Source organism: Schistocerca americana, chromosome 6, assembly GCF_021461395.2.
Source record: "Schistocerca americana isolate TAMUIC-IGC-003095 chromosome 6, iqSchAmer2.1, whole genome shotgun sequence".
Classification (NCBI taxonomy): domain Eukaryota; kingdom Metazoa; phylum Arthropoda; class Insecta; order Orthoptera; family Acrididae; genus Schistocerca; species Schistocerca americana.
This window is the reverse complement of record NC_060124.1, coordinates 634,119,198-634,695,913: the sequence shown is the minus strand read 5'-3', so window position 1 is coordinate 634,695,913 and position 576,716 is coordinate 634,119,198.

The window sequence follows — 576,716 nt, the reverse complement described above, 5'->3', positions numbered from 1 at the left end:
TGTATCCCTCTGACCTTCTTATTGACGATGAAACACAGATATTGCATCGGAATTAAATACAAAAGGCACAATGCCGACTCAAGTACAAGAAGACTGACTCTTCCTACTGTCTATGTTTTGAGCCACTCCTGTGACACTAGTTTTAGATTCCGGTGCTTCACTTCAGGTTTACAGTATACCTCTGATTTCCTTATTGACGATGAAACACAGAAGTTGCATCTTAATTAAATACAAAAGCACAATGCCAATTTAAGTACAAGAATACAGACTCTTCTTATTGTCTATGCTTTGAGCCATTCCTGTGACACTAGTTATAGATTCCGATGCTTTACTTCAGGTTTACTGTGTCCCTCTGAACTTCTTATTGACGATCAAACACAGAAATTTCATCGGAATCAAATACAAAAGGCACAATGCCGACTCAAGTACAAGAAGACTGGCTCTTCTTACTGAATATGATTTGAACCATTCCTGTGACACTAGTCATAGATTCCGATGCTTGACTTCAGGTTTACTGTGTCCCTCTGACCTTCTTCTTGACGATAAAGCACAGAAATTGCATCGGAATTAAATACAAAAGGCACAATGCCGACTTAAGTACAAGAAAACAGACTCATCTTACTGTCTATGTTTGAACCATTCATGTGACACTAGGCATAGCTTCCGATGCTTCACTTCAGGTTTACTGTATCCATCTGACCTTCTTATTATCGATGAAACACAGAATTTGTATCGGAATTAAATACAAAAGGCACTATGCCGACTTATGTACAAGAAAACTGACTCTTCTTACTGTCTACGTTTGAACCATTCATGTGACTCTAGTTATAGATTCCGATGCTTCACTTCAGGTTTACTGAATCCCTCTGACCTTCTTATTGACGATGAAACACAGAAATTGCATCGGAATTAAATACAAAAGGCACAATGCCGACTGATGTACAAGAAAACTGATTCTTCTTACTTTGTATGTTTGAACCATTCCTGCGACACTAGTTATAGTTTCCGATGCTTCACTTCAGGTTTACTGTATCCCTCTGACCCTCTTATTGACGATGAAACACAGAAATTGCATCGGAATTAAATACAATTGGTACAATGCCGACTTAAGTACAAGAAAACCGACTTTTCTTACTGCCTATGATTGAACCATTCCTGTGACACTAGTTATAGATTCCGATGTTTCACTTAAGGTTTACTGTATCCCTCTGACCTTCTTATTGACGATGAAACACAGAAATTGCATCGTAAATAAATACAAAAGGCACAATGCCGACTTAAGTACAAGAAAACTGACTCTTCTTACTGTCTATGATTGAACCATTCCTGTGACACTAGTTATAGATTCTGGTGGTTCACTTGAGGTTTATTGTATCCCTCTGACTTTCTTATTGACGATGAAACACAGAAATTGCATCGGAGTTAAATGCAAAAGGCACAATGCCGACTTAAGTACAAGAAAACTGACTCTGCTTACTGTCTATTCTTTGACCCATTCCTGTGACACTAGTTATAGATTCCGATGCTTCACTTCGGGTTTACTGTATCCCTCTGACCTTCTTATTGACGATGAAACACAGAAATTGCATCGGAGTTAAATACAAAAGGGACAATGCCGACATAAGTACAAGAAAACTGACTCTTCTTACTGTCTATGTTTTGAACCATTCCTGTGCCACTAGTGATTGTTTCCGATGCTTCACTTCATATTTACTGTATCCCTCTGACTTTCTTATTGACGATTCAACACAGAAATTTCATCGGAATTAAATAGAAATGGCACAATGCCGACTTAAGTACAAGAAAACTGACTCTTCTTACTGTCTATGCTTTGAACCATTCCTGTGACACTAGTTATAGATTCGATGCTTCACTTCAGGTTTACTGTATCCCTCTGACCTTCATATTGACATAGAAACACAGAAATTTCCGCGGAATTAAGTACAAAAGGCACAATGCCGCCTTAAGTACAAGAAAACTGACTCTTCTTACTGTCTATGTTTTGAACCATTCCTGTGACACTGGTTATAGATCCGATGCTTCGCCTCAGGTTTGCTGTATCCCTCTGACCTTCTTATTGACGATGAAACACTGAAATTGCAAGAGAATTAAATGCAAAAGGCACAATGTCGACTTAAGTACAAGAAAAATGACTCTTCTTACAGTCTATGTTTTGAACCATTCCTGAGACACTAGTTATAGATTCCGATGCTTCACTTCAAGTTTACTGTATCCCTCTGACCTTCTTATTGACGATGAAACACAGAAATTGCATCGGATTTAATACAAAAGGCACAATGCCGACTTAAGTACATGAAAACTGACTCCTCTTACTGTCTATGCTTTGAACCATTCCTGTGACACTACTAATAGATTTCGAAGCTTCACTTCAGCTTTACTGTATCCCTCTGACCTTCTTACTGACGATGAAACACAGAAATTGTATCGTAATTAAATACAAAAGGCACAATGCCGACTTAAGTACAAGAAAACTGACTCTTCTTACTGTCTATGTTTTGAACCATTCATGTGACACTAGGCATAGCTTCCGATGCTTCACTTCAGGTTTACTGTATCCATCCGACCTTCTTATTATCGATGAAACACAGAATTTGCATCGGAATTAAATACAAAAGGCACAATGCCGACTTATGTACAAGAAAACTGACTCTTCTTACTGTCTACGTTTGAACCATTCATGTGACACTAATTATAGATTCCGATGCTTCACTTCAGGTTTACTGCATCCCTCTGACCTTCTTATTGACGATGAAACACAGAAATTGCATCGGAATTAAATACAAAAGGCACAATGCCGACTGATGTAGAAGAAAACTGATTCTTCTTACTTTTTAATTTTGAACCATTCCTGTGACACTAGTTATAGTTTCCGATGCTTCACTTCAGGTTTACTGTATCCCTCTGACCTTCTTATTGACGATGAAAGACAGAAATTGCATCGGAATTAAATACAAAAGGCACATTGCCGACTTAAGTACAAGAAAACTGACTCTTCTTACTGTCTATGTTTGAACCATTCCTGTGACACTTGTTATAGATTCGGAAGCTTCACCTCAGGTTTACTGTATCCCTCTGACTTTCTAATTGACGATGAAACACAGAAATTGCATCGGAATTAAATACAAAAGGCACAACGGCGACTTAAGTACAAGAAAACTGACTCTTCTTACTGTCTATGTTTTGAACCTTTCCTGTGACACTAGTTATAGATTCCGATGCTTCACTTCAGGTTTACTGAATCCCTCTGACCTTCTTATTGACGATGAAACACAGAAATTGCATCGGAATTAAATACAAAAAGCACAATGCCGACTGATGTACAAGAAAACTGATTCTTCTTACTTTTTATGTTTGAACCATTCCTGTGACACTAGTTATAGTTTCCGATGCTTCACTTCAGGTTTACTGAATCCCTCTGACCTTCTTATTGACGATGAAAGACAGAAATTGCATCGGAATTAAATACAAAAGGCACATTGCCGACTTAAGTACAAGAAAACTGACTCTTCTTACTGTCTATGTTTGAACCATTCCTGTGACACTTGTTATAGATTCGGAAGCTTCACCTCAGGTTTACTGTATCCCTCTGACTTTCTAATTGACGATGAAACACAGAAATTGCATCGGAATTAAATACAAAAGGCACAATGCCGACTTAATTACAAGAAAACTGACTCTTCATACTGTCTATGTTTTGAACCATCCCTGTGACACTAGTTATAGATTCCGATGCTTCACTTCAGGTTTACTGTATCCCTCTTACCTTCTTATTGAAGATGAAACACAGATATTGCATCGGAATTAAATACAAAGGGCATAATGCCGACTTAAGTACAAGAAAACTGTCTCTTCTTACTGTCTATGTTTGAACCATTCATGTGACACTAGTTATAGATTCCGATGCTTCACTTCAGGTTTACTGTATCCCTCTGCCATCTTACTGTTGATGATACACAGACATAGGATCGGAATTAAATACAAAAGGCACAATGCCGGCTTATGTACAAGAAAACTGACTCTTCTTACTGTCTATGATTTGAACCATTCATGTGACACTAGTTATAGATTCCGATGCTTTACCCCATTTTTACTGTATCCCTCTGACCTTCTTATTGACGATGAATCACAGAAATTGCTTCGGAATTAAATACAAAAGGCACAATGCCGACTTAAGTACAAGAAAACTGACTCTTCTTACTGTCTATGTTTTGATCCATTAGTGTCACTAGTTATAGATTCCGATGCTTCACTTCAGGTTTACTGTATCCATCTGACCTTCTTATTATCGAAGAAACACAGAATTTGTAACGGAATTAAATACAAAAGGCACTATGCCGACTTATGTACAAGAAAACTGACTCTTCTTACTGTCTACGTTTGAACCATTCATGTGACACTAGTTATAGATTCCGATGCTTCACTTCAGGTTTACTGAATCCCTCTGACCTTCTTATTGACGATGAAACACAGAAATTGCATCGGAATTAAATACAAAAGGCACAATGCCGACTGATGTACAAGAAAACTGATTCTTCTTACTTTTTATGTTTGAACCATTCCTGTGACACTAGTTATAGTTTCCGATGCTTCACTTCAGGTTTACTGTATCCCTCTGACCCTCTTATTGACGATGAAACACAGAAATTGCATCGGAATTAAATACAAAAGGCACAATGCCGACTGATGTACAAGAAAACTGATTCTTCTTACTTTTTATGTTTGAACCATTCCTGTGACACTAGTTATAGTTTCCGATGCTTCACTTCAGGTTTACTGTATCCCTCTGACCTTCTTATTGACGATGAAACACAGAAATTGCATTGTAAATAAATACAAAAGGCACAATGCCGACTAAAGTACAAGAAAACTGACTCTTCTTACTGTCTATGATTGAACCATTCCTGTGACACTAGTTATAGATTCCGGTGCTTCACTTGAGGTTTACTGTATCCCTCTGACCTTCTTATTGACGATGAAACACAGAAATTGCATTGTAAATAAATACAAAAGGCACAATGCCGACATAAGTACAAGAAAACTGACTCTTCTTACTGTCTATGTTTTGAACCATTCCTGTGCCACTAGTGATTGTTTCCGATGCTTCACTTCATATTTACTGTATCCCTCTGACTTTCTTATTGACGATTATACACAGAAATTTCATCGGAATTAAATTGAAATGGAACAATGCCGACTTAAGTACAAGAAAACTGACTCTTCTTACTCTCTATGATTGAACCATTCCTGTGACACTAATTATAGATTCCGATGCTTCACTTGAGGTTTACGGTGTCCCTCTGACCTTCTTATTGACGATGAAACACAGAAATTGCATCGGAATTAAATACAAAAGGCACAATGCCGACTAAAGTAGAAGAAAACTGACTCTTCTTACTGTCTACGCTTCGAACCATTCCTGTGACACTAGTTACAGACTCCGATGCTTCACTTCAGGTTTACTGTATCCCTCTGACCTTCTTATTGACGATGAAACACAGATATTGCATCGTAATTAAATACAAAAGGGACAATGCCGACTTAAGTACATGAAAACTGACGCTTCTTACTGTCTATGTTTTGAACCATTCATGTGACACTAATTATAGAGTCAGATGCTTCACTTCAGGTTTACTGTATCCCTCTGACCTTCTTATGGACGATGAAACACAGAAATTGCATCGGAATGAAATACAAAACGCACAATGCCGGCTGATGTACAAGAAAACTGATTCTTCTTACTGTTTATGTTTGAACCATTCCTGTGACACTAGTTATAGATTCCGATGCCTCACTTCAGGTTTACTGTATCCCTCTGGCGTTCTTATTGTCGATGAAACACAGAAATTGCATCGGAATTAAATACAAAAGGCACAATGTTGACTTAAGTACAAGAAAACTGACTCTTCTTACTGTCTATGTTTGAACCATTCCTGTGACACTAGTTATAGATTCGGATGCTTCACTTCAGGTTTACTGTATCCCTCCGACCATCTTAATGACAATGAAACACAGAAATTGCATCGGAATTAAATACAAAAGGCACCATGCCGAAATAAGTACAAGAAAACTGACTCTTCTTACTGTCTATGTTTTGAACCATTCCTGTGCCACTACTTATAGATTCCGATGCTTCACTTCAGGTTTACTGTATCCCTCTGACCTTCTTATTGACGATGAAACACAGAAATTGCATCGGAGTTAAATACAAAAGGCACAACGCCGACTTAAGTACAAGAAAACTGACTCCTCTTACAGTCTATGTTTTGAACCATTCCTGTGACACTAGTTATAGATTCCGATGCTTCACTTTAGGTTTACTGTATCCCTCTGACCTTCTTATTGACGATGAAACACAGAAATTGCATCGGAATTAAATACAAAAGGCACAACGCCGACTTAAGTACAAGAAAACTGACTCTTCTTACTGTCTATGCTTTGAACCTTTCCTGTGACACTAGTTATAGATTCCGATTCTTAACTTCAGGTTTACTGTATCCCTCTGACCTTCTTATTGAAGATGAAACACAGATATAGCATCGGAATTAAATACAAAGGGCACAATGCCTACATAAGTACAAGAAAACTGACTCTTCTTACTGTCTATGATTTGAACCAGTCCTGTGACACTAGTTATAGATTCCGAAGCTTCTCTTCAGGTTTACTGTATCCCTCGGACCTTCTTGTTGGCGATGAAACACAGAATTTGCATCGGAATTAAATACAAAAGGCACAATGCCGACTTAAGTACAAGATAATTGACTCTTCTTACTGTCTATGATTGAACCATTCCTGTGACACTAGTTATAGATTCCGATGCTTCACTTTGGGTTTACTGTATCCCTCTGACTTTCTTATTGACGATGAAACACAGAAATTGCATCGGAGTTAAATACAAAAGGCACAATGTCGACTTAATTACAAGAAAACTGACTCTTCACACTGTCTATGCTTTGAACCATTCCTGTGACACTAGTTATAGATTCCGATGCTTCACTTTAGGTTTACTGTATCCCTCTGACCTTCTTATTGAAGATGAAACACAGATATTGCATCGGAATTAAATACAAAGGGCATAATGCCGACTTAAGTACAAGAAAACTGACTCTTCTTACTGTCTATGTTTGAACCATTCATGTGACACTAGTTATAGATTCCGATGCTTCACTTCAGGTTTACTGTATCCCTCTGCCATCTTATTGTTGATGATACACAGACATAGGATCGGAATTAAATACAAAAGGCACAATGCCGTCTTATGTACAAGAAAACTGACTCTTCTTACTGTCTATGTTTTGAACCATTCATGTGACACTAGTTATAGATTCCGATGCTTTACCCCAGGTTTACTGTATCCCTCTGACCTTCTTATTGACGATGAATCACAGAAATTGCTTCGGAATTAAATACAAAAGGCACAATGCCGACTTAAGCACAAGAAAACTGACTCTTCATACTGTCTATGTTTTGATCCATTAGTGTCAATAGTTATAGATTCCGATGCTTCACTTCAGGTATACTGTATCCCTCTGACCTTCTTATTGACGATGAAACATAGAAATTGCATCGGAATTAAATAGAAAAGGAAAAATGCCGTCTTAAGTACAAGAAAATTGACTCTTCTTACTGTCTATGTTTTGAACCATTCCTGTGACACTAGTTATAGATTCAGATGCTTCTTTTCAGGTTTACTGTGACCTTCTGACCATCTTATTGTAGATGAAACACAGATATAGCATCGGAATTAAATACAAAAGGCACAATGCCTACATAAGTACAAGAAAACTGACACTTTTTACTGTCTATGATTTGAACCATTCCTGTGACACTAGTTATAGATTCCGATGCTTCTCTTCATGTTTACTGTATCCCTCTGACCTTCTTATTGACGATGAAACACAGAAATTGCATCAGAATTAAATACAAAAGACACAATGCCGACTTAAGTACAAGAAAACAGACTCATCTTACTGTCTATGTTTGAACCATTCATGTGACACTAGGAATAGCTTCCGATGCTTCACTTCAGGTTTACTGTATCCATCTGACCTTCTTATTATCGATGAAACACAGAATTTGTATCGGAATTAAATACAAAAGGCACTATGCCGACTTATGTACAAGAAAACTGGCTCTTCTTACTGTCTACGTTTGAACCATTCATGTGACACTAGTTATAGATTCCGATGCTTCACTTCAGGTTTACTGAATCCCTCTGACCTTCTTATTGACGATGAAACACAGAAATTGCATCGGAATTAAATACAAAAGGCACAATGCCGACTGATGTACAAGAAAACTGATTCTTCTTACTTTGTATGTTTGAACCACTCCTGCGACACTAGTTATAGTTTCCGATGCTTCACTTCAGGTTTACTGTATCCCTCTGACCCTCTTATTGACGATGAGACACAGAAATTGCATCGGAATTAAATACAATTGGTACAATGCCGACTTAAGTACAAGAAAACTGACTTTTCTTACTGCCTATGATTGAACCATTCCTGTGACACTAGTTATAGATTCCGATGTTTCACTTAAGGTTTACTGCATCCCTCTGACCTTCTTATTGACGATGAAACACAGAAATTGCATCGTAAATAAATACAAAAGGCACAATGCCGACTTAAGTACAAGAAAACTGACTCTTCTTACTGTCTATGATTGAACCATTCCTGTGACACTAGTTATAGATTCTGGTGCTTCACTTGAGGTTTACTGTATCCCTCTGACTTTCTTATTGACGATGAAACACAGAAATTGCATCGGAGTTAAATGCAAAAGGCACAATGCCGACTTAAGTACAAGAAAACTGACTCTGCTTACTGTCTATTCTTTGACCCATTCCTGTGACACTAGTTATAGATTCCGATGCTTCACTTCGGGTTTACTGTATCCCTCTGACCTTCTTATTGACGATGAAACACAGAAATTGCATCGGAGTTAAATACAAAAGGGACAATGCCAACATAAGTACAAGAAAACTGACTCTTCTTACTGTCTATGTTTTGAACCATTCCTGTGCCACTAGTGATTGTTTCCGATGCTTCAGTTCATATTTACTGTATCCCTCTGACTTTCTTATTGACGATTAAACACAGAAATTTTATCGGAATTAAATAGAAATGGCACAATGCCGACTTAAGTACAAGAAAACTGACTCTTCTTACTGTCTATGCTTTGAACCATTCCTGTGACACTAGTTATAGATTCGATGCTTCACTTCAGGTTTACTGTATCCCTCTGACCTTCATATTGACATAGAAACACAGAAGTTTCCGCGGAATTAAGTACAAAAGGCACAATGCCTCCTTAAGTACAAGAAAACTGACTCTTCTTACTGTCTATGTTTTGAACCATTCCTGTGACACTGGTTACAGATCCGATGTTTCGCCTCAGGTTTGCTGTATCCCTCTGACCTTCTTATTGACGATGAAACACTGAAATTGCAACGGAATTAAATGCAAAAGGCACAATGTCGACTTAAGTACAAGAAAAATGACTCTTCTTACTGTCTATGTTTTGAACCATTCCTGAGACACTAGTTATAGATTCCGATGCTTCACTTCAAGTTTACTGTATCCCTCTGACCTTCTTATTGACGATGAAACACAGAAATTGCATCGGATTTAATACAAAAGGCACAATGCAGCTTAAGTACATGAAAACTGACTCCTCTTACTGTCTATGCTTTGAACCATTCCTGTGACACTACTTATAGATTCCGAAGCTTCACTTCAGCTTTACTGTATCCCTCTGACCTTCTTACTGACGATGAAACACAGAAATTGTATCGTAATTAAATACAAAAGGCACAATGCCGACTTAAGTACAAGAAAACTGACTCTTCTTACTGTCTATGTTTTGAACCATTCATGTGACACTAGGCATAGCTTCCGATGTTTCACTTCAGGTTTACTGTATCCATCCGACCTTCTTATTATCGATGAAACACAGAATTTGCATCGGAATTAAATACAAAAGGCACAATGCCGACTTATGTACAAGAAAACTGACTCTTCTTACTGTCTACGTTTGAACCATTCATGTGACACTAATTATAGATTCCGATGCTTCACTTCAGGTTTACTGTATCCCTCTGACCTTCTTATTGACGATGAAACACAGAAATTGCATCGGAATTAAATACAAAAGGCACAATGCCGACTGATGTAGAAGAAAACTGATTCTTCTTACTTTTTAATTTTGAACCATTCCTGTGACACTAGTTATAGTTTCCGATGCTTCACTTCAGGTTTACTGTATCCCTCTGACCTTCTTATTGACGATGAAAGACAGAAATTGCATCGGAATTAAATACAAAAGGCACATTGCCGACTTAAGTACAAGAAAACTGACTCTTCTTACTGTCTATGTTTGAACCATTCCTGTGACACTTGTTATAGATTCGGAAGCTTCACCTCAGGTTTACTGTATCCCTCTGACTTTCTAATTGACGATGAAACACAGAAATTGCATCGGAATTAAATACAAAAGGCACAACGGCGACTTAAGTACAAGAAAACTGACTCTTCTTACTGTCTATGTTTTGAACCTTTCCTGTGACACTAGTTATAGATTCCGATGCTTCACTTCAGGTTTACTGTATCCCTCTGACCTTCTTATTGACGATGAAACTCAGAAATTGCATCGGAATTAAATACAAAAGGCACAATGCCGACTCAAGTACAAGAAGACTGCCTCCTCTTACTGTCTATGTTTTGAACGATTCCTGTGACACTAGTTATAGATTCCGATGCTTCACTTCAGGTTTGCTATATCCCTCTGACCTTCTTATAGACGATGAAACACAGAAATTGCATCGGAACTGTATACAAAAAGCACAATGCCGACTTAAGTACAAGAAGACTGACTCTTCTTACTGTCTACGGTTTGAACCATTTCTGTGACACTAGTTATAGATTCCGATGCGTCACTTCAGGTTTACTGTATCCCTCAGACCTTCTTATTGACGATGAAACACAGAAATTGCGTCTTAATTAGATACAAAAGGCACTATGCCGACTTAAGTACAAGAAGACTGACTCTTCTTACTGTCTATGGTTTGAACCATTCCTGTAACACTAGTTATAGATTCAGATGCTGCACTTCAGAAACACTGTATCCAGCTGACCTTCTTATTGATGATGAAGCACAGAAATTTCATCGGAGTTAAATACAAAAGGCACAATGCCGACTTTAGTACAAGAAAACTGACTCTGCTTACTGTCTATTCTTTGACCCATTCCTTTGACACTAGTTATAGATTCCGATGCTTCACTTCGGGTTTACTGTATCCCTCTGACCTTCTTATTGACGATGAAACACAGAAATTGCATCGGAGTTAAATACAAAAGGGACAATGCCGACATAAGTACAAGAAAACTGACTCTTCTTACTGTCTATGTTTTGAACCATTCCTGTGCCACTACTGATTGTTTCCGATGCTTCACTTCATATTTACTGTATCCCACTGACTTTCTTATTGACGATTAAACACAGAAATTTCATCGGAATTAAATAGAAATGGCACAATGCCGACTTAAGTACAAGAAAACTGACTCTTCTTACTGTCTATGCTTTGAACCATTCCTGTGACACTAGTTATAGATTCGATGCTTCACTTCAGGTTTACTGTATCCCTCTGACCTTCATATTGACATAGAAACACAGAAATTTCCGCGGAATTAAGTACAAAAGGCACAATGCCGCCTTAAGTACAAGAAAACTGACTCTTCTTACTGTCTATGTTTTGAACCATTCCTGTGACACTGGTTATAGATCCGATGCTTCGCCTCAGGTTTGCTGTATCCCTCTGACCTTCTTATTGACGATGAAACACTGAAATTGCAAGAGAATTAAATGCAAAAGGCACAATGTCGACTTAAGTACAAGAAAAATGACTCTTCTTACTGTCTATGTTTTGAACCATTCCTGAGACACTAGTTATAGATTCCGATGCTTCACTTCAAGTTTACTGTATCCCTCTGACCTTCTTATTGACGATGAAACACAGAAATTGCATCGGATTTAATACAAAAGGCACAATGCCGACTTAAGTACATGAAAACTGACTCCTCTTACTGTCTATGCTTTGAACCATTCCTGTGACACTACTTATAGATTCCGAAGCTTCACTTCAGCTTTACTGTATCCCTCTGACCTTCTTACTGACGATGAGACACAGAAATTGTATCGTAATTAAATACAAAAGGCACAATGCCGACTTAAGTACAAGAAAACTGACTCTTCTTACTGTCTATGTTTTGAACCATTCATGTGACACTAGGCATAGCTTCCGATGCTTCACTTCAGGTGTACTGTATCCATCCGACCTTCTTATTATCGATGAAACACAGAATTTGCATCGGAATTAAATACAAAAGGCACAATGCCGACTTATGTACAAGAAAACTGACTCTTCTTACTGTCTACGTTTGAACCATTCATGTGACACTAATTATAGATTCCGATGCTTCACTTCAGGTTTACTGTATCCCTCTGACCTTCTTATTGACGATGAAACACAGAAATTGCATCGGAATTAAATACAAAAGGCACAATGCCGACTGATGTAGAGGAAAACTGATTCTTCTTACTTTTTAATTTTGAACCATTCCTGTGACACTAGTTATAGTTTCCGATGCTTCACTTCAGGTTTACTGTATCCCTCTGACCTTCTTATTGACGATGAAAGACAGAAATTGCATCGGAATTAAATACAAAAGGCACATTGCCGACTTAAGTACAAGAAAACTGACTCTTCTTACTGTCTATGTTTGAACCATTCCTGTGACACTTGTTATAGATTCGGAAGCTTTACCTCAGGTTTACTGTATCCCTCTGACTTTCTAATTGACGATGAAACACAGAAATTGCATCGGAATTAAATACAAAAGGCACAACGGCGACTTAAGTACAAGAAAACTGACTCTTCTTACTGTCTATGTTTTGAACCTTTCCTGTGACACTAGTTATAGATTCCGATGCTTCACTTCAGGTTTACTGTATCCCTCTGACCTTCTTATTGACGATGAAACTCAGAAATTGCATCGGAATTAAATACAAAAGGCACAATGCCGACTCAAGTACAAGAAGACTGCCTCCTCTTACTGTCTATGTTTTGAACGATTCCTGTGACACTAGTTATAGATTCCGATGCTTTACTTCAGGTTTACTATATCCCTCTGACATTCTTATAGACGATGAAACACAGAAATTGCATCGGAACTGTATACAAAAAGCACAATGCCGGCTTAAGTACAAGAAGACTGACTCTTCTTACTGTCTACGGTTTGAACCATTTCTGTGACACTAGTTATAGATTCCGATGCGTCACTTCAGGTTTACTGTATCCCTCAGACCTTCTTATTGACGATGAAACACAGAAATTGCGTCTTAATTAGATACAAAAGGCACTATGCCGACTTAAGCACAAGAAGACTGACTCTTCTTACTGTCTATGGTTTGAACCAATCCTGTAACACTAGTTATAGATTCAGATGCTGCACTTCAGGAACACTGTATCCAGCTGACCTTCTTATTGATGATGAAGCACAGAAATTTCATCGGAGTTAAATACAAAAGGCACAATGCCGACTTTAGTACAAGGAGACTGACTCTTCTTACTGTCTATGTTATAAACCATTCCTGTGACACTAGTTATAGTTTCCGATGCTTCATTTCAGTTTTACTGTATCCCTCTGACCTTCTTATTGACGATGAAACACAGATATTGCATCGGAATTAAATACAAAAGGCACAATTCCGACTCAAGTACAAGAAGACTGACTCTTCCTACTGTCTATGTTTTGAGCCACTCCTGTGACACTAGTTTTAGATTCCGATGCTTCACTTCAGGTTTACAGTATACCTCTGATTTCCTTATTGACGATGTAACACAGAAGTTGCATCTTAATTAAATACAAAAGCACAATGCCAATTTAAGTACAAGAATGCAGACTCTTCTTATTGTCTATGCTTTGAGCCATTCCTGTGACACTAGTTATAGATTCCGATGCTTTACTTCAGGTTTACTGTATCCCTCTGACCTTCATATTGACATAGAAACACAGAAATTTCCGCGGAATTAAGTACAAAAGGCACAATGCCGCCTTAAGTACAAGAAAACTGACTCTTCTTACTGTCTATGTTTTGAACCATTCCTGTGACACTGGTTATAGATCCGATGCTTCGCCTCAGGTTTGCTGTATCCCTCTGACCTTCTTATTGACGATGAAACACTGAAATTGCAACGGAATTAAATGCAAAAGGCACAATGTCGACTTAAGTACAAGAAAAATGACTCTTCTTACTGTCTATGTTTTGAACCATTCCTGAGACACTAGTTATAGATTCCGATGCTTCACTTCAAGTTTACTGTATCCCTCTGACCTTCTTATTGACGATGAAACACAGAAATTGCATCGGATTTAATACAAAAGGCACAATGCCGACTTAAGTACATGAAAACTGACTCCTCTTACTGTCTATGCTTTGAACCATTCCTGTGACACTACTTATAGATTCCGAAGCTTCACTTCAGCTTTACTGTATCCCTCTGACCTTCTTACTGACGATGAAACACAGAAATTGTATCGTAATTAAATACAAAAGGCACAATGCCGACTTAAGTACAAGAAAACTGACTCTTCTTACTGTCTATGTCTTGAACCATTCATGTGACACTAGGCATAGCTTCCGATGCTTCACTTCAGGTTTACTGTATCCATCCGACCTTCTTATTATCGATGAAACACAGAATTTGCATCGGAATTAAATACAAAAGGCACAATGCCGACTTATGTACAAGAAAACTGACTCTTCTTACTGTCTACGTTTGAACCATTCATGTGACACTAATTATAGATTCCGATGCTTCACTTCAGGTTTACTGTATCCCTCTGACCTTCTTATTGACGATGAAACACAGAAATTGCATCGGAATTAAATACAAAGGGCACAATGCCGACTGATGTAGAAGAAAACTGATTCTTCTTACTTTTTAATTTTGAACCATTCCTGTGACACTAGTTATAGTTTCCGATGGTTCACTTCAGGTTTACTGTATCCCTGTGACCTTCTTATTGACGATGAAAGACAGAAATTGCATCGGAATTAAATACAAAAGGCACATTGCCGACTTAAGTACAAGAAAACTGACTCTTCTTACTGTCTATGTTTGAACCATTCCTGTGACACTTGTTATAGATTCGGAAGCTTCACCTCAGGTTTACTGTATCCCTCTGACTTTCTAATTGACGATGAAACACAGAAATTGCATCGGAATTAAATACAAAAGGCACAACGGCGACTTAAGTACAAGAAAACTGACTCTTCTTACTGTCTATGTTTTGAACCTTTCCTGTGACACTAGTTATAGATTCCGATGCTTCACTTCAGGTTTACTGTAGCCCTCTGACCTTCTTATTGACGATGAAACTCAGAAATTGCATCGGAATTAAATACAAAAGGCACAATGCCGACTCAAGTACAAGAAGACTGCCTCCTCTTACTGTCTATGTTTTGAACGATTCCTGTGACACTAGTTATAGATTCCGATGCTTCACTTCAGGTTTACTATATCCCTCTGACCTTCTTATAGACGATGAGACACAGAAATTGCATCGGAACTGTATACAAAAAGCACAATGCCGACTTAAGTACAAGAAGACTGACTCTTCTTACTGTCTACGGTTTGAACCATTTCTGTGACACTAGTTATAGATTCCGATGCGTCACTTCAGGTTTACTGTATCCCTCAGACCTTCTTATTGACGATGAAACACAGAAATTGCGTCTTAATTAGATACAAAAGGCACTATGCCGACTTAAGTACAAGAAGACTGACTCTTCTTACTGTCTATGGTTTGAACCATTCCTGTAACACTAGTTATAGATCAGATGCTGCACTTCAGGAACACTGTATCCAGCTGACCTTCTTATTGATGATGAAGCACAGAAATTTCATCGGAGTTAAATACAAAAGGCACAATGCCGACTTTAGTACAAGGAGACTGACTCTTTTTACTGAATATGATTTGAACCATTCCTGTGACACTAGTTATAGTTTCCGATGCTTCATTTCAGTTTTACTGTATCCCTCTGACCTTCTTATTGACGATGAAACACAGATATTGCATCGGAATTAAATACAAAAGGCACAATGCCGACTCAAGTACAAGAAGACTGACTCTTCCTACTGTCTATGTTTTGAGCCACTCCTGTGACACTAGTTTTAGATTCCGATGCTTCACTTCAGGTTTACAGTATACCTCTGATTTCCTTATTGACGATGAAACACAGAAGTTGCATCTTAATTAAATACAAAAGCACAATGCCAATTTAAGTACAAGAATACAGACTCTTCTTATTGTCTATACTTTGAGCCATTCCTGTGACACTAGTTATAGATTCCGATGCTTTACTTCAGGTTTACTGCGTCCATCTGACCTTCTTATTGACGATCAAACACAGAAATTTCATCGGAATCAAATACAAAAGGCACAATGCCGACTCAAGTACAAGAAGACTGGCTCTTCTTACTGAATATGATTTGAACCATTCCTGTGACACTAGTTATAGATTCCGATGCTTGACTTCAGGTTTACTGTGTCCCTCTGACCTTCTTATTGACGATGAAACATAGAAATTGCATCGGGATTAAATACAAAAGGCACATTGCCAACTTACGTACAAGATAACGGACTCTTCTTACAGTCTATGTTTTGAACCATTCCTGTGACACTAGTTATAGATTCCGATATATCACTTAAGGTTTACTGTATCCCACTGACCTTCTTATTGACGATGAAACACAGAAATTGCATCGGAATTAAATACAAAAGGCACAATACCGACACAAGTACAAGAACACTGGCTTTTCTTACTGTCTATGTTTTGAACCTTTCCTGTGAGACCGGTTTTAGATTCCGATGCATCACTTCAGGTTTACTGTATCCCGTGTACCTTCTTATTGACGACGAAACGCAAAAACTGCATCGGAAATGAATACAAAAGGCAGAATGCTGACTTAAGTACAAGAAAACTGACACTTCTTACTGTCTATGTTTTGCACCATTCCTGTGACACTAGTTATAGATTCCGATGCTTCACTTCAGGTTTACTGTATCCCTCTGTCCTTCTTATTGACGATGAAACACAGAAATTGCATCGGAATTAAATAGAAAAGGCACAATGCCGAAATAAGTCCAAGAAAACTGACTCTTCTTACTGTTTATGTTTTGAACCATTACTGGGACACTAGTTGTAGATTCCGATGCTTCACTTCAGGTTAACTGTATCCCTGTGATCTTCTTATTGACGACGAAATATAGAAATTGCTTCGGAATTATATACAGAAGGCACAATGCCGACTCAAGTACAAGAGAACTGACTCTTCTTACTGTCTAAGATTTGAACCATTCCTGTGGCACTAGTTATAGATTTCGATGCTTCACATTAGGTTTACTGTATCCCTCTGACCTTCCTATTGACGATGAAACACAGAAATTGCATCGGAATTAAATACAAAAGGCACAATGCCGACTTAAGTACAAGAAGACTGACTCTTCCTAATGCCTATGTTTTGAACCATTCATGTGACACTAGTTATAGATTCCGATGCTTCACTTCAGGTTTACTGTATACCTCTGACCTTCTTATTGAAGATGAAACACAGATATTGCATCGGAATTAAATACAAAGGGCATAATGCCGACTTAAGTACAAGAAAACTGACTCTTGTTACTGTCTATGTTTGAACCATTCATGTGACACTAGTTTTAGATTCCGATGCTTCACTTCAGGTTTACTGTATCCCTCTGACCTTCTTATTGACGATGAAACATAGAAATTGCATCGGAATTAAATAGAAAAGGAAAAATGCCGTCTTAAGTACAAGAAAATTGACTCTTCTTACTGTCTATGTTTGGAACCATTCCTGTGACACTAGTTATAGATTCCGATGCTTCTTTTCAGGTTTACTCTGACCTTCTGACCATCTTATTGTTGATGAAACACAGATATAGCATCGGAATTAAATACAAAAGGCACAATGCCTCCATTAGTACAAGAAAACTGACACTTCTTACTGTCTATGATTTGAACCATTCCTGTGACACTAGTTATAGATTCCGATGCTTCTCTTCATGTTTACTGTATCCCTCTGACCTTCTTATTGACGATGAAACACAGAAATTGCATCAGAATTAAATACAAAAGGCACAATGCCGACTTAAGTACAAGGAAACAGACTCTTCTTACTGTCTATGTTTTGAACCATTCATGTGACACTAGGCATAGCTTCCGAAGCTACACTTCAGGTTTACTGTATCCATCTGACCTTCTTATTATCGATGAAACACAGAATTTGTATCGGAATTAAATACAAAAGGCACTATGCCGACTTATGTACAAGAAAACTGACTCTTCTTACTGTCTATGATTGAACCATTCCTGTGACACTAGTTATAGATTCCGATGTTTCACTTGAGGTTTACTGTATCCCTCTGACCTTCTTATTGACGATGAAACACAGTTATTGCATCGTAAATAAATACAAAAGGCACAATGCCGACTTAAGTACAAGAAAACTGACTCTTCTTACTGTCTATGATTGAACCATTCCTGTGACACTAGTTATAGATTCCGATGCTTCACTTGAGGTTTACTGTATCCCTCTGACTTTCTTATTGACGATGAAACACAGAAATTGCATCGGAGTTAAATACAAAAGACACAATGCCGACTTAAGTACAAAAAAACTTACTCTTCTTATTGTCTATTCTTTGAACCATTCCTGTGACACCAGTTATAGATTCCGATGCTTCACTTCGGGTTTACTGTATCCCTCTGACCTCATTGTTGACGATGAAACACAGAAATTGCATTGGAGTTAAATACGAAAGGCACAATGCCGACATAAGTACAAGAAAACTGACTCTTCTTACTATGTTTTGAACCATTCCTGTGCCACTAGTGATTGTTTCCGTTGCTTCACTTCATATTTACTGTATCCCTCTGACTTTCTTATTGACGATTAAACACAGAAATTTCATCGGAATTAAATAGAAATGGCACAATGCCGACTTAAGTACAAGAAAACTGACTCTTCTTACTGTCTATGCTTTGAACCATTCCTGTGACACTAGTTATAGATTCGATGCTTCACTTCAGGTTTACTGTATCCCTCTGACCTTCATATTGACATAGAAACACAGAAATTTCCGCGGAATTAAATACAAAATGCACAATGCCGCCTTAAGTACAAGAAAACTGACTCTTCTAACTGTCTATGTTTTGAACCATTCCTGTGACACTAGTTATAGATCCGAAGCTTCGCCTCAGGTTTGCTGTATCCCTCTGACCTTCTTATTGACGATGAAACACTGAAATTGCAACGGAATTAAATACAAAGGGCACAATGTCGACTTAAGTACAAGAAAAATGACTCTTCTTACTGTCTATGTTTTGAACCATTCCTGAGACACTAGTTATAGATTCCGATGCTTCACTTCAGGGTTACTGTATCCCTCTGACCTTCTTATTGACGATGAAACACAGAAATTGCATCGGATTTAATACAAAAGGCACAATGCCGACTTAAGTACATTAAAACTGACTCCTCTTACTGTCTATGCTTTGAACCATTCCTGTGACACTACTTAAAGATTCCGAAGCTTCACTTCAGCTTTACTGTATCCCTCTGACCTTCTTATTGACGATGAAACACAGAAATTGCATCGTAATTAAATACAAAAGGCACAATGCCGACTTAAGTACAAGAAATCTGACTCTTCTTACTGTCTATGATTTGAACCATTCCTGTGACACTAGTTATAGATTCCGATGCTTCACTTCAGGCTTACTGTATCCCTCTGACCTTCTTATTGACGATGAAACACAGATATTGAATCGTAATTAAATACAAAAATCACAATGCCGACTTAAGTACAAGAAAACTGACTCTTCTTACTGTCTATGTTTTGAACCATTCATGTGACACAAATTATAGAGTCCGATGCTTCACTTCAGTTTTACTGTATCCCTCTGACCGTCTTATTGACGATGAAACAAAGAAATTGGATCGGAATTAAATACAAAAGGCACAATGCCGACTGATGTACAAGAGAACTGATTCTTCTTACTGTTTATGTTTGAACCATTCCTGTGACACTTGTTATAGATTCCGATGCTTCACTTCAGGTTTACTGTATCCCTCTGACCTTCTTATTGACGATGAAACACAGAAATTGCATCGGAATTAAATACAAAAGGCACAGTGCCGACTTAAGTACAAGAAAACTGACTCTTCTTACTGTCTATGTTTGAACCATTCCTGTGACACTAGTTATAGATTCCGATGCTTCAGTTCAGGTTTACTGAGTCCCTCTGACCATCTTATTGACGATGAAACACAGAAATTGCATCGGAGTTAAATACAAATGGCACAAAGCCGACTTAAGTACAAGGAAATTGACCCTTCTTACTGTCTATGTTCTGAACCATTCCTGTGACACTAGTTATAGATTCCGAAGCTTCACTTCAGGTTTACTGTATCCCTCTGACCTTATTGACGATGAAACACAGAACTTGCATCGGAATTACATACAAAAGGCACAATGCCGACTTATGTACAAGAAAACTGACTCTTCTTACTGTCTATGTTTTGAACCATTCATGTGACACTAGTTGAAGATTCCGATGCTTTACTCCAGGTTTACTGTATCCCTCTGACCTTCTTATTGACGATGAATCACAGAAATTGTTTCGGAATTAAATACAAAAAGCACAATGCCGACTTAAATACAAGAAAACTGACTCTTCTTACTGTCTATGTTTTGATCCATTCCTGTGTCACTAGTTATAGATTCCGATGCTTCCCTTCAGGTTTACTGTATCCTTCTGACCAACTTATTGTTGATGAAACACAGATATAGCATCGGAATTAAATACAAAAGGCACCATGCCTACATAAGTACAAGAAAACTGACACTTCTTACTGTCTATGATTTGAACCATTCCTGTGACACTAGTTATAGATTCCGATGCTTCTCTTCATGTTTACTGTATCCCTCTGACCTTCTTATTGACGATGAAACACAGAAATTGCATTGGAATTAAATACAAAAGGCAAAATGTCGACCGATGTACAAGAAAACTGATTCTTCTTACTTTTTATGTTTGAACCATTCCTGTGACACTAGTTATAGTTTCCGATGCTTCACTTTAGGTTTACTGTATCCCTCTGACCTTCTTATTGACGATGAAACTCAGAAATTGCATCGGAATTAAATACAAAAGGCACAATGCCGACTCAAGTACAAGAAGACTGCCTCCTCTTACTGTCTATGTTTTGAACGATTCCTGTGACACTAGTTACAGATTCCGATGCTTCACTTCGGGTTTACTATATCCCTCTGACCTTCTTATAGACGATGAAACACAGAAATTGCATCGGAACTATATACAAAAGGCACAATGCCGACTTAAGTACAAGAAGACTGACTCTTCTTACTGTCTACGGTTTGAACCATTCCTGTGACACTAGTTATAGATTCCGATGCGTCACTTCAGGTTTACTGTATCCCTCAGACCTTCTTATTGACGATGAAACACAGAAATTGCGTCTTAATTAGATACAAAAGGCACAATGCTGACTTAAGTACAAGAAGACTGACTCTTCTTACTGTCTATGGTTTGAACCATTCCTGTAACACTAGTTATAGATTCAGATGCTGCACTTCTGGAACACTGTATCCAGCTGACCTTCTTATTGATGATGAAGCACAGAAATTCCATCGGAGTTAAATACAAAACGCACAATGCCGACTTTAGTACAAGGAGACTGACTCTTCTTACTGTCTATGTTTTAAACCATTCCTGTGACACTAGTTATAGTTTCCGATGCTTCATTTTAGTTTTACTGTATCCCTCTGACCTTCTTAATGACGATGAAAGCCCGCATCTCGTGGTCGTGCGGTAGCGTTCTCGCTTCCCACGCCCGGGTTCCCGGGTTCGATTCCCGGCGGGGTCAGGGATTTTCTCTACCTCGTGATGGCTGGGTGTTGTGTGCTGTCCTTAGGTTAGTTATGTTTAAGTAGTTCTAAGTTCTAGGGGACTTATGACCACAGCAGTTAAGTCCCATAGTGCTCAGAGCCATTTTTTTTGACGATGAAACACAGATATTGCATCGGAATTAAATACAACAGGCACAATGCCGACTCAAGTACAAGAAGACTGACTCTTCCTACTGTCTATGTTTGAACCATTCCTGTGACACTAGTTTTAGATTCCGAAGCTTCACTTCAGGTTTACTGTATCCCTCTGACCTTCTTATTGACGATGAAACATAGAAATTGCTTCGGAATTAAATAGAAAAGGAACAATGCCGACCTAAGTACAAGAAAATTGACTCTTCTTACTGTCTATGTTTTGAACCACTCCTGTGACACTAGTTATAGATTCCGATGCTTCTTTTCAGGTTTACTGTATCCTTCTGACCATCTTATTGTTGATGAAACACAGATATAGCATCGGAATTAAATACAAAAGGGACAATGCCGACTTAAGTACAAGAAAACTGACTCTTCTTACTGTCTATGTTTTGAACCATTCCTGTGACACTAATTATAGAGTCCGATGCTTCACTTCAGGTTTACTGTATCCCTCTGACCTTCTTATGGACGATGAAACACAGAAATTGCATCGGAATGAAATACAAAACGCACAATGCCGGCTGATGTACAAGAAAACTGATTCTTCTTACTGTTTATGTTTGAACCATTCCTGTGACACTAGTTATAGATTCCGATGCCTCACTTCAGGTTTACTGTATCCCTCTGACGTTCTTATTGTCGATGAAACACAGAAATTGCATCGGAATTAAATACAAAAGGCACAATGTTGACTTAAGTACAAGAAAACTGACTCTTCTTACTGTCTATGTTTGAACCATTCGTGTGACACTAGTTATAGATTCGGATGCTTCACTTCAGGTTTACTGTATCCCTCCGACCATCTTATTGATGATGAAACACAGAAATTGCATCGGAATTAAATACAAAAGGCACAATGCCGAATTAAGTACAAGAAAACTGACTCTTCTTACTGTCTATGTTTGAACCATTCCTGTGCCACTAGTTATAGATTCCGATGCTTCACTTCAGGTTTACTGTATCCCTCTGACCTTCTTATTGACGATGAAACACAGAAATTGCATCGGAGTTAAATACAAAAGGCACAACGCCGACTTAAGTACAAGAAAACTGACTCCTCTTACTGTCTATGTTTTGAACCATTCCTGTGACACTAGTTATAGATTCCGATGCTTCACTTTAGATTTACTGTATCCCTCTGACCTTCTTATTGACGATGAAACACAGAAATTGCATCGGAATTAAATACAAAAGGCACAACGCCGACTTAAGTACAAGAAAACTGACTCTTCTTACTGTCTATGCTTTGAACCTTTCCTGTGACACTAGTTATAGATTCCGATTCTTAACTTCAGGTTTACTGTATCCCTCTGACCTTCTTATTGAAGATGAAACACAGATATAGCATCGGAATTAAATACAAAGGGCACAATGCCTACATAAGTACAAGAAAACTGACTCTTCTTACTGTCTATGATTTGAACCATTCCTGTGACACTAGTTATAGATTCCGAAGCTTCTCTTCAGGTTTACTGTATCCCTCGGACCTTCTTGTTGACGATGAAACACAGAAATTGCATCGGAATTAAATACAAAAGGCACAATGCCGACTTAAGTACAAGATAATTGACTCTTCTTACTGTCTATGATTGAACCATTCCTGTGACACTAGTTATAGATTCCGATGCTTCACTTTGGGTTTACTGTATCCCTCTGACTTTCTTATTGAAGATGAAACACAGATATTGCATCGGAATTAAATACAAAGGGCATAATGCCGACTTAAGTACAAGAAAACTGACTCTTCTTACTGTCTATGTTTGAACCATTCATGTGACACTAGTTATAGATTCCGATGCTTTACCCCAGGTTTCCTGTATCCCTCTGACCTTCTTATTGACGATGAATCACAGAAATTGCTTCGGAATTAAATACAAACGGCACAATGCCGACTTAAGTACAAGAAAACTGACTCTTCTTCTTGTCTACGTTTTGATCCATTAGTGTCACTAGTTATAGATTCCGATGCTTCACTTCAGGTATACTGCATCCCTCTGACCTTCTTATTGACGATGAAACATAGAAATTGCATCGGAATTAAATAGAAAAGGAAAAATGCCGTCTTAAGTACAAGAAAATTGACTCTTCTTAGTGTCTATGTTTTGAACCATTCCTGTGTCACTAGTTATAGATTCAGATGCTTCTTTTCAGGTTAACTGTGACCTTCTGACCATCTTATTGTAGATGAAACACAGATATAGCATCGGAATTAAATACAAAAGGCACAATGCCTACATAAGTACAAGAAAACTGACACTTCTTCCTGTCTATGATTTGAACCATTCCTGTGACACTATTTATAGATTCCGATGCTTCTCTTCATGTTTACTGTATCCCTCTGACCTTCTTATTGACGATGAAACACAGAAATTGCATCAGAATTAAATACAAAAGGCACAATGCCGACTTAAGTACAAGAAAACAGACTCATCTTACTGTCTACGTTTGAACCATTCATGTGCACTAGGCATAGCTTCCGATGCTTCACTTCAGGTTTACTGTATCCATCTGACCTTCTTATTATCGATGAAACACAGAATTTGTATCGGAATTAAATACAAAAGGCACTATGCCGACTTATGTACAAGAAAACTGACTCTTCTTAATGTCCACGTTTGAACCATTCATGTGACACTAGTTATAGATTCCGATGCTTCACTTCAGGTTTACTGAATCCCTCTGACCTTCTTATTGACGATGAAACACAGAAATTGGATCGGAATTAAATACAAAAGGCACAATGCCGACTGATGTACAAGAAAACTGATTCTTCTTACTTTTTATGTTTGAACCATTCCTGCGACACTAGTTATAGTTTCCGATGCTTCACTTCAAGTTTACTGTATCCCTCTGACCCTCTTATTGACGATAAAACACAGAAATTGCATCGGAATTAAATACAATTGGTACAATGCCGACTTAAGTACAAGAAAACTGACTCTTCTTACTGTCTATGATTCAACCATTCCTGTGACACTAGTTATAGATTCCGATGTTTCACTTAAGGTTTACTGTATCCCTCTGACCTTCTTATTGACGATGAAACACAGAAATTGCATCGTAAATTAATACAAAAGGCACAATGCCGACTTAAGTACAAGAAAACTGACTCTTCTTACTGTCTATGATTGAACCATTCCTGTGACACTAGTTATAGATTCCGGTGCTTCACTTGAGGTTTACTGTATCCCTCTGACTTTCTTATTGACGATGAAACACAGAAATTGCATCGGAGTTAAATGCAAAAGGCACAATGCCGACTTAAGTACAAGAAAACTGACTCTTCTTACTGTCTATTCTTTGACCCATTCCTGTGACACTAGTTATAGATTCCGATGCTTCACTTCGGGTTTACTGTATCCCTCTGACCTTCTTATTGACGATGAAACACAGAAATTGCATCGGATTTAATACAAAAGGCACAATGCCGACTTAAGTACATGAAAACTGACTCCTCTTACTGTCTATGCTTTGAACCATTCCTGTGACACTACTTATAGATTCCGAAGCTTCACTTCAGCTTTACTGTATCCCTCTGACCTTCTTACTGACGATGAAACACAGAAATTGTATCGTAATTAAATACAAAAAGCACAATGCCGACTTAAGTACAAGAAAACTGACTCTTCTTACTTTCTTTGCTTTCAACCATTCCTGTGACACTAGTTATAGATTTCGATGCTTCATTTCAGGTTTACTGTATCCCTCTGACCTTCTTATTGACGATCAAAAACACAGAAATTGCATCGGAGTTAAATACAACAGGCACAATGCCGACTTAAGTACAAGAAAACTGACTCTTCACACTGTCTATGTTTTGAACCATTCCTGTGACACTAGTTATAGATTCCGATGCTTCACTTCAGGTTTACTGTATCCCTCTGACCTTCTTATTGACCATGAAACACAGAAATTGCATCAGAATTAAATACAAAAGGCACAATGCCGTCTTAAGTACAAGAAAACAGACTCATCTTACTGTCTATGTTTGAACCATTCATGTGACACTAGGCATAGCTTCCGATGCTTCACTTTAGGTTTACTGTATCCATCTGACTTTCTTATTATCGATGAAACACAGAATTTGTATCGGAATTAAATACAAAAGGCACTATGCCGACTTATGTACAAGAAAACTGACTCTTCTTACTGTCTACGTTTGAACCATTCATGTGACACTAGTTATAGATTCCGATGCTTCACTTCAGGTTTACTGAATCCCTCTGACCTTCTTATTGACGATGAAGCACAGAAATTGGATCGGAATTAAACACAAAAATCACAATGCCGACTGATGTACAAGAAAACTGATTCTTCTTACTTTTTATGTTTGAACCATTCCTGCGACACTAGTTATAGTTTCCGATGCTTCACTTCAGGTTTACTGTATCCCTCTGACCTTCTTATTGACGATAAAACACAGAAATTGCATCGGAATTAAATACAATTGGTACAATGCCGACAAAAGTACAAGAAAACTGACTCTTCTTACTGTCTATGATTGAACCATTCCTGTGACACTAGTTATAGATTCCAATGTTTCACTTAAGGTTTACTGTATCCCTCTGACCTTCTTATTGACGATGAAACACAGAAATTGCATCGTAAATAAATACAAAAGGCACAATGCCGACTTAAGAACAAGAAAACTGACTCTTCTCACTAACTATGATTGAACCATTCCTGTGACCCTAGTTATAGATTCCGGTGCTTCACTTGAGGTTTACTGTATCCCTCTGACTTTCTTATTGACGATCAAACACAGAAATTGCATCGGAGTTAAACGCAAAAGGCACAATGCCGACTTAAGTACAAGAAAACTGACTCTTCTTGCTGTCTATTCTTTGACCCATTCCTGTGACACTAGTTATAGATTCCGATGCTTCACTTCAGGTTTACTGTATCCCTCTGACCTTCTTATTGATGATGAAACACAGAAATTACATCGGAGTTAAATACAAAAGGGACAATGCCGACATAGGTACAAGAAAACTGACTATTCTTACTGTCTATGTTTTGAACCATTCCTGTGCCACTAGTGATTGTTTCCGATGCTTCACTTCATATTTACTGTATCCCTCTGACTTTCTTATTGACGATGAAACACAGAAATTGCATCGTAAATTAATACAAAAGGCACAATGCCGACTTAAGTACAAGAAAACTGACTCTTCTTACTGTCTATGATTGAACCATTCCTGTGACACTAGTTATAGATTCCGGTGCTTCACATGAGGTTTACTGTATCCCTCTGACTTTCTTATTGACGATGAAACACAGAAATTGCATCGGAGTTAAATGCAAAAGGCACAATGCCGACTTAAGTACAAGAAAACTGACTCTTCTTACTGTCTATTCTTTGACCCATTCCTGTGACACTAGTTATAGATTCCGATGCTTCACTTCGGGTTTACTGTATCCCTCTGACCTTCTTATTGACGATGAAACACAGAAATTGCATCGGATTTAATACAAAAGGCACAATGCCGACTTAAGTACATGAAAACTGACTCCTCTTACTGTCTATGCTTTGAACCATTCCTGTGACACTACTTATAGATTCCGAAGCTTCACTTCAGCTTTACTGTATCCCTCTGACCTTCTTACTGACGATGAAACACAGAAATTGTATCGTAATTAAATACAAAAGGCACAATGCCGACTTAAGTACAAGAAAACTGACTCTTCTTACTGTCTTTGCTTTCAACCATTCCTGTGACACTAGTTATAGATTTCGATGCTTCATTTCAGGTTTACTGTATCCCTCTGACCTTCTTATTGACGATCAAAAACACAGAAATTGCATCGGAGTTAAATACAACAGGCACAATGCCGACTTAAGTACAAGAAAACTGACTCTTCACACTGTCTATGTTTTGAACCATTCCTGTGACACTAGTTATAGATTCCGATGCTTCACTTCAGGTTTACTGTATCCCTCTGACCTTCTTATTGACCATGAAACACAGAAATTGCATCAGAATTAAATACAAAAGGCACAATGCCGACTTAAGTACAAGAAAACAGACTCATCTTACTGTCTATGTTTGAACCATTCATGTGTCACTAGGCATAGCTTCCGATGCTTCACTTTAGGTTTACTGTATCCATCTGACTTTCTTATTATCGATGAAACACAGAATTTGTATCGGAATTAAATACAAAAGGCACTATGCCGACTTATGTACAAGAAAACTGACTCTTCTTACTGTCTACGTTTGAACCATTCATGTGACACTAGTTATAGATTCCGATGCTTCACTTCAGGTTTACTGAATCCCTCTGACCTTCTTATTGACGATGAAACACAGAAATTGGATCGGAATTAAATACAAAAGGCACAATGCCGACTGATGTACAAGAAAACTGATTCATCTTACTTTTTATGTTTGAACCATTCCTGCGACACTAGTTATAGTTTCCAATGCTTCACTTCAGGTTTACTGTATCCCTCTGACCCTCTTATTGACCATAAAACACAGAAATTGCATCGGAATTAAATACAATTGGTACAATGCCGACTTAAGTACAAGAAAACTGACTCTTCTTACTGTCTATGATTGAACCATTCCTGTGACACTAGTTATAGATTCCAATGTTTCACTTAAGGTTTTCTGTATCCCTCTGACCTTCTTATTGACGATGAAACACAGAAATTGCATCGTAAATAAATACAAAAGGCACAATGCCGACTTAAGTACAAGAAAACTGACTCTTCTCACTAACTATGATTGAACCATTCCTGTGACCCTAGTTATAGATTCCGGTGCTTCACTTGAGGTTTACTGTATCCCTCTGACTTTCTTATTGACGATCAAACACAGAAATTGCATCGGAGTTAAATGCAAAAGGCACAATGCCGACTTAAGTACAAGAAAACTGACTCTTCTTGCTGTCTATTCTTTGACCCATTCCTGTGACACTAGTTATAGATTCCGATGCTTCACTTCAGGTTTACTGTATCCCTCTGACCTTCTTATTGATGATGAAACACAGAAATTACATCGGAGTTAAATACAAAAGGGACAATGCCGACATTGGTACAAGAAAACTGACTCTTCTTACTGTCTATGTTTTGAACCATTCCTGTGCCACTAGTGATTGTTTCCGATGCTTCACTTCATATTTACTGTATCCCTCTGACTTTCTTATTGACGATTAAACACAGAAATTTCATCGGAATTGAATAGAAATGGCACAATGCCGACTTAAGTACAAGAAAACTGACTCTTCTTACTGTCTATGCTTTGAACCATTCCTGTGACACTAGTTATAGATTCGATGCTTCACTTCAGGTTTACTGTATCCCTCTGACCTTCATATTGACATAGAAACACAGAAATTTCCGCGGAATTAAGTACAAAAGGCACAATGCCGCCTTAAGTACAAGAAAACTGACTCTTCTTACTGTCTATGTTTTGAACCATTCCTGTGACACCAGTTATAGTTCCGATGCTTCGCCTCAGGTTTGCTGTATCCCTCTGACCTTCTTATTGACGATGAAACACTGAAATTGCAACGGAATTAAATGCAAAAGGCAGAATGTCGACTTAAGTGCAAGAAAAATGACTCTTCTTACTGTCTATGTTTTGAACCATTCCTGAGATACTAGTTATAGATTCCGATGCTTCACTTCAAGTTTACTGTATCCCTCTGACCTTCTTATTGACGATGAAACACAGAAATTGCATCGGATTTAATACAAAAGGCACAATGCCGACTTAAGTACATGAAAACTGACTCCTCTTACTGTCTATGCTTTGAACCATTCCTGTGACACTACTTATAGATTCCGAAGCTTCACTTCAGCTTTACTGTATCCCTCTGACTTTCTTACTGACGATGAAACACAGAAATTGTATCGTAATTAAATACAAAAGGCACAATGCCGACTTAAGTACAAGAAAACTGACTCTTCTTACTGTCTTTGCTTTCAACCATTCCTGTGACACTAGTTATAGATTTCGATGCTTCATTTCAGGTTTACTGTATCCCTCTGACCTTCTTATTGACGATCAAAAACACAGAAATTGCATCGGAGTTAAATACAAAAGGCACAATGCCGACTTAAGTACAAGAAAACTGACTCTTCACACTGTCTATGTTTTGAACCTTTCCTGTGACACTAGTTATAGATTCCGAAGCTTCACTTCAGGTTTACTGTATCCCTCTGACCTTCTTATTGACGATGAAACACAGAAATTGCATCGGAATTACATACAAAAAGCACAATGCCGACTTATGTACAAGAAAACTGACTCTTCTTACTGTCTATGTTTTGAACCATTCATGTGACACTAGTTATAGATTCCGATGCTTTACTCCAGGTTTACTGTATCCCTCTGACCTTCTTATTGACGATGAAGCACAGGAATTGTTTCGGAATCAAATACAAAAGGCCCAATGCCGACTTAAGTACAAGAAAACTGACTCCTCTTACTGTCTATGTTTTGATCCATTCCTGTGTCACTAGTTGTAGATTCCGATGCTTCACTTCAGGTTTACTGTATCCCTCTGACCTTCTTATTGACGATGAAACATAGAAATTGCATCGGAATTAAATAGAAAAGGAACAATGCCGACGTAAGCACAAAAAAAAAGACTCTTCTTACTGTCTATCTTTTGAACCATTCCTGTGACACTAGTTATAGATTCCGATGCTTCTTCTCAGGTTTACTGTTTCCTTCTGACCATCTTATTGTTGATGAAACACAGATATAGCATCGGAATTAAATACAAAAGGCACAATCCCTACATAAGTACAAGAAAACTGACACTTCTTACTGTCTATGATTTGAACCATTCCTGTGACACTAGTTATAGATTCCGATGCTTCTCTTCATGTTTACTGTATCCCTCTGACCTTCTTATTGACTATGAAACACAGAAATTGCATCGGAATTAAATACAAAAGGCACAATGCCGACTTAAGTACAAGAAAACTGACTCTTCTTACTGTCTATGTTTTGAACCATTCATGTGACACTAGGCATAGCTTCCGATGCTTCACTTCAGGTTTACTGTATCCATCCGACCTTCTTATTATCGATGAAACACAGAATTTGCATCGGAATTAAATACAAAAGGCACAATGCCGACTTATGTACAAGAAAACTGACTCTTCTTACTGTCTACGTTTGAACCATTCATGTGACACTAATTATAGATTCCGATGCTTCACTTCAGGTTTACTGTATCCCTCTGACCTTCTTATTGACGATGAAACACAGAAATTGCATCGGAATTAAATACAAAAGGCACAATGCCGACTGATGTAGAAGAAAACTGATTCTTCTTACTTTTTATGTTTGAACCATTCCTGTGACACTAGTTATAGTTTCCGATGCTTCACTTCAGACTTACTGTATCCCTCTGACCTTTTTATTGACGATGAAACACAGAAATTGCATCGGAATTAAATACAAAAGGCACAATGCCGACTTAAGTATAAGAAAACTGACTCTTCTTACTGTCTATGTTTGAACCATTCCTGTGACACTTGTTATAGATTCGGAAGCTTCACCTCAGGTTTACTGTATCCCTCTGACTTTCTAATTGACGATGAAACACAGAAATTGCATCGGAATTAAATACAAAAGGCACAACGGCGACTTAAGTACAAGAAAACTGACTCTTCTTACTGTCTATGTTTTGAACCTTTCCTGTGACACTAGTTATAGATTCCGATGCTTCACTTCAGGTTTACTGTATCCCTCTGACCTTCTTATTGACGATGAAACTCAGAAATTGCATCGGAATTAAGTACAAAAGGCACAATGCCGACTCAAGTACAAGAAGACTGCCTCCCCTTACTGTCTATGTTTTGAACGATTCCTGTGACACTAGTTATAGATTCCGATGCTTCACTTCAGGTTTACTATATCCCTCTGACCTTCTTATAGACGATGAAACACAGAAATTGCATCAGAACTGTATACAAAAGGCACAATGCCGACTTATGTACAAGAAGACTGACTCTTCTTACTGTCTACGGTTTGAACCATTTCTGTGACACTAGTTATAGATTCCGATGCGTCACTTCAGGTTTACTGTATCCCTCAGACCTTCTTATTGACGATGAAACACAGAAATTGCGTCTTAATTAGATACAAAAGGCACTATGCCGACTTAAGTACAAGAAGACTGACTCTTCTTACTGTCTATGGTTTGAACCATTCCTGTAACACTAGTTATAGATTCAGATGCTGCACTTCAGGAACACTGTATCCAGCTGACCTTCTTATTGATGATGAAGCACAGAAATTTCATCGGAGTTAAATACAAAAGGCACAATGCCGACTTTAGTACAAGGAGACTGACTCTTCTTACTGTCTATGTTTTAAACCATTCCTGTGACACTAGTTATAGTTTCCGATGCTTCATTTCAGTTTTACTGTATCCCTCTGATATTCTTATTGACGATGAAACACAGATATTGCACCGGAATTAAATACAAAAGGCACAATGCCGACTCAAGTACAAGAAGACTGACTCTTCCTACTGTCTATGTTTTGAGCCACTCCTGTGACACTAGTTTTAGATTCCGATGCTTCACTTCAGGTTTACAGTATACCTCTGATTTCCTTATTGACGATGAAACACAGAAGTTGCATCTTAATTAAATACAAAAGGCACAATGCCAATTTAAGTACAAGAATACAGACTCTTCTTATTGTCTATGCTTTGAGCCATTCCTGTGACACTACTTATAGATTCCGATGCTTTACTTCAGGTTTACTGTGTCCCTCTGACCTTCTTATTGACGATCAAACACAGAAATTTCATCGGAATCAAATACAAAAGGCACAATGCCGACTCAAGTACAAGAAGACTGGCTCTTCTTACTGAATATGATTTGAACCATTCCTGTGACACTAGTTATAGATTCCGATGCTTGACTTCAGGTTTACTGTGTCCCTCTGACCTTCTTCTTGACGATAAAGCACAGAAATTGCATCGGAATTAAATACAAAAGGCACAATGCCGACCCAAGTACAAGAAGACTGGCTCTTCTTACTGTCTATGTTTTGAACCTTTCCTGTGAGACCGGTTTTAGATTCCGATGCTTCACTTCAGGTTTACTGTATCCCTCTGACCTTCTTATTGACGATGAAACATAGAAATTGCATCGGGATTAAATACAAAAGGCACATTGCCAACTTAAGTACAAGATAACGGACTCTTCTTACAGTCTATGTTTTGAACCATTCCTGTGACACTAGTTATAGATTCCGATATATCACTTAAGGTTTACTGTATCCCACTGACCTTCTTATTGACGATGAAACACAGAAATTGCATCGGAATTAAATACAAAAGGCACAATACCGACTCAAGTACAAGAACACTGGCTTTTCTTACTGTCTATGTTTGAACCTTTCCTGTGAGACCGGTTTTAGATTCCGATGCATCACTTCAGGTTTACTGTATCCCGTGTACCTTCTTATTGACGACGAAACGCAAAAACTGCATCGGAAATGAATACAAAAGGCACAATGCTGACTTAAGTACAAGAAAACTGACTCTTCTTACTGTCTAAGATTTGAACCATTCCTGTGACACTAGTTATAGATTTCGATGCTTCACATTAGGTTTACTGTATCGCTCTGACCTTCCTATTGACGATGAAACACAGAAATTGCATCGGAATTAAATACAAAAGGCACAATGCCGACTTAAGTACAAGAAGACTGACTCTTCCTACTGCCTATGTTTTGAACCATTCATGTGACACTAGTTATAGATTCCGATGCTTCACTTCAGGTTTACTGTATACCTCTGACCTTCTTATTGAAGATGAAACACAGATATTGCATCGGAATTAAATACAAAAGGCATAATGCCGACTTAAGTACAAGAAAACTGACTCTTGTTACTGTCTATGTTTGAACCATTCATGTGACACTAGTTATAGATTCCGATGCTTCACTTCAGGTTTACTGTATCCCTCTGACCATCTTATTGTTGATGATACACAGACATAGGATCGGAAATAAATGCAAAAGGCACAATGCCGACTTATGTACAAGAAAACTGACTCTTCTTACTGTCTATGTTTTGAACCATTCATGTGACACTAGTTATAGATTCCGATGCTTTACCCCAGGTTTACTGTATCCCTCTGACCTTCTTATTGACGATGAGACACAGAAATTGCTTCGGAATTAAATACAAAAGGCACAATGCCGACTTAAGTACAAGAAAACTGACTCTTCTTACTGTCTATGTTTTGATCCATTCATGTGTCACTAGTTATAGATTCCGATGCTTCACTTCAGGTTTACTGTATCCCTCTGACCTTCTTATTGACGATGAAACATAGAAATTGCATCGGAATTAAATAGAAAAGGAAAAATGCCGTCTGAAGTACAAGAAAATTGACTCTTCTTACTGTCTATGTTTGGAACCATTCCTGTTACACTAGTTATAGATTCCGATGCTTCTTTTCAGGTTTACTCTGACCTTCTGACCATCTTATTGTTGATGAAACACAGATATAGCATCGGAATTAAATACAAAAGGCACAATGCCTCCATAAGTACAAGAAAACTGACACTTCTTACTGTCTATGATTTGAACCATTCCTGTGACACTAGTTATAGATTCCGATGCTTCTCTTCATGTTTACTGTATCCCTCTGACCTTGTTATGGACGATGAAACACAGAAATTGCATCAGAATTAAATACAAAAGGCACAATGCCGACTTAAGTACAAGAAAACAGACTCTTCTTACTGTCTATGTTTTGAACCATTCATGTGACACTAGGCATAGCTTCCGATGCTTCACTTCAGGTTTACTGTATCCATCTGACCTTCTTATTATCGATGAAACACAGAATTTGTATCGGAATTAAATACAAATGGCACTATGCCGACTTATGTACAAGAAAACTGACTCTTCTTACTGTCTATGATTGAACCATTCCCGTGACACTAGTTATAGATTCCGATGTTTCACTTGAGGTTCACTGTATCCCTCTGACCTTCTTATTGACGATGAAACACAGTTATTGCATCGTAAATAAATACAAAAGGCACAATGCCGACTTAAGTACAAGAAAACTGACTCTTCTTACTGTCTATGATTGAACCATTCCTGTGACACTAGTTATAGATTCCGATGCTTCACTTGAGGTTTACTGTATCCCTCTGACTTTCTTATTGACGATGAAACACAGAAATTGCATCGGAGTTAAATACAAAAGGCACAATGCCGACTTAAGTACAAAAAAACTTACTCTTCTTACTGTCTATTCTTTGAACCATTCCTGTGACACTAGTTATAGATTCCGATGCTTCACTTCGGGTTTACTGTATCCCTCTGACCTTCTTGTTGACGATGAAACACAGGAATTGCATTGGAGTTAAATACGAAAGGCACAATGCCGACATAAGTACAAGAAAACTGACTCTTCTTACTATGTTTTGAACCATTCCTGTGCCACTAGTGATTTTTTCCGATGCTTCACTTCATATTTACTGTATCCCTCTGACTTTCTTATTGACGATTAAACACAGAAATTTCATCGGAATTGAATAGAAATGGCACAATGCCGACTTAAGTACAAGAAATCTGACTCTTCTTACTGTCTATGCTTTGAACCATTTCTGTGACTCTAGTTATAGATTCGATGCTTCACTTCAGGTTTACTGTATCCCCCTGACCTTCATATTGACATAGAAACACAGAAATTTCCGCGGAATTAAATACAAAAGGCACAATGCCGCCTTAAGTACAAGAAAACTGACTCTTCTTACTGTCTATGTTTTGAACCATTCCTGAGACACTAGTTATAGATTCCGATGCTTCACTACAGGGTTACTGTATCCCTCTGACTTTCTTATTGACGATGAAACACAGAAATTGCATCGGATTTAATACAAAAGGCACAATGCCGACTTAAGTACAGGAAAACTGACTCCTCTTACTGTCTATGCTTTGAACCATTCCTGTGACACTACTTAAAGATTCCGAAGCTTCACATCAGCTTTACTGTATCCCTCTGACCTTCTTATTGACGATGAAACACAGAAATTGCATCGTAATTAAATACAAAAGGCACAATGCCGACTTAAGTACAAGAAATCTGACTCTTCTTACTGTCTATGATTGGAACCATTCCTGTGACACTAGTTATAGATTCCGATGCTTCACTTCAGGTTTACTGTATCCCTCTGACCTACTTATTGACGATGAAACACAGAAATTGAATCGTAATTAAATACAAAAATCACAATGCCGACTTAAGTACAAGAAAACTGACTCTTCTTACTGTCTATGTTTTGAACCATTCATGTGACACAAATTATAGAGTCCGATGCTTCACTTCAGGTTTACTGTATCCCTCTGACCTTCTTATTGACGATGAAACAAAGAAATTGGATCAGAATTAAATACAAAAGGCACAATGCCGACTGATGTACAAGAAAACAGATTCTTCTTATTGTTTATGTTTGAACCATTCCTGTGACACTAGTTATAGATTCCGATGCTTCACTTCAGGTTTACTGTATCCCTCTGACCTTCTTATTGACGATGATACACAGAAATTGCATCGGAATTAAATACAAAAGGCACAGTGCCGACTTAAGTACAAGAAAACTGACTCTTCTTACTGTCTATGTTTGAACCACTCCTGTGACACTAGTTATAGATTCCGATGCTTCAATTCAGGTTTACTGAGTCCCTCGGACCATCTTATTGACGATGAAACACAGAAATTGCATCGGAGTTAAATACAAATGGCACAATGCCGACTTAAGTACAAGGAAATTGACTCTTCTTACTGTCTATGCTTTCAACCATTCCTGTGACACTAGTTATAGATTCCGATGCTTCACTTCAGGTTTACTGTATCCCCCTGACCTTCTTATTGGCGATCAAAAACACAGAAATTGCATCGGAGTTAAATACAAAAGGCACAATGCCGACTTAAGTACAAGAAAACTGACTCTTCATACTGTCTATGTTTTGAACCATTCCTGTGATACTAGTTATAGATTCCGATGCTTCACTTCAGGTTTACTGTATCCCTCTGACCTTCTTATTGACGATGAAACACAGAAATTGCATCGGAGTTAAATACAAAAGGCACAATGCCGACTTAAGTACAAGAAAACTGACTCTTCTTACTGTCTATGTTTTGAACCATTCCTGTGACACTAGTTATAGATTCCGAAGCTTCACTTCAGGTTTACTGTATCCCTCTGACCTTCTTATTGACGATGAAACACAGAACTTGCATCGGAATTACATACAAAAGGCACAATGCCGACTTATGTACAAGAAAACTGACTCTTCTTACTGTCTATGTTTTGAACCATTCATGTGACACTAGTTGAAGATTCCGATGCTTTACTCCAAGTTTACTGTATCCCTCTGACCTTCTTATTGACGATGAATCACAGAAATTGTTTCGGAATTAAATACAAAAAGCACAATGCCGACTTAAATACAAGAAAACTGACTCTTCTTACTGTCTATGTTTTGATCCATTCCTTTGTCACTAGTTATAGATTCCGATGCTTCCCTTCAGGTTTACTGTATCCTTCTGACCATCTTATTAGTGATGAAACACAGATATAGCATCGGAATTAAATACAAAAGGCACAATGCCTACATAAGTACAAGAAAACTGACACTTCTTACTGTCTATGATTTGAACCATTCCTGTGACACTAGTTATAGATTCCGATGCTTCTCTTCATGTTTACTGTATCCGTCTGACCTTCTTATTGACGATGAAACACAGAAATTGCATTGGAATTAAATACAAAAGGCAAAATGCCGACTGATGTACAAGAAAACTGATTCTTCTTACTTTTTATGTTTGAACCATTCCTGTGACACTAGTTATAGTTTCCGATGCTTCACTTCAGGTTTACTGTATCCCTCTGACCTTCTTATTGACGATGAAACACAGAAATTGCATCGGAACTATATACAAAAGGCACAATGCCGACTTAAGTACAAGAAGACTGACTCTTCTTACTGTCTACGGTTTGAACCATTCCTGTGACACTAGTTATAGATTCCGATGCGTCACTTCAGGTTTACTGTATCCCTCAGACCTTCTTATTGACGATGAAACACAGAAATTGCGTCTTAATTAGATACAAAAGGCACAATGCCGACTTAAGTACAAGAAGACTGACTCTTCTTACTGTCTATGGTTTTAACCATTCCTGTAACACTAGTTATAGATTCAGATGCTGCACTTCAGGAACACTGTATCCAGCTGACCTTCTTATTGATGATGAAGCACAGAAATTCCATCGGAGTTAAATACAAAAGGCACAATGCCGACTTTAGTACAAGGAGACTGACTCTTCTTACTGTCTATGTTTTAAACCATTCCTGTGACACTAGTTATAGTTTCCGATGCTTCATTTTAGTTTTACTGTATCCCTCTGACCTTCTTAATGACGATGAAGCACAGATATTGCATCGGAATTAAATACAAAAGGCACAATGTCGACTCAAGTTCAAGAAGACTGACTCTTCCTACTGTCTATGTTTTGAACCATTCCTGTGACACTAGTTTTAGATTCCGAAGCTTCACTTCGGGTTTACTGTATACCTCTGATTTCCTTATTGACGATGAAACAGAGATGTTGCATCTTAATTAAATACAAAAGCACAATGCCAATTTAAGTACAAGAATACTGACTCTTCTTATTGTCTATGCTTTGAACCATTCCTTTGACACTAGTTATAGATTCCGATGCTTTAGTTCAGGTTTACTGTGTCCCTCTGACCTTCTTATTGACGATCAAACAGAAATTTCATCGGAATTAAATAGAAATGGCACAATGCCGACTTAAGTACAATAAAACTGACTCTTCTTACTGTCTATGCTTTGAACCATTCCTGTGACACTAGTTATAGATTCGATGCTTCACTTCAGGTTTACTGTATCCCTCTGACCTTCATATTGACATATAAACACAGAAATTTCCGCGGAATTAAATACAAAAGGCACAATGCCGCCTTAAGTACAAGAAAACTGACTCTTCTTACTGTCTATGTTTTGAACCATTCCTGTGACACTAGTTATAGATCCGATGCTTCGCCTCAGGTTTGCTGTATCCCTCTGACCTTCTTATTGACGATGAAACACTTAAATTGCAACGGAATTAATTACAAAGGGCACAATGTCGACTTAAGTACAAGAAAAATGACTCTTCTTACTGTCTATGTTTTGAACCATTCCTGAGACACTAGTTATAGATTCCGATGCTTCACTTCAGGGTTACTGTATCCCTCTGACCTTCTTATTGACGATGAAACACAGAAATTGCATCGGATTTAATACAAAAGGCACAATGAGGACTTAAGTACATGAAAACTGACTCCTCTTACAGTCTATGCTTTGAACCATTCCTGTGACACTACTTAAAGATTCCGAAGCTTCACTTCAGCTTTACTGTATCCCTCTGACCTTCTTATTGACGATGAAACACAGAAATTGCATCGTAATTAAATACAAAAGGCACAATGCCGACTTAAGTACAAGAAATCTGACTCTTCTTACTGTCTATGTTTTGAACCATTCATGTGACACTAATTATAGAGTCCGATGCTTCACTTCAGGTTTACTGTATCCCTCTGACCTTCTTATTGACGATGAAACAAAGAAATTGCATCGGAATTAAATACAAAAGGCACAATGCCGACTGATGTACAAGAAAACTGATTCTTCTTACTGTTTATGTTTGAACCATTCCTGTGACACTAGTTATAGATTCCGATGCTTCACTTCAGGTTTACTGTATCCCTCTGACCTTCTTATTCACGATGAAACACAGAAATTGCATCGGAATTAAATACATAAGGCACAGTGCCGACTTAAGCACAAGAAAACTGACTCTTCTTACTGTCTATGTTTGAACCATTCCTGTGACACTAGTTATAGATTCCGATGCTTCAATTCAGGTTTACTGTGTCCCTCTGACCATCTTATTGACGATGAAACACAGAAATTGCATCGGAGTTAAATACAAATGGCACAATGCCGACTTAAGTACAAGGAAACTGACTCTTCTAACTGTCTATGTTTTCAACCATTCCTGTGACACTAGTTATAGATTCCGATGCTTCACTTCAGGTTTACTGTATCCCCCTGACCTTCTTATTGGCGATCAAAAGCACAGAAATTGCATCGGAGTTAAATACAAAAGGCACAATGCCGACTTAAGTACAAGAAAACTGACTCTTCATACTGTCTATGTTTTGAACCATTCCTGTGATACTAGTTATAGATTCCGATGCTTCACTTCAGGTTTACTGTATCCCTCTGACCTTCTTATTGACGATGAAACACAGAAATTGCATCGGAGTTAAATACAAAAGGCACAATGCCGACTTAAGTACAAGAAAACTGACTCTTCTTACTGTCTATGTTTTGAACCATTCCTGTGACACTAGTTATAGATTCCGAAGCTTCACTTCAGGTTTACTGTATCCCTCTGACCTTCTTATTGACGATGAAACACAGAACTTGCATCGGAATTACATACAAAAGGCACAATGCCGACTTATGTACAAGAAAACTGACTCTTCTTACTGTCTATGTTTTGAACCATTCATGTGACACTAGTTGAAGATTCCGATGCTTTACTCCAGGTTTACTGTATCCCTCTGACCTTCTTATTGACGATGAATCACAGAAATTGTTTCGGAATTAAATACAAAAAGCACAATGCCGACTTAAATACAAGAAAACTGACTCTTCTTACTGTCTATGTTTTGATAGATTCCTGTGTCACTAGTTATAGATTCCGATGCTTCCCTTCAGGTTTACTGTATCCTTCTGACCATCTTATTGTTGATGAAACACAGATATAGCATCGGAATTAAATACAAAAGGCAAAATGCCTACATAAGTACAAGAAAACTGATTCTTCTTACTTTTTATGTTTGAACCATTCCTGTGACACTAGTTATAGTTTCCGATGCTTCACTTCAGGTTTACTGTATCCCTCTGACCTTCTTATTGACGATGAAACACAGAAATTGCATCGGAACTATATACAAAAGGCACAATGCCGACTTAAGTACAAGAAGACTGACTCTTCTTACTGTCTACGGTTTGAACCATTCCTGTGACACTAGTTATAGATTCCGATGCGTCACTTCAGGTTTACTGTATCCCTCAGACCTTCTTATTGACGATGAAACACAGAAATTGCGTCTTAATTAGATACAAAAGGCACAATGCCGACTTAAGTACAAGAAGACTGACTCTTCTTACTGTCTATGGTTTGAACCATTCCTGTAACACTAGTTATAGATTCAGATGCTGCACTTCAGGAACACTGTATCCAGCTGACCTTCTTATTGATGATGAAGCACAGAAATTCCATCGGAGTTAAATACAAAAGGCACAATGCGGACTTTAGTACAAGGAGACTGACTCTTCTTACTGTCTATGTTTTAAACCATTCCTGTGACACTAGTTATAGTTTCCGATGCTTCATTTTAGTTTTACTGTATCCCTCTGACCTTCTTAATGACGATGAAACACAGATATTGCATCGGAATTAAATACAAAAGGCACAATGCCGACTCAAGCTCAAGAAGACTGACTCTTCCTACTGTCTATGTTTTGAACCATTCCTGTGACACTAGTTTTAGATTCCGAAGCTTCACTTCGGGTTTACTGTATACCTCTGATTTCCTTATTGACGATGAAACAGAGATGTTGCATCTTAATTAAATACAAAAGCACAATGCCAATTTAAGTACAAGAATACTGACTCTTCTTATTGTCTATGCTTTGAACCATTCCTGTGACACTAGTTATAGATTCCGATGCTTTAGTTCAGGTTTACTGTGTCCCTCTGACCTTCTTATTGACGATCAAACAGAAATTTCATCGGAATTAAATAGAAATGGCACAATGCCGACTTAAGTACAATAAAACTGAATCTTCTTACTGTCTATGCTTTGAACCATTCCTGTGTCACTAGTTTTAGATTCGATGCTTCACTTCAGGTTCACTGTATCCCTCTGACCTTCATATTGACATAGAAACACAGAAATTTCCGCGGAATTAAATACAAAAGGCACAATGCCGCCTTAAGTACAAGAAAACTGACTCTTCTTACTGTCCATGTTTTGAACCATTCCTGTGACATTAGTTATAGATCCGATGCTTCGCCTCAGGTTTGCTGTATCCCTCTGACCTTCTTATTGACGATGAAACACTTAAATTGCAACGGAATTAAATACAAAGGGCACAATGTCGACTTAAGTACAAGAAAAATGACTCTTCTTACTGTCTATGTTTTGAACCATTCCTGAGACACTAGTTATAGATTCCGATGCTTCACTTCAGGGTTACTGTATCCCTCTGACCTTCTTATTGACGATGAAACACAGAAATTGCATCGGATTTAATACAAAAGGCACAATGCCGACTTAAGTACATGAAAACTGACTCCTCTTACTGTCTATGCTTTGAACCATTCCTGTGACACTACTTAAAGATTCCGAAGCTTCACTTCAGCTTTACTGTATCCCTCTGACCTTCTTATTGACGATGAAACACAGAAATTGCATCGTAATTAAATACAAAAGGCACAATGCCGACTTAAGTACAAGAAATCTGACTCTTCTTAATGTCTATGATTTGAACCATTCCTGTGACACTAGTTATAGCTTCCGATGCTTCACTTCAGGTTTACTGTATCCCTCTGACCTTCTTATTGACGATGAAACACAGAAATTGCATCGTAATTAAATACAAAAGGCACAATGCCGACTTAAGTACAAGAAAACTGACTCTTCTTACTGTCTATGTTTTGAACCATTCATGTGACACTAATTATAGAGTCCGATGCTTCACTTCAGGTTTACTGTATCCCTCTGACCTTCTTATTGACGATGAAACAAAGAAATTGCATCGGAATTAAATACAAAAGGCACAATGCCGACTGATGTACAAGAAAACTGATTCTTCTTACTGTTTATGTTTGAACCATTCCTGTGACACTAGTTATAGATTCCGATGCTTCACTTCAGGCTTACTGTATCCCTCTGACCTTCTTATTCACGATGAAACACAGAAATTGCATCGGAATTAAATACAAAAGGCACAGTGCCGACTTAAGTACAAGAAAACTGACTCTTCTTACTGTCTATGTTTGAACCATTCCTGTGACACTAGTTATAGATTCCGATGCTTCAATTCAGGTTTACTGTGTCCCTCTGACCATCTTATTGACGATGAAACACAGAAATTGCATCGGAGTTAAATACAAATGGCACAATGCCGACTTAAGTACAAGGAAATTGACTCTTCTTACTGTCTATGTTTTCAACCATTCCTGTGACACTAGTTATAGATTCCGATGCTTCACTTCAGGTTTACTGTATCCCCCTGACCTTCTTATTGACGATCAAAATACAGAAATTGCATCGGAGTTAAATACAAAAGGCACAATGCCGACTTAAGTACAAGAAAACTGACTCTTCATACTGTCTATGTTTTGAACCATTCCTGTGACACTAGTTATAGATTCCGATGCTTCCCTTCAGGTTTACTGTATCCCTCTGACCTTATTGACGATGAAACACAGAAATTGCATCGGAGTTAAATACAAAAGGCACAATGCCGACTTAAGTACAAGAAAACTGACTCTTCTTACTGTCTATGTTTTGAACCTTTCCTGTGACTCTAGTTATAGATTCCGAAGCTTCACTTCAGTTTTACTGTATCCCTCTGAAGTTCTTATTGACGATGAAACACAGAAATTGCATCGGAATTACATACAAAAGGCACAATGCCGACTTATGTACAAGAAAACTGACTCTTCTTACTGTCTATGTTTTGAACCATTCATGTGACACTAGTTATAGATTCCGATGCTTTACTCCAGGTTTACTGTATCCCTCTGACCTTCTTATTGACGATGAATCACAGAAATTGTTTCTGAATTAAATACAAAAGGCACAATGCTGACTTAAGTACAAGAAGACTGACTCTTCTTACTGTCTATGTTTTGATCCATTCCTGTGTCACTAGTTATAGATTCCGATGCTTCCCTTCTGGTTTACTGTATCCCTCTGACCGTCTTATTGACGATGAAACACAGATTACTGCATCGGAATTAAATACAAAAGGCACAATGTCGACTCAAGTACAAGAAGACTGGCTCTTCTTATTGTCTATGTTTTGAACCTTTCCTGTGAGACCGGTTTTAGATTCCGATGCTTCACTTCAGGTTTACTGTATCCCTTGGACCTTCTTATTAACGACGAAACAAGGAAATTGCATAGGAATTAAATAGAAAATGCACAATGCCGACATAAGTACAAGAAAACTGACTCTTCTTCCTGTCTATGATTTGAACCATTCCTGTGACACTAGTTATTGATTCCGATGCATCACTTCAGGTTTACTGTATCCCTCTGACTTTCTAATTGACCATGAAACACAGAAAATGCATCGGAATTAAATACAAAAGGCACAATACCGACTTAAGTAGAAGAAGACTGCCTCTTCTTACTGTCTATGCTTTGAACCATTCCTGTGAGACCAGTTTTAGATTCCGATACTTGACTTCAGGTTTGCTGTATCCCTTGGACCATCTTATTGACGACGAAACACAGAATTTGCATGGGAATTAAATACAAAAGGCACAATGCGGACTTAAGTAAAAGAAAACTGACTCGTCTTACTGTCTATGTTTGAACCATTCCTGTGACAGTAGTTATAGATTCCGATGCTTCATTTCAGGTTTACTGTATCGCTCTGACCTCCTTATTGACGATGAAACACAGAAATTGCATGGGAATTAAATACAAACGGCACAATGCCGACTTAAGTACAAGAAAAGTGACTCTTCTTACTGAATATGTTTTGATCCATTCCTGTGACACTAGCTATAGATTGAGATTCTTCACTTCAGGTTTACTGTATCCCTCTGACCTTCTTATTGACGATGAAACACAGAAATTGCATGGGAATTAAATACAAACGGCACAATGCCGACTTATGTACAAGAAAACTGACTCTTCTTACAGTCTATGTTATGAACGATTCCTGTGACACTAGTTATAGATTCCGATGCTTCACTTCAGGTTTACTGTAACCGTCTGACCTTCTTATTGACGATGAAACACAGATATTGCATCGGAATGAAATACAAAAGGCACAATGCCGTCTTAAGTACAAGAAAACTGACTCTTCTTACTGTCTATGTTTTGAACCATTCCTGTGACACTAGTTATAGATTCCGATGCTTCACTTCAGGTTTACTGTATCCCTCTGACCTTCTTATTGACGATGAAACACTTAAATTGCATCGGAATTAAATACAAAAGGCACAATGCCGACTTAAGTACAAGAAGACTGACTCCTCTTACTGTCTATGTTTTGAACCACTCCTGTGACACTAGTTATAGATTCCGATGCTTCACTTCAGGCTTACTGTATCCCTCGGACCTTCTTATTGACGATGAAACACAGAAATTGCATCGGAATTAAATAGAAAAGGCACAATGCCGCCTTACGTACAAGAAGACTGGCTCTTCTTACTGTCTATGGTTTGAACCATTTCTGTGACACTAGTTATAGATTCCGATGCTTCACTCCAGGTTTACTAGATCCCTCTGACCTTCTTATTGTCGAAGAAACACAGATATTGCATCGGAATTAAATACAAAAGGCACAATGCCGACTTAAGTACAAGAAGACTGACCCTTCTTACTGTCTATGTTTTGATCCATTCCTGTGACACTAGTTCTAGAATCCGATGCTTCCCTTCAGGTTTACTGTATCCCTCTGACCCTAGTATTGACGATGAAACACATAAATTGCATCGGAATTAAATACAAAAGGCACAATGCCGACTTAAGTACAAAAAGACTGACTCTTCTTACTGTCTATGTTTTGAACAATTCCTGTGACACTAGTTACACATTCCGATGCTTCACTTCCGGTTGACTGTATCCCTCTGACCGTCGTATTGACGATGAAACACAGAAATTGCATCGGAATTAAATAGAAAAGCCACAATGCCGACTTAAGTACAAGCAAATTGACTCTTCTTACTGTCTATGTTTTGAACCATTCCTGTGACACTAGTTATAGATTCCGATGCTTCACTTCAGGTTTACTGTATCCCTCTGACTTTCTTATTGACGGTGAAACATAGAAATTGCATCGGAATTACATACAAAAGGTTTACTGTATCCCTCTGACAAGAAAACTGACTCTTCTTACTGGCTATGTTTTGAACCATTCCTGTGACACTAGTTATAGACTCCGAAGCTTCACTTCAGGTTTACTGTATCCCTCTGACCTTCTTATTGGCGATGAACCCATTGAAATTGCATCGGAATTAAATACAAGAGGCACCATGCCGACCTAATTACAAGAAAACTGACTCTTCTTACTGTTTATGCTTTGAACCATTCCTGTGACACTAGTTATAGATCCCGATGCTTCACTTCAGGTTTACTGTATCCCTGTGACCTTCTTATTGACTATGAAACACAGATATTGCATCGGAATTAAATACAAAAGGCACAATGCCGTCTTATGTACAAGAAAACTGACTCTTCTTACTGTCTATGTTTTGAACCATTCCTGTGACACTAGTTATAGATTCCGATGCATCACTTCAGGCTTACTGTATCCCTCGGACCTTCTTATTGACGATGAAACACAGAAATTTCATCGGAATTAAATACAAAAGGCACAATGCCGCCTTACGTACAAGAAGACTGGCTCTTCTTACTGTCTATGGTTTGAACCATTTCTGTGACACTAGTTATAGATTCCGATGCTTCACTTCAGGTTTACTATATCCCTCTGACCTTCTTATTGACGAAGAAACACAGATATTGCATCGGAATTAAATACAAAAGGCACAATGCCGACTTAAGTACGAGAAGACTGACCCTTCTTACTGTCTATGTTTTGAACCATTCCTGTGACACTAGTTATAGAATCCGATGCATCCCTTCAGGTTTACTGTATCCCTGTGACCTTAGTATTGACGATGAAACACAGAAATTCCATCGGAATTAAAAATGCCGACTTATGTACAAAAAGACTGACCCTTCTTACTGTCTATGTTTTGAACAATTCCTGTGACACTAGTTACAGATTCCGATGCTTCACTTCAGGTTTACTGTATACCACTGACCTTCTTATTGACGACGAAACACAGAGATTGCATCGGAATTAAATACAAAAGACACAATGCCGACTTAAGTACAAGAAAACCGACTCTTCTTACTGTCTATGTTTCGAACCATTCCTGTGACACTAGTAATAGATTCTGATGCTTCACTTCTGGTTTATTGTATCCCTCTGAGCTTCGTATTGACGATGAAACGCAGAAATTGCATCGGAGTTATATACAAAAGGCACAATGCCGACTTAAGTACAAAAAGACTGACTCTTCTTACTGTCTATGTTTTGAACCATTCCTGTGACACTAGTTTTTGATTCCGATGCTTCACTTCAGGTTTACTGTATCCCTCTGACCGTCGTACTGCCGATGAAACACAGAAATTGCATCGGAATTAAATACAAAATGAACAATGCCGACTCAAGTACAAGAAGACTGGCTCTTCTTACTGTCTATGTTTTGAACCTTTCCTGTGAGCCCGGCTTTAGATTCCGATGCTTCACTTCAGGTTTACAGTGTCCCTTAGACCTTGTTTCTGACGACGAAACACAGAAATTGCATCGGAATTGAATAGAAGAGGCACAATGCCGACTTATGTACAAGGAAACAGACTCTTCTTAATAACTATGTTTTGAACCATTTCTGTGACACTAGTCATAGATTCCGAAGCATCACTTCAGGTTTACTGTATCCCTCTGACCCTCTTATTGACGATGAAACACAGAAAATGCATCGGAATTAAATACAAAAGGCACAATGCCGACATAAGTACTAGAAGACTGACTCTTCTTAGTGTCTATGTTTTGAACCATTCCTGTGACACTAGTTATAGATTCGGATGCTTCACTTCAGGTTTACTGTATCCCTCTGACCGTCGTATTGACGTAGAAACACAGAAATTGCATCGGAATTAAATAGAAAAGGCACAATGCCGACTTAAGTACAAGCAAATTGACTCTTCTTACTGTCTATGTTTTGAACCATTCCTGTGACACTAGTTATAGATTCCGATGCTTCACTTCAGGTTTACTGTATCCCTCTGACTTTCTTATTGACGATGAAACATAGAAATTGCATCGGAATTACATACAAAAGGTTTACTGTATCCCTCTGACAAGAAAACTGACTCTTCTTACTGGCTATGATTTGAACCATTCCTGTGACACTAGTTATAGATTCCGAAGCTTCACTTCAGGTTTACTGTATCCCTCTGACCTTCTTATTGACGACGAACCACAGAAATTGCATCGGAATTAAATACAAGTGGCACAATGCCGACCTAAGTACAAGAAAACTGACTCTTCTTACTGTTTATGTTTTGAACCATTCCTGTGACACTAGTTATAGATCCCGATGCTTCACTTCAGGTTTACTGTATCCCTGTGACCTTCTTATTGACTATGAAACACAGATATTGCATCGGAATTAAGTGCAAAAGGCACAATGCCGTCTTATGTACAAGAAAACTGACTCTTCTTACTGTCTATGTTTTGAACCATTCCTGTGACACTAGTTATAGATTCCGATGCTTCACTTCAGGCTTACTGTATCCCTCGGACCTTCTTATTGACGATGAAACACAGAAATTGCATCGGAATTAAATACAAAAGGCACAATGCCGCCGTACGTACAAGAAGACTGGCTCTTCTTACTGTCTATGGTTTGAACCATTTCTGTGACACTAGTTATAGATTCCGATGCTTCACTTCAGGTTTACTATATCCCTCTGACCTTCTTATTGACGAAGAAACACAGATTTTGCATCGAAATTAAATACAAAAGGCACAATGCCGACTTAAGTACAAGAAGACTGACCCTTCTTACTGTCTATGTTTGAACCATTCCTGTGACACTAGTTATAGAATCCGATGCATCCCTTCAGGTTTACTGTATCCCTCTGACCTTAGTATTGACGATGAAACACAGAAATTGCATCGGAATTAAAAATGCCGACTTATGTACAAAAAGACTGACTCTTCTTACTGTCTATGTTTTGAACAATTCCTGTGACACTAGTTACAGATTCCGAAGCTTCACTTCAGGTTTACTGTATACCACTGACCTTCTTATTGACGACGAAACACAGAAATTGCATCGGAATTAAATAAAAAAGACACAATGCCGACTTAAGTACAAGAAAACCGACTCTTCTTACTGTCTATGTTTCGAACCATTCCTGTGACACTAGTAATAGATTCTGATGCTTCACTTCTGATTTATTGTATCCCTCTGAGCTTCTTATTGACGATGAAACACAGAAATTGCATCGGAGTTATATACAAAAGGCACAATGCCGACTTAAGTACAAAAAGACAGACTCTTCTTACTGTCTATGTTTTGAACCATTCCTGTGACACTAGTTTTTGATTCCGATGCTTCACTTCAGGTTTACTGTATCCCTCTGACCGTCGTACTGACGATGAAACACAGAAATTGCATGGGAATTAAATACAAAATGCACAATGCCGACTTAAGTACAAGAAGACTGGCTCTTCTTACTGTCTATGTTTTGAACCTTTCCTGTGAGCCCGGCTTTAGATTCCGATGCTTCACTTCAGGTTTACAGTGTCCCTTAGACCTTGTTTCTGACGACGAAACACAGAAATTGCATCGGAATTGAGTAGAAGAGGCACAATGCCGACTTATGTACAAGGAAACAGACTCTTCTTAATAACTATGTTTTGAACCATTTCTGTGACACTAGTCATAGATTCCGAAGCATCACTTCAGGTTTACTGTATCCCTCTGACCCTCTTATTGACGATGAAACACAGAAAATGCATCGGAATTAAATACAAAAGGCACAATGCCGACTTAAGTACTAGAAGACTGACTCTTCTTAGTGTCTATGTTTTGAACCATTCCTGTGACACTAGTTATAGATTCGGATGCTTCACTTCAGGTTTACTGTATCCCTCTGACTTTCTTATTGACGATGAAACATAGAAATTGCATCGGAATTACATACAAACGGTTTACTGTATCCCTCTGACAAGAAAACTGACTCTTCTTACTGGCTATGTTTTGAACCATTCCTGTGACACTAGTTATAGATTCCGAAGCTTCACTTCAGGTTTACTGTATCCCTCTGACCTTCTTATTGACGATGAACCACAGAAATTGCATCGGAATTATATACAAGAGGCACAATGCCGACCTAAGTACAAGAAAACTGACTCTTCTTACTGTTTATGTTTTGAACCATTCCTGTGACACTAGTTATAGACCCCGATGCTTCACTTCAGGTTTACTGTATCCCTGTGACCTTCTTATTGACTATGAAACACAGATATTGCATCGGAATTAAATACAAAAGGCACAATGCCGTCTTAAGTACAAGAAAACTGACTCTTCTTACTGTCTATGTTTTGAACCATTCCTGTGACACTAGTTATAGATTCCGATGCTTCACTTCAGGTTTACTGTATCCCTGTGACCTTCTTATTGACGATGAAACACATAAATTGCATCGGAATTAAATACAAAAGGCACAATGCCGACTTAAGTACAAGAAGACTGACTCCTGTTACTGTCTATGTTTTGAGCCACTCCTGTGACACTAGTTATAGATTCCGATGCTTCACTTCAGGCTTACTGTATCCCTCGGACCTTCTTATTGACGATGAAACACAGAAATTGCATCGGAATTAAATACAAACGGCACAATGCCGCCTTACGTACAAGAAGACTGGCTCTTCTTACTGTCTATGGTTTGAACCATTTCTGTGACACTAGTTATAGATTCCGATGCTTCACTTCAGGTTTACTATATCCCTCTGACCTTCTTATTGACGAAGAAACACAGATATTGCATCGGAATTAAATACAAAAGGCACAATGCCGACTTAAGTACAAGAAGACTGACCCTTCTTACTGTCTATGTTTTGAACCATTCCTGTGACACTAGTTATAGAATCCGATGCATCCCTTCGGGTTTACTGTATCCCTCTGACCTCAGTATTGACGATGAAACACAGAAATTGCATCGGAATTAAAAATGCCGACTTATGTACAAAATGACTGACTCTTCTTACTGTCTATGTTTTGAACAATTCCTGTGACACTAGTTGCAGATTCCGATGCTTCACTTCAGGTTTACTGTATCCCACTGACCTTCTTATTGACGACGAAACACAGAAATTGCATCGGAATTAAATACAAAAGACACAATGCCGACTTAAGTACAAGAAAACCGACTCTTCTTACTGTCTATGTTTCGAACCATTCCTGTGACACTAGTAATAGATTCTGATGCTTCACTTCTGGTTTATTGTATCCCTCTGAGCTTCTTATTGACGATGAAACACAGAAATTGCATCGGAGTTATATACAAAAGGCACAATGCCGACTTAAGTACAAAAAGACTGACTCTTCTTACTGTCTATGTTTTGAACCATTCCTGTGACACTAGTTTTTGATTCCGATGCTTAACTTCAGGTTTACTGTATCCCTCTGACCGTCGTACTGACGATGAAACACAGAAATTGCATCGGAATTAAATACAAAATGCACAATGCCGACTGAAGTACAAGTAGACTGGCTCTTCTTACTGTCTATGTTTTGAACCTTTCCTGTGAGCCCGGCTTTAGATTCCGATGCTTCACTTCAGGTTTACAGTGTCCCTTGGACCTTGTTTCTGACGACGAAACACAGAAATTGCATCGGAATTGAATAGAAAAGGCACAATGCCGACTTAAGTACAAGAAAACTGACTCTTCTTACTGTTTATGTTTTGAAGATTCCTGTGACACTAGTTATAGATTCCGATGCTTCACATCATGTTTACTGTATCCCTGTGACCTTCTTATTGGCGATGAAGCACAGAAATTGCATCGGAATTAAATACAAAAGGCACAATGCCGACTTCAGTACAAGAAAACTGACTCTTGTTACTGTCTATGTTTTGAACCATTCCTGTGACACTAGTTATATATTCCGATGCTTTACTTCAGGTTTACTGTATCCCTCTGACCTTGTTATTGACGATGAAACACAGAAATTACATCGGAATTAGATACCAAAGGCACAATGCCGACTTAAGTACAAGAATACTGACTCTTCCCACTATCTATGTTTTAACCATTCCTGTGACACTAGTTATAGATTCCGATGCTTCACTACAGGTTTACTGTATCCAGCTGACCTTCTTATTGACGATGAATCACAGAAATTGCATCGGAATTAAATGCAAAAGGCACAATGCCGACTTAAGTACAAGAAAACTGACTCTTCTTACTGTCTATGTTTTGAACCATTCCTGTGACACTAGTTATAAATTCCGATGCTTCACTTCAGTTTTAATGAATCCCTCTGACCGTCTTATTGACGATGAAACACACAAATTGCATCGGAATTAAATACAAAAGGCACAATGCCGACCCAAGTACAAGTAGTCTGGCTCTTCTTACTGTCTATGTTTTGAACATTTCCTGTGAGACCGGTTTCAGATTCCGATGCTTCACTTCAGGTTTACTGTATCCCTTGGACATTCTTATTGACGACGAACACAGAAATTGCATCGGAATTATATAGAAAATGCACAATGCCGACTTCAGTACAACATAACTGTCTCTTTTTCCTGTCTTTGTTTTGAACCATTCCTGTGACACTAGTTATGGATTCCGATGCTTCACTTCAGGATTACCCTATCCAGCTGACCCACTTATTGACGATGGAACACAGAAATTGCATCGGAATTAAATACAAAAGGCACAATGCCGACTCAAGTACAAGAAGACTGACTCTTCTCACTTTCTATGTTTTGAACCATTCCTGTGACACTAGTTATAGGTTCCGATGCTTCACTTCAGTTTTACTTTATCCTTCTGACCTTCTTATTGACGATGAAACTCTGAAATTGCATCAGAAATAAATACAAAAGGCACAATGCCCACTCAAGTACAAGAAGACTGACACTTCTTACTGTCTATGTTTTGAACCATTCCTGTGACACTAGTTATAGATTCCGATGCTTCACTTCAGTTTTACTGTATCCTTCTGACCTTCTTATTGAGGATGAAACACATAAATTGCATCGGAATTGAACACAAAAGGCACAATGCCTACTCAAGTACAAGAAGACTGACTCCTCTTACTGTCTATGTTTTGAACCACTCCTGTGACACTAGTTATAGATTCCGATGCTTCACTTCAGGTTTACTGTATCCCTCTGACCGTCGTACTGACGATGAAACACAGAAATTGCATTGGAATTAAAGACAAAAGGCACAATGCCGAATCAAGTACAAGAAGACTGACTCTTCCTACTGTCTATGTTTTGAGCCATTCCTGTGACACTAGTTATAGTTTCCGATGCTTCACTACAGGTTTACTGTATCCAGCTGACCTTGTTATTGACGATGAAACACAGAAATTGCATCAGAAATAAATACAAAAGACACAATGCCGACTCAAGTACAAGAAGACTGACACTTCTTACTGTCTATGCTTTGAACCATTCCTGTGACACTAGTTATAGATTCCGATGCTTCACTTCAGTTTTACTGTATCCTTCTGACCATCTTATTGTTGATGAAACACAGAAATTGCAACGGAATTAAATACTAAAGGCACAATGCCGACTTAAGTACAAGAAAACTGACTCTTCCTACTGTCTATGTTTTGAGCCATTCCTGTGACACTAGTTATAGTTTCCGATGCTTCACTACAGGTTTACTGTATCCAGCTGACCTTCTTATTGACGATGAATCACAGAAGTTGCATCGGCAATTAATACAAAAGGCACAATGCAGACTTAAGTACTAGAAAACTGACTCTTCTTACTGCCTATGTTTTGAACCAATCCTGTGACACTAGTTATAAATTCCGATGCTTCACTTCAGTTTTAATGTATCCCTGTGACCTTCTTATTGTTGATGAAACACAGAAATTCCATCGGAATTAAATACAAAACGCACAATGCCGACTTAAGCCAAGAAAACTGACTCTTCCTACTGGATATGTTTTGAACCACTTTGAGACACTAGTTATAGATTCCGATGCTTCACTTCAGGTTTACTGTATCCCTCTGACCGTCTTACTGACGATGAAACACAGAAATTGCATTGGAATTAAATACAAAAGGCACAATGCCGACTCAAGTACAAGAGGACAGGCTCTTCTTACTGTCTATGTTTTGAACCACTCCTGTGACACTAGTTATAGATACCGATGCTTCACTTCAGTTTTACTGTATCCTTCTGACCTTCTTATTGACGATGAAACACAGAAATTGCATCGGAATTAAATACAAAAGGCACAATGCCGACTCCAGTACAAGAAGACTGACTCTTCTTACTCTCTATGTTTTGAACCATTCCTGTGACACTAGTTATAGATTCCGATGCTTCGCTTCAGTTTTACAATGCTGACCCATGTACAAGAAGAATGGCTCTTCTTACTGTCTATGATTTAAACCTTTCCTCTGAGACCGGTTTTAGATTCCGATGCTTCACTTCAGGTTTACTGTATCCCTGGTACCTTCTTATTGACGACGAACACAGAAATTGCAGCGGAATTAAATAAAAAAGGCACAATGCCGACTTAAGTACAAAAAGACTGACTCTACTTACTGTCTATGTTTGAACAATTCCTGTGACACTAGTTATAGATTCCGATGCTTCACTTCAGGTTTCCTGTATCCCTCTGACCTTCTTATTGACGATTAAACACCGAAATTGCATTTTAATTAAATACAAAAGGCAGAATGCCGACTTCAGTACAATAACACTTTCTCTTCTTACTGTCTATGGTTTGAACCATTCCTGTGCCACTAGTTATAGATTCCGATGCTTCACTTCAGGTTTACTGTATCCCTCTGACCTTCGTATTGTCGATCAAACACAGAAGATTCATCGGAATTAAATACAAAAGGCACAATGCCGACTCCTGTACAAGAAGACTGGCCCTTCTTACTGTCTACGTTTTGAACCATTCCTGTGGCACTAGTTATAGATTCCGATGCTTCACTTCAGGTTTACTATATCCAGCTGACCTTCTTATTGACGATGAAGCACAGAAATTGCATCGGAATTAAATACAAAAGGCACAATGCCGACTTAAGTACTAGAAGACTGACTCTTCTTTCAGTCTATGTTTTGAACCATTTCTGTGACACTAGTTATAGATTCCGATGCTTCACTTCAGGTTTACTGTATCCAGCTGACCATCTTATTGACGATGAAAAACAGAAATTGCATCGGAATTAAATACAAAAGGCACAATGCTGACCCATGTACAAGAAGACTGGCTCTTCTTACTGTCTACGATTTAAACCTTTCCTCTGAGACCGGTTTTAGATTCCGATGCTTCACTTCAGGTTTACTGTATCCCTTGGACCTTCTTATTGACGACGAACACAGAAATTGCATCGGAATTAAATAAAAAAGGCACAATGCCGACTTAAGTACAAAAAGACTGACTCTTCTTACTGTCTATGTTTTGAACAATTCCTGTGACACTAGTTACAGATTCCGATGCTTCACTTCAGGTTTACTGTATCCCACTGACCTTCTTATTGACGACGAAACACAGAAATTGCATCGGAATTAAATACAAAAGACACAATGCCGACTTAAGTACAAGAAAACCGACTCTTCCTACTGCCTATGTTTTGAACCATTCCTGTGACACTAGTAATAGATTCTGATGCTTCACTTCTGGTTTATTGTATCCCTCTGAGCTTCTTATTGACGATGAAACACAGAAATTGCATCGGAGTTATGTACAAAAGGCACAATGCCGACTTAAGTACAAAAAGACTGACTCTTCTTACTGTCTATGTTTTGAACCATTCCTGTGACACATGTTTTTGATTCCGATGCTTCACTTCAGGTTTACTGTATCCCTCTGACCGTCGTACTGACGATGAAACACAGAAATTGCATCGGAATTAAATACAAAATGCACAATGCCGACTCAAGTACAAGAAGACTGGCTCTTCTTACTGTCTTTGTTTTGAAGCTTTCCTGTGAGACCGGCTTTAGATTCCGATGCTTCACTTCAGGTTTACTGTGTCCCTTGGACCTTGATTCTGACGACGCAACACAGAAATTGCATCGGAATTGAATAGAAGAGGCACAATGCCGACTTATGTACATGGAAACAGACTCTTCTTAATAACTATGTTTTGAACCATTTCTGTGACACTAGTCATAGATTCCGAAGCATCACTTCAGGTTTACTGTATCCCTCCGACCCTCTTATTGACGATGAGACACAGAAAATGCATCTGAATTAAATACAATAGGCACAATGCCGACTTAAGTACTAGAAGACTGACTCTTCTTACTGTCTATGTTTTGAACCATTCCTGTGACACATGTTTTTGATTCCGATGCTTCACTTCAGGTTTACTGTATCCCTCTGACCGTCGTACTGACGATGAAACACAGAAATTGCATCGGAATTAAATACAAAATGCACAATGCCGACATAAGTACAAGAAAACTAACTCTTCATACTGTCTACGTTTTGAACCATTCCTGTGACACTAGTTATAGATTCCGATGCTTCACTTCAGGTTTACTGTATCCAGCTCACCTTCTTATTGACGATGAAGCACAGAAATTGCATCGGAATTAAATACAAAAGGCACAATGCCGACTTAAGTACAAGACGACTGACTCTTCCCACTGTCTATGTTTTGAACCATTCCTGTGACACTAGTTATAGATTCCGATGATTCACTTCAGGTTTTCTGTATCCCTCTGACCTCCTTATTGACGATGAAACACAGAAATTGCATCTTAATTAAACACAAATGGCACAATGACGACTTAAGTACTAGAAGACTGACTCTTCCTACTGTCATTGTTTTCTACCATTCCTGTGGCACTAGTTATAAATTCCGATGCTTCACTTCAGGTTTACTGTATCCCTCTGACCTTACTATTGACGATCAAACACAGAAAATTCATCGGAATTAAATACAAAAGGCACAAAGCCGACTCAAGTACAAGAAGACTGGCTCTTCTTACTGCCTATGTTTTGAACCATTCCTGTGGTACTAGTTATAGATTCCGATGCTTCACTTCAGGTTTACTATATCCAGCTGACCTTCTTATTGACGATGAAACACAGAAATTGCATCGGAATTATATACAAAAGGCACAATGCCGACTTAAGTACAAGAAGACTGACTCTTCTTACTGTCTATGTTTTGAACCATTCCTGTGACACTAGTTATAGATTCCGATGCTTCACTTCAGGTTTACTGTATCCCTCTGACCTTCTTATTGACGATGAAACACCGAAATTGCATTTTAATTAAATACAAAAGGCAGAATGCCGACTTCAGTGCAAGAACACTGTCTCTTCTTACTGTCTATGTTTTGAACCATTCCTGTGCCACTAGTTATAGATTCCGATGCTTCACTTCAGGTTTACTGTATCCCTCTGACCTTCGTATTGACAATCAAACACAGAAGATTCATCGGAATTAAATACAAAAGGCACAATGCCGACTCCTGTACAAGAAGACTGGCCCTTCTTACTGTCTACGTTTTGAACCATTCCTGTGGCACTAGTTATAGATTCCGATGCTTCACTTCAGGTTTACTATATCCAGCTGACCTTCTTATTGACGATGAAGCACAGAAATTGCATCGGAATTAAATACAAAAGGCACAATGCCGACTTAAGTACTAGAAGACTGACTCTTCTTACAGTCTATGCTTTGAACCATTCCTGTGACACTAGTTATAGATTCCGATGCTTCACTTCAGGTTTACTGTTTCCCTCTGACCGTCGTATTGGCGATGAAACACAGAACTTGCATCGGAATTAGATACAAAATGCACGATGCCGACTCAAGTACGAGAAGACTGGCTATACTTCCTGTCCATGTTTTGAACCATTCGTGGGACACTAGTTTTAGATTCCGATGCTTCACTTCAGGTTTACTGTATCCAGCTGACCTGCTTGCTGACGATGAAACACAGAAATTGCATCGGATAAATAATTCATAAGTCACAATGCCGACATAAGTACAAGAAAACTAACTATTCATAGTGTCTATGTTTTGAAACATTCCTGTGACACTAGTTATAGATTCCGATGCTTCACTTCAGGCTTACTGTATTCCGCTGACCTACTTATTGACGATGAAACACAGAAATTGCATCGAAATTAAATACAAAAGGCACAATGCCGACTCCTGTACAAGAAGACTAGCCCTTCTTACTGTCTACGTTTTGAACCATTCCTGTGACACTAGTTATAGATTCCGATGCTTCACTTCAGGTTTACTGTATCCAGCTCACCTTCTTATTGACGATGAAGCACAGAAATTGCATCGGAATTAAATACAAAAGGCACCATGCCGAATTAAGTACAAGACGACTGACTCCTCCCACTGTCTATGTTTTGAACCATTCCTGTGACACTAGTTATAGATTCCGGTGATTCACTTCAGGTTTTCTGTATCCCTCTGACCTCCTTATTGATGATGAAACACAGAAATTGCATCTTAATTAAACACAAAAGGCACAATGCCGACTTAAGTACAAGAAGACTGACTCTTCATACTGTCAATGTTTTCTACCATTCCTGTGGCACTAGTTATAAATTCCGATGCTTCACTTCAGGTTTACTGTATCCCTCTGACCTTACTATTGTCGATCAAACACAGAAAATTCATCGGAATTAGATACAAAAGGCACAATTCCGACTCAAGTACAAATATACTGGCTCTTCTTACTGCCTATGCTTTGAAACATTCCTGTGGTACTAGTTATAGATTCCGATGCTTCACTTCAGGTTTACTATATCCAGCTGACCTTCTTATTGACGATGAAACACAGAAATTGCATCGGAATTATATACAAAAGGCACAATGCCGACTTAAGTACAAGAAGACTGACTCTTCTTACTGTCTATGTTTTGAACCATTCCTGTGACACTAGTTATAGATTCCGATGCTTCACTTCAGGTTTACTGTATCCCTCTGACCTTCTTATTGACGATGAAACACCGAAATTGCATTTTAATTAAACACAAAAGGCAGAATGCCGACTTCAGTACAAGAACACTGTCTCTTCTTACTGTCTATGGTTTGAACCATTCCTGTGCCACTAGTTATAGATTCCGATGCTTCACTTCAGGTTTACTGTATCCCTCTGACCTTCGTATTGACGATCAAACACAGAAGATTCATCGGAATTAAATACAAAAGGCACAATGCCGACTCCTGTACAAGAAGACTGGCCCTTCTTACTGTCTACGTTTTGAACCATTAATGTGGCACTAGTTATAGATTCCGATGCTTCACTTCAGGTTTACTATATCCAGCTGACCTTCTTATTGACGATGAAGCACAGAAATTGGATCGGAATTAAATACAAAAGGCACAATGCCGACTTCAGTACAAGAAGACTGACTCTTTCTATTATCGATGTTATGAACCATTCCGGTGACACTAGTTATAGGTTCCGATTCTTCACTTCAGGTTTACTGTACCCCACTGACCTTCTTATTGACGATGAAACACAGAAATTGCATCGGAATTAAATACAAAAGGCACAATGCCGACTTAAGTACAAAAAGAAAGACTCTTCTTACTGTCTATAGTTTGAACCATTCCTGTGACACTAGTTATAGATTCGGATGCTTCACTTCAGGTTTACTGTATCCCTCTGACCGTCGAATTGACGATGAAACACAGAAACTGCATCGGAATTAAATAGAAGAGGCACAATGCCGACTTATGTACAAGAAAACAGACTCTTCTTAATAACTATGTTTTGAACCATTCCTGTGACACTAGTTATAGATTCCGATGCATCACTTCAGGTTTACTGTATCCCTCTGACCCTTTATTGACGATGAGACACAGAAAATTCACCGGAATTAAATACAAAAGGCACAATGCCGACTTAAGTACAAAAAGAAAGACTCTTCTTACTGTCTATAGTTTGAACCATTCCTGTGACACTAGTTATAGATTCCGATGCTTCACTTCAGGTTTACTGTATCCTTATGACCTTTTTATTGACGATGATACACAGAAATTGCATCGGAATTAATTACAAAACTCACAATGCCGACTCAAGTACAAGAAGACCGGCTCATCTTACTGTCTATGGTTTGAACCATTCCTGTGACACTAGTTATAGATTCCGATGCTTCACGTCAGGTTTACTGTACCCCTCTGACCATCTCATTGACGATGAAACACAGAAATTGCATCGGAATTAAATACAAAAGACACAATGCCGACTTAAGTACAAGAAAACTGACTCTTCTTACTGTCTATGTTTTGAACCATTCCCGTGACACTAGTTATAGATTCTGATGCTTCACTTCAGGTTTATTGTATCCCTCTGAGCTTCTTATTGACGATGAGACACAGAAATTGCATCGGAGTTATATACAAAAGGCACAATGCCGACTTAAGTGCAAGAAGACTGACTCTTCTTACTGTCTATGTTTTGTACCATTCCTGTGACACTAGTTATTGATTCCGATGCTTCACTTCAGGTTTACTGTATCCCTCTGACCGTCGTACTGACGATGAAACACAGAAATTGCATCGGAATTAAATACAAAAGGCACAATACCGACTTAAGTACAAGGAGACTGGCTCTTCTTACTGCCTATGTTTTGAATTAAACCTTTGGCGCTAGTTATAGATTCCGATGCGTCACTTCAGGTTTACTGTATCCCTCTGACCTTCTTATTGACGATCAAACACAGAAAATTCATCAGAATTAAAAAAAAAAGGCACAATGCCGACTCATGTACAAGAAGACTGGCTCTCCTTACTGTCTATGATTTGAACCATTCCTGTGACACTTGTTATAGATTCCGATCCTTCACTTCACGATTACTGTATCCAGCTGAGCTTCTTATTGACGATGAAGCACAGAAATTGCATCGGAATTAAATACAAAAGGCACAATGCCGATTTAAGTACAAGAAGACTGACTCTTCTTACTGTCTATGTTTTGAACCATTCCTGTGACACTAGTTATAGATTCCGATGCTTCACTTCAGGCTTACTGTATCCCTCTGACCTTCTTATTGACGAAGAAACACAGATATTGCATCGGAATTAAATACAAAAGGCACAATGCCGACTTAAGTACAATAAGACTGACCCTTCTTACTGTCTATGTTTTGAACCATTCCTGTGACACTAGTTATAGATTCCGATGCTTCACTTCAGTATTCTGTATCCCTCTGACCTTCGTATTGACGATGAAACACAGAAAATGCATCGGAATGAAATACAAAAGGCACAATGCCGACTTAAGTACAAAAAGAAAGACTCTTCTTACTGTCTATGGTTTGAACCATTCCTGTGACACTAGTTATAGATACCGATGCTTCATGTCAGGTTTACTGTACCCCTCTGACCATCTTATTGACGATGAAACACAGATATTGCATCGGAATTAAATACAAAAGACACAATGCCGACTTAAGTACAAGAAAACTGACTCTTCTTACTGTCTATGTTTTGAACCATTCCTGTGACACTAGTTATAGATTCCGATGCTTCACTTCAGGTTTATTGTATCCCTCTGAGCTTCTTATTGACGATGAGACACAGAAATTGCATCGGAGTTATATACAAAAGGCACAATGCCGACTTAAGTACAAGAAGACTGGTTCTTCTTACTGCCTATGTTTTGAATTATTTCTTTGGCGCTAGTTATAGATTCCGATGCTTCACTTCAGGTTTACTGTATCCCTCCGACCTTCTTATTGACGATTAAACACAGAATATTCATCAGAATTAAATACAAAAGGCACAATGCCGACTCATGTACAAGAAGACTGGCTCTCCTTACTGTCTATGATTTGAACCATTCCTGTGACACTAGTTATAGATTCCGATCCTTCACTTCAGGATTACTGTATCCAGCTGAGCTTCTTATTGACGAAGAAGCACAGAAATTGCATCGGAATTAAATACAAAAGGCACAATACCGACTTAAGTACAAGAAGACTGACTCTTCTTACTGTCTATGTTTTGAACCATTCCTGTGACACTAGTTATAGATTCCGATGCTTCACTTAAGGCTTACTGTATCCCTCTGACCTTCTTATTGACGATGAAACACAGAAATTGCATCGAAATTAAATACAAAAGGCACAATGCCGACTCATGTACAAGAAGACTGGTTCTTCTTACTGTCTACGTTTTGAACCATTCCTGTGACACTAGTTACAGATTCCGATGCTTCACTTCAGGTTTACTGTATCCAGCTGACCTTCCTATTGACGCCGAAACACAGAAATTGCATCGGAATTAAATAGAAAAGGCATAATGCCGACTTAAGTACAAGAAAATTGACTCTTCTTACTGTCTATGTTTGAACCATTCCTGCGACACTAGTTATAGATTCCGATTCTTCACTTCATGTTTACTGTATCCCTCTGACCTTCTTATTGTCGATGAAACACAGAAATTGCATTGGAATTACATACAAAAGGCACAATGCCGACTTAAGTACAAGAAAACTGACTCTTCTTACTGTCTATGTTTTGAACCATTCCTGTGACACTAGTTATAGATTCCGATGCTTCACTTCAGGTTTACTGTATCCGTGCGACCTTCTTATTGACGATGAAACACAGAAATTGCATCGGAATTAAATACAAAATTCACAATGACGACTTAAGTACAAGAAAAGTGACTCGCTTTACTGACTATGTTTTGAACCATTCCTGTGACACCAGTTATAGATTCCGATGCTTCACTTCAGGTTTACTGTATGCCTCTGACCTTCTTATTGACGATGAAACACGTAAATTGCATCGGAATTAAATACAAAAGGCCCAATGCCGACTTAAGTACAAGAAGACTGACTCTTCTTACCGTCTATGTTTTGAAACATTCCTGTGACACTAGTTATAGATTCCGATGCTTTACTTCAGGTTTACTGTATCCCTCTGACCTTCTTATTGACGATGAAACACAGAACTTGCATAGGAATTAAATACAAAAGGCACAATGCCGACTCAAGTACAAGAAGACTGGCTCTTCTTACTGTCTGTGTTTTGAACCATTTCTGTGACACTAGTTATAGATTCCGATGCTTTACTTCTGGTTTACCGCATCACTCTGGCCTTCTTATTGTCGATGAAACACATAAATAGCATCGGAATTAAATACAAATGGCAGAATGCCGACTTAACTACAAGAAAACTGACTCTTCTTACTGTCTATGTTTTGAACCATTCCTGTGATACTAGTTATAGATTCCGATGCTTCACTTCAGGTTTAATGTATCCCTCTGACCTTATTATTGACGATGAAACACAGAAATTGCATCATAATTAAATACAAAAAGCACAATCCAGACGTAAGTACGAGAAGACTAACTCCTCTTACTGTCTATGTTTTGAACCATTCCTGTGACACTAGTTATAAATTCCGATGCTTCACTTCAGGTTTACTGTATCCCTGTGACCTTCTTATTGACGATGAAACACATAAATAGAATCGGAATTAAATACAAAAGGCACAATGCCGACTTAACTACAAGAAAACTGACTCTTCTTACTGTCTATGTTTTGAACCATTCCTGTGATTATAGTTATAGATTCCGATGCTTCACTTCAGGTTTACTGTATCCCTCTGATCTTCTTATTGATGATCAAACACAGAAATTGCATCGGAAATAAATTCATAAGTCACAATGCCGACATAAGTACAATTAAACCAACTCTTCATTCTGTCTATGTTTTGAACCATTCCTGTGACACTAGTTATAGATTCCGATGCTTCACTTCAGGCTTACTGTACCCCTCTGACCTTCTTATTGACGATGAAACACAGAAATTGCATCGAAATTAAATACAAAAGGCACAATGCCGACTCATGTACAAGAAGACTGGCTCTTCTTACTGTCTACGTTTTGAACCATTCCTGTGACACTACTTATAGATTCCGATGCTTCACTTCAGGTTTACTGTATCCAGGTCACCTTCTTATTGACGATGAAGCACAGAAATTGCATCGGAATTAAATACAAAAGGCACAAAGCCAACTTAAGTAAAAGACGACTGACTCTTTTTACTGTCTATGTTTTGAACCACTCCTGTGACACTAGTTATAGATTCCGATGCTTTACTTTAGTTTTACTGTATCCCTCTGACCTTCTTATTGACGATGAAACACAGAAATTGCATCGGAATTAAATACAAAAGGCACAATGCCGACTTAAGTAAAAGATGACTGACTCTTCCCACTGTCTATGTTTTGAACCATTCCTGTGACACTAGTTATAGATTCCGATGATTCACTTCAGGTTTTCTGTATACCTCTGACCTCCTTATTGACGATGAAACACAGAAATTGCATCTTAATTAAATACAAAAGACACAATGCCTACTTAAGTACAAGAAGACTGACTCTTCCTACTGTCAATGATTTCTACCATTCCTGTGACACTAGTTATAAATTCCGATGCTTCACTTCAGGTTTACTGTATCCCTCTGACCTTAGTATCGACGATCAAACACAGAAAATTGATCGGAATTAAATACAAAAGGCACAATGCCGACTCAAGTACAAGAAAACTGGCTCTTCTTACTACCTATGTTTCGAACCATTCCTGTGGCACTCGTTATAGTTTCCGATGCTTCACTTCAGGTTTACTGTATCCAGCTGACCTTCTTATTGACGATGAAACACAGATATTGCATCGGAATTATATACAAAAGGCACAATGCCGACTTAAGTACAAGAAGACTGACTCTTCGTACTGTCTATGTTTTGAACCATTCCTGTGACACTAGTTATGGATTCCGATGCTTCACTTCAGGGTTACTGTATCCCTCTGACCTTATTGACGATAAAACACTGAAATTGCATTTTAATTAAATACAAAAGGCAGAATGCCGACTTCACTACAAGAACACTGTCTCTTCTTATTGTCTATGGTTTGAACCATTCCTGTGCCACTAGTTATAGATTCCGATGCTTCACTTCAGGTTTACTGTATCCCGCTGACCTTCGTATTGACGATCAAACACAGAAAATTCATCGGAATTAAATACAAAAGGCACAATGCCGACTCAAGTAAAAGAAGACTGGCTCTTCTTACTGTCTATGTTTTGAACCATTCCTGTGACACTATTTATAGATTCCGATGCTTCACTTCAGGTTTACTGTATCCAGCTGAGCATCTTATTGACGATGAAGCACAGAAATTGCATCGGAAGTAAATGCAAAAGGCACAATGCCGACTTAAGTACAAGAAGACTGACTCTTCTTACTGTCTATGTTTTGAACCATTCCGGTGACACTAGTTATATATTCCGATGCTTCACTTCAGGTTTTCTGTATCCCCCTGACCTTCTTATTGACGATGAAACACAGAAACTGCATCTTAATTGAATACAAAAGGCACAATGCTGACTTAAGTACAAGAAGACTGACGGTTCTTACTGTCTATGTTTTGAACCATTCCTGAGACACTAGTTGTAGATTCCGATGCTCCACTTCAGGTTTACTGTATCTCTCTGACCTTCTCATTGACTATCAAACACAGATATTTCATCGCAATTAAATACAAAAGGCACAATGCCGACTCAAGTTCAAGGAGACTGGCTCTTCCTACTGTCTATGATTTGAACCATTCCCTTGACACTAGTTATAGATTCCAGTGCTTCACTTCAGGTCTACTGTATCCAGCTGACCTTCTTATTGACGATGAAACACAGAAATTGCATCGGAATTAAATACAAAAGGCACAATGCCGACTCAAGTACAAATAGACTGACTCTTCTTACTTTCTATGATTTGAACCATTCCTGTGACACTAGTTATAAATTTCGATGCTTCACTTCAGTTTTACTGTATCCCTCTGACCGTGTTATTGATGATGAAACACAGAAATTGAATCGGAATTAAATACAAGTACAAAAAGTTCGGCTCTTCTTACTGTCTGTGTTTTGAACCTTTCCTGTGAGCCCGGTTTTTGATTCCGATGCTTCACTTCAGGTTTACTGTATCCTTTGTACTTTATTATTGTCGATGAAACACAGATATTGCATCGGAATTAAATACAAAAGGCAAAATGCCGACTTACGTACAAGAAGACTGACTCTTCCTACTGTCTAAGTTTTGAACCATCCCTGTGACACTAGTTATAGATTCCGATGCTTCACTTCATTTTTACTGTATCACCCTGACCTTCTTATTGACGATGAAACACACAAATTGCATCGGATTTAAATACAAATGGCACAATGCCGACTCAAGTATTAGAAGACTGACTCTTCTTACTTTCTAAGATTTGAACCATTCCTGTGACCCTAGTTATAGATTCCGATGCTTTACTTCAGATTTACTGTATCCAGCTGACCTTCTTATTGGCGATGAAACACAGAAATTGCAACGGAATTATATACAAAAGGCACAATGCCGAGTTAAGTACAAGAAGACTGACTCTTCTTACTGTCTATGCTTTGAGCCATTCCTGTGACACAAGTTATAGATTTCGATGCTTCACTTCATTTTTACTGTATCACCCTGACCTTCTTATTGACGATGAAACACAGAAATTGCATCGGAATCAAATACAAAAGGCACAATGCCGACTCAAGTATTAGGAGACTGACTCTTCTTACTGTCTAAGTTTTGAACCATTCCGATGCTTCACCTCAGATTTACTGTATCCCCCTGACCGTCGTATTGACGATGAACACAGAAATTGCATCGGAATTAAATACAAAAGGCACAATGCCGACTCAAGTACAAGAAGACTGGCTCTTCTTACTGTCTATGTTTTGAATCTTTCCTGTGAGACCAGTTTTCGATTCCGATGCTTCACTTCAGGTTTACTGTTTCCCTTGGACTTTCTTATTGACGACGAAACACAGAAATTGCATCCGAATTAAATAGAAAATGCACAATGCCGACTTAAGTACAAGACAATTAACTCTTCTTACTGTCTATGTTTTGAATCATTATTGTGACACTAGTTATAGATTCTGATGCTTCACTTCAGGTTTACTGTATCCAGCTGACCTTCTTATTGACGATGAAACACAGAAATTGCATGGGAATTAAATACAAAAGGCAAAATGCCGACTTCAGTACAAGAAGACTGACTCTTCCTACTGTCTATGTTTTGAACCATTCCTGTGGCACTAGTTATAGATTCCGATGCTTCACTTCAGGTTTACTGTATCCCTCTGACCGTCTTATTGACGTTGAAACTCAGAGATTGCCACGGAATTAAATACAAAAGGCACAATGTCGACTCAGGTACAAGAAGTCTGGCTCTTATTACTGTCTATGTTTTGAACCTCTCCTGTGAGACCGGTTTTAGATTCCGATGCCTCACTTCTGGATTACTGTCTCCCTTGGACCTTCTTATTGACGATGAAACATAGAAATTGCATCGGAATTAAATACAAAAGGCACAATGCCGACTCAAGTACTAGAAGACTGAATCTTCTTACTGACTATGTTTTGAACCATTCCTGTAACACTAGTTATAGATTCCGATGCTTCACTTCAGCTTTACTGTATCCAGCTGAATTTCTTATTGACGATGAAGCACAGAAATTGCATCGGAATTAAATACAAAAGGCACAATGGCGACTTAAGTAAAAGTTGAGTGACTCTTCTTACTGTCTATGTTTTGAACCATTCCTGTGACACTAGTTATAGATTCCAATGCTTCACTTCAGTTTTACTGTATCCAGCTGACCTTCTTATAGACGATGAAACACAGAAATTGCATCGGAATTAAATACAAAAGGCACAATGCCGACTTTAGTACAAGAAGACTGACTCTTCCTACTGTCTATGATTTGAACCATTCCTGTGACACTAGTTTTAGATTCCGATGCTTCACTTCAGGTTTACTGTATCCCTCAGACCTTCTTCTAGACGATGAAACACAGAAATTGCATCGGAATCATATACAAAAGGCACAATGCCGACTTAAGTACAGGAAGACTGACTCTTCTTTCTGTCTATGATTTGAACCATTCCTGTGACACTAGTTATAGATTCCGATGCTTCACTTCAGGTTTACTGTATCCCTCTGACCTTCTTATTGACGATGAAATACAGAAATTGCATCGTAATTAAATACAAAAGGCACAATGCCGGCTTAAGTACAAGAAGACTGACTCTTCTTACTGTCCATGTTTTGAACCATTCCTGTGACACTAGTTATAGATTGCGATGCTTCACTTCAGTTTTACTGTATCCCTCTGACCTTCTTATTGACGATGAAACACTGAAATTGCATCGGAATTAAATACAAACGGCACAATGTCGACTCAAGTACTAGAAGACTGACTCTTCTTACTGTCTACGTTTTACCCATTCCTGTGACACTAGGTATAGAATGCGATGCTTCACTTCAGGTTTACTGCATCCCTCTGACCGTCGTATTGACGATGAAACACAGAAATTGTAACGGAATTAAACACAAATGCACAATGTCGACTTAAGTACAAGAAAACTGATTCTTCTTACTGTCTACGATTTGAACCATTCCTGTGACACTAGTTATTGATTCCGATGCTTCACTTCAGGTTTACTGTATCCCACAGACCGTCTTATTGACGAAGAAACACAGAAATTGCATCGGAATTAAATACAAAAAGCACAATGCCGACTAAAGTACAAGAAGACTGGCGCTTCTTACTGTCTATGTTTTGAACCTTTCCTGTGATACCGGTTGTAGATTCCGATGCTTCACGTCAGGTTTACTGTATCCCTTGGTCCTTCTTATTGACGACGAAACACAGAAACTGCATCGGAATTAAATACAAAAGGCACAATGCAGACTTTTGTACAAGAAAACTGACTCTTCTTACTGTCTATGCTTTGAACCATTCCAGTGACACTAGTAATAGGTTCCAATGCATCACTTCAGGTTTACTGTATCCCTCTGACCTTCATATTGACGATGAAACACAGAAATTGCATCGGAATTAAATACATGAGGCACAATGGCGACTTATGTACAAGAAAACTGACTCTTCTTACTTTCTATGATTTGAACCATTCCTGTGACACTAGTTATAAATTTCGATGCTTCACTTCAGTTTTACTGTATCCCTCTGACCGTGTTATTGATGATGAAACACAGAAATTGAATCGGAATTAAATTCAAGTACAAAAAGTCCGGCTCTTCTTACTGTCTGTGTTTTGAACCTTTCCTGTGAGCCCGGTTTTTGATTCCGATGCTTCACTTCAGGTTTACTGTATCCTTTGGACTTTCTTATTGACGACGAAACACAGATATTGCATCGGAATTAAATACAAAAGGCAAAATGCCGACTTACGTACAAGAAGACTGACTCTTCCTACTGTCTAAGTTTTGAACCATCCCTGTGACACTAGTTATAGATTAAGATGCTTCACTTCATTTTTACTGTATCACCCTGACCTTCTTATTGACGATGAAACACACAAATTGCATCGGATTTAAATACAAATGGCACAATGCCGACTCAAGTATTAGAAGACTGACTCTTCTTACTTTCTAAGATTTGAACCATTCCTGTGGCACTAGTTATAGATTCCGATGCTTCACTTCAGGTTTACTGTATCCCTCTGACCGTCTTATTGACGTTGAAACTCAGAGATTGCCACGGAATTAAATACAAAAGGCACAATGTCGACTCAGGTACAAGAAGTCTGGCTCTTATTACTGTCTATGTTTTGAACCTCTCCTGTGAGACCGGTTTTAGATTCCGATGCCTCACTTCTGGATTACTGTCTCCCTTGGACCTTCTTATTGACGATGAAACACAGAAATTGCATCGGAATTAAATACAAAAGGCACAATGCCGACTCAAGTACTAGAAGACTGAAACTTCTTACTGACTATGTTTTGAACCATTCCTGTAACACTAGTTATAGATTCCGATGCTTCACTTCAGCTTTACTGTATCCAGCTGAATTTCGTATTGACGATGAAGCACAGAAATTGCATCGGAATTAAATACAAAAGGCACAATGGCGACTTAAGTAAAAGTTGAGTGACTCTTCTTACTGTCTATGTTTTGAACCATTCCTGTGACACTAGTTATAGATTCCAATGCTTCACTTCAGTTTTACTGTATCCAGCTGACCTTCTTATAGACGATGAAACACAGAAATTGCATCGGAATTAAATACAAAAGGCACAATGCCGACTTTAGTACAAGAAGACTGACTCTTCCTACTGTCTATGTTTTGAACCATTCCTGTGACACTAGTTTTAGATTCCGATGCTTCACTTCAGGTTTACTGTATCCCTCAGACCTTCTTCTAGACGATGAAACACAGAAATTGCATCGGAATCATATACAAAAGGCACAATGCCGACTTAAGTACAGGAAGACTGACTCTTCTTTCTGTCTATGATTTGAACCATTCCTGTGACACTAGTTATAGATTCCGATGCTTCACTTCAGGTTTACTGTATCCCTCTGACCTTCTTATTGACGATGAAATGCAGAAATTGCATCGTAATTAAATACAAAAGGCACAATGCCGGCTTAAGTACAAGAAGACTGACTCTTCTTACTGTCTACGTTTTACCCATTCCTGTGACACTAGGTATAGAATGCGATGCTTCACTTCAGGTTTACTGCATCCCTCTGACCGTCGTATTGACGATGAAACACAGAAATTGTAACGGAATTAAACACAAATGCACAATGTCGACTTAAGTACAAGAAAACTGATTCTTCTTACTGTCTACGGTTTGAACCATTCCTGTGACACTAGTTATTGATTCCGATGCTTCACTTCAGGTTTACTGTATCCCTCAGACCGTCTTATTGACGAAGAAACACAGAAATTGCATCGGAATTAAATACAAAAAGCACAATGCCGACTAAAGTACAAGAAGACTGGCGCTTCTTACTGTCTATGTTTTGAACCTTTCCTGTGATACCGGTTTTAGATTCCGATGCTTCACGTCAGGTTTACTGTATCCCTTGGTCCTTCTTATTGACGACGAAACACAGAAACTGCATCGGAATTAAATACAAAAGGCACAATGCAGACTTTTGTACAAGAAAACTGACTCTTCTTACTGTCTATGCTTTGAACCATTCCAGTGACACTAGTAATAGGTTCCAATGCATCACTTCAGGTTTACTGTATCCCTCTGACCTTCATATTGACGATGAAACACAGAAATTGCATCGGAATTAAATACATGAGGCACAATGCCGACTTATGTATAAGAAAACTGATTCTTCTTACTGTCTATGCTTTGAACCATTCCTGTGACACTAATTATAGATTGCGATGCTTCAATTCAGGTTTACTGTATCACTCTGACCTTCTCATTGACGATGAAACACAGAAATTGCATCGGAATTAAATACAAAAAGCACAATGCCGACTTAAGTACAAGAAGACTGACTCTTCTTACTGTCTATGTTATGAACCATTCCTACGACACTAGTTATAGATTCCGATGTATCACTTCAGGTTTACTGTATCCCTTTGACATTCTTATTGACGATGAAACACAGAAATTGCATCAGCATTAAATACAATAGGCACAATGCCGACTTAAGTACAAGAAAACCGACTCTTCTTAGCGACTATGTTTTGAACCATTCCTGTGACACAAGTTATAGATTCCGATGCTTCACTTCAGTTTTGCTGTATCCCTCTGACCTTCTTATTGACGATGAAACACGGAAATTGCATCGGAATTTAATACAAAAGGCACAATGTTGACTTAAGTACAAGAAGACTGACTCTTACTACTGCCTATGCTTTGAACCATTCCTGTGACACTAGTTATAGATTCCGATGCTTCACTTCAGTTTTACTGTATCCCTTTGACCGTCTTATTGATGATGAAACGCAGAAATAGCATCGGAATTAAATACAAAAGGCACAATGCCGATTCAAGAACAAGAAGTCTGGCTCTTCTTACTGTCTATGTTTTGAACCTTTCCTGTGAGACCGGTTTTCGATTCCGATGCTTCACTTCAGGTTTACTGTATCACTTGGACTTTCTTATTGACGACGAAACACAGAAATTGCATCGGAATTAAATAGAAAAGGCAATATGCCGACTTATGTAGAAGAAAGCTGACTCTTCTTCCTGTCTATGTTTTGAACCATTCCTGTGACACTAGTTATAGATTCCGATGCTTCACTTCAGGTTTACTGTATCCAGCTGACGTTATTATTGACGATGAAACACAGCAATTGCATCGGAATTAAATACAAAAGGCACAATGCCGACTTAAGTACAAGAAGACTGACTCTTCCAACTGTCTATGTTTTGAACCTTTCCTGTGACACTAGTTATAGATTCCGATGCTTCACTTCAGGTTTACTGTATCCCTTTGACCGTCTTATTGATGATGAAACGCAGAAATAGCATCGGAATTAAATACAAAAGGCACAATGCCGATTCAAGAACAAGAAGTCTGGCTCTTCTTACTGTCTATGTTTTGAACCTTTCCTGTGAGACCGGTTTTCGATTCCGATGCTTCACTTCAGGTTTACTGTATCACTTGGACTTTCTTATTGACGACGAAACACAGAAATTGCATCGGAATTAAATAGAAAAGGCAATATGCCGACTTATGTAGAAGAAAGCTGACTCTTCTTCCTGTCTATGTTTTGAACCATTCCTGTGACACTAGTTATAGATTCCGATGCTTCACTTCAGGTTTACTGTATCCAGCTGACGTTATTATTGACGATGAAACACAGCAATTGCATCGGAATTAAATACAAAAGGCACAATGCCGACTTAAGTACAAGAAGACTGACTCTTCCAACTGTCTATGTTTTGAACCTTTCCTGTGACACTAGTTATAGATTCCGATGCTTCACTTCAGGTTTACTGTATCCCTCTGACCGTCTTATTGACGATGAAACACAGAGATTGCATCGGAATTAAATACAGAATGCACAATGCCGACTCAGGTACAAGAGGTCTGGCTCTTCTTCCTGTCTATGTTTTGAACCTTTCCTGTGAGACCGGTTTTAGATTCCGATGCTTCACTTCAGGTTTACTGTATCCCTTGGATCTTCTTATTGACGACGAAACACAGAAATTGCATCGGAATTAAATTGAAAAGGCACAATGCCGACTTAAGTACAAGAAAACTTACTCTTCTTAATATCTATGTTTTGAACCATTCCTGTGACACAAGTTATATTTTCCGATGCTTCACCTCAGGTTTACTGTATCCAGCTGACCTTCTTATTGACGATGAAACACAAAAATTGCATCGGAATTAAATACAAAAGGCACAATGGCGACTTAAGTACAAGGAGACTGACTCTTCTTACTGTCTATGTTTTGAACCATTCCTGTGACATAAGTTATAGATTCCGATGCTTCACCTCAGGTTTACTGTATCCAGCTGACCTTCTTATTGACGATGAAACACAAAAATTGCATCGGAATTAAATACAAAAGGCACAATGGCGACTTAAGTACAAGAAGACTGACTCTTCTTCCTGTCAATGCTTTGAACCATTCCTGTGACACTAGTTTTAGATTCCGATGCTTCACTTCAGGTTTACTGTATCCCTCTGACCTTCTTATTGACAATCAAACACAGAAAATTGACCGGAATTAAATACAAAAGGCACAATGCCGACTCTAGTACAAGAAGACTGGCTCTTCTTACTCTCTATGTTTTGAACCATTCCTGTGACACTAGTCATAGATTCCGATGCTTCACTTCATGTTTACTGTATCCAGCTGACCTTCTTATAGACAATGAAACACAGAAATTGCTTCGGAATTAAATACAAAAGGCACAATGCCGACTTTAGTACAAGAAGACTGACTCTTCCTACTGTCTATGTTTTGAACCATTCCTGTGACACTAGTTTTAGATTCCGATGCTTCACTTCAGGTTTACTGTATCCCTCAGACCTTCTTCTAGACGATGAAACACAGAAATTGCATCGGAATTATATACAAAAGGCACAATGCCGACTTAAGTACAAGAAGACTGACTCTTCTTTCTGTCTATGATTTGAACCATTCCTGTGACACTAGTTATAGATTCCGATGCTTCACTTCAGGTTTACTGTATCCCTCTGACCTTCTTATTGACGATGAAATACAGAAATTGCATCGTAATTAAATACAAAAGGCACAATGCCGACTTAAGTACAAGAAGACTGACTCTTCTTACTGTCCATGTTTTGAACCATTCCTGTGACACTAGTTATAGATTGCGATGCTTCACTTCAGTTTTACTGTATCCTTCTGACCTTCTTATTGACGATGAAACACAGAAATTGCATCGGAATTAAATACAAACGGCACAATGCCGACTCAAGTACTAGAAGACTGACTCTTCTTACTGTCTACGTTTTACCCATTCCTGTGACACTAGGTACAGAATGCGATGCTTCACTTCAGGTTTACTGCATCCCTCTGACCGTCGTGTTGACGATGAAACACAGAAATTGTAACGGAATTAAACACAAATGCACAATGTCGACTTAAGTACAAGAAAACTGATTCTTCTTACTGTCTACGATTTGAACCATTCCTGTGACACTAGTTATTGATTCCGATGCTTCACTTCAGGTTTACTGTATCCCTCAGACCGTCTTATTGACGAAGAAACACAGAAATTGCATCGGAATTAAATACAAAAAGCACAATGCCGACTAAAGTACAAGAAGACTGGCGCTTCTTACTGTCTATGTTTTGAACCTTTCCTGTGATACCAGTTTTAGATTCCGATGCTTCACGTCAGGTTTACTGTATCCCTTGGTCCTTCTTATTGACGACGAAACACAGAAACTGCATCGGAATTAAATACAAAAGGCACAATGCAGACTTTTGTACAAGAAAACTGACTCTTCTTACTGTCTATGTTTTGAACCATTCCTGTGACACTAGTAATAGGTTCCAATGCATCACTTCAGGATTACTGTATCCCTCTGACCTTCATATTGACGATGAAACACAGAAATTGCATCGGAATTAAATACATGAGGCACAATGCCGACGTATGTATAAGAAAACTGACTCTTCTTACTGTCTATGCTTTGAACCATTCCTGTGACACTAATTATAGATTGTGATGCTTCACTTCAGGTTTACTGTATCACTCTGACCTTCTCATTGGCGATGAAACACAGAAATTGCATCGGCATTAAATACAAAAAGCACAATGCCGACTTAAGTACAAGAAGACTGACTCTTACTGTCTATGTTATGAACCATTCCTACGACACTAGTTATAGATTCCGATGTATCACTTCAGGTTTACTGTATGCCTTTTACATTCTTATTGACGATGAAACACAGAAATTGCATCAGCATTAAATACAATAGGCACAATGCCGACTTAAGTACAAGAAAACCGACTCTTCTTAGCGACTATGTTTTGCACCATTCCTGTGACACAAGTTATAGATTCCGATGCTTCACTTCAGTTTTGCTGTATCCCTCTGACCTTCTTATTGACGATGAAACACGGAAATTGCATCGGAATTAAATACAAAAGGCACAATGCGGACTCAAGTACAAGAAGACTGGCTCTTCTTACTGTCTATGTTTTGAACCATTCCTGTGACACTAGTCATAGATTCTGATGCTTCACTTCAGGTTTACTGTATCCAGCTGACATTCTTATTGACGATGAAACACAGAAATTGCATCGGAATTAAATACAAAAGGCACAATGCCGACTTATGTACAAGAAGACTGACTCTTCTTACTGTCTATGCTTTGAACCATACCTGTGACACTAGTTATAGATTCCGATGCGACACTTCAGGTTTACTGTATCCCTCTGACCTTCTTATTGACGATCAAACACAGAAAATTGATCGGAATTAAATACAAAAGGCAAAATGCCGACCCAAGTACAAGAAGACTGGCTCTTCATACTGTCTATGCTTTGAACTATTCCTGGGACACTAGTTATCGATTCCGATGCTTCACTTCAGGTTTACTGTATCCCTCTGACAGTCTTATTGACGATGAATCACAGAAATCGCATCGGAATGAAATACAAAAGGCACAATGAAGAGTGAAATACATGCAGTCTTGCTCTTCTTACTGTCTATATTTTGAACCTTTCCTGTGATACCGGTTCTATATTCCGATGCTTCACTTCAGGTTTACTGTATCCCTTGGACCTTCTTAATGACAACGAAACACAGAAATTGCATCGGAATTAAATAGAAAAGGCACAATGCCGACTTAAGTGCAAGAGAACTGAATCTTCTTCCTGTCTATGTTTTGAACCACTACTGTGACACTAGTTATAGATTCCGATGCATCACTTCAGGTTCACTGTATCCCTCTGATCTTCGTATGGACGATGAAACACAGAAATTGCCTCGGAATTAAATACAAAAGGCCCAATGTCGACTTAAGTACAAGAAAACTGATTCTTCTTACTGTCTAGTTTTAAACCATTCCTGTGACACTAGTTATAGATTCCGATGCTTCACTTCAGGTTTACTGTATCCCTCTGACCTTCATATTGACGATGAAACACAGGAATTGCATCGGAATTAAATACAAAAGGCACAATGAAGAGTGAAGTACAAGCAGTCTTGCTCTTCTTACTGTCAATATTTTGAACCTTTCCTGTGATACCGGTTCTATATTCCGATGCTTTACTTCAGGTTTACTGTATCCCTTGGACCTTCTTAACGACGACGAAACGCAGAAATTGCATCGGAATTAAATAGAAAAGGCATAATGCCGACTTAAGTGCAAGAGAACTGAATCTTCTTCCTGTCTACGTTTTGAACCACTACTGTGACACTAGTTATAGGTTCCGATGCATCAATTCAGGTTTACTGTGTCCCGCTGACCTTCTTATTGACGATGAAACAAAGAAATTGCATCGGAATTAATTACAAAGAGCACAATGCCGACTTACGTACAAGAAAACTGACTCTTCTTGCTGTCTATATTTTGAACTATTCCTGTGACACTAGTTATAGATTCTGATGCTTCACTTCAGGTTTACTGTATCCCTCAGACCTTCTTATTGACGATGAAACACAGAAATTGCATCGGAATTAAATACAAAAGGCACAATGCCGACTTAAGTACAATAAGACTGGCTCTTCTTACTGTCTATTTTTGAACCATTCCTGTGACACTAGTCATAGATTCTGGTGCTTCACTTCAGGTTTACTGTATCCAGCTGACCTTCTTATTGACGATGAAACACAGAAATTGCATCGGAATTAAATACAAAAGGCACAATGCCGACTTATGTACAAGAAAACTGACTCTTCTTACTGTCTATGCTTTGAACCATTCCTGTGACACTAGTTATAGTTTCCGATGCGACACTTCAGGTTTACTGTATCACTCTGACCTTCTTATTGACGATCAAACTCAGAAAATTGATCGAAATTAAATACAAAAGGCAAAATGTCGACTCAAGTACAAGAAGACTGGCTCTTCTTACTGTCTATGCTTTGAACCATTCCTGTGACACTACTTATAGATTCCGATGCTTCACTTCAGGTTTACTGTATCCCTCTGACAGTCTTATTGACGATGAAACACAGAAATTGCATTGGAATTAAATACAAAAGGCACAATGAAGAGTGAAGTACAAGCAGTCTTGCTCTTCTTACTGTCTATATTTTGAACCTTTCCTGTGATACCGGTTCCATATTCCGATGCTTCACTTCAGGTTTACTGTATCCCTTGGACCTTCTTAATGACAACGAAACACAGAAATTGCATCGGAATTAAATAGAAAAGGCACAATGCCGACTTAAGTGCAAGAGAACTGAATCTTCTTCCTGTCTATGTTTTGAACCACTACTGTGACACTAGTTATAGATTCCGATGCATCACTTCAGGTTCACTGTATCCCTCTGACCTTCTTATTGACGATGAAACACAGAAATTGCATCGGAATTAAATACAAAAGGCCCAATGTCGACTTAAGTACAAGGAAACTGATTCTTCTTACTGTCTATGTTTTAAACCATTCCTGTGACACTAGTTATAGATTCCGATGCATCACTTCAGGTTCACTGTATCCCTCTGACCTTCTTATTGACGATGAAACACAGAAATTGCATCGGAATTAAATACAAAAGGCCCAATGTCGACTTAAGTACAAGGAAACTGATTCTTCTTACTGTCTATGTTTTAAACCATTCCTGTGACACTAGTTATAGATTCCGATGCTTCACTTCAGGTTTACTGTATCCCTCTGACAGTCTTATTGACGATGAATCACAGAAATCGCATCGGAATTAAATACAAAAGGCACAATGAAGAGTGAAATACAAGCAGTCTTGCTCTTCTTACTGTCTATATTTTGAACCTTTCCTGTGATACCGGTTCTATATTCCGATGCTTCACTTCAGGTTTACTGTATCCCTTGGACCTTCTTAATGACAACGAAACACAGAAATTGCATCGGAATTAAATAGAAAAGGCACAATGCCGACTTAAGTGCAAGAGAACTGAATCTTCTTCCTGTCTATGTTTTGAACCGCTACTGTGACACTAGTTATAGATTCCGATGCATCACTTCAGGTTCACTGTATCCCTCTGACCTTCTTATGGACGATGAAACACAGAAATTGCCTCGGAATTAAATACAAAAGGCCCAATGTCGACTTAAGTACAAGAAAACAGATTCTTCTTACTGTCTAGTTTTAAACCATTCCTGTGACACTAGTTATAGATTCCGATGCTTCACTTCAGGTTTACTGTATCCCTCTGACGTTCATATTGACGATGAAACACAGAAATTGCATCGGAATTAAATACAAAAGGCACAATGCCGACTCAAGTACTAGAAGACTGACTCTTCTTACTGTCTATGTTTTACCCATTCCTGTGACACTAGTTATAGAGTCCGATGCTTCACATCAGGTTTACTGCATCCCTCTGACCGTCGTATTGACGATGAAACACAGAAATTGTAACGGAATTAAATACAAATGGCACAATGCCGACTCGAGTACAAGAAGACTGGCTCTTCTTACCGTCTATATTTTGAACCATTCCTGTGACCCTAGTTATAGATTCCGATGCTTTACTTCAGATTTACTGTATCCAGCTGACCTTCTTATTGGCGATGAAACACAGAAATTGCATCGGAATTATATACAAAAGGCACAATGCCGAGTTAAGTACAAGAAGACTGACTCTTCTTACTGTCTATGCTTTGAGCCATTCCTGTGACACAAGTTATAGATTTCGATGCTTCACTTCATTTTTACTGTATCACCCTGACCTTCTTATTGACGATGAAACACAGAAATTGCATCGGAATTAAATACAAAAGGCACAATGCCGAATCAAGTATTAGAAGACTGACTCTTCTTACTGTCTAAGTTTTGAACCATTCCGATGCTTCACTTCATATTTACTGTATCCCCCTGACCGTCGTATTGACGATGAACACAGAAATTGCATCGGAATTAAATACAAAAGGCACAATGCCGACTCAAGTACAAGAAGACTGGCTCTACTTACTGTCTATGTTTTGAATCTTTCCTGTGGCACTAGTTATAGATTCCGATGCTTCACTTCAGGTTTACTGTATCCCTCTGACCGTCTTATTGACGTTGAAACTCAGAGATTGCCACGGAATTAAATACAAAAGGCACAATGCCGACTCAGGAACAAGAAGTCTGGCTCTTATTACTGTCTATGTTTTGAACCTCTCCAGTGAGACCGGTTTTAGATTCCGATGACTCACTTCTGGATTACTGTCTCCCTTGGACCTTCTTATTGACGATGAAACACAGAAATTGCATCGGAATTAAATACAAAAGGCACAATGCCGACTCAAGTACTAGAAGACTGAATCTTCTTACTGACTGTGTTTTGAACCATTCCTGTGACACTAGTTATAGATTCCGATGCTTCACTTCAGCTTTACTGTATCCAGCTGAATTTCTTATTGACGATGAAACACAGAAATTGCATCGGAATTAAATACAAAAGGCACAATGGCGACTTAAGTAAAAGTTGAGTGACTCTTCTTACTGTCTATGTTTTGAACCATTCCTGTGACACTAGTTATGGATTCCGATGCTTCACTTCAGTTTTACTGTATCCCTTTGACCGTCTTATTGATGATGAAACGCAGAAATAGCATCGGAATTAAATACAAAAGGCACAATGCCGACTCAAGAACAAGAAGTCTGGCTCTTCTTACTGTCTATGTTTTGAACCTTTCCTGTGAGACCGGTTTTCGATTCCGATGCTTCACTTCAGGTTTACTGTATCACTTGGACTTTCTTATTGACGACGAAACACAGAAATTGCATCGGAATTAAATAGAAAAGGCACTATGCCGACTTATGTAGAAGAAAGCTGACTCTTCTTCCTGTCTATGTTTTGAACCATTCCTGTGACACTAGTTATAGATTCCGATGCTTCACTTCAGGTTTACTGTATCCAGCTGGCCTTATTATTGACGATGAAACACAGCAATTGCATCGGAATGAAATACAAAAGGCACAATGCCGACTTAAGTACAAGAAGACTGACTCTTCCTACTGTCTATGTTTTGAACCTTTCCTGTGACACTAGTTATAGATTCCGATGCTTCACTTCAGGTTTACTGTATCCCTCTGACCGTCTTATTGGCGATGACACACAGAGATTGCATCGGAATTAAATACAGAATGCACAATGCCGACTCAGGTACAAGAGGTCTGGCTCTTCTTCCTGTCTATGTTTTGAACCTTTCCTGTGAGACCGGTTTTAGATTCCGATGCTTCACTTCTGGTTTACTGTATCCCTTGGTTCTTCTTATTGACGACGAAACACAGAAATTGCATCGGAATTAAATTGAAAAGGCACAATGCCGACTTAAGTACAAGGAGACTGACTCTTCTTACTGTCTATGTTTTGAACCATTCCTGTGACACAAGTTATAGATTCCGATGCTTCACCTCAGGTTTACTGTATCCAGCTGACCTTCTTATTGACGATGAAACACAAAAATTGCATCGGAATTAAATAAAAAAGGCACAATGGCGACTTAAGTACAAGAAGACTGACTCTTCTTCCTGTCTATGTTTTGAACCATTCCTGTGACACTAGTTTTAGATTCCGATGCTTCACTTCAGGTTTACTGTATCCCTCTGACCTTCTTATTGACAATCAAACACAGAAAATTGACCGGAATTAAATACAAAAGGCACAATGCCGTATCTAGTACAAGAAGACTGGCTCTTCTTACTCTTTATGCTTTGAACCATTCCTGTGACACTAGTCATAGATTCCGATGCTTCACTTCATGTTTACTGTATCCAGCTGACCTTCTTATAGACGATGAAACACAGAAATTGCATCGGAATTAAATACAAAAGGCACAATGCCGACTTTAGTACAAGAAGACTGACTCTTCCTACTGTCTCTGTTTTGAACCATTCCTGTGTTACTAGTTTTAGATTCCGATGCTTCACTTCAGGTTTACTGTATCCCTCAGACCTTCTTCTAGACGATGAAACACAGAAATTGCATCGGAATTAAATACAAACGGCACAATGCCGACTCAAGTACTAGAAGACTGACTCTTCTTACTGTCTACGTTTTACCCATTCCTGTGACACTAGGTATAGAATGCGATGCTTCACTTCAGGTTTACTGCAACCCTCTGACCGTCGTATTGACGATGAAACACAGAAATTGTAACGGAATTAAACACAAATGCACAATGTCGACTTAAGTACAAGAAAACTGATTCTACTTACTGTCTACGATTGGAACCATTCCTGTGACACTAGTTATTGATTCCGATGCTTCACTTCAGGTTTACTGTATCCCTGAGACCGTCTTATTGACGAAGAAAAACAGAAATTGCATCGGAATTAAATACAAAAAGCACAATGCCGACTAAAGTACAAGAAGACCGGCGCTTCTTTCTGTCTATGTTTTGAACCTTTCCTGTGATACCGGTTTTAGATTCCGATGCTTCACGTCAGGTTTACTGTATCCCTTGGTCCTTCTTATTGACGACGAAACACAGAAACTGCATCGGAATTAAATACAAAAGGCACAATGCAGACTTTTGTACAAGAAAACTGACTCTTCTTACTGTCTATGTTTTGAACCATTCCTGTGGCACTAGTTATAGATTCCGATGCTTCACTTCAGGTTTACTGTATCCCTCTGACCGTCTTTTTGACGATGAAACACAGAGATTGCATCGGAATTAAATACAGAATGCACAATGCCGACTCAGGTACAAGAGGTCTGGCTCTTCTTCCTGTCTATGTTTTGAACCTTTCCTGTGAGACCGGTTTTAGATTCCGATGCTTCACTTCTGGTATACTGTATCCCTTGGTTCTTCTTATTGACGACGAAACACAGAAATTGCATCGGAATTAAATACAAAAGGCACAATGGCGACTTAAGTACAAGGAGACTGACTCTTCTTACTGTCTATGTTTTGAACCATTCCTGTGACACAAGTTATAGATTCCGATGCTTCACCTCAGGTTTACTGTATCCAGCTGACCTTCTTATTGACGATGAAACACAAAAAGTGCATCGGAATTAAATACAAAAGGCACAATGGCGACTTAAGTACAAGGAGACTGACTCTTCTTCCTGTCTATGTTTTGAACCATTCCTGTGACACAAGTTATAGATTCCGATGCTTCACCTCAGGTTTACTGTATCCAGCTGACCTTCTTATTGACGATGAAACACAAAAAGTGCATCGGAATTAAATACAAAAGGCACAATGGCGACTTAAGTACAAGAAAACTGACTCTTCTTCCTGTCTATGTTTTGAACCATTCCTGTGACACTAGTTTTAGATTCCGATGCTTCACTTCAGGTTTACTGTATCCCTCTGACCTTCTTATTGACAATCAAACACAGAAAATTGACCGGAATTAAATACAAAAGGCACAATGCCGACTCTAGTACAAGAAGACTGGCTCTTCTTACTCTCTATGTTTTGAACCATTCCTGTGACACTAGTCATAGATTCCGATGCTTCACTTCAGGTTTACTGTATCCAGCTGACCTTCTTATTGACGATGAAACACAGAAATTGCATCGGAATAAAATACAAAAGGCACAATGCCGACTTATGTACAAGAAGACTGACTCTTCTTACTGTCTATGCTTTGTACCATACCTGTGACACTAGTTATAGATTCCGATGCGACACTTCTGGTTTACTGTATCCCTCTGACCTTCTTATTGACGATCAAACACAGAAAATTGATCGGAATTAAATACAAATGGCACAATGCCGACCCAAGTACAAGAAGACTGGCTCTTCTTACTGTCTATGCTTTGAACTATTCCTGTGACACTAGTTATAGATTCCGATGCATCACTTCAGGTTTACTGTATCCCTCTGACAGTCTTATTGCTGATGAATCACAGAAATCGCATCGGAATTAAATACAAAAGGCACAATGAAGAGAGAAATACAAGCAGTCTTGCTCTTCTTACTGTCTATATTTTGAACCTTTCCTGTGATACCGGTTCTATATTCCGATGCTTCACTTCAGGTTTACTGTATCCCTTGGACCTTCTTAATGACAATGAAACCCAGAAATTGCATCGGAATTAAATAGAAAAGGCACAATGCCGACTTAAGTGCAAGAGAACTGAATCTTCTTCCTGTCTACGTTTTGAACCACTACTGTGACACTAGTTATAGATTCCGATGCATCACTTCAGGTTCACTGTATCCCTCTGACCTTCTTATGGACGATGAAACACAGAAATTGCCTCGGAATTAAATACAAAAGGCCCAATGTCGACTTAAGTACAAGAAAACTGATTCTTCTTACTGTCTAGTTTTAAACCATTCCTGTGACACTAGTTATAGATTCCGATGCTTCACTTCAGGTTTACTGTATCCCTCTGACCTTCATATTGACGATGAAACACAGAAATTGCATCGGAATTAAATACAAAAGGCACAATGAAGAGTGAAGTACAAGCAGTCTTGCTCTTCTTACTGTCTATATTTTGAACCTTTCCTGTGATACCGGTTCTATATTCCGATGCTTTACTTCAGGTTTACTGTATCCCTTGGACCTTCTTAACGACGACGAAACGCAGAAATTGCATCGGAATTAAATAGAAAAGGCACAATGCCGACTTAAGTGCAAGAGAACTGAATCTTCTTCCTGTCCATGTTTTGAACCACTACTGTGACACTAGTTATAGGTTCCGATGCATCACTTCAGGTTTACTGTATCCCGCTGAAGTTCTTATTGACAATGAACCACAGAAATTGCATCGGAATTAATTACAAAAGGCACAATGCCGACTTAAGTACAAGAAAACTGACTCTTCTTACTGTCTATATTTTGAACCATTCCTGTGACACTAGTTATAGATTCCGATGCTTCACTTCAGGTTTACTGTATCTCTCTGACCTTCTTATTGACGATGAAACACAGAAATTGCATCGGAATTATATACAAAAGGCACAATGGCGACTTAAGTACAAGAACACTGACTCTTCTTACTGACCATGTTTTGAACCATTCCTGTGACACTAGTTATAGATTCCGATGCTTCACTTCAGTTTTACTGTATCCCTCTGACCTTCTTATTGCCGATGAAACACAGAAATTGCATCGGAATTAAATACAAACGGCACAATGCCGACTCACGTACTAGAAGACTGACTCTTCTTACTGTCTATGTTTTACCCATTCCTGTGACACTAGTTATAGAGTCCGATGCTTCACTTCAGGTTTACTGCATCCCTCTGACCGTCGTATTGACGATGAAACACAGAAATTGTAACGGAATTAAATACAAATGGCACAATGCCGACTCGAGTACAAGAAGACTGGCTCTTCTTACCGTCTATACTTTAAACCTTTCCTGTGAGACTGGTTTTAGATTCCGATGCATCACTTCAGGTTTACTGTATCCCTGTGACCTTCTTATTGACGATGAAACACAGAAATTACATCGGAATTAAATACAAAATGCACAATGTCGACTTAAGTGCAAGAAAACTGATTCTTCTTTCTGTCTACGATTTGAACCATTCCTGTGACACTAGTTATTGATTCCGATGCTTCACTTCAGGTTTACTGTATCACTCTGCCCGTCTTATTGACCAAGAAACACAGAAATTGCATCGGAATTAAATACAAAAGGCACAATGCCGACTAAAGTACAAGATGACTGGCGCTTCTTACTGTCTATGTTTTGAACCTTTCCAGTGATACCGGTTTTAGATTCCGATGCTTCACTTCAGGTTTACTGCATCCCTCTGACCGTCGTATTGACGATGAAACACAGAAATTGTAACGGAATTAAATACAAATGGCACAATGCCGACTCGAGTACAAGAAAACTGACTCTTCTTAGTGTCTATGTTTTGAACCATTCCTGTGACACTAGTAATAGGTTCCAATGCATCACTTCAGGTTTACTGTATCCCTCTGACCTTCATATTGACGATGAAACGCAGAAATTGCATCGGAATTAAATACAAAAGGCACAATGCCGACTTAAGTACAAAAAGACTGACTCTTCCTACTGCCTATGCTTTGAACCATTCCTGTGACACTAGTTTTAGATTCCGATGCTTCACTTCAGGTTTACTGTATCCCTCTGACCGTCGCACTGACGATGAAAAACAGAAATTGCATCGGAATTTAATACAAAAGGCACAATGCCGACTGGAGTACAAGAAGACTGGCTCTTCTTACTGTCTATGTTTTGAACCATTCCTGTGACAGTAGTTATAGATTCCGATGCTTCACTTCAGGTTTACTGAATCCCTCTGACCTTCTTATTGACGATGAAATACAGATATTGCATCGGAATTATATGCAAAAGGCACAATGCCGACTTAAGTACAAGAAGACTGACTCTTCTTATTGTCTATGTTTTGAACCATTCCTGTGACTCTAGTTTTAGATTCCGATGCTTCACTTCAGGTTTACTATATCCCTCTGACCTTCTTATTGATGATCAAACGCAGAAAATTGATCGGAATAAAATACAAAAGGCACAATGCGGACTCAAGTACAAGAAGACTGGCTCTTCTTACTATCTATGTTTTGAACCATTCCTGTGACACTAGTCATAGATTCTGATGCTTCACTGCAGGTTTACTGTATGCAGCTGACCTTCTTATTGACGATGAAACGCAGAAATTGCATCGGAATTAAATACAAAAGGCACAATGGCGACTTAAGTACAAGAACACTGACTCTTCTTACTGACCATGCTTTGAACCATTCCTGTGACACTAGTTAAAGATTCCGATGCGACACTTCAGGTTTACTGTATCCCTCTGACCTTCTTATTGGCAATCAAACACAGAAAATTGATCGGAATTAAATACAAAAGGCACTATGCCGACTCAAGTACAAGAAGACTGGCTCTTCTTACTGTCTGTGCTTTGAACCATTCCTGTGACACTAGTTATAGATTCCGATGCTTCACTTCAGGTTTACTGTATCCCTCTGACAGTCTTATTGACGATGAAACACAGAAATTGCTTCGGAATTAAATACAAAAGGCACAATGAAGAGTGAAGTACAAGCAGTCTTGCTCTTCTTACTGTCTATATTTTGAACCTTTCCTGTGATACCGGTTCTATATTCCGATGCTTCACTTCAGGTTTACTGTATCCCTTGGACCTTCCTAATGACAAGGAAACACAGAAATTGCATCGGAATTAAATAGAAAAGGCACAATGCCGACTAAGTGCAAGAGAACTAAATCTTCTTCCTGTCTATGTCTTGAACCAATACTGTGACACTAGTTATAGATTCCGATGCATCACTTCAGGTTCACTGTATCCCTCTGACCTTCTTATTGACGATGAAACACAGAAATTGCCTCGGAATTAAATACAAAAGGCCCAATGTCGACTTCAGTACAAGAAAACTGATTCTTCTTACTGTCTATGTTTTAAACCATTCCTGTGACACTAGTTATAGATTCCGATGCTTCACTTCAGGTTTACTGTATCCCTCTGACCTTCATATTGACGATGAAGCACAGAAATTGCATCGGAATTAAATACAAAAGGCACAATGAATAGTGAAGTACAAGCAGTCTTGCTCTTCTTACTGTCTATATTTTGAACATTTCCTGTGATACCGGTTCTATATTCCGATGCTTCACCTCAGGTTTACTGTATCCCTTGGACATTCTTAATGACGACGAAACACAGAAATTGCATCGGAATTGAATAGAAAAGGCACAATGCCGACTTAAGTGCAAGAGAACTGAATCTTCTTCCTGTCTATGTTTTGAGCCACTACTGTGACACTAGTTATAGGTTCCGATGCATCACTTCAGGTTTACTGTATCCCGCTGACCTTCTTATTGACGATGAACCACAGAAATTGCATCGGAATTAATTACAAAAGGCACAATGCAGACTTAAGTACAAGAAAACTGACTCTTCTTACTGTCTATATTTTGAACCATTCCTATGACACTAGTTATAGATTCCGATGCTTCACTTCAGGTTTACTGTATCCCTCTGACCTTCTTATTGACGATGAAACACAGAAATTGCATCGGAATTAAATACAAAAGGCACAATGCCGACATAAGTACAAGAAGACTGGCTCTTCTTATTGTCTACGTTTTGAACCATTCCTGTGACACTAGTTTTAGATTCGGATGCTTCACTTCGGGTTTACTGTATCCCCCTGACCTTCATATTGACGATGAAACACAGAAATTGGATCGGAATTAAATGCAAAAGGCTCAATGCCGACTCAAGTACTAGAAGACTGACTTTGCTTACTGCCTATGTTTTGAACCATTCCTGTGACACTAGTTATAGACTCCGATGCTTCACATCAGGTTTGCTGTATCCCTCAGACCGTCGTATTGACGATGAAACACAGAAATTGCATCGGAATTAAATACAAAAGGCACAATGCCGACTCGAGAACAAAAAGACTGGCTCTTCTTCCTGTCTATGTTTTTAACCATTCCTGTGACACTAGTTATAGATTCCGATGCTTCACTTCAGTTCTACTGTATCCAGATGACCTTCTTATTGACGATGAAACACAGAAATTGCATCGGGATTAAATACAAATGGCACAATGCCGACTTAAGTACAAGAAGGCTGACTCTTCTTACTGTTTATGCTTTAAACCATTCCTGTGACACTAGTTATAGATTCCGAAGCTTCACTTCAGTTTTACTGTATCCCTCTGACCTTCGTATTGACGATGAAACACAGGTATTGCATCGGAATTATATACAAAAGGCACAAAGCCAAATCAAGTACTAGAAGACAGACTCTTCTTACTGTCTATGTTTTGAACTATTCCTGTGAGACCGGGTTTAGATTCCGATGCTTCACTTCAGGTTTACTGTATCCCTTGGACCTTCTTATTGACGACGAAAAATACAGAAATTGCATCGGAATTAAATAGAAAAGGCACAATGCCGACTTAAGTACAAGAAAACTAACTCTTCTTACTGTCTATGTTTTGAACTATTCCTGTGACACTAGTTATAGATTCCGATGCTTCACTTCAGGTTTACTGTTTCCCTCTGACCTTCTTATTGACGATGAAACACAGAAATTGCATCTCAATTAAATACAAAAGCACAATGCCGACTCAAGTACAAGAAGACTGTTTCTTCTTACTGTCTATGTTTTGAACCTTTCCTGTGAGACCGGTTTTAGATTCCGATGCTTCACTTCAGGTTTACTGTATCCCTTGGACCTTCTTATTGACGATCAAACACAGACATCGCATCGGAATTAAATACAAAATGCACAATGCCGACTTAAGTACAAGAAGACTGACTCTTCTTACTGTCTATGCTTTGAACCATTCCTGTGACACTTGTTATAGATTCCGATGCTTCACTTCAGGTTTACTGTATCCCTCCTACCTTCTTATTGACGATGAAATACAGAAATTGCATCGGAATTAAATGCAAAAGGCACAATGCCGACTTAAGTACAAGAAATCTGATTCTTCTTACTGTCTATGTTTTGAACCTTTCCTGTGAGACCAGTCTTTGATTTTGATGCTTGACTTCAGGTTTACAGTATCCCTTGGACCTTATTATTGACGACGAAACACAGAAATTGCATCGGAATTAAATAGAAAAATCACAATGCCGACTTTAGAACAAGAAAACAGAGTCTTCTTACTGTCTATGTTTGAACCATTCCTGTGACACTAGTTATAGATTCCGATGCTTCACTTCAAGTTTACTGTATCCCTCTGACCTTATTATTGACGATGAAACACAGAAATTACATCAGAATTAAATACAAAAGGCACAATGCCGACTCAAGTACAAGAAGACTGGCTCTACTTACTTTCTATGTTTTGAACCTTTCCTGTGAGACCGGTTTTAGATTCCGATGCTTCACTTCAGGTTTACTGTATCCCTTGGACCTTCTTATTGACGACGCAACACAGAAATTGCATCGGAATTAAATACAGAAGGCACAATGCCGACTTGAGTACCAAAAGACTGACTCTTCTTACTCTCTATATATTGAACCATTCGTGTGAAACTAGTTATAGATTCCGATACTTCACTTCAGGTTTACTGTATCCCTCTAACCTTCTTATTGAGGATGAAACACAGAAATTGCATCGGAATTAAATACAAAAGGCACATGCCGACTTTAGTACAAGAAAACTGACTCTTCTTACTGTCTATGTTTTGAACCATTCCTGTGACACTAGTTATAGATTCCGATGTTTCCCTTCAGGTTTACTGTATCCCTCTGACCTTCTTATTGACGATGAAACACAGAAATTGCATCGGAATTAAATACAAGAGGAACAATGCCGACTTAAGTACAAGAAAACTGACTCTTCTTGCTGTCTATATTTTGAACCATTCCTGTGACACTAGTTATAGATTCCGATGCTTCACTTCAGGTTTACTGTATCCCTCAGACCTTCTTATTGACGATAAAACACAGAAATTGCATCGGAATTAATTACAAAAGGCACAATGCCGACTTAAGAACAAGAAGACTGGCTCTTCTTACTGTCTATGTTTTGAACCATTCCTGTGACACTAGTCATAGATTCTGATGCTTCACTTCAGGTTTACTGTATCCAGCTGACCTTCTTATTGACGATGAAACACAGAAATTGCATCGGAATTAAATACAAAAGGCCCAATGTCGACTTAAGTACAAGGAAACTGATTCTTCTTACTTTCTATGTTTTAAACCATTCCTGTGACACTAGTTATAGATTACGATGCTTCACTTCAGGTTTACTGTATCCCTCTGACCTTCATATTGACGATGAGACACAGAAATTGCATCGGAATTAAATACAAATGGCACAATGAAGAGTGAAGTACAAGCAGTCTTGCTCTTCTTACTGTCTATATTTTGAACCTTTCCTGTGATACCGGTTCTATATTCCGATGCTTCACCTCAGGTTTACTGTATCCCTTGGACATTCTTAATGACGACGAAACACAGAAATTGCATCGGGATTAAATATAAAAGGCACAATGCCGACTTAAGTGCAAGAGAACTGAATCTTCTTCCTGTCTATGTTTTGAACCACTACTGTGACACTAGTTATAGGTTCCGATGCATCACTTCACGTTTACTGTATCCCGCTGACCTTCTTATTGACGATGAACCACAGAAATTGCTTCGGAATTAATTACAAAAGGCACAATGCCGACTTAAGTACAAGAAAACTGACTCTTCTTTCTGTCTATATTTTGAAGTATTCCTGTGACACTAGTTATAGATTCCGATGCTTCACTTCAGGTTTACTCTATCCCTCTGACCTTCTTATTGACGATGAAACACAGAAATTGCATCGGAATTAAATACAAAAGGCACAATGCCGACATAAGTACAAGAAGACTGGCTCTTCTTACTGTCTATGTTTTGAACCACTCCTGTGACACTAGTTATAGATTCCGATGCTTCACTTCAGGTTTACTGTATCCCTCTGATCTTTTTATTGACGATGAAACACAGATATTGCATCGGAATTAAATACAAAAGACCATAATGCCGACTTAAGTACAAGATGACTGACTCTTCTTACTGTCTATGTTTTGAACCATTCCTGTGACTCTAGTTATAGATTCCGATGTTTCACTTCAAGTTTACTGTTTCCCTCTAACATTCTTATTGACGACGAAACACAGAAATTGCATCGAAATTAAATACAAAAGGCACAATGCCGACTTAAGTACCAAAAGACTGATTCTTCTTAATCTCTATATTTTGAACCATTCCTGTGACACTAGTTATAGATTCCGATACTTCACTTCAGGTTTACTGTATCCCTCTGACCTTCTTATTGAGGATGAAAACAGAAATTGCATCGGAATTAAATACAAAAGGCACAATGCTAACTTTAGTACAAGAAAACTGACTCTTCTTACTGTCTATGTTTTGAACTATCCCTGTGACACTAGTTATAGATTCCGATGCTTCACATCAGGTTTACACTATAACTCTGACCTTCTTATTGACGATGAAACACAGAAATTGCATCGGAATTATATACAAAAGGCACAATGCCGACTTAAGTACAAGAAGACTGACTCTTCTTACTGTCTTTGTTTTGAATCATTCCTGTGGCACTAGTTATAGATTCCGATGCTTCACTTCAGGTTTACTGTATCCCTCTTACCTTCTTATTGACGATCAAACACAGAAAATTGATCGGAATTAAATACGAAAGACACAATGCCGACTCAAGTACAAGAAGACTGGCTCTTCTTACTGTCTATGATTTGAACCATTCCTGTGACACTAGTTATAGATTCCGATGCTTCACTTCAGGTTTACTGTATACAGCTGACCTTCTTATTGACGATGAAACGCAGAAATTTCATCGGAATTAAATACAAAAGGTACAATGCCCTACTTAAGTACAAGAAGACTGACTCATCTTTCTGTCTATGTTTTGAATCACTCCTGTGACACAAGTTATAGATTCCGATGCTTCACTTCAGTTTTACTGTATCCCTCTGACCTTCTTATTGACGATGAAACACAGAAATTGCATCGGAATTAAATACAAAAAGCAGAATACCGTCTTAAGTACAAGAAGACTGACTCTTCCTACTGCCTATGTTTTGAACCATTCCTGTGACACTAGTTTTAGATTCGGATGCTTCACTTCGGATTTACTGTATCCCCCTCACCTTCATATTGACGATGAAACAGAGAAATTGGATCGGAATTAAATACAAAAGGCACAATGCCGACTCAAGTACTAGAAGACTGACTTTGCTTACTGCCTATGTTTTGAACCATTCCTGTGACACTAGTTATAGACTCCGATGCTTCACATCAGGTTTACTGTATCCCTCAGACCGTCGTATTGACGATGAAACACAGAAATTGCATCGGAATTAAATACAAAAGGCACAATCCCGACTCGAGAACAAAAAGACTGGCTCTTCTTCCTGTCTATGTTTTGAACCATTCCTGTGACACTAGTTATAGATTCCGATGCTTCACTTCAGGTCTACTGTATCCAGATGACCTTCTTATTGACGATGAAACACAGAAATTGCATCGGGATTAAATACAAATGGCACAATGCCGACTTAAGTACAAGAAGACTGACTCTTCTTACTGTCTATGCTTTGAACCATTCCTGTGACACTAGTTTTAGATTCCGAAGCTTCACTTCAGTTGTACTGTATCCTTCTGACCTTCGTATTGACGATGAAATACAGAAATTGCATCGGAATTAAATACAAAAGGCACAATGCCGACTTAAGTACAAGAAATCTGATTCTTCTTACTGTCTATGTTTTGAACCTTTCCTGTGAGACCAGTCTTTGATTTTGATGCTTGACTTCAGGTTTACAGTATCCCTTGGACCTTATTATTGACGACGAAACACAGAAATTGCATCGGAATTAAATAGAAAAGGCACAATGCCGACTTTAGAACAAGAAAACAGAGTCTTCTTACTGTCTATGTTTGAACCATTCCTGTGACACTAGTTATAGATTCCGATGCTTCACTTCAGGTTTACTGTATCCCTCTGACCTTATTATTGACGATGAAACACAGAAATTGCATCAGAATTAAATACAAAAGGCACAATGCCGACTCAAGTACAAGAAGACTGGCTCTACTTACTTTCTATGTTTTGAACCTTTCCTGTGAGACCGGTTTTAGATTCCGATGCTTCACTTCAGGTTTACTGTATCCCTTGGACTTTCTTATTGACGACGAAACACAGAAATTGCATCGGAATTAAATACAAAAGGCACAATGCCGACTTAAGTACCAAAAGACTGACTCTTCTTACTCTCTATATTTTGAACCAGTCCTGTGACACTAGTTATAGATTCCGATACTTCACTTCGGGCTTACTGTATCCCTCTGACCTTCTTATTGAGGATGAAACACAGAAATTGCATCGGAATTAAATACAAAAGGCACAATGCCGACTTTAGTACAAGAAAACTGACTCTTCTTACTGTCTATGTTTTGAACCATTCCTGTGACACTAGTTATAGATTCCGAAGCTTCCCTTCAGGTTTACTGTTTCCCTGTGACCTTCTTATTGACGACGAAACACAGAAATTGCATCGGAATTAAATACAAGAGGAACAATGCCGACTAAAGCACAAGAAGACTGGCTCTTCTTACTGTCTATGTTTTGAACCATTCCTGTGACACTAGTTATAGATTCCGATGCTTCACTTCAGGTTTACAGAATCCCTCTGACCTTCTTATTGACGATGAAACACAGAAATTGCATCGGAATTATATACAAAAGGCACAATGCCGACTTAAGTACAAGAAGACTGACTCTTCTTACTGTCTATGTTTTGAATAATTCCTGTGGCACTATTTATAGATTCCAATGCTTCACTTCAGGTTTACTGTATCCCTCTTACCTTCTTATTGACGATCAAACACAGAACATTGATCGGAATTAAATACTAAAGGCACAATGCCGACTCAAATACAAGAAGACTGCCTCTTCTAACTGTCTATGTTTTGAACCATTCCTGTGACACTAGTTATAGATTCCGATGTTTCACTTCAGGTTTACTGCATCCAGATGACCTTCTTATTGTCGATGAAACGCAGAAATTGCATCGGAATTAAATACAAAAGGTACAATGCCCTACTTAAGTACAAGAAGACTGACTCATCTTACTGTCTATGTTTTGAATTACTCCTGTGACACAAGTTATAGATTCCGATGCTTCACTTCAGTTTTACTGTATCCCTCTGACCTTCTTATTGACGATGAAACACAGAAATTGCATCGGAATTAAATACAAAACGCAGAATGCCGTCTTAAGTACAAGAAGACTGACTCTTCCCACTGCCTATGTTTTGAACCATTCCTGTGACACTAGTTTTAGATTCGGATGGTTCACTTCAGGTTTACTGTATCCCCCTCACCTTCATATTGTCGATGAAACACAGAAATTGCATCGGAATTAAATACAAAAGGCACAATGCCGACTCAAGTACTAGAAGACTGACTTTTCATACTGCCTATGTTTTGAACCATTCCTGTGACACTAGTTATAGACTCCGATGCTTCACATCAGGTTTACTGTATCTCTCAGACCGTTGTATTGACGATGAAACACAGAAATTGCGTCGGAATTAAATACAAAAGGCACAATGCCGACTCGAGTACAAGAAGACTGGCTCTTCTTCCTGTCTATGTTTTGAACCATTCCTGCGACACTAGTTATAGATTCCGATGCTTCACTTCAGGACTACTGTATCCAGCTGACCTTCTTATTGACGATGAAACACAGAAATGCATCGGAAGTTAATACAAATGGCACAATGCCGGCTTAAGTACAAGAAGACTGACGCTTCTTACTGTCTATGTTTTGAACCATTCCTGTGACACTAGTTATAGATTCCGAAGCTTCACTTCAATTTTACTGTATCCCTCTGACCTTCGTATTGACGATGAAACACAAATATTGCACCGGAATTATATACAAAAGGCACAAAGCCAAATCAAGTACTAGAAGACTGACTCTTCTTACTGTCTATGTTTTGAACCATTCCTGTGACACTAGTTATAGATTCTGAAGCTTCACTTCGGATTTACTGTATCCCTCTGACCGTCGTATTGACGATGAAACACCGAAATTGCATCGGAATTAAATTCAAACGCACAATTCCGACTCAAGCACAAGAAGACTGGCTCTTCTTACTGCCTACGTTTTGAACCTTTCCTGTGAGACCGGTTTTAGATTCCGATGCTTCACTTCAGGTTTACTGTATCCCTTGGACCTTTTTATTGACGACGAAAAATACAGAGATTGCATCGGAATTAAATAGAATGGGCACAATGCCGACTTAAGTACAAGAAAACTAACTCTTCTTACTGTCTATGTTTTGATCTATTCCTGTGACACTAGTTATAGACTCCGATGCTTCACTTCAGGTTTACTGTTTCCCTCTGACCTTCTTATTGACGATGAAACACAGAAATTGCATCTGAATTAAATACAAAAGGCACAATGCCGACTCAAGTACAAGAAGACTGGCTCTTCTTACTGTCTATGTTTTGAACCTTTCCTGTGAGACCGGTTTTAGATTCCGATACTTCACTTCAGGTTTACTGTATCCCTCGACCTTGTTATTGACGATCAAACACAGAAATTGCATCGGTATTAAATACAAAACGCACAATGCCGACTTAAGTACAAGGAGACTGACTCTTCTTACTGTCTACGCTTTGAACCATTCCTGTGATACTAGTTATAGATTCCGATGCTTCACTTCAGGTTTACTGTATCCCTCTGACCTTCTTATTGACGATGAAATACAGAAATTGCATCGGAATTAAATACAAAAGGCACAATTACGACTTAAGTACAAGAAAACTGATTCTTCTTACTGTATATGTTTTGAACCGTTCCTGTGAGACCAGTCTTTCATTTTGATGCTTGACTTCAGGTTTACAGTATCCCTTGGACCTTCTTATTGACGACGAAACACAGAAATTGCATCGGAATTAAATAGAGAAGGCACAATGCCGATATTAGAACAAGAAAAGAGAGTCTTCTTACTGTCTATGTTTGAACCATTCCTGTGACACTAGTTATAGATTCCGATGCTTCACTTCAGGTTTACTGTATCCCTCTGACCTTCTTATTGACGATGAAACACAGAAATTTCATCAGAATTAAATACAAAAGGCACAATGCCGACTCAAGTACAAGAAGACTGGCTCTACTTACTTTCTATGTTTTTAACCTTTCCTGTGAGACCGGTTTAGATTCCGATGCTTCACTATAGGTTTACTGTATCCCTTGGACCTTCTTATTGACGACGAAACACACAAATTGCATCGGAATTAAATACAAAAGGCACAATGGCGACTTAAGTACAAGAAAACTGACTCTTCTTACTGTCTATGTTATGAACCATTCCCGTGACACTAGTTATAGAGTCCGATGCTTCACTTCAGGTTTACTGTATCCCTCTGACCTTCTTATTGACGCTGAAACACAGAAATTGCATCGGAATTAAATACAAAAGGCACAATGCAGACTTAAGTACAAGAAAACTGATTCTTCTTACTGTCTATGTTTTTAACCATTCCTGTGACACTAGTTAAAGATTCCGATGCTTCACTTCAGGTTTACTGTATCCCTCTGACCGTCTTATTGACGACTAAACACAGAAATTGCATCGGAATTAAATACAAAAGGCACAATGTCGACTTAAGTACAAGAAAACTGACTCTTCTTACTGTCTATGATTTGAACAATTCCTGTGACACTAGTTTTAGATTCCGATGCTTCACTTCAGGTTTACTGTATCCCTCTGACCTTCTTATTGACGATCAAACACAGAAAATTGGTCGGAATTAAATACAAAAGAAACAATGCCGACTCAAGTACAAGAAGACTGGCTCTTCTTACTGTCTATGCTTTGAACCATTCCTGTGACACTAGTTATAGATTCCGATGCTTCACTTCAGGTTTACTGTATCCCTCTGACAGTCTTATTGACGATGAAACACAGAAATTGCATCGGAATTAAATACAAAACTCACAATGAAGAGTGAAGTACAAGCAGTCTTGCTCTTCTTACTGTCTATATTTTGAACCTTTCCTGTGATACCGGTTCTATATTCCGATGCTTCACTTCAGGTTTACTGTATCCCTTGGACCTTCTTAATGACAACGAAACACAGAAATTGCATCGGAATAAAATAGAAAAGGCAAAATGCCGACTTAAGTGCAAGAGAACTGAATATTCTTCCTGTCTATGTTTTGAACCACTACTGTGACACTAGTTAAGGATTCCGATGCATCACTTCAGGTTCACTGTATCCCTCTGACCTTCTTATTGACGATGAAACACAGAAATTGCATCGGAATTAAATACAAAAGGCCCAATGTCGACTTAAGTACAAGAAAACTGATTCTTCTTACTGTCTATGTTTTAAACCATTCCTGTGACACTAGTTATAGATTCCGATGCTTCACTTCAGGTTTACTGTATCCCTCTGACGTTCATATTGACGATGAAACACAGAAATTGCATCGGAATTAAATACAAAAGGCACAATGAAGAGTGAAATACAAGCAGTCTTGCTCTTCTTACTGTCTATATTTTTAACCTTTCCTGTGATACCGGTTCTATATTCCGATGCTTCACCTCAGGTTTACTGTATCCCTTGGACCTTCTTAATGACGACGAAACACAGAAATTGCATCGGAATTAAATAGAAAAGGCACAACGCCGACTTAAGTGCAAGAGAACCGAATCTTCTTCCTGTCTATGTTTTGAACCACTACTGTGACACTAGTTATAGGTTCCGATGCATCACTTCAGGTTTACTGTATCCAGCTGACCTTCTTATTGACGATGAACCACAGAAATTGCATCGGAATTAATTACAAAAGGCACAATGCCGACTTAAGTACAATAAAACTGACTCTTCTTACTGTCTATATTTTGAACCATTCCTGTGACACTAGTTATAGATTCCGATGCTTCACTTCAGGTTTACTGTATCCCTCTGACCTTCTTATTGACGATGAAACACAGAAATTGCATCGGAATTAAATACAAAAGGCACAATGCCGACGTAAGTACAAGAAGACTGGCTCTTCTTACTGTCTATGTTTTGAACAACTCCTGTGACACTAGTTATAGATTCATATGCTTCACTTCAGGTTTACTGTATCCCTCTGATCCTTTTATTGACGATGAAACACAGATATTGCATCGGAATTAAATAAAAAAGGCATAATGCCGACTTAAGAACAAGATGACTGACTCTTCTTTCTGTCTATGTTTTGAACCATTCCTGTGACACTAGATATAGATTCCGATGTTTCACTTCAGGTTTACTGTTTCCCTCTAACTTTCTTATTGACGGCGAAACACAGAAATTGCATCGAAGTTAAATACAAAAGGCACAATGCCGACTTAAGTACCAAAAGACCGACTCTTCTTACTCTCTATATTTTGAACCATTCCTGTGACACTAGTTATAGATTCCGATACTTCACTTCAGGTTTACTGTGTCCCTCTGACCTTCCTATTGCGGATGAAACACAGAAATTGCATCGGAATTAAATACAAAAGGCACAATGCTAACTTTAGTACAAGAAAACTGACTCTTCTTACTGTCTATGTTTTGAACCATTCCTGTGACACTAGTTATAGATTCCGATGCTTCACTTCAGGTTTACAGTATCCCTCTGACCTTCTTATTGACGATGAAACACAGAACTTGCAACGGAATTATGTACAAAAGGCACAATGCCGACTTAAGTACAAGAAGACTGACTCTTCTTACTGTCTATGTTTTGAATCATTCCCGTGGCACTAGTTATAGATTCCGATGCTTCACTTCAGGTTTACTGTATCCCTCTTACCTTCTTTTTGACGATCCAACACAGAAAATTGATCGGAATTAAATACGAAAGACACAATGCCGACTCAAGTACAAGAAGACTGGCTCTTCTTACTGTCTATGTTTTGAACCATTCCTGTGACAATAGTTATAGATTCCGATGCTTCACTTCAGGTTAACTGTATACAGCTGACCTTCTTATTGACGATGAAACGCAGAAATTGCATCGGAATTAAATACAAAAGGTACAATGCCCTACTTAAGTACAAGAAGACTGACTCATCTTACTGTCTATGTTTTGAATCACTCCTGTGACACAAGTTATAGATTCCGATGCTTCACTTCAGTTTTACTGTATCACTCTGACCTTCTTATTGACGATGAAACACAGAAATTGCATCGGAATTAAATACAAAAAGCAGGATGCCGTCTTAAGTACAAGAAGACTGACTCTTCCTACTGCCTATGTTTTGAACCATTCCTGTGACACTAGTTTTAGATTCGGATGCTTCACTTCGGGTTTACTGTATCCCCCTGACCTTCATATTGACGATGAAACACAGAAATTGCATCGGAATTAAATACAAAAGGCACAATGCCGACTCAAGTACTAGAAGACTGACTTTGCTTACTGCCTATGTTTTGAACCATTCCTGAGACACTAGTTATAGACTCCGATGCTTCACATCAGGGTAACTGTATCCCTCAGACCGTCGTATTGACGATGAAACACAGAAATTGCATCGGAATAAAATACAAAAGGCACAATGCCGACTCGAGTACAAGAAGACTGGCTCTTCTTCCTGTCTATGTTTTGAACCATTCTTGTGACACTAGTTATAGATTCCGATGCTTCACTTCAGGTCTACTGTATCCAGATGATCTTCTTATTGACGATGAAACACAGAAATTGCATCGGAATTAAATACAAAAGCACAATGCCGACTTAAGTACAAGAAGACTGACTCTTCTTACTTTCTATGCTTTGAACCATTCCTGTGACAATAGTTTTAGATTCCGAAGCTTCACTTCAGTGTTACTGTATCCCTCTGACCTTCGTATTGACGATGAAACACAGATATTGCATCGGAATTAAATAGAAAAGGCACAATGCCGACTTTAGAACAAGAAAACAGAGTCTTCTTACTGTCTATGTTTTGAACCTTTCCTGTGAGACCGGATTTAGATTCCGATGCTTCACTTCAGGTTTACTGTATCCCTTGGACCTTCTTATTGACGACGAAAAATACAGAAATTGCATCGGAATTAAATAGAAAAGGCACAATGCCGACTTAAGTACAAGAAAACTAACTCTTCTTACTGTCTATGTTTTGAACTATTCCTGTGACACTAGTTATAGATTCCGATGCTTCGCTTTAGGTTTGCTGTTTCCCTCTGACCTTCTTATTGACGATGAAACACAGAAATTGCATCTGAATTAAATACAAAAGGCACAATGCCGACTCAAGTACAAGAAGACTGGCTCTTCTTACTGTCTATGTTTTGAACCTTTCCTGTGAGACCGATTTTAGATTCCCATGCTTCACTTCAGGTTTACAGTATCCCTTGGACCTCCTTATTGACGACGAAACACAGAAATTGCATCGGAATTAAATAGAAAAGGCACAATGCCGACTTTAGAACAAGAAAACAGAGTCTTCTTACTGTCTATGTTTTGAACCTTTCCTGTGAGACCGGATTTAGATTCCGATGCTTCACTTCAGGTTTACTGTATCCCTTGGACCTTCTTATTGACGACGAAACACAGAAATTGCATCGGCATTAAATACAAAAGGCACAATGCCGAGATTAGTACCAAAAGACTGACTCTTCTTACTCTCTATATTTTGAACCATTCCTGTGACACTAGTTATAGATTCCGATACTTCACTTCAGGTTTACTGTATCCCTCTGACCTTCTTATTGAGGATGAAACACAGATTTTTGCATCGGAATTAAATACAAAAGGCACAATGCCGACTTTAGTACAAGAAAACTGACTCTTCTTACTGTCTATGTTTTGAACCATTCCTTTGACACTAGTTATAGATTCCGATGCTTCACTTCAGGTTTACTGTATCCGTCTGTCCATCTTATTGACGATGAATCACAGAAATTGCATCGGAATTAAATACAAGAGGAACAATGCCGACTCAAGCACAAGAAGACTGGCTCTTCTTACTGTCTATGTTTTGAACCATTCCTGTGACACTAGTTATAGATTCCGATGCTTCACTTCAGGTTTACAGTATCCCTCTGACCTTCTTAATGACGATGAAACACAGAAATTGCATCGGAATTATATACAAAAGGCACAATGCCGACTTAAGTACAAGAAGACTGACTCTTCTTACTGTCTATGTTTTGAATCATTCCTGTGGCACTAGTTATAGATTCCGATGCTTCACTTCAGGTTTACTGTATCCCTCTTACCTTCTTATTGACGATGAAACACAGAAATTGCATCGGAATTAAATTCAAAACGCAGAATGCCGTCTTAAGTACAAGAAGACTGACTCTTCCTACTGCCTATGCTTTGATCCATTCCTGTGACACTAGTTTTAGATTCGGATGCTTCACTTCAGGTTTACTGTATCCCCCTCACCTTCATATTGACGATGGAAATGGAATGGAAATGAGCGTTTGGCGTCATTGGACGGGAGGCCCCTCGCGGGGCAGGTCCGGCCGCCATACCGCAGGTCTTATTACATTCGGCGCCACATTGGGCGACCTGCACGCCGGATGGGGATGAAATGATGATGAACACAACACAACACCCAGTCCCTGAGAGGAGAAAATCTCCGACCCAGCCGGGAATCGAACCCGGGCCCAGAGGACGGCAATCCGTCAACTGACCACTCAGCTACTGGGGCGGACATATTGACGATGAAACAGAAATTGCATCGGAATTAAATACAAAAGGCACAATGCCGACTCAAGTACTAGAAAACTGACTTTTCTTACTGCCTATGTTTTGAACCATTCCTGTGACACTAGTTATAGACTCTGATGCTTCACATTAGGTTTACTGTATCCCTCAGACCGTTGTATTGACGATGAAACACAGAAATTGCATCGGAATTAAATACAAAAGGCACAATGCCGACTCGAGTACAAGAAGGCTGGCTCTGCTTCCTGTCTATGTTTTGAACCATTCCTGCGACACTAGTGATAGATTCCGATGCTACACTTCAGGACTACTGTATCCAGCTGACCTTCTTATTGACGATGAAACACAGAAATTGCATCGGAAATAAATACAAATGGCACAATGACGACTTAAGTACAAGAAGACTGACGCTTCTTACTGTCTATGCTTTGAACCATTCCTGTGACACTAGTTATAGATTCCGAAGCTTCACTTCAGTTTTACTGTATCCCTCTGACCTTCGTATTGACGATGAAACACAGATATTGCACCGGAATTATATACAAAAGGCACAAAGCCAAATCAAGTACTAGAAGACTGACTCTTCTTACTGTCTATGTTTTGAACCATTCCTGTGACACTAGTTCTAGATTCTGATGCTTCACTTCAGGTTTACTGTATCCCTCTGACCGTCGTATTGACGATGAAACACCGAAATTGCATCGGAATTAAATTCAAAAGCACAATGCCGACTCAAGCACAAGAAGACTGGCTCTTCTTACTGCCTTTGTTTTGAACCTTTCCTGTGAGACCGGTTTTAGATTCCGATGCTTCACTTCAGGTTTACTGTATCCCTTGGACCTTCTTATTGACGACGAAAAATACAGAAATTGCATCGGAATTAAATAGAAAAGGCACAATGCCGACTTAAGTACAAGAAAACTAACTCTTCTTACTGTCTATGTTTTGAACTATTCCTGTGACACTAGTTATAGACTCCGCTGCTTCACTTCAGGCTTACTGTTTCCCTCTGACCTTCTTATTGGCGATAAAACACAGAAATTGCATCAGAATTAAATACAAAAGGCACAATGCCGACTCAAGTACAAGAAGACTGGCTCTACTTACTTTCTATGTTTTGAACCTTTCCTGTGAGACCGGTTTTAGATTCCGATGCTTCACATCAGGTTTACTGTATCCCTTGGACCTTCTTATTGACGACGAAACACAGAAATTGCATCGGAATTAAATACAAAAGGCACAATGCCGACATAAGTACCAAAAGACTGACTCTTCTTACTCTCTATATTTTGAACCATACCTGTGACACTAGTTATAGATTCCGATACTTCACTTCGGGTTTACTGTGTCCCTCTGACCTTCTTATTGAGGATGAAACACAGAAATTGCATCGGAATTAAATACAAAAGGCACAATGCCGACTTTAGTACAAGAAAACTGACTCTTCTTACTGTCTATGTTTTGAACCATTCCTGTGTCACTAGTTATAGATTCCGATGCTTCACTTCAGGTTTACTGTATCCGTCTGCCCTTCTTATTGACGATGAAACACAGAAATTGCATCGGAATTAAATACAAGAGGATCAATGCCGACTCAAGCACAAGAAGACTGGCTCTTCTTACTGTCCATGTTTTGAACTATTCCTGTGACACTAGTTATAGATTCCGATGCTTCACTTCAGGTTTACAGTATCCCTCTGACCTTCTAAATGACGATGAAACACAGAAATTGCATCGGAATTATATGCAAAAGGCACAATGCCGACTTAAGTACAAGAAGACTGACTCTTCTTACTGTCTATGTTTTGAATCATTCCTGTGGCACTAGTTACAGATTCCGATGCTTCACTTCAGGTTTACTGCATCCCTCTTACCTTCTTATTGACGATCAATCACAGAAAATTCATCCGAATTAAATACTAAGGGCACAATGCCGACTCAAGTACAAGAAGACTGGCTCTTCTAACTGTCTATGTTTTGAACCATTCCTGTGACACTAGTTATAGATTCCGATGCTTCACTTCAGGTTTACTGTATCCAGCTGACCTTCTTATTGACGATGAAACGCAGAAATTGCATCGGAATTAAATACAAAAGGTACAAAGCCCTACTTAAGTACAAGAAGACTGACTCATCTTACTGTCTATGTTTTGAATCACTACTGTGACACAAGTTATAGATTCCGATGCTTCACTTCAGTTTTACTGTATCCCTCTGACCTTATTGACGATGAAACACAGAAATTGCATCTGAATTAAATACAAAACGCAGAATGCCGTCTTAAGTACAAGAAGACTGACTCTTCCTACTGCCTATGTTTTGAACCATTCCTGTGACACTAGTTTTAGATTCGGATGATTCACTTCAGGTCTACTGTATCCCCCTCACCTTCATATAGACGATGAAACACAGAAATTGCATCGGAATTAAATACAAAAGGCACAATGCCGACTCAAGTACTAGAAGACTGACTTTTCTTACTGCCTATGTTTTGAACCATTCCTGTGACACTAGTTATAGAGTCCGATGCTTCACATCAGGTTTACTGTATCCCTCAGACCGTTGTATTGACGCCGAAACACAGAAATTGCATTGGAATTAAATACAAAAGGCACAATGCCGACTCGAGTACAAGAAGACTGGCTCTTCTTCCTGTCTATGTTTTGAACCATTCCTGCGACACTAGTTATAGATTCCGCTGCTTCACTTCAGGACTACTGTATCCAGCTGACCCTCTTATTGACGATGAAACACAGAAATTGCATCGGAAATAAATACAAATGGCACAATGCCGACTTAAGTACAAGAAGACTGACGCTTCTTACTGTCTATGCTTTGAACCATTCCTTTGACACTAGTTATAGATTCCGAAGCTTCACTTCAGTTTCACTGTATCCCTCTGACCTTCGTATTGACGATGAAACACAGTTATTGCACAGGAATTATATACAAAAGGCACAAAGCCAAATCAAGTACTAGAAGACTGACTCTTCTTACTGTCTATGTTTTGAACCATTCCTGTGACACTAGTTATAGATTCTGATGCTTCACTTCAGGTTTACTGCATCCCTCTGACCGTCGTATTGACGATGAAACACCGAAATTGCATCGGAATTAAATTTAAAAGCACAATGCCGACTCAAGCACAAGAAGACTGGCTCTTCTTACTGTCTATGTTTTGAACTATTCCTGTGACACTAGTTATAGACTCCGATGCTTCACTTCAGGCTTACTGTTTCCCTCTGACCTTCTTATTGACGATAAAACACAGAAATTGCATCAGAATTAAATACAAAAGGCACAATGCCGACTCAAGTACAAGAAGACTGACTCATCTTACTGTCTATGTTTTGAATCACTACTGTGACACAAGTTATAGATTCCGATGCTTCACTTCAGTTTTACTGTATCCCTCTGACCTTATTGACGATGAAACACAGAAATTGCATCTGAATTAAATACAAAACGCAGAATGCCGTCTTAAGTACAAGAAGACTGACTCTTCCTACTGCCTATGTTTTGAACCTTTCCTGTGAGACCGGTTTTAGATTCCGATGCTTCACTTCAGGTTTACTGTATCCCTTGGACCTTCTTATTGACGACGAAACACAGAAATTGCATCGGAATTAAATACAAAAGGCACAATGCCGACATAAGTACCAAAAGACTGACTCTTCTTACTCTCTATATTTTGAACCATTCCTGTGACACTAGTTATAGATTCCGATACTTCACTTCAGGTTTACTGTGTCCCTCTGACCTTCTTATTGAGGATGAAACACAGAAATTGCATCGGAATTAAATACAAAAGGCACAATGCCGACTTTAGTACAAGAAAACTGACTCTTCTTACTGTCTATGTTTTGAACCATTCCTGTGACACTAGTTGTAGATTCCGATGCTTCACTTCAGGTTTACAGTATCCCTCTGACCTTCTTAATGACGATGAAACACAGAAATTGCATCGGAATTATATACAAAAGGCACAATGCCGACTTAAGTACAAGAAGACTGACTCTTCTTACTGTCTATGTTTTGAATCATTCCTGTGGCACAAGTTATAGATTCCGATGCTTCACTTCAGGTTTACTGTATCCTTCTTACCTTCTTATTGACGATCAAACACAGAAAATTGATCGGAATTAAATACCAAAGGCACAATGCCGACTCAAGTACAAGAAGACTGGCTCTTCTAACTGTCTATGTTTTGAACCATTCCTGTGACACTAGTTATAGATTCCGATGCTTCACTTCAGGCTTACTGTATCCAGCTGACCTTCTTATTGACGATGAAACGCAGAAATTGCATCGGAATTAAATACAAAAGGTGCAAAGCCCTATTTAAGTACAAGAAGACTGACTCATCTTACTGTCTATGTTTTGAATCACTCCTGTGACACAAGTTATAGATTCCGATGCTTCACTTCAGTTTTACTGTATCCCTCTGACCTTCTTATTGACGATGAAACACAGAAATTGCATCGGAATTAAATACAAAACGCAGAATGCCGTCTTAGGTACAAGAAGACTGACTCTTCCTACTGCCTACGTTTTGAACCATTCCTGTGACACTAGTTTTAGATTCGGATGCTTCACTTCAGGTTTACTGTATCCCCCTCACCTTCATATTGACGATGAAACACAGAAATTGCATCGGAATTAAATACAAAAGGCACAATGCCGACTCAAGTACTAGAAGACTGACTTTTCTTACTGCCTATGTTTTGAACCATTCCTGTGACACTAGTTATAGACTCCGATGCTTCACATTAGGTTTACTGTATCCCTCAGACCGTTGTATTGACGATGAAACACAGAAATTGCATCGGAATTAAATACAAAAGGCACAATGCCGACTCGAGTACAAGAAGACTGGCTCTTCTTCCTGTCTATGTTTTGAACCATTCCTGCGACCCTAGTTATAGATTCCGCTGCTTCACTTCAGGTTTACTGTATCCCTCTGACCTTCTTATTGACGATGAAACACAGAAATTGCATCAGAATTAAATACAAAAGGCACAATGCCGACTAAAGTACAAGAAGACTGGCTCTACTTACTTTCTATGTTTTGAACCTTTCCTGTGAGATCGGTTTTAGATTCCGATGCTTCACTTCAGGTTTACTGTTTCCCTTGGACCTTCTTATTGACAACGAAACACAGAAATTGCATCGGAATTAAATACAAAAGGCACAATGCTGACATAAGTACCAAAAGACTGACTCTTCTTACTCTCTATATTTTGAACCATTCCTGTGACACTAGTTATAGATTCCGATACTTCACTTCAGGTTTACTGTATCCCTCTGACCTTCTTATTGAGGATGAAACACAGAAATTGCATCGGAATTAAATACAAAAGGCACAATGCCGACTTTAGTACAAGAAAACTGACTCTTCTTACTGTCTATGTTTTGAACCATTCCTGTGACACCAGTTATAGATTCCGATGCTTCACTTCAGGTTTACTGTATCCGTCTGACCATCTTATTGACGATGAAACACAGAAATTGCATCGGAATGAAATACAAGAGGAACAATGCCGACTCAGGCACAAGAAGACTGGCTCTTCTTACTGTCTATGTTTTGAACCATTCCTGTGACACTAGTTATAGATTCCGATGCTTCACTTCAGGTTTACAGTATCCCTCTGACCATCTTATTGACGATGAAACACAGAAATTGCATCGGAATTATATACAAAAGGCACAATGCCGACTTAAGTACAAGGAGACTGACTCTTCTTACTGTCTATGTTTTGAATCATTCCTGTGGCACTAGTTATATATTCCGATGCTTCACTTCAGGTTTACTGTATCCCTCTTACCTTCTTATTGACGATGAAACACAGAAAATTGATCGGAATTAAATACTAAAGGCACAATGCCGACTCAAGTACAAGAAGACTGGCTCTTCTAACTGTCTATGTTTTGAACCATTCCTGTGACACTAGTTATAGATTCCGATGCTTCAGTTCAGGTTTACTGTATCCAGCTGACCTTCTTATTGACGATGAAACGCAGAAATTGCATCGGAATTAAATACAAAAGGTACAATGCCCTACTTAAGTACAAGAAGACTGACTCATCTTACTGTCTATGTTTTGAATCACTCCTGTGACACAAGTTATAGATTCCGATGCTTCACTTCAGTTTTACTGTATCCCTCTGACCTTCTTATTGACGATGAAACACAGAAATTGCATCGGAATTAAATACAAAACGCAGAATGCCGTCTTAAGTACAAGAAGATTGACTCTTCCTACTGCCTATGTTTTGAACCATTCCTGTGACACTAGTTTTAGATTCGGATGCTTCACTTCAGGTTTACTGTATCCCCCTCACCTTCATATTGACGATGAAACACAGAAATTGCATCGGAAATAAATACAAAAGGCACAATGCCGACTCAAGTACTAGAAGACTGACTTTTCTTACTGCCTATGTTTTGAACCATTCCTGTGACACTAGTTATAGACTCCGATGCTTCACATCAGGTTTACTGTATCCCTCAGACCGTTGTATTGACGATGAAACACAGAAATTGCATCGGAATTAAATACAAAAGGCACAATGCCGACTCGAGTACAAGAAGACTGGCTCTTCTTCATGTCTATGTTTTGAACCATTCCTGTGACACTAGTTATAGATTCCGATGCTTCACTTCAGGACTACTGTATCCAGCTGACCTTCTTATTGACGATGAAACACAGAAATTGCATCGGAAATAAATACAAATGGCACAATGCCGACTTAAGTACAAGAAGACTGACGCTTCTTACTGTCTATGCTTTCAACCATTCCTGTGACACTAGTTATAGATTCCGAAGCTTCACTTCAGTTTTACTGTATCCCTCTGACCTTCGTATTGACGATGAAACACAGAAATTGCACCGGAATTATATACAAAAGGCACAAAGCCAAATCAAGTACTAGAAGACTGACTCTTCTTACTGTCTATGTTTTGAACCATTCCTGTGACACTAGTTATAGATTCTGATGCTTCACTTCAGGTTTACTGTATCCCTCTGACCGTCGTATTGACGATGAAACACGGAAATTGCATCGGAATTAAATTCAAAAGCACAATGCCGACTCAAGCACAAGAAGACCGGCTCTTCTTACTGCCTATGTTTTGAACCTTTCCTGTGAGACCGGTTTTAGATTCCGATGCTTCACTTCAGGTTTACTGTATCCCTTGGACCTTCTTATTGACGACGAAAAATACAGAAATTGCATCGGAATTAAATAGAAAAGGCACAATGCCGACTTAAGTACAAGAAAAGTAACTCTTCTTACTGTCTATGTTTTGAACTATTCCTGTGACACTAGTTATAGACTCCGATGCTTCACTTCAGGCTTACTGTTTCCCTCTGACCTTATTATTGACGATGAAATACAGAAATAGCATCTGAATTAAATACAAAAGGCACAATGCCGACTCAAATACAAGAAGACTGGCTCTTCTTACTGTCAATGTTTTGTACCTTTCCTGTGAGACCGGTTTTAGATTCCGATGCTTCACTTCAGGTTTACTGTATCCCTGGACCTTCTTATTGTCGATCAAACACAGAAATTGCATCGGAATTAAATACAAAACGCACAATGCCGACTTAAGTACAAGGAGACTGACTCTTCTTACTGTCTATGCTTTGAACCATTCCTGTGACACTAGTTATAGATTCCGATGCTTCACTTCAGGCTTACTGTATCCCTCTGACCTTCTTATTGACGATGAAATACAGAAATTGCATCGGAATTAAATACAAAAGGCACAATGCCGACTTAAGTACAAGAAAACTGATTCTTCTTACTGTCTATGTTTTGAACCTTTCCTGTGAGACCAGTCTTTGATTTTGATGCTTGACTTCAGGTTTACAGCATCCCTTGGACCTTCTTATTGACGACGAAACACAGAAATTGCATCGGAATTAAATACAAAAGGCACAATGCCGACTCAAGTACTAGAAGACAGGCTCTTCTTACTGTCTATGTTTTGAACCTTTCCTGGGTTACCGGTTTTAGATTCCGGCCCTTCACTTCAGGTTTACTGTATCCCTTGGACCTTCTTATTGACAACGAAACACAGAAACTGCATCGGAAGTAAATAGAAAAGGCACAATGTCGACTTAAGTACAAGAAAACTGACTCTTCTTACTGTCTATGATTTGAATAATTCCTGAGACACTAGTTTTAGATTCCGATGCTTCACTTCAGGTTTACTGTATCCCTTGGACCTTCTTATTGACGACGAAACACAGATATTGAATCGGAATTAAATACAAAAGGCACAATGCCGACTTAAGTACAAGAAACTGACTCTTCTTACTGTCTATGTTACGAAACATTCCTGTGACACTACTTATAGATTCCGATGCTTCACTTCAGGTTTACTGTATCCCTCAGACCTTCTTATTGACGATAAAACACAGAAATTGCATCGGAACTAAATACAAAAGGCACAATGCCGACTTAAGTACAAGAAAACTGATTCTTGCTACTGTCTATGTTTTTAACCATTCCTGTGACACTAGTTATAGATTCCCATGCTTCACTTCAGGTTTACTGTATCCCTCTGATCTTTTTATTGACGATGAAACACAGATATTGCATCGGAATTAAATACAAAAGGCATAATGCCGACTTAAGTACAAGATGAGTGACTCTTCTTTCTGTCTATGTTTTGAACCATTCCTGTGACACTAGTTATAGATTCCGATACTTCACTTCAGGTTTACTGTATCCCTCTGACCTTCCTATTGAGGATGAAACACAGAAATTGCATCGGAATTAAATACAAAAGGCACAATGCTAACTTTAGTACAAGAAAACTGACTCTTCTTACTGTCTATGTTTTGAACCATTCCTGTGACACTAGTTATAGATTCCGATGCTTCACTTTAGGTTTACAGTATCCCTCTGACCTTCTTATTGACGATGAAACACAGAACTTGCAACGGAATTATGTACAAAAGGCACAATGCCGACTTAAGTACAAGGAGACTGACTCTTCTTACTGTCTATGTTTTGAATCATTCCCGTGGCACTAGTTATAGATTCCGATGCTTCACTTCAGGTTTACTGTATCCCTCTTACCTTCTTTTTGACGATCCAACACAGAAAATTGATCGGAATTAAATACGAAAGACACAATGCCGACTCAAGTACAAGAAGACTGGCTCTTCTTACTGTCTATGTTTTGAACCATTCCTGTGACAATAGTTATAGATTCCGATGCTTCACTTCAGGTTAACTGTATACAGCTGACCTTCTTATTGACGATGAAACGCTGAAATTGCATCGGAATTAAATACAAAAGGTACAATGCCCTACTTAAGTAGAAGAAGACTGACTCATCTTACTGTCTATGTTTGAATCACTCCTGTGACACAAGTTATAGATTCCGATGCTTCACTTCAGTTTTACTGTATCACTCTGACCTTCTTATTGACGATGAAACACAGAAATTGCATCGGAATTAAATACAAAAAGCAGGATGCCGTCTTAAGTACAAGAAGACTGACTCTTCCTACTGCCTATGTTTTGAACCATTCCTGTGACACTAGTTTTAGATTCGGATGCTTCACTTTGGGTTTACTGTATCCCCCTGACCCTCATATTGACGATGAAACACAGAAATTGCATCGGAATTAAATACAAAAGGCACAATGCCAACTCAAGTACTAGAAGACTGACTTTGCTTACTGCCTATGTTTTGAACCATTCCTGAGACACTAGTTATAGACTCCGATGCTTCACATCAGGTTTACTGTATCCCTCAGACCGTCGTATTGACGATGAAACACAGAAATTGCATCGGAATAAAATACAAAAGGCACAATGCCGACTCGAGTACAAGAAGACTGGCTCTTCTTCCTGTCTATGTTTTGAACCATTCCTGTGACACTAGTTATAGATTCCGATGCTTCACTTCAGGTCTACTGTATCCAGATGATCTTCTTATTGACGATAAAACACAGAAATTGCATCGGAATTAAATACAAAAGGCACAATGCCGACTTAAGTACAAGAAGACTGACTCTTCTTACTTTCTATGCTTTGAACCATTCCTGTGACAATAGTTTTAGATTCCGAAGCTTCACTTCAGTTTTACTGTATCCCTCTGACCTTCGTATTGACGATGAAACACAGATATTGCATCGGAATTATATACAAAAGGCACAAAGCCAAATCAAGTACTAGAAGACTGACTCTTCTTACTGTCTATGTTTTGAACCATTCCTGTGAGACCGGTTTTAGATTCCGATGCTTCTCTTCAGGATTACTGTATCCCTTGGACCTTCTTATTGACGACGAAAAATACAGAAATTGCATCGGAATTAAATACAAAAGGCACAATGCCGACTCAAGTACAAGAAGACTGGCTCTTCTTACTGTCTATGTTTTGAACCTTTCCTGTGAGACCGGTTTTAGATTCCGATGCTTCACTTCAGGTTTACAGTATCCCTTGGACCTTCTTATTGACGACGAAACACAGAAATTGCATCGGAATTAAATAGAAAAGCCACAATGCCGACTTTAGAACAAGAAAACAGAGTCTTCTTACTGTCTATGTTTTGAACCTTTCCTGTGAGACCGGATTTAGATTCCGATGCTTCACTTCAGGTTTACTGTATCCCTTGGACCTTCTTATTGACGACGAAACACAGAAATTGCATCGGCATTAAATACAAAAGGCACAATGCCGACATTAGTACCAAAAGACTGACTCTTCTTACTCTCTATATTTTGAACCATTCCTGTGACACTAGTTATAGATTCCGATACTTCACTTCAGGTTTACTGTATCCCTCTGACCTTCTTATTGAGGATGAAACACAGAAATTGCATCGGAATTAAATACAAAAGCCACAATGCCGACTTTAGTACAAGAAAACTGACTCTTCTTACTGTCTATGTTTTGAACCATTCCTGTGACACTAGTTATAGATTCCGATGCTTCACTTCAGGTTTACTGTATCCGTCTGTCCATCTTATTGACGATGAAACACAGAAATTGCATCGGAATTAAATACAAGAGGAACAATGCCGACTCAAGCACAAGAAGACTGGCTCTTCTTACTGTCTATGTTTTGAACCATTCCTGTGACACTAGTTATAGATTCCGATGCTTCACTTCAGGTTTACAGTATCCCTCTGACCTTCTTAATGACGATGAAACACAGAAATTGCATCGGAATTATATACAAAAGGCACAATGCCGACTTAAGTACAAGAAGACTGACTCTTCTTACTGTCTATGTTTTGAATCATTCCTGTGGCACTAGTTATAGATTCTGATGCTTCACTTCAGGTTTACTGTATCCCTCTTACCTTCTTATTGACGATGAAACACAGAAATTGCATCGGAATTAAATACAAAACGCAGAATGCCGTCTTAAGTACAAGAAGACTGACTCTTCCTACTGCCTATGTTTTGATCCATTCCTGTGACACTAGTTTTAGATTCGGATGCTTCACTTCAGGTTTACTGTATCCCCCTCACCTTCATATTGACGATGGAAATGGAATGGAAATGAGCGTTTGGCGTCATTGGACGGGAGGCCCCTCGTGGGGCTGGTCCGGCCGCCATACCGCAGGTCTTATTACATTCGGCGCCACATTGGGCGACCTGCACGCCGGATGGGGATGAAATGATGATGAACACAACACAACACCCAGTCCCTGAGCGGAGAAAATCTCCGACCCAGCAGGGAATCGAACCCGGGCCCAGAGGACGGCAATCCGTCACGCTGACCACTCAGCTACTGGGGCGGACATATTGACGATGAAACACAGAAATTCCATCGGAATTAAACACAAAAGGCACAATGCCGACTCAAGTACTAGAAGACTGACTTTTCTTACTGCCTATGTTTTGAACCATTCCTGTGACACTACTTATAGACTCCGATGCTTCACATTAGGTTTACTGTATCCCTCAGACCGTTGTATTGACGATGAAACACAGAAATTGCATCGGAATTAAATACAAAAGGCACAATGCCGACTCGAGTACAAGAAGACTGGCTCTTCTTCCTGTCTATGTTTTGAACCACTCCTGCGACACTAGTGATAGATTCCGATGCTACACTTCAGGACTACTGTATCAAGCTGACCTTCTTATTGACGATGAAACACAGAAATTGCATCGGAAATAAATACAAATGGCACAATGACGACTTAAGTACAAGAAGACTGACGCTTCTTACTGTCTATGCTTTGAACCATTCCTGTGACACTAGTTATAGATTCCGAAGCTTCACTTCAGTTTTACTGTATCCCTCTGACCTTCGTATTGACGATGAAACACAGATATTGCACCGGAATTATATACAAAAGGCACAAAGCCAAATCAAGTACTAGAAGACTGACTCTTCTTACTGTCTATGTTTTGAACCATTCCTGTGACACTAGTTCTAGATTCTGATGCTTCACTTCAGGTTTACTGTATCCCTCTGACCGTCGTATTAACGATGAAACACCGAAATTGCATCGGAATTAAATTCAAAAGCACAATGCCGACTCAAGCACAAGAAGACTGGCTCTTCTTACTGCCTTTGTTTTGAACCTTTCCTGTGAGACCGGTTTTAGATTCCGATGCTTCACTTCAGGTTTACTGTATCCCTTGGACCTTCTTATTGACGACGAAAAATACAGAAATTGCATCGGAATTAAATAGAAAAGGCACAATGCCGACTTAAGTACAAGAAAACTAACTCTTCTTACTGTCTATGTTTTGAACTATTCCTGTGACACTAGTTATAGACTCCGCTGCTTCACTTCAGGCTTACTGTTTCCCTCTGACCTTCTTATTGGCGATAAAACACAGAAATTGCATCAGAATTAAATACAAAAGGCACAATGCCGACTCAAGTAAAAGAAGACTGGCTCTACTTACTTTCTATGTTTTGAACCTTTCCTGTGAGACCGGTTTTAGATTCCGATGCTTAACTTCAGGTTAACTGTATCCCTTGGACCTTCTTATTGACGACGAAACACAGAAATTGCATCGGAATTAAATACAAAAGGCACAATGCCGACATAAGTACCAAAAGACTGACTCTTCTTACTCTCTATATTTTGAACCATTCCTGTGACACTAGTTATAGATTCCGATACTTCACTTCGGGTTTACTGTGTCCCTCTGACCTTCTTATTGAGGATGAAACACAGAAATTGCATCGGAATTAAATACAAAAGGCACAATGCCGACTTTAGTACAAGAAAACTGACTCTTCTTACTGTCTATGTTTTGAACCATTCCTGTGACACTAGTTATAGATTCCGATGCTTCACTTCAGGTTTACTGTATCCGTCTGACCTTCTTATTGACGATGAAACACAGAAATTGCATCGGAATTAAATACAAGAGGAACAATGCCGACTCAAGCACAAGAAGACTGGCTCTTCTTACTGTCTATGTTTTGAACCATTCCTGTGACACTAGTTATAGATTCCGATGCTTCACTTCAGGTTTACAGTATCCCTCTGACCTTCTAAATGACGATGAAACACAGAAATTGCATCGGAATTATATACAAAAGGCACAATGCCGACTTAAGTACAAGAAGACTGACTCTTCTTACTGTCTATGTTTTGAATCATTCCTGTGGCACTAGTTATATATTCCGATGCTTCACTTCAGGTTTACTGCATCCCTCTTACCTTCTTATTGACGATCAAACACAGAAAATTCATCGGAATTAAATACTAAAGGCACAATGCCGACTCAAGTACAAGAAGACTGGCTCTTCTAACTGTCTATGTTTTGAACCATTCCTGTGACACTAGTTATAGATTCCAATGCTTCACTTCAGGTTTACTGTATCCAGCTGACCCTCTTATTGACGATGAAACGCAGAAATTGCATCGGAATTAAATACAAAAGGTACAAAGCCCTACTTAAGTACAAGAAGACTGACTCATCTTAGTGTCTATGTTTTGAATCACTACTGTGACACAAGTTATAGATTCCGATGCTTCACTTCAGTTTTACTGTATCCCTCTGACCTTATTGACGATGAAACACAGAAATTGCATCTGAATTAAATACAAAACGCAGAATGCCGTCTTAAGTACAAGAAGACTGACTCTTCCTACTGCCTATGTTTTGAACCATTCCTGTGACACTAGTTTTAGATTCGGATGCTTCACTTCAGGTTTACTGTATCCCCCTCACCTTCATATTGACGATGAAACACAGAAATTGCATCGGAATTAAATACAAAAGGCACAATGCCGACTCAAGTACTAGAAGACTGACTTTTCTTACTGCCTATGTTTTGAACCATTCCTGTGACACTAGTAATAGAGTCCGATGCTTCACATCAGGTTTACTGTATCCCTCAGACCGTTGTAGTGACGCTGAAACACAGAAATTGCATCGGAATTAAATACAAAAGGCAAAATGCCGACTGGAGTACAAGAAGACTGGCTCTTCTTCCTGTCTATGTTTTGAACCATTCCTGCGACACTTGTTATAGATTCCGCTGCTTCACTTCAGGACTACTGTATCCAGCTGACCTTCTTATTGACGATGAAACACAGAAATTGCATCGGAAATAAATACAAATGGCACAATGCCGACTTAAGTACAAGAAGACTGACGCTTCTTACTGTCTATGCTTTGAACCATTCCTGTGACACTAGTTATAGATTCCGAAGCTTCACTTCAGTTTCACTGTATCCCTCTGACCTTCGTATTGACGATGAAACACAGTTATTGCACAGGAATTATATACAAAAGGCACAAAGCCAAATCAAGTACTAGAAGACTGACTCTTCTTACTGCCTATGTTTTGAACCTTTCCTGTGAGACCGGTTTTAGATTCCGATGCTTCACTTTAGGTTTACTGTATCCCTTGGACCTTCTTATTGACGACGAAAAATACAGAAATTGCATCGGAATTTAATAGAAAAGGCACAATGCCGACTTAAGTACAAGAAAACTAACTCTTCTTACTGTCTATGTTTTGAACTATTCCTGTGACACTAGTTATAGACTCCGATGCTTCACTTCAGGCTTACTGTTTCCCTCTGACCTTCTTATTGACGATAAAACACAGAAATTGCATCAGAATTATATACAAATGGCACAATGCCGACTCAAGTACAAGAAGACTGGCTCTACTTACTTTCTATGTTTTGAACCTTTCCTGTGAGACCGGTTTTAGATTCCGATGCTTCACTTCAGGTTTACTGTATCCCTTGGACCTTCTTATTGACGACGAAACACAGAAATTGCATCGGAATTAAATACAAAAGGCACAATGCCGACATAAGTACCAAAAGACTGACTCTTCTTACTCTCTATATTTTGAACCATTCCTGTGACACTAGTTATAGATTCCGATACTTCACTTCAGGTTTACTGTGTCCCTCTGACCTTCTTATTGAGGATGAAACACAGAAATTGCATCGGAATTAAATACAAAAGGCACAATGCCGACTTTAGTACAAGAAAACTGACTCTTCTTACTGTCTATGTTTTGAACCATTCCTGTGACACTAGTTATAGATTCCGATGCTTCACTTCAGGTTTACAGTATCCCTCTGACCTTCTTATTGACGATCAAACACAGAAAATTGATCGGAATTAAATACCAAAGGCACAATGCCGACTCAAGTACAAGAAGACTGGCTCTCCTAACTGTCTATGTTTTGAACCATTCCTGTGACACTAGTTATAGATTCCGATGCTTCACTTCAGGTTTACTGTATCCAGCTGACCTTCTTATTGACGATGAAACGCAGAAATTGCATCGGAATTAAATACAAAAGGTATAAAGCCCTATTTAAGTACAAGAAGACTGACTCATCTTACTGTCTATGTTTTGAATCACTCCTGTGACACAAGTTATAGATTCCGATGCTTCACTTCAGTTTTACTGTATCCCTCTGACCTTCTTATTGACGATGAAACACAGAAATTGCATCGGAATTAAATACAAAACGCAGAATGCCGTCTTAGGTACAAGAAGACTGACTCTTCCTACTGCCTATGTTTTGAACCATTCCTGTGACACTAGTTTTAGATTCGGATGCTTCACTTCAGGTTTACTGTATCCCCCTCACCTTCATATTGACGATGAAACACAGAAATTGCATCGGAATTAAATACAAAAGGCACAATGCCGACTCAAGTACTAGAAGACTGACTTTTCTTACTGCCTATGTTTTGAACTATTCCTGTGACACTAGTTATAGATTCCGATGCTTCACTTCAGGTTTACTGTATCCCTTGGACCTTCTTATTGACGACGAAAAATACAGAAATTGCATCGGAATTAAATAGAAAAGGCACAATACCGACTTAAGTACAAGAAAACTAACTCTTCTTACCGTCTATGTTTTGAACTATTCCTGTGACACTAGTTATAGGTTCCGATGCTTCACTTCAAGTTTACTGTTTCCCTCTGACATTCTTATTGACGATGAAACACAGAAATTGCATCTGAATTAAATACAAAAGGCACAATGCCGACTCAAGTACAAGAAGACTGGCTCTTCTTACTGTCTATGTTTTGAACCTTTCCTGTGAGTTCGGTTTTAGATTCCGATGCTTCACTTCAGGTTTACTGTATCCCTTGGACCTTCTTATTGACGATCAAACACAGAAATCGCATCGGAATTAAATACAAAAGGCACAATGCCGACTTAAGTACAAGAAGGCTGACTCTTCTTACTGACTATGCTTTGAACCATTCCTGTGACACTAGTTATAGATTCCGATGCTTCACTTCAGGTTTACTGTATCCCTTGGACCTTCTTATTTACGATGAAATACAGAAATTGCATCGGAATTAAATACAAAACGCACAATGCCGACTTAAGTACAAGAAATCTGATTCTTCTTACTGTCTATGTTTTGAACCTTTCCTGTGAGACCCGTCTTTGATTTTGATGCTTGACTTCAGGTTTACGGTATCCCTTGGACCTTCGTATTGACGACGAAACACAGAAATTGCATCGGAATTAAATAGAAATGGCACAATGCCGACTTTAGAACAAGAAAACAGAGTCTTCTTACTGTCTATGTTTGAACCATTCCTGTGACACTAGTTATAGATTCCGATGCTTCACTTCAGGTTTACTGTATCCCTCTGACCTTCTTATTGACGATGAAACACAGAAATTGCATCAGAATTAAATACAAAAGGCACAATGCCGACTAAAGTACAAGAAGACTGGCTCTACTTACTTTCTATGTTTTGAACCTTTCCTGTGAGACCGGTTTTAGATTCCGATGCCTCACTTCAGGTTTACTGTATCCCTTGGACCTTCTTATTGACAACGAAACACAGAAATTGCATCGGAATTAAATACAAAAGGCACAATGCCGACATAAGTACCAAAAGACTGACTCTTCTTACTCTCTATATTTTGAACCATTCCTGTGCCACTAGTTATAGATTCCGATACTTCACTTCAGGTTTACTGTATCCCTCTGACCTTCTTATTGAGGATGAAACACAGAAATTGCATCGGAATTAAATACAAAAGGCACAATGCCGACTTTAGTACAAGAAAACTGACTCTTCTTACTGTCTATGTTTTGAACCATTCCTGTGACACCAGTTATAGATTCCGATGCTTCACTTCAGGTTTACTGTATCCGTCTGACCATCTTATTGACGATGAAACACAGAAATTGCATCGGAATTAAATACAAGAGGAACAATGCCGACTCAAGCACAAGAAGACTGGCTCTTCTTACTGTCTATGTTTTGAACCATTCCTGTGACATTAGTTATAGATTCCGATGCTTCACTTCAGGTTTACAGTATCCCTCGGACCATCTTATTGACGATGAAACACAGAAATTGCATCGGAATTATATACAAAAGGCACAATGCCGACTTAAGTACAAGAGGACTGACTCTTCTTACTGTCTATGTTTTGAATCATTCCTGTGGCACTAGTTATAGATTCCGATGCTTCAGTTCAGGTTTACTGTATCCAGCTGACCGTCTTATTGACGATGAAACGCAGAAATTGCATCGGAATTAAATACAAAAGGTACAAAGCCCTACTTAAGTACAAGAAGACTGACTCATCTTACTGTCTATGTTTTGAATCACTCCTGTGACACAAGTTATAGATTCCGATGCTTCACTTCAGTTTTACTGTATCCCTCTGACCTTCTTATTGACGATGAAACACAGAAATTGCATCGGAATTAAACACAAAACGCAGAATGCCGTCTTAAGTACAAGAAGATTGACTCTTCCTACTGCCTATGTTTTGAACCATTCCTGTGGCACTAGTTTTAGATTCGGATGCTTCACTTCAGATTTACTGTATCCCCCTCACCTTCATATTGACGATGAAACACAGAAATTGCATCGGAAATAAATACAAAAGGCACAATGCCGACTCAAGTACTAGAAGACTGACTTTTCTTACTGCCTATGTTTTGAACCATTCCTGTGACACTAGTTATAGACTCCGATGCTTCACATCAGGTTTACTGTATCCCTCAGACCGTTGTATTGACGATGAAACACAGAAATTGCATCGGAATTAAATACAAAAGGCACAATGCCGACTCGAGTACAAGAAGACTGGCTCTTCTTCCTGTCTATGTTTTGAACCATTCCTGTGACACTAGTGATAGATTCCGATGCTTCACTTCAGGACTACTGTATCCAGCTGACCTTCTTATTGACGATGAAACACAGAAATTGCATCGGAAATAAATACAAATGGCACAATGCCGACTTAAGTACAAGAAGACTGACGCTTCTTACTGTCTATGCTTTGAACCATTCCTGTGACACTAGTTATAGATTCCGAAGCTTCACTTCAGTTTTACTGTATCCCTCTGACCTTCGTATTGACGATGAAACACAGATATTGCACCGGAATTATATACAAAAGGCACAAAGCCAAATCAAGTACTAGAAGACTGACTCTTCTTACTGTCTATGTTTTGAACCATTCCTGTGACACTAGTTATAGATTCTGATGCTTCACTTCAGGTTTACTGTATCCCTCTGGCGTCGTATTGACGATGAAACACCGAAATTGCATCGGAATTAAATTCAAAAGCACAATGCCGACTCAAGCACAAGAAGACCGGCTCTTCTTACTGCCTATGTTTTGAACCTTTCCTGTGAGACCGGTTTTAGATTCCGATGCTTCACTTCAGGTTTACTGTATCCCTTGGACCTTCTTATTGACGACGAAAAATACAGAAATTGCATCGGAATTAAATACAAAAGGCACAATGCCGACTTAAGTACAAGAAAACTGATTCTTCTTACTGTCTATGTTTTGAACCTTTCCTGTGAGACCAGTCTTTGATTTTGATGCTTGACTTCTGGTTTACAGCATCCCTTGGACCTTCTTATTGACGACGAAACACAGAAATTGCATCGGAATTAAATACAAAAGGCACAATGCCGACTCAAGTACTAGAAGACAGGCTCTTCTTACTGTCTATGTTTTGAACCTTTCCTGGGTTACCGGTTTTAGATTCCGGCCCTTCACTTCAGGTTTACTGTATCCCTTGGACCTTCTTATTGACAACGAAACACAGAAACTGCATCGGAAGTAAATAGAAAAGGCACAATGTCGACTTAAGTACAGGAAAACTGACTCTTCTTACTGTCTATGATTTGAACAATTCCTGAGACACTAGTTTTAGATTCCGATGCTTCACTTCAGGTTTACTGTATCCCTTGGACCTTCTTATTGACGACGAAACACAGAAATTGAATCGGAATTAAATACAAAAGGCACAATGCCGACTTAAGTACAAGAAACTGACTCTTCTTACTGTCTATGTTACGAAACATTCCTGTGACACTAGTTATAGATTCCGATGCTTCACTTCAGGTTTACTGTATCCCTCAGACCTTCTTATTGACGATAAAACACAGAAATTGCATCGGAACTAAATACAAAAGGCACAATGCCGACTTAAGTACAAGAAAACTGATTCTTGCTACTGTCTATGTTTTTAACCATTCCTGTGACACTAGTTATAGATTCCGATGCTTCACTTCAGGTTTACTGTATCCCTCTGACCGTCTTATTGACGATGACACGCAGAAATTGCATCGGAATGAAATACAAAAGGCACAATGCCGACCTTAGTACAAGAGAACTGACTGTTCTTACTGTCTATGTTTTTAACCATTCCTGTGACACTAGTTATAGATTTCGATGCTTCACTTCAGGTTTACTGTATCCTTCTGACCTTCTTATTGACGATGAAACACAGAAATTGCATCGGAATTAAATACAAATGGAACAATGCCGACTCAACCACAAGAAGATTGGCTCTTCTTACTGTCTATGTGTTGAACCAATCCTGTGACACTAGTTATAGATTTCGATGCTTCACTTCAGGTTTACAGTATCCCTCTGACCTTCTTATTGACGATGAAACACAGAAATTGCATCGGAATTATATACAAAAGGCACAATGCCGACTTAAGTACAAGAAGACTGACTCTTCTTACTGTGTATTTTCTGAATCATTCCTGTGGCACTAGTTATAGATTCCGATGCTTCACTTCAGGTTTACTGTATCCCTCTTACCTTCTTATTGACGATCAAACACAGAAAATTGATCGGAATTAAATACGAAAGGCACAATGCCGCCTCAAATACAAGAAGAGTGGCTCTTCTTACTGTCTATGTTTTGAACCATTCCTGTGACACTAGTTATAGATTCCGATGCTTCACTTCAGGTTTACTGTCTCCAGCTGACCTTCTTATTGACGATGAAACGCAGAAATTGCATCGGAATTAAATACAAAAGGTACAATGCCCTACTTAAGTACAAGAAGACTGACTCATCTTACTGTCTATGTTTTGAATCACTCCTGTGACACAAGTTATAGATTCCGATGCTTCACTTCAGTTTTACTGTATCCCTCTGACCTTCTTATTGACGATGAAACACAGAAATTGCATCGGAATTAAATACAAAAAGCTGAATGCCGTCTTAAGAACAAGAAGACTGACTCTTCCTACTGCCTATGTTTTGAACCATTCCTGTGACACTAGTTTTAGATTCGGATGCTTCACTTCAGGTTTACTGTATCCCCCTGACCTTCATATTGACGATGAAACACAGAAATTGCATCGGAATTAAATACAAAAGGCACAATGCCGACTCAAGTACTAGAAGACTGACTTTTCTTACTGCCTATGTTTTGAACCATTGCTGTGACACTAGTTATAGACTCCGATGCTTCACATCAGGTTTACTGTACCCTCAGACCGTCGTATTGACGATGAAACACAGAAATTGCATCGTAATTAAATACAAAAGGCACAATGCCGACTCGAGTACAAGAAGACTGGCTCTTCTTCATGTAAATGTTTTGAACCATTCCTGTGACACTAGTTATAGATTCCGATGCTTCACTTCAGGTCTACTGTATCCAGCTGACCTTCTTATTGACGATGAAACACAGAAATTGCATCGGAATTAAATACAAATGGCACAATGCCGACTTAAGTACAAGAAGACTGACTCTTCTTACTGTCTATGTTTTGAACCATTCCTGTGACACTACTTATAGATTGTGATGCTTCACTTCAGGTTTACTGTATCCCTCTGACCGTCGTATTGACGATGAAACACCGAAATTGCATCGGAATTAAATTCAAAAGCACAATGCCGACTCAAGCACAAGAAGACTGGCTCTTCTTACTGTCTATGTTTTGAACCTTTCCTGTAAGACCGGTTTTAGATTCCGATGCTTCACTTCAGGTTTACTGTATCCCTTGGACCTTCATATTGACGACGAAAAATACAGAAATTGCATCGGAATTAAATAGAAAAGGCACAATGCCGACTTAAGTACAAGAAAACTAACTCTTCTTAATGTCTATGGTTTGAACTATTCCTGTGACACTAGTTATAGACTCCGATGCTTCACTTCAGGTTTACTGTTTCCCTCTGAAATCCTTATTGACGATGAATCACAGAAATTGCATCTGAATTAAATACAAAAGGCACAATGCCGACTCAAGTACAAGAAGACTGGCTCTTCTTACTGTCTATGTTTTGAACCTTTCCAGTGATACCGGTTGTAGATTCCGATGCTTCACTTCAGGTTTACTGTATCCCTTGGACCTTCTTATTGACGATCAAACACAGAAATTGCATCGGAATTACATACAAAATGCACAATTCCGACTCAAGTACAAGAAGACTGGTTCTTCTTACTGTCTATGTTTTGAACCTTTCCTGTGATACCGGTTTTAGTTGCGGATGATTCACATCAGGTTTACTGTATCCCTCTGACCTTATTGACGATGAAACACAGAAATTGCATCGGAATGAAATACAAAAGGCACAATGCCGACTCAAATATAAGAAGACTGGCTCTTCTTACTGTCAATGTTTTGAACCTTTCCTGTGATACCGGTTTTAACTGCGGATGATTCACTTCAGGTTTACTGTATCCTTTGGACCTTCTTTTTCCGACGAAACACAGAAACTGCATCGGAATTAAATAGAAAAGGCACAATGTCGACTTAAGTACAGGAAAACTGACTCTTCTTACTGTCTATGCTTTGAACCATTCCTGTGACACTAGTTATAGATTCCGGTGCTTCACTTCAGGTTTACTGTATCCCTCTGACTTTCGTATTGACGATGAAACACAGAAATTGCATCGGAATTAAGTATAAAAGGCACAATGCCGACACAAGTTCTAGAAGACAGGCTCTTCTTACTGTCTATGTTTTGAACCTTTCTTGGGTTACCGGTTTTAGATTCCGACCCTTCACTTCAGGTTTTCTGTATCCCTTGGACCTTCTTATTGACGACGAAACACAGAAACTACATCGGAAGCAAATAGAAAAGGCACAATCTCGACTTAAGTACAAGAAAACTGACTCTTCTTACTGTCTATGATTTGAACCATTCCTGTGACACTAGGTATAGGTTCCGATGCATCACTTCAGGTTTACTGTATCCCTCTGCCCTTCTTATTGACGATGAAACACAGAATTTGCATCGGAATTAAATACAAAAGGCACAATGCCGACTTAAGTATGAGAAAACCGACTCTTCTTACTGTCTATGCTTTGAACCATTCCTGTGACACTAGTTATTGATTCCGATGCTTCACTTCAGGTTTACTGTATCCCTCTGACCTTCTTATTGACGATGAAACACAGAAATTGCATCGGAATTAAATACAAAAGGCACAATGCCGACTCAAGTACAAGAAGACTGGTTCTTTTTACTGTCTATGTTTTGAACCTCTCCTGTAAGACCAGTTTTAGATTCCGAAGCTTGATTCAGGTTTACTGTATCCATTGGACCATCTTATTGACGACGAATCATAGAATATGCATTGGAATTAAATAGAAAAGGCACAATGAAGACTTGATTCCGATGCTTCACTTCAGGTTTGCTGTATCCCTTGGACCCTCTTATTGACGACGAAAAACACAGAAATTGCATCGGAATTAAATACAAAAGGCACAATGCCGACTTAAGTGCAAGAAAACAGACTCCTCTTAATATCTATGTTTTGAACCATTCCTGTGAGACTAGATATAGATTCCGATGCATCGCTTCAGGTTTACTGTATCCCTTTTACCTTCTTATTGACGATGAAACACAGAAAATGCTTCGGAATTAAATACAAAACGCACAATGCCTTCTTAAGTATAAGAATACTGACTCTACTTACTGTCTATGCTTTGAACCATCCCTGTGACACTAGTTATAGATTCCGATGCTTCACTTCAGGTTTACTGTATCCCTCTGACCTTCTTATTGACGATAAGACACAGAAATTGCATCGGAATTAAATACAAAGGGCACAATGCCGACTTAAGTACAAGAAAACTGATTCTTCTTACAAACTATGATTTGAACCGTACCTGTGAGACTGGTTTTAGATTCCGATGCTTCACTTCAGGTTTACTGTATCCCTTGGACCTTCTTATTGACGACGAAACACAGAAATTGCATCGGAATTAAACACAAAAGGCACAATGCCGACTTAAGTACAAGAAAACTGACTCATCTTACTGTCTATGTTTTGAACCATTCCTGTGACACTAGTTATAGATTCCGATGCTTCACTTCCGGTTTACTGTATCCCTCTGACCTTCTTAATGTCGATGAAACACAGAAATTGCATCGGAATTATATACAAAGGGCACAATGCCGACTCAAGCATGAGAAGACTGGCTCTTCGTACTGTCTATAATTTGAACCTTTCCTGTGATACCGGTTTTAGATCCGATGCTTCACTTCAGGTTTACTGTATCCCTTGGACCTTGTTATTGACGACGACACACAGAAACTGCATCGGAATTGAATACAAAAGGCACAATGCCGACTTAAATATAAGAAAATTGACTCTTCTTACTGTCTATGCTTTGAACCATTCCTGTGACACTAGTTATAGATTCCGATGCTTCACTTCAGGTTTTCTCTATCCCTCTGATAGTCTTACTGACGATGAATTACAGAAATTACATCGGAATTAAATACAAAAGGCAGAATGAAGGGTCAAGTACAAGACGTCTGGCTTTTCTTACTGTCTATGTTGTGATCCTTTCCTGTGATACCGGTTTTAGATTCCGATGCCTTACTTCAGGTTTACTGTATCCCTTGGACCTTCTTATTGCCGGCGAAACACAGAAATTGCATCGGAATTAAATACAAAAGGCACAATGCCGACTCAAGTACAAGAAGTCTTGCACTTCTTACTGTCTATGTTTTGATCCTTTCCTGTAAGACCGGTTTTGAATTCCGATGCTTCACTTCAGGTTTACTGTATCCCTCTGACCTTATTGACGATGAAACACAGAAATTGCATCGGAATTAAATACAAAAGGCACAAAGCCGACTCAAGTACAAGAAGACTGGCTCTTCTTACTGTCAATGTTCTGAACTTTTCCTGTGATACCGGTTTTAATTGCGGATGATTCACTTCAGGTTTACTGTGTTCTTTGGACCTTCTTTTGACGACGAAACACAGAAACTGCATCGGAATTAAATAGAAAAGGCACAATGTCGACTTAAGTACAGGAAAACTGACTCTTCTTACTGTCTATGTTTGAACCATTCCTGTGACACTAGTTACAGATTCCGATGCTTCACTTCAGGTTTACTGTATGCCTCTGACCTTCTTGTTGACGATGAAACACAGAAATTGCATTGGAATAGAAACAAAAGGCACAATGCCGACTTAAGTACAAAAAGACTGACACTTATTACTGTCTATGTTTTGAACTATTCCTCTGACATTAGTTATAGATTCCGATGGTTCACTTCAGGTTTACGGTATCCCTCTGACCTTCTTATTGATGATTAAACACAGAAATTGCATCGGAATCAAATACAAAAGGCACAATGCCGACTTAAGTACAAGAAAACTGACTCTTCTTACTGTCTATGTTTTTAACCATTCCTGTGACACTAGTTATGGATTCCGATGCTTCACTTCAGGTTTACTGTATCCCTCTGACCTTCTTATTGACATTGAAACACAGAAATTGCATCGGAATTAAATACAAAAGGCACAATCCCGACTCTAGTACAAGAAGGCAGGCTCTTCCTACTGTCTATGTTCTGTACCTTACCTGTGAGACCGGTTTTAGATTCCGATGCTTCGCTTCAGGTATACTGCATCGCTCTGACCTTCTTAATGACGATGAAACGCAGAAATTGCATCGGAATACAAACAAAAGGCACAATGCCGACTTAAGTAAATGAAGACTGACTCTTCTTACTGTCGTGCTTTGAACCATTCCTGTGACACTAGTTACAGATTCCGATGGTTCACTTCAGGTTTACTGTTTCCCTCTGACCTTCTTATTGACGATGAAACACAGAAATAGCATCGGAATACAAACAAAAGGCACAATGCCGACTTAAGGACAAGAAGACTGTCTCTTCTTACTGTCTATGTTTTGAACCTTTCCTGTGAGACCGGTTTTAGATTCCGATGCTTCACTTCAGGTTTACTGTATCCCTTGGACTTTCTCATTGACGACGAAACACAGAAATTGCATCGGAATTCAATAGAAAAGGCACAATGCCGACTTAAGAACAAGAAAACTGACTCTTCTTACTGTCTATGGTTTGAACCATTCCTGTGACACTAGTTATAGTTTCCGATGTTTCACTTCACGTTTACTGTATCCCTCTGACCTTCTTATTGAAGTGAAACACAGAAATTGCATCGGAATTAAATACAAAAGGCACAATAAAGACTGAATACAAGAAGACTGGCTCATCTTACTGCCTATGCTTTGAACCTCTCCTGTGAGACCGGTTTTAGATTCCGATGCTTGACTTCAGGTTTAATGTATCCCTTGCACCTTCTTATTGACGATGAAACACAGAAATTGCATCGGAATTAAATACATAAGGCACAATGCCGACTTAAGTACAAGAAAACTGACTCTTCTTACTGTCTATGTTTTGAACCTTTCCTGTGACACTAGTTATAGATTCCGATGCTTCACTTCAGGTTTACCGTACCCCTCCGACCTTTTTATTGATGATGTAACACAGAAATTGCATCGGAATTTAGCAGAAAAGGCACATTGCCGACTTAAGTACAAGAAAACTGACTCTTCTTACTGTTTATGGTTTTAACCATTCCTGTGACACTAGTTATAGATTCCGATGCTTCACTTCAGGTTTACTGTATCCCTCTGACTTTCTTACTGACGATGAAACACAGAAATTGCATCGGAACTAATTAAAAAACGCACAATGCCGACTTAAGTACAAGAAAACTGACTCTTCTTACTGTCTATGCTTTGAACCATTCCTGTGACATTAGTTATAGATTCCGATGCTTCACTTCAGGTTTACTGTATCCCTCTAATCTTCTTATTGACGATGAAACACAGAAATTGCATCGGAATTAAATACAAAAGGCACAATGCTGACTTAAGTACAAGAAAAATGATTCTTCTTACTGTCTATGCCTTGAACCATTCCTGTGGCACTAGTTATAGATTCCGATGCTTCACTTCAGGTTTACTGTATCCCTCTCACCTTCTTATTGACGATGCAACACAGAAATTGCATCGGAATTAAATACAAAAGACACAATGCCGACTTAATTATAAGAAAACTGACTCTTCTTACTGTCTATGCTTTGAACCATTCCTGTGACACTAGTTATAGATTCCGACGCTTCACTTCAGGTTTACTGAATCCTTTGGACCTTCTTATTGACGATGGAACACAGAAATTGCATCGGAATTAAATACAAAAGACACAATGCAGACTTAAGTACAAGAAAACTGACTCTTCTTACTGTCTATGTTTTGAACCATTCCTGTGACACTAGTTATAGATTCCGATGCTTCACTTCAGGTTTACTGTACCCCTCCGACCTTCTTATTGATGATGAAACACAGAATTTGCATCGGAATTGAACAGAAAAGGCACAATGTTGACTTAAATACAAGAACACTGACTCTTCTTACTGTCTATGGTTTTAACTATTCCTGTGACACTAGTTATATATTCCGATGCTTCACTTCCGGTTTACTGTATCCCTCTGACCATCTTATTGACGATGAAACACAGAAATTGCATCGGAATTAATTAAAAAAGGTACAATGGCAAGTACAGAAAACTGACTCTTCTTACTGTCTATGTTTTGAACCATTCCTGTGTCATTAGTTATAGATTCCGATGCTTCACTTCAGGTTTACTGTATCCCTTGAACCTTCTTATTGACGACGAAACACAGAAATTGCATCGGAAATAAATATAAAAGCTCAATGCTGACTTAAATACAAGAAAACTGATACTTCTTACTGTCTATGTCTTTAACCATTCCTGTGACTCTAGTTATAGATTCCGATTCTTCACCTCAGGTTTACTGTACCCCTTGGACTTTCTCATTGACGACGAAACACAGAAACTGCATCGGAATTAAAAAGAAAAGCACAATGCCGACTTAAGTACAAGAAAACTGACTCTTCTTACTGTCTATATTTTGAACCACTCCTGTGACACTTATTATAGATTTTGCTGCTTCACTTCATGTTTACTGTATCCCTCTGACCGTCTTATTGCCCATGAAACACAGAAAGTGCATCGGAATTAAATAGAACAGCACAATGCCGACGTAAGTACAAGAAAACTGACCCTTCTTACTGTCTGTGTTTTGAACCACTCCCGTGACACGAGTTATTGATTCCGATGTTTCACTTCAGGTTTACTGTATCCCTCTGACCTTCTTATTGACGATGAAACACAGAAATTGCATCGGATTTAAATACAAAAGGCACAATGCCAACTCAAGTACAAGAAGACTGACACTTCTTACTGTCTATATTTTGAACCATTCCTGTGACACTAGTTATAGATGCCGATGTTTCACTTCACGTTTACTGTATCCCTCTGACCTTCTTATTGACGTGAAACACAGAAATTGCATCGGAATTAAATACAAAATGCACAATAAAGACTAAATACAAGAAGACTGGCTCATCTTACTGTCTATGCTTTGAACCTCTCCTGTGAGACCGGTTTTAGATTCCGATGCTTGACTTCAGGTTTAATGTATCCCTTGCACCTTCTTATTGACGATGAAACACAGAAATTGCATCGGAATTAAATACATAAGGCACTATGCCGACCTAAGTACAAGAAAACTGACTCTTCTTACTGTCTATGTTTTGAACCTTTCCTGTGACATTAGTTACAGATTCCGATGCTTCACTTCAGGTTACTGTATCCCTCTGACCTTCTTATTGACGATGAAACACAGAAATTGCATCGGAATAGAAACAAAAGGCACATTGCCGACTTAAGTACAAGAAGACTGACTCTTATTACTGTCTATGTTTTGAACTATTCCTGTGACATTAGTTATAGATTCCGATGGTTCACTTCAGGTTTACGGTATCCCTCTGACCTTCGTATTGATGATTAAACACAGAAATTGCATCGGAATCAAATACAAAAGGCACAATGCCGACTTAAGTACACGGAAACTGACTCCTCTTACTGTCTATGTTTTGAACCATTCCCGTGACACTAGTAATAGGTTCCGAAGCTTCACTTCAGGTTTACTGTATCCCTCCGACCTTCTTATTGATGATGAAACACGGAAATTGCATCGGAATTAAATAGAAATGGCACAATGCCGACTTAAGTACAAGAAAACTGACTCTTCTTACTGTCTATGTTTTTAACCATTCCTGTGACACTAGTTATGGATTCCGATGCTTCACTTCAGGTTTACTGTATCCCTCCGACCTTCTTATTGACGATGAAACACAGAAATTGCATCGGAATTAAATACAAAAGGCACAATGCAGACTTAAGTAAAAGAAAACTGACTCTTCTTACTGTCTATGTTTTGAACCATTCCTGTGACACTAGTTATAGATTCCGATGCTTCACTTCAGGTTTACTGTACCCCTCCGACTTTCTTATTGATGATGAAACACAGAATTTGCATCGGAATTGAACAGAAAAGGCACAATGTTGACTTAAATACAAGAACACTGACTCTTCTTACTGTCTATGGTTTTAACTATTCCTGTGACACTAGTTATATATTCCGATGCTTCACTTCAGGTTTACTGTATCCCTCTGACCATCTTATTGACGATGAAACACAGAAATTGCATCGGAATTAATTAAAAAAGGTACAATGGCGACTTAAGTACAGAAAACTGATTCTTCTTACTGTCTATGTCTTTAACCATTCCTGTGACACTAGTTATAGATTCCGATTCTTCACTTCAGGTTTACTGTACCCCTTGGACTTTCTTATTGACTACGAAACACAGAAATTGCATCGGAATTAAACAGAAAAGCACAATGCCGACTTAAGTACAAGAAAACTGACTCTTCTTACTGTCTATATTTTGAACCACTCCTGTGACACTTATTATAAATTTTGATGCTTCACTTCATGTTTACTGTATCCCTCTGACCGTCTTATTGCCCATGAAACACAGAAATTGCAACGGAATTAAATAGAAAAGCACAATGCCGACGTAAGTACAAGAAAACTGACTCTTCTTACTGTCTATGTTTTGAACCACTCCCGTGACACTAGTTATGGATTCCGATGCTTCACTTCAGGTTTACTGTTTCCCTCTGACCATCTTATTGACGATGAAACACAGAAATTGCATCGGAACACATACAAAAGGCACAATGCCGACTTAAGGACAAGAAGACTGACTCTTCTTACTGTCTATGTTTTGAAGCATTCCTGTGACACGAGTTATTGATTCCGATGTTTCACTTCAGGTTTACTGTATCCCTCTGGCCTTCTTATTGACGATGAAACACAGAAATTGCATCGGAATTAAATACAAAAGGCACAATGCCAACTCAAGTACAAGAAGACTGACTCTTCTTACTGTCTATGTTTTGAACCATTCCTGTGACACTAGTTATAGATTCCGATGTTTCACTTCACGTTTACTGTATCCCTCTGACCTTCTTATTGACGTGAAACACAGAAATTGCATCGGAATTAAATACAAAAGGCACAATAAAGACTAAATACAAGAAGACTGGCTCATCTTACTGTCTATGCTTTGAACCTCTCCTGTGAGACCGGTTTTAGATTCCGATGCTTGACTTCAGGTTTAATGTATCCCTTGCACCTTCTTATTGACGATGAAACACAGAAATTGCATCGGAATTAAATACATAAGGCACAATGCCGACTTAAGTACAAGAAAACTGACTCTTCTTACTGTCTATGTTTTGAACCTTTCCTGTGACACTAGTTATAGATTCCGATGCTTCACTTCAGGTTTACCGTACCCCTCCGACCTTCTTATTGATGATGTAACACAGAAATTGCATCGGAATTAAACAGAAAAGGCACAATGCCGACTTAAGTACAAGAAAACTGACTCTTCTTACTGTCTATGGTTTTGACCATTCCTGTGACACTAGTTATAGATTCCGATGCTTCACTTCAGGTTTACTGTATCCCTCTGACTTTCTTATTGACGATGAAACACTGAAATTGCATCGGAACTAATTAAAAAACGCACAATGCCGACTTAAGTACAAGAAAACTGACTCTTCTAACTGTCTATGCTTTGAACCATTCCTGTGACATTAGTTATAGTTTCCGATGCTTCACTTCAGGTTTACTGTATCCCTCTGATCTTCATATTGACGATGAAACACAGAAATTGCATCGGAATTAAATACAAAAGGCACAATGCTGACTTAAGTACAAGAAAAATGATTCTTCTTACTGTCTATGCTTTGAACCATTTCTGTGACACTAGTTATAGATTCCGATGCTTCACTTCAGGTATACTAAATCCCTTGGACCTTATTATTGACGATGGAACACAGAAATTGCATCGGAAATAAATACAAAAGGCACAATGCAGACTTAAGTACAAGAAAGCTGGCTCTTCTTACTGTCTATGTTTTGAACCATTCCTGTGACACTAGTTATAGATTCCGATGCTTCACTTCATTTTTACTGTACCCCTCCGACCTTCTTATTGATGATGAAACGCAGAATTTGCATCGGAATTAAACAGAAAAGGCACAACGCCGACTTAAGTACCAGAAAACTGACTCTTCTTATTGTCTATGGTTTTAACCTATCCTGTGACACTAGTTATATATTCCGATGCTTCACTTCTGGTTTACTGTATCCCATGGACCTTCTTATTGACGACGAAACACAGAAATTGCATCGGAATTAAACAGAAAAGCTCAATGCCGACTTAAGTACAAGAAAACTGATTCATCTTTCTGTCTATGTTTTAACCATTCCTGTGACACTAGTTATAGATTCCGATGCTTCACTTCAGGTTTACTGTACCCCTTGGACGTTCTTATTGGCGACGAAACACAGAAATTGCATCGGAAATAAATAGAAAAGCACAATGCCGACTTAAGTACAAGAAAACTGACTCTTCTTACTGTCTATGTTTTGAACCACTCCTGTGACACTTATTATAGATTCCGATGCTTCACTTCAGGTTTACTGTATCCCTCTGACCGTCGTATTGCCCATGAAACACAGAAATTGCATCGGAATTAAATAGAATAGCACAATGCCGACGTAAGTACAAGAAAACTGACTCTTCTTAATGTCTATGTTTTGAACCACTTCTGTGACACTAGTTATAGATTCCGATGCTTCACATCAGGTTTACTCTATCACTCTGACTTTCCTATTGACGATAAAACACAGAAATTGCATCGGAATACAAACAAAAGGCACAATGCCGATTTAAGTACAAGAAGACTGACTCTTCTTACAACCTATGTTTTGAACCATTCCTGTGACACGAGTTATTGATTCCGATGGTTCACTTCAGGATTACTGTATCCCTCTGACCCTCTTATTGACGATGAAACACAGAAATTGCATCGGAATTAAATACAAAAGGCACAAAGCCAACTCAAGTACAAGAAGACTGACTCTTCTTACTGTCTATGTTTTGAACCATTCCTGTGACACTAGTTATAGATTCCGATGTTTCACTTCAGGTTTACTGTATCCCTATGACCTTCTTATTGACGATGAAGTACAGAAATTGCATCGGAATTAAATACAAAAGGCACAATGCCGACTTCAGTACAAGAAAACTGACTCTTCTTACTGTCTATGTCTTGAACCATTCCCGTGACACTAGTTATAGATTCCGATTCTTCACTTCAGGTTTACTGTATCCCTCCGACCTTCTTATTGACGACGAAACACAGAAATTGCATCGGAATTAAATAGAAAAGGCACAATGCCGACTTAAGCACACGGAAACTCACTCTTCTTACTGCTATGATTCGAACCATTCCTGTGACACTAGTTATGGATTCCGATGCTTCACTTCAGGTTTACTGTATCTCTCTGACCGTCTTATTGACGATGAAACACAGAAATTGCACCGGAATTAAATACAAAAGGCACAATGCCGACTCAAGTACAATAAGACTGGCTCTTCTTACTGTCTATGATTTGAACCTTTTCTGTGAGACCGGTTTTAGATTCCGATGCTTCACTTCAGGTTACTATATCCCTCTGACCTTCTTATTGACGATGAAACACAGAAATTGCATCGGAATTAAATACAAAAGGCACAGTCACGACTCAAGTACAGGAAGACTGGCTCCTCTTACTGTCTATGTTTGAACCTCTTCTGTGAGACCAGTTTTAGATTCCGATGCTTCGCTTCAGGTATACTGCATCGCTCTGACTTTCTTAATGACGATGAAACGCAGAAATTGCATCGGAATACAAACAAAAGGCACAATGCCGACTTAAGTACAAGAAGACTGACTCTTCTTACTGTCTATGCTTTGAACCATTCCTTTGACACTAGTTATAGATTCCGATGGTTCACTTCAGGTTTACTGTATCCCTCTGACCTTCTTATTGACGATGAAACACAGGAATTGCATAGGAATTAAATACAAAAGGCACAATGCCGACTCTAGTACAAGAAGACTGGCTCTTCTTACTGTCTATGTTTTGAACCTTTCCTGTGAGACCAGTTTTAGATTCCGATGCTTCACTACTGGATTACAGTATCCCTTGGACCTTCTTATTGACGACGAAACACTGAAATTGCATCGGAATTAAATAGAAAAGGCACAATGTCGACTTAAGTTCAAGAAAACTGACTCTTCTTACTGTCTATGGTTCGAACCATTCCTGTGACACCAGTTATAGATTCCGATGCTTCACTTCAGGTTTTACCGTACCCCTTTGGCCTTTTTATTGACGATGAAACACAGAAATTGCATCGTAATTAATTACAAAAGGCACAATGCCGACTTAAGTACAAGAAAACTTACTCTTCTTACTGTCTATGCTTTGAACCGCTCCTGTGACATTAGTTATGGATTCCGATGCTTCACTTCAGGTTTACTGTATCCCTCTGACCTTCTTATTGACGATGAAACACAAAAATTGCATCGGAATTAAATACAAAAGGCACAATCCCGACTCTTGTACAAGAAGACTGGCTCTTCTTACTGTCTATACTCTGTACCTTTCCTGTGAGACCGGTTTTAGATTCCAATGCTTCGCTTCAGGTATACTGCATCGCTCTGACTTTGTTAATGACGATGAAACGCAGAAATTGCATCGGAATACAAAGAAAAGGCACAATGCCGACTTAAGTACAAGAAGACTGACTCTTCTTACTGTCTATGCTTTGGACCATTCCTGTGACACTAGTTATAGATTCCGATGGTTCACTTCAGGTTTACTGTATCCCTCTGACCTTCTTATTGACGATGAAACACAGGAATTTCATAGGAATTAAATACAAAAGGCACAATGCCGACTCTAGTACAAGAAGACTGCCTCTTCTTACTGTCTATGTTCTGAACCTTTCCTGTGAGACCAGTTTTAGGTTCCGATGCTTCACTACAGGATTACTGTATCCCTTGGACCTTCTTATTGACGACGAAACACTGAAATTACATCGGAATTAAATAGAAAAGGCACAATGTCGACTTAAGTTCAAGAAAACTGACTCTTCTTACTGTCTATGGTTCGAACCATTCCTGTGACACTAGTTATAGATTCCGATGCTTCACTTCAGGTTTTACCGTACCCCTTTGGCCTTTTTATTGACGATGAAACACAGAAATTGCATCGTAATTAATTACAAAAGGCACAATGCCGACTTAAGTACAAGAAAACTTACTCTTCTTACTGTCTATGCTTTGAACCGCTCCTGTGACATTAGTTATGGATTCCGATGCTTCACTTCAGGTTTACTGTATCCCTCTGACCTTCTTATTGACGATGAAACACAAAAATTGCATCGGAATTAAATACAAAAGGCACAATCCCGACTCTTGTACAAGAAGACTGGCTCTTCTTACTGTCTATATTCTGTACCTTTCCTGTGAGACCGGTTTTAGATTCCAATTCTTCGCTTCAGGTATACTGCATCGCTCTGACTTTCTTAATGACGGTGAAACGCAGAAATTGCATCGGAATACAAAGAAAAGGCACAATGCCGACTTAAGTACAAGAAGACTGACTCTTCTTACTGTCTATGCTTTGGACCATTCCTGTGACACTAGTTATAGATTCCGATGGTTCACTTCAGGTTTACTGTATCCCTCTGACCTTCTTATTGACGATGAAACACAGGAATTTCATAGGAATTAAATACAAAAGGCACAATGCCGACTCTAGTACAAGAAGACTGCCTCTTCTTACTGTCTATGTTCTGAACCTTTCCTGTGAGACCAGTTTTAGGTTCCGATGCTTCACTACAGGATTACTGTATCCCTTGGACCTTCTTATTGACGACGAAACACTGAAATTGCATCGGAATTAAATAGAAAAGGCACAATGTCGACTTAAGTTCAAGAAAACTGACTCTTCTTACTGTCTATGGTTCGAACCATTCCTGTGACACTAGTTAGAGATTCCGATGCTTCACTTCAGGTTTAATGTATCCCTCTGACCGTCTTATTGACGATGAAACACAGAAACTGCACCGGAATTAAATACAAAAGGCACAAAGCCAACTCAAGTACAGAAGACTGACTCTTCTTACTGTATATGTTTTGAACCATTCCTGTGACACTAGTTATAGATTAAGATGTTTCACTTCAGGTTTACTGTATCCCTATGACCTTCTTATTGACGATGAAATACAGAAATTGCATCGGAATTAAATACAAAAGGCACAATGCCGACATAAGCAAACGGAAACTCACTCTTCTTACTCTCTATGATTTGAACCATTCCTGTGACACTAGTTATGGATTCCGATGCTTCACTTCAGGTTTAATGTATCCCTCTGACCGTCTTATTGACGATGAAACACAGAAATTGCACCGGAATTACATACAAAAGGCACAATGCCGACTCAAGTACAATAAGACTGGCTCTTCTTACTGTCTATGATTTGAACCTTTCCTGTGAGACCGGTTTTAGATTGCGATGCTTCACTTCAGGTTTACTATATCCCTCTGACCGTCTTATTGACGATGAAACACAGAAATTGCATCGTAATTAAATACAAAAGGCACAGTCACGACTCAAGTACAGGAAGACTGGCTCTTCTTACTGTCTATGTTTTGAACCTCTCCTGTGAGACCAGTTTTAGATTCCGATGCTTGAGTTCAGGTTTAATGTATCCGTTGGACCTTCTAATTGACGATGAAACACAGAAATTGCATCGGAATTAAATACAAAAGTCACATTGCCGACATAAGTACAAGAAAACTGACTCTTCTTACTGTCTATGTTTTGAACCATTCCTGTGACACTAGTTATAGATTCCGATGCTTCAATTCAGGTTAACTGTACCCCTCCGACCTTCTTAATGATGTTGAAACACAGAATTTGCATCGGAATTAAACAGAAAAGGCACAATGTTGACTTAAGTACAAGAAAACTGACTCTTCTTACTGTCTATGGTTTTAACCATTCCTGTGACACTAGTTATAGATTCCGATGCTTCACTTCAGGTTTACTGTACCCCTCCGACATTCTTATTGATGATGAAACACAGAATTTGCATCGGAATTAAACAGAAAAGGCACAATGCCGACTTAAGTACCAGAAAACTGACTCTTCTTACTGTCTATGGTTTTAACCTGTCCTGTGACACTAGTTATATATTCCGATGCTTCACTTCAGGTTTACTGTATCCTTCGGACCCTCTTATTGACGATGAAACACAGAAATTGCATCGGAATTAATTAAAAAAGGCACAATGCCGACTTAAGTACAGAAAACTGACTCTTCTTACTGTCTATGATTTGAATCATTTCTGTGTCATTAGTTTTAGATTCCGATGCATCACTTCAGGTTTACTGTATCCCTTGGACCTTCTTATTAACGACGAAACACAGAAATTGCATCGGAATTAAATAGAAAAGCACAATGCCGACGTAAGTACAAGAAAACAGACTCTTCTTACTGTCTATGTTTTGAACCACTCCTGTGACACTAGTTATAGATTCCGATGCTTCACATCAGGTTTACTCTATCACTCTGACCTTCTTATTGACGATAAAATACAGAAATTGCATCGGAATACAAACAAAAGGCACAATGCCGACTTAAGTACAAGAAGACTGACTCTTCTTACTGTCTATGCTTTGAACCATTCCTGTGACACTAGTTATAGATTTCGATGGTTCACTTCAGGTTTACTGTATGCCTCTGACCTTCTTATTGACGATGAAACACAGAAATTGCATAGGAATTAAATACAAATGGCACAATGCCGACTCTAGTACAAGAAGACTGGCTCTTCCTACTGTCTATGTTTGAACCTTTCCTGTGAGACCAGTTTTAGATTCCCAATGCTTCACTACAGGTTTACTGTATCCCTTGGACCCTCTTATTGACGACGAAACACTGAAATTGCATCGGAATTAAATAGAAAAGGCACAATGTCGACTTAAGTTCTAGAAAACTGACTCTTCTTACTGTCTATGGTTCGAACCATTCCTGTGACACTAGTTATAGATTCCGATGCTTCACTTCAGGTTTACTGTATCCCTCTCATCTTCTTATTGCCGATGAAACACAGAAATTGCATCGGAATTAAACACAAAAGACACAATGCCGACTTAACTTTAAGAAAACTGACTCTTCTTGCTGTCTATGCTTTGAACCATTCCTGTGACACTAGTTATAGATTCCGATGCTTCACTTCAGGTTTACTGAATCCCTTGGACCTTCTTATTGACGATGGAACACAGAAATTGCATTGGAATTAAATACAAAAGGCACAATGCGGACTTAAGTTCAAGAAAACTGACTCTTCTTACTGTCTATGTTTTGAACCATTCCTGTGACACTAGTTATAGATTCCGATGCTTCACTTCAGGTTAACTGTACCCCTCCGACCTTCTTATTGATGATGAAACACAGAATTTGCTTCGGAATTAAAAAGAAAAGGCACAATGCTGACTTAAGTACAAGAAATCTGACTCTTCTTACTGTCTATGATTTGAACCACTCCTGTGACACTAGTTATAGATTCCGATGCTTCACTTCAGGTTTACTGTATCCGTCTGACCTTCTTATTGACGATGAAACACAGAAATTGCATCGGAATACAAACAAAAGGCACAATGCCGACTTAAGTACAAGAAAACTGACTCTTCTTACTGTCTATGTTTTGAACCATTCCTGTGACACTAGTTATAGATTCCGATGCTTCACTTCAGGTTTACTGTACCCCTCCGACTTTCTTATTGATGTTCTAACACAGAAATTGCATCGGAATTAAACAGAAAAGGCACAATGCCGACTTAAGTACAAGTAAACTGACTCTTCTTACTGTCTATGGATTTAACAATTCCTGTTACACTAGTTATAGATTCCGGTGCTTCACTTCAGGTTTTACTGTATCCCTCTGACCTTCTTATTGACGATGTAACACAGAAATTGCATCGGAATTAATTAAAAAAGGCACAATGCCAACTTAAGTACAAGAAAACTGACTCTTCTAACTGGCTATGTTTTGAACCATTCCTGTGACATTAGTTATAGATTCCGATGCATCACTTCAGGTTTACTGTATCCCTCTGACCTTCTTATTGACGATGAAACACAGAAATTGCATCGGAATTAAATACAAAAGGCACAATGCTGACTTAAGTACAAGAAAACTGACTCTTCTTATTGTCTATGTTTTGAACCAATCCTGTGACACTACACATAAATTCCGATGCTTCACTTCAGGTCCACTGTATCCCTCTGACAGTCTTATTGACCATGAAACACAGAATTTGCATCGGAATTAAATACAAAAGCCACAATGCCGGCTTAAGTACAAGAAAACTGACTCTTCTTACTGCCTATGGTATTAACCATTCCTGTGACACTAGTTATAGATTCCGATGCTTCACTTCAGGTTTACTGTATCCCTCTGACCTTCTTATTGACGATGAAACACAGAAATTGCATCGGAATTAAATACAAAGGGCACATTGCCGTCTTAAGTACAAGAAAACTGACTCTTCTTACTGTCTATGCTTTGAACCTTTCCTGTGACACTAGTTATAGATTCCGATGTTTCACTTCACGTTTACTGTATCCCTCCGACCTACTTATTGACGATGAAACACAGATATTGCATCGGAATTAAATAGAAAAGGCACAATGCCGACTTAAGTACACGAAAACTGACTCTTCTTACTGTCTATGGTTTTAACCATTCCTGTGACACTAGTTATAGATTCCGGTGCTTCACTTCAGGTTTTACTGTATCCCTCTGACCTTCTTATTGACGATGTAACACAGAAATTGCATCGGAATTAATTAAAAAAGGCACAATGCCAACTTAAGTACAAGAAAACTGACTCTTCTAACTGGCTATGCTTTGAACCTTTCCTGTGACACTAGTTATAGATTCCTATGTTTCACTTCACGTTTATTGTATCCCTCCGACCTACTTATTGACGATGAAACACAGATATTGCATCGGAATTAAATAGAAAAGGCACAATGCCGACTTAAGTACACCAAAACTGACTCTTCTTACTGTCTATGGTTTTAACCATTCCTGTGACACTAGTTATAGATTCCCATGCTTCACTTCAGGTTTACTGTACCCCTCTGACCTTCTTATTGACGATGAAACGCAGACATTGCATCGGAATTAAATACAAAAGGCACATTGCCGACTTAAGTACAAGAAAACTCACTTTTCTTACTTTCTATGTTTTGAACCATTCCTGTGACATTAGTTATAGATTCCGATGCTTCAGTTCAGGTTTTCTGTATCCCTCTGACGTTCTTATTATCGAGGAAACACAGAAATTGCATTGGAATTAAATACAAAATGCACAATGCCGACTTAAGTATAAGAAAACTGATTCTTCTTACTGTCTATGTTTTTAACCAATCCTGTGACACTAGTTATAGATTCCAAAGCCTCACTGCTGGTTTACTGTATCCTTTGGACCTTAGTATTGACGACGAACCACAGAAATTGCATCGGAATTAAATAGATAAGCACAATGCCGACTTAGGTACAAGAAAACTGACTCTTCTTACAGTCTATGTTTTGAACCACTCATGTGACACTAGTTATAGATTCCGATGCTTCACTTCAGGTTTGCTGTATACCTCTGACCGTCTTATTGACCATGAAACATAGAAATTGCATCGGAATTAAATACAAAAGGCACAAAGCCGACTCAAGTACAAGTTTACTGGCTCTTCTTACTGTCTATGTTTTGAACCTCTCCTGTGAGACCGGCTGTAGATTCCAATGCTTCACTTCAGGTTTACTGTATCCCTTGCACATCTTATTGACGACGAAACACAGAAACTGCATCGGAATTAAATAGAAAAGGCACAATGCCGACTTAAGTACATTAAAACTGACTCTTCTTACTGTCTATGTTTTGAACCATTCCTGTGAGACTAGTTATAGATTCCGATGCATCACTTCAGGTTTACTTTATCCCTCTGACCTTCTTATTGACGATGAAACACAGAAATTGCATCGGAATACAAACATAATGCACAATGCCGACCTAAGTACAAGAAGACTGACTCTTCTTACTGTCTATGGTTTGAACCATTCCTGTGACACTAGTTATAGATTCCGATGGTTCACTTCAGGTTTACTGTATGCCTCTTGACCTTCTTATTGACGATGAAACACAGAAGTTGCATCGGAATTAAATAAAAAGGCACAATGCCGACTCTAGTACAAGAAGACTGGCTCTTCTTACTGTCTATGCTTTGAACCTTTCCTGTGAGACCGGTTTTAGATTCCGATGCTTCGCTACAGGTTTACTGTATTCTTTGGACTTTCTTATTGACGACGAAACACAGAAATCGCATCGGAATTAAATAGAAAAGGTACCATGCCGACATAAGCATACGGAAACTGAGTCTTCTTACAGTCTATGTTTGAACCATTCCTGTGTAACTAGTTATAGATTCCGATGCTCCACTTCAGGTTTATTGTATCCCTACGACCGTCTTATTGACGATGAAACACAGAAATTGCACCGTAATTAAATACAAAAGGCACAATGCGGACTCAAGTACAAGAAGACTGGCTCTTCTTACTGTCTATGATTTGAACCTTTCCTGTGGGACCGGTTTTAGATTCCGATGCATCGCTTCAGGTTTACTGTAATCCTTGGACCTTCTTATTGCCGACGAAACACAGAAATTGCATCGGAATTAAATAGAAAAGGCACAATGCCGACATAAGTACAAGAAAACTGACTCTTCTTACTGTCTATGTTTTGAACAATTCCTGTGGCACTAGTTATAGATTCCGATGCTTCACTTCAGGTTTACTGTATCCCTTCTTACTGACGATGAAACACAGAAATTGCATCGGAATTATACAGAAAATGCACAATGCCGACTTAAGTACAAGAAGACTGGCTCATCTTACTGTCTATGTTTTGAACCTTTCCTGTGAGAACGGATTTAGATTCCAATGCTTCACTTCAGGTTTACTATATCCTTTGGATCTTCTTATTGACGACGAAACACAGAAACTGCATCGGAATTAAATGGAAAAGGCACAATGCCGACTTAAGTACATGAAAACTGACTCTTCTTACTGTCTATGTTTTGAACCATTCCTGTGAGACTAGTTATAGATTCCGATGCATCACTTCAGGTTTACTGTATCCCTCTGACCTTCTTATTGACGATAAAACACAGATATTGCATCGGAATTAAATACAAAAGGCACAATGCCGACTTAAGTACAAGAAAACTGACTCTTCTTACTGTCTATGCTTTGATCCATTCCTGTGACACTAGTTATACATTCCGATGCTTCACTTCAGTTTTACTGTATCCCTCTGAGCTTCTTATTGGCGATCAAACACAGAAATTGCATCGGAATTAAATACAAAAGGCACAATGCACACTCAAGTACTAGAAGACTGGCTCTTCTTACTGTCTATGATTTGAACCTTTCCTGTGAGACCAGTTTTAGATTCCGATGCCTGACTTCAGGTTTACTGTATCCCTTGGACCTTCATATTGACGACGAACCACAGAAATTGCATCGGAAATAAATAGAAAAGGCACAATGCCGACTTAAGGTCAAGACAACTGATTCTTCTTAATGTCCATGTTATGAACCATTCCTGTGACACTAGTTAAAGATTCCGATGCTTCACTTCAGGTTTACTGTATCCCTCTGGCCTTCTTATTGACGATGAAACACAGAAATTGCATCGGAATTAAATTCAAAAGGCACAATGACGACTCAAGTACAAGAAGACTGGCTCTTCTTACTGTCTATGTTTTGAACCTTTCCTGTGAGTCCGGTTTTAGATACCGATGCTTCACTTCAGGTTTACTGTATACCTTGGACCTTCTTATTGACGACGAAACACAGAAATTGCGTCGGAATTATATAGAAAAGGCACAATGCCGACTTAAATACAAGAAAACTGACTCCTCTTACTGTCTATGTTTTGAACCATTGCTGTGACACTAGTTATAGATTCCGATGCTTCACTTCAGGTTTGCTGTATCAATCTGACCGTCTTATTGACGATGAAACACAGAAATTGCATCGGAATTAAATACAAAAGGAACAATGCCGACTTAATTATAAGAAAACTGACTCTTCTTACTGCCTATGGTTTGAACCACTCCTGTGGTACTAGTTATAGACTCCGATGCTTCACTTCAGGTTTACTGTATCCCTTCTTATTGACGATGAAACACAGAAATTGCATCGGAATTAAATACAAAAGGCACAATAACGACTCAATTACAAGAAGACTGGCTCCTCTTACTGTCTATGTTTTGAACCATTCATGTGAGACCAGTTTTGGATTCCGATGCTTGACTTCAGGTTTACTGTATCCCTCTGACCTTCTTACTGACGATGAAACACAGATAATGCATCGGAATTAAATACAAAAGGCACAATGACGACTCAAGTACAAGAAAACTGACTCCTCTTACTGTCTATGTTTTGAACCTTTCCTGTGAGACCAGTTTTAGATTCCGATGCTTGACTTCAGGTTTACTGCATCCCGTGGACCTTCATATTGACGACGAAACACAGAAATTGCATCGGAATTAAATAGAAAAGGCACAATGCCGACTTAAGGTCAACAAAACTGATTCTTCTTAATGTCCATGTTTTGAACCATTCCTGTGACACTAGTTATAGATTCCGATGCTTCACTTCAGGTTTACTGTATCCCTCTGACCTTCCTATTGACGATGAATCACAGAAATTGCATCGGAATTAAATACAAAAGGCACAATGACGACTCAAGTACAAGGAGACTGGCTCTTCTTACTGTCTATATTTTGAACCTTTCCTGTGAGTCCGGTTTTAGATTCCGATGCTTCACTTCTGGTTTACTGTATCCCTTGGTTCTTCTTATTGACGACGTAACACAGATATTGCATCGGAATTATATAGAAAAGGCACAATGCCGACTTAAATACAAGAATACTGACTCCTCTTACTGTCTATGTTTTGAACCATTGCTGTGACACTAGTTATAGATTCCAAATGCTTCACTTCAGGTTTTCTGTGTCACTCTGACCGTCTAATTGACGATGAAACACAGAAATTGCATCGGAATTAAATACAAAAGGCACAATGCCGACTTAATTTTAATAAAACTGACTCTTCTTACTGTCTATGTTTTGAACCATTCCTGTGGCACTAGTTATAGTCTCCGATGCTTCACTTAAGGTTTTCTGTATCCCTCTGACCTTCTTATTGACGATGAAACACCGAAATTGCATCGGAATTAAATACAAAAAGCACAATGCCGACTTAAGTACAAATAAACTGACTCTTCTTACAGTCTATGATTTGAACAATTTGTGTGACACTAGTTACAGATTCCGATGCTTCACTTCAGGTTTACTGTAACCCTCCGACCTTCGTATTGACGATGAAACAGAGAAATTGCGTCGGAATTGAATACAAAAGGCGCAATGCCGACTTAAGTACAAGAAGACTGACTCTTCTTACTGTCTATGTTTTGAACCATTCCTGTGACACTAGTTATTGATTCCGATGCTTCACTTCAGGTTCACTGTATCCCTGTGACCTTCTTATTGTCGATGAAACATAGAAATTGCATCGGAATTATATACAAAAGGCACAATGCTGACTTAAGTACAAGAAAATTGATTCTTCTTATTGTCTATGTTTTGAACCATTCCTGTGACACTAGTTATAGATTCCGATGCCTCACTTCAGTAATACTGTATCCCTCTGACCTTCTTATTGACGATGAAACACAGAAATTGCATCGGAATTAAATACAAAAGGCACAATGCCGACTTAAGTAAAATAAAACTAACTCTTCTTACTGTCTATGTTTAGAAACCAATCCTGTGACACTAGTTATAGATTCCGATGCTTCACTTCAGGTTTACTGTATCCCTCTGACCTTCTTATTGACGATGAAACACAGAAATTCAATCGTCATTAAATACAAAAGGCACAATGCCGACTTAAGTACAAGAAATCTGACTCTTCTTACTGTCCATGTTTTGAACATCACCTTTGACACTAGTTATAGATTCCGATGCTTCGCTTCAGGTTTACTGTATCCCTCTGACCTTCTTATTGACGATGAAACACAGAAATTGCATCGAAATTAAATATAAAAGGCACACTTCCGACTTAAGTACAAGAAAACTGACTCTTCTTACTGTCTATACTTTGAACCATTCCTGTGACACTTGTTATAGATTCCGATGCTTCAGTTCAGGTTTTCTGTATCCCTCTGACGTTCTTATTATCGAGGAAACACAGAAATTGCATCGGAATTAAATACAAAATGCACAATGCCGACTTAAGTATAAGAAAACTGATTCTTCTTACTGTCTATGTTTTAAACCAATCCTGTGACACTAGTTATAGATTCCAAAGCCTCACTGCTGGTTTACTGTACCCTTTGGACCTTAGTATTGACGACGAAACACAGAAATTGCATCGGAATTAAATAGATAAGCACAATGCCGACTTAGGTACAAGAAAACTGACTCTTCTTACAGTCTATGTTTTGAACCACTCCTGTGACACTAGTTATAGATTCCGATGCTTCACTTCAGGTTTACTGTATACCTCTGACAGTCTTATTGACCATGAAACATAGAAATTGCATCGGAATTAAATACAAAAGGCACAAAGCCGACTCAAGTACAAGTTTACTGGCTCTTCTTACTGTCTATGTTTTGAACCTTTCCTGTGAGACCGGCTGTAGATTCCAATGCTTCATTTCAGGTTTACTGTACCCCTTGCACTTCTTATTGACGACGAAACACAGAAACTGCATCGGAATTAAATAGAAAAGGCACAATGCCGACTTAAGTACATTAAAACTGACTCTTCTTACTGTCTATGTTTTGAACCATTCCTGTGAGACTAGTTATAGATTCCGATGCATCACTTCAGGTTTACTTTATCCCTCTGACCTTCTTATTGACGATGAAACACAGAAATTGCATCGGAATACAAACATAATGCACAATGCCGACCTAAGTACAAGAAGACTGACTCTTCTTACTGTCTATGGTTTGAACCATTCCTGTGACACTAGTTATAGATTCCGATGGTTCACTTCAGGTTTACTGTATGCCTCTTGACCTTCTTATTGACGATGAAACACAGAAGTTGCATCGGAATTAAATAAAAAGGCACAATGCCGACTCTAGTACAAGAAGACTGGCTCTTCTTACTGTCTATGCTTTGAACCTTTCCTGTGAGACCGGTTTTAGATTCCGATGCTTCGCTACAGGTTTACTGTATTCTTTGGACCTTCTTATTGACGACGAAACACAGAAATCGCATCGGAATTAAATAGAAAAGGTACAATGCCGACATAAGCATACGGAAACTAAGTCTTCTTGCAGTCTATGTTTGAACAGTTCCTGTGACACTAGTTATAGATTCCGATGCTCCACTTCAGGTTTATGGTATCCCTACGACCGTCTTATTGACGATGAAACACAGAAATTGCACCGTAATTAAATACAAAAGGCATAATGCGGACTCAAGTACAAGAAGACTGGCTCTTCTTACTGTCTATGATTTGAACCTTTCCTGTGGGACCGGTTTTAGATTCCGATGCATCGCTTCAGGTTTACTATAATCCTTGGACCTTCTTATTGCCGACGAAACACAGAAATTGCATCGGAATTAAATAGAAACGGCACAATGCCGACATAAGTACAAGAAAACTGACTCTTCTTACTGTCTGCGTTTTGAACAATTCCTGTGACACTAGTTATAGATTCCGATGCTTGACTTCAGGTTTACTGTAACACTTTCACCTTCTTATTGACGATGAAACACAGAAATTGCATCGGAATCAAACAAAAAAAGCACAATGCCGACTTAATTATAAGTAAAGTGACTCTTCTTACTGTCTATGCTTTGAACATTTCCTGTGGCACTAGTTATAGATTCCGATGCTTCACTTCAGGTTTACTGTATCCCTTCTTACTGACGATGAAACACAGAAATTGCATCGGAATTATACAGAAAATGCACAATGCCGAGTTAAGTACAAGAAGACTGGCTCTTCTTACTGTCTATGTTTTGAACCTTTCCTGTGAGACCGGATTTAGATTCCAATGCTTCACTTCAGGTTTACTATATCCTTTGGATCTTCTTATTGACGACGAAACACAGAAACTGCATCGGAATTAAATGGAAAAGGCACAATGCCGACTTAAGTACATGAAAACTGACTCTTCTTACTGTCTATGTTTTGAACCATTCCTGTGAGACTAGTTATAGATTCCGATGCATCACTTCAGGTTTACTGTATCCCTCTGACCTTCTTATTGACGATAAAACACAGATATTGCATCGGAATTAAATACAAAAGGCACAATGCCGACTTAAGTACAAGAAAACTGACTCTTCTTACTGTCTATGCTTTGATCCATTCCTGTGACACTAGATATACATTCCGATGCTTCACTTCAGTTTTACTGTATCCCTGTGAGCTTCTTATTGGCGATCAAACACAGAAATTGCATCGGAATTAAATACAAAAGGCACAATGCACACTCAAGTACTAGAAGACTGGCTCTTCTTACTGTCTATGATTTGAACCTTTCCTGTGAGACCAGTTTTAGATTCCGATGCTTGACTTCAGGTTTACTGTATCCCTTGGACCTTCATATTGACGACGAAACACAGAAATTGCATCGGAAATAAATAGAAAAGGCACAATGCCGACTTAAGGTCAAGAAAACTGATTCTTCTTAATGTCCATGTTTTGAACCATTCCTGTGACACTAGTTAAAGATTCCGATGCTTCACTTCAGGTTTACTGTATCCCTCTGGCCTTCTTATTGACGATGAAACACAGAAATTGCATCGGAATTAAATTCAAAAGTCACAATGACGACTCAAGTACAAGAAGACTGGCTCTTCTTACTGTCTATGTTTTGAACCTTTCCTGTGAGTCCGGTTTTAGATACCGATGCTTCACTTCAGGTTTACTGTATACCTTGGACCTTCTTATTGACGACGAAACACAGCAATTGCATCGGAATTATATAGAAAAGGCACAATGCCGAATTAAATACAAGAAAACTGACTCCTCTTACTGCCTATGTTTTGAACCATTGCTGTGACACTAGTTATAGATTCCGATGCTTCACTTCAGGTTTGCTGTATCACTCTGACCGTCTTATTGACGATGAAACACAGAAATTGCATCGGAATTAAATATAAAAGGAACAATGCCGACTTAATTATAAGAAAACTGACTCTTCTTACTGCCTATGGTTTGAACCACTCCTGTGGTACTAGTTATAGACTCCGATGCTTCACTTCAGGTTTACTGTATCCCTTCTTATTGACGATGAAACACAGAAATTGCATCGGAATTAAATACAAAAGGCACAATAACGACTCAAGTACAAGAAGACTGGCTCTTCTTACTGTCTATGTTTTGAACCATTCATGTGAGACCAGTTTTGGATTCCGATGCTTGACTTCAGGTTTACTGTATCTCTCTGACCTTCTTACTGACGATGAAACACAGATAATGCATCGGAATTAAATACAAAAGGCACAATGACGACTCAAGTTCAAGAAAACTGACTCGTCTTACTGTCTATGTTTTGAACCTTTCCTGTGAGACCAGTTTTAGATTCCGATGCTTCACTTCTGGTTTACTGTATCCCTTGGTTCTTCTTATTGACGACGTAACACAGATATTGCATCGGAATTATATAGAAAAGCCACAATGCCGACTTAAATACAAGAATACTGACTCCTCTTACTGACTATGTTTTGAACCATTGCTGTGACACTAGTTATAGATTCCAAATGCTTCACTTCAGGTTTTCTGTATCACTCTGACCGTCTTATTGACGATGAAACACAGAAATTGCATCGGAATTAAATACAAAAGGCACAATGCCGACTTAATTTTAATACAACTGAAACTTCTTACTGTCTATGTTTTGAACCATTCCTGTGGCACTAGTTATAGTCTCCGATGCTTCACTTCAGGTTTTCTGTATCCCTCTGACCTTCTTATTGACGATGAAACACCGAAATTGCATCGGAATTAAATACAAAAAGCACAATGCCGACTTATGTACAAATAAACTGATTCTTCTTACTGTCTATGATTTGAACCATTTGTGTGACACTAGTTACAGATTCCGATGCTTCACTTCAGGTTTACTGTATCCCTCTGACCTTCGTATTGACGATGAAACACAGAAATTCAATCGTCATTAAATACAAAAGGCACACTTCCGACTTAAGTACAAGAAAACTGACTCTTCTTACTGTCTATACTTTGAACCATTCCTGTGACACTTGTTATAGATTCCGATGCTTCATCTCAGGTTTACTGTATCCCTCTGACCTTATTGACGATGAAACACAGAAATTGCATCGGAATTAAATACAAAAGGCACAATGCCGACTTAAGTACAAGGAAACTGACTCTTCTTACTGTCTGTGTTTTAACCATTCCTGTGAAACTAGTTACAGGTTCCGATGCTTCACTTCAGGTTTACTGTATCCCTCTGACCTTCTTATTGACGATGAAACACAGAAATTGCCTCGGAATTAAATACAAAAGGCACAATGCCGACTTAAGTACAAGAAAACTGACTCTTCTTACTGACTATGTTTTGGATCATTCCTGTGACACTAGTTATAGATTCCGATGCTTCACATCAGGTTTACTGTATCCCTCTGACCTTCTTATTGACGATGAAACACAGAAATTTAATCGGCATTAAATACAAAAGGCACAATGCCGACTTAAGTACAACAAATCTGACTCTTCTACTGTCCATGTTTTGACCATCTCCTTTGACACTAGTTATAGATTCCGATGCTTCACTTTAGGTTTACTGTATCCCTCTGACCTTCTTATTGACGATGAAACACAGACATTGCATCGGAATTAAATACGAAACGCACAATGCCGACTTAAGTACAAGAAGACTGCCTCTTCTTACTGTCTATGTTTTGAACTATTCCTGTGACACTAGTTATAGATTCCGAAGCTTCACTTCAGATTTACTGTATCCCTCTGACCTTCTTATTGACGACGAAACACAGAAATTGCATCGGAATTAAATACAAAAGGCACAATGTCGACTCAAGTACAAGAAGACTGGCTCTTCTTACTGTCTATGTTTTGAATCTTTCCTGTGAGTCCGGTTTTAGATTCCGATGCTTCACTTCAGGTTTACTGTATGTCTTGGCCCTTATTGACGACGAAACACAGAAATTGCATCGGATTTTTATAGAAAAGGCACAATGCCGACTTATATACAAGAAAACTGACTCTTCTTACTGTCTATGCTTTGATCCATTCCTGTGACACTAGTTATAGATTCCGATGCTTCACTTCAGGTTTACTGTATCCCTCCGACCCTCTAATTGATGATGAAACACAGAAATTGCCTCGGAATTAAACACAAAAGGCACAATGCCGACTTAAGTACAAGAAAACTGACGCTTCTTACTGTTTGTGTTTTGAACCACTCCTGTGACACTAGTTATAGGTTCCGATGCTTCACTTCAGGTTTACTGTATCCCTCTGACCTTCTTATTGACGATTAAACACAGAAATTGCATCCGAATTAAATAGAAAAGCACAATGCCGAACTAAGTACAAGAAGACTGGATCTTCTTACTGTCTATGCTTTGAACCTTTCCTGTGACACTAGTTATAGATTCCGATGCTTCACTTCAGCTTTACTGTATCCCTCTGACCTTCTTATTGACGATGAAACACAGAAATTGCATGGGAATGAAATACAAAAGGCACTATGCCGACTTAAGTACAAGTAAACGGACTTTTCTAACTGTCTATGGTTTTAACCATTCCTGTGACACTAGCTATAGATGCCGATACTTCACTTCAGGTATACTGTATCCCTCTGACCTTCTTATTGACGATGAAACACAAAAATTGCATCGAAATTAAATATAAAAGGCCCAATTCCGACTTAAGGACAAGAAAACTGACTCTTCTTACTGTCTATATTTTGAACCATTCCTGTGACACTTGTCATAGATTCCGATGCTTCATCTCAGGTTTACTGTATCCCTCTGACCTTATTGACGACGAAACACAGAAATTGCATCGGAATTAAATACAAAAGGCACAATGCCAACTTAAGTACAAGAAAACTGACGCTTCTTACTGTTTGTGTTTTGAACCACTCCTGTGACACTAGTTGTAGATTCCGATGCTTCACTTCAGGTTTACTGTATCCCTTGGCCCTCCTTATTGACGAAGAAACACAGAAAGTGGATCGGAATTAAATACAAAAGGCACAATGCCGACTTAAGTACAAGAAATCTGACTCTTCTCACTGTCCATGATTGGAACATCTCCTTTGACACTAGTTATAGATTCCGATGCTTCACTTCAGGTTTACTGTATCCCTCTGACCTTCTCATTGACGATGAAACACAGAAATTGCATCGGAATCAAATACGAAAGGCACAATGCCGACTTAAGTAAAAGAAAACTGACTCTTCTTACTGTCTATGTTTTGAACCATTCCTGTGACACTAGGTATAGATTCCGATGCTTCACTTCAGGTTTACTGTATCCCTCTGGCCTTCTTATTGACGATGAAACACAGAAATTTAATCGGCATTAAATACAAAAGCACAATGCCGAGTTAAGTGCAACAAATCCGACTCTTCTTACTGTCTCTGTTTTGAACATCTCCTTTGACACTAGTTATAGATTCCGATGCTTCACTTCAGGTTTACTGTATCCGTCTGACCTTCTTATTGACGATGAAACACAGAAATTGCATGGGAATTAAATACAAAAGGCACTATGCCGACTTAAGTACAAGTAAACTGACTTTTCTTACTGTCTATGGTTTTAACCATTCCTGTGACACTAGTTACAGATTCCGATGCTCCACTTCAAGTATACTGTATCCCTCTGACCTTGTTATTGACGATGACACACAGAAATTGCATCCGAATTAAATACAAAAGGCATAATGCCGACTTAAGTACAAGAAAACTGGCACTTCCTACTCTCTATGCTTTTAACCATTCCTGTGACACTAGTTATAGGTTACGATGCTTCACTTCAGGTTTACTGTATCCCTCTGACCTTCTTATTGACGATGAAACACAGAAATTTAATCGGCATTAAATACAAAAGGCACAATGCCGACTTACGTACAACAAATCTGACTCTTCTACTGTCCATGTTCTGACCATCTCCTTTGACACTAGTTATAGATTCCGATGCTTCACTTTAGGTTTACTGTATCCCTCTGACCTTCTTATTGACGATGAAACACAGACATTGCATCGGAATTAAATACGAAAGGCACAATGCCGACTTAAGTACAAGAAGACTGCCTCTTCTTACTGTCTATGTTTTGAACTATTCCTGTGACACTAGTTATAGATTCCGAAACTTCACTTCAGATTTACTGTATCCCTCTGACCTTCTTATTGACGACGAAACACAGAAATTGCATCGGAATTAAATACAAAAGGCACAATGTCGACTCAAGTACAAGAAGACTGGCTCTTCTTACTGTCTATGTTTTGAACCTTTCCTGTGAGTCCGGTTTTAGATTCCGATGCTTCACTTCAGGTTTACTGTATGTCTTGGCCCTTATTGACGACGAAACACAGAAATTGCATCGGATTTTTATAGAAAAGGCACAATGCCGACTTATATACAAGAAAACTGACTCTTCTTACTGTCTATGCTTTGATCCATTCCTGTGACACTAGTTATAGATTCCGATGCTTCACTTCAGGTTTACTGTATCCCTCCGACCCTCTAATTGATGATGAAACACAGAAATTGCCTCGGAATTAAACACAAAAGGCACAATGCGGACTTAAGTACAAGAAAACTGACGCTTCTTACTGTTTGTGTTTTGAACCACTCCTGTGACACTAGTTATAGGTTCCGATGCTTCACTTCAGGTTTACTGTATCCCTCTGACCTTCTTATTGACGATTAAACACAGAAATTGCATCCGAATTAAATAGAAAAGCACAATGCCGAACTAAGTACAAGAAGACTGGATCTTCTTACTGTCTATGCTTTGAACCTTTCCTGTGACACTAGTTATAGATTCCGATGCTTCACTTCAGCTTTACTGTATCCCTCTGACCTTCTTATTGACGATGAAACACAGAAATTGCATGGGAATTAAATACAAAAGGCACTATGCCGACTTAAGTACAAGTAAACGGACTTTTCTTAGTGTCTATGGTTTTAACCATTCCTGTGACACTAGTTATAGATGCCGATACTTCACTTCAGGTATACTGTATCCCTCTGACCTTCTTATTGACGATGAAACACAAAAATTGCATCGAAATTAAATATAAAAGGCCCAATTCCGACTTAAGTACAAGAAAACTGACTCTTCTTACTGTCTATACTTTGAACCATTCCTGTGACACTTGTTATAGATTCCGATGCTTCATCTCAGGTTTACTGTATCCCTCTGACCTTATTGACGACGAAACACAGAAATTGCATCGGAATTAAATACAAAAGGCACAATGCCGACTTAAGTACAAAGAAACTGACTCTTCCTACTGTCTATGTTTTGAACCTTTCTTGTGAGACCAGTTTTAGATTCCGATGCTTGACTTCAGGTATACTGTATCCCTTGGAACTTCATATTGACGACGAAACACAGAAATTGCATCGCAATTAAATAGAAAAGGCACAATGCCGACTTAAGTTCAAGAAAACTGATTCTTCTTAATGTCCATGTTATAAACCATTCCGGTGACACTAGTTATAGATTCCGATGCTTCACTTCAGGTTTGCTGTATCACTCTGACCGTCTTATTGACGATGAAACACAGAAATTGCATCGGAATTAAATACAAAAGGCACAATGCCGACTACATTATAATAAAACTGACTCTTCTTACTGTCTATGCTTTGAACCATTCCTGTGGCACTAGTTATAGACTTCGATGCTTCACTTCAGGTTTACTGTATCCCTCTGACCTTCTTATTGACGATGAAACACCGACATTGCATCGGAATTAAATACAAAATGCACAATGCCGACTTAAGTACAAGAAGACTGACTCTTCTTACTGTCTATGTTTTGAACCATTCCTGTGACACTAGTTATAGATTCCGATGCTTCACTTGAGATTCACTGTATCCCTCTGACCTTCTTATTGTCGATGAAACACAGAAATTGCATCGGAATTATATACAAAAGGCACAATGCCCAATTAAGTACAAGAAAATTGATGCTTCTTATTGCCTATGTTTTGAACCATTCCTGTGACACTAGTTATAGATTCCGTTGCCTCACTTCAGGAATACTGTATCCCTCTGACCTTCTTGTTGACGATGAAACACAGAAATTGCATCGGAATTAAATACGAAAGGCACAATGCCGACATAAGTAAAAGAAAACTGACTCTTCTTACTGACTATGATTTGGACCATTCCTGTGACACTAGTTATAGATTCCGATGCTTCACATCAGGTTTACTGTATCCCTCTGACCTTCTTATTGACGATGAAACACAGAAATTTAATCGGCATTAAATACAAAAGGCACAATGCCGACTTAAGTACAACAAATCTGACTCTTCTACTGTCCATGTTTTGAACATCTCCTTTGACACTAGTTATAGATTCCGATGCTTCACTTTAGGTTTACTGTATCCCTCTGACCTTCTTATTGACGATGAAACACAGAAATTGCATCGGAATTAAATATAAAAGGCACAATGCCGACTTAAGTACAAGTAAACTGACTCTTCTTACTGTCTATGATTTGAACCATTTGTGTGACACTAGTTATAGATTCCGATGCTTCACTTCAGGTTTACTGTAACCCTCTGACCTTCGTATTGACGATGAAACAGAGAAATTGCATCGGAATTGAATACAAAAGGCACAATGCCGACTTAAGTACGAGAAGACTGACTCTTCTTCCTGTCTATATTTTGAACCATTCCTGTGACACTAGTTATAGATTCCGATGCTTCACTTCAGGTTCACTGTATCCCTCTGAACTTCTTATTGTCGATGAAACATAGAAATTGCATCGGAATTATATACAAAGGGCACAATGCCGACTCAAGTACAAGAAAATTGATTCTTCTTATTGCCTATGTTTTGAACCATTCCTGTGACACTAGTCATAGATTCCGATGCCTCACTTCAGGAATACTGTATCCCTCTGACCTTCTTATTGTCGATGAAACACAGAAATTGCATCGGAATTAAATACGAAAGGCACAATGCCGACTTAAGTAAAAGAAAACTGACTCTTCTTACTGTCTATGTTTTGGACCTTTCCTGTGACACTAGTTATAGATTCCGATGCTTCACTTCAGGTTTACTGTATCCCTCTGACCCTCTTATTGACGATGAAACACAGAAATTTAATCGGCATTAAATACAAAAGGCACAATGCCGACTTAAGTACAACAAATCTGACTCTTCTTACTGTCCATGTTTTGAACATCTCCTTTGACACTAGTTATAGATTCCGATGCTTCACTTTAGGTTTACTGTATCCCTCTAACCTTCTTATTGACGATGAAACACAGAAATTGCATCGGAATTAAATACGAAAGGCACAATGTCGACTTAAGTAAAAGAAAACATACTCTTCTTACTGTCTATGTTTTGAACCATTCCTGTGACACTAGTTATAGATTCCGATGATTCACTTCAGGTTTACTGTATCCCTCTGACCTTCTTATTGACGATGAAACACAGAAATTTAATCGGCATTAAATACAAAATGCACAATGCCGACTTAAGTACAAGAAATCTGACTCTTCTTACTGTGTATGTTTTGAACATCTCCTTTGACACTAGTTATAGATTCCGATGCTTCACTTCAGGTTTACTGTATCCCTCTGACCTTCTTATTGACGATGAAACACAGAAATTACATGGGAATTAAATACAAAAGGCACTATGCCGAGTTAAGTTCAAGTACACTGACTTTTCTTACTGTCTATGGTTTTAACCATTCCTGTGACACTAGTTATAGATTCCGATGCTCCACTTCAGGTATACTGTATCCCTCTGACCTTCTTATTGACGATGACACACAGAAATTGCATCGGAATTAAATACAAAAGGCACAATACCAACTTAAGTACAAGAAAACTGACTCTTCTTACTGTCTATGTTTGAAACATTCCTGTGACACTAGTTATAGATGCCGATACTTCACTTCAGGTTTACTGTATCCCTCTGACCTTCTTATTGACGATGTAACACAGAAATTGCATCGAAATTAAATATAAAAGGCACAATGCCGACTTAAGTACAAGAAAACTGACTCTTCTTACTGTCTATACTTTGAACCATTCCTGTGACACTTGTTATAGATTCCGATGATTCATCTCAGGTTTACTGTATCCCACTGACCTTATTGACGATGAAACACCGAAATTGCATCGGAATTAAATACAAAAGGCACAATGCCGACTTAAGTACAAGGAAACTGACTCTTCTTACTGTCTGTGTTTTGAACCATTCCTGTGACACTAGTTATAGATTCCGATGCTCCACTTCAGGTTTACTGTATCCCTCTGACCTTCTTATTGACGATGAAACACAGAAATTGCCTCGGAATTAAATACAAAAGGCACAATGCCAACTTAAGTACAAGAAAACTAACGCTACTTACTGTTTGTGTTTTGAACCACTCCTGTGACACTAGTTGTAGATTCCGATGCCTCACTTCAGGTTTACTGTATCCCTTGGCCCTCCTTATTGACGACGAAACACAGAAAGTGGATCGGCATTAAATACAAAAAGCACAATGCCGACTTAAGTGCAACAAATCCGACTCTTCTTACTGTCTCTGTTTTGAACATCTCCTTTGACACTAGTTATAGATTCCGATGCTTCACTCCAGGTTTACTGTATCCGTCTGACCTTCTTATTGACGATGAAACACAGAAATTGCATCGGAATTAAATACAAAAGGCACAATGCCAACTTAAGTACAAGAAAACTGACTCTTCTTACTGTCTATGTTTTGAAACATTCCTGTGACACTAGTTATAGATGCCGATACTTCCCTTCAGGTATACTGTATCCCTCTGACCTTCTTATTGACGATGAGACACAGAAATTGCATCGAAATTAAATATAAAAGGCACAATGCAGACTTAAGTACAAGAAAACTGACTCTTCTTACTGTCTATACTTTGAACCATTCCTGTGACACTTGTTATAGATTCCGATGCTTCATCTCAGGTTTACTGTATCCCTCTGACCTTATTGACGATGAAACACAGAAATTGCATCGGAATTAAATACAAAAGGCACAATGCCGACTTAAGTACAAGGAAACTGACTCTTCTTACTGTCTGTGTTTTAACCATTCCTGTGAAACTAGTTATAGGTTCCGATGCTTCACTTCAGGTTTACTGTATCCCTCTGACCTTCTTATTGACGATGAAACACAGAAATTGCCTCGGAATTAAATACAAAAGGCACAATGCCGACTTAAGTACAAGAAAAATGATTCTTCTTATTGACTATGATTTGGACAATTCCTGTGACACTAGTTATAGATTCCGATGCTTCACATCAGGTTTACTGTATCCCTCTGACCTTCTTATTGACGATGAAACACAGAAATTTAATCGGCATTAAATACAAAAGGCACAATGCCGACTTAAGTACAACAAATCTGACTCTTCTACTGTCCATGTTTTGACCATCTCCTTTGACACTAGTTATAGATTCCGATGCTTCACTTTAGGTTTACTGTATCCCTCTGACCTTCTTATTGACAATGAAACACAGACATTGGATCGGAATTAAATACGAAAGGCACAATGCCGACTTAAGTAAAAGAAAACTGACTCTTCTTACTGTCTATGTTTTGAACCATTCCTGTGACACTAGTTATAGATTCCGATGCTTCACTTCTGGTTTACTGTATCCCTCTGACCTTCTTATTGACGATGAAACACAGAAATTTAATCGGCATTAAATACAAAAGGCACAATGCCGACTTAAGTACATGAAATCTGACTCTTCTTACTGTCTATGTTTTGAACATCTCCTTTGACACTAGTTATTGATTCCGATGCTCCACTTCAGGTATACTGTATCCCTCTGACCTTCTTATTGACGATGACACAAAAAATTGCATCGCATTTACATACAAATGGCACAATGCCGACTTAAGTACAAGAAAACTGACTCTTCCTATGCTCTATGTTTTTAACCATTCCTGTGACACTAGTTATAGATTCCGATGCTTCACTTCAGGTTTAATGTATCCCTCTGACCTTCTTATTGACGATGAAACACAGAAATTGCATCGGAATTAAATACAAAAGGCACAATGCCGACTTCATTATAATAAAACTGACTCTTCTTACTGTCTATGCCTTGAACCATTCCTGTGGCACTAGTTATAGACTCCGATGCTTCACTTCAGGTTTACTGTATCCTTCTGACCTTCTTATTGACGATGAAACACCGAAATTGCATCGGAATTAAATACAAAAGGCACAATGCCGACTTAAGTACAAGTAAACTGACTCTTCTTACTGTCTATGATTTTAACTATTTGTGTGACACTAGTTATACATTCCGATGCTTCACTTCTGGTTTACTGTAACAATCTGACCTTCGTATTGACGATGAAACAGAGAAATTGCATCGGAATTGAATACAAAAGGCGCAATGCCGACTTAAGTACAAGAAGACTGACTCTTCTTACTGTCTATGTTTTGAACCTTTCCTGTGAGACCGGTTCTAGATACCAATGCTTCACTTCAGGTTTACTATATCCCTTGGACCTTCTTATTGACGACGAAACACAGAAACTGCATCGGAATTAAATAGAAAAGGCACAATGCCGACTTAAGTACATGAAAACTGACTCTTCTTACTGTTTATGTTTTGAACCATTCCTTTGAGACCAGTTATAGATTCCGACGCATCACTTCAGGTTCCCTGTATCGTTCTGACCTTCTTATTGACGACGAAACACAGAAATTGCTGCGGAAATAAATAGAAAAGCACAATGCCGACTCAAGTACAAGAATACTGGCTCTTCTTACTGTCTATGTTTTGAACCTTTCCTGCGGGTCCGGTTTTAGATTCCGATGCTTCACTTCAGGTTTACAGTATCCCTCTGAGGTTCTTATTGACGAACAAACACAGAAATAACATCGGAATTAAATACAAAAGGCACAATGCACACTCAAGTACAAGAAGACTGGCTCTTCTTACTGTCTATGTTTTGAACCTTTCCTGTGAGACCAGTTTTAGATTCCGATGCTTGACTTCAGGTTTACTGTATCCCTTGGACCTTCATATTGACGACGAAACACAGAAATTGCATCGGAATTAAATAGAAAAGGCACAATGCCGACTTAAGGTCAAGAAAACTGATTCTTCTTCGTGTCCATGTTTTGAACCATTCCTGTGACACTAGTTATAGATTCCGATGCTTCACTTCAGGTTTACTGTATCCCTCTGACCTTCTTATTGACGATGAAACACAGAAATTGCATCGGAATTAAATGCAAAAGGCACAATGACGACTCAAGTACAAGAAGACTGGCTCTTCTTACTGTCTATATTTTGAACCTTTCCTGTGAGTCCGGTTTTAGATTCAGATGCTTCACTTCAGGTTTACTGTATCCCTTGGCCCTTCTTATTGACGACGTAACACAGATATTGCATCGGAATTATATAGAAAAGGCACAATGCCGACTTAAATACAAGAAAACTGACTCCTCTTACTGTCTATGTTTTGAACCATTGCTGTGACACTAGTTATAGATTCCAATGCTTCACTTCAGGTTTGCTGTACCACTCTGACCGTCTTATTGACGATGAAACACAGAAATTGCATCGGAATTAAATACAAAAGGCACAATGCCGACTTCATTATAGTAAAACTGACTCTTCTTACTGTCTATGCTTTGAACCATTCCTGTGGCACTAGTTATAGACTCCGATGCTTTACTTCAGGTTTACTGTATCCTTCTGACCTTCTTATTGACGATGAAACACCGAAATTGCATCGGAATTAAATACAAAAGGCACAATGCGACTTAAGTACAAGTAAATTGACTCTTCTTACTGTCTATGATTTGAACCATTTGTGTGACACTAGTTATAGATTCCGATGCTTCACTTCAGGTTTACTGTAACCCTCTGACCTTCGTATTGACTATGTAACAGAGAAATTGCATCGGAATTGACTACAAAAGGCACAATGCCGACTTAAGTACAAGAAGACTGACTCTTCTTACTGTCTATGTTTTGAACCATTCCTGTGACACTGGTTATAGATTCCGATGCTTCACTTCAGGTTCACTGTATCCCTCTGACCTTCTTATTGTCGATGAAACATAGAAATTGCATCGGAATTATATACAAAAGGCACAATGCCGATTTAAGTACAAGAAAATTGATTCTTCTTATTGCCTATGTTTTGAACCATTCCTGTGACACTAGTTATAGATTCCGATGCCTCACTTCAGGAATACTGTATCCCTCTGACCTTCTTGTTGACGATGAAACACAGAAATTGCATCGGAATTAAATACGAAAGGCACAATGCCGACTTAAGTAAAAGAAAACTGACTCTTCTTACTGACTATGTTTTGGACCATTCCTGTGACACTAGTTACAGATTCCGATGCTTCACATCAGGTTTACTGTATCCCTCTGACCTTCTTATTGACGATGAAACACAGAAATTTAATCGGCATTAAATACAAAAGGCACAATGCCGACTTAAGTACAACAAATCTGACTCTTCTTACTGTCCATGTTTTGAACATCTCCTTTGACACTAGTTATAGTTTCCGATGCTTCACTTTTGGTTTACTGTATCCCTCTGACATTCTTATTGACGATGAAACACAGAAATTGCATCGGAATTAAATACGAAAGGCACAATGCCGACTTAAGTAAAAGAAAACTGACTCTTCTTACTGTCTATGTTTTGAACCATTCCTGTGACACTAGTTATAGATTCCGATGCTTCACTTCAGGTTTACTGTATCCCTCTGACCCTCTTATTGACGATGAAACACAGAAATTTAATCGGCATTAAATACAAAAGGCACAATGCCGACTTAAGTACAAGAAATCTGACTCTTCTTACTGTCTATGTTTTGAACATCTCCTTTCACACTAGTTATAGATTCCGATGCTTCACTTCAGGTTTACTGTATCCCTCTGACCTTCTTATTGACGATGAAACACAGAAATTGCATCGGAATTAAATACAAAAGGCACTAGGCCAACTTTAGTACAAGAAAACTGACTCTTCTTACTGTCTATTCTTTGAACCATTCCTGTGACACTTGTTATAGATTCCGATGCTTCATCTCAGGTTTACTGTATCCCTCTGACCTTATTGACGATGAAACACAGAAATTGCATCGGAATTAAATACAAAAGGCACAATGCCGACTTAAGTAGAAGGAAACTGACTCTCCTTGCTGTCTGCGTTTTGAACCATTCCTGTGACACTAGTTATAGATTCCGATGCTTCACTTCAGGTTTACTGTATCCTTCTGACCTTCTTATTGACGATGAAACACAGAAATTGCCTCGGAATTAAATACAAAAGGCACAATGCCGACTTAAGTACAAGAAAACTGACGCTTCTTACTGTTTGTGTTTTGAACCACTCCTGTGACACTAGTTGTCGATTCTGATGCTTCACTTCAGGTTTACTGTATCCCTCTGACCTTCGTATGGACGATGAAACACAGAAATTGCATCGGAATATAAACAAATGGCACAATGCCGACTTAAGTACATGAAGACTGACTCTTCTTACCGTCTATGTTTTGAACTATTCCTGTAACACTAGTTATAGATTCCGAAGCTTCACTTCAGGTTTACTGTATCCCTCTTACCTTCTTATTGACGATGAAACACCGAAATTGCATCGGAATTAAATACAAAAGGCACAACGCCGACTCAAGTACAAGAAGACTGGCTCTTCTTACTGTCTATGTTTTAACCTTTCCTGTGAGACAGGTTTTAGATTCCGATGCTTCACTTGAGGTTTACTGTATTCCTTGGCCCTCCTTATTGACGACGAAACACAGAAAGTGGATCGGAAATAAATAGAAAAGGCACAATGCCTACTTGAGTACAAGAAAACTGACTCTTCTAACTGTCTATGTTTTGAACCATTCCTGTGACACTAGTTATAGAATCCGATGCTTCACTTCAGATTTGCTGTATCCCTTTGACCGTCTTATTGACGATGAATCACAGAAATTGCATCGGAATTATAAACAAAAGGCACAACGCCGACTCAAGTACAAGAAGACTGGCTCTTCTTACTGTCTATGTTTTGAACCTTTCCTGTGAGTCCGGTTTTAGATTCCGATGCTTTACTTCAGGTTTCCTGTATCCCTTGGCCCTTCTTATTGACGACGAAACACAGAAATTGCATCGGATTTGTATAGAAAAGGCACAATGCCGACTTAAATACAAGAAAACTGACTCTTCTTACTGTCTATGCTTTGATCCATTCCTGTGACACTAGTTATAGATTCCGATGCTTCACTTCAGGTGTACTGTATCCCTCCCACCCAGTAATTGATGATGAAACACAGAAATTGCATCGGAATTATACAGAAAATGCACAATGCCGACTTAAGTACAAGAAAACCGACTCTTCTTACTGTCTATGTTTTGAACCTTTCCTGTGAGACAGGTTCTAGATTCCAATGCTTCACTTCAGGTATACTATATCCCTTGGACCTTCTTATTGACGACGAAACACAGAAACTGCATCGGAATTAAATAGAAAAGGCACAATGCCGACATAAGTACATGAAAACTGACTCTCCTTACTGTCTATGTTTTGAACCATTCCTGTGAGACCAGTTATAGATTCCGACGCATCACTTCAGGTTCCCTGTATCGTTCTGACCTTCTTATTGACGACGAAACACAGATATTGCTGCGGAAATAAATAGAAAAGCACAATGCCGACCCAAGTACAAGAAGACTGGCTCTTCTTACTGTCTATGTTTTTAACCTTTATTGTGAGACCGGTTTTAGATTCCGTTGCTTCACTTCAGGTTTACAGTATCCCTCTGACCTTCTTATTGACGAACAATCACAGAAATAACATCGGAATTAAATACAAAAGGCACAATGCACACTCAAGTACAAGAAGACTGGCTCTTCTTACTGTCTATGTTTTGAACCTTTCCTGTGAGACCAGTTTTAGATTCCGATGCTTGACTTCAGGTTTACTGTATCCCTTGGACATTCATATTGACGACGGAACACAGAAATTGCATCGCAATTAAATAGGAAAGGCACATTGCCGACTTAAGGTCAAGAAAACTGATTCTTCTTAATGTCCATGTTTTGAACCATTCCTGTGACACTAGTTATAGATTACGATGCTTCACTTCAGGTTTACTGTATCCCTCTGACCTTCTTATTGACGATGAAACACAGAAATTGCATCGGAATTAAATACAAAAGGCACAATGACGGCTCAAGTACAAGAAGACTGGCTCTTCTTACTGTCTATATTTTGAACCTTTCCTGTGAGTCCGGTTTTAGATTCAGATGCTTCACTTCAGGTTTACTGTATCCCTTGGCCCTTCTTATTGACGACGTAACACAGATATTGCATCGGAATTATATAGAAAAGGCACAATGCCGACTTAAATACAAGAAAACTGACTCCTCTTACTGTCTATGTTTTCAACCATTGCTGTGACACTAGTTAGAGATTCCGATGCTTCACTTCAGGTTTGCTGTATCACTCTGACCGTCTTATTGACGATGAAACACAGATATTGCATCGGAATTAAATACAAAAGGCACAATGCCGACTTCATTATAATAAAACTGACTCTTCTTACTGTCTATGCTTTGAACCATTCCTGTGGCGCTAGTTATAGACTCTGATGCTTCACTTCAGGTTTACTGTATCCTTCTGACCTTCTTATTGACGATGAAACACCGAAATTGCATCGGAATTAAATACAAAAGGCACAATGCCGACTTAAGCACAAGTAAACTGACTCTTCTTACTGTCTATGATTTGAACCATTTGTGTGACACTAGTTATAGATTCCGATGCTTCACTTCAGGTTTACTGTAACCCTCTGACCTTTGTATTGACGATGAAACAGAGAAATTGCATCGGAATTGAATACAAAAGGCACAATGCCGACTTAAGTACAAGAAGACTGACTCTTCTTACTGTCTATGTTTTGAACCATTCCTGTGACACTAGTTATAGATTCCGATGCTTCACTTCTGGTTCGCTGTATCCCTCTGACCTTCTTATTGTCGATGAAACATAGAAATTGCATCGGAATTATATACAAAAGGCACAATGCCGACTTAAGTACAAGAAAATTGATTCTTCTTATTGCCTATGTTTTGAACCATTCCTGTGACACTAGTTATAGATTCCGATGTCTCACTTCAGGAATACTGTATCCCTCTGACATTCTTATTGACGATGAAACACAGAAATTGCATCGGAATTAAATACGAAAGGCACAATGCCGACTTAAGTAAAAGAAAACTGACTCTTCTTACTGTCTATGCTTTGGACCATTCCTGTGACACTAGTTATAGATTCCGATGCTTCACTTCAGGTTTACTGTATCCCTCTGACCTTCTTGTTGACGATGAAACACAGAAATTTAATCGGCATTAAATACAACAGGCACAATGCCGACTTAAGTACAACAAATCTGACTCTTCTTACTGTCCATGTTTTGAACATCTCCTTTGACACTAGTTATAGATTCCGATGCTTCACTTTAGGTTTACTGTATCCCTCTGACCTTCTTATTGACGATGAAACACAGAAATTGTATCGGAATTAAATACGAAAAGCACAATTTCGACTTAAGTAAAAGAAAACTGACTCTTCTTACTGTCTATGTTTTGAACCATTCCTGTGACACTAGTTATAGATTCCGATGCTTCATTTCGGGTTTACTGTATCCATCTGACCTTCTTATTGACGATGAAACACAGAAATTTAATCGGCATCAAATACAAAAGGCACAATGCCGACTTAAGTACAAGAAATCTGACTCTTCTTACTGTCTATGTTTTGAACATCTCCTCTGACACTAGTTATAGATTCCGATGCTTCACTTCAGGTTTACTGTATCCCTCTGACCTTGTTATTGACGATGAAACACAGAAATTACATGGGAATTAAATACAAAAGGCACTATGCCGACTTAAGTACAAGTAAACTGACTTTTCTTACTGTCTATGGTTTTAACCATTCCGGTGACACTAGTTATAGATTCCGATGCTCCACTTCAGGTATACTGTATCCCTCTGACCTTCTTATTACGATGACACACAGAAATTGCATCGGAATTACATACAAAAGGCACAATGCCGACTTAAGTACAAGAAAACTGACTCTTCCTACTCTCTATGTTTTTAACCATTCCTGTGACACTAGTTATAGATTCCGATGCTTCACTTCAGGTTTACTGTATCCCTCTCACCTTCTTATTGACGATGAAACAGAGAAATTGCATCGGAATTAAATACAAAAGGCACAATCCCAACTTAAGTACAAGAAAACTGACTCTTCTTACTGTCTATGTTTTGAAACATTCCTGTGACACTAGTTATAGATGCCGATACTTCACTTCAGGTTTACTGTATCCCTCTGACCTTCTTATTGACGATGAAACACAGAAATTGCATCGAAATTAAATATAAAAGGCACAATGCCGACTTAAGTACAAGAAAACTGACTCTTCTTACTGTCTATACTTTGAACCATTCCTGTGACACTTGTTATAGATTCCGATGCTTCATCTCAGGTTTACTGTATCCCTCTGACCTTATTGACGATGAAACACAGAAATTGCATCAGATTTAAATACAAAAGGCACAATGCCGACTTAAGTACAAGGAAACTGACTCTTCTTGCTGTCTGTGTTTTGAACCATTCCTGTGACACTAATTATAGATTCCGATGCTTCACTTCAGGTTTACTGTATCCCTCTGACCTTCTTATTGACGATGAAACACAGAAATTGCCTCGGAATTAAATACAAAAGGCAGAATGCTGACTTAAGTACAAGAAAACTGACGCTTCTTACTGTTTGTGTTTTGGACCATTCCCGTGACAATAGTTATAGATTCCGATGCATCACTTCAGGGTTACTGTATCCCTCTGACCTTCTTATTGACGATGAAACACAGAAATAGCATCGGAATGAAATACAAAACTCACAATGCCAACTTAAGTACAGGTAAACTGACTCGTCTTACTGTCTATGCTTTGAACCATTCCTGTGACACTAGTTATAGATTCCGATGCTTCACTTCAGGTTTACTGTATCCCTCTGACCTTCTTATTGACGATGAAACACAGAAATAGCATCGTAATTAAATACAAAAGGCACAATGCCGAATTAAGTACAAGTAAACTGACTCTTCTTACTGTCTATGATTTGAACAATTCCTGTGACACTAGTTATAGAGTCCGATGCTTCACTTCAGGTTTACTGTATCCCTCTGACCTTCTTATTGACGATGAAACTTAGAAATTGCATCGGAATTAAATACAAAAGGCACAATGCCAACTTAAGTACAAGAAAACTGACGCCTTTTACTGTTTATGTTTTGAACCACTCCTGTGACACTAGTTATAGATTCCGATGCTTCACTTCAGGTTTACTGTATCCCTGTGACCTTCTTATTGACGATGAAACACAGAAATTGCATCGGAATTAAATACAAAAGGCACAATGCCGACTTAAGTACAAGAAAACTGACTCCTCTTACTGTTTATGTTTTGAACCACTCCTGTGACACAAGTTACAGATTCCGATGCTTCACTTCAGGTTTACTGTATCCCTCTGACCTTCATATTGACGATGAAACACAGAAATTGCTTCAGAATACTAACAAAAGGCACAATGCCTACTTAAGTACAAGAAGATTGACTGTTATTACTGCCTATGATTTGAACCATTCCTGTGACACTAGTTATAGATTCCGATGCTTCACTTCAGGTTTACTGTATCCCTTCCGACCTTCGTATTGACGATGAAACACAAAAATTGCATCGGAATTAAATACAAAAGCACAATGCCGACTCAAGTTCAAGAAGACTGGCTCTTCTTACTGTCTATGATTTGAACCTTTCCTGTGAGACCGGTTTTAGATTCCGATGCTTCACTTCAGGTTTACTGTATCCCTTGGCCCTTCTTATTGACGACGAAACACAAAAAGTGCATCGGAATTAAATACAAAAGGCCCAAAGCCCACTTAAGTACAAGAAAACTGACTCTTCTTACTGTCTATGTTTTGAACCGTTCCTGTGACACTATTTATAAATTGCGTTGCATCACTTCAGGGTTACTCTATCCCTCTGACCTTCTTATGGACGATGAAACACAGAAATTGCATCGGAATTAAATACAAAAGGCACAATGCCAACTTAATTATTAGAAAACGGACTCTTCTTACTGTCTATGCTTTGAACCATTCCTGTGACTCTCGTTATAGATTCCGATGCTTCACTTCAGGTTTACTGTATCCCTCTGACCTTCTTATTGACGATGAAACACAGAAATTGCATCGGAATTAAATACAAAAGGCACAATGCCGACTTCAGTACAAGTAAACTGACTCTTCTTACAGTCTATGATTTGAACCATTCCTGTGACACTAGTTATAGATTCCGATGCTTCACTTCAGGTTTACTGTAGCCCTCTGACCTTCTTAATGACGATGAAACACAGAAATTGCATCCGAATTAAATACAAAAGGCGCAATGCCGACTTAAGTACAAGAAAATTGACTCTTCTTACTGTCTATGTTTGAACCATTCCTGTGACACTAGTTACAGATTCCGATGCTTCACTTCAGGTTTACTGTATCCCTCTGAACTTCTTATTGACAATAAAACACAGAAATTCCATTGGAATGAAATACAAAACTGACAATGCCAACTTATGTACAAGTAAACTGACTCTTCTTACTGTCTATGCTTTGAACCATTCCTGTGTCACTAGTTATCGATTCCGATGCTTCACATCAGGTTTACTGTATCCCTCTGACCTTCTTATTGACGATGAAACACAGAAAATGCATCGTAATTAAATACAAAGGGCACAATGCCGAATTAAGTACATGTAAACTGACTCTTCTTACTGTCTATGATTTGAACTATTCCTGTGACACTAGTTATAGATTCCGATGCTTCGTTTCAGGTTTACTGTATCCCTCTGACATTCATATTGACGATGAAACACAGAAATGGCATCGGAATAAAATACAAAAGGCCCAATGCCCACTTAAGTACAAGAAAACGGACTCTTCTTACTGTCTATGTCTTGAACCATTCCTGTGACACTAGTTATAGATTCCGATGCTTCACTTCAGGTTTACTGTATCCCTCTGACCTTCTTATTGACGATTAAACACAGAAATTGCATCGGAATTAAATACAAAAGGCACAATGCCGACTTAAGTACAAGAAATCTGACTCTTCTTACTGTCTATGTTTTGAACCATTCCTGTGACACTAGTTATAAAATCCGATGCTTCACTTCAGGTTTACTGTATCCCTCTGACCTTCTTATTGACGATCAAACACAGAAATTGCATCGGAATACAAACAAAAGGCACAATGCCGACATAAGTACAAGAAGACTGACTCTTCTTACTGTCTATGATTTGAACAATTTCTGTGACACTAGTTATAGATTCCGATGCTTCACTTCAGGTTTACTGTATCCCTCTGACCTTCTTATTGACGATGAAACACAGAAATGGCATCGGAATTAAATACAAAAGGCACAATGCCGACTCAAGTACAAGAAGACTGGCTCTTCTTACTGTCTATGATTTGAACCTTTCCTGTGAGACCGGTTTTAGATTGCGATGCTTCACTTCAGGTTTACTGTATCCCATGGCCCTTCTTATTGACGACGAAACACAGAAAGTGCATCGGTATTAAATAGAAAAGGCACAATGCCGACTTAAGTACAAGAAAACTGACTCTTCTTACTGTCTATGTTTTTAACCATTCCTGTGACACTAGTTACAGATTCCGATGCTTCACTTTGGGTTTGTTGTATCCCTCTGACAGTCTTATTGACGATGTAACACAGAATTTGCATCGGAATTAAAAGAAAACTCACAATGCCGACTCAAGTACAAGAAGACTGGCTCTTCTTACTGTCTATGTTTTGAACCTTTCCTGTGAGACCGGTTTTAGATTCCGATGCTTCACTTCAGGTTTACTGTATCCCTTGGATCTTCTTATTGACGACGAAACACAGAAATTGCATCGGAAGTAAATAGAAAAGGCACAATGCCGACTTCAATACAAGAAAACTGTCTCTTCTTACAGTCTATGTCTTGAACCATTCCTGTGACACTAGTTATAGTTTCCGTGGCATCACTTCAGGGTTTAAAGTATCCCTCTGACCTTCTTATTGACGATGAAACACAGAATTTGCATCGGAATAAAATACATAACGCACAATGGCGACATAAGTACAAGAAGACTGACTCTTTTTACTGTCTATGTTTTGAACCATTCCTGTGACACTAGTTACAGATTCCGATGCTTCACTTAAGGTTTACTGTATCCCTCTGACCTTCTTATTGACGATGAAACACAGAAATTGCATCGGAATTAAATACAAAAGGCACAATGCCGACTTGAGTACAAGTAAACAGACTCTTCTTACTGTCTATGTTTTGAACCATTCCTGTGACACTAGTTATAGATTCCAATGCTTCACTTCAGGTATAGTGTATCCCTCTGATCTACGTATTTTCGATGACACACAGAAATTTTATCGGAATTAAATACGAAAGGCACATTGCCGACTTAAGTACAAGAAGACTGACCTTTCTTACTGTCTATCTATTGAACCGTTCCTGTGACACTAGTTATAGTTTCCGATGCTTCACTTCAGCTTTACTGTATCCCTCTGACCTTCTTATTGACGATAAAACACAGGAAATGCATTGGAATTAAATACAAAAGGCACAATGCCGGCTTAAGTACAAAATGACTGACTCTTCTTACTCTCTATGTTTTGAACCATTCCTGTGACACTAGTTATAGTTTCCGATGCTTCACTTCAGGTTTCCTGTATCCCTCCGACCGTCTTATTGACGGGGAAACACAGAAATTGCATAGGAATTAAATACAAAAGGCACAATGCCGACTCAAGTGCAAGAAGACTGGCTCTTCTTACTGTCTGTGTCTTGAACCATTTCTGTGACACTAGTTATAGGTTCCGATGCTTCACTTCAGGTTTACTGTATCCCTCTGACCTTTATATTGACGATGAAACACAGAAATTGCATCGGAATTATATACAAGAGGCACAATGACGACTTAAGTACAAGAAGACTGATTCTTCTTACTCTCTATGTTTTGAACCATTCCAGTGACACTAGTTACAGATTCCGATGTTTCACTTCAGGTTTACTGTATCCCTCTGATCCTCTTAATGACGATGAAACACAGAAATTGCATCTTAATTAAATACAAAAGGCACAATGCCGACTTAAGTACAAGAAAACTGACTCTTCTTACTGACTATGTTTTGAACCATTCCTGTGACACTAGTTATTGATTCCGATGCTTCACTTCAGGATTACTTTATCCCTATGACCTTCTTATTGACGATGAAACACATAAATTGCATCGGAATTAAATACAAAAGGCACAATGCCGACTTAAGTACAAGAAAACTGACGCTTCTTACTGTTTATGTTTTGAACCACTCCTGTGACACTAGTTATAGATTCCGATGCTTCACTTCAGGTTTACTGCATCCCTTTGACCATTTTATTGACGATGAAACACAGAAATTGCATCGCAATTATATACAAAAGGCACAATGCCGACATAAGTACAAGAAAACTAACTCTTCTTACTGTCCATGTTTTGAACAATTCCTGAGACACTAGTTATAGATTCCGATGCTTCACTTCAGGTTTACTGTATCCCTCTGACCTTCATATTGACGATGAAACACAGAAATTGCATCAGAATACTAACAAAAGGCACAATGCCGACTAAAGTACAAGAAGACAGACTCTTATTACTGCCTATGTTCTGACCCATTCCTGTGACACTAGTTATAGATTCCGATGCTTCACTTCTGGATTACTGTATCCCATTGACCTTCTTATTGACGATGAAACACAGAAATTGCATCAGAATTAAATACAAAAGGCACAATGATGACTCAAGTTCAAGAAGACTGGCTCCTCTTACTGTCTATGTTTTGAACCTTTCCTGTGAGACCGGTTTTAGATTCCGATGCATCACTTCAGGTTTACTGTATCCCTTGGCCCTTCTTATTGACGACGAAACACAGAAAGTGCATCGGAATTAAATAGAAAAGGCACAATGCCGGGTTAGGTAAAAGAAAACTGGCTCTTCTTACTGTCTATGAATTGAACCTTTCCTGTGAGACCGGTTTTAGATTCCGATGCTTCACTTCAGGTTTACTGTATCCCTTGGCCCTTCTTATTGACGACGAAACACAGAAAGTGCATCGGAATTAAATAGTAAAGGCACAATGCCGTTTTAAGTACAGGAAAACTGACTCTTCTTACTGTCTTTGTTTTTAACCATTCCTGTGACACTTGTTATAGATTCTGATGCTTCACTTTAGGTTTGCTGTATCCCTCTGACCGTCTCATTGACGATGTAACACAGAAATTGCATCGGAATTAAAAAAAAACTCACAATGCCGACTCAAGTACAAGAAGACTGGGTCTTCTTACTGTCTATGTTTTGAACCTTTCCTGTGGGACCGGTTTTAGATTCTAATGCTTCACTTCAGGTTTACTGTATCCCTTGGACATTCTTATTGGCGACGAAACGCAGAAATTGCATCGGAATGAAATAGAAAAGGCACAATGCCGACTTAAGTACAAGAAAACTGACTCTTCTTACAGTCTATGTTTTGAACCATTCCTGTGACACTAGTTATAGATTCCGATGCATCACTTCAGGGTTTACTGTATCCCTCTGACCTTCTTATTGACGATGAAACACAGAAATTGCATCGGAATTAAGTACAAAACGCACAATGAAAACTTAAGTGCAAGAAGACTGACTCTTCTTACTGTCTATGTTTTGAACCATTCCTGTGACACTAGTTATAGATTCCGATGCTTCAGTTCAGGTTTACTGTATCCCTCTGACCTTCGTATTGACGATGAAACACAGAAATTGCATCAGAATACTACCAAAAGGCACAATGCCGACTTAAGTACAAAAAGCCTGACTCTTATTACTGCCTATGTTTTGACCCATTCCTGTGACACTAGTTATAGATTCCGATGCTTCACTTCTGGTTTACTGTATCCCGTTGACCTTCTTATTGACGATGAAACACAGAAATTACATCAGAATTAAATACAAAAGGCACAATGCCGACTCAAGTTCAAGAAGACTGGCTCTTCTTACTGTCTATGTTTTGAACCTTTCCTGTTAGACCGGTTTTAGATTACGATGCATCACTTCAGGTTTACTGTATCCCTTGGCCCTTTTTATTGACGACGAAACACAGAAAGTGCATCGGAATTAAATAGAAAAGGAACAATGCCGACTTAAGTACAAGAAAACTGACTCTTCTTACTGTCTATGTTTTGAACCATTCCTGTGACACTAGTTATAGATTCCGATGCTTCACTTTAGGTTTGCTGTATCCCTCTGACCGTCTTATTGATGATGAAACACAGAAATTGCATCGGAATTATAAACAAAAGGCACAATGCCGACACAAGTGCAAGAAGATTGGCTCTTCTTACTGCCTATGTTTTGAACCTTTCCTGTGAGACCGGTTTTAGATTCTGATGCTTCACTTCAGGTATACTGTATCCCTTGGACCTTCTTATTGACGATGAAACACAGAAATTGCATCGGAAATAAATAGAAAAGGCACAATGCCGGGTTAAGTAAAAGAAAACTGACTCTTCTTACTAGCTATGTTTTGAACCATTCCTGTGACACTAGTTATAGATTCCAATGCATCACTTCAGGGTTACTGTATCCCTCTGACTTTCTTATTGACGATGAAACACAGAAATTGCATCGGAATTAAATACAAAAGGCACAATGCCGACTTAATTATTTGAAAACTGACTCTTCTTACTGTCTATGTTTTGAACCATTCCTGTGACACTAGTTATAGATTCCGATGCTTCACTTTAGGTTTAGTGTATCCCTCTGATCTACGTATTTACGATGAAACACAGAAATTTTATCGGAATTAAATACGAAAGGCACAATGCCGACTTAAGTACAAGAAAACTGACTCTTCTTAGTGTCTATGTTTTAACCATTCCTGTGGCACTAGTTATAGTTTCCGATGCTTCACTTCAGGTTTACTGTATCCCTCTGACCTTCCTTTTGACGATGAAACACAGAAATTGCATCGGAATTAAATACAAATGGCACAATTCCGACTTAAGTACAATAAAACTGACTCTTCTTACTGTTTATGTTTTAACCATTCCTGTGACACTAGTTATAGATTCCTATGCTTCACTTCAGGTTTACTGCATCCCTCTGACCTTCTTATTGACGATGAAACACAGAAATTGCATCGGAATTAAATACAAAAGGCACAATGCCGACATAAGGACAAGAAAACTGACTCTTCTTACTGTCTATGTATTGAACCATTCCTATGACACTAGTTATAGATTCCGATGCTTCACTTCAGGTTTACTGTATCCTCTTATTGACGATAAAACACAGAAAATGTATTGGAATTAAATACAAAAGGCACAATGCCGACTTAAGTACAAAATGACTGACTCTTCTTACTCTCTATGTTTTGAACCATTCCTGTGACACTAGTTACAGTTTCCGATGCTTCACTTCAGGTTTACTGCATCCCTCCGACCGTCTTATTGACGATGAAACACAGAAATTGCATCGGAATTAAATACAAAAGGCACAATGCCGACTTAAGTACAAGAAAACTGACTCTTCTTACTGACTATGTTTTGAACCATTCCTGTGACACTAGTTATTGATTCCGATGCTTCACTTCAGGTTTACTTTATCCCTATGACCATCCTATTGACGATGAAACACATAAATTGCATCGTAATTAAATACAAAAGGCACAATGCCGACTTAAGAACAAGAGAACTGACGCTTCTTACTGTTTATGTTTTGAACCACTCCTGTCACACTAGTTATAGATTCAGATGCTTCACTTCAGGTTTACTGCATCCCTGTGACGATCTTATTGACGATGAAACACAGAAATTGCATCGCAATTATATACAAAAGGCACAATGCCGACATAAGTACAAGATAACTAACTCTTCTTACTGTCCAGGTTTTGAACAATTCCTGTGACACTAGTTATAGATTCCGATGCTTCACTTCAGGTTTACTGTATCCCTCTGACCGTCATATTGACGATGAAACACAGAAATTGCATCGGAATTATAAACAAAAGGCACAATGCCGACACAAGTACAAGAAGATAGTCTCTTCTTACTGTCTATGTTTTGAACCTTTCCTGTGAGACCGGTTTTAGATTCCGATGCTTCACTACAGGTTTACTGTATCCCTTGGACCTTCTTATTGACGACGAAACACAGAAATTGCATCGGAATTAAATAGAAAAGGCACAATGCCGGATTAAGTAAAAGAAAACAGACTCTTCTTACTGTCTATGTTTTTAACCATTCCTGTTACACTAGTTATAGATTCCAATGCATCACTTCAGGGCTACTGTATCCCTCTGACCTTCTTATTGGCGATGAAACACAGAAATTGCATCGGAACTAAATACAAAAGGCACAATGCCGACTTAATTATTAGAAAACTGACTCTTCCTACCGTCTATGCTTTGAACCATTCCTGTGACTCTAGTTATAGCTTCCGATGCTTCACTTCAGGTTTACTGTATCCCTCTGACCTTCTTATTGACGATGAAACACAGAAATTGCAACGGAATTAAATACAAAAGGCACAATGCCGCCTTAAGAACAAGTAAACTGACTCTTCTTACTGTCTATGATTTGAACCACTCCTGTGACACTAGTTATAGATTCCGATGCTTCACTTCAGGTTTACTGTAGCCCTCTGACCTTCTTATTGACGACGAAACACAGAAATTGCATCCGTAATAAATACAAAAGGCGCAATACCGACATATATACAAGAAAATTGACTCTTCTTACTGTCTATGTTTTGAACCATTCCTGTGAAACTAGTTACAGATTCCGATGCTTCACTTCATGTTAACTGCAACCCTCTGACCTTCTTATTGACGATGAAACACAGAAATTGCATCGGAATGAAATACAAAACTCACAATGCCAACTTAAGTACAAGTAAATTGACTCTTCTTACTGTCTATGCTTTGAACCATTCCTGTGACTCTAGTTATAGATTCCGATGCTTCACGTCAGGTTTACTGTATCCCTCTGACCTTCTCATTGACGATGAAACACAGAAATGGCATCGGAATTAAATACAAAAGGCCCAAAGCCCACTTAAGTACAAGAAAACTAACCCTTCTTACTCTCTATGTTTTGAACCATTCCTGTGACACTAGTTATAGATTCCGATGCTTCACTTCAGGTTTACTGTAGCCCTCTGACCTTCTTATTGACGATCAAACACAGAAATTGCATCGGAATACAAACAAAATGCACAATGCCGACTTAAGTACTAGAAGACTGACTCTTCTTACTGTCTATGTTTTGAACCATTCCTGTGACACTAGTTATTGATTCCGATGCTTCACTTCAGGTTTACTGTATCCCTCAGACCTTCTTATTGACGATGAAAAACAGAAATTGCATCGCAATTAAATACAAAAGGCACAATGCCGACTCAAGAACAAGAAGACTGGCTCTTCTTACTGTCTATGATTTGCCCTTTCCTGTGAGACCGGTTTTAGATTCCGATGCTTCACTTCAGGTTTACTGTCTCCCTTGGCCCTTCTTATTGACGACGAAGCACAGAAAGTGCATCGGAATTAAATAGAAAGGGCACAATGCCGACTTAAGTACAAGAAAACTGACTCTTCTTACTGTCTATGTTTTGAACCATTCCTGTGACACTAGTTATAGATTCCGATGCTTCACTTTAGGTTTGCTGTATCCCTCTGACCGTCATATTGACGATGAAACACAGAAATTGCATCGGAATTATAAACAAAAGGCACAATGCCGACACAAGTACAAGAAGATTGGCTCTTCTTACTGCCTATGTTTTGAACCTTTCCTGTGAGACCGGTTTTAGATTCCGATGCTTCCCCTTCAGGTTTACTGTATCCCTTGGACCTTCTTATTGACGACGAAACACAGAAATTGCATCGGAAATAAATAGGAAAGGCACAATGCCGGGTTAAGTAAAAGAAAACTGACTCTTCTTACTGTCTATGTTTTGAACCATTCCTGTGACACTAGTTATAGATTCCAATGCATCACTTAAGGGTTACTGTATCCCTCTGACTTTCTTATTGACGATGAAACACAGAAATTGCATCGGAATTAAATACAAAAGGCACAATGACGACTTAATTATTAGAAAACTGACTCTTCTTACTGTCTATGCTTTGAACCTTTCCTGTGACTCTAGTTATAGCTTCCGATGCTTCACGTCAGGTTAACTGTATCCCTCTGACCTTCTTATTGACGATGAAACACAGAAATTGCATCGGAATTAAATACAAAAGGCACAATGCCGACTCAAGTACAAGAAGACTGGCTCTTCTAACTGTCTATGAATTGAACCTTTCCTGTGAGACCGGTTTTAGATTCCGATGCTTCACTTCAGGTTTACTGTATCCCTTGGCCCTTCTTATTGACGACGAAACACAGAAAGTGCATCGGAATTAAATAGAAAAGTCACAATGCCGACTTAAGTACAAGAAATATGACTCTTCTTACTGTCTATGTTTTTAACCATTCCTATGACACTTGTTATAGATTCTGATGCTTCACTTCAGTTTTGCTGTATCCCTCTGACCGTCTCATTGACGATGTAACACAGAAATTTCATCGGAATTAAAAAAAAACTCACAATGCCGACTCAAGTACAAGAAGACTGGCTCTTCTTACTGTCTATGTTTTGAACCTTTCCTGTGAGACCGGTTTTAGATTCCGATGCTTCACTTCAGGTTTACTGTATCCCTTGGACATTCTTATTGGCGACGAAACGCAGAAACTGCATCGGAATGAAATAGAAAAGGCACAATGCCGACTTAAGTACAAGAAAACTGACTCTTCTTACAGTCTATGTTTTGAACCATTCCTGTGACACTAGTTATAGATTCCGATGCATCACTTCAGGGTTTACTGTATCCCTCTGACCTTCTTATTGACGATGAAAAACAGAAATTGCATCGGAATTAAGTACAAAACGCACAATGCCAACTTAAGTGCAAGAAGACTGACTCTTCTTACTGTCTATGTTTTGAACCATTCCTGTGACACTAGTTATAGATTCCGATGCTTCAGTTCAGGTTTACTGTATCCCTCTGACCTTCATATTGACGATGAAACACAGAAATTGCATCGGAATTAAATACAAAAGGCACAATGCCAAATTGTGTACAAGTAAACTGACTCTTCTTACTGTCTATGTTTTGAACCATTCCTGTGACACTAGTTATAGATTCCGATGCTTCACTTTAGGTTTAGTGTATCCCTCTGATCTACGTATTTACGATGAAACACAGAAATTTTATCGGAATTAAATACGAAAGGCACAATGCCGACTTAAGTACAAGAAAACTGACTCTTCTTAGTGTCTATGTTTTAACCATTCCTGTGGCACTAGTTATAGATTCCGATGCTTCACTTCAGGTTTACTGTATCCCTCTGACATCCTTTTTGACGATGAAACACAGAAATTGCATCGGAATTAAATACAAATGGCACAATCCCGACTTAAGTACAATAAAACTGACTCTTCTTACTGTCTATGTTTTAACCATTCCTGTGACACTAGTTATAGATTCCTATGCTTCACTTCAGGTTTACTGCATCCCTCTGACCTTCTTATTGACGATGAAACACTGAAATTGCATCGGAATTAAATACAAAAGGCACAATGCCGACGTAAGTACAAGAAAACTGACTCTTCTTACTGTCTATGTATTGAACTGTTCCTATGACACTAGTTATAGATTGCGATGCTTCCCTTCAGGCTTACTGTATCCCTCTGACCTTCATATTGACGATGAAACACAGAAATTGCATCGGAATTAAATACAAAAGGCACAATGCCGACTTAAGTACAGGAAAACTGACGCTTCTTACTGTTTATGTTTTGAACCATTCCTGTGACCCTAGTTATAGATTCCGATGCTTCACTTCAGGTTTACTGCATCCCTTTGATCGTCTTATTGATGATGAAACACAGATATTGCATCGGAATTAAATACAAATGGCACAATGCCGAATTAAGTACAAGAAGACTGACCTTTCTTTTTGTCTATGTATTGAACCGTTCCTGTGACACTAGTTATAGATTCCGATGCTTCACTTCAGGTTTACTGTATCCCTCTGACCTTCTTATTGACGATAAAACACAGAAAATGCATTGGAATTAAATACAAAAGGCCCAATGCCGACTTAAGTACAAAATGACTGACTCTTCTTACTCTCTATGTTTTGAACCATTCCTGTGACACTAGTTATAGTTTCCGATGCTTCACTTCAGGTTTACTGCATCCCTCCGACCGTCTTATTGACGATGAAACGCAGAAATTGCATCGGAATTAAATACAAAAGGCACAATGCCGACTTAAGTACAAGAAAACTGACTCTTCTTACTGACTATGCTTTGAACCATTCCTGTGACACTAGTTATTGATTCCGATGCTTCACTTCAGAATTACTTTATCCCTATGACCGTCTTATTGACGATGAAACACAGAAATTGCATCGCAATTATATACAAAAGGCACAATGCCGACATTAGTACAAGATAACTAACTCTTCTTACTGTCCATGTTTTGAACTAATCCTGTGACACTAGTTATAGATTCCGATGCTTCACTTCAGGATTACTGTATCCCTCTGACCGTCTTATTGACGATGAAACACAGAAATTGCATCGGAATTATAAACAAAAGGCACAATGCCGACACAAGTACAAGAAGATTGGCTCTTCTTACTGTCTATGTTTTGAACCTTTCCTGTGAGACCGGTTTTAGATTCCGATGCTTCACTTCAGGTTTACTGTATCCCTTGGACCTTCTTATTGACGACGAAACACAGAAATTGCATCGGAATTAAATAGAAAAGGCACAATGCCGGGTTCAGTAATAGAAAACAGACTCTTCTTACTGTCTATGATTTTAACCATTCCTGTTACACTAGTTATAGATTCCAATGCATCACTTCAGGGTTACTGTATCCCTCTGACCTTCTTATTGACGATGAAACACAGAAATTGCATCGGAACTAAATACAAAAGGCACAATGCCGACTTAATTATTCGAAAACTGACTCTTCTTACCGTCTATGCTTTGAACCATTCCTGTGACTCTAGTTATAGCTTCCGATGCTTCACTTCAGGTTTACTGTATCCCTCTGAAATTCTTATTGACGATGAAACACAGAAATTGCATCGGAATGAAATACAAAAGGCACAATGCACCTTAAGAACAAGTAAACTGACTCTTCTTACTGTCTATGATTTGAACCACTCCTGTGACACAAGTTATAGATTCCGATATTTCACTTCAGGTTTACTGTAGCCCCCTGACCTTCTTATTGACGATGAAACACAGAAATTGCATCCGTAATAAATACAAAAGGCGCATACCGACATAAGTGCAAGAAAATCGACTCTTCTTACTGTCTATGTTTTGAACCATTCCTGTGACACTAGTTACAGATTCCGATGCTTCACTTCAGGTTAACTGCATCCCTCTGACCTTCTTATTGACGATGAAACACAGAAATTGCATCGGAATGAAATACAAAACTCACAATGCCAACTTAAGTACAAGTAAATCGACTCTTCTTACTGTCTATGCTTTGAACCATTCCTGTGACTCTAGTTATAGATTCCGATGATGCACTTCAGGTTTACTGTATCCATCTGACCTTCTCATTGACGACGAAACACAGAAATGGCATCGGAATTAAATACAAAAGGCCCAAAGCCCACTTAAGTACAAGAAAACTGACTCTTCTTACTGTCTATGTTTTGAACCATTCCTGTGACACTAGTTATAGATTCCGATGCTTCACTTCAGGTTTACTGTATCCCTCTGACCTTCTCATTGACGATGAAACACAGTAATGGCATCGGAATTAAATACAAAAGGCCCAAAGCCCACTTAAGTAAAAGAAAACTAACCCTTCTTACTGTCTATGTTTTGAACCATTCCTGTGACACTAGTTATAGATTCCGATGCTTCACTTCAGGTTTACTGTAGCCCTCTGACCTTCTTATTGACGATCAAACACAGAAATTGCATCGGAATACAAACAAAATGCACAATGCCGACTTAAGTACAAGAAGACTGACTCTTCTTACTGTCTATGTTTTGAACCATTCCTGTGACACTAGTTATAGATTCCGATGCTTCACTTCAGGGTTACTGTATCCCTCTGACCTTCTTATTGACGATGAAACACAGAAATTGCATCGGAACTAAATACAAAAGGCACAATGCCGACTTAATTATTAGAAAACTGACTCTTCTTACCGTCTATGCTTTGAACCATTCCTGTGACTCTAGTTATAGCTTCCGATGCTTCACTTCAGGTTTACTGTATCCCTCTGACCATCTTATTGACGATGAAACGCAGAAATTGCATCGCAATTAAATACAAAAGGCACAATGCCGCCTCAAGAACAAGAAGACTGGCTCTTCTTACTGTCTATGATTTGACCTTTCCTGTGGGACCGGTTTTAGATTCCGATGCTTCACTTCAGGTTTACTGTATCCATTGGCCCATCTTATTGACGACGAAACACAGAAAGTGCATCGGAATTAAATAGAAAGGGCACAATGCCGACTTAAGTACAAGAAAACTGACCCTTCTTACTGTCTATGTTTTGAACCATTCCTGTGACACTAGTTATAGATTCCGATGCTTCACTTCAGGTTTGCTGTATCCCTCTGACCGTCTTATTGACGATGTAACACAGAAATTGCATCGGAATTAAAAAAAAGCTCACAATGCCGACTCAAGTACAATAAGAGTGGCTCTTCTTACTATCTATGTTTTGAAGCTTTCCAGTTGGAACGGTTTTAGATTCCGATGCTTCACTTCGGGTTTACTGAATCCCTTGGACCTTCTTATTGACGACTAAACACAGAAAATGCATTGGAATTAAATACAAAAGGCCCAATGCCGACTTAAGTACAAAATGACTGACTCTTCTTACTCTCTATGTTTTGAACCATTCCTGTGACACTAGTTATAGTTTCCGATGCTTCACTTCAGGTTTACTGCATCCCTCCGACCGTCTTATTGACGATGAAACACAGAAATTGCATCGGAATTAAATACAAAAGGCACAATGCCGACTTAAGTACAAGAAAACTGACTCTTCTTACTGACTATGCTTTGAACCATTCCTGTGACACTAGTTATTGATTCCGATGCTTCACTTCAGAATTACTTTATCCCTATGACCTTCCTATTGAATATGAAACACATAAATTGCATCGTAATTAAATACAAAAGGCACAATGCCGACTTAAGTACAAGAAAACTGAAGCTTCTTACTGTTTATGTTTTGAACCACTCCTGTCACACTAGTTATAGATTCAGATGCTTCACTTCAGGTTTACTGCATCCCTGTGACGATCTTATTGACGATGAAACACAGAAATTGCATCGCAATTATATACAAAAGGCACAATGCCGACATAAGTACAAGATAACTAACTCTTCTTACTGTCCATGTTTTGAACAAATCCTGTGACACTAGTTATAGATTCCGATGCTTCACTTCAGGATTACTGTATCCCTCTGACCGTCTTATTGACGATGAAACACAGAAATTGCATCGGAATTATAAACAAAAGGCACAATGCCGACACAAGTACAAGGAGATTGGCTCTTCTTACTGTCTATGTTTCGAACCTTTCCTGTGAGACCGGTTTTAGATTCCGATGCTTCACTTCAGGTTTACTGTATCCCTTGGACCTTCTTATTGACGACGAAACACAGAAATTGCATCGGAATTAAATAGAAAAGGCACAATGCCGGGTTCAGTAATAGAAAACAGACTCTTCTTACTCTCTATGTTTTTAACGATTCCTGTTACACTAGTTATAGATTCCAATGCATCACTTCAGGGTTACTGTAACCCTCTGACCTTCTTATTGACGATGAAACACAGAAATTGCATCGGAACTAAATACAAAAGGCACAATGCCGACTTAATTATTCGAAAACTGACTCTTCTTACCGTCTATGCTTTGAACCATTCCTGTGACTCTAGTTATAGCTTCCGATGCTTCACTTCAGGTTTACTGTATCCCTCTGACCTTCTTATTGACGATGAAACACAGAAATTGCATCGGAATGAAATACAAAAGGCACAATGCCGCCTTAAGAACAAGTAAACTGACTCTTCTTACTGTCTAAGATTTGAACCACTCCTGTGACACTAGTTATAGATTCCGATGCTTCACTTCAGGTTTACTGTAGCCCCCTGACCTTCTTATTGACGATGAAACACAGAAATTGCATGCGTAATAAATACAAAAGGCGCCATACCGACATAAGTACAAGAAAATTGACTCTTCTTACTGTCTATGTTTTGAACCATTCCTGTGACACTAGTTACAGATTCCGATGCTTCACTTCAGGTTAACTGCATCCCTCTGACCTTCTTATTGACGATGAAACACAGAAATTGCATCGGAATAAAATACAAAACTCACAATGCCAACTTAAGTACAAGTAAATCGACTCTTCTTACTGTCTATGCTTTGAACCATTCCTGTGACTCTAGTTATAGATTCCGATGATGCACTTCAGGTTTACTGTATCCATCTGACCTTCTCATTGACGATGAAACACAGAAATGGCATCGGAATTAAATACAAAAGGCCCAAAGCCCACTTAAGTACAAGAAAACTGACTCTTCTTACTGTCTATGTTTTGAACCATTCCTGTGACACTAGTTATAGATTCCGATGCTTCACTTCAGGTTTACTGTATCCCTCTGACCTTATCATTGACGATGAAACACAGAAATGGCATCGGAATTAAATACAAAAGGCCCAAAGCCCACTTAAGTAAAAGAAAACTAACCCTTCTTACTGTCTATGTTTTGAACCATTCCTGTGACACTAGTTATAGATACCGATGCTTCACTTCTGGTTTACTGTATCCCGCTGACCTTCTTATTGACGATGAAACAGAGAAATTGCATCGGAATTAAATACAAAAGGCACAATGCCGACTCAAGTTAAAGAAGACTGGCTCTCCTTACTGTCTATGTTTTGAACCTTTACTGTGAGACCGGTTTTAGATTCCGATGCTTCACTTCAGGTTCACTGTATCCCTTGGCCCTTCTTATTGACGACTAAACACAGAAATTGCATCGGAATTAAAAATAAAAGGCACAATGCCGACTTACGTACAAGAAAACTGACGCTTCTTACTGTTTATGTTTTGAACCACTCCTGTGACACTAGTTATAGATTCCGATGCTTCACTTCAGGTTTACTGCATCCCTGTGACCATCTTATTGACGATGAAACACAGAAATTGCATCGGAATTAAATACAAAAGGCACAATGCCGACTTATGTACAAGAAAACTGACTCTTCTCACTGTCTATGTTTTGAACCATTCCTGTGACACTAGTTATAGATTCCGATGCTTCACTTCAGGTTTACTGTATCCCTCTGACCTTCATATTGACGATGAAACATAGAAATTGCATCAGAATACTAACAAAAGGCACAATGCCGACTTAAGTAAAAGAAAACTAACCCTTCTTACTGTCTATGTTTTGAACCATTCCTGTGACACTAGTTATAGATTCCGATGCTTCACTTCAGGTTTACTGTAGCCCTCTGACCTTCTTATTGACGATCAAACACAGAAATTGCATCGGAATACAAACAAAATGCACAATGCCGACTTAAGTACAAGAAGACTGACTCTTCTTACTGTCTATGTTTTGAACCATTCCTGTGACACTAGTTATAGATTCCGATGCTTCACTTCAGGGTTACTGTATCCCTCTGACCTTCTTATTGACGATGAAACACAGAAATTGCATCGGAACTAAATACAAAAGGCACAATGCCGACTTAATTATTAGAAAACTGACTCTTCTTACCGTCTATGCTTTGAACCATTCCTGTGACTCTAGTTATAGCTTCCGATGCTTCACTTCAGGTTTACTGTATCCCTCTGACCATCTTATTGACGATGAAACGCAGAAATTGCATCGCAATTAAATACAAAAGGCACAATGCCGCCTCAAGAACAAGAAGACTGGCTCTTCTTACTGTCTATGATTTGACCTTTCCTGTGGGACCGGTTTTAGATTCCGATGCTTCACTTCAGGTTTACTGTATCCATTGGCCCATCTTATTGACGACGAAACACAGAAAGTGCATCGGAATTAAATAGAAAGGGCACAATGCCGACTTAAGTACAAGAAAACTGACCCTTCTTACTGTCTATGTTTTGAACCATTCCTGTGACACTAGTTATAGATTCCGATGCTTCACTTCAGGTTTGCTGTATCCCTCTGACCGTCTTATTGACGATGTAACACAGAAATTGCATCGGAATTAAAAAAAAGCTCACAATGCCGACTCAAGTACAATAAGAGTGGCTCTTCTTACTATCTATGTTTTGAAGCTTTCCAGTTGGAACGGTTTTAGATTCCGATGCTTCACTTCGGGTTTACTGAATCCCTTGGACCTTCTTATTGACGACTAAACACAGAAAATGCATTGGAATTGAATACAAAAGGCCCAATGCCGACTTAAGTACAAAATGACTGACTCTTCTTACTCTCTATGTTTTGAACCATTCCTGTGACACTAGTTATAGTTTCCGATGCTTCACTTCAGGTTTACTGCATCCCTCCGACCGTCTTATTGACGATGAAACACAGAAATTGCATCGGAATTAAATACAAAAGGCACAATGCCGACTTAAGTACAAGAAAACTGACTCTTCTTACTGACTATGCTTTGAACCATTCCTGTGACACTAGTTATTGATTCCGATGCTTCACTTCAGAATTACTTTATCCCTATGACCTTCCTATTGAATATGAAACACATAAATTGCATCGTAATTAAATACAAAAGGCACAATGCCGACTTAAGTACAAGAAAACTGAAGCTTCTTACTGTTTATGTTTTGAACCACTCCTGTCACACTAGTTATAGATTCAGATGCTTCACTTCAGGTTTACTGCATCCCTGTGACGATCTTATTGACGATGAAACACAGAAATTGCATCGCAATTATATACAAAAGGCACAATGCCGACATAAGTACAAGATAACTAACTCTTCTTACTGTCCATGTTTTGAACAAATCCTGTGACACTAGTTATAGATTCCGATGCTTCACTTCAGGATTACTGTATCCCTCTGACCGTCTTATTGACGATGAAACACAGAAATTGCATCGGAATTATAAACAAAAGGCACAATGCCGACACAAGTACAAGGAGATTGGCTCTTCTTACTGTCTATGTTTCGAACCTTTCCTGTGAGACCGGTTTTAGATTCCGATGCTTCACTTCAGGTTTACTGTATCCCTTGGACCTTCTTATTGACGACGAAACACAGAAATTGCATCGGAATTAAATAGAAAAGGCACAATGCCGGGTTCAGTAATAGAAAACAGACTCTTCTTACTCTCTATGTTTTTAACGATTCCTGTTACACTAGTTATAGATTCCAATGCATCACTTCAGGGTTACTGTAACCCTCTGACCTTCTTATTGACGATGAAACACAGAAATTGCATCGGAACTAAATACAAAAGGCACAATGCCGACTTAATTATTCGAAAACTGACTCTTCTTACCGTCTATGCTTTGAACCATTCCTGTGACTCTAGTTATAGCTTCCGATGCTTCACTTCAGGTTTACTGTATCCCTCTGACCTTCTTATTGACGATGAAACACAGAAATTGCATCGGAATGAAATACAAAAGGCACAATGCCGCCTTAAGAACAAGTAAACTGACTCTTCTTACTGTCTAAGATTTGAACCACTCCTGTGACACTAGTTATAGATTCCGATGCTTCACTTCAGGTTTACTGTAGCCCCCTGACCTTCTTATTGACGATGAAACACAGAAATTGCATGCGTAATAAATACAAAAGGCGCCATACCGACATAAGTACAAGAAAATTGACTCTTCTTACTGTCTATGTTTTGAACCATTCCTGTGACACTAGTTACAGATTCCGATGCTTCACTTCAGGTTAACTGCATCCCTCTGACCTTCTTATTGACGATGAAACACAGAAATTGCATCGGAATAAAATACAAAACTCACAATGCCAACTTAAGTACAAGTAAATCGACTCTTCTTACTGTCTATGCTTTGAACCATTCCTGTGACTCTAGTTATAGATTCCGATGATGCACTTCAGGTTTACTGTATCCATCTGACCTTCTCATTGACGATGAAACACAGAAATGGCATCGGAATTAAATACAAAAGGCCCAAAGCCCACTTAAGTACAAGAAAACTGACTCTTCTTACTGTCTATGTTTTGAACCATTCCTGTGACACTAGTTATAGATTCCGATGCTTCACTTCAGGTTTACTGTATCCCTCTGACCTTATCATTGACGATGAAACACAGAAATGGCATCGGAATTAAATACAAAAGGCCCAAAGCCCACTTAAGTAAAAGAAAACTAACCCTTCTTACTGTCTATGTTTTGAACCATTCCTGTGACACTAGTTATAGATACCGATGCTTCACTTCTGGTTTACTGTATCCCGCTGACCTTCTTATTGACGATGAAACAGAGAAATTGCATCGGAATTAAATACAAAAGGCACAATGCCGACTCAAGTTAAAGAAGACTGGCTCTCCTTACTGTCTATGTTTTGAACCTTTACTGTGAGACCGGTTTTAGATTCCGATGCTTCACTTCAGGTTCACTGTATCCCTTGGCCCTTCTTATTGACGACTAAACACAGAAATTGCATCGGAATTAAAAATAAAAGGCACAATGCCGACTTACGTACAAGAAAACTGACGCTTCTTACTGTTTATGTTTTGAACCACTCCTGTGACACTAGTTATAGATTCCGATGCTTCACTTCAGGTTTACTGCATCCCTGTGACCATCTTATTGACGATGAAACACAGAAATTGCATCGGAATTAAATACAAAAGGCACAATGCCGACTTATGTACAAGAAAACTGACTCTTCTCACTGTCTATGTTTTGAACCATTCCTGTGACACTAGTTATAGATTCCGATGCTTCACTTCAGGTTTACTGTATCCCTCTGACCTTCATATTGACGATGAAACATAGAAATTGCATCAGAATACTAACAAAAGGCACAATGCCGACTTAAGTACAAGAAGACTGGCTCTTCTTACTGCCTATGCTTTGAGCCATTCCTATGACACTAGTTATAGATACCGATGCTTCACTTCTGGTTTACTGTATCCCGCTGACCTTCTTATTGACGATGAAACAGAGAAATTGCATCGGAATTAAATACAAAAGGCACAATGCCGACTCAAGTTCAAGAAGACTGGCTCTCGTTACTGTCTATGTTTTGAACCTTTACTGTGAGACCGGTTTTAGATTCCGATGCTTCACTTCAGGTTTACTGTATACCTTGGCCCTTCTTATTGACGACTAAACACAGAAAGTGCATCGGAATTAAATAGAAAAGGAACAATGCCGACTTAAGTACAAGAAAACTGACTCTTCTTACTGTCTATGTTTTAACTATTCCTGTGACACTAGTTATAGATTCCGATGCTTCACTTCAGGTTTGCTGTATCCCTGTGACCGTCTTATTGACGATGAAACACAGAAATTGCATCGGAATTAAAAACAAAAGGCACAATGCCGACACAAGTACAAAAAGATTCGCTCTTCTTACTGTCTATGTTTTGAACCATTCCTGTGAGACCGGTTTTAGATTCCGATGCTTCACTTCAGGTTTGCTGTGTCCCTTGGACCTTCTTATTGACGACGAGACACAGAAATTGCATCGGAATTAAATTGAAATGGCACAATGCCGGGTTAAGTAAAAGAAAACTGACTCTTCTTACTGTCTATGTTTTGAACCTTTCCTGTGACACTAGTTATAGATTCCAATGCATCACTTCAGGGTTACTGTATCCCTCTGACCTTCTTATTGACGATGAAACTCAGAAATTGCATCGGAATTAAATACAAAAGGCACAATGCCGACTTCATTATTAGAATACTGACACTTCTTACTGTATATGCTTTGAACCATTCCTGTGACTCTAGTTATAGATTCCGATGCTTCACTTCAGGTTTACTGTATCCCTCTGACCTTCTTATTGACGATGAAACACAGAAATTGCATCGGAATTAAATACAAAAGACACAATGCCGCCTTAAGTACAATTAAACTGACTCTTCTTAATGTCTATGATTTGAACCACTCCTGTGACACTAGTTATGGATTCCGATGCTTCACTTCAGGTTTACTGTAGCCCTCTGACCTTCTTATTGACGATGAAACACAGAAATTGCATCCGAAATAAATACAGAAGGCTCAATGCCGATATAAGTACAAGAAAATTGACTCTTCTTACTGTCTATGTTTTGAACCATTCCTGTGACACTAGTTATAGATTCCGATGCTTCACTTCAGGTTTACTGTATCCCTCTGATCTACGTATTGACGATGACACACAGAAATTGTATAGGAATTAAATACAAAAGGCACAATGCTGACTTAAGTACAAGAAAACTGACTCTCCATACTGTCTATATTTTAACCATTCCTGTGACACTAGTTATAGATTCCGATGCTTCACTTTAGGTTTACTGTATTCCTCTGACCTTCTTTTTGACGATGAAGAACAGTTATTGCATCGGAATTAAATACAAGTGGCACAATGCCGACTTAAGTACAAGAAAACTGACTCTTCTTTCAGTCTATGCTTCGAACCATTCCTGTGGCACTAGTTATAGATTCCGATACTTCACTTCAGGTTTACTGCATCCCTCTGACCTTCTTATTGATGATGAAACACAGAAATTGCATCGGAATAGATTACAAAAGGCACAATGCCGCCTTAAGTACAAGAAAACTTGCTCTTCTTACTGTCTATGTTTTGAACCTTTCTTGTGAGACTGGATTTAGATTCCAATGCTTCACTGCAGGTTTACTCTATCCCTGGGACCTTCTTATTGACGACGAAACACAGAAATTGCATCGGAATTAAATAGAAAAGGTACAATGCCGACTTAAGCACACGGAAACTGACTCTTCTTACCATCTATGTTTGAACCATTCCTGTGACCCTAGTTATAGATTCCGATGCTTCACTTCAGGTTTACTGTATCCCTCTGATCTTCTTATGGACGATGAAACACAGATATTGCATCGGAATTAAATACAAAAGGCACAATAAAGACTAAAGTACAAGAAGACTGACCTTTCTTACTGTCTATGTTTTGAACCATTCCTGTGACACTAGTTATAGATTCTCATGCTTCACTTCAGGTTTACTGTATCCCTCTGACCTTCTTATTGACGATGAAACACAGAAATTGCATTGGAATTAAATACAAAAACCACAATGCCGACTCAAGTACAAGAAGACGGACCTTTCTTACTGTCTATGTTTTGAACCATTCCTGTGACACTAGTTATAGATTCCGATGCTTCACTTCAGGTTTACTGTAGCCCTCTGACCTTCTTATTGACGATCAAACACAGAAATTGCATCGGAATACAAGCAAAATGCACAATGCCGACTTAAGTACAAGAAGACTGACTCTTCTTACTGTCTATGTTTTGAACCATTCCTGTGACACTAGTTATAGATTACGATGCTTCACTTCAGGGTTACTGTATCCCTCTGACCTTCTTAATGACGATGAAACACAGAAATTGCATCGGAACTAAATACAAAAGGCACAATGCCGACTTAATTATTAGAAAACTGACTCTTCTTACCGTCTATGCTTTGAACCATTCCTGTGACTCTAGTTATAGCTTCCGATGCTTCACTTCAGGTTTACTGTATCCCTCTGACCATCTTATTGACGATGAAACGCAGAAATTGCATCGCAATTAAATACAAAAGGCACAATGCCGCCTCAAGAACAAGAAGACTGGCTCTTCTTACTGTCTATGATTTGACCTTTCCTGTGAGACCGGTTTTAGATTCCGATGCTTCACTTCAGGTTTACTGTATCCCTTGGCCCATCTTATTGACGACGAAACACAGAAAGTGCATCGGAATTAAATAGAAAGGGCACAATGCCGACTTAAGTACAAGAAAACTGACCCTTCTTACTGTCTATGTTTTGAACCATTCCTGTGACACAAGTTATAGATTCCGATGCTTCACTTCAGGTTTGCTGTATCCCTCTGACCGTCTTATTGACGATGTAACACAGAAATTGCATCGGAATTAAAAAAAAGCTCACAATGCCGACTCAAGTACAATAAGAGTGGCTCTTCTTACTGTCTATGTTTTGAAGCTTTCCAGTTGGAACGGTTTTAGATTCCGATGCTTCACTTCGGGTTTACTGAATCCCTTGGACCTTCTTATTGACGACTAAACACAGAAAATGCATTGGAATTAAATACAAAAGGCCCAATGCCGACTTAAGTACAAAATGACTGACTCTTCTTACTCTCTATGTTTTGAACCATTCCTGTGACACTAGTTATAGTTTCCGATGCTTCACTTCAGGTTTACTGCATCCCTCCGACCGTCTTATTGACGATGAAACACAGCTATTGCATCGGAATTAAATACAAAAGGCACAATGCCGACTTAAGTACAAGAAAACTGACTCTTCTTACTGACTATGCTTTGAACCATTCCTGTGACACTAGTTATTGATTCCGATGCTTCACTTCAGAATTACTTTATCCCTATGACCTTCCTATTGAATATGAAACACATAAATTGCATCGTAATTAAATACAAAAGGCACAATGCCGACTTAAGTACAAGAAAACTGAAGCTTCTTACTGTTTATGTTTTGAACCACTCCTGTCACACTAGTTATAGATTCAGATGCTTCACTTCAGGTTTACTGCATCCCTGTGACGATCTTATTGACGATGAAACACAGAAATTGCATCGGAATGAAATACAAAAGGCACAATGCCGCCTTAAGAACAAGTAAACTGACTCTTCTTACTGTCTAAGATTTGAACCACTCCTGTGACACTAGTTATAGATTCCGATGCTTCACTTCAGGTTTACTGTAGCCCCCTGACCTTCTTATTGACGATGAAACACAGAAATTGCATCCGTAATAAATACAAAAGGCGCCATACCGACACAAGTACAAGAAAATTGACTCTTCTTACTGTCTATGTTTTGAACCATTCCTGTGACACTAGTTACAGATTCCGATGCTTCACTTCAGGTTAACTGCATCCCTCTGACCTTCTTATTGACGATGAAACACAGAAATTGCATCGGAATAAAATACAAAACTCACAATGCCAACTTAAGTACAAGTAAATCGACTCTTCTTACTGTCTATGCTTTGAACCATTCCTGTGACTCTAGTTATAGATTCCGATGATGCACTTCAGGTTTACTGTATCCATCTGACCTTCTCATTGACGATGAAACACAGAAATGGCATCGGAATTAAATACAAAAGGCCCAAAGCCCACTTAAGTACAAGAAAACTGACTCTTCTTACTGTCTATGTTTTGAACCATTCCTGTGACACTAGTTATAGATTCCGATGCTTCACTTCAGGTTTACTGTATCCCTCTGACCTTCTCATTGACGATGAAACACAGAAATGGCATCGGAATTAAATACAAAAGGCCCAAAGCCCACTTAAGTAAAAGAAAACTAACCCTTCTTACTGTCTATGTTTTGAAAAATTCCTGTGACACTAGTTATAGATTCCGATGCTTCACTTCAATTTTACTGTAGCCCTCTGACCTTCTTATTGACGATCAAACACAGAAATTGCATCGGAATACAAACAAAATGCACAATGCCGACTTAAGTACAAGAAGACTGACTCTTCTTACTGTCTATGTTTTGAACCATTCCTGTGACACTAGTTATAGATTCCGATGCTTCACTTCAGGGTTACTGTATCCCTCTGACCTTCTTATTGACGATGAGACACAGAAATGGCATCGGAACTAAATACAAAAGGCACAATGCCGACTTAATTATTAGAAAACTGACTCTTCTTACCGTCTATGCTTTGAACCATTCCTGTGACTCTAGTTATAGCTTCCGATGCTTCACTTCAGGTTTACTGTATCCCTCTGACCATCTTATTGATGATGAAACGCAGAAATTGCATCGCAATTAAATACAAAAGGCACAATGCCGCCTCAAGAACAAGAAGACTGGCTCTTCTTACTGTCTATGATTTGACCTTTCCTGTGAGACCGGTTTTAGATTCCGATGCTTCACTTCAGGTTTACTGTATCCCTTGGCCCATCTTATTGACGACGAAACACAGAAAGTGCATCGGAATTAAATAGAAAAGGCACAATGCCGACTTAAGTACAAGAAAACTGACCCTTCTTACTGTCTATGTTTTGAACCATTCCTGTGACACTAGTTATAGATTCCGATGATTCACTTCAGGTTTGCTGTATCCCTCTGACCGTCTTATTGACGATGTAACACAGAAATTGCATCGGAATTAAAAAAAACTCACAATGCCGACTCAAGTACAATAAGACTGGCTCTTATTACTGTCTATGTATTGAAGCTTTCCAGTGGGAACGGTTTTAGATTCCGATGCTTCACTTCAGGTTCACTGTATCCCGCTGACCTTCATATTGACGATGAAACAGAGAAATTGCATCGGAATTAAATACAAAAGGCACAATGCCGACTCAAGTTAAAGAAGACTGGCTCTCCTTACTGTCTATGTTTTGAACCTTTACTGTGAGACCGGTTTTAGATTCCGATGCTTCACTTCAGGTTCACTGTATCCCTTGGCCCTTCTTATTGACGACTAAACACAGAAATTGCATCGGAATTAAAAATAAAAGGCACAATGCCGACTTACGTACAAGAAAACTGACGCTTCTTACTGTTTATGTTTTGAACCACTCCTGTGACACTAGTTATAGATTCCGATGCTTCACTTCAGGTTTACTGCATCCCTGTGACCATCTTATTGACGATGAAACACAGAAATTGCATCGGAATTAAATACAAAAGGCACAATGCCGACTTATGTACAAGAAAACTGACTCTTCTCACTGTCTATGTTTTGAACCATTCCTGTGACACTAGTTATAGATTCCGATGCTTCACTTCAGGTTTACTGTATCCCTCTGACCTTCATATTGACGATGAAACATAGAAATTGCATCAGAATACTAACAAAAGGCACAATGCCGACTTAAGTACAAGAAGACTGGCTCTTCTTACTGCCTATGCTTTAAGCCATTCCTATGACACTAGTTATAGATACCGATGCTTCACTTCTGGTTTACTGTATCCCGCTGACCTTCTTATTGACGATGAAACAGAGAAATTGCATCGGAATTAAATACAAAAGGCACAATGCCGACTCAAGTTCAAGAAGACTGGCTCTCGTTACTGTCTATGTTTTGAACCTTTACTGTGAGACCGGTTTTAGATTCCGATGCTTCACTTCAGGTTTACTGTATACCTTGGCCCTTCTTATTGACGACTAAACACAGAAAGTGCATCGGAATTAAATAGAAAAGGAACAATGCCGACTTAAGTACAAGAAAACTGACTCTTCTTACTGTCTATGTTTTAACTATTCCTGTGACACTAGTTATAGATTCCGATGCTTCACTTCAGGTTTGCTGTATCCCTGTTACCGTCTTATTGACGATGAAACACAGAAATTGCATCGGAATTAAAAACAAAAGGCACAATGCCGACACAAGTACAAAAAGATTCGCTCTTCTTACTGTCTATGTTTTGAACCATTCCTGTGAGACCGGTTTTAGATTCCGATGCTTCACTTCAGGTTTGCTGTGTCCCTTGGACCTTCTTATTGACGGCGACACAGAAATTGCATCGGAATTAAATTGAAATGGCACAATGCCGGGTTAAGTAAAAGAAAACTGACTCTTCTTACTGTCTATGTTTTGAACCTTTCCTGTGACACTAGTTATAGATTCCAATGCATCACTTCAGGGTTACTGTATCCCTCTGACCTTCTTATTGACGATGAAACTCAGAAATTGCATCGGAATTAAATACAAAAGGCACAATGCCGACTTCATTATTAGAATACTGACACTTCTTACTGTATATGCTTTGAACCATTCCTGTGACTCTAGTTATAGATTCCGATGCTTCACTTCAGGTTTACTGTATCCCTCTGACCTTCTTATTGACGATGAAACACAGAAATTGCATCGGAATTAAATACAAAAGACACAATGCCGCCTTAAGTACAAGTAAACTGACTCTTCTTAATGTCTATGATTTGAACCACTCCTGTGACACTAGTTATGGATTCCGATGCTTCACATCAGGTTTACTGTAGCCCTCTGACCTTCTTATTGACGATGAAACACAGAAATTGCATCCGAAATAAATACAGAATGCTCAATGCCGATATAAGTACAAGAAAATTGACTCTTCTTACTGTCTATGTTTTGAACCATTCCTGTGACACTAGTTATAGATTCCGATGCTTCACTTCAGGTTTACTGTATCCGTCTGATCTACGTATTGACGATGACACACAGAAATTGTATAGGAATTAAATACAAAAGGCACAATGCTGACTTAAGTACAAGAAAACTGACTCTCCATACTGTCTATATTTTAACCATTCCTGTGACACTAGTTATAGATTCCGATGCTTCACTTTAGGTTTACTGTATTCCTCTGACCTTCTTTTTGACGATGAAGAACAGTTATTGCATCGGAATTAAATACAAGTGGCACAATGCCGACTTAAGTACAAGAAAACTGACTCTTCTTTCAGTCTATGCTTCGAACCATTCCTGTGGCACTAGTTATAGATTCCGATACTTCACTTCAGGTTTACTGCATCCCTCTGACCTTCTTATTGATGATGAAACACAGAAATTGCATCGGAATAGATTACAAAAGGCACAATGCCGCCTTAAGTACAAGAAAACTTGCTCTTCTTACTGTCTATGTTTTGAACCTTTCTTGTGAGACTGGATTTAGATTCCAATGCTTCACTGCAGGTTTACTCTATCCCTGGGACCTTCTTATTGACGACGAAACACAGAAATTGCATCGGAATTAAATAGAAAAGGTACAATGCCGACTTAAGCACACGGAAACTGACTCTTCTTACCATCTATGTTTGAACCATTCCTGTGACCCTAGTTATAGATTCCGATGCTTCACTTCAGGTTTACTGTATCCCTCTGATCTTCTTATGGACGATGAAACACAGATATTGCATCGGAATTAAATACAAAAGGCACAATAAAGACTAAAGTACAAGAAGACTGACCTTTCTTACTGTCTATGTTTTGAACCATTCCTGTGACACTAGTTATAGATTCTCATGCTTCACTTCAGGTTTACTGTATCCCTCTGACCTTCTTATTGACGATGAAACACAGAAATTGCATTGGAATTAAGTACAAAAACCACAATGCCGACTTAAGTACAAGAAGACGGACCTTTCTTACTGTCTATGTTTTGAACCATTCCTGAGACACTAGTTATAGATTCCGATGCTTCACTTCAGGTTTACTGTATCCCTCTGACTTTCTTATTGACGATGAAGCACAGAAATTGCATCGGAATTGGATACAAAAGGCACATTGCCGACTTAAGTACAAGAAAACTGACTCTTCTTACTGTCTATGTTTGAACCATTCCTGTGACACTAGTTATAGATTCTGATGTTTCACCTCAGGTTTACTGAATCCTTCTGACCGTCTTATTGACGATGAATCACAGAAATTGCACCGGAATTTAATACAAAAGGCACAATGCCGACTCAAGTACAAGAAGACTGGCTCTTCTTACTGTCTATGATTTGAAGCTTTCCTGTGTGACCGGTTTTAGATTCCGATGCTTCACTTCAGGTTTACTGTAATCCTTGGACCATCGTATTGACGACGAAACACAGAAATTGCATCGGAATTAAATGGAAAAGGCACAATGCCGACTTAAGTACTAGAAAACTGACTCTTCTTACTGCCTATGTTTAGAACCATTCCTGTGACGCTAGTTATAGATTCCGATGCTTCACTTCAGGTTTACTGTATCCCTCTCACCTTCTTATTGACGATGAAACGCAGAAATTGCATCGGAATTAAATACAAAAGGCACAATGCCGACTTAAGTACAAGAAAACTGACTCTTCTTACTGTCTATGTTTTGAACCATTCCTGTGACACTAGTTATAGATTCCGATGCTTCACTTCAGGTTTACTGTATCCCTCTGATCTACGTATTGACGATGACACACAGAAATTGTGTCGGAATTAAATACAAAAGGCACAATGCTGACTTAAGTACAAGAAAACTGACTCTCCTTACTGTCTATATTTTAACCATTCCTGTGATACTAGTTATAGATTCCGATGCTTCACTTTAGGTTTACTGTATCCCTCTGACCTTCTTTTTGACGATGAAGAACAGATATTGCATCGGAATTAAATACAAGTGGCACAATGCCGACTTAAGTACAAGAAAACTGACTCTTCTTACTGTCTATGCTTCGAACCAATCCTGTGGCACTAGTTATAGATTCCGATACTTCACTTCAGGTTTACTGCATCCCTCTGACCTTCTTATTGACGATGAAACACAGAAATTGCATCGGAACAGAATACAAAAGGCACAATGCCGCCTTAAGTACAAGAAAACTTGCTCTTCTTACTGTCTATGTTTTGCACCTTTCTTGTGAGACTAGATTTAGATTCCAATGCTTCACTGCAGGTTTACTCTATCCCTGGGACCTTCGTATTGACGACGAAACACAGAAATTGCATCGGAATTAAATAGAAAAGGTACAATGCCGACTTAAGCACACGGAAACTGACTCTTCTTACCATCTATGTTTGAACCATTCCTGTGACCCTAGTTATAGATTCCGATGCTTCACTTCAGGTTTACTGTATCCCTCTGATCTTCTTATTGACGATGAAACACAGATATTGCATCGGAATTAAATACAAAAGGCACAATAAAGACTAATGTACAAGAAGACTGACCTTTCTTACTGTCTATGTTTTGAACCATTCCTGTGACACTAGTTAAGGATTCCGATGCTTCACTTCAGGTTTACTGTATCCCTCTGACCGTCTTATTGACGATGAAACACAGAAATTGCATCGGAATTAAATACAAAAGGCACTATGCCGACTCAAGTACAAGGGGACTGGCTCTTCTTACTGTCTATGTTTTGAACCATTCCTGTGACACTAGTTATAGATTCCGATGCTTCACTTCAGGTTTACTGAATCCCTCTGACCTTCATATTGACGATGAAACACAGATATTGCATCGAAATTATATACAAGAGGCACAATGCCGACTTAAGTACAAGAAGACTGACTCTTCACACTGTCTATGTTCTGAACCATTCCAGTGACACTAGTTATAGATTCCGATGCTTCACTTCAGGTTTACTGTATCCCTCTGACCTTCTTATTGACGATGAAACACAGAAATTGCATTTTAATTAAATACAAAATGCACAATGTCGACTTAAGTACAAGAAAACTGACTCTTCTTAGTGTCTATATTTGAACCATTCCTGTGACACTAGTTATAGATTCCGATGCTTCACTTCAGGTTTACTGTATCCCTATGACCTTCTTATTGACGATGAAACACAGAAATCGCATCGGAATTAAATACAAAAGGCCTAATGCCGACATAAGTACAAGAAAACTGACGCTTCTTACCGTTTATGTTTTGAACCACCCCTGTGACACTAGTTATAGATTCCGATGCTTCACTTCAGGTTAACTGTATCCCTCTGACCTTCATATTGACGATGAAACACATTTATTGCATCGGAATTAGATACAAAAACCACAATGCCGACTTAAGTACAAGAAGACGGACCTTTCTTACTGTCTATGTTTTGAACCATTCCTGAGACACTAGTTATAGATTCCGATGCTTCACTTCAGGTTTACTGTATCCCTCTGACTTTCTTATTGACGATGAAGCACAGAAATTGCATCGGAATTGGATACAAAAGGCACATTGCCGACTTAAGTACAAGAAAACTGACTCTTCTTACTGTCTATGTTTGAACCATTCCTGTGACACTAGTTATAGATTCTGATGTTTCACCTCAGGTTTACTGTATCCTTCTGACCGTCTTATTGACGATGAAACACAGAAATTGCACCGGAATTTAATACAAAAGGCACAATGCCGACTCAAGTACAAGAAGACTGGCTCTTCTTACTGTCTATGATTTGAAGCTTTCCTGTGAGACCGGTTTTAGATTCCGATGCTTCACTTCAAGCTTACTGTAATCCTTGGACCTTCATATTGACGACGAAACACAGAAATTGCATCGGAACTAAATGGAAAAGGCACAATGCCGACTTAAGTACTAGAAAACCGACTCTTCTTACTGCCTATGTTTAGAACCATTCCTGTGACACTAGTTATAGATTCCGATGCTTCACTTCAGGTTTACTGTATCCCTCTCACCTTCTTATTGACGATGAAACGCAGAAATTGCATCGGAATTAAATACAAAAGGCACAATGCCGACTTAAGTAGAAGAAAACTGACTCTTCTTACTGTCTATGGTTTTAACCATTCCTGTGTCACTAGTTATAGATTCCGATGTTTCACTTCATGTTCACTGTATCTCTCTGACCTTCTTATTGACGACGAAACACAGAAACTGCATCGGAATTAAATAGAAAAGCACAATGCCGACTCAAGTACAAGAAGACGGGCTCTTCTTACTGTCTATGTTTAGAACCATTCCTGTGAGACCGGTTTTAGATTCCAATGCTTCACTTCAGGTTTACAATATCCCTTGGACCTTCTTATTGACGACGAAACACAGAAACTCATCGGGATTAAACAGAAAAGGCACAATGCCGACTTAAGTACATGAAAACTGACTCTTCTTACTGTCTATGTTTTGAACCATTCCTGTGAGACTAGTTATAGATTCCGATGCATCACTTCAGGTTTACTGTATCCCTCCGACCTTATTATTGACGATGAAACACAGAAATTGCATCGGAATTAAATAAAAAACGCACAATGCCGACTTAAGTACAAGAAAACTGACTCCTCTTTCTGTCTATGCTTTGAACCATTCCTGTGACATTAGTTATACATTCCGATGCTTTACTTCAGTTTTACTGTATCCCTCTGAGCTTCTTAATGACGATCAAACACAGAAATTACCTCGGAATTAAATACAAAAGGCACAATGCACACTCAAGTACAAGAAGACTGGCTCTTCTTACTGTCTTTGTTTCGAACCTTTCCTGTGAGACCAGCTTTAGATTCCGATGCTTGACTTCAGGTTTACTGTATCCCTTGGACCTTCATATTGACGACGAAACACTGAAATTGCATCGGAACTAAATAGAAAAGGCACAATGCCGACTTAAAGTCAAGAAAACTGATTCTACTTAATGTCTATGATTTGAACCATTCCTGTGACACTAGTTATAGATTCCGATGTTTCACTTCAGGTTTACTGTATCCCTCTGACCTTCTAATTGACGAAGAAACACAGATATTGCAGCGGAGTTAAATACAAAAGGGACAATGCCGACTCAAGTACAAGAAGACTGGCTCTTTTTACTGTCTATGTTTAGAACCTTTCCTGTGAGACCGGTCTTAGATTCCGATGCTTCACTTCAGGTTCACTGTATCCCTCTGACCTTCTTATTGACGACGAAACACAGAAATTGCATGGGAATCATATAGATAAGGCACAATGCCGACTTAAATACATAAAACCTGACTCCTCTTTCTTCCTATGTTTTTACCATTCCTGTGACACTAGTTATAGATTCCGATGCTTCACTTCAGGTTTACTGTAGCCCTCTGATCTTCTTCTTGACGATCAAACACAGAAATTGCATCGGAATACAAACAAAATGCACAATGCCGACTTATGTGCAAGATGACTGACTCTTCTTACTGTCTATGTTTTGAACCATTCCTGTGACACTAGTTATAGATTCCGATGCTTGACTTCAGGTTTACTGCATCCCTCTGACCTTCTTATTGACGATGAAACACAGAAATTGCATCGGCATTAAATACAAAAGGCACAATGCCGCCTCAAGTACAAGAGGACTGGCTCTTCTTACTGTCTATGTTTTGAACCATTCCTGTGACACTAGTTATAGATTCTGATGCTTCCCTTCAGGTTTACTGCATCCCTCTGACCTTCTTATTGACGATCAAACACAGAAATTGCATCGGAATACAAACAAAATGCACAATGCCGTCTTAAGTACAAGATGACTGCCTCTTCTTACTGTCTATGTTTTGAACCAATCCTGTGACACTAGTTATAGATTCTGATGCTTCACTTCAGGTTTACTGTATCCCTCCGACCGTCTTATTGACGATGAAACACAAAAATTGCATCGGAATTAAATACAAAAGGCACAATGCCGACTCAAGTACAAGAAGACTGGCTCTTCTTACTGTCTATGTTTTGAACCATTCCTGTGTCACTAGTTATAGATTCCGATGCTTCACTTCAGGTTTACTGTATCCTTCTGACCTTCATATTGACCATGAAACACAGATATTTCATCGAAATTATATACAAGAGGCACAATGCCGACTTAAGTACAAGAAGACTGCTCTTCATACTGTCTATGTTCTGAACCATTCCAGTGACACTAGTTATAGATTCCGATGCTTCACTTCAGGTTTACTGTATCCCTCTGACCTTCTTATTGACGATGAACCACAGGAATTGCATTTTAATTAAATACAAAAGGCACAATGCCGACTTAAGTACAAGAAAACTGACTCTTCTTAATGTCTACATTTGAACCATTCCTGTGACACTAGTTATAGATTCCGATGCTTCACTTCAGGTTTACTGAATCCCTATGACCTTCTTATTGACGATGAAACACAGATATTGCATCGGAATTAAATACAAAAGGCACAATGCCGGCTTCAGTACAAGAAAACTGACGCTTCTTACTGTTTATGCTTTGAACCATTCCTGTGACACTAGTTATAGATTCCGATGCTTCACTTCAGGTTTCCTGTATCCCTGTGTCCTTCTTATAGACGATGAAACACAGAAATTGCATCGGAATTAAATACTAAAGGCACTATGCCGACTTAAGTACAAGGAAACTGACTCTTCTTACTGTCTATGTTTTGAACCATTCCTGTGACACTAGTTATAGATTCCGATGCTTCACTTCAGGTTTACTGTATCCGTCTGACCTTCATATAGACGATGAAACACAGATATTGCATCGGAATTAGATACAAAACCCACAATGCCGACTTATGTACAAGAAGACGGACCTTTCTTACTGTCTATGTTTTGAACCATTCCTGAGCCATTAGTTATAGATTCCTATGCTTCACTTCAGGTTTACTGTATCCCTCTGACTTTCTTATTGACGATGAAGCACAGAAATTGCTTCGTAATTGGATACAAAAGGCACATTGCCGACTTAAGTACAAGAAAACTGACTCTTCTTACTGTCTATGGTTTTAACGATTCCTGTGTCACTAGTTATAGATTCCGATGCTTCACTTCATGTTCACTGTACCTCTCTGACCTTCTTATTGACGACGAAACACAGAAATTGCATCGGAATTAAATAGAAAAGCACAATGCCGACTCAAGTACAAGAAGACGGGCTCTTCTTACTGTCTATGTTTAGAACCTTTCCTGTGAGACCGGTTTTAGATTCCAATGCCTCACTTCAGGTTTACTATATCCCTTGGACCTTCTTAACGACGACGAAACACAGAAACTCATCGGGATTAAAAAGAAAAGGCACAATGCCGTCTTAAGTACATGAAAACTGACTCTTCTTACTGCCTATGTTTTGAACCATTCCTGTGAGACTAGTTATAGTTTCCGATGTATCACTTCAGGTTTACTGTATCCCTCCGACCTTATTATTGACGATGAAACACAGAAATTGCATCGGAATTAAATAAAAAACGCACAATGCCGACTTAAGTACAAGAAAACTGACTCCTCTTTCTGTCTATGCTTTGAACCATTCCTGTGACACTAGTTATACATTCCGATGCTTCACTTCAGTTTAACTGTATCCCTCTGAGCTTCTTAATGACGATCAAACACAGAAATTGCCTCGGAATTAAATACAAAAGGCACAATGCACACTCAAGTACAAGAAGACTTTCTCTTCTTACTGTCAATGTTTCGAACCTTTCCTGTGAGACCAGCTTCAGATTCCGATGCTTGACTTCAGGTTTACTGTATCCCTTGGACCTTCATATTGACGACGAAACACAGAAATTGCATCGGAATTAAATAGACAAGGCACAATGCCGACTTAAAGTCAAGAAAACTGATTCTAAATAATGTCTATATTTTGAACCATTCCTGTGACACTAGTTCTAGATTCCGATGTTTCACTTCAGGTTTACTGTATCCCTCTGACCTTCTAATTGTCGAAGAAACACAGATATTGCATCGGAATTAAATACAAAAGGCACAATGCCGACTCAAGTACAATAAGACTGGCTCTTCTTAGTGTCTATGTTTAGAACCTTTCCTGTGAGACCGGTTTTAGATTCCGATGCTTCACTTCAGGTTTACTGTATCCCTTGGCCCATCTTATTGACTACGAAACACAGAAATTGCATCGGAATTATATAGATAAGGCACAATACCGACTTAATTACATGAAACCTGACTCCTCTTTCTTTCTATGTTTTTACACATTCCTGTGACACTAGTTATAGATTCCGATGCTTAACTTTAGGTTTGCTGTATCACTCTGACCGTCTTATTGACGATGAAACACAGAAATTGCGTCGGAATTAAATACAAAAGGCACAATGCCGACTTAATTATAAGAAAACTGACTCTTCTTACTGTCTATGCTTTGAACAATTCCTGTGACACTAGTTATAGATTCCGATGCTTCACTTCAGGTTTACTGTATCCCTCTGACCTTCATATTGACGATGAAACACAGATATTTCACCGGCATTATATACAGTAGGCACAATGCCGACTTCAGTACAAGACATCTGACTCTTCTTACTGTCTATGTTTTGAACCATTCCTGTGACACTAGTTATAGATTCCGATGCTTCACTTCAGGTTTACTGTAGCCCTCTGACCTTCTTATTGACGATCAAACACAGAAAATGCATCGGAATACAAACAAAATGCACAATGCCGACTTAAGTACAAGATGACTGACTCTTCTTACTGTCTATGTTTTGAACCATTCCTGTGGCACTAGTTATAGATTCCGATACTTCACTTCAGGTATACTGCATCCCTCTGACACTCTTATTGACGATGAAACACAGAAATTGCATCGGAATAGAATACAGAATACACAATGCCGTATTAAGTACAAGAAAACTGGCTCTTCTTACTGTCTATGTTTTGAACCTTTCTTGTGAGACTGGCTTTAGATTCCAATGCTTCACTGCAGGTTTACTCTATCCCTGGGACCTTCTTATTGACGACGAAACACAGAAATTGCATCGGAATTAAATAGAAAAGGTACAATGCCGACTCAAGCACACGGAAACTGACTCTTCTTACTGTCTATGTTTGAACCATTCCTGTGACCCTAGTTATAGATTCCGATGCTTCACTTCAGGTTTACTGTATCCCTCTTATCTTCTTATTGACGATGAAACACCGATATTGCATCGGAATTAAATACAAAAGGCACAATGCCGACTCAACTACAAGACGACTAGCTCTTCTTACTGTCTATGTTTTGACCTTTCCTGTGAGACCGGTTTTAGATTCCGATGCTTCACTTCAGGTTTACTGTATCCCTTGGCCCTTCTTATTGACGACGAAACACAGAAATTGCATCGCAAATATATAGAAGAGGCACAATGCCGACTGAAATACAAGAAAACTGACTCCTCTTACTGTCTATGTTTTGAACCATTCTTGTGACACTAGTTATAGATTCCGATGCTTCACTTCAGGTTTGCTGTATCCCTCTGACCTTCTTATTGACGATGAAACACCGATATTGCATCGGAATTAAATACAAAAGGCACTATGCCGACTTAAGTACAAGAAGACTGACTCTTAGTACTGTCTATGTTTAGAACCATTCCTGTGAACTAGTTATAGATTCCGATGCTTTACTTCGTGTTTGCTGTATCCCTCTGCCCGTCTTATTGTCGATGAAACACAGAATTTGCAAAGGAATTATAAACAAAAGGTACAATGCCGACTCAAGTACAAGAAGACTGGCTCTTCTTACTGTCTATGTTTTGAACCTTTCCTGTAAGACCGGTTTTAGATTCCGATGCTTCACTTCAGGTTTACTGTATCCCTTGCACCTTCTTATTAACGACGAAACACAGAAATTGCATCGGATTTAAATAGAAAAGGCACAATGCCAGGTTAAGTACAAGAAAACCGACTCTTCTTACTGTCTATGATTTGAACCATTCCTGTGACACTAGTTATAGATTCCGATGCATCACTTCAGGGTAACTGTATCCCTCTGACCTTCTTATTGACGATGAAACACAGATATTGCATCGAGATTAAATACAAAAGGCATAATGCCGACTTAATTATAAAAAAACTGACTCTACTTTCTGTCTATGCCTTTTTACAATTCCTGTGACACTAGGAATAGATTACGATGCTTCACTTCAGGTTTACTGTATCCCTCTGACCTTCTTATTAAAAATGAAACACAGAAATTGCATCGGAATTAAATACAAAATGGCACAATGCCGACTTAAGTACAAGTAAACTGACTCTTCTTACTGTCTATGGTTTGAACCATTCCTGCGACACTAGTTATTGATTCCGATGCATCACTTGAGGTTTACTGTATCCCTCTGAGCTTCTTATTGACGATCAAACACAGAAATTGCATCGGAATTAAATGTAAAAGGCACAATGCACACTCAAGTACAAGAAGACTGGCTCTTCTTACTGTCTATGTTTTGAACCTTTCCTGTGAGACCAGTTTTAGATTCCGATGCTTGACTTCTGGTTTACTGTATCCCTTGGATTTTCATATTGACGACGTAACACAGAAATTGCATCGGAATTAAATATAAAATGCACAATGCCGACTTAAGGTCAAGAAAGCAGATTCTTCTTTATGGCTATGTTTTGAACCATTCCTGTGACACTAGTTATAGATTCCGATGCTTCACTTCAGGTTTCCTGTATCTCTCTGACCTTCTTATTGACGATGAAACACATAAATTGCATCGGAATGAAATACAAAAGTCACAATGCCGACTCAACTACAAGAAGACTAGCTCTTCTTACTGTCTATGTTTTGAACCTTTCCTGTGAGACCCGTTTTAGATTCCGATGCTTCACTTCAGGTTTACTGTATCCCTTGGCCCTTCTTATTGACGACGAAACACAAAAATTGCATCGGAATTATATAGAAAAAGCACAATGCCGACTTAAATTCAAGAAAATTGACTCCTCTTACTGTCTATGTTTTGAACCATTCCTGTGACACTAGTTATAGATTCCGATGCTTCACTTCAGGTTTGCTGTATCACTCTGACCGTCTTATTGACGACGCACACAGAAATTGCATCGGAATTAAATACAAATGGCACAATGCCGACTTAATTATAAGAAAACTGACTCTTCTTACTGACTATGCTTTGAACCATTCATGTGACACTAGTTATAGATTCCGATGCTTCGCTTCAGGTTTACTGTATCCCTCTGACCTTCTTATGGACGATGAAACACAGAAATTGCATCGGAATTAAGTACAAAAGGCACAATGCCGACTTAAGTACAAGTAAACTGACTCTTCTTACTGTCTATGATTTGAACCATTTGTGTGACACTTCACTTCAGGTGTACTGTAACCCTCTGACCTTCTTATTGACGATGAATCAGAGAAATTGCATCGGAATTGAATACAAAAGGAACAATGCCGACTTAAGTACAAGAAGACTGACTCTTCTTACTGTCTATGTTTTGAACCATTCCTGTGACACTAGTTATAGATTCCGATGCTTCACTTCAGGTTCACTGTATCCCTTGCACCTTCTTATTAACGACGAAACACAGAAATTGCATCGGATTTAAATAGAAAAGGCACAATGCCAGGTTAAGTACAAGAAAACCGACTCTTCTTACTGTCTATGATTTGAACCATTCCTGTGACACTAGTTATTGATTCCGATGCATCACTTCAGGTTTACTGTTCCCTCTGACCTTCTTATAGACGATGAAACTCAGAAATTGCATCGGAATTAAATACAAAAGGAACAATGCCGACTTAAGTACAAGAAAACTGAATCTTCTTACTGTCTATGCTTTGAACCATTCCTAGGCCACTAGTTGTACATTCCGATGCTTCACTTCAGTTTTACTGTATCCCTCTGAGCTTCTTATTGACGATAAAACACAGAAATTGCATCGGAATTAAATACAAAAGGCACAATGCACACTCAGGTACAAGAAGACTGGCTCTTCTTACCGTCTATGTTTTGAACCTTTCCTGTGAGACCAGTTTTAGATTCCGAAGCTTGTCTTCTGGTTTACTGTATCCCTTGGATTTTCATATTTACGACGAACCACAGAAATTGCATAAGAATTAAATAGAAGAGGCACAATGCCGACTTAAGGTCAAGAAAACTGATTCTTCTTAATGTCTATGCTTTGAACCATTCCTGTGACACTAGTTATAGATTCCGATGCTTCACTTCAAGTTTCCTGTATCCCTCTGACCTTCTTATTGACGATGAAACACAGAAATTGCATCGGAATTAAATACAAAAGGCACAATGCCGACTCAATTACAAGAAGACTAGCTCTTCTTACTGTCTACGTTTTGACCTTTCCTGTGAGACCGGTTTTAGATTCCGATGCTTCACTTCAGGTTTGCTGTATCGCTCTGACCGTCTTATTGACAATGAAACAGAGAATTTGCATCGGAATTAAATACAAAAGGCACAATGCCGACTGAATTATAAGATAACTGACCCTTCATGCTGTGTATGCTTTGAACCATTCCTGTGACACTAGTTATAGATTCCGATGCTTCACTTAAGGTTTACTGTATCTCTCTGACCTTCTTATTGACGATCAAACACAGAAATTGCATCGGAATTAAATACAAAAGGCACAATGCCGACTTAAGTGCAAGTAAACTGACTCTTATTACTGTCTATGATTTGAACCATTTGTGTGACACTAATTATAGATTCCGATGCTTCACTTCAGGTTTACTGTAACCCTCTGACCTTCTTATTGACGATGAAACAGAGAAATTGCATCGGAATTGAATACAAAAGGTACAATGCCGACTTAAGTACAAGTAAACTGACTCTTCTTACTGTCTATGATTTGAACCATTTGTGTGACACTAGTTATAGATTCCGATGCTTCACTTCAGGAGTACTGTAACCCTCTGACCTTCTTATTGACGATGAAACAGAGAAATTGCATCGGAATTGAATTCAAAAGGTACAATGCCGACTTAAGTTTAAGAAGACTGACTCTTAGTACTGTCTATGTTTAGAACCATTCCTGTGAACTAGTTATAGATTCCGATGCTTTACTTCAGGTTTGCTGTATCCCTCTGCCCGTCTTATTGTCGATGAAACACAGAATTTGCAAAGGAATTATAAACAAAAGGCACAATGCCGACTCAAGTACAAGAAGACTGGCTCTTCTTACTGTCTATGTTTTGAACCTTTCCTGTAAGACCGGTTTTAGATTCCGATGCTTCACTTCAGGTTTACTGTATCCCTTGCTCCTTCTTATTAACGACGAAACACAGAAATTGCATCGGATTTAAATAGAAAAGGCACAATGCCAGGTTAAGTACAAGAAAACCGACTCTTCTTACTGTCTATGATTTGAACCATTCCTGTGACACTAGTTATAGATTCCGATGCATCACTTCAGGGTAACTGTATCCCTCTGACCTTCTTATTGACGATGAAACACAGAAATTGCATCGAGATTAAATACAAAAGGCACAATTCCGACTTAATTATAAAAAAACTGACTCTTCTTTCTGTCTATGCCTTTTTACAATTCCTGTGACACTAGGTATAGATTACGATGCTTCACTTCATGTTTACTGTATCCCTCTGACCTTCTTATTGAAAATGAAACACAGAAATTGCATCGGAATTAAATACAAAATGGCACAATGCCGACTTAAGGACAAGTAAACTGACTCTTCTTACTGTCTATGGTTTGAACCATTGCTGCGACACTAGTTATTGATTCCGATGCATCACTTGAGGTTTACTGTATCCCTCTGACCTTCTTATTGACGAGGAAACTCAGAAATTGCATCGGAATTAAATACAAAAGGCACAATACCGACATAAGTACAAGAAAACTGACTCTTCTTTCTGTCTATGCATTGAACCATTCCTAGGACACTAATTATACATTCCGATGCTTCACTTCAGTTTTACTGTATCCCTCTGAGCTTCTTATTGACGGTCAAACACAGAAATTGCTTCGGAATTAAATGAAAAATGCACAATGCACACTCAAGTACAAGAAGACTGGCTCTTCTTACTGTCTATGTTTTGAACCTTTCCTGTGAGACCAGTTTTAGATTCCGATGCTTGACTTCTGGTTTACTGTATCCCTTGGATTTTCATATTGACGACGTAACACAGAAATTGCATCGGAATTAAATAGACAAGGCACAATGCCGACTTAAGGTCAACAAAACGGATTCTTCTTAATGGCTATGTTTTGAACCATTCCTGTGACACTAGTTATAGATTCCGATGCTTCACTTCAGGTTTCCTGTATCTCTCTGACCTTCTTATTGACGATGAAACACAAAAATTGCATCGGAATGAAATACAAGAGTCACAATGCCGACTCAACTACAAGAAGACTAGCTCTTCTTACTGTCTATGTTTTGAACCTTTCCTGTGAGACCGGTTTTAGATTCCGATGCTTCACTTCAGGTTTACTGTTTCCCTTGGCCCTTCTTATTGACGACGAAACACAAAAATTGCATCGGAATTATATAGAAAAAGCGCAATGCCGACTTAAATTCAAGAAAACTGACTCCTCTTACTGTCTATGTTTTGAACCATTCCTGTGACACTAGTTATAGATTCAGATGCTTCACTTCAGGTTTGCTGTATCACTCTGACCGTCGTATTGACGACGAAACACAGAAATTGCATCGGAATTAAATACAAATGGCACAATGCCGACTTAATTATAAGAAAACTGACTCTTCTTACTGTCTATGCTTTGAACCAACCCTGTGACACTAGTTATAGATTCCGATGCTTCACTTCAGGTTTACTGTATCCCTCTGACCTTCTTATTGACGATGAAACACAGAAATTGCATCGGAATTAAATACAAAAGGCACAATGCCGACTTAAGTACAAGTAAACTGACTCTTCTTACTGTCTATGATTTGAACCATTTGTGTGACACTAGTTATAGATTCCGATGCTTCACTTCAGGTTTACTGTAACCCTCTGACCTTCTTATTGACGATGAAACAGAGAATTTGCATCGGAATTGAATACAAAAGGAACAATGCCGACTTAAGTACAAGAAGACTGACTCTTCTTACTGTCTATGTTTTGAACCATTCCTGTGACACTAGTTATAGATTCCGATGCTTCACTTCAGGTTCACTGTGTCCCTCTGACCCTTTTTTTGACGATGAAACACAGAAATTGCATCGGAATTACATACAAAAGGCACAATGCCGACACAAGTACAAGAAGACTGGCTCTTCTTACTGTCTATGTTTTGAACCTTTCCTGTGAGACCGGTTTTAGATTCCGATGCTTCACTTCAGGTTTACTGTATCCCTCTGACCTTCTTATTGACGATGAAATTCAGAAATTGCATCGGAATTAAATACAAAAGGCACAATGCCGACTTAAGTACAAGTAAATTGACTCTTCTTACTGTCTATGGTTTGAACCATTCCTGAGACACTAGTTATAGATTCCGTTGCTTCACCTCAGGTTTACTGTATCCCTCTGACCTTATTGACGATGAAACACAGAAATTGCAACGGAATTAAATACAAAAGGCACAATGCCGACTTAAATACAAGGAAAGTGAATCGTCTTACTGTCCGTGTTTTGAACCATTCCTGTGACACTAGTTATAGATTCCGATGCTTCACTTAAGGTTTACTGTATCCCTCTGACCTTCTTATTGACGATCAAACACAGAAATTGCATCGGAATTAAATACAAAAGGCACAATGCCGACTTAAGTACAAGTAAACTGACTCTTCTTACTGTCTATGATTTGAACCATTTGTGTGACACTAATTATAGATTCCGATGCTTCACTTCAGGTTTACTGTAACCCTCTGACCTTCTTATTCACGATGAAACAGAGAAATTGCCTCGGAATTGAATACAAAAGGTACAATGCCGACTTAAGTAGAAGAAGACTGACTCTTAGTACTGTCTATGTTTAGAACCATTCCTGTGAACTAGTTATAGATTCCGATGCTTTACTTCAGGTTTGCTGTATCCCTCTGCCCGTCTTATTTTCGATGAAACACAGAATTTGCAAATAATTATAAACAAAAGGCACAATGCCGACTCAAGTACAAGAATACTGGCTCTTCTTACTGTCTATGTTTTGAACCTTTCCTGTAAGACCGGTTTTAGATTCCGAAGCTTCACTTCAGGTTTACTGTATCCCTTGCACCTTCTTATTAACGACGAAGCACAGATATTGCATCGGATTTAAATAGAAAAGGCACAATGCCAGGTTAAGTCCAAGAAAACCGACTCTTCTTACTGTCTATGATTTGAACCATTCCTGTGACACTAGTTATAGATTCCGATGCATCACTTCAGGGTAACTGTATCCCTCTGACCTTCTTATTGACGATGAAACACAGAAATTGCACCGAGATTAAATACAAAAGGCACAATGCCGACTTAATTATAAAAAAACTGACTCTTCTTTCTGTCTATGCTTTTTACAATTCCTGTGACACTAGGTATAGATTACGATGCTTCACTTCAGGTTTACTGTATCCCTCTGACCTTCTTATTGAAAATGAAACACAGAAATTGCATCGGAATTAAATACAATATGGCACAATGCCGACTTAAGTACAATAAAACTGACTCTTCTTACTGTCTATGCTTTGAACCATTCCTAGGACACTAGTTATACATTCCGATGCTTCACTTCAGTTTTACTGTATCCCTCTGAGCTTCTTATTGACGATCAAACACAGAAATTGCATCGGAATTAAATGTAAAAGGCACAATGCACACTCAAGTACAAGAAGACTGGCTCTTCTTACTGACTATGTTTTGAACCTTTCCTGTGAGACCAGTTGTTGATTCCGATGCTTGACTTATGGTTTACTGTATCCCTTGGATTTTCATATTGACGACGTAACACTGAAATTGCATCGGAATTAAATAGAAAAGGCACAATGCCGACTTAAGGTCAAGAAAACAGATTCTTCTTAATGGCTATGTTTTGAACCATTCCTGTGACACTAGTTATAGATTCCGATGCTTCACTTCAGGTTTCCTGTATCTCTCTGACCTTCTTATTGACGATGAAACACAGAAATTGCATCGGAATGAAACACAAAAGTCACGATGCCGACTCAACTACGTGAAGACTAGCTCTTCTTACTGTCTATGTTTTGAACCTTTCCTGTGAGACCGGTTTTAGGTTCCGATGCTTCACTTAAGGTTTACTGTATCCCTTGGCCCTTCTTATTGACGACGAAACACAAAAATTGCATCGGAATTATATAGAAAAAGCACAATGCCGACTTAATTATAAGAAAACTAACTCTTCTTACTGTCTATGCTTTGAACCATTCCTGTGACACTAGTTATAGATTCCGATGCTTCACTTCAGGTTTACTGTATCCCTCTGACCTTCTTATTGACGATGAAACACAGAAATTGCATCGGAATTAAATACAAATGGCACAATGCCGACTTAAGTACAAGTAAACTGACTCTTCTTACTGTCTATGATTTGAACCATTTGTGTGACACTAGTTATAGATTCCGATGCTTCACTTCAGGTTTACTGTAACCCTCTGACCTTCTTATTGACGATGAAACAGAGAAATTGCATCGGAATTGAATACCAAAGGAACACTGCCGACTTAAGTACAAGAAGACTGACTCTTCTTACTGTCTATGTTTTGAACCATTCCTGTGACACTAGTTATAGATTCCGATGCTTCACTTCAGGTTCACTGTATCCCTCTGACCTTCTTTTAGACGACGAAACACAGAAATTGCATCGGAATTAAATACAATAGGCACAATGCCGACTCAAGTACAAGAAGACTGGCTCTTCTTACTGTCTATGTTTTGAACTTTTCCTGTGAGACCGGTTTTGGATTCCGATGCTTCACTTCAGGTTTACTGTATCCCTCTGACCTTCTTATTGACGACGAAACACAAAAATTGCATCGGAATTATATAGAAAAAGCACAATGCCGACTTAATTATAAGAAAACTAACTCTTCTTACTGTCTATGCTTTGAACCATTCCTGTGACACTAGTTATAGATTCCGATGCTTCACTTCAGGTTTACTGTATCCCTCTGACCTTCTTATTGACGATGAAACACAGAAATTGCATCGGAATTAAATGCAAAAGGCACAATGCCGACTTAAATACAAGGAAACAGAATCCTCTTACTGTCCGTGTATTGAACCATTCCTGTGACACTAGTTATAGATTCCGATGCTTCACTTCAGGTTTACTGTATCCCTCTGCTGTTCTTATTGACGATAAAACACAGAAATTGCATCGGAATTAAATACAAAAGGCACAATGCCGACTTAAGTACAAGAAAACTGACGCTTCTTACTGTTTATGTTTTGAACCACTCCTGTGACACTAGTTATAGTTTCCGATGCTTCTCTTCAGGTTTACTGTATCCCTGTGACCTTCTTATTGACGATGAAACACAGAAATTGCATCGGAATTTAATACAAAATGGCACAATGCCGACTTAAGTACAAGTAAACTGACTCTTCTTACTGTCTATGTTTTGAACCATTCCTGTGACACTAGTTATTGATTCCGATGCATCACTTCAGGTTTACTGTATCCCTCTGACCTTCTTATTGACGATGAAACTCATAAATTGCATCGGAATTAAATACAAAAGGAACAATGCACACTCAAGTACAAGAAGACTGGCTCTTCTTACTGTCTATGTTTTGAAACTTTCCTGTGAGACCAGTTTTACATTCCGAAGCTTGACTTCTGGTTTACTGTATCCCTTGGATTTTCATATTGACGACGAAACACAGAAATTGCATCGGAATTAAATAGAAAAGACACAATGCCGACTTAAGGTCAAGAAAACTGATTCTCCTTAATGTCTATGCTTTCAACCATTCCTGTGACACTAGTTATAGATTCCGATGTTTCACTTCAGGTTTGCTGTATCACTCTGACCGTCTTATTGACGATGAAACACAGAATTTGCATCGGAATTAAATACAAAAGGCACAATGCCGACTGAATTATAAGAAAACTGACCCTTCATGCTGTGTATGCTTTGAACCATTCCTGTGACACTAGTTATAGATTCCGATGCTTCACTTAAGGTTTACTGTGTCCCTCTGACCTTCTTATTGACGATCAAACACAGAAATTGCATCGGAATTAAATACAAAAGGCACAATGCCGACTTAAGTACAAGTAAACTGACTCTTCTTACTGTCTATGATTTGAACCATTTGTGTGACACTAATTATAGATTCCGATGCTTCACTTCAGGTTTACTGTAAGCCTCTGACCCTCTTATTGACGATGAAACAGAGAAATTGCATCGGAATTGAATACAAAAGGTACAATGACGACTTAAGTACAAGAAGACAGACTCTTCTTACTGTCTGTGTTTTGAACCGTTCCTGTGACACTAGTTATAGATTCCGATGCTTCACTTCAGGTTCACTGTATCCCTCTGACCTTCTTATTGACGATGAAATACTGAAATTGCATCGGAATACAAACAAAAGGCACAATGCCGACTTAAGTACAAGAAGACTGGCTCTTCTTACTGTCTATGTTTTGAACATTTCCTGTGAGACAGGTTTTAGTTTCCGATGCTTCACTTCAGGTTTGGTGTATCCCTCTGCCCGCCTTATTTTCGATGAAACACAGAGATTGCAAAGGAATTATAAACAAAAGGCACAATGCCGACTCAAGTACAAGAAGACTGACTCTTCTCACTGTCTATGTTTTGAACCTTTCCTGTGAGACCGGTTTTAGATTCCGATGCTTCACTTCAGGTTTACTGTATCCCTTGGCCCTTCTTATGGACGACGAAACACAAAAATTGCATCGGAATTATATAGAAAACCCACAATGCCGACTTAAATTCAAGAAAACTAACTCTTCTTACTGACTACGTTTTGAACCATTCCTGTGACACTAGTTATAGATGCCAATGCTTCACTACAGGCTTACTGTATCCCTCTGACCTTCTTTTTGACGACGAAACACAGAAATTGCATCGGAATTAAATACAAAAGGCATAATGCCGACTTAAGTAAAAGAAGACTGACTCTTCTTACTGTCTATGCTTTGAACCATTGCTGTGACACTAGTTATACACTCCAATGCTTCACTTCAGTTTTACTGTATTCCTCTGAGCTTCTTATTGACGATGAAACACAGAAATTGCATCGGAATTTAATACAAAATGGCTTAATGCCGACTTAAGTACAAGTAAACTGACTCTTCTTAGTGTCTATGATTTGAACCATTCCTGTGACACTAGTTATAGATTCCGATGTTTCACTTCAGGTTTCCTGTATCACTCTGACCGTCTTATTGACGATGAAACACAGAATTAGCATCGGAAGTAAATACAAAAGGCACAATGACGACTGAATTATAAGAAAACTGACCCTTCATGCTGTAAATGCTTTGAACCATTCCTGTGACACTAGTTATGGATTCCGATGCTTCACTTAAGGTTTACTGTATCCCTCTGACCTTCTTATTGACGATGAAACTCAGAAATTGCATCGGAATTAAATACAAAAGGCACAATGCACACTCAAGTACAAGTAGACTGGCTCTTCTTAATGCCTATGTTTTGAACCTTTCCTGTGAGACCAGTTTTAGATTCCGGAGCTTGACTTCTGGTTTACTGTATCTCTTGGATTTTCATATTGACGACGAAACACCGAAATTGCATCGGAATTAAATAGAAAAGGCACCATGCCGACTTCAGGTCAAGAAAACTGATTCTTCTTAATGTCTATGCTTTGAACCATTTGTGTGACACTAGTTATAGATTCCGATGCTTCATTTCAGGTTTACTGTAACCCTCTGACCTTCGTATTGACGATGACACAGAGAAATTGCATCGGAATTGAATACAAAAGGAACAATGCCGACTTAAGTACAAGAAGACTGACTCTTCTTACTGTCTATGTTTTGAACCATTCGTGTGACACTAGTTATAGATTCCGATGCTTCACTTCAGGTTCACTGTATCCCTCTGACCTTCTTTTTGACGATGAAACACAGAAATTGCATCGGAATTAAATACAAAAGGCACAATGCCAACTTAAGTACACGTAAACTGACTCTTCTTACTGACTACGTTTTGAACCATTCCTGTGACACTAGTTATAGATGCCAATGCTTCACTACAGGCTTACTGTATCCCTCTGACCTTCTTTTTGACGACGAAACACAGAAATTGCATCGGAATTAAATACAAAAGGCATAATGCCGACTTAAGTAAAAGAAGACTGACTCTTCTTACTGTCTATGCTTTGAACCATTGCTGTGACACTAGTTATACACTCCAATGCTTCACTTCAGTTTTACTGTATTCCTCTGAGCTTCTTATTGACGATGAAACACAGAAATTGCATCGGAATTTAATACAAAATGGCTTAATGCCGACTTAAGTACAAGTAAACTGACTCTTCTTACTGTCTATGTTTTGAACCATTCCTGTGACACTAGTTATTGATTCCGATGCATCACTTCAGGTTTACTGTATCCCTCTGACCTTCTTATTGACGATGAAACTCAGAAATTGCATCGGAATTAAATACAAAAGGAACAATGCCGACGTAAGTACAAGAAAACTGATTCTTCTTAATGTCTATGCTTTCAACCATTCCTAGGACACTAGTTATAGATTCCGATGCTTCACTTCAGGTTTCCTGTATCCCTCTGACCTTCTTATTGACGATGAAACACAGAAATTGCATCGGAATTAAATACAAAAGGCACAATGCCGACTCAACTACAAGATGACTAGCTCTTCTTACTGTCTATGTTTTGAACCTTTCCTGTGAGACCGGTTTAAGATTCCGATGCTTCTTTTCAGGTTTACTGTATCCCTTGGCCCTTCTTATTGACGACGAAACACAGAAATTGCATCGGAAATATATAGAAAAGGCACAATGCCGACTGAAATACAAGAAAACTGACTCCTCTTACTGTCTATGTTTTGAACTATTCCTGTGACACTAGTTATAGATTCCGATGCTTCACTTCAGGTTTGCTGTACCACTCTGACCGTCTTATTGACGATGAAACACAGAATTTGCATAGGAATTAAATACAAAAGGCACAATGCCGACTGAATTATAAGAAAACTGACCCTTCATGCTGTGTATGCTTTGAACCATTCCTGTGACACTAGTTATAGATTCCGATGCTTCACTTAAGATTTACTGTATGCCTCTGACCTTCTTATTGACGATCAAACACAGAAATTGCATCGGAATTAAATACAAAAGGCACAATGCCGACTTAAGTACAAGTAAACTGACTCTTCTTGCTGTCTATGATTTGAACCATTTGTGTGACACTAATTGTAGATTCCGATGCTTCACTTCAGGTTTACTGTAAGCCTCTGACCCTCTTATTGACGATGAAACAGAGAAATTGCATCGGAATTGAATACAAAAGGTACAATGCCGACTTAAGTACAAGAAGACAGACTCTTCTTACTGTCTATGTTTTGAACCATTCCTGTGACACTAGTTATAGATTCCGATGCTTCACTTCAGGTTCACTGTATCCCTCTGACCTTCTTATTGACGATGAAACACAGAAATTGCATCGGAATTAAATACAAAAGTCACAATGCCGACTCAACTACAAGAAGACTAGCTCTTCTCACTGTCTATGTTTTGAACCTTTCCTGTGAGACCGGTTTTAGATTCCGATGCTTCACTTCAGGTTTACTGTATCCCTTGGCCCTGCTTATTGACGACGAGACACAAAAATTGCATCGGAATTATATAGAAAACCCACAATGCCAACTTAAATTCAAGAAAACTGACTCCTCTTAGTGTCTATGTTTTGAAACATTCCTGTGACACTAGTTATAGATTCCGATGCTTCACTTCAGGTTTGCTGTATCACTCTGACCGTCTTATTGACGACGAAACACAGAAATTGCATCGGAATTATATACAAAAGGCACAATGCCGACTTCAGTACAAGAAAATTGACTCTTCTTATTGTCTATGTTTTGAACCATTCCTGTGACACTAGTTATAGATACCGATGTCTCACTTCAGGAATACTGTATCCCTCTGACCTTCTTATTGACGATGAAACACAGAAATTGCATCGGAGTGAAACACATAACGCACAATGCCCACTTAACTACAAGTAAACTGACTCTTCTTACTGTCTATGATTTGAACCATTCCTGTGGCACTAGTTATTGATTCCGATGCATAACTTCAGGTTTACTGTATCCCTCAGACCTTCTTATTGACGATGAAACTCAGAAATTGCATCGGAATTAAATACGAAAGGAACAATGCCGACTTAAGTACAAGAAAACTGACTCTTCTCACTGTCTATGCTTTGAACCATTCCTAGGACACTAGTTATACATTCCGATGCTTCACTTCAGTTTTACTGTATCCCTCTGAGCTTCTTATTGACGATCAAACACAGAAATTGCATCGGAATTTAATACTAAAGGCACAATGCACACTCAAGTACAAGAAGACTAGCTCTTCTTACTGTCTATGTTTTGAACCTTTCCTGTGAGACCAGTTTTAGATTCCGAAGCTTGACTTCTGGTTTACTGTATCCCTTGGATTTTCATATTGACGACGAAACACAGAGATTGCAACGGAATTAAATAGAAAAGGCTTAATGCCGACTTAAGGTCAAGAAAACTGATTCTTCTTAGTGTCTATGATTTGAACCATTCCTGTGACACTAGTTATAGATTCCGATGTTTCACTTCAGATTTCCTGTAGCACTCTGACCGTCTTATTGTCGATGAAACACAGAATTTGCATCGGAAGTAAATACAAAAGGCACAATGACGACTGAATTATAAGAAAACTGACCCTTCATGCTGTAAATGCTTTGAACCATTCCTGTGACACTAGTTATAGATTCCGATGCTTCACTTAAGGTTTACTGTATCCCTCTGACCTTCTTATTGACGATCAAACACAGAAATTGCATCGGAATTAAATACAAAAGGCACAATGCACACTCAAGTACAAGTAGACTGGCTCTTCTTAATGCCTATGTTTTGAACCTTTCCTCTGAGACCAGTTTTAGATTCCGGAGCTTGACTTCTGGTTTACTGTATCTCTTGGATTTTCATATTGACGACGAAACACCGAAATTGCATCGGAATTAAATAGAAAAGGCACCATGCCGACTTCAGGTCAAGGAAACTGATTCTTCTTAATGTCTATGCTTTGAACCATTTGTGTGACACTAGTTATAGATTCCGATGCTTCATTTCAGGTTTACTGTAACCCTCTGACCTTCGTATTGACGATGACACAGAGAAATTGCATCGGAATTGAATACAAAAGGAACAATGCCGACTTAAGTACAAGAAGACTGACTCTTCTTACTGTCTATGTTTTGAACCATTCGTGTGACACTAGTTATAGATTCCGATGCTTCACTTCAGGTTCACTGTATCCCTCTGACCTTCTTTTTGACGATGAAACACAGAAATTGCATCGGAATTAAATACAAAAGGCACAATGCCAACTTAAGTACACGTAAACTGACTCTTCTTACTGACTATGTTTTGAACCATTCCTGTGACACTAGTTATAGATGCCAATGCTTCACTACAGGCTTACTGTATCCCTCTGACCTTCTTATTGACGACGAAACACAGAAATTGCATCGGAATTAAATACAAAAGGCATAATGCCGACTTAAGTAAAAGAAGACTGACTCTACTTACTGTCTATGCTTTGAACCATTGCTGTGACACTAGTTATACATTCCGATGCTTCACTTCAGTTTTACTGTATTTCTCTGAGCTTCTTATTGACGATGAAACACAGAAATTGCATCGGAATTAAATACAAAAGGCACAATGCCGAGTCAAGTACAAGAAGACTGGCTCTTCTTACTGTCTATGTTTCGAACCTTTCCTGTGAGACCGGTTTTAGATTCCGATGCTTCACTTCAGGTTAACTGTATCCCTCTGACCTTCTTATTGACGATGAAAGACAGAAATTGCATCGGAATTAAATACAAAAGGCACAATGCCGACTTAAGTACAAGTAAACTGACTCTTCTCTCTGTCTATGGTTTGAACCATTCCTGTGACACTAGTTACAGATTCCGTTGCTTCACCTCAGGTTTATTGTATCCCTGTGACCTTCTTATTGATGATGACACACAGAAATTGCATCGGAATTAAATACAAAGGGCACAATGCCGACTTAAGTACAAGAAAACTGACTCTTCACACTCTCTATGTTTTTAACCATTCCTGTGACACTAGTTACAGATTCCGATGCTTCACTTCAGGTTTACTGTATCCCTCTGACCTTCTTATTGACGATGAAACACAGAAATTGCATCGAAATTAAATACAAATGGCACAATGCGGGCTTAAGTACAAGAAAACTGACCCTTCTTACTGTCTATGTCTTGAACCATTCCTGTGACACTAGTTATAGATGCCGATACTTCACTTCAGGTTTACTGTATCCCTCTGACCTTCTTATTGACGATGAAACACAGAAATTGCAGCGAAATTACATACAAAAGGCACAATGCCGACTTCAGTACAAAAAAACTGACTCTTCCTACTGTCTATATTTTGAACCATTCCTGTGACACTAGTTATAGATTCCGATGCTTCACTACAGGCCTACTGTATCCCTCTGACCTTCTTGTTGACGATGAAACACAGAAATTGCATCGGAATTAAATACAAAAGGCACAATGCCGAATAAAGTAGAAGTAAACTGACTCTACTTACTGTCAATGTTTTGAACCATTCCTGCGACACTAGTTACAGATTACGATGCTTCACTTCAGGTTTACTGTATCCCTCTGACCTTCAAATTGACGATGAAACACAGAAATTGCATCGGAATTAAATACAAAAGGGACAATGCCGACTTAAGTACAAGAAAACTGACGCTTCTTACTGTTTATGTTTTGAACCACTCCTGTGACACTAGTTATAGATTCCGATGCTTCTCTTCAGGTTTACTGTATCCCTGTGACCTTCTTATTGACGATGAAACACAGAAATTGCATCGGAATTTAATACAAAATGGCTTAATGCCGACTTAAGTACAAGTAAACTGACTCTTCTTACTGTCTATGTTTTGAACCATTCCTGTGACGCTAGTTATTGATTCCGATGCATCACTTCAGGTTTACTGTATCCCTCTGACCTTCTTATTGACGATGAAACTCAGAAATTGCATCGGAATTAAATACAAAAGCAACAATGCCGACTTAAGTACAAGAAAACTGATTCTTTTTAATGTCTATGCTTTCAACCATTCCTAGGACACTAGTTATAGATTCCGATGCTTCATGTTAGGTTTCCTGTATCCCTCTGACCTTCTTATTGACGATGAAACACAGAAATTGCATCGGAATTAAATACAAAAGGCACAATGCCGACTCAACTACAAGATGACTAGCTCATCTTACTGTCTATGTTTTGAACCTTTCCTGTGAGACCGGTTTTAGACTCCGATGCTTCACTTCAGGTTTACTGTATCCCTTGGCCCTTCTTATTGACGACGAAACACAAAAATTGCAACGGAATTATATAGAAATAGCACAATGCCGACTTAAATTCAAAAAAACTAACTCCTCTTACTGTCTATGTTTTGAACCATTCCTGTGACACTAGTTATAGATTCCGATGCTTCACTTCAGGTTTCCTGTATCTCTCTGACCTTCTTATTGACGATGAGACACAGACATTGCATCGGAATGAAATACAAAAGTCACAATGCCGACTCAACTACAAGAAGACTAGCTCTTCTTACTGTCTATGTTTTGAACCTTTCCTGTGAGACCGGTTTTAGATTCCGATGTTTCACTTCAGGTTCACTGTATCCCTTCGCCCTTCTTATTGACGACGAAACGCAGAAATTGCATCGGAATTATATAGAAAAGGCACAATGCAGACTTAAATACAAGAAAACTGACTCCTCATACTGTCTATGTTTTGAACCATTCCTGTGACACTATTTATAGATTCCGATGCTTCACTTCAGGTTTGCTGTATCACTCTGACCGTCTTATCGACGATGAAACACAGAAATTGCATCGGAATTAATTACAAAAGGCACAATGCCGACTTAATTATAAGAAAACTGACTCTTCTTACTGTCTATGCTTTGAACCATTCCTGTGACACTAGTTATAGATTCCGATGCTTTACTTCAGTTTTACTGTATCCCTCTGAGCTTCTTATTGACGATGAAACAGAGAAATTGCATAGGAATTGAATACAATAGGCACAATGCCGACTTAAGTACAAGAAGACTGACTCTTCTTACTGTCTATGTTTTGAACCATTCCTATGACATTAGTTACAGATTCCGATGCTTCACTTCAGGTTCACTGTATCCCTCTGACCTTCGTATTGACGATGAAACACAGACTTTGCATCGGAATTATATACAAAAGGCATAATGCCGACGTAAGTACAAGAAAATTGACTCTTCTTATTGTCAATGGTTTGAACCATTCCTGTGTCACTAGTTATAGATTCCGATGCCTCACTTCAGGAATACTGTATCCCTCTGACCTTCGTATTGACGATGAAACACAGATATTGCATCGGAATGAACACAAAACGCACAATGCCAACTTAAGTACAAGTATACAGACTCTTCTTATTGTCTATGTTTTGAACCATTCCTGTGACACTAGTTATAGATTCCGATGCTTCACTACAGGCTTACTGTATCCCTCTGACCTTCTTGTTGACGATAAAACACAGAAATTGCATCGGAATTAAATACAAAAGGCACTATGACGACTTAAATACAAGAAGACTGACTCTTCTTACTGTCTATGTTTTGAACCATTCCTCTGACGCAAGTTACAGATTCCGATGCTTCACATCAGGTTTACTGTATCTCTCTGACATTCTTATTGACGATGAAACACTGAAATTGCATCGGAATGAAATAGAAAAAGCACAATGCCGACTTAAGTACAAGAAAACTGACTCTTTTTTACTGTCTATGTTTTGAACCATTCCTGTGACACTAGTTATAGATTCCGGTGCTTCACTTCAGGTTTACTCTATCCCTCCTACCTTCTTATTGACGATGAAACACAGAAATTGCATCGGAATTAAATAGAAAAGGCACAATGCAGACTTAAGTACAAGAAAACCGACGCTTCTTACTGTTTATGTTTTGAACCATTCCTGTGACACTAGTTGTAGATTCCGATGCCTCACTTCAGGAATACTGTATCCCTCTGACCTTCTTATTGACGATGAAACACAGATATTGCTTCGGAATGAACACAAAACGAACAATGCCAACTTAAGTACAAGTATACTGACTCTTCTTATTGTCTATGTTTTGAACCATTCCTGTGACACTAGTTATAGATTCCGATGCTTCACTACAGGCCTACTGTATCCCTCTGACCTTCTTGTTGACGATGAAACACAGAAATTGCATCGGAATTAAATACAAAAGGCACAATGCCGAATAAAGTAGAAGTAAACTGACTCTACTTACTGTCAATGTTTTGAACCATTCCTGCGACACTAGTTACAGATTACGATGCTTCACTTCAGGTTTACTGTATCCCTCTGACCTTCAAATTGACGATGAAACACAGAAATTGCATCGGAATTAAATACAAAAGGCACAATGAGGACTTAAGTAAAAGACAACTGACTCTTCTTACTGTCTATGTTTTGAACCATTCCTGTGACACTAGTTACAGATTCCGATGCTTCACTTCAGGTTTACTGTATCCCTCTGACATTCTTATTGACGATGACACAGAAATTTCATCGGCATGAAATACAAAAGGCACAATGCCGACTTAAGTACAAGAAATCTGACTCTTCTTACTGTCTATGTTTTGAACCATTCCTGTGACACTAGTTATGGATTCCGATGCTTCACTTCTGGTATGCTGTATCCCTCTGACCGTCATATTGACGATGAAACACATAAATTGCATCGGAATTAAATACAAAAGGCACAATGCCGACTAAATTACAAGAAGATTGGCTTTTCTTACTGTCTATGTTTTGAACCTTTCCTGTGAGACCGGTTTTAGATTCCGATGCTTCACTTCAGGGTTACTGTATCCCTCTGACCTTCTTATTGACGATGAAACTCAGAAATTGCATCGGAATTAGATACTAAAGGCACAATGCCAACTTAATTATTAGAAAACTGACTCTTCTTACTGTCTATGCTTTGAAGCATTCCTGTGACACTAGTTATAGATTCCGATGCTTCACTTCATGTTTACTGTATCCCTCTGACCTTCTTATTGACGATGAAACACAGAAATTGCATCGGAATTAAATACAAAAGGCACAATGTCGACTTACGTACAAGTAAACTGACTCTTCTAACTGTCTATGTTTGAACCATTCCTGTGACACTAGTTATAGATTCCGATGCTTCACTTTAGGTTTACTGTAACCCTCTGAACATCTTATTGACGATGAAACACAGAAATTGCATAGGAATTAAATACAAAACGCACAATGCCGACTTAAGTACAAGAAGACTCACTCTTCTTAATGTCTATGTTTTGAACCATTCCTGTGACACTAGTTATAGATTCCGATGCTTCACTTCAGGTTTACTGTATCCCTCCGATCTACGTATTGACGATGACACACAGAAATTGTGTCGGAATTAAATACAAAAGGCACAATGCCGACTTAAGTACGAGAAAACTGACTCTTCTTACTGTCTATGTTTTAACCATTCCTGTGACACTAGTTATAGATTCCGATGCTTCACTTCAGGTTTACTGTATCCCTCTGACCTTCTTTTTGACGATGAAACACAGAAATAGTATCGGAATTAAATACAGATGGCACAATGCCGACTTAAGTACAAGATAACTGACTCTTCTTACTGTCTATGTTTCGAACCATTCCTGTGACACTAGTTATAGTTTCCGATACTTCACTTCAGGTTTACTGCATCCCTCTGACCTTCTTATTGACGATGAAACACAGAAATTGCATTGGAATTAAATACAAAAGGCACATTGCCGACTTAAGTACAAGAAAACTGACTCTTCTTACTGTTTATGTTTCGAACCATTCCTGTGACACTAGTTATAGATTGCGATGCTCCAATTCTGGTTTACTGTATCCCTCTGACCTTCATATTGACGATGAAACACAGAAATTGCATCGGAATTAAATACAAAAGGCACAATGCCGCCTTAAGTACAAGAAAACTGACGCTTCTTACTGTTTATGTTTTGAAAAATTCCTCTGACACTAGTTATAGATTCCGATGCTTCACTTCAGGCTTACTGTATCCCTCTGATCTTCTTATTGACGATGAAACACAGAAATTGCATCGGAATTAAATACAAAAGGCACAATGCCGACTTAAGTACTAGAAGACTGACTCTTCCTATTGTCTATGTTTTGGACCATTCCTGTGACACTAGTTATAGAGTCAGATTGTTCACTTCAGGTTTACTGTATCCTTCTCACCCTCTTATTGACGATCAATCACAGATATTGCATCGGAATTAAATACAAAAGGCGCAATGCCGACTCAAGTACAAGAGGACTGGCTCTTCTTACTGTCTATGTTTTCAACCTTTCCTGTGAGACCGGTTTTAGATTCCGATGCTTCACTTTATGTTTACTGTATCCCTTGGACCTTCTTATTGACGACGAAACACAGAAACGGCATCGGAATTAAATACAAAAGCCACAATGCCGACCTACATATAAGTAAACTTACTCTTCTTACTGTCTAAGCTGTGAACCATTCCTGTGACACTAGTTATAGATTCCAATGCTTCACTTCAGGTTTACTGTAACCCTCTGACCATCTTACTGACGATGAAACACAGAAAACGCATCGGAACTAAATACAAAAGGCACAATGCCGACTTAAGTACAGGAAGACTGACTCTTCTTACTGTCTATGTTATGAACCATTCCCGTGACACTAGTTATAGATTCCAATGCTTCACTTCAGGTTTACTGCATCCCTCTGACCTTCTTATTGACGATGAGACACAGAAATTGCATCGGAATTAAATACAAAAGGCAAAATGCCGACTTTACTACAAGTAAACTGACTCTTCTTACTGTCTATGTTTGAACCATTCCTGTGACACTAGTTATAGATTCCGATGCTTCACTTCAGGTTTACTGGATCCCTCTGACCTACGTATTGACGATGAAACACAGAAATTGCATTGGAATTAAATACAAAACGCACAATGCCGACTTAAGTACAAAAAGACTGACTCTTCTTACTCTCTATGTTTTGAACCATTCCTGTCACACTAGTTATAGATTCCGATGCTTCACTTCTGGGTTACTGTATCCCTCTGACCTTCTTATTGACGATGAAACACAGAAATTGCATCGGAATTAAATATAAAAGGCACAAGGCTTACTTAATTATAAAAAAACTGACTCTTCCTACTGTCTATGTTTTGATCCATTACTGTGACACTAGTTATGGATTCCGATGCTTCACTTCAGGTTTACTGTATCCCTCTGACCTTCTTATTGACGATGAAACACAGAAATTGCATCTTAATTAAATACAAAAGGCACAATGCCGACATCAATACAGGAAGACTGACTCTTCTTACCGTCTATGATTTGAACCATTCCTGTGACACTAGTTATAGATTCCGATGCTTCACTTCAGGTTTTCTGCATCCCTCTGACCTTCTAATTGAAGATCAAACACAGAAATTGCATCGTTATTAAATACAAAAGGCACAATGCCGACTCAAGTACAAGAGGACTGGCTCTTCTTACTGTCTATGTTTTGAACCTTTCCTGTGAGGCCGGTTTTAGATTCCGATGCTTCAGTTTGGGTTTACTGCATCCCTTGGACCTTCTTATTGACGACGAAACACAGAAACTGCATCGCAATTAAATAGAAAAAGCACAATGTCGACTTAAGTACAAGAAAACTGACTCTTCTTACTGTCTATGTTTTGAACCATTCCTGTGACACTAGTTACAGATTTCGATGCATCACGTCAGGGTTACTGTATCCCTCTGACCTTCTTATTGACGATGAAACACAGAAATTGCATCGGAATTAAATATAAAAGGCACAAGGCCGACTTAATTAATAGAAAACTGACTCTTCTTACTGTCTATGCTTTGAACCATTCCTGTGACACTAGTTACAGATTCCGATGCTTCACTTCAGGTTTACTGTATCCCTCTGACCTTCTTATTGTCGATGAAACACAGAAACTGCATCAGAATTAAATACAAAAGGCACAATGCCGACTTAAGTACAAGAAGAGTGACTCTTCTTACGGTCTATGCTTTGAACCATTCCTGTGACACTAGTTATAGATTCCGATGCTTCACTGCAGGTTTACTGTTTCCCTCTGACCTTCTTATTGACGACGAAACACATAAATTGCATCGAATTAAATACAAAAGGCACAATGCCGACTCAAGTACAAGAAGACTGGCTCTTCTTTCTGTCTATGATTTGAACCATTCCTGTGACACTAGATATAGATTCCAATGCTTCACTTCAGGTTTACTGTATCACTCTGAGCTTCATATTGACGATGAAACATAGAAATTGCATCGGAATTATATACAAGAGGCACAATGCTGACTTAAGTACCAGAAGACTGACTCATCTTACTGTCTATGTTTTGAACCATTCCTGTGACACTAGTTATAGATTCCGATGCTTCACTTCAGGTTTACTGTATCCCTCTGACCTTCCTATTGACGATGAAACACAGAAATTGCATCGGTATTAAATACAAAAGGCACAATGTCGACTTAAGTACAAGTAAACTGACTTTTCTAACTGTCTATGTTTGAACCATTCCTGTGACACTAGTTATAGATTCCGATGCTGCAATTCAGGTTTACTGCATCCCTCTGACCTTCTTATTGACGATGAAACACAGAAATTGCATCGGAATTAAATACAAAAGGCACATTGCCGTCTTAAGTACAAGAAAACTGACGCTTCTTACTGTTTATGGTTTGAACCATTCCTGTGACACTAGTTGTAGATTCCGATGCCTCACTTCAGGAATACTGTATCCCTCTGACCTTCTTATTGACGATGAAACACAGATATTGCTTCGGAATGATCACAAAACGCACAATGCCAACTTAAGTACAAGTATACTGACTCTTCTTATTGTCTATGTTTTGAACCATTCCTGTGACACTAGTTATAATTTCCGATGCTTCACTACAGGCTTACTGTATCCCTCTGACCTTCTTGTTGACGATGAAACACAGAAATTGCATCGGAATTAAATACAAAAGGCACAATGCCGAATAAAGTACAAGTTAACTGACTCTACTTACTGTCAATGTTTTGAACCATTCCTGCGACACTAGTTACAGATTACGATGCTTCACTTCAGGTTTACTGTATCCCTCTGACCTTCAAATTGACGATGAAACACAGAAATTGCATCGGAATTAAATACAAAAGGCACAATGAGGACTTAAGTAAAAGACAACTGACTCTTCTTACTGTCTATGTTTTGAACCATTCCTGTGACACTAGTTACAGATTCCGATGCTTCACTTCAGGTTTACTGTATCCCTCTGACATTCTTATTGACGATGAAACACTGAAATTTCATCGGCATGAAATACAAAAGGCACAATGCCGACTTAAGTACAAGAAATCTGACTCTTCTTACTGTCTATGTTTTGAACCATTCCTGTGACACTAGTTATGGATTCCGATGCTTCACTTCTGGTTTGCTGTATCCCTCTGACCGTCATATTGACGATGAAACACATAAATTGCATCGGAATTAAATACAAAAGGCACAATGCCGACTAAATTACAAGAAGATTGGCTTTTCTTACTGTCTATGTTTTGAACCTTTCCTGTGAGACCGGTTTTAGATTCCGATGCTTCACTTCAGGGTTACTGTATACCTCTGACCTTCTTATTGACGATGAAACTCAGAAATTGCATCGGAATTAGATACTAAAGGCACAATGCCAACTTAATTATTAGAAAACTGACTCTTCTTACTGTCTATGCTTTGAAGCATTCCTGTGACACTAGTTATAGATTCCGATGTTTCACTTCAGGTTTACTGTATCCCTCCGATCTACGTATTGACGATGACACACAGAAATTGTATCGGAATTAAATACAAAAGGCACAATGCCGACTTAAGTACCAGAAAAATGACTCTTCTTACTGTTTATGTTTTGAACCATTCCTGTGACACTAGTTATAGATTGCGATGCTCCAATTCTGGTTTACTGTATCCCTCCGACCTTCATATTGACGATGAAACACAGAAATTGCATCGGAATTAAATACAAAAGGCACAATGCCGTCTTAAGTACAAGAAAACTGACGCTTCTTACTGTTTATGATTTGAACCATTCCTCTGACACTAGTTATAGATTCCGATGCTTCACTTCAGGCTTACTGTATCCCTCTGAACTTCTTATTGACGATGAAACACAGATATTGCATCGGAATTAAATACAAAAGGCACAATGCCAACTCAAGTACGAGAAGACTGACTCTTCTTACTGTCTATGTCTTGAACCATTCCAGTGACACTAGTTATAGATTCCGATGCTTCACATCAGGTTTACTGTATCCCTCTGACCTTCTTATTGACGATGAAACACAGAAATTGCATCTTAATTAAAATCAAAAGGCACAATGCCGACTTAAGTACAAGAAAACTGACTCTTCTTACTGTCTATGTTTTGAACCATTCCTGTGACACTAGTAATAGATTCCGACGCTTCACTTCAGGTTTACTGTATCCCTATGCCCTTCTTATTGACGATGAAACACAGAAATTGCATCGGAATTAAATACAAAAGGCACAATGCCGACTTAAGTACTAGAAGACTGACTCTTCCTATTGTCTATGTTTTGGACCATTCCTGTGACACTAGTTATAGAGTCAGATTGTTCACTTCAGGTTTACTGTATCCTTCTCACCCTCTTATTGACGATCAATCACAGATATTGCATCGGAATTAAATACAAAAGGCGCAATGCCGACTCAAGTACAAGAGGACTGGCTCTTCTTACTGTCTATGTTTTCAACCTTTCCTGTGAGACCGGTTTTAGATTCCGATGCTTCACTTTATAATTACTGTATCCCTTGGACCTTATTATTGACGACGAAACACAGAAACGGCATCGGAACTAAATACAAAAGCCACATTGCCGACCTACGTATAAGTAAACTTACTCTTCTTACTGTCTAAGTTGTGAACCATCCCTGTGACACTAGTTATAGATTCCAATGCTTCACTTCAGGTTTACTGTAACCCTCTGACCATCTTACTGACGATGAAACACAGAAAACGCATCGGAATTAAATACAAAAGGCACAATGCCGACTTAAGTACAGGAAGACTGACTCTTCTTACTGTCTATGTTATGAACCATTCCCGTGACACTAGTTATAGATTCCGATGCTTCACTTCAGGTTTACTGCATCCCTCTGACCTTCTTATTGACGATGAAACACAGAAATTGCATCGGAATTAAATACAAAAGGCAAAATGCCGACTTTACTACAAGTAAACTGACTCTTCTTACTGTCTATGTTTTGAACCGTTCCTGTGACACTAGTTATAGATTCCGATGCTTCACTTCAGGTTTACTGGATCCCTCTGACCTACGTATTGACGATGAAACACAGAAATTGCATTGGAATTAAATACAAAAGGCACAATGCCGACTTAAGTACAAAAAGACTGACTCTTCTTACTCTCTATGTTTTGAACCATTCCTGTCACACTAGTTATAGATTCCGATGCTTCACTTCTGGTTTACTGTATCCCTCTGACCTTCTTATTGACGATGAAACACAGAAATTGCATCGGAATTAAATATAAAAGGCACAAGGCCGACTTAATTATAAGAAAACTGACTCTTCCTACTGTCTATGTTTTTAACCATTACTGTGACACTAGTTATGGATTCCGATGCCTCACTTAAGGTTTACTGTATCCCTCTGACCTTCTTATTGACGATGAAACACAGAAATTGCATCTTAATTAAATACAAAAGGCACAATGCCGACATCAGTACAGGAAGACTGACTCTTCTTACCGTCTATGTTTTGAACCATTCCTGTGACACTAGTTATAGATTCCGATGCTTCACTTCAGGTTTTCTGCATCCCTCTGACCTTCTAATTGAAGATCAAACACAGAAATTGCATCGTTATTAAATACAAAAGGCACAATGCCGACTCAAGTACAAGAGGACTGGCTCTTCTTACTGTCTATGTTTTGAACCTTTCCTGTGAGGCCGGTTTTAGATTCCGATGCTTCAGTTTGGGTTTACTGCATCCCTTGGACCTTCTTATTGACGACGAAACACAGAAACTGCATCGCAATTAAATAGAAAAAGCACAATGTCGACTTAAGTACAAGAAAACTGACTCTTCTTACTGTCTATGTTTTGAACCATTCCTGTGACACTAGTTACAGATTTCGATGCATCACGTCAGGGTTACTGTATCCCTCTGACCTTCTTATTGACGATGAAACACAGAAATTGCATCGGAATTAAATATAAAAGGCACAAGGCCGACTTAATTATAAGAAAACTGACTCTTCTTACTGTCTATGCTTTGAACCATTCCTGTGACACTAGTTACAGATTCCGATGCTTCACTTCAGGTTTACTGTATCCCTCTGACCTTCTTATTGTCGATGAAACACAGAAACTGCATCAGAATTAAATACAAAAGGCACAAAGCCGACTTAAGTACAAGAAGAGTGACTCTTCTTACGGTCTATGCTTTGAACCATTCCTGTGACACTAGTTATAGATTCCGATGCTTCACTGCAGGTTTACTGTTTCCCTCTGACCTTCTTATTGACGACGAAACACATAAATTGCATCGGAATTAAATACAAAAGGCACAATGCCGACTCAAGTACAAGAAGACTGGCTCTTCTTACTGTCTATGTTTTGAACCTTTCCCGTGAATCCAGCTTTTGATTCCTATGCATGACTTCAGGTCTACTGTATCCCTTGGAGCTTCTTATTGACGATGATATACAGGAATTGCATCGGAATTAAACAGAAAAGCACAATGCCGTGTTAAGTACAAGAAAACTGACTCTTCTTACTGTCTATTTTTTGAACCATTCCTGTGACCCGAGTTATAGATTCCGATGCATCACTTCAGGGTTACTGTATCCCTCTGACCTTCTTTTTGACGATGAAACACAGAAATTGCATCTTAATTAAATACAAAGGCCACAATGCAGACTTAAGTCCAGGAAGACTGATTCTTCTTACCGTCTATGTTTTGAACCATTCCTGTGACACTAGTTATAGATTCCGATGCTTCACTTCAGGTCTATTGTATCCTTCTGACCTTCTTTTTGACGATCAAACACAGAAATTTCATCGAAATTAAATACAAAAGGCACAATGCCGACTCAAGTACAAGAGGACTGGCTCTTCTTACTGCCTATGTTTTGAACCTTTCCTGTGAGACCGGTTATAGATTCTAATGCTTCACTTCAGGTATACTGTATCCCTTGGACCTTCTTATTTACGACGAAACACAGAAAATGCATCGGAATTAAATAGAAAAGCACAATGCCGATTTAAGTACAAGAAAACTGACTCTTCTTACAGTCTTTGTTTTGAACCATTCCTGTGACGCTAGTTATAGATTCCGATGCATCACTTCAGCTATATTGTATCTCTCTGACCTTCGTATTGATGATGAAACACAGAAATTGCATCGGACTTAAATACAAAAGGCACAATGCCGACTTAAGTATAAGAAAACTGACTCTTCCTATTGTCTATGTTTCGAACCATTCCTGTGACACTAGATATAGATTCAGATGCTTCACTTCAGGTTTACTGTATATCTCTGACCTTCTTATTGACGATGAAACACAGAAATTGCCTCGGAATTAAATACAAAAGGCACAATGCCGACTCAAGTACAAGAAGACTGGCTCTTCCTACTGTCTATGTTTTGAACCATTCCTGTGACACTAGTTTTAGATTCCTATGCTTCACTTCAGGTTTACTGTATTCCTCTGACCTTCATATTGACGATGAAACACAGAAATTGCATCGGAATTAGATACAAGAGGCACAATGCCGACTTAAGTACAAGAAGACTAAATCTTCTTACTGTCTATGTTTTGAACCATTCCTGAGACACTAGTTATAGATTCCGATGCTTCACTTCAGGTTTACTGTAGCCCTCCGACCTTCTTACTGACGATGAAACACATAAATTGCATCGGAATTAAATACAAAAGGCACAATGCCGACTCCAGTACAAGAAGACGGGCTCTTCTCACTGTCTATGATTTGAACCTTTCTGTGAGACCAGTTTTAGATTCCGATGCTTGACTTCAGGTTTACTGTATCCCTTGGACCTTCTTATTGACGACGGAACACAGAAATTGCATCGGAGTTAAATAGAAAAGGCACAATACCGACTTAAAAACAAGAAAACTGACTCTTCTTACTGTCTATGTTTTGAACCATTCCTGTGACACTAGTTTTAGATTCCGATGCTTCACTTCAGGTATACTGTATCCCTCTGACCTTCTTAATGACGATGAAACACAGATATTGCATCGGAATACAAACAAAAGGCACAATGCCGACTTAAGTACTAGAAGACTGAATCTCCTTACTGTCTATGGTTTGAACTATTCCTGTGACACTAGTTATAGATTACGATGCTTCACTTCAGGTTTACTATATCACTCTGACCTTCTTATTGACGATGAAACACAGAAATTGCATCGGAATTAAATACTAAAGGCACAAAGCCGAATCAAGTACAAGAAGACTGGGTCTTCTTACTGTATATGTTTTGATCCTTTCCTGTGAGACCGGTTTTAGATTCCGATGCTTCACTTCGGGTTTACTGTATCCCTCTGACCTTCTTATTGACGATGAAACACAGAAATTGCATCGGAATTGAATACAAAAGGCACAATGCCAACTCAAGTAAAAGAAGACTGGCTCTTCTTACTGTCTATGTTTTGAACCTTTCCTGTGAGACCGGATTTAGATTCCGATGCTTCACTTCAGGTTTACTGTATCCCTTGGACCTTCTTATTGACAACGAAACACAGAAATTGCATCGGAATTAAATAGAAAAGGCACAATGCCTGGTTAAGTACAACAAAACTGACTCTTCTTACTGTCTATGTTTTGAACCATTCCTGTGACACTAGTTGTAGATTCCGATGCATCACTTCAGGCTTACTGCATCCCTCTGACGTTCATATTGACGATGAAACACAGAAGTTGCATCGGAATTAAATACAAAAGGCACCATGCCTACTTAATTATAAGAAAACTGAATCTTATTACTGTCTATGCTTTGAACCATTCCTCTGACACTAGTTATAGATTCCGATGCAACACTTCAGGTTTACTGTATCCCTCTGACCTTCTTATTGACGATGAAACACAGAAATTGCATCGGAATTAAATACAAAAGGCACAATGCCGACTTAAGTACAAGAAGACTGGCTCTTTTTACTGTCTATGTTTTGAACCATTCCTGTGACACTAGTTATAGATTCCGATGCTTCCCTTCAGGTTTACTGTATCCCTCTGACCTTTATATTGACGATGAAACACAGAAATTGCATCGGAATTATATACAAGAGGCACAATGCCGACTTAAGTACAAGAAGACTGAGTCTTCTTACTATCTATGTTTTGAACCATTCCTGTGACATTAGTTATAGATTACGATGCTTCACTTCAGGTTTACTGTATCCTTCTCACCCTCTTATTGACGATCAATCACAAATATTGCATCGGAATTAAATACAAAAGGCGCAATGCAGACTCAAGTACAAGAGGACAGGCTCTTCTTACTGTCTATGTTTTTAACCTTTACTGTGAGACCGGTTTTAGATTCTGATGATTCACTTCAGGTTAACTGTATCCCTTGGACCTTCATATTGACGTCGAAACACAGAAATTGCATCGGAATTAAATAGAAATCCACAATCCCGACTTAAGTACAAGTAAACTGACTCTTCTTACTGTTTATGTTTTGAACCATTCCTGTGACACTTGTTATAGATTCCGATGCTTCACTTCAGGTTTACTGGATCCCTCTGACCTACGTATTGACGATGAAACACAGAAATTGCATTGGAATTATACACAAAAGGCACAATGCCGAATTAAGTACAAAAAGACTGACTCTTCTTACTCTCTATGTTTTGATCCCATCCGGTGTGGCCGGTTTTAGATTCCGTTGCTTCACATTAGGTTTACTGTTTCCCTTGGACCTTCTTATTGATGACGAAACACAGAAATTGCATCGGAATTAAATTCAAAAGGACCAATGCCGACTCAAGTACTAGAAGACTGACTCTTCCTACTGTCTATGTTTTGAACCATTACTGTGACACTAGTTATAGATTCCGATGCTTCACTTCAGGTTTACTGCATCCCTCTGACCTTCTTATTGACGATCAAACACAGAAATTGCATTGGAATTAAGTACAAGAGGCACAATGCCGACTTAAGTATAAGAAAACTGACTCTTCTTACGGTCTATGTGTTGAACCATTCCTGTGACTCTAGTTATAGATTCCGATGCATCACTTCGGGTTTTTTGCATCCCTCTGACCCTCGTATTGATGATGCAACACAGAAATTGCATCGGAATTAAATACAAAAGGCACAATGCCGACTTAAGTACAAGAGGACTGGCTCTTCTTACTGTCTATGTTTTGAAGCTTTCCTGTGAGGCCGGTTCTAGATTCCGATGCTTCAGTTCAGGTTTGCTGCATCCCTTGGACCTTCTTATTGACGACGAAACACAGAAACTGCATCGGAATTAAATAGAAAAGGCACAATGTCGACTTAAGTACAAGAAAACTGACTCCTCTTACTGTCTATGTGTTGAACCATTCCTGTGACTCTAGTTATAGATTCCGATGCATCACTTCGGGTTTTTTGCATCCCTCTGACCTTCGTATTGATGATGCAACACAGAAATTGCATCGGAATTAAATACAAAAGGCACAATGCCGACTTAAGTATAAGAAAACTGACTCTTCTTACGGTCTATGCTTTGAACCATTCCTGTGACACTAGTTATAGATTCCGATGCTTCACTGCAGGTTTACTGTTTCCCTCTGACCTTCTCATTGACGACGAAACACATAAATTGCATCGGAATTAAATACAAAAGGCACAATGCCGACTCAAGTACAAGAAGACTGGCTCTTCTTACTGTCTCTGTTTTGAACCTATCCCATGAATCCAGTTTTTGATTCCTATGCATGACTTTAGGTTTACTGTATCCCTTGGACCTTCTTATTGACGACGAAATATAGAAATTGCATCGGAATTAAATAGAAAAGCACAATGCCGTGTTAAGTACAAGAAAGCTGACTCTTCTTGCTGTCTATGTTTTGAACCATTCCTGTGGCACTAGTTATAGATTCCGATGCATCACTTCAGGGTTACTGTATCCCTCTGACCTTCTTATTGACGATGAAACACAGAAATTGCATCTTAATTAAATACAAAGGGCACAATGCAGACTTAAGTACAGGAAGACGGATTCTTCTTACCGTCTATGTTCTGAACCATTCCTGTGACACTAGTCATAGATTCCGATGCTTCACTTTAGGTTTATTGTATCCTTCTGACCTTCTTATTGACGATCAAACACAGAAATTGCATCGGAATTAAATACAAAAGGCACAATGCCGATGCAAGTACAAGAGGACTGGCTCTTCTTACTGCCTATGTTTTGAACCTTTCCTGTGAGACCGGTTATAGATTCCGATGCTTCACTTCAGGTTTACTGTATCCCTTGGACCTTCTTATTGACGACGAAACAAAGAAATTGAATCGGAATTAAATAGAAAAGCACAATTCCGACTTAAGTACAAGAAAACTGACTCTTCTCACAGTCTTTGTTTTGAACCATTCCTGTGACACTAGTTATAGATTCCGATGCATCACTTCAGCTATATTGTATCTCTCTGATCTTCGTATTGATGATGAAACACAGAAATTGCATCGGAATTAAATACAAAAGGCACAATTCCGACTTAAGTATAAGAAAACTGATTCTTCTTACTGCCTATGCTTTGAACCATTCCTGTGACACTAGTTATAGATTCCGATGCTTCACTTCAGGTTTACTGTATCCTTCTGACCTTCTTAATGACGATGAAACACAGAAATTGCATCGGAATTAAATACAAAAGGCACAATGCCGACTCCAGTACAAGAAGACGGGCTCTTCTCACTGTCTATGATTTGAACCTTTCTGTGAGACCAGTTTTAGATTCCGATGCTTGACTTCAGGTTTACTGTATCCCTTGGACCTTCTTATTGACGACGGAACACAGAAATTGCATCGGAGTTAAATAGAAAAGGCACAATACCGACTTAAAAACAAGAAAACTGACTCTTCTTACTGTCTATGTTTTGAACCATTCCTGTGACACTAGTTTTAGATTCCGATGCTTCACTTCAGGTATACTGTATCCCTCTGACCTTCTTAATGACGATGAAACACAGATATTGCATCGGAATACAAACAAAAGGCACAATGCCGACTTAAGTACTAGAAGACTGAATCTCCTTACTGTCTATGGTTTGAACTATTCCTGTGACACTAGTTATAGATTACGATGCTTCACTTCAGGTTTACTATATCACTCTGACCTTCTTATTGACGATGAAACACAGAAATTGCATCGGAATTAAATACTAAAGGCACAAAGCCGAATCAAGTACACGAAGACTGGGTCTTCTTACTGTATATGTTTTGATCCTTTCCTGTGAGACCGGTTTTAGATTCCGATGCTTCACTTCGGGTTTACTGTATCCCTCTGACCTTCTTATTGACGATGAAACACAGAAATTGCATCGGAATTGAATACAAAAGGCACAATGCCAACTCAAGTAAAAGAAGACTGGCTCTTCTTACTGTCTATGTTTTGAACCTTTCCTGTGAGACCGGATTTAGATTCCGATGCTTCACTTCAGGTTTACTGTATCCCTTGGACCTTCTTATTGACAACGAAACACAGAAATTGCATCGGAATTAAATAGAAAAGGCACAATGCCTGGTTAAGTACAACAAAACTGACTCTTCTTACTGTCTATGTTTTGAACCATTCCTGTGACACTAGTTGTAGATTCCGATGCATCACTTCAGGCTTACTGCATCCCTCTGACGTTCATATTGACGATGAAACACAGAAGTTGCATCGGAATCAAATACAAAAGGCACCATGCCTACTTAATTATAAGAAAACTGAATCTTATTACTGTCTATGCTTTGAACCATTCCTCTGACACTAGTTATAGATTCCGATGCAACACTTCAGGTTTACTGTATCCCTCTGACCTTCTTATTGACGATGAAACACAGAAATTGCATCGGAATTAAATACAAAAGGCACAATGCCGACTTAAGTACAAGAAGACTGGCTCTTTTTACTGTCTATGTTTTGAACCATTCCTGTGACACTAGTTATAGATTCCGATGCTTCCCTTCAGGTTTACTGTATCCCTCTGACCTTTATATTGACGATGAAACACAGAAATTGCATCGGAATTATATACAAGAGGCACAATGCCGACTTAAGTACAAGAAGACTGAGTCTTCTTACTATCTATGTTTTGAACCATTCCTGTGACATTAGTTATAGATTACGATGCTTCACTTCAGGTTTACTGTATCCTTCTCACCCTCTTATTGACGATCAATCACAAATATTGCATCGGAATTAAATACAAAAGGCGCAATGCAGACTCAAGTACAAGAGGACAGGCTCTTCTTACTGTCTATGTTTTTAACCTTTACTGTGAGACCGGTTTTAGATTCTGATGATTCACTTCAGGTTAACTGTATCCCTTGGACCTTCATATTGACGACGAAACACAGAAATTGCATCGGAATTAAATAGAAATCCACAATCCCGACTTAAGTACAAGTAAACTGACTCTTCTTACTGTTTATGTTTTGAACCATTCCTGTGACACTTGTTATAGATTCCGATGCTTCACTTCAGGTTTACTGGATCCCTCTGACCTACGTATTGACGATGAAACACAGAAATTGCATTGGAATTATACACAAAAGGCACAATGCCGAATTAAGTACAAAAAGACTGACTCTTCTTACTCTCTATGTTTTGATCCCATCCGGTGTGGCCGGTTTTAGATTCCGTTGCTTGACTTTAGGTTTACTGTTTCCCTTGGACCTTCTTATTGATGACGAAACACAGAAATTGCATCGGAATTAAATTCAAAAGGACCAATGCCGACTCAAGTACTAGAAGACTGTCTCTTCCTACTGTCTATGTTTTGAACCATTACTGTGACACTAGTTATAGATTCCGATGCTTCACTTCAGGTTTACTGTATCCCTCTGACCTTCTTATTGACGATGAAACACAGAAATTGCATCTTAATTAAATACAAAAGGCACAATGCCGACATAAGTACAGGAAGACTGACTCTTCTTACCGTCTATGTTTTGAACCATTCCTGTGAAACTAGTTATAGATTCCGATGCTTCACTTCAGGTTTTCTGCATCCCTCAGACCTTCTTATTGAAGATCAAACACAGAAATTGCATCGTAATTAAATACAAAAGGCACAATGCTGACTCAAGTACAAGAGGACTGGCTCTTCTTACTGTCTACGTTTTGAACCTTTCCTGTGAGGCCGGATTAAGATTCCGATGCTTGAGTTCGGGTTACCTGCATCCCTTGGACCTTCTTATTGACGAAGAAACACAGAAACTGCATCGAAATTAAATAGAAAAGGCACAATGTCGACTTAAGTACAAGAAAACTGACTCTTCTTACTGTCTATGTTTTGAACCATTCCTGTAACACTAGTTACAGATTCCAATGCATCACTTCAGGGTTACTGTATCCCTCTGACCTTCTTATTGACGATGAAACACAGAAATCGCATCGGAATTAAATATAAAAGGCACAAGGATGACTTAATTATAAGAAAATTGACTCTTCTTACTGTCTATGCTTTGAACCATTCCTGTGACACTAGTTACAGATTCCGATGCTTCACTTCAGGTTTACTGTATTCCTCTGACCTTCTTATTGTCGATGAAACACAGAAACTGCATCAGAATTAAATACAAAAGGCACAATGCCGACTTAAGTACAAGAAAACTGACTCTTGTTACTGTCTATGTTTTGAACCATTCCTGTGACACTAGTTATAAATTCCCATGCTTCACTTCAGGTTTACTGTATCCCTCTGACCTTCTTATTGACGATGAAACACAGAAATTGCATCGGATTTCAATACAAAAGGCCCAATGCCGACTCAAGTACAAGAAGACTGGCTCTTCTTTCTGTCTATGATTTGAACCATTCCTGTGACACTAGATATAGATTCCAATGCTTCACTTCAGGTTTACTGTATCACTCTGAGCTTCATATTGACGATGAAACATAGAAATTGCATCGGAATTATATAATAGAGGCACAATGCTGACTTAAGTACAAGAAGACTGATTCATCTTACTGTCTATGTTCTGAACCATTCCTGTGACACTAGTTATAGATTCCGATGCTTCACTTCAGGTTTACTGTATCCCTCTGACCTTCTTATTGACGATGAAACACAGAAATTGCATCTTAATTAAATACAAAAGGCACAATGCCGACTTAAGTACAGGAAGACTGACTCTTCTTACCGTCTATGTTTTGAACCATTCCTGTGACACTAGTTATAGATTCCGATGCTACACTTCAGGTTTACTGCATCCCTCTGACCTTCTTATTGACGATCAAACACAGAAATTGCATTGGAATTAAGTACAAGAGGCACAATGCCGACTTAAGTATAAGAAAACTGACTCTTCTTACGGTCTATGTGTTGAACCATTCCTGTGACTCTAGTTATAGATTCCGATGCATCACTTCGGGTTTTTTGCATCCCTCTGACCTTCGTATTGATGATGCAACACAGAAATTGCATCGGAATTAAATACAAAAGGCACAATGCCGACTTAAGTACAAGAGGACTGGCTCTTCTTACTGTCTATGTTTTGAAGCTTTCCTGTGAGGCCGGTTCTAGATTCCGATGCTTCAGTTCAGGTTTGCTGCATCCCTTGGACCTTCTTATTGACGACGAAACACAGAAACTGCATCGGAATTAAATAGAAAAGGCACAATGTCGACTTAAGTACAAGAAAACTGACTCTTCTTACTGTCTATGTGTTGAACCATTCCTGTGACTCTAGTTATAGATTCCGATGCATCACTTCGGGTTTTTTGCATCCCTCTGACCTTCGTATTGATGATGCAACACAGAAATTGCATCGGAATTAAATACAAAAGGCACAATGCCGACTTAAGTATAAGAAAACTGACTCTTCTTACGGTCTATGCTTTGAACCATTCCTGTGACACTAGTTATAGATTCCGATGCTTCACTGCAGGTTTACTGTTTCCCTCTGACCTTCTCATTGACGACGAAACACATAAATTGCATCGGAATTAAATACAAAAGGCACAATGCCGACTCAAGTACAAGAAGACTGGCTCTTCTTACTGTCTCTGTTTTGAACCTATCCCATGAATCCAGTTTTTGATTCCTATGCATGACTTTAGGTTTACTGTATCCCTTGGACCTTCTTATTGACGACGAAATATAGAAATTGCATCGGAATTAAATAGAAAAGCACAATGCCGTGTTAAGTACAAGAAAGCTGACTCTTCTTGCTGTCTATGTTTTGAACCATTCCTGTGGCACTAGTTATAGATTCCGATGCATCACTTCAGGGTTACTGTATCCCTCTGACCTTCTTATTGACGATGAAACACAGAAATTGCATCTTAATTAAATACAAAGGGCACAATGCAGACTTAAGTACAGGAAGACGGATTCTTCTTACCGTCTATGTTCTGAACCATTCCTGTGACACTAGTCATAGATTCCGATGCTTCACTTTAGGTTTATTGTATCCTTCTGACCTTCTTATTGACGATCAAACACAGAAATTGCATCGGAATTAAATACAAAAGGCACAATGCCGATGCAAGTACAAGAGGACTGGCTCTTCTTACTGCCTATGTTTTGAACCTTTCCTGTGAGACCGGTTATAGATTCCGATGCTTCACTTCAGGTTTACTGTATCCCTTGGACCTTCTTATTGACGACGAAACAAAGAAATTGAATCGGAATTAAATAGAAAAGCACAATTCCGACTTAAGTACAAGAAAACTGACTCTTCTCACAGTCTTTGTTTTGAACCATTCCTGTGACACTAGTTATAGATTCCGATGCATCACTTCAGCTATATTGTATCTCTCTGATCTTCGTATTGATGATGAAACACAGAAATTGCATCGGAATTAAATACAAAAGGCACAATTCCGACTTAAGTATAAGAAAACTGATTCTTCTTACTGCCTATGCTTTGAACCATTCCTGTGACACTAGTTATAGATTCCGATGCTTCACTTCAGGTTTACTGTATCCTTCTGACCTTCTTAATGACGATGAAACACAGAAATTGCATCGGAATACCAACAAAAGCACAATGCCGACATAAGTACTACTAAACTGACTCTCCTTACTAACTATGTTTTGAACTACTCCTGTGACACTAGTTATAGATTCCGATGCTTCACTTCAGGTTTACTGTATCCCTCTGACCTTCTTGATGACGATGAGACACAGAAATTGCTTCGGAATACAAACAAAAGGCACAATGCCGACTTAAGTACTAGGAGACTGACTCTCCTTACTGTCTATGATTTGAACTACTCCTGTAACACTAGTTATAGATTACGATGCTTCACATCAGGTTTACTGTATCACTCTGACCTTCTTGTTGACGATGAAACACAGAAATTGCATCGGAATTAAATCCAAAAGGCACAATGCCGACTCAAGTACAAGAAGACTGGCTCTTCTTACTGTCTATGTTTTGAACCTTTCCTGTGATACCGATTTTAGATTCCGATGCTTCACTTCAGGTTTGCTGTATCCCTCTGACCTTCTTCTTGACGATGGAACACAGAAATTGCATCGTAATTAAATACAAAAGGCACAATGCCGACTTAAGTATAAGAAAACTGATTCTTCTTACTGCCTATGCTTTGAACCATTCCTGTGACACTAGTTATAGATTCCGATGCTTCACTTCAGGTTTACTGTATCCCTCTGACCTTCTTATTGACGATGAAACACAGAAATTGCATTGGAATTAAATACAAAAGGCACAATGCCGACTTAAGTACAAGAAAACTGACTCTTCTTACTGTCTATGTTATGAACCATTCCTGTGACACTAGTTACAGATTCCGATACTTCTCTTCAGGTTTACGGTATCCCTCTGACGTTCTTATTGAAGATGAAACACAGAAATTGCATCGGAGTCAAATACAAAAGGCACAATGCCGACTTAAGTTCAAGAGAACTGATTCTACTTACTGTCTATGTTTTTAACCATTCCTGTGACACTAGTTATAGATTCCGATGCTTCACTTCAGGTTTACTGTATCCCTCTGACTTTCTTATTGACGATGAAACACAGAAATTGCATCGGAATTAAATACAAAAGGCTCAATGCCGACTCAAGTACAAGAAAACTGGCTCTTCTTACTGTCTATGTTTTGAACCTTTCCTGTGATACCGATTTTAGATTCCGATGCTTCACTTCAGGTTTGCTGTATCCCTCTGACCTTCTTCTTGACGATGGAACACAGAAATTGCATCGTAATTAAATACAAAAGGCACAATGCCGACTTAAGTATAAGAAAACTGATTCTTCTTACTGCCTATGCTTTGAACCATTCCTGTGACACTAGTTATAGATTCCGATGCTTCACTTCAGGTTTACTGTATCCCTCTGGCCTTCTTATTGACAATGAAACACAGAAATAGCATCTTAATTAAATACAAAAGCCACAATGCTGACTTAAGTACAGGAAGACTGACTCTTCTTACCGCCTATGTTTTGAACCATTCCTGTGATACTAGTTATAGATACCGATGCTTCACTTCAGGTTTACTGTATCCCTCTGACCTTCTTATTGACGACGAAACACAGAAATTGCATTGGAATTAAATACAAAAGGCACAATGCCGACTTAAGTACAAAAAGACTGACTATTCTTACTCTCTATGTTTTGAACCATTCCTGTGACTCTAGTTATAGATTCCGATGCTTCACTTCAGGTTTACTGTATCCCTCTGACCTTCTTATTGACGATGAAACACAGAAATTGCATTGGAATTAAATACAAAAGGCACAATGCCGACTTAAGTACAAAAAGACTGACTATTCTTACTCTCTATGTTTTGAACCATTCCTGTGACTCTAGTTATAGATTCCGATGCTTCACTTCAGGTTTACTGTATCCCTCTGACCTTCTTATTGACGATGAAACACAGAAATTGCGTCTTAATTAAATACAAAAGGCACAATGCCGACTCAAGTACAAGAGGACTGGCGCTTCTTACTGTCTATGTTTGGAACCTTTCCTGTGAGACCGGTTTTAGATTCCGATGCTTCACTTCAGGTTTACTGTATCCCTTGGACGTTCTTATTGACGACGAAACACAGAAATTGCATCGTAATTAAATAGAAATGCATAATGCCGACTTAAGTACAAGAAAACTGACTCTTCTTACAATCTTTGTGTTGAACCATTCCATTGACACTAGTTATAGATTCCGATGCTTCACTTCAGGTTTACTGCATCCCTCTGACCTTCTTATTGACGATGAAACACAGAAATTGCATCGGAATTAAATTCTAAAGGCACAATGCCGACTCAAGTACAAGAAGACTGGCTCTTCTTACTGTCTATGATTTGAACCTTTTCTGTGAGACCGATATTACATTCCGATGCTTCACTTCAGGTTTAATGTATCCCTCTGACCTACGTATTGACGATGAAACACAGAAATTGCATTGGAATTAAATACAAGAGGCACAATGCCGACTTAAGGACAAAAGGACTGACTGTTCTCACTCTCTATGTTTTGAACCATTCCTGTGGCACTAGTTATAGATTCCGATGCTTCACTTCAGGTTTACTGTATCCTTTGGAACTTCTTATTGCCGGTGAAACACAGAAATTGCATCGGAATTAAATACAAAAGGCCCAATGCCGACTTAAGTACAGGAAGACTGACTCTTCTTACCGTCTATGTTTTGAACCATTTCTGTGACACTAGTTATAGATTCCAATGCTTCACTTCAGGTTTACTGTATCCCTCTGAGCTTCATATTTACGATGAAACACAGAAATTGCACCGGAATTATATAAAAGAGGCACAATGCTGACTTAAGTACAAGAAGACTGGCTCATCTTACTGTCTAAGATTTGAACCATTCCTGTGACACTAGTTATAGATTCCGATGCTTCACTTCAGGTTTACTGTATCCCTCTGACCTTCTTATTGACGATGAAACACAGAAATTGCGTCTTAATTAAATACAAAAGGCACAATGCCGACTTAAGTACAGGAAGACTGACTCTTCTTACCGTCTATGATTTGAACCATTCCTGTGACACTAGTTATAGATTCCGATGCTTCACTTCAGGTTTACTACATCCCTCTGACCTTGTTATTGACGATGAAACACAGTAATTGCATCGGAAATAAATTCTAAAGGCACAATACCAACTCAAGTACAAGAGGACTGGCTCTTCTTACTGTCTATGTTTGGAACCTTTCCTGTGAGACCGGTTTAAGATTCCGATGCTTCACTTCATTTTTACTGTATCCCTTGGATTTTCTTATTGACGACGAAACACAGAAATTGCATCGGAATTAAATAGAAATGCACAATGCCGACTTAAGTATAAGAAAACTGACTCTTCTTACAGTCTTTGTGTTGAACCATTCCTGTGTCACTAGTTATAGATTCCGATGCTTCACTTCAGGTTTACTGCATCCCTCTGACCTTCTTATTGACGATGAAACACAGAAATTGCATCAGAATTAATTTCTAAAGGCACAATGCCGACTCAAGTACAAGAGGACTGGCTCTTCTTACTGTCTATGTTTTGAACCATTCCCGTGACACTAGTTATAGATTCCGATGCTTCACTTCAGGTTTACTGTATCCCTCTCACCTTCTTATTGACGATGAAACACAGAAATTGCATCGGAATTAAACACAAAAGGCGCAATACCGACTTAAGTATAAGAAAACTGACTCTTCTTACTGTCTATGCCTTGAACCATTCCTGTGACACTAGTTATAGATTCCGAAGCTTCACTTCAGGTTTACTGTATCCCTCTGATCTGCTTAATGACGATGAGACACAGAAATTGCATCGGAATACAAACAAAAGGCACAATGCCGAATTAAGTACTAGAAGACTGACACTCCTTACTGTCTATGTTTTGAACTCCTCCTGTGACACTAGTTATAGATTACGATGCTTCACTTCAGGTTTACGTTATCACTCTGACCTTCTTGTTGACGATAAAACACAGAAAATGCATCGGAACTAAATCCAAAAGGCGCAATGACGACTCAAGTACAAGAAGACTGGCTCTTCTTACTGTCCATGTTTTGAACCATTCCTGTGACACTAGTTATAGATTCCGATGCATCACTTCAGGTTTACTGTATCCCTCTGACCTTCATATTGACGATGAAACACAGAAATTGCATCGGAATTATATACAAGAGGCACAATGCCGGCTTAATTACAAGAAGACTGACTCTTCTTACTGTCTTTGTTTTGAACCATTCCTGTGACACTAGTTATGGATTCCGATGCTTCACTTCAGGTTAACTGTATCCCTCTGACCTTCTTATTGACGATGAAACACAGAAATAGCATCTTAATTAAATGCAAAAGGCACAATGCCGACTTGAGTACAGGAAGACTGAATCTTCTTACCGCCTATTTTTTGAACCATTCCTGTGATACTAGTTATAGGTACCGATCCTTCACTTCAGGTTTACTGTATCCCTCTGACCGTCTTAATGACGATGAAACACAGAAATTGCATCGGAATGAAATACAAAATGCACAATGCCGACTCAAGTACAAGAAGAATGGCTCTTCTTACTGTCTATGTTTGAACCTCTCCTGTGACACTAGTTATAGATTCCGATGCTTCACTTCAGGTTTACTGTATCCCTCTGACCTTCTTATTGACGATGAAACACAGAAATTGCAACTTAAATAAATACAAAAACCACAATGCCGACTTCAGTACAGGAAGAGAGACTCTTCTTACCGTCTATGTTTTGAACCACTCCTGTGACACTAGTTATAGATTCCGATGCTTCACTTCAGGTTTACCGTATCCCTCTGACCTTCTTATTGACGATGAAACACATAAATTGCATCGGAATTAAATATAAAAGGCACAATGCCGACTCAAGTACAAGAAGACTGGCTCATCTTACTGTCTATGTTTTGAACCTTTCCTGTGAGTCCAGTTTTATATTCCTATGCTTGACTTCAGGTTTACTGTATCCCTTGGACCTTCTTATTGACGACGAAACACAGAAATTGCATCGGAATTAAATAGAGAAGGCACAATGCCGACTTAAGAACAAGAAAACTGACTCTTCTTACTGTCTATGTTTTGAACCATTCCTGTGACACTAGTTATAGATTCCGATGCTTCACTTCAGGTTTACTGTATCCCTCTGACTTTCTTAATGACGATGAAACACAGAAATTGCATCGGACTACAAAGAAAAGGCACAATGCCGACTTAAGGACTAGAAGACTGACTCTCCTTACTGTCTATGTTTGAACTATTATTGTGATACTAGTTATAGATTACGATGCTTCACTTCAGGTTTACTGTATCACTCTGTCCTTCTTATTGACGATGAAACACAGAAATTGCATCGGAATTAAATACAAAAAGCACAATGCCGACTCAAGTACAATAAGACTGGCTCTTCTTACTGTCTCTGTTATAAACCTTTCGTGTGCGACCGGTTTTAGATTCCGATGCTTCACTTCAGGTTTACTGTATCCCTTGGACCTTCTTATTGACGACGAAACACAGAAATTGCATCGGAATTAAATACAAAATCCACAATGCCGACTTAAGTATAAGAAAACTGACTCTTCTTACTGTCTATGCTATGAACCATTCCTGTGACACTAGTTATAGATTCCGATGCTACACTTCAGGTTAACTGTATCCCTCTGACCTTCTTATTGACGATGAAACACAGAAATTGCATCGGAATTAAATACAAAAGGTACAATGCCGACTGAAGTATAAGAAAACTGACTCTTCTTACTGTCTATGTTTTGAACTACTCCTGTGACACTAGTAATAGATTCCGATGCTTCACTTCAGGTTTACTGTATCCCTCTGACCTTCTTAATGACGATGAGACACAGAAATTGCATCGGAATACAAACAAAAGGCACAATGCCGTCTTAAGTACTAGAAGACTGACACACCTTACTGTCTATGTTTTGAACTACTCCTGTGACACTAGTAATAGATTACGATGCTTCACTTCAGGTTTACTGTATCACTCTGACTTTCTTGTTGACGATGAAATACAGAAATTGCATCGGAATTAAATCCAAAAGGCGCAATGCCGACTCAAGTACAAGAAGACTGGCTCTTCTTACTGTCTATGATTTGAACCTTTTCTGTGAGACCGATATTACATTCCGATGCTTCACTTCAGGTTTACTGTATCCCTCTGACCTACGTATTGACGATGAAACACAGAAATTGCATTGGAATTGAATACAAGAGGCACAATGCCGACTTAAGGACAAAAGGACTGACTGTTCTCACTCTCTATGTTTTGAACCATTCCTGTGGCACTAGTTATAGATTCCATTGCTTCACTTCAGGTTTACTGTATCCTTTGGAACTTCTTATTGCCGGCGAAACACAGAAATTGCATCGGAATTAAATACAAAAGGCCCAATGCCGACTTAAGTACAGGAAGACTGACTCTTCTTACCGTCTATGTTTTGAACCATTCCTGTGACACTAGTTATAGATTCCAATGCTTCACTTCAGGTTTACTGTATCCCTCTGAGCTTCATATTAACGATGAAACACAGAAATTGCACCGGAATTATATAAAAGAGGCACAATGCTGACTTAAGTACAAGAAGACTGGCTCATCTTACTGTCTAAGATTTGAACCATTCCTGTGACACTAGTTATAGATTCCGATGCTTCACTTCAGGTTTACTGTATCTCTCTGACCTTCTTATTGACGATGAAACACAGAAATTGCGTCTTAATTAAATACAAAAGGCACAATGCCGACTTAAGTACAGGAAGACTGACTCTTCTTACCGTCTATGATTTGAACCATTCCTGTGACCCTAGTTATAGATTCCGATGCTTCACTTCAGGTTTACTACATCCCTCTGACCTTGTTATTGACGATGAAACACAGTAATTGCATCGGAAATAAATTCTAAAGGCACAATACCAACTCAAGTACAAGAGGACTGGCTCTTCTTACTGTCTATGTTTGGAACCTTTCCTGTGAGACCGGTTTAAGATTCCGATGCTTCACTTCATTTTTACTGTATCCCTTGGATTTTCTTATTGACGACGAAACACAGAAATTGCATCGGAATTAAATAGAAATGCACAATGCCGACTTAAGTACAAGAAAACTGACTCTTCTTACAGTCTTTGTGTTGAACCATTCCTGTGTCACTAGTTATAGATTCCGATGCTTCACTTCAGGTTTACTGCATCCCTCTGACCTTCTTATTGACGATGAAACACAGAAATTGCATCAGAATTAATTTCTAAAGGCACAATGCCGACTCAAGTACAAGAGGACTGGCTCTTCTTACTGTCTATGTTTTGAACCATTCCCGTGACACTAGTTATAGATTCCGATGCTTCACTTCAGGTTTACTGTATCCCTCTCACCTTCTTATTGACGATGAAACACAGAAATTGCATCGGAATTAAACACAAAAGGCGCAATACCGACTTAAGTATAAGAAAACTGACTCTTCTTACTGTCTATGCCTTGAACCATTCCTGTGACACTAGTTATAGATTCCGAAGCTTCACTTCAGGTTTACTGTATCCCTCTGATCTGCTTAATGACGATGAGACACAGAAATTGCATCGGAATACAAACAAAAGGCACAATGCCGAATTAAGTACTAGAAGACTGACACTCCTTACTGTCTATGTTTTGAACTACTCCTGTGACACTAGTTATAGATTACGATGCTTCACTTCAGGTTTACGTTATCACTCTGACCTTCTTGTTGACGATAAAACACAGAAAATGCATCGGAACTAAATCCAAAAGGCGCAATGACGACTCAAGTACAAGAAGACTGGCTCTTCTTACTGTCCATGTTTTGAACCATTCCTGTGACACTAGTTATAGATTCCGATGCATCACTTCAGGTTTACTGTATCCCTCTGACCTTCATATTGACGATGAAACACAGAAATTGCATCGGAATTATATACAAGAGGCACAATGCCGGCTTAATTACAAGAAGACTGACTCTTCTTACTGTCTTTGATTTGAACCATTCCTGTGACACTAGTTATGGATTCCGATGCTTCACTTCAGGTTAACTGTATCCCTCTGACCTTCTTATTGACGATGAAACACAGAAATAGCATCTTAATTAAATGCAAAAGGCACAATGCCGACTTGAGTACAGGAAGACTGACTCTTCTTACCGCCTATTTTTTGAACCATTCCTGTGATACTAGTTATAGATACCGATGCTTCACTTCAGGTTTACTGTATCCCTCTGACCGTCTTAATGACGATGAAACACAGAAATTGCATCGGAATGAAATACAAAATGCACAATGCCGACTCAAGTACAAGAAGAATGGCTCTTCTTACTGTCTATGTTTGAACCTCTCCTGTGACACTAGTTATAGATTCCGATGCTTCACTTCAGGTTTGCTGTATCCCTCTGACCTTCTTATTGACGATGAAACACAGAAATTGCAACTTAAATAAATACAAAAACCACAATGCCGACTTCAGTACAGGAAGAGAGACTCTTCTTACCGTCTATGTTTTGAACCACTCCAGTGACACCAGTTATAGATTCCGATGCTTCACTTCAGGTTTACCGTATCCCTCTGACCTTCTTATTGACGATGAAACACATAAATTGCATCGGAATTAAATATAAAAGGCACAATGCCGACTCAAGTACAAGAAGACTGGCTCATCTTACTGTCTATGTTTTGAACCTTTCCTGTGAGTCCAGTTTTATATTCCTATGCTTGACTTCAGGTTTACTGTATCCCTTGGACCTTCTTATTGACGACGAAACACAGAAATTGCATCGGAATTAAATAGAGAAGGCACAATGCCGACTTAAGAACAAGAAAACTAACTCTTCTTACTGTCTATGTTTTGAACCATTCCTGTGACACTAGTTATAGATTCCGATGCTTCACTTCAGGTTTACTGTATCCCTCTGACTTTCTTAATGACGATGAAACACAGAAATTGCATCGGAATACAAAGAAAAGGCACAATGCCGACTTAAGGACTAGAAGACTGACTCTCCTTACTGTCTATGTTTGAACTATTATTGTGATACTAGTTATAGATTACGATGCTTCACTTCAGGTTTACTGTATCACTCTGACCTTCTTATTGACGATGAAACACAGAAATTGCATCGGAATTAAATACAAAAAGCACAATGCCGACTCAAGTACAATAAGACTGGCTCTTCTTACTGTCTATGTTATAAACCTTTCGTGTGAGACCGGTTTTAGATTCCGATGCTTCACTTCAGGTTTACTGTATCCCTTGGACCTTCTTATTGACGACGAAACACAGAAATTGCATTGGAATTAAATACAAAAGGCACAATGCCACTTAAGTACCAGAAAACTGACTCTTCTTACTGTCTATGTTTTGAACCATTCCTGTGACATTAGTTACAGATTCCGATGCTTCACATCAGTTTTCCTGTATCACTCTGACCTTCTTAGTGACGATGAAACACAGAAATTGCATCGGAATTAGATACAATAGGCACAATGCCGACTCAAGTACAAGAAGACTGGCTCTTCTTAATGTCTACGTTTTGCACCTATCCTGTGAGACCGGCTTTCGATTCCGATGCTTCACTTCAGGTTTATTGTATCCCTTGGACCTTCTTATTGACGACGAACCACTGAAATTGCATCGGAATTAAATACAAAATCCACAATGCCGACTTAAGTATAAGAAAACTGACTCTTCTTACTGTCTATGCTATGAACCATTCCTGTGACACTAGTTATAGATTCCGATGCTTCACTTCAGGTTAACTGTATCCCTCTGACCTTCTTATTGACGATGAAACACAGAAATTGCAATGGAATTCTATACAAAAGGCACAATGCCGACTTAAGTACAAGAAATCTGACTCTTCTTACTGTCTATGTTTTGAACAATTCTTGTGACACTAGTTATAGATTCCGATGCATCACTTCAGGTTTACTGTATCCCTCTGACCTTCTTATTGATGATGAATCACAGAAATTGCATCGGAATTAAATACAAAAGGCACTATGCCGACTCAAGTACAAGAAGACTGGCTCTTCTTCTGTATATGTTTTTAACTTTTCCTGTGAGACCGTCTTTAGATTCCGATGCTTTAGCTCAGCATTACTGTATCCCTTGGCCCTTCTTATTGACGACGAAACACAGAAATTGTATTGGAATTAAATAGAAAAGGCACAATGCCGGGTTAAGTACAAGAAAACTGACTCTTCTTACTGTCTAGGTTATGAATCATTCCTGTGGCACTAGTTATAGATTCCGATGCATCACTTCAAGTTTACTGTATCCCTCTGACCTTCTTATTGACGATGAAACACAGAAATTGCATCGGAATTAAATATAAAATGCACAATGCCGACTTAATTATAAGAAAACTGACTCTTCTTACTGTCTATGCTTTGAACCATTCCTGTGACACTAGTTATAGATCCCGATGCTACACTTCAGGTTTACTGTATCCCTCTGACCTTCTTAATGACGATGAAACACAGAAATTGCATCGGAAATAAATTCAAAAGGCACTTTGACAACTCATGTACAGGAAGACTGGCTCTTCTTACTGTCAATGTTTTGAAGCATTCCTGTGAGACCAGTTTTAGTTTCCGATGCTTGACTTCAGGTTTACTGTATCCCTCTGACATTCTTATTGACGATAAAAACAGAAATAGCATCGGAATGAAATAGAATAGGCACAATGCCGACTTAAGTACAAGAAAACTGACTCTTCTTACTGTCTATGTTTGAACCATTCCTGTGACACTAGTTATAGATTCCGATGCTTCACTTCTGGTCTACTGTATCCATCTGACTTTCTTATTGACGATGAAACACAGAAATTGCATCGGAATTAAACACAAAAGGCACAATGCCGACGTAAGTACAAGAAAACTGAATCTCCTTACTGTCTATGTTTTGAACCATTCCTGTGACACTAGTTATAGATTCCGATGCTTCGCTTCAGGTTTACTGTATCCCTCTGACATTCTTATAGACGATGAAACACAGAAATTGCATCGGAATTAAATAGAAAAGTCACAATGATGACTAAAGTACAAGAAAACGGACTCTTCTTACTGTCTATGCTTTGAACCATTCCTGTGACACTAGTTATACATTCCGATGCTTCACCTCAGCTTTACTGTATCCCTCGGACCTTCTTATTGACGATGAAACACAGAAATTGCATCGGAATTAAATACAAAAGGCACAATGCCGAGTTAAGGTCATGAGAACTGACTCTTCTTACTGTCTATGTTTTGAACCATTCCTGTGACACTAGTTATAGATTCCGATGCCTCACTTCAGGTCTACTGTATCCCTCTGACTTTCTTATTGACGATAAACACAGAAATTGCATCGGAATTAAATACAAAAATCACAATGCCGACTCAAGTACAAGAAGACTGGCTCTTCTTACTGTCTATGTTTTGAACCTTTTCTATGAAACCGGTTTTAGATTCTGATGCTTCACTTCAGATTTACTGTATTCCTTGGCCAGTCTTATTGACGACGAAACACAGAAATTGCATCGGAATTACATAGAAAAGGCGCAATGCCGACTTAAGTACAAGAAAACTAACTCTTCTTACTGTCTATGTTTTGAACCATTCCGGTGACACTAGTTATAGATTCCGATGCTTCACTTCAGGTTTACTGTATCCCTCTGACGGTCTTATTCCCGACGAAACACAGAAATTGCATCGGAATTAAATACAAAAGGCACAATGCAGACTCAAGTACAAGAAGACTGGCCCTTCTTACTGTCTATGTTTTGAAACTTTCCTGTGAGACCGGTTTTAGATTCCGATGTTTCACTTCAGGTTTACTGTATCCCTTGGACCTTCAGATTCACGACGAAACACAGAAATTGCATCGGAATTAAATAGAAAAGGCACAATGCCGATTTAAGAACAAGAAAACTGATACTTCTTACTCTTTATGCTTTGAACCATTCCTGTGACATTAGTTATGAATTCCGATGCATCTCTTCAGGTTTACTGTATCCCTCTGACCTTCTTATTGACGATGAAACACAGGAATTGCATCGGAAATAAATACAAAAGGCACAATGATGACTCAAGTACAAGAGGACTGGCTCTTCTTACTGTCTATATTTTGAACCTATCCTGTGAGACAAGTTTAAGATTCCGATGCTCGACTTTAGGTTTACTGTATCCCTTGGATATTCTTATTGACGATGAAAAACAGAAGTTGCATCGGAATTAAATACAAAAGGCACAATGCCGACTTATGCACAAGGAAACTGAGTCTTCTTACTGTCTATGTATTGAACCATTCCTGTGACACTAGTTATAGATTCCGATGCTTCACTTCTGCTTTACTGTATCCCTCCGACCTTCTTATTGACGATGAAACACAGAAACTGCATCGGAATGAATTAGAAAAGGCACAATGCCGACTTAAGTACAAGAAAACTGACCCTTCTTTCTGTCTATGTTTTGATCCTTTCCTGTAAGACCGGTTTTAGATTACGATGCTTCACTTCAGGTTTACTGTATCCCTCTGTCCTTCTTATTGACGACGTAACACAGAAACTGCATGGGAATTAAGTAGAAAGGGCACAATGACGACTTAAGTACAAGAAAACTGACTCTTCTTACTGTCTATGTTTTGAATCATTCCTGTGACACTAGTTATAGATTCCGATGCATCACTTTAGGTTTACTGTATCCTTCTGACCCTGTTATTGACGATGAAACACAGAAATTTCCTCGGAATTAAATGCAAAATGCACAATGCCGACTTCAGTATAAGAAAACTGACTCTTCTTACTGTCTATGCTTTGAACCATTCCTGTGACACTAGTTATATATTCCGATGCTTCACTTCAGGTTTACTCTATCCCTCGGACCTACTTATTGACGATGAAACCCAGAAATTGCATCGGAATTAAATACAAAAATCACAATGCCGACTCAAGTACAAGAAGACTGGCTCTTCTTACTGTCTATGTTTTGAACCTTTTCTATGAAACCGGTTTTAGATTCCGATGCTTCACTTCAGGTTTACTGTATTCCTTGGCCAGTCTTATTGACGACGAAACACAGAAATTGCATCGGAATTACATAGAAAAGGCGCAATGCCGACTTAAGTACAAGAAAACTAACTCTTCTTACTGTCTATGTTTTGAACCATTCCGGTGACACTAGTTATAGATTCCGATGCTTCACTTCAGGTTTACTATATCCCTCTGACGGTCTTATTCCCGATGAAACACAGAAATTGCATCTGAATTAAATACAAAAGGCACAATGCAGACTCAAGTACTAGAAGACTGGCCCTTCTTACTGCCTATGTTTTGAAACTTTCCTGTGAGACCGGTTTTAGATTCCGATGCTTCACTTCAGGTTTACTGTAACCCTTGGACCTTCAGATTCACGACGAAACACAGAAATTGCATCGGAATTAAATAGAAAAGGCACAATGCCGATTTAAGTAAAAGAAAACTGACTCTTCTTACTGTCTATGTTTTGAACCATTCCGGTGACACTAGTTATAGATTCCGATGCTTCACTTCAGGTTTACTGTATCCCTCTGACGGTCTTATTCCCGATGAAACACAGAAATTGCATCGGAATTAAATACAAAAGGCACAATGCAGACTCAAGTACAAGAAGACTGGCCCTTCTTACTGTCTATGTTTTGAAACTTTCCTGTGAGACCGGTTTTAGATTCCGATGCTTCACTTCAGGTTTACTGTATCCCTTGGACCTTCAGATTCACGACGAAACACAGAAATTGCATCGGAATTAAATAGAAAATGCAAAATGCCGATTTAAGTACAAGAAAACTGACACTTCTTACTCTTTATGCTTTGAACCATTCCTGTGACATTAGTTATGGATTCCGATGCATCTCTTCAGGTTTACTGTATCCCTCTGACCTTCTTATTGACGATGAAACACAGGAATTGCATCGGAAATAAATACAAAAGGCACAATGATGACTCAAGTACAAGAGGACTGGCTCTTCTTACTGTCTATATTTTGAACCTATCCTGTGAGACAAGTTTAAGATTCCGATGCTTGACTTTAGGTTTACTGTATCCCTTGGATATTCTTATTGACGATGAAAAACAGAAATTGCTTCGGAATTAAATACAAAAGGCACAATGCCGACTTATGCACAAGGAAACTGAGACTTCTTACTGTCTATGTTTTGAACCATTCCTGTGACACTAGTTATAGATTCCGATGCTTCACTTCTGCTTTACTGTATCCCTCCGACCTTCTTATTGACGATGAAACACAGAAACTGCATCGGAATGAATTAGAAAAGGCGCAATGCCGACTTAAGTACAAGAAAACTGACCCTTCTTTCTGTCTATGTCTTGATCCTTTCCTGTAAGACCGGTTTTAGATTACGATGCTTCACTTCAGGTTTACTGTATCCCTCTGACCTTCTTATTGACGACGTAACACAGAAACTGCATGGGAATTAAGTAGAAAGGGCACAATGACGACTTAAGTACAAGAAAACTGACTCTTCTTACTGTCTATGATTTTAATCAATCCTGTGACACTAGTTATAGATTCCGATGCATCACTTTAGGTTTACTGTATCCTTCTGACCCTGTTATTGACGATGAAACACAGAAATTTCCTCGGAATTAAATACAAAATGCACAATGCCGACTTCAGTATAAGAAAACTGACTCTTCTTACTGTCTATGCTTTGAACCATTCCTGTGACACTAGTTATATATTCCGATGCTTCACTTCAGGTTTACTGTATCCCTCGGACCTATTTATTGACGATGAAACACAGAAATTGCATCGGAATTAAATACAAAAATCACAATGCCGACTCAAGTACAAGAAGACTGGCTCTTCTTACTGTCTATGTTTCGAACCTTTTCTATGAAACCGGTTTTAGATTCCGATGCTTCACTTCAGGTTTACTGTATTCCTTGGCCAGTCTTATTGACGACGAAACACAGAAATTGCATCGGAATTACATAGAAAAGGCGCAATGCCGACTTAAGTACAAGAAAACTAACTCTTCTTACTGTCTATGTTTTGAACCATTCCGGTTACACTCGTTATAGGTTCCGATGCTTCACTTCAGGTTTACTATATCCCTCTGACGGTCTTATTCCCGATGAAACACAGAAATTGCATCGGAATTAAATACAAAATGCACAATGCAGACTCAAGTACAAGAAGACTGGCCCTTCTTACTGTCTATGTTTTGAAACTTTCCTGTGAGACCGGTATTAGATTCCGATGCTTCACTTCAGGTTTACTGTATCCCTTGGACCTTCAGATTCACGACGAAACACAGAAATTGCATTGGAATTAAATAGAAAAGGCACAATGCCGATTTAAGTACAAGAAAACTGACTCTTCTTACTGTCTATGTTTTGAACCATTCCTGTGACATTAGTTACAGATTCTGATGCTTCGCTTTAGGTTTACTGTATCCCTCTGACCTTCTTATTGACGAAGAAACACAGAAATTGCATCGGAATTAAATACAAAGGGCACAATGCAGACTTAAGTACAAGAAAACTGACACTTCTTACTGTCTATGTTTTGAATCACTCCTGTTACACTAGTAATAGATTCCGATGCTTCACTTCAGGTTTACTGTATCTCTCTGACCTTCTTATTGACGATGAAACACAGAAATTGCATCGAAATTAAATACAAAAGGCACAATGCCGACTTAAGTACAAGTAAACTGACTCTTCTTACTGTCTATGTTTTGAACCATTCCTGTGACACTAGTTATAGATTCCGATGCTTCTCTTCAGGTTTACTGTATCCCTTGGCCATTCTTATTGACGACGAAACACAGAAACTGCATCGGAATTAAATAGAAAAGGTTCAATGCCGGGTTAAGTACAAGAAAACTGACTCTTCTTACTGTCTATGTTTTAAACCATTCCTGTGACACTAGTTATTGATTCCGATGCTTCACTTCAGGTTTCCTGTATCACTCTGACCTACCCATTGACGATGAAACACAGATATTGCATTGGAATTAAAAACAAAAGGCACAAAGCCGACTTAAGTACAAGAACATTGACTCTTCTTACTGTCTACGATTTGAACCATTCCTGTGACACTAGTTATAGATTCCGATGCTTCACTTCAGGTTTACTGTATCCCTCTGACCTTCATATTGACGATGACACACAGAAATTGCATCGGAATACAAACAAAAGGCACAAAGCCGACTTAAGTACAAGAAGACTGACTCTTCTTACTGTCTACGATTTGAACCATTGTTGTGACACTAGATATAGATTCCGATGCTTCACATCAGGTTTACTGTATCCCTCTGGCTTTCTTATTGACGATGAAACACTGAAATTGCATCGGAATTAAATACAAAATACACAATGCCGTCTGAAGTACAAAATGACTGGCTCCTCTTACTGTCTATGTTTTGAACCTTTCCTATGAGACCGGTTTTAGATTCCGATGCTTCACTTCAGGTTCACTGTATCCCTTGGCCCCTCTTATTGACGACGAAACACAGAAATTGCATCGGAATTACATAGAAAAGGCACAATGCCGACTTAAGTACAAGAAAACTGACTCTTCTTACTGTCTATGTTTTGAACCATTCCGGTGACACTAGTTATAGATTCCGATGCTTCACTTCAGGTTTACTGTATCCCTCTGACCGTCTTATTGACGATGAAACACAGAAATTGCATCGGAAATAAATACAAAAGGTATAATGCAGACTCAACTACAAGAAGACTGGCCCTTCTTACTGTCTATGTTTTGAAACTTTCCCGTGAGACCAGCTTTAGATTCCGATGCTTCACTTCAGGTTTACTGTATCCCTTGGACCTTCTGATTCACGACGAAACACAGAAATTGCATAGGAATTAAATAGCAATGGCACAATGCCGGATTAAGTACAAGAAAACTGACTCTTCTTACTGTCATTGTTTTGAACCATTCCTGTGACACTAGTTATAGATTCCGATGCATCACTACAGGTTTACTATATCCCTCTGACCTTCTTATTGACGATGAAACACAGAAATTGCTTCGGAATTAAATACGAAAGGCACATTGCCGACATAAGTACAAGTATACTGACTCTTGTTACTGTCTATGTTTTGAACCATTCCTGTGACACTAGTTATAGATTCCGATGCTTCACTTCAGGTTTACTGTATCCCTCCGACCTTCATATTGATGATGACACACAGAAATTGCATCGTAATACAAACAAAAGGCACAAAGCCGACTTAAGTACAAGAAGACTGACTCTTCTTACTGTCTACGATTTGAACCATTCCTGTGACACTAGTTATAGATTCCGATGCTTCACTTCAGGTTTACTGTATCCCTCTGGCTTTCTTACTGACGATGAAACACTGAAATTGCATCGGAAATAAAGACAAAATTCACAATGCTGACTGAAGTACAAAAAGACTGGCTCTTCTTACTGTCTATGCTTTGAACCTTTCCTATGAGACCAGTTTTAAATTCCGATGCTTCACTTCAGGTTTACTGTATCCCTTGGCCATTCTTATTGACGACGAAACACAGAAATTGCATCGGAATTAAATAGAAAAGGCACAATGCCTACCTAAGTACAAGAAAACTGACCCTTCTTACTGTCTATGTTTTGAACCATTGCTGTGACACTAGTTACAGATTCCGATGCTTCACTTCAGGTTTACTGTATCACTCTGACCTACGCATTGACGATGAAACACAGATATTGCATTGGAATTAAATACAAAAGGCACAATGCCGACTTAAGTACAAGTAAACTGACTCTTCTTACTGTCTATGTTTTGAACCATTCCTCTGACACTCGTTATAGATTCCGATGCTTCACTTCTGGTTTACTGTATCCCTCTTATCTTCTTATTGACGACGAAACACAGAAATTGCATCGGAATTCTATAGAAAATACACAATGCCGACTTAACTACAAGAAAACTGACTCTTCTTACTGTCTATGTTTTGAACCATTCCTGTGACACTAGTTATAGATTCCGATGCTTCACTTCAGGTTTACTGTATCCCTCTGACCGTCTTATTGACGATGAAACACAGAAATTGCATCGGAATTAAATGCAAAAGGTACAATGCAGACTCAAGTACGAGAAGACTGGCCCTTCTTACTGTCTATGTTTTGAAACTCTCCTGTGAGACCAGTTTTAGATTCCGATGCTTCAATTGAGGTTTACTGTATCCCTTGGACCTTCTGATTCACGACGAAACACAGAAATTGCATGGGAATTAAATAGAAATGGCACAATGCCGGATTAAGTACAAGAAAACTGACTCTTCTTACTGTCATTATTTTGAACCATTCCTGTGACACTAGTCATAGATTCCGATGCATCACTTCAGGTTTACTGTATCCCTCTGACCTTCTTATTGACGATGAAACACAGAAATTACATTGGAGTTAAATACAAAAGGCACAATGCCGACTTAATTATAGGAAAACTGACACTTCTTACTGTCTATGCTTTGAAACATTCCTGTGACACTAGATATGGATTCCTATGCTTCACTTCAGGTTTACTGTATCCCTCTGATTTTCTTATTGACGATGAAACACAGAAATTGCATCGGAATTAAATACAAAAGGCACAATGCCTACTTAAGTACAAGAAAACTAACTCTTTTTTACTGTCTATGTTTTGAACCATTCCTGTAACACTAGTTATAGATTCCGATGCTTCATTTCAGGTTTAATGTATCCCTCCTACCTTCTTATTGACGATGAAACACAGAAATTGCATCGGAATTAAATAGAAAATGCACAATGCCGACTTAAGTACAAGAAAACTGACTCTTCTTACTGTCTATGTTTTGAAGCATTCCTGATACACTAGTTATAGATTCCGATGCTTCACTTCAAGTTTACTGTATCCCTCTGACCTTCTTATTGACGATGAAACACAGAAATTGCATCAGAATCAAATAGAAAAGGCACAATGCCGACTTATGTACAAGAAAACTAACTCTTCTTACTGTCTATGTTTTGAACCATTCCTGTGACACTAGTTATAGATTCCGATGCTTCACTTCAGGTTTACTGTATCCCTCTGACCGTCTTATTGACGATGAAACACAGAAATTGCATCGGAATTAAATGCAAAAGGTACAATGCAGACTCAAGTACAAGAAGACTGGCCCTTCTTACTGTCTATGTTTTGAAACTCTCCTGTGAGACCAGTTTTAGATTCCGATGCTTCAATTGAGGTTTACTGTATCCCTTGGACCTTCTGATTCACGACGAAACACAGAAATTGCATGGGAATTAAATAGAAATGGCACAATGCCGGATTAAGTACAAGAAAACTGACTCTTCTTACTGTCATTATTTTGAACCATTCCTGTGACACTAGTCATAGATTCCGATGCATCACTTCAGGTTTACTGTATTCCTCTGACCTTCTTATTGACGATGAAACACAGAAATTACATTGGAGTTAAATACAAAAGGCACAATGCCGACTTAATTATAGGAAAACTGACACTTCTTACTGTCTATGCTTTGAAACGTTCCTGTGACACTAGATATGGATTCCTATGCTTCACTTCAGGTTTACTGTATCCCTCTGATTTTCTTATTGACGATGAAACACAGAAATTGCATCGGAATTAAATACAAAAGGCACAATGCCTACTTAAGTACAAGAAAACTAACTCTTTTTTACTGTCTATGTTTTGAACCATTCCTGTAACACTAGTTATAGATTCCGATGCTTCATTTCAGGTTTAATGTATCCCTCCTACCTTCTTATTGACGATGAAACACAGAAATTGCATCGGAATTAAATAGAAAATGCACAATGCCGACATAAGTACAAGAAAACTGACTCTTCTTACTGTCTATGTTTTGAAGCATTCCTGATACACTAGTTATAGATTCCGATGCTTCACTTCAAGTTTACTGTATCCCTCTGACCTTCTTATTGACGATGAAACACAGAAATTGCATCAGAATCAAATAGAAAAGGCACAATGCCGACTTATGTACAAGAAAACTAACTCTTCTTACTGTCTATGTTTTGAACCATTCCTGTGACACTAGTTATAGATTCCGATGCTTCACTTCAGGTTTACTGTATCCCTCTGACCTTCCTATTGACGATGAAACACAGAAATTGCATCGGAATTAAATACAAAAGGCACAATGCCGATTTAGGTACAAGAAAACTGACTCTTCTTACTGTCTATGTTTTGAACCATTCCAGTGACATTAGTTACAGATTCTGATGCTTCACTTCAGGTTTACTGTATCCCTCTGACCTTCTTATTGACGATGAAACACAGAAATTGCATCGGTATTAAATACAAAGGGCACAATGCGGACTTAAGTACAAGAAAACTAACTCTACTTACTGTCTATGTTTTGAACCATTCCTGTTACACTAGTTATAGATTCCGATGCTTCACTTCAGGTTTACTGTATCCCTCTGACCTTCTTATTGACGATGAAACACAGAAATTGCATCGGAATGAAATACGAAAGGCACAATGCCGACTTAAGTACAAGTAAACTGACTCTTGTTACTGTCTATGTTTTGAACCACTCCTGTGACACTAGTTATAGATTCCGATGCTTCACTTCAAGTTTACTGTATCCCTCTGGCTTTCTTATTGACGATGAAACACTGATATTGCATCGGAATTAAATACAAAATTCACAATGCTGGCTGAAGTACAAAAAGACTGGCTCCTCTTACTGTCTATGTTTTGAACCTTTCGTATGAGACCGGTTTTAGATTCCGATGCTTCACTTCAGGTTTACTGTATCCCTTGGCCCCTCTTATTGACGACGAGACACAGAAATTGCATCGGAATGACATAGAAAAGGCACAATGCCGACTTAAGTACAAGAAAACTGACTCTTCTTACTGTCTATGTTTTGAACCATTCCAGTGACATTAGTTACAGATTCTGATGCTTCACTTCAGGTTTACTGTATCCCTCTGACCTTCTTATTGACGATGAAACACAGAAATTGCATCGGAATTAAATACAAAGGGCACAATGCGGACTTAAGTACAAGAAAACTAACTCTACTTACTGTCTATGTTTTGAACCATTCCTGTTACACTAGTTATAGATTCCGATGCTTCACTTCAGGTTTACTGTATCCCTCTGACCTTCTTATTGACGATGAAACACAGAAATTGCATCGGAATGAAATACGAAAGGCACAATGCCGACTTAAGTACAAGTAAACTGACTCTTGTTACTGTCTATGTTTTGAACCATTCCTGTGACACTAGTTATAGATCGCGATGCTTCACTTCAGGTTTACGGTATCCCTCTGACCGTCTTATTGACGATGAAACACAGATATTGCTGCGGAATTAAATGCAAAAGGTACAATGCAGACTCAAGTACAAGAAGACTGGACCTTCTTACTGTCTATGTTTTGAAACTCTCCCGTGAGACCAGTTTTGGATTCCGATGCTTCACTTCAGGTTTACTGTATCCCTTGGACCTTCTGATTCACGACGAAACACAGAAAATGCATCGGAATTAAATAGAAATGACACAATGCCGGATTAAGTACAAGAAAACTGACTCTTCTTACTGTCGTTGTTTTGAACCATTCCTGTGACACTAGTCATAGATTCCGATGCATCACTTCAGGTTTACTGTATCCCTCTGACCTTCTTATTGACGATGAAACACAGTAATTACATTGGAATTAAATACAAAAGGCACAATGCCGACTTAATTATAGGAAAACTGACACTTCTTACTGTCTATGCTTTGAAACATTCCTGTGACACTAGATATGGATTCCTATGCTTCACTTCAGGTTTACTGTATCCCTCTGACTTTCTTATTGACGATGAAACACAGAAATTGCATCGGAATTAAATACAAAAGGCACAATGCCTACTTAAGTACAAGAAAACTGACTCTTTTTTACTGTCTATGTTTTGAACCATTCCTGTGACACTAGTTATAGATTCCGGTGCTTCACTTCAGGTTTACTCTATCCCTCCTACCTTCTTATTGACGATGAAACACAGAAATTGCATCGGAATTAAATACAAAGGGCACAATGCGGACTTAAGTACAAGAAAACTAACTCTACTTACTGTCTATGTTTTGAACCATTCCTGTTACACTAGTTATAGATTCCGATGCTTCACTTCAGGTTTACTGTATCCCTCTGACCTTCTTATTGACGATGAAACACAGAAATTGCATCGGAATGAAATACGAAAGGCACAATGCCGACTTAAGTACAAGTAAACTGACTCTTGTTACTGTCTATGTTTTGAACCATTCCTGTGACACTAGTTATAGATCGCGATGCTTCACTTCAGGTTTACGGTATCCCTCTGACCGTCTTATTGACGATGAAACACAGATATTGCTGCGGAATTAAATACAAAAGGCACAATACCGACTTAAGTACAAGAAGACTGATTCTTCTTACTGTCTACGTTTTGAACCATTCCTGTGACACTAGCTATATATTCCAATGCTTCACTTCAGGTTTACTGTATCCCTCTGACTTTCTTATTGACGATGAAACACAGAAATTGCATCGGAATTAAATACAAAAGGCACAATGCCGCCTCAAGTACAAAAAGACTGGCTCTTCTTACTGTCTAAGTTTTGAACCTTTCCTATGAGGCCGGTTTTAGATTCCGATGCTTCACTTCAGGTTTACTGTATCCCTTGGCCATTCTTATTAACGACGAAACACAGAAATTGCATCGGAATTAAATATAAAAGGCACAATGCCGACTTAAGTACAAGAAAACTGACTTTACTTACTGTCTATGTTTTGAACCATTCCTGTGACACTAGTTACACATTCCGATGCTTCACTTCAGGTTTACTGTATCCCTCTGACCGTCTGATTGACGATGAAACACAGAAATTGCATAGGAATTAAATACAAAAGGCACAATGCAGACTCAAGTACAGGAAGACTGGCTCTTCTTACTGTCTATGTTTTGAACCTTTCCTGTGAGACCGGTATTAGATTCCGATGCTTCTCTTCAGGTTTCCTGTATCCCTCTCACCTTCTTATTGAGGACGAAACGCAGAATTTGCATCGCAATTCAATACAAAAGGCACAATGCCTACTTAAGCACAAGAAAACTGATTCTTCTTACTGTCTATGATTTGAACCCTTCCTGTGACTCTAGTTATAGATTCCGATGCTTCACTTCAGGTTTACTGTATCCCTCTGGTTTTCTTATTGACGATGAAACACTGAAATTGCATCGGAATTAAATACAAAATTCACAATGCCGACTGAAGTACAAAAAGACTGGCTCCTCTTACTGTCTAAGTTTTGAACCTTTCCTATGAGGTCGGTTTTAGATTCCGATGTTTCACTTCAGGTTTACTGTATCCCTTGGCCCCTCTTATTGACGACGAAACACAGAAATTGCATCGGAATTACATAGAAAAGGCACAATGCCGACTTAAGTACAAGAAAACTGACTCTTCTTACTGTCTATGTTTTGAACCATTCCGGTGACACTAGTTATAGATTCCGATGCTTCACTTCAGGTTTAATGTATCCCTCTGACCTTCATATTGACGATGACACACAGAAATTGCATCGGAATACAAACAAAAGGCACAAAGCCGACTTAAGTACAAGAAGACTGACTCTTCTTACTGTCTACGATTTGAACCATTGTTGTGACACTAGATATAGATTCCGATGCTTCACATCAGGTTTACTGTATCCCTCTGGCTTTCTTATTGACGATGAAACACTGAAATTGCATCGGAATTAAATACAAAATACACAATGCCGTCTGAAGTACAAAATGACTGGCTCCTCTTACTGTCTATGTTTTGAACCTTTCCTATGAGACCGGTTTTAGATTCCGATGCTTCACTTCAGGTTCACTGTATCCCTTGGCCCCTCTTATTGACGACGAAACACAGAAATTGCATCGGAATTACATAGAAAAGGCACAATGCCGACTTAAGTACAAGAAAACTGACTCTTCTTACTGTCTATGTTTTGAACCATTCCGGTGACACTAGTTATAGATTCCGATGCTTCACTTCAGGTTTACTGTATCCCTCTGACCGTCTTATTGACGATGAAACACAGAAATTGCATCGGAAATAAATACAAAAGGTATAATGCAGACTCAAGTACAAGAAGACTGTTTATGCTTTGAACCTTTCCTGTGAGACCGGTTTTAGATTTCTATGCTTCACTTTAGGTTTACTGTATCCCTTGGACCTTCTTATTCACGACGAAACACAGAATTTGCATCGGAATTAAGTAGAAAAAATTCAATGCCGGGTTAAGTACAAGAAAACTGACTCTTCTTACTGTCTATGTTTTGAACCATTCCTGTGACACTAGTTATTGATTCCGATGCTTCACTTCAGGTTTACTGTATCACTCTGACCTACGCATTGACGATGAAACACAGATATTGCATTGGAATTAAATACAAAAGGCACAATGCCGACTTAAGTACAAGTAAACTGACTCTTCTTACTGTCTATGTTTTGAACCATTCCTCTGACACTCGTTATAGATTCCGATGCTTCACTTCTGGTTTACTGTATCCCTCTTATCTTCTTATTGACGACGAAACACAGAAATTGCATCGGAATTCTATAGAAAATACACAATGCCGACTTAACTACAAGAAAACTGACTCTTCTTACTGTCTATGTTTTGAACCATTCCTGTGACACTAGTTATAGATTCCGATGCTTCACTTCAGGTTTACTGTATCCCTCTGACCGTCTTATTGACGATGAAACACAGAAATTGCATCGGAATTAAATGCAAAAGGTACAATGCAGACTCAAGTACAAGAAGACTGGCCCTTCTTACTGTCTATGTTTTGAAACTCTCCTGTGAGACCAGTTTTAGATTCCGATGCTTCAATTGAGGTTTACTGTATCCCTTGGACCTTCTGATTCACGACGAAACACAGAAATTGCATGGGAATTAAATAGAAATGGCACAATGCCGGATTAAGTACAAGAAAACTGACTCTTCTTACTGTCATTATTTTGAACCATTCCTGTGACACTAGTCATAGATTCCGATGCATCACTTCAGGTTTACTGTATCCCTCTGACCTTCTTATTGACGATGAAACACAGAAATTACATTGGAGTTAAATACAAAAGGCACAATGCCGACTTAATTATAGGAAAACTGACACTTCTTACTGTCTATGCTTTGAAACATTCCTGTGACACTAGATATGGATTCCTATGCTTCACTTCAGGTTTACTGTATCCCTCTGATTTTCTTATTGACGATGAAACACAGAAATTGCATCGGAATTAAATACAAAAGGCACAATGCCTACTTAAGTACAAGAAAACTAACTCTTTTTTACTGTCTATGTTTTGAACCATTCCTGTAACACTAGTTATAGATTCCGATGCTTCATTTCAGGTTTACTGTATCCCTCCTACCTTCTTATTGACGATGAAACACAGAAATTGCATCGGAATTAAATAGAAAATGCACAATGCCGACTTAAGTACAAGAAAACTGACTCTTCTTACTGTCTATGTTTTGAAGCATTCCTGATACACTAGTTATAGATTCCGATGCTTCACTTCAAGTTTACTGTATCCCTCTGACCTTCTTATTGACGATGAAACACAGAAATTGCATCAGAATCAAATAGAAAAGGCACAATGCCGACTTATGTACAAGAAAACTAACTCTTCTTACTGTCTATGTTTTGAACCATTCCTGTGACACTAGTTATAGATTCCGATGCTTCACTTCAGGTTTACTGTATCCCTCTGACCTTCCTATTGACGATGAAACACAGAAATTGCATCGGAATTAAATACAAAAGGCACAATGCCGATTTAGGTACAAGAAAACTGACTCTTCTTACTGTCTATGTTTTGAACCATTCCAGTGACATTAGTTACAGATTCTGATGCTTCACTTCAGGTTTACTGTATCCCTCTGACCTTCTTATTGACGATGAAACACAGAAATTGCATCGGTATTAAATACAAAGGGCACAATGCGGACTTAAGTACAAGAAAACTAACTCTACTTACTGTCTATGTTTTGAACCATTCCTGTTACACTAGTTATAGATTCCGATGCTTCACTTCAGGTTTACTGTATCCCTCTGACCTTCTTATTGACGATGAAACACAGAAATTGCATCGGAATGAAATACGAAAGGCACAATGCCGACTATAGTACAAGTAAACTGACTCTTGTTACTGTCTACGTTTTGAACCACTCCTGTGACACTAGTTATAGATTCCGATGCTTCACTTCAAGTTTACTGTATCCCTCTGGCTTTCTTATTGACGATGAAACACTGAAATTGCATCGGAATTAAATACAAAATTCACAATGCTGGCTGAAGTACAAAAAGACTGGCTCCTCTTACTGTCTATGTTTTGAACCTTTCGTATGAGACCGGTTTTAGATTCCGATGCTTCACTTCAGGTTTACTGTATCCCTTGGCCCCTCTTATTGACGACGAGACACAGAAATTGCATCGGAATGACATAGAAAAGGCACAATGCCGACTTAAGTACAAGAAAACTGACTCTTCTTACTGTCTATGTTTTGAACCATTCCAGTGACATTAGTTACAGATTCTGATGCTTCACTTCAGGTTTACTGTATCCCTCTGACCTTCTTATTGACGATGAAACACAGAAATTGCATCGGAATTAAATACAAAGGGCACAATGCGGACTTAAGTACAAGAAAACTAACTCTACTTACTGTCTATGTTTTGAACCATTCCTGTTACACTAGTTATAGATTCCGATGCTTCACTTCAGGTTTACTGTATCCCTCTGACCTTCTTATTGACGATGAAACACAGAAATTGCATCGGAATGAAATACGAAAGGCACAATGCCGACTTAAGTACAAGTAAACTGACTCTTGTTACTGTCTATGTTTTGAACCATTCCTGTGACACTAGTTATAGATCGCGATGCTTCACTTCAGGTTTACGGTATCCCTCTGACCGTCTTATTGACGATGAAACACAGATATTGCTGCGGAATTAAATGCAAAAGGTACAATGCAGACTCAAGTACAAGAAGACTGGACCTTCTTACTGTCTATGTTTTGAAACTCTCCCGTGAGACCAGTTTTGGATTCCGATGCTTCACTTCAGGTTTACTGTATCCCTTGGACCTTCTGATTCACGACGAAACACAGAAAATGCATCGGAATTAAATAGAAATGACACAATGCCGGATTAAGTACAAGAAAACTGACTCTTCTTACTGTCGTTGTTTTGAACCATTCCTGTGACACTAGTCATAGATTCCGATGCATCACTTCAGGTTTACTGTATCCCTCTGACCTTCTTATTGACGATGAAACACAGTAATTACATTGGAATTAAATACAAAAGGCACAATGCCGACTTAATTATAGGAAAACTGACACTTCTTACTGTCTATGCTTTGAAACATTCCTGTGACACTAGATATGGATTCCTATGCTTCACTTCAGGTTTACTGTATCCCTCTGACTTTCTTATTGACGATGAAACACAGAAATTGCATCGGAATTAAATACAAAAGGCACAATGCCTACTTAAGTACAAGAAAACTGACTCTTTTTTACTGTCTATGTTTTGAACCATTCCTGTGACACTAGTTATAGATTCCGGTGCTTCACTTCAGGTTTACTCTATCCCTCCTACCTTCTTATTGACGATGAAACACAGAAATTGCATCGGAATTAAATAGAAAAGGCACAATGCAGACTTAAGTACAAGAAAACTGACTCTTCTTACTGTCTATGTTTTGAACCATTCCTGTTACACTAGTTATAGATTCCGATGCTTCACTTCAAGTTTACTGTATCCCTCTGACCTTCTTATTGACGATGAAACACAGAAATTGCTTCGGAATTAAATACAAAAGGCACAATACCGACTTAAGTACAAGAAGACTGATTCTTCTTACTGTCTACGTTTTGAACCATTCCTGTGACACTAGCTATATATTCCAATGCTTCACTTCAGGTTTACTGTATCCCTCTGACTTTCTTATTGACGATGAAACACAGAAATTGCATCGGAATTAAATACAAAAGGCACAATGCCGCCTCAAGTACAAAAAGACTGGCTCTTCTTACTGTCTAAGTTTTGAACCTTTCCTATGAGGCCGGTTTTAGATTCCGATGCTTCACTTCAGGTTTACTGTATCCCTTGGCCATTCTTATTAACGACGAAACACAGAAATTGCATCGGAATTAAATATAAAAGGCACAATGCCGACTTAAGTACAAGAAAACTGACTTTACTTACTGTCTATGTTTTGAACCATTCCTGTGACACTAGTTACACATTCCGATGCTTCACTTCAGGTTTACTGTATCCCTCTGACCGTCTGATTGACGATGAAACACAGAAATTGCATAGGAATTAAATACAAAAGGCACAATGCAGACTCAAGTACAGGAAGACTGGCTCTTCTTACTGTCTATGTTTTGAACCTTTCCTGTGAGACCGGTATTAGATTCCGATGCTTCTCTTCAGGTTTCCTGTATCCCTCTCACCTTCTTATTGAGGACGAAACGCAGAATTTGCATCGCAATTCAATACAAAAGGCACAATGCCTACTTAAGCACAAGAAAACTGATTCTTCTTACTGTCTATGATTTGAACCCTTCCTGTGACTCTAGTTATAGATTCCGATGCTTCACTTCAGGTTTACTGTATCCCTCTGGTTTTCTTATTGACGATGAAACACTGAAATTGCATCGGAATTAAATACAAAATTCACAATGCCGACTGAAGTACAAAAAGACTGGCTCCTCTTACTGTCTAAGTTTTGAACCTTTCCTATGAGGTCGGTTTTAGATTCCGATGTTTCACTTCAGGTTTACTGTATCCCTTGGCCCCTCTTATTGACGACGAAACACAGAAATTGCATCGGAATTACATAGAAAAGGCACAATGCCGACTTAAGTACAAGAAAACTGACTCTTCTTACTGTCTATGTTTTGAACCATTCCGGTGAAACTAGTTATAGATTCCGATGCTTCACTTCAGGTTTAATGTATCCCTCTGACCTTCACATTGACGATGACACACAGAAATTGCATCGGAATACAAACAAAAGGCACAAAGCCGACTTAAGTACAAGAAGACTGACTCTTCTTACTGTCTACGATTTGAACCATTGTTGTGACACTAGATATAGATTCCGATGCTTCACATCAGGTTTACTGTATCCCTCTGGCTTTCTTATTGACGATGAAACACTGAAATTGCATCGGAATTAAATACAAAATACACAATGCCGTCTGAAGTACAAAATGACTGGCTCCTCTTACTGTCTATGTTTTGAACCTTTCCTATGAGACCGGTTTTAGATTCCGATGCTTCACTTCAGGTTCACTGTATCCCTTGGCCCCTCTTATTGACGACGAAACACAGAAATTGCATCGGAATTACATAGAAAAGGCACAATGCCGACTTAAGTACAAGAAAACTGACTCTTCTTACTGTCTATGTTTTGAACCATTCCGGTGACACTAGTTATAGATTCCGATGCTTCACTTCAGGTTTACTGTATCCCTCTGACCGTCTTATTGACGATGAAACACAGAAATTGCATCGGAAATAAATACAAAAGGTATAATGCAGACTCAACTACAAGAAGACTGGCCCTTCTTACAGTCTATGTTTTGAAACTTTCCCGTGAGACCAGCTTTAGATTCCGATGCTTCACTTCAGGTTTACTGTATCCCTTGGACCTTCTGATTCACGACGAAACACAGAAATTGCATAGGAATTAAATAGCAATGGCACAATGCCGGATTAAGTACAAGAAAACTGACTCTTCTTACTGTCATTGTTTTGAACCATTCCTGTGACACTAGTTATAGATTCCGATGCATCACTACAGGTTTACTATATCCCTCTGACCTTCTTATTGACGATGAAACACAGAAATTGCTTCGGAATTAAATACGAAAGGCACATTGCCGACATAAGTACAAGTATACTGACTCTTGTTACTGTCTATGTTTTGAACCATTCCTGTGACACTAGTTATAGATTCCGATGCTTCACTTCAGGTTTACTGTATCCCTCCGACCTTCATATTGATGATGACACACAGAAATTGCATCGTAATACAAACAAAAGGCACAAAGCCGATTTAAGTACAAGAAGACTGACTCTTCTTACTGTCTACGATTTGAACCATTCCTGTGACACTAGTTATAGATTCCGATGCTTCACTTCAGGTTTACTGTATCCCTCTGGCTTTCTTACTGACGATGAAACACTGAAATTGCATCGGAAATAAAGACAAAATTCACAATGCTGACTGAAGTACAAAAAGACTGGCTCTTCTTACTGTCTATGCTTTGAACCTTTCCTATGAGACCAGTTTTAGATTCCGATGCTTCACTTCAGGTTTACTGTATCCCTTGGCCATTCTTATTGACGACGAAACACAGAAATTGCATCGGAATTAAATAGAAAAGGCACAATGCCTACCTAAGTACAAGAAAACTGACCCTTCTTACTGTCTATGTTTTGAACCATTGCTGTGACACTAGTTACAGATTCCGATGCTTCACTTCAGGTTTACTGTATCCGTCTGACCGTCTGATTGACGATGAAACACAGAAATTGCATCGGAATTAAATACAAAAGCCAAAATGCAGACTCAAGTACAAGAAGACTGTTTATGCTTTGAACCTTTCCTGTGAGACCGGTTTTAGATTTCTATGCTTCACTTTAGGTTTACTGTATCCCTTGGACCTTCTTATTCACGACGAAACACAGAATTTGCATCGGAATTAAGTAGAAAAAATTCAATGCCGGGTTAAGTACAAGAAAACTGACTCTTCTTACTGTCTATGTTTTGAACCATTCCTGTGACACTAGTTATTGATTCCGATGCTTCACTTCAGGTTTACTGTATCACTCTGACCTACGCATTGACGATGAAACACAGATATTGCATTGGAATTAAATACAAAAGGCACAATGCCGACTTAAGTACAAGTAAACTGACTCTTCTTACTGTCTATGTTTTGAACCATTCCTCTGACACTCGTTATAGATTCCGATGCTTCACTTCTGGTTTACTGTATCCCTCTTATCTTCTTATTGACGACGAAACACAGAAATTGCATCGGAATTCTGTAGAAAATACACAATGCCGACTTAACTACAAGAAAACTGACTCTTCTTACTGTCTATATTTTGAACCATTCCTGTGACATTAGTTACAGATTCTGATGCTTCACTTCAGATTTACTGTATCCCTCTGACCTTCTTATTGACGATGAAACACAGAAATTGCATCGGAATGAAATACGAAAGGCACAATGCCGACTTAAGTACAAGTAAACTGACTCTTGTTACTGTCTATGTTTTGAACCACTCCTGTGACACTAGTTATAGATTCCGATGCTTCACTTCAAGTTTACTGTATCCCTCTTTCTTTCTTATTGACGATGAAACACTGAAATTGCATCGGAATTAAATACAAAATTCACAATGCTGACTCAAGTACAAAAAGACTGGCTCCTCTTACTGTCTATGTATTGAACCTTTCGTATGAGACCGGTTTTAGATTCCGATGCTTCACTTCAGGTTTACTGTATCCCTTGGCCCCTCTTATTGACGACGAGACACAGAAATTGCATCGGAATTACAGGGAAAAGGCACAATGCCGACTTAAGTACAAGAAAACTGACTCTTCTTACTGTCTATGTTTTGAACCATTCCTGTGACACTAGTTATAGATTCCGATGCTTCACTTCAGGTTTACTGTATCCCTCTGACCGTCTTATTGACGATGAAACACAGAAATTGCATCGGAATTAAATGCAAAAGGTACAATGCAGACTCAAGTACAAGAAGACTGGCCCTTCTTACTGTCTATGTTTTGAAACTCTCCTGTGAGACCAGTTTTAGATTCCGATGCTTCAATTGAGGTTTACTGTATCCCTTGGACCTTCTGATTCACGACGAAACATAGAAATTGCATGGGAATTAATAGAAATGGCACAATGCCGGATTAAGTACAAGAAAACTGACTCTTCTTACTGTCATTATTTTGAACCATTCCTGTGACACTAGTCATAGATTCCGATGCATCACTTCAGGTTTACTGTATCCCTCTGACCTTCTTATTGACGATGAAACACAGAAATTACATTGGAATTAAATACAAAAGGCACAATGCCGACTTAATTATAGGAAAACTGACACTTCTTACTGTCTATGCTTTGAAACATTCCTGTGACACTAGATATGGATTCCTATGCTTCACTTCAGGTTTACTGTATCCCTCTGATTTTCTTATTGACGATGAAACACAGAAATTGCATCGGAATTAAATACAAAAGGCACAATGCCTACTTAAGTACAAGAAAACTAACTCTTTTTTACTGTCTATGTTTTGAACCATTCCTGTAACACTAGTTATAGATTCCGATGCTTCATTTCAGGTTTACTGTATCCCTCCTACCTTCTTATTGACGATGGAACACAGAAATTGCATCGGAATTAAATAGAAAATGCACAATGCCGACTTAAGTACAAGAAAACGGACTCTTCTTACTGCCTATGTTTTGAAGCATTCCTGATACACTAGTTATAGATTCCGATGCTTCACTTCAAGTTTACTGTATCCCTCTGACCTTCTTATTGACAATGAAACACAGAAATTGCATCAGAATCAAATAGAAAAGGCACAATGCCGACTTATGTACAAGAAAACTAACTCTTCTTACTGTCTATGTTTTGAACCATTCCTGTGACACTAGTTATAGATTCCGATGCTTCACTTCAGGTTTACTGTATCCCTCTGACCTTCCTATTGACGATGAAACACAGAAATTGCATCGGAATTAAATACAAAAGGCACAATGCCGATTTAGGTACAAGAAAACTGACTCTTCTTACTGTCTATGTTTTGAACCATTCCAGTGACATTAGTTACAGATTCTGATGCTTCACTTCAGGTTTACTGTATCCCTCTGACCTTCTTATTGACGATGAAACACAGAAATTGCATCGGAATTAAATACAAAGGGCACAATGCGGACTTAAGTACAAGAAAACTAACTCTACTTACTGTCTATGTTTTGAACCATTCCTGTTACACTAGTTATAGATTCCGATGCTTCACTTCAGGTTTACTGTATCCCTCTGACCTTCTTATTGACGATGAAACACAGAAATTGCATCGGAATGAAATACGAAAGGCACAATGCCGACTTAAGTACAAGTAAACTGACTCTTGTTACTGTCTATGTTTTGAACCACTCCTGTGACACTAGTTATAGATTCCGATGCTTCACTTCAAGTTTACTGTATCCCTCTGGCTTTCTTATTGACGATGAAACACTGAAATTGCATCGGAATTAAATACAAAATTCACAATGCTGGCTGAAGTACAAAAAGACTGGCTCCTCTTACTGTCTATGTTTTGAACCTTTCGTATGAGACCGGTTTTAGATTCCGATGCTTCACTTCAGGTTTACTGTATCCCTTGGCCCCTCTTATTGACGACGAGACACAGAAATTGCATCGGAATGACATAGAAAAGGCACAATGCCGACTTAAGTACAAGAAAACTGACTCTTCTTACTGTCTATGTTTTGAACCATTCCAGTGACATTAGTTACAGATTCTGATGCTTCACTTCAGGTTTACTGTATCCCTCTGACCTTCTTATTGACGATGAAACACAGAAATTGCATCGGAATTAAATACGAAGGGCACAATGCGGACTTAAGTACAAGAAAACTAACTCTACTTACTGTCTATGTTTTGAACCATTCCTGTTACACTAGTTATAGATTCCGATGCTTCACTTCAGGTTTACTGTATCCCTCTGACCTTCTTATTGACGATGAAACACAGAAATTGCATCGGAATGAAATACGAAAGGCACAATGCCGACTTAAGTACAAGTAAACTGACTCTTGTTACTGTCTATGTTTTGAACCATTCCTGTGACACTAGTTATAGATTGCGATGCTTCACTTCAGGTTTACGGTATCCCTCTGACCGTCTTATTGACGATGAAACACAGATATTGCTGCGGAATTAAATGCAAAAGGTACAATGCAGACTCAAGTACAAGAAGACTGGACCTTCTTACTGTCTATGTTTTGAAACTCTCCCGTGAGACCAGTTTTGGATTCCGATGCTTCACTTCAGGTTTACTGTATCCCTTGGACCTTCTGATTCACGACGAAACACAGAAAATGCATCGGAATTAAATAGAAATGACACAATGCCGGATTAAGTACAAGAAAACTGACTCTTCTTACTGTCGTTGTTTTGAACCATTCCTGTGACACTAGTCATAGATTCCGATGCATCACTTCAGGTTTACTGTATCCCTCTGACCTTCTTATTGACGATGAAACACAGTAATTACATTGGAATTAAATACAAAAGGCACAATGCCGACTTAATTATAGGAAAACTGACACTTCTTACTGTCTATGCTTTGAAACATTCCTGTGACACTAGATATGGATTCCTATGCTTCACTTCAGGTTTACTGTATCCCTCTGACTTTCTTATTGACGATGAAACACAGAAATTGCATCGGAATTAAATACAAAAGGCACAATGCCTACTTAAGTACAAGAAAACTGACTCTTTTTTACTGTCTATGTTTTGAACCATTCCTGTGACACTAGTTATAGATTCCGGTGCTTCACTTCAGGTTTACTCTATCCCTCCTACCTTCTTATTGACGATGAAACACAGAAATTGCATCGGAATTAAATAGAAAAGGCACAATGCAGACTTAAGTACAAGAAAACTGACTCTTCTTACTGTCTATGTTTTGAACCATTCCTGTTACACTAGTTATAGATTCCGATGCTTCACTTCAAGTTTACTGTATCCCTCTGACCTTCTTATTGACGATGAAACACAGAAATTGCTTCGGAATTAAATACAAAAGGCACAATACCGACTTAAGTACAAGAAGACTGATTCTTCTTACTGTCTACGTTTTGAACCATTCCTGTGACACTAGCTATATATTCCAATGCTTCACTTCAGGTTTACTGTATCCCTCTGACTTTCTTATTGACGATGAAACACAGAAATTGCATCGGAATTAAATATAAAAGGCACAATGCCGCCTCAAGTACAAAAAGACTGGCTCTTCTTACTGTCTAAGTTTTGAACCTTTCCTATGAGGCCGGTTTTAGATTCCGATGCTTCACTTCAGGTTTACTGTATCCCTTGGCCATTCTTATTAACGACGAAACACAGAAATTGCATCGGAATTAAATATAAAAGGCACAATGCCGACTTAAGTACAAGAAAACTGACTTTACTTACTGTCTATGTTTTGAACCATTCCTGTGACACTAGTTACACATTCCGATGCTTCACTTCAGGTTTACTGTATCCCTCTGACCGTCTGATTGACGATGAAACACAGAAATTGCATAGGAATTAAATACAAAAGGCACAATGCAGACTCAAGTACAGGAAGACTGGCTCTTCTTACTGTCTATGTTTTGAACCTTTCCTGTGAGACCGGTATTAGATTCCGATGCTTCTCTTCAGGTTTCCTGTATCCCTCTCACCTTCTTATTGAGGACGAAACGCAGAATTTGCATCGCAATTCAATACAAAAGGCACAATGCCTACTTAAGCACAAGAAAACTGATTCTTCTTACTGTCTATGATTTGAACCCTTCCTGTGACTCTAGTTATAGATTCCGATGCTTCACTTCAGGTTTACTGTATCCCTCTGGTTTTCTTATTGACGATGAAACACTGAAATTGCATCGGAATTAAATACAAAATTCACAATGCCGACTGAAGTACAAAAAGACTGGCTCCTCTTACTGTCTAAGTTTTGAACCTTTCCTATGAGGTCGGTTTTAGATTCCGATGTTTCACTTCAGGTTTACTGTATCCCTTGGCCCCTCTTATTGACGACGAAACACAGAAATTGCATCGGAATTACATAGAAAAGGCACAATGCCGACTTAAGTACAAGAAAACTGACTCTTCTTACTGTCTATGTTTTGAACCATTCCGGTGACACTAGTTATAGATTCCAATGCTTCACTTCAGGTTTACTGTATCCCTCTGACCGTCTTATTGACAATGAAACACAGAAATTGCATCGGAATTAAATACAAAAGGTACAATGCAGACTCAAGTACAAGAAGACTGGCCCCTCTTACTGTCTATGTTTTGAAACTTTCCCGTGAGACCAGTTTTAGATTCCGATGCTTCACTTCAGGTTTACTGTATCCCTTGGACCTTCTGATTCACGACGAAACACAGAAATTGCATCGGAATTAAATAGCAATGGTACAATGCCGGATTAAGTACAAGAAAACTGACTCTTCTTACTGTCATTGTTTTGAACCATTCCTGTGACACTAGTTATAGATTCCGATGCATCACTAAAGGTTTACTATATCCCTCTGACCTTCTTATTGACGATGAGACACAGAAATTACATCGGAATTAAATACAAAAGCCACAAAGCCGACTTAATTATAGGAAAAGTGACACTTCTTACTGTCTATGCTTTGAACCTTTCCTATGAGACCAGTTTTAGATTCCGATGCTTCACTTCAAGTTTACTGTATCCCTTGGCCACTCTTATTGACGACGAAACACAGAAATTGCATAGGAATTAAATAGAAAAGGCACAATGCCTACCTAAGTACAAGAAAACTGACCCTTCTTACTGTCTATGTTTTGAACCATTGCTGTGACACTAGTTATAGATTCCGATGCTACACTTCAGGTTTACTGTATCCCTCTGACCGTTTGATTGACGATGAAACACAGAAATTGCATCGGAATTAAATACAAAAGCCAAAATGCAGACTCAAGTACCAGAAGACTGGCTCTTCTTACTGTCTATGTTTTGAACCTTTCCTGTGAGACCGGTTTTAGATTTCTATGCTTCACTTACGGTTTACTGTATCCCTTGGACCTTCTTATTCACGACGAAACACAGAAATTGCATCGGAATTAAGTAGAAAAGGTTCAATGCCGGGTTAAGTACAAGAAAACTGACTCTTCTTACTGTCTATGTTTTGAACCATTCCTGTGACACTAGTTATTGATTCCGATGCTTCACTTCAGGTTTACTGTATCACTCTGACCTACCCATTGACGATGAAACACAGATATTGCATTGGAATTAAATACTAAAGGCACAATGCCGACTTAAGTACAAGTAAACTGACTCTTCTTACAGTCTATGTTTTGAACCATTCCTCTGACACTAGTTATAGATTCCGATGCTTCACTTCAGGTTTACTGTATCCCTCTTACCTTCTTATTGACGAAGAAACACAGAAATTGCATCGGAATTCTATAGAAAATGCACAATGCCGACTTAAGTACAAGATAACTGACTCTTCTTACTGTCTATATTTTGAAACATTCCTGTGACATAAGTTATAGATTCCGATGCTTCACTTCAGGTTTACTGTATCCCTTGGACCTTCTGATTCACGACGAAACACAGAAATTGCATCGGAATTAAATAGAAATGGCACAATGCCGGATTAAGTATAAGAAAACTGACTCTTCTTACTGTCATTGTTGAACCATTCCTGTGACACTAGTCATAGATTCCGATGCATCACTTCAGGTTTACTGTATCCCTCTGACATTCTTATTGACGATGAAACACAGAAATTACATTGGAATTAAATACAAAAGGCACAATGCCGACTTAATTATAGGAAAACTGACACTTCTTACTGTCTATGCTATGAAACATTCCTGTGCTACTAGATATGGATTCCTATGCTTCACTTCAGGTTTACTGTATCCCTCTGACCTTCTTATTGACGATGAAACAGAGAAATTGCATCGGAAATAAATACAAAAGGCACCTAGACGATTCAAGTACAGGAATACTGGCTCTTCTTACTGTATATGTTTTGAACCTTTCCTTTGAGACCACTTTTAGATTCTGATGCTTGACTTCAGGTTTACTGTATCCCTTGGACCTTCTTATTGAAGATGAAACACAGAAATTGCATTGGAATTAAATACAAAAGGCACAATGCCTACTTAAGTACAAGAAAACTGACTCTTTTTTTCTGTCTATGTATTGAACCATTCCTGTGACACTAGTTATAGATTCCGATGCTTCACTTCAGGTTTACTGTATCCTTCCTACCTTCTTATTGACGATGAAACACAGAAATTGCATCGGAATTAAATAGAAAAGGCACAATGCCGACTTAAGTACAAGCAAACTGACTCTTCTTACTGCCTCTGTTTTGAACCATTCCTGTTACACTAGTTATAGATTTCGATGCTTCACTTCAGGTTTACTGTATCCCTCTGACCTTCTTATTGACGATGAAACACAGAAATTGCTTCGGAATTAAATACAAAAGACACAATGCTGACTTAAGTACAAGAAGACTGATTCTTCTTACTGTCTACGTTTTGAACCATTCTTGTGACACTAGCTATATATTCCAATGCTTCACTTCAGGTTTACTGTATCCCTCTGACTTTCTTATTGACGATGAATCACAGAAATTGCATCGGAATTAAATACAAAAGGCACAATGCCGCCTCAAGTACATAAAGACTGGCTCTTCTTTCTGTCTATGTTTTGAACCTTTCCTATGAGGCCGGCTTTAGATTCCGATGCTTCACTTCAGGTTTACTGTATCCCTTGGCCATTCTTATTGACGACGAAACACAGAAATTGCATCGGAATTAAATATAAATGGCACTATGCCGACTTAAGTACAAGAAAACTGACTTTACTTACTGTCAATGTTTTGAACCATTCCTGTGACACTAGTTATACATTCCGATGCTTCACTTCAGGTTTACTGTATCCCTCTGACCGTCTGATTGACGATGAAACACAGAAATTGCATAGGAATTAAATACAAAAGGCACAATGCAGACTCAAGTACAAGAAGACTGGCTCTTCTTACTGTCTATGTTTTGAACCTTTCCTGTGAGACCGGTTTTAGATTCCGATGCTTCACTTCAGGTTTACTGTATCCCTTGGACATTCTTATTCATGACGAAACACAGAAATTGCATCGGAATTAAATAGAAGAGGTACAATGCCGGGTTAAGTACAAGAAAACTGACTCTTCTTACTGTCTATGTTTTGAACCATTCCTGTGACACTAGTTATAGATTCCGATGCTTCACTTCAGGTTTACTGTATCCCTCTGACCTACCTATTGACGCTGAAACACAGAAATTGCATCGGAATTAAATACAAATGCCACAATGCCGACATAAGTACAAGTAAACTGACTCTTCTTACTGTCTATGTTTTGAACCAATCCTCTGACACTAGTTATAGATTCCGATGCTTCACTTCAGGTTTACTGTATCGCTCTGACCTTCTTATTGACGACGAAACACAGAAATTGCATCGGAATTCAATAGAAAAGGCACAATGCCGACTTAAGTACAAGAAAACTGACTCTTCTTACTGTCTATGTTTTGAACCATTCCTGTGACACTAGTTATAGATTCCGATGCTTCACTTCAGGTTTCCTGTATCCCTCTCACCTTCTTATTGTGGACGAAACGCAGAAATTGCATCGCAATTCAATACAAAAGGCACAATGCCTACTTAAGTACAAGAAAACTGATTCTTCTTACTGTCTATGTTTTCAACCATTCCTGTGACTCTAGTTATAGATTCCGATGCTTCACTTCAGGTTTACTGTATCCCTCCGACCTTCTTATTGACGATGAACACAGAAATTGCATCGGAATTAAATACAAAAGGCACAATGACGACTCAAGTACAAGAAGGCTGGTTCATCTTACTGTCTATGTTTTGAACCATTCCTGTGACACTAGTTATAGATTCCGATGCTGCACTTCAGGTTCACTGTATCCCTCTGATCTTCTAATTGACGATGAAACGCAGAAATTGCATCGGAATTCTATACAAAAGGCACAATGCCGACTTAGGTACAAGAAAACTGGCTCTTCTTACTGTCTATGTTTTGAACCATTCCTCTGACACTAGTTAAAGATTCCGATGCCTAATTTCAGGTTTATTGTGTCCCTCTGACCTTCTTATTGATAATGAAACACAGAAATTGCATCGGAATTAAATACAAAAATCACAATGCCGACTTAAGTACAAGAAAACTGACGCATCTTACTGTCTACGCATTGAACCATTCCTGTGACACTAGTTATAGATTCCGATGCTTCACCTCAGGTTTACTGTATCACTCTGACCTTCATATTGACGATGAAACACAGAAATTGCATCGGAATTAAATACAAAAGGCACAATGCCGACTTAAGTACAAGTAAACTGACTCTTCTTACTGTCTATGCATTGAACCATTCCTGTGACACTAGTTATAGATTCCGATGCTTCACTTCAGGTTTACTGTATCCCTCTGACCTTTTTATTGACGATGAAACACAGAAATTTCATCGGAAATAAATACAAATGGCACAATGCCGACTTAAGTCCAAAAAACTGACTCTTCATACTGTCTATGTTTTGAACCATTCCTGTGACACTAGTTATAGATTCCGATCCTTCACTTCAGGTTTACTGTATCCCTCTGACCTTCGTATTGACGATGAAACGCAGAAATTTCATCGGAATTAAATAGAAAAGGCACAATGCCAACTGAAGTACAAGAAAACTGACCCTTCTTAGTGTCTATGTTTTTAACCATTCCTGGGACACTAGTTATAGATTCCGATGCTTCACATCAGGTTTACTGTATTCCTATGACCTTCTTATTCGCGATGAAACACAGAAATTTCATCGGAATTAAATACAAAAGGCACAATGCCGACATAAGTACATGAAAACTGACTCTTCTTACTGTCTTTGTTTTGAACCATTCCTGTGACACTAGTAATAGATTCCGATGCTTCACTTCGGGTTTACTGTATCCCTCTGACCTTATTGTTGACGATGAGACACAGAAATTGCATCAGAATTAAATACAAAAAGCACAATCCCGACTTAAGTACAAGAAAACTGACTCTTCTTACTTTCTATGTTTTGAACCATTCCTGTGACACTAGTTATAGATTCCGATGCTTCACTTCAGGTTTACTGTATCCCTCTGACTTTCTTATTGGCGATGAAGCACAGAAATTGCATCGGAATTAAATGCAATAGGAACAATGCCGACTTAAGTACAAGAAGACTGACTCCTCTTACTGTCTATGTTTTGAACCATTCCTGTGACACTAGTTATAGTTTCCGATGCTTCACTTCAGGTTTACTGTATCCCTCTGACCTTCTTATTGACGATGAAACACAGAAATTGCATCGGAATTAAATACAAAAGGCACAATGCCGAATTAAGTACAAGAAAACTGACTCTTCTTACTGTCTATGTTTTGAACCATTCCTGTGACACTACTTATAGATTTCGATGCTTCACTTCAGGTTTACTGTATCCCTCAGACCTTCTTATTGACGATGAAACACAGAAATTGCATCGGAATTCTATACAAAAGGCACAATGCCGACTTAAGTACAAGAAAACTGACTCTTCTTACTGTCTATCTTTTGAACCATTCCTGTGACACTAGTTATAGATTCCGATGCTTCACTTCAGGTTTACTGTAACACTCTGACCTTCATATTGACGATGAAACACAGAAATTGCATCGGAATTAAATACAAAAGGCACAATGCCGACTTAAGTACAAGTAAACTGACTCTTCTTACTGTCTATGCATTGAACCATTCCTGTGACACTAGTTATAGATTCCGATGCTTCACTTCAGGTTTACTGTATCCCTCTGACCTTTTTATTGACGATGAAACACAGAAATTTCATCGGAAATAAATACAAATGGCACAATGCCGACTTAAGTCCAAAAAACTGACTCTTCATACTGTCTATGTTTTGAACCATTCCTGTGACACTAGTTATAGATTCCGATCCTTCACTTCAGGTTTACTGTATCCCTCTGACCTTCTTATTGACGATGAAACGCAGAAGTTTCATCGGAATTAAATAGAAAAGGCACAATGCCAACTGAAGTACAAGAAAACTGACCCTTCTTACTGTCTATGTTTTTAACCATTCCTGGGACACTAGTTATAGATTCCGATGCTTCACATCAGGTTTACTGTATTCCTATGACCTTCTTATTCGCGATGAAACACAGAAATTTCATCGGAATTAAATACAAAAGGCACTATGCCGACATAAGTACATGAAAACTGACTCTTCTTACTGTCTTTGTTTTGAACCATTCCTGTGACACTAGTAATAGATTCCGATGCTTCACTTCGGGTTTACTGTATCCCTCTGACCTTATTGTTGACGCTGAGACACAGAAATTGCATCAGAATTAAATACAAAAAGCACAATCCCGACTTAAGTACAAGAAAACTGACTCTTCTTACTTTCTATGTTTTGAACCATTCCTGTGACACTAGTTATAGATTCCGATGCTTCACTTCAGGTTTACTGTATCCCTCTGACTTTCTTATTGGCGATGAAGCACAGAAATTGCACCGGAATTAAATGCAATAGGAACAATGCCGACTTAAGTACAAGAAGACTGACTCCTCTTACTGTCTATGTTTTGAACCATTCCTGTGACACTAGTTATAGTTTCCGATGCTTCACTTCAGGTTTACTGTATCCCTCTGACCTTCTTATTGACGATGAAACACAGAAATTGCATCGGAATTAAGTAGAAAAGGAACAATGCCGACTTAAGTACAAGAAAACTGACTCTTCTTACTGTCTATGATTTGAACCATTCCTGTGACACTAGTTATAGACTCCGATTCTTCACTTCAGGTTTACTGTATCCCTCTGACCTTCTTATTGACGACGAAACACAGAATATGCATCGGAATTCAATAGAAAAGGCACAATGCCTACTTAAGTACAAGAAAACTGATTCTTCTTACTCTCTATGTTTCGAACCATTCCTGTGACACTATATACAGATTCCGATGCTTCACTTCAAGTTTACTGTATCCCTCCGACCTTCTTATTGACGATGAAACACAGAAATTGCATCGGAATTAAATACAAAGGGCACAATGCCGACCTAAGTACAAGAAAACCGACTCTTCTTACTGTCTATGTTTGAACCATTCCTGTGACACTAGTTATAGATTCCGATGCTTCACTTCAGGTTTACTGTATCCCTCTGACCTTCTTATTGACGACGAAACACAGAAATTGCATCGGAATTCTATACAAAAGGCACAATGCCGACTTAAGTACAAGAAAACTGACTTTTCTTACTGTCTATGTTTTGAAAGATTCCTGTGACACTAGTTATAGATTCCGATGCTTTACTTCAGGTTTACTGTATCCCTCTGATCTTCTTATTGACGATGAAACACAGATATTGCATCGAAATTTTATACAAAAGGCACAATGCCGACTTAGGTACAAGAAAACTGGCTCTTCTTACTGTCTATGTTTTGAACCATTCCTCTGACACTAGTTTAAGATTCCGATGCTTCATTTCAGGTTTATTGTATCCCTCTGACCTTATTATTGATATGAAACACTGAAATTGCATCGGAATTAAATACAAAAGGCACAATGCCGACTTAAGTACAAGTAAACTGACTCTTCTTACTGTCTTTGCTTTGAACCATTCCTGTGACACTAGTAATAGATTCCGATGCTTCACTTCATGTTTACTGTATCCCTCTGACCTTATTGTTGACGATGAGACACAGAAATTGCATCAGAATTAAATACAAAAGGCACAATCCCGACTTAAGTACAAGAAAACTGACTCTTCTTACTGTCTATGATTTGAACCATTTCTGTGACACTATTTATAGATTCCGATGCTTCACTTCAGGTTTACTGTATCCCTCTGACTTTCTTATTGCCGATGAAACACAGAAATTGCATCGGAATTAAATGCAATAGGAACAATGTCAACTTAAGTACAAGAAGACTGACTCTTCTTACTGTCTATGTTTTGAATAGTTCCTGTGACACTAGTTATAGGTTCCGATGCTTCACTTCGGGTTTACTGTATCCCTCTGACCTTCTTTTTGACGATGAAACACAGAAATTCCATCGGAATTAAATACAAAAGGCACAATGCCGACTTAAGTACAAGAAAACTGACTCTTCTTACTGTCTATCTTTTGAACCATTCCTGTGACACTAGTTATAGATTCCGATGCGATGCTTCACTTCAGGTTTACTGTATCCCTCTGACCTCCTTATTGGCGATGAAACACAGAAATTCCATCGGAATTACATACAAAATGCACTATGCCGACTCGAGTACAAGAAGGCTGGCTCATCTTACTGTCTATGATTTGAACCATTCCTGTGACACTAGTTATAGATTCCGTTGCTTCTCTTCAGGTTTACTGTATCCCTCTGACATTCTTATTGACGATGAAACACAGAAGTAGCATCGGAATTAAATAGAAAAGGCACAATGCCGACATAAGTACAAGAACACTGACACTTTTTACTGTCTATGTTTTGAACCATTCCTGTGACACTAGTTATAGTTTCCGATGCTTCACTTCAGGATTACTGTATCCCTCTGACCTTCTTATTGACGATGAAACACAGAAATTGCATCGGAATGAAATACAAATGGCACAATGCCGACTTAAGGACAAGAAAACTGATTCATCTTACTGTCTATGTTTTGAACTACTCCTGTGACACTAGTTATAGATTCCGATGCTTCACTTCAGGTTTACTGTATCCCTCTGACTGTCCTATTGACGATGAAACACAGAAATTGCATCGGAACTGAATAGAAAACGCGCAATGCCGACTTAAGTACAAGAAAACTGACTCTTCTTACTGTCTTTGTTTTGAACCATTCCTGTGACTCCAGTTATAGATTCCGATGCTTCGCTTCAGGGTTATTGTATCCCTCTGACCTTCTTATTGACAATGAAACACAGAAATTGCATCGGAATTAAATAGAAAAGGCACAATGCCAACTGAAGTACAAGAAAACTGACCCTTCTTACTGTCTATGTTTTTAACCATTCCTGGGACACTAGTTATAGATTCCGATGCTTCACATCAGGTTTACTGTATTCCTATGACCTTCTTATTCGCGATGAAACACAGAAATTTCATCGGAATTAAATACAAAAGGCACAATGCCGACATAAGTACATGAAAACTGACTCTTCTTACTGTCTTTGTTTTGAACCATTCCTGTGACACTAGTAATAGATTCCGATGCTTCACTTCGGGTTTACTGTATCCCTCTGACCTTATTGTTGACGATGAGACACAGAAATTGCATCAGAATTAAATACAAAAAGCACAATCCCGACTTAAGTACAAGAAAACTGACTCTTCTTACTTTCTATGTTTTGAACCATTCCTGTGACACTAGTTATAGATTCCGATGCTTCACTTCGGGTTTACTGTATCCCTCTGACTTTCTTATTGGCGATGAAGCACAGAAATTGCATCGGAATTAAATGCAATAGGAACAATGCCGACTTAAGTACAAGAAGACTGACTCCTCTTACTGTCTATGTTTTGAACCATTCCTGTGACACTAGTTATAGTTTCCGATGCTTCACTTCAGGTTTACTGTATCCCTCTGACCTTCTTATTGACGATGAAACACAGAAATTGCATCGGAATTAAATACAAAAGGCACAATGCCGAATTAAGTACAAGAAAACTGACTCTTCTTACTGTCTATGTTTTGAACCATTCCTGTGACACTACTTATAGATTTCGATGCTTCACTTCAGGTTTACTGTATCCCTCAGACCTTCTTATTGACGATGAAACACAGAAATTGCATCGGAATTCTATACAAAAGGCACAATGCCGACTTAAGTACAAGAAAACTGACTCTTCTTACTGTCTATCTTTTGAACCATTCCTGTGACACTAGTTATAGATTCCGATGCTTCACTTCAGGTTTACTGTATCCCTCTGACCTTCTTATTGACGATGAAACACAGAAATTGCGTCGGAATTAAATACAAAACGCACAATGCCGACTTAAGAACAGGAAAACTGACTCTTCTTACTGTCTATGTTTTGAATTACTCCTGTGACACAAGGTATAGATTCCGATGCTTCATTTCAGGTTTACTGTATCCCATTGACCTTCTTATTGACGATGAAACACAGAAATTGCATCGGAATTAAGTAGAAAAGGAACAATGCCGACTTAAGTACAAGAAAACTGACTCTTCTTACTGTCTATGATTTGAACCATTCCTGTGACACTATATACAGATTCCGATGCTTCACTTCAAGTTTACTGTATCCCTCCGACCTTCTTATTGACGATGAAACACAGAAATTGCATCGGAATTAAATACAAAGGGCACAATGCCGACCTAAGTACAAGAAAACCGACTCTTCTTACTGTCTATGTTTGAACCATTCCTGTGACACTAGTTATAGATTCCGATGCTTCACTTCAGGTTTACTGTATCCCTCTGACCTTCTTATTGACGACGAAACACAGAAATTGCATCGGAATTCTATACAAAAGGCACAATGCCGACTTAAGTACAAGAAAACTGACTTTTCTTACTGTCTATGTTTTGAAAGATTCCTGTGACACTAGTTATAGATTCCGATGCTTTACTTCAGGTTTACTGTATCCCTCTGATCTTCTTATTGACGATGAAACACATAAATTGCATCGGAATTTTATACAAAAGGCACAATGCCGACTTAGGTACAAGAAAACTGGCTCTTCTTACTGTCTATGTTTTGAACCATTCCTCTGACACTAGTTTAAGATTCCGATGCTTCATTTCAGGTTTATTGTATCCCTCTGACCTTATTATTGATATGAAACACAGAAATTGCATCGGAATTAAATACAAAAATCACAATGCCGACTTAAGTACAAGAAAACTGACTGATCTTACTGTCTATGTATTGAACCATTCCTGTGACACTAGTTATAGATTCCGATGCTTCACCTCAGGTTTACTGTATCCCTCTTACCTTCATATTGACGATGAAACACTGAAATTGCATCGGAATTAAATACAAAAGGCACAATGCCGACTTAAGTACAAGTAAACTGACTCTTCTTACTGTCTTTGTTTTGAACCATTCCTGTGACACTAGTAATAGATTCCGATGATTCACTTCATGTTTACTGTATCCCTCTGACCTTATTGTTGACGATGAGACACAGAAATTGCATCAGAATTAAATACAAAAGGCACAATCCCGACTTAAGTACAAGAAAACTGACTCTTCTTACTGTCTATGATTTGAACCATTTCTGTGACACTATTTATAGATTCCGATGCTTCACTTCAGGTTTACTGTATCCCTCTGACTTTCTTATTGCCGATGAAACACAGAAATTGCATCGGAATTAAATGCAATAGGAACAATGTCAACTTAAGAACAAGAAGACTGACTCTTCTTACTGTCTATGTTTTGAACCGTTCCTGTGACACTAGTTATAGGTTCCGATGCTTCACTTCGGGTTTACTGTATCCCTCTGACCTTCTTTTTGACGATGAAACACAGAAATTCCATCGGAATTAAATACAAAAGGCACAATGCCGACTTAGGTACAAGAAAACTGACTCTTCTTACTTTCTATGTTTTGAACCATTCCTGTGACACTAGTTATAGATTTCGATGCTTCACTTCAGGTTTACTGTATCCCCCTGACCATTTTATTGACGATGAAACACAGAAATTGCATCGGAATTCTATACAAAAGGCACAATGCCGACTTAAGTACAAGAAAACTGACTCTTCTTACTGTCTATCTTTTGAACCATTCCTGTGACACTAGTTATAGATTCCGATGCGATGCTTCACTTCAGGTTTACTGTATCCCTCTGACCTTCTTATTGACGATGAAACACAAAATTGCATCGGAATTAAATACAAAAGGCACAATGCCGAATCAAGTACAAGAAGAGTGGCTCTTCTTACTGTCTATGTTTGAACCATTCCTGTGACACTAGTTATAGATTCCGATGATTCACTTCAGGTTCACTCTATTACTCTGACCTCCTTATTGGCGATGAAACACAGAAATTCCATCGGAATTACATACAAAATGCACTATGCCGACTCGAGTACAAGAAGGCTGGCTCATCTTACTGTCTATGATTTGAACCATTCCTGTGACACTAGTTATAGATTCCGTTGCTTCTCTTCAGGTTTACTGTATCCCTCTGACTGTCCTATTGACGATGAAACACAGAAATTGCATCGGAACTGAATAGAAAACGCGCAATGAAGACTTAAGTACAAGAAAACTGACTCTTCTTACTGTCTTTGTTTTGAAGCATTCCTGTGACTCTAGTTATAGATTCCGATGCTTCGCTTCAGGGTTATTGTATCCCTCTGACCTTCTTATTGACAATGAAACACAGAAATTGCATCGGAATTAAATACAAAAATCACAATGCCGACTTAAGTACAAGAAAACTGATTCATCTTACTGTCTATGTTTTGAACCATTCCTGTGACACTAGTTATAGAATCCGATGCTTCACCTCAGGTTTACTGTATCCCTCTGACTTTCATATTGACGATGAAACACAGAAATTGCATCGGAATTAAATACAAAAGGCACAATGCCGACATAAGTACAAGTAAACTGTCTCTTCTTACTGTCTATGTTTTGAACCATTCCTGTGACACTAGTTATAGATTCCGATGGTTCACTTCAGGTTTACTGTATCCCTCTGACCTTCATATTGACGATGAAACACAGAAATTGCATCGGAATTAAATACAAAAGGCACAATGCCGACCTAAGTACAAGAAAACTGACTCTTCTTACTGTCTATGATTTGAACCATTCCTGTGACACTAGTTATAGATTCCGATGCTTCACTTCAGGTTTACTGTATCCCTCTGACCTTATTGACGACGAAACACAGAAATTGCATCGGAATTCAATAGAAAAGGCATAATGCCTACTTAAGTACAAGAAAACTGATTCTTCTTACTGTCTATGTTTTGATCCATTCCTGTGACACCAGTTATAGATTCCGATGCTTCACTTCAGATTTACTGTATCCCTCCGACCTTCTTATTGACGATGAAACACAGAAATTGCATCGGAATTAAATACAAAGGGCACAATGCCGACCTAAGTACAAGAAAACCGACTCTTCTTACTGTCTATGCTTTGAACCATTCCTGTGACACTAGTTATAGATTCCGATGCTTCACTTCAGGTTTACTGTATCCCTCTCACCTTCTTATTGACGATGAAACACAGAAATTCCATCGGAATTAAATACAAAAGGCACAATGCCGACTTAGGTACAAGAAAACTGACTCTTCTTACTTTCTATGTTTTGAACCATTCCTGTGACACTAGTTATAGATTTCGATGCTTCACTTCCGGTTTACTGTATCCCTCTGACCATCTTATTGACAATGAAACACAGAAATTGCATCGGAATTGTATACAAAGGGCACAATGCCGACTTAAGTACAAGAAAACTGACTCTTCTTACTGTCTATGTTTTGAACCATTCCTGTGACACTAGTTATAGATTCCGAAGCTTCACTTCAGGTTTACTGTATCCCTCTGATCTTCTTATTGACGATGAAACACAGAAATTGCATCGAAATTCTATACAAAAGGCCACAATGCCGACTTAGGTACGAGAAAACTGGCTCTTCTTACTGTCTATGTTTTGAACCATTCCTCTGACACTAGTTATAGATTCCGATGCTTCACTTCAGGTTTATTGTATTCCTCTGACCTTCTTATTGACAATGAAACACAGAAATTGCATCGGAATTTAATACAAAAATCACAATGCCGACTTAAGTACAAGAAAACTGACTCATCTTACTGTCTATGTTTTGAACCATTCCTGTGACGCTAGTTATAGATTCCGATGCTTCACCTCAGGTTTACTGTATCCCTCTGACCTTCATATTGACGATGAAACACAGAAATTGTATCGGAATTAAATACAAAAGGCACAATGCCGACTCAAGTACAAGAAGACTGACTCTTCTTACTGTATATGTTTTGAACCAATCCTGTGACTCTAGTTATAGATTCCGATGCTTCACTTCAGGTTTACTGTATCCCTCTGACCTTCTTATTGACGACGAAACACAGAAATTGCATCGGAATTCAATTGAAAAGGCACAATGCCTACTTAATTACAAGAAAACTGATTCTTCTTACTGTCTATGTTTTGAACCATTCCTGTGACACTAGTTATAGATTCCGATGCTCCACTTCAGGTTTACTGTATCCCTCTGATCTTCTAATTGACGATGAAACGCAGAAATTGCATCGGAATTCTATACAAAAGGCACAATGCCGACTTAGGTACAAGAAAACTGGCTCTTCTTACTGTCTATGTTTTGAACCATTCCTCTGACACTAGTTAAAGATTCCGATGCCTAATTTCAGGTTTATTGTGTCCCTCTGACCTTCTTATTGATAATGAAACACAGAAATTGCATCGGAATTAAATACAAAAATTACAATGCCGACTTAAGTACAAGAAAACTGACGCATCTTACTGTCTATGTATTGAACCATTCCTGTGACACTAGTTATAGATTCCGATGCTTCACCTCAGGTTTACTGTATCACTCTGACCTTCATATTGACGATGAAACACAGAAATTGCATCGGAATTAAATACAAAAGGCACAATGCCGACTTAAGTACAAGTAAACTGACTCTTCTTACTGTCTATGCTTTGAACCATTCCTGTGAGACTAGTTACAGATTCCGATGCTTCACTTCAGGTTTACTGTATCCCTCTGACCTTTTTATTGACGATGAAACACAGAAATTTCATCGGAAATAAATACAAATGGCACAATGCCGACTTAAGTCCAAAAAACTGACTCTTCATACTGTCTATGTTTTGAACCATTCCTGTGACACTAGTTATAGATTCCGATCCTTCACTTCAGGTTTACTGTATCCCTCTGACCTTCTTATTGACGATGAAACGCAGAAATTTCATCGGAATTAAATACAAAAAGCACAATCCCGACTTAAGTACAAGAAAACTGACTCTTCTTACTGTCTATGATTTGAACCATTCCTGTGACACTAGTTATAGATTCCGATGCGATGCTTCACTTCAGGTTTACTGTATCCCTCTGACCTTCTTATTGACGATGAAACACAAAATTGCATCGGAATTAAATACAAAAGGCACAATGCCGAATCAAGTACAAGAAGAGTGGCTCTTCTTACTGTCTATGTTTGAACCATTCCTGTGACACTAGTTATAGATTCCGATGATTCACTTCAGGTTCACTCTATTACTCTGACCTCCTTATTGGCGATGAAACACAGAAATTCCATCGGAATTACATACAAAATGCACTATGCCGACTCGAGTACAAGAAGGCTGGCTCATCTTACTGTCTATGATTTGAACCATTCCTGTGACACTAGTTATAGATTCCGTTGCTTCTCTTCAGGTTTACTGTATCCCTCTGACTGTCCTATTGACGATGAAACACAGAAATTGCATCGGAACTGAATAGAAAACGCGCAATGAAGACTTAAGTACAAGAAAACTGACTCTTCTTACTGTCTTTGTTTTGAAGCATTCCTGTGACTCTAGTTATAGATTCCGATGCTTCGCTTCAGGGTTATTGTATCCCTCTGACCTTCTTATTGACAATGAAACACAGAAATTGCATCGGAATTAAATACAAAAATCACAATGCCGACTTAAGTACAAGAAAACTGATTCATCTTACTGTCTATGTTTTGAACCATTCCTGTGACACTAGTTATAGAATCCGATGCTTCACCTCAGGTTTACTGTATCCCTCTGACTTTCATATTGACGATGAAACACAGAAATTGCATCGGAATTAAATACAAAAGGCACAATGCCGACATAAGTACAAGTAAACTGTCTCTTCTTACTGTCTATGTTTTGAACCATTCCTGTGACACTAGTTATAGATTCCGATGGTTCACTTCAGGTTTACTGTATCCCTCTGACCTTCATATTGACGATGAAACACAGAAATTGCATCGGAATTAAATACAAAAGGCACAATGCCGACCTAAGTACAAGAAAACTGACTCTTCTTACTGTCTATGATTTGAACCATTCCTGTGACACTAGTTATAGATTCCGATGCTTCACTTCAGGTTTACTGTATCCCTCTGACCTTATTGACGACGAAACACAGAAATTGCATCGGAATTCAATAGAAAAGGCATAATGCCTACTTAAGTACAAGAAAACTGATTCTTCTTACTGTCTATGTTTTGATCCATTCCTGTGACACCAGTTATAGATTCCGATGCTTCACTTCAGATTTACTGTATCCCTCCGACCTTCTTATTGACGATGAAACACAGAAATTGCATCGGAATTAAATACAAAGGGCACAATGCCGACCTAAGTACAAGAAAACCGACTCTTCTTACTGTCTATGCTTTGAACCATTCCTGTGACACTAGTTATAGATTCCGATGCTTCACTTCAGGTTTACTGTATCCCTCTCACCTTCTTATTGACGATGAAACACAGAAATTCCATCGGAATTAAATACAAAAGGCACAATGCCGACTTAGGTACAAGAAAACTGACTCTTCTTACTTTCTATGTTTTGAACCATTCCTGTGACACTAGTTATAGATTTCGATGCTTCACTTCCGGTTTACTGTATCCCTCTGACCATCTTATTGACAATGAAACACAGAAATTGCATCGGAATTGTATACAAAGGGCACAATGCCGACTTAAGTACAAGAAAACTGACTCTTCTTACTGTCTATGTTTTGAACCATTCCTGTGACACTAGTTATAGATTCCGAAGCTTCACTTCAGGTTTACTGTATCCCTCTGATCTTCTTATTGACGATGAAACACAGAAATTGCATCGAAATTCTATACAAAAGGCCACAATGCCGACTTAGGTACGAGAAAACTGGCTCTTCTTACTGTCTATGTTTTGAACCATTCCTCTGACACTAGTTATAGATTCCGATGCTTCACTTCAGGTTTATTGTATTCCTCTGACCTTCTTATTGACAATGAAACACAGAAATTGCATCGGAATTTAATACAAAAATCACAATGCCGACTTAAGTACAAGAAAACTGACTCATCTTACTGTCTATGTTTTGAACCATTCCTGTGACGCTAGTTATAGATTCCGATGCTTCACCTCAGGTTTACTGTATCCCTCTGACCTTCATATTGACGATGAAACACAGAAATTGTATCGGAATTAAATACAAAAGGCACAATGCCGACTCAAGTACAAGAAGACTGACTCTTCTTACTGTATATGTTTTGAACCAATCCTGTGACTCTAGTTATAGATTCCGATGCTTCACTTCAGGTTTACTGTATCCCTCTGACCTTCTTATTGACGACGAAACACAGAAATTGCATCGGAATTCAATTGAAAAGGCACAATGCCTACTTAATTACAAGAAAACTGATTCTTCTTACTGTCTATGTTTTGAACCATTCCTGTGACACTAGTTATAGATTCCGATGCTCCACTTCAGGTTTACTGTATCCCTCTGATCTTCTAATTGACGATGAAACGCAGAAATTGCATCGGAATTCTATACAAAAGGCACAATGCCGACTTAGGTACAAGAAAACTGGCTCTTCTTACTGTCTATGTTTTGAACCATTCCTCTGACACTAGTTAAAGATTCCGATGCCTAATTTCAGGTTTATTGTGTCCCTCTGACCTTCTTATTGATAATGAAACACAGAAATTGCATCGGAATTAAATACAAAAATTACAATGCCGACTTAAGTACAAGAAAACTGACGCATCTTACTGTCTATGTATTGAACCATTCCTGTGACACTAGTTATAGATTCCGATGCTTCACCTCAGGTTTACTGTATCACTCTGACCTTCATATTGACGATGAAACACAGAAATTGCATCGGAATTAAATACAAAAGGCACAATGCCGACTTAAGTACAAGTAAACTGACTCTTCTTACTGTCTATGCTTTGAACCATTCCTGTGAGACTAGTTACAGATTCCGATGCTTCACTTCAGGTTTACTGTATCCCTCTGACCTTTTTATTGACGATGAAACACAGAAATTTCATCGGAAATAAATACAAATGGCACAATGCCGACTTAAGTCCAAAAAACTGACTCTTCATACTGTCTATGTTTTGAACCATTCCTGTGACACTAGTTATAGATTCCGATCCTTCACTTCAGGTTTACTGTATCCCTCTGACCTTCTTATTGACGATGAAACGCAGAAATTTCATCGGAATTAAATACAAAAAGCACAATCCCGACTTAAGTACAAGAAAACTGACTCTTCTTACTGTCTATGATTTGAACCATTCCTGTGACACTAGTTATAGATTCCGATGCTTCACTTCAGATTTACTGTATCCCTCTGACTTTCTTATTGGCGATGAAACACAGAAATAGCATCGGAATTAAATGCAATAGGAACAATGCCGACTTAAGTACAAGAAGACTGACTCCTCTTACTGTCTATGTTATGAACCATTCCTGTGACACTAGTTATAGTTTCCGATACTTCACTTCAGGTTTACTGTATCCCTCTGACCTTCTTATTGACGATGAAACACAGACATTGCATCGGAATTAAATACAAAAGGCACAATGCCGAATTAAGTACAAGAAAACTGACTCTTCTTACTGTCTATGTTTTGAACCATTCCTGTGACACTACTTATAGATTTCGATGCTTCACTTCATGTTTACTGTATCCCTCAGACCTTCTTATTGACGATGAAACACAGAAATTGCATCGGAATTCTATACAAAAGGCACAATGCCGACTTAAGTACAAGAAAACTGACTCTTCTTACTGTCTATCTTTTGAACCATTCCTGTGACACTAGTTATAGATTCCGATGCTTCACTTCAGGTTTACTGTATCCCTCTGACCTTCTTATTGACGATGAAACACAGAAATTGCGTCGGAATTAAATACAAAACGCACAATGCCGACTTAAGAACAGGAAAACTGACTCTTCTTACTGTCTATGTTTTGAATTACTCCTGTGACACAAGGTATAGTTTCCGATGCTTCATTTCAGGTTTACTGTATTTCATTGACCTTATTGACGATGAAACACAGAAATTGCATCGGAATTAAGTAGAAAAGGAACAATGCCGACTTAAGTACAAGAAAACTGACTCTTCTTACTGTCTATGATTTGAACCATTCCTGTGACACTAGTTATAGACTCCGATGCTTCACTTCAGGTTTACTGTATCCCTCTGACCTTCTTATTGACGACGAAACACAGAATATGCATCGGAATTCAATAGAAAAGGCACAATGCCTACTTAAGTACAAGAAAACTGATTCTTCTTACTCTCTATGTTTTGAACCATTCCTGTGACACTATATACAGATTCCGATGCTTCACTTCAAGTTTACTGTATCCCTCCGACCTTCTTATTGACGATGAAACACAGAAATTGCATCGGAATTAAATACAAAGGGCACAATGCCGACCTAAGTACAAGAAAACCGACTCTTCTTACTGTCTATGTTTGAACCATTCCTGTGACACTAGTTATAGATTCCGATGCTTCACTTCAGGTTTACTGTATCCCTCTGACCTTCTTATTGACGACGAAACACAGAAATTGCATCGGAATTCTATACAAAAGGCACAATGCCGACTTAAGTACAAGAAAACTGACTTTTCTTACTGTCTATGTTTTGAAAGATTCCTGTGACACTAGTTATAGATTCCGATGCTTTACTTCAGGTTTACTGTATCCCTCTGATCTTCTTATTGACGATGAAACACAGAAATTGCATCGGAATTATATACAAAAGGCACAATGCCGACTTAGGTACAAGAAAACTGGCTCTTCTTACTGTCTATGTTTTGAACCATTCCTCTGACACTAGTTTAAGATTCCGATGCTTCATTTCAGGTTTATTGTATCCCTCTAACCTTATTATTGATAATGAAACACAGAAATTGCATCGGAATTAAATACAAAATTCACAATGCCGACTTAAGTACCAGAAAACTGACTCATCTTACTGTCTATGTATTGAACCATTCCTGTGACACTAGTTATAGATTCCGATGCCTCAATTCAGGTTTACTGTATCCCTCTGACCTTCATATTGACGATGAAACACAGAAATTGCATCGGAATTAAATACAAAAGGCACAATGCCGACTTAAGTACAAGTAAACTGACTCTTCTTACTGTCTTTGTTTTGAACCATTCCTGTGACACTAGTAATAGATTCCGATGCTTCACTTCATGTTTACTGTATCCCTCTGACCTTATTGTTGACGATGAGACACAGAAATTGCATCAGAATTAAATACAAAAGGCACAATCCCGACTTAAGTACAAGAAAACTGACTCTTCTTACTGTCTATGATTTGAACCATTTCTGTGACACTATTTATAGATTCCGATGCTTCACTTCAGGTTTACTGTATCCCTCTGACTTTCTTATTGCCGATGAAACACAGATATTGCATCGGAATTAAATGCAATAGGAACAATGCCAACTTAAGTACAAGAAGACTGACTCTTCTTACTGTCTATGTTTTGAACCGTTCCTGTGACACTAGTTATAGATTCCGATGCTTCACTTCGGGTTTACTGTATCCCCCTGACCTTCTTATTGACGATGAAACACAGAAATTGCATCGGAATTCTATTTAAAAGGCACAATGCCGACTTAAGTACAAGAAAACTGACTCTTCTTACTGTCTATCTTTTGAACCATTCCTGTGACACTAGTTATAGATTCCGATGCGATGCTTCACTTCAGGTTTACTGTATCCCTCTGACCTTCTTATTGACGATGAAACACAGAAATTGCATCGGAATTAAATACAAAAGGCACAATGCCGAATCAAGTACAAGAAGAGTGGCTCTTCTTACTGTCTATGTTTGAACCATTCCTGTGACACTAGTTATAGATTCCGATGATTCACTTCAGGTTCACTCTATTACTCTGACCTCCTTATTGGCGATGAAACACAGAAATTACATCGGAATTACATACAAAATGCACTATGCCGACTCGAGTACAAGAAGGCTGGCTCATCTTACTGTCTATGATTTGAACCATTTTTGTGACACTAGTTATAGATTCCGTTGCTTCTCTTCAGGTTTACTGTATCCCTCTGACATTCTTATTGACGATGAAACACAGAAATAGCATCGGAATTAAATAGAAAAGGCACAATGCCGACATAAGTACAAGAACACTGACACTTTTTACTGTCTATGTTTTGAACCATTCCTGTTACACTAGTTATAGTTTCCGATGCTTCACTTCAGGATTGCTGTATCCCTCTGACCTTCTTATTGACGATGAAACACAGAAATTGCATCGGAATTAAATACAAATGGCACAATGCCGACTTAAGGACAAGAAAACTGATTCATCTTACTGTCTATGTTTTGAACTACTCCTGTGACACTAGTTACAGATTCCGATGCTTCACTTCAGGTTTACTGTATCCCTCTGACTGTCCTATTGACGATGAAACACAGAAATTGCATCGGAACTGAATAGAAAACGCGCAATGCCGACTTAAGTACAAGAAAACTGACTCTTCTTACTGTCTTTGTTTTGAACCATTCCTGTGACTGTAGTTATAGATTCCGATGCTTCGCTTCAGGGTCATTGTATCCCTCTGACCTTCTTATTGACAATGAAACACAGAAATTGCATCGGAATTAAATACAAAAATCACAATGCTGACTTAAGTACATGAAAACCGATTCATCTTACTGTCTATGTTTTGAACCATTCCTGTGACACTAGTTATAGATTCCGATGCTTCACCTCAGGTTTACTGTATCCCTCTGACCTTCATATTGACGATGAAACACAGAAATTGCATCGGAATTAAATACAAAAGGCACAATGCCGACTTAAGTACAAGTAAACTGTCTCTTCTTACTGTCTATGTTTTGAACCATTCCTGTGACACTAGTTATAGATTCCGATGGTTCACTTCAGGTTTACTGTATCCCTCTGACCTTCTTATTGACTATGAAACACCGAAATTGCATCGGAATTTAATAGAAAAGGCACAATGCCGACTTAAGTACAAGAAAACTGACTCTTCTTACTGTCTATGATTTGAACCATTCCTGTGACACTAGTTATAGATTCCGATGCTTCACTTCAGGTTTACTGTATCCCTCTGACCTTCTTATTGACAATGAAACACAGAAATTGCATCGGAATTGTATACGAAGGGCACAATGCCGACTTAAGTACAAGAAAACTGACTCTTCTTACTGTCTATGTTTTGAACCATTCCTGTGACACTAGTTATAGATTCCGAAGCTTCACTTCAGGTTTACTGTATCCCTCTGATCTTCTTATTGACGATGAAACACAGAAATTGCATCGAAATTCTATACAAAAGGCACAATGCCGACTTAGGTACGACAAAACTGGCTCTTCTTACTGTCTATGTTTTGAACCATTCCTCTGACACTAGTTATAGATTCCGATGCTTCACTTCAGGTTTATTGTATTCCTCTGACCTTCTTATTGACAATGAAACACAGAAATTGCATCGGAATTTAATACAAAAATCACAATGCCGACTTAAGTACAAGAAAACTAACTCATCTTACTGTCTATGCTTTGAACCATTCCTGTGACGCTAGTTATAGATTCCGATGCTTCACCTCAGGTTTACTGTATCCCTCTGACCTTCATATTGACGATGAAACACAGAAATTGTATCGGAATTAAATACAAAAGGCACAATGCCGACTTAAGTACAAGAAGACTGACTCTTCTTACTGTATATGTTTTGAACCGATCCTGTGACTCTAGTTATAGATTCCGATGCTTCACTTCAGGTTTACTGTATCCCTCTGACCTTCTTATTGACGATGAAACTCAGAAATTTCATCGGAATTAATTACAAAAGGCAAAATGATGACTTAAGTACAAGAAAACTGACTTTTCTTACTGTCTATGCTTTGAACCGTTCCTGTGACACTAGTTATAGATTCCAATGCTTCACTTCAGGTTTACTGTATCCCTCTGACCTTCTTATTGACGATGAAACACAGAAATTACATCGGAATTAAATGCAAAAAGCACTATGCCGACTTAAGTACAAGAAAGCTACCTCTTCTTACTGTCTATGTTTGAATCATTCCTGTGACACTAGTTATAGTTTCCGATGCTTCACTTCAGGTTTACTGTATCCCTCTGACCTTCTTATTGACGATGAAACACAGAAATTGCTTCGGAATTAAATACAAAAGGCACAATGCCGACTTAAGTAGAAGAAAACTGACTCTTCTTACTGTCTATGTTTTGAACCATTACTGTGACATTAGTTATTAATTCCGATGCTTCCCTTCAGGTTTACTGTGTCCCTCTGACCTTCTTATTGACGATGAAACACAGAAATTGCATCGGAATTCAATACAAAAGAACAATGCCGACATAAGTACATGAAAACTGACTCTTCTTACTGTCTTTGCTTTGAACCATTCCTGTGACACTAGTAATAGATTCCGATGCTTCACTTCAGGTTTACTGTATCCCTCTGACCTTATTGTTGACGATGAGACACAGATATTGCATCAGAATTAAATACAAATGGCACAATCCCGACTTAAGTAGAAGAAAACTGACTCTTCTTACTGTCTATGTTTTGAACAATTCCTGTGACACTAGTTATAGATTCCGATGCTTCACTTCAGGTTTACTGTATCCCTCTGACTTTTTTATTGACGATGAAACACAAAAATTGCATCGGAATTAAATGCAGTAGGAACAATGCCGACTTAAGTACAAGAAGACTGACTCTTCTTACTGTATATGTTTTGAACCGATCCTGTGACTCTAGTTATAGATTCCGATGCTTCACATCAGGTTTACTGTATCCCTCTGACAGTCTTATTGACGATGAAACACAGAAATTGCATCGGAATTAAATGCAATAGGAACAATGCCGACTTAAGTACAAGAAGACCGACTCTTCTTACTGTCTATGTTTTGAACCATTCCTGTGACACTAGTTATAGATTCCGATGCTTCACTTCAGGTTTACTGTATCCCTCTGATCTTCGTATAGACGATGAAACACAGAAATTGCATCGGAATTAAATACAAAAGGCACAATGCCGAATCAAGTACAAGAAGAGTGGCTCTTCTTACTGGCTATGTTTGAACCATTGCTGTGACACTAGTTATAGATTCCGATTCTTCACTTCAGGTTCACTGTATTACTCTGACCTACTTGTTGGCGATGAAACACAGAAATTGCATTGGAATTAAATACAAAATGCACTACGCCGACTCAAGTACAAGAAAGCTGGCTCATCTTACTGTCTATGATTTGAACCATTCCTGTGACACTAGTAATAGATTCCGTTGCTTCTCTTCAGGTTTACTGTATCCCTCTGACATTCTTATTGACGAGGAAACACAGAAATAACATCGGAATTAAATAGAAAAGGCACAATGCCGGCATAAGTACAAGAACACTGACTCTTTTTACTGTCTATGTTTTGAACCTTTCCTGTGACACTAGTTATAGTTTCCGATGCTTCACTACAGGTTTACTGTATCCCTCTGACCTTCTTATTGACGATGAAACACAGAAATTGCATCGGAATTAAATACAAAAGGCACAATGCCGACTTAAGAACAAGAAAACTGATTCATCTTACTGTCTGTGTTTTGAACCACTCCTGTGACACTAGTTATAGATTCCGATGCTTCACTTCAGGTTTACTGTATCCCTCTGACTTTCCTATTGACGATGAAACACAGAAATTGCATCGGAATTAAATAGAAAACGCGCAATGCCGACTTAAGTACAAGAAAACTGACTTTTCTTACTGTCTATGTTTTAAACCATTCCTGTGACTAGTTACAGTTCCGATGCTTCACTTCAGGTTTACTGTATCCCTCTGACCTTCTTATTGACGATGAAACACAGAAATTGCAATGGAATTCTATACAAAGGGCACAATGCCGACTTAAGTACAAGAACACTGACTCCTGTTACTGTCTATGTTTTGAACCATTCCTGTGTAACTAGTTATAGATTACGATGCTTCACTTCAGGTTTACTGTATCTCTCTGACCATCTTATTGACGATGAAACACAGAAATTGCATCGGAATTAAATACAAAAGGCACAATGCAGACATAAGTACAAGAAAACTGACTCTACGTACTGTCTATGTTTTGAACCATTCCTGTGACATTAGTTATAGATTCCGATGCTTCACTTCAGGTTGACTGTATCCCTCCGACCTTCTTATTGACGATGAAACACAGAAATTGCATCGGAATTAAATAGAAAAGGCACAATGCCGACTTAAGTACAAGTAAACAGACACTTCTTACTGTCTATGCTTTGAACCATTCCTGTGACACTAGTTACAGATTCCGATGCGTCATTTCAGGATTACTGTATCCCTTTGACCTTCTTATTGGCGATGAAACACAGAAATTGCATCGGAATTAAATACAAAAGGCTCAATGCTGACTTAAGTACAAGAAGACTGACTCTTCTTAGTGTCTATGTTTTGAACCTTTCCTGTGACACTAGTTATAGATTCCGATGCCTCACTTCAGGTTTACTGTATCCCTCTGACCTTCGTATTGACGATGAAACACAGAAATTGCATCGGAATTAAATACAAAAGGCACAATGCTGACTTAAGTACAAGAAAACTGACTCTTCTGGCTGTCTATGTTTTGAACCATTCCTGTGACACTAGTTATAGAATCCGATGCTTCACATCAGGTTTACTGTATCCCTCTGACCTTCTTATTGACGATGAAACACAGAAATTGCATCGGAATTACATACAAAAAGGACAATGCCGAATTAGGTACAAGTAAACTGACTCTTCTTACTGTGTATGTTTTGAACCAGGGCGCTGATGACCTCGATGTTGAGCGCCCATAAACCCCAACACACATGTTTTGAACCATTCCTTTGACACTAGTTATAAATTCCGATGCTTCACTTCAGGTTTACTGTATCCCTCTGACCTTCTTATTGACGATGAAACACAGAAATTGCATCGGAATTAAATACATAAGGCACAATGCCAACTTAAGTACAAGTAAACTGACTCTTCCCACTGTCTATGTTTTGAACCATTCCTGTGACACTAGTTACGAATTCCGATGCTTCACTTCAAGTTTAGTGTATCCCTCTGACCTTCGTATTGGCGATGAAACACAGAAATTGCATCGGAATTAAATAAAAAAGGCACAATTCCGAATTAAGTACAACTAAACTGACTCTTCTTACTGTGTATGTTTCGAACCATTCCTGTGACACTAGTTATAGATTCCGATACTTCACTTCAGGTTTACTGTATGCCTCTGGCCTTCTTGTTGGCGATGAAACACAGGAATTTCATCGGAATTAATAACAAAATGCACAATGATGACTTAAGTACAAGAAAACTGACACTTCTTACTGTCTATGCTTTGAACCATTCCTGTGACACTAGTCTTAGATTCCGATGCTTCACTTCAGGTTTACTGCATCCCTAGGACCTTCTTATTGACGATGAAACACAGAAATTTCATCGGAATTAAATGCAAAAGGCACAATGCCGACTTAAGTACAATAAAACTGACTCTTCTTACTGTCTATATTTTGAATCAGTCCTGAGACACTAGTTATAGATTCCGATGTTTCACTTCAGGTTTACTGTATCCCTCTGACCTTGTTATTGACGATGAAACACAGAAATTGCATCGGAATTAAATACAAAAGGCACAATGCCGACTTAGGTACAAGAAAATTGAATCTTCTTACTTTCTATGTTTTGAAACATTCTGTGACACTAGTTATGGATTCCGATGCATCACTTCTGGTTTACTGTATCCCTCTGACCTTCGTATTGTCGATTAAACACTGAAATTGCATCGGAATTCAATGCAATAGGCACAATGCCGACTTAAGTACAAGAAAACTGACTCTTCTTACTGTCTATGTTTTGAACTATTCCTGTGACACTAGTTATAGATTCCGATGCTTCACTTCAGGTTTACTGTATCCCTCTGACATTCTTATTGACGATGAAACATAGAAATTGCATCGGAATTAAATACAAAAGGCACAATGCCAACTTAAGTACAAGTAAACTGACTCTTCTTACTGTCTATGTTTTGAACCATTCCTGTGACACTAGTTATGGATTCCGATGCCTCACTTCAAGTTTATTGTATCCCTCTGACCTTCTTATTGACGATGAAATACAGAAATTGTATCGGAATTAAATACAAAAGGCACAATACCGAATTAAGTACAAGTAAACTGTCTCTTCTTACTGTGTATGTTTTGAACCATTCCTAAGACACTAGTTATAGATTCCGATACTTCACTTCAGGTTTACTGTATCCCTCTGACCTTCTTATTGACGATGAAACACAGAAATTGCGTCGGAATTCAATAGAAAAGCCACAATGCCGACAAAAGTACAAGAAGACTGGCTCTTCTTACTGTCTACGTTTTGAACCTTTCCTGTCAGACCGGTTTTAGATTCCGATGCTTCACTTCAGGTTTACTGTATCCCTTGGATCTTCGTATTGACGACGAAACACAGAAATTGCATCGGAATTAAATACAAAAGGCACAATGCCGACCTAAGTACAAGAAAAATGACTCTTCTTACTGTCTATGTTTTGAACCGATTCAGTGACACTGGTTATAGATTCCGATGCTTCACTTCAGGTTTACTGTATCCCTCTGACCTTCTTATTGACGATGAAACACAGAAATTGCATCGGAATTAAATACAAAAGGCATGATGCCGATTTAAGTACAAGAAAACTGACACTTCTTACGGTCTATGTTTTGAACCATTCCTGTGACACTAGTTACGGATTCCGATGCTTCACTTCAAGTTTAGTGTATCCCTCTGACCTTCATATTGACGATGAAACACAGAGATTGCAACGGAATTAAATAAAAAAGGCACAATGCCGAATTAAGTACAAGTAAACTGACTCTTCTTACTGTGTATGTTTTGAACTATTCCCGTGACACTAGTTGTAGATTCCGATGCTTCACTTCAGGTTTACTGTATGCCTCTGACCTTCTTGTTGACGATGAAACACAGGAATTTCATCGGAATTAATAACAAAATGCACAATGATGACTTAAGTACAAGAAAACTGACTCTTCTTACTGTCTATGCTTTGAACCATTCCTGTGACACTAGTCATAGATTCCGATGCTTCACTTCAGGTTTACTGTATCCCTCCGACCTTCTTATTGACGATGAAACACAGAAATTTCATCGAAATTAAATGCAAAAGGCACAATGCCAACTTAAGTACAAGAAAACTGACTCTTCTTACTGTCTATATTCCTGTGACACTAGTTATAGATTCCGATGTTTCACTTCAGGTTTACTGTATCCCTCTGACATTCTTATTGACGATGAAACACAGAAATTGCATCGGAAATAAATACAAAAGGCACAATGCCAACTAGAGTACAAGAAAACTGAATCTTCTTACTGTCTATGTTTGAACCATTCCTGTGACACTAGTTACAGATTCCGATGCTTCACATCAGGTTTTCTGTATCCCTCTGACATTCTTATTGACGATGAAACACAAAAATTTCATCGAAATTAAATGCAAAAGGCACAATGCCGACTTAAGTACAAGAAAACTGACTCTTCTTACTGTCTATATTCCTGTGACAGTAGTTATAGATTCCGATGTTTCACTTCAGGTTTACTGTATCCCTCTGACCTTCTTATTGACGATGAAATGCAGAAATTGTATCGGAATTAAATACAAAAGGCAAAATGCCGAATTAAGTACAAGTAAACTGACCCTTCTTACTGTGTATGTTTTGAACCAGGTCGCTGATGACCTCGATGTTGAGCGCCCATAAACCCCAACACACATGTTTTGAACCATTCCTTTGACACTAGTTATAGATTCCGATGCTTCACTTCAGGTTTACTGTATCCCTCTGACCTTCTTATTGACGATGAAACTCAGAAATTTCATCGGAATTAATTACAAAAGGCAAAATGATGACTTAAGTACAAGAAAACTGACTTTTCTTACTGTCTATGCTTTGAACCGTTCCTGTGACACTAGTTATAGATTCCGATGCTTCACTTCAGGTTTACCGTATCCGTCTGACCTTCTTGCTGATGTGGAAACACAGAAATTGCATCGGAATTAAAAACAAAAGGAACAATGCCGACTTAGGTACAAGAAAACTGACTCTTCTTACTGTCTATGTTTTGAACCATTACTGTGACATTAGTTATTAATTCCGATGCTTCCCTTCAGGTTTACTGTATCCCTCTGACCTCCTTATTGACGATGAAACACAGAAATTGCATCGGAATTCAATACAAAAGGCACAATGCCGACTCAAGTACAAGAAGACTGGCTCTTCTTACTGTCTACGTCTTGAACCTTCCCGTGGGACCGGTTTTAGATTCCGGTGGTTCACTTCAGGTTTACTGTATTCCTTGGACCTTCTTATTGACGATGAAACACAGAAATTGCATCGGAATGAAATACTAAAGGCACAATGCCGACTTAAGTAAAAGAAAACTGACTCTTCCTACTGTCTATGTTTTGAACCATTCTTCTGACAATAGTTATAGATTCCGATGCTTCACCTAAGGTTTTTCTGTATCCCTCTGACCATCTTATTGACGATGAAACACAGAAATTGCATCGGAATTAAATAAAAAAGGCACAATTCCGAATTAAGTACAACTAAACTGACTCTTCTTACTGTGTATGTTTCGAACCATTCCTGTGACACTAGTTATAGATTCCGATACTTCACTTCAGGTTTACTGTATGCCTCTGGCCTTCTTGTTGACGATGAAACACAGGAATTTCATCGGAATTAATAACAAAATGCACAATGATGACTTAAGTACAAGAAAACTGACTCTTCTTACTGTCTATGCTTTGAACCATTCCTGTGACACTAGTCTTAGATTCCGATGCTTCACTTCAGGTTTACTGTATCCCTACGACCTTCTTATTGACGATGAAACACAGAAATTTCATCGGAATTAAATGCAAAAGGCACAATGCCGACTTAAGTACAATAAAACTGACTCTTCTTACTGTCTATATTTTGAATCAGTCCTGAGACACTAGTTATAGATTCCGATTTTTCACTTCAGGTTTACTGTATCCCTCTGACCTTCTTATTGACGATGAAACACAGAAATTGCATCGGAATTAAATACAAAAGGCACAATGCCGACTTAAGTACAAGAAAACTGAATCTTCTTACTTTCTATGTTTTGAAACATTCTGTGACACTAGTTATGGATTCCGATGCTTCACTTCTGGTTTACTGTATCCCTCTGACCTTCGTATTGTCGATTAAACACTGAAATTGCATCGGAATTCAATGCAATAGGCACAATGCCGACTTAAGTACAAGAAAACTGACTCTTCTTACTGTCTATGTTTTGAACTATTCCTGTGACACTAGTTATAGATTCCGATGCTTCACTTCAGGTTTACTGTATCCCTCTGACATTCTTATTGACGATGAAACATAGAAATTGCATCGGAATTAAATACAAAAGGCACAATGCCAACTTAAGTACAAGTAAACTGACTCTTCTTACTGTCTATGTTTTGAACCATTCCTGTGACACTAGTTATGGATTCCGATGCCTCACTTCAAGTTTATTGTATCCCTCTGACCTTCTTATTGACGATGAAATACAGAAATTGTATCGGAATTAAATACAAAAGGCACAATGCCGAATTAAGTACAAGTAAACTGTCTCTTCTTACTGTGTATGTTTTGAACCATTCCTAAGACACTAGTTATAGATTCCGATACTTCACTTCAGGTTTACTGTATCCCTCTGACCTTCTTATTGACGATGAAACACAGAAATTGCATCGGAATTCAATAGAAAAGCCACAATGCCGACAAAAGTACAAGAAGACTGGCTCTTCTTACTGTCTACGTTTTGAACCTTTCCTGTCAGACCGGTTTTAGATTCCGATGCTTCACTTCAGGTTTACTGTATCCCTTGGATCTTCGTATTGACGACGAAACACAGAAATTGCATCGGAATTAAATACAAAAGGAAAAATGCCGACTTCAGTACAAAAAAACTTACTCTTCTTACCGTCTATCTTTGAACCATTCCTGTGACACTAGTTAAAGATTCCGATGCTTCACTTCAGGTTTACCGTATCCGTCTGACCTTCTTGCTGATGTGGAAACACAGAAATTGCATCGGAATTAAAAACAAAAGGAACAATGCCGACTTAGGTACAAGAAAACTGTCTCTTCTTACTGTCTGTGTTTGGAACCATTCCTGTGACACTAGTTATATATTCCGATGCTTCACTTCAGGTTTACTGTATCCCTCTGGCCTTCTTGTTGACGATGAAACTCAGAAATTGCATCGGAATTAAATACAAAAATCACAATGCCGACTTAAGTACAAGAAAACTGACTCTTCTTACTGTCTATGTTTTGAACCATTCCTGTGACACTAGTTATTTATTCCGATGCTTCACTTCAGGTTTACTGTATCCCTCTGACCTTCTTATTGACGATGAAACACAGAAAATGCATCGGAATTCAATACAAAAGGCACAATGCCGACTCAAGTACAAGAAGACTGGCTCTTCTTACTGTCTACGTCTAGAACCTTCCCGTGGGACCGGTTTTAGATTCCGATGGTTCACTTCAGGTTTACTGTATCCCTTGGACCTTCTTATTGACGACGAAACACAGAAATTGCATCGGAATTAAATACAAAAGGCACAATGCCGACCTAAGTACAAGAAAAATGACTCTTCTTACTGTCTATGTTTTGAACCGATTCAGTGACACTGGTTATAGATTCCGATGCTTCACTTCAGGTTTACTGTATCCCTCTGACCTTCTTATTGACGATGAAACACAGAAATTGCGACGGAATTAAATACAAAAGGCACAATGCAGACTTAAGTAAAAGAAAACTGTCTCTTCTTACTGTCTATATTTTGAACCATTCCTGTGACAATAGTTATAGATTCCGATGCTTCACCTAAGGTTTTTCTGTATCCCTCTGACCATCTTAATGACGATGAAACACAGAAAATGCACCGGAAATTAATACAAAAGGCAGAATGCCGACTTAAGCACAAGTAAACTGACTCATCTTACTGTCTATGTTTTGAACCATTCCTGTGACACTAGTTACAGATTCCGATGCTTCACTTCAGGATTACTGTTTCCCTCTGACCTTCTTATTGACGATGAAACATAGAAATTGCATCGGAATTAAATACAAAAGGCACAATGCTGCCTTAAGTACGGGAAGACTAGCTCTTCTTGTTGTCTATGTTTTGAACCTTTCCTGTGACACTAGTTATAGATTCCGAAGCTTCACTTCAGGTTTACTGTATCCCTCTGACCTTCTTATTGACGATGAAACACAGAAATTGCATCGGAATTAAATACAAAAGGCATGATGCCGATTTAAGTACAAGAAAACTGACACTTCTTACGGTCTACGTTTTGAACCATTCCTGTGACACTAGTTATAGATTCCGATGCTTCACATCAGGTTTACTGTATCCCTCTGACCTTCTTATTGACAATGAAACACAGAAATTGCATCGGAATTAAATACATAAGGCACAAGGCCAACTTAAGTACAAGTAAAATGACTCTTCCTACTGTCTATGTTTTGAACCATTCCTGTGACACTAGTTACGGATTCCGATGCTTCACTTCAAGTTTAGTGTATCCCTCTGACCTTCATATTGACGATGAAACACAGAGATTGCAACGGAATTAAATAAAAAAGGCACAATGCCGAATTAAGTACAAGTAAACTGACTCTTCTTACTGTGTATGTTTTGAACTATTCCCGTGACACTAGTTGTAGATTCCGATGCTTCACTTCAGGTTTACTGTATGCCTCTGACCTTCTTGTTGACGATGAAACACAGGAATTTCATCGGAATTAATAACAAAATGCACAATGATGACTTAAGTACAAGAAAACTGACTCTTCTTACTGTCTATGCTTTGAACTATTCCTGTGACACTAGTCATAGATTCCGATGCTTCACTTCAGGTTTACTGTATCCGACTGACCTTCTTATTGACGATGAAACACAGAAATTGCATCGGAATTCAATACAAAAGGCACAATGCCGACTCAAGTACAAGAAGACTGGCTCTTCTTACTGTCTACGTCTAGAACCTTCCCGTGGGACCGGTTTTAGATTCCGATGGTTCACTTCAGGTTTACTGTATCCCTTGGACCTTCTTATTGACGACGAAACACAGAAATTGCATCGGAATTAAATACAAAAGGCACAATGCCGAATTAAGTACAAGTAAACTGACTCTTCTTACTGTCTATGCTTTGAACCATTCCTGTGACACTAGTCATAGATTCCGATGCTTCACTTCAGGTTTACTGTATCCCTCTGACCTTCTTGTTGACGATGAAACTCAGAAATTGCATCGGAATTAAATACAAAAATCACAATGCCGACTTAAGTACAAGAAAACTGACTCTTCTTACTGTCTATGTTTTGAACCATTCCTGTGACACTAGTTATGGATTCCGATGCTTCACTTCAGGTTTACTGTATCCCTCTGACCTTCTTATTGACGATGAAACACAGAAATTGCATCGGAATTCAATACAAAAGGCACAATGCCGACTCAAGTACAAGAAGACTGGCTCTTCTTACTGTCTACGTCTAGAACCTTCCCGTGGGACCGGTTTTAGATTCCGATGGTTCACTTCAGGTTTACTGTATCCCTTGGACCTTCTTATTGACGACGAAACACAGAAATTGCATCGGAATTAAATACAAAAGGCACAATGCCGAATTAAGTACAAGTAAACTGACTCTTCTTACTGTCTATGCTTTGAACCATTCCTGTGACACTAGTCATAGATTCCGATGCTTCACTTCAGGTTTACTGTATCCCTCCGACCTTCATATTGACGATGAAACACAGAAATTTCATCGAAATTAAATGCAAAAGGCACAATGCCGACTTAAGTACAAGAAAACTGACTCTTCTTACTGTCTATATTCCTGTGACACTAGTCATAGATTCCGATGTTTCACTTCAGGTTTACTGTATCCCTCTGACCTTCTTATTGACGATGAAACACAGAAATTGCATCGGAAATAAATACAAAAGGCACAATGCCAACTAGAGTACAAGAAAACTGAATCTTCTTACTGTCTATGTTTGAACCATTCCTGTGACACTAGTTACAGATTCCGATGCTTCACATCAGGTTTACTGTATCCCTCTGACATTCTTATTGGCGATGAAACACAAAAATTTCATCGAAATTAAATGCAAAAGGCACAATGCCGACTTAAGTACAAGAAAACTGACTCTTCTTACTGTCTATATTCCTGTGACACTAGTTATAGATTCCGATGTTTCACTTCAGGTTTACTGTATCCCTCTGACCTTCTTATTGACGATGAAATACAGAAATTGTATCGGAATTAAATACAAAAGGCAAAATGCCGAATTAAGTACAAGTAAACTGACTCTTCTTACTGTGTATGTTTTGAACCAGGTCGCTGATGACCTCGATGTTGAGCGCCCATAAACCCCAACACACATGTTTTGAACCATTCCTTTGACACTAGTTATAGATTCCGATGCTTCACTTCAGGTTTACTGTATCCCTCTGACCTTCTTATTGACGATGAAACTCAGAAATTTCATCGGAATTAATTACAAAAGGCAAAATGATGACTTAAGTACAAGAAAACTGACTTTTCTTACTGTCTATGCTTTGAACCGTTCCTGTGACACTAGTTATAGATTCCAATGCTTCACTTCAGGTTTACTGTATCCTTCTGACCTTCTTATTGACGATGAAACACAGAAATTTCATCGGAATTAAATGCAAAAGGCACTATGCCGACTTAAGTACAAGAAAGCTACCTCTTCTTACTGTCTATGTTTGAATCATTCCTGTGACACTAGTTATAGATTCCGATGCTTCACTTCAGGTTTACTGTATCCCTCTGACCTTCTTATTGACGATGAAACAAAGAAATTGCTTCGGAATTAAATACAAAAGGCACAATGCCGACTTAAGTAGAAGAAAACTGACTCTTCTTACTGTCTATGTTTTGAACCATTACTGTGACATTAGTTATTAATTCCGATGCTTCCCTTCAGGTTTACTGTATCCCTCTGACCTCCTTATTGACGATGAAACACAGAAATTGCATCGGAATTCAATACAAAAGTCACAATGCCGACTCAAGTAGAAGAAGACTGGCTCTTCTTACTGTCTACGTCTTGAACCTTCCCGTGGGACCGGTTTTAGATTCCGGTGGTTCACTTCAGGTTTACTGTATTCCTTGGACCTTCTTATTGACGATGAAACACAGAAATTGCATCGGAATGAAATACAAAAGGCACAATGCCGACTTAAGTAAAAGAAAACTGACTCTTCCTACTGTCTATGTTTTGAACCATTCTTCTGACAATAGTTATAGATTCCGATGCTTCACCTAAGGTTTTTCTGTATCCCTCTGACCATCTTATTGACGATGAAACACAGAAATTGCATCGGAATTAAATACAAAAGGCAGAATGCCGACTTAAGCACAAGTAAACTGACTCTTCTTACTGCCTATGTTTTGAACCATTTCTGTGACACTAGTTACAGATTCCGATGCTTCACTTCAGGATTACTGTTTCCCTCTGACCTTCTTATTGACGATGAAACATAGAAATTGCATCAGAATTAAATACAAAAGGCACAATGCCGACTTAAGTACAGGAAGACGAGCTCTTCTTGTTGTCTATGTTTTGAACCTTTCCTGTGACACTAGTTATAGATTCCGAAGCTTCACTTTAGGTTTACTGTATCCCTCTGACCTTCTTATTGACGATGAGACACAGAAATTGCATCGGAATTAAATACAAAAGGCACAATGCCGACTCAAGTACAAGAAAACTGACTCTTCTTACGGTCTATGTTTTGAACCATTCCTGTGACACTAGTTATAGATTCCGATGCTTCACATCAGGTTTACTGTATCCCTCTGACCTTCTTATTGACGATGAAACACAGAAATTGCATCGGAATTAAATACATAAGGCACAATGCCAACTTAAGTACAAGTAAACTGACTCTTCCTACTGTCTATGTTGTGAACCATTCCTGTGACACTAGTTACGAATTCCGATGCTTCACTTCTAGTTTAGTGTATCCCTCTGACCTTCGTATTGGCGATGAAACACAGAAATTGCATCGGAATTAAATAAAAAAGGCACAATTCCGAATTAAGTACAACTAAACTGACTCTTCTTACTGTGTATGTTTCGAACCATTCCTGTGACACTAGTTATAGATTCCGATACTTCACTTCAGGTTTACTGTATGCCTCTGGCCTTCTTGTTGACGATGAAACACAGGAATTTCATCGGAATTAATAACAAAATGCACAATGATGACTTAAGTACAAGAAAACTGACTCTTCTTACTGTCTATGCTTTGAACCATTCCTGTGACACTAGTCTTAGATTCCGATGCTTCACTTCAGGTTTACTGTATCCCTCCGACCTTCTTATTGACGATGAAACACAGAAATTTCATCGGAATTAAATGCAAAAGGCACAATGCCGACTTAAGTACAATAAAACTTACTCTTCTTACTGTCTATATTTTGAATCAGTCCTGAGACACTAGTTATAGGTTCCGATGTTTCACTTCAGGTTTACTGTATCCCTCTGACCTTCTTATTGACGATGAAACACAGAAATTGCATCGGAATTAAATACAAAAGGCACAATGCCGACTTAAGTACAAGAAAACTGAATCTTCTTACTTTCTATGTTTTGAAACATTCTGTGACACTAGTTATGGATTCCGATGCTTCACTTCTGGTTTACTGTATCCCTCTGACCTTCGTATTGTCGATTAAACACTGAAATTGCATCGGAATTCAATGCAATAGGCACAATGCCGACTTAAGTACAAGAAAACTGACTCTTCTTACTGTCTATGTTTTGAACTATTCCTGTGACACTAGTTATAGATTCCGATGCTTCACTTCAGGTTTACTGTATCCCTCTGACATTCTTATTGACGATGAAACATAGAAATTGCATCGGAATTAAATACAAAAGGCACAATGCCAACTTAAGTACAAGTAAACTGACTCTTCTTACTGTCTATGTTTTGAACCATTCCTGTGACACTAGTTATGGATTCCGATGCCTCACTTCAAGTTTATTGTATCCCTCTGACCTTCTTATTGACGATGAAATACAGAAATTGTATCGGAATTAAATACAAAAGGCACAATGCCGAATTAAGTACAAGTAAACTGTCTCTTCTTACTGTGTATGATTTGAACCATTCCTAAGACACTAGTTATAGATTCCGATACTTCACTTCAGGTTTACTGTATCCCTCTGACCTTCTTATTGACGATGAAACACAGAAATTGCATCGGAATTCAATAGAAAAGCCACAATGCCGACAAAAGTACAAGAAGACTGGCTCTTCTTACTGTCTACGTTTTGAACCTTTCCTGTCAGACCGGTTTTAGATTCCGATGCTTCACTTCAGGTTTACTGTATCCCTTGGATCTTCGTATTGACGACGAAGCACAGAAATTGCATCGGAATTAAATACAAAAGGCAAAATGCCGACTTCAGTACAAAAAAACTTACTCTTCTTACCGTCTATCTTTTGAACCATTCCTGTGACACTAGTTAAAGATTCCGATGCTTCACTTCAGGTTTACCGTATCCGTCTGACCTTCTTGCTGATGTTGAAACACAGAAATTGCATCGGAATTAAAAACAAAAGGAACAATGCCGACTTAGGTACAAGAAAACTGACTCTTCTTACTGTCTGTGTTTTGAACCATTCCTGTGACACTAGTTATATATTCCGATGCTTCACTTCAGGTTTACTGTATCCCTCTGACCTTCTTGTTGACGATGAAACTCAGAAATTGCATCGGAATTAAATACAAAAATCACAATGCCGACTTAAGTACAAGAAAACTGACTCTTCTTACTGTCTATGTTTTGAACCATTCCTGTGACACTAGTTATGGATTCCGATGCTTCACTTCAGGTTTACTGTATCCCTCTGACCTTCTTATTGACGATGAAACACAGAAATTGCATCGGAATTCAATACAAAAGGCACAATGCCGACTCAAGTACAAGAAGACTTGCTCTTCTTACTGTCTACGTCTAGAACCTTCCCGTGGGACCGGTTTTAGATTCCGATGGTTCACTTCAGGTTTACTGTATCCCTTGGACCTTCTTATTGACGACGAAACACAGAAATTGCATCGGAATTAAATACAAAAGGCACAATGCCGACCTAAGTACAAGAAAAATGACTCTTCTTACTGTCTATGTTTTGAACCGATTCAGTGACACTGATTATAGATTCCGATGCTTCACTTCAGGTTTACTGTATCCCTCTGACCTTCTTATTGACGATGAAACACAGAAATTGCGACGGAATTAAATACAAAAGGCACAATGCCGACTTAAGTAAAAGAAAACTGTCTCTTCTTACTGTCTATATTTTGAACCATTCCTGTGACAATAGTTATAGATTCCGATGCTTCACCTAAGGTTTTTCTGTATCCCTCTGACCATCTTAATGACGATGAAACACAGAAAATGCATCCGAATTAAATACAAAAGGCAGAATGCCGACTTAAGCACAAGTAAACTGACTCATCTTACTGTCTATGTTTTGAACCATTCCTGTGACACTAGTTACAGATTCCGATGCTTCACTTCAGGATTACTGTTTCCCTCTGACCTTCTTATTGACGATGAAACATAGAAATTGCATCGGAATTAAATACAAAAGGCACAATGCTGACTTAAGTACGGGAAGACTAGCTCTTCTTGTTGTCTATGTTTTGAACCTTTCCTGTGACACTAGTTATAGATTCCGAAGCTTCACTTCAGGTTTACTGTATCCCTCTGACCTTCTTATTGACGATGAAACACAGAAATTGCATCGGAATTAACTACAAAAGGCATGATGCCGATTTAAGTACAAGAAAACTGACACTTCTTACGGTCTATGTTTTGAACCATTCCTGTGACACTAGTTATAGATTCCGATGCTTCACATCAGGTTTACTGTATCCCTCTGACCTTCTTATTGACAATGAAACACAGAAATTGCATCGGAATTAAATACATAAGGCACAAGGCCAGCTTAAGTACAAGTAAAATGACTCTTCCTACTGTCTATGTTTTGAACCATTCCTGTGACACTAGTTACGGATTCCGATGCTTCACTTCAAGTTTAGTGTATCCCTCTGACCTTCATATTGACGATGAAACACAGAGATTGCAACGGAATTAAATAAAAAAGGCACAATGCCGAATTAAGTACAAGTAAACTGACTCTTCTTACTGTGTATGTTTTGAACTATTCCCGTGACACTAGTTGTAGATTCCGATGCTTCACTTCAGGTTTACTGTATGCCTCTGACCTTCTTGTTGACGATGAAACACAGGAATTTCATCGGAATTAATAACAAAATGCACAATGATGACTTAAGTACAAGAAAACTGACTCTTCTTACTGTCTATGCTTTGAACCATTCCTGTGACACTAGTCATAGATTCCGATGCTTCACTTCAGGTTTACTGTATCCCTCCGACCTTCTTATTGACGATCAAACACAGAAATTTCATCGAAATTAAATGCAAAAGGCACAATGCCGACTTAAGTACAAGAAAACTGACTCTTCTTACTGTCTATATTCCTGTGACACTAGTTATAGATTCCGATGTTTCACTTCAGGTTTACTGTATCCCTCTGACCTTCTTATTGATGATGAAACACAGAAATTGCATCGGAAATAAATACAAAAGGCACAATGCCAACTAGAGTACAAGAAAACTGAATCTTCTTACTGTCTATGTTTGAACCATTCCTGTGACACTAGTTACAGATTCCGATGCTTCACATCAGGTTTACTGTATCCCTCTGACATTCTTATTGATGATGAAACACAAAAATTTCATCGAAATTAAATGCAAAAGGCACAATGCCGACTTAAGTACAAGAAAACTGACTCTTCTTACTGTCTATATTCCTGTGACACTAGTTATAGATTCCGATGTTTCACTTCAGGTTTACTGTATCCCTCTGACCTTCTTATTGACGATGAAATACAGAAATTGTATCGGAATTAAATACAAAAGGCAAAATGCCGAATTAAGTACCAGTAAACTGACTCTTCTTACTGTGTATGTTTTGAACCATTCCTAAGACACTAGTTATAGATTCCGATACTTCACTTCAGGTTTACTGTATCCCTCTGACCTTCTTATTGACGATGAAACACTGAAATTGCATCGGAATTCAATACAATAGGCACAATGCGACTTAAGTACAAGAAGACTGGCTCTTCTTACTGTCTACGTTTTGAACCTTTCCTGTCAGACCGGTTTTAGATTCCGATGCTTCACTTCAGGTTTACTGTATCCCTTGGATCTTCGTATTGACGACGAAACACAGAAATTGCATCGGAATTAAATACAAAAGGCAAAATGCCGACTTCAGTACAAAAAAACTGACTCTTCTTACTGTCTATCTTTTGAACCATTCCTGTGACACTAGTTATAGATTCCGATGCTTCACTTCAGGTTTACTGTATCCGTCTGACCTTCTTGCTGATGTTGAAACACAGAAATTGCATCGGAATTAAATACAAAAGGAACAATGCCGACTTAGGTACAAGAAAACTGACTCTTCTTACTGTCTGTGTTTTGAACCATTCCTGTGACACTAGTTACATATTCCGATGCTTCACTTCAGGTTTACTGTATCCCTCTGACCTTCTTGTTGACGATGAAACTCAGATATTGCATCGGAATTAAATACAAAAATCACAATGCCGACTTAAGTACTAGAAAACTGACTCTTCTTACTGTTTATGTTTTGAACCATTCCTGTGGCACTAGTTATGGATTCCGATGCTTCACTTCAGGTTTACTGTATCCCTCTGACCTTCTTATTGACGATGAAACACAGAAATTGCATCGGAATTCAATACAAAAGGCACAATGCCGACTCAAGTACAAGAAGACTGGCTCTTCTTACTGTCTACGTCTTGAACCTTCCCGTGGGACCGGTTTTAGATTCCGATGGTTCACTTCAGGTTTACTGTATCCCTTGGACCTTCTTATTGACAACGAAACACAGAAATGGCATCGGAATTAAATACAAAAGGCACAATGCCGACCTAAGTACAAGAAAAATGACTCTTCTTACTGTCTATGTTTTGAACTGATTCCGTGACACTGGTTATAGATTCCGATGCTTCACTTCAGGTTTACTGGATCCCTCTGACCTTCTTATTGACGATGAAACACAGAAATTGCGTCGGAATTAAATACAAACGGCATGATGCCGACTGAAGTACAAGAAAACTGACTCTTCTTACGGTCTATGTTTTGAACCATTCCTGTGACACTAGTTATAGATTCCGATGCTTCACATCAGGTTTACTGTATCCCTCTGACCTTCTTATTGACGATGAAACACAGAAATTGCATCGGAATTAAATACATAAGGCACAAGGCCAACTTAAGTACAAGTAAAATGACTCTTCCTACTGTCTATGTTTTGAACCATTCCTGTGACACTAGTTACGGATTCCGATGCTTCACTTCAAGTTTAGTGTATCCCTCTGACCTTCGTATTGACGATGAAACACAGAGATTGCATTGGAATTAAATAAAAAAGGCACAATGCCGAATTAAGTACAAGTAAACTGACTCTTCTTACTGTGTATGCTTTGAACCATTCCTGTGCCACTAGTCATAGATTCCGATGCTTCACTTCAGGTTTACTGTATCCCTCCGACCTTCTTATTGACGATGAAACACAGAAATTTCATCGAAATTAAATGCAAAAGGCACAATGCCGACTTAAGTACAAGAAAACTGACTCTTCTTACTGTCTATATTCCTGCGACACTAGTTATGGGTTCCGATGCTTCACTTCGGGTTTACTGTATCCCTCTGACCTTCTTATTGACGATGAAACACTGAAATTGCATCGGAATTCAATACAATAGGCACAATGCGACTTAAGTACAAGAAGACTGGCTCTTCTTACTGTCTACGTTTTGAACCTTTCCTGTCAGACCGGTTTTAGATTCCGATGCTTCACTTCAGGTTTACAGTATCCCTTGGATCTTCGTATTGACGACGAAACACAGAAATTGCATCGGAATTAAATACAAAAGGCAAAATTCCGACTTCAGTACAAAAAAACTGACTCTTCTTACTGTCTATCTTTTGAACCATTCCTGTGACACTAGTTATAGATTCCGATGCTTCACTTCAGGTTTACTGTATCCGTCTGACCTTCTTGCTGATGTTGAAACACAGAAATTGCATCGGAATTAAATACAAAAGGAACAATGCCGACTTAGGTACAAGAAAACTGACTCTTCTTACTGTCTGTGTTTTGAACCATTCCTGTGACACTAGTTATAGATTCCGATGCTTCACTTCAGGTTTACTGTATGCCTCTGACCTTCTTGTTGACGATGAAACACAGGAATTTCATCGGAATTAATAACAAAATGCACAATGATGACTCAAGTACAAGAAAACTGACTCTTCTTACTGTCTATGCTTTGAACCATTCCTGTGACACTAGTCATAGATTCCGATGCTTCACTTCAGGTTTACTGTATCCCTCCGACCTTCTTATTGACGATGAAACACAGAAATTTCATCAGAATTAAATGCAAAAGGCACAATGCCGACTTAGGTACAAGAAAACTGCCTCTTCTTACTGTCTATATTCCTGTGACACTAGTTATAGATTCCGATGCTTCACTTCAGGTTTACTGTATCCCTCTGACCTTCTTATTGACGATGAAACACAGAAATTGCATCGGAATTAAATGCAAAAGGCACAATGCCGACTTAAGTACAAGAAAACTCAATCTTTTTACTTTCTATGTTTTGAACCATTCCTGTGACACTAGTTATGGATTCCGATTCTTCACTTCTGGTTTGCTGTATCCCTTGACCTTCTTATTGACGATGAAACACTGAAATTGCATCGGAATTCAATACAATAGGCACAATGCCGACTTAAGTACTAGAAAACTGACTCTTCTTACTGTCTATGTTTGAACCATTCCTGTGACACTAGTTATAGATTCCGATGCTTCACATCAGGTTTACTGTATCCCTCTGACATTCCTATTGACGATGAAACACAGAAATTGCAGCAGAATTAAATACAAAAGGCACAATGCCAACTTAAGTACAAGTAAACTGACTCTTCTTACTGTCTATGTTTTGAACCATTCCTGTGACACTAGTTATGGATTCCGATGCCTCACTTCAAGTTTATTGTATCCCTCTGACCTTCTTTTTGACGATGAAATACAGAAATTGTATCGGAATTAAATACAAAAGGCACAATGCCGAATTAAGTACAAGTAAACTGACTCTTCTTACTGTGTATGTTTTGAACCATTCCTAAGACACTAGTTATAGATTCCGATGCTACACTTCAGGTTTACTGTATCCCTCCCACCTTCTTATTGACGATGAAACAAAGAAATTGCATCGGAATTCAATACAAAAGGCACAATGCCGACCAAGTAAAAGAAGACTGGCTCTTCTTACTGTCTACGTCTTGAACCTTTCCTGTGAGACCGGTTTTAGACTCCGATGCTTCACTTCAGGATTACTGTAACCCTTGGATCTTCTTATTGACGACGACACACAGAAATTGCATCGGAATTAAATACAATAGGCACAATGCCGACCTAAGTACAAGAAAACTGACTCTTCTTACCGTCTATATTTTGAACCATTCCTATGACCCTGGTTATAGATTCCGATGCTTCACTTCAGGTTTACTGTATCCCTTGGATCTTCGTATTGACGACGAAACACAGATATTGCATCGGAATTAAATACAAAAGGCAAAATGCCGACTTAAGTACAAGGAAACTGCTTCTTCTTACTGTCTATCTTTTGAACCATTCCTGTGACACTAGTTATAGATTCCGATGCTTCACTTCAGGTTCACTGTATCCCTCTGACCTTCTTGTTGACGATGAAACTCAGAAATTGCATCGGAATTAAATACAAAAATCACAATGCGAATTAAGTACAAGAAAACTGACTCTTCTTACTGTCTATGTTTTGAACCATTCCTGTGACACTAGTTATAGATTCTGATGCTTCACTTCAGGTTTACTGTATCCCTCTGACTTTCGTATTGACGATGAAACACAGAAATTGCATCGGAATTAAATGCAATAGGCACAATGCCGACTTAAGTACATGAAGACTGACTCTTCTTACAGTCTATGTTTTGAACCATTCCTGTGACACTACTTATAGATTCCGATGCTTCACTTCGGGTTTACTGTATCCCTCTGACCTTCTTATTGGCGATCGAACACAGAAATTGCATCGGAATTAAATACATAAGGCACAATGCCAACTTAAGTACAAGTAAACTGACTCTTCGTACTGTCTATGTTTTGAACCATTCCTGTGACACTAGTTACGGATTCCGATGCTTCACTTCAAGTTTAGTGTATCCCTCTGACCTTCGTATTGGCGATGAAACACAGAAATTGCATCGGAATTAAATAAAAAAAGGAAAATGCCGAATTAAGTGCAAGTAAACTGACTCTTCTTACTGTGTATGTTTCGAACCATTCCTGTGACACTAGTTATAGATTCCGATGCTTCACTTCAGGTTTAATGTATGCCTCTGACCTTCTTGTTGACGATGAAACACAGGAATTTCATCGGAATTAATAACAAAATGCACAATGATGACATAAGTACGAGAAAACTGACTCTTCTTACTGTCTATGCTTTGAACCATTCCTGTGACACTAGTCATAGATTCCGATGCTTCACTTCAGGTTTACTGTATCCGTCTGACCTTCCTGCTGATGTTGAAACACAGAAATTGGATCGGAATTAGATACAAAAGGAACAATGCTGACTTAGGTACAAGAAAAATGACTCTTCTTACTGTCTATGTTTTGAACCGATTCAGTGACACTGGTTATAGATTCCGATGCTTCACTTCAGGTTTACTGTATCCCTCTGACCTTATTATTGACGATGAAACACAGAAATTGCGTCGGAATTAAATACAAAAGGCACAATGCCGACTTAAGTAAAAGAAAACTGACTCTTCTTACTCTCTATGCTTTGAACCATTCCTGTAACAATAGTTATAGATTCCGATGCTTCACATCAGGTTTACTGTATCCCTCTGACATTCTTATTGACGATGAAACATAGAAATTGCATCGGAATTAAATACAAAAGGCACAATGGCAACTTAAGTACAAGTAAACTGACTCTTCTTACTGTCTATGTTTTGAACCATTCCTGTGACACTAGTTACAGATTCCGATGCTTCACTTCAGGTTTACTGTATCCCTCTGACCTCCTTATTGACGATGAAACACAGAAACTGCATCGGAATTTAATACAAAAGGCACAAAGCCGACTTAAGTACAAGAAAACTGACTCTTCTTACTGTCTATGTTTTGAACCATTTCTGTGACACTAGTTACAGATTCCGATGCTTCACTTCAGGTTAACTGTATCCATCTGACCTTCTTATTGACGATGAAACACAGAAATTGTATCGGAATTAAATACAAAAGGCACAATGCCGAATTAAGTACAAGTAAACTGACTCTTCTTACTGTGTATGTTTTGAACCATTCCTAAGACACTAGTTATAGATTCCGATGCTACACTTCAGGTTTACTGTATCCCTCCCACCTTCTTATTGACGATGAAACAAAGAAATTGCATCGGAATTCAATACAAAAGGCACAATGCCGACCAAGTAAAAGAAGACTGGCTCTTCTTACTGTCTACGTCTTGAACCTTTCCTGTGAGACCGGTTTTAGACTCCGATGCTTCACTTCAGGATTACTGTAACCCTTGGATCTTCTTATTGACGACGACACACAGAAATTGCATCGGAATTAAATACAAAAGGCACAATGCCGACTTAAGTACAGGAAGACTAGCTCTTCTTGTTGTCTGTGTTTTGAACCTTTCCTGTGATACTAGTTATAGATTCCGAAGCTTCACTTCAGGTTTACTGTATCCCTCTGACCTTCTTATTGACGATGAAACACAGAAATTGCATCGGAATTAAATACAAAAGGCATGATGCCGACCTAAGTACAAGAAAACTGACTCTTCTTACCGTCTATATTTTGAACCATTCCTATGACCCTGGTTATAGATTCCGATGCTTCACTTCAGGTTTACTGTATCCCTTGGATCTTCGTATTGACGACGAAACACAGAAATTGCATCGGAATTAAATACAAAAGGCAAAATGCCGACTTAAGTACAAGGAAACTGCTTCTTCTACTGTCTATCTTTTCAACCATTCCTGTGACACTAGTTATAGATTCCGATGCTTCACTTCAGGTTCACTGTATCCCTCTGACCTTCTTGTTGACGATGAAACTCAGAAATTGCATCGGAATTAAATACAAAAATCACAATGCGAATTAAGTACAAGAAAACTGACTCTTCTTACTGTCTATGTTTTGAACCATTCCTGTGACACTAGTTATAGATTCTGATGCTTCACTTCAGGTTTACTGTATCCCTCTGACTTTCTTATTGACGATGAAACACAGAAATTGCATCGGAATTAAATGCAATAGGCACAATGCCGACTTAAGTACATGAAGACTGACTCTTCTTACAGTCTATGTTTTGAACCATTCCTGTGACACTACTTATAGATTCCGATGCTTCACTTCGGGTTTACTGTATCCCTCTGACCTTCTTATTGGCGATCGAACACAGAAATTGCATCGGAATTAAATACATAAGGCACAATGCCAACTTAAGTACAAGTAAACTGACTCTTCGTACTGTCTATGTTTTGAACCATTCCTGTGACACTAGTTACGGATTCCGATGCTTCACTTCAAGTTTAGTGTATCCCTCTGACCTTCGTATTGGCGATGAAACACAGAAATTGCATCGGAATTAAATAAAAAAAGGAAAATGCCGAATTAAGTGCAAGTAAACTGACTCTTCTTACTGTGTATGTTTCGAACCATTCCTGTGACACTAGTTATAGATTCCGATGCTTCACTTCAGGTTTAATGTATGCCTCTGACCTTCTTGTTGACGATGAAACACAGGAATTTCATCGGAATTAATAACAAAATGCACAATGATGACATAAGTACGAGAAAACTGACTCTTCTTACTGTCTATGCTTTGAACCATTCCTGTGACACTAGTCATAGATTCCGATGCTTAACTTCAGGTTTACTGTATCCGTCCGACCTTCTTATTGACGATGAAACACAGCAATTTCATCGGAATTAAATGCAAAAGGCACAATGCCGACTTAAGTACAAGAATACTGACTCTTCTTACTGTCTATATTTTGAATTATTCCTGAGACACTAGTTATGGATTCCGATGCTTCACTTCTGGTTTACTGTATCCCTTGACCTTCTTATTGACGATGAAACACAGAAATTGCATCGGAATTAAATACAAAAGGCACAATGCCGACTTAAGCACAAGAAAACTGAATCTTCTTACTGTCTATGTTTTGAACCATTCCTGTGACACTAGTTATAGATTTCGATGCTTCACATCAGGTTTACTGTATCCCTCTGACATTCTTATTGACGATGAAACATAGAAATTGCATCGGAATTAAATACAAAAGGCACAATGGCAACTTAAGTACAAGTAAACTGACTCTTCTTACTGTCTATGTTTTGAACCATTCCTGTGACACTAGTTATGGATTCCGATGCCTCACTTCAAGTTTATTGTATCCCTCTGACCTTCTTATTGACGATGAAATACAGAAATTGTATCGGAATTAAATACAAAAGGCACAATGCCGAATTAAGTACAAGTAAACTGACTCTTCTTACTGTGTATGTTTTGAACCATTCCTAAGACACTAGTTATAGATTCCGATACTTCAATTCAGGTTTACTGTATCCTTCTGACCTTCTTATTGACGATGAAACACAGAAATTGCATCGGAATTCAATATAAAAGCCACAATGCCGACTCAAGTACAAGAAGACTGGCTCTTCTTACTGTCTACGTTTTGAACCTTTCCTGTCAGACCGGTTTTAGATTCCGATGCTTCACTCCAGGTTTACTGCATCCCTTGGATGTTCGTATTGACGACGAAACACAGAAATTGCATCGGAATTAAATACAAAAGGCAAAATGCCGACTTCAGTACAAAAAAAATGACTCTTCTTACTCTCTATGCTTTGAACCATTCCTGTAACAATAGTTATAGATTCCGATGCTTCACTTCAGGATTACTGTTTCCCTCTGACCTTCTTATTGACGATGAAACTTAGAAATTGCATCGGAATTAAATACAAAAGGCACAATGCCGACTTAAGTACAGGAAGACTAGCTCTTCTTGTTGTCTGTGTTTTGAACCTTTCCTGTGATACTAGTTATAGATTCCGAAGCTTCACTTCAGGTTTACTGTATCCCTCTGACCTTCTTATTGACGATGAAACACAGAAAATGCATCGGAATTAAATACAAAAGGCATGATGCCGACTTAAGTACAAGAAAACTGACTCTTCTTACGGTCTGTGTTTTGAACCATTCCTGTGACACTAGTTATAGATTCCGATGCTTCACATCAGGTTTACTGTATCACTCTGACCTTCTTATTGACGATGAAGCACAGAAATTGCATCGGAATTAAATACATAAGGCACAAGGCCAACTTAAGTACAAGTAAAATGACTCTTCCTACTGTCTATGTTTTGAACCATTCCTGTGACACTAGTTACGGATTCCGATGCTTCACTTCAAGTTGAGTGTATCCCTCTGACCTTCGTATTGACGATGAAACACAGAGATTGCATCGGAATTAAATAAAAAAGGCACGATGCCGAATTAAGTACAAGTAAACTGACTCTTCTTACTGTGTATGTTTTGAACCATTCCTGTGACACTAGTTATAGATTCCGATGCTTCACTTCAGGTTTACTGTATGCCTCTGACCTTCTTGTTGACGATGAAACACAGGAATTTCATCGGAATTAATAACAAAATGCACAATGATGACTTAAGTACAAGAAAACTGACTCTTCTTACTGTCTATGCTTTGAACCATTCCTGTGACACTAGTCATAGATTCCGATGCTTCACTTCAGGTTTACTGTATCCCTCCGACCTTCTTATTGACGATGAAACACAGAAATTTCATCGGAATTAAATGCAAAAGGCGCAATGCCGACTTAAGTACAAGAAGACTGACTCTTCTTACTGTCTATATTCCTGTGACACTAGTTATCGATTCCGATGCTTCACTTCAGGTTTACTGTGTCCCTATGACCTCCTTATTGACGATGAAACACAGAAATTGCATCGGAATTAAATACAATAGGCACAATGCCGACTTAAGTACAAGAAAACTGACTCTTCTTACTGTCTATGTTTGAACCATTCCTGTGACACTAGTTATAGATTCCGAAGCTTCACATCAGGTTTACTGTATCCCTCTGACATTCTTATTGACGATGACACACAGAAATTGGATCGGAATTAAATACAAAAGGCACAATGCCAACTTAAGTACAAGTAAACTGACTCTTCTTACTGTCTATGTTTTGAACCATTCTGTGACACTAGTTATGGATTCCGATGCCTCACTTCAAGTTTATTGTATCCCTCTGACCTTCTTATTGACGATGAAATACAGAAATTGTATCGGAATGAAATACAAAAGGCACAATGCCGAATTAAGTACAAGTAAACTGACTCTTCTTACTGTGTATGTTTTGAACCATTCCTAAGACACTAGTTATAGATTCCGATGCTTCACTTCAGGTTTACTGTATCCCTCCCACCGTCTTATTGACGATGAAGCAAAGAAATTGCATCGGAATTCAATACAAAAGGCACAATGCCGACTTAAGTACAAGAAAACTGACTCTTCTTACCGTCTATATTTTGAACCATTCCTGTGACATTGGTTATAGATTCCGATGCTTCACTTCAGGTTTACTGTATCCCTCTGACCTTCTTATTGACGATGAATCACAGAAATAGCACCGGAATTAAATACAAAAGGCACAATGCCGACTTAAGTAAAAGAAATCTGACCCTTCTTACTGTCTATGTTTTGAACCATTCCTGTGACACTAGTTATAGATTCCGATGCTTCACTTCAGGTTTACTGTATCCCTCTGACCTTCTTATTGACGATGAAACACAGAAATTGCATCGGGATTCAATAGAAAAGCCACAATGCCGACTCAAGTACAAGAAGACTGGCTCTTCTTACTGTCTACGTTTTGAACCTTTCCTGTGAGACCGGTTTTAGATTCCGATGCTTCACTTCAGGTTTACTGTATCCCTTGGATCTTCGTATTGACGACGAAACACAGAAATTGCATCGGAATTAAATACAAAAGGCAAAATGCCGACTTAAGTACAAGAAAACTGCTTCTTCTTACTGTCTATCTTTTGAACCATTCCTGTGACACTCGTTATAGATTCCGATGCTTCACTTCAGGTTTACTGCATCCCTCTGACCTTCTTGCTGATGATGAAACACAGAAATTACATCGGAATTAAATACAAAAGGCACAATGCCGCCTAAGGTACAAGAAAACTGACTCTTCTTACTGTCTGTGCTTTAAACCATTCCTGTGACACTAGTTATATATTCCGATGTTTCACTTCAGGTTTACTGTATCCCTCTGACCTTCTTGTTACGATGAAACTCAGAAATTGCATCGGAATGAAATACAAAATTCACAATGCCGACTTAAGTACTAGAAAACTGACTCTTCTTACTGTCTATCTTTTGAACCATTCCTGTGACACTAGTTAGTGATTCCGATGCTTCACTTCAGGTTTACTGTATCCCTCTGACCTTCTTGCTGATGATGAAACGCAGAAATTGCATCGGAATTAAATACAAAAGGCACAATGCCGACTTAAGTACAAGAAAACTGACTCTTCTTACTGTCTGTGTTTTGAACCAATCCTGTGACACTAGTTATAGATTCCGATGCTTCACTTCAGGTTTACTGTATCCCTCTGACCTTCTTGGTGACGATGGAACACAGAAATTGCATCGGAATTAAATACAAAAATCACATTGCCGACTTAAGTACAAGAAAACTGACTCTTCTTACTGTCTATGATTTGAACCATTCCTGTGACCCTAGTTATAGATTCTGATGCTTCACTTCAGGTTTACTGTATCCCCCTGACTTTCTTATTGACGATGAAACACAGAAATTGCATCGGAATTAAATGCAATAGGCACTATGCCGACTAAGTACATGAAGACTGCCTCTTCTTACTGTCTATGTTTTGAACCTTTCCAGTGACACTAGTTATAGATTCCGATGCTTCACTTCAGGTTTACTGTATCCCTCTGACCTTCTTATTGACGATGGAACACAGAAATTGCAACGGAACTAAATACAAAAATCACAATGTTGACGTAAGTACAAGAAAACTGACTCTTCTTACTGTCTATGTTTTGAACCATTCCTGTGACACTAGTTATAGATTCCGATGCTTCACTTAAGGTTTTTCTGTATCCCTCTGACCCTCTTATTGACGATGTAAAAGAGAAATTGCATCGGAATTAAATACAAAAGTCACAATGCCGACTTAAGTACAAGAAAACTGACTCTTCTTATGGTCTATGTTTATAACCATTCCTGTGACACTAGTTATAGATTCCGATGCTTCACATCAGGTTTACTGTATCCCTCTGACCTTCTTATTGACGATGAAACACAGAAATTGCATTGGAATTAAATACAAAAGGCACAATGCCGAATTAAATACAAGTAAACTGACTCTTCTAACTGTGTATGTTTTGAACCATTCCTGTGACACTAGTTATAGATTCCGATGCTTCACTTCAGGTTTACTGTGTCACTCTGACCTTCTTGTTGACGATGAAACACAGAAATATCACCGGAATTAATTACAAAATGCACAATGATGACTTAAGTACAAGAAAACTAACTCTTCTTACTGTCTATGTTTGAACCCTTCCTGTGACACTAGTCATAGATTCCGATGCTTCACTTCAGGTTTACTGTATCCCTCCGACCTTCTTATTGACGATGAAATACAGATATTACATCGGAATTAAATACAAAAGGCACAATGATGACTTAAGTACAACAAAAGTGACTCTTCTTATTGTCTATGTTTTGAACCATTCCTGTGACACTAGTTATAGATTCCGATGCTTCACTTCAGGTTTACTGTATCCCTCCGACCTTCTTATTGACGATGAAACACAGAAATTGCATCGGAATTAAATACAAATGGCACAATGCCGACTTAAGTACAACAAAACTGACTCTTCTTACTGTCTATGTTTTGAACCATTCCTGTGGCACTGGTTAGAGATTCCGATGCTTCACTTCAGGTTTACTGTATCCTTCTGACCTTCTTATTGACGATGAAACACAGAAATTGCATCGGAATTAAATACAAAAGGCACAATGCCGACTTAAGTAAATGAAAACTGACTCTTCTTACTGTCTATGTTTTGAACCATTCCTGTGACACTAGTTATAGATTCCGATGCTTCACTTCAGGTTTACTGTATCCCTCTGACCTTCTTATTGACGATGAAACACAGAAATTGTATCGGAATTAAATACAAAAGGCACAATGCCAACTTAAGTACAAGAAAACCGACTCTTCTTACTGTCTATGATTTGAACCATTCCTGTGACACTAGTTATAGATTCCGATACTTCACTTCAGGTTTACTGTATCCCTCTGACCTTCTTATTGATGATGAAACACAGAAATTGCATCGGAATTAAATGCAATAGGCACAATGCCGACTTAAGTACAAGAAGACTGACTCTTCTTACTGTCTATGTTTTGAACCATTCCTGTGACACTAGTTTTAGATTGGGATGCTTCATTTCAGGTTTACTGTATCCCTCTTACCTTCTTATTGACGATGAAACACAGAAATTGCATCGGAATTAAATACAAAAGGCACAATAACGTCTCAAGTACAAGAATACTGGCTCTTCCTACTGTCTATGCTTTGCACCATTCCTGTGACACTAGTAATAGATTCCCATGCTTCACTTCAGGTTCACTGTATCACTCTGACCCCCTTATTGACGATGAAACACAGAAATTGCATCGGAATTAAACACAAAAGTCACAATGCCGACTCAAGTACAAGAGGTCTGGCTCATCATACTGTCTATGCTTTGAACCATTCCTGTGACACTAGTTATTGATTCCGTTGCTTCATTTCAGGTTTACTGTATCCCTCTGAACTTCTTATTGACGATGAAACTCAGAAATTGCATCGGAATTAAATAGAAAAGGCACAATTCCGAATTAAGAACAAGAAAACTGACTCTTCTTAGTGTCTATGTTTTGAACCATTCCTGTGACACTAGTTATAGATTCCGATGCTTCACTTCAGGTTTACTGTATCCCTCTGACTTTCTTATTGACGATGAAACACAGAAATTGCATCGGAAATTAATACGATAGGCACAATGCCGACTTAAGTAAGAGAAGTCTGACACTTCTTACTGTCTATGTTTTGAACCATTCCTGTGACACTAGTTATAGATTCCGATGCTTCACTTCAGGTTTACTGTTTCCCTCTGACCTTCGTATTGACGATGGAACACGGAAATTGCATCGTATTTAAATAGAAAAGGCACAATGCCGACTTAAGTACAAGAAAACTGACTCTTCTTACTGTCTATGATTTGAACCATTCCTGTGACACTAGTTATAGATTCCGATACTTTACTTCAGGTTTACTGTATCCCTTTGACCTTCTTATTGACGATGAAACACAGATATTGCATCGGAATTAAATACAAAAGGCACAACGCCGACTTAAGTACAAGAAAACTGACTCTTCTTACTGTCTATGATTTGAACCATTCCTGTGACACTAGTTATAGATTCCGATACTTCACTTCAGGTTTACTGTATCCCTCTGACCTTCTTATTGATGATGAAACACAGAAATTGCATCGGAATTAAATGCAATAGGCACAATGCCGACTTAAGTACAAGAAGACTGACTCTTCTTACTGTCTATGTTTTGAACCATTCCTGTGACACTAGTTTTAGATTGGGATGCTTCATTTCAGGTTTACTGTATCCCTCTTACCTTCTTATTGACGATGAAACACAGAAATTGCATCGGAATTAAATACAAAAGGCACAATAACGTCTCAAGTACAAGAATACTGGCTCTTCCTACTGTCTATGCTTTGCACCATTCCTGTGACACTAGTAATAGATTCCCATGCTTCACTTCAGGTTCACTGTAAAACTCTGACCCCCTTATTGACAATGAAACACAGAAATTGCATCGGAATTAAACACAAAAGTCACAATGCCGACTCAAGTACAAGAGGTCTGGCTCATCATACTGTCTATGCTTTGAACCATTCCTGTGACACTAGTTATTGATTCCGTTGCTTCATTTCAGGTTTACTGTATCCCTCTGAACTTCTTATTGACGATGAAACTCAGAAATTGCATCGGAATTAAATAGAAAAGGCACAATTCCGAATTAAGAACAAGAAAACTGACTCTTCTTAGTGTCTATGTTTTGAACCATTCCTGTGACACTAGTTATAGATTCCGATGCTTCACTTCAGGTTTACTGTATCCCTCTGACTTTCTTATTGACGATGAAACACAGAAATTGCATCGGAAATTAATACGATAGGCACAATGCCAACTTAAGTAAGAGAAGTCTGACACTTCTTACTGTCTATGTTTTGAACCATTCCTGTGACACTAGTTATAGATTCCGATGCTTCACTTCAGGTTTACTGTTTCCCTCTGACCTTCGTATTGACGATGGAACACGGAAATTGCATCGTATTTAAATAGAAAAGGCACAATGCCGACTTAAGTACAAGAAAACTGACTCTTCTTACTGTCTATGATTTGAACCATTCCTGTGACACTAGTTATAGATTCCGATACTTTACTTCAGGTTTACTGTATCCCTTTGACCTTCTTATTGACGATGAAACACAGATATTGCATCGGAATTAAATACAAAAGGCACAACGCCGACTTAAGTACAAGAAAACTGACTCTTCTTACTGTCTATGATTTGAACCATTCTTGTGACACTAGTTATAGTTTCTGATGCTTCACTTCAGGTTTACTGTATCCCTCTGACCTCCTTATTGACGATGAAACACAGTAATTGCATCGGAATTCAATAGAAAAGGCACAATGCCGACTCAAGTACAAGAGGACTGGCTCTTCTTACTGTCTACGTTTTGAACCTTTCCTGCGAGTGCGGTTTTAGATTCCGATGCTTCACTTCAGGTTTAATGTATCCCTTGGACTCTCTTATTGACGACGAAACACAGAAATTGCATCGGAATCAAATACAAAAGGCACAATGCCGACCTAAGTAGAGGAAAAATGACTCTTATTACTGTCTATGTTTTGAACCATTCCTGTGGCACTTGTTATAGATTCCGATGCTTTACTTCAGGTTTACTGCATCCCTGTGACTTTCTTATTGACGATGAAACACAGAAATTGCATCGGAATTAAATACAATAGGCACAATGCTGACTTAAGTACAAGGAAACTGACTCCTCTTACTGTCTATGTTGTGAACCATTCCTGTGACACTAGTTGTAGATTCCGATGCTTCACTTCAGAGTTACTGTATCCCTCTGACTTTCTTATTGACGATGAAACACAGAAATTTCATCGGAATTAATTACAAAAGGCACAATGCCGACTTAAGTACAAGAAAACTGACTCTTCCTACTGTCTATGTTTTGAACCATTCCTGTGACACTAGTTATAGTTTCCGATGCTACACTTCGGGTTTACTGTATCCCTCTGACCTTCTTATTGACGATGAAACACAGAAATTGCATCGTAATTAAATACAAAAGGCACAAAGCCGACTTATGTACAAGAAGACTGATTCTTCTTACTGTTTATGGTCGGTTGGTTGTTTTGGGGAAGGAGACCAGACAGCGTGGTCATCGGTCTTACTGTTTATGTTTTGAACCATTCCTGTGACACTAGTTATAGTTTCCGATGCTTCACTTCAGGTTTACTGTATCCCTCTGACCTTCTTATTGACGATGAAACACAGAAATTGCATCGGAATTAAATACAAAAGGCACAATGCCGACTTAAGACCAAGAAAACTGACTCTTCTTACTGTCTGTGTTTTGAACCACTGCTGTGACACTAGTTATAGAATCCCATACTTCACTTCAAGTTTACTGTATCCCTCTGACCTTCTTACTGACGATGAAACACAGAAATTGCATCGGAATTAAATAGAAAAGGCACAATGCCGACTTAAGTACAAGAAAACTGACTCTTCTAACTGTCTATGTTTTGAACCATTTCTGTGACACTAGTTATAGATTCCGATGCTTCACTTCAGGTTTACTATATATACCTCTGACCTCCTTATTGACGATGAAACACAGAAATTGCATCGGAATTAAATAGAAAAGGCACAATGCCGACTTAAGTACAAGAAAACTGACTCTTCCTACTGTCTATGTTTTGAATTATTCCTGTGACACTAGTTATAGGTTCCGATGCTTCACTTCAGGTTTACTGTATCCCTCTGACATTCGTATTGACGATGAAACACAGAATTTGAATCAAAAAGAAATGGAAAAGGCACAATGCCGACTCAAGTACAAGAAATCTGACTCTTCTTACTGTCTATGTTTTAAACCATTCCTGTGACACTAGTTACAGATTCCGATGCTTCACTTCAGGTTTACTGTATCCCTCTGACCTCCTTATTGACGATGAAACACAGAAATTGCATCGGAATTTAATACAAAAGGCACAAAGCCGACTTAAGTACAAGAAAACTGACTCTTCTTACTGTCTATGTTTTGAACCATTTCTGTGACACTAGTTACAGATTCCGATGCTTCACTTCAGGTTTACTGTATCCATCTGACCTCCTTATTGACGATGAAAAACAGAAATTGCATCGGAAATAAATCCAAAAGGCACAATGCCGACTCAAGTACAAGAGGGCTGGCTCTTTTTACTGTCTATGTTTTGAACCATTCCTGTGACACTAGTTATAGATTCCGATGCTTCACTTCAGGTTTACTGTATCCCTCTGACCTTCGTATTGACGATGGAACACAGAAATTGCATCGTATTTAAATAGAAAAGGCACAATGCCGACTTAAGTACAAGAAAACTGTTTCTTCTTACTCTCTATGATTTGAACCATTCCTGTGACACTAGTTATAGATTCCGATACTTCACTTCAGGTTTACTGTATCCCTTTGACCTTCTTATTGACGATGAAACACAGATATTGCATCGGAATTAAATACAAAAGGCACAACGCCGACTTAAGTACAAGAAAACTGACTCTTCTTACTGTCTATGATTTGAACCATTCCTATGACACTAGTTATAGTTTCCGATGCTTCACTTCAGGTTTACTGTATCCCTCTGACCTCCTTATTGACGATGAAACACAGTAATTGCATCGTAATTCAATAGAAAAGGCACAATGCCGACTCAAGTACAAGAGGACTGGCTCTTCTTACTGTCTACGTTTTGAACCTTTCCTGTGAGACCGGTTTTAGATTCCGATGCTTCACTTCAGGTTTAATGTATCCCTTGGACTTTCTTATTGACGACGAAACACAGAAATTGCATCGGAAATAAATACAAAAGGCACAATGCCGACCTAAGTAGATGAAAAATGACTCTTCTTACTGTCTATCTTTTGAACCATTCCTGTGACACTAGTTATAGATTCCGATGCTTTACTTCAGGTTTACTGCATCCCTGTGACTTTCTTATTGACGATGAAACACAGAAATTGCATCGGAATTAAATACAATAGGCACAATGCTGACTTAAGTACAAGGAAACTGACTCTTCTTACTGTCTATGTTGTGAACCATTCCTGTGACACTAGTTATAGACTCCGATGCTTCACTTCAGGTTTACTGTATCCCTCTGACTTTCGTATTGACGATGAAACACGGAAATTTCATCGGAATTAAATACAAAAGGCACAATGCCAACTTAAGTACAAGAAAACTGACTTTTCTTACTGTCTATGTTTTGAACCATTCCTGTGACACTAGTTATAGATTCCGATGCTTCTCTTCAGGATTACTGCATCCCTCTGACCTTCTTATTGACGATGAAACACAGAAATTGCATCGGAATTATATACAAAAGGCACAATGCCGACTTAAGTACAAGAAAACTGGCTCTTCCTACTGTGTATGTTTTGAACCATTCCTGTGACACTAGTTATAGTTTCCGATGCTACACTTCGGGTTTACTGTATCCCTCTGACCTTCTTATTGACGATGAAACACAGAAATTGCATCGGAATTAAATACAAAAGGCAAAATGCCGACTTAAGACCAAGAAAACTGACTCTTCTTACTGTCTGTGTTTTGAACCACTGCTGTGACACTAGTTATAGAATCCCATACCTCACTTCAGGTTTACTGTATCCCTCTGACCTTCTTATTGACGATGAAACACAGAAATTGCATCGGAATTAAATAGAAAAGGCACAATGCCGACTTAAGTACAAGAAAACTGACTCTTCTTACTGTCTATGTTTTGAACCATTTCTGTGACACTAGTTATAGATTCCGATGCTTCACTTCAGGTTTACTATATACCTCTGACCTCCTTATTGACGATGAAACACAGAAATTGCATCGGAATTAAATAGAAAAGGCACAATGCCGACTTAAGTACAAGAAAACTGACTCTTCCTACTGTCTATGTTTTGAATTATTCCTGTGACACTAGTTATAGGTTCCGATGCTTCACTTCAGGTTTACTGTATCCCTCTGACATTCGTATTGACGTTGAAACACAGAATTTGAATCAAAAAGAAATGGAAAAGGCACTATGCCGACTCAAGTACAAGAAAACTGACTCTTCTTACTGTCTATGTTTTAAACCATTCCTGTGACACTAGTTACAGATTCCGATGCTTCACTTCAGGTTTACTGTATCCCTCTGACCTCCTTATTGACGATGAAACACAGAAATTGCATCGGAATTTAATACAAAAGGCACAAAGCCGACTTAAGTACAAGAAAACTGACTCTTCTTACTGTCTATGTTTTGAACCATTTCTGTGACACTAGTTACAGATTCCGATGCTTCACTTCAGGTTAACTGTATCCATCTGACCTCCTTATTGACGATGAAAAACAGAAATTGCATCGGAAATAAATCCAAAAGGCACAATGCCGACTCAAGTACAAGAGGGCTGGCTCTTTTTACTGTCTATGTTTTGAACCATTCCTGTGACACTAGTTATAGATTCCGATGCTTCACTTCAGGTTTACTGTATCCCTCTGACCTTCGTATTGACGATGGAACACAGAAATTGCATCGTATTTAGATAGAAAAGGCACAATGCCGACTTAAGTACAAGAAAACTGACTCTTCTTACTCTCTATGATTTGAACCATTCCTGTGACACTAGTTATAGATTCCGATACTTCACTTCAGGTTTACTGTATCACTTTGACCTTCTTATTGACGATGAAACACAGATATTGCATCGGAATTAAATACAAAAGGCACAACGCCGACTTAAGTACAAGAAAACTGACTCTTCTTACTGTCTATGATTTGAACCATTCCTGTGACACTAGTTATAGTTTCCGATGCTTCACTTCAGGTTTACTGTATCCCTCTGACCTCCTTATTGACGATGAAACACAGTAATTGCATCGGAATTCAATAGAAAAGGCACAATGCCGACTCAAGTACAAGAGGACTGGCTCTTCTTACTGTCTACGTTTTGAACCTTTCCTGTGAGACCGGTTTTAGATTCCGATGCTTCACTTCAGGTTTAATGTATCCCTTGGACTTTCTTATTGACGACGAAACACAGAAATTGCATCGGAAATAAATACAAAAGGCACAATGCCGACCTAAGTTGTTGAAAAATGACTCTTCTTACTGTCTATGTTTTGAACCATTCCTGTGACACTAGTTATAGATTCCGATGCTTTACTTCAGGTTTACTGCATCCCTGTGACTTTCTTATTGACGATGAAACACAGAAATTGCATCGGAATTAAATACAATAGGCACAATGCTGACTTAAGTACAAGGAAACTGACTCTTCTTACTGTCTATGTTTTGAACCATTCCTGTGACACTAGTTATAGATTCCGATGCTTCACTTCAGGTTTACTGTATCCCTCTGACTTTCGTATTGACGATGAAACACGGAAATTTCATCGGAATTAAATACAAAAGGCACAATGCCAACTTAAGTACAAGAAAACTGACTTTTCTTACTGTCTATGTTTTGAACCATTCCTGTGACACTAGTTATAGATTCCGATGCTTCTCTTCAGGATTACTGCATCCCTCTGACCTTCTTATTGACGATGAAACACAGAAATTGCATCGGAATTATATACAAAAGGCACAATGCCGACTTAAGTACAAGAAAACTGGTTCTTCCTACTGTCTATGTTTTGAACCATTCCGGTGACACTAGTTATAGTTTCCGATGTTACACTTCGGGTTTACTATATCCCTCTGACCTTCTTATTGACGATGAAACACAGAAATTGCATCGGAATTAAATACAAAAGGCAAAATGCCAACTTAAGACCAAGAAAACTGACTCTTCTTACTGTCTGTGTTTTGAACCACTGCTGTGACACTAGTTATAGAATCCCATACCTCACTTCAGGTTTACTGTATCCCTCTGACCTTCTTATTGACGATGAAACACAGAAATTGCATCGGAATTAAATAGAAAAGGCACAATGCCGACTTAAGTACAAGAAAACTGACTCTTCTTACTGTCTATGTTTTGAACCATTTCTGTGACACTAGTTATAGATTCCGATGCTTCACTTCAGGTTTACTATATACCTCTGACCTCCTTATTGACGATGAAACACAGAAATTGCATCGGAATTAAATAGAAAAGGCACAATGCCGACTTAAGTACAAGAAAACTGACTCTTCCTACTGTCTATGTTTTGAATTATTCCTGTGACACTAGTTATAGGTTCCGATGCTTCACTTCAGGTTTACTGTATCCCTCTGACATTCGTATTGACGTTGAAACACAGAATTTGAATCAAAAAGAAATGGAAAAGGCACTATGCCGACTCAAGTACAAGAAAACTGACTCTTCTTACTGTCTATGTTTTAAACCATTCCTGTGACACTAGTTACAGATTCCGATGCTTCACTTCAGGTTTACTGTATCCCTCTGACCTCCTTATTGACGATGAAACACAGAAACTGCATCGGAATTTAATACAAAAGGCACAAAGCCGACTTAAGTACAAGAAAACTGACTCTTCTTACTGTCTATGTTTTGAACCATTTCTGTGACACTAGTTACAGATTCCGATGCTTCACTTCAGGTTAACTGTATCCATCTGACCTCCTTATTGACGATGAAAAACAGAAATTGCATCGGAAATAAATCCAAAAGGCACAATGCCGACTCAAGTACAAGAGGGCTGGCTCTTTTTACTGTCTATGTTTTGAACCATTCCTGTGACACTAGTTATAGATTCCGATGCTTCACTTCAGGTTTACTGTATCCCTCTGACCTTCGTATTGACGATGGAACTCAGAAATTGCATCGTATTTAAATAGAAAAGGCACAATGCCGACTTAAGTACAAGAAAACTGACTCTTCTTACTCTCTATGATTTGAACTATTCCTGTGACACTACTTATAGATTCCGATACTTCACTTCAGGTTTACTGTATCACTTTGACCTTCTTATTGACGATGAAACACAGATATTGCATCGGAATTAAATACAAAAGGCACAACGCCGACTTAAGTACAAGAAAACTGACTCTTCTTACTGTCTATGATTTGAACCATTCCTGTGACACTAGTTATAGTTTCCGATGCTTCACTTCAGGTTAACTGTATCCCTCTGACCTCCTTATTGACGATGAAACACAGTAATTGCATCGGAATTCAATAGAAAAGGCACAATGCCGACTCAAGTACAAGAGGACTGGCTCTTCTTACTGTCTACGTTTTGAACCTTTCCTGTGAGACCGGTTTTAGATTCCGATGCTTCACTTCAGGTTTAATGTATCCCTTGGACTTTCTTATTGACGACGAAACACAGAAATTGCATCGGAAATAAATACAAAAGGCACAATGCCGACCTAAGTAGTTGAAAAATGACTCTTCTTACTGTCTATGTTTTGAACCATTCCTGTGACACTAGTTATAGATTCCGATGCTTTACTTCAGGTTTACTGCATCCCTGTGACTTTCTTATTGACGATGAAACACAGAAATTGCATCGGAATTAAATACAATAGGCACAATGCTGACTTATGTACAAGGAAACTGACTCTTCTTACTGTCTATGTTTTGAACCATTCCTGTGACACTAGTTATAGATTCCGATGCTTCACTTCAGGTTTACTGTATCCCTCTGACTTTCGTATTGACGATGAAACACGGAAATTTCATCGGAATTAAATACAAAAGGCACAATGCCAACTTAAGTACAAGAAAACTGACTTTTCTTACTGTCTATGTTTTGAACCATTCCTGTGACACTAGTTATAGATTCCGATGCTTCTCTTCAGGATTACTGCATCCCTCTGACCTTCTTATTGACGATGAAACACAGAAATTGCATCGGAATTATATACAAAAGGCACAATGCCGACTTAAGTACAAGAAAACTGGTTCTTCCTACTGTCTATGTTTTGAACCATTCCTGTGACACTAGTTATAGTTTCCGATGCTACACTTCGGGTTTACTATATCTCTCTGACATTCTTATTGACGATGAAACACAGAAATTGCATCGGAATTAAATACAAAAGGCAAAATGCCGACTTAAGACCAAGAAAACTGACTCTTCTTACTGTCTGTGTTTTGAACCACTGCTGTGACACTAGTTATAGAATCCCATACTTCACTTCAGGTTTACTGTATCCCTCTGACCTTCTTATTGACGATGAAACACAGAAATTGCATCGGAATTAAATAGAAAAGGCACAATGCCGACTTAAGTACAAGAAAACTGACTCTTCTTACTGTCTATGTTTTGAACCATTTCTGTGACACTAGTTATAGATTCCGATGCTTCACTTCAGGTTTACTATATACCTCTGACCTCCTTATTGACGATGAAACACAGAAAGTGCATCGGAATTAAATGGAAAAGGCACAATGCCGACTTAAGTACAAGAAAACTGACTCTTCCTACTGTCTATGTTTTGAATTATTCCTGTGACACTAGTTATAGGTTCCGATGCTTCACTTCAGGTTTACTGTATCCCTCTGACATTCGTATTGACGATGAAACACAGAATTTGAATCAAAAAGAAATGGAAAAGGCACTATGCCGACTCAAGTACAAGAAAACTGACTCTTCTTTCTGTCTATGTTTTAAACCATTCCTGTGACACTAGTTACAGATTCCGTTGCTTCACTTCAGGTTTACTGTATCCCTCTGACCTCCTTATTGACGATGAAACACAGAAATTGCATCGGAATTTAATACAAAAGGCACAAAGCCGACTTAAGTACAAGAAAACTGACTCTTCTTACTGTCTATGTTTTGAACCATTTCTGTGACACTAGTTACAGATTCCGATGCTTCACTTCAGGTTAACTGTATCCATCTGACCTCCTTATTGACGATGAAAAACAGAAATTGCATCGGAAATAAATCCAAAAGGCACAATGCCGACTCAAGTACAAGAGGGCTGGCTCTTTTTACTGTCTATGTTTTGAACCATTCCTGTGACACTAGTTATAGATTCCGATGCTTCACTTCAGGTTTACTGTATCCCTCTGACCTTCGTATTGACGATGGAACACAGAAATTGCATCGTATTTAAATAGAAAAGGCACAATGCCGACTTAAGTACAAGAAAACTGACTCTTCCTACTGTCTATGTTTTGAATTAATCCTGTGACACTAGTTATAGGTTCCGATGGTTCACTTCAGGTTTACTGTTTCCCTCTGACATTCGTATTGACTATGAAACACAGAATTTGAATCAAAAAGAAATGGAAAAGGCACAATGCCGACTCAAGTACAAGAAAACTGACTCTTCTTACTGTCTATGATTTAAACCATTCCTGTGACACTAATTACAGATTCCGATGCTTCACTTCAGGTTTACTGTATCCCTCTGACCTCCTTATTGACGATGAAACACAGAAATTGAATCGGAATTTAATACAAAAGGCACAAAGCCGACTTAAGTACAAGAAAACTGACTCTTCTTACTGTCTATGTTTTGAACCATTTCTGTGACACTAGTTACAGATTCCGATGTTTCACTTCAGGTTTACTGTATCCATCTGACCTTCTTATTGACGATGAAACACAGAAATTGCATCGGAATTAAATCCAAAAGGCACAATGCCGACTCAAGTACAAGAGGGCTGGCTCTTTTTACTGTCTATGTTTTGAACCATTCCTGTGACACTAGCTATAGATTTCGATGCTTCACTTCAGGTTTACTGTATCCCTCTGACCTTCTTATTGACGATGAAACACAGATATTGCATCGGAATTAAATACAAAAGGCACAACGCCGACTTAAGTATAAGAAAACTGACTCTTCTTACTGTCTATAATTTGAACCATTCCTGTGTCACTAGTTATAGTTTCCGATGCTTCACTTCAGGTTTACTGTATCCCTCTGACCTCCTTATTGACGATGAAACACAGTAATTGCATCGGAATTCAATAGAAAAGGCACAATGCCGACTCAAGTACAAGAGGACTGGCTCTTCTTACTGTCTACGTTTTGAACCTTTCCTGTAAGACCGGTTTTAGATTCCGATGCTTCACTTCAGGTTTAATGTATCCTTTGGACTTTCTAATTGACGACGAAACACAGAAATTGCATCAGAATTAAATACAAAAGGCACAATGCCGACCTAAGTAGATGAAAAATGACTCTTCTTACTGTCTATGTTTTGAACCATTCCTGTGACACTAGTTATAGATTCCTATGTTTTACTTCAGGTTTACTACATCCCTTTGACTTTCTTATTGACGATGAAACACAGAAATTGCATCGGAATTAAATACAATAGGCACAATGCTGACTTAAGTACAAGGAAACTGACTCTTCTTACTATCTACGTTGTGAACCATTCCTGTGACACTAGTTATAGATTCCGATGCTTCACTTCAGGTTTACTGTATCCCTCTGACGCTCTTATTGACGATGAAACACAGAAATTTCATCGGAATTAAATACAAAAGGCACAATGCCGACTTAAGTACAGGAAAACTGACTCCTCTTACTGTCTATGTTTTGAACCATTCCTGTGACACTAGTTATAGATTCCGATGTTTTACTTCAGGTTTACTACATCCCTGTGTCTTTCTTATTGACAAGGAAACACAGAAATTGCATCGGAATTAAATACAATAGGCACAATGCTGACTTAAGTACAAGGAAACTGACTCTTCTTACTGTCTATGTTGTGAACCATTCCTGTGACACTAGTTATAGATTCCGATGCTTCACTTCAGGTTTACTGTATCCCTCTGACGTTCTTATTGACGATGAAACACAGAAATTGCATCGGAATTAACTACAAAAGGCACAATGCCGACTTAAGTACAAGAAAACTGACTCTTCTTACTGTCTATGTTTTGAACCATTCCTGTGACACTAGTTATAGATTCCGATGCTTCACTTCAGGTTTACTGTATCCCTCTGACTTTCTTATTGACGATGAAACACAGAAATTTCAGGGGAATTAAATACAAAAGGCACAATGCCGACTTAAGTACAAGAAAACTGACTCTTCTTACTGTCTATGTTTTGAACCATTCCTGTGACACTAGTTATAGATTCCGATGCTTCACTTGAGGTTTACTGTATCCCTCTGACCTTCTTATTGACGATGAAACACAGAAATTGCATCGGAAATAAATCCAAAAGGCACAATGCCGACTCAAGTACAAGAGGGCTGGCTCTTTTTACTGTCTATGATTTGAACCATTCCTGTGACACTAGTTATAGATTCCGATGCTTCACTTCAGGTTTATTGTATCCCTCTGACCTTCGTATTGACGATGGAACACAGAAATTGCATCGTATTTAAATAGAAAAGGCACAATGCCGACTTAAGTACAAGAAAACTGACTCTTCTTACTGTCTATGATTTGAACCATTCCTGTAACACTAGTTATAGATTCCGATACTTCACTTCAGGTTTACTATATCCCTTTGACCCTCTTATTGACGATGAAACACAGATATTGCATCGGAATTAAATACAAAAGGCACAAAGCCGACATAAGTACAACAAAACTGACTCTTCTTACTGTCTATGTTTTGAACCATTTCTGTGACACTAGTTACAGATTCCGATGCTTCACTTCTTGTTTACTGTATCCATCTGACCTTCTTATTGACGATGAAACACAGAAATTGCATCGGAAATAAATCCAAAAGGCACAATGCCGACTTAAGTACAAGAAAACTGACTCTTCTTACTGTCTATGTTTTGAACCATTCCTCTGACACTGGTTATAGATTCCGATGCTTCACTTCAGGTTTACTGTATCCCTCTGACCCTCATATTGACGATGAAACACAGAAATTGCATCGGAATCAAATACAAAAGGCACAATGCCGACTTAAGTAAAGGAAAACTGACTCTTCTTACTGTCTATGTTTTGAACCATTCCTGTGACACTAGTTATAGATTCCGATGCTTCACTTCAGTTTTACTGTATCCCTCCGACCTTCTTATTGACGATGAAACACAGAAATTGCATCAGAATTAAATACAAGATTCACAATGTTGACTTAAGTACAAGAAAACTGACTCTTCTTATTGTCTATGTTTTGAACCATTCCTGTGACACTAGTTATAGATTCAGATGCTTCACTTCATGTTTACTGTATAACTCTGACTTTCTTATTTACGATGAAACACAGAAATTGCATCGCAATTAAATGCAACAGGCACAATGCCGACTTAAGTACGAGTAGACTGACTCTTCTTACTGTCTATGTTTTGAACCATTCCTGTGACACTAGTTTTAGATTGCGATGCTTCATTTTAGGTTTACTGTATACCTCTTACCTTCTTATTGACGATGAAACACAGAAATTGCATCGGAATTAAATACAAAAGGCACAATGCCGTCTCAAGTACAAGACGACTGGCTCTTCTTACTGTCTATGTTTTGAACCATTCCTGTGACACTAGTAATGGATTCCCATACTTCACTTCAGCTTCACTGTATCACTATGACCTCCTTATTGACGATGAAACACAGAAATTGCATCGGAATTAAATACAAAAGGCACAATGCCGACTCAAGTACAAGAAGGCTGGCTCATCATACTGTCTATGTTTTGAACCGTTCCTGTGACACTAGTTATTGATTCCGTTGCTTCACTTCAGGTTTACTGTATCCCTCTGCCAATCGTATTGACGATGAAACTCAGAAATTGCATCGGAATTAAATATAAGAGGCACAATTCCGACTTAAGAACAAGAAAACTAACTCTTCTTAGTGTCTATGTTTGAACCATTCCTGTGACTCTAGTTATAGGTTCCGATGCTTCACTTCAGGTTTACTGTATCCCTCTGACTTTCTTATTGACGGTGAAACACAGAAATTGCATCGGAAATTAATACGATAGGCACAATGCCGACTTAAGTAAAAGAAGTCTGACACTTCCTACTGTCTATGTTTGAACCATTCCTGTGACACTAGTTACAGATTCCGATGCTTCACTTCACTTTTACTGTATCCCTCTGACCTTCTTATTGACAATGAAACACAGAAATTGCATCGGAATCAAATACAAAAGGCACAATGCCGACTTAAGTACAAGAAAACTGACTCTTCTTACTGTCTATGTTTTGAACCATTCCTGTGACACTAGTTATAGTTTCCGATGCTTCACTTCAGGATTACTGTATCCCTCTTACCTTGTTATTGACGATGAAACACAGAAATAGCATCGGAATTCAATAGATAAGGCACAATGCCGACTCAAGTACAAGAAGACTGGCTCTTCTTACTGTCTACGTTTTGAACCTTTCCTGTGAGACCGGTTTTAGATTCCAATGCTTCACTTCAGGATTACTGTATCCCTTGGACCTTCTTATTGACGACGAAACACAGAAATTGCATCGGATTTAAATACAAAGGCACAATGCCGACCTACGTACAAAAGAACTGACTCTTCTTACTGTCTATGTTTTGAACCATTCCTGTGCCACTAGTTATAGATTCCGATGCTTCACTTCAGGTTTACTGTATCCCTCCGACCTTCTTAGTAACGATGAAACACAGAAATTGCATCGGAATTAAATACAAAAGGCACAATGCCGACATAAGTACAAGAAAACTGACTCATCTTACTGTCTATGTTTTGAACCATTCCTGTGACACTAGTTACAGTTTCCGATGCTACACTTCGGGTTTACTGTATCCCTCTGACCTTCTTATTGACGATGAAACACAGAAATTGCATCGGAATTAAATACAAAAGGCACAATGCCGACTTATGTACAAGTAGACTGATTCTTCTTACTGTTTATGCTTTGAACCATTCCTGTGACACTTGTTTTAGATTCCGATGCTTCACTACAGGTTTACTGTATCCCTCTGACCTTCTTATTGACGATGAAACACAGAAATTGCATCGGAAATAAATACAAAAGGCAAATTGCCGACTCAAGTACAAGAAGACTGGCTCTTGTTTCTGTCTATGTTTTTAAACATTCCTGTGACACTAGTTATAGATTCCGATGCTTCACTTCAGTTTCACTGTATCCCTCTGCCCTCCTTATTGACGATAAAACACAGAAATTGCATCGGAATTAAATACAAAAGGCACAATGCCGACTCAAGTACAAGAAGGCTGGCTCATCTTACTGTCTATGTTTTGAACCATTCCTGTGGCACTAGTTATAGATTCCGTTGCTTCACTTCAGGTTTACTGTATCCCTCTGACTTTTTTATTGACGATGAAACACAGAAATTGCATCGGAATGAAATAGAAAAGGCACAATGCCGACTTAAGAACAAGAATACTGACTCTTCTTACTGTCTATGATTTGAACCACTGCTGTGACACTAGTTATACAATCCCATACTTCACTTAAGGTTTACTGTATCCCACTGACCTTCTTATTGACGATGTAAGACAGAAATTGCATCAGAATTAAATAGAAAAGGCACAATGCCGACTTAAGTACAAGAAAACTTACTCTTCTTACTGTCTATGTTTTGAACCATTTCTGTGACACTAGTTATAGATTCCGATGCTTCACTTCAGGTTTACTATATCCCTCTGACAAACTTATTGACGAAGAAACACAGAAATCGCATCGGAATTAAATAGAAAAGACACAATTTCGACTTAAGTACAAGAAAACTGACTCTTCCTACTGTCTATGTTTTGAACCATTCCTGTGACACTAGTTATAGGTTCCGATGGTTCACTTCAGGTTTACTGTATCCCTCTGACATTCGTATTGGCGATGAAACACAGAATTTGAATCAAAAAGAAATAGAAAAGGCACAATGCCGACTCAAGTACAAGAAAACTGACTCTTCTTACTGTCTATGTTTTAAACCATTCCTGTGACACTAGTTACAGATTCCGATGCTTCACTTCAGGTTTACTGTATCCCTCTGACCTCCTTATTGACGATGAAACACAGAAATTGCATCGGAATTTAATACAAAAGGCACAAAGCCGTTTTAAGTACAACAAAACTGACTCTTCTTACTGTCTATGTTTTGAACCATTTCTGTGACACTAGTTACAGATTCCGATGCTTCACTTCAGGTTTACTGTATCCATCTGACCTTCTTATTGACGATGAAACACAGAAATTGCATCGGAAATAAATCCGAAAGGCACAATGCCGACTCAAGTACAAGAAGACTGGCTCTTTTTACTGTCTATGCTTTGAACCATTCCTGTGACACTAGTTATAGACTCCGATGCTACACTTCAGTTTTACTGTATCCCTCTGACCTTCGTATTGACGATTGAACACAGAAATTGCATCGTATTTAAATAGAAAAGGCACAATGCCGACTTAAGTACAAGAAAACTGACTCTTCTTACTGTATATGATTTGAACCATTCCTGTGACACTAGTTATAGATTCCGATACTTCACTTCAGGTTTACTGTATCCATCTGACCTTCTTATTGACGACGAAACACAGAAATTGCATCGGAAATAAATCCAAAAGCCACAATGCCGACTCAAGTACAAGAAGGCTGGCTCTTTTTACTGTCTATGTTTTGAACCTTTCCTGTGACACTAGTTATAGTTTCCGATGCTTCACTTCAGGTTTACTGTATCCCTCTGACCTCCTTATTGACGATGAAACACAGTAATTGCATCGGAATTCAATAGAAAAGGCACAATGCCGACTCAAGTACAAGAGGACTGGCTCTTCTTACTGTCTACGTTTTGAACCTTTCCTGTGCGATCGGTTTTAGATTCCGATGCTTCACCACAGGTTTACTGTATCCCTTGGACCTTCTTATTGACGACGAAACACAGAAATTGCATCGGAATTAAATACAAAAGGCACAATGCCGACCTAAGTACAAGAAAACTGACTCTTCTTACTGTCTATGTTTCGAACCCTTCCTGTGACACTAGTTGTAGATTCCGATGCTTCACTTCAGGTTTACTGTATCCCTCTGACCCTCTTATTGACTATGAAACACAGAAATTGCATCGGAATTAAATACAAAAGGCACAATGCCGACTTAAGTACAAGAAAACTGACTCTTCTTACTGTCTATGTTTTGAACCATTCCTGTGACACTCGTTATAGATTCCGATGCTTCACTTCAGGTTTACTGTATCCCTCTGACCCTCTTATTGACGATTAACCACAGAAATTGCATCGGAATTAAATACAGAAGGCACAATGCCGACTAAAGTACAAGAAGACTGGCTCATCTTACTGTCTATGTTTGGAACCATTCCTGTGACTCTAGTTATAGATTCCGTTGCTACACTTCAGGTTTACTGTATCCCTCTGACCTTCTTATTGACGATGAATCACAGAAATTAAATTGGAATTAAATAGAAAAGGCACAAGGCCGACTTAAGTACAAGAAGACTGACTCTTCCTACTGTCTATGCTTTGAACCATTTCTGTGAGACTAGTTATATATTCCGATACTTCACTTCAGGTTCACTGTATCCATCTGACCTTCTTATTGACGACGAAACACAGAAATTGCATCGGAAATAAATCCAAAAGGCACAATGCCGACTCAAGTACAAGAAGGCTGGCTATTTTTACTGCCTATGTTTTGAACCTTTCCTGCGACACTAGTTATAGCTTCCGATGCTTCACTTCAGGTTTACTGTATCCCTCTGACCTCCTGATTGACGATGAAACACAGTAATTGCATCGGAATTCAATAGAAAAGGCACAATGCCGACTCAAGTACAAGAGGACTGGCTCTTCTTACTGTCTACGTTTTGAACCTTTCCTGTGCGACCGGTTTTAGATTCCGATGCTTCACCACAGGTTTGCTGTATCCCTTGGACCTTCTTATTGACGACGAAACACAGAAATTGCATCGGAATTAAATACAAAAGGCACAATGCCGACCTAAGTACAAGAAAACTGACTCTTCTTACTGTCTATGTATTGAACCCTTCCTGTGACACTAGTTGTAGATTCCAATGCTTCACTTCAGGTTTACTGTATCCCTCTGACCCTCTTATTGACTGTGAAACACTGAAATTGCATCGGAATTAAATACAAAAGGCACAATGCCGACTTAAGTACAAGAAAACTGACTCTTCTTACTGTCTATGTTTTGAACCATTCCTGTGACACTCGTTATAGATTCCGATGCTTCACTTCAGGTTTACTGTATTCCTCTGACCTTCTTATTGACGATTTAACACAGAAATTGCATCGGAATTAAATACAAAAGGCACAATGCCGACTAAAGTACAAGAAGACTGGCTCAACTTACTGTCTATGTTTGGAACCATTCCTGTGACACTAGTTATAGATTCCGTTGCTACACTTCAGGTTTACTGTATCCCTCTGACCTTCTTATTGACGATGAAACACAGAAATTAAATCGGAATTAAATAGAAAAGGCACAAGGCCGACTTAAGTACAAGAAGACTGACTCTTCCTACTGTCTATGCTTTGAACCATTTCTGTGACACTAGTTATAGATTCCGATGCTTCACTTCAGATTAACTGTATCCCTCTGACCTCCTTATTGACGATGAAACACAGAAATTGCATCGGAATTAAATAGAAAAGGCAAATGCCGACTTAACTACAAGAAAACTTACTCTTCTTACTGTCTATGTTTTGAACCATTCCTGTGGCACTAGTTATAGATTCCGATGCTTTAATTCATGTTTACTGTATCCCTCTGACCATCATGTTGACGATGAAACACAGAAATTGCATCGGAATTAAATACAAAAGGAACAATGCCGTCTCAAGTACAAGAAGACTGGCTTTTCTTTCTGTCTATGTTTCGAACCATCCCTGTGACACTAGTTGTAGATTCCGATGCTTCACTTCAGGTTCACTGTATCCCTCTGACCTCCTTATTGACGATGCCACACAGAAATTGCAACGGAATGAAATACAAAAGCCACAATGCCGACTCAAGTACAAGAAGGCAGGCTCTTCTTACTGTCTATATTTTGAACCATTTCTGTGACACTAGTTATAGATTCCGATGGTTCACTTCAGGTTTACTGTATCCCTCTGACTTTCTTATTGACGATGAAACACAGACATTGCATCGGAATTATATACAAAAGGCATAATGCCGACTCAAGTAAAAGAGGACTAGCTCTTCTGACTGTCTATGTTTTGAAAATTTCCTGTGAGACCGGTTTTAGATTCCGACGCATCACTTCAGGTTTACTGTATCCCTTGGACCTCCTTATTGACGATGAAACACAGAAATTGCATCGGAATTAAATAGAAAAGGCACAAAGCTGACTTAAGTACAAGAAAACTGACTCTTCTTACTGTCCATGTTTTGAACCATTCCTGTGACACTAGTTACAGATTCCCATGCTTCACTTCAGGTTTACTGTATCCCTCTGACCTTCTTATTGACGATGAAACACAGAAATAGCATCGGAAATAAATAGAAAAGGCACAATGCCGGCTTAAGTACAAGAAAACTGACTCTTCTTACTGTCTATGTTTTGAACCATTTCTGTGACACAAGTTATAGATTCCGATGCTTCACTTCAGGTTTACTGTATCCCTCTGACCTCCTTATTGACGATGAAACACAGAAATTGTATCGGAAATAAATACAAAAGGCGCAATGCCGACTCAAGTACAAGGAGGCTGGCTCTTCTTACTGTCTATGTTTTGAACCATTCCTGTGACACTAGTTATAGATTCCGATGCTCCCCTTCAGGTTTTCTGTATCCCTCTGACCTTCTTATTGACGATGAAGCACAGAAATTGCATCGGAATTAAATACAAAACTCACAATGCCGACTCAAGTACAAGAGGACTGGCTCTTCTTACTGTCTATGTTTTGAACCTTTCCTGTGAGACCGGTTTTAGATTGCGGTGCTTCACTTCAGGTTTACTGTATCCCTTTGACCTTCTTATTGACGATGAAACACAGAAATTGCATCGGAATTAAATACAAAAGGCACAATGCCGACTCAAATACAAGAAGACTGGCTTTTCTTTCTGTCTGTGTCTTGAACCATTCCTGTGACACTAGTTATAGATTCCGATGATTCACTTCAGGTTCACTGTATCCCTCTGACCTCCTTATTGACGATGACACACAGAAATCGGATCAAAATTAAATACAAAAATCACAATGCCAACTCAAGTACAAGAAGGCTGCCTCATCTTACTGTCTATCTTTCGAACCATTCCTGTGACACTAGTTATATATTCCGTTGCTTCACTTCAGGATTACTGTACCCCTCTGACCGTCTTATTGACGATGAAACACAGAAATTGCATCGGAATTAAATAGAACAGGCACAATGCCGATTTAAGTACAAGAGGACTGGCTCTTCTTACTGTCTATGTTTTGAACCTCTCCTTTGAGACCGATTTTAGATTCTTATGCTTCACTTCAGGTTTACTGTATCCCTTGGACCTTCGTATTGACGATGAAACACAGAAATTGCATCGGAATTAAATAGAAAAGGCACAATGACGACTTAAGTACATGAAAACTGACTCTTCTTACTGTCTATGCTTTGAACCATTCCTGTGACACTAGTTATTGATTCCGATGCTTCACTTCAAGTTTACTGTATCCCTCTGACCTTCTTAATGACGATGAAACACAGAAACTGCATCGGAATTATATACAAAAGGCACAATGCCAACTCAAGTACATGAGGACCGGCTCTTCTTACTGTCTATGTTTTGAGCCCTTCCTGTGAGACCGGTTTTAGATTCCGATGCTCCACTTCAGGTTTACTGTATCCCTTGCACCTTCTTATTGACGAGACGAAACACAGAAATTGCATTGGAATTAAATAGAAAAGGCACAATGCCGACTTCAGTACAAGAAGACTGACTCTTCCCACTGTCTACGTTTTGAACCATTCCTGTGACACTAGTTATAGATTCCGATGTTTCACTTCACGTTTACTGTATCCCCCTGACCTCCTTATTGACGATGAAACACAGAATTTGAATCGGAATTAAATAGAAAAGGCACAATGCCGACTGAAGTACAAGACAACTGACTCTTCTTACTGTCTATGTTTTGGACCACTCCTGTGACACTAGTTATAGATTCCGGTGCTTCACTTCATGTTTACTGTATCCCTCTGACCTTCTTATTGACGATGAAACACAGAAATTGCATCGGAATTATATACAAAAGGCACAATGCCGACTCAAGTAAAAGAGGACTGGCTCTTCCTACTGTCTATATTTTGAACCTCTCCTGTGAGACCGGTTTTAGATTCCAATGCTTCACTTCAGGTTTACTGTATCCCTTATCCCTTCTTATTGACGACGAAACACAGAAATTGCATCGGAATGAAATAGAAAAGGCACAATGTCGACTTAAGTACAAGACAACTGACCCTTCTTACTGTCTATGCTTTGAACCATTCCTGTGACACTAGTTACAGATTCCGATGCTTCACTTCAGGTTTACTGTATCTCTCTGACCTTCTTATTGACGATGAAACACAGAAATTGCATCGGAATTAAATACAAAACACACAATGCCGACTTAAGTACAAGAAAACTGACTCTTCTTACTGTCTTTGTTTTGAACCATTCCTGTGACAGTAGTTATAAATTCCAAAGCTTCACTTCGGGTTTACTGTATCCCTCTGACCTTCTTATTGACGATGAATCACAGAAATTGCATCGGAATGATATACAAAAAGCACAGTGCCGACTCAAGTACAAGAGGACTGGCTCTTCTTAATGTCTATGTTTTGAACCTTTCCTGTGAGACCGGTTTTTGATTCCGACGCTTCACTTCAGGTTCACTGTATCCCTTGGACCCCATTATTGACGATGAAACACAGAAATTGTATCGGAAATAAATACAAAATTCACAATGCCGACTCAAGTACAAGAAGGCTGGCTCTTCTTACTGTCTATGTTTTAAACCATTCCTCTGACACTAGTTATAAATTCCGATGCTTCACTTCAGGTTTACTGTATCCCTCTGACATTCTTATTGACGATGAAACACAGAAATTGCATCGAAATTAAATAGAAAAGGCACAATGCCGACTCAAGTACAAGAAAACTGACTCTTCTTACTGTCTATGTTTTGAACCATTCCTGTGACACTAGTTATAGATTCCGATGCTTCACTTCAGGTTTTATGTATCTCTCTGACCTTCTTATTGACGATGAAACACAGAAATTGCATCGGAATTAAATACAAAAAGCACAATGCCGACTCAAGTATAAGAGGACTGGCTCTTCTTACTGTCTATGTTTTGAACCTTTCCTGTGAGACCGGTTTTAGATTGCGATGCTTCACTTCAGGTTTACTGTATCCCTTGGACCTTCTTATTGACGACGAAACACAGAAATTGCATCGAAATTAAATAGAAAAGGCACAATGCCGACTCAAGTACAAGAAAACTGACTCTTCTTACTGTCTATGTTTTGAACCATTCCTGTGACACTAGTTATAGATTCCGATGATTCACTTCAGGTTCACTGTATCCCTCTGACCTCCTTATTGACGATGACACACAGAAATTGCATCGGAATTAAATGCAAAAATCACAATGCCGACTCAAGTACAAGAAGGCTGGCTCATCTTACTGTCTATCTTTCGAACCATTCCTGTGACACTAGTTATAGTTTCCGTTGCTTCACTTCAGGATTACTGTATCCCTCTGCCCTTCTTATTGACGATGAAACACAGAAATTGCATCAGAATGAAATAGAACAGGCACAATGCCGACTTAAGTACAAGAGGACTGGCTCTTCTTACTGTCTATGTTTTGAACCTTTCCTTTGAGACCGATTTTAGTTTCTGATGCTTCACTTCAGGTTTGCTGTATCCCTTGGACCTTCTTATTGACGACGAAACACAGAAATTGCATTGGAATTAAATAGAAAAGGCACAATGCCGACTTAAAAACAAGAAGACTGACTCTTCTTACTGTCTATGTTTTGAACCATTCCTGTGACACTAGGTACAGATTCCGATGCTTCACTTCGGGTTTACTGTATCCCTCTGACCTTCTTATTGACGATGAAACACTGAAAATGCATCGGAATTAAATAGAAAAGGCACAATGACGACTCAAGTACATGAAAACTGACTTTTCTTACTGTCTATGCTTTGAACCATTCCTGTGACACTAGTTATAGATTCCGATGCTTCACTTCAGGTTTACTGTATCCCTCTGACCTTCTTATTGACGATGAAACACAGAAACTGCATCGGAATTATATACAAAAGGCACAATGCCAACTCAAGTACATGAGGACCGGCTCTTCTTACTGTCTATGTTTTGAGCCCTTCCTTTGAGACCGGTTTTTAGATTCCGATGCTTCACTTCAGGTTTACTGTATCCCTTGCACCTTCTTATTGACGACGAAACACAGAAAATGCATTGGAATTAAATAGAAAAGGCACAATGCCGACTTAAGTACAAGAAGACTGACTCTTCTTACTGTCTACGTTTTGAACCATTCCTGTGACACTAGTTATAGATTCCGATGCATCACTTCAGGTTTACTGTATCCCCCTGACCTCCTTATTAACGATGTAACACAGAATTTGCATCGGAATTAAATAGAAAAGGCACAATGCCGACTGAAGTACAAGACAACTGACTCTTCTTACTGTCTATGTTTTGGGCCACTCCTGTGACACCAGGTATAGATTCCGTTGCTCCACTTCAGGTGTACTGTATCCACCTGACCTCCTTATTGACGATGAAACACAGAATTTGAATCGGAATTAAATAGAAAAGGCACAATGCCGACTGAAGTACAAGACAGCTGACTCTTCTTACTGTCTATGTCTTGGACCACTCCTGTGACACTAGTTATAGATTCCGTTGCTTCACTTCAGGATTACTGTATCCCTCTGACCGTCATATTGACGATGAAACACAGAAATTGCATCGGAATTAAATAGAACAGGCACAATGCCGATTTAAGTACAAGAGGACTGGCTCTTCTTACTGTCTATGTTTTGAACCTCTCCTTTGAGACCGATTTTAGATTCTGATGCTTCACTTCAGGTTTACTGTATCCCTTGGTCCTTCGTATTGACGACGAAACACAGAAATTGTATTGGAATTAAATAGAAAAGGCACAATGCCGACTTAAAAACAGGAAGAGTAACTCTTCTTACTGTGTATGCTTTGAACCATTCCTGTGACACTAGTTACAGATTCCGATGCTTCACTTCGGGTTTACTGTATCCCTCTGACCTTCTTATTGACGATGAAACACAGAAATTGCATCGGAATTAAATAGAAAAGGCACAATGACGACTTAAGTACATGAAAACTGACTCTTCTTACTGTCTATGCTTTGAACCATTCCTGTGACACTAGTTATAGATTCCGATGCTTCACTTCAGGTTTACTGTATCCCTCTGACCTTCTTAATGACGATGAAACACAGAAACTGCATCGGAATTATATATAAAAGGCACAATGCCAACTCAAGTATATGAGGACCGGCTCTTCTTACTGTCTATGTTTTGAGCCCTTCCTGTGAGGCCGGTTTTAGATTCCGATGCTTCACTTCAGGTTTACTGTATCCCTTGCACCTTCTTATTGACGACGAAACACAGAAATTGCATTGGAATTAAATAGAAAAGGCACAATGCTGACTTCAGTACAAGAAGACTGACTCTTCCCACTGTCTACGTTTTGAACCATTTCTGTGACACTAGTTATAGATTCCGATGCTTCACTTCACGTTTACTGTATCCCCCTGACCTCCTTATTGACGATGAAACACAGAATTTGAATCGGAATTAAATAGAAAAGGCACAATGCCGACTGAAGTACAAGACAACTGACTCTTCTTACTGTCTATGTTTTGGACCACTCCTGTGACACTAGTTATAGATTCCGTTGCTTCACTTCAGGTTTACTGTATCCCTCTGACCTTCTTGGTGACGATGAAACACAGAAATTGCATCGGATTTAAATAGAAAAGGCACAATGCCGACTCAAGTAAAAGAGGACTGGCTCTTCCTACTGTCTATACTTTGAACCTCTCCTGTGAGACCGGTTTTAGATTCCAATGCTTCACTTCAGGTTTACTGTATCCCTTATCCCTTCTTATTGACGACGAAACACAGAAATTGCATCGGAATGAAATAGAAAAGTCACAATGCCGACTTACGTACAAGAAGACTGACTCTTCTTACTGCCTACGTTTTGAACCATTCCTGTGACACTAGTTATAGATTCCGATGCTTCACTTCAGGTTTACTGTATCCCTCTGACCCCCTTATTGACGATGAAACACAGAAATTGCATCGGAATTAAATAGAAAAGGCACAATGTCGACTTAAGTACAAGACAACTGACCCTTCTTACTGTCTATGTTTTGAACCATTCCTGTGACACTAGTTACAGATTCCGATGCTTCACTTCAGGTTTACTGTATCTCTCTGACCCTCTTATTGACGATGAAACACAGAAATTGCATCGGAATTAAATACAAAACACACAATGCCGACTTAAGTACAAGAAAACTGACTCTTCTTACTGTCTTTGTTTTGAACCATTCCTGTGACAGTAGTTATAAATTCCAAAGCTTCACTTCGGGTTTACTGTATCCCTCTGACCTTCTTATTGACGATGAATCACAGAAATTGCATCGGAATGATATACAAATAGCACAGTGCCGACTCAAGTACAAGAGGACTGGCTCTTCCTAATGTCTATGTTTTGAACCTTTCCTGTGAGACCGATTTTTGATTCCGACGCTTCACTTCAGGTTTACTGTATCCCTCTGACACCCTTATTGACGATGAAACACAGAAATTGTATCGGAAATAAATACAAAAGGCACAATGCCGACTCAAGTACAAGAAGGCTGGCTCTTCTTATTGTCTATGTTTTAAACCATTCCTCTGACACTAGTTATAAATTCCGATGCTTCACTTCAGGTTTACTGTATCCCTCTGACATTCTTATTGACGATGAAACACAGAAATTGCATCGAAATTAAATAGAAAAGGCACAATATCGACTCAAGTACAAGAAAACTGACTCTTCTTACTGTCTATGATTTGAACCATTCCTGTGACACTAGTTATAGATTCCGATGCTTCACTTCAGGTTTTCTGTATCCCTCTGACCTTCTTATTGACGATGAAACACAGAAATTGCATCGGAATTAAATACAAAAAGCACAATGCCGACTCAAGTATAAGAGGACTGGCTCTTCTTACTGTCTATGTTTTGAACCTTTCCTGTGAGTCCGGTTTTAGATTGCGATACTTCACTTCAGGTTTACTGTATCCCTTGGACCTTCTTATTGACGACGAAACACAGAAATTGCATCGGAATTAAATACAAAAGGCACAATGCCGACTCAAGTACAAGAAGACTGGCTTTTCTTTCTGTCTATGTTTTGAACCATTCCTGTGACACTAGTTATAGATTCCGATGATTCACTTCAGGTTCACTGTATCCCTCTGACCTCCTTATTGACGATGACACACAGAAATTGCATCGGAATTAAATGCAAAAATCACAATGCCGACTCAAGTACAAGAAGGCTGGCTCATCTTACTGTCTATCTTTCGAACCATTCCTGTGACACTAGTTATAGATTCCGTTGCTTCACTTCAGGATTACTGTATCCCTCTGACCTTCTTATTGACGATGAAACACAGAAATTGCATCAGAATTAAATAGATCAGGCACAATGCCGACTTAAGTACAAGAGGACTGGCTCTTCTTACTGTCTATGTTTTGAACCTTTCCTTTGAGACCGATTTTAGTTTCTGATGCTTCACTTCAGGTTTGCTGTATCCCTTGGACCTTCTTATTGACGACGAAACACAGAAATTGCATTATAATTAAATAGAAAAGGCACAATGCCGACTTAAAAACAAGAAGACTGACTCTTCCTACTGTCTATGTTTTGAACCATTCCTGTGACACTAGTTACAGATTCCGATGCTTCACTTCGGGTTTACTGTATCCCTCTGACCTTCTTATTGACGATGAAACACTGAAATTGCATCGGAATTAAATAGAAAAGGCACAATGACGACTCAAGTACATGAAAACTGACTTTTCTTACTGTCTATGCTTTGAACCATTCCTGTGACACTAGTTATAGATTCCGATGCTTCACTTCAGGTTTACTGTATCCCTCTGACCTTCTTATTGACGATGAAACACAGAAACTGCATCGGAATTATATACAAAAGGCACAATGCCAACTCAAGTACATGAGGACCGGCACTTCTTACTGTCTATGTTTTGAGCCCTTCCTTTGAGACCAGTTTTTAGATTCCGATGCTTCACTTCAGGTTTACTGTATCCCTTGCACCTTCTTATTGACGACGAAACACAGAAAATGCATTGGAATCCAATAGAAAAGGCACAATGCCGACTTAAGTACAAGAAGACTGACTCTTCTTACTGTCTACGTTTTGAACCATTCCTGTGACACTAGTTATAGATTGCGATGCTTCACTTCAGGTTTACTGTATCCCACTGACCTCCTTATTAACGATGTAACACAGAATTTGCATCGGAATTAAATAGAAAAGGCACAATGCCGACTGAAGTACAAGACAACTGACTCTTCTTACTGTCTATGTTTTGGACCACTCCTGTGACACCAGGTATAGATTCCGTTGCTCCACTTCAGGTGTACTGTATCCCCCTGACCTCCTTATTGACGATGAAACACAGAATTTGAATCGGAATTAAATAGAAAAGGCACAATGCCGACTGAAGTACAAGACAACTGACTCTACTTACTGTCTATGTTTTGGACCACTCCTGTGACACTAGTTATAGATTCCGTTGCTTCACTTCAGGTTTACTGTATCCCTCTGACCTTCTTGGTGACGATGAAACACAGAAATTGCATCGGATTTAAATAGAAAAGGCACAATGCCGACTTAAGTACAAGACAACTGACTCTTCTTACTGTCTATGCTTTGAACCATTCCTGTGACACTAGTTATAGATTCCGATGCTTCACTTCAGGTTTACTGTATCCCTCTGACCTGCTTATTGACGATGAAACACAGAAATTGCATCGGAATGATATACAAAAAGCACAGTGCCGACTCAAGTACAAGAGGACTGGCTCTTCTTACCGTCTATGTTTTGAACCTTTCCTGTGAGACCGGTTTTTGATTCCGACGCTTCACTTCAGGTTCACTGTATCCCTTGGACCCCATTATTGACGATGAAACACAGAAATTGCATTGGAATTAAATACAAAAGGCACAATGCTGACTTAAGTACAAGAAAACTGACTCTTCTTACTGTCTATGTTCTGAACCATTCCTGTGACACTAGTTGTAGATTCCGATGGTTCACTTCAGGTTTACTGTATCCCTCTGACATTCTTATTGACGATGAAACACAGACATTGCATCGGAATTAAATAGAAAAGACACAATGCCGATTCAAGTACAAGAAAAATGACTCTTCTTACTGTCTATGTTTTGAACCATTTCTGTGACACTAGTTATAGATTCCGATGCTTCACCTCAGGTTTTCTGTATCCCTCTGACCTTCTTATTGACGATGAAACACAGAAATTGCATCGGAATTAAATACAAAAAGCACAATGCCGACTCAAGTACAAGAGGACTGGCTCTTCTTACTGTCTATCTTTTGAACCCTTCCTGTGAGACCGGTTTTAGATTGCGATGCTTCACTTCAGATTTACTGTATCCCTTGGACCTTCGTATTGACGACGAAACACAGAAATTGCATCGGAATTAAATACAAAAGGCACAATGCCGAATCAGGTACAAGAAGACTGGCTTTTCTTTCTATCTAACTTTCGAACCATTCCTGTGACACTAGTTATAGATTCCGTTGCTTCACTTCAGGTTTTCTGTATCCCTCTGACCTCCTTATTGACGATGAAACACAGAAATTGCATCGGAATTAAATAGAAAAGGCACAATGCCGACAAAAGTACAAGACAACTGACCCTTCTTACTGCCTATGTTTTGAACCATTCCTGTGACACTAGTTACAGATTCCGATGCTTCACTTCAGGTTTACTGTATCTCTCTGACCCTCTTATTGACGATGAAACACAGAAATTGCATCGGAATTAAATACAAAACACACAATGCTGACTTAAGTACAAGAAAACTGATTCTTCTTACTGTCTTTGTTTTGAACCATTCCTGTGACAGTAGTTATAAATTCCAAAGCTTCACTTCGGTTTTACTGTATCCCTCTGACCTTCTTATTGACGATGAATCACAGAAATTGCATCGAAATTAAATAGAAAAGGCACAATGCCGACTCAAGTACAAGAAAACTGACTCTTCTTATTGTCTATGTTTTGAACCATTCCTGTGACACTAGTTATAGATTCCGATGCTTCACTTCAGGTTTACTGTATCCCTCTGACCTTCTTATTGACGATGAAACACAGAAATTGCATCGGAATTAAATACAAAAAGCACAATGCCGACTCAAGTATAAGAGGACTGGCTCTTCTTACTGTCTATGTTTTGAACCTTTCCTGTGAGACCGGTTTTAGATTGCGATGCTTCACTTCAGGTTTACTGTATCCCTTGGACCTTCTTATTGACGACGAAACACAGAAATTGCATCGGAATTAAATACAAAAGGCACAATGCCGACTCAAGTACAAGAAGACTGGCGTTTCTTTCTGTCTATGTTTTGAACCATTCCTGTGACACTAGTTATAGATTCCGATGATTCACTTCAGGTTCACTGTATCCCTCTGACCTCCTTATTGACGATGACACACAGAAATTGCATCGGAATTAAATGCAAAAATCACAATGCCGACTCAAGTACAAGAAGGCTGGCTCATCTTACTGTCTATCTTTCGAACCATTCCTGTGACACTAGTTATAGATTCCGTTGCTTCACTTCAGGATTACTGTATCCCTCTGACCTTCTTATTGACGACGAAACACAGAAATTGCATTGGAATTAAATAGAAAAGGCACAATGCCGACTTAAAAACAAGAAGACTGACTCTTCTTACTGTCTATGTTTTGAACCATTCCTGTGGCACTAGTTACAGATTCCGATGCTTCACCTCAGGTTTACTGTATCCCTCTGACCTTATTGACGATGAAACACAGTAACTGCATCGGAATTATATACAAAAGGCACAATGCCAACTCAAGTACATGAGGACCGGCTCTTCTTACTGTCTATGTTGTGAGCCCTTCCTGTGAGACAGGTTTTTAGATTCCGATGCTTCACTTCAGGTTTACTGTATCCCTTGCACCTTCTTATTGGCGACGAAACACAGAAAATGCATTGGAATTAAATAGAAAAGGCACAATGCCGTCTTAAGTACAGGAAGACTGACTCTTCTTACTGTCTACGTTTTGAACCATTCCTGTGACACTAGTTATAGATTCCGATGCTTCACTTCAGGTTTACTGTATCCCCCTGACCTCCTTATTGACGATGAAACGCAGAATTTGAATCGGAATTAAATAGAAAAGGCACAATGCCGACTGAAGTATAAGACAACTGACTCTTCTTACTGTCTATGTTTTGGACCACTCCTGTGACACTAGTTATAGATTCCGTTGCTTCACTTCAGGTTTACTGTATCCCTCTGACCTTCTTGGTGACGATGAAACACAGAAATTGCATCGGATTTAAATAGAAAAGGCACAATGCCGACTTAAGTACAAGACAACTGACTCTTCTTACTGTCTATGCTTTGAACCATTCCTGTGACACTAGTTATAGATTCCGATGCTTCACTTCAGGTTTACTGTATCCCTCTGTCCTTCTTATTGACGATGAAACACAGGAATTGCATCGGAATGATATACAAAAAGCACAGTGCCGACTCAAGTACAAGAGGACTGGCTCTTCTTACTGTCTATGTTTTGAACCTTTCCTGTGAGACCGGTTTTAGAATGCGATGCTTCACTTCAGGTTTACTGTATCCCTTGGACCTTCTTATTGACGACGAAACACAGAAATTGCATCGGAATTAAATACAAAAGGCACAATGCCGACTCAAGTACAAGAAGACTGGCTTTTCTTTCTGTCTAACTTTCGAACCACTCCTGTGACACTAGTTATAGATTCCGTTGCTTCACTTCAGGTTTACCGTATCCCTCTGACCTCCTTATTGAAGATGAAACACAGAAATTGCATTGTAATTAAATAGAAATGGCACAATGCCGACTAAAGTACAAGACAACTGACTCATCTTACTGTCTATGTTTTTAACCATTCCTGTGACACTAGTTATAGATTCCGATGCTTCACTTCAGGTTTTCTGTATCCCTCTGACCTCCTTATTGACGATGAAACACAGAAATTGCATCGGAATTAAATAGAAAAGGCACAATGGCGACTTAAGTACAAGACAACTGACCCTTCTTACTGCCTATGTTTTGAACCATTCCTGTGACACTAGTTACAGATTCCGATGCTTCACCTCAGGTTTATTGTATCTCTCTGACCTTCGTATTGACGATGAAACACAGAAATTGCATCGGAATTAAATACAATAGGCACAATGCCGACTTGAGTACAAGAAAACTGACTCTTCTTACTGTCTACGTTTTGAACCATTCCTGTGACACTAGTTATAAATTCCGATGCTTCACTTCTGGTTTACTGTATCCCTCTGACCTTCTTATTGACGATGAAACACAGAAATTGCATCGGAATGATATACAAAAAGCACAGTGCCGACTCAAGTACAAGAGGACTGGCTCTTCTTACTGTCTATGTTTTGAACCTTTCCTGTGAGACCGGTTTTTGATTCCGACCCTTCACTTCAGGTTCACTGTATCCCTTGGACCCCATTATTGACGATGAAACACAGAAATTGCATTGGAATTAAATACAAAAGGCACAATGCTGACTTAAGTACAAGAAAACTGACTCTTCTTACTGTCTATGTTTTGAACCACTCCTGTGACACTAGTTGAAGATTCCGATGGTTCACTTCAGGTTTACTGTATCCCTCTGACATTCTTATTGACGATGAAACACAGACATTGCATCGGAATTAAATAGAAAAGACACAATGCCGATTCAAGTACAAGAAAACTGACTCTTCTTACTGTCTATGTTTTGAACCATTTCTGTGACACTAGTTATAGATTCCGATGCTTCACTTCAGGTTTTCTGTATCCCTCTGACCTTCTTATTGACGATGAAACACAGAAATTGGATCGGAATTAAATACAAAAAGCACAATGCCGACTCAAGTACAAGAGGACTGGCTCTTCTTACTGTCTATCTTTTGAACCTTTCCTGTGAGACCGGTTTTAGATTGCGATGCTTCACTTCAGGTTTACTGTATCCCTTGGACCTTCTTATTGACGAAGAAACACAGAAATTGCATCGGAATTAAATACAAAAGGCACAATGCCGACTCAAGTACAAGAAGACTGGCTTTTCTTTCTGCCTAACTTTCGAACCATTCCTGTGACACTAGTTATAGATTCCGTTGCTTCACTCCAGGTTTACTGTATCCCTCTGACCTCCATATTGAAGATGAAACACAGAAATTACATTGTAATTAAATAGAAAAGGCACAATGCCGACTTAAGTACAAGACAACTGACTCATCTTACTGTCTATGTTTTTAACCATTCCTGTGACACTAGTTATAGATTCCGATGCTTCACTTCAGGTTTTCTGTATCCCTCTGACCTCCTTATTGACGATGAAACACAGTAATTGCATCGGAATTAAATAGAAAAGGCACAATGCCGACTTAAGTACAAGACAACTGACCCTCCTTACTGCCTATGTTTTGAACCATTCCTGTGAAACTAGTTACAGATTCCGATGCTTCACTTCAGGTTTAATGTATCTCTCTGACCTTCGTATTGACGATCAAACACAGAAATTGCATCGGAATTAAATACAATAGGCACAATGCCGACTTGAGTACAAGAAAACTGACTCTTCTTACTGTCTATGTTTTGAACCATTCCTGTGACAGTAGTTATAAATTCCGATGCTTCTCTTCGGGTTTACTGTATCCCTCTGACCTTCTTATTGACGATGAAACACAGAAATTGCATCGGAATGATATACAAAAAGCACAGTGCTGACTCAAGTACAAGAGGACTGGCTCTTCTTACTGTCTATGTTTTGAACCTTTCCTGTGAGACCGGTTTTTGATTCCGACGTTTCACTTCAGGTTCACTGTATCCCGTGGACCCCATTATTGACGATGAAACACAGAAATTGCATTGGAATTAAATACAAAAGGCACAATACTGACTTAAGTACAAGAAAACTGACTCTTCTTACTGGCTATGTTTTGAACCATTCCTGTGACACTAGTTATAGATTCCGATGGTTCACTTCAGGTTTACTGTATCCCTCTGACATTCTTATTGACGATGAAACACAGACATTGCATCGGAATTAAATAGAAAAGACACAATGCCGATTCAAGTACAAGAAAACTAACTCTTCTTACTGTCTATGTTTTGAACCATTCCTGTGACACTAGTTACAGATTCCGATGCTTCACTTCAGGTTTACTGTATCCCTCTAACCTTCTTATTGACGATGAAATACAGAAATTGCATCAGAATTAAATAGAAAAGGCACAATGCCAACTTAAGCACAAGAAAACTGTCTCTTCTTACTGTCCATGATTTGAACCATTTCTGTGACACTAGTTATAGATTCCGATGCTTCACTTCAGGTTTACTGTATCCCTCTGACCTTCTTATTGACGATGAAATACAGAAATTGCATCGGAATTAAATAGAAAACGCACAATGCCGACTTAAGTACAAGAAAACTGACTCTTCTTACTGTCTATGTTTTGAACCATTTCTGTGACACTAGTTATAGCTTCCGATGCTTCACTTCAGGTTTACTGTATCCCTCTGACCTCCTTATTGACGATGAAACACAAAAATTGCATCGGAATTATATACAAAAGGCACAATGCCGACTCAAGTACAAGAGGACTGGCTCTTCTTACTGTCTAAGTTTTGAACCTTACCTGTGAGACCGAATTTAGATTGCGATGCTTCACTTCAGGTTTACTGTATCCCTTGGACCTTCTTATTGACGACGAAACACAGAAATTGCATCGGAATTAAATACAAAAGGCACAATGCCGACTCAAGTAAAAGAAGACTGGCTTTTCTTTCTGTCTATGTTTTGAACCATTCCTGTGACACTAGTTATAGATTCCGATGATTCACTTCAGGTTCACTGTATCCCTCTGACCTCCTTATTGACGATGACACACAGAAATTGCATCGGAATTAAATGCAAAAGGCAAAATGCCGACTCAAGTACAAGAAGGCTGGCTCATCTTACTGTCTATCTTTCGAACCATTCCTGTGACACTAGTTATAGATTCCGTTGCTTCACTTCAGGATTACTGTATCCCTCTGACCTTCTTATTGACGATGAAACACAGAAATTGCATCAGAATTAAATAGAAAAGGCACAATGCCGACTTAAGTACAAGAGGACTGGCTCTTCTTACTGTCTATGCTTTGAACCATTCCTGTGACACTAGTTACAGATTCCGATGCTTCACTTTGGGTTTACTGTATCCCTCTGACCTTCTTATTGACGATGAAACACAGAAATTGCATCGTAATTAAATAGAAAAGGCACAATGACGACTCAAGTACATGAAAACTGACTCTTCCTACTGTCTATGCTTTGAACCATTCCTGTGACACTTGTTATAGATTCCGATGCTTCACTTCAGGTTTACTGTATCCCCCTGACCTCCTTATTGACGATGTAACACTGAATTTGCATCGGAATTAAATAGAAAAGGCACAATGGCGACTGAAGTACAAGACAACTGACTCTTCTTACTGTCTATGTTTTGGACCACTCCTGTGACACCAGATATAGATTCCGTTGCTCCACTTCAGGTGTACTGTATCCCTTTGACCTTCTTGGTGACAATGAAACACAGAAATTGCATCGGAATTAAACAGAAAAGGCACAATGCCGACTTAAGTACAAGACAACTGACTCTTCTTACTGTCTATGTTTTGAACCATTCCTGTGACACTAGTTATAGATTCAGATGCTTGACTTCATGTTTACTGTATCCCTCTGACCTTCTTATTGATGATGAAACACAGAAATTGCATCGGAATTATATACAAAAGGCACAATGCCGACTCAAGTAAAAGAGGACTGGCTCTTCCTACTGTCTATGTTTTGAACCTCTCCTGTGAGACCGGTTTTAGATTCCGATGCTTCACTTCAGGTTTACTGTATCCCTTGGCCCTTCTTATTGACGACGAAACACAGATATTGCATCGGAATTAAATAGAAAAGTCACAATGCCGACTTACGTACAAGAAGACTGACTCTTCTTACTGTCTACGTTTTGAACCATTCATGTGACACTAGTTATAGATTCCGATGCTTCACTTCAGGTTTACTGTATCCCTCTGACCTTCTTATTGACGATGAAACACAGAAACTGCATCGGAATGATATACAAAAAAAGGCACAGTGCTGACTCAAGTACAAGAGGACTGGCTCTTCTTACTGTCTACGTTTTCAACCTTTCCTGTGAGACCGGTTTTTGATTCCGACGCTTCACTTCAGGTTCACTGTATCCCTTGGACCCCATTATTGACGATGAAACACAGAAATTGCATTGACATTAAATACAAAAGGCACAATACTGACTTAAGTACAGGTAAACTGAATATTCTTACTGTCTATGTTTTGAACCATTCCTGTGTTCCTAGTTATAGATTCCGATGGTTCACTTCAGGTTTACTGTATCCCTCTGACATTCTTATTGACGATGAAACACAGACATTGCATCAAAATTAAATAGAAAAGACACAATGCCGATTCAAGTACAAGAAAACTGACTCTTCTTACTGTCTATGTTTTGAACCATTCCTGTGACACTAGTTACAGATTCCGATGCTTCACTTCAGGTTTACTGTATCCGTCTGACCTTCTTATTGACGATGAAATACAGAAATTGCATCAGAATTAAATAGAAAAGGCACAATGGCGACTTAAGTACAAGAAAACTGACTCTTCTTACTGTCTATGATTTGAACCATTTCTGTGACACTAGTTATAGATTCCGATGCTTCACTTCAGGTTTACTGTATACCTCTGACCTTCTTATTGACGATGAAACACAGACATTGCATCGGAATTAAATAGAAAAGACACAATGCCGATTGAAGTACAAGAAAACTGACTCTTCTTACTGTCTATGTTTGAACCATTCCTGTGACACTAGTTATAGATTCCGATGCTTCACTTCAGGTTTACTGTATCCCCCTGACCTCCTTATTGACGATGTAACACAGAATTTGCATCGGAATTAAATAGAAAAGGCACAATGCCGACTGAAGTACAAGACAACTGACTCTTCTTACTGTCTATGTTTTGGACCACTCCTGTGACACCAGGTATAGATTCCGTTGCTCCACCTCAGGTGTACTGTATCCCTCTGACCTTCTTGGTGACGATGAAACACAGAAATTGCATCGGAATTAAACACAAAAGGCACAATGCCGACTTAAGTACAAGACAACTGACTCTTCTTACTGTCTATGCTTTGAACCATTCCTGTGACACTAGTAATAGATTCCGATGCTTCACTTCATGTTTACTGTATCCCTCTGACCTTCTTATTGACGATGAAACACAGAAATTGCATCGGAACTATATACAAAAGGCACAATGCAGACTCAAGTAAAAGAGGACTAGCTCTTCCTACTGTCTATGTTTTGAACCTCTCCTGTGAGACCGGTTTTAGATTTCGATGCTTCACTTCAGGTTTACTGTATCCCTTGGCCCTTCTTATTGACGACGAAACACAGAAATTGCATCGGAAATTAATAGAAAAGTCACAATGCCGACTTACGTACAAGAAGACTGACTCTTCTTACTGTCTACGTTTTGAACCATTCCTGTGACACAAGTTATAGATTCTGATGCTTCACTTCAGGTTTACTGTATCCCTCTGACCTCCTTATTGAAGATGAAACACAGAAATTGCATCGTAATTAAATAGAAAAGGCACAATGCCGACTTAAGTACAAGACAACTGACTCATCTTACTGTCTATGTTTTGAACCATTCCTGTGACACTAGTTATAGATTCCGGTGCTTCACTTCAGGTTTACTGTATCCCTCTGACCTCCTTATTGACGATGAAATACAGAAATTGCATCGGAATTAAATAGAAAAGGCACAATGCCGACTTAAGTACAAGACAGTTGACCCTTCTTACTGTCTATGTTTTGAACCATTCCTGCGACACTAGTTACAGATTCCGATGCTTCACTTCAGGTTTATTGTATCTCTCTGACCTTCTTATTGACGACGAAACACAGAACTTGCATCGGAATTAAATACAAAAGGCACAATGCCGACTCAAGTACAAGAAGACTGGCTTTTCTTTCTGTCTATGTTTTGAACCATTCCTGTGACACTAGTTATAGATTCCGATGATTCACTTCAGGTTCACTGTATCCCTCTGACCTTCTTATTGACGATGACACACAGAAATTGCATCGGAATTAAATGCAAAAGGCACAATGCCGACTCAGGTACAAGAAGGCTGGCTCATCTTACTGTCTATCTTTCGAAACATTCCTGTGACACTAGTTATAGATTCCGTTGCTTCACTTCAGGATTACTGTATCCCTCTCACCTTCTTATTGACGATGAAACACAGAAATTGCATCAGAATTAAATAGAACTGGCACAATGCCGACTTAAGTACAAGAGGACTGGCTCTTCTTACTGTCAATGTTTTGAACCTTTCCTTTGAGACCGATTTTAGTTTCTGATGTTTCACTTCAGGTTTGCTGTATACCTTGGACCTTCTTATTGACGACGAAACACAGAAATTGCATTGGAATTAAATAGAAAAGGCACAATGCCGACTTAAAAGCAAGAAGACTGACTCTTCTTACTGTCTATGTTTTGAACCATTCCTGTGACACTAGTTACAGATTCCGATGCTTCACCTCAGGTTTACTGTATCCCTCTGCCCTTATTGACGATGAAACACAGTAACTGCATCGGATTTATATACAAAAGGCACAATGCCAACTCAAGTACATGAGGACCGGCTCTTCTTACTGTCTATGTTGTGAGCCCTTCCTGTGAGACAGGTTTTTAGATTCCGATGCTTCACTTCAGGTTTACTGTATCCCTTGCACCTTCTTATTGACGACGAAACACAGAAAATGCATTGGAATTAAATAGAAAAGGCACAATGCCGTCTTAAGTACAAGAAGACTGACTCTTCTTACTGTCTACGTTTTGAACCATTCCTGTGACACTAGTTATAGATTCCGATGCTTCACTTCAGGTTTACTGTATCCCCCTGACCTCCTTATTGACGATGAAACACAGAATTTGAATCGGAATTAAATAGAAAAGGCACAATGCCGACTGAAGTATAAGACAACTGACTCTTCTTACTGTCTATGTTTTGGACCACTCCTGTGACACTAGTTATAGATTCCGTTGCTTCACTTCAGGTTTACTGTATCCCTCTGACCATCTTGGTGACGATGAAACACAGAAATTGCATCGGATTTAAATAGAAAAGGCACAATGCCGACTTAAGTACAAGACAACTGACTCTTCTTACTGTCTATGCTTTGAACCATTCCTGTGACACTAGTTATAGATTCCGATGCTTCACTTCAGGTTTACTGTATCCCTCTGACCTTCTTATTGACGATGAAACACAGAAATTGCATCGGAATGATATACAAAAAGCACAGTGCCGACTCAAGTACAAGAGGACTGGCTCTTCTTACTGTCTATGTTTTGAACCTTTCCTGTGAGACCGGTCTTTGATTCCGACGCTTCACTTCAGGTTCACTGTATCCCTTGGACCCCATTATTGACGATGAAACAAAGAAATTGCATTGGAATTAAATACAAAAGGCACAATGCTGACTTAAGTACATGAAAACTGACTCTTCTTACTGTCTATGTTTTGAACCATTCCTGTGACACTAGTTGTAGATTCCGATGGTTCACTTCAGGTTTACTGTATCCCTCTGACATTCTTATTGACGATGAAACACAGACATTGCATCTGAATTACATAGAAAAGACACAATGCCGATTCAAGTACAAGAAAACTGACTCTTCTCACTGTCTATGTTTTGAACCATTTCTGTGACACTAGTTATAGATTCCGATGCTTCACTTCAGGTTTTCTGTATCCCTCTGACCTTCTTATTGACGATGAAACACAGAAATTGCATCGGAATTAAATACAAAAAGCACAATGCCGACTCAAGTACAAGAGGACTGGCTCTTCTTACTGTCTATCTTTTGAACCTTTCCTGTGAGACCGGTTTTAGAATGCGATGCTTCACTTCAGGTTTACTGTATCCCCTGGACCTTCTTATTGACGACGAAACGCAGAAATTGCATCGGAATTAAATACAAAAGGCACAATGCCGACTCAAGTACAAGAAGACTGGCTTTTCTTTCTGTCTAACTTTCGAACCATTCCTGTGACACTAGTTATAGATTCCGTTGCTTCACTTCAGGTTTACCGTATCCCTCTGACCTCCTTATTGAAGATGAAACACAGAAATTGCATTGTAATTAAATAGAAATGGCACAATGCCGACTAAAGTACAAGACAACTGACTCATCTTACTGTCTATGTTTTTAACCATTTCTGTGACACTAGTTATAGATTCCGATGCTTCACTTCAGGTTTTCTGTATCCCTCTGACCTCCTTATTGACGATGAAACACAGAAATTGCATCGGAATTAAATAGAAAACGCACAATGGCGACTTAAGTACAAGACAACTGACCCTTCTTACTGCCTATGTTTTGAACCATTCCTGTGACACTAGTTACAGATTCCGATGCTTCACCTCAGGTTTATTGTATCTCTCTGACCTTCGTATTGACGATGAAACACAGTAATTGCATCGGAATTAAATAGAAAAGGCACAATGCCGACTTAAGTACAAGACAACTGACCCTCCTTACTGCCTATGTTTTGAACCATTCCTGTGAAACTAGTTACAGATTCCGATGCTTCACTTCAGGTTTAATGTATCTCTCTGACCTTCGTATTGACGATCAAACACAGAAATTGCATCGGAATTAAATACAATAGGCACAATGCCGACTTGAGTACAAGAAAACTGACTCTTCTTACTGTCTATGTTTTGAACCATTCCTGTGACAGTAGTTATAAATTCCGATGCTTCTCTTCGGGTTTACTGTATCCCTCTGACCTTCTTATTGACGATGAAACACAGAAATTGCATCGGAATGATATACAAAAAGCACAGTGCTGACTCAAGTACAAGAGGACTGGCTCTTCTTACTGTCTATGTTTTGAACCTTTCCTGTGAGACCGGTTTTTGATTCCGACGTTTCACTTCAAGTTCACTGTATCCCGTGGACCCCATTATTGACGATGAAACACCGAAATTGCATTGGAATTAAATACAAAAGGCACAATACTGACTTAAGTACAAGAAAACTGACTCTTCTTACTGGCTATGTTTTGAACCATTCCTGTGACACTAGTTATAGATTCCGATGGTTCACTTCAGGTTTACTGTATCCCTCTGACATTCTTATTGACGATGAAACACAGACATTGCATCGGAATTAAATAGAAAAGACACAATGCCGATTCAAGTACAAGAAAACTGACTCTTCTTACTGTCTATGTTTTGAACCATTCCTGTGACACTAGTTACAGATTCCGATGCTTCACTTCAGGTTTACTGTATCCCTCTAACCTTCTTATTGACGATGAAATACAGAAATTGCATCAGAATTAAATAGAAAAGGCACAATGCCAACTTAAGCACAAGAAAACTGACTCTTCTTACTGTCCATGATTTGAACCATTTCTGTGACACTAGTTATAGATTCCGATGCTTCACTTCAGGTTTACTGTATCCCTCTGACCTTCTTATTGACGATGAAATACAGAAATTGCATCGGAATTAAATAGAAAACGCACAATGCCGACTTAAGTACAAGAAAACTGACTCTTCTTACTGTCTATGTTTTGAACCATTTCTGTGACACTAGTTATAGCTTCCGATGCTTCACTTCAGGTTTACTGTATCCCTCTGACCTCCTTATTGACGATGAAACACAGAAATTGCATCGGAATTATATACAAAAGGCACAATGCCGACTCAAGTACAAGAGGACTGGCTCTTCTTACTGTCTAAGTTTTGAACCTTACCTGTGAGACCGAATTTAGATTGCGATGCTTCACTTCAGGTTTACTGTATCCCTTGGACCTTCTTATTGACGACGAAACACAGAAATTGCATCGGAATTAAGTACAAAAGGCACAATGCCGACTCAAGTAAAAGAAGACTGGCTTTTCTTTCTGTCTATGTTTTGAACCATTCCTGTGACACTAGATATAGATTCCGATGATTCACTTCAGGTTCACTGTATCCCTCTGACCTCCTTATTGACGATGACACACAGAAATTGCATCGGAATTAAATGCAAAAGGCACAATGCCGACTCAAGTACAAGAAGGCTGGCTCATCTTACTGTCTATCTTTCGAACCATTCCTGTGACACTAGTTATAGATTCCGTTGCTTCACTTCAGGATTACTGTATCCCTCTGACCTTCTTATTGACGATGAAACACAGAAATTGCATCAGAATTAAATAGAACAGGCACAATGCCGACTTAAGTACAAGAGGACTGGCTCTTCTTACTGTCTATGCTTTCAACCATTCCTGTGACACTAGTTACAGATTCCGATGCTTCACTTTGGGTTTACTGTATCCCTCTGACCTTCTTATTGACGATGAAACACAGAAATTGCATCGTAATTAAATAGAAAAGGCACAATGACGACTCAAGTACATGAAAACTGACTCTTCCTACTGTCTATGCTTTGAACCATTCCTGTAACACTTGTTATAGATTCCGATGCTTCACTTCAGGTTTACTGTATCCCCCTGACCTCCTTATTGACGATGTAACACTGAATTTGCATCGGAATTAAATAAAAAAGGCACAATGGCGACTGAAGTACAAGACAACTGACTCTTCTTACTGTCTATGTGTTGGACCACTCCTGTGACACCAGATATAGATTCCGTTGCTCCACTTCAGGTGTACTGTATCCCTTTGACCTTCTTGGTGACGATGAAACACAGAAATTGCATCGGAATTAAACAGAAAAGGCACAATGCCGACTTAAGTACAAGACAACTGACTCTTCTCACTGTCTATGTTTTGAACCATTCCTGTGACACTAGTTATAGATTCAGATGCTTCACTTCATGTTTACTGTATCCCTCTGACCTTCTTATTGATGATGAAACACAGAAATTGCATCGGAATTATATACAAAAGGCACAATGCCGACTCAAGTAAAAGAGGACTGGCTCTTCCTACTGTCTATGTTTTGAACCTCTCCTGTGAGACCGGTTTTAGATTCCGATGCTTCACTTCAGGTTTACTGTATCCCTTGGCCCTTCTTATTGACGACGAAATACAGATATTGCATCGGAATTAAATAGAAAAGTCACAATGCCGACTTACGTACAAGAAGACTGACTCTTCTTACTGTCTACGTTTTGAACCATTCCTGTGACACTAGTTATAGATTCCGATGCTTCACTTCAGGTTTACTGTATCCCTCTGACCTCCTTATTGAAGATAAAACACAGAAATTGCATCGTAATTAAATAGAAAAGGCACAATGCCGACTTAAGTACAAGACAACTGACTCTTCTTACTGTCTATGTTTTGAACCATTCCTGTGACAGTAGTTATAAATTCCGATGCTTCACTTCGGGTTTACTGTATCCCTCTGACCTTCTTATTGACGATGAAACACAGAAACTGCATCGGAATGATATACAAAAAAAGGCACAGTGCTGACTCAAGTACAAGAGGCCTGTCTCTTCTTACTGTCTACGTTTTCAACCTTTCCTGTGAGACCGGTTTTTGATTCCGACGCTTCACTTCAGGTTCACTGTATCCCTTGGACCCCATTATTGACGATGAAACACAGAAATTGCATTGGCATTAAATACAAAAGGCACAATACTGACTTAAGTACAGGTAAACTGAATATTCTTACTGTCTATGTTTTGAACCATTCCTGTGTTCCTAGTTATAGATTCCGATGGTTCACTTCAGGTTTACTGTATCCCTCTGACATTCTTATTGACGATGAAACACAGACATTGCATCAAAATTAAATAGAAAAGACACAATGCCGATTCAAGTACAAGAAAGCTGACTCTTCTTACTGTCTATGTTTTGAACCATTCCTGTGACACTAGTTACAGATTCCGATGCTTCACTTCAGGTTTACTGTATCCGTCTGACCTTCTTATTGACGATGAAATACAGAAATTGCATCAGAATTAAATAGAAAAGGCACAATGGCGACTTAAGTACAAGAAAACTGACTCTTCTTACTGTCTATGATTTGAACCATTTCTGTGACACTAGTTATAGATTCCGATGCTTCACTTCAGGTTTACTGTATACCTCTGACCTTCTTATTGACGATGAAACACAGACATTGCATCGGAATTAAATAGAAAAGACACAATGCCGATTGAAGTACAAGAAAACTGACTCTTCTTACTGTCTATGTTTGAACCATTCCTGTGACACTAGTTATAGATTCCGATGCTTCACTTCAGGTTTACTGTATCCCCCTGACCTCCTTATTGACGATGTAACACAGAATTTGCATCGGAATTAAATAGAAAAGGCACAATGCCGACTGAAGTACAAGACAACTGACTCTTCTTACTGTCTATGTTATGGACCACTCCTGTGACACCAGGTATAGATTCCGTTGCTCCACCTCAGGTGTACTGTATCCCTCTGACCTTCTTGGTGACGATGAAACACAGAAATTGCATCGGAATTAAACACAAAAGGCACAATGCCGACTTAAGTACAAGACAACTGACTCTTCTTACTGTCTATGCTTTGAACCATTCCTGTGACACTAGTAATAGATTCCGATGCTTCACTTCATGTTTACTGTATCCCTCTGACCTTCTTATTGACGATGAAACACAGAAATTGCATCGGAATTATATACAAAAGGCACAATGCAGACTCAAGTAAATGAGGACTAGCTCTTCCTACTGTCTATGTTTTGAACCTCTCCTGTGAGACCGGTTTTAGATTTCGATGCTTCACTTCAGGTTTACTGTATCCCTTGGCCCTTCTTATTGACGACGAAACACAGAAATTGCATCGGAAATAAATAGAAAAGTCACAATGCCGACTTACGTACAAGAAGACTGACTCTTCTTACTGTCTACGTTTTGAACCATTCCTGTGACACAAGTTATAGATTCTGATGCTTCACTTCAGGTTTACTGTATCCCTCTGACCTCCTTATTGAAGATGAAACACAGAAATTGCATCGTAATTAAATAGAAAAGGCACAATGCCGACTTAAGTACAAGACAACTGACTCATCTTACTGTCTATGTTTTGAACCATTCCTGTGACACTAGTTATAGATTCCGATGCTTCACTTCAGGTTTACTGTATCCCTCTGATCTCCTTATTGAAGATAAAACACAGAAATTGCATCGTAATTAAATAGAAAAGGCACAATGCCGACTTAAGTACAAGACAACTGACTCTTCTTACTGTCTATGTTTTGAACCATTCCTGTGACAGTAGTTATAAATTCCGATGCTTCACTTCGGGTTTACTGTATCCCTCTGACCTTCTTATTGACGATGAAACACAGAAACTGCATCGGAATGATATACAAAAAAAGGCACAGTGCTGACTCAAGTACAAGAGGCCTGTCTCTTCTTACTGTCTACGTTTTCAACCTTTCCTGTGAGACCGGTTTTTGATTCCGACGCTTCACTTCAGGTTCACTGTATCCCTTGGACCCCATTATTGACGATGAAACACAGAAATTGCATTGGCATTAAATACAAAAGGCACAATACTGACTTAAGTACAGGTAAACTGAATATTCTTACTGTCTATGTTTTGAACCATTCCTGTGTTCCTAGTTATAGATTCCGATGGTTCACTTCAGGTTTACTGTATCCCTCTGACATTCTTATTGACGATGAAACACAGACATTGCATCAAAATTAAATAGAAAAGACACAATGCCGATTCAAGTACAAGAAAACTGACTCTTCTTACTGTCTATGTTTTGAACCATTCCTGTGACACTAGTTACAGATTCCGATGCTTCACTTCAGGTTTACTGTATCCGTCTGACCTTCTTATTGACGATGAAATACAGAAATTGCATCAGAATTAAATAGAAAAGGCACAATGGCGACTTAAGTACAAGAAAACTGACTCTTCTTACTGTCTATGATTTGAACCATTTCTGTGACACTAGTTATAGATTCCGATGCTTCACTTCAGGTTTACTGTATACCTCTGACCTTCTTATTGACGATGAAACACAGACATTGCATCGGAATTAAATAGAAAAGACACAATGCCGATTGAAGTACAAGAAAACTGACTCTTCTTACTGTCTATGTTTGAACCATTCCTGTGACACTAGTTATAGATTCCGATGCTTCACTTCAGGTTTACTGTATCCCCCTGACCTCCTTATTGACGATGTAACACAGAATTTGCATCGGAATTAAATAGAAAAGGCACAATGCCGACTGAAGTACAAGACAACTGACTCTTCTTACTGTCTATGTTATGGACCACTCCTGTGACACCAGGTATAGATTCCGTTGCTCCACCTCAGGTGTACTGTATCCCTCTGACCTTCTTGGTGACGATGAAACACAGAAATTGCATCGGAATTAAACACAAAAGGCACAATGCCGACTTAAGTACAAGACAACTGACTCTTCTTACTGTCTATGCTTTGAACCATTCCTGTGACACTAGTAATAGATTCCGATGCTTCACTTCATGTTTACTGTATCCCTCTGACCTTCTTATTGACGATGAAACACAGAAATTGCATCGGAATTATATACAAAAGGCACAATGCAGACTCAAGTAAAAGAGGACTAGCTCTTCCTACTGTCTATGTTTTGAACCTCTCCTGTGAGACCGGTTTTAGATTTCGATGCTTCACTTCAGGTTTACTGTATCCCTTGGCCCTTCTTATTGACGACGAAACACAGAAATTGCATCGGAAATAAATAGAAAAGTCACAATGCCGACTTACGTACAAGAAGACTGACTCTTCTTACTGTCTACGTTTTGAACCATTCCTGTGACACAAGTTATAGATTCTGATGCTTCACTTCAGGTTTACTGTATCCCTCTGACCTCCTTATTGAAGATGAAACACAGAAATTGCATCGTAATTAAATAGAAAAGGCACAATGCCGACTTAAGTACAAGACAACTGACTCATCTTACTGTCTATGATTTGAACCATTCCTGTGACACTAGTTATAGATTCCGATGCTTCACTTCAGGTTTACTGTATCCCTCTGATCTCCTTATTGACGATGAAATACAGAAATTGCATCGGAATTAAATAGAAAAGGCACAATGCCGACTTAAGTACAAGACAGTTGACCCTTCTTACTGTCTATGTTTTGAACCATTCCTGCGACACTAGTTACAGATTCCGATGCTTCACTTCAGGTTTATTGTATCTCTCTGACCTTCTTATTGACGACGAAACACAGAACTTGCATCGGAATTAAATACAAAAGGCACAATGCCGACTCAAGTACAAGAAGACTGGCTTTTCTTTCTGTCTATGTTTTGAACCATTCCTGTGACACTAGTTATAGATTCCGATGATTCACTTCAGGTTCACTGTATCCCTCTGACCTCCTTATTGACGATGACACACAGAAATTGCATCGGAATTAAATGCAAAAGGCACAATGCCGACTCAAGTACAAGAAGGCTGGCTCATCTTACTGTCTATCTTTCGAAACATTCCTGTGACACTAGTTATAGATTCCGTTGCTTCACTTCAGGATTACTGTATCCCTCTCACCTTCTTATTGACGATGAAACACAGAAATTGCATCAGAATTAAATAGAACTGGCACAATGCCGACTTAAGTACAAGAGGACTGGCTCTTCTTACTGTCTATGTTTTGAACCTTTCCTTTGAGACCGATTTTAGATTCTGATGCTTCACTTCAGGTTTACTGTATCCCTCTGATCTCCTTATTGACGATGAAACACAGAAATTGCATCGTAATTAAATAGAAAAGGCACAATGCACACTTAAAAACAAGAAGACTGACTCTTCTTACTGTCTATGCTTTGAACCATTCCTGTGACACTAGTTATAGATTCCGATGCTTCCCTTCAGGTTTACTGTATCCCCCTGACCTCCTTATTGACGATGTAACACTGAATTTGCATCGGAATTAAATAGAAAAGGCACAATGCCGACTGAAGTACAAGACAACGGACTCTTCTCACTGTCTATGTTCTGGACCACTCCTGTGACACCAGGTATAGATTCCGTTGCTCCACTTCAGGTGTACTGTATCCCTCTGACCTTCTTGGTGAGGATGAATCACAGAAATTGCATCGGAATTAAACAGAAAAGGCACAATGCCGACTTAAGTACAAGGCAACTGACTCTTCTTACTGTCTATGTTTTGAACCATTCCTGTGACACTAGTTATAGATTCCGATGCTTCACTTCATGTTTACTGTATCCCTCTGACCTTCTTATTGATGATGAAACACAGAAATTGCATCGGAATTATATACAAAAGGCACAATGCCGACTCAAGTAAAAGAGGACTGGCTCTTCCTACCGTCTATGTTTTGAACCTCTCCTGTGAGACCGGTTTTAGATTCCGATGCTTCACTTCAGGTTTACTGTATCCCTTGGCGCTTCTTATTGACGACGAAACACAGAAATTGCATCGGAATTAAATAGAAAAGTCACAATGCCGACTTACGTACAAGAACCCGGACTCTTCTTACTGTCTACGTTTTGAACCATTCCTGTGACACTAGTTATAGATTCCGATGGTTCACTTCAGGTTTACTGTATCCCTCTGACCTTCCTATTCACGATGAAACACAGACATTGCATCGGAATTAAATAGAAAAGACACAATGCCGATTCAAGTACAAGAAAACTGACCCTTCTTACTGTCTATGTTTTGAACCATTCCTGTGACACTAGTTATAGATTCCGATGCTTCACTTCAGGTTTACTGTATCCCCCTGACCTCCTTATTGACGATGTAACACAGAATTTCCATCGGAATTAAATAGAAAAGGCACAATGCCGACTGAAGTACAAGACAACTAACTCTTCTTACTGTCTATGTTTTGGACCACTCCTGTGACACCAGGTATAGATTCCGTTGCTCCACTGCAGGTTTACTGTATCCCTCTGACCTCCTTATTGGCGATGAAACACAGAAATTGCATCGGCATTAAATAGAAAAGGCACAATGCCGACTTAAGTACAAGACAATTGACCCTTCTTACTGTCTATATTTTGAACCATTCCTGTGACACTAGTTACAGATTCCGATGCTTCACTTCAGGTTTATTGTATCTCTCTGACCTTCTTATTGACGATGAAACACAGAAATTGCATCGGAATTACATACAAAAGGCACAATGCCGACTTAAGTACAAGAAAACTGACTCTTCTTACAGTCTATGTTTTGAACCATTCCTGTGACAGTAGTTATAAATTCCGATGCTTCGCTTCGGGTTTACTGTATCCCTCTGACCCTCTTATTGACGATGAAACACAGAAATTGCATCGGAATGATATACAAAAAGCACAGTGCTGACTTAAGTACAAGAGGACTGGCTCTTCTTACTGTCTACGTTTTGAACCTTTCCTGTGAGACCGGTTTTTGATTCCGACGCTTCACTTCACGTTCACTGTATCCCTTGGACCCCATTATTGACGATGAAACACAGAAATTGCATTGGAATTAAATACAAAAGGTACAATACTGACTTAAGTACAGGAAAACTGACTCTTCTTACTGTCTATGTTATGAACCATTCCTGTGACACTAGTTATAGATTCCGATGGTTCACTTCAGGTTTACTGTATCCCTCTGACATTCTTATTGACGATGAAACACAGACATTGCATCAAAATTAAATAGAAAAGACACAATGCCGATTCAAGTACAAGAAAACTGACTCTTCTTACTGTCTATGTTTTGAACCATTCCTGTGACACTAGTTACAGATTCCGATGCTTCACTTCAGGTTTACTGTATCCCTCTGACCCTCTTATTGCCGATGAAATACAGAAATTGCATCAGAATTAAATAGAAAAGGCACAATGCCGACTTAAGTACAAGAAAACTGACTCTTCTTACTGTCTATGATTTGAACCATTTCTGTGACACTAGTTATAGATTCCGATGCTTCACTTCAGGTTTACTGTATCCCTCTGACCTTCTTACCGACGATGAAACACAGACATTGCATCGGAATTAAATAGAAAAGACACAATGCCGATTCAAGTACTAGAAAACTGACTCTTCTTACTGTCTATGTTTTGAACCATTCCTGTGACACTAGTTATAGATTCCGATGCTTCACTTCAGGTTTACTGTATCCCCCTGACCTCCTTATTGACGATGTAACACAGAATTTGCATCGGAATTAAATAGAAAAGGCACAATGCCGACTGACGTACAAGACAACTGACTCTTCTTACTGTCTATGTTTTGGACCACTCCTGTGACACCAGGTATAGATTCCGTTGCTCCACTTCAGGTGTACTGTATCCCTCTGACCTTCTTGGTGACGATGAAACACAGAATTTGCATCGGAATTAAACAGAAAACGCACAATGCCGACTTAAGTACAAGACAACTGACTCTTCTTACTGTCTATGCTTTGAACCATTCCTGTGACACTAGTTATAGATTCCGATGCTTCACTTCATGTTTACTGTATCCCTCTGACCTTCTTATTGACGATGAAACACAGAAATTGCATCGGAATTATATACAAAAGGCACAATGCCGACTCAAGTAAAATAGGACTGGCTCTTCCTACTGTCTATGTTTTGAACCTCTCCTGTGAGACCGGTTTAAGATTTCGATGCTTCACTTCAGGTTTACTGTATCCCTTGGCGCTTCTTATTGACGACGAAACACAGAAATTGCATCGGAATTAAATAGAAAATTCACAATGCCGACTTACGTACAAGAAGACTGACTCTTCTTACTGTCTACGTTTTGAACCATTCCTGTGACACAAGTTATAGATTCCGATGCTTCACTTCAGGTTTACTGTATCCCTTTGACCTCCTTATTAAAGATGAAACACAGAAATTGCATCGTAATTAAATAGAAAAGGCACAATGCCAACTTAAGTACAAGACAATTGACCCTTCTTACTGTCTATGTTTTGAACCATTCCTGTGACACTAGTTACAGATTCCGATGCTTCACTTCAGGTTTATTGTATCTCTCTGACCTTCTTATTGACGACGAAACGCAAAAATTGCATCGGAATTAAATTCAAAAGGCACAATGCCGACTCAAGTACAAGAAGACTGGCTTTTCTTTCTGTCTATGTTTTGAACCATTCCTGTGACACTAGTTATGGATTCCGATGATTCACTTCAGGTTCACTGTATCCCTCGGACCTCCTTATTGACGATGACACACAGAAATTGCATCGGAATTAAATGCAAAAGGCACAATGCCGACTCAAGTACAAGAAGGCTGGCTCATCTTACTGTCTATCTTTCGAAACATTCCTGTGACACTAGTTATAGATTCCGTTCCTTCACTTCAGGATTACTGTATCCCTCTCACCTTCTTATTGACGATGAAACACAGAAATGGCATCAGAATTAGATAGAACAGGCACAATGCCGACTTAAGTACAAGAGGACTGGCTCTTCTTACTGTATATGTTTTGAACCTTTCCTTTGAGACCGATTTTAGATTCTGATGCTTCACTTCAGGTTTACTGTATCCCTTGGACCTTCTTATTGACGACGAAACACAGAAATTGCATTGGAATTAAATAGAAAAGGCACAATGCTGACTTAAAAACAGGAAGACTGACTCTTCTTACTGTCTATGTTTTGAACCATTCCTGTGACACTAGTTACAGATTCCGATGCTTCACTTCGGGTTTACTGTATCCCTCTGACCTTCTTATTGACGATGAAACACAGAAATTGCATCGCAATTAAATAGAAAAGGCACAATGACGACTCAAGTACATGCAAACTGACTCTTCTTACTGTCTATGCTTTGAACCATTCCTGTGACACTAGTTATAGATTCCGATGCTTCACTTCAGGTTTACTGTATCCCCCTGACCTCCTTATTGACGATGTAACACTGAATTTGCATCGGAATTAAATAGAAAAGGCACAATGCCGACTGAAGTACAAGACAACTGACTCTTCTTACTGTCTATGTTTTGGACCACTCCTGTGACACCAGGTATAGATTCCGTTGCTCCACTTCAGGTGTACTGTATCCCTCTGACCTTTTTGGTGACGATGAAACACAGAATTTGCATCGGAATTAAACAGAAAAGGCACAATGCCGACTTAAGTACAAGACAACTGACTCTTCTTACTGTCTATGCTTTGAACCATTCCTGTGACACTAGTTATAGATTCCGATGCTTCACTTCATGTTTACTGTATCCCTCTGACCTTCTTATTGACGATGAAACACAGAAATTGCATCGGAATTATATACAAAAGGCACAATGCCGACTCAAGTAAAATAGGACTGGCTCTTCCTACTGTCTATGTTTTGAACCTCTCCTGTGAGACCGGTTTAAGATTTCGATGCTTCACTTCAGGTTTACTGTATCCCTTGGCGCTTCTTATTGACGACGAAACACAGAAATTGCATCGGAATTAAATAGAAAATTCACAATGCCCACTTACGTACAAGAAGACTGCCTCTTCTTACTGTCTACGTTTTGAACCATTCCTGTGACACAAGTTATAGTTTCCGATGCTTCAATTCAGGTTTACTGTATGCCTTTGACCTCCTTATTAAAGATGAAACACAGAAATTGCATCGTAATTAAATAGAAAAGGCACAATGCCGACTTAAGTACAAGACAATTGACCCTTCTTACTGTCTATGTTTTGGACCATTCCTGTGACACTAGTTATAGATTCCGATGATTCACTTCAGGTTCACTGTATCCCTCGGACCTCCTTATTGACGATGACACACAGAAATTGCATCGGAATTAAATGCAAAAGGCACAATGCCGACTCTAGTACAAGAAGGCTGGCTCATCTTACTGTCTATCTTTCGAAACATTCCTGTGACACTAGTTATGGATTCCGTTCCTTCACTTCAGGATTACTGTATCCCTCTCACCTTCTTATTGACGATGAAACACAGAAATTGCATCAGAATTAGATAGAACAGGCACAATGCCGACTTAAGTACAAGAGGACTGGCTCTTCTTACTGTATATGTTTTGAACCTTTCCTTTGAGACCGATTTTAGATTCTGATGCTTCACTTCAGGTTTACTGTATCCCTTGGACCTTCTTATTGACGACGAAACACAGAAATTGCATTGGAATTAAATAGAAAAGGCACAATGCTGACTTAAAAACAAGAAGACTGACTCTTCTTACTGTCTATGTTTTGAACTATTCCTGTGACACTAGTTACAGATTCCGATGCTTCACTTCGGGTTTACTGTATCCCTCTGACCTTCTTATTGACGATGAAACACAGAAATTGCATCGCAATTAAATAGAAAAGGCACAATGACGACTCAAGTACATGCAAACTGACTCTTCTTACTGTCTATGCTTTGAACCATTCCTGTGACACTAGTTATAGATTCCGATGCTTCACTTCAGGTTTACTGTATCCCCCTGACCTCCTTATTGACGATGTAACACTGAATTTGCATCGGAATTAAATAGAAAAGGCACAATGCCGACTGAAGTACAAGACAACTGACTCTTCTTACTGTCTATGTTTTGGACCACTCCTGTGACACCAGGTATAGATTCCGTTGCTCCACTTCAGGTGTACTGTATCCCTCTGACCTTTTTGGTGACGATGAAACACAGAATTTGCATCGGAATTAAACAGAAAAGGCACAATGCCGACTTAAGTACAAGACAACTGACTCTTCTTACTGTCTATGCTTTGAACCATTCCTGTGACACTAGTTATAGATTCCGATGCTTCACTTCATGTTTACTGTATCCCTCTGACCTTCTTATTGACGATGAAACACAGAAATTGCATCGGAATTATATACAAAAGGCACAATGCCGACTCAAGTAAAATAGGACTGGCTCTTCCTACTGTCTATGTTTTGAACCCCTCCTGTGAGACCGGTTTAAGATTTCGATGCTTCACTTCAGGTTAACTGTATCCCTTGGCGCTTCTTATTGACGACGAAACACAGAAATTGCATCGGAATTAAATAGAAAATTCACAATGCCCACTTACGTACAAGAAGACTGCCTCTTCTTACTGTCTACGTTTTGAACCATTCCTGTGACACAAGTTATAGATTCCGATGCTTCAATTCAGGTTTACTGTATGCCTTTGACCTCCTTATTAAAGATGAAACACAGAAATTGCATCGTAATTAAATAGAAAAGGCACAATGCCGACTTAAGTACAAGACAATTGACCCTTCTTACTGTCTATGTTTTGAACCATTCCTGTGACACTAGTTATAGATTCCGATGATTCACTTCAGGTTCACTGTATCCCTCGGACCTCCTTATTGACGATGACACACAGAAATTGCATCGGAATTAAATGCAAAAGGCACAATGCCGACTCTAGTACAAGAAGGCTGGCTCATCTTACTGTCTATCTTTCGAAACATTCCTGTGACACTAGTTATGGATTCCGTTGCTTCATTTCAGGATTACTGTATCCCTCTCACCTTCTTATTGACGATGAAACACAGAAATTGCATCAGAATTAAATAGAACAGGCACAATGCCGACTTAAGTACAAGAGGACTGGCTCTTCTTACTGTATATGTTTTGAACCTTTCCTTTGAGACCGATTTTAGACTCTGATGCTTCACTTCAGGTTTACTGTATCCCTTGGACCTTCTTATTGACGACGAAACACAGAAATTGCATTGGAATTAAATAGAAAAGGCACAATGCTGACTTAAAAACAAGAAGACTGACTCTTCTTACTGTCTATGTTTTGAACCATTCCTGTGACACTAGTTATAGATTCCGATGCTTCACTTCAGGTTTACTGCATCCCCCAGACCTCCTTATTGACGATGTAACACTGAATTTGCATCGGAATTAAATAGAAAAGGCACAATGCCGACTGAAGTACAAGACAACTGACTCTTCTTACTGTCTATGTTTTGGACCACTCCTGTGACACCAGGTATAGATTCCGTTGCTCCACTTCAGGTGTACTGTATCCCTCTGACCTTCTTGGTGACGATGAATCACAGAAATTGCATCGGAATTAAACAGAAAAGGCACAATGCCGACTTAAGTACAAGACAACTGACTCTTCTTACTGTCTATGTTTTGAACCATTCCTGTGACACTAGTTATAGATTCCGATGCTTCACTTCATGTTTACTGTATCCCTCTGACCTTCTTATTGATGATGAAACACAGAAATTGCATCGGAATTATATACAAAAGGCACAATGCCGACTCAAGTAAAAGAGGGCTGGCTCTTCCTACTGTCTATGTTTTGAACCTCTCCTGTGAGACCGGTTTTAGATTCCGATGCTTCACTTCAGGTTTACTGTATCTTTTGGCCCTTCTTATTGACGACGAAGCTCAGAAATTGCATCGGAATTAAATAGAAAAGTCACAATGCCGATTTACGTACAAGAAGACTGACTCTTCTTACTGTCTACGTTTTGAACCATTCCTGTGACACTAGTTATAGATTCCGATGCTTCACTTCAGGTTTACTGTATCCCTCTGTCCTCCTTATTGAAGATGAAACACAGAAATTGCATCGTAATTAAATAGAAACGGCAGAATGCCGACTTAAGTACAAGACAACTGACTCATCTTACTGTCTATGTTTTGAACCATTCCTGTGACACTAGTTATAGATTCCGATGCTTCACTTCAGGTTTACTGTATCCCTCTGACCTCCTTATTGACGATGAAACACAGAAATTGCATCGGAATTAAATAGAAAAGGCACAATGCCGACTTAAGTACAAGACAATTGACCCTTCTTACTGTCTATGTTTTGAACCATTCCTGTGACACTAGTTACAGATTCCGATGCTTCACTTCAGGTTTATTGTATCTCTCTGACCTTCTTATTGACGATGAAACACAGAAATTGCATCGGAATTAAATACAAAAGGCACAATGCCGACTTAAGTACACGAAAACAGACTCTTCTTACTGTCTATGTTTTGAACCACTCCTGTGACAGTAGTTATAAATTCCGATGCTTCACTTCGGGTTTACTGTATTCCTCTGACCTTCTTATTGACGATGAAACACAGAAATTGCATCGGAATGATATACAAAAAGCACAGTGCTGACTCAAGTACAAGAGGACTGGCTCTTCTTACTGTCTACGTTTTGAACCTTTCCTGTGAGACCGGTTTTTGATTCCGACTCTTCACTTCAGGTTCACTGTATTCCTTGGACCCCATTATTGACGATGAGACACAGAAATTGCATTGGAATTAAATACAAAAGGCACAATACTGACTTAAGTACAGGAAAACTGACTCTTCTCACTGTCTATGTTTTGAACCATTCCTGTGACACTAGTTACAGATTCCGATGCTTCACTTCAGGTTTACTGTATCCCTCTGACCTTCTTATTGACGATGAAATACAGAAATTGCATCAGAATTAAACAGAAAAGGCACAATGCCGACTTAAGTACAAGAAAACTGACTCTTCTTACTCTCTATGATTTGAACCATTTCTGTGACACTAGTTATAGATTCCGATGCTTCACTTCAGGTTTACTGTATCCCTCTGACCTTCCTATTCACGATGAAACACAGACACTGCATCGGAATTAAATAGAAAAGACACAATGCCGATTCAAGTACAAGAAAACTGACCCTTCTTACTGTCTATGTTTTGAACCATTCCTGTGACACTAGTTATAGATTCCGATGCTTCACTTCAGGTTTACTGTATCCCCCTGACCTCCTTATTGACGATGTAACACAGAATTTGCATCGGAATTAAATAGAAAAGGCACAATGCCGACTGAAGTACAAGACAACTGACACTTCTTACTGTCTATGTTTTGGACCACTCCTGTGACACCAGGTATAGATTCCGTTGCTCCACTGCAGGTTTACTGTATCCCTCTGACCTCCTTATTGACGATGAAACACAGAAATTGCATCGGCATTAAATAGAAAAGGCACAATGCCGACTTAAGTACAAGACAATTGACCCTTCTTACTGTCTATATTTTGAACCATTCCTGTGACACTAGTTACAGATTCCGATGCTTCACTTCAGGTTTATTGTATCTCTCTGACCTTCTTATTGACGATGAAACACAGAAATTGCATCGGAATTAAATACAAAATGCACAATGCCGACTTAAGTACAAGAAAACTGACTCCTCTTACTGTCTATGTTTTGAACCATTCCTGTGACAGTAGTTATAAATACCGATGCTTCACTTCGGGTTTACTGTATCCCTCTGACCTTCTTATTGACGATGAAACACAGAAATTGCATCGGAATGATATACAAAAAGCACAGTGCTGACTCAAGTACAAGAGGACTGGCTCTTCTTACTGTCTACGTTTTGAACCTTTCCTGTGAGACCGGTTTTTGATTCCGACGCTTCACTTCAGGTTCACTGTATCCCTTGGACCCCATTATTGACGATGAAACACAGAAATTGCATTGGAATTAAATACAAAAGGTACAATACTGACTTAAGTTCAGGAAAACTGACTCTTCTTACTGTCTATGTTATGAACCATTCCTGTGTCACTAGTTATAGATTCCGATGGTTCACTTCAGATTTACTGTATCCCTCTGACCTTCTTATTGACGATGAAACACAGACATTGCATCGGAATTAAATAGAAAAGACACAATGCCGATTCAAGTACAAGAAAACTGACTCTTCTTACTGTCTATGTTTTGAACCATTCCTGTGACACTAGTTATAGATTCCGATGCTTCACTTCAGGTTTACTGTATCCCCCTGACCTTCTTATTGACGACGAAACACAAAAATTGCATCGGAATTAAATACAAAAGGCACAATGCCGACTGAAGTACAAGACAACTGACACTTCTTACTGTCTATGTTTTGGACCACTCCTGTGACACCAGGTATAGATTCCGTTGCTCCACTTCAGGTGTACTGTATCCCTCTGACCTTCTTGGTGACGATGAAACCCAGAAATTGCATCGGAATTAAACAGAAAAGGCACAATGCCGACTTAAGTACAAGACAACTGACTCTTCTTACTGTCTATGCTTTGAACCATTCCTGTGACACTAGTTATAGATTCCGATGCTTCACTTCATGTTTACTGTATCCCTCTGACCTTCTTATTGACGATGAAACACAGAAATTGCAACGTAATTATATACAAAAGGCACAATGCCGACTCAAGTAAAAGAGGACTGGCTCTTCCTACTGTCTATGTTTTGAACCTCTCCTGTGAGACCGGTTTAAGATTTCGATGCTTCACTTCAGGTTTACTGTATCCCTCTGACCTCCTTATTACAGATGAAACACAGAAATTGCATCGTAATTAGATAGAAAAGGCACAATGCCGACTTAAGTACAAGACAACTGACTCATCTTACTGTCTATGTTTGAACCATTCCTGTGACACTAGTTATAGAATCCGATGCTTCACTTCAGGTTTACTGTATCCCTCTGACCTCCTTATTGACGATGAAACACAGAAATTGCATCGGAATTAAATAGAAAAGGCACAATGCCGACTTAAGTACAAGACAATTGACCCTTCTTACTGTCTATGTTTTGAACCATTCCTGTGACACTAGTTACAGATTCCGATGCTTCACTTCAGATTTACTGTATCTCTCTGACCTCCTTATTGACGACGAAACACAGAAATTGCATCGGAATTAAATACAAAAGGCACAATGCCGACTCAAGTACAAGAAGGCTGACTCATCTTACTGTCCATCTTTCGAACCATTCCTGTGACACTAGTTATAGATTCCGTTGCTTCACTTCAGGATTACTGTATCCCTCTGACCTTCTTATTGACGATGAAACACAGAAATTGCATCAGAATTAAATAGAACAGGCACAATGCCGACTTAAGTACAAGAGGACTGGCTCTTCTTACTGTCTATGTTTTGAACCTTTCCTTTGAGACCGATTTTAGATTCTGATGCTTCACTTCAGGTTTACTGTATCCCTTGGAACTTCTTATTGACGACGAAACTTAGAAATTGCATTGGAATTAAATAGAAAAGGCACAATGCCGACTTAAAAACAAGAAGACTGACTCTTCTTACTGTCTATGTTTTGAACCATTCCTGTGACACTAGTTACAGATTCCGATGCTTCACTTCGGGTTTACTGTATCCCTCTGACCTTCTTATTGACGATGAAACACAGACATTGCATCGGAATTAAATAGAAAAGACACAATGCCGATTCAAGTACAAGAAAACTGACTCTTCTTACTGTCTATGTTTTGAACCATTCCTGTGACACTAGTTATAGATTCCAATGCTTCACTTCAGGTTTACTGTATCCCCCTGACCTTCTTATTGACGACGAAACACAAAAATTGCATCGGAATTAAATACAAAAGGCACAATGCCGACTGAAGTACAAGACAACTGACACTTCTTACTGTCTATGTTTTGGACCACTCCTGTGACACCAGGTATAGATTCCGTTGCTCCACTTCAGGTGTACTGTATCCCTCTGACCTTCTTGGTGACGATGAAACACAGAAATTGCATCGGAATTAAACAGAAAAGGCACAATGCCGACTTAAGTACAAGACAACTGACTCTTCTTACTGTCTATGCTTTGAACCATTCCTGTGACACTAGTTATAGATTCCGATGCTTCACTTCATGTTTACTGTATCCCTCTGACCTTCTTATTGACGATGAAACACAGAAATTGCAACGTAATTATATACAAAAGGCACAATGCCGACTCAAGTAAAAGAGGACTGGCTCTTCCTACTGTCTATGTTTTGAACCTCTCCTGTGAGACCGGTTTAAGATTTCGATGCTTCACTTCAGGTTTACTGTATCCCTCTGACCTCCTTATTACAGATGAAACACAGAAATTGCATCGTAATTAGATAGAAAAGGCACAATGCCGACTTAAGTACAAGACAACTGACTCATCTTACTGTCTATGTTTGAACCATTCCTGTGACACTAGTTATAGAATCCGATGCTTCACCTCAGGTTTACTGTATCCCTCTGACCTCCTTATTGACGATGAAACACAGAAATTGCATCGGAATTAAATAGAAAAGGCACAATGCCGACTTAAGTACAAGACAATTGACCCTTCTTACTGTCTATGTTTTGAACCATTCCTGTGACACTAGTTACAGATTCCGATGCTTCACTTCAGGTTTATTGTATCTCTCTGACCTTCTTATTGACGACGAAACACAGAAATTGCATCGGAATTAAATACAAAAGGCACAATGCCGACTCAAGTACAAGAAGACTGGCTTTTCTTTCTGTCTATGTTTTGAACCATTCCTGTGACACTAGTTATAGATTCCGATGATTCACTTCATTTTCACTGTATCCCTCTGACCTCCTTATTGACGATGACACACAGAAATTGCATCGGAATTAAATGCAAAAGGCACAATGCCGACTCAAGTACAAGAAGGCTGACTCATCTTACTGTCCATCTTTCGAACCATTCCTGTGACACTAGTTATAGATTCCGTTGCTTCACTTCAGGATTACTGTATCCCTCTGACCTTCTTATTGACGATGAAACACAGAAATTGCATCAGAATTAAATAGAACAGGCACAATGCCGACTTAAGTACAAGAGGACTGGCTCTTCTTACTGTCTATGTTTTGAACCTTTCCTTTGAGACCGATTTTAGATTCTGATGCTTCACTTCAGGTTTACTGTATCCCTTGGACCTTCTTATTGACGACGAAACTTAGAAATTGCATTGGAATTAAATAGAAAAGGCACAATGCCGACTTAAAAACAAGAAGACTGACTCTTCTTACTGTCTATGTTTTGAACCATTCCTGTGACACTAGTTACAGATTCCGATGCTTCACTTCGGGTTTACTGTATCCCTCTGACCTTCTTATTGACGATGAAACACAGAAATTGCATCGGAATTAAATAGAAAAGGCACAATGACGACTCAAGTACATGAAAACTGCCTCTTCTTACTGTCTATGCTTTGAACCATTCCTGTGACAGTAGTTATAGATTCCGATGCTTCACTTCAGGTTTACTGTATCCCCCTGACCTCCTTATTGACGATGTAACACTGAATTTGCATCGGAATTAAATTGAAAAGGCACAATGCCGACTGAAGTACAAGACAACTGACTCTTCTTACTGTCTATGTTTTGGACCACTCCTGTGACACCAGGTATAGATTCCGTTGCTCCACTTCAGGTGTACTGTATCCCTCTGACCTTCTTGGTGACGATGAATCACAGAAATTGCATCGGAATTAAACAGAAAAGGCACAATGCCGACTTAAGTACAAGACAACTGACTCTTCTTACTGTCTATGTTTTGAACCATTCCTGTGACACAAGTTATAGATTCCGATGCTTCACTTCATATTTACTGTATCCCTCTGACCTTCTTATTGATGATGAAACACATTAATTGCATCGGAATTATATACAAAAGGCACAATGCCGACTCAAGTAAAAGAGGACTGGCTCTTCCTACTGTCTATGTTTTGAACCTCTCCTGTGAGACCGGTTTTAGATTCCGATGCTTCACTTCAGGTTTACTGTATCCCTTGGCCCTTCTTATTGACGACGAAACACAGAAATTGCATCGGAATTAAATAGAAAAGTCACAATGCCAACTTACGTACAAGAAGACTGACTCTTCTTACTGTCTACGTTTTGAACCATTCCTGTGACACTAGTTATAGATTCCGATGCTTCACTTCAGGTTTACTGTATCCCCGTGACCTCCTTATTGAAGATGAAACACAGAAATTGCATCGTAATTAAATAGAAAAGGCACAATGCCGACTTAAGTACAAGACAACTGACTCATCTTACTGTCTATGTTTTGAACCATTCCTGTGACACTAGTTATAGATTCCGATGCTTCACTTCAGGTTTACTGTATCCCTCTGACCTCCTTATTGACGATGAAACACAGAAATTGCATCGGAATTAAATAGAAAAGGCACAATGCCGACTTAAGTACAAGACAATTGACCCTTCTTACTGTCTATGTTTTGAACCATTCCTGTGACACTAGTTACAGATTCCGATGCTTCACTTCAGGTTTATTGTATCTCTCTGACCTTCTTATTGACGATGAAACACAGAAATTGCATCGGAATTAAATACAAGAGGCACAATGCCGACTTAAGTACAAGAAAACTGACTCTTCTTACTGTCTATGTTTTGAACCATTCCTGTGACAGTAGTTATAAATTCCGATGCATCACTTCGGGTTTACTGTATCCCTCTGACCTTCTTATTGACGATGAAACACAGAAATTGCATCGGAATGATATACAAAAGCACAGTGCTGACTCAAGTACAAGAGGACTGGCTCTTCTTACTGTCTACGTTTTGAACCTTTCCTGTGAGACCGGTTTTTGATTCCAACGCTTCACTTCAGGTTCACTGTATCCCTTGGACCCCATTATTGACGATGAAACACAGAAATTGCATTGGAATTAAATACAAAAGGCACAATACTGACTTAAGTACAGGAAAACTGACTCTTCTTACTGTCTATGTTTTGAACCATTCCTGTGACACTAGTTATAGATTCCGATGGTTCAATTCAGGTTTACTGTATCCCTCTGACATTCTTATTGACGATGAAACACAGACATTGCATCGGAATTAAATAGAAAAGACACAATGCCGATTCAAGTACAAGAAAACTGACTCTTCTTACTGTCTATGTTTTGAACCATTCCTGTGACACTAGTTACAGATTCCGATGCTTCACTTCAGGTTTACTGTATCCCTCTGACCTTCTTATTGACGATGAAATACAGAAATTGCATCAGAATTAAACAGAAAAGGCACAATGCCGACTTAAGTACAAGAAAACTGACTCTTCTTACTGTCTATGGTTTGAACCATTTCTGTGACACTAGTTATAGATTCCGATGCTTCACTTCAGGTTTACTGTATCCCTCTGACCTTCCTATTGACGATGAAACACAGACATTGCATCGGAATTAAATAGAAAAGACACAATGCCGATTCAAGTACAAGAAAACTGACCCTTCTTACTGTCTATGTTTTGAACCATTCCTGTGACACAAGTTATAGATTCCGATGGTTCACTTCAGGTTTACTGTACCCCCTGACCTCCTTATTGACGATGTAACACAGAATTTGCATCGGAATTAAATAGAAAAGGCACAATGCCGACTGAAGTACAAGACAACTGACTCTTCTTACTGTCTATGTTTTGGACCACTCCTGTGACACCAGGTATAGATTCCGTTGCTCCACTTCAGGTGTACTGTATCCCTCTGACCTTCGTGGTGACGATGAAACACAGAAATTGCATCGGAATTAAACAGAAAAGGCACAATGCCGACTTAAGTACAAGACAACTGACTCTTCTTACTGTTTATGCTTTGAACCATTCCTGTGACACTAGTTATAGATTCCGATGCTTCACTTCATGTTTACTGTATCCCTCTGACTTTCTTATTGACGATGAAACACATTAATTGCATCGGAATTATATACAAAAGGCACAATGCCGACTCAAGTAAAAGAGGACCGGCTCTTCCTACTAACTATGTTTTGAACCTCTCCTGTGAGACCGGTTTTAGATTTCGATGCTTCACTTCAGGTTTACTGTTTCCCTTGGCCCTTCTTATTGACGACGAAACACAGATATTGCATCGGAAATAAATAGAAAAGTCACAATGCCGACTTACGTACAAGAAGACTGACTCTTCTTACTGTCTACGTTTTGAACCATTCCTGTGACACAAGTTATAGATTCCGATGCTTCACTTCAGGTTTACTGTATCCCTCTGACCTCCTTATTGAAGATGAAACACAGAAATTGCATCGTATTTAAATAGAAAAGGCACAATGCCGACTTAAGTACAAGACAACTGACTCATCTTACTGTCTATGTTTTGAACCATTCCTGTGACACTAGTTATAGATTCCGACGCTTCACTTCAGGTTTACTGTATCCCTCTGACCTCCTTATTGACGATGAAACACAGAAATTGCATCGGAATTAAATAGAAAAGGCACAATGCCGACTTAAGTACAAGACAATTGACCCTTCTTACTGTCTATGTTTTGAACCATTCCTGTGACACTACTTACAGATTCCGATGCTTCACTTCAGGTTTACTGTATCCCTCTGACATTCTTATTGACGATGAAACACAGACATTGCATCGTAATTAAATAGAAAAGACACAATGCCGATTCAAGTACAAGAAAACTGACTCTTCTTACTGTCTATGTTTTGAACCATTCCTGTGACACTAGTTACAGATTCCGATGCCTCACTTCAGGTTTACTGTATCCCTCTGACCTTCTTATTGACGATGAAATACAGAAATTGCATCAGAATTAAATAGAAAAGGCACAATGCCGACTTAAGTACAAGAAAACAGACTCTTCTTACTGTCTATGATTTGAACAATTTCTGTGACACTAGTTATAGATTCCGATGCTTCACTTCAGGTTTACTGTATCCCTCTGACCTTCTTATTGACGATGAAACACAGAAATTGCATCGGAATTAAATAGAAAACGCACAATGCCGACTTAAGTACAAGAAAACTGACTCTTCTTACTGTCTATGTTTTGAACCATTTCTGTGACACTAGTTATAGATTCCGATGCTTCACTTCAGATTTACTGTATCTCTCTGACCTCCTTATTGACGATGAAACACAGAAATTGCATCGGAATTATATACAAAAGGCACAATGCCGACTCAAGTACAAGAGGACTGGCTCTTCTTACTGTCTATGTTTCGAACCTTTCCTGTGAGACCGGTTTTAGATTGCGATGCTTCACTTCAGGTTTACTATATCCCTTGGACCTTCTTATTGACGACGTAACACAGAAATTGCATCGGAATTAAATACAAAAGACACAATGCCGACTCAAGTACAAGAAGACTGGCTCTTCTTCCTGTCTATGATTTGAACCATTCCTGTGACACTAGTTATAGATTCCGATGCTTCACTTCAGGTTTACTGTATCCCCCCGACCTCCTTATTGACGATGAAACACAGAATTTGCATCGGAATTAAATAGAAAAGGCATATTGCGGACTGAAGTACAAGACAACTGACTCTTCTTACTGTCTATATTTTGGACCACTCCTGTGACACTAGTTATAGATTCCGTTTCTTCACTTCAGGTTTACTGTATCCCTCTGACCTCCTTATTGACGATGAAACACAGAAATTGCATCGGAATTATATACAAAGGGCACAATGCCGACTCAAGTACAAGAGGACTGGCTCTTCTTACTGTCTATGTTTTAAACCTTTCCTGTGAGATCGGTTTTAGATTGCGATGCTTCACTTCAGGTTTACTGTATCCCTTGGACCTTCTTATTGACGACGAAACACAGAAATTGCATCGGAATCATATACAAAAGGCACAATGCCAAGTCAAGTACAAGAGGACCGGCTCTTCTTACTGTCTATGTTTTGAACCCTTCCTGTGAGACCAGTTTTAGATTCCGATGCTTCACTTCAGGTTTACTGTATCCCTTGCACCTTCTTATTGACGACGAAACACAGAAATTGCATCGGAATTAAATAGAAAAGGCACAATGCCGACTTAAGTACAAGACAACTGACTCTTCTTACTGTCTATGTTTTGAACCATTCCTGTGACACTAGTTATAGATTCCGATGCTTCACTTCATGTTTACTGTATCCCTCTGACCTTCTTATTGACGATGAAACACAGAAATTGCATCGGAATTATATACAAAAGGCACAATGCCGACTCAAGTACAAGAGGACTGGCTCTTCTTACTGTCTATGTTTTGAACCTTTCCTGTGAGACCGGTTTTAGATTCCGATGCTTCACTTCAGGTTTACTGTATCCCTTGGACCTTCTTATTGACGACGAAACACAGAAATTGCATCGGAATTAAATAGAAAAGGCACAATGCCGACTTACGTACAATATGACTGACTCTTCTTACTGTCTACGTTTTGAAACATTCCTGTGACACTAGTTATAGGTTCCCATGTTTCACTTCAGGTTTACTGTATACCTCTGACCTCCTTATTGAAGATGAAACACAGAAATTGCATCGGAATTAAATAGAAAAGGCACAATGCCGACATAAGTACAAGACAACTGACTCTTCTTACTGTCTATGTTTCGAACCATTCCTGTGAGACCGGTTTTAGATTGCGATGCTTCACTTCAGGTTTACTGTATGCCTCTGACCTCCTTATTGACGATGAAACACAGAAAATGCATCGGAATTAAATAGAAAAGGCACAATGCCGACTTAAGTACAAGACAACTGACCCTTCGTACTGTCTATGTTTTGAACCATTCCTGTGACACTAGTTACAGATTCCGATGCTTCACTTCAGGTTTACTGTATCTCTCTGACCTTGTTATTGACGATGAAACACAGAAATTGCATCGGAATGAAATACAAAAGGCACAATGCCGACTTAAGTACAAGAAAACTGACTCTTCTTACTGTCTATGTTTTGAACCATTCCTGTGACTCTAGATATAAATTTCGATGCTTCGCTTCAGGTTTACCGTATCCCTCTGACCTTCTTATTGACGATGAAACACAGAAATTGCATCGGAATGATATACAAAAAGCACAATGCCGACTCAAGTACAAGAGGACTGGCTCTCCTTACTGTCTATGTTTTGAACCTTTCCTGTGAGACCGGTTTCAGATTGCGATGATTTACTTCAGGTTTACTGTATCCCTTGGACCTTCTTATTGACGACGTAATACAGAAATTGCATCGGAATTAAAAACAAAAGGCACAATGCCGACTCAAGTACAAGAAGACTAGCTCTTCTTTCTGTCTATGATTTGAACCATTCCTGTGACACTAGTTATAGATTCCAATGCTTCACTTCAGGTTCACTGTATCCCTCTGATCTCCTTATTGACGATGAAACACAGAAATTGCATCGGAATTAAATACAAAAGGCACAATACCGACTGGAGTACTAGAGGACTGGACTTCTTACTGTCTATGTATTGAACCTTTTTCTGTGAGACCGGTTCTAGATTGCGATGCTTCACTTCAGGTTTACTGTATCCCTTGTACCTTCTTATTGACGACGAAACACAGAAATTGCATCGGAATTAAATACAAAAGGCACAATGCCGACTTAAAAACAAGAGGACTGACTCTTCTTACTGTCTATGTTTTGTACCATTCCTGTGACACTAGTTACAGATTCCGATGCTTCACTTCAGGTTTACTGTATCCCTCTGACATTCTTATTGACGATGAAACACAGACATTGCATCGTAATTAAATAGAAAAGACACAATGCCGATTCAAGTACAAGAGAACTGACTCTTCTTACTGTCTATGTTTTGAACCACTCCTGTGACACCAGGTATAGATTCCGTTGCTCCACTGCAGGTTTACTGTATCCCTCTGACCTCCTTATTGACGATGAAACACAGAAATTGCATCGGCATTAAATAGAAAAGGCACAATGCCGACTTACGTACAATATGACTGACTCTTCTTACTGTCTACGTTTTGAAACATTCCTGTGACACTAGTTATAGGTTCCCATGTTTCACTTCAGGTTTACTGTATACCTCTGACCTCCTTATTGAAGATGAAACACAGAAATTGCATCGGAATTAAATAGAAAAGGCACAATGCCGACATAAGTACAAGACAACTGACTCTTCTTACTGTCTATGTTTCGAACCATTCCTGTGAGACCGGTTTTAGATTGCGATGCTTCACTTCAGGTTTACTGTATGCCTCTGACCTCCTTATTGACGATGAAACACAGAAAATGCATCGGAATTAAATAGAAAAGGCACAATGCCGACTTAAGTACAAGACAACTGACCCTTCGTACTGTCTATGTTTTGAACCATTCCTGTGACACTAGTTACAGATTCCGATGCTTCACTTCAGGTTTACTGTATCTCTCTGACCTTGTTATTGACGATGAAACACAGAAATTGCATCGGAATGAAATACAAAAGGCACAATGCCGACTTAAGTACAAGAAAACTGACTCTTCTTACTGTCTATGTTTTGAACCATTCCTGTGACTCTAGATATAAATTTCGATGCTTCGCTTCAGGTTTACCGTATCCCTCTGACCTTCTTATTGACGATGAAACACAGAAATTGCATCGGAATGATATACAAAAAGCACAATGCCGACTCAAGTACAAGAGGACTGGCTCTCCTTACTGTCTATGTTTTGAACCTTTCCTGTGAGACCGGTTTCAGATTGCGATGATTTACTTCAGGTTTACTGTATCCCTTGGACCTTCTTATTGACGACGTAATACAGAAATTGCATCGGAATTAAAAACAAAAGGCACAATGCCGACTCAAGTACAAGAAGACTAGCTCTTCTTTCTGTCTATGATTTGAACCATTCCTGTGACACTAGTTATAGATTCCAATGCTTCACTTCAGGTTCACTGTATCCCTCTGATCTCCTTATTGACGATGAAACACAGAAATTGCATCGGAATTAAATACAAAAGGCACAATACCGACTGGAGTACTAGAGGACTGGACTTCTTACTGTCTATGTATTGAACCTTTTTCTGTGAGACCGGTTCTAGATTGCGATGCTTCACTTCAGGTTTACTGTATCCCTTGTACCTTCTTATTGACGACGAAACACAGAAATTGCATCGGAATTAAATACAAAAGGCACAATGCCGACTTAAAAACAAGAGGACTGACTCTTCTTACTGTCTATGTTTTGTACCATTCCTGTGACACTAGTTACAGATTCCGATGCTTCACTTCAGGTTTACTGTATCCCTCTGACATTCTTATTGACGATGAAACACAGACATTGCATCGTAATTAAATAGAAAAGACACAATGCCGATTCAAGTACAAGAGAACTGACTCTTCTTACTGTCTATGTTTTGAACCACTCCTGTGACACCAGGTATAGATTCCGTTGCTCCACTGCAGGTTTACTGTATCCCTCTGACCTCCTTATTGACGATGAAACACAGAAATTGCATCGGCATTAAATAGAAAAGGCACAATGCCGACTTAAGTACAAGACAATTGACCCTTCTTACTGTCTATATTTTGAACCATTCCTGTGACACTAGTTACAGATTCCGATGCTTCACTTCAGGTTTATTGTATCTCTCTGACCTTCTTATTGACGATGAAACACAGAAATTGCATCGGAATTAAATAGAAAAGGCACAATGCCGACTTAAGTACAAGACAATTGACCCTTCTTACTGTCTATGTTTTGAACCATTCCTGTGACACTAGTTACAGATTCCGATGCTTCACTTCAGGTTTATTGTATCTCTCTGACCTTCTTATTGACGACGAAACACAGAAATTGCATCGGAATTAAATACAAAAGGCACAATGCCGACTCAAGTACAAGAAGACTGGCTTTTCTTTCTGTCTATGTTTTGAACCATTCCTGTGACACTAGTTATAGATTCCGATGATTCACTTCAGGTTCACTGTATCCCTCTGACCTCCTTATTGACGATGACACACAGAAATTGCATCGGAACTAAATGCAAAAGGCACAATGCCGACTCAAGTACAAGAAGGCTGGCTCATCTTACTGTCTATTTTTCGAACCATTCCTGTGACACTAGTTATAGATTCCGTTGCTTCACTTCAGGATTACTGTATCCCTCTGACCTTCTTATTGACGATGAAACACAGAAATTGCATCAGAATTAAATAGAACAGGCACAATGCCGACTTAAGTACAAGAGGACTGGCTCTTCTTACTGTCTATGTTTTGAACCTTTCCTTTGAGACCGATTTTAGATTCTGATCCTTCACTTCAGGTTTACTGTATCCCTTGGACCTTCTTATTGACGACGAAACACAGAAATTGCATTGGAATTAAATAGAAAAGGCACATTGCCGACTTAAAAACAAGAAGACTGACTCTTCTTACTGTCTATGTTTTGAACCATTCCTGTGACACTAGTTACAGATTCCGATGCTTCACTTCGGGTTTACTGTATCCCTCTGACCTTCTTATTGACGATGGAACACAGAAATTGCATCGGAATTAAATAGAAAAGGCACAATGACGACTCAAGTACATGAAAACTGCCTCTTCTTACTGTCTATGCTTTGAACCATTCCTGTGACAGTAGTTACAGATTCCGATGCTTCACTTCAGGTTTACTGTATCCCCCTTACCTCCTTATTGACGATGTAACACTGAATTTGCATCGGAATTAAATAGAAAAGGCACAATGCCGACTGAAGTACAAGACAACTGACTCTTCTTACTGTCTATGTTTTGGACCACTCCTGTGACACCAGGTATAGATTCCGTTGCTCCACTTCAGGTGTACTGTATCCCTCTTACCTTCTTGGTGACGATGAATCACAGAAATTGCATCGGAATTAAACAGAAAAGGCACAATGCCGACTTAAGTACAAGACAACTGACTCTTCTTACTGTCTATGTTTTGAACCATTCCTGTGACACAAGTTATAGATTCCGATGCTTCACTTCATGTTTACTGTATCCCTCTGACCTTCTTATTGATGATGAAACACAGAAATTGCATCGGAATTATATACAAAAGGCACAATGCCGACTCAAGTAAAAGAGGACTGGCTCTTCCTACTGTCTATGTTTTGAACCTCTCCTGTGAGACCGGTTTTAGATTCCGATGCTTCACTTCAGGTTTACTGTATCCCTTGGCCCTTCTTATTGACGACGAAACACAGAAATTGCATCGGAATTAAATAGAAAAGTCACAATGCCGACTTACGTACAAGAAGACAGACTCTTCTTACTGTCTACGTTTTGAACCATTCCTGTGACACTAGTTATAGATTCCGATGCTTCACTTCAGGTTTACTGTATCCCTCTGACCTCCTTATTGAAGATGAAACACAGAAATTGCATCGTAATTAAATAGAAAAGGCACAATGCCGACTTAAGTACAAGACAACTGACTCATCTTACTGTCTATGTTTTGAACCATTCCTGAGACACTAGTTATAGATTCCGATGCTTCACTTCAGGTTTACTGTATCCCTCTGATCTCCTTATTGACGATGAAACACAGAAATTGCATCGGAATTAAATAGAAAAGGCACAATGCCGACTTAAGTACAAGACAATTGACCCTTCTTACTGTCTATGTTTTGAACCATTCCTGTGACACTAGTTACAGATTCCGATGCTTCACTTCAGGTTTATTGTATCTCTCTGACCTTCTTATTGACGATGAAACACAGAAATTGCATCGGAATTAAATACAAAAGGCACAATGACGACTTAAGTACAAGAAAACTGACTCTTCTTACTGTCTATGTTTTGAACCATTCCTGTGACAGTAGTTATAAATTCCGATGCTTCACTTCGGGTTTACTGTATCCCTCTGACCTTCTTATTGACGATGAAACACAGAAATTGCATCGGAATGATATACAAAAAGCACAGAGCTGACTCAAGTACAAGAGGACTGGCTCTTCTTACTGTCTACGTTTTGAACCTTTCATGTGAGACCGGTTTTTAATTCCAACGCTTCACTTCAGGTTCACTGTATCCCTTGGACCCCATTATTGACGATGAAAAACAGAAATTGCATTGGAATTAAATACAAAAGGCACAATGCCGACTTAAGTACAAGAAAACAGACTCTTCTTACTGTCTATGATTTGAACAATTTCTGTGACACTAGTTATAGATTCCGATGCTTCACTTCAGGTTTACTGTATCCCTCTGACCTTCTTATTGACGATGAAACACAGAAATTGCATCGGAATTAAATAGAAAACGCACAATGCCGACTTAAGTACAAGAAAACTGACTCTTCTTACTGTCTATGTTTAGAACCATTTCTGTGACACTAGTTATAGATTCCGATGCTTCACTTCAGATTTACTGTATCTCTCTGACCTCCTTATTGACGATGAAACACAGAAATTGCATCGGAATTATATACAAAAAGCACAATGCCGACTCAAGTACAAGAGGACTGGCTCTTCTTACTGTCTATGTTTTGAACCTTTCCTGTGAGACCGGTTTTAGATTGCGATGCTTCACTTCAGGTTTACTATATCCCTTTGAGCTTCTTATTGACGACGTAACACAGAAATTGCATCGGAATTAAATACAAAAGGCACAATGCCGACTCAAGTACAAGAAGACTGGCTCTTCTTCCTGTCTATGATTTGAACCATTCCTGTGACACCAGTTATAGATTCCGATGCTTCACTTCAGGTTTACTGTATCCCCCTGACCTCCTTATTGACGATGAAACACAGAATTTGCATCGGAATTAAATAGAAAAGGCACATTACGGACTGAAGTACAAGACAACTAACTCTTCTTACTGTCTATGTTTTGGACCACTCCTGTGACACTAGTTATAGATTCCGTTGCTTCACTTCAGGTGTACTGTATCCCTCTGACCTCCTTATTAACGATGAAACACAGAAATTGCATCGGAATTATATACAAAGGGCACAATGCCGACTCAAGTACAAGAGGACTGGCTCTTCTCACTGTCTATGTTTTGAACCTTTCCTGAGAGACCGGTTTTAGATTGCGATGCTTCACTTCATGTTTACTGTATCCCTTGGACCTACTTATTGACGACGAAGCACGGAAATTGCATCGGAATTATATACAAAGGGCACAATGCCGACTCAAGTACAAGAGGACTGGCTCTTCTCACTGTCTATGTTTTGAACCTTTCCTGAGGGACCGGTTTTAGATTGCGATGCTTCACTTCATGTTTACTGTATCCCTTGGACCTTCTTATTGACGACGAGACACAGAAATTGCATTGGAATTAAATAGAAAAGGCACAATGCCGACTTAGGTACAAGAAGACTGACTCTTCTTACTGTCTACGTTTTGATCCATTCCTGTGTCACTAGTTATAGATTCCGATGCTTCACTTCATGTTTACTGTATCCCCCTGACCTCCTTATTGACGATGAAACACAGAATTTGCATCGGAATTAAATAGAAAAGGCACATTGCGGACTGAAGTACAAGACAACTGACTCTTCTTACTGTCTATATTTTGGACCACTCCTGTGACACTAGTTATAGATTCCGTTTCTTCACTTCAGGTTTACTGTATCCCTCTGACCTCCTTATTGACGATGAAACACAGAAATTGCATCGGAATTATATACAAAGGGCACAATGCCGACTCAAGTACAAGAGGACTGGCTCTTCTTACTGTCTATGTTTTAAACCTTTCCTGTGAGATCGGTTTTAGATTGCGATGCTTCACTTCAGGTTTACTGTATCCCTTGGACCTTCTTATTGACGACGAAACACAGAAATTGCATCGGAATTATATACAAAAGGCACAATGCCAAGTCAAGTACAAGAGGACCGGCTCTTCTTACTGTCTATGTTTTGAACCCTTCCTGTGAGACCGGTTTTAGATTCCGATGCTTCACTTCAGGTTTACTGTATCCCTTGCACCTTCTTATTGACGACGAAACACAGAAATTGTATCGGAATTAAATAGAAAAGGCACAATGCCGACTTAAGTACAAGACAACTGACTCTTCTTACTGTCTATGTTTTGAACCATTCCTGTGACACTAGTTATAGATTCCGATGCTTCACTTCATGTTTACTGTATCCCTCTGACCTTCTTATTGACGATGAAACACAGAAATTGCATCGGAATTATATACAAAAGGCACAATGCCGACTCAAGTACAAAAGGACTGGCTCTTCTTACTGTCTATGTTTTGAACCTTTCCTGTGAGACCGGTTTTAGATTCCGATGCTTCACTTCAGGTTTACTGTATCCCTTGGACCTTCTTATTGACGACGAAACACAGAAATTGCATCGGAATTAAATAGAAAAGGCACAATGCCGACTTACGTACAAGATGACTGACTCTTCTTACTGTCTACGTTTTGAAACATTCCTGTGACACTAGTTATAGGTTCCCATGTTTCACTTCAGGTTTACTGTATACCTCTGACCTCCTTATTGAAGATGAAACACAGAAATTGCATCGGAATTAAATAGAAAAGGCACAATGCCGACATAAGTACAAGAAAACTGACTCTTCTTACTGTCTATGCTTTGAACCATTCCTGTGACTCTAGATATAAATTTCGATGCTTCGCTTCAGGTTTACCGTATCCCTCTGACCTTCTTATTGACGATGAAACACAGAAATTGCATCGGAATGATATACAAAAAGCACAATGCCGACTCAAGTACAAGAGGACTGGCTCTTCTTACTGTCTATGTTTTGAACCTTTCCTGTGAGACCGGTTTTTGATTCCGACGCTTCACTTTAGGTTTACTGTATCCCTTGGACCTCATTATTGACGATGAAACACAGAAATTGCATTGGAATTAAATACAAAAGGCACAATGCTGACTTCAGTACAAGAGAACTGACCCTTCTTACTGTCTATGTTTTGAACCATTCCTGTGACACTAGTTATAGATTCCGATGGTTCACTTCAGGTGTACTGTATCCCTCTGACATTCTTATTGACGATGAAACACAGACATTGCATCGGAATTAAATAGAAAAGACACAATGCCGATTCAAGTACAAGAAAACTGACTCTTCTTACTGTCTATGTTTTGAACCATTCCTGTGACACTAGTTACAGATTCCGATGCTTCACTTCAGGTTTACTGTATCCCTCTGACCTTCTTATTGATGATGAAACACAGAAATTGCAACAGAATTAAATAGAAAAGCTACAATGCCGACTTAAGTACAAGAAAACTGACTCTTCTTACTGTCTATGTTTTGAAACATTTCTGTGACACTAGTTATAGATTCCGATGCTTCACTTCAGGTTTACAGTATCCCTCTGACCTTCTTATTGACGATAAAACACAGAAATTGCATCGGAATTAAATAGAAAACGCACAATGCCGACTTAAGTACAAAAAAACTGACTCTTCTGACTGTCTATGTTTTGAACCATTTCTGTGACACTAGTTATAGATTCCGATGGTTCACTTCAGGTGTACTGTATCCCTCTGACATTCTTATTGACGATGAAACACAGACATTGCATCGGAATTAAATAGAAAAGACACAATGCCGATTCAAGTACAAGAAAACTGACTCTTCTTACTGTCTATGTTTTGAACCATTCCTGTGGCACTAGTTACAGATTCCGATGCTTCACTTCAGGTTTACTGTATCCCTCTGACCTTCTTCTTGACGATGAAACACAGAAATTGCAACAGAATTAAATAGAAAAGGCACAATGCCGACTTAAGTACAAGAAAACTGACTCTTCTTACTGTCTATGTTTTGAACCATTTCTGTGACACTAGTTATAGATTCCGATGCTTCACTTCATGTTTACTGTATCCCTCTGACCTCCTTATTGCCGATGAAACACAGAAATCGCATCGGAATTTTATACAAAAGGCACAATGTCGATTCAAGTACAAGAGGACTGGCTCTTCTTACTGTCTATGTTTTGAACCTTTCCTGTGAGACCGGTTTCAGATTGCGATGATTCACTTCAGGTTTACTGTATCCCTTGGACCTTCTTATTGACGACGTAACACAGAAATTGCATCGGAATTAAAAACAAAAGGCACAATGGCGACTCAAGTACAAGAAGACTAGCTCTTCTTTCTGTCTATGATTTGAACCATTCCTGTGACACTAGTTATAGATTCCGATGCTTCACTTCAGGTTCACTGTATCCCTCTGATCTCCTTATTGACGATGAAACACAGAAATTGCATCGGAATTAAATACAAAAGGCACAATGCCGACTGGAGTACTAGAGGACTGGCTCTTCTTACTGTCTATGTATTGAACCTTTTTCTGTGAGACCGGTTATAGATTGCGATGCTTCACTTCAGGTTTACTGTATCCCTTGTACCTTCTTATTGACGACGAAACACAGAAATTGCATCGGAATTAAATACAAAAGGCACAATGCCGACTTAAAAACAAGAGGACTGACTCTTCTTACTGTCTATGTTTTGTACCATTCCTGTGACACTAGTTACAGATTCCGATGCTTCACTTCGGGTTTACTGTATCCCTCTGACCTTCAAATTGACGAAGAAACACAGAAATTGCATCGGAATTAAATAGAAAAGGCACATTGCCGACTCAAGTACATGACAACTGACTCTTCTTACTATCTATGTTTTGAACCACTCCTGTGACACTAGTTATAGATTCCGTTGCTTCACTTCAGGTTTACTGTATCCCTCTGACCTTCGTAGTGACGATGAAACACAGAGATTTGCATCGGAATTAAATAGAAAAGGCACAATGCCGACTTAAGTACAAGACAACTGACTCTTCTTACTGTCTATGTTTTGAACCATTCCTGTGACACTAGTTATAGATTCCGATGCTTCACTTCATGTTTACTGTATCCCTCTGACCTTCTTATTGACGATGAAACACAGAAATTGCATGGGAATTATATACAAAAGGCACAATGCCGACTCAAGTAAAAGAGGACTGGCTCTTCTTACTGTCTATGTTTTGAACCTCTCCTGTGAGACCGGTTTTAGATTCCGATGCTTCACTTCAGGTTTACTGTATCCCTTGGACCTTCTTATTGACGACGAAACACAGTAATTGCATCGGAATTAAATAGAAAAGGCACAATGCCGACTTAAGTACAAGACAACTGACTCTTCTTACTGTCTGTGTTTTGAACCATTCCTGTGACACTAATTACAGATTCTGATGCTTCACTTCAGGTTTACTGCATCTTTCTGACCTTCTTATTGACGATGAAACACAGAAATTGCATCGGAATTAAATACAAAAGGCACAATGCCGACTTAAGTACAAGAAAACTGACTCTTCTTACTGTCTATGTTTTGAACCATTCCTGTGACACGAGTTATAAATTCCGATGCCTCACTTCAGGTTTACTGTATCCCTCTGATTTCCTTATTGGAGATGAAACACAGAAATTGCATCGGAATTATATACAAAAGGCACAATGCCATCTCAAGTACAAGAGGACCGGCTCTTCTTACTGTCTATGTTTTGAACCCTTCCTGTGAGACCGGGTTTAGATTCCGATGCTTCACTTCAGGTTTACTGTATCCCTTGCACCTTCTTATTGACTGCGAAACGCAGAAATTGCATTGGAATTAAATAGAAAAGGCACAATGCAGACTAAAGTACAAGAAGACTGACTCTTCTTACTGTCTACGTTTTGAACCATTCCTGTGACACTAGTTATAGATTCCGATGCATCACTTCAGGTTTACTGTATTCCCCTGACCTCCTTATTGACGATGAAACACAGAATTTGCATCGGAATTAAATAGAAAAGGCACAATGCCGACTGAAGTACAAGACAACTGACTCTTCCTACTATCTATGTTTTGAACCACTCCTGTGACACTAGTTATAGATACCGTTGCTCCCCTTCAGGTTTACTGTATCCCTCTGACATTCGTAGTGACGATGAAACACAGAAATTGCATCGGAATTAAATAGAAAAGGCACAATGCCGACTTACGTACAAGAAGACTGACTCTTCTTACTGTCTACGTTTTGAACCATTCCTGTGACACTAATTATGGATTCCGATGCTTCACTTCAGGTTTACTGTATCCTTCTGACCTCCTTATTGAAGATGAAACACAGAAATAGCATCGGAATTAAATAGAAAAGGCACAATGCCGACTTAAGTACAAGACAACTGACTCTTCTTACTGTCTATGTTTTGAACCATTCCTGTGACACTAGTTATAGATTCCGATGCTTCACTTCAGGTTTACTGTATCCCTCTGACCTCCTTATTGACGATGAAACACAGAAATTGCATCGGAATTAAATAGAAAAGGCACAATGCCGACTTAAGTACAAGACATCTGACTCTTCTTACTGTCTATCTTTTGAACCATTCCTGTGACACTAGTTACAGATTCCGATGCTTCACTTCAGGTTTACTGTATCTCTCTGACCTTCTTATTGACGATGAAACACAGAAATTGCATCGGAATTAAATACAAAAGGCACAATGCCGACTTAAGTACAAGAAAACTGACTCTTCTTATTGTCTATGTTTTGAACCATTCCTGTGATACTAGTTATAAATTCCGACGCTTCACTTCAGGTTTACTGTATCCCTCTGACCTTCTTATTGACGATGAAACACAGAAATTGCATCGGAATGATATACAAAAGGCACAATGCCGACTCAAGTACAAGAGGACTGGCTCTTCTTACTGTCTATGTTTTGAACCCATTTTTGTGAGACCGGTTTTTGATTCCGACGCTTCACTTCAGGTTTACTGTATCCCTTGGACCTCATTATTGACGACGAAACACAGAAATTGCATTGGAATTAAATAGAAAAGGCACAATGCTGACTTAAGTACAAGAAAACTGACTTTTCTTACTGTCTATGTTTTGAACCATTCCTGTGACACTAGTTACAGATTCCGATGCTTCACTTTAGGTTTACTGTATCCCTCTGACCTTCTTATTGACGATGAAACACAGAAATTGCATCGGAATTAATTAGAAAAGGCACAATGCCGACTTAAGTACAACAAAACTGACTCTTCTTACTGTCTATGTCTTGAATCATTTCTGTGACACTAGTTTTAGATTCCGATGCTTCACTTCAGGTTTACTGTATCCCTCTGACCTCCTTATTGACGATGAAACACAGATATTGCATCGGAATTAAATACAAAAGGCACAATGCCGACTCAAGTACAAGAAGACTGGCTCTTCTTTCTGTCTATGATTTGAACCATTCCTGTGACACTAGTTATAGATTCCAATGCTTCACTTCAGGTTCACTGTATCCCTCTGATTTCCTTATTGACGATGAATCACAGAAATTGCTTTTTAGTTCAATACAAAAGGCACAATGCTGACTCAAGTACAAGAGGACTGGCCCTTCTTACTGTCTATGTTTTGAACCTTTCCTGTGAGACCGGTTTCAGATTGCGATGCTTCACTTCAGGTTTACTGTATCCCTTGGACCTTCTTATTGATGACGAAACACAGAAATTGCATAGGAATTAAATACAAGAGGCACAATGCCGACTCAAGTACAAGAAAACTGACATTTCTTACTGCCTATGTTTTGAACCATTCCTGTGACACTAGTTATAGATTCCGATGCTTCACTTCAGGGTTACTGTATCCCTCTGACATTCTTATTGACGATGAAACACAGAAATTGCATCGGGATTGAATATAAATGGCAGAGTGCATACTTAAGTACATTAAGAGTGATACTTCTAAGAGTTAGTGATTTGAGCGGCTCCTTGGAGACCAGTATTAGATTCCGATGCACCAGTGCAGGTTTACTGTAAGCCTAGGACCTTCACATTGACCATAAAACACAGATATTGCATCGCTATTGAATGCAAAAGACACAATGCCAACTCAAGTACAAGTAGAGTGAGTCATCTAAGAGTTTGTGCATTGAGCAACAAGTGGCAAACCAGTATTAGATTCCGATGCATCAGTGCAGGTTTACTGTATCCCTTGGACCTTCACATTTATAATGAAACACAGAAATTGCATCGGGATTCAATACAAAATTCAGGATGAATACTTATGTACGAGAAGAGTGAATCTTCTAAGAGTTAGTGCTTTGAGCGGCTCCTGGGAGACAAGTATTAGATTTTGATGCACCAGTGCAGGTTTACTGTAAAACTTGGACCTTCACATTGACCATAAATCACAGATATTACATCGGGATTGAATACAAAAAGCACAATGCCGACTTAAGTACACGATGTGTGAATATTGTAAGGGTTTGTGCTTTGAACGGCTCCTGGGAGACCAGTATTAGATTCCGATGCACCAGTGCAGGCTTAAGGTATCCCATGGCCCTTCACATTGACCATGAAATACAGAAATTCCATCGGCATTGAATACAAAAGGCACATTGCCGACTTAAGTAAAAGAAGACTGAATCTTCTAAGTGTTTGAGCTTTGAGCGACTCCTGGGAGACCGGTATTAGATTCCGATGCACCAGTGAAGGTTTATTGTATCCCTTGGACCTTCACATTGACCATGTAACACAGAAATTCCATCGGGATTGAATACAAAAGGCACAATGCCAACTTAAGTACAAGAACAGTTAATCTTCTAACAGTTTGTGCATTGAGCGGCTCCTGGGAGACCAGTATTAGATTCCCATGCACCGGTGTAGGTATACTGTATCCCTTGGACCTTCACATTGTCCATGAAACACAGAAATTGGATCGGGATTGAATACAAAATGCACAATGCCAACTTAAGTACAAGTAAAGTGATTCTTCTAAGAGTTTGTGCTTTGATCAACACCTCGCAAACCAGTATTAGATTCAATGCAACAGTGCGGGTTTACTGTATCCCTTGGCCCTTCACATTGACCACGAAACGCAGAAATCGCATCGGGATTGATTACAAAAATCACAATGCCGACTAAAGTACAAGAAGTGTGAATCATCTAAGAATTTGTGCTTTGAGCGGCTCCTGGGAGCCCAGAAATAGATTCCGGTGTACCAGTGCAGGTTTACTGTAACCCTCGGACCTTCACATTGACCATGAAACACAGAAATTGCATCGGGATTGAATTCAAAAACACAATGACGACATAAGTACAAGATGACTGAATCCTCTAAGACTGTGTGCTATGAGCGGCTCCTGGGGGTTCGGTATTAGATTCGGATGCATCAGTGCAGGTTAACTGCATCACTTGGACCTTCACATTGACCACGAATCACAGAAATTGCATCGGGATTGAATACAAAAGGCACAATGCCGACTTAAGTACGGGAAGAGTGAATCCTTTAAGCGTTCGTGATTTGAACGGTATCTGGGAGACCAGTATTAGATTCCGATGCATCAGTGCAGGTTTACTGTATCCCATGGCCCTTCACATTGACCGTGAAACACAGAAATTCCATCGGCATTGAATACAAAGAGCGCAATGCCGACTTAAGGAAAAGACGAGTGAATCTTCTAAGAGTTTTTGCTTTGAACGGCTCCTGGGAGACCAGAATTAGATTCCGATGCACCAGTGCAGGTTTACTGTGTCCCTTGGACCTTCACATTGTCCATGAAACACAGTAATTGCATCGGGATTGAATACAAAATGCACAATGCCGACTTAAGTAAAAGAAGACTGAATGTTCTAAGAGTTTGTGCTTTGAGCGGCTCCTGGGAGACCAGTATTAGATTCCGATGCACCAGTGCAGGTTTACTATAAACCTTGGACCTCCACATTGACCATCCAACACAGAAATTGCATCGGGATTGAATACAAACGGAACAATGCCGACTTAAGTACAAGAAGAGTGAATCCTCTAAGCGTTCGTGATTTGAACGGTCTCTGGGAGACCAGTATTAGATTCCGATGCATCAGTGCAGGTTTACTGTATCCCTTAGACCTTCACATTGACCATGAAACAGAGGAATTGCATAGGGATTGAATACAAAAGCACAATGCCGACTTAAATACAAGAAGAGTGAATCTTCTAAGAGTGTGTGCTTTGAACGGCTCCTGGGAGACCGGTATCAGATTCCGATGCACCAGTGCTGGTTTACTGCTTCCCATGGTCCTTCACATTGACCATGAAAGACAGAAATTGTATCGGGATTGAATACAGAAGGTACAATGCCGACATAAGTACAAGAAGAGTGAAACTTCTAAGAATTTGTGTTTGAGCATCTTCTGGGAGGCCAGTATTAGATTGCGATGCATCAGTGCAGGTTTACTGTATCCCTTGGACCTTCACATTGCCCATGAATCATAGGAATTGCATCGGGATTGAATGCTTAAGGCTCATTGCCGTTTTAAGTACAAGAAGAGTGGATCTTGTAAGAGTGTGTGATTTGAGCGGCTCCTGGGAGATCAGTAATAGAATCCGATGCACCAGTGCACGTTTATAGCATCCCATGGACCTTCACATTGACCATGAAACACAGAAATTGTATCGGAATTGAATACTAAAGGCACAATGACGGCTTAAGTACAAGTAGAGTGAATCTTCCAAGCCTTTGGGTTTTGGGCGGCTCCTGGGATTCCAGTATTAGATTCCGATGCACCAGTGCTGGCTTACTGTATTCCTTGGACCGTCACGTTGACCATGAATCACAGGAATCGCATCGGGATTGAATACAAAAGGCAAAATGCCGTCTTAAGTACAAGAAGAGTGAATCTACCAAGAGTTTGTGATTTCAGCGGCTCCTGGGAGACCAGTACTAGATTCCGATGCAGCAGTGCAGGTTTACCGTATCCCTTGGGCATTCTAATTGACCATAAAATACAGAAATTGCATCGGGATTGTATACAAAAGGCTCAATGCCGGCTTAAATACAAGAAGAGGAATCTTTTAAGAGTTTGTGGTTGGTTGGTTGTTTTGGTGAAGGAGACCAGACAGCGAGGTCATCGGTCTCATCGGATCAGGGAAGGACGGGGAAGGAAGTCGGCCGTGCCCTTTGAAAGGAACCATCCCGGCATTTGCCTGGAGCGATTTAGGGAAATCACGGAAAACCTAAATCAGGATGGCCGGACGCGGGATTGAACCGTCGTCCTCCCGAATGCGAGTCCAGTGTCTAACCACTGCGCCACCTCGCTCGGTCTTAGAGTTTGTGCTTTGAGTGGATGCTCGGGACCAGAATTAGATTCCGATGCAACAGTGCAGGTTTACTGCAATCCTTGGCCCTTCACATTAACCATGAAACACAGAAATTGCATCGCAATTGAATACAAAATGTACAATGCCGACATAAGTAAAGAAGAGTGAATCTTCTAAGAGTGTGTGCTTTGAGCGACTCCTGGGAGACCGGTATTAGATTCCGATGCACCAGTGCAGGTATACCGCATCCCTTGGACTGTCACATTGTCTATGAATCACAGGAATTGCGTCGGGATTGTATACAAAAGGCTAAATGCTGTCTTAAGTACTAGGAGAGTGAATCTTCTAAGAGTTTGTGCTTTCAGCGGCTCCTATGAGACCACAATTAGATACCGATGCACCAGTCCACGTTTACTGCATCCCATGGTCCATCGCATTGACCATGAAACACAGAAATTGTATCGGGATTGAATACAAAAGGCACAATGCCGACTTAAGTACATGTAGAGTGAATCTTCTAAGAATTTGTGCTTTGAGCGGCTCCTGGGAGGCCTGTGTTAGTTTGCGACTCATCTGTGCAGGTTTACTGTATCCTTTGGACTGTCACATTGACCATGAAACACAGTAATTGCATCGGGATTGAATACTGAAAGCACAATACCGACTTAAGTACAAGAAGAGTGAATCTTCTATGAATTTTTTCTTTGAGCGGCTCCTGGAAGACCAGTATTAGATTCCGATGCACCAGTGCAGGTTTACTGTACCCCCTCAGACCTTCCCAATGACCATGAAACACAGAAATTGCATCGGGATTGAATACAAATTTCACAATGTCGACTTAAGTACAAGAAGAGTTAATCATCTAAGAAAGTGTGTTTGAGCGGCTCCTGGGAGACCATAATTAGATACTGATGCACCAGTCCATGTTTACTGCATCCCATGGACCTTCACATTGACCATGAAACACAGAAACTGCATCGGGATGGAATACAAAAGGCACAATGCCGACTTAAGTACAAGAAGATTGAATCATCTAAGAGTGTGTGCTTTGAGCGGCTCCTGGGAGACCAGTATTAGATTGCGATGCATCAGTGCAGGTTTACTGTATCCCTTGGACCTTCACATTGACCGTGAAATGCAGAAATTGCATCGGGATTGAATACGAAAGGCACAATGCCGACTTAAGTACAAGCAGAGTGAATCTTCTAAGAGTTTGTGATTTGAGTGGCTCCTGGGACACTAGATTTAGATTCCGATGCACCAGTGCTGGTTTACTGAAACCCTTGGACGTTCACATTGATCATGAAACACAGAAACTGCATCGGGACTGAATACATAAGGCACAATGCCGACTTAAGTACAAGAAGAGTGAATCTTCTAAGAGTGTGTGCTTTGAGCGGCTCCTGGGAGACCAGTATTAGATTCCGATGCACCAGTGTAGGTATACTGTATCCCTTGGGCCTTCACATTGACCATGAATCATAGGAGTTGCATTGGGATTGAATGTATAAGGCTAATTGCCATTTTTAAGTACAAGAAGATTGGATCTTGTAAGAGTGTGTTATTTGAGCGGCTCCTGGTAGACCAGTATTTGATTCCGATGCACCAGTGCAGGATTACAGCATCCCATGGACCTCCACATTGACCATGAAACACAGAAATTGCATCGGAATTGAATACAAAACTCACAATGCCGACTTAAGTACAAGAAGAGTGAACCATCCAAGAAAGTGTGCTTTGAGCGGCTCCTGGGAGACCAGAATTAGATACCGATGCACCAGTCCTCGTTTACTGCATCCCATGGACCTTCACATTCGCCAAGAAACTCAGATATCGCATCGGGAATGAATACAATATTCACAATGCCGACTTAAGTACTAGAAGATTGAATCGTGTTAGGATGTGTGAGTTGAGCGGCTCCTGGGAGACCAGTATTAGATTCCGATGTACCAGTGCTGGTTTACTGCATCCCATGGACCCTTACATTGACCATGAAAAACAGATATTGTTTCAGGATTGAATACTAAAGGCACAATGCCGACTTAAGTACAGGTAGAGTGAACCATCCAAGAATTTGTGCTTTGAGCGGCGCCTGGGAGGCCAGTATTAGATTCCGATGCACCAGTGCTGGTTTACTGTATCCCTTGGACCGTCACATTGACCATGAATCGCAGGAATTGCATCGGGAATGAATACATTATGCTAATTGCTCTCTGAAGTACAACAAGAGTGAATCTTCTAAGAGTTTGTGCTTTGAGCGTCTCCTGGGAGACCAGTAATAGATTCCGATTCATCAGTGCAGGTTTACTGTATCCCTTTGAACTTCACATTGACCATGAAACACATAAATTGCATTGGGATTGAATACAAAACGCACAAAGCTGTCTTCAGTACAAGAATAGTGAATCTTCTAAGAATTTGTGCTTTGAGCGGCTCCTGGGAGACCAAAATTAAATTCCGATGCACCAGTGCTGGTTTACTGAAACACTTGGACCTTCACATTGACCATGAAACACAGAAATTGCATCGGGATTGAATACAAAAGGCACAATGATGAGTTAAGTACAAGAAGAGTGAATCTTCTAATAGTGTGTGCTCTGAGCGGCTACTGGGAGACCAGTATCAGATTCCGATGCACCAGTGCTGGTTTACTGTATCCCTTGGTCCGTCACATTGACCATAAAAACCCAGAAATTGCATCGTGATTGAATACAAAGGACAATGCCGACTTAAGTACAAGAAGAGTGAATCTTGTAAGAGTGTGTGCTTTGAGCGGCTAATGGGAGACCAGTATCAGATTCCGATGCACCAGTGCTGGTTTACTGAAACACTTGGACCTTCACATTGACCATGAAACACAGTAATTGTATCGGGATTGAATACTAAAGGCACAATGCCGACTTAAGTACAAGTAGAGTGAATCTTCCGAGAGTTTGTGATTTCAGCGGCTGCTGGGAGACAAGTATTAGATTCCGATGCAGCAGTGCTGGTTTACCGTATCCCTCTGGCCTTCACATTGACCATGGAATACAGAAATTGAATCGGGATTGAATATAAAACGCACAATGCCGGCTTAAGTACAAGAAGAGGAATCTTGTAAGAGTTTGTGCTTTGAGCGGATGCTGGGATACCAGAATTAGATTCCGATGCATCAGTGCTGGTTTACTGCATCCAATGGACCTTCACATTGACCATGAAACACAGGAATTGTATCGGGATTGAATACTAAAGGCACAATGTTGACTTAAGGACAAGTAGAGTGAATCTTCCAAGAATTTGTGATTTCAGCGGCTCCTGGGAGACCAGTATCAGATTCTGATGCACCAGTGCAATTCTACTGTATCCCTTGGACCTTCACATTGATCATAAAACACAGAAATTGCATCGGAATTGAATACAAACGGCACAATGCCAACGTAAGTACAAAAAGAGTGAATCTTCTAAGAGTTCGTGCTTTGAGCGTGACCTGGGAGACCAGTATTACATTTCGATGCACAAGTGCAGGTTTACTCTATCCCTTGGACCTTCACATTGACCATGAAACACAGAAATTGCATAAAGATTGAATACAAAAGTGACAATGCCGACTGAAGTACAAGAAGAGTGAATCTTCTAAGGGTTTATGATTTGAGCGGCTGCCGGGAGATCAGTACTGGATTACGATGCACCAGTGCAGCTTAACTGTATCCCTTGGACCATCACATTGACCATAAAACACAGAAAATGCATCGGGATTGAATACAAAATGGACAATGCCGACTTAAGTGCAAGAAGAGTGAATCTTCTAAGAGTTTGTGTTTGGAGCGGCTTCTGGGAGACCAGTATTAGACTCCGATGCACCAGTGCAGGTTTACCGTATCCCTTGGACCCTCACATTGACCATGAAACACAGAAATTGCGTCGGGATTGAATTCGAAATGGACAATGCCGACAGAAGTGCAAGAAGAGTGAATCTTCTAAGAGTTTGTGTTTTGAGCGGCTACTGGGAGACCAGTATTAGATTCTGATGCACCAGTGCAAGATTACCGTGTCCCTTGGACCTTCACATTGACCATGAAACACAGAAATTGCATCGTGATTCAATGTTAAAAGCACAATGCCGACTTAAGTACAAGAAGAGTGAAACTTCTTACTGACTATGCTTTGAACGTTTCCTGTGAGACCGGTTTTACATTGCGATGCTTCACTTCAGGTTTACTGTATCCCTTGGACCTTCGTTTTGACGACGAAACACAGAAATTGCATAGGAATTAAATACAAAAGGCACAATGCCGACTCAAGTACAAGAAAACTGACATTTCTTACTGCCTATGTTTTGAACCATTCCTGTGACACTAGTTATAGATTCCGATGCTTCACTTCAGGGTTACTGTATCCCTCTGACATTCTTATTGACGATGAAACACAGAAATTGCATCGGGATTGAATATAAATGGCAGAGTGCATACTTAAGTACAATAAGAGTGATACTTCTAAGAGTTAGTGATTTGAGCGGCTCCTTGGAGACCAGTATTAGATTCCGATGCACCAGTGCAGGTTTACTGTAAGCCTAGGACCTTCACATTGACCATAAAACACAGATATTGCATCGGGATTGAATGCAAAAGACACAATGCCAACTCAAGTACAAGTAGAGTGAGTCATCTAAGAGTTTGTGCATTGAGCAACAAGTGGCAAACCAGTATTAGATTCCGATGCATCAGTGCAGGTTTACTGTATCCCTTGGACCTTCACATTTATAATGAAACACAGAAATTGCATCGGGATTCAATACAAAATTCAGGATGAATACTTATGTACGAGAAGAGTGAATCTTCTAAGAGTTAGTGCTTTGAGCGGCTCCTGGGAGACAAGTATTAGATTCCCATGCTCCAGTGCAGGTTTACTGTAAAACTTGGACCTTCACATTGACCATCAATCACAGATATTACATCAGGATTGAATACAAAAAGCACAATGCCGACTTAAGTACACAAAGTGTGAATATTGTAAGAGTTTGTGCTTTGAACGGCTCCTGGGAGACCAGTATTAGATTCCGATGCCCCAGTGCAGGCATATTGTATCCCATGGCCCTTCACATTGACCATGAAATACAGAAATTCCATCGGCATTGAATACAAAAGGCACAATGCCGACTTAAGTAAAAGAAGACTGAATCTTCTAAGTGTTTGAGCTTTGAGCGACTCCTGGGAGACCGGTATTAGATTCCGATGCACCAGTGAAGGTTTATTGTATCCCTTGGACCTTCACATTGACCATGTAACACAGAAATTCCATCGGGATTGAATACAAAAGGCACAATGCCAACTTAAGTACAAGAACAGTTAATCTTCTAAGAGTTTGTGCATTGAGCGGCTCCTGGGAGACCAGTATTAGATTCCCATGCACCAGTGTAGGTATACTGTATCCCTTGGACATTCACATTGACCATGAATCACAGGAATTGCATCGGGATTAAATACATAAGGCTAAATGCCGTCTTAAGTACAAAAAGTGTGTATCTTCTAAGATGTTTTGCTTGGAGCGGCTCCTGGAAGAATAGTAATAGATTCCGATGCACCGGTGTAGGTATACTGTATCCCTTGGACCTTCACATTGGCCATGAAACACAGAAATTGGATCGGGATTGAATACAAAATGCACAATGCCATCTTAAGTACAAGTAAAGTGATTCTTCTAAGAGTTTGTGCTTTGAGCAACACCTCGCAAACCAGTATAGGATTCAATGCAACAGTGCGGGTTTACTGTATCCCTTGGCCCTTCCCATTGACCACGAAACGCAGAAATCGCATCGGGATTGATTACTAAAATCACAATGCCGACTAAAGTACAAGAAGTGTGAATCATCTAAGAATTTGTGCTTTGAGCGGCTCCTGGGAGCCCAGAAATAGATTCCGGTGCACCAGTGCAGGTTTACTGTAACCCTCGGACCTTCACATTGACCATGATACACAGTAATTGCATCGGGATTGAATACAAAATGCACAATGCCGACTTAAGTAAAAGAAGACTGAATCTTCTAAGAGTTTGTTCTTTGAGCGGCTCCTGGGAGACCAGTATTAGATTCCGATGCACCAGTGCAGGTTTACTATAAACCTTGGACCTCCACATTCACCATGAAACACAGAAATTGCATCGGGATTGAATACAAACGGAACAATGCCGACTTAAGTACAAGAAGAGTGAATCCTCTAAGCGTTCGTGATTTGAACGGTCTCTGGGAAACCAGTATTAGATTCCGATGCATCAGTGCAGGTTTACTGTATCCCTTAGACCTTCACATTGACCATGAAACAGAGGAATTGCATAGGGATTGAATACAAAAGCACAATGCCGACTTAAATACAAGAAGAGTGAATCTTCTAAGAGTGTGTGCTTTGAACGGCTCCTGGGAGACCGGTATCAGATTCCGATGCACTAGTGCTGGTTTACTGCTTCCCATGGTCCTTCACATTGACCATGAAAGACAGAAATTGTATCGGGATTGAATACAGAAGGTACAATGCCGACATAAGTACAAGAAGAGTGAAACTTCTAAGAGTTTGTGTTTGAGCATCTCCTGGGAGGCCAGTATTAGATTGCGATGCATCAGTGCAGGTTTACTGTATCCCTTGGACCTTCACATTGCCCATGAACCATAGTAATTGCATCGGGATTGAATGCATAAGGCTCATTGCCGTTTTAAGTACAAGAAGAGTGGATCTTGTAAGAGTGTGTGATTTGAGCGGCTCCTGGGAGACCAGTAATAGAATCCGATGCACCAGTGCACGTTTACAGCATCCCATGGACCTTCACATTGACCATGAAACACAGAAATTGTATCGGGATTGAATACTAAAGGCACAATGACGGCTTAAGTACAAGTAGAGTGAATCTTCCAAGCCTTTGGGTTTTGGGCGGCTCCTGGGATTCCAGTATTAGAATCCGATGCACCAGTGCTGGCTTACTGTATTCCTTGGACCGTCACATTGACCATGAATCACAGGAATCGCATCGGGATTGAATACAAAAGGCAAAATGCCGTCTTAAGTACAAGAAGAGTGAATCTACCAAGAGTTTGTGATTTCAGCGGCTCCTGGGAGACCAGTACTAGATTCCGATGCAGCAGTGCAGGTTTACCGTATCCCTTGGGCATTCTAATTGACCATAAAATAAAGAAATTGCATCGGGATTGAATACAAAAGGCTCAATGCCGGCTTAAATACAAGAAGAGGAATCTTGTAAGAGTTTGTGCTTTGAGTGGATGCTCGGGAATCAGAATTAGATTCCGAAGCAACAGTGCAGGTTTACTGCAATCCTTGGCCCTTCACATTAACCATGAAACACAGAAATTGCATCGCGATTGAATACAAAATGCACAATGCCGACATAAGTAAAGAAAAGTGAATCTTCTAAGAGTGTGTTGTTTGAGCGACTCCTGGGAGACCGGTATTAGATTCCGATGCACCAGTGCAGGTATACCGCATCCCTTGGACCGTCACATTGTCTATGAATCACAGGAATTGCGTCGGGATTGTATACAAAAGGCTAAATGCTGTCTTAAGTACTGGGAGAGTGAATCTTCTAAGAGTTTGTGCTTTGAGCGGCTCCTATGAGACCAGAATTAGATACCGATGCACCTGTCCACGTTTACTGCATCCCATGGTCCATCCCATTGACCATGAAACACAGAAATTGTATCGGGATTGAATACAAAAGGCACAATGCCGACTTAAGTACATGTAGAGTGAATCTTCTAAGAATTTGTGCTTTGAGCGGCTCCTGGGAGGCCTGTGTTAGTTTGCGACTCATCTGTGCACGTTTACTGTATCCTTTGGACCGTCACATTGACCATGAAACACAGTAATTGCATCGGGATTGAATACTGAAAGCACAATACCGACTTAAGTACAAGAAGAGTGAATCTTCTATGAATTTTTTCTTTGAGCGGCTCCTGGAAGACCAGTATTAGATTCCGATGCACCAGTGCAGGTTTACTGTAACCCCTCAGACCTTCCCAATGACCATGAAACACAGAAATTGCATTGGGATTGAATACAAATTTCACAATGTCGACTTAAGTACAAGAAGATTGAATCATCTAAGAGTGTGTGCTTTGAGCGGCTCCTGGGAGACCATATTTAGATACCGATGCACCAGTCCACGTTTACTGCATCCCATGGACCTTCACATTGACCATGAAACACAGAAACTGCATCGGGATGGAATACAAGAGGCACAATGCCGACTTAAGTACAAGAAGATTGAATCATCTAAGAGTGTGTGCTTTGAGCGGCTCCTGGGAGACCAGTATCAGATTGCGATGCATCAGTGCAGGTTTACTGTATCCCTTGGACCTTCACATTGACCGTGAAATGCAGAAATTGCATCGGGATTGAATACGAAAGGCACAATGCCGACTTAAGTACAAGCAGAGTGAATCTTCTAAGAGTTTGTGATTTGAGTGGCTCCTGGGACACTAGATTTAGATTCCGATGCACCAGTGCTGGTTTACTGAAACCCTTGGACGTTCACATTGATCATGAAACACAGAAACTGCATCGGGACTGAATACATAAGGCACAATGCCGACTTAAGTACAAGAAGAGTGAATCTTCTAAGAGTGTGTGCTTTGAGCGGCTCGTGGGAGACCAGTATTAGATTCCGATGCACCAGTGTAGGTATACTGTATCCCTTGGGCCTTCACATTGACCATGAATCATAGGAGTTGCTTCGGGATTGAATGTATAAGGCTAATTGCCGTTTTTAAGTACAAGAAGATTGGATCTTGTAAGAGTGTGTTATTTGAGCGGCTCCTGGTAGACCAGTATTAGATTCCGATGCACCAGTGCAGGATTACAGCATCCCATGGACCTTCACATTGACCATGAAACACAGAAATTGCATCGGAATTGAATACAAAACTCACAATGCCGACTTAAGTACAAGAAGAGTGAACCATCCAAAAAAGTGTGCTTTGAGCGGCTCCTGGGAGACCAGAATTAGATACCGATGCACCAGTCCTCGTTTACTGCATCCCATGGACCTTCACATTCGCCGAGAAACTCAGATATCGCATCGGGAATGAATACAATATTCACAATGCCGACTTAAGTACTAGAAGATTGAATCTTCTAAGAGTTTGTGCTTTGAGCGGATCCTGGGAGACCAGTATTAGATTCCGATGCACCAGTGTAGGTATACTGTATCCCTTGGAGCTTCACATTGACCATAAAAACCCAGAAATTGCATCGGGATTGAATACAAATCACAATAACGACTTAAGTACAAGAAGAGTGAATCTTGTTAGAGTGTGTGTTTTGAGCGGCTCCTGGGAGACCAGTATTAGATTCCGATGCGCCAGTGCTGGTTTACTGCATCCCATGGACCTTCACATTGACCATGAAACACAGAAATTGTTTCGGGATTGAATACTAAAGGCACAATGCCGACTTAAGTACAAGTAGAATGAATCATCCAAGAATTTGTGCTTTGAGCGGCTCCTGGGAGGCCAGTATTAGATTCCGATGCACGAGTGCTGGTTTACTGTATCCCTTGGACCGTCACATTGACCATAAAAACCCAGAAATTGCATCAGGATTGAATACAAAGCACAATAACGACTTAAGAACTAGAAGAGTGAATCTTGTTATGGTGTGTGAGTTGAGCGGCTCCTGGGAGACCAGTATTAGATTCCGATGTACCAGTGCTGGTTTACTGCATCCCATGGACCCTTACATTGACCATGAAAAACAGATGTTGTTTCAGGATTGAATACTAAAGGCACAATGCCGACTTAGGTACAGGTAGAGTGAACCATCCAAGAATTTGTGCTTTGAGCGGCGCCTGGGAGGCCAGTATTAGATTCCGATGCACCAGTGCTGGTTTACTGTATCCCTTGGACCGTCACATTGACCATGAAACACAGAAATTGCATCGGGATTGAATTCAAAATGGACAATGCCGACATAAGTGCAAGAAGAGTGAATCTTCTAAGAGTTTGTGTTTTGAGCGGCTACTGGGAGACCAGTATTAGATTCCGATGCACCAGTGCAAGATTGCCGTGTCCCTTGGACCTTCACATTGACCATGAAACACAGAAATTGCATCGTGATTCAATATTAAAGGCACAATGCCGACTTAAGTACAAGAAGAGTGAAACTTCTTAGAGTCTGTGCTTTGAGCGGCTTCTGGGAGACCAGTATTAGATTCCGATGCACCAGTGCAATTTTACTGTATCCCTTGGACGTTCACAATGACCATGAAACACAGATATCGCATTTGGATTGAATACATAAGGACCATGACGTTTTAAGTACAAGGGGAGAGAATCTTATAAGAGTTTGTGGTTTGAACGGCTGCCAGGAGACCAGTAGTAGATTCCGATGCACCAGTGCAGGTTTACTGTATCCCTTGGACGTTCACGATGACCATGAAACACAGTAATTGCATCGGTATTGAATACAAAAGGGACAATGCCAACTTAAGTTCAAGAGGAGTCAATCTTCTAAGAGTCTTTGCTTTGAGCGGCTCCTGGCTGAACAGTTCTAGAATCCGATGCACCACTGCAGGTTTACTGTATCCCTTGGACCTTCACATTGATCATGAAACACAGAAATTGCATCGGAATTGAATACAAACGGCACAATGCCAACGTAAGTACAAAAAGAGTGAATCTTCTAAGAGTTCGTGCTTTGAGTGTGACCTGGGAGACCAGTATTACATTTCGATGCACAAGTGCAGGTTTACTGTATCCCTTGGACCTTCACATTGATCATGAAACACAGAAATTGCATAAAGATTGAATACAAAAGTGACAATGCCGACTGAAGTACAAGAAGAGTGAATCTTCTAAGGGTTTATGATTTGAGCGGCTGCCGGGAGATCAATACTGGATTACGATGCACCATTGCAGCTTAACTGTATCCCTTGGACCATCACATTGACCATGAAACACAGAAAATGCATCGGGATTGAATACAAAATGGACAATGCCGACTTAAGTGCAAGAAGAGTGAATCTTCTAAGAGTTTGTGTTTGGAGCGGCTTCTGGGAGACCAGTATTAGATTCCGATGCACCAGTGCAGGTTTACCGTATCCCTTGGACCCTCACATTGACCATGAAACACAGAAATTGCGTCGGGATTGAATACAAACGGCACAATGCCAACGTAAGTACAAAAAGAGTGAATCTTCTAAGAGTTTGTGTTTTGAGCGGCTACTGGAAGACCATTATTAGATTCCGATGCCCCAGTGCAGGATCACTGTAACCTATGGACCTTCACAATGACCATGTAACACAGATATTGCATTTGGATTGAATACAAATAGACCATGACGTTTTAAGTGCAAGAGGAGAGAATCTTATAAGAATTTGTGGTTTGAACGGCTGCCAGGAGACCAGTAGTAGATTCCGATGTACCAGTGCAGGTTTACTGTATCCCTTGGACGTTCACGATGACCATGAAACACAGAAATTGCATCTGGATTGAATACAAAAAGCACAATGCCGACTTAAGCACAAGAAGACTGAATCTTCTAAGCGTTTATGACCTGAGCGACTCCTGGGAGACCAGTATTAGATTCCGATGCACAAGTGCAGGTTTACTGTATCCCTTGGACCTTCACATTGACCATGAATCACAGAAATTGCATCGGGATTGAATACAAACGGCACAATGCCAACGTAAGTACAAAAGGAGTGAATCTTCTAAGAGTTCGTGCTTTGAGCGTGACCTGGGAGACCAGTATTACATTCCGAATCACAAGTGCAGGTTTAATGTATCCCTTGGACCTTCACATTGACCATGAAACACAGAAATTGCATAAAGATTGAATACAAAAGTGACAATGCCGACTTAAGTACATGAAGAGTGATTCTTCTAAGAGTTTATGATTTGAACGGCTGCCGGGAGACCAGTATTCGATTCCGATGCACCAGTGCAGGTTAACTGTATCCCTTGGACCATCACATTGACCATGAAGCACAGAAAATGCATCGGGACTGAACACAAAATGGACAATGCCGACTTAAGTGCAAGAAGAGTGAATCTTCTAAGAGTTTGTGTTTTGTGCGGCTTCTGGGATACCACCATTAGATTCCGTTGCACCACAGCAAGTTAACCGTGTCCCTTGGACCTTCACATTGAAGATGAAACACAGAAATTGCATCGTGATTCGATATTAAAGTCCCAATACCGACTTAAGTACAAGAAGAGTGAAACTTCTTAGAGTTTGTTTTTAGAGCGGCTCCTGGGAGACCAGTATTAGATTCCGATGCGCCAGTGAGGGTTTACTGTATCCCTTGGACCTTCACATTGACCATGAGTCACAGAAATTGCATCGGCATTGATTACAAAAGGGACAATGCCGACTTAAGTACAAGAGGAGAGAATCTTATAAGAGTTTGTGGTTTGAGCGGCTGCCGGGAGACCAGTAGTAGATTCCGATGCACCAGTGCAGGTTTACTGTATCCCTTGGAGCTTCACATTGACCATGAAACACAGAAATTGCATCGGGATTGAATACAAAAAGCACAATGCCGACTTAAGTACAAGAAGAGTGATTCTTCTAAGCGTTTATGATCTGAGCGGCTCCTGGGAGACCAGTACTAGATTCCGATGCACCACTGCAGGTTTACTTTATTCCTTGGACATTCACATTGACCATGGAACACAGAAATCGCATCGTAATTGAATACAAAAGGCACAGTGCTGACTTAAGTATAAGAAGAGTGAATCTACGAAGCGTTTGTGCTTTGAGCGGATCCTGGGAGACCAGTATTAGATTCCGATGCACCAGTACAGGTTTACTGCATCTCTTGGACCTTCACATTGACCATGACACACAAAAATCGTGTCGGGATTGAATACAAAATGCACGATGCTGACTTAAGTACAAGAAGAGTGAACCTTCTAAGAGTTTGTGCTTTGAGCGGCTCCTGGGAGACCAGTATTAGATTCCAATACACCAGCACAGTTTTACTGTAATCGTTGGTCCTTCACAGTCACCATGAAACACAGAATTTGCATCGTGTTTGAATACAAAATGCACAACGCCGACTTAAGTACAAGAAGAGGGAGTCTTCTAAGAATTTGTGCTTTGAGCAGCACCTGGGAGACCAGTATTAGATTCCGATGCGCCAGTGCAGGTTTACTGTATCTCTTGTACGTTCACATTCACCATGACACACAGAAATTGCATCGTGATTGACTACAGAAGAGCAATGCCGGCTTCAGTACAAGAAGAGTGAATCTTGTAAGAGTTTGTGGTTTGAGCGCCTCCTTGGAGACCAGTATCAGATTCCGATGCCCCAGTGCAGGTTTACTGTATCCCTTGGACCTTCACATTGACCATGAAACACCGAAATTGCATCGGGATTGAATACAAAAGGGACAATGCCGACTTAAGTACGAGAAGAGTGAATCTTCTAAGAGTTTGTGGTTTGTGTGGCTGCCGGGAGACCAGCATTAGAGTCCGATGCACCAGTGCAATCTTATCGTATCCGTTGGACCTTCACATTGACCATGAAACACAGAAATTGCATCGGGATTCAATACCAAAGGCACAATGCTGACTTAAGTACAAGAAGAGTGAATCTTCTACGAGTTAGAGCTTAGAGCTGCTCCTGAGAGACCAGTATTACATTCCGATGCACAGCTGCAGGTTTACTGTTTCCCTTGGACCTTCACATTGACCATGAAACACAGAAATTGAATAGGGATTAGGTACAAATAGTACAATGCCGATTTAAATACAAGAAGAGTGTATCTTCTAAGAATTTGTGCTATGAGCGTCTGCTGCGAGACCAGTATTAGACTCCGATGCACCAGTGCAGGTTTACTGTATCTCTCGGACCATCACAATGACCATGAAACACAGAAATTGCATCGGGATTGGATACAAAATTGACAATGCCGACATAAGTGCAAGAAGAGTGAATCTTCTAAGAGTTTGTGTTTTGAGCGGCTACTGGGAGACCAGTATTAGATTCCGATGCACCAGTGCAAGATTACCGTGTCCCATGGACCTTCACATTGACCATGAAACACAGAAATTGCATCGTGATTGTATATTAAAGGCACAATGCCGACTTAAGTACAAGAAGAGTGAAACTTCTTAGAGTTTGTGCTTTGAGCGGCTTCTGGGAGACCAGTATTTGATTCCGATGCACCAGTGCAATTTTACTGTATCCCTTGGACCTTCACATTGACCATGAAACACAGTAATTGCATCGGTATTGAATACAAAAAGGAAAATGCCAACTTAAGTTCAAGAAGAGTCAATCTTCTAAGAGTCTTTGCTTTGAGCGGCTCCTGGCTGACCAATTTTAGAATTCGATGCACCAGTGCAGGTTTACTGTATCCCTTGGACCTTCACATTGATCATGAAACACAAAAATTGCATCGGGATTGAATACAAACGGCACAATGCCAACGAAAGTACAAAAAGAGTGAATCTTCTAAGAGTTCGTGCGTTGAGCGTGACCTGGGAGACCAGTATTACATTCCGATGCACAAGTGCAGGTTTACTGTATCCCTTGGACCTTCACATTGACCATGAAACACAGAAATTGCATAAAGATTGAATACAAAAGTGACAATGCCGACTTAAGTACAAGAAGAGTGAATGTTCTAAGAGTTTATGATTTGAGCGGCTTCTGGGAGACCAGTATTAGATTCCGATGCACCACTGCAAGTTTACCGTGTCCCTTGGACCTTCACATTGACCATGAAACACAGAAATTTTATCGTGATTCAATATTAAAGTCACAATACCGATTTAAGTACAAGAAGAGTTAAACTTCTTAGAGTTTGTTTTTAGAGCCGCTCCTGGGAGACCAGTATTAGATTCCGATGCGCCAGTGCAGGTTTACTGTATCCCTTGGACCTTCACATTGGCCATGAGTCACAGAAATTGCATCGGCATTGAATACAAAAGGGACAATGCCGACTTAAGTACAAGAGGAGAGAATCTTATAAGAGTTTGTGGTTTGAGCTGCTGCCGGGAAACCAGTAGTTGATTCCGATGCTCCAGTGCTGGTTTACTGTATCCCTTGGACCTTCACATTGACCATGAAACACAGAAATTGCATCGGGATTTAATACAAAAGGGACAATGCCGACTTAAGTACAAGAGGAGAGAATCTTATAAGAGTTTGTGGTTTGAGCGGCTGCCGGGAGACCAGTAGTAGATTCCGATGCACCAGTGCAGGTTTACTGTATCCCTTGGACCTTCACATTGACCATGAAACACAGAAATTGCATCGGGATTCAATATTAAAGTCACAATACCGACTTAAGTACAAGAAGAGTGTATCTTCTTAGAGTTTGTGGTTTGAGCGGCTCCTGGGAGACTATTATTAGATTCCCATGCCCCAGTGCAGGATTTCTGTTTCCCTTGGACCTTCACAATGACCACGAAACACAGATATTGCATTTGGATTGAATACAAAAGGACCATGACGTTTGAAGTACAAGAGGAGAGAATCTTATAAGAGTTTGTGGTTTGAGCGGCTGCCGGGAGACCAGTAGTAGATTCCGACGCACCAGTGCAGGTTTACTGTATCCCTTGGACCCTCACATTGACCATGAAACACAGAAATTGCATCGGGATTGAACACAAAAAGCACAATGCCGACTTAAGTACAAGAAGAGTGAATCTTCTACGCGTTTATGATCTGAGCGGCTCCTGGGAGACCAGTACTAGATTCCGATGCACCAGTGCAGGTTTACTTTATCCCTTGGACATTCACATTGACCATGGAACACAGAAATCGCATCGGGATTGAATACAAAAGGCACAGTGCCGACTTAAGTATAAGAAGAGTGAATCTTCTAAGAGTTTGTGCTTTGAGCGGCTCCTGGGAGACCAGTATTAGATTCCAATACACCAGCGCAGTTTTACTGTAATCGTTGGCCCTTCACATTGACCATGAAACACAGAAATTGCATCGTGTTTGAATACAAAATGCACAACGCCGACTTAAGTACAAGAAGAGGGAATCTTCTATGAATTTGTGCTTTGAGCGGCACCTGGGAGACCAGTATTAGAATCGGATGCGCCAGTGCAGGTTTGCTGTATCTCTTGGACCTTCACATTCACCATGATACACAGAAATTGCATCGTGATTGACTGCAAAAGAGCAATGCCGGCTTCAGTACAAGAAGAGTGAATCTTGTAAGAGTTTGTGGTTTGAGCGCCTCCTGGGAGTCCAGTATCAGATTCCGAGGCCCCAGTGCAGGTTTACTGTATCCCTTGGACCTTCACATTGACCATGAAACACCGAAATTGCATCGGGATTGAATACAAAAGGGACAATGCCGACTTAAGTACAAGAAGAGTGAATCCTCTAAGAGTTTGTGGTTTGTGTGGCTGCCGGGAGACCAGCATTAGATTCCGATGCACCAGTGCAATTTTATTGTATCCATTGGACCTTCACATTGACCATGAAACACAGAAATTTCATCGGGATTCAATACAAAAGGCACAATGCCAACTTAAGTACAAGAAGAAAGAATCTTCTAAGAGTTTGAGCTTAGAGCTGCTCCTGGGAGACCAGTATTATATTCCGATGCACAGCTGAAGGTTTACTGTTTCCCTTGGACCTTCACATTGACCATGTAACACAGAAATTGAATAGGGACTTGGTACAAATAGTACATATCCGATTTAAGTACAAGAAGAGTGTATCTTCTAAGAATTTGTGTTATGAGCGTCTGCTGCGAGACCAGTATTAGACTCCGATGCATCAGTGCAGGTTTACTGTATCCCTTGGACCTTCACATTGACCATGAAACACCGAAATTGCATCGGGATTGAATACAAAAGGGACAATGCCGACTTAAGTACAAGAAGAGTGAATCTTCTAAGAGTTTGTGGTTTGTGTGGCTGCCGGGAGACCAGCATTAGATTCCGATGCACCAGTGCAATTTTATTGTATCCCTTGGACCTTCACATTGGCAATGAAACACAGTAATTGCATCGGGATTGAATACAAAAGGGACAATGAGAACTTAAGTTCCAGAAGAGTCAATCTTCTAAGAGTCATTGCTTTGAGCGGCTCCTGGCTGACCAGTTCTAGAATCCGATGCACCAGCGCAGGTTTACTGTATCCCTTGGACCTTAACATTGACCATGAAACACAGAAATTGCATAAAGATTGAATACAAAAGTGACAATGCTGACTTAAGTACAAGAAGAGTGAATCTCCTAAGAGTTTATGATTTGAGCGGCTGCCGGGAGACCAGTATTCGATTTCGATGCACCAGTGGAAGTTAACTGTATCCCTTGGCCCTTCACATTGACCATGAAACACAGAAATTGCATCTGGATTGAATACATAATGGACAATGCCGACATAAGTGCAAGAAGAGTGAATCTTCTAAGAGTTTGTGTTTTGAGCGGCTACTGGAAGACCATTATTAGATCCCGATGCCCCAGTGCAGGATTACTGTAACCCATGGACCTTCACAATGACCATGTAACACAGAAATTGCATTTGGATTGAATACAAAAGGACCATGACGTTTTAAGTGCAAGAGGAGAGAATCTTATAAGAGTTTGTGGTTTGAACGGCTGCCGGGAGACCAGTAGTAGATTCCGATGCACCAAGGCAGGTTTACTGTATCCCTTGGACCTTCACATTGACCATGAAACACAGAAATTGCATCTGGATTGAATACAAAAAGCACAATGCCGACTTAAGCACAAGAAGAGTGAATCTTCTAAGCGTTTATGATCTGAGCGGCTCCTGGGAGACCAGTATTAGATTCCGATGCACCAGTGCGGGTTTACTTTATCCCTTAGACATTCACATTGACTATGGAACACAGAATTCCCATCGGGATCGAATACTAAAGGCACAGTGCCGACTTAAGTATAAGAAGAGTGAATCTTCGAAATGTTTGTGCTTTTGGCGGATCCTGGGAGATCAGTATTAGATTCCGATGCTCCAGTACAGGTTTACTGCATCCCTTGGAACTTCACATTGACCATGACACACAGAAATCGTGCCGGGATTGAATACAAAATGCACGATGCTGACTTAAGTACAAGAAGAGTGAAGCTTCTATGAGTTTGTGCTTCGAGCATCTCCTGGGAGACCAGTATTAGATTCCAATACACCAGCGCAGTTTTACTGTATTCTCTGGACCTTCACTTTGACCATGAAACAGAGAATTTGCATCGGGATTAATGAGAAAAGGCAAAATGCCGACTTAAGTACAAGAAGAGTGAATCTACTAAGAGTTTATGATTTGATCGGCTGCCGGGAGACCAGTATTCGATTCCGATGCACCAGTGCAGGTTAACTGTATCCCTTGGACCATCACATTGACCATGAAACACAGAAAATCCATCGGGACTGAATACAAAATGGACAATGCCGACTTAAGTGCAAGAGGAGTGAATCTTCTAAGAGTTTGTGTTTTAAGCGGCTACTGGGAGACCAGCATTAGATACCGATGCACCACTGCAAGTTTACCGTGTCCCTTGGACCTTCACATTGACGATGAAACACAGAAATTGCACCGTGATTCAATATTAAAGTCCCAATACCGACTTAAGTACAAGAAGAGTGAAACTTCTTAGAGTTTGTTTATAGAGCGGCTCCTGGGAGACCAGTATTAGATTCCGATGCGCCAGTGCAGGTTGACTGTATCCCTTGGACCTTCACATTCACCATGAGTCACAGAAATTGCATCGGCATTGATTACAAAAGGGACAATGCCGACTAAAGTACAAGAGGAGAGAATCTTATAAGAGTTTGTGGTTTGAGCGGCTGCCGGGTGACCAGTAGTAGATTCCGATGCACCAGTGCAGGTTTACTGTATCCCTTGGACCTTCACATTGACCATGAAACACAGAAATTGCATCGGGATTGAATACAAAAGAGACAATGCCGACTTAAGTACAAGAGGAGAGAATCTTATAAGAGTTTGTGGTTTGAGCGGCTGCCGGGAGACCAGTATTAGATTCCGATGCACCAGTGCAAGTTTACCGTGTCACGTGGAATGTCACATTGACCATGTAACACAGAAATTGCATCGTGATTCAATAATAAAGTCACAATACCGACTTAAATACAAAAAGAGTGAATCTTCTTAGAGTTTGTGATTTGAGCGGCTCCTGGGAGACTAGTATTAGATTCCCATGCCCCAGTGCAGGTTTACTGTATCCCTTGGACCTTCACATTGACCATGAAACACAGAAATTGCATCGGGATTGAATACAAAAGAGACAATGCCGACTTAAGTACAAGAGGAGAGAATCTTATAAGAGTTTGTGGTTTGAGCGGCTGCCGGGAGACCAGTAGTAGATTCCGATGCACCAGTGCAGGTTTACTGTATCCCTTGGACCTTCACATTGACCATGAAACACAGAAATTGCATCTGGATTGAATACAAAAAGCACAATGCCGACTCAAGCACAAGAAGAGTGAATCTTCTAAGCGTTTATGATCTGAGCGGCTCCTGGGAGACCAGTATTAGATTCCGATGCACCAGTGCAGGTTTACTTTATCCCTTAGACATTCACATTGACCGTGGAACACAGAATTCCCATCGGGATCGAATACTAAAGGCACAGTGCCGACTTAAGTATAAGAAGAGTGAATCTTCGAACGGTTTGTGCTTTGAGCGGATCCTGGGAGACCAGTATTAGATTCCGATGCTCCAGTACAGGTTTACTGCATCCCTTGGACCTTCACATTGACCATGACACACAGAAATCGTGCCGGGATTGAATACAAAATGCACGATGCTGACTTAAGTACAAGAAGAGTGAAGCTTCTATGAGTTTGTGCTTTGAGCATCTCCTGGGAGACCAGTATTAGATTCCAATACACCAGCGCAGTTTTACTGTATTCTCTTGACCTTCACATTGACCATGAAACAGAGAATTTGCATCGGGATTGAATACAAAAGGCACAATGCCAAATTAAGTTCAAGACGAGTGTATCTTCAAAGAGTTTGTGCTTTGAGTGGGTCCTTGGAGACCAGTATTAGATTCTGATGCACCAGTGCAGGTTTACTGTATCCCTTAGACCATCACATTACCATGTAACAGTGAAATTGCATCGGGATTGAATACAAAAGGCCAAATGCCAACTTAAGTACAAGACGAGTGAATCTTCTAAGGGTTTGTGCTTTGAGCGGCTCCTGGAAAGCCAGTATGTGATTCCCATGCACCAGTTTAGGTCTAATGTATCCCTTGGACCTTCGCATTGACCATGACACACAGAATTTGCACCGGGATTAATGAGAAAAGGCACAATGCCGACTTAAGTACAAGAACAGTGAAACACCTAAGAGTTTGTGCATTGAGCGGCTCCTGGGAGAGCAGTATTAGATTCCGATGCACCAGTGCAGGATTACTGTATCCCTTGGACCTTCACATTGACCATGAATCATAGGAATTGCATCGGAATTGAATGCATAAGGCTCATTGCCGTTTTAAGTACAAGAAGAGTGGATCTTGTAAGAGTGTGTGATTTGAGCGGCTCCTGGGAGACCAGTATTAGATTCCGATGAACCAGTGCAGGTTTACAGCATCCCATGGATCTTCACATTGACCATGAAACACAGAAATTGTATCGGGATTGAATACAAAATGCACAATGCCGACTTAAGTACATAAAGAGTGAATCTTCTAAGAATTTGTGCTTTGAGTGGCTCCTGGAAGACCAGTATTAGATTCCGATGCACCAGTGCAGGTTTACTGTATCCCTCGGACCTTCACATTGACCATAAGAACCCAGATATTGCATCGGGATTGAATACAAAGCACAATACCGACTTAAGTACAAGAAGAATGAATCTCGTTAGAGTGTTTCCTTTGAGCGGCTCCTGGGAGACCAGTATTAGAATCCGATGCACCAGTGCTGGTTTACTGCATCCCATGGACCTTCACATTGCCCATGAAACACTGAAATTGTTTCGGGATTGAATACTAATGGCACAATGCCGACTTAAGTACAAGTAGAGTGAATCTTCCAAGAATTTGTGCTTTGAGCGGCTCCTGGGAGGCCAGTATTAGATTCCGATGCACGAGTGCAGGTTTACTGTATCCCTTGGACCGTCACATTGACCATGAATCACAGGAATTGCATCGGGATTGAATACTAAAAGCACAATACCGACTTAAGTACAAGAAGAGTGAATCTTCTAAGTATTTTTTCTTTGAGCGGCTCCTGGAAGACCAGTATTAGATTCCGATGCACCAGTGCAGGTTTACTGTATCCCTCGGACCTTCCCAATGACCATGAAACACTGAAATTGCATCGAGTTCGAATACAAATTTCACAACGTCGACTTAAGTACAAGAAGAGTATATCATCTAAGAAAGTGTGTTTTGAGCGGCTCCTGGGACACCATAATTAGATACCGATGCACCAGTCCTCGTTTACTGCATCCCATGGATCTTCACATACGCCGTGAAGCACAAACATCGCATCGGGATTGAATACAATATTCACAATGCCGACTTAAGTACAAGAAGAGTGAATCTTCTAAGGGTTTGTGCTTTGAGCGGTTCCTGATAGACCAGTATTAGATAGCGATGCACCAGTGTATGTATACTGTATCCCTTGGACCTTCACATTGACCATAAGAACCCAGAAATTGCATCGGGATTGAATACAAAGCACAATACCGACTTAAGTACAAGAAGAGTGAATCTCGTTAGAGTGTGTACTTTGAGCGGCTCCTGGGAGACCAGTATTAGAGTCCGATGCACCAGTGCTGGTTTACTGCATCCCATGGACCTTCACATTGCCCATGAAACACTGAAATTGTTTCGGGATTGAATACTAATGGCACAATGCCGACTTAAGTACAAGTAGAGTGAATCTTTCAAGAATTTGTGCTCTGAGCGGCTCCTGGGAGGCCAGTATTAGTTTCCGATGCATGAGTGCAGGTTCACTGTATCCCTTGGACCGTCACATTGACCATGAATCACAGGAATTGCAACGGGAATGAATACATAATGCTAATTGCTCTCTGAAGTACAACAAGAGTGAATCTTCTAAGAGTTTGTGCTTTGAGCGACTCCTCGGAGACCAGTAATAGATTCCGATGCATCAGTGTAGGTTTACTGTATCCCCTCGACCTTCATATTGACCATGAAACATATAAGTTGCATTGGGATTGAATACTAGAGGCACAATGCTGTCTTAAGTACAAGAATAGTGAATCTTCTAAGAATTTGTGCTTTGAGCGGCTCCTGGGAGACCAAAATTAGATTCCGATGCACCAGTGCTGGTTTACTGAAACCCTTGGACCATCACATTGACCATGAAACACAGAAATTGCATCGGGATTGAATACACAACGCACAATGATGAGTTAAGTACAAGAAGAGTGAATCTACTAATAGTGTGTGATCTGAGCGGCTCCTGGGAGACCAGTATCAGATTCCGATGCACCAGTGCTGGTTTACTGTATCCCTTGGACCGTCACATTGACCATAAAAACCCAGAAATTGCATTGGGATTGAATACAAAGCACAATGCCGACTTAAGTACAAGAAGAGTGAATCTTGTAAGAGTGTGTGCTTTGAGCGGCTCCTGGGAGACCAGTATTAGAATCCGATGCACCTGTGCTGGTTTACTGCATCCCATGGACCTTCACATTGACCATGAAACACAGAAATTGTATCAGGATTGAATACCAAAGGCACAATGCCGACTTAAGTACAAGAAGAGTGAATCTTCCAAGAGTTTGTGATTTCAGCGGCTCCTGGGAGACCAGTATTAGATTCCGATCTAGCAGTGCAGGTTTACCGTATCCCTTAGGCCTTCACATTCACCATGGAATACAGAAATTGCATCGGCATTGAATATAAAAGGCACAATGCCGGCTTAAGTACAAGAAGAGGAATCTTGTAAGAGTTTGTGCTTTGAGCGGATGCTGGGATACCAGAATTAGAATCCTTGGCCCTTCACATTGACCATGAATCACAGGAATTATAGCGGTTTTGAATACATATAGCTAAATGATGTTTTAAGTACAACAAGAGTGAATCTTCTGAGAGTTTGTGCTTTGTGCGTCTCCTGGGAGACCAGTATTAGATTCCGATGCACCAGTGAAGGTTTACTGTATCCCATTGAACATCACATTGACCATGAAACACAGAAATTGCGTCGGGATTGAATATAATATGCACAATGCCGCCTTATGTACATGAGGAATCTTCTAAGGGCTTGTACTTTCAGCGGATGCTGGGAGACCAGTATTAGATTACGATGCGCCAGTGCCGGTTTACTGTATCTCTTGGACCTTCACATTCTCCATGATACACAGAAATTGCATCGTGATTGACTACAAAAGGGACAATGCCGACTTCAGTACAAGAAGAGTGAATCTTGTAAGAGTTTGTGGTTTGAGCGCCTCCTGGGAGACCAGTATCCGATTCTGATGCCCCAGTGCAGGTTTACTGTATCCCTTGGACCTTCACATTGACATGAAACACCGAAATTTCGTCGGGATTGAATGCAAAAGGGACAATGCCGACTTAAGTACAAGAAGAGTGAATCTTCTAAGTGTTTGTGGTTTGTGCGGCTGCCGGGAGACCAGCATTAGATTCCGATGCACCAGTGCAATTTTACTGTATCCCTTGGTCCTTAAAATTAACCTTGAAACACAGAAATTGCTTCGGGATTCAATACAAAATGGACAATGCCGACATAAATACAAGAAGAGTGAATCTTCTAATATATTATGCTCTGAACGGCTCCTGGGAGACCAGAATTAGATTCCGATGCACCAGTGCACGTTTACTGTATCCCTTGGACCTTCACATTGACCATGATACACAGAAATTGCATCGGGATTGAATACAAAAGGCACAGTGCCGACTTAAGTAAAAGATGAGTGAATCTTCTAGGAGTTTGAGCTTAGAGCTGCTGCTGGGAGACCAGAATTATATTCCGATGCACCGCTGCAGGTTTACTGTTTCCCTTGGACCTTCACATTGACCATGAAACACAGAAATTGAATAGGGATTAGGTACAAATAGTACAATGCCAATTTAAGTACAAGAAGAGAGTATGTTCTAAGAATTTGTACTATGAGCGTCTGCTGCGAGACCAGTATTAGACTCCGATGCACCAGTGCAGGTTTCTTGTATCCCTTGGACCTTCACATTGACCATGAAAAACAGAAATTGCATCGGAATTATATACAAACGGCACAATGCCAACTTAACTACAAAAAGAGTGAATCTTCTAAGAGTTCGTGCTTTGAGCGTGACCTGGGATACCAGTATTTGATTCCGATGCACAAGTGCAAGTTTACAGTATCCCTTGGACCTTCACATTGACCATGAAACACAGAAATTGCATAAAGATTAAATACAAAAGTGACAATGCCGACTTAAGTACAAAAAGAGTGAATCTTCTAAGAGTTCGTGCTTTGAGCGTGACCTGGGAGACCAGTATTTGATTCCGATGCACAAGTGCAAGTTTACAGTATCCCTTGGACCTTCACATTGACCATGAAACACAGAAATTGCATAAAGATTGAATACAAAATTGACAATGCCAACATAAGTACAAATAGAGTGAATCCTCTAAGAGTCCGTGCTTTGAGCGTGACCTGGGAGACCAGTATTAGATTCCGATGCACAAGTGCAAGTATACAGTATCCCATGGACCTTCAGATTGACCATGAAACACAGAAATTGCATAAATATTGAATACAAAAGTGACAATGCCGACTTAAGTACAAGAAGAGAGAATCTTCTAAGAGTTTGTGATTTGAGCGGCTGCCGGGACACCAGTATTCGATTCCGATGCACCAGTGCAGGTTAACTGTATCCCTTGGACCATCACATTGACCATGAAACACAGAAATTGCATCGGGATTGAATACAAAATGGACAATGCCGACTTAAGTGCAAGAAGAGTGAATCTTCAAAGAGTTTGTGTTTTGAGCGGCTTCTGGGAGACCAGTACTAGATTCCGATGCACCAGTGCAGGTTTACCGTGTCCCTTGAACCTTCACATTGACCATGAAACACAGAAATTGCATCGTGATTGAATATTAAAGGCACAATACCGACTTAAGTACAAGAAGAGTGAAACTTCTTAGAGTTTGTGCTTTGAGCGGCTCCTGGGTCACCAGTATTAGATTCCGATGCGCCAGTACAGGTTTACTGTATGCCTTTTACCTTCACATTGACCATGAGTCACAGAAATTGCATCGGTATTGAATACAAAAGGGACAATGCCGACTTAAGTACAAGAAGTGTATAGCTTCTTAGAGTTTGTGGTTTGAGCGGCTCCTGGGAGACTAGTATTAGATTCCGATGCCCCAGTGCAGGATTACTGTATCCCTTGGACCTTCACAATGACCATGAAACACAGAAATTGCATTTGGATTGAATACAAAAGGACCTTGACGTTTTAAGTACAAGAGGAGAGAATCTTATAAGAGTTTGTGGTTTGAGCGGCTGCCGGGGGACCAGTAGTAGATTCCGATGCACCAGTGCAGGTTTACGGTATCCCTTGGTCCATCACATCCATGAAACACAGAAATTGCATCGGGATTGAATACAAAAAGCACATTGCCGACTTAAGTGCAAGAAGAGTGAATCTTCTAATCGTTTATGATCTGAGCGGCTCCTGCGAGACCAGTATTAGATTCCGATGCACCAGTGCAGGTTTACTTTACCCTTGGACATTTACATTGACCATGGAACACAGAAATCGCATAGGGATTGAATACAAAAGGCACAGTGCCGACTTACGAATAAGAAGAGTGAATCATCCAAGAGTTTGTGCTTTGAGCGGATCCTGGGAGACCAGTATTAGAATCCGATGCACCAGTACAGGTTTACTGCATCCCTTGGACATTCACATTGACCATGACACACAAAAATCTTGTGAGGATTGAATACAAAAAGCACGATGCTGACTTAAGTACAAGAAGAGTGAATCTTCTTAGAGTTATTGCCTTGTGCAGCTCCTGGGAGACCAGTATTAGATTCCAATACACCAGCGCAGTTTTACTGTAATCCTTGGCCCTTCACATTGACCATGAAACACAGAAATTACATCGTGTTTGAATACAAAATGCACAATGCCGACTTAAGTACAAGAAGTGGGAATCTTCTAAGAATTTGTGCTTTAAACGGCACCTGGGAGACCAGTATTAGATTCCGATGCGCCAGTGCAGGTTTACTGTATCTCTTGGACCTTCACATTCACCATGATACACAGAAATTGCATTGTGATTGAATATTAAAGACACAATGCCGACTTAAGTACAAGAAGAGGGAAACTTCTTAGAGTTTGTGCTTTGAGCGGCTCTTGGGAGACCAGTATTAGATTCCGATGCGCCAGTGCTGGTTTACAGTATCCCATGGACCTTCACATTGACCATGAAACACAGACATTGCATAAATATTGAATACAAAAGTGACAATGCCGACTTAAGTACAAGAAGAGTGAATCTTCTAAGAGTTTGTGATTTGAGCGGCTGCCGGGAAACCAGTATTCGATTCCGATGCACCAGTGCAGGTTAACTGTATCCCTTGGACCATCACATTGACCATGAAACACAGAAATTGCATCGGGATTGAATACAAAATGGACAATGCCGACTTAAGTGCAGGAAGAGTGAATCTTCAAAGAGTTTGTGTATTGAGCGGCTTCTGGGAGACCAGTATTAGATTCCGATGCACCAGTGCAAGTTTACCGTGTCCCTTGAACCTTCACATCGACCATGAAACACAGAAATTGCATCGTGATTGAATATTAAAGGCACAATACCGACTTAAAAACAAAAAGAGTGAAACTTCTTAGAGTTTGTGCTTTGAGCGGCTCCTGGGACACCAGTATTAGATTCCGATGCGCCAGTACAGGTTTACTGTATGCCTTGGACCTTCACATTGACCATGAGTCACAGAAATTGCATCGGCATTGAATACAAAAGGGACAATGCCGACTTAAGTACAAGAAGTGTATAGCTTCTTAGAGTTTGCGGTTTGAGCGGCTCCTGGGAGACTAGTATTAGATTCCGATGCCCCAGTGCAGGATTACTGTATCCCTTGGACCTTCACAATGACCATGGAACACAGAAATTGCATTTGGATTGAATACAAAAGGACCTTGACGTTTTAAGTACAAGAGGAGAGAATCTTATAAGAGTTTGTGGTTTGAGCGGCTGCCGGGGGACCAGTAGTAGATTCCGATGCACCAGTGCAGGTTTACTGTATCCCTTAGTCCATCACATTGACCATGAAACACAGAAATTGCATCGGGATTGAATACAAAAAGCACATTGCCGACTTAAGTGCAAGAAGAGTGAATCTTCTAAGCGTTTATGATCTGAGCGGCTCCTGCGAGACCAGTATTAGATTCCGATGCACCACTGCAGGTTTACTTTACCCTTGGACATTTACATTGACCATGGAACACAGAAATCGCATCGGGATTGAATACAAAAGGCACAGTGCCGACTTAAGGATAAGAAGAGTGAATCATCCAAGAGTTTGTGCTTTGAGCAGATCCTGGGAGACCAGTATTAGAATCCGATGCACCAGTACAGGTTTACTGCATCCCTTGGACATTCACATTGACCATGACACACAAAAATCTTGTGAGGATTGAATACAAAATGCACGATGCTGACTTAAGTAGAAGAAGAGTGAATCTTCTTAGACTTATTGCCTTGTGCAGCTCCTGGGAGACCAGTATTAGATTCCAATACACCAGCGCAGTTTTACTGTAATCCTTGGCCCTTCACATTGACCATGAAACACAGAAATTACATCGTGTTTGAATACAAAATGCACAATGCCGACTTAAGTACAAGAAGTGGGAATCTTCTAAGAATTTGTGCTTTGAGCGGCACCTGGGAGACCAGTATTAGATTCCGATGCGCCAGTGCAGGTTTACTGTATCTCTTGGACCTTCACATTCACCATGATACACAGAAATTGCATTGTGATTGAATATTAAAGACACAATGCCGACTTAAGTACAAGAAGAGAGAAACTTCTTAGAGTTTGTGCTTTGAGAGGCTCTTGGGAGACCAGTATTAGATTCCGATGCGCCAGTGCTGGTTTACTGTATCCCTTGGACCTTCTCATTCACCATGAAACACAGAAATTGCATAAAGATTGAATACAAAAGTGCCAATGCCGACTTAAGTACAAGAAGAGTGAATCTTCTAAGAGTTTATGATTTGAGCGGCTGCCGGGAGACCAGAATTCGATTCCGATGCACCAGTACAGGTTAACTGTATCCCTTGGACCTTCACATTGACCGTGAAACACAGAAATTGCGTCGGGATTGAATACAAAATGGACAATGCCGACGTAACTGCAAGAAGACTCAATCTTCTAAGAGTTTGTGTTTTGAGCGGCTTCTGGGAGACCAGTATTAGATTCCGATGCACCAGTGCAAGATTACCGTGTCCCTTGGACCTCCACATTTACCATGAAACACAGAAATTGCATCGTGATTGAATATTAAAGACACAATGCCGACTTAAGTACAAGAAGAGTGAAACTTCTTAGAGTTTGTGCTTTGAGCGGCTCCTGGGAGACCAGTATTAGATTTCGATGCGCCAGTGCAGGTTTACTGTATCCCTTGGACCTTCACATTGACCGTGAGTCACAGAAATTGCATCGGCATTGAATACAAAAGAGACAATGAAGACTTAAGTACATGAAGTGTGTATCTTCTTAGAGTTTGTGGTTTGCGCGGCTCCTGGGAGACTAGTATTAGATTCCAATGCCCCAGTGCAGGATTACTGTATCCCTTGGACTTTCACAATGACCATGTAACACAGAAATTGCATTGGGATTGAATACAAAAGGACCATGACGTTTTAAGTGCAAGAGGAGAGAATCTTATAAGAGTTTGTGGTTTGAGCGGCTGCCGGGAGACCAGTAGTAGATTCCGATGCACCAGTGGAGGTTTACTGTATCCCTTGGACCTTCACATTGACTAAGAAACACAGAAATTGCATCGGGATTGAATACAAAAAGCACAATGCAGACTTAAGTACAAGAAGAATGAATCTTCTAAGCGTTTATGATCTGAGCGGCTCCTGGGAGACCAGTATTAGATTCCGATGCACCAGTGCGGGTTTACATTATCCCTTAGACATTCACATTGACCATGGAACACAGAAATCGCATCGGGATTGAATACAAAAGGCACAGTGCCGACTTAAGTATAAGAAGAGTGAATCTTCGAAGAGTTTGTGCTTTGAGCGGATCCTGGGAGACCAGTATTAGATTCCGATGCACCAGTACAGGTTTACTGCGTCCCTTGGACCTTTACATTGACCATGACACACAGAAATCGTGCCGGGATTGAATACAAAATGCACGATGCTGACTTAAGTACAAGAGGAGTGAATCTTCTAAGAGTTTGTGTTTTGAGCGGCTCCTGGGAGACCGGTATTAGATTCCAATACACCATCGCAGTTTTACTGTATCCTCTGGACCTTCACATTGACCATGAAACTTAGAAATTGCATTGGGATTTAATACAAATGCACGATGCCGAGATAAGTACAAGACGAGTGAATCTTCAAAGAATTTGTGCTTTCAGCGGATCATGGGAGACCAGTATTAGATTCCGAGTCACCAGTGCAGGTTTACTGTATCCGTTTGACCTTCACTTTGACCATGAAACACGAAAATTGCACCGGGATTGAATACAAAAGGCACAATGCAAACTTAAGTACAAGACGAGTGAATCTTCTAAGGGTTTGTGTTTTGAGCGGCTCCTGGAAAGCCAGTATGAGATTTCCATGCACCAGTTTAGGTCTAATGTATCCCTTGGTCCTTCACATTGACCATGACACACATAAATAGCACCGGGATTGAAGAGAAAAGGCACAATGCCGAGTTATGTAAAAGAAGAGGAATCTTCTAAGGGTTTGTGCTTTGAGCGGTCCCTGGGAGACCAGTATTAGATTCCGATGCACCAGTGCAGGATTACTGTATCTCTTAGACGTTCACATTGACCGTGAAACACAGAAATTACACCGGGAATGAATACAAAAGGCACAATGGCCGACATAAGTACAAGAAGAGTGAATCTTCTAAGAGTTTGTGCACTGTGGGACTCCTGGGAGACCAGTATTAGATTCCGATGCACGCATGCAGGTTTACTGTATCCCATTGACCTTCACATTGACCATGAAACACAGAAATCGCAACGGGATCGAATACAAAATGCACAATGCCGTCTTAAGTACAAGAAAAGAGAATTTTCTAAGATTTTTTGGTTTTAGTGCTTCCTGGGAACCAGTATAAGATCCCGATCCAGCAGTGCAGGTTTGCGGTATCCCTTGGACCTTCACATTGACCATGAAACACAGAAATTGCATCGGGATTTAATACAAAAGGCACAATGCCGACTTAAATACAAGAACAGTGAAACACCTAAGAGTTTGTGCTTTGAGCGGCCCCTGGGCGACCAGTGTTAGATTCCGATGCACCAGTGAAGGTTTACTGTATCCGTTGGACGTTCACATTGACCATGAAACACAGAAATTGCATCGGTATTGAAAACAAGAGGACAATTCCGACTTAAGTGTAAGAAGAGTGAATCTACTAAGTGTTGGTGCCTTGAGCGGCTCCTCGGAGACTAGTATTAGATTCCGATGCAGGTTTACTGTATCCCTTCAACCATCACATCCACCATGAAACATTGAAATTGCTTCGGGATTGAACACAAAAAGCACAATGGCGACTTAAATACAAGAAGAGTGAATCTTCTAAGAGTTTGGGTTTTGAGCGGCCCCTGAGAGACCAGTATTTGATTCCGATGCAGCAGTGAAGGTTTACAGTATCCCTTGGACTTTCACATTGACCATGAAACACAGAAATTGCATCGTGATTGAATATTAAAGGCACAATGCCGACTTAAGTACAAGAAGAGTGAAACTTCTTAGTGTTTGTGCTTTGAGCGGCTCCTGGGAGACCAGTATTAGATTCCGATGCAGCAGTGAAGGTTTACAGTATCCTTTGGACTTTCACATTGACCATGAAACAAAGAAATTGCATCGGGATTGATTACTAAAGGCACAATGACGAATTAAGTACACGATGAGTGAATCTCCCAAGAGTTTGTGCTTTCATCGGCTCCTTGGTTACCAGTATTAGATTCCAATGCACCAGTGCAGCTTTACCGTATCCCTTGGAACTTCACATTGACCATGAAACTTAGAAATTGCATTGGGATTTAATACAAATGCACAATGCCGAGATAAGTACAAGACGAGTGAATCTTCAAAGAATTTGTGCTTTCAGCGGATCATGGGAGACCAGTATTAGATTCCGAGTCACCAGTGCAGGTTTACTGTATCCGTTTGACCTTCACTTTGACCATGAAACACGAAAATTGCATCGGGATTGAATACAGAAGGGACAATGCCGACTTAAGTACAAGAAGTGTGAATTTTCTAACAGTTTGTGGTTTGAGCGGCTCGTGGAAGACCTGTATTACATTCCAATGCACCAGTGCGGGTTTTCTGTATCCCTTGGACCTTCCTATTGACCATGAAACACAGAAATCGCATCGGTATTGAATAAAAAAGGCACATAGCCGACTTAAGTACAGGAAGAGTGAATCTTCTATGAGTTTCTCCGTTGAGCGGCTCATCTGAGACCTGTATCAGATTCCGATGCACCAGTGCAGGTTTACTGTATCCCTTGGACCTTCACATTGACCATGAAGCACAGAAATCGCATCGGGGTTCAATACAAAAAGCACAAAGCAGACTTAATTACAAGAAGAGTGAATTTTGTAAGAGTTTGTGGTTTGAGCTTCTCCTGGGAGACCTGTATTAGATTCAGATGCACCAGTGCAGGTTTACTGTATCCCTTGAACCTTCACATTGACCATGAAACACAGATATTGCTTCGGGATTGAATACGAAAGGCAAAATGCGGACTTAAGTACAAGAAGAGTGAGTCTTCTATGAGTTTGTGCTTCCAACGCCTCCAGGGACACCAGTGTTGGATTTTGTTGCACCAGTGCAGGTTTACCGTTTCCCTTAAACCTTCACATTGACCATGAAACACAGAATTTGCATCGGGATTGAATACAAAAACCACAATGGCGACTTAAGTACAAGAAGAGTGAATCTTCTAAGAGTTTGTGCTTTGAGCAGCACCTTGGGAGACCAGTATTGGATGCCGTTGCACCAGTGCAGGTTTACTGTATCCCTTGGACCATCACATTGACCATGAAGCACAGAAATCGCATCAGGGTTCAATACAAAAAGCACAAAGCAGACTTAATTACAAGAAGAGTGAATTTTGTAAGAGTTTGTGGTTTGAGTTTCTCCTGGGAGACCAGTATTAGATTTTGATGCACCAGTGCAGGTTTACCGTTTCCCTTAAACCTTCACATTGACCATGAAACACAGAAACTGCATCGGGATTGAAATCAAAACGGACAATGCCGACTTAAGTACAAGAAGAGTGAATCTTCTGAGAGTTTGTGCTTTGAGCAGCTCCTGGGATACCAGTATTAGATAGCGATGCACCAGTGCTGGTTTAACTTATCCCCTGGACCTTCACATCGACCATGATAAATAGAAATTGCATCGGGATTGAATACATAAGGCACAATGGCGACTTAAGTACAAGAAGAGTGAATCTTCTAAGAGTTTTTGCTTTGAGCGGCACCTTGGGAGACTAGTATTAGGTTCCGAAACACCAGTGCAGGTTTACTGTCTCCCTTGGACTTTCACATTGACCATGAAGCACAGAAATCGCATCGGGGTTCAATACAAAAAGCACAAAGCAGGCTTAATTACAAGAAGAGTGAATTTTCTAAGAGTTTGTGGTTTGAGCGTCTCCTGGGAGACCAGTATTAGATTCAGATGCACCAGTGCAGGTTTACTGTATCCCTTGAACCTTCACATTGACCATGAAACACAGATATCGCATCGGGATTGAATACAAAAGGCACAATGCCGACTTAAGTACAAGAAGGGTGAGTCTTCTAAGAATTTGTGCTTTGAGCGGCTCATGGGAGACCAGTATTAGATTCCGATGCACCACTGCAAGTTGTCTGTATCCGTTTGACCTTCACTTTGACCATGAAACACGGACATTGCATCAGCATTGAATACAAAAGGGACAATGCCGACTTAAGTACAAGAAGAGTGAATCTTCTATGAATTTGTGCTTTGAGCGGCTCATGGGAGACCAGTATTAGATTCCGATGCACCAGTGCAGGTTAATTGTATCCCTTGGACATTCACATTGACCATGAAACAAAGAATATGCATCGGGATTGAATAAAAAGGCACATAGCCGACTTCAGTACAAGAGGAGTGAATCTTCTATAAGTTTGTCCCTTGAGCGGCTCATCTGAGACCTGTATCAGATTCCGATGCACCAGTGCAGGTTTACTGTATCCCTTGGACCTTCACATTGACCATGAAGCACAGATATCGCATCGTGTTTCAATACAAAAAGCACAAAGCAGACTTAATTACAAGAAGGGTGAATTTTGTAAGAGTTTGTGGTTTGAGCGTCTCCTGGGAGACCAGTATTAGATTCAGATGCACCAGTGCAGGTTTACTGTATCCCTTGAACCTTCACATTGACCATGAAACACAGATGTTGCATTGGGATTGAATACGAAAGGCTCTATGCCGACTTAAGTACAAGAAGAGTGACTCTTCTATGAGTTTGTGCTTCCAGCGCCTCCAGGGACACCAGTATTAGATTTTGATGCACCAGTGCAGTTTTACCGTATCCCTCAAACCTTCACACTGACCATGAAACACAGAATTTTCATCGGGATTGAATACAAAAACCACAATGGTGACTTAGGTACAAGAAGAGTGAATCTTCTAAGAGTTTGTGCTTTGAGCAGCACCTTGGGAGACCAGTATTGGATGCCGTTGCACCAGTGCAGGTTTACTGTATCCCTTGGACCATCACATTGACCATGAACCACAGAAATTGCATTCGGATTGAATCCAAAATGCACAATGCCGACTGAAGTACAAGAAGAGTGATCTTCTAAGAGTTTCTGCTTTGAGCGGCTCCTGGGAGACCAGTATTTGATTATGATAGACCAGTGCAGGTTTACTGTATCCCTTGGACCATCACATTGACAATGAAACACAGAAATTGCATCGGGATTGAAATCAAAACGGACAATGCCAACTTAAGTACAAGAAGAGTGAATCTTCTGAGAGTTTGTGCTTTGAGCGGCTCCTGGGATACCAGTATTAGATTCCGATGCACCAGTGCAGGTTTAACTTATCCCCTGGACCTTCACATCGACCATGATACATAGAAATTGCATCGGGACTGAATACAAAAGGCACAATGGCGACTTAAGTACAAGAAGAGTGAATCTTCTAAGAGTTTTTGCTTTGAGTGGCTCCTTGGGAGACCAGTATTAGATTCCGATTTACCAGTGCAGGTTTACTGTCTCCCTTGGACTTTCAAATTCACCATGAAGCACAGAAATCGCATCGGGGTTGAATACAAAAAGCACAAAGCAGACTTAATTACAAGAGGAGTGATTTTTCGAAGAGTTTCTGGTTTGAGCGGCTCCTGGGAGACCAGTATTTGATTCAGATGCACCAGAGCAGGTTTGCTGTATCCCTTGGAACTTCACATTGACCATGAAACACAGATATCGTATCGGGATTGAATACGAAAGGCACAATGCCGACTTAAGTACAAGAAGAGTGAATCTTCTTAGTATTTGTGCTTTGAGCGGCTCATGGGAGACCAGTATTAGATTCCGATGCACCAGTGCAGGTTTTCTGTATCCGTTTGACCTTCACTTTGAACAAGAAACACGGAAATTGCATCGGGATTGAATACAAAACTGACACTGTGACTTAAGTACAAGAAGAGTGAATCTTCTACGAATTTGTGCTTTGAGTGGCTCATGGGAGACCAGTATTAGATTCCTATGCACTAGCGCAGGTTTTCTATATCCGTTTGACCTTCACATTGACCATGAAACACAGATATTCCTTCGGGATTGAATATGGAAGGCACAATGCCGACTTAAGTACAAGAAGAGTGAGTCCTCCATGAGTTTGTGATCCCAGCGGGTCCTGGGATACCAGTTATAGATTCCGATGCACCAGTGAAGGTTTACCGTATCCCTTAAACCTTCACATTGACCATGAAACACTGAAATTATATCGGGATTAAATACGCAAGGGACAATGCCGACTTAAGTACAAGAAGAGTGAATCTTCTAAGAGTTTGTGCTTTGAGCGGCTCCTCGGAGACCAGTATTAGATTCCGATGCACCAGTGCAGGTTTACTGTATCCCTTGGACCTTCACATTGACCATGAAAAACAGAAATTGCATGGGGATTGAATACAAAAGGCACAGTGCCGACCTAAGTACAAGAAAAGTTAATCTTCTAAGATGTTGTGCTATAAGCGGCTCCAGGGAGACCAGTATTAGATTCCAATGCACCAGTGCAGGTTTACTGTAACCCTTCGACCGTCACATTGACCATGAAACACAGATATTGCATTCGGATTGAATACAAAATGCACAATGCCGACTGAAGTACAAGAAGAGTGAATCTTCTAAGAGTTTGTGCTTTGAGCGGCTGCTGGGAGACCAATATTTGATTCCGATGCAGCAGTGCAAGTTTACAGTCTCCCTTGGACTTTCACATTGACTATGAAAGACAGATATTGCATCGGGATTGAAATCAAAACGGACAATGCCAACTTAAGTACAAGAAGAGTGAATCTTCTGTGAGTTTGTGGTTTGAGCGGCTTTTGGGATACCAGTTTTAGATTCCGATGCACCAGAGCATATTGAACTTATCCCTTGGACCTTCGCATCAACCATGAAACATAGAAATTGCATCGGGATTGAATACAAAAGGCACAAATCCGGCTTAATTATAAGAAGAGTGAACTTTCTAAGAGTTTGTGGTTTGAGCGGCACCTGGGAGACCAGTACTAAGTTCCGATGCACCAGTGCAAGTTAACTGTATCCCTTGGACTTTCACATCGACTATGAAGCACAGAAATTGCATTGGGGTTGAATACAAGAGCCACAAATCCGGCTTAATTATAAGAAGAGTGAATTTTCTAAGAGCTTGTTTTTTGAGCGGCTCCTGGGATACCAGTATTAGATTTTGACGCACCAGTGCGGGATTACCGTATCCCTTGGACCTTCACATTGACAATGAAACACAGAAATTGCATCGAGATTGAAATCAAAAGGGTCAATGCCGACTTGAGTACAAGAAGAGTGAATCTTCTAAGAGTTTAAGCATTGAGCGGATCCTGGAAGACCAGTATTTGATTCCGATGCAGCAGTGCAGGTTTACAGTATCCCTTGGACCCTCACATTGACCATGAAACACAGAAATTGCATCGGGATTGAAATCAAAAGAGACAATGCCGACTTAAGTACAAGAAGAGTGAATTTTCTAAGAGTTTGTGTTTGAGCGGCTCCTGGGATTCCTGTATTAGATTCCGATGCACAAGTGCAGGTTTAACTTATCCCCCAAACCTTCACTTCGACCATGAAACATAGAAATTGTATTGGGATTTAGTACAAAGGGCACAATGGCAACTGAAGTACAAGGAGAGTGAATCTTCTAAGAGTTTTTGCTTTGAGCGGCTCCTTGGGAGACCAGTATTAGATTCCGATGCACCAGTGCAGGTTTACTGTATCCCTTGGACTATCACATTGAACATGAAGCACAGAAATCGCATCAGGGTTGAATACAAAAAGCACAATGCAGACTTAATTACAAGAAGAGTGAATTTCTAAGAGTTTGTGGTTTGAGCGGCTCCTGAGAGACCATTATTAGATTCCGATGCACCAGTGCAGGTTTACTGTATCCCTAGGACCTTCACATTGACCATGAAACACAGATATCGCATCGGGATTGAATACAAAAGGAACAATGCCGACTTCAGTTCAAGAAGAGTGAGCCTTCTAAGAATTTGTGCTTTGAGCGGCTCATGGGAGACCAGTATTAAATTCCGATGCACCAGTGCAGGTTTTCTGTATCCGTTTGACCTTCACCTTGACCATGAAACACGGAAATTGCATCGGGATTGAATACAAAAGAGACGATGCCGACTTAAGTACAAGAAGTGTGAATTTTCTAAGAGTTTGTAGTTTGAGCGGCTCATGGGAGACCAGTATTAGATTCCGATGCACCAGTGCAGGTTTACTGTATCCCTCGGACCTTCACATTGATCATGATATACAGATACTGCATCGGGATTGAATACCAAAGCACAATGCCGACTTAAGTACAAGAAGAGTGAATCTTCTAAGAATTTGTGCCCTTGAGCGGCTCATGAGAGACCAGTATTAGTTTCCGATGCACCAGTGCAGGTTTTCTGTATCCGTTTGACCTTCACTTTCACCATGAAACACGGAAATTGCATCGGGATTGAATACAAAAGGGACAATGGGTACTTAAGGACACGAAGAGTGAATCTTCTGAGAGTTTTTGCTTTGAGCGGCTCCTTGTGAGACCAGTATTAGATTCCGTTGCACCAGTTGAGGTTTACTGTATCCCTTGGACTTCCACATTGACCATGAAAAACAGATATCGCATCGGGATTGAATACAAAATGCACAATGCCGACTTAGGTACAAGAAGAGTGAATCTTTTAAGAATTTGTGCTTTGAGCGGCTCATGGGAGACCAGTATTAGGTTCCGATGCACCAGTGCAGTTTTTCTGTATCCATGTGGCCTTCACTTTGACCATGAAACACGGAAATTGCATCGGGATTGAATACAGAAGGGGCAGTGCCGACTTAAGTACAAGAAGAGTGAATTTTCTAAGAGTTTGTGGTTTGAGCGGCTCCTAGGAGCAATGTATTAGTTTCCAATGCACCAGTGCAGGTTTACTGTATCCCTTGGACCTTCACATTGACCATGAAACACAAAAATCGCATCGGGATTAAATAGAAAACACACAATGCCGACTTAAGTACAAGAAGAGTGAATCTTCTAAGAGTTTGTGCTTTGAGCGGCTCATGGGAGACCAGTATTAGATTCCGATGCTTCAGTGCATGTTTACTGTATCCCATGGACCTTCACATTGACAATGAAACACAAAAATTGCATCAGGATTGAATACAAAAGTCACGATGACGACCTAAGCACAAGATGAGTGAATCTCCCAAGATGTTGTGCTTTGAGTGGGTCCAGGGAGACCAGTATCAGATTCCGATGCACCAGTGCAGGTTTGCTGGAACCCTTGGACCATCACATTGACCATGAAACACAGAAATAAAATTCGGATTGAATCCAAAATGCACAATGCCGACTGAAGTACAAGAGGAATGAATGTTCTAAGAGATTGTGCTTTATGCGGCTCCTGGGAGACCAGTATTTGATTCCGATGCAGCAGTGCAGGTCTACAGTATCCCATGGACTTTCACATTGACGATGAAAGACGGATATTGCATCGGGATTGAAATCAACAGGGACAATTCCGACTTAAGTACATGAAGAGTGAATCTTCTGAGAGTTTGTGCTTTGAGCGGCTTCTGGGATACCAGTATTAAAATCCGATGCCCCAGTGCAGGTTTAACTTATCCCCTGGACCTTCACATCGACCATGAAACATAGACATTTCATCGGAATTGAATACAAAAGGCACAATGGCGACATAAGTACAAGAAGAGTTAATCTTCTAAGATTTTGTGTTTTGAGTGGCTCCTTGGGAGACCAGTATTAGAATCCGATGCACCAGTGCAGGTTTACTGTATCCCTTGGACTTTCACATTGATCATGAAGCACAGAAATTGCATTGGGGTTGAATACAAAATGCACAAATCCGGCTTAATTACAAGAAGAGTGAATCTTCTAAGAGTTTGTACTTTGAGCAGCTCCTGGGACACCAGTATTTGATTACGATGCAGCAGTGAACATTTTCAGTATCCCTTGGACCCTCACATTGACCATCATACACAGAAATTGCATCGGGATTGAAATCAAAAGGGACAATGCCGACTTAAGTACAAGAAGAGTGAATGTTCTGAGAGTTTGTTCTTTGAGCGGCTTCTGGGATACCAGTATTAGATTCCGATGCACCAGTGCCGGTTTAACTTATCCCCTGGACCTTCACATCGACCATGAAACATAGAAATTTCATCGGAATTGAATACAAAAGGCACAATTGCGACGTAAGTACAAAAGGAGTGAATCTTCTAAGAGATTTTGCTTTGAGCGGCTCCTTGGGAGACCGGTATTAAATTTCGATGCACCAGTGCAGGTTTACTCTATCCCTTGGACTTTCACATTGACCATTACGCACAGAAATTGCATCGGGGTTGAATACAAAAAGCACAAAGCCGACTTAATCACAAGAAGAATGAATTTTCTAAGTGTTTGTGGTCTGAGCGGCTCCTAGGAGTCCTCTATTTGATTCCGATGCACCAGTGCAGGTTTACTGTATCCCTTGGACCGTCACATAAACCATGAAAAACAGAAATTGCATCGGTATTGAATACAAAATTCACAATGCCGACTGAAGTACAAGGAAAGTGAATCTGTTTATAATTTGTGCTTTGAGCGGGTCATGGGAAACCAGTATTAGATTCAGATACACCAGTGCAGGTTTTCTGTATCCGTTTGACCTTCACTTTGACCATGAGGTACAGAAATTGCATCGGGATTGAATACAAAATGGACAATGCTAACTTAAGTACAAGAAGAGTGAATTTTCTAAGAGTTTGTGGTTTGAGCGGCTCCTGGGAGACCTGTATAGATTCCGATGCACCAGTGCAGGTTCACTGTATCCCTTGGACCTTCACATTGAACATGAAACACAGTAATCGCATCGGGATTGAATACAAAAGGCACAATGCCGACTAAAGTACAAGAAGAGTGAATCTTCTATGAGTTTGTGCTTTGAGCGGCGCCTGGGAGACCAGTATTAGATTCCGATGCACCAGTGCTGGTTTACTGTATCTCACGGACCTTCACATTGACCATGAAACAAAGAAATTGCATCGGTATTGAATACTAAAGGGACAATGCCGACTTAAGTACAAGAAGAGTGAATCTTCTAAGAATTTTAACTTTGAGCGGGTCATGAGAGTCCAGTATTGGATTCAGATGCAACACTGCAGGTTTTCTGTATCCGTTTGACCTTCACATTGAGCATGAAAGACAGAACGTGCATCGGGATATAAATCAAATGGGACAATGCCGACTTAAGTACAAGAAGAGTGAATCTTCTGAGAATTTGTGCTTTGAGCGGCTCCTAGGATACCAGTATTAGATTCCGATGCACCAGTGCTGGTTTAACGTATCTCTTGGACCTTTAAATTGACCATGATACATTGAAATGGAGTTTAGATTGAATACAAAAGGCACAACGGCGACTTAAATACAAGAAGAGTGAATCTTCTAAGAGTACGTGCCTTGAGCGGCTACTTGGGAGACCAGTATTAGTTTGCGATGCACCAATGCAGGTTTACTGTATCCCTTGGACCTTCAAATTGACCATGAAACACTGAAATTGCATCGGTATTGAATACAAAAAGCACTATGCCGACTTAATTACAAGAAGAGTGAATTTTCTAAGAGTTTGTGGTTTGAGCGGCTCCTGGGAGACCAGTATTAGATTCCGATGTACCAGTGTAGGTTTACTGTATCCCTTGGACCATCTCATTGACCATGAAACACAGATATCGCATCGGGATTGAATACAAAATGCACAATGCCGACTTAGGTACAAGAAGAGTGTATCTTCTAAGAATTTGTGCTTTGAGCGTCTCATGGGAGACCAGTATTATATTCCGACGCACCAGTGCAGGTTCTCTGAATCTGTTTGACCTTCACTTTGACCATGAAACACGGAAATTGCATCGGGATTGAATACAGAAGAGAAAATGCCGACTTAAGTACAAGAAGAGTGAATTTTCTAAGAGTTTGTGGTTTGAGCGGCTCCTACGAGACCTGTATTAGATTCCAATGCACCAGTGCAGGTTTACTGTATCCCTTGGACCTTCACATTGACCGTGAAACATAGAAATCGCATCGGGATTAAATAGAAAAGCCTCAATGCCGACTTAAGTACAAGAAGAGTGAATCTTCTAAGAGTTTGTGCTTTGAGCGGCTCATGGGAGACCAGTATTAGATTCTGATGCACCAGTGCAGGTTTACTGTATCCCTTGCACCTTCACATTGACCATGAAACACAGATATTGCATCGGGATTGAATACAAAACGCACAATGTCGACTTAAGTACAAGATGAGTGAGTCTTCTACGAGTTTGTGCTTTGAGCGGCTCCTGGGAGACGAGTATTAGATTCCGATGCACCAGTGCAGGTTTGCTGTATCCCTTGGACCTTCACATTGAGCATAAAAGAAGGAAATTGCTTCGGAATTTGAATACAAAAAGCACATTGCCCACTTATTTAAGAGAAGAGTGATTCTTCTAAGAGTTTGTGCTTTGAGCGGCTCCTGGGAGATCAGTATTAGATTCCGATGAACCATTGCATGTTTACTGTATCCCATGGACCTTCACATTGACAATGAAACACAGAAATTACATCAGGATTGGATACAAATGGCACAATGACGTCCTAAGTACAAGATGAGTGAATCTCCCGGCCGGCCGCGTTGGTCTAGCGGTTCTGGCGCTGCAGTCCGGAACCGCGGGACTGCTACGGTCGCAGGTTCGAGTCCTGCCTCGGGCATGGGTGTGTGTGATGTCCTTAGGTTAGTTAGGTTTAAGTAGTTCTAAGTTCCAGGGGACTTATGACCTAAGATGCTGAGTCCCATAGTGCTCAGAGCCGTTTGAGTGAATCTCCCAAGATTTTGTTTTTTGAGCGGGTCCAGGGAGCCCAGTATTAGATTCCGATGCACCAGTGCAGGTTTACTGTAACCCTTGGACCATCACATTGACCATGAAACACAGAAATTGCATTCGGATTGAATACAAAATGCGCAATGCCGACTGATGTACAAGAAGAGTGAATCTACTAAGATGTTGTGCTTTGAGCGGCTCCTGAGAGACCAGTATTTGATTCCGATGCAGCAGTGCAGGTTTACAGTATCCCTTGGACTTTCACATTGACCATGAAAGACAGATATTGCATCGGGATTGAAATCAAAAGGGACAATGCCGACTTAAGTATGAGAAGAGTGAATCTTCTGAGAACTTGTGCTTTGAGCGGCTTTTGGGATACCAGTATTAGATTCCGATGCACCAGTGCATATTTAACGTATCCCTTGGACCTTCACATCGACCATGAAACATAGAAATTGCATCGGGATTCAATACAAAAGGCACAATGGTGACATAAGTACAAGAAGAGTGAATCTTCTAAGATTTTGTGTTTTGAGCGGCTCCTTGGGAGACCAGTATTAGATTCCGATGCACCAGTGCAAGTTTACTGTATCTCTTGGACTTTCACATTGACCATGAAGCACAGAAATTGCATTGGGGTTGAATACAAAAGGCACAAACCCGGCTTAATTACAAGAAGAGTGAATCTTCTAAGAGTTTGTGCTTTGAGCGGCTCCTGGGAGACCAGTATTAGATTCCGATGTACCAGTGCAGGTTTACTGTATCCCTTGGACCTTCACATTGACCATGATACAAAGAAATTGCATCGGGGTTGAATACAAAAGGCACAAGGCCAACTTAAGTACAAGAAGAGTGAATCATCTGAAAGATTGTGCTTCGAGCGGCTCCTGGGAGACCAGTATATGATTCCTATGCAGCTGTGCAGGTTTACTGCATCCCTTGAACCTTCACATTGACCATGAAAGACAGAATTTGCATCGGGATATAAATCAAATGGGACAATGCCGACTTGAGTACAAGAAGAGTGAATCTTCTGAGGGTTTGTGCTTTGAGCGGCTCCTGGGATACCAGTATTAGATTCCTATGCACCAGTGCAAGTTTCACTTATCCCCTAGACCTTCACATCGACCATGAAACATAGAAATTGCATCGGGATTGAATACAAGAGGCACAATGGCGACTTAAGTACAGGAAGAGTGAATCTTCTAAGAGTTTTTGCTTTGAGCGGATAATTGTGAGACCAGTATTAGATTCCGATGCACCAGCGCAGGTTTACTATGTCCCTTCGACTTTCACATTGACCATGAAACACAGAAATTGCATCGGGATGGAATACAAAAGGGACAATGCCGCCTTAAGTACTAGAAAAGTGAATCTTGTGAGAGTTTATGCTTTGAGCGGCTCCAGGGAGACCAGTATTACATTCCGATGTACCAGTGCAGGTTCTCTGTATCCCGTGGACCGTCACATTGACGATGAAACACAGAAATTGCATCGGGATTGAATACAAAATGCACAATGCCGACTGAAGTTCAAGAGGAGTGAATCTTCTAAGAGTTTGTGCTTCGAGCGGCTCCTGGGAGACCAGTATTTGATTCCGATGCAGCTGTGCAGTTTTACTGTATCCCTTGGACCTTCACATTGACAATGAAAGGCAGAAAATGCATCGGGATTGAAACCAAAAAGGACAATGCCGACTTAAGTACAAGAAGAGTGAATCTTCTATGAGTTTCTGCTTTGAGCGGCTCCCGGGAGACCAGGATTAGATTCCGAAGCACCAGTGCAGGTTTACTGTATATCTTGGTCCTTCACATTGACCATGATACAAAGAAATTGCATCGGGATTGAATACAAAAGGTACAATGCCGACTTAAGTACAAGAAGAGTGAATCTTCTAAGAGTTTGTGCTTCGAGCGGCTCCTGCGAGACCAGTATATGATTCCTAAGTAGCTGTGCAGGTTTACTGCATCCCTTGGACCTTCACATTGACCATGAAAGACCGAACTTCCATCAGGATATAAATCAAAAGGGGCAATGCCGACTTGAGTACAAGAAGAGTGAATCTTCTGAGAGTTTGTGCTTTGAGCGTATCCTGGGATACCAGTATTAGATTCCGATGCACCAGTGTAGGTTTCACTTATCCCCCGGACCTTCACATCGACCATGAAACATAGAGATTGCATCGGGATTGAATACAAAAAGCACTATGCCGACTTAATTACAAGAAGAGTGAATTTTCTAAGAGTTTGTGGTTTGAGCGGCTCCTACGAGACCTGTATTAGATTCCAATGCACCAGTGCAGGTTTACTGTATCCCTTGGACCTTCACATTGACCGTGAAACATAGAAATTGCATCGGGATTGAATACAAAAGGTACAATGCCGACTTAAGTACAAGAAGAGTGAATCTTCTAAGAGTTTGTGCTTTGAGCGGCTCCTGGGAGACCAGTATTTGATTCCTAAGTAGCTGTGCAGGTTTACTGTATCCCTTGGACCTTCACATTGACCATGAAACACAGATATTGCGTCGGGATTGAATACAAAACGCACAATGTCGACTTAAGTACAAGAAGAGTGAGTCTTCTACGAGTTTGTGCTTTGAGCGGCTCCTGGGAGACGAGTCTTAGATTCCGATGCACCAGTGCAGGTTTGCTGTATCCTTTGGACCTTTACATTGAGCATAAAAGAAAGAAATTGCTTCGGAAAATGAATACAAAAAGCACATTGCCCACTTATTTAAGAGAAGAGTGATTCTTCTAAGAGTTGGTGCTTTGAGCGGCTCCTGGGAGATCAGTATTAGATTCCGATGCACCATTGCATGTTTACTGTATCCCATGGACCTTCACATTGACAATGAAACACAGAAATTACATAAGGATTGAATACAAATGGCACAATGACGACCTAAGTACAAGATGAGTGAATCTCCCAAGATTTTGTGTTTGAGCGGGTCCAGGGAGACCAGTATTAGATCCCGATGCACCAGTGCAGGTTTACTGTAACCCATGGAGAATCACATTGACCATGAAGCACAGAAATTGCATTCGGATTGAATACAAAAGGCACAATGCCGAATTAAGTACTAGATGAGAGAGTCTTGTACGTCTTTGAGCTTAGAGCGGCTCCTGGAGACGAGTATTTGATTCTGATGCACCAATGCAGGTTTACTGTATCCCTTGGACCTTCACATTGAGCATGAAAAAAAGATATTGCATCGGGATTGAATATTAAAGGCAAAATGTCGACTTAAGTACAAGAAGTGTGAATCTTCTTAGACTTTGTGCTTTGAGCGGCTCCTGGGAGACCAGTATTAAATTCAGATGCACGAGTGCAGGTTTACTGTATCTCTCACACCTTCACATTGACCATAAAACACAGATATTGCATTGGGATTAAATACAAGAGGGACAATTCCAACTTAAATACAAGATGAGTGAATCTTCTAAGATTTTGTGATTTGAGCGATTCCTGGGAGACCAGTATTAGATAGCGATGCACCAGTGCAGATTTACTGTATCCCCTGGACCAACACATTGACCATGAAACACAGAAATTGCATCGGGATGGAATACAATATGGACAATGCCGACTTAAGTACAGGAAAAGTGAATCTTCTAAGAGTTTGTGGTTTGAGCGGCTACAGGGAGACCAGTATTAGATTCCGATGCACCATTGCAGGTTTTCTGTATCCCTTGAACCGTCACATTGACGATGAAATACAGAAATTGCATCATGATTGAATACAAAATGCACAATGCCGACTGAAGTACAAGAAGAGTGAATCTGTTTATAATTTGTGCTTTGAGCGGGTCATGGGAGACCAGTATTAGATTCAGACACACCAGTGCAGGTTTTCTGCATCCGTTTGACCTTCACTTTGACCATGTAGTATAGAAATTGCATCGGGATTGAATACAAAATGGACAATGCCGCCTTAAGTACAAGAAGAGTGAATTTTCTAACAGTTTGTGGTTTGAGCGGCTCCTGGGAGACCTGTATTAAATTCCGATGCACCAGTGCATTTTTACTGTATCCCTTGGACCTTCGCCTTGACAATGAAACTAAGATATTGCATCGGTTTTGAATACTAAATTCACTATGACGACTTAACTACAAGAACAGTAAATCTTCTAAGACTTTTTACTTTGAGCGCTTCATGGGAGACCAGTATTAGATTCAGATGCACCAGTGCAGGTTTTCTGTATGTGTTTGTCCATCACATTGACCATGAAACACAGAAATTGCATCGGGATTGATAACGAAAAGGACAACGCCAACTTAAGTACAAGAAGAGTGAATCTTCCAAGAGTTTGTGTATTGAGCGGCTCCTGGGAGTTCAGTATAAGATTCCGATGCACCAGTGCAGGTTTACTGTATCCCTTGGGCCTTCACATTGACCATGAAACACAGAAATTGGATCGGGATGGAATAAGAAAGGAACAATGCCGCCTTATGTACTAGAAAAATGAATCTTCTAAGAGTTTGTGCTTTGAGTGGGTCCAGGGAGACCAGTATTAGATTCCGATGCACCAGTCCAGGTTTACTGTATCCCATGGACCTTCACATTGACATTGAAACACAGAAATTGCATCAGGATTGAACACATAAGGCACAATGACGACCTATGTTCAAGATGAGTGAATCTCCCAAGATTTTGTGTTTTGAGCGGGTCCAGGGAGACCAGTATTAGATTCCGATGCACCAGTGCAGGTTTACTGTAACCCTTGGACCATCACATTGACCATGAAACACAGAAATTGCATTCGGATTGAATACAAAATGCACAATGCCGACTGAAGTACAAGAAGAGTGAATCTTCTAAGAGATTGTGCATTGAGCGGCTCCTGGGAGACCAGGATTTGATTCCGATGCAGCAGTGCAGGTTTACAGTATCCCTTGGACTTTCACATTGACCATGAAAGACAGATATTGCATCGGGATTGAAATCAAAAGGGACAATGCCGGCTTAAGTACAAGAAGAGTGAATCTTCTGAGAATTTGTGCTTTGAGCGGCTTTTGGGATACCAGTAATAGATTTCCGTGCAACAGTGCATATTTAACGTATCCCTTGGACCTTCACATCGACCATGAAACATAGAAATTGCATCGTGATTGAATACAAAAACCACAATGGCGACATAAGTACAAGAAGAGTGAATCTTCTAAGATTTTGTGTTTTGAGCGGCTCGTTGGGAGACCAGTATTAGATTCCGATGCACCAGTGCACGTTTACTGTAACCCTTGGACTTTCGCATTGACCATGAAGCACAGAAATTGCATTGGGGTAGAATACAAAAGGCACAAATCCGGCTTAATTACAAGAAGAGTGAATCTTCTAAGGGTTTGTGCTTTGAGCGGCTCCTGGGACACCAGTATTTGATTACGATGCAGCAGTGCAGGTTTTCAGTATCCCTTGGACCCTCACATTGACCATGAAACACAGAAATTGCATCGGGATTGAATAATAAAGGCACAATGGGGCCTTAAGTACAAGCAGACTTAATCTTCTAAGAGGTTGTGCTTTCAGCGGCTAATGAGAGACCTGTATAAGATTCCAATGCAGCAGTGCATTGTTTCTGTATCCCTATCACCTTCACATTGACCATGAAACACAGATATTGCATCGGGATTGAATACAAAAGGCACAATGCCGACTTAAGTACTAGAAGAGAGAGTCTTCTACGACTTTGTGCTTAGAGCGGCTCCGGGGAGACGAGTATTTGATTCTGATGCACCAGTGCAGGTTTACTGTATCCCTTGGACCTTCACATTGAGCATGAAACAGAGATATTGCATCGGGATTGAATATTAAAGGCAAAATGTCGACTTAAGTACAAGAAGTGTGAATCTTCTTAGAGTTTGTGCTTTGAACGGCTCCTGGGAGACCAGCATTAAATTCCGATGCACGAGTGCAGGTTTTATGTATCCCTTAGACCTTCACATTGACCATAAAACACACAAATTGCATCGGGATTGAATACAAGAGGGACAATTCCAACTTAAAGACAAGATGAGTGAATCTTCTAAAATTTTGTGCTTTGAGCGACTCCTGGGAGACCAGTACTAGATTCCGATGCACCAGTGCTGATTTACTGTATCCCCTGGACCTTCACATTGACCATGAAACACAGAAATTGCATCGGGATGGAATAGGAAAGGGACAATGAAGCCTTATGTACTAGAAAAATGAATCTTCTGAGAGTTAGTGCTTTGAGCAGGTCCAGGGAGACCAGTATTAGATTCCGATGCACCAGTGCAGGTTTTCTGTATCCCTTGAACCGTCACATTGACGATGAAATACAGAAATTGTATCGGGATTGAATACAAAATGCACAATGCCGACTGAAGTACAAGAAGAGTGAATCTATTTATAATTTGTGCTTCGAGCGGGTCATGGGAGACCAGTATTAGATTCAGATGCACCAGTGCAGGTTGTCTGTATATGTTTGTCCTTCACATTGACCATGAAACACAGAAATTGCATCGGGATTGATTACGAAAAGGACAACGCCGACTTAAGTACAAGAAGAGTGAATCTTCCAAGAGTTTGTGCATTGAGCGGGTCCTGGGAGTTCAGTATTAGATTCCGATGCACCAGTGCAGGTTTACTGTATCCCTTGGACCTTCACATTGACCATGAAACCCAGAAATTGCATCGGGATGGAATAGGAAAGGGACAATGAAGCCTTATGTACTAGAAAAATGAATCTTCAGAGAGTTAGTGCTTTGAGCAGGTCCAGGGAGACCTGTATTAGATTTCGATGCACCAGTGCAGGTTTTCTGTATCCCTTGAACCGTCACATTGACGATGAAACACAGAAATTGCATCGGGATGGAATACAAAATGCACAATGCCGACAAAAGTACAAGAAGAATGAATCTTCTAAGAGTTTGTGCTTCGAGCGGCTCCTGGGAGACCAGTATTAGATTCCGATGCACCAGTGCAGGTTTGCTGTATCCCTTGGACCTTCACATTGACCATGAAAGATAGGAATTGCATCGGGATGGAATACAAAAGGCACAACGGCGACTTAAGTACAAGAAGAGTGAATCTTATAAGAGTTCGTGCTTTGAGCGGCTGCTTGGGAGACCAGAATTAGATTCCGATGCCTCAGTGCAGGTTTACCGTATCTCTTGGACCTTCACATTAACCATGAAACACAGAAATTGCATCGGGATTGAATACGTAAGGGACAATGACGACGTAAGTACAAGAAGAGTGAATCTTCTATGAGTTTGTGCCTTGAGCGGCTCCTGGGATACCAGTATTAGATTCCGATGCACCAGTGCAGGTTTACTGTATCCCTTGGACCTTCACATTGACCATGATACAAAGAAATTGCATCGGGATTGAATACAAAAGTCACAATGCCGACTTAAGTACAGGAAGAGTGAATCTTCTAAGAGTTTGTGCTTCGAGTGGCTCCTGGGAGACCAGTATTTGATTCCGATGCAGCTGTGCAGGTTTACTGCATCCCTTGGTGACCATGAAAGACAGAACGATATAAATTAAAAGGGACAATGCCGACTCAAGTACAAGAAGAGTGAATCTTCTAAATATTTGTGTTTTGAGCGGCTCCTAGGATTCCAGTAATAGATTCCGATGCACCAGTGCAGGTTTACTGTATCCCCTGGACCTTCACATTGACCATGATACAAAGAAATTGCATCGGGATTGAATACAAAAGGATCAATGCCGACTTAAGGAAAAGAAGAGTGAATCTTCTAAGAGTTTGTGCTTCGAGCGGCTACTTGGGAGACCAGTATTAGTTTCCGATGCACCAATGCAGGTTTATTGTATCCCTTGGACTTTCACATTGACCATGAAGCACAGAAGTTGCATCGCGGTTGAATACAAAAGGCACAAAGCCGACTTAAGTACAAGAAGAGTGAATCTTCTAAGGGTTTGTGCATTGAGAGGCTCCTGGGAGACCAGTATTAGATTTCGATGCACCAGTGCAGGTTTACTGTATCCCTTGGACCTTCACATTTACCATGAAACACGGAAATTGCATCGGGATGGAATTCAAAAGGGACAATGCCGCCTTAAGTACTAGAAGAGTGAATCTTGTGAGAGGTTGTGCTCTGAGCGGCTCCAGGGAGACCAGTATTGGATTCCGATGTACCAGTGCAGGTTTACAGTATCCCTTGGACCTTCACATTGACCATGATACAAAGAAATTGCATCGGGATTGAATACAAAAGGCACAATGCCTTCCGATGCACCAGTGCAGGTTTACTGTATCCCTTGGACCTTCACATTGACCATGAAACACAGACATTGCATCGGGATCGTATATTAAAGCACAATGCCGACTTAAGTACAAGAAGAGTGAGTCTTCTATGAGTTTGTGCTTTGAGCGGCTCCTGGGAGACCAGTATTAGATTCCGAGGAACCAGTGCACGTTTACTGTATCCCTTGGACCTTCACATTGACCATGATACAAAGATATTGCATCGGGATTGAATACAAAAGGCACAATGCCGACTTAAGTGCAGGAAAAGTGAATCCTCTAAGAGTTTCTCCTTCGCGCGGCTCCTGGGAGACCAGTATTTGACAAGAAGAGTGAATCTTCTGAGAGTTTGTGGTTTGAGCGGCTACTTGGATACCAGTATTAGATTCCGATGCAAGAGTGCAGGTTTACTGTATCCCTTGGACCTTCACATTGACGATGAAACACAGAGTTTGCATCGAGAATGAATACAAAATGCACAATGCCGACTGAAGTACAAGAAGAGAAAATCTTCTAAGAGTTTGTGTTTCGAGCGGCTCCTGGGAGACCAGTATTTGATTCCGATGCAGCTGTTCATTTTTACTGTATATCTTGGACTTTCACATTGACCATGAAAGACAGAAATTGCATCGAGATTGAAACCAAAAGGGACAATGCCGACTTAAGTACTAGAATTTGTGCTTTGAGCGGCTCCAGGGATTCTAGTATTAGATTCAGATGCACCAGTGCTGGTTTAACGTATCCCTAGGACCTTCACATTGACCATGAATCATAGAAATTGCATCAGGATTGAATACAAAAGGCACAACGGCGACTTAAATACAAGAAGAGTGAATCTTCTTAGAGTTCGTGCTTTGAGCTGCTACTTGTGAGACCAGTATTAGATTCCGATGCACCAATGCAGGTTTACTGTATCCCTTGGACTTTCTCATTGACCATGAAACACAGAAAATGCGTCGGGATTGAATACGAAAGGGACAATGCCGACTGAAGTACAAGAAGAGTGAATTTTCTAAGAGTTTGTGGTTTGAGCGGCTCCTTTGAGACCTGTATTAGATTCCGATGCACCAGTGGAGGTTTTTCTGTATCCCTTGGACCTTCACATTGACCATGACACACAGATATCGCATCGGGATTGAATACAAAAGGCACAATGCCGACTTCAGTACAAGAAGAGTGAACCTTCTTAGACTTTGTGCTTTGAGCGGCTCATGGGAGACCAGTATTAGATTCCAAACACCAGTTTAGGTTTACTGTATCCCTTGGACCTTCATATTGACCATGAAACACAGATATTGCATCTGCATTGCATACAAAAGCCACAATGCCGACTTAAGTACAAGAAGAGGAAGTCTTCTAAGAATTTGTGATTTGAGCGACTCCTGGCAGACGAGTATTAGATTCCGATGCACCAGTTCATTTTTACTGTATCCCTTGGACTTTCACATTGTCCATGAAACAAAGAAATTGCATCGGGATTAAATACTAAGAGCACGATGAGGACTTAAGTACAAGATGAGTGAAACACCTAAGTGTTTGTGTTTTCAGCGGCTCCCGGGAAACGACTATTAGATTATGATGCACCAATGCAGGTTTACCGTTTCCTTGGACCCTCACATTGACCATGAAACACAGATATTGCATCGGGATCGTATAGAAAGGAACAATGCCGACTTAAGTACAAGAGGAGTGAGTCTTCTATGAGTTTGTGCTTTGAGCGGCTCCTGGGAGACCAGTATTAGATTCCGAGGCACCAGTGCAGGTTTACTGTATTCCTTCGACCCTCATATTTACCATGAAACACAGAAATCGCATCGGGATTGAATACAAAAGCACAATGCCGACTTAAGTACAAGACGAGTGAATCTTCTAAGAATTTTTGCCTTGAGCGGCTCATGGGAGACCAGTATTAGATTCTGATGCACCACTGCAGGTTTTCTGTATCCGTTTGACCTTCACATTGACCATGAAACACAGAAATTGCATCGGGATTGATTACAAAATGCACAATGCCGACTGACGTACAAGAAGAGTGACTCATCTAAGGGTTTGTGGTTCGAGCGGCTCCTGGGAGACCAGTATTTGATTCCGATGCAGCTGTGCAAGTTTACTGTATTTTTTGGACCTTCACATTGACCATGAAACACAGAAATTGCATCGGGATGGAATACAAAACGGACAATGCCGCCTTAAGTACTAGAAAAGTGAATCTACTGAGAGTTTGTGCTTTGAGCGGCTCCAGGGAGACCAGTATTAGATTCCGATGCACCAGTGCAGGTTTACTGTATACGTTTGTCCTTCACATTGACCATGAAACACATAAATTGCATCGGGTTTGATTACGAAAGGTACTATGCCGGCTTAAGTACAGGAAGAGTGAATCTTCTAAGAGTTTGTGCTTCGAGCGGCACCTGGGAGACCAGTATTTGATTCCGATGCAGCTGTGCAGGTTCACTGTATCCCTTGGACTTTTACATTGACCACGAGAGACAGGAATTGCATCGGGATTGAAACCAAAAGGGACAATGCCAACTTAAGTACAAGAAGAGTGATTCTTCTATGTGTTTGTGCTTTGAGCGGCTCCTGGGAGACCAGTATTAGATTCCGATGCACCAGTGCAGGTTTACAGTATCCCTTGGACCTTCACATTGACCATGATACAAAGAAATTGCATCGGGATTGAATACAAAAGGCACAATGCCGACTTAAGTACAGGAAGAGTGAATCTTCTAAGAGTTTGTGTTGCGAGCGGCTCCTGGGAGACCAGTATTTGATTCCTAAACAGCTGTGCAGGTTTACTGCATCCCCTAGACCTTCACATTGACCATGAAAGACAGAACTTCCATCGGGATATAAATCAAAAGGGGCAATGCCGACTTGAGTACAAGAAAAGTGAATCTTCTGAGAGTTTGTGCTTTGAGCGTATCCTGGGATACCAGTATTAGATTCCGATGCACCAGTGTAGGTTTCACTTATCCCCTGGACCTTCACATCGACCATGATACATAGAGATTGCATCGGGATTGAATACAAAAAGCACTATGCCGACTTAATTACAAGAAGAGTGAATTTTCTAAGAGTTTGTGGTTTGAGCGGCTCCTGGGAGACCAGTATTACATTCCGATGTACCAGTGCAGGTTTACTATATCCCTTGGACCATCTCATTGACCATGAAACACAGATATGGCATCGGGATTGAATACAAAATGCACAATGCCGACTTAGGTACAAGAAGAGTGAATCTTCTAAGAATTTGTGCTTTGAGCGTCTCATGGGAGACCAGTATTATATTCCGACGCACCAGTGCAGGTTCTCTGTATCCGTTTGACCTTCACTTTGACCATGAAACACGGAAATTGCATCGGGATTGAATACAGAAGAGAAAATGCCGACTTAAGTACAAGAAGAGTGAATTTTCTAAGAGTTTGTGGTTTGAGCGGCTCCTAGGAGACCTGTATTAGATTCCAATGCACCAGTGCAGGTTTACTGTATCCCTTGGACCTTCACATTGACCGTGAAACATAGAAATCGCATCATGATTAAATAGAAAAGCCACAATGCCGACTTAAGTACAAGAAGAGTGAATCTTCTAAGAGTTTGTGCTTTGAGCGGCTCATGGGTGACCAGTATTAGATTCTGATGCACCAGTGCAGGTTTACTGTATCCCTTGCACCTTCACATTGACCATGAAACACAGATATTGCATCGGGATTGAATACAAAACGCACAATGTCGACTTAAGTACAAGAAGAGTGAGTCTTCTACGAGTTTGTTCTTTGAGCGGCTCCTGGGAGACGAGTATTAGATTCCGATGCACCAGGGCAGGTTTGCTGTATCCCTTCGACCTTCACATTGAGCATAATAGAAAGAAATTGCTTCGGAATTTAAATACAAAAAGCACATTGCCCACTTATTTAAGAGAAGAGTGATTCTTCTAAGAGTTTGTGCTTTGACCGGCTCCTGGAAGATCGGTATTAGATTCCGATGCACCATTGCATGTTTACTGTATCCCATGGACCTTCACATTGACAATGAAACACAGAAATTACATCAGGATTGAATACAAATGGCACAATGACGACCTAAGTACAAGATGAGTGAATCTCCCGGCCGGCCGCGTTGGTCTAGCGGTTCTGGCGCTGCAGTCCGGAACCGCGGGACTGCTACGGTCGCAGGTTCGAATCCCAACTTGGGCATGGGTGTGTGTGATGTCCTTAGGTTAGTTAGGTTTAAGTAGTTCTAAGTTCCAGGGGACTTATGACCTAAGATGTTGAGTCCCATAGTGCTCAGAGCCATTTGAGTGAATCTCCTAAGATTTTGTGTTTTGAGCGGCTCCTTGGGAGACCAGTATTAGATTCCGATGCACCAGTGCACGTTTACTGTATCCCTTGGACTTTCACATTGACCATGAAGCACAGAAATCGCATTGGGGTTGAATACAAAAGGCACAAATCCGGCTTAATTACAAGAAGAGTGAATCTTCTAAGAGTTTGTGCTTTGAGCGGCTCCTGGGAGACCAGTATTAGATTCCGATGCACCAGTGCAGGTTTACTGTATCCCTTGGACCTTCACATTGACCATGAAACATAGAAATTACATCGGGATTGAATACAAAAGGCACAATGGCGACTTAAGTACAAGAAGAGTGAATCTTCTAAGAGTTTTTGCTTTGAGCGGATAATTGTGAGACCAGTATTAGATTCCGATGCACCAGTGCAGGTTTACTGTGTCCCTTCGACTTTCACATTGACCATGAAGCACAGAAATTGCATCGGGTTAGAATACAAAAAGCACAAAGCCGACTTAATAACAAGAAGACTGAATTTATTAAGATGTTGTGGTTTGAGCGGCTCCTGAGATACCAGTATTAGATTCCGATGCACCAGTGCAGGTTTACTGTATCCCTTGGACCTTCACATTGACCATGAAACACAGATATCGCATCGGGATTGAATACAAAATGCACAATGCGGACTTAGGTACAAGAAGAGTGAATCTTCTAAGAATTTGTGCTTTGAGCGGCTCATGAGAGACCAGTATTAGATTCCGACGCACCAGTGCAGGTTTTCTGTATCCGTTTGACCTTCACTTTGACCGTGAAACACGGAAATTGCATCGGGATTGAATACAGAAGGGACAATGCCGACTTAGCTAAAAGAAGAGTGAATTTTCTAAGAGTTTGTGTTTTGAGCGGCTCCTAGGAGACCTGTATTAGATTCCAATGCACCAGTGCAGGTTTACTGTATCCCTTGGACCTTCACATTGACCGTGAAACACAGAAATCACATCGGGATTAAATAGAAAAGGCACAATGCCGACTTAAGTACAAGAAGAGTGAATCTTCTAAGAGTTTGTGCTTTGAGCGGCTCATGGGAGACCAGTATTAGATTCCGATGCACCAGTGCAGGTTTACTGTATCCCTTGCACCTTCACATTGAACATGAAACACAGATATTGCATCGGGATTGAATACAAAACACACAATGCCGACTTCAGTACAAGAAGAGTGAGTCTTCTACGAGTTTGTGCTTTGAGCGGCTTTTGGGATACCAGTATTAGATTCCGATGCACCAGTGCATATTTAACGTATCCCTTGGACCTTCACATCGACCATGAAACATAGAAATTGCATCGGGATTGAATACAAAAGGCACAATAGCGACTCAAGTACAAGAAGAGTGAATCTTCGAAGAGTTTTTGCTTTGAGCGGCTCCTTCTGAGACCAGTATTAGATTCCGATGCACCAGTGCAGGTTTCCTGTAACCCTTGGACTTTCACATTGACCATGAAGCACAGAGATTGCATTGGGGTTGAATACAAAAGGCACAAATCCGGCTTACTTACAAGAAGAGTGAATCTTCTAAGAGTTTGTGCTTTGAGCGGCTCCTGGGAGACCAGAATTTGATTCCTATGCAGCTGTGCAGGTTTACTGCATCCCTTGGACCTTCACATTGACCATGAAACACAGAAATCGCATCGGGATTAAATAGAAAAGGCACAATGCCTACTTAAGTACTAGAAGAGTGAATATTCTAAGAGTTTGTGCTTTCAGCGGCTCATGGGAGACCAGTATTAGATTCCGATGCAGCAGTGCATTGTTTCTGTATCCCTATCACCTTTACATTGACCATGAAACACAGATATTGCATCGGGATTGAATACAAAAGGCACAATGCCGACTTAAGTACTAGACGAGAGAGTCTTCTACGACTTTGAGCTTAGAGCGGCTCCTGGGAGACGAGTATTTGATTCTGATGCACCAGTGCAGGTTTACTGTATCCCTTGGACCTTCACATTGAGCATGAAAAGTAGATATTGCATCGGGATTGAATATTAAAGGCAAAATGTCGACTTAAGTACAAGAAGTGTGAATCTTCTTAGAGTTTGTGCTTTGCGCGGCTCCTGGGAGACCAGTATTAAATTCAGATGCACGAGTGCAGGTTTACTGTATCTCTTAGACCTTCACATTGACCATAAAACACAGATATTGCATCGGGATTAAACACAAGAGGGACAATTCCAACTTAAATACAAGATGAGTGAATCTTCTAAGATTTTGTGATTTGAGCGACTCCTGGGAGACCAGTATTAGATTCCGATGCACCAGTGCAGGTTTACTGTATCCCCTGGACCTTCACATTGACCATGAAACACAGAAATTGCATCGGGATGGAATACAAAATGGACAATGCCGACTTAAGTACAGGAAATGTGAATCTTCTAAGAGTTTGTGGTTTGAGCGACTACAGGGAGACCAGTATTAGATTCCGATGCACCATTGCAGGTTTTCTGTATCCCTTGAACCGTCACATTGACGATGAAATACAGAAATTGCATCGGAATTGAATACAAAATGCACAATGCCAACTGAGGTACAAGAAGAGGGAATCTGTTTATAATTTGTGCTTTGAGCGGGTCATGGGAGACCAGTATTAGATTCAGACACACCAGTGCAGGTTTTCTGCATCCGTTTGACCTTCACTTTGACCATGTAGTATAGAAATTGCATCGGGATTGAATACTAAATTCACAATGACGACTTAACTACAAGAAGAGTGAATCTTCTAAGAGTTTTTGCTTTGAGCGGGCCATGGGAGACCAGTATTAGATTCAGATGCACCAGTGCAGGTTTTCTGTATGTGTTTGTCCTTCACATTGACCATGAAACACAGAAATTGCATCGGGATCGATTACAAAAAAGACAACGCCGACTTAAGTACAAGAAGAGTGAATCTTCCAAGAGTTTGTGTATTGAGCGGCTCCTGGGAGTTCAGTATTAGATTCCGATGCACCAGTGCAGGTTTACTGTATCCCTTGGACCTTCACATTGACCATGAAACACAGAAATTGGATCGGGATGGAATAAGAAAGGAACAATGCCGCCTTATGTACTAGAAAAATGAATCTTCTAAGAGTTTGTGCTTTGAGTGGGTCCAGGGAGACCAGTATTAGATTCCGATTCACCAGTGCAGGTTTTCTGTATCCCTTGAACAGTCACATTGACGATGAAACACAGAAATTGCATCGGGATTGAATACAAAATGCACAATGCCGACAGAAGTACAAGAAGAGTTAATCTTCTAAGAGATTGTGCTTTGAGCGGCTCCTGGGAGACCAGTATTAGATTCCAATGCAGCAGTGCAGGTTTACAGTATCCCTTGGACTTTCACATTGACCTTGAAAGACAGATATTGCATCGGGATTGAAATCAAAAGGGACAATGCCGACATAAGTACAAGAAGAGTGAATCTTCTGAGAATTTGTGCTTTGAGCGGCTTTTGGGATACCCGTAATAGATTTCCATGCATCAGTGCATATTTAACGTATCCCTTGGACCTTCACATCGACCATGAAACATAGAAATTACATCGTGATTGAATACATAAGGCACAATGGCGACATAAGTACAAGAAGAGTGAATCTTCTAAGATTTTGTGTTTTGAGCGGCTCCTTGGGAGACCAGTATTAGATTCCGATGCACCAGTGCAGGTTTACTGTATCCCTTGGACTTTCACATTGACCATGAAGCACAGAAATTGCATTGGGGTTGAATACAAAAGGCACAAATCCGGCTTAATTACAAGAAGAGTGAATCTTCTAAGGGTTTGTGCTTTGAGCGGCTCCTGGGACACCAGTATTTGATTACGATGCAGCAGTGCAGGTTTTCAGTATCCCTTGGACCCTCACATTGACCATGAAACATAGAAATTGCATCGGGATTGAATAATAAAGGCACAATGGGGCCTTAAGTACAAGCAGACTTAATCTTCTAAGAGGTTGTCCTTTCAGCGGCTCATGGGAGACCTGTATTAGATTCCGATGCAGCAGTGCATTGTTTCTGTAATCCTATCACCTTCACATTGACCATGAAACACAGATATTGCATCGGGATTGAATACAAAAGGCACAATGCCGACTTAAGTACTAGAAGAGAGAGTCTTGTACGACTTTGTGCTTAGAGCGGCTCCAGGGAGACGAGTATTTGATTCTGATGCACCAGTGCAGGTTTACTGTATCCCTTGGACCTTCACATTGAGCATGAAACAAAGATATTGCATCGGGATTGAATATTAAAGGCAAAATGTCGACTTAAGTACAAGAAGAGTGAATCTATTTATAATTTGTTCTTTGAGCGGGTCATGGGAGACCAGTATTAGATTCAGACACACCAGTGCAGGTTTTCTGCATCCGTTTGACCTTCACTTTGTCCATGAAGTACAGAAATTGCATCGGCATTGAATACAAAATGGACAATGCCGACTTAAGTACAAGAAGAGTGAATCTTCTAAGAGTTTGTGCTTCGAGCGGCTCCTGGGAGTTCAGTATTAGAATCCGATGCACCAATGCAGGTTTTCTGTATCCCTTGAAACGTCACATTGACGATGAACTACAGAAATTGTATCGGGATGCACAATGCCGACTGAAGTACAAGAAGAGTGAATCTATTTATAATTTGTGATTCGAGCGGGTCATTGGAGACCAGTATTAGATTCAGATGCACCAGTGCAGGTTTTCTGTATATGTTTGTCCTTCACATTGACCATGAAACACAGAAATTGCATCGGGATTGAATACAAAATACACAATGCCGACAAAAGTACAAGAAGAGTGAATCTTCTAAGAGTTTGTTTTTCGAGCGGCTCCTGGGAGACCAGTATTAGATTCCGATGCACCAGTGCAGGTTTACTGTATCCCTTGGACCTTCACATTGACCATGAAATACGGAAATTGCATCGGGATTGAAACCAAAAGGGACAAATCCGACGTAAGTACAAGAAGAGTGAATCTTCTGATAGTTTGTGCTTTGAGCGGCTCCTGGGATACCAGTATTAGATTTCGATGCACCAATGCTGGTTTGACGTATCCCTTGGACCTTCACATTGACCATGAAAAATAGAAATTGCATCGGGATGGAATACAAAAGGCACAACGGCGACTTAAGTACAAGAAGAGTGAATCTTCTAAGAGTTCGTTCTTTGAGCGGCTGCTTGGGAGACCAGAATTAGATTCCGATGCCTCAGTGCAGTTGTACCGTATCTCTTGGACCTTCACATTAACCATGAAACACAGAAATGGCATCGGGATTGAATTCGTAAGGGACAATGCCGACGTAAAGACAAGAAGAGTGAATCTTCTATGAGTTTGTGCTTTGAGCGGCTCCTGGGAGACCAGTATTAGATTCCGATGCACCAGTGCAGGTTTACTGTATCCCTTGGACCTTCACATTGGCCATGATACAAAGAAATTGCATCGGGATTGAATACAAAAGGCACAATGCCGACTTAAGTACAAGAAGAGTGAATCTTCTAAGAGTTTGTGCTTCGAGTGGCTCCTAGGAGACCAGTATTTGATTCCGATGCAGCTGTGCAGGTTTACTGTATCCCTTGGTGACCATGAAAGACAGAACGTGCATCGGGATATAAATTAAAAGGGACAATGCCGACTTAAGTACAAGAAGAGTGAATCTTCTAAATATTTGTGCTTTGAGCGGCTCCTAGGATTCCAGTAATAGATTCCGACGCACCAGTGTAGGTTTGCTGTATCCCCTGGACCTTCACATTGACCATGATACAAAGAAATTGCATCGGGATTGAATACAAAAGGATCAATGCCGACTTAAGTAAAAGAAGAGTGAATCTTCTAAGAGTTTGTGTTTCGAGCGGCTACTTGGGAGACCAGTATTAGTTTCCGATGCACCAATGCAGGTTTATTGTATCCCTTGGACTTTCACATTGACCATGAAGCACAGAAATTGCATCGCGGTTGAATACAAAAGGCACAAACCCGACTTAAGTACAAGAAGAGTGAATCTGCTAAGGGTTTGTGCATTGAGAGGCTCCTGGGAGACCAGTATTAGATTCCGATGCACCAGTGCAGGTTTACTGTACCCCTTGGACCTTCACATTTACCATGAAACACGGAAATTGCATCGGGATGGAATTCAAAAGGGACAATGCCGCCTTAAGTACAAGAAGAGTGAATCTTGTGAGAGGTTGTGCTCTGAGCGGCTCCAGGGAGACCAGTATTAGATTCCGATGTACCAGTGCATTTTTTCTGTATCCCTGGGACCGTCACATTGATGATGAAACACAGAAATTGCATCGGGATTGAATACAAAAGGCACAATGCCGACTTAAGTACAAGAAGAGTGAACCTACTTAGAATTTGTGCTTTGAGCGGCTCATGGGTGACCAGTATTAGATTCAAATGCACCAGTTTAGGTTTACTGTATCCCTTGGACCTTCATATTGACCATGAAACACAGATATTGCATCTGGACTGCATACAATTGGCACAATGCCGACTTAAGTACAAGAAGAGGGAGTCTTCTAAGAGTTTGTGATTTGAGCGGCTCCTGGCAGACGAGTATCAGATCCCTATGCACCAGTGCTTTTTTACTGTATCCCTTGGACTTTCGTATTGACCATGAAACAAAGAAATTGCATCGGGATTAAATACTAAGAGCACGATGACGACTTGAGTACATGATGAGTGAACCTCCCAAGAGTTTGAGCTTTCAGCGGCTCCTGGGATACCACTATCAGATTCCGATGCACCAGTGCAGGTTTACCGTTTCCCTTGGACCTTCACATTGACAATGAAACACAGAAAATGCATCGGGATTGAATACGAAAGGGACAATGTCGACTTAAGTGCAAGAAGAGTGAATCTTCTACGAGATTGTGCTTTGAGCGGCTCCTGGGAGACCAGTATTAAATTCCGATGCACAAGTGCAGGTTTACTGTATCCCTTGGACCTACACATTGACCATAAAACACAGATATTGCATCGGGATCGTATAGAAAAGCACAATGCCGACTTAAGTACAAGAAGAGTGAGTCTTCTGTGAGTTTGTGCTTTGAGCGGCTCATGGGAGACGAGTATTAGATTCCGATGCACCAGTGCAGGTTTACTGTATCCCTTGGACCTTCACATTGACCATGAAACACAGATATTGCATCGGGATCGTATAGAAAAGCACAATGCTGACTTAAGTACAAGAAGAGTGAGTCTTCTATGAGTTTGTGTTTTGAGCGGCTCCTGGGAGACCAGTATTAGATTCCGAGGAACCAGTGCAGGTTTACTGTATCCAATGGACCTTCACATTAACAATGAGACACAGATATTGCATCGGGATCGTATACAAAAGCCACAATGCCGACTTAAGTACAAGAAGAGGAAGTCTTTTAAGAAATTGTGATTTGAGAGGCTCCTGGCAAGCGAGTATTAGATTCCGATGCACCAGTTCATTTTTACTGTATCCCTTGGACTTTCACATTGACCATGAAACAAAGAAATTGCATCGGGATTAAATACTAAAAGCACGATGAGGACTTAAGTACAAGATGAGTGAATCACCTAAGAGATTGTGTTTTCAGCGGCTCCCGGGATACCACTATCAGATTATGATGCACCAATGCATTTTTACCGTTTCCTTGGACCTTCACATTGACCATGAAAAACAGAAAATCCATCGGGATTGAATACGAAAGGGACAATGTCGACTTAAGTGCAAGAAGAGTGAATCTTCTACAAGTTTGTGCTTTGAGCGGCTCCTGGGAGACCAATGTTAGTTTCCGATGCACCAGTGCAGGTTTACAGTATCCCTTGGTACTTCATATTGACCATGATACAAAGAAATTGCTTCGGGATTGAATACAGAAGGCACAATGCCGACTTCAGTACAAGAAGAGTGTTTCCTCTAAGAGTTTGTGCTTTGAGAAGCTCCTGGGAGACCGGTATTAGATTCCGATGCACCAGTGCAGGTTTACTTTATCCAATGGACCTTCACATTAACAATGAGACACAGATATTTCATCGGGATTGAATAACAAAGGCACAATGCCGACTTAAGTACAAGAAGAGTGAATCTTCTAAGAGGTTGTGCCTTCAGCGGCTCATGGGAGACCAGTATTAGATTCCGATGCAGCAGTGCATTGTTTCTGTATCCCTATCACCTTCACATTGACCATGAAACACAGATATTGCATCGGGATTGAATAATAAAAGCACTATGCCGACTTAAGTACAAGAAGAGTGAATCTTCTAAGAGTTTGTGCTTTGTGCGGCTCATGGGAGACCAGTATTAGATTCCGATGCACCAGTGCAGGTTTACTGTATCCCTTGGACCTTCACATTGACCATGAAAGACAGATATTGCATCGGGATTGAATAATAAAAGCACTATGCCGACTTAAGTACAAGAAGAGTGAATCTTCTAAGAGTTTGTGCTTTGTGCGGCTCATGGGAGACCAGTATTAGATTCAGACACACCAGTGCAGGTTTTCTGCATCCGTTTGACCTTCACTTTGACCATGTAGTATAGAAATTGCATCGGGATTGAATACTAAATTCACAATGACGACTTGACTACAAGAAGAGTGAATCTTCTAAGAGTTTTTGCTTTGAGCGGGCCATGGGAGACCAGTATTAGATTCAGATGCACCAGTGCAGGTTTTCTGTATGTGTTTGTCCTTCACATTGACCATGAAACACAGAAATTGCATCGGGATTGATTACAAAAAAGACAACGCCGACTTAAGTACAAGAAGAGTGAATCTTCCAAGAGTTTGTGTATTGAGCGGCTCCTGGGAGTTCAGTATTAGATTCCGATGCACCAGTGCAGGTTTACTGTATCCCTTGGACCTTCACATTGACCATGAAACACAGAAATTGGATCGGGATGGAATAAGAAAGGAACAATGCCGCCTTATGTACTAGAAAAATGAATCTTCTAAGAGTTTGTGCTTTGAGTGGGTCCAGGGAGACCAGTATTAGATTCCGATTCACCAGTGCAGGTTTTCTGTATCCCTTGAACAGTCACATTGACGATGAAACACAGAAATTGCATCGGGATTGAATACAAAATGCACAATGCCGACAGAAGTACAAGAAGAGTTAATCTTCTAAGAGATTGTGCTTTGAGCGGGTCCAGGGAGACCAGTATTAGATTCCGATGCACCAGTGCAGGTTTACTGTATCCCTTAAACTTTCACATACACCATGAAACACAGAAATTGCATTGGGGTTGAATACAAAAGGCACAAATCCGGCTTAATTACAAGAAGAGTGTATCTTCTAAGGGTTTGTGCTTTGAGCGGCTCCTGGGAGACGAGTATTTGATTCTGATGCACCAGTGCAGGTTTACTGTATCCCTTGATCCTTCACATTGACCATGAAACACAGATATTGCATCGGGATTGAATACAAAAGGCACAATGCCGACTTAAGTACTAGAAGAGAAAGTCTTCTACGACTTTGTGCTTAGAGCGGCTCCTGGGAGACCAGTATTTGATTCCGATGCACCAGTGCAGGTTTACTGTATCCCTTGATCCTTCACATTGACCATGAAACACAGAAATTGCATCGGGATGGAATACAAAATGGAGAATGCCGACTTAAGTACAAGAAAAGTGAATCTTCTAAGAGTTTGTGGTTTGAGCGGCTACAGGGAGACCAGTATTATTTCGATGCACCATTGGCAGCTTTCTGTATCCCTTGAACCGTCACATTGACGATGAAATACAGATATTGCATCGGGATTGAATACAAAATGCACAATGCCGACTGAAGTACAAGAAGAGTGAATCTATTTATAATTTGTGCTTTGTGCGGGTCATGGGAGACCAGTACTAGATTCAGACACACCAGTGCAGGTTTTCTGCATACGTTTGACCTTCACTTTGACCATGAAGTACAAAAATTGCATCGGGATTGAATACAAAATGCACAATGCTGACTTACGTACAAGAAGAGTGAATCTTCTAAGAGTTCGTGTTTTGAGCGGCTCATGGGAGACCAGTATTAGATTCCGATGCACCAGTGCAGGTTTACTGTATCCCTTGCACCTTCACATTGACCATGAAACACAGATATTGCATCGGGATTGAATACAAAACGCACAATGCCGACTTAAGTATAAGAAGAGTGAGTCTTCTACGAGTTTGTGCTTTGAGCGGCTCCTGAGAGATCAGTATTAGATTCCGAAGCACCAGTGCACGTTTACTGTATCCCATGGACCTTCACATTGACAATGAAACACAGAAATTGCATCTGGATTGAACACAAAAGGCACAATGACGATCTAAGTACAAGATGAGTGAATCTCCCAAGATTTTGTGTTTGAGCGGGTCCAGGGAGACTAGTATTAAATCCCGATGCACCAGTGCAGGTTTACTGTAACCCATGGAGAATCACATTGACCATGAAGCACAGAAATTGCATTCGGATTGAATACAAAAGGCACAATGCCGAATTAAGTACTAGATGAGAGAGTCTTGTACGTCTTTGAGCTTAGAGCGGCTCCTGGAGACGAGTATTTGATTCTGATGCACCAATGCAGGTTTACTGTATCCCTTGGACCTTCACATTGAGCATGAAAAAAAGATATTGCATCGGGATTGAATATTAAAGGCAAAATGTCGACTTAAGTACAAGAAGTGTGAATCTTCTTAGACTTTGTGCTTTGAGCGGCTCCTGGGAGACCAGTATTAAATTCAGATGCACGAGTGCAGGTTTACTGTATCTCTCACACCTTCACATTGACCATAAAACACAGATATTGCATTGGGATTAAATACAAGAGGGACAATTCCAACTTAAATACAAGATGAGTGAATCTTCTAAGATTTTGTGATTTGAGCGATTCCTGGGAGACCAGTATTAGATTGCGATGCACCAGTGCAGATTTACTGTATCCCCTGGACCAACACATTGACCATGAAACACAGAAATTGCATCGGGATGGAATACAATATGGACAATGCCGACTTAAGTACAGGAAAAGTGAATCTTCTAAGAGTTTGTGGTTTGAGCGGCTACAGGGAGACCAGTATTAGATTCCGATGCACCATTGCAGGTTTTCTGTATCCCTTGAACCGTCACATTGACGATGAACTACAGAAATTGCATCATGATTGAATACAAAATGCACAATGCCGACTGAAGTACAAGAAGAGTGAATCTGTTTATAATTTGTGCTTTGAGCGGGTCATGGGAGACCAGTATTAGATTCAGACACACCAGTGCAGGTTTTCTGCATCCGTTTGACCTTCACTTTGACCATGTAGTATAGAAATTGCATCGGGATTGAATACAAAATGGACAATGCCGCCTTAAGTACAAGAAGAGTGAATTTTCTAACAGTTTGTGGTTTGAGCGGCTCCTGGGAGACCTGTATTAAATTCCGATGCACCAGTGCATTTTTACTGTATCCCTTGGACCTTCGCCTTGACAATGAAACTAAGATATTGCATCGGTTTTGAATACTAAATTCACTATGACGACTTAACTACAAGAACAGTAAATCTTCTAAGACTTTTTACTTTGAGCGCTTCATGGGAGACCAGTATTAGATTCAGATGCACCAGTGCAGGTTTTCTGTATGTGTTTGTCCATCACATTGACCATGAAACACAGAAATTGCATCGGGATTGATAACGAAAAGGACAACGCCAACTTAAGTACAAGAAGAGTGAATCTTCCAAGAGTTTGTGTATTGAGCGGCTCCTGGGAGTTCAGTATAAGATTCCGATGCACCAGTGCAGGTTTACTGTATCCCTTGGGCCTTCACATTGACCATGAAACACAGAAATTGGATCGGGATGGAATAAGAAAGGAACAATGCCACCTTATGTACTAGAAAAATGAATCTTCTAAGAGTTTGTGCTTTGAGTGGGTCCAGAGAGACCAGTATTAGATTCCGATGCACCAGTCCAGGTTTACTGTATCCCATGGACCTTCACATTGACATTGAAACACAGAAATTGCATCAGGATTGAACACATAAGGCACAATGACGACCTATGTTCAAGATGAGTGAATCTCCCAAGATTTTGTGTTTTGAGCGGGTCCAGGGAGACCAGTATTAGATTCCGATGCACCAGTGCAGGTTTACTGTAACCCTTGGACCATCACATTGACCATGAAACACAGAAATTGCATTCGGATTGAATACAAAATGCACAATGCCGACTGAAGTACAAGAAGAGTGAATCTTCTAAGAGATTGTGCATTGAGCGGCTCCTGGGAGACCAGTATTTGATTCCGATGCAGCAGTGCAGGTTTACAGTATCCCTTGGACTTTCACATTGACCATGAAAGACAGATATTGCATCGGGATTGAAATCAAAAGGGACAATGCCGGCTTAAGTACAAGAAGAGTGAATCTTCTGAGAATTTGTGCTTTGAGCGGCTTTTGGGATACCAGTAATAGATTTTCGTGCAACAGTGCATATTTAACGTATCCCTTGGACCTTCACATCGACCATGAAACATAGAAATTGCATCGTGATTGAATACAAAAACCACAATGGCGACATAAGTACAAGAAGAGTGAATCTTCTAAGATTTTGTGTTTTGAGCGGCTCGTTGGGAGACCAGTATTAGATTCCGATGCACCAGTGCACGTTTACTGTAACCCTTGGACTTTCGCATTGACCATGAAGCACAGAAATTGCATTGGGGTAGAATACAAAAGGCACAAATCCGGCTTAATTACAAGAAGAGTGAATCTTCTAAGGGTTTGTGCTTTGAGCGGCTCCTGGGACACCAGTATTTGATTACGATGCAGCAGTGCAGGTTTTCAGTATCCCTTGGACCCTCACATTGACCATGAAACATAGAAATTGCATCGGGATTGAATAATAAAGGCACAATGGGGCCTTAAGTACAAGCAGACTTAATCTTCTAAGAGGTTGTGCTTTCAGCGGCTAATGAGAGACCTGTATAAGATTCCAATGCAGCAGTGCATTGTTTCTGTATCCCTATCACCTTCACATTGACCATGAAACACAGATATTGCATCGGGATTGAATACAAAAGGCACAATGCCGACTTAAGTACTAGAAGAGAGAGTCTTCTACGACTTTGTGCTTAGAGCGGCTCCGGGGAGACGAGTATTTGATTCTGATGCACCAGTGCAGGTTTACTGTATCCCTTGGACCTTCACATTGAGCATGAAACAGAGATATTGCATCGGGATTGAATATTAAAGGCAAAATGTCGACTTAAGTACAAGAAGTGTGAATCTTCTTAGAGTTTGTGCTTTGAACGGCTCCTGGGAGACCAATATTAAATTCCGATGCACGAGTGCAGGTTTTATGTATCCCTTAGACCTTCACATTGACCATAAAACACACAAATTGCATCGGGATTGAATACAAGAGGGACAATTCCAACTTAAAGACAAGATGAGTGAATCTTCTAAAATTTTGTGCTTTGAGCGAATCCTGGGAGACCAGTACTAGATTCCGATGCACCAGTGCTGATTTACTGTATCCCCTGGACCTTCACATTGACCATGAAACACAGAAATTGCATCGGGATGGAATAGGAAAGGGACAATGAAGCCTTATGTACTAGAAAAATGAATCTTCTGAGAGTTAGTGCTTTGAGCAGGTCCAGGGAGACCAGTATTAGATTCCGATGCACCAGTGCAGGTTTTCTGTATCCCTTGAACCGTCACATTGACGATGAAATACAGAAATTGTATCGGGATTGAATACAAAATGCACAATGCCGACTGAAGTACAAGAAGAGTGAATCTATTTATAATTTGTGCTTCGAGCGGGTCATGGGAGACCAGTATTAGATTCAGATGCACCAGTGCAGGTTGTCTGTATATGTTTGTCCTTCACATTGACCATGAAACACAGAAATTGCATCGGGATTGATTACGAAAAGGACAACGCCGACTTAAGTACAAGAAGAGTGAATCTTCCAAGAGTTTGTGCATTGAGCGGGTCCTGGGAGTTCAGTATTAGATTCCGATGCACCAGTGCAGGTTTACTGTATCCCTTGGACCTTCACATTGACCATGAAACCCAGAATTTGCATCGGGATGGAATAGGAAAGGGACAATGAAGCCTTATGTACTAGAAAAATGAATCTTCAGAGAGTTAGTGCTTTGAGCAGGTCCAGGGAGACCTGTATTAGATTTCGATGCACCAGTGCAGGTTTTCTGTATCCCTTGAACCGTCACATTGACGATGAAACACAGAAATTGCATCGGGATGGAATACAAAATGCACAATGCCGACAAAAGTACAAGAAGAATGAATCTTCTAAGAGTTTGTGCTTCGAGCGGCTCCTGGGAGACCAGTATTAGATTCCGATGCACCAGTGCAGGTTTGCTGTATCCCTTGGACCTTCACATTGACCATGAAAGATAGGAATTGCATCGGGATGGAATACAAAAGGCACAACGGCGACTTAAGTACAAGAAGAGTGAATCTTATAAGAGTTCGTGCTTTGAGCGGCTGCTTGGGAGACCAGAAGTAGATTCCGATGCCTCAGTGCAGGTTTACCGTATCTCTTGGACCTTCACATTAACCATGAAACACAGAAATTGCATCGGGATTGAATACGTAAGGGACAATGCCGACGTAAGTACAAGAAGAGTGAATCTTCTATGAGTTTGTGCCTTGAGCGGCTCCTGGGATACCAGTATTAGATTCCGATGCACCAGTGCAGGTTTACTGTATCCCTTGGACCTTCACATTGACCATGATACAAAGAAATTGCATCGGGATTGAATACAAAAGTCACAATGCCGACTTAAGTACAGGAAGAGTGAATCTTCTAAGAGTTTGTGCTTCGAGTGGCTCCTGGGAGACCAGTATTTGATTCCGATGCAGCTGTGCAGGTTTACTGCATCCCTTGGTGACCATGAAAGACAGAACGATATAAATTAAAAGGGACAATGCCGACTCAAGTACAAGAAGAGTGAATCTTCTAAATATTTGTGTTTTGAGCGGCTCCTAGGATTCCAGTAATAGATTCCGATGCACCAGTGCAGGTTTACTGTATCCCCTGGACCTTCACATTGACCATGATACAAAGAAATTGCATCGGGATTGAATACAAAAGGATCAATGCCGACTTAAGGAAAAGAAGAGTGAATCTTCTAAGAGTTTGTGCTTCGAGCGGCTACTTGGGAGACCAGTATTAGTTTCCGATGCACCAATGCAGGTTTATTGTATCCCTTGGACTTTCACATTGACCATGAAGCACAGAAGTTGCATCGCGGTTGAATACAAAAGGCACAAAGCCGACTTAAGTACAAGAAGAGTGAATCTTCTAAGGGTTTGTGCATTGAGAGGCTCCTGGGAGACCAGTATTAGATTCCGATGCACCAGTGCAGGTTTACTGTATCCCTTGGACCTTCACATTTACCATGAAACACGGAAATTGCATCGGGATGGAATTCAAAAGGGACAATGCCGCCTTAAGTACTAGAAGAGTGAATCTTGTGAGAGGTTGTGCTCTGAGCGGCTCCAGGGAGACCAGTATTAGATTCCGATGTACCAGTGCAGGTTTACAGTATCCCTTGGACCTTCACATTGACCATGATACAAAGAAATTGCATCGGGATTGAATACAAAAGGCACAATGCCTTCCGATGCACCAGTGCAGGTTTACTGTATCCCTTGGACCTTCACATTGACCATGAAACACAGACATTGCATCGGGATCGTATATTAAAGCACAATGCCGACTTAAGTACAAGAAGAGTGAGTCTTCTATGAGTTTGTGCTTTGAGCGGCTCCTGGGAGACCAGTATTAGATTCCGAGGAACCAGTGCACGTTTACTGTATCCCTTGGACCTTCACATTGACCATGATACAAAGATATTGCATCGGGATTGAATACAAAAGGCACAATGCCGACTTAAGTGCAGGAAAAGTGAATCCTCTAAGAGTTTGTCCTTCGCGCGGCTCCTGGGAGACCAGTATTTGACAAGAAGAATGAATCTTCTGAGAGTTTGTGGTTTGAGCGGCTACTTGGATACCAGTATTAGATTCCGATGCAAGAGTGCAGGTTTACTGTATCCCTTGGACCTTCACATTGACGATGAAACACAGAGTTTGCATCGAGAATGAATACAAAATGCACAATGCCGACTGAAGTACAAGAAGAGAAAATCTTCTAAGAGTTTGTGTTTCGAGCGGCTCCTGGGAGACCAGTATTTGATTCCGATGCAGCTGTTCATTTTTACTGTATATCTTGGACTTTCACATTGACCATGAAAGACAGAAATTGCATCGAGATTGAAACCAAAAGGGACAATGCCGACTTAAGTACTAGAATTTGTGCTTTGAGCGGCTCCAGGGATTCTAGTATTAGATTCAGATGCACCAGTGCTGGTTTAACGTATCCCTAGGACCTTCACATTGACCATGAATCATAGAAATTGCATCAGGATTGAATACAAAAGGCACAACGGCCACTTAAATACAAGAAGAGTGAATCTTCTTAGAGTTCGTGCTTTGAGCTGCTACTTGTGAGACCAGTATTAGATTCCGATGCACCAATGCAGGTTTACTGTATCCCTTGGACTTTCTCATTGACCATGAAACACAGAAAATGCGTCGGGATTGAATACGAAAGGGACAATGCCGACTGAAGTACAAGAAGAGTGAATTTTCTAAGAGTTTGTGGTTTGAGCGGCTCCTTTGAGACCTGTATTAGATTCCGATGCACCAGTGGAGGTTTTTCTGTATCCCTTGGACCTTCACATTGACCATGACACACAGATATCGCATCGGGATTGAATACAAAAGGCACAATGCCGACTTCAGTACAAGAAGAGTGAACCTTCTTAGAATTTGTGCTTTGAGCGGCTCATGGGAGACCAGTATTAGATTCCAAACACCAGTTTAGGTTTACTGTATCCCTTGGACCTTCATATTGACCATGAAACACAGATATTGCATCTGCATTGCATACAAAAGCCACAATGCCGACTTAAGTACAAGAAGAGGAAGTCTTCTAAGAATTTGTGATTTGAGCGACTCCTGGCAGACGAGTATTAGATTCCGATGCACCAGTTCATTTTTACTGTATCCCTTGGACTTTCACATTGTCCATGAAACAAAGAAATTGCATCGGGATTAAATACTAAGAGCACGATGAGGACTTAAGTACAAGATGAGTGAAACACCTAAGTGTTTGTGTTTTCAGCGGCTCCCGGGAAACGACTATTAGATTATGATGCACCAATGCAGGTTTACCGTTTCCTTGGACCCTCACATTGACCATGAAACACAGATATTGCATCGGGATCGTATAGAAAGGAACAATGCCGACTTAAGTACAAGAGGAGTGAGTCTCCTATGAGTTTGTGCTTTGAGCGGCTCCTGGGAGACCAGTATTAGATTCCGAGGCACCAGTGCAGGTTTACTGTATTCCTTCGACCCTCATATTTACCATGAAACACAGAAATCGCATCGGGATTGAATACAAAAGCACAATGCCGACTTAAGTACAAGACGAGTGAATCTTCTAAGAATTTTTGCCTTGAGCGGCTCATGGGAGACCAGTATTAGATTCTGATGCACCACTGCAGGTTTTCTGTATCCGTTTGACCTTCACATAAACCATGAAACACAGAAATTGCATCGGGATTGATTACAAAATGCACAATGCCGACTGACGTACAAGAAGAGTGACTCATCTAAGGGTTTGTGGTTCGAGCGGCTCCTGGGAGACCAGTATTTGATTCCGATGCAGCTGTGCAAGTTTACTGTATTTTTTGGACCTTCACATTGACCATGAAACACAGAAATTGCAACGGGATGGAATACAAAACGGACAATGCCGCCTTAAGTACTAGAAAAGTGAATCTACTGAGAGTTTGTGCTTTGAGCGGCTCCAGGGAGACCAGTATTAGATTCCGATGCACCAGTGCAGGTTTACTGTATACGTTTGTCCTTCACATTGACCATGAAACACATAAATTGCATCGGGTTTGATTACGAAAGGTACTATGCCGGCTTAAGTACAGGAAGAGTGAATCTTCTAAGAGTTTGTGCTTCGAGCGGCACCTGGGAGACCAGTATTTGATTCCGATGCAGCTGTGCAGGTTTACTGTATCCCTTGGACTTTTACATTGACCACGAGAGACAGGAATTGCATCGGGATTGAAACCAAAAGGGACAATGCCAACTTAAGTACAAGAAGAGTGATTCTTCTATGTGTTTGTGCTTTGAGCGGCTCCTGGGAGACCAGTATTAGATTCCGATGCACCAGTGCAGGTTTACAGTATCCCTTGGACCTTCACATTGACCATGATACAAAGAAATTGCATCGGGATTGAATACAAAAGGCACAATGCCGACTTAAGTACAGGAAGAGTGAATCTTCTAAGAGTTTGTGTTGCGAGCGGCTCCTGGGAGACCAGTATTTGATTCCTAAACAGCTGTGCAGGTTTACTGCATCCCCTAGACCTTCACATTGACCATGAAAGACAGAACTTCCATCGGGATATAAATCAAAAGGGGCAATGCCGACTTGAGTACAAGAAAAGTGAATCTTCTGAGAGTTTGTGCTTTGAGCGTATCCTGGGATACCAGTGTTAGATTCCGATGCACCAGTGTAGGTTTCACTTATCCCCTGGACCTTCACATCGACCATGATACATAGAGATTGCATCGGGATTGAATACAAAAAGCACTATGCCGACTTAATTACAAGAAGAGTGAATTTTCTAAGAGTTTGTGGTTTGAGCGGCTCCTGGGAGACCAGTACTACATTCCGATGTACCAGTGCAGGTTTACTATATCCCTTGGACCATCTCATTGACCATGAAACACAGATATGGCATCGGGATTGAATACAAAATGCACAATGCCGACTTAGGTACAAGAAGAGTGAATCTTCTAAGAATTTGTGCTTTGAGCGTCTCATGGGAGACCAGTATTATATTCCGACGCACCAGTGCAGGTTCTCTGTATCCGTTTGACCTTCACTTTGACCATGAAACACGGAAATTGCATCGGGATTGAATACAGAAGAGAAAATGCCGACTTAAGTACAAGAAGAGTGAATTTTCTAAGAGTTTGTGGTTTGAGCGGCTCCTAGGAGACCTGTATTAGATTCCAATGCACCAGTGCAGGTTTACTGTATCCCTTGGACCTTCACATTGACCGTGAAACATAGAAATCGCATCATGATTAAATAGAAAAGCCACAATGCCGACTTAAGTACAAGAAGAGTGAATCTTCTAAGAGTTTGTGCTTTGAGCGGCTCATGGGTGACCAGTATTAGATTCTGATGCACCAGTGCAGGTTTACTGTATCCCTTGCACCTTCACATTGACCATGAAACACAGATATTGCATCGGGATTGAATACAAAACGCACAATGTCGACTTAAGTACAAGAAGAGTGAGTCTTCTACGAGTTTGTTCTTTGAGCGGCTCCTGGGAGACGAGTATTAGATTCCGATGCACCAGGGCAGGTTTGCTGTATCCCTTCGACCTTCACATTGAGCATAATAGAAAGAAATTGCTTCGGAATTTAAATACAAAAAGCACATTGCCCACTTATTTAAGAGAAGAGTGATTCTTCTAAGAGTTTGTGCTTTGACCGGCTCCTGGAAGATCGGTATTAGATTCCGATGCACCATTGCATGTTTACTGTATCCCATGGACCTTCACATTGACAATGAAACACAGAAATTACATCAGGATTGAATACAAATGGCACAATGACGACCTAAGTACAAGATGAGTGAATCTCCCGGCCGGCCGCGTTGGTCTAGCGGTTCTGGCGCTGCAGTCCGGAACCGCGGGACTGCTACGGTCGCAGGTTCGAATCCCAACTTGGGCATGGGTGTGTGTGATGTCCTCAGGTTAGTTAGGTTTAAGTAGTTCTAAGTTCCAGGGGACTTATGACCTAAGATGTTGAGTCCCATAGTGCTCAGAGCCATTTGAGTGAATCTCCTAAGATTTTGTGTTTTGAGCGGCTCCTTGGGAGACCGGTATTAGATTCCGATGCACCAGTGCACGTTTACTGTATCCCTTGGACTTTCACATTGACCATGAAGCACAGAAATCGCATTGGGGTTGAATACAAAAGGCACAAATCCGGCTTAATTACAAGAAGAGTGAATCTTCTAAGAGTTTGTGCTTTGAGCGGCTCCTGGGAGACCAGTATTAGATTCCGATGCACCAGTGCAGGTTTACTGTATCCCTTGGACCTTCACATTGACCATGAAACATAGAAATTACATCGGGATTGAATACAAAAGGCACAATGGCGACTTAAGTACAAGAAGAGTGAATCTTCTAAGAGTTTTTGCTTTGAGCGGATAATTGTGAGACCAGTATTAGATTCCGATGCACCAGTGCAGGTCTACTGTGTCCCTTCGACTTTCACATTGACCATGAAGCACAGAAATTGCATCGGGTTAGAATACAAAAAGCACAAAGCCGACTTAATAACAAGAAGACTGAATTTATTAAGATGTTGTGGTTTGAGCGGCTCCTGAGATACCAGTATTAGATTCCGATGCACCAGTGCAGGTTTACTGTATTCCTTGGACCTTCACATTGACCATGAAACACAGATATCGCATCGGGATTGAATACAAAATGCACAATGCGGACTTAGGTACAAGAAGAGTGAATCTTCTAAGAATTTGTGCTTTGAGCGGCTCATGAGAGACCAGTATTAGATTCCGACGCACCAGTGCAGGTTTTCTGTATCCGTTTGACCTTCACTTTGACCGTGAAACACGGAAATTGCATCGGGATTGAATACAGAAGGGACAATGCCGACTTAGCTAAAAGAAGAGTGAATTTTCTAAGAGTTTGTGTTTTGAGCGGCTCCTAGGAGACCTGTATTAGATTCCAATGCACCAGTGCAGGTTTACTGTATCCCTTGGACCTTCACATTGACCGTGAAACACAGAAATCACATCGGGATTAAATAGAAAAGGCACAATGCCGACTTAAGTACAAGAAGAGTGAATCTTCTAAGAGTTTGTGCTTTGAGCGGCTCATGGGAGACCAGTATTAGATTCCGATGCACCAGTGCAGGTTTACTGTATCCCTTGCACCTTCACATTGAACATGAAACACAGATATTGCATCGGGATTGAATACAAAACACACAATGCCGACTTCAGTACAAGAAGAGTGAGTCTTCTACGAGTTTGTGCTTTGAGCGGCTTTTGGGATACCAGTACTAGATTCCGATGCACCAGTGCATATTTAACGTATCCCTTGGACCTTCACATCGACCATGAAACATAGAAATTGCATCGGGATTAAATAGAAAAGGCACAATGCCTACTTAAGTACTAGAAGAGTGAATATTCTAAGAGTTTGTGCTTTCAGCGGCTCATGGGAGACCAGTATTAGATTCCGATGCAGCAGTGCATTGTTTCTGTATCCCTATCACCTTTACATTGACCATGAAACACAGATATTGCATCGGGATTGAATACAAAAGGCACAATGCCGACTTAAGTACTAGACGAGAGAGTCTTCTACGACTTTGAGCTTAGAGCGGCTCCTGGGAGACGAGTATTTGATTCTGATGCACAAGTGCAGGTTTACTGTATCCCTTGGACCTTCACATTGAGCATGAAAAGTAGATATTGCATCGGGATTGAATATTAAAGGCAAAATGTCGACTTAAGTACAAGAGGTGTGAATCTTCTTAGAGTTTGTGCTTTGCGCGGCTCCTGGGAGACCAGTATTAAATTCAGATGCACGAGTGCAGGTTTACTGTATCTCTTAGACCTTCACATTGACCATAAAACACAGATATTGCATCGGGATTAAACACAAGAGGGACAATTCCAACTTAAATACAAGATGAGTGAATCTTCTAAGATTTTGTGATTTGAGCGACTCCTGGGAGACCAGTATTAGATTCCGATGCACCAGTGCAGGTTTACTGTATCCCCTGGACCTTCACATTGACCATGAAACACAGAAATTGCATCGGGATGGAATACAAAATGGACAATGCCGACTTAAGTACAGGAAATGTGAATCTTCTAAGAGTTTGTGGTTTGAGCGACTACAGCGAGACCAGTATTAGATTCCGATGCACCATTGCAGGTTTTCTGTATCCCTTGAACCGTCACATTGACGATGAAATACAGAAATTGCATCGGAATTGAATACAAAATGCACAATGCCAACTGAGGTACAAGAAGAGGGAATCTGTTTATAATTTGTGCTTTGAGCGGGTCATGGGAGACCAGTATTAGATTCAGACACACCAGTGCAGGTTTTCTGCATCCGTTTGACCTTCACTTTGACCATGTAGTATAGAAATTGCATCGGGATTGAATACTAAATTCACAATGACGACTTAACTACAAGAAGAGTGAATCTTCTAAGAGTTTTTGCTTTGAGCGGGCCATGGGAGACCAGTATTAGATTCAGATGCACCAGTGCAGGTTTTCTGTATGTGTTTGTCCTTCACATTGACCATGAAACACAGAAATTGCATCGGGATTGATTACAAAAAAGACAACGCCGACTTAAGTACAAGAAGAGTGAATCTTCCAAGAGTTTGTGTATTGAGCGGCTCCTGGGAGTTCAGTATTAGATTCCGATGCACCAGTGCAGGTTTACTGTATCCCTTGGACCTTCACATTGACCATGAAACACAGAAATTGGATCGGGATGGAATAAGAAAGGAACAATGCCGCCTTATGTACTAGAAAAATGAATCTTCTAAGAGTTTGTGCTTTGAGTGGGTCCAGGGAGACCAGTATTAGATTCCGATTCACCAGTGCAGGTTTTCTGTATCCCTTGAACAGTCACATTGACGATGAAACACAGAAATTGCATCGGGATTGAATACAAAATGCACAATGCCGACAGAAGTACAAGAAGAGTTAATCTTCTAAGAGATTGTGCTTTGAGCGGCTCCTGGGAGACCAGTATTAGATTCCAATGCAGCAGTGCAGGTTTACAGTATCCCTTGGACTTTCACATTGACCTTGAAAGACAGATATTGCATCGGGATTGAAATCAAAAGGGACAATGCCGACATAAGTACAAGAAGAGTGAATCTTCTGAGAATTTGTGCTTTGAGCGGCTTTTGGGATACCCGTAATAGATTTCCATGCATCAGTGCATATTTAACGTATCCCTTGGACCTTCACATCGACCATGAAACATAGAAATTACATCGTGATTGAATACATAAGGCACAATGGCGACATAAGTACAAGAAGAGTGAATCTTCTAAGATTTTGTGTTTTGAGCGGCTCCTTGGGAGACCAGTATTAGATTCCGATGCACCAGTGCAGGTTTACTGTATCCCTTGGACTTTCACATTGACCATGAAGCACAGAAATTGCATTGGGGTTGAATACAAAAGGCACAAATCCGGCTTAATTACAAGAAGAGTGAATCTTCTAAGGGTTTGTGCTTTGAGCGGCTCCTGGGACACCAGTATTTGATTACGATGCAGCAGTGCAGGTTTTCAGTATCCCTTGGACCCTCACATTGACCATGAAACATAGAAATTGCATCGGGATTGAATAATAAAGGCACAATGGGGCCTTAAGTACAAGCAGACTTAATCTTCTAAGAGGTTGTCCTTTCAGCGGCTCATGGGAGACCTGTATTAGATTCCGATGCAGCAGTGCATTGTTTCTGTATCCCTATCACCTTCACATTGACCATGAAACACAGATATTGCATCGGGATTGAATACAAAAGGCACAATGCGGACTTAAGTACTAGAAGAGAGAGTCTTGTACGACTTTGTGCTTAGAGCGGCTCCAGGGAGACGAGTATTTGATTCTGATGCACCAGTGCAGGTTTACTGTATCCCTTGGACCTTCACATTGAGCATGAAACAAAGATATTGCATCGGGATTGAATATTAAAGGCAAAATGTCGACTTAAGTACAAGAAGAGTGAATCTATTTATAATTTGTTCTTTGAGCGGGTCATGGGAGACCAGTATTAGATTCAGACACACCAGTGCAGGTTTTCTGCATCCGTTTGACCTTCACTTTGTCCATGAAGTACAGAAATTGCATCGGCATTGAATACAAAATGGACAATGCCGACTTAAGTACAAGAAGAGTGAATCTTCTAAGAGTTTGTGCTTCGAGCGGCTCCTGGGAGTTCAGTATTAGAATCCGATGCACCAATGCAGGTTTTCTGTATCCCTTGAAACGTCACATTGACGATGAACTACAGAAATTGTATCGGGATGCACAATGCCGACTGAAGTACAAGAAGAGTGAATCTATTTATAATTTGTGATTCGAGCGGGTCATGGGAGACCAGTATTAGATTCAGATGCACCAGTGCAGGTTTTCTGTATATGTTTGTCCTTCACATTGACCATGAAACACAGAAATTGCATCGGGATTGAATACAAAATACACAATGCCGACAAAAGTACAAGAAGAGTGAATCTTCTAAGAGTTTGTTTTTCGAGCGGCTCCTGGGAGACCAGTATTAGATTCCGATGCACCAGTGCAGGTTTACTGTATCCCTTGGACCTTCACATTGACCATGAAATACGGAAATTGCATCGGGATTGAAACCAAAAGGGACAAATCCGACGTAAGTACAAGAAGAGTGAATCTTCTGATAGTTTGTGCTTTGAGCGGCTCCTGGGATACCAGTATTAGATTTCGATGCACCAATGCTGGTTTGACGTATCCCTTGGACCTTCACATTGACCATGAAAAATAGAAATTGCATCGGGATGGAATACAAAAGGCACAACGGCGACTTAAGTACAAGAAGAGTGAATCTTCTAAGAGTTCGTTCTTTGAGCGGCTGCTTGGGAGACCAGAATTAGATTCCGATGCCTCAGTGCAGTTGTACCGTATCTCTTGGACCTTCACATTAACCATGAAACACAGAAATGGCATCGGGATTGAATTCGTAAGGGACAATGCCGACGTAAAGACAAGAAGAGTGAATCTTCTATGAGTTTGTGCTTTGAGCGGCTCCTGGGAGACCAGTATTAGATTCCGATGCACCAGTGCAGGTTTACTGTATCCCTTGGACCTTCACATTGGCCATGATACAAAGAAATTGCATCGGGATTGAATACAAAAGGCACAATGCCGACTTAAGTACAAGAAGAGTGAATCTTCTAAGAGTTTGTGCTTCGAGTGGCTCCTAGGAGACCAGTATTTGATTCCGATGCAGCTGTGCAGGTTTACTGTATCCCTTGGTGACCATGAAAGACAGAACGTGCATCGGGATATAAATTAAAAGGGACAATGCCGACTTAAGTACAAGAAGAGTGAATCTTCTAAATATTTGTGCTTTGAGCGGCTCCTAGGATTCCAGTAATAGATTCCGACGCACCAGTGTAGGTTTGCTGTATCCCCTGGACCTTCACATTGACCATGATACAAAGAAATTGCATCGGGATTGAATACAAAAGGATCAATGCCGACTTAAGTAAAAGAAGAGTGAATCTTCTAAGAGTTTGTGTTTCGAGCGGCTACTTGGGAGACCAGTATTAGTTTCCGATGCACCAATGCAGGTTTATTGTATCCCTTGGACTTTCACATTGACCATGAAGCACAGAAATTGCATCGCGGTTGAATACAAAAGGCACATACCCGACTTAAGTACAAGAAGAGTGAATCTGCTAAGGGTTTGTGCATTGAGAGGCTCCTGGGAGACCAGTATTAGATTCCGATGCACCAGTGCAGGTTTACTGTACCCCTTGGACCTTCACATTTACCATGAAACAAGGAAATTGCATCGGGATGGAATTCAAAAGGGACAATGCCGCCTTAAGTACAAGAAGAGTGAATCTTGTGAGAGGTTGTGCTCTGAGCGGCTCCAGGGAGACCAGTATTAGATTCCGATGTACCAGTGCATTTTTTCTGTATCCCTGGGACCGTCACATTGATGATGAAACACAGAAATTGCATCGGGATTGAATACAAAAGGCACAATGCCGACTTAAGTACAAGAAGAGTGAACCTACTTAGAATTTGTGCTTTGAGCGGCTCATGGGTGACCAGTATTAGATTCAAATGCACCAGTTTAGGTTTACTGTATCCCTTGGACCTTCATATTGACCATGAAACACAGATATTGCATCTGGACTGCATACAATTGGCACAATGCCGACTTAAGTACAAGAAGAGGGAGTCTTCTAAGAGTTTGTGATTTGAGCGGCTCCTGGCAGACGAGTATCAGATCCCTATGCACCAGTGCTTTTTTACTGTATCCCTTGGACTTTCGTATTGACCATGAAACAAAGAAATTGCATCGGGATTAAATACTAAGAGCACGATGACGACTTGAGTACATGATGAGTGAACCTCCCAAGAGTTTGAGCTTTCAGCGGCTCCTGGGATACCACTATCAGATTCCGATGCACCAGTGCAGGTTTACCGTTTCCCTTGGACCTTCACATTGACAATGAAACACAGAAAATGCATCGGGATTGAATACGAAAGGGACAATGTCGACTTAAGTGCAAGAAGAGTGAATCTTCTACGAGATTGTGCTTTGAGCGGCTCCTGGGAGACCAGTATTAAATTCCGATGCACAAGTGCAGGTTTACTGTATCCCTTGGACCTACACATTGACCATAAAACACAGATATTGCATCGGGATCGTATAGAAAAGCACAATGCCGACTTAAGTACAAGAAGAGTGAGTCTTCTGTGAGTTTGTGCTTTGAGCGGCTCATGGGAGACGAGTATTAGATTCCGATGCACCAGTGCAGGTTTACTGTATCCCTTGGACCTTCACATTGACCATGAAACACAGATATTGCATCGGGATCGTATAGAAAAGCACAATGCTGACTTAAGTACAAGAAGAGTGAGTCTTCTATGAGTTTGTGTTTTGAGCGGCTCCTGGGAGACCAGTATTAGATTCCGAGGAACCAGTGCAGGTTTACTGTATCCCTTGGACCTTTACATTGACCATGATACAAAGATATTGCATCGGGATTGAATACAAAACGCACAATGCCGACTTAAGTGCAGGAAAAGTGAATCCTCTAAGAGTTTGTCCTTCGAGCGGCTCCCTGGAGACCAGTATTTGTCAAGAAGAGTGAATCTTCTGAGAGTTTGTGGTTTGAGCGGCTACTCGGATACCAGTATTAGATTCCGATGCACCAGTGCAGGTTTACTGTATCCCTCGGACCTTCACATTGACCATAGACACACACATATCGCATCGGGAGTGAATACAAAAGGCACAATGCCGACTTCAGTACAAGAAGAGTGAACCTTCTCAGAATTTGTGCTTTGAGCGGCTCATGGGAGACCAGTATTAGATTCCAATGCACCAGTTTAGGTTTACTGTATCCCTTGGACCTTCATATTGACCATGAAACACAGATATTGCATCTGCATTGCATACAAAAGCCACAATGCCGACTTAAGTACAAGAAGAGGAAGTCTTTTAAGAAATTGTGATTTGAGAGGCTCCTGGCAAGCGAGTATTAGATTCCGATGCACCAGTTCATTTTTACTGTATCCCTTGGACTTTCACATTGACCATGAAACAAAGAAATTGCATCGGGATTAAATACTAAAAGCACGATGAGGACTTAAGTACAAGATGAGTGAATCACCTAAGAGATTGTGTTTTCAGCGGCTCCCGGGATACCACTATCAGATTATGATGCACCAATGCATTTTTACCGTTTCCTTGGACCTTCACATTGACCATGAAAAACAGAAAATCCATCGGGATTGAATACGAAAGGGACAATGTCGACTTAAGTGCAAGAAGAGTGAATCTTCTACAAGTTTGTGCTTTGAGCGGCTCCTGGGAGACCAATGTTAGTTTCCGATGCACCAGTGCAGGTTTACAGTATCCCTTGGTCCTTCATATTGACCATGATACAAAGAAATTGCTTCGGGATTGAATACAGGAGGCACAATGCCGACTTCAGTACAAGAAGAGTGTTACCTCTAAGAGTTTGTGCTTTGAGAAGCTCCTGGGAGACCGGTATTAGATTCCGATGCACCAGTGCAGGTTTACTTTATCCAATGGACCTTCACATTAACAATGAGACACAGATATTTCATCGGGATTGAATAACAAAGGCACAATGCCGACTTAAGTACAAGAAGAGTGAATCTTCTACGAGGTTGTGCCTTCAGCGGCTCATGGGAGACCAGTATTAGATTCCGATGCAGCAGTGCATTGTTTCTGTATCCCTATCACCTTCACATTGACCATGAAACACAGATATTGCATCGGGATTGAATAATAAAAGCACTATGCCGACTTAAGTACAAGAAGAGTGAATCTTCTAAGAGTTTGTGCTTTGTGCGGCTCATGGGAGACCAGTATTAGATTCCGATGCACCAGTGCAGGTTTACTGTATCCCTTGGACCTTCACATTGACCATGAAAGACAGATATTGCATCGGGATTGAATAATAAAAGCACTATGCCGACTTAAGTACAGGAAGAGTGAATCTTCTAAGAGTTTGTGCTTTGTGCGGCTCATGGGAGACCAGTATTAGATTCAGACACACCAGTGCAGGTTTTCTGCATCCGTTTGACCTTCACTTTGACCATGTAGTATAGAAATTGCATCGGGATTGAATACTAAATTCACAATGACGACTTAACTACAAGAAGAGTGAATCTTCTAAGAGTTTTTGCTTTGAGCGGGCCATGGGAGACCAGTATTAGATTCAGATGCACCAGTGCAGGTTTTCTGTATGTGTTTGTCCTTCACATTGACCATGAAACACAGAAATTGCATCGGGATTGATTACAAAAAAGACAACGCCGACTTAAGTACAAGAAGAGTGAATCTTCCAAGAGTTTGTGTATTGAGCGGCTCCTGGGAGTTCAGTATTAGATTCCGACGCACCAGTGCAGGTTTACTGTATCCCTTGGACCTTCACATTGACCATGAAACACAGAAATTGGATCGGGATGGAATAAGAAAGGAACAATGCCGCCTTATGTACTAGAAAAATGAATCTTCTAAGAGTTTGTGCTTTGAGTGGGTCCAGGGAGACCAGTATTAGATTCCGATTCACCAGTGCAGGTTTTCTGTATCCCTTGAACAGTCACATTGACGATGAAACACAGAAATTGCATCGGGATTGAATACAAAATGCACAATGCCGACAGAAGTACAAGAAGAGTTAATCTTCTAAGAGATTGTGCTTTGAGCGGCTCCTGGGAGACCAGTATTAGATTCCAATGCAGCAGTGCAGGTTTACAGTATCCCTTGGACTTTCACATTGACCTTGAAAGACAGATATTGCATCGGGATTGAAATCAAAAGGGACAATGCCGACATAAGTACAAGAAGAGTGAATCTTCTGAGAATTTGTGCTTTGAGCGGCTTTTGGGATACCCGTAATAGATTTCCATGCATCAGTGCATATTTAACGTATCCCTTGGACCTTCACATCGACCATGAAACATAGAAATTACATCGTGATTGAATACAAAAGGCACAATGGCGACATAAGTACAAGAAGAGTGAATCTTCTAAGATTTTGTGTTTTGAGCGGCTCCTTGGGAGACCAGTATTAGATTCCGATGCACCAGTGCAGGTTTACTGTATCCCTTGGACTTTCACATTGACCATGAAGCACAGAAATTGCATTGGGGTTGAATACAAAAGGCACAAATCCGGCTTAATTACAAGAAGAGTGAATCTTCTAAGGGTTTGTGCTTTGAGCGGCTCCTGGGACACCAGTATTTGATTACGATGCAGCAGTGCAGGTTTTCAGTATCCCTTGGACCCTCACATTGACCATGAAACATAGAAATTGCATCGGGATTGAATAATAAAGGCACAATGGGGCCTTAAGTACAAGCAGACTTAATCTTCTAGGAGGTTGTCCTTTCAGCGGCTCATGGGAGACCTGTATTAGATTCCGATGCAGCAGTGCATTGTTTCTGTATCCCTATCACCTTCACATTGACCATGAAACACAGATATTGCATCGGGATTGAATACAAAAGGCACAATGCCGACTTAAGTACTAGAGGAGAGAGTCTTGTACGACTTTGTGCTTAGAGCGGCTCCAGGGAGACGAGTATTTGATTCTGATGCACCAGTGCAGGTTTACTGTATCCCTTGGACCTTCTCATTGAGCATGAAACAAAGATATTGCATCGGGATTGAATATTAAAGGCAAAATGTCGACTTAAGTACAAGAAGAGTGAATCTATTTATAATTTGTTCTTTGAGCGGGTCATGGGAGACCAGTATTAGATTCAGACACACCAGTGCAGGTTTTCTGCATCCGTTTGACCTTCACTTTGTCCATGAAGTACAGAAATTGCATCGGCATTGAATACAAAATGGACAATGCCGACTTAAGTACAAGAAGAGTGAATCTTCTAAGAGTTTGTGCTTCGAGCGGCTCCTGGGAGTTCAGTATTAGAATCCGATGCACCAATGCAGGTTTTCTGTATCCCTTGAAACGTCACATTGACGATGAACTACAGAAATTGTATCGGGATGCACAATGCCGACTGAAGTACAAGAAGAGTGAATCTATTTATAATTTGTGATTCGAGCGGGTCATGGGAGACCAGTATTAGATTCAGATGCACCAGTGCAGGTTTTCTGTATATGTTTGTCCTTCACATTGACCATGAAACACAGAAATTGCATCGGGATTGAATACAAAATACACAATGCCGACAAAAGTACAAGAAGAGTGAATCTTCTAAGAGTTTGTTTTTCGAGCGGCTCCTGGGAGACCAGTATTAGATTCCGAAGCACCAGTGCAGGTTTACTGTATCCCTTGGACCTTCACATTGACCATGAAATACGGAAATTGCATCGGGATTGAAACCAAAAGGGACAAATCCGACGTAAGTACAAGAAGAGTGAATCTTCTGATAGTTTGTGCTTTGAGCGGCTCCTGGGATACCAGTATTAGATTTCGATGCACCAATGCTGGTTTGACGTATCCCTTGGACCTTCACATTGACCATGAAAAATAGAAATTGCATCGGGATGGAATACAAAAGGCACAACGGCGACTTAAGTACAAGAAGAGTGAATCTTCTAAGAGTTCGTTCTTTGAGCGGCTGCTTGGGAGACCAGAATTAGATTCCGATGCCTCAGTGCAGTTGTACCGTATCTCTTGGACCTTCACATTAACCATGAAACACAGAAATGGCATCGGGATTGAATTCGTAAGGGACAATGCCGACGTAAAGACAAGAAGAGTGAATCTTCTATGAGTTTGTGCTTTGAGCGGCTCCTGGGAGACCAGTATTAGATTCCGATGCACCAGTGCAGGTTTACTGTATCCCTTGGACCTTCACATTGGCCATGATACAAAGAAATTGCATCGGGATTGAATACAAAAGGCACAATGCCGACTTAAGTACAAGAAGAGTGAATCTTCTAAGAGTTTGTGCTTCGAGTGGCTCCTAGGAGACCAGTATTTGATTCCGATGCAGCTGTGCAGGTTTACTGTATCCCTTGGTGACCATGAAAGACAGAACGTGCATCGGGATATAAATTAAAAGGGACAATGCCGACTTAAGTACAAGAAGAGTGAATCTTCTAAATATTTGTGCTTTGAGCGGCTCCTAGGATTCCAGTAATAGATTCCGACGCACCAGTGTAGGTTTGCTGTATCCCCTGGACCTTCACATTGACCATGATACAAAGAAATTGCATCGGGATTGAATACAAAAGGATCAATGCCGACTTAAGTAAAAGAAGAGTGAATCTTCTAAGAGTTTGTGTTTCGAGCGGCTACTTGGGAGACCAGTATTAGTTTCCGATGCACCAATGCAGGTTTATTGTATCCCTTGGACTTTCACATTGACCATGAAGCACAGAAATTGCATCGCGGTTGAATACAAAAGGCACAAACCCGACTTAAGTACAAGAAGAGTGAATCTGCTAAGGGTTTGTGCATTGAGAGGCTCCTGGGAGACCAGTATTAGATTCCGATGCACCAGTGCAGGTTTACTGTACCCCTTGGACCTTCACATTTACCATGAAACACGGAAATTGCATCGGGATGGAATTCAAAAGGGACAATGCCGCCTTAAGTACAAGAAGAGTGAATCTTGTGAGAGGTTGTGCTCTGAGCGGCTCCAGGGAGACCAGTATTAGATTCCGATGTACCAGTGCATTTTTTCTGTATCCCTGGGACCGTCACATTGATGATGAAACACAGAAATTGCATCGGGATTGAATACAAAAGGCACAATGCCGACTTAAGTACAAGAAGAGTGAACCTACTTAGAATTTGTGCTTTGAGCGGCTCATGGGTGACCAGTATTAGATTCAAATGCACCAGTTTAGGTTTACTGTATCCCTTGGACCTTCATATTGACCATGAAACACAGATATTGCATCTGGACTGCATACAATTGGCACAATGCCGACTTAAGTACAAGAAGAGGGAGTCTTCTAAGAGTTTGTGATTTGAGCGGCTCCTGGCAGACGAGTATCAGATCCCTATGCACCAGTGCTTTTTTACTGTATCCCTTGGACTTTCGTATTGACCATGAAACAAAGAAATTGCATCGGGATTAAATACTAAGAGCACGATGACGACTTGAGTACATGATGAGTGAACCTCCCAAGAGTTTGAGCTTTCAGCGGCTCCTGGGATACCACTATCAGATTCCGATGCACCAGTGCAGGTTTACCGTTTCCCTTGGACCTTCACATTGACAATGAAACACAGAAAATGCATCGGGATTGAATACGAAAGGGACAATGTCGACTTAAGTGCAAGAAGAGTGAATCTTCTACGAGATTGTGCTTTGAGCGGCTCCTGGGAGACCAGTATTAAATTCCGATGCACAAGTGCAGGTTTACTGTATCCCTTGGACCTACACATTGACCATAAAACACAGATATTGCATCGGGATCGTATAGAAAAGCACAATGCCGACTTAAGTACAAGAAGAGTGAGTCTTCTGTGAGTTTGTGCTTTGAGCGGCTCATGGGAGACGAGTATTAGATTCCGATGCACCAGTGCAGGTTTACTGTATCCCTTGGACCTTCACATTGACCATGAAACACAGATATTGCATCGGGATCGTATAGAAAAGCACAATGCTGACTTAAGTACAAGAAGAGTGAGTCTTCTATGAGTTTGTGTTTTGAGCGGCTCCTGGGAGACCAGTATTAGATTCCGAGGAACCAGTGCAGGTTTACTGTATCCCTTGGACCTTTACATTGACCATGATACAAAGATATTGCATCGGGATTGAATACAAAACGCACAATGCCGACTTAAGTGCAGGAAAAGTGAATCCTCTAAGAGTTTGTCCTTCGAGCGGCTCCCTGGAGACCAGTATTTGTCAAGAAGAGTGAATCTTCTGAGAGTTTGTGGTTTGAGCGGCTACTCGGATACCAGTATTAGATTCTGATGCACCAGTGCAGGTTTACTGTATCCCTCGGACCTTCACATTGACCATAGACACACACATATCGCATCGGGAGTGAATACAAAAGGCACAATGCCGACTTCAGTACAAGAAGAGTGAACCTTCTTAGAATTTGTGCTTTGAGCGGCTCATGGGAGACCAGTATTAGATTCCAATGCACCAGTTTAGGTTTACTGTATCCCTTGGACCTTCATATTGACCATGAAACACAGATATTGCATCTGCATTGCATACAAAAGCCACAATGCCGACTTAAGTACAAGAAGAGGAAGTCTTTTAAGAAATTGTGATTTGAGAGGCTCCTGGCAAGCGAGTATTAGATTCCGATGCACCAGTTCATTTTTACTGTATCCCTTGGACTTTCACATTGACCATGAAACAAAGAAATTGCATCGGGATTAAATACTAAAAGCACGATGAGGACTTAAGTACAAGATGAGTGAATCACCTAAGAGATTGTGTTTTCAGCGGCTCCCGGGATACCACTATCAGATTATGATGCACCAATGCATTTTTACCGTTTCCTTGGACCTTCACATTGACCATGAAAAACAGAAAATCCATCGGGATTGAATACGAAAGGGACAATGTCGACTTAAGTGCAAGAAGAGTGAATCTTCTACAAGTTTGTGCTTTGAGCGGCTCCTGGGAGACCAATGTTAGTTTCCGATGCACCAGTGCAGGTTTACAGTATCCCTTGGTCCTTCATATTGACCATGATACAAAGAAATTGCTTCGGGATTGAATACAGAAGGCACAATGCCGACTTCAGTACAAGAAGAGTGTTTCCTCTAAGAGTTTGTGCTTTGAGAAGCTCCTGGGAGACCGGTATTAGATTCCGATGCACCAGTGCAGGTTTACTTTATCCAATGGACCTTCACATTAACAATGAGACACAGATATTTCATCGGGATTGAATAACAAAGGCACAATGCCGACTTAAGTACAAGAAGAGTGAATCTTCTAAGAGGTTGTGCCTTCAGCGGCTCATGGGAGACCAGTATTAGATTCCGATGCAGCAGTGCATTGTTTCTGTATCCCTATCACCTTCACATTGACCATGAAACACAGATATTGCATCGGGATTGAATAATAAAAGCACTATGCCGACTTAAGTACAAGAAGAGTGAATCTTCTAAGAGTTTGTGCTTTGTGCGGCTCATGGGAGACCAGTATTAGATTCCGATGCACCAGTGCAGGTTTACTGTATCCCTTGGACCTTCACATTGACCATGAAAGACAGATATTGCATCGGGATCGTATTGAAAGGCACAATGCCGACTTAAGTACAAGAAGAGTGAGTCTTCTAAGAGTTTGTGCTTTGAGCGGCTCCTGGGAGACCAGTATTAGATTCCGAGGCACCAGTGCAGGTTTACTGTATCCCTTCGACCCTCATATTTACCATGAAACACAGAAATAGCATCGGGATTGAATACAAAAGCACAATGCCGACTTAAGTACAAGACGAGTGAATCTTCTAAGAATTTTTGCCTTGAGCGGTTCATGGGATACCAGTATTAGATTCTGATGCACCAGTGCAGGTTTTCTGTATCCGTTTGACTTTCACATTGACCATGAAACACAGAAATTGCATCGGGATTGATTACAAAATGCACAATGCCGACTGACGTACAAGAAGAGTGTTTCATCTAAGAGTTGGTGGTTCGAGCGGCTCCTGGGAGACCAGTATTTGATTCCGATGCAGCTGTGCAGGTTTACTGTATTTGTTGGACCTTCACATTGACCATGAAACACAGAAATTGCATCGGGATTGAAACCAAAAGGTACAATGCCGACTTAAGTACAAGAAGAGTGATTCTTCTATGTGTTTGTGCTTTGAGCGGCTCCTGGGAGACCAGTATTAGATTCCGATGCACCAGTGCAGGTTTACAGTATCCCTTGGACCTTCACATTGACCATGATACAAAGAAATTGCATCGGGATTGAATAAAAAAGGCACAATGCCGACTTAAGTACAGGAAGAGTGAATCTTCTCAGAGTTTGTGCTTCGAGCGGCTCCTGGGAGACCAGTATTTGATTCCTATGCAGCTGAGCAGGTTTACTGCATCCCTTAGACCTTCACATTGACCATGAAAGACAGAACTTGCATCGGGATATATATCTAAAGGGACAATGCAGACTTAAGTACAAGAAGAGTGAATCTTCTGAGAGTTTGTGGTTTGAGCGGCTACTCGGATACCAGTATTAGATTCCGATGCACCAGTGCAGGTTTACTGTATCCCTTGGACCGTCAAATTGACGATGAAACACAGAGATTGCATAGAGAATGAATACAAAATGCACAATGCAGACTGAAGTACAAGAAGAGAAAATCTTCTAAGAGTTTGTGTTTTGAGCGGCTCCTGGGAGACCAGTATTTGATTCCGATGCAGCTGTTCAGGTTTCCTGTATACCTTGGACCTTCACATTGACCATGAAAGACAGAAATTGCATCGAGATTGAAACCAAAAGGGACAATGCCGACTTAGGTACTACAATTGTGAATCTTCTGAGAGTTTGTGCTTTGAGCGGCTCCAGGGATTCTAGTATTAGATTAAGATGCACCAGTGCTGGTTTAACGTATCCCTAGGACATTTACATTGACCATGAAACATAGAAATTGCATCAGGATTGAATACAAAAGGCACAACGGCGACTTAAATACAAGAAGAGTGAATCTTCTAAGAGTTCGTGCTTTGAGCTGCTACTTGGGAGACCAGTATTAGATTCCGATGCACCAATGCAGGTTTACTGTATCCCTTGGACTTTCTCATTGACCATGAAGCACAGAAATTGCATCGGGGTTGAATACAAAAGGCACAAAGCCGACTTATGTACAAGAAGAGTGAATCTAATAAGAAATTGTGCTTTGAGCGGCTCATGGGAGACCAGTATTAGATTCAGATGCACCAGTGCAGATTTTCTGTATCCGTTTGACCTTCACTTTGACCATGAAACACGGAAACTGCATCGGGATTGAAAACAAAAAAGACAATGCCGACTGAAGTACAAGAAGAGCGAATTTTCTAAGAGTTTGTGGTTTGAGCGACTCCTGGGAGACCTGTATTAGATTCCGATGCACCAGTGGAAGTTTACTGTATCCCTCGGACCTTCACATTGACCATGAAACACAGATATCGCATCGGGATTGAATACAAAAGGCACAATGCCGACTTCAGTACAAGAAGAGTGAACCTTCTTAGAATTTGTGCTTTGAGCGGCTCATGGGATACCAGTATTAGATTCGAATGCACCAGTTTAGGTTTACTGTATCCCTTGGACCTTCATATTGACCATGAAACACAGATATTGCATCTGCATTGCATACAAAAGCCACAATGCCCACTTAAGTACAAGAAGAGGAAGTCTTCTAAGAATTTGTGATTTGAGCGGCTCCTGGCAGACGAGTATTGGATTCCGTTGCACCAGTTCATTTTTACTGTATCCCTTGGACTTTCACATTAACCATGAAACAAAGAAATTGCATCGGGATTAAATACTAAGAGCACAATGAGGACTTAAGTACAAGATGAGTGAATCTCCTAAGAGTTTGTGCTTTCAGCGGCTCCCGGGATACCACTATCAGATTCCGATGCACCAGTGCAGGTTTACCGTTTCCCTTGGACCTTCACATTGACCATGAAACACAGAAAATGCATCGGGATTGAATACGAAAGGGACAATGCCGACTTAAGTGCAAGAAGAGTGAAACTTCTACAAGTTTGTGCTTTGAGCGGCTTCTGGGAGACCAGTATTAGTTTCCGATGCACCAGTGCAGGTTTACAGTATCCCTTGGTCCTTCACATTGACCATGATACAATGAAATTGCTTCGGGATTCAAAACAGAAGCACAATGCCGACTTTCGTACAAGAAGACTGAATCTTCTAAGAGGATGTGCATTCAGCGGCTCATGGGAGACCAGTATTAGATTCCGATGCACCAGTGCAGGTTTACTGTATCCCTTGGACCTTCACATTGACCATGAAACACAGATATTGCATCGGGATCGTATAGAAAAGCACAATGCCGACTTAAGTACAAGTAGAGTGAGTCTTCTATATGTTTGTGCTTTGAGCGGCTCCTGGGAGACCAGTATTCGATTCCGAGGCACCAGTGCAGGTTTACTGTATCCCTTCGACCCTCATATTTACCATGAAACACAGAAATCGCATCGGGATTGAATACAAAAGCACAATGCCGACTTAAGTACAAGACGAGTGAATCTTCTAAGAATTTTTGCCTTGAGCGGCTCATGGGAGACCAGTATTAGATTCAGATGCACCAATGCAGCTTTTCTGTATCCGTTTGACCTTCACATTGACCGTGAAACACAGAAATTGCATCGGGATTGACTACAAAATGCACAATGCCGACTGACGTACAAGAAGAGTGACTCATCTAAGAGTTTGTGGTTCGAGCGGCTCCTGGGAGACCAGTATTTGACTCCGATGCAGCTGTGCAGGTTTACTGTATTTGTTGGACCTTCACATTGACCATGAAACACAGAAATTGCATCGGGATGGAATACAAAACGGACAATGCCGCATTAAGTACTAGAAAAGTGAATCTTACGAGAGTTTGTGCTTTGAGCGGCTCCAGGGAGACCAGTATTAGATTCCGATGCACCAGTGCAGGTTTACTGTATACGTTTGTCCTTCACATTGACCATGGAACACATAAATTGCATCGGGATAGATTACGAAAGGGACTATGCCGACTTAAGTACAAGAGGAGTGAATCTTCTAAGAGTTTGTGCTTCGAGCGGCGCCTGGGAGACCAGTATTTGATTCCTATGCAGCTGTGCAGGTTTATTGCATCCCTTGGAGCTTCACATTGACCATGAGAGACAGAAATTGCATCGGGATTGAAACCAAAAGGGACAATGCCGACTTAAGTACAAGAAGAGTGATTGTTCTATGTGTTTGTGCTTTGAGCGGCTCCTGGGAGACCAGTATAAGATTCCGATGCACCAGTGCACGTTTACAGTATCCCTTGGACATTCACATTGACCATGATACAACGAAATTGCATCGGGAGTTAATACAAAAGGCACAATGCCAACTTAAGTACAGGAAGAGTGAATCTTCTAAGAGTTTGTGCTTCGAGCGGCTCCTGGGGGACCAGTATTTGATTCCTATGCAGCTCTGCAGGTTTACTGCATCCCTTGGAGCTTCACATTGACCATGAAAGACAGAACTTGCATCGGGATATAAATCAAAACGGACAATGCAGACTTAAGTACAAGAGGAGTGAATCTTCTGAGAGTTTGTGGTTTGAGCGGCTACTCGGATACCAGTATTAGATTCCGATGCACCAGTGCAGGTTTACTGTATCCCTTGGACCGTCACATTGACGATGAAACACAGAGATTGCATCGAGAATCAATACAAAATGCACAATGCCGACTGAAGTACAAGAAGAGAGAATCTTCTAAGAGTTTGTGTTTCGAGCGGCTCCTGGGAGACCAGTATTTGATTCCGATGCAGCTGTTAAGGTTTACTGTATACCTTGGACCATCACATTGACCATGAAAGACAGAAATTGCATCGAGAATGAAACCAAAAGGGACAATGCCGACTTAAGTACTAGAATTGTGAATCTTCTAAGAGTTCGTGCTTTGAGCTGCTACTTGGGAGACCAGTATTAGATTCCGAGGCACCAATGCAGGTTTACTGTATACCATGGACTTTCTCATTGACCATGAAGCAAAGAAATTGCATCGGGGATGAATACAAAAGGCACAAAGCCGACTTAAGTACAAGAAGAGTGAATCTAATAAGAATTTGTGCTTTGAGCGGCACATGGGAGACCAGTAATAGATTCAGATGCCCCAGTGCAGGTTTTCTGTATCCGTTTGACCTTCACTTTGACCATGAAACACGGAAGTTGCATCGAGATTGAAAACAAAAGGGACAATGCCGACTGAAGTACAAGAAGAGTGAATTTTCTAAGAGTTTGTGGTTTGAGCGGCTCCTGGGAGACCTGTATTAGATTCCGATGCACCAGTGGAGGTTTACTGTATCCCTCGGACCTTCACATTGTCCATGAAACACAGATATCGCATCGGGATTGAGTACAAAAGGCACAATGCCGACTTCAGTACAAGAAGAGTGAACATTCTTAGAATTTGTGCTTTGAGCGGCTCATGGGAGACCAGTATTAGATTCCAATGCACCAGTTTAGGTTTACTGTATCCCTTGGACCTTCATATTGACCATGAAACACAAATATTGCATCTGCATTGCATACAAAAGGCACAATGCCCACTTACGTACAAGAAGAGGAAGTCTTCTAAGAATTTGTGACTTCAGCGGCTCCTGGCAGACGAGTATTACATTCTGATGCACCACTTCATTTTTACTGTATCCCTTAGGCTTTCACATTGACCATGAAACAAAGAAATTGCATCGGGATTGAATACTAAGAGCACAATGACGACTTAAGTTCAAGATGAGTGATTCTCCCAAGAGTTTGTGATTTCAGCGGCTCCTGGGTTACCAGTAACGGATTCCGATGCACCAGTGCAGGTATACCGTTTCCCTTGGACCTTCACATTGACCATGAAACACAGAAAATGCGTCGGGATTGAATACGAAAGGGACAATGCCGACTTAAGTACAAGAAGAGTGAATCTTCTATGCGTTTGGGCTTTGAGCATCTCCTGGGGAACCAGTATTAGTTTCCGATGCACCACTGCAGGTTTACTGTATCCCTTGGACCTTCACATTGACCATAATACAAAGAAATTGCTTCGGGATTGAATACAGAAGGCACAATGCCGACTTAAGTACAAGAAGAGTGAATCTGCTAAGAGTTTGTGCTTTGAGCGGCTCATGGGAGACCAGTATTAGTTTCCGATGCACCAGTGCTGGTTTACTGTATCGCTTGGTCCTTCACATTGACCATGAAACACAGATATTGCATCGGGATTGTATAGAAAAGCACAATGCCGACTTAAATACAAGAAGAGTGAGTCTTCTATGAGTTTGTTCTTTGAGCGGCTCCTGGGAGACCAGTATTAGATTCCGAGGCACCAGTGCAGGTTTACTGTATCCCTTGGACCCTCATATTGACCATGAAACACAGAAATCGCATAGGGATTGTATACTAAAGCACAATGCCGACTTAAGTATAAGAAGAGTGAATCTTCTAAGAATTTTTGCCTTGAGCGGCTCATGGGAGACCAGTATTAGATTCAGATGCACCTGTGCAGGTTTTCTGTATCCGTTTGACCTTCACATTGACCATGAAACACAGAAATTGCATCGGGATTTATTACAAAATGCACAATGCCGACTGACGTACAAGAAGCGTGAGTCATCTAAGAGTTTGTGTTTCGAGCGGCTCCTGAGAGACCAGTATTTGATTCCGATGCAGCTGCGCAGGTATACTGTATCCCTTGGACCTTCACATTGACCATGAAAGACAGAAATTGCATCGGGATTGAATACGGTAGGCACAATGACGACTTAAGTACAAGCAGAGTGAATCTTCTAAGAATTTGAGCTTTGAGCGGCACATGGGAGAACAGTATCAGACTCAGATGCACCAGTGCAGGTTTTCTGTATGCGTTTGACCTTCACTTTGACCATGAAACACGGAAATCGCATCGGGATCGAATACGAAAAGGACCATGCCGACTTAAGTACAAGAAGAGTGAATTTTCTAAGAGTTTGTGGTTTGAGCGGCTCCTGGGAGTACCGTCTTAGATTCTGATGCACCAGCGCATGTTTACCGTATCCCTTGGACCTACACATTGACCATGAAACTCAGAAATTGCACCGGGATTGAATACGAATCGGACAATGCCGACTTAAGTACAAGAGGAGTGAATTCTCTATGAGTTTGTGCTATGAGCGGCTCCTGGGAGACCAGTATTAAATACCGATGCACCAGTGCAGGTTTACTGTATCCCTTGAACCTTCACATTGACCATGATACAAAGAAATTGCATCGGGATTGAATACAAAAGACACAATGCCGACTAAAGTACAAGAAGAGTGAATCTTCAAAGAGTTTGTGATTTGAGCGGCTCCTGGCAGATGAGTATTAGATTCCGATGCACCAGTGCATTTTTACTGTATCCCTTGGACTTTCGCATTGACCATGAAACAAAGACATTGCATCTAGATTGAATACTAAGAGCACAATGACGACTTAAGTACAAGATGAGTGAATCTCCCAAGAGTTTGTGCTTTCAGCGGCTCCTGGGATACCAGTATCAGATTGCGATGCACCAGTGCAGGTTTACCGTTTCCCTTGGACCTTCACATTGACCATGAAACACAGAAAATGCATCAAGATTGAATAGGAAAGGGATAATGCCGACTTCAGTACAAGAAGAGTGAATCTTCTGCGAGTTTGTGCTTCGAGCGGCTCCTGGGATACCAGTATTAGATTCCGTAGCACCAGTGCTGCTTTAACGTATCCGTTGGACCTTCACATCGACCATGAAACATAGAAATTTCATCGGGATTGAATACAAAAGTCACAATAGCGACTTAAGTACAAGAAGAGTGAATCTTCTACGAGTTTGCGTTTAGAGCGGCTCCTGGGGGACCTGTTCTAGATTCCGATACACGAGTGCAAGTTTACCGTATCCCTTTGACCTTCACATTGACCATGAACACAGAAATTGCATCGGGATTGGATACAAAAGGGACCATGCCCACTTAAGTACAAGAGGAGTGAATTTTCTACGAGTTTGTGGTTTGAGCGGCTCCTGGGAGACCAGTGTTAGATTCCGATGCACCAGTGAAGCTTTACCGTATCCCTTGGTTCTTCAACATGACGATGAAACACAGAAGTTGCATCGGTATTGAATACATAAGGCACAATGCCGAATTAAAAACTACAAGAGTGAATCTTCTAAGAGCTTGTGGTTTGAGCATCGCATGGGAGACCAGTATCAGATTCCGATGCACCAGTGCAGGATTACTGTATCCCTTGGGCCTTCACATTGACCATGAGTCACAGAAATTGCATCGGGATGGAATACAAATCGCACAATTCCGTCTTAAGTACAAGAAGAGTGAATCTTCTAAGAGTTAATGCTTTGAGCGGCTCCTGGGAGACCAGTATGAGATTCCGATGCACCAGTGCTGGCTCACTGTATCCCTTGGGCCTTAACATTGACCATGCAACATAGAAATTGCTTCGGGACTGAATGCAAAAGGGACAATGCCGACTTAGGTACAAGATGAGTGAATCATCTATGAATTTGTGTTTGAGGGGCTCCTAGGAGACCAGTATCAGATTCCGATGCACCAGTGCAGGTTTACTGTATTCCTTGGACCTTCACATTGACAATTAAACACAGAAATTGCATCGGGATTGAATACAAAAGGGACAATGCCGACATTAGTACAAGAAGACTGAATCTTCTAAGAGTTTGTGTTTAAGCCGCTCCTGGGCGACCAGTATTAGATTCCGTTTCACCAGTGCAGGTTTACTGTATCCCTTGGACCTTCACATTGACCACGAAACACAGAAATTGCATCGTGATTGAATGTAAAAGGCACAATGCTGAATTAAGTACAAGAAGTGTGATTCGTCTAAGAGTTTGTGATTTGAGCGCCTCCTGCGAGACCAGTATTAGATTCCGATGCACCAGTGCAGGTTTACTGTATCCCTTGGACCTTCACATTGATCATGAAACACAGAAATTGCATCGGAATTGAATACCAAAAGCACAATGCTGACTTAAGTACAAGAGGAGTGAATTTTCTAAGATTTTGTGCTTTGAGCGGTTCCTGGGAGACCAGGATAAGATTACGATTCACCTGTGCTCGTTTACTGTATCCCTTGGACCTTCACATTGACCATAAAATACAGAAATTGCATCGGGATTGAATGCAAGAGGGACAATGCCGCCTTAAGTACGAGAAGAGTGAATCCTCTAAGAGGTTGTAGTTTGAGCGGCTCCTGGGAGACCAGTTTCAGATTACGATGCACCATTGCAGGTTTACTGTACCCCTTGGACGTTCACATTGACCATGAAACACAGAAATTGCATTGGGATTGAATACAAAAGGCACAATGCCGAATAAGTACAAGTTGAATGTATCTTTTAAGAGTTTGTGATTTGAGCGGCTCCTGGGAGTAAAGTATTAGATTCCGGGCGCCAGTGCAGGTTTACTGTATCCCTTTGACATTCACATTGACCATGAATGACAGACATTGCATCGGGATTGAAATCAAAAGGGACAATGCCGACTTAAGTACAAGAAGAGTGAATTTTCCAAGAGTTTGTGGTTTGAGCGGCTCCTGGGAGAAGAGTATTAGATTCCGATGCGCCAGTGAAAGCTTACCGTATCCCTTGGACCTTCACATTGACCATGTATCACAGAAACTGCATCGGGATTGAATCCAAAAGCACAATGCTGACTTAAGTACAAGAAGAGTGAATCTTCTAAGAGTTTGTGCTTTGAGTGGCTCGATGGGAGACCAGTATTAGATTCCGATGCACCAGTGCAGGTTTACTGTATCCCTCGGACGTGCACATTGACCATGAAACACACACACTGCATCGGAATTGAATACAAAAGGCACAATGCCGACTTAAGTACAAGAAGAGTGAATCTTCTAACAGTTTATATATTGAGCGGCTCCTGCGAGACCTGTAATAGATTCCGATGTACCAATGCCGGTTTATCGTATCCCTTGGACCTTTACATTGACCTTGAAACACAGAAATTGCCTCGGGATTAAATACAAAAGGCACAATGCCGACATAAGTACAAGAAGAGTGAATCTTCTAAGAGTTAGTGCTTTGTGCGGCTTCTGGGAGACCAGTTTCAGATTCTGATGCACCAGTAGAGGTTTACTGTATCCCTTGGACCTTCTCATTGACCATGAAACACAGTAATTGCATCGGGTTTGAATACAAAGGAGACAATGCCGATTTAGGTACAACAAGACTGAATCTTCTAAGAATTTGTGTTTGAGCGGCTCCTGGGAGACCAGTATTAGAATCCGATGCACCAGTGCAGGTTTACTCTATCCCTCGGACATTCACATTGACCATCAAACACAGAAATTGCATTGGGATTGAATACGAAAGACACAATGCCGACTTAAGTACAAGAAGAGTGAATCTTCTAAGAGTTTGTCCTTTGAGCGGGCCCTGGGAGAGCAGTATTAGATTCCGATGCACTGGTGCAGGTTAACTGTATCCCTTGGACTTTCACATTGACCATGAAGAACAGAAATTGCATCGGGATTGAATACGAAAGGCACAATGCCGACTTAAGTACAGGATGAGTGAATCTTCTGAGAGGTTGTGGTTTGGGCGGCTCCTGGGAGACCAGTATTAGATTACGATGCATCAGTGCACGTTTACTGTATCCCTTGGACATTCAATATGACCATGAATTACAGAAATTGCGTCGGGATCGAATACAAAAGCACAATGCCGACTTAAGTACATGAAGAGTGAATCTTTAAGAGTCTTTGCTTTGAGCGGCTCCTTCGAGACCAGTATTAGATTCCGATGCACCAGCGCAGGTTAACTGTATCCCTTGGACCTTCACATTGACCATGAAACATCGAAATTGCATCGGCATTGAATACGAAAGGGACAGTGCCGACTTAGGTACAAGAAGAGTGAATCTTCTAAAAGTTTGTGCTTTGAGTGGCTCGATGGGAGACCAGTATTAGATTCCGATGCACCAGTGCAGGTTTACTGTATCCCTTGGGCCTTCACATTGACTATGAAACACAGAAATCAGATCGTGATTGAATACAAAAGGCACAATACCGAATCCAGTAAAGAAGAGTGAATCTTCTAAGAGCTTGTGCTTTGAACGCCTCCTTGGAGACCAGTATCAGATTATGATGCACCAGTGCAGGTTTACTGTATCCCTTAGACCTTCACATTGACCAAGAAACACTGAAATTGCATCGGGATTGAATACAAAAGGGACAATGCCAACTTAAGTACAAGAAGAGTGAATCTTCTAAGAGTTTGTGGTTTGAGTGGCTCGATGGGAGACCAGTATTAGATTCCGATGCACCAGTGCAGGTTTACTGTATCCCTCGGACGTTCACATTGACCATGAAACACACACACTGCATCGGAATTGAATACAAAATGCACAATTCCGACTCAAGTACAAGAAGAGTGAGTCTTCTAAGAGTTTGTGTTTGAGTGGCTCCTGGGAGACCAGTATTAGATTCCGATGCACCAGTGCTGTCTTACTGTATCCCTTGGACCTTTACATTCACCGTGGAACACAGAAATTGCATCGGGATTGAATACAAAAGGCACAATGCCGACTTAAGTACAAGATGAGTGAATCTTCTAAGAGTTTGTCCTTTGAGCGGCCCTTGGGAGACCAGTATTAGATTCTGATACACGTGTGCAGGTTTACTGTATCCCTTGGTTCTTCAACATGACCATGAAACACAGAAGTTGCATCGGTATTGAATACATAAGGCACAATGCCTACTTAAGTACAAGATGAGTGAATCTTCTAAGAGTTTGTGCTTTGAGCGGCTCCTTGGGAGACCAGTATTAGTCTCCGATGCACCAGTGCAGGTTTACTCTATCCCTCGGACATTCACATTGACCATCAAACACAGAAATTGCATTGGGATTGAATACGAAAGACACAATGCCGACTTAAGTACAAGAAGATTGAATCTTCTAAGAGTTTGTCCTTTGAGCGGCCCCTGCGGGAGCAGTATTAGATTCCGATGCACTGGTGCAGGTTAACTGTATCCCTTGGACTTCCACATTGACCATGAAGAACAGAAATTGCATCGGGATTGAATACGAAAGGCACAATGCCGACTTAAGTACAGGATGAGTGAATCTTCTGAGAGTTTGTGGTTTGGGCGGCTCCTGGGAGACCAGTATTAGATTACGATGCATCAGTGCACGTTTACTGTATCCCTTGGACATTCAATATGACCATGAATTACAGAAATTGCGTCGGGATCGAATACAAAAGCACAATGCCGACTTAAGTACATGAAGAGTGAATCTTTAAGAGCCTTTGCTTTGAGCGGCTCCTTCGAGACCAGTATTAGATTCCGATGCACCAGCGCAGGTTAACTGTATCCCTTGGACCTTCACATTGACCATGAAACATCGAAATTGCATCGGCATTGAATACGAAAGGGACAGTGCCGACTTAGGTACAAGAAGAGTGAATCTTCTAAAAGTTTGTGCTTTGAGTGGCTCGATGGGAGACCAGTATTAGATTCCGATGCACCAGTGCAGGTTTACTGTATCCCTTGGGCCTTCACATTGACTATGAAACACAGAAATCAGATCGTGATTGAATACAAAAGGCACAATACCGAATCCAGTAAAGAAGAGTGAATCTTCTAAGAGCTTGTGCTTTGAACGCCTCCTTGGAGACCAGTATCAGATTCCGATGCACCAGTGCAGGTTTACTGTATCCCTTGGACCTTCACATTGACCAAGAAACACTGAAATTGCATCGGGATTGAATACAAAAGGGACAATGCCAACTTAAGTACAAGAAGAGTGAATCTTCTAAGAGTTTGTGCTTTGAGTGGCTCGATGGGAGACCAGTATTAGATTCCGATGCACCAGTGCAGGTTTACTGTATCCCTCGGACGTTCACATTGACCATGAAACACACACACTGCATCGGAATTGAATACAAAATGCACAATTCCGACTCAAGTACAAGAAGAGTGAGTCTTCTAAGAGTTTGTGTCTGAGTGGCTCCTGGGAGACCAGTATTAGATTCCGATGCACCAGTGCTGTCTTACTGTATCCCTTGGACCTTTACATTCACCGTGGAACACAGAAATTGCATCGGGATTGAATACAAAAGGCACAATGCCGACTTAAGTACAAGATGAGTGAATCTTCTAAGAGTTTGTCCTTTGAGCGGCCCCTGGGAGACCAGTATTAGATTCTGATACACACTGATTGACCATGAAGCGCAGAAATTGCATCGGGGTTGAATACAAAAGACACAAAGCCGACTTAATTACAAGAAGAGTGAATTTTCTAAGAGTTTGTGGTTTTTTGGGGCTCCTGCAGGACCAGTATTAAACTCCGATGCACCAGTGCAGGTTTACTGTATCCCTTGGACCTTCACATTGACCATGAAACTCCGATATCGCATTGGGATTGAATACAAACGCACAATGCCGACTTAAGTACAAGAAGAGTGAACCTTCTAAGAATTTGTGATTTGAGCGGCTCATGGGAGACCAGTATTAGATTCCGATGCAACAGGGCAGGTTTACTGTATCCCTTGGACCTTCACATTGACCATGAAACACAGAAATTGCATCGGGATTGAATACAAGAGGAACAAAGCCGACTTAAGTACAAGAAGAGTGAACCCACTAAGAATTTGTGGTTTGAGCGGCTGCTGGGAGACCAGTATTAGATTCCGATGCACCAGTGCAGGTTTACTGTATACCTTGGTCCTTCACAATGACCATGGAGCTCAGAAATTGCATCGGGATTGAATCCAAACGTCACAATGGCGACTGAAGTACAAGAAGAGTTAATCTTCTAAGAGTTTCTACTTTGAGAGGCTCCTTGGGGACCAGTATTAGATTCCGGTGCACCAGTGCAGGTTTACTGTATCTTTTGGACTTTCACGTTCACCATGAAACACAGAAATTGCATCGGCATTGATTACAAAAGGGACAATGCAGACTTAAGTACTAGAAGAGTGATTCTTCTACGAGTTTGCGTTTTGAGCGGCTCCTGGGAGACCTGTTCTACATTCCGATTCACGAGTGCAAGTTTACCGTATCCCTTTGACCTTCACATTGACCATGAACACAGAAATTGCATCGGGATCGGATACAAAAGGGACCATGCCCACTTAAGTACAAGAGGAGTGAATTTTCTACGAGTTTGTGGTTTGAGCGGCTCCTGGGAGACCAGTGTTAGATTCCGATGCACCAGTGAAGCTTTACCGTATCCCTTGCCCTTCAAATTGACCATGAAAAACAGAATTCGCATCGTGATTGAATACAAAAGGCACAATGCCGAATTAAAAACTACAAGAGTGAATCTTCAAAGAGCTTGTGGTTTGAGCATCGCATGGGAGACCAGTATCAGATTCCGATGCACCAGTGCAGGATTACTGTATCCCTTGGGCCTTCACATTGACCATGAGTCACAGAAATTGCATCGGGATGGAATACAAATGGCACAATTCCGTCTTAAGTACAAGAAGAGTGAATCTTCTAAGAGTTAATACTTTGAGCGGCTCCTGGGAGACCAGTATGAGATTCCGATGGACCAGTGCTGGCTCACTGTATCCCTTGGGCCTTAACATTGACCATGCAACATAGAAATTGCTTCGGGACTGAATGCAAAAGGGACAATGCCGACTTAGGTACAAGATGAGTGAATCATCTATGAATTTGGGTTTGAGGGGCTCCTAGGAGACCAGTATTAGATTCCGATGCACCAGTGCAGGTTTACTGTATCCCTTGGGCCTTCACATTGACTATGAAACACAGAAATCAGATCGTGATTGAATACAAAAGGCACAATACCGAATCCAGTAAAGAAGAGTGAATCTTCTAAGAGCTTGTGCTTTGAACGCCTCCTTGGAGACCAGTATCAGATTCCGATGCACCAGTGCAGGTTTACTGTATCCCTTGGACCTTCACATTGACCAAGAAACACTGAAATTGCATCGGGATTGAATACAAAAGGGACAATGCCAACTTAAGTACAAGAAGAGTGAATCTTCTAAGAGTTTGTGCTTTGAGTGGCTCGATGGGAGACCAGTATTAGATTCCGATGCACCAGTGCAGGTTTACTGTATCCCTCGGACGTTCACATTGACCATGAAACACACACACTGCATCGGAATTGAATACAAAATGCACAATTCCGACTCAAGTACAAGAAGAGTGAGTCTTCTAAGAGTTTGTGTTGGAGTGGCTCCTGGGAGACCAGTATTAGATTCCGATGCACCAGTGCTGTCTTTCTGTATCCCTTGGACCTTTACATTCACCGTGGAACACAGAAATTGCATCGGGATTGAATACAAAAGGCACAATGCCGACTTAAGTACAAGATGAGTGAATCTTCTAAGAGTTTGTCCTTTGAGCGGCCCCTGGGAGACCAGTATTAGATTCTGACACACGTGTGCAGGTTTACTGTATCCCTTGGTTCTTCAACATGACCATGAAACACAGAAGTTGCATCGGTATTGAATACATAAGGCACAATGCCTACTTAAGTACAAGATGAGTGAATCTTCTAAGAGTTTGTGCTTTGAGCGGCTCCTTGGGAGACCAGTATTAGTCTCCGATGCACCAGTGCAGAATTACGGTATCCATTGGACATTCGCATTGACCATGAAGCACAGAATTTGCATCGGGATTGAATTCAAAATGTACAATGCCGACGTAGGTACAAGTAAAGTGATTCTCCTAAGAGTTTGTACTTTTAGCGGCTCCTTGCAGACCAGTATTAGATTACGATGCACCAGTGCAGGTTTGCTGTATTCCTTGGACCTTCACATTGACCATGAAAAACAGAATCTTCATCGGCAATGAACACGAAAGGAACAATGCCGACATAAGTACATAACGAGTGAATCTTCTAAGAGTTTGTGTTTTTGGTGGCTCCTGGGAGACCAGTATTAGAATCCGATGCACCAGTGCTGATTTACTGTATCCCTTGGACTTTCGCATTGACCATGAAACACAGAAATTGCAACGGAATTGAATACAAAAGGCACAATGCCAACTTAAGTACAAGTAGAGTGTGTCATCTACGAATTTGAGGTTTGAGCGGCTCCTGGGAGACCTGTATTAGATTCCGATGCACCATTGCACGTTTACTGTATCCCTTTGACCTTCACATTGACCATGAAACACAGACATTGCATCGGGATTGAATTCTAAAGGGACAATGCTGACTTAACTACAAAAAGAATGAATTTTCTAAGAAATTGTGGTTTGAGCGGCTCCTGGGAGACCAGTATTAGATTCCGATGCACCAGTGCAGGTTTACTGTATCCCTTGGACCTTCATATTGACCATGAAACACACAAATTGCATCGGGATTGATTACACGATAGACAATGAGGACTTATGTACAAGAACAGTGAATCTTCTAAGAGTTTGTGGTTTGAGCGGCGCCTGGGAGACCAGTATTAGATTCCGATGCACCAGTGCAGGTTTACTGTTTCCCTTGGACCTTCACATTAACCAAGAAAGACAGAAATTGCATCGGGATTGAAATCAAAAAGGACCATGCCGACTAAAGTACAAGCACAGTAAATCTTCTAAGAGTTTGTGGTTTGAGCGGCTCCTGGGAGACCAGTATTAGATTCCGATGCACCAGTGCAGGTTTACTGTCTACATCTACATCTACATCTATATTGATACTCCGCAAGCCACCCAACGGTGTGTGGCGGAGGGCACTTTACGTGCCACTGTCATTACCTCCCTTTCCTGTTCCAGTCGCGTATGGTTCGCGGGAAGAGCGACTGTCTGAAAGCCTCCGTGCGCGCTCTAATCTCTCTAATTTTACATTCGTGATCTCCTCGGGAGGTATAAGTAGGGGGAAGCAATATACTCGATACCTCATCCAGAAACGCAACCTCTCGAAACCTGGCGAGCAAGCTACACCGCGATGCAGAGCGCCTCTCTTGCAGAGTCTGCCACTTGAGTTTATTAAACATCTCCGTAACGCTATCACGGTTACCAAATAACCCTGTGACGAAACGCGCCGCTCTTCTTTGGATCTTCTCTATCTCCTCCGTCAGACCGATCTGGTATGGATCCCACACTGATGAGCAATACTCAAGTATAGGTCGATCGAGTGTTTTGTAAGTCACCTCCTTTGTTGATGGACTACATTTTCTAAGCACTCTCCCAATGAATCTCAACCTGGTACCCGCTTTACCAACAATTAATTTTATATGATCATTCCACTTCAAATTGTTCTGCACGCATACTCCCAGATATTTTGCAGAAGTAACTGCTACCAGTGTTTGTTCCGCTATCATATAATCATACAATAAAGGATCCTTCTTTCTATGTTTTCGCAATACACTACATTTGTCTATGTTAAGGGTCAGTTCCCACTCCCTGCACCAAGTGCCTATCCGCTGCAGATCTTCTTGCATTTCGCTACAATTTTCTAATGCTGCAACTTCTCTGTATACTACAGCATCATCCGCGAAAAGCCGCATGGAACTTCCGACAATATCTACTAGGTCATTTATATATATTGCGAAAAGCAATGGTCCCATAACACTCCCCTGTGGCACGCCAGAGGTTACTTTAACGTCTGTAGACGTCTCTCCATTGATAACAACATGCTGTGTTCTGTTTGCTAAAAACTCTTCAATCCAGCCACACAGCTGGTCTGATATTCCGTAGGCTCTTACTTTGTTTATCAGGCGACAGTGCGGAACTGTATCGAACGCCTTCCGGAAGTCAAGAAAAATAGCATCTACCTGGGAGCCTGTATCTAATATTTTCTGGGTCTCATGAACAAATAAAACGAGTTGGGTCTCACACGATCGCTGTTTCCGGAATCCATGTTGATTCCTACATAGTAGATTCTGGGTTTCCAGAAATGACATGATACGCGAGCAAAAAACATGTTCTAAAATTATACAAGAGATCGACGTCAGAGATATAGGTCTATAGTTTTGCGCATCTGCTCGACGACCCTTCTTGAAGACTGGGACTACCTGTGCTCTTTTCCAATCATTTGGAACGCTCGGTTCCTCTAGAGACTTGCGGTACACGGCTGTTAGAAGGGGGGCAAGTTCTTTCGCGTACTCTGTGTAGAATCGAATTGGTATCCCATCAGGTCCAGTGGACTTTCCTCTATTGAGTGATTCCAGTTGCTTTTCTATTCCTTGGACACTTATTTCGATGTCAGCCATTTTTTCGTTTGTGCGAGGATTTAGAGTAGGAACTGCAGTGCGGTCTTCCTCTGTGAAACAGCTTTGGAAAAAGGTGTATAGTATTTCAGCTTTACGCGTGTCATCCTCTGTTTCAATGCCATCATGACCCCGTAGTGTCTGGATATGCTGTTTCGAGCCACTTACTGATTTAACGTAAGACCAGAACTTCCTAGGATTTTCTGTCAAGTCGGTACATAGAATTTTACTTTCGAATTCAATGAACGCTTCACGCATAGCCTTCCTTACGCTAACTTTGACATCGTTTAGCTTCTGTTTGTCTGAAAGGTTTTGGCTGCGTTTAAACTTGGAGTGGAGCTCTCTTTGCTTTCACAGTAGTTTCCTAACTTTGATGTTGTACCACGGTGGGTTTTTCCCGTCCCTCACAGTTTTACTCGGCACGTACCTGTCTAAAACGCATTTTACGATTGCCTTGAACTTTTTCCATAAACACTCAACATTGTCAGTTTCGGAACAGAAATTTTCGTTTTGATCTGTTAGGTAGTCTGTTATCTGCCTTCTATTACTCTTGCTAAACAGATAAACCTTCCTCCCTTTTTTTATATTCCTATTAATTTCCATATTCAGGGATCCTGCAACGGCCTTATGATCACTGATTCCCTGTTCTGTACATACAGAGTCGAAAAGTTCGGGTGTGTTTGTTATCAGTAGGTCCAAGATGTTATCTCCACGAGTCGGTTCTCTGTTTAATTGCTCGAGGTAATTTTCGGATAGTGCACTCAGTATAATGTCACTCGATGCTCTGTCCCTACCACCCGTCCTAAACATCTGAGTGTCCCAGTCTATATCTGGTAAATTGAAATCTCCACCTAAGACTATAACATGCTGAGAAAATTTATGTGAAATGTATTCCAAATTTTCTCTCAGGTGTTCTGCCACAAATGCTGCTGAGTCGGGAGGTCGGTAAAAGGAGCCAATTATGAACCTAGTTCGGTTGTTTAGTGTAACCTCCACCCATAATAATTCACAGGAACTATCCACTTCTACTTCACTACAGGATAAAGAACTACTAACAGCGACGAACACTCCATCGCCGGTTGCATGCAATCTATCCTTTCTAAACACCATCTGTACCTTTGTAAAAATTTCGGCAGAATTTATCTCTGGCTTAAGACAGCTTTCTGTACCTATAACGATTTCAGCTCGGACCTTCACATTGACCATGAGACACAGAAATATCATCGGGATTGAATACAAAAGGCACAATGCTGATTTAAGTACAAGAAGAGTGAATCTTCTAAGAGTTTGTGCTTTGAGCGGCTCCTGGGAGACCAGTATTAGATTCTGATGCACCAGTGCAGGTTTACCGTATCCCTTGGAGCTTCACATTGACCATGAAACACAGACATTGTATCGGGATTGAATCCAAAAGGCACAATGAAAACTTAAATACAAGATGAGAGAATCTTCTAAGAGTTTGTGGTATGAGCGGCTCCTGGGAGACCAGTATTAGATTCCGATGCAAAAGTGCAGGTTTACTGTATCCCTTGGACCTTCATATTGACCATGAGACACAGAAATATCATCGGGATTGAATACAAAAGGCACAATGCTGATTTAAGTACAAGAAGAGTGAATCTTCTAAGAGTTTGTGCTTTGAGCGGCTCCTGGGAGACCAGTATTAGATTCTGATGCACCAGTGCAGGTTAACTGTATCCCTTGGAGCTTCACATTGACCATGAAACACAGAAATTGAATCGGGATTGAATCCAAAAGGCACAATGCCGACTTAAATACAAGATGAGAGAATCTTCTAAGAGTTTGTGATTTGAGCGGCTCCTGAGAGACCAGTACTAGTTTCCGACGCACCAGTGCAGGTTTACCGTATCCCATGGACCTTACCTTTGACCATGAAACACAGAAATTGCATCGGGATTGAATACAAAAGGCACAATGCCAACTTAAGTACAAGAAGTGTGGATCTTCTAAGAGTTTGTGCTTTGAGAGGCTCCTGGCAGACCAGTATTAGATTCCGATGCATCAGTGCTGGTTTACTGTATCCCTTGGACCTTTACATTCACCATGGAACACAGAAATTGCATCGGGATTGAATACAAAAGGCACAATGCTGACTTAAGTACAAAAAGAGTGAATCTTCTAAGAGTTTAAGATTTAAGCGGCTCCTGGCAGACCATTATTAGATTCCGACGCACCAGTGCAGGTTTACTGTATCACTTGCACCTTCACATTGTCCATTTAACACAGAAATTGCATCGGGATTGAATACAAGATGCACAATACCGTCTTAAGTACAAGAAGAGTGAATCTTCTAAAAGTATGTGCTTTGAGCGGCTCATGGGAGCCCAGTATTAGATTCCGATGCACCAGTGCAGGTTTACTGTATCCCTTGGACCTTCACATTGACCATCAAACACAGAAATAGCATCGGGATTGAATTCAAAAGACACAATGCCGACTTAAGTACAAGAAGAGTGAATCTTCTAAGAGTTTGTGCTTTGAGCGGCTCCTGGGAGACCAGTATTGCATTCCGATGCCCCAGTGCAGGTTTACTGTATCCCTTGGACCTTCACATTGAGCATGAATCACAGAATTTGCATCGGGAATGTATACAAAAGGGACAATGCTGAATTAAGTACAAGAAAAGTTAATCTTCAAAGAGTTTGTGCTTTGAGCGGCCCCTGGGAGACCAGTATTAGATTCCGATGCACCAGTGCAGGTTTACTGTATTCTTTGGACCTTCACGTTGACCATGAAACACAGATATTGCATCGGGATTGAATACAAAAGGCACAATGCCGACTTAAGTACAAAAAGAGTGAATCTTCTAAGAGTTTAAGATTTAAGCGGCTCCTGGCAGACCATTATTAGATTCCGATGCACCAGTGCAGGTTTACTGTATCACTTGCACCTTCACATTGTCCATTTAACACAGAAGTTGCAACGGGATTGAATACAAGATGCACAATACCGTCCTAAGTACAAGAAGAGTGAATCTTCTAAAAGTATGTGCTTTGAGCGGCTCATGGGGGCCCAGTATTAGATTCCGATGCACAAGTGCAGGTCTACTGTATCCCTTGGAGCTTCACATTGACCATGAAACACAGATTTTGCATTGGGATTCAAAACAAAAGGCACAATACCGACTTAAGTACAAGAAGAGTGAATCTTCTAAGAGTTTGTGCTTTGAGCGGCTCCTGGGAGACCAGTACTAGATTCCGATGCACAAGTGCAGGTTTACTGTATCCCTTGGACCTTCACATTCTCCATGAAACACAAAAATTGCTTCGGGATTGAATACAAAAGGGACAATGCCGACTTAAGTACAACAAGAATGAATGTTCTAAGAGTTTGTGCTTTGAGCGGCTCATGGGAGACCAGTATTAGTTTGCGATGCCCCAGTGCAGGTTTACTGTATCCCTTGGACCTTCACATTGAGCATGAATCACAGAAATTGCATCGAGAATGTATACAAAATTCACAAAGCTGAATTAAGTACAAGAAAAGTGAATCTTCAAAGAGTTTGTGCTTTGAGCGGCTCCTGGAAGACCAGTATTAAATTCCTATGCACCAGTGCAGGTTTACTGTATCCCTCGGACCTTCATGTGGACCATGAAACACAGAAATTGCATCGGGATTGAATACAAAATGCACAATGCCAACTTAAGAACAAGAAGAGTGAATCACCTAAGAGTTTGTGGTTTGAGCGGCTCCTGGGAGACCTGTAATAGATTCCGATGCACCAGTTCACGTTCACTGTATTCCTTGGACCTTCACATTGACCATGAAGCACAGTAATTGCATCGGGATGGAATGCAAAAGGCACAATGTCGACTTAAGTACAAGAAGAGTGAATCTTCTAAGAGTTTGTGATTTGTGCGTCTCCTGGGTGACCAGTATTAGAATCCGATGCACCAGTGCACGTTTACTGTATCCCTCTTACCTTCACATTGACCATCAAACACAGAAATTGCATCGGGGTTGGATACAAAAAGGACAATGCCGACTTAAGTACAAGTAGAGTAAATTTTCTAAGAGTTTGTTTTTTGAGCGGCTCTTGGGAGACCAGCATTCGATTCCGATGCACCAGTGAAGGTTTACTGCATAACTTGTACCTTCAAATTGACCATGAAACATAGAAATCGCATCGTGATTGAATACAAAAGGCACAATGCCGGATAAAGTACAATAAGAGCGAATCTTCTAAGAGCTTGTGGTTTCAGCGGCTCATGGGAGACCAGTATTAGATTCCGATGCACCGCTGCAGGTTTACCGTATCCTTTGGACCTTCACATTGTCCATGTAACACAGAAATTGCATCGAGATTAATACAAAAGGTGCAATGCCGACTTAAGTGAAAGAAGAGTGAATCTTCTAAAAATTTGGGCTTTGAGTGGCTCCTGGGAGACCAGTATTAGATTCCGATGCACCAGTGCAGGTTTACCATATCCATTGGACCATTACATTGACCATGAAACACAGAAATTGCATCGGGATTGAATACACAAGGCACAATGCCGACTAAAGTACAAGAAGAGAGAATCTTCTAAGAGTTTTTGCTTTGAGCATCTCCTAGGAGACCAGTATTATATTACGTTGCACCAGGGCAGGTTTACTTTATCACTTGGACCTGCACATTGACCATGAAACACAGAAATTGCATCGGGACTGAATACAAAATGCACAATGCCGACTAAAGTACAAGAAGAGATAATCTTCTAAGAGATTATGCTTTGAGCATCTCCTGGAAGATTATATTCCGATGCACTAGTGCAGGATTACTTTATCACTTGGACCCGCACATTGGCCATGAAACACAGAAATAGCATCAGGACAATGCCGACTAAAGTACAAGGAGAGTGAGTTTTTTAAGAGTTTGTGGTTTTAGCGGCTCCTGGGAGACCAGTATTAAATTCCGATGCACCAATGAAGGTTTACTGTATCCCTTGGACCTTCACATTGACCATGAAACACAGAATTCGCATCGTGACTGAATACAAAATTCACAGTGCCGAATTAAGTACAAGAAAAGTGAATCTTATAAGGGTTTGTGGTTTGAGCGGCTCACGGGAGACCAGTATTAGATTCCGATGCACCAGTGCAGGTTTACTCTACCCCTTGGACATTCACATTGATAATGAAACACAGATATTGCAACGGGATTGAACACAAAAACCACAATGCCGACTTAAGCACAAGATGAGTGAATCTTCTAAGAGTTTGTGCTTCCAGCGGCTACTGGGAGACTAGTATTAAATTCCGATGCACCGCTGCAGGTTTACGGTATCCCTTGGATCTTCGCATTGACCACGAAACACAGATATTCGATCGGGATTGAATACAAAAGTACAATGCCGACTTAAGTACAAGAAGAGTGAATCTTCTAAGAGTTTGTTCTTTGGGCGGCTCCTGGGAGACCAGTATTAGATTGCGATGCACCAGTGCAGGTTTACCGTATCCATTGGACATTCACATTGACCATGAAACACAGAAAATGCATTAGGATTGAATACAAAAGGGACAATGCCGAATTATGTACAAGAAGAGTGAATCTTCTAAGAGTTTGTGTTTTGAGCGGCTCCTGGGAAACCAGTATTAGATTCCGATGCGCCAGTGCCGGTTTACCATATCCCTTGGACCTTCACATTGACCATGAAACACAGAAATTGCATGGGGGTTGAATAAGAAAGGCACAATGCCGACATAAGTAGAAGAAGAGTGAATCTTCTAAGAGTTCGTGCTGTGAGCAGCTGCTGGGAGACCAGTACTAGATTCCGATGCACCAGTGGAGGATTACTTTATCCCTTCGACCTTCAAATTGACCATGAAACACAGAAATTGCATCGGGATTGAATACAAAAGGCACAATGCCGACTAAAGTACAAGAAGAGTGTATCTTCTAAGAGTTTATGCTTTGAGCGTCTCCTGGGAGACCAGTATTATATTCCGATGGACCAGTGCAGGTTCAGTTTATCACTTGGACCTGCACATTGGCAAGAATAACAGAAATTGCATCGGGATTGAATACGAAAGGAACAATGCCGTCTTAAGAACAGGAAGAGTGAAACGTCTAAGAGTTTGTGATTTGTGCGGCTCCTGGGAGACCAGTATTAGATTCCGATGCACCAGTGCAGGTTTACTGTATCCCTTGGACCTTCACATTGACCATGAAACACATAATTTGCATCGGTGTTGATTACAAAAGGCACAATGACGACTTAAGTACAAGAAGAGTGAATCTTCTAAGAATTTGTGCTTTACGCGGCTCCTGGGAGACCAGTATTAGAATCCGATGCACCAGTGCACGTTTACTGTATCACCCTGACCTTCATTGACCATCAAGTACAGAAATTGCATCAGGATTGGATACAAAAAGGACAATGCCGACTTAAAAACAAGAAGAGTGAATTTTCTAAGAGTTTGTGGTTTGAGCGGCTCTTGGGAGACCAGCATTCGATTCCGACCCACCAGTGAAGGTTTACCGTATAACTTGGACCTTCAAATTTACCATGAAACACAGAAATCGAATCGTGATTGAATACAAATGGCACAATGCCGGATTAAGTACAATAAGAGCGAATCTTCTAAGAGTTTGTGGTTTGAGCGGCTCATGGGAGACCAGTATTAGATTCCGATGGAGCAGTGCAGGTTTACTGAATCCCTTTGACCTTCACCTTGACCATGAAACACAGATATTGCATCGGGATTGAATACAAAATGGAAAATGCCGACTTAAGTACAAGAAGAGTGAGTTTTCTAAGAGTTTGTGGTTTGAGCGGCTCCTGGGAGACTAGTAATAGATTACGATGCACCAGTGAAGGTTTACTGTATCCCTTGGACCTTCACATTGACCATGAAACAAAGTAATCGCATCGTGATTAAGTAAAAAACACAATGACGAATTAAGTACAAGAAGAGTGAATCTTCTCAGGGTTTGTGGTTTGAGCGGCTCATGGGAGACCAGTATTAGATTCCGATACACCAGTGCAGGTTTACCGTATCCTTTGGACCTTCACATTGACCATGACACTCAGAAATTTCACCGGGATTGAATACAAATGGCACAATGACGACTTAAGTACAAGAAGAGTGAATCCTTTAAGAGTATGTGCTTTGAGCGTCTCCTGGGAGACCAGTATTATATTCCGATGCACCAGTGCATGTTTACTCTATCACTTGGACCTGCACATTGACCATGAAACACAGAAATTGCATCGGGATTGAATACAAAAGGGACAATGGCGACTTAAGGTCAAGAAGAGTGAATTTTCTAAGAGTTTGTGCCCTGAGCGGCTCCTCGAAGACCAGTATTAGATTCCGATGCACCAGAGCAGGTTTACTGTATACCTTGGACCTTTGCATTGACAGTGAAACACAAAAGTTGCATCGGCATTGAATACGAAAAGGACAATGCCGACTTAAGTACATAAAGAGTGAATCTTCTAAGAGTTTGTGTTTTTAGTGGCTAGTGGGAGACCAGTTTTAGACTCCGATGCACCAGTGCAGGTTTACTGTATCCCTTGGACCTTCACATTGACCATGAAGCACAGAAATTGCATCGGGACTGAATACAAAATGTACAATGCCGACATAAATACAAGAAGATTTAATCTCCTAAGTGTTTGTACGTTGAGCGCCTCCTTGGAGACAAGTATTAGATTGCAATGCACCAGTGCAGATTTACTGTATCCCTTGGACCTTCACATTGACCATGAAACACAGAATATGCATCGGCATTGAATACGAAAGGGACAATGACGACTTAAGTACCTTAAGAGTGAATCTTCTAAGAGTTTGTATTTTTGGTGGCTCCTGGGATACCAGTATTGGAATCCGATGCACCAGTGCAGGTTTACTGTATACCTTGGACATTCACATTGACCATGAAACACAGAAATTGCAATGGCATTGAATACAAAAGGGACAATGCCGACTTAGGTACAAGGAGAGTGAATCTTCTAAGAGTCTGTGCTTTGAGCGGCACCTGATAGACTAGTATTAGATTCCGATGCACCAGTGCTGGTTTACTGTATACCTTGGACCTTCACATTGACCATGAAACACAGAAATTGCATCGGGATTGAATACAAAAAACACAATGACGACTTAAGTACAAGAAGATAGAATCTTCTAAGAGTTTGGGATTTCTGCGGCTCCTGGGAGACCAGTATTCGATTCCGATGCAGCAGTGCAGTTTTACTGTATCCCTTGGACCTTCATATTGACCATGAAACACAGATGTTGCATTGGCATTGAGTACAAAAGGGACAATGCCGACTTAAGAACAAGGAGAGTGAATCTTCTAAGAGTTTGTGCTTTGAGCGGCTCCTGGGAGACCTATATTAGAATCCGATGCACCAGTACACGTTTACTGTATCCCTTTGACCTTCACCTTGACCATGAAACACACATATTGCATCGGGATTGAATACAAAATGGGAAATGCCGACTTAAGTACAAGAAGAGTGAGCTTTCTAAGAGTTTGTGGTTTAAGCGGCTCCTGGTAGACTAGTAATACACTCCTGGAAATTGAAATAAGAACACCGTGAATTCATTGTCCCAGGAAGGGGAAACCTTATTGACACATTCCTGGGGTCAGATACATCACATGATCACACTGACAGAACCACAGGCACATAGACACAGGCAACAGAGCATGCACAATGTCGGCACTAGTACAGTGTATATCCACCTTTCGCAGCAATGCAGGCTGCTATTCTCCCATGGAGACGATCGTAGAGATGCTGGATGTAGTCCTGTGGAACGGCTTGCCATGCCATTTCCACCTGGCGCCTCAGTTTGACCAGCGTTCGTGCTGGACGTGCAGACCGCGTGAGACGACGCTTCATCCAGTCCCAAACATGCTCAATGGGGGACATATCCGGAGATCTTGCTGGCCAGGGTAGTTGACTTACACCTTCTAGAGCACGTTGGGTGGCACGGGATACATGCGGACGTGCATTGTCCTGTTGGAACAGCAAGTTCCCTTGCCGGTCTAGGAATGGTAGAACGATGGGTTCGATGACGGTTTGGATGTACCGTGCACTATTCAGTGTCCCCTCGACGATCACCAGTGGTGTACGGCCAGTGTAGGAGATCGCTCCCCACACCATGATGCCGGGTGTTGGCCCTGTGTGCCTCGGTCGTATGCAGTCCTGATTGTGGCGCTCACCTGCACGGCGCCAAACACGCATACGACCATCATTGGCACCAAGGCAGAAGCGACTCTCATCGCTGAAGACGACACGTCTCCATTCGTCCCTCCATTCACGCCTGTCGCGACACCACTGGAGGCGGGCTGCACGATGTTGGGGCGTGAGCGGAAGACGGCCTAACGGTGTGCGGGACCGTAGCCCAGCTTCATGGAGACGGTTGCGAATGGTCCTCGCCGATACCCCAGGAGCAACAGTGTCCCTAATTTGCTGGGAAGTGGCGGTGCGGTCCCCTACGGCACTGCGTAGGATCCTACGGTCTTGGCGTGCATCCGTGCGTCGCTGCGGTCCGGTCCCAGGTCGACGGGCACGTGCACCTTCCGCCGACCACTGGCGACAACATCGATGTACTGTGGAGACCTCACGCCCCACGTGTTGAGCAATTCGGCGGTACGTCCACCCTGCCTCCCGCATGCCCACTATACGCCCTCGCTCAAAGTCCGTCAACTGCACATACGGTTCACGTCCACGCTGTCGCGGCATGCTACCAGTGTTAAAGACTGCGTTGGAGCTCCGTATGCCACGGCAAACTGGCTGACACTGACGGCGGCGGTGCACAAATGCTGCGCAGCTAGCGCCATTCGACGGCCAACACCGCGGTTCCTGGTGTGTCCGCTGTGCCGTGCGTGTGATCATTGCTTGTACAGCCCTCTTGCAGTGTCCGGAGCAAGTATGGTGGGTCTGACACACCGGTGTCAATGTGTTCTTTTTTCCATTTCCAGGAGTGTAGATTACGATGCACCAGTGAAGGTCTACTGTAACCCTTGGACCTTCACATTGACCATGAAACAAAGAAATCGCATCGTGATTAAGTAACGAAGCGCAATGACGAATTAAGTACAAGCAGAGTGAATCTTCTAAGGGTTTGTGATTTCTGCGGCTCATGGGAGACCAGTATAAGATTCCGATGCACCAGTGCAGGTTTACTGCATCCCTTGGACCTTCACATTGACCATGACACACAGAAATTGCAATGGGATTAGTACAAATGGCACAATGACGACTTAAGTACAAGAAGAGTGAATCCTCTAAGAGTATGTGCTTTGAGCGGCTCCTGGGAGACCACTTTTAGATTCCGATGCACCAGTTCAGGTTGACTGTATCATTTGGACCTTCACATTGACCGTGAAACACAGAAATCCCATCGTGATTGAATACAAAAGGCACAATGCCGAATTAAGTACAAGAAGAGTGAATCTTCTAAGAGTTTGTGGTTTGAGCGGCTCATGGGAGACCAGTATTAGATTCCGATGCAGCAGTGCAGGTTTACTGACTCCCTTTGACCTTCACCTTGACCATGAAACACAGATATTGCATCGGGATTGAATACAAAATGCACAATGCCAACTTAAGTACAAGAAAAGTGAATCACCTAAGAGTTTGTGGTTTGAGCGGCTCCTGGGAGACCTGTAATAGATTCCGATGCACCAGTTCACGTTCACTGTATTCCTTGGACCTTCACATTGACCATTGCAATATCTGTGTTTCATTCTCCACGTGAAAGTCCGAGGGATACAGTAAACCTGCACTGGTGCATAGGAATTTAATACTGGTCTCCCAGGAGCCGCTCAAAGCACAAACTATTAGAAGATTCATTCTTGTTGTACGCAAGACGGCATTGTGCCTTTCGTATTCATCCTTTAAGAGTATGTGATTTGAGCGTCTCCTGGGAGACGAATATTGAATTCCGATGCACCAGTGCAGGTTTACTGTATACCTTGGACATTCACATTGACCATGAAACACAGAAATTGCAACGGCATTGAAAACAAAAGGGACAATGCCGACTTTGGTACAAGGAGAGTGAATCTTCTAAGAGTCTGTGCTTTGAGCGGCTCCTGAGAGACTAGTATTTGATTCCGATGCACCAGTGCTGGTTTACTGCATACCTTGGACCTACACATTGACCATGAAACACAGAAATTGCATCGGGATTGAATACAAGAAGCACAATGACGACTTAAGTACAAGAAGATAGAATCTTCTAAGAGTTTGTGATTTCTGCGGCTCCTGGGAGACCAGTATTCGATTCCGATGCAGCAGTGCAGTTTTACTGTATCCCTTGGACCTTCACATTGACCATGAAACACAGATGTGGCATTGGCATTGAGTACAAAAGGGACAATGCCGACTTAAGTACAAGGAGAGTGAATCTTCTAAGAGTTTGTGCTTTGAGCGGCTCCTGGGAGACCAGTATTAGATTCCGATGCACCAGTGCAAGTTTACTGTATCCCTTGGACCTTCACATTGACCATGAAGCACAGAAATTGCATCGAATTGAATACAAAATGCACAATGCCAACTTATGTACAACAAGAGTGAATCTTGTACGAGTTTGTGGTTTGAGCGGCTCCTGGGAGACCTATATTAGAATCCGATGCACCTGTGCACGTTTACTGTATCCCTTTGACCTTTACCTTGACCATGAAACACAGATATTGCATCGGGATTGAATATAAAATGGGAAATGCCGACTTGAAGAGTGAGCTTTCTAAGAGTTTGTGGTTTGTGCGGCTCCTGGTAGACTAGTAATAGATTACGATGCACCAGTGATGGTTTACTGTATCCCTTGGACCTTCACATTGACCATGACACACAGAAATTGCACCGGGATTAATACAAATGGCACAATGACGACTAAAGTACAAGAAGAGTGAATCTTCTAAGAGTTCATGTTTTGAGCGGCTGCTGGGAGACCTGTATTACATTGCGATGCACCAATGGAGATTTACTGTATCCCTTGGACCTTCGCATTGACCATGAAACACTGAAATTGCATCGGGATTGAATACAAAAGGCACAATGCCGACTAAAGTACAAGAAGAGTGAATCTTCTAAGAGTTTTTGCTTTGAGCGTCTCCTGGGAGACCAGTATTGTATTCCTATGCACCAGTGCAGGTTTACTTTATCACTTGGACCTGCACATTGACCATGAAACACAGAAATTTTATCGGGATTGAATACAAAAGGGACAATGCCGACTTAAGGTCAAGAAGAGTGAAACTTCTAAGAGTATGTGCTTTGAGCGGCTCCTCGGAGACCAGTATTTGATTCCGATGCATCAGAGCAGGTTTACTGTATCCCTTGGACCTTCACATTGACCATGAAACACAGAATAAGCATCGGCATTGAATACAAAAGGGACAATGCCGTCTTAGGTACAAGGAGTGTGAATCTTCTAAGAGTCTGTGCTTTGAGCGGCTCCTGAGAGTCTAGTATTAGATTCTGATGCACCAGTGCTGGTTTATCGTATACCTTGGACCTTCACATTGGCCATAAAACACAGAAATTGCATCGGGATTGAATACAAACAGCCCAATGACGACTTAAGTACAAGAAGATAGAATCTCCTTAGAGTTTGTGATTTCTGCGGCTCCTGGGAGACCAGTATTCGATTCCGATGCAGCAGTGCAGTTTTACTGTATCCCTTGGACCTTCACATTGACCATGAAACACAGATGTTGCATTGGCATTGAGTACAAAAGGGACAATGCCGACTTAAGTACAAGGGGAGTGAATCTTCTAAGAGTTTGTGCTTTGAGCGGCTCCTGGGAGACCAGTATTAGATGCCGATGCACCAGTGCACGTTTACTGTATCCCTTTGCCTTCACATTGACCATGAAGCACAGAAATTGCATCGAATTGAATACAAAATGCACAATGCCAACTTATGTACAAGAAGAGTGAATCTTCTACGAGTTTGTGGTTTTAGCGGCTCCTGGGAGACCTATATTAGAATCCGATGCACCAGTGCACGTTTACTGTATCCCTTTGACCTTCACCTTGACCATGAAACACAGATATTACATCGGGATTGAATACAAAATAGGAAATGCCGACTTAAGTACAAGAAGAGTGAGCTTTCTATGAGTTTGTGGTTTGAGCGGCTCCTGGTAGGCTAGTAATAGATTACGATGCACCAGTGAAGGTCTACTGTAACCCTTGACCATGAAACAAAGAAATTGCATCGTGATTAAGTAAAGAAGCGCAATGACGAATTAAGTACAAGAAGAGTGAATCTTCTAAGGGTTTGTTGTTTGAGCGGCTCATGGGAGACCAGTAGTAGATTCTGATGCACCAGTGCAGGTTTACTGTATCCCTTGGACCTTCACATTTACTATGACACACAGAAATTGCACCGGGATTATTACAAATGGCACAATGACGACTTTAGTACAAGGAGAGTGAATCCTCTAAGAGTATGTGCTTTGAGCGGCTCCTGGGAGACCACTATTATATTCCGATGGACCAGTGCAGCTTTACTTTATCACTTGGAGCTGCACATTGACCATGAAACACAGAAATTGTATCGGGATCAAATACAGAAGGGACAATGCCGACTTATGAACAGGAAGAGTGAAACTTCTAAGAGTTAGTGCTTTGAGCGGCTCTTCGCAGACCGGTAGTCGATTCCGATGCACCAGAGCAGGTTACTGTATCCCATGGACCTTCACACAGACCATGAAACACAGAAATTGCATCGAACTGAATACAAATGGCACAATGCCGACTTAAGTACAAGGAGAGTGAATCTTCTAAGAGTTTGTGCTTTGAGTGGCTCCTGGGAGACCAGTATTAGATTCCGATGCACCAGTGCATGTTTACTGTATCCCATGGACCTTCACACTGACCATGAAACACAGAAATTGCATCGAATTGAATACAAAATGCACAATGCCAACTTATGCACAAGAAGAGTGAATCTTCTACGAGTTTGTGGTTTGAGCGGCTCCTGGGAGACCTATATTAGAATGCGATGCACCAGTGCACGTTTACTGTATCCCATTGACCTTAACCTTGACCATGAAACACAGATATTGCATCGGGATTGAATACAAAATGGAAAATGCCGACTTAAGTACAAGAAGAGTGAGTTTTCTAAGAGTTTGTGGTTTGAGCGGCTCCTGGGAGACTAGCAATAGATTACGATGCACCAGTGAAGGTTTACTGTATTCCTTGGACCCTCACATTAACCATGAAACAAAGAAATCACATCGTGATTAAGTAAAAAAGCACAATGTTGAATTAAGTACAAGAAGAGTGAATCTTCTAAGGGTTTGTGGTTTGAGCGGCTCATGGGCGACCAGTATTAAATTCCGATGCACCAGTGCAGGTTAACTGTATCAATTGGACCGTCACATTGACCATGACACACAGAAATTGCACCGGGATCGAATACAAATAGCACAATGACGACTTAAGTACAAGAAGAGTGAATCCTCTAAGAGTATGTGCTTTGAGCGTCTCCTGGGACACCAGTATTATACTCCGATGCACCAGTGCACTTTTACTTTATCACTTGGACCTGCACATTGACCATGAAACACAGAAATTGCATCAGGATTGAATACAAAAGGGACAATGCCGACTTAAGGACAAGAAGAGTGAAACTTCTAAGAGTTCGTGCTTTGAGCGGCTCTTCGGAGACCAGTATTAGATTCCGATGCACCAGAGCAGGTTTACTGTATCCCTTGGACCTTCACATTGACCATGAAACACAGAAATCGCATCGTGATTGAATACAAAAGGCACAATGCCGAATAAAGTACAAGAAGAGTGAATCTTCTAAGGGTTTGTGGTTTGAGCGGCTCATGGGAGACCAGTATTAGATTCCTATGCACCAGTGCAGATTTGCTGTATCCCGTAGACCATCTCATTGACCATGAAACACAGAAATTGCATCGAATTGAATACAAATGGCATAATGACGACAAACGTACAAGATGAGTGAATAATCTAAGAGTTTGTCCTTTGAGCGGCTCCTGGGAGACAAGTATCAGATTCTGATGCACCACTTCAGGTTTACTGTATACCTTGGACCTTTACATTGACAATGAAACACAGAAATTGCATCGGCACTGAATACGAAAAGGACAATGCCGACTTAAGTACATAAACAGTGAATCTTCTAAGAGTTTGTGCTTTTACTGGTTCCTGGGAGACCAGTATTAGACTCCGATGCACCAGCGCAGGTTTACTGTATACCTTGGACCTTCACATTGACCATGAAGCACAAAAATTGCATCGGGATTGAATACAAAATGTACAATGCCGACATAAGTACAAGAAGAGTGAATCTTCTAAGTGTTTGTGCTTTGAGCGCCTCCTTGGAGACCAGTATTAGATTACAATGCACCAGTGCCGATTTACTGTATCCCTTGGACCTTCACATTGACCATGAAACACAGAATATGCGTCGGCATTGAATACGATAGGGACAATGACGACTTAAGTTCATTAAGAGTGAATCTTCTAACAGTTTGTGTTTTTGGTGGCTCCTGGGAAACCAGTATTCGATTCCGATGCAGCAGTGCAGTTTTACTGTATCCCTTGGACCTTCACATTGACCATGACGCACAGATATTGCATTGGCATTGAGTACAAAAGGGACAATGCCGACTTAAGTACAAGGAGAGTAAATCTTCTAAGAGTTTGTGCTTTGAGCGACTCCTGGGAGACCAGTATTAGATTCCGTTGCACCAGTGCAAGTTTACTGTATCCCTTGGACCTTCACATTGACCATGAAACACAGAAATTGATTCGAATTGAATACAAAATGCACAATGCCAACTTATGTACAAAAAGAGTGAATCTTCTACGAGTTTGTGGTTTGAGCGGCTTCTGGGAGACCTATATTAGAATCCGATGCATCAGTGCACGTTTACTGTATCCCTTTGACCTTCACCTTGACCATGAAACACAGATATTGCATCGGGATTGAATACAAAATGCAAAATGCCGACTTAAGTACAAGAAGAGTGAGTTTTCTAACAATTTGTGGTTTGAGCGGCTCCTGGGAGACTAGTAACAGATTACGATGCACCAGTGAAGGTTTACTGTATCCATTAGACCTTCACATTGACCATGAAACACAGAAATTGCATCATGATTGAATACAAAAGCAACAATGCCGACTTAAGGACAAGAAGAGTGAAACTTCTAAGAGCATGCGATTGCAGCGGCTCCTGGGAGACCAGTATTAGATTCCGATGCACCAGTACAGGTGTACTGTATCCCTTGGACCTTCACATAGACCATGAAACACAGAAATTGCATCGAACTGAATACAAATAGCAGAATGCTGACAAATGTACAAAATGAGTGAATCTTCTAAGAGTTTGTGCTTTGAGCGGCTCCTGGGAGGCCAGTATTAGATTCCGATGCACCAGTATGGGTTTACTCTATCCTTTGGACCTTCACATTGACCATGAAACACAGAAATCGCATCGTGATTTAATACAAAAGGCACAATGCCTAATTAAGTACAAGAAGAGTGAATATTCTAAGGGTTTGTTGTTTGAGCGGCTCTTGGGAGACCAGTATTAGATTCCGATGCACCAGTGCTGGTTTACTGTATCCCTTGGCCCTTAACATTGACCATAAAGCACAGCAATTGCATCGGGACTGAATACAAAATGTACAATGCCGACATAAGTACAAGAAGAGTGAATCTTCTAAGAGCTTGTACTTTGAGCGGCTCCTTGGAGGCCAGTATTAGATTACGATGCACCAGTGCTGGTTTACTGTATCCCTCGGACCTTCACATTGACCCTGAGACACAGAATTTTCATCGGCATTGAATGCGAAAGGGACAATGCGGACAAAAGTACATAAAGACTGTATCTTCTATGAGTTTGTGTTTTTAGTGGCTCCTGGGAGACCAGTATTAGAATCCGATGCACCAGTGCATGTTTACTGTATCCCTTGGACATTCACATTGACCATGAAACACAGAAATTGCAATGGGATTGAATACAAAAGGCACAATGCCAACTTATGTACAAGTGGAGTGAGTCATCTACGAATTTGTGGTTTGAGCGGCTCCTGGGAGACCTGTATTAGATTCCGATGCACCAGTGCTGGTTTACTGTATCCCTTGGCCCTTAACATTGACCATGAAATACAGAAATTGTGTCGGGGTGGAATACGTAAAGGACAATGCCGATTTAAGTACAAAAACAGTAAATCCTCTAAGAGTTTCAGTTTGTGCGGCTCCTTGGTGCCCAGTATTAGATTCCGCTGCACCTGTAAGGGTTTACCGTATCCCTTGAACCTTCACATTGCCCATGAAACACAGAAATTGCATCGGGATTAAATAAAAAATGCAAAATGCCAACCTAAGTACAAGAAGAGTGAATTTTCTAAGAGTTTGTGCTTTGAGGGGCTCCTCGGAGACCAGTATTAGATTCCGATGCCCCAGTGAAGGTTTACTGAATCCCTTGGACCTTCACTTTGACCATGAATCACACAAAAATTGCGTTGGGGTGGAATACATAAGGGACAATGCCGACTTAAGTAAAAGAAGAGTGAATTTTCTAAGAATTTTTGCCTTGAGCGGCTCCTGGGAGACCAGTATTAGATTTGGATGTACCAGTGCAGGTTTACTGCATCCCTTGGACCTTCACATTGACCATGAAGCACAGAAATTTCTTCGGGATCGAATACATAAGGGACAATGCCGACTTAGGTACAAGAAGAGTGAATCTACTAAGAGTTTGAGCTTTGAGCGGCTCCTGTGTGTCCAGTATTAGATTCTGATGCAGCTGTGCAGGTTTACGGTATCCCTTGGATGTTCATACTGACGATGAAACACTGAAATTGCATCGGGATTGAATTCAAAAGGAACAACGCCGACAAAAGTACAAGAAGAGTTAATCTTATAAGGATTTGTGCATACAGCGGCTCCTGGGAGACCAGTATTAGATTCAGATGCACCAGTGCAGGTGTACTCTATCCCTTGGACCTTCACATTGACCATGAAACACAGAGATTGCATCGGGATAGAATACAAAATACACAATGTTAACTTAAGTGCAAGAAGAGTTAATTTTCTAAGGGTTTGTGCTTTGAGCGGCTCGTCGGAGACCAGTATTAGATTACGATGCACCTGTGCAGGTTTACTGTATCCCTTGGCCTTCACATTGCCCATGAAACACAGAAATCGCATCGGGATTGAATACATAATGCACGATGCCGACATAAGTTCAAGAAGAGTGAATCTTCTAAGGGTTTGTGGTTTGAGCGTCTCATGGGAGCCCAGTATTAGATTCCGATGCACCAGTGCAGGTTTACTGTATCCCTTGGACCTTCACATTGTCCATGAAACACATAAATTGCACGGGATTGAATAAAAAAGGCACAATACCAACTTAAGTACAAGAAGAGTGAATTTTCTAAGAGTAAGTGTTTTGAGCGGCTCCTCGGAGACCAGTATTAGATTGCGATGCACCAGTGCTGGTTTGCTATATCCCTTGGACCTTCACATTGACCATGAAACACAGAAATTGCATCGGGATGGAATACATAAGGGACAATGGCGACTTCAGTACAAGAAGAGTGAATCCTCTAAGAGTATGTGCTTTGAGCGGCTCCTGAGTGTCCAGTATTACATTCCGATGCACCTGTGCAGGTTTACTGTATCCCTTGGACCTTTACATTGACCTTGTAACACAGATATTTCATCGGGATGGAATACAAAACGCACAATGCCAACTTAAGTACAAGAGGAGTGAATTTTCTAAGAGATTGTGCTTTGAGCGGCTCCTCGGAGACCAGTATCATTTTCCGATGCACCAGTGCAGATTTACTCTATCCCTTGGACCTTCACATTGACCTTGAAACACAGGACCTGCATTGGGATTGAATACAAAAGGGACAATGCCGACTTACGTACAGGAAGTGTGAATTTTCTAAGAGTTTGTGGTTTGAGCGGCTTCTGGGTGGCCAGTGTTAGATTCCGATGCACCAGTGCGGGTTTACTGTATCGCGTGGACCTTCACATTGATTGTGAAACACAGAAATTGCATCGGGATAGAAAACTGAAGAGACAATGCCGACTTAAGTACAAGAGGAGTGAGTCTTCTAAGAGTTTGTGCGATGAGCGGCTCCTAGGAGACCAGTATTAGGTTCGGATGCACCAGCCCATGTTAACTCTATCCCTTGGCCCTCCACATTGAGCATGACACACAGACATTGCATAGGGATTGAATAAAACAGAGATAATGCCTACTGAAGTACAAGAGCTGGGATTCTTCTAAGAGTTTGTGCTTTGAGCGGCTTCTGAGAGATCAGTATTAGGGTCCAATTCATCTGCGCAGTTTTACTGTATCCCTTGGTCCAACACATGGACCATGAAACACAGAAATTGCATCGGTATTAAATACAAATACACAATGCCAACTTAAGTGCAAGAAGAGTGAATATTCTAAGGGTTTGTGCTTTGAGCGGCTCCTCGGAGAGCAGTATTAGAATCCGATGCACCAGTGCAGGATTACTGTATCCCTTGGACCTTTACATTGACCTTGAAACACAGAAATTGCATCGGGATATAATACAAAATGCACAATGCCAAATTAAGTACAAGAAGAGTGAATTTTCTTAGAGTTTGTGCTTTGATCGGCTTCTCGGAGACCAGTATCAGATTCCGATGCACCAGTGCAGGTTTACTGTATCCCTTGACCTTCACATTGACCATGAAACACAGATATTTCATCAGGATTGATTTCAAAACGCACAATGCCACTTAAGTACAAGAGGAGTGAATTTTCTAAGAATTTGTGCTTTCAGCTTCTCCTCGGAGACCAGTATCAGATTCCGATGCACCAGTGCAGGTTTACTCTATCCCTTGCACCTTCACATTGACCTTGAAACACAGGAGCTGCATCGGGGTGATTACAAAAGGGACAATTCCGACTTAAGTACAAGAAGTGTGAATTTCCTAAGAGTTTGTAGTTTGAGCGGCTTCTGGGAGGCCAGTGTTAGATTCCGATTCACCAGTGCTGGTATACTGTATCCCTTGGACCTTCACATTGACCATGTAACACAGAAATTGCATCGGGATTGAGTACAAAATGCACAATGCCATCTTAAGAACATGAAGAGTGAATTTTCTAAGAGTTTGTGCTCTGAGCAGCTCCTCAGAGACCAGAATTAGATTCCGATGCACCAGTGCTGGTTTACTGTATCCCTTGGCCCTTAACATTGACCAAGAAACACAGAAATTGCATCGGGATTAAATACATAGGTACAATGCCGATTTAAGTACAAAAAGAGTGAATCCTCTATGGGTTTGAGATTTGAGCGGCTCCTGGGTGTCCGGTATTAGATTCCGATGCACCTATGCAGGTTTACTGTATCCCTTGGACCTTCACATTAACCATGAGACACAGATATTGCTTCGGGATTGAATACAAAAGGCACAACCGAGTTATGTACAAGAAGAGTGAATCTTCTAAGAGTTCGAGATTTGAGCGGCTCCTGGGAGTCCAGTATTAGATTCCGATGCACCAGTGCTGGTATACTGTATCCCTTGCACCTTCACATTGACCATGAAACACAGAAATTGCATCGGGATTGAATACAAAATGCACAATGCCATCTTATGTACAAGAAGAGTGAATTTTCAAAGAGTTTGTGCTATGAGCGGCTCCTCAAAGACCAGTATTACATTCCGATACACCAGTGGGGGTTTACTGTATCCCTTGGCCCTTAACACTGACCATGAAACACAGAAACTGCATCTGGATTGAATACATAATGCTCAGTGCCGACTTAAGTACCAGCAGATCGAACCTTCTAAGACTTTGTGCTTTGAGCGGCTCTTGTGAGACCAGTCTCAGATTCCGTTGTATTAGTGCAGGTTTACTGTATCCCTTGGACCTTCACACTGACCATGAGACACAGATATTGCATCGGGATTGATTACAAAATGCACAATGACAACTTAAGTACAAGAAGAGTGAATCTTTTAAGAGTTTGTGCTCTGGGCGGCTCCTGGGAGTCCAGTATTAGATTCTGTTGCACCAGTGCAGGTTTACTGTATCCCTTGTACCTTCACATTGACCATGAAACACAGAAATTTCATCGGGATTGAATACAAAAGGGACAATGCCGACTGAAGTACAGTAAGAGTGAATTTTCTAAGAGTTTGTGGTTTGAGCGGCTCCTGGGAGACCAGTGTTAGTTTCCGATGCACCAGAGCAGGTTTACTGTATCGCGTGGACCTTCACATTGACCATGAAACACAGAAATTGCATCGAATTGAATACAAAACAGACAATGCCGACTTAGGTACAAGAGGAGTGAAACTTTTAAGAGTTTGTGCTTTGAGCGGCTACTGGGAGACCAGTACTAGGTCCCGATTCACCTGTTCAGGTTTACTGTATCCCTTGGTCCATCACATTAAATCATGAAAATCATATATTGCATCGGGTTTGAATACGAAAGGGACAATGCCGACCTAAGTACAAGATGAGTGAATCTTTTCAGAGTTTGTGCTTTGAGCGGCTCCTGGGATACCAGTATTAGTTTCAGATGCACCAGTGCAGGTTTACTGTATCCCCTGGACCTTCACATTGACCATGACACCGAAATGGAATAGGGATTGAATACAAATGGGACAACGCTGACTTAAGTACAAGAACAGTTAAACTTCCAAGAGTTTGTGCTTCGAGCGGCTCCTGGGAGACCAGTATTAGATTCCAAAGCACCAGTGCTGGTATACTGTATCCCTTGCACCTTCACATTGACAATGAAACACAGAAATTGCGACGGGATTGAATACAAAATGCACAATGCCATCTTAAGTACAAGAAGAGTGAATTTTCAAAGAGTTTGTGCTTTGAGCGGCTCCTCAAAGACCAGTATTAAATTCCGATGCACCAGTGGGGGTTTACTGTATCCCTTGGCCCTTAACATTGACCATGATACACAGGAATTGCATCGGGATGGAATACATAGGGACAATGCCGACTTAAGTGCAAAAAGAGTGAATCTTCTAAGAGTTTGAGTTTTGAGCGGCTCCTGGGTGTCCAGTATTAGATTCCGATGCACCTGTGCAGGTTTACTGTATCCCATGGACCTTCACATTGCCCATGTAACAGAGAAATTGCATCGGGATTGAATACAAAAGGGTCAAGCCGACTTAAGTACAAGAAGAGTAAATTTTCTCAGAGTTTGTGGTTTGGACCGCTCCTGGGAGACCAGTGTTAGTTTCCGATGCACCAGAGCAGGTTTACTGTATCCCGTGGACCTTCCCATTGACCATGAAACACATAAATTGCATCGCGATTGAATACAAAATGCACAATGCCAACTTAAGTACAAAAAGAATGAATTTTCTAAGAGTTTGTGCTTTGAGCTGCTCCTCGGAGACCAGTATTAGATTCCGATGCACCTGTGCTAGTTTACTGTATCCCTTGGACCTTCACATTGACCATGACACACAGAAATTGCTTCGGGACTGAACACATAAGGCACAAATCCGACTTATGTACAAGAAGCGTGAATCTTCTAAGAGTTTCTGCTCTGAGCGGCTCCTAGGAGACCAGTATTTGATTCCGTTGCACCAGTGCAGGTTTACTGTATCCCTTGGACTTTCACATTGACCATGAAACACAGTCATTGGATCGGGATAAAATACAAAATCGACAATGCCGACTTAAGTTTAAGAAGAGTGAATTTTCTAAGAGTTTGCAGTTTGAGCGGCTCCTGGGAGGCCAGTGTTAGATTCCGATGCACCAGTGCAGGTTTTCTGTATCACTTGGACCTTCACATTGACCATGAAGCACAGAGGTTGCATCGGGATAGAATACAAAAGGGACAATGCCGACTTAAGTACAAGGAGAATGAATCTCTTCAGAATTTGTGCTTTGAGCGGCTCCTGGGATACCAGTATTAGATTCCGATGCACCAGTGCAGGTTTATTCTCTCCCTTGGACCTTCCCATTGACCATGAAACACAGATATTGCATCGGGATTGAATACAAATGGGTCAATGAAGACTTAAGTACAGGACGAGGGAATCTTCTAAGAGATTGTGATTTGCGCGGTTCCTGGGAGACCAGTATTAGATTACGATGCACCAGTGCTGGTTTACTGTATCCCTTGGACCTTCACACTGAATATGAAACACAGAAATCGCATCGGGATTGAGAACAAAAGGGACAATCCCGACATAAGTACAAGAAGAGTGAATCTCCAAAGGGTTTGTGCATTGAGCGGCTCCAGGGAGACCAGTATTAGATTGCGATGCACAAGTGCAGGTTTACTGTATCCCTTGGACCTTCACATTGACCATGAAACACAGAAATTGCATCAGGATTGAATACAAAATGCACAATGCCAACTTAAGTGCAAGAAGAGTGAATTTTCAAAGAGTTTATGCTTTCAGCAGCTCCTCGGAGACCAGTATTAGATTCCGATGCACCAGTGCTGGTTTACTGTATCCCTTGGACCTTCAAATTGTCCATGAAACACAGAAATAGCATCGGGATTGAATACAAAATGCCAATGTCGACTTAAGTATAAGAAGAGTGAATCTTCTAAGGGTTTGTGGTTTGAGCGGCTCATGGGAGACCAGTATTAGATTCCGATGCACCAGTGCTGGTTTACAGTAACCCTTGGACCTTCAAATTGACCATGAAACACAGAAATAGCATCGGAATTGAATACAAAATGCCAATGTCGACTTAAGTATTAGAAGAGTGAATCTTCTAAGGGTTTGTGGTTTGAGCGGCTCATGGGAGACCAGTATTAGATTGCGATGCACCAGTGCTGGTTTGTTGTATCCCTTAGAACTTCACATTGACCATGACCCACAGAAATTGCTTCGGGATTGAATTTATAAGGGACAATGCCGACTTAAGTACAAGATGAGTGAATCTTCTAAGAGTTTCTGCTCTGATCGGCTGCTGGGAGACCAGTATTTGAATCCGTTACACCAGTGCCGGTTTACGGTATCGCTTGGACTTTCACATTGACCATGAAACACAGTCATTGCATCGGGATTGAATACAAAAGGGACAATGCCGACTTAAGCACAAGAAGAGTGAATTTTCTAAGAGTTTGTGGTTAGAGCGGCTCCTTGGTGACCAGTGTTAGATTCCGATGCACCAGTGCTGGTTTACTGTATCACTTGGACCTTCACATTGACCATGAAACACAGAAATTGAATCGGGCTTGAATACAAAAGAGTCAGTGCCGACTTAAGTACAAGAGGAGTGAACCTTCTAAGAGTTTGCGTTTTGGGCGGCTCTTGGGAGACCAGTATTAGGTTCCGATGCACCAGTGCAGGATTACTGTATCCCCTGGTCCATCACATTGATCATGAAGCACAGATATTGCATCGGGATTGAATACAAAAGGGACAATGCTGACTTAAGTAGAAGATGAATGAATCTCTTCCGAGTTTGTGCTTTGAGCGGCTCCTGGGATACCGGTATTAGATTCCGATGCACCAGTGCAGGTTTAATCTCTCCTTTGGACCTTCACATTGACCAATAAACACAGAAATTGAATCGGGATTGAATAAAAAAGCACAATGCCGCCCTAAGTACAAGAAGAGTTAATATTCTAAGAGCTTGTGTGTTGAGCGGCTCCTGAGAGACCAGTATAAGTTTGCAATGCAACGGTGCAGGTTTACTGTAACCCTTCGACCTTCACATTCGCCATGAAACACAGAAATTGCATCGGGATTGAAAACAAAAGGGACAATGATGACTGAAGTACAAGAAGAGTGAAACTTTTAAGGGTTTGTGCTTTGAGCGGTTCCTAGGATTCCAGTATTAGATTCCTATGCACCAGTGAAGGTTTACTATATCCCTTGGACCTTCACATTGGCCATGAAACAAAGATATCGAATCGAGATTGAATACAAAATGCACAATGACGATTTCAGTATAAGAAGAGTGAATCTACTAAGGGTTTGTGGTTTGAGCGGCTCATGGGAGACCAGTAATAGATTCCGATGCACCAGTGCGGGTTTACTGTATCCCATGGACCTTCACATTGACCATGTAACAGAGAAATTGCATCGGGATTGAATACAAAAGGGTCAAGCCGACTTAAGTACAAGAAGTGTAAATTTTCTCAGAGTTTGTGGTTTGGGCGGCTCCTGGGAGACCAGTATTAGATTCTGATGCCCCAGTGCAGGTTTACTGTATCCCTCGGACCTTCATATTGACCATGAAACACAGATATTGCATCGGGATGGAATACATAAGGGACAATGCCGACTTAAGTACAAAAAGGGTGAATCTTCTAAGAGTATGAATTTTGAGCGGCTCCTGGGTGTCCAGTATTAGATTCCGATGCACCTGTGCAGGTTTACTGTCTCGCTTGGACCTTCACACTGTCCATGAAACACATAAATTACATCGCAATTGAAAAAAAAATGCACAATGCTAACTTAAGTACAAGAAGAATGAATTTTCTAAGAGTTTGTGCTTTGAGCGGCTCCTCCGAGACCAGTATTAGATTCCGATGCACTTGGGCTTGTTTACTGTATCCCTTGGACCTTCACATTGACCTTGACACACAGAAATTGCTTCGGGACTGAATACATAAGGCAAAAATCCGACTTATGTACAAGAAGAGTGAATCTTCTAAGAGTTTCTGCTCTGAGCGGCTCCTAGGAGACCAGTATTTCATTCCGTTGCACCAGTGCAGGTTTACTGTATAACTTGGACTTTCACATTGACCATGAATCACAGTCATTGCATCGGGATTGAATACAAAATGGACAATGCCGACTTAAGTTTAAGAAGAGTGAATTTTCTAAGAGTTTGTAGTTTGAGCGGCTCCTGGGAGACCAGTGTTAGATTCCGATGCACCAGTGCCGGTTTACTGTATTACTTGGACCTTCATATTGACCATGAAACACAGAAGTTGCATCGGGATAGAACACAAAAGGGACAATGCCGACTTAAGTACAAGAAGAATGAATCTCTTCAGAGTTTGTGCTTTGAGCGGCTCCTGAGATACCAGTATTAGATTCCGATGCACCAGTGCAGGTTTATTCTCTCTTGGACCTTCACATTGACCCAGAAACACAGATATTGCATCGGGACTGAATACAAAAGGCACAATGCCGCCTTAAGTACAAGCAGAGTTAATATTCTAAGAGTTTGTGTTGTGAGCGGCTCCTGGGAGACCAATATAAGTTTCCGATGCACCAGCGCAGGTTTACTGTATCCCTTGGGCCTTCCCATTGACCATGGGTCACAGATATTGCATCGGGATTGAATTCAAATGGGTCAATGCCGACTTAAGTACAAGAAGAGGGAACTTTGTAAGAAATTGTGATTTGCGCGGCTCCTGGGAGACCAGTATTAGATTCCGATGCACCAGTGCTGGTTTACTGTATCCCTTGGACCTTCACATTGAATATGAAACACAGAAATCACATCGGTATTGAGAACAAAAGGGACAATGCCAACTTAAGTGCAAGAAGAGTGAATTTTCAAAGATTTTGTGTTTTGAGCAGCTCCTCGGAGACCAGTATTAGATTCCGATGCACCAGTGCTGGTTTACTGTATCCCTTGGACCTTCAAATTGACCATGAAACACAGAAATAGCATCGGGATTGAATACAAAATGCCAATGTCGACTTAAGTATTAGAAGAGTGAATCTTCTAAGGGTTTGTGGTTTGAGCGGCTCCTGGGAGACCAGTATTAGATTGCGATGCACAAGTGCAGGTTTACTGTATCCCTTGGCCCTTCACATTGACCATGAAACACAGAAATTGCATCAGGATTGAATACTAAATGCACAATGCCAACTTAAGTGCAAGAAGAGTGAATTTTCAAAGATTTTGTGTTTTGAGCAGCTCCTCGGAGACCAGTATTAGATTCCGATGCACCAGTGCTGGTTTACTGTAACCCTTGGACCTTCAAATTGACCATGAAACACAGAAATAGCATCGGAATTGAATACAAAATGCCAATGTCGACTTAAGTATTAGAAGAGTGAATCTTCTAAGGGTTTGTGGTTTGAGCGGCTCATGGGAGACCAGTATTAGATTGCGATGCACCAGTGCTGGTTTGCTGTATCCCTTAGAACTTCACATTGACCATGACCCACAGAAATTGCTTCGGGATTGAATTTATAAGGGACAATGCCGACTTAAGTACAAGATGAGTGAATCTTCTAAGAGTTTCTGCTCTGATCGGCTGCTGGGAGACCAGTATTTGAATCCGTTACACAAGTGCCGGTTTACGGTATCCCTTGGACTTTCACATTGACCATGAAACACAGTCATTGCATCGGGATTGAATACAAAATTGACAATGCCGACTTACGCACAAGAAGAGTGAATTTTCTAAGAGTTTGTGGTTAGAGCGGCTCCTTGGTGACCAGTGTTATATTCCGATGCACCAGTGCAGGTTTACTGTATAACTTGGACCTTCACATTGACCATGAAATACAGAAATTGAATCGGGATTGAATACAAAAGAGACAATGCCGACTTAAGCACAAGAGGAGTGAACCTTCTAAGAGTTTGCGTTTTGGGCGGCTCTTGGGAGACCAGTATTAGGTTCCGATGCACCAGTGCAGGATTACTGTATCCCTTGGTCCATCACATTGATCATGAAGCACAGATATTGCATCGGGATTGAATACAAAAGGGACAATGCTGACTTAAGTACAAGATGAATGAATCTCTTCAGAGTTTGTGCTTTGAGCGGCTCCTGGGATACCGGTATTAGATTCCGATGCACCAGTGCAGGTTTAATCTCTCCTTTGGACCTTCACATTGACCAATAAACACAGAAATTGAATCGGGATTGAATAAAAAAGCACAATGCCGCCCTAAGTACAAGAAGAGTTAATATTCTAAGAGTTTGTGTGTTGAGCGGCTCCTGAGAGACCAGTATAAGTTTCCAATGCACCGGTGCAGGTTTACTGTAACCCTTCGACCTTCACATTCACCATGAAACACAGAAATTGATTCGGGATTGAATACAAATGGGTCAATGCCGACTTAAGTGCAAGAAGAGTGATTTTTCAAAGAGTTTGTGTTTTGAGCGGCTCCTCGGAGACCAGTATTACATTCCGATGCACCAGTGCAGGTTTACAATATCCCTTGGACCTTCACATTGACCATGAAACACAGAAATTGCATCGGGATTGAATACAAAATGCACAATGCCAACTTAAGTGCAAGAAGAGTGAATTTTCAAAGATTTTGTGTTTTGAGCAGCTCCTCGGAGACCAGTATTAGATTCCGATGCACCAGTGCTGGTTTACTGTATCCCTTGGACCTTCAAATTGACCATGAAACACAGAAATAGCACGGGATTGAATACAAAATGCCAATGTCGACTTAAGTATTAGAAGAGTGAATCTTCTAAGTGTTTGTGGTTTGAGCGGCTCGTTGGAGACCAGTATTAGATTCCGATGCACCAGTGCTGGTTTGCTGTATCCCTTAGAACTTCACATTGACCATGAAACACAGAAATTGCATCGGGATTGAATACAAAATGCACAATGCCAACTTAAGTGCAAGAAGAGTGAATTTTCAAAGATTTTGTGTTTTGAGCAGCTCCTCGGAGACCAGTATTAGATTCCGATGCACCAGTGCTGGTTTACTGTATCCCTTGGACCTTCACATTGAATATGAAACACAGAAATCGCATCGGTATTGAGAACAAAAGGGACAATGCCGACATAAGTACAAGAAGAGTGAATCTTCAAAGGGTTTGTGCATTGAGCGGCTCCTGGGAGACCAGTATTAGATTGCGATGCACAAGTGCAGGTTTACTGTATCCCTTGGCCCTTCACATTGAATATGAAACACAGAAATCGCATCGGGATTGAATACAAAAGAGACAATGCCGACTTAAGTACAAGAGGAGTGAACCTTCTAAGAGTTTGCGTTTTGGGCGGCTCTTGGGAGACCAGTATTAGGTTCCGATGCACCAGTGCAGGATTACTGTATCCCTTGGTCCATCACATTGATCATGAAGCACAGATATTGCATCGGGATTGAATACAAAAGGGACAATGCTGACTTAAGTACAAGATGAATGAATCTCTTCAGAGTTTGTGCTTTGAGCGGCTCCTGGGATACCGGTATTAGATTCCGATGCACCAGTGCAGGTTTAATCTCTCCTTTGGACCTTCACATTGACCAATAAACACAGAAATTGAATCGGGATTGAATAAAAAAGCACAATGCCGCCCTAAGTACAAGAAGAGTTAATATTCTAAGAGTTTGTGTGTTGAGCGGCTCCTGAGAGACCAGTATAAGTTTCCAATGCACCGGTGCAGGTTTACTGTAACCCTTCGACCTTCACATTCACCATGAAACACAGAAATTGATTCGGGATTGAATACAAATGGGTCAATGCCGACTTAAGTGCAAGAAGAGTGATTTTTCAAAGACTTTGTGTTTTGAGCGGCTCCTCGGAGACCAGTATTACATTCCGATGCACCAGTGCAGGTTTACAATATCACTTGGACCTTCACATTGACCATGAAACACAGAAATTGCATCGGGATTGAATACAAAATGCACAATGCTAACTTAAGTGCAAGAAGAGTGAATTTTCAAAGATTTTGTGTTTTGAGCAGCTCCTCGGAGACCAGTATTAGATTCCGATGCACCAGTGCTGGTTTTCAGTATCCCTTGGACCTTCAAATTGACCATGAAACACAGAAATAGCATCGGGATTGAATACAAAATGCCAATGTCGACTTAAGTATTAGAAGAGTGAATCTTCTAAGGGTTTGTGGTTTGAGCGGCTCATGGGAGACCAGTATTAGATTCCGATGCACCAGTGCTGGTTTGCTGTATCCCTTAGACCTTTACATTGACCATGACCCACAGAAATTGCTTCGGGATTGAATATATAAGGGACAATGCCGACTTAAGTACAACAAGAGTGAATCTTCTAAGGGTTTCTGCTCTGATCGGCTGCTGGGAGACCAGTATTTGAATCCGTTACACCAGTGTCGGTTTACGGTATCCCTTGGACTTTCACATTGACCATGAAACACAGTCATTGCATCGGGATTGAATACAAAAGGGACAATGCCGACTTAAGTACAAGAAGAGTGAATTTTCTAAGAGTTTGTGGTTAGAGCGGCTTCTTGGTGACCAGTGTTAGATTCCGATGCACCAGTGCAGGTTTACTATATCAATTGGACCTTCACATTGACCATGAAACACAGAAATTGAATCGGGATTGAATACAAAAGAGACAATGCCGACTTAAGTACAAGAGGAGTGAATCTTCTAAGAGTTTGCAACTTGAGCGGCTCTTGAGAGACCAATATTAGGTTCCGATGCACCAGTGCAGGATTACTGTATCCCTAGGTCCATCACATTGATCATGAAGCACAGATATTGCATCGGGATTGAATACAAAAGGGACAATGCTGACTTAAGTACAAGATGAATGAATCTCCTCAGAGTTTGTGCTTTGAGCGGCTCCTGGGATACCGGTATTAGATTCCGATGCATCAGTGCAGGTTTAATCTCTCCTTTGGACCTTCTCATTGTCCAACAAACACAGAAATTGAATCGGGATTGGGTGAAAAAGCACAATGCCTCCCTAAGTACAAGAAGAGTTCATATTCTAAGAGTTTGTGGGTTGAGCGGCTCCTGGGAGACCAGTATAAGTTTCCGATGCACCGGTGCAGGTTTACTGTAACCCTTCGACCTTCACATTCACCATGAAACACAGAAATTGGATCGGGATTGAATACAAATGGGTCAATGCCGACTTAAGTGCAAGAAGAGTGATTTTTCAAAGAGTTTGTGTTTTGAGCGGCTCCTCGGAGACCTGTATTACATTCCGATGCACCAGTGCAGGTTTACAGTATCCCTTGGACCTTCACATTGACCATGAAACACAGAAATAGCTTAGGGATCGAATACAAAATGCCAATGCCGAATTAAGTACAAGAAGAGTGAATCTACTAAGGGTTTGTGGTTTGAGCGACTCATGGGAGACCGGTATTAGATTCCAATGCACCAGTGCTGGTTTACTGTATCCCTTGGACATTCACATTGACCACGTACACAGAAATTGCTTCGGGATTGAATACATTATTCACGATGCCGACTTTAGTACAAGAAAAGTGAATCTTCTAAGAGTTTGTGGTTTGAGCGGCTCCTGGGATATCAGTGTTAGATTCCGATGCATCAGTGCTGATTTACTGTATCCCTTGGACCATCACATTGACCATGAAACACAGAAATCGCATCGGGATTGAGAACAAAAGCGACAATGCGGACATAAGTACAAGAAGAGTGAATCTTCAAAGGGTTTGTGCATTGAGCGGCTCCTCGGAGACCAGTATTACATTCCGATGCACCAGTGCAGGTTTACAATATCCCTTGGACCTTCACATTGACCATGAAACACAGAAATTGCATCGGGATTGAATACAAAATGCACAATGCCAACTTAAGTGCAAGAAGAGTGAATTTTCAAAGATTTTGTGTTTTGAGCAGCTCCTCGGAGACCAGTATTAGATTCCGATGCACCAGTGCTGGTTTACTGTATCCCTTGGACCTTCAAATTGACCATGAAACACAGAAATAGCACGGGATTGAATACAAAATGCCAATGTCGACTTAAGTATTAGAAGAGTGAATCTTCTAAGTGTTTGTGGTTTGAGCGGCTCGTTGGAGACCAGTATTAGATTCCGATGCACCAGTGCTGGTTTGCTGTATCCCTTAGAACTTCACATTGACCATGAAACACAGAAATTGCATCGGGATTGAATACAAAATGCACAATGCCAACTTAAGTGCAAGAAGAGTGAATTTTCAAAGATTTTGTGTTTTGAGCAGCTCCTCGGAGACCAGTATTAGATTCCGATGCACCAGTGCTGGTTTACTGTATCCCTTGGACCTTCACATTGAATATGAAACACAGAAATCGCATCGGTATTGAGAACAAAAGGGACAATGCCGACATAAGTACAAGAAGAGTGAATCTTCAAAGGGTTTGTGCATTGAGCGGCTCCTGGGAGACCAGTATTAGATTGCGATGCACAAGTGCAGGTTTACTGTATCCCTTGGCCCTTCACATTGAATATGAAACACAGAAATCGCATCGGGATTGAATACAAAAGAGACAATGCCGACTTAAGTACAAGAGGAGTGAACCTTCTAAGAGTTTGCGTTTTGGGCGGCTCTTGGGAGACCAGTATTAGGTTCCGATGCACCAGTGCAGGATTACTGTATCCCTTGGTCCATCACATTGATCATGAAGCACAGATATTGCATCGGGATTGAATACAAAAGGGACAATGCTGACTTAAGTACAAGATGAATGAATCTCTTCAGAGTTTGTGCTTTGAGCGGCTCCTGGGATACCGGTATTAGATTCCGATGCACCAGTGCAGGTTTAATCTCTCCTTTGGACCTTCACATTGACCAATAAACACAGAAATTGAATCGGGATTGAATAAAAAAGCACAATGCCGCCCTAAGTACAAGAAGAGTTAATATTCTAAGAGTTTGTGTGTTGAGCGGCTCCTGAGAGACCAGTATAAGTTTCCAATGCACCGGTGCAGGTTTACTGTAACCCTTCGACCTTCACATTCACCATGAAACACAGAAATTGATTCGGGATTGAATACAAATGGGTCAATGCCGACTTAAGTGCAAGAAGAGTGATTTTTCAAAGACTTTGTGTTTTGAGCGGCTCCTCGGAGACCAGTATTACATTCCGATGCACCAGTGCAGGTTTACAATATCACTTGGACCTTCACATTGACCATGAAACACAGAAATTGCATCGGGATTGAATACAAAATGCACAATGCTAACTTAAGTGCAAGAAGAGTGAATTTTCAAAGATTTTGTGTTTTGAGCAGCTCCTCGGAGACCAGTATTAGATTCCGATGCACCAGTGCTGGTTTTCAGTATCCCTTGGACCTTCAAATTGACCATGAAACACAGAAATAGCATCGGGATTGAATACAAAATGCCAATGTCGACTTAAGTATTAGAAGAGTGAATCTTCTAAGGGTTTGTGGTTTGAGCGGCTCATGGGAGACCAGTATTAGATTCCGATGCACCAGTGCTGGTTTGCTGTATCCCTTAGACCTTTACATTGACCATGACCCACAGAAATTGCTTCGGGATTGAATATATAAGGGACAATGCCGACTTAAGTACAACAAGAGTGAATCTTCTAAGGGTTTCTGCTCTGATCGGCTGCTGGGAGACCAGTATTTGAATCCGTTACACCAGTGTCGGTTTACGGTATCCCTTGGACTTTCACATTGACCATGAAACACAGTCATTGCATCGGGATTGAATACAAAAGGGACAATGCCGACTTAAGTACAAGAAGAGTGAATTTTCTAAGAGTTTGTGGTTAGAGCGGCTTCTTGGTGACCAGTGTTAGATTCCGATGCACCAGTGCAGGTTTACTATATCAATTGGACCTTCACATTGACCATGAAACACAGAAATTGAATCGGGATTGAATACAAAAGAGACAATGCCGACTTAAGTACAAGAGGAGTGAATCTTCTAAGAGTTTGCAACTTGAGCGGCTCTTGAGAGACCAATATTAGGTTCCGATGCACCAGTGCAGGATTACTGTATCCCTAGGTCCATCACATTGATCATGAAGCACAGATATTGCATCGGGATTGAATACAAAAGGGACAATGCTGACTTAAGTACAAGATGAATGAATCTCCTCAGAGTTTGTGCTTTGAGCGGCTCCTGGGATACCGGTATTAGATTCCGATGCATCAGTGCAGGTTTAATCTCTCCTTTGGACCTTCTCATTGTCCAACAAACACAGAAATTGAATCGGGATTGGGTGAAAAAGCACAATGCCTCCCTAAGTACAAGAAGAGTTCATATTCTAAGAGTTTGTGGGTTGAGCGGCTCCTGGGAGACCAGTATAAGTTTCCGATGCACCGGTGCAGGTTTACTGTAACCCTTCGACCTTCACATTCACCATGAAACACAGAAATTGGATCGGGATTGAATACAAATGGGTCAATGCCGACTTAAGTGCAAGAAGAGTGATTTTTCAAAGAGTTTGTGTTTTGAGCGGCTCCTCGGAGACCTGTATTACATTCCGATGCACCAGTGCAGGTTTACAGTATCCCTTGGACCTTCACATTGACCATGAAACACAGAAATAGCTTAGGGATCGAATACAAAATGCCAATGCCGAATTAAGTACAAGAAGAGTGAATCTACTAAGGGTTTGTGGTTTGAGCGACTCATGGGAGACCGGTATTAGATTCCAATGCACCAGTGCTGGTTTACTGTATCCCTTGGACATTCACATTGACCACGTACACAGAAATTGCTTCGGGATTGAATACATTATTCACGATGCCGACTTTAGTACAAGAAAAGTGAATCTTCTAAGAGTTTGTGGTTTGAGCGGCTCCTGGGATATCAGTGTTAGATTCCGATGCATCAGTGCTGATTTACTGTATCCCTTGGACCATCACATTGACCATGAAACACAGAAATCGCATCGGGATTGAGAACAAAAGCGACAATGCGGACATAAGTACAAGAAGAGTGAATCTTCAAAGGGTTTGTGCATTGAGCGGCTCCTGGGAGACCAGTATTAGATTGCGATGCACAAGTGCAGGTTTACTGTATCCCTTGGACCTTCACATTGACTATGAAACACAGATATTGCATCGGGATTGAATACAAAATGCACAATGCCAACTTAAGTGCAAGAAGAGTGATTATTCAAAGAGTTTGTGTTTTGAGCGGCTCCTCGGAGACCAGTATTACATTCCGATGCACCACTGTAGGTTTACAGTATCCCTTGGACCTTCACATTGACCATGAAACACAGAAATAGCATCGGGATTGAATACAAAATGCCAATGCCGAATTAAGTACAGGCAGACTGAATCTTCTAAGGGTTTGTGGTTTGAGCGACTCATGGGAGACCAGTATTAGATTCCGATGCACCAGTGTTGGTTTACTGTATCCCTTGGACATTCACATTGACCACGACACACAGAAATTGCTTCGGGATTGAATACATTATTCACGATGCCGACTTTATTACAAGAAAAGTGAATCTTCTAAGAGTATGTGGTTTGAGCGGCTCCTGGGATACCAGTGTTAGATTCCGATGCACCAGTGCAGGTTTACTGTATCACTTGGTCCTTCACATTGACCATGAAACACAGAAAGTGCATCGCGATTGAATACAAAAGGGACAATGCCGACTTAAGTACAAGAATGGTGAATCTTCTAAGAGTTTGTGCTTTGAGCGGCTCCTGGGAGACCAGTGTTAGATTTCGATGCACCAGCCCTGCTTACCTGTATCCCTTGGACCTTCACATTGACCATGAAACACTGAAATTGCATCGGCATTGAATACAAAAGGCACATTGCCGCCTTAAGTACAAGAAGAGTTAATATTCTAAGATTTTGTGTATTCAGCGGCTCCTGGGAGACCAGAATAAGATTCCGGTGCACCATTGCAGGTTTACTGTATCCCTTGGACTTTTCCATTGACCATGAAACACAGAAATTGCATCGGGATTGAATACAAATGGGTGAATGCCGACTTAAGTACAAGAATGAATCTTCTAAGAGATTGTGATTTGAGCGGCTCCTGGGAGACCAGTATTAGATTCGGATGCAAAAGTGCTGGTTTACTGTATCCCTTGGACATTCACATTGACCATGATATACAGAAATCGCATCGAGATTGAGTACAGAAAAGACAATGCCGACATAAGTACAAGAAGAGTGAATCTTCTAAGGGTTTCTGCTTTGAGCGGCTCCTCGGAAACCAGTATTAGATTGCGATGCACAGGTGCAGGTTTATTGTATCCCTTGGACCTTCACATTGCCCATGAAATACAGTAATTGCATCGTGATTTAATACAAGATGCACAATGCCAACTTAAGTGCAAGAAGAGTGAATTTTCAAAGAGTTTGTGCTTTGAGCGGCTCCTCGGAGACCACTATTAGATTCCGATGCACCAGTGCAGGTTTACTGTATCCCTTGGACCTTCACATTGACCATGAAACACAGAACTAGCATCGGGATTGAATACAAAATGCCAATGGCGACTTAAGTACAAGAAGAGTGAAACTCCTAAGGGTTTGTGGTTTGAGCGGCACATGGGAAACCAGTATTAGATTCCGATGCACCAGTGCTGGTTTACTGTATCCCTTGGACCGTCACATTGACCATGACACACAGAAATTGCTTCGGGATTGAATACATAATGCACAATGCCGACTTAAGTACAAGAAGAGTGAATCTTCTAAGAGTTTCTGCTCTGGGCGGCTCCTGGTAGACCAGTATTTGATTCCGTTGCACCAGTGCAGGTTTACTGTATCCCTTGGACTTTCACATTGACCATGAAACACAGAAATAGCATCGGGATTGAATACAAAAGAGACAATGCCATCTTAAGTACAAGAGGAGTGAATTTTCTAAGAGTTTGTGTTTGAGCGGCTCTTGGGAGACCAGTATTTGGTTCCGATGCACCAGTGTAGGTTTACTGTATCCCTTGGTCCATCACTTTCATCATGAAGCACAGATATTGCATCGGGATTGAATACAAAAGGGACATTGCCGACTTAAGTACAAGAAGAATGAATCTCTTCAGATTTTTTGCTTTGAGTGGCTCCTGGGATACCAGTATTAGATTCCGTTGCACCAGTGCTGGTTTACTGTATCCCTTGGACCGTCACATTGACCATGAAACACAGAAATTGCGTCGGGATTGAGTACAAAAGGGACAATGCCGACTTAGACACAAGAAGAGTGAATCTTCTAAGAGTTCGTGCTTTGAAAGGCTGCTGGGGGACCAGTATTAGATTCCGGTGCATCAGTGCAGGTTTACTGTATCCCTTGTACCTTCACATTGACCATGAAACACAGATATTGCACCGGGATTGAATACAAAATGCACAATGCCAACTTAAGTACAAGAAGAGTGCATCTTCTAAACGTTTGAGTTTTGAGCGGCTCCTGCGTGTCCGGCATTACATTCCGATGCACCAGTGCAGGTTTACTGTATCCCTTGGTCCATCACATTGTTCATGAAACACAGATATTGCGTCAGGATTGAATACAAATGGGACAATACCGACATAAGTCTAAGAAGAGTGAATCTCTTCAGAGATTATAGCTTGAGCGGCTCCTGGGATACCAGCATTAGATTCTGATGCACCAACGCAGGTTAACTGTTTCCCTTGAACCTTCACATTGACCATGATACACAGAAATTGGATCGGGATAGAATACAAAACGCACAATGCCAACTTAAGTTCAAGATGAGTTAATTTTCTAAGAGTTTGTGCTTTGAGCGGCTCCTGGGTGTCCAGTATTAGATTCCGATGCACCAGTGCTGGTTTACTGTATACCTTGGACCTTCACATTGACCATGAAACACAGAAATAGCACGGGATTGAATAAAAAAATGCCAATGTCGACTTAAGTATTAGAAGAGTGAATCTTCTAAGTGTTTGTGGTTTGAGCGACTCGTGGGAGACCAGTATTAGATTCCGATGCACCAGTGCTGGTTTGCTGTATCCCTTAGAACTTCACATTGACCATGAAACACAGAAATTGCATCGGGATTGAATACAAAATGCACAATGCCAACTTAAGTGCAAGAAGAGTGAATTTTCAAAGATTTTGTGTTTTGAGCAGCTCCTCGGAGACCAGTATTAGATTCCGATGCACCAGTGCTGGTTTACTGTATCCCTTGGACCTTCACATTGAATATGAAACACAGAAATCGCATCGGTATTGAGAACAAAAGGGACAATGCCGACATAAGTACAAGAAGAGTGAATCTTCAAAGGGTTTGTGCATTGAGCGGCTCCTGGGAGACCAGTATTAGATTGCGATGCACAAGTGCAGGTTTACTGTATCCCTTGGACCTTCACATTGAATATGAAACACAGAAATCGCATCGGTATTGAGAACAAAAGGGACAATGCCGACATAAGTACAAGAAGAGTGAATCTTCAAAGGGTTTGTGCATTGAGCGGCTCCTGGGAGACCAGTATTAGATTGCGATGCACAAGTGCAGGTTTACTGTATCCCTTGGCCCTTCACATTGACCATGAAACACAGAAATTGCATCGGGATTGAATACAAAAGGGACAATGCCGACTTAAGCACAAGAAGAGTGAATTTTCTAAGAGTTTGTGGTTAGAGCGGCTCCTTGGTGACCAGTGTTAGATTCCGATGCACCAGTGCTGGTTTACTGTATCACTTGGACCTTCACATTGACCCTGAAACACAGAAATTGAATCGGGATTGAATACAAAAGAGACAATGCCGACTTAAGTACAAGAGGAGTGAACCTTCTAAGAGTTTGCGTTTTGGGCGGCTCTTGGGAGACCAGTATTAGGTTCCGATGCACCAGTGCAGGATTACTGTATACCTTGGTCCACCACATTGATCATGAAGCACAGATATTGCATCGGGATTGAATACAAAAGGGACAATGCTGACTTAAGTACAAGATGAATGAATCTCTTAAGAGTTTGTGCTTTGAGCGGCTCCTGGGATCCCGGTATTAGATTCCGATGCACCAGTGCAGGTTTAATCTCTCCTTTGGACCTTCACATTGACCAATAAACACAGAAATTGAATCGGGATTGAATAAAAAAGCACAATGCCGCCTTAAGTACAAGAAGAGTTAATATTCTAAGAGTTTGTGTGTTGAGCGGCTCCTGAGAGACCAGTATAAGTTTCCAATGCACCAGTGCAGGTTTACTGTAACCCTTCGACCTTCACATTCACCATGAAACACAGAAATTGATTCGGGATTGAATACAAATGGGTCAATGCCGACTTAAGTGCAAGAAGAGTGATTTTTCAAAGAGTTTGTGTTTTGAGCGGCTCCTCGGAGACCAGTATTACATTCCGATGCACCAGTGCAGGTTTACAATATCACTTGGACCTTCACATTGACCATGAAACACAGAAATTGCATCGGGATTGAATACAAAATGCACAATGCCAACTTAAGTGCAAGAAGAGTGAATTTTCAAAGATTTTGTGTTTTGAGCAGCTCCTCGGAGACCAGTATTAGATTCCGATGCACCTGTGCTGGTTTACTGTATCCCTTGGACCTTCAAATTGACCATGAAACACAGAAATAGCACGGGATTGAATACAAAATGCCAATGTCGACTTAAGTATTAGAAGAGTGAATCTTCTAAGGGTTTGTGGTTTGAGCGGCTCATGGGAGACCAGTATTAGATTCCGATGCACCAGTGCTGGTTTGCTGTATCCCTTAGCACTTCACAATGACCATGAAACACAGAAATTGCATCGGGATTGAATACAAAATGCACAATGCCAACTTAAGTGCAAGAAGAGTGAATTTTCAAAGATTTTGTGTTTTGAGCAGCTCCTCGGAGACCAGTATTAGATTCCGATGCACCAGTGCTGGTTTACTGTATCCCTTGGACCTTCACATTGAATATGAAACACAGAAATCGCATCGGTATTGAGAACAAAAGGGACAATGCCGACATAAGTACAAGAAGAGTGAATCTTCAAAGGGTTTGTGCATTGAGCGGCTCCTGGGAGACCAGTATTAGATTGCGATGCACAAGTGCAGGTTTACTGTGTCCCTTGGCCCTTCACATTGACCATGAAACACAGAAATTGCATCGGGATTGAATACAAAATGCACAATGCTAACTTAAGTGCAAGAAGAGTGAATTTTCAAAGATTTTGTGTTTTGAGCAGCTCCTCGGAGACCAGTATTAGATTCCGATGCACCAGTGCTGGTTTTCTGTATCCCTTGGATCTTCAAATTGACCATGAAACACAGAAATAGCATCGGGATTGAATACAAAATGCCAATGTCGACTTAAGTATTAGAAGAGTGAATCTTCTAAGGGTTTGTGGTTTGAGCGGCTCATGGGAGACCAGTATTAGATTCCGATGCACCAGTGCTGGTTTGCTGTATCCCTTAGACCTTTACATTGACCATGACCGACAGAAATTGCTTCGGGATTGAATATATAAGGGACAATGCCGACTTAAGTACAAGAAGAGTGAATCTTCTAAGGGTTTCTGCTCTGATCGGCTGCTGGGAGACCAGTATTTGAATCCGTTACACCATTGTCGGTTTACGGTATCCCTTGGACTTTCCTATTGACCATGAAACACAGTCATTGCATCGGGATTGAATACAAAAGGGACAATGCCGACTTAAGTACAAGAAGAGTGAATTTTCTAAGAGTTTGTGGTTAGAGCGGCTCCTTGGTGACCAGTGTTAGATTCCGATGCACCAGTGCAGGTTTACTATATCAATTGGACCTTCACATTGACCATGAAACACAGAAATTGAATCGGGATTGAATACAAAAGAGACAATGCCGACTTAAGTACAAGAGGAGTGAATCTTCTAAGAGTTTGCGACTTGAGCGGCTCTTGAGAGACCAATATTAGGTTCCGATGCACCAGTGCAGGATTACTGTATCCCTAGGTCCATCACATTGATCATGAAGCACAGATATTGCATCGGGATTGAATACAAAAGGGACAATGCTGACTTAAGTACAAGATGAATGAATCTCCTCAGAGTTTGTGCTTTGAGCGCCTCCTGGGATACCGGTATGAGATTCCGATGCACCAGTGCAGGTTTAATCTCTCCTTTGGACCTTCTCATTGTCCAACAAACACAGAAATTGAATTGGGATTGAGTGAAAAAGCACAATGCCTCAGTAAGTACAAGAAGAGTTAATATTCTAAGAGTTTGTGTGTTGAGCGGCTCCTGGGAGGCAAGTATAAGTTTCCGATGCACCGGTGCAGGTTTACTGTAACCCTTCGACCTTCACATTCACCATGAAACACAGAAATTGGATCGGGATTGAATACAAATGGGTCAATGCCGACTTAAGTGCAAGAAGAGTGATTTTTCAAAGAGTTTGTGTTTTGAGCGGCTCCTCGGAGACCTGTATTACATTCCGATGCACCAGTGCAGGTTTACAGTATCCCTTGGACCTTCACATTCACCATGAAACACAGAAATAGCTTAGGGATCGAATACAAAATGCAATGCCGAATTAAGTACAAGAAGAGTGAATCTACTAAGGGTTTGTGGTTTGAGCGACTCATGGGAGACCGGTATTAGATTCCGATGCACCAGTGCTGGTTTACTGTATCCCTTGGACATTCACATTGACCACGTACACAGAAATTGCTTCGGGATTGAATACATTATTCACGATGCCGACTTTAGTACAAGAAAAGTGAATCTTCTAAGAGTTTGTGGTTTGAGCGGCTCCTGGGATATCAGTGTTAGATTCCGATGCATCAGTGCTGATTTACTGTATCCCTTGGACCATCACATTGACCATGAAACACAGAAATCGCATCGGGATTGAGAACAAAAGCGACAATGCGGACATAAGTACAAGAAGAGTGAATCTTCAAAGGGTTTGTGCATTGAGCGGCTCCTGGGAGACCAGTATTAGATTGCGATGCACAAGTGCAGGTTTACTGTATCCCTTGGACCTTCACATTGACTATGAAACACAGATATTGCATCGGGATTGAATACAAAATGCACAATGCCAACTTAAGTGCAAGAAGAGTGATTTTTCAAAGAGTTTGTGTTTTGAGCGGCTCCTCGGAGACCAGTATTACATTCCGATGCACCACTGTAGGTTTACAGTATCCCTTGGACCTTCACATTGACCATGAAACACAGAAATAGCATCGGGATTGAATACAAAATGCCAATGCCGAATTAAGTACAAGCAGACTGAATCTTCTAAGGGTTTGTGGTTTGAGCGACTCATGGGAGACCAGTATTAGATTCCGATGCACCAGTGTTGGTTTACTGTATCCCTTGGACATTCACATTGACCACGACACACAGAAATTGCTTCGGGATTGAATACATTATTCACGATGCCGACTTTATTACAAGAAAAGTGAATCTTCTAAGAGTATGTGGTTTGAGCGGCTCCTGGGATACCAGTGTTAGATTCCGATGCACCAGTGCAGGTTTACTGTATCACTTGGTCCTTCACATTGACCATGAAACACAGAAAGTGCATCGCGATTGAATACAAAAGGGACAATGCCGACTTAAGTACAAGAATGGTGAATCTTCTAAGAGTTTGTGCTTTGAGCGGCTCCTGGGAGACCAGTGTTAGATTTCGATGCACCAGCCCTGCTTACCTGTATCCCTTGGACCTTCACATTGACCATGAAACACTGAAATTGCATCGGCATTGAATACAAAAGGCACATTGCCGCCTTAAGTACAAGAAGAGTTAATATTCTAAGATTTTGTGTATTCAGCGGCTCCTGGGAGACCAGAATAAGATTCCGATGCACCATTGCAGGTTTACTGTATCCCTTGGACCTTTCCATTGACCATGAAACACAGAAATTGCATCGGGATTGAATACAAATGGGTCAATGCCGACTTAAGTGCAAGAATGAATCTTCTAAGAGATTGTGATTTGAGCGGCTCCTGGGAGACCAGTATTAGATTCGGATGCAAAAGTGCTGGTTTACTGTATCCCTTGGACATTCACATTGACCATGATATACAGAAATCGCATCGAGATTGAGTACAGAAAAGACAATGCCGACATAAGTACAAGAAGAGTGAATCTTCTAAGGGTTTCTGCTTTGAGCGGCTCCTCGGAAACCAGTATTAGATTGCGATGCACAGGTGCAGGTTTATTGTATCCCTTGGACCTTCACATTGCCCATGAAATACAGTAATTGCATCGTGATTTAATACAAGATGCACAATGCCAACTTAAGTGCAAGAAGAGTGAATTTTCAAAGAGTTTGTGCTTTGAGCGGCTCCTCGGAGACCACTATTAGATTCCGATGCACCAGTGCAGGTTTACTGTATCCCTTGGACCTTCACATTGACCATGAAACACAGAACTAGCATCGGGATTGAATACAAAATGCCAATGGCGACTTAAGTACAAGAAGAGTGAAACTCCTAAGGGTTTGTGGTGTGAGCGGCACATGGGAAACCAGTATTAGATTCCGATGCACCAGTGCTGGTTTACTGTATCCCTTGGACCTTCACATTGACCATGACACACAGAAATTGCTTCGGGATTGAATACATAATGCACAATGCCGACTTAAGTACAAGAAGAGTGAATCTTCTAAGAGTTTCTGCTCTGGGCGGCTCCTGGTAGACCAGTATTTGATTCCGTTGCACCAGTGCAGGTTTACTGTATCCCTTGGACTTTCACATTGACCATGAAACACAGAAATAGCATCGGGATTGAATACAAAAGAGACAATGCCATCTTAAGTACAAGAGGAGTGAATTTTCTAAGAGTTTGTGTTTGAGCGGCTCTTGGGAGACCAGTATTTGGTTCCGATGCATCAGTGTAGGTTTACTGTATCCCTTGGTCCATCACTTTCATCATGAAGCACAGATATTGCATCGGGATTGAATACAAAAGGGACATTGCCGACTTAAGTACAAGAAGAATGAATCTCTTCAGAGTTTTTGCTTTGAGTGGCTCCTGGGATACCAGTATTAGATTCCGATGCACCAGTGCAGGTTTAATCTCTCCCTTGGGCCTTCTCATTGACCAAGAAACACAGATATTGCAACGGGATTGAATACAAAAGCCACAATGCCGCCTTAAGTACGAGAAGAGTTAATATTCTAAGAGTTTGTGTATTGAGCGGCTCCTGGAAGACCAGTGTTAGATTCCGATGCGCCTGTGATAGTTTACTGTATCCCTTGGACCTTCACATTTACCATGAAGCACAGAAATCGCATCGGGATTGGGAACAAAAGGGACAATGCCGACATAAGTACAAGAAGAGTGAATCTTCTTAGGGTTTGTGCTTTGAGCGGCTCCTGGGAGACCAGTATTAGAGTGCAATGCACAGGTGCAGGTTTAATGTATCCCTTGTACCTTCACATTGACCATGAAACACAGATATTGCACCGGGATTGAATAAAAAATGCACAATGCCAACTTAAGTACAAGAAGAGTGCATCTTCTAAACGTTTGAGATTTGAGCGGCTCCTGCGTGTCCGGCATTACATTCCGATGCACCAGTGCAGGTTTACTGTATCCCTTGGTCCATCACATTGTTCATGAAACACAGATATTGCGTCAGGATTGAATACAAATGGGACAATGCCGACTTAGACACAAGAAGTGTGAATCTTCTAAGAGTTCGTGCGTTGAAAGGCTCCTGGGTGTCCAGTATTAGATTCCGATGCACCAGTGCTGGTTTACTGTATACCTTGGACCTTCACATTGACCATGAAACACAGAAATTGAATCGGGATTGAATACAAAAGGGTTAATAACGACATAAGTACAAGAAGAGTGAATCCTCTAAGAGTTAGGGATTTGAGCGGTTCCTGAGTGTCCAGTATTAGATTACGATGCACAGGTGCAGTTTAACTGTATCCCTTGGACCTTCACATTGACCATGAAACAAAGAAATTGCATTGGGGATGAATACAATATGCACAATGCCGATTTAAGTACAAGAAGAGTGAATCTTCTAAGGGTTTGTGGTTTGAGCGGATTATAGGAGACCAGTAACAGATTCCGATGCATCAGTGCGGGTTTACTGTATCCCATGGACCTTCACATTGAACATGAAACAGCGAAATTGCATCGGGATTGAATACAAAAGGGTCAAGCCGACTTAAGTAAAAGAAGAGTGTATCTTCTAATAGTTTGAGCTTTGAGCGGCTCCTTGGTGTCCAGTATTACATTCCGATGCACCTGTGCAGGTTTACTGTATCCCTTAGACCTTCCCATTGACCACGAAACACATAAATTGCATCGCAATTCAATACAAAATGCACAATGTCAACTTAATTACAAGAAGAGTGAATTTTCTAAGAGTTTGTGCTTTGAGCGGCTCCTCGGAGACCAGAATTACATTCCGATGCACCAGTGCAGGTTTACTGTATCCCTTGGACTTTCACATTGACCATGAAACACAGAAATAGCATCGGGATTGAATACAAAAGAGACAATGCCGTCTTAAGTACAAGAGGAGTGAATCTTCTAAGAGTTTGTGGTTTGAGCGGCTCTTGGGAGACCATTATTTGGTTTCGATGCACCAGTGCAGGTTTACTGTATCAATTGGTCCATCACACTGATCATGAAGCACAGATATTGCATCGGGATTCTATACAAAAGGGGCAATGCCTACTTATGTACAAGAAGAAAGAATCTCTTCAGAATTTGTGCTTTGAGCGGCTCCTGGGATACCAGTATTAGATTCCGATGCACCAGTGCAGATTTAATCTCTCCCTTGGATCTTCTCATTGACCAAGAAACACAGAAATTGCATCGAGATTGAATACAAAATGCACAATGCCGCCTTAAGTAAGAGAAGAGTTAATACTCTAAGAGTTTGTGTATTGAGCAGCTCCTGGGAGACCAGCATAAGATTCCGATGCACCAGTGCAGGTTTACTGTATCCCTTGCACCTTCGCATTGACCATGAAGCCCAGAAAACTCATCGGGATTAAGAACAAAAGGGACAATGCCGAAATAAGTAAAAGAAGAGTGAATCTTCTTAGGGTTTGTGCTTTGAGCGCTCCTGGGACACCAGTATTAGATTGCGATGCACAGGTGCAAGTTTACTGTATCCCTTGGACCTTCACATTGACCATGAAACACAGATATATCATCGGGATTGAATACAAAATGCCAATGCCGACTTAAGTACAAGAAGAGTGAATCTTCTAAGGGTTTGTGGTTTGAGCGGCTCATGGGAGACCAGTATTAGATTCCGATGCACCAGTGCAGGTTTACTGTATCGGTTGGTCCTTCACATTGACCATGAAACACAGATATTAGATCGGGATTGAATACAAAACGCACAATGCCGTCTTAAGTACAAGATGAGTTAATATCCTTAGAGTTTGTGTATTGGGCGGCTCATGGGAGACCAGTATTAGATTCCGATGCGCCAGTGCAGGTTTACTATATCCCTTGGGCCTTCACATTTACCATGATACACAGAACTTACATCGGGATTGAATAGAAAAGGGACAGCCTACTTATGTACAAGAAGAGTTAATCATCTAAGAGTCTGTGTTTTGAACAGCTCCTGGGAGACCAGTATTAGATTCCATGAACCAGTGCAGGTTTACTGTATCCCTTGGACCTTCACATTGACCATGAAACACAGAAATCGCATCGGGATTGAATACAAAAGGACAATGGCGACTTAAGAACAAGAAGAGTGAATCTTCTAAGGAATTGTGCTTTGAGCGTCTCCTGGGAGACCAGTATTAGATTCCGATGCACCAGTGCAGGTTTACTGTATCCATTGGACGCTCACATTGACCATGAAACACAGAAACTGCATCGGGATTGAATATAAGATACACAATATTAAACTATAGTACAAGAAAAGTGAATTTTCTAAGAGTTAGTGCTTTGAGCGCCTCCTCGGAGACCAGTGTTCTAATCCGATGCACCAGTGCAGGTTTACCGTATCCCTTGGACCTTCACATTGACCATGAAACACAGAAATAGCATCGGGATGGAATACATAAGGGACAATGCCGACTGAGGTACAAGAAGAGTGAATCTTCTAAGAGTTTGAGCTTTGAGCGGCTCCTGGGTGTCCAGTTTAAGTTTCCGATGGACCTGTGCAGGTTTACTGTATCCCTTGGACCTTCGCATTGACCATGAAACACAGAAATTGCTTGGGATCGAAAACAAGAGGGACAATGCCGACTTAAGTACAAAAAGAGTGAATCCTCGAACGGTTTGTGCTTGGAACGGCTCTTGGGATACCAGTATTAGATTCCGATGCACCAGTGCAGATTTAATCTCTCCCTTGGACCTTCTCATTGACCAAGACACACAGAAATTGCATCGGGATTGAATACAAAATGCACAATGCCGCCTTAACTACGAGAAGAGTTAATTCTCTAAGAGTTTGTGTATTGAGCGGCTCCTGGGAGACCAGTATAAGATTCCGATGCACCAGTGCAGGTTTACTGTATCCCTTGCTCCTTCACATTGACCATGAAGCACAGAAATCTCATCGCGATTGAGAACAAAAGGGACAATGCCGACATAAGTAAAAGAAGAGTAATTCTTCTTAGGGTTGTGCTTTGAGCGGCTCCTGGGACACCAGTGTTAGATTGCGATGCACAGGTGCAGGTTTACTGTATCCCTTGGACCTTGACATTGACCATGAAACACAGATATATCATTGGGATTGAATACAAAATGCCAATGCCGACTTAAGTACAAGAAGAGTGAATCTTCTAAGGGTTTGTGGTTTGAGCGGCTCATGGGAGACCAGTATTAGATTCCGATGCACCAGTGCTGGTTTACTGTATCGGTTGGTCCTTCACATTGACCATGAAACACAGATATTAGATCGGGATTGAATACAAAACGCACAATGCGGTCTTCAGTACAAGATGAGTTAATATTCTAAGAGTTTGTGCTTTGAGCGGCTCATGGGAGACCAGTATTAGATTCCGATGCGCCAGTGCAGGTTTACTATATCCCTTGGACCATCACATTTACCATGATACACAGAAATTGCATCGGGATTGAATAGAAAAGGGACAGCCTACTTATGTACAAGAAGAGTTAATCATCTAAGAGTTTGTGTTTTGAACAGCTCCTGGGAGACCGGTATTAGTTTCCGATGCACCAGTGCAGGTTTACTGTATCCCTTGGAACTTCACATTGACCATGAAACACAGAAATTGCATCGGGATTGAATACAAAAGGACAATGGCGACTTAAGAACAAGAAGAGTGAATATTCTAAGGGATTGTGCTTTGAGCGTCTCCTGGGAGACCAGTATTAGATTCCGATGCACCAGTGCAGGTTTACTGTATCCATTGGACGTTCACATTGACCATGAAACACAGAAACTGCATCAGGATTGAATACAAGACACACAATATTAAACTATAGTACAAGAAGAGTGAATTTTTTAAGAGTTAGTGCTTTGAGCGCCTCCTCGGAGACCAGTGTTCTAATCCAATGCACCAGTGCAGGTTTACTGTATCCCTTGGACCTTCACATTGACCATGAAACACAGAAATAGCATTGGGATGCAATACATAAGGGACAATGCCGACTGAAGTACAAGAAGAGTGAATCTTCTAAGAGTTTGAGCTTTGAGCGGCTCCTGGGAGTCCAGTATAAGATTCCAATGGACCTGTGCAGGTTTACTGTATCCCTTGGACCTTCGCATAGACCATGAAACACAGAGATTGCTCGGGATTGAAAACAAGAGGGACAATGCCGACTTAAGTACAAGAAAAGTGAATCCTCGAACGGTTTGTGCTTGGAACGGTTCCTGGGAGACCAGTATCAGATTCTGATGCACCAGTGCTGGTTTACTGTATACCTTCGACCTTCACATTGACCATGAAACACAGAAATTGAATCGGGATTGAATACAAAAGGGTAAATAACGACATAAGTACAAGAAGAGTGAATCCTCTAAGAGTTAGGGATTTGAGCGGTTCCTGAGTGTCCAGTATTAGAATACGATGCACCTGTGCAGTTTAACTGTATCCCTTGGACCTTCACATTGACCATGAAAAAAAGAAATCGCATCGGGGATGAATACAATATGCACAATGCCGATTTAAGTACAAGGAGAGTGAATCTTCTAAGGGTTTGTGGTTTGAGCGGATTATAGGAGACCAGTAATAGATTCCGATGCATCAGTGCGGGTTTACTGTATCCCATGGACCTTCACATTGAACATGAAACAGAGAAATTGCATCGGGATTGAATACAAAAGGGTCAAGCCGACTTAAGTAAAAGAAGAGTGTATCTTCTAATAGTTTGAGCTTTGAGCGGCTCCTGGTTGTCCAGTATTACATTCCGATGCACCTGTGCAGGTTTACTGTATCCCTTAGACCTTCCCATTGACCACGAAACACATAAATTGCATCCCAATTCAATAAAAAATGCACAATGCCAACTTAATTACAAGAAGAGTGAATTTTCTAAGAGTTTGTGCTTTGAGCGGCTCCTCGGAGACCAGAATTACATTCCGATGCACGAGTGCAGGTTTACTGTATCCCTTGGACTTTCACATTGACCATGAAACACAGAAATAGCATCGGGATTGAATACAAAAGAGACAATGCCGTCTTAAGTACAAGAGGAGTTAATCTTCTAAGAGTTTGTGTTTTGAGCGGCTCTTGGGAGACCATTATTTGGTTCCGATGCACCAGTCCAGATTTACTGTATCCCATGGTGAATCACACTGATCATGAAGCACAGATCTTGCATCGGGAATCTATACAAAAGGGGCAATGCCGACTTAAGTACAAGAAGAATGAATCTCTTCAGAGTTTGAGCTTTGAGCGGCTCCTGGGATACCAGTATTAGATGCCGATGCACCAGTGCAGATTTAATCTCTCCCTTGGACCTTCTCATTGACCAAGAAACACAGAAATTGCATCGGGATTGAATACAAAATGCACAATGCCGCCTTAAGTACGAGAAGAGTTAATACTCTAAGAGTTTGTGTATTGAGCGGCTCCTGGGAGACCAGTATAAGATTCCGATGCACCAGTGCAGGTTTACTGTATCCCTTGCACCTTCACATTGACCATGAAGCACAGAAATCTCATCGCGATTGAAAACAAAAGGGACAATGCCGACATAAGTAAAAGAAGAGTGAATCTTCTTAGGGTTCGTGCTTTGAGCGGCTCCTGGGACACCTGTATTAGATTGCGATGCACAGGTGCAGGTTTACTGTATCCCTTGGACCTTCACATTGACCATGAAACACAGATATATCATCGGGATTGAATACAAAATGCCAATGCAGTCTTAAGTACAAGATGAGTTAATATTCTAAGAGTTTGTGCTTTGAGCGGCTCATGGGAGATCAGTATTAGATTCCGATGCGCCAGTGCAGGTTTACTATATCGCTTGGACCTTCACATTTACCATGATACACAGAAATTGCATCGGGATTGAATAGAAAAGGGACAGCCTACTTATGTACAAGAAGAGTTAATCATCTAAGAGTTTGTGTTTTGAACAGCTCCTGGGAGACCAGTAATAGATTCCGATGCACCAGTGCAGGTTTACTGTATCCCTTGGACCTTCACATTGACCATGAAACACAGTAATTGCATCGGGATTGAATACAAAAGGACAATGGCGACTTAAGAACAAGAAGAGTGAATCTTCTAAGGGATTGTGCTTTGAGCGTCTCCTGGGAGACCAGTATTAGATTCCGATGCACCAGTGCAGGTTTACTGTATCCATTGGACGTTCACATTGACCATGAAACACAGAAACTGCATCGGGATTGAATACAAGATACTCGATATTAAACTATAGTACAAGAAGAGTGAATTTTCTAAGAGTTAGTGCTTTGAGCGCCTCCTCGGAGACCAGTGTTCTAATCCGATGCACCAGTGCAGGTTTGCTGTATCCCTTGGACCTTCACATTGACCATGAAACACAGAAATAGCATCGGGATGGAATACATAAGGGTCAATGCCGACTGAAGTACAAGAAGAGTGAATCTTCTAAGAGTTTGAGCTTTGAGCGGCTCCTGGGTGTCCAGTATAAGATTCCGATGGACCTGTGCAGGTTTACTGTATCCCTTGGACCTTCGCATTGACCATGAAACACAGAAATTGCTCGGGATTGAAAACAAGAGGGACAATGCCGACTTAAGTACAAGAAGTGTGAATCCTCGAACGGTTTGTGCTTGGAACGGTTCCTGGGAGACCAGTATTAGATTCCGAACCACCAGTGCCGGTTTACTGTATACCTTGGACCTTCAACTTGACCATGAAACACAAAAATTGAATCGGGATTGAATACCAAAGGGTTGATAACGACATAAGTACAAGAAGAGTGAATCCTCTAAGAGTTAGGGATTTGAGCGGTTCCTGAGTGTCCAGTATTAGATTACGATGCACCTGTGCAGTTTAACTGTATCCCTTGGACCTTCACATTGACCATGAAACAAAGAAATCGCATCGGGGATGAATACAATATGCACAATGCCGATTTAAGTACAAGACGAGTGAATCTTTTAAGGGTTTGTGGTTTGAGCGGCTCATGGGAGACCAGTGTTAGATTCCGATGCACCAGTGCAGGTTTACTGTATCCCTTGGACCTTCACATTGACCATGAAACACAGAAATTGCTCGGAATTGAATACAAGTTGGACAATGCCGACTTAAGTACAAGAAGAGTGAATCTTCGAACGGTTTGTGCTTTGAGCTGTTCCTGGGAGACCAGTATTAGATTCTGATGCACCAGTGCAGGTTTACTGTATCCCTAGGACCTTCACATTGACCATGAAACACAGAAATTGTATCGGGATTAAATACAAATGGGACTGCCGGCTTAAGTACAAGAAGAGTTCATCATCTAAGACTTTGTGCTTTGAGCGGCTCCTGGGAGACCAATATTAGATTCCGATGCACCAGTGCACGTTTACTGTATCCCTTCGACCTTCACATTGACCATGAAACATAGAAAATGCATCGGGATTGAATACAAAAAGGACAATGAGAACTTAAGTGCTAGAAGAGTTAATCTTTTAAGGGTTTGTGCTTTGAGCGACTCCTGGGAGACCAGTATTAGATTCCGATGCACCAGTGCAGATTTTCTGTAGCCATTGGACCTTCACATTGAGCATGAAACACAGAAATTGCTCGGGATTGAATACAAGAGGGACAATGCCGACTTAATTACAAGAAGAGTGAATCTTCGAAGGGTTTGTGCTTTGAGCGAGTCCTGGGAGACCACTATTAGATTCCGATGCACCAGTGCAGGTTTACTGTATACCTTGGACCTTTTTATTGACCAGCAAACACAGATATTGCATCGAAATTGTATACAAAGGGGACAATTCCGACTAAAGTACAAGGAGAGAGAATTTTCTAAGATTTTGTGGGTTGAGCAGCTCCTGGGAGACCAGTATTAGATTCCGATGCACCAGTGCAGGTTTACTGTATCCCTTGGACCTTCACATTGACCATGAAACACAGAAATGCATCGGGATTGAATACAAAACGGACTGCCGACTTCAGTACAAGAAGAGTTAATCATCTAAGAGTTTGGGCTTTGAGTGGCTCCTGGGAGACCAGTATTAGATTCCGATGCACCAGTGCAGGTTTGCTGTATCCCTTCGATATTCACATTGACCATTTTAATATTAGTAATTTTCGCCTCACAAACATTAATATACGCTTAATAGTAAACGCCTGTTGGCCTAAAGTTATCGAACAGTTGTAAAGTAAACGAAATGAACCATCGCATAGCAGCGACAGAATCCATTATTCTTTATCTTTGTCATTCTTGCGCGGTGCCAGTAAATCTCTATGTACATGTATCGATTAATGGTATAAAAAAGAATTCTGTTATTTCAAGATAAATGAGGCTTTTGGCGCCTCACCTTTTACTGTTTGTATTCCATGAGAGGCGGACGTGGACTTGCTGCGTTCTACAACTGTATTTTATATTTGATGTGAAAATATTGAGTGAATATGCTAATTGTTATTTTTTACAATTAGAAAAGATGTAGTTTCTAGTAACTGATATCGAACAGACAGCATCAAGAGGACATTTTGACTGTTATGTATAAAGTATTTAACCACAATGGTCATCTATTGTAATTTAATATGAAAAGGTATGTAGCATTAAAAAAAACGTGTGTTAAAGATAAGTGTGCTTATTTTCGTAAATTAACCTTGATGAGTCCATCTCCTCATTTACTTAACTTAATTATTTTGTGTTACTTCATCATCAGAAATTACGATCACGCTGATGGGCCGAACGCAGCATGAGGCAGAAGGAACATTATCGTTTTCCTATTATTTCTGAACCAATTTTTTTTAATTGTGTAGTGCTGCATTTCTTTTAAAGTCTATAAATCTTCTGGTCCCTTAGTGTTGTTCCGGGTATGACTGTATCGCGACTATAAAAATGCACAGAAATGATAATGTTTCTTCTGAGCGATCTCAAATATATATATATATATATCAATATGCTGCTCTTATTCAGGTATTTAATGGTCAACGTATGTTATTATAATAGCGTAATAAATCTCTGATTCTGTTGCCAAGTGGCCCACCAAAATATTCACTTTTTCGACATTAAAAAGAAAGTAACAATTCTTTTTATTGTTTGTCCCCCAAGAGCAACGCTACACTTGGCGCCCGAACAGGGACATGATCAAAAATCATTTCATGTATGTGTTTATTAATTTTTCAGTGCTTGTTCCAATAACTGTTTCATTTTTTCATGTGGATGCAATTCAACCGAGAGAGAGAAGTGGGAAAACCTTTTAATTTATTCAGAAGAACGATTGATGAAATTACCAAAAAACGCGAGTATCCAGCTGTATCATTATCAAGACAGCCATAGTAAGTCAAATTTTTATACGCAGTAGCCAAGCTTTCGTAGTGACGTAGCATCTTTCGAGTTGATCAGAACGTAGACCTGTCTTTCCTTGCCTTGAAACAGCTTTATTTCAATTTGTCCATAGTCCATTCTTATGTAGTTAAATTCAGTGAAAGTGTACCATTGTTGTCAGTGCATAAAAAAATTACGATATGGCGGATAACTACGCTCAAAACGGGTAAAACGTGTGATATTTCATTTGTTTGTAATTAGTAGGAACCATCTTGTCTTCTTGGCGTAAATGAACGTCAGTTACCCAGAGTTAAAATTTTATCTTAGGTCCCAGTAAGCCATAGCACTACGTCACAGACAAACGACTGACGGCAGTGACAAACAGTATCTGTAGCATTTTGACATTTGACAAATAATTCACGACCATGGCTGACGGTAAACAGCGCACACAAACAAAACTAGACGACAGCGGTGATGCGAATGGACCTCACCATCCATTACTATCACGCGCGATAGGTACACGAGCGGAAGCAGAAGCAGCCTCGACCGAAGTTTTAGAAGCTGGTCCTAGTGTGCAAACTATTCCCGCATTTGAAAAAAATGACTTGGCTGCAATGATCGAAGCCATAATGGAACGCAAGTTCGAAAGCTAAAAACAGGAAAGATTAGATGAAAAGGCCCGTGAAGAAAAAGAGAAGGCCGAAAGACGGCATAATAAAAATCAGGTCCTTACAAATCTGTGCAACTCAGTAAAAGAAGACATAAATTCAGTAAAAACAGAAATAAATTCGTTAAAAATAGACATAAATTCAGTAAAAACAGATCTGCAAACGGAGATAAATGACCTAAATACACAGTTAAATTCGGTAAAGGCCGAACTAAAGGCAGACATAACAGCTGATTTAAATACCCTGTTGGGTAATGTCCAAAGCCAAATCAGTAGTCAGATCACGATCATGAGCCTAGAAATTGACACACAAGTAGAGTCAAAAATAGAGGATATTTCAAAACGGTTAGATGAAAAAATCGAAGCAGCCCAGGGAGAGATAAATTCAAAAGTGATAGAATATCAAAAACAAGCTGCGACCTTAAAACAAGATTATACTGCAATCTCTGATGAGGTCAAAGGAGTTAAAACCGCAGTAGACACGATCGAGAATGTTGTTGATGATCTTTCCAAACAGATTGAGACTCTTAATGTAGAGGATCAAATAAAGAATACTGTTAAGGCACATGCTGAAGCATTGTCCGACCACTACCAAGAGTGGATTAAAAACAAAAACGGATTCATAGAAAACAAGGTCAAGAACGAACTCAGGGGAACGGTCAAAAACGTGGCCTTTGAAATATTGGCAGCCCCTGGAAAAACAGGAGACACGGTGATGTCAGAATTAGGCCAGATAAGACGAACGTTAGCTCAAGATTTACCTGAATGGCGTCAACAGATAGTTGATGAAGTTCGTACACTAAAATGTCAAATTGAAAATTCCCCACCTTCCGTGTCAGGAGAGTGGAATAATTCACCACGAAGTAATGAACAACAGCAGGTACACTACCGTTCACCATTTGATAACGCTCAAACTCATAGTTCTATAGAAGCACAAGTTAACCAGACTACCAGCCCACCCACTTTTGTCAGTTTGATGCAGGAGGAAAGCGTGATCAAACATCGTATTTTTCCGACCTTTC